Source organism: Schistocerca piceifrons, chromosome 3 (assembly GCF_021461385.2).
Source record: "Schistocerca piceifrons isolate TAMUIC-IGC-003096 chromosome 3, iqSchPice1.1, whole genome shotgun sequence".
Lineage (NCBI taxonomy): Eukaryota > Metazoa > Arthropoda > Insecta > Orthoptera > Acrididae > Schistocerca > Schistocerca piceifrons.
The window spans coordinates 467036767-467613482 of NC_060140.1; the positions used below are offsets into that span (position 1 = coordinate 467036767).

General features: G+C 42.5%; 1 protein-coding gene and 1 non-coding gene across 2 annotated transcripts; one reads left to right on the forward strand and one right to left on the reverse strand.

Annotated features, from left to right (window-relative positions):
* Positions 1-36649: 36649 nt before the first annotated feature.
* LOC124789576 (protein embryonic gonad-like) lies at positions 36650-452712 on the reverse strand. The gene is made up of 3 exons (XM_047256982.1): positions 452641-452712; positions 133539-133616; positions 36650-42802 (listed from the first exon to the last, which is right to left on the reverse strand). The coding sequence occupies exons 2-3, from the start codon at positions 133614-133616 to the stop codon at positions 41642-41644; spliced, it is 1239 nt and encodes a 412-aa protein (XP_047112938.1). The 5' UTR covers positions 452641-452712; the 3' UTR covers positions 36650-41641.
* Trnat-agu lies at positions 429836-429907 on the forward strand. The gene has a single exon. It is a non-coding gene; the product is annotated as a tRNA-Thr (tRNA).
* Positions 452713-576716: the final 124004 nt, after the last annotated feature.

Genomic DNA, 576716 nt, shown 5'->3' on the forward strand with positions numbered 1-576716 from the left:
ACCCAGATCATGGACTAATGAGAGAAAAATTAATGCGGTTATTGACGTGTTGGCTGGTGATGCCAAGCGTTGGGGCTTAAACCTCAACATCACGAGCCTGACTTTTGACGAGTTTAAAAATTTGTTTCTGGCTGAATACTGGTCAGAGCAAAAACAACAAAGTGTCTGGCGCGAATTTGTCGTATCGAGGCCTTTCGATGCGAATTCGCGCGGCTCGATGAAGGAGTTTTGTGGGGGCTGGATCCGCAATTTGGAATATTTGCGTGATCGCCGCACGGGATCCGAAATAATCTGGGAACTCTACAAGAAGCTTTCTGATGATACAAAACGCTACGTAGGAAGCAATTACAAGACAATCAATGATTTCCTGGAAAGAGTTGAGGACGAGGACAATTGGCGCAATAATCGCGACAGTGGTAGAGGCCGTGGTAACAACAACGTGTACCACAACGATCACAACAACGATAACCATGGGAATAATGCATACCGCAACCATGGCAGCAATAACAATAATGTTTCGAACCGTAAGAACAATCGGTACAATGCAAATAATAACAGGAATGACGGAAACCAGTATTATACTAACGTGATACGGGCTTCACAGAATGGTAATGACGCCAGAGGGTGTGATAAGCCGCCTCAGCAGCATCTGGAGAGCAGATCTGCTGGGACGAGTCTTGGAAACCATTAGCCGCGCCGGTGAGGGGCCGACCGGGCGTGGAGAAATTTTGGGGGCCCAATAACAGGAGCAAAACCCAGGTGTCGTCGTTATGAAAATTCCGTATGGAATATTCAACGGCGGGAGAGTGAGCCAGTGTTAAGAGAAAGGAGTGCGCCCACAAGTAGTAGATCAGCTGTAGACACGGCAGCAGAAAATACATTCACTGTCAGTGAGAACAATTTAAATAGTCTTCCGGAAATCGATTATAAAGTGGCAGCTGTAACACCCACAGCGAAAATGGAGATTGAGTTTAAGAATGATTCGCAATTGTTGAGAGAAGATCAGATGTCGGATAACACGTCCGTCATCGAGCGAGGGGATGCAGAGAGGGATGAGGTCTGGTTAAGGCAGTTCGGTCGCTTATACGACGAACTAAGAGATTATAGGGGCCTGTACGGGAGAAGTGTTTATGGGGAGCGCGGGCAGGATTTGCCGCGTCTCGTCCCGCAGGAAGGTAGTGTTTGTGAAGCGATAGAAAGTTCTGGCCCTAACCGGCAGACTTTACCAGAAGTAGTTGATGTTAATGGGGAGCACGAGCAAGATTCGTCGTGGTTCGTCCCGCAGGAGTTGGATGTTGAAGTAGTAACGGAATGTTCTCACCCTAACCGGCAGACCTTACCGAAAGTTATAGTGGTAGAAGTAGCTGACCAATCCGCTGCAAAATTCCAGTTTAAACATTGCGAGAGTATTAAGGAAAAAGATTACGAAAATTTTAGTGATAGCCGGACACGATTGGTAGAAAAGCACGTAGATTACAGCGTGTATGAGGTTACTGACGTTATCCGGTCAGACGGTAGCAGTGTGGGTTGCGCAGATCCAGAGGAAGTAATTGCAGATACTACTGGGCACATTCCTCCAGGTAGATTGGCTGATGAGATCAATCTGACCAAAGAGGAATCAACAAAGGTGACAATTAGTGAATTGATAGCAAAGCAACGCTCACTAGTTGACGAGTTACAGGAAAAGGTTTCGATATTGGAGGCGAAGCTACAGACTAAGCATCAGGACAAACGTGTTGAAATTAGCACTGTATGTGAACAGAGGCTGAAAAAGCCGCCAGATAAGCCGGATTTAGGATCAAAGCCAGATGGTTTTTCCTGGAATGACCTGGATATAGACGAGGATTTATTGTGGGAATATAAAGAATCAGTCGAGGACAAGTGTAGACAGATAGTAGTGTCCGTTAATATGCACGGCCTACAACTAAACGTGTTGATTGACACCGGTGCAGAATTGAGTGCTGTATCTGGGAAAATATTTCCGTTACTGAAAGACAGACCTGGTATCGCAGTTATGCCAGTAACAGGAGTGAAAATTATCGGTGCTACTGGGAAGGCCAGTAAACCGGTCACAAAACAGATTTTTGTCCACTTCGAGATATGTGGGGCACGATTTGAACAAGAGTTTGTCGTCGTGCCAGACTTACCTACGGAAGTAATTACCGGGTTAGATTGGCTATTAAAGTACCGTGCAGTGATTAATTGCTAAAGCAAAACTTTGACATATACGTCACAAGATAATGCAATAGTAGTTAGTTTTGACGAGGCAGAAGACGGGGTGCATAGGCAGTGAAACGGCACGATTTCGATAGTGGTTGTCGGGCGCGGAGGGGGGTTGCGAGAGTGGGGGAAGTGACCTTGGGCATCTAGATTGGTGGAAGTTTCAGTAGCCATGGAGCGTTGGTCGAGTGCGCAACGTGCATATGCCGTAAAGGCATATTACAAAAACGCGGATAGTGTGGTTGGTGCTCAACGCGCCTTTCGTCGTGAATTCAACCTGCCGCCACGGGCTCCCGTGCCATCAAGGAAAGCCATTCTCCTTTGGGTTAAAACCTTTGAAGCTACTGCTAGCACAACAAAGAAAAGAGGCGGCAGCACAAAAACAATCCGGACACCCGAGAACATTAATCGTGTGCGCGATGCGTTGGGACGAAGTCCGCGAAAATCCGCGAGACGGCACAGCGCAGAACTTGGTCTCAGCAATCGATCAGTAAGACGGATTTTGAAGAGTGACCTTCATTATCATCCATACAAAATTCAGGTAGTGCAAGCCCTTAAACCTAATGACTACAATAACCGTATACGCTTTTGCCAGTCAATGCTTAACGTTATTGAACGAAATGAAGAAAGAGTGCATAACTTATGGATGAGTGATGAAGCCCACTTTCATCTTAGTGGGTACGTAAATAAGCAAAACTTCAGATATTGGTCCTCAGATAACCCGCACGAACTTCATGAAAAACCTCTCCATTCTGAAAAAGTAACAGTCTGGTGCGCAATGTCATCTCGTGGAATCGTGGGGCCCTATTTTTTTGAAGATGAAGATGGCAACACAGTGACGGTAAACTCTGGACGTTATGCTGACATGTCGACCATTTTTGGTCTGCCTGGAATTGATCGACATGATCCAGATGCTGAAACACTCTTCCAGCAAGATGGTGCAACAAGCCATACTGCTAATGTCTCAATGGAATTGCTCAGACTTGCATTTCCACGACGTCTAATCAGCAGGAATGGCGATTTCCCCTGGCCTGCCCGTTCACCAGATCTGACGGCACCAGACTTTTTTCTTTGGGGCTACCTCAAGTGCAAAGTCTTCCAGGAAAATCCACCAAGAACAAAAGAAGACCTGAAGGAGCGAATTCGACAGGAAATTAACAACATTCCAGTACAGATGCTACGAAACGTCATGGGACAATTTCATCTCAGGCTTAGACAATGTGTGCAAAACCAAGGACAACACCTCACTGACACCATATTTAAAAAATGATTGTTTTTAAGTTAAATCTTTAATTTCCACTCGTCTACTTGAGATCCATGTTCAACTATTATGATTTTACTTGTAAATAAATCTTTGGTGGTTTTACAAAATCGTGCCATTTCACTGCCTCACCCTGTACATTGTTAACTGGCCGGATGCCATTGACGTAGGCATGGATTTGAACTATTGTAACGTGAGGAATCTCGGCATTGACAATAGTGTAGAAAGTGAATTGGATAGTATTGTAGACGGTGTGTCAAACGTAACACACGAACGAAGGCGAGGCCTGTATGAAGTAATAATGAGGAATAAGAGTGTGTTTCCAGACAAACCGAGTATTGGTGTGAAAAAAGATCGTTTGCCAGAAATAATGAAGCTAAAAGCCGATGCTCGCATACGTCGTCATGACGCTAAAGCGCGTTTTGCTAAGTTTGCAATCGGAGACTTAGTTCTTGTAAAAGCTCATGAGAAATCGAGCCAGATAGACAATGAAATCTCTAAATTTAAGTTTGTTTATAATGGAACATATAAAGTCATTGGTATACCTCACACAAATGCTTATTGCTTAGAGTATCCAAGCTCTGGAAAACTATTAGGTATACGGAACATTGTAGACCGGAAATTGTACCAACCAAGGATTGATTAATACCACAGAAAGGGTAATTTGTACAGTATGTAAATATAGAGTGTAAGATTTAAGGATGTGCCATGTTGCGGTGCTTTTGCCTGACCAAGAGGTCATTAAAGAAGTTGCAATTAAGGAATAATTAATTTTCATTAAATGTTTTAAGATTAACTGATTATTAATCAATTGAAAAATCCAAGCTGCTAGTTCAAGTTTTCAGCTGAGTCACAGTAGATTAAGGAATGTAAATATGATTTTGTAACTAGCTGTAAGATTTCATAAGTATGTGATTTACTAGTCATTGCCGATGTACTTAGACGCTGTTTTAAGTTTCAGGCTAGTACATGCGTATGATGTTGGACAGTGTTGAGTTATCCACTGTGATAGTGTTAATGGACTCCTTGAGATTACTCGGGAGTGAGTTTTTCCGAAAGAATTCAGTGAAACGGACGTTCTGGAAGTGCCGTTACCAGGGCGAGTGAGATCAAGCCTGCTGCACAGGCGGGCGCAACAATACTGGCGAGGCGGAGTCGCTGTCGGCTCTTGTGCCGCTGTCGGCTGTTGTGCCGCTGTCGGCATTCTTTGTACTTGCGGGTACGGAAGGCGGACTTGTTTTTCTTCCCGGACAGCTGATGTGAAAGAATTCTGCTGTCAATTTATATGTTTTTGTCGATCTGCTGTATATTATTTTCTTGTTTAGCGTTAAGTGGACTCTCATGGCAGGAGTATTAATTATGAAAAGGTTATATAAAATGTATATTCTATGTAATTAATTATTAATTTGCGTATTTTGATATACCCGTTTTTTATGACCATGTACTCTGATTAATTTTGTAAATAGTATTCCATTTCTTGATACTGTTAGGAATTTTAATTATTTGGATAGCTAAACCATTTTCCATGTTTTCTATGAATTTTAATATGTTGTCAACCTGTTTTCTTTTGTGTAAAATGACAGAGTGGAATAAGATTAGGAGTGTCTCCACTCAATTATTATGGTCTAAAATTTCGTTTGTGGTTCATTAGACTAATGCTAAATTTTCTTGATGTTTTGAGCAAATGCATTTCCGCTGTTTTTTTTCGTTTTTGGGACATTTTCTGAGTCTGTTTAGGTTACACGAACATCCTCAGACAATGTGGGGCACGTGTAACGCCGGAAATGCATATCCTCCTATTTCCATCTATTGCACTGCAGATTTTTTTCCTTATTTTGTTACCTTAAGATATAACACTTCTGTGTCCTTGTATATTGTAATTGTTTTACTATTTGTGTATATATGCATTTATGTCGATGTATAATTGGTTTGTTTTGTGAATATTATTTGTATTTTTACGCTGGGTCTTGCCTAGGGAAAACTATGCTATCGAACGAATACATCGATAGGTCGTGTGGAGAACCAAAGTGTTCAGGATCTTTGGTAGTGTTAACTCCGCCGCGTGGTGCGCGGGCAGAGCAGAGGGAGTATGGCTGGAGTAGTGCAGTGGAGCAGGTGTGTTGTGTGACGCTCCCGCGAGTTGCCGCGCTTTCGGGGATTTGGCAGCATGTAATTGCGCTCGAATTGCTATGATAGTTTATGACACGGTGTCGCGGACGGAAAGCATTAGCTGGCGCACATCAAGAGCCCGTTTCGCCTGGTGACCGTGTCGAGAAGAAGGCGCGCCAACATCCAGCTTCTGCAGCAGCGACGGCCGACAATGAGTGACTGTCGCCACCTCCTCGATCGACGGCTTCAAACCTTCAATCAACCAACAAGGAAGACTGGAAGCACGTAAAGTTGTAGAACTGTATGGCAAACCTCACCTTTTAAAACTGTTCAAATCACAAAATTACAGCATCGTAGCATGGACCTTTGTTGCTCCTTGTCCCAATTACATTACCAAGTAGGGTCCCTTCCTTTTCCGGAATGAACCCGAGTGTCGTTGAAATTCATACGCCAGCATTAAAGTAATATCATTCCATTTCACTGGTTTAAGTTCAAAGTTCAGTTAAAGTATTCATAGCTGGCTACAATATTTGGATTACACAAGCACAAATCAAGAGTGCGAGTTTTGTTACCATATTTTAGCTTACCTGTGACTGCAGCTCAGCTTGGTACGTACTAAATTTTACTATTGTTAATTGTTCAGAATCATTTAATTCAAGTTCAGAGTTAAATCTCTTATTTCTAAATTGCGTAGATTCAAGTAGCTTTTGAAATGATTGTTGAGGTAGCCCAAGACTAACCTTATATTATTCAATTTCGTAGTGCTTCAGAAACAAAATTCACTATTAATTTCAGTCACTAAATTAACTTTCAGTTTTCCGATATTATTAATGCGTTTGCTAAATTAAGTCAGAGTGTAGCGAAATTTATTACTTCTGACAAACTTTCAGTTTTCACACAACACGTGTCAACCTTCAGTTGCCACGCTTCTAGTGCTAATTATATGTGTAATAACCTTTCTTTTTCAGTTATTATAGTAATTGTCCATAGGACTGGCGACAGTAATTTCCCCCATATCTCAAATATCTAATTACTGCTAGTAAGTTGTTAACGTAACGGCCGCACATTTGCTTTCTTTATTAACTTTACCCCTTTTCAAAATTAATGTCAACCAGTTTCATTTGCATTTTTCCTTTCATTTAGATGTAACCCTTTCCTCCCTCTTTACCGACAGATTAACTTCGGTGACGATTGCTTTTCCCAAATTTCCATTAGGTACACGCAGTTTAATTTTTTCACTGTCATTAAGGTCGATAAGTGATGAGGAGGTTACGCGTGGCGACCTGGTGACAGGACGATCTTCAAAGTTGAGGTTGTTCTGGACATGAATTTTGCATTGTGCAAATCTCGTAACAAAGAACTGGTTACGAACAGGCCGTTACGTCAGCGAGAATAAGTACTGGGATTATTCCTAATTATATACCCCTCTGTGATACTGACAAGGGGGAGATTGGGTCAAAAATTAAATCACTGAAGACTAAGGACTCTACTCCAGCCAGACGCCCTCTGCTCTGCCCGCGCTCCACGTGGCAGAGTTAACACTACCAAAGATCCTAAACACTTTGGTTCTCCACACGACCTATCGATGTATTCGTTCGATAGCATAGTTTTCCCAGGCAAGACCCAGCGTAAAAATACAAATAATATTCACAAAACAAACCCATTATACGTCGACATAAATACATATATATACAAATAGTAAAGCAATTACAATATACAAGGACACAGAAATGTTATATCTTCAGGTAACAAAATAAGGAAAAAAAATTTGCAGTGCAATAGATGGAAATAGAAGGATATGCATTTCCGGCGTTACAATCTCCAGGAGAGAACCGCACTGGAATGCCCACTGGCCTTCTCACTGCATTCCCCCCAATGAAATACTTTGAACAAATCTCACCCCGTAACCCAGTACTCAAGAAACCAACGACAAAGCTCATATTTCTCACTCATGGTAAAATTAATCAGTTATTGAAAAAACTAAACGTCTACGCTACCTAAGTTCAATTACAACATTAGAACTGTTTAAAGGACTAACAGTAATGACCTTAAAATTCTCTTTCTACTAAGAAAGCAACTACTTTTATTTATACTAACAAACCGCTACTAATACCAATACCACCAAAACCTCAGACAATTTCTTATCTAAAAATAGAAGTTTAAACGGCAACTGGAACATTCAATGAAATAATACACAGTGAACGAAAATTTTACTGAAATATTTAACTACAAACAATAAGAAACGTCAGCTGAAAACTACTGCACGAAGTTTAATAAATTACTTCGAGGCACAAAAAACTCTAAAGAACGCAATGGGCGAAAGTTTCCCAAAGTTTATTAAAGCGTTATTTCAACAGAAACAGCACGAGACACTGTTGGAAACTACTGAATTTAATAGCTGAATAACATTGCACAAAAGACTTAAGAACCGCTAGAGCTGCAGTTGCATGGTGCGAAATGTGAACACACTGCTAATATTTCGAAGAACGATTGAAAACTACTAAATTTAATTTTAGAATACAGTGCAGAAACAACTCTATCAATATTTAGCTTCAAAACTCATCCATGTTCAAATTCAGAAAGGAAGGACCGATCAAGTCCGCTTAAAAGACCGTTCACCTCACTGTGACTTCACGGCTGTGTAAGGGAGTCGCTGGAGTTCATGAGGATTATCCTTACACCAGTAACGGCAGTTGTGTTTGTTGACATAACCACCGGGATGAAAATACGCCTCGTCAGTCATCCATAGTGAATTTGAGAAGCCTCTATTGTGCCTATTTTTATCAACTACTTAACAGACATAGTCATTCGCTTTTCACTTAACTGTAGCTCAACCTGTATCTTGTACGGTTGCAACTTTAAATCATTTCGTAAAATTCTGTGCACACGACTGGACAGTACCACTACTGCCACATTTTGTGTCGCAGAACGCTTTGGACTGTTGATTACAACATTTTGCACCTGTTCCTGTGAGCGACAGCTTCTGGTCCTCCGTGACGATTTCAACTTAAGTGCCTTTCCTGTTGCTTCAAAGTTTCTCATCTATAGCCTGACCGATGTTCCGTTGGTATAGGCTCATTCAATGACGATGGTATTCCCAGCTAGCAGCAGCAACACAGTCACCATTTTCGTAAAAAGTCGCCACAGCCAAGGCACACTGGGGCCCGATCGAGCACTCCAGCTCAGTAAATGGCGTATATTCCAGAAACGTATTACAGACATTCAGTGTTGCCAGTAGCACGGCCCCACTTTTAGAGACTAATTAAAACAGCCTGTTTTTCTGCCACACGCTGTACTAAGATTTCTTTCTGTTCCATTCACAAATGAAGTGCGGAAAGAAAATTGTTACATGCAGATAATTGAAGGAGTTGACTGATTCGGATTATAAATCGTGATATTGCGGGCATATGAGAACTCTTTTCTTAGTATTGCTTTGTTTTACGTTTCCGAACATTTGAAGGAAGTTGCGACCTCTGCATTGCTGTGAAATCATACCAGAATCTGACTGAATATTTAAGCAACTTTTTTTCATATAGTACTTCATTTTTAAAGCAGAAATAGTGTTGACGCTACATCTACTCAGTAAGTAACACACAACATGAAGAGCAAGGGTCCCGGCGTCCGTTCCTAAGTCACTCCTGAAGTTACTTCTACATCTGTTGTTCACTCTGCATCCAAGGTACCATGCTGCGTCCTCCTTTTCAAGAAATCCTGCCTCCAGTCACAGACTGCGTTTGATATCCGATATGGCTGCGCTTTCGTGTGTTACTAAAACAAATGCTTTTCGGAAGCCAATAAATTCTGCACGTAACCGATTACCGTGATCCATGGCTCTTAGGAAGATATGTTAGACAATAACGAGTCGGGTGTCGCACAACTGATGTTTGCAGAATCCATCCTGGTTGACATATGAGAGATACATCATCTCTGAGCTCAGAAGATGTCCTAAGACACTTACGGAATATTTTTTCGCTTCACATTCTGATTGATTAATAATATATGATAATTTTCATTAAAGAGGAGATGCATTGTGAAAGCGTATTCAAAACGAGCTCCTTGTTAAAGAAGCAAATACAAATGACTGAGACTGACAAAGAAAGTTAATTATAACCCTCGCTTTTGCACATTAAAGCCCTTTTCTCTAAGAGAGCGTTGTCTTCAAAATGCCGTGTTGGAAAGCTTAATGAGTGGCAATGGGTACTATAAATGTGTTGATTTGTTAATTTCCAAAATGATAATTTGCTAATTGACACTATTCGTAGCGCTCAAAAACATGTTTCTCCAAGCTCAAAATTTGCTCTGGTTTTGGAGTCGATGTGGTACCTCTATTAATGGTCTTATTTCACTTGATGCGCAGAATTTATAATCCTACATAATTTTCAGGAATATGGGAGGTTGAGTTAGTTAGTGAAATTTAATCATTGGTTTGCAGCTCACTATGAGATGTAATAATTTCATAGTCTTTACAAAGCAGAACATTAAATGCACACACTACAAAACGACCAAATAAAAATGAGAAATGTTCACTTAATTCATCTTCAAGATGATTCTAAATAGCTTGTCGCACCAAATGAAGGAAAGAAGTCCTTAAACTGAAATGTATACACGAAGAAGAACTGCTTTTTATACTCTCAACCATAAACGCCGCAGCTAGTGCATGTATGTATTGAATGTATGTTCCGGACGAAAAATGACCTTTGACATTTGGAGTCCAGGCATACCAGTGACATAATCATTCTTATGAATGACATCACCATTCCTATCAGTCACATCATCATCATCAGTGACAGCCATGACCCTTCCCCCTCCTCTTTACTCCCCTACCCCTACCAACGACCTACCACAGCAAAGTATTAAAAATAAAAAAGCCGATCAAAAAATTCAAGGTTGCGGAAATAGCTCAATTGTGTTAGTAGGAAATTAGAAACACTCTCTCCCTTCTCCTCCTGAACGATTAAAGTACTCAGTAGTAAAGCTACTTTATAAAAAGGAGAAAAGGGTTATTGTAGACAATTTTAGACCCTTTTCTATGCTATCAGTCTTTGCTAAAGTTATAAGAAAGGCTGTTTATGTAAGAATAACTGATCATTTTATTTCACATAATTTGCTGTCAAATGTAAAGGTCGGTTTTAGAAATAGTTTAACTGCTGAAAATGCTATATTTTCTTTTCTCTGTGAGGTATTGCATGTATTAAAGGTTTCTAACGCTAGGCTTCTTTTTTGGTTTAACTAAGGCGTTTGATCGTGTTGATCACATAATATTGCTCCAGAAGTTGGAGCATTATGGAATGCGGGAAAGAGCTCACAACTGGTTCACCTCTTACTTTAACAACTGACAGCAAAAGGTCATTATTCAGTGTTGAGAATGGCTATGATGTGAGGTCTGAGTGGGGCCCAGACAAATTAGGGATGCCCCAGGTATCAGTACTGGGGCCACTCCTGTCCCTTATTTATATAAATGATATGCCCTCTAGTATTATAGGTAGTTCTAAAAATTTTCTGTTTGCTGCTGACACTAGCTTGGTAGTAAAGGATGTTGTGTGTAACATTGGCTCTGTTTTAAACAGTGCAGTTCATGACATAAGTTCATGGTTTGTAGAAATTAAACTAACGCTAAATGACCGTATGACTCAGTTTTTGCTGTTTCTAACACACAATTCAATAATACCTGACGTTTATATTCACGGAACGGGCATATGATTAGTAAAACTGAACAGGTCAAATTTCTAGGTGTTCAGATAGATAGTAAACTGTCCTGGAAAGCCTATGTTCAGGGTCTTGCTTAAAGACTTAATGCTGCCATTTTTACGGTATCTGAAATAAGTGGCAGTTTGACATGAAAAGTAGTTTACTTCACTACCTTTTAATCGCTTATGACGTATAGTCTGTGTTTTGGGGTAACTCTTCCCATTCTCAAAGCATACTTTTGGCTCAGAAGTATTCGGTTCGGGCAGTAACTGGCGTTAAGTTTGCGAACATCTTGTTGACCCCTGTTCATTAGTCTCGGTATTCTGTCATTGGTCTCTCAAAATATATATCCTTTACTGTCGTTTCTTGTTAACAATATCAGCTTATTCAGAAGAATCAGCCGCTTTCAGTTAGTACTAGGCAGAAATACCGTCTGCATTTGGATCGTACTTCCTTGACTCTTGTGCAGAAAAAGGGGCACATACTGTTGCATCCATTTTGAATAAGCTACGACAAGAATTCAAAAATCTTAGCAGTAATCCATGCACCTTCAAATCGAAACTGAAGAGTTTACTCATGGATCGTTCCTTCTATTCTGTCGAGGATTTTCTTGAAAAATGAAGCTGATTCCTGTGTTATATTATTGACTCTGTTTATAAAAAAACTTACAGCTTGTCTTTTCGTGGTTTCATAAACATTTTATCTGCAATTACGTTTATGTTAAAATTTAATATACTGAAATGTTCCATGACCTTGGAAATTTGCTCCTCAGTTCCGTGTTACAGAATTAGACTTGTCAAAAAAAAAAAAAGGGTAACAGAGTCACATCTCAGCCGTATGCTGTCATGGTTGATGTATTCCGCAGATGTGAACTTGAACAACAGCTTCCCGCGAATCAGTATTGGTTTCAGTAAGTAAGTGGCTCCCAGATCTCCCGACTGTCTGTGATTACTTCCTTTGGGGGTTCCTGAAACGCTGTGTGTGTGCTAGACATCTACACGAAATCGCGGTACTAAAAGACACAATACGTGCGTAAATCAAAAAGACTCCTGTACAGGTTCTTCAAAGAGCCGTCAACCATTTACATAACATATTATCAGAGTGCCAACGCGACAATGAATAGTGCGTTAAATGGCTATACGCAAGGGTTTCGTTGTGATTGAAAATGTTTCACAATATAACGCTCGGCCCGTTCCGCTTTACATCCGAATCAGCCCGTTTTCTGCCAGACCCTGTATTGCCTACAGTGAGAACAACACTCTGCTATGAACTTCCCAAAATAATTTGCAGCTTATAGATGTAGAAATAAATATTGGCATAAAAAAATAAATACAGAGAGTCTTATCACTGAAGATCTTTCTGGCTCAAAAGTAGTTCCACCATGTGTATAATTTGCTAATAATGCAAGAAATAAGATAGTTAGCTAAGTCGGTCTTAAATTTAGTGATATGTGTAACGCAGAAGTAAACAACATTTATTGATAAATTTATGTAGCTTTCATCAATAGCACGTACCGCGTGGAAGACTACACATTTATGTCAGGGGTTACATTTATGCGTGTTCCATTGTGTGTCCAGAATCACAATACCAGCGTCGGTCGCGAAGTCAGGCAGTAATATTTTAGTTAACATGATGACGCCGCATGACGTCGGATGAACAAACGAATGTCTGCAACAATAATACCGTGAGGTATTTGTCTTAAGAGAGCTCCGTAGGACTTTCCTGTACAACGGTCGCCACAAGAAGTCGTGACTCACTGCCGCCGTCGCTGCGTTTGTATGCAGTCCACTGCAAATAAGGAATGTCACCTCAGATAAAATACGTTAACACCGCATTCTTAAAGCAAATATTCAAAACACACACACACGCACACACACACGGTGTCCAGGACAAACGCCGCTGTACCGCCTTGTGTGTGTCGGGCGGGCTGCGGCACGTCGTGTGTGTATACATTAAGGTTTCAGAGCCACGTGCGACAACTGAAACAGGGCGAATAACGGCTCGAGCACCATAATGTGTCGCCGCGTGATCCCGAGAGCCGGCGGCAAACGCTACAATTCCTGTTAACGACCCTACGACAGTCGACTGAGCAAGGACCTCGCAGTTATTGTCCAGTAGTTATGACGAATAAAGTCCCGAGGACGGTGTGACCATCATGGAGTGAGTCTCCGGATTTAACTGCAGTGCAGACGTCCCTCCTCGTAATTTTCGCGTTCCATTTTAGGAGAGCCGTTCTGCTAGTACTGGCCAAGGGCGGCTGCTAAATGGGTGGTCCTTAGAACAGATGGGACCACAACACGGCAGAAACGCAAGTAAGAGGAAAGTACACACTCCTAACGCCCCCAAAGAGCCTTTCTTTCTCCGTTGGAACTACCGGGTGAGTCACTAACTATTGCCACGAAGAATAACTCCAAAAGTATCATAGGAGTTGAAAAGTTTGTGGGGCAAAAGTTGCATGGGACAACGGGGGTCATTATATGACGTTGGGTTTTTGTTGATAGGTGGGGTCACGACAGCGATAAGGTCAAAGTTGTTTTTTTCATGCGGGATGCTATAGTTTGGTACTTATTTTCTGATAGTGGCTATCGAGACGAATACAATGATGTGTAACAGTAAGGTCTTTGAAGGTCAACGAAAGTCAACAAGGTGACATGAACGTCCATTTACAGAGGGTGTTCGAAGTGATGACCATTGGTATCAATGCAGTGCTGCAATCTTCTTATCATGGATTGAGTGGTATTCCTTATCACACTGGCGCTTATATAAGCAGTTGCTCTGATAATTCTTTCTCTCATATCTTCAGGTGTAGCTGGAACGTCTTTATAAACAATGTCTTTTCGAATCTCCACAAGAAAAAATCCAGAGGCGTCAAGTCTGAGGAACGAGCCGGCCACGACACATCTCCTCCGCGTCCAATCCAGTGATTTGGGAATTGCCTCTGCAGCTCATTTCTTTTCCATCAGCGAAAAATGTGGCGGACGCCCATCGTCTTCATACCACATTCTGTTCCTTGCTCCTAAAGGTATTTCTTCCAATAACAGACATAATGTTTATTGCAGGAATAGGGTGTACTTCCTACCATTAAGATTTCCTTCGATAAAATAGGGACCCTCCAGAATCCCACACTATACATTAACCGACCACAGCTTTTGGTGTGCAACTTGCCGCAGCCAACACAGATTTTCAGTTGCCCAATAATGCATGTTATGGAAATTAACATTTCCGTGGTTCGTGACTGTAGTCGCGTCAGTAAATAAAATCAAATTAATAAATGTGTCATCCTTGTGAACCTGAAGTTAAGCCCATTGGCAGAATTCAATGCGACACATACAATCCCACCAGTTAATTCTTGGTAGAGACTGATATGGTAAGGATGATATTTATGGTGATGCAGAACACGAAAAACACTACTCTGGCTCACGCCAGATTCTCTTGCTATTTGACGCGAACTAACACAGGGATCTCGAACCACCGTGGCAAGAGTACAAATTTCTGTTTCCTCGTAAGTAACTTTCCTTTCCCAAATATGTTTCCGATGCGTTAAAGATCCAGTTGTTCTCAATTTATGATACAAATATTTAAATGTACGACGTGTATGGTGAGTACTTTGAAGATATCTTTCCGCGTATAAGTCTCTAGCTCTCACTGAATTTCGTTGGAATTCTCCGTAAATATGAAGCATGTCGACTTCTTCTTTGAAGGAATACATCATTGACATTCGCGTGATTAGACGATACTAGTCATACCGTTCCTATTAGTGTTTTATTGCGAAACCGTCGAATGGAGTTTACATGCCAATGGCACGTTACATGGATACGCCGTATTCTGCGAATATGTACTATTTGCACGGTATACGAGAGAGAATTGTCAGAGCATGTGTTTCGATAAGTGCCGAAGTGATACAGAATACCACTCACTGCCAACCGCTGTGACCGAGCGGTTCTAGGCGCTTCAGTCTGGAACCGCGCTGCTGCTACGGTCGCAGGTTCGAATCCTGCCTCGGGCATGGATGTGTTTGCTGTCCTTAGGTTAGTTGTGTTTAATTAGTTCTAAGTCTAGGTGGACTGCTGACCTCAGATGTTGAGTCCCATAGTACTCAGAGCCATTTGAACCATTTGAATACCACTCACTCCATGATAAGAAGATTGTAGCACTGCATTGATACCAATGGTCATGGCTTCGAACACCTTCTGTAAATGGACGTTCATGCCACCTTTTTGACCTTCAAAGACCTTATTGCTACATCATCATCATCATCATCATCATCATCATCATTTAAAACTGGTTATACCTTTCAGCGTTCAGTCTGGAGCATAGTCCCTCTTATAAAATTCCTCCATGATCCCCTATTCAGTGCTAACATTGGTGCCTCTTCTGATGTTAAGCCTATTACTTCAAAATCATTCTTAACCGAATCCAGGTTCCTTTTCCTTGCTCTACGCCGACTCCTCCTACCCTCTACTGCTGAACCCACGAGTCTCTTGGGTAACCTTGCTTCTCCCATGCGTGTAACATGATCCCACCATCTAAGCCTGTTCGTCTTGACTGCTACATCTATAGAGTTCATTCCCAGTTTTTCTTTGATTTCCTCATTGTGCACACCCTCCTGCCATTGTTCCCGTCTACTAGTACCAGCAATCATCCTAGCTACTTTCATATCCGTAACCTCAACCTTATTGATAAGATAACCTGAATCCACCCAGCTTTCGCTCCCATACAACACAGTTGGTCGAAAGATTGAACGGTGCACAGATAACTTAGTCTTGGTACTGACTTCCTTCTTGCAGAAGTGAGTAGATCGTAGCTGAGCGCTCACTGCATTAGCTTTGCTACACGTCGCTTCCAGTTCTTTCACTATGTTGCCATCCTGTGAGAATATGCATCCTAAGTACTTGAAACCGTCCACCTGTTCTAACTTTGTTCCTCCTATTTGGCACTCAATACGTTTATATCTCTTTCCCACTGTCATTACTTTTGTTTTGGAGATGCTAATCTTCATACCATAGTCCTTACATTTCTGATCTAGCTCTGAAATATTACTTTGCAAACTTTCAATAGAATCTGCCATCGCAACTAAGTCATCCGCATATGCGAGACTGCTTATTTTCTGCTCACCTACCTTAATCTCACCCAGCCAGTCTATTGTTTTCAACATATGATCCATAAATAATATGAACAACAGTGGAAACAGGTTGCAGCCTTGTCTTACCCCTGAAACTACTCTGAACCATGGACTCAATTTACCGTCAACTCTAACTGCTGCCTGACTATCTATGTAAAGACCTTTAATTGCTTGCTAAAGTTTGCCTCCTATTCCATAATCACGTAGAACAGACAATAACTTCCTCTTAGGAACCCGGTCATATGCCTTTTCTAGGTCTATAAAACATAGATACAATTCCCTGTTCCACTCGTAACACTTCTCTACTATTTGGCGTAAGCTAAAGATCTGGTCCTGACAACCTCTACGAGGCCTAAACCCACACTGATTTTCATCCAATTTGTCCTCAACTAATACTCGCACGTTCCTTTCAACAATACCTGAGAAGATTTTACCCACAACGCTAATCAAAGAGATACCTCTGTAGTTGTTACAATCTTTTCTGTTTCCATGTTTAAAGATTGGTGTGATTACTGCTTTCTTCCAGTCTGATGGAACCTGTCCTGACTCCCACGCCATTTCAATTATCCTGTGTAGCCATTTAAGACCTGACATTCCACTGTATTTGATGAGTTCCGACTTAATTTCATCCACCCCAGCCGCTTTATTGCACTGCAATCTATTGACCATTTTCTCCACTTCCTCAAGTGATCCTATTTCCATCATCATTCCTGTCCCATTGTACATCGAAATCTGAAACATTACTGATCGTATTTTCACCTAAATTGAGGAACTCTTCAAAATATTCCCTCCATCTGCCCAGGGCATCCACAGGATTCACCAGCAGTTTTCCTGACCTGTCCAAAATACTTGTCATTTCCTTCTTGCCTCCCTTTCGAAGACTGCTAATTACACTCCAGAATGGTTTTCCAGCAGCTTGCCCCAAAGTCTCCAACCTGTTTCCAAAGTCTTCCCAAGATTTCTTCTTGGATGCTGTAATTATCTGTTTGGCTTTGTTTCTTTCTTCAACATAACTTTCTCTGTCTACCTGAGTTCTAGTATGTAGCCATTTTTGATATGCCTTCTTTTTCCTTTTATAGGCTGCCTTGACTTTTTTCCTTTTATAGGCTGCCTTGACTGTGTCATTCCACCAAGCTGTTTGCTTCATTCTACCTTTACACATTACTGTTCCAAGACATTCTTTGGCCACTTCTAGTACTGTGTCCCTGCACCTTGTCCATTCCTCCTCCAGTGACTGCAGTTGACTACACTCAACTAACTAGTACCTTTCTGAGATCACTGTTATGTACTTGTGTCTGATTTCCTTATCCTGAAGTTTCTCCACTCTTATCCTCCTACACATGGACCTGACCTCCTGCACTTTCGGCCTCACAATACCAATTTCACTGCAGACTAAATAGTGATCTGTGTCATCAAAGAATCCCCTGAATACACGCGTGTCCCTCACAGCCTTCCTGAATTCCTGATCTGTTATTACATAATCAATGACAGATCTGGTTCCCCTGCCTTCCCAAGTACACCAGTGAATGGTCTTATGATTAAAAAAGGAGTATGTGATTACTGAGCCCATACTGGCACAAAAATCCAAGAGTTGTTTCCCGTTCCTGTTGGCCTCCATATCCTCTCCAAATTTACCCATAACCTTTTCATACCAATCCTGGCATTAAAATCACCCATGAGCAGAACACTGCCCTTGTTCTTTACTCTAACAACTATATCACTGAGTGCGTCATAAAAACTATCCATCTTATCTTGATCTGTCCCTTCACAATGCGAATATACTGACACAATCCTAATTTTCTTGCTAGACACTGTCAAATCTATCCACATCAGTCGTCCGTTTACATACCTTATTGCAACTACGCTGGGTTCCATTTCTTTCCTGATGAAAAGTCCTACACCCCATTGTGCTATTCCTGCTTTGACTCCTTGCAGGTAGACCTTGTATTCTCCCACATCCTCTTCTTTCTCACCCCTTACCCGAATGTCACTAACAGCTAAAACTTCCAACCCGATCTTACTTGCAGCCTCTGCCAGCTCTACCATCTTCCCAGAGTAGCCCCCATTGATATTAATAGCTCCCCATCTCGTTACCATTCGTTTGCCGAGTCGTATCTTAGGAGTCCCTGGTTTGTCAATTAGAGGTGGGACTCCGTCACCTCAAAAGGTCCGAGGCATTTTGCTCTGATTGTTGCCAGCATCATATTTAAAGTACCAGGGAAGCAGGTTGCTAGCCTTGCTTGCCCCGGGTCCCATTGAGTTTTACCCCTAACGGTTGAGGTACTAACCGGTGGATTTGGTAGTCTTTGCCGTCTGAGCACAAAGGCGGCCACGACTCGGAATATGTCCAAGGTGCCCAGCCTTATTCCAAAGTAACTGGTATCTCGACTGTCAGGACCACTTACTTGGCCTTATTGCTACAATAATTCTATTCCTCTCGATAGCCGCTATCAGAAAATAAGTACCAAACAGTAGCATCCCATTTAAAAAAGCAAAGTTCACCTTCATATCTCTGACGTGACCCCATCTAGCAACAAAAAACCAACGTCATATTATGGTCCCCTTTGTTCCACGCAACATTTGTCCCATAAACTTTTCAGCTACTATCATACTTTCGGGGTTATTCTAGGTGGAAATAGATAGTGACTCTCCCTGTATAATCTTATTAGACACTGCTGAATGAAAGTAGTCTGCTCTGATCTTGTCTTTTGGAGAAACGCTACCTGACTGAGTATGTTCTGAACACGATTACAATGCAAGCTGCATACTCTGAAATAGACTCACCTCGCATCTTTCTGGAGAGTGGACGAAGCCTGAAAAGAACTTAAACTCACCAAGTTTGCACTGTGCCCACCAGATGGCGCTGCCAGTGCAGAGCCTAGACAAAATCGCGAGAATCCAATAAAATAATTTTTCTGTGTTGGAACAACAGTGCAGCGTGCAGTGAGACAGAATTATGGAAAAGAACCGCCATGTCAACATAGCATTGTGCTTTGGTATGACAAGTTAGGGACTCATCTACATCTACATCTACATTTATACTCCGCAAGCCACCCAACGGTGTGTGGCGGAGGGCACTTTACGTGCTACTGTCATTACCTCCCTTTTCTGTTCCAGTCGCGTATGGTTCGCGGGAAGAACGACTGCCGAAAAGCCTCCATGCGCGCTCGAATCTCTCCAATTTTCATTACCTCCTCGGGAGGTATAAGTAGGGGGAAGCAATATATTCGATACCTCATCCAGAAACGCACCTTCTCGAAGCCTGGACAGCAAGCTATACCGCGATGCAGAGCGCCTCTCTTGCAGAGTCTGCCGCTTGGGTTTGCTAAACATCTCCGTAACGCTATCACGCTGACCAAATAACCCTGTGACGAAACGCGCCGCTCTTCTTTGGGTCTTCTGTATCTCCTCCGTCAACCCGACCTGGTACGGATCCCACACTGACGAGCAATACTCAAGTATAGGTCGAACGAGTGTTTTGTAAGCCACCTCCTTTGTTGATGGACTACATTTTCTAAGGACTCTCCCAATGAATCTCAACCTGGTACCCGCCTTACCAACAATTAATTTTATATGATCATTTCACTTCAAATCGTTCCGCACGCATACTCCCAAATATTTTACAGAAGTAACTGCTACCATTGTTTGTTCCGCTATCATATAATCATACAATAAAGGATCCTTCTTTCTATGTATTCGCAATACATTACATTTGTCTATGTTAAGGGTCAGTTTCCACTCCCTGCACTATGTGCCTATCCGCTGCAGATCTTCCTGCATTCACTACAATTTTCTAATGCTGCAACTTCTCTGTATACTACAGCATCATCCGCAAAAAGCCGCATGGAACTTCCGACACTATCTACTAGGTCATTTTGAAACGTCCCCTTTGAACAATTTATATATGGCTGTGCTTAACCTGACACACAATATTTTGTTAGCGCAACGCAATCTGACTTTCAAAATTCCCTACAAAAGAATGGCCCTGACTAACATTAAACTATACCTTTCACAAATCACTTACCTCACAAAAATCTTCGCTGCTCAAGCTACTGCAATACAGCGAGCGCCACTACTGCCAGCTAAATAAAAGATTCAAACTACTGAAGGCACTAACTACTGATAGGGATAGTTAGCAAATGAAAGATATTAATAGAGAACAAACAATGTATTTACCTTGATATCATCATATATAAATATAGCAGTTCATGACAAATTTCAAAACTCCGCCATCTCTCTCCCCACATCCACCACTGCTGGCGGCTCACCTCCAACTGCGCAACGCTACGCGCTGTTCACAGCCAGCTGCCTAACACTACAATGGCGAGTATTACAACAATGCAAAGCAGACACAGACTGCCCACAGCACAGCCAGTGATTGTCATACAGAGGTGGCGTTACCAATAAAAACCTAAACAGCCTACTTACATAGAGAAAACATAAACAGCCTACTTACATAGCCCCCATGCTCCCCACAAAAATTTTTACAAATGGTGTTGGGCACTGGCCAATACAGATTTGACAAAAATTTTTCACAATTACAGTAACAAAGATATAAAATGCACACACTTATTAATATTATGTTGGTCAAAAGACCAAAATTTCTCACAGTCCATAAAGACAGTCCACATTGTTCATCACAGTAAAAATGCAGAGTTTTTCTCAAAGTCCAAGCAGTAAAAGAAAATGCACATAGAAGTAGTGGATTTCCATGCAGTCTTGAAGAAGTAGTGTTGACCTTCCAACGGAAAGACAGTGCTGACTCTCGACATGCTGACAGGTAATGGGCCACAATGGAGCAAACCCACAGCAGAGTCATTCGAAGTTCTGACGAATATTGGTAGGTAGGTCATCACAGAGCGGACCCACTGTAGTCCTGGTAGAGAGTATGGTATTGGTGGGCCACCAGAGGTGCAGACCCACTGCAGTCCTTGTAGAAATAATGGTATTGATGGATCATCAAAGATGTAGACCCACTGTAGTCCTTGAAGAGATGGCCAGCAGCCATCTGTTGTGACTGTGCAGGTGCACAATTACCATTGAAGATTCTTGCAGAGAATATAGCAAGTCCATAAACCACCACTTGTGCACTCAGAAAGTTTTTCTTTTAATTGTCCTTAGAACCAGCAATGCTGTTATCCAGTCCCTTGCTGAATCATTAACACACGTGCAAACACTATCAGTCCCTACTTCTCACATATTGTCCATATACTATGACCAACAGAAACGTGTGCAGTGAAATGTAACTTACAAGTTAATAATATCATGAACTGGTGACAATTACAATTTTATAACAGAAGAATACAATAACAAAGGTACAAAATACATCATTAAAGAACATAATAATACAGATAACATTTGTAGTACAGGCTTTACAAAAGAATAGAAATAAACATATACATCAGTGTTACAAAAATAGTGACATAAGTACATACATAAAATAATGAGAATAGTTTTCGAAACATTAATTTCACACATGAACATTGAAACAGAACAGAATTGTAAACAACTTTACAAAGAAAATAACATATTATTAATGCAACTTATATTTGAGGATAACAGTATTCCTCCTCATAGTGAATATAGCTTAGTATTAGAAGAGAAAAAAATTCTATGAAACAGTAAACAGAGACAGGAAGAAAACAAATACTCAAGGGTACACAAACACATAGTGGGATAACACCAATAGGAAAGGACAGGGTTCGTTTTCAGTGTAACATTTGGTACTGCAGTCCAACCCAAAACTTCATTCTATAGATCTTTCGTCTTATTTCAACCTTTGCTTCCACCAAAAAAATCTTATCCAAGCATGCTTTCTGTATTCTGTTCATATTTCTTTCAAAATAATTATTTCTGATTGTACAATACTCATTTGGGCCCAAATCCTTTTCATATAACTTTCAAAGCATTCTTTCCCTATTCTCCATAGTTAGGTTCTTATATAGTCTACCCCCTCTTAAGCTATCTTAAATCTACTGAGCTCAGATACTAAACTAAGGAACGAGGCAATGCAGCAGCAGAAAATAAAGCAATTAATATAAACAGCAATAAAAAAAATGGAAAATCGCAAAGCAAGCTACAGTAAATCTAAATTACCAAGCAATTCAACATTACAACTAATGTGAGGCAATGCAGCAAACAAAAAATAAATCTGGCTTAGCAGAGTAACATAAATTAAAGTTCAGTAGCACTATGCCTGGCAAACAGCAGCTTATATCTAAACATGACATAGCTCAAGCAGAAAAAAATATTACAGTAAAAACAACAATGCAGATAAGGGAAATGTATATTCACATCTTAATGTCTATGTAATTAAAGTGGTGCACCACAAGAAGTTATTCTACCAAAAAGTTACCAATTACTTGAAAAGAAAATTATGAATGCAGTTACTAGTTCCTTCTTATTGTTCTTTCCTTTCCAAGTGATCCTTTTTTAAAGAATGTGGATCATAAAATAATTATTTAATAGATCTGTTGACAGAAAGTGTTCACATTAGCAAATGCATTTCATTTTATAAAAGCAATGCTGCAACACAGCTGGAAACCAGATATCAAGTGAAATAAGCAATTACGCAAACCAAAGCATAAAAATATCATTCAATAGTCATGTGACATTTCATAAGTTAGTAGAAATTCTCTCAACTCTCGTAGAAAGACGCTTGTCGTAATCAGGTGTGCAGATGTACGAATATTTCCCATCAATTCATAAGCATTTCAGTAATTAGCACAAAGTGCGAGTAATCATATGTTTTCAAGTAACGAGGGTGTCGCATTAGCGATGAAAGGCACACCCTAATGGCTTGTTCTCCAGGTGTTTTCCTGTGCTCTGAAAGGCACGCGCTAATGGCCTTTTCTCCAGGCGTCTGACACAGCTGGGTGCCCATGACGCATTATGTGTAGGTGGTCCGTTAACTTTCTTACGGAAACATTTACGACAGCAGTTTCCGCTACAGAGACAGTCGCATATAAAAATATTTCACAGGTCAAGAATTTGCGTTACAAATCTGTAGAAACAAAATGCTATTGATATAACAGTGTCCAAAAAAAATTTTCGTCTGCATTGTAATACATTCACGCATTTACGCACATTTCATAACTCTTAAAGTACGATTCTTGGTTTCCAACAACCTTTTCCACAAATCAGAGTCCCTAAACACTACTCATTATTCCTTACCTCATTATACATAAACATATTCGTCGACACTTCTTCAATATTTCATCATGAGAAATACGTAGCATAATAAACATTCCTCAACAACATAATACACATCGTCGTCGTAATAATAACATCATAACACCTCAGTCAAATCTCAAAATCGTCGTAACTTCCTCCAATAATTTCCAAGCCTAAAAAAATTCTCTGCTCATGTCGAAAGTGTCAGCTGCCTCAAACGTACTTTAAAAATCATGAATCCATACCAAATACATCATTCAAAGCTCTCATAGTATCACAATGGTTCCAAAAAAATATGAACAGTTTACAAAGTACAGACAAAATACAGTTTCATAAGTGTGAAGTTATCCAACTGTGTAATTACGTAAACATCTGTCACTGATATAGTAAAATAAATGTTTGTCTCTCTCAGTTAAATGATCAGATAGCTGTGTAATTTGTGTGTTAGAGAAATATGGTACCGATGTGTAAAGTTGTATAAGCAAATACCATATTAGCTAGGGTTCCTTGTGGTTGCCACACACATGGTACACAAAGTAAGTGCGTACCCCCCTGAGGATAAATGTAATTATACCCTCAGGTGTTACAAATTACAGCAATGGAATGAAATGTATCACGGAAAACTTTCTTTGTAATTAAAAAATCTTTGAAAATAAGTGTTTTAAGTATAAGATTAATCACTCAAATGCGTGTCCTGTAGCGCTAAATGCGCGTCTTGCTGTAAGATAATTCTGTGGAAGTGTCGTAATTATCGTCCTCCGAAAGCTAAGTTCTGCAGAAGTCAATGTACTTACCCCATCAGAAACGAAAGTGAAATGCTTTGTGTATAGATATCATAATTATTATGTACATTACTGTGATCAAGAAAATACTATACTGTAAAGTATTGTTGTGCTAAGAAAAAGGCCCTCACATTGTAGCTTACTACTAAAACATGTTTTGCTTTCCAGAAGAGTTCAGAAAAACTGTGCGGATATAAAACAGATACACCGCAAAAGCAACATTGTAAATTGTCACTCATTAGTAGCGTCGTGATAAAAATCGTGTAGCTGTCACATAAACTAACCTCTGTGTCATCTGGTATCTCTCAGAAAGCACTTTAAATTCAGAATGTATTTTCAAATAAACCAAAATGTTGCATTAAAATCTCATTAGCAGTACTGGTAAATGTTCTAAGTATGTGAGCCTTATAGTCGTTACGTAATCGTGCAACAAACAAGCAAGAATGTACACACACAATAACACTGTGACGTCTGTTCACTATAACAATGCATTCGTCATTTCTGTTTAAATAAGTTCTCTTGGTTCTTGACTGGATATTTCACTTCAAACATAGTTGTATGTTAACAGTTTCTTAAGTGTGACACAGCATACTAGTAATGTGAAGCGAAAAATTTTATGACAAAGACAAAGTTAAAAAGCAGATTATCTTTCAATAAATGGTTTTACATGTGAAACCTGGTGTAAACCTTCACTCTTCATAGTACTCAGAGTTTGAACTTGAATGCAATTGTCATGCGGTATACGTCGGCAAAGAATACTGGAATTTTTCTCAAGGTTAGCGTCTATGTTATTTTTCTCTGAGCCAGCCGGCGCACGTGGGTGCCTGCGGCGCGAGTCATTGTCTGTCTCTTTGTTGGCGCGCGTTGTTATTGGGATTAGGAGACCTAACTTCTACAAATTCGCCTTGCCGAGAGGGCCCTGCTCTGTTAGAATCCCGCCAGTTCTGATGAAATTCGCGTCTGTCGTTTTGTCGGTAGTTTACATAGTTTCTTGTTTGTCGGTCATGTGGTGGAGAATTTCTCCCTGAATCGTAACTCTGCGCCGAACTGTTGCGTCTGAAGTTATTCTGCCTCCCTTGATAATGCTTGTTTTGGTTCCCATATTGTCTGTTTCTCTGATTGTCTCTGTGATAGTCATTACTACGGAAATGCGATCTTTCTCTGTAACTATTATTACTCTGCCAACGGTTGTCGTACGGGTGGTGTCTATTTTGGTCACGATTTGCGTTGTAAGAATAGACCAGTCGTGTCCGGTTATTGTTTCTGTCGTCACGGAATTGTGACGGATGTGACCTGTAATTGTTGTGTCCTTGTTTTCGCGTTCCGCGATTATCAGTGTTGATTTCTAATTCTTGTAAGAGTCCCTGAAATGCTTCAATGTCGTCTTTGCAACGTCCTGCCAAAATAATATGTCGTAAATGTTCAGGCAGTTTGATTAAGCAAATGCGGATGAGTTCTGAGGGGCTGTATGGGTTTGAAAGATACTGATTCTTATGCAACATGTCTTCAAAATATTTCATAAGACTGGAAAATTCAGATTGTTCGAAATGTTTCATCATTATGATGCCATGTTTTACGCGGTCTTGTGTGGCTTGAGACCAATATGCTGAGAGGAAGGCATGGTAAAATTCTCCTTCGCTGTGGCAATCGTGAATGACCGATCGCATTCTTACAGCTGGTTCATTCTCTAAGTAGCCACACATAAATTCTAATCTGTGTTCTAACGACCAGTTGGGAGGAAAACAATGAGAGAATTGATGGAGCCATGCTTGTGGATGAATGTCGTTGCCAGAATTCTTAAATGTTTTGAATTTACGTGTAGTAATGAACAGCTTATAGTCAAAATCATCATGTCGGCGAGTCGCATGTCGGTCATTGTTACGTCGCTTCGGCGGTTCCATCTCAAAATTCGGTGCACATTGCCGATTTCTTTCATAACTTCCGAAATGCGCTGTGTTATTATTTTGTGGCTGTTCCGTATTTCTATGTCCCTCTTCCCGTATTGGGGCGCGAGTGTCCTCTGAAATACGTAATTCTTGTACTACTTGTGCCAACTGATCTTGCACTTCCCGGATTTCTCTTTTGTACTGTGTATTGATTTGATTTTGATTTTGTTTGAATTTTCTAATTTGTTCATACTCTTCTGTGTCAGTGAAGGCTACAGGTGTTGTGTCATTCAGATCATCATCTACCTTTGTAGATAAGTTAGTGAACTGATCTGAAAGTTCGGCTACTTTATCCGATAGTGAAATCATTTCCTCTGTATGTTTTTCTGAACCAAGTTTCAGAGTGTCCATTTGTGTTGCAATCGTGTCTACTGTGACCTTTAAGTTTTCCTGAGTTTTTGCAAGTTGCATAACCGTATCGGTAGATGCAACTGAGTCAAATTTTGCTTGCAAGGTCTCATGATTTTCATGAACAATAGTTTGCAGTTCTTTTATAGCTGCTTCGTGATTCTGTAGTGCATTTTCATGACGCGAAAAAATAGGTTGGAAATGCTCACAAATTTGTGTTTTTACGTCATTACAGACTTTTTGACATTTCGATTCAATGTTATGTAACTCACTAGTTAAATCTTCACGTGTTTGTTCAAGTGTGGTGTCTAACTTTTGAAGATTTTGTTCCATTGTGTCTAACTTTTAGAGATTTTGTTCCACTGTGTCTAACTGTTGCTGTGTTTGTCTCTGATTTTGTTCCATTTGTTGCATTAATTGCAATAATAATGTATTAGTATGTGGAATCTGTTTCTCTACGCTTTTCGGCAGTGCATTTGCACCGACAACATTCACATTTTGACAAGCAGAAAATGTGTCTTGACTTATTTGAGAAAACGGTGATGACCCAAAACCTGAATCTACAGTATTTGCGATATTGTGTTCTGTCATTCCCGATTCCTGAGGCGAGCTGTTGCCGACCAATCGATCGATAACGCTTCCCTGTTCACTACCTGTTTCACTGTCTACACCATTGTTTGCCGCCCGCTCCATTTCCCTATGCGCAATTACCAAATTACTACTTTGAACATTAGTTAATTCATTACTCTGCGGCGCTAACACACTGCCTTCGTCTTCACTGTCATTTCTCAGTTTACTTTGGAGCCTAGTATTACGTTTTTCACACGCCATAATTGTCACAATATTTCACACGATAACACAGAAAAGCACAATTTGAAGAGCAAAATAAAATAACATAGCAATGGAAATAATGTGTACTTAATTGCCAGCGCAGCTGCGAAATACTTGGTGCAAATCTACATGCATGCCACAACTGTTTTACTGTACAGCAGTGAAAGGCTACAACTACAAAGGAGATTCTCTCTACAATTACGCACTAGCAATAAACAAAATCTACACTAATTACACAAACTACAAGAAAAATCAGAAGATTCCAGTGAGGTATCCTCGGCTAAGGGTCGACATATGAAACGTCCCCTTTGAACAATTTATATATGGCTGTGCTTAACCTGACACACAATATTTTGTTAGCGCAACGCAATCTGACTTTCAAAATTCCCTACAAAAGAATGGCCCTGACTAACATTAAACTATACCTTTCACAAATCACGCTCACAAAAATCTTCGCTGCTCAAGCTACTGCAATACAGCGAGCGCCACTACTGCCAGCTAAATAAAAGATTCAAACTACTGAAGGCACTAACTACTGATAGGGATAGTTAGCAAATGAAAGATATTAATAGAGAACAAACAATGTATTTACCTTGATATCATCATATATAAATATAGCAGTTCATGACAAATTTCAAAACTCCGCCATCTCTCTCCCCACATCCACCACTGCTGGCGGCTCACCTCCAACTGCGCAACGCTACGCGCTGTTCACAGCCAGCTGCCTAACACTACAATGGCGAGTATTACAACAATGCAAAGCAGACACAGACTGCCCACAGCACAGCCAGTGATTGTCATACAGAGGTGGCGTTACCAATAAAAACCTAAACAGCCTACTTACATAGAGAAAACATAAACAGCCTACTTACAATTTATATATATTGTGAAAAGCAATGGTCCCATAACACTCCCCTGTGGCACGCCAGAGGTTACTTTAACGTCTGTAGACGTCTCTCCATTGAGAACAACATGCTGTGTTCTGTTTGCTAAAAACTCTTCAATCCAGCCACACAGCTGGTCTGATATTCCGTAGGCTCTTGCTTTGTTTATCAGGCGACAGTGCGGAACTGTATCGAACGCCTTCCGGAAGTCAAGGAAAATAGCATCTACCTGGGAGCCTATATCTAATATTTTCTGGGTCTCATGAACAAATAAAGCGAAGTGGGTCTCACACGATCGCTGTTTCCGGAATCCATGTTGATTGCTACAGAGTAGATTCTGCGTTTCCAGAAACGACATGATACGCGAGCAAAAAACATGTTCAAAAATTCTACAACAGATCGACGTCAGAGATGTAGGTCTATAGTTCTGCGCATCTGCTCGACGACCCTTCTTGATGACTGGGACTACCTGTGCTCTTTTCCAATCATTTGGAACCTTACGTTCCTCTAGAGACTTGCGGTACACGGCTGTTAGAAGGGGGGCAAGTTCTTTCGCGTACTCTGTGTAGAATCGAATTGGTATCCCGTCAGGTCCAGTGGACTTTCCTCTGTTGAGTGATTCCAGTTGCTTTTCTATTCCTTGGACACTTATTTCGATGTCAGCCATTTTTTCGTTCGTGCGAGGATTTAGAGAAGGAACTGAGTGCTATCTTCCTCTGTGAAACAGCTTTGGAGAAAGGTGTTTAGTATTTCAGCTTTACGCGTGTCATCCTCTGTTTCAATGCCATCATCATCCCGGAGTGTCTGGATATGCTGTTTCGAGCCACTTACTGATTTAACGTAAGACCAGAACTTCCTAGGATTTTCTGTCAAGTCGGTACAGAGAATTTTACTTTCGAATTCACTGAACGCTTCACGCATAGGCCTCCTTACTCTAACTTTGACATCGTTTAGCTTCCGTTTGTCTGAGAGGTTTTGGCTGCGTTTAAACTTGCAGTGAAGCTCTCTTTGCTTTCGCAGTAGTTTCCTAACTTTGTTGTTGAACCACGGTGGGTTTTTCCCGTCCCTCACAGTTTTACTCATCACGTACCTGTCTAAAACGCATTTTACGATTGCCTTGGACGTTTTCCATAAACACTCAACACTCGGAACAGAAGTTTTCGTTTTGATCTGTTAGGTAGTCTGAAATCTGACTTCTATTACAACTGCTAAACAGATAAACCTTTCTCCCTTTTTTTATACTCCTATTTACTTCCATATTCAGGGATGCTGCAACGGCCTTATGATCACTGATTCCTGTTCTGCGCTTACAGAGTCTGTTTGTTATCAGTAGGCCCAAGATGTTGTCTCCACGAGTCGGTTCTCTGTTTAATTGCTCGATGTAATTTTCGGAAAGTCCACTCTAGGTGTCTCTGTAAGAAGAAAAGTACTGCTGGACCAAGTGCGCCAGATGCAACCGTGGAGAGGGTGAGGGAATGCTCCGTACGCAGTCCAAAAAAAAATCGACTGTCCTCGCAAGCCACGAACTTGGGAACTTGGAATACCGCAGCAAACTTTGTTTAAGATTTTGTGACGGTGGTTACATTTCGAACCGCATCGTCTGCAGCTCGTGGAACAATTAAAATATTTCGCCTAGTCTACAATTTACTCAACTGGTCGTAGATGAAGGAATTATAACGCAGAGAAAATTGGAATCCAGTTTTCCTTCCTTTATTAGGGTGCTTTACTCGAATTTTTTTAGATGAAAACCAAAGGATGAGATAGTTACAAGGCTGGCTTGCAACGCACGTGAGCAGACTACTCTGATGATGGCTAACGTCGAAACGCTGAAAATGGATTAACAAGTGAAGGGATACTGGATTCTAGTTTTCTCTGCGTTATAATTCCTTCATCTGCAGCCAGTTCAGCAAACTCCTGACAACGCAAATTATTCACCCTGATCGCCTCATTACGGGGTGTCTTCATGGCACAACTTTGTTAAAACAAGAAAAAGGTTATGGCCAGACCTTTCAGTTTTGCGTCACATTGCATGAAACACTTGAGAATGAACATTTAGCCTCCAATCTGACGTTCAGGAACGAAGTAACCTCCATTTATCTGAGTAGATTTATTAACAAATTGTGAGAGTATTGGGGACTGAAAATCCTCGTGAAATTTTGGTGCGTGATCGAGATTCGCCGAATGTTAATGTTTTCTGCGTAACGTCACAGACGAAGCTGTGTCGACCGCTTTTCTTCCTTGAGAAGATTGTCGTGGGTACCTCTTACCTCGGTATTTTCCAGTTGTAGCTGTATCAGTAACTGACTGCTGACTGCGTGACTTTCATCTCCTGACAAGATGGAGCAGCCGCTCTTTGGAGCATGGACGTTGGTTGCTACCTAAACGACGAACTTCAGCTTCGCTGGATTGGGCGTACTGACAGTGTGAAGATGAGGTGGCTATGTTCCCATGCCCCCCCCCCCCCCCCCCCCCGGTCACCTCACCTAGCGCCTTGAGACTTTTTTCTTTGCGAGTACATGAAGGAGCGAATGATGTATGTACCACTCTGAGAAGAACATTGGAGCAGCTCCGAGACTGCGACAGTGCTGGTGCGATGACCGTTGACAGGATGTTGCTACATAAAATATGGAACGCGCTACCCATTAAATGTGTCTAGTGTGACCAGAGGAGCACTCATTGGTCACTTGCGGCTCTGCTCATGTCTCACTCATATTTTTTGTACATGTAATACTTTGGTAGATATAGATCTTGGAAAACGAACGAATCATTCATAATAGCCCTATATTTACACGCACACACACACACACACACACACACACACACACACACACACATATATATATATATATATATATATATATATATATATATATATATATATGAAATCCAGAAAACCAAGAAAATTCTAGAACACATCAAGACACTTAAAGTCTCGACACCCTGGATGGAAGGAGTCCGAAAAGACCTACAAGCAATTGGCACCACAAACACCACAGACAGAAGCAACTTCCGAAAACACATAGACAATTGGGAAGTAAAGTCAGAAGCGCTAAAACAGCGGACCAAACAAGAATGGTCTGAGGAGAGAAAAGAGGCCCTCTCCAAGAGAATGAAGGAGTACTGGAAGGACAAGAAGAACAAGCCTTCAAAGTCATAAGCTTAACGATTTCCTTTTAGGGAAAATTCGCCAACAATTATATATATATATATATATATATATATATATATATATATATATGACTTGACTTTATTGGAAGACCTTTTGACAGTTATGTCTATCTTTCCATGCGCAAAATAGTTAAGCCTTGAAGAGATGAACTTTCTAACACTTCATCTACACAGTTAGCAGCAGCTTTTCTTGAAAGATTTCAATTTTCCTTCAACTCTCTGAGTTTTTCTTAATTATCATGAACACTTTCAAGTGATTAAATACTTGTTTTCAAAATTCATCCTCACGCATGTTAATCTGATACCTCATTTGCTACGGCATGAAGTCATGCAGCGGCATGCCAGTCGGAAACAAGTGATCAGAGAGGGCTGTTAAGAAGACGTTATCCAATTGCACACTGACGGACACCTCTCCAGGACGACAACGCGACAACAGCGGCCTCTATGGGACGAGGACATAAGCACCGCACCGACTGATCGGGACCCACTTCTACAGAAGCATCATAATTAGGCACTTCAAGACCAGTGACTTACGAATTGTATGTGCTGAAGAGATTTCATATTCGCATGTCGCCCTTTGCTTACAACACTTCCGTGTTATTGTCAAAGTTAAGTATTGTCATTGCTCATTTCGTAATAAAACTCATTAATACGATTTGTCTGAATTTTTTCTAGCGGTCCGAGAAGACAGGCTTCCTAGACCCTGCATATTTGACGTCAAGGCAGGATTCAACACCATTTGTCCTTGTCCCACTCTTAGTTTGGCTATGAAAGCTCTGGCAAAACTCCATTATGTCACTTATAGGGAGTCTTGTTTCCACCCCGCTCAAACATTTCACTAAAGCTTTTCGAGGGTTAATCGTACGACAGTACATCTTCTTTGCATGCTGTCATAGGGAAAAGAAAATATAAATTCGGTATCTTGAACCGTTTATGAAATGTGACGACTTGTATAACCACATGATTCCCGATATGCAGGGATGTAATCCTGCCCGCTGCATGTACTCCATCTACCAGATATAAAAACTAAAATCTTGATAGCTAAGAGATATATCGTCCTAATCTCAAGTTTAAATACAATTTTGGCATATTGGCTAAAGTTCATATGCAGTAATGTACGACTTCCATCTAACTCTATGCAAAGTCTATGCAGTCCCTTTAAAATTCAGCAATCTCTTAAACATTTCGTTCAGTTATTTACTTAGTTTCGCGCAGCACAATAACGGAAAGAAATTCAGTCCTTTATCGAGAAAAGATATGAAGCTATTCGATGTGAAACAATCAATTTTTTCACTGAATAGCTTCTAAAAAACATATGGTGATAATATTTTATGGCAACCGATACGATCACTCCAGTCCTTAACTAAAAAGATTAATAATTGTCACTGGCACGCCAGCTGTGGCGACAACACTCAAACATGTCCGAATTAAAAAGTTGCCAGTTATAGTGGACGACAAGCAATGGCACGAACGTCGCGAACCCAGTACAGTTCCGTAGCTATACTTACAGTTGTGTTTTGCCATATGGAGCTTTTGCTTGGTGTCGGTCACTTCTCCTCCTCATGAAGGGGGTAGCCTTAGGAGTCACTTTCCAGCTACGAAATGCTACTCGCTAGTGTTATAGAGAATAATACTAAAACTATCTAATGGACCTTACGTCAGAAATGAGAAATCAGACTGGGTATCTCGACATCATGACTTCATTGCAGCTTTGCACTATGCCATGAGAAATTTAGTTCTTTTAGTAACTTCATGTTTTATAAGCAATAATTGTAAGAAAACTGTAAGTTAGACGACTTGTAAACCGGAACTGTCATACTAATAAATAACGTCTCTAACGGAAGCTGAACTGTACAGTGAATACGTACTGATACAGTTTGGGTGGGACTTAAGTGGGGCCAGAGTATAAACGATTTTATTAAGACCACTCAGTTAAATTAATCATAACTAAATGTATTCCACAGTCGTAGATGGCATAATCTCAGCATGAGCTAACTAAACGCTTACCTTTCCCTAATTGTATTTGTGTTTAAATATGTAAGATATTTCTGTTCCAAATCCAATACTATGTGATTTGATTGAAATAGGTCACTATTTAAATGGACTTTATTTCCGATTTGGTTCGTCATACATAAAAACCAATAGCACCACGTAAAGAAGAAGGACGCTAGACTCTAGGTTAATTTGAAACAGTTGCATAGATATAAATATTTGACTGCATTTTCTTATTTTAAATGTTGTTGATGATGCCACCATATTATTTGTCTTATTACTATCTAGTGTAATATGTACGTTCAAATGTATGTTAGAATGTAAGGATAGAAATCGACTATCATCACCAGGCACGCATTTCAGTATCTCTGGTATTTAGAAAAACATTTTAATTTCAACTATGGTCATCTTGGCTTAAATTTATAAGAATTTGTGAACATCACCAGTATGGTATGGTTTACCGGTGCTGTAAACAGTTGACGCTGCTGTGCTTCGTGCAGTCTTCTTGTATTTTGCAATCAGTCGTATAAGAACGATGTGGTCCAGCAGATAGTTAATGCTTAGCGCGGGCAGCTTTTGGCTGGAGACCTACTCAGTCTTTGGGCAGCAATCCAGTTACTCCACTTCAGCGTTTTAAAATTATACGGGTGACAAAAATTGAAGCAGTGAGTGGGGGCTTTTCAGACTGATTTCAACTCTTGTATGTTATCTCAACTGAAACACTTCATGTGAGGACATTCAGGTTTCATGTGAAACATTTGAGACATCACATAGAAAATTTTGTGGGCCAGGCGAACCAACAACTACGTTTTGTTATCAGAACACTTAGAAGATGCAACAAATCAACCAAAGAGACGCTTTCCCGTTCCCTTATTGAGTATTGCTCCACCGTATGGGATCCTTACCAGCTAGAATTGACGGACGACACTGAAAAAGTTCGAAAAAGGGCAGCTCGTCTTGTGTCATCGCAAAATAGCAGAGAAGGTGTCACGGATATCATACGTGAATCAGGGTGGAAATGATAAAAACCTTTCACAGGTCATAGGAAGCATACTTACCAGTAAGTAGATTTCCTTGCAGCGTTCATGGGAACACATCGGACCACTTCTGTGTGTTCCTGGCATCCAGTGGTAGGTCGCTGAACTAGCTGCAATTTCTGTTTTGTTGTGAAGTACAGCTTTCAGTGCCGTGGGAGCAGGCCTGTACGTACCACCAAATGATGCTGTTTTAAAGGCCATTATGCTTACCAATCAAGTACTCTCACAACAAGTACACATACCACGAAATTAATATTTCTTTTGTGGACTCTGGGAAGCATATTTACCACCAAGTTAGTGATTGTACTCCGCTCATGGGAATATGTCTTACCACATTTGGACGTACCAGACATTTTTCTGTAATACACTGTACAAGGTGTATACAACAGTCAGTTTCTGTTGGTGTGTGACATAACTAAGGATGGTACTTGTGAAGTCGAAACACATTGCTTCGTTTCTACAATATATAATATTGTGATCTGTATCAGTTCTTTTCTTTAATGAGCAACAAACGCAGTTTCTAGAACTGCTTTCACATTGTAGTAAGTGAAATAAAAATACAAAACCCTATTTTTTTCACGTGTGATGGCAACACAACAGCTCAGGAAGGGAACTGGTATATAAATTTACCACCATAATTTAAAAGCTCACAAAAGGAGCATGGCAGATATAGATATCACCATATATTTTGTCCTAATCACAAAAATATACTATAAAAAATAAATTGATTACTTGGCTGTGGCGCTATAAAAATGTGCCCGCATACTGATAAAAACAAAAGCGTTTTTATTTGCGACGAGAACTTTTTACAAACACCAACTTTCTTCTCCGAATACGAAAATATTTTATTGACTCTCAACTACACAGGAAGTAATGGCCTTCGTAATAAAATAAAAGGAGTGAGAGCGCGCGGAAATATCTAGGTCTTCGTTTTTCCCATGTGGTATTCTAGAATGGAACGGTCGAGAAATAGCAGTCCTAAAGTGGTAGTGTGAACCCTCTGCCAAGCTCATCATTTTGAATTGCACAGTAGTGATGTAGATGCAGCTGCAAATGAAATTTTAACGAACAGTGAAACAGCATTACTAATGAACTTTAATATTAAAGCATAGTCGCCACTTGGATTTTGGTTCTGCTTTCAAGGTAGCTGATATAACTGGCTAATCTGCCAAATCTTACACGCTACTCACGTAATCTTAGCTGTACTTATCTATGGCCTTACTTCTATAACTTCGACATGGGAAACAAGAAGCAATTAAGGATCTCATGGAAGGCCATTATATTCGTGTTTGTGATCTGAACGAACAACATATAGCATTAAACTTTGTTGACAACATTATTTTTCTCCACTGAATTTTCATTCATTATATTTAACTTATTTAGTTATTCATTAATTGTTACAAAATTATACTTGTAATTGTCTGACAACACCTACTGTAGACAGAAGATGTTGCTACTAGGGCATATGTACAGCAGTTAAAGATGTTAGTAGAACATATGTACAGCAGTAAAAGAACCACCTCTGCGATTGTAGGACCACATTTCGTCCTAGCAATAAATGCCAATTCTATGACTTTGACTCAGCATTCCGAGAATATTTTCTGGTCTAAGAGGGCCCGCTTCCAACAGGGCATTAAAACAAGCTTTGCGAGAAGACATTTCGCAAATTAAATGTATAAACTGAAGAAAGGTGTAGAGCTTGAAGTATATTCAGCATGTAGGTCATTAGAGAACTAACATAAAATCGGATTGGAGAATGGTTCCAAAGTATAGTTTATGATTTTTTAGGGTACTATTTCGGGAATCTGTACCTTTTTAAATCAGAATACAATTCTTCAAAGTATGCGAAGCAGTCTGTTAACTCTGCAGTGCTTAAATTAAAAATATTACTTCACCTACTGTATGTCCACCTGAGAAAGAATCAGTTAATGTATTTGCTCCTATACAATAACTTAAAGTTGTAGTGGCCAATTTACTCCAGCTCAATACATTGAGAAACTGAATGAATACACATAATACCTTCAGTAGTAAGAAACCACAACTTTTATTTGTTTGTAAAATATAAATATGAATAACAAATATGCACAGGTTCACAAAAATACAAACGAATATACGTTCTTATTTTCATCCACAGCAGAGAGATATAAAAAACAACACTGCTGCTATTGTTCAAAATCGTATACAATCTGTGGAAGACAAATTAATTTATCACTTGCCTTTAGCTTGAGCTCGAATGGTTCAGTATAACGGTTTCATTTACACATTACTTGCACACATTTTTACCATTATTGTAATTTTATTTTGAAGCCTGTTTGTTTTTTAATGCTTGCCTTGACATCACTTATATAGGACTTAAACAATGTGACAACCACTCTGAGCGAAGTAGGGCAGTTGAGGCACCTATATAAAAGTTTTAATTCTCAGTTCCGTTATTTACAATGTCCATAAACCTGATTTAAAAATATAATACTGGCCTTTGTGGAATAACTGTACAGCTCTTTAAAGGACTCCCACTCCACTTGTATTTATCCAAAGGATGATTTGTTAGTAAGACAAAAATGTGTACTTTAATGCAAATACTTGATCTCTATGAGATCTGAACTGGTTTCCGGAAACACACACTCCGCAAGTAAACTTAAATTTATGTGGCGTGCAAAAGGAATTACTTCATCAAATTTTTCAGTTGAATCGAAGTAACAACAGGCAAATTTTTTCAACAGTTTGTTCTTCAGCTCATAATAGTAATTTGAGTATATGATGTTATAGAGAAATAATTTATCACTCTTGAAATTTCCAGAACGTCGGTCAGACAACAGTGGAATTACTCAATCTCGATTTACACTCTTGCTCACTAAATCATTACAAATATTTGTATAATACATTGTAGCAAAATAAATATCTTACGACAATAGTTCGTTTGGACGGAGTAGTGTATAGAGACAATTTTCTCGTTATGTCACCAAGTTCGAACGGCAACAACCAGAAGATCATGACGCGTTGATCTGGAAGAAGCTACGCGTTGCTCTCTGTACCTTGGAACATCACGTGAAATGAGTGTTCGAGTTCTGTAGAGAACGACATTGTGTGCTCCAGAGTAGCCGGACGCAGCCGACAGGGCCGTCATTTGCCATCTACTGCGCCGCAGCCGCGTAGTCAAAAGGACAGCAAAGGTGTCATCAAATCAATTGCGCAGGCGTCGCAAACTTCAAAAGTAACTAGGTTATCACAAGGCACAGGTTACAGTCATTAGAAACAAATAACCGCAAATATCCACATCTCTTGAACTGTGAAATGGAATTTTTACAAGACACCCACTGCCCTACACTTCGTTTTTCAAAGAAGATTGTAGAGTGCCGTTGACGACCACCTTGACTGAGGACCTATGTAATCTGCAAGATCATGATTTTTTTGTCACGAGATACGGAAATTTGATTTCCATGAATCAGCTGCTATAGAAATTCACGTGACAGAGTGCCTGACAAATAAAACGTCGTTGCTTAACGTAGTATGAAGTATCGTCGCAGCTATAAGACGTCTGACGCAGTAGTCTCACAACACTATTGGTGATTTTAAACGGGCTCCTACTGTATTTTAGTATACACAAAGAGGCATAATTAAAACTGATGAAATGAGATTGCAAATGAAAATAACGTGAGCTCAATCTTTGAGCTTCTGTTCGCAATTCCCAGTCACTGCGGTCACTTCACATTACATCGAGGCTAGTAAACGATTTAGTATGACTGGGTAGATCTGCGATTTCATTATTAATTTGTATTTGAGAGTACACCGTTCTAAGACTACGCTGTCTTAAACCCAGCAAGTTTCTGTGAAATACCGAAGTTCTATGATCGTTTCAAGTTTTACTATTTTCTGTTTAATATTTTTGAAAGCTACAAAGAGACACTTTGATACGCTTCTGATATTGTTACAAGGAGCAGAAAAAACTTTTTATGTGTGCTGAACAGAGATGGCGTGGTACCGTAGTTATAAACAGACAATTTTAGCTGTGGCTGGCAGTGTGTATGTGTGGGGGGGAGATTTTACTGTTTATTGTCGACTTACGCTAAACTGTTATTTCCCCGCAAGACAACGAGCTCACGTTCAAATTGAAACAACTGCCTTTAAAAAATATATATAATCCTAGAGAAATTGTAATGATCTAAACGGAAATCATTTCGAAGATCACATCTTCGTAACTTGATCGAAAGCACAGTTTTGAGCGGAATATTCATATAAACACATGCTCCGTCCTCAGTGGTCCTCGATATTCAGGTACTTCCCACTGCCAAGAGTAGAAAATGTGCAGATAAAATAAAATTAACAGTTAGTTGCTTATTGTTAATTGTTCACGATTCTTCTTTACTTCAATTTCAAATAATCCATCGCTAGCGTTAGCTGTTGTAGATACGTGTTAATCAATGCTGTTTCCTGCGTAGAAACATGTAATAATGAGTATCATGTAGAGTAGTAGCGCCAAGTGAAGAGAGGAGGCACTTCAAATGGGGTACATGTGACGGAATAAGCAATGCATCGTCCCCTTGTCTATCAAAGGCTAATATATAGGGAATTCAACAACATCTTGTTTTCTGTGATTCTACTGCAATCGTACAAGAGACGTTCTCAATTACGTGAAACAATAACAAGAGCATCTTTTAGTGTTACCTCATGGAAGCTCAGAACGTCAGCGTCTTTTAACAATGCACAACATTACCAAGCGAGCTGCGTAACGCAGTAGAATTGGTGACGGCTTTTTAAACAAAAACTAGATAGTAAAAGTAAACAAAGAATGATGAGCCAATTCAGTAACTACGGCTTTATCATTCTTGGTAGTTTCAAACAGCGACTTCTCGAAAGAGACCTCACACAGAGCATGTGTGTATATGTTATTTTCCTTACTATCATCTATTAATGTGTGTTATTTGTTTCCTGAAATAGATCATTTGTGGATACGAAAGTTTGCGAGTTCGTTCAATACACCTTACAGCAACATCGTTGTGCCACTACGAAGTACATACAGGGTGAATCAGGATGGAAGTTACATGCTTTGATGGGTGATAGTATTAGTGATTCTGAACAAAAAGCTTCATATGGACATATGCCCTATTCCGAATGGTTTCCGAGACAGAACAAATTTAATATTACTTTTGAAGGTTTATCTTGAATACTCGTAAACCGCAGCCTCCAGCGAAAACGTGTCGCAGTGCAAAATTCAACTAAAATTTCCTACAAAATGGGTCCTATTCGTTTCTTCTTTAACACTAATAGTATGTGCCAAGAAACCCGACAATATAGAAAATCTCGCACTACGCGCATGCGCCTTAGCTTAGGTACTCCTAGTAGGTTAATTTGAGGTAGTTTCCCGAATTTGTAGTTCGCAAGTGTCCTGCCTCAAATTGTTCGTCTCATCTTCCTCTACACGACTGTGGTACACTGTAAACAATGACAATGATTGAATAATATAAAAAATAACGATATGGGGAAGATATTTGTAGCTAGAGACGCGTGTACATTGAGGTAATCTTATATCTGTGGTCGTTATCTCTAACTTCAGCCTGTTTCACACCGATAGTTGCCTGCTATGATGCGAGTACAGCTAGTGAGAAGAACAAGGAGCAATTATTTTAGTTTCTTAGAAATATCTTTTTCCACCTAAAAGGAAGTTTTTGTGTTCATAATTTAATGTTATTTCAGCTATATATGCACAAATGAAATTAAAATTAAGTATTTAATAATTATAATAGACATTTATCTCAATAACCGTGCTGTGAATTTTCCCGCCGTTTTACTATTTCAGGTTACGTTAATGATTTATTGAAGTAGGACAAAAATTGTACCTTGAGCCAGTTGGTGATATTGGCCCATGATCATGGCGCAAGATACATTGTAATAGTCATTTACAATAGGGCAACAGAGATTAATAAAATAAAAATGCTACGTAGGCTTAAACATTGAAAGTAATTCGTTGGTTTTGAACGTTTATTAACATGAATGTTAGGCCTAATTTGTTAACCAGAAAAATTGCTTTTATGTGTGCTTATTATGATGTTCAGTCTATTTTCAGTGAAATGTGTTCATGTGACTTATCCACCTTTTTTAAGCTGTGGTTCACGGTTCAAGACCACATTGCACCTTGAGCCAAATACAGAATTTGGAAAAATTATCTCTATGATGCAGCCTTTTAATAAATTTATTACACATTGTGGTTCATTCGATGGGACATAACGTAAGTAATTAAATGGTTGAATATGCACATTTATAACCCAGTTATAGCGTCTGATGTGGCGCTGCAAGGAAAACATACGCAAGGTACGATCCCTACTCCAACATTAAGTGTGTTCTTTCTAGGAAACTATTCGGAATAGCGCATACGTCATTATGAAGTTTTTCGTTCTGCATCACTATACTATCACCTCTAGAAGTATGTACCTTTCCCCCTGATTCACCCTGCATACCTGATTGAAATATGACTGCAGATTATGAAATTTGCAAGATTGTTAACTCATTACAAGTTCAGGAGATGAATATCGATATATTAGCACTTAAAAGTTGTATGAGAAGAATTATTCTTTTATTCCTCAGGAAACTTTCAGTACCAATTTGGAAGTACAGAAAAAAAAATTTTTTTCGTGTGTGACAGACTTGTTAGGGCCTCAGACTACAGGTTTCGCTCAGCAATGACTATCTTCAGAAATGTTTTAAAAACATTTCCTAGTATAAAGGAGCCATAGTGGCATCGTCAAAAGATAAACAAAAATCAGCTCAGCATCATAGCGCGACGATGTTCAGCTCAATCACAGTTGGAATTAAAGAAATATGTTCTACACTTTCTGGATGACTGTTCGATTCGCGACCATACCGCAGCTGTGAAATTAGGAAGTATACGGTATCTGCGAGAAAGAAAGTAGTGTGCGAGTCTGTGTTAGATACTTGATAGTCAGTTGAAAAGGTATGGCGTAGTCTTAGGCTGGTGTCCGGCTACTCTTGGTTGCTCCCTGTATTCATATTCTCCCAGTGAATGCAAACGACCGTCAGCGTGTGTAGTGGAGCAATAATGCGTAAGAATGACACTCAGGTCTCGTGTCAAGACCTGGTCGTCAGGTCGAGGGGCGTCGTCCTCGCGGCCGGCCTCTGTGACGCTGAAGCGTCGACGGCGCTGTCTTCACTCTCCGTCGCCTTGCCGTTGCTGTCTTCTGCGCCAGAGAAGGCAGCGTCGCTGCCACAGTCCTGTGCTACCGCCGCACCACCACTGGCAGGGGACGAGGATCCGGAGCTGCACGACCTGGTCGAGCCTTCGCCCTTCTCGTCGCCCTTCACTGACAGGTCGATGGGCTGCTCCTGGACGGGACCCAGCGACAACAGCGCCACTGCGGACTTCTCGCCTTCCTGCTGCCGGTTGGGAGGCGCCTTGTGCCTCGCGTTAGGCGGTGGGGGAGACGACGTCGCCGAGGAGCAAGAAGACGGCGACGACAGCCTGGCCTCGAGTGCCAGGGGGGCCGGGTGCCGCTGGTGTTGCACGGGCCTGGGGGGCTGCAGGGACTGCACGAAGGGGAGGAAGAAGTTGCGGTGAGGCGACGGCGCGTGGTAGAAGGCTGCGGCGGCGGCTGCGGCGGCGGCTGCGGCGGCAACGCCCCCACCCCCCGAAGCCGCCGACGTCTGCTGGAAGGGCGACGCCAGGAAGGGCAGGGCGAAGGGCGGCACGCCGGGGTGAGAGTGCGGAGGCACGAGCAGCGAGCTTCTCGCCGCCCACAGAGCCGCCGCCGCCGCCGCGTCTTGAGACCCGAAACCGCCCTGCTGCTGCGCGTGCGCAAAACCCCTCAGTGGCATCGGAGCTGGCGACGGCGTCGTGTCCCTCTGGTGCTGCTTGTCCGGAAATACGTTGTTGTTGTCGGCGTCGGCGGCGTGCCTCATCCGCGAGGCGTCTCCCCACAGGAGTGGCTTGGTCTTGCCCAGAGAACTGGCGGGCCCCGGAGGCTCCAGAGGGTGCGGCAGCGGCGGCGGCGGCGGCAGCGACAGCGGCTGGTGGTCCTGCTGCTGGCGCTGCTCCTGCATCAGGCAGTGCAGCTTGAACCAGTTGGAGCGCCGGCCGTAGCGGGAGCCGCTCTTGGACATGCCCACCAGCAGGCACTTGCGCAGGCGACACGCCTTGCACGACGTCCGGTTCTTCTTGTTGATCACGCACTCCCCGTTGTTCTTGCACTCGGAGATGGAACCGAGGTTATTGTACGTCCGGCCGAAGAAAGACTGTGAACAGAAACGAAACGAAATTCGAGTTAGCGTCTGTTAGGCTAGGCGCAAATTGAGACGCGTATAGCGCCTGTGGCGGGACGCAGCGCAGCGTGCGTTTTTATAACTTCACAGGTTCAAATGGGACCGCGCAAATTGGGACGTGACGCGACTGGGACGCGACACGCGCCTGCGCCGGGTCGCGCGGTGCATTGTAGTTGCGGCACAGTTTCTCGCGCCGCGCATCACGCGATCACTGCGGGAGGGGTGAGGCGGGGAGCGGGAAGGCGGTCCTGCCGTATACTCCCTTTAGCATGGCGCATATGGGCAGTGAAAGTATTGCCCGTCCGAAAAATACAGCCTTATCGTATACTGGATTTTATTATCACTGAGTAGTGTTTCGTTTTTCGCCGTTTAAGCGCTCCATCTCTTTTCGTTAGCACGTTATAGTTTTCAGTTACAAATCCCAGCACTGTGCTTTTGTTTTGTTTCTTCTTTTGTCAACGACAATGTACAGTTCAGTAACTGGTGAGCTATTAGCCACTGGGATTATATCGTCTCCCTCCGCAAAGTTTTCAGATCGTAAGAAAGGACAGACGATTCATCCTGAAGGTAGCGAACAAGGAAGTAAGGAATCATATGAAATCATGTGACTTAGAAGCAAGGCAGGAAAGCAAAACAAGGTTACCTACTTGCTACCTGTTATGCTGACGTATCTCTACGATCTGTTACAAAAGCTACGGTCGCAGGTTCGAATCCTGCCTCGGGCATGGATGTGTGTGATGTCCTTAGGTTAGTTAGGTTTAAGTAGTTCTAAGTTCTAGGGGACTGATGACCTCAGAAGTTAAGTCCTATAGTGCTCAGAGCCATTTGAACCATTTTTTGTTGCAAAAAGTCGAAAAGGTGTAGTTTCGACAGATATGACCCCTTTTTGCTTCTGGTAAAAAGCGTCCAAGATATGAAGTACATGAGTTTCACTATCGTTACTAGGGTATTGATGTAATAAGAGACATCATACTATGTACATGTGGACATCACAGTCGGTCGCTGTGGCCGAGCGGTTCTAGGTGCTTCAGTCTGGAGCAGCGCGACCGCTACGGTCGCAGGTTCGAATCCTGCCTCGGGCATGGATCAGTGTGATGTCCTTAGGTTCTAGGGGACTGATGACCTTAGATGTTAAGTCTCATAGTGCTCAGAGTCATTTGAACCATTTTTGGACATTTGTGATGTCACCGCCAGACACCACACTTGCTAGGTAGTAGCCTTTAAATCGGCCGCGGTCCGTTAGTATACGTCGGACCCGCGTGTCGCCACTATCAGTGATTGCAGACCGAGCGCCGCCACACGGCAGGTCTAGAGAGACTTCCTGGCACTCGCCCCAGTTGTACAACCGACTTTGCTAGCGATGGTTCACTGACAAAATACGATCTCATTTGCCGAGACGATAATTAGCATAGCCTTCAGCTACGTCATTTGCTACGACCTAGCAAGGCGCCATTACCAGTTACTATTGATACTGTGCATAATGTACCGTAAAGAGCGACGTTCACCATTAATGGATTAAAGTTAAGTATTCCACCAGCTACGTCCGTTTTTTCTAAATTCTAATTTCCTTGTCCTGTTCCAGAACTCACGCCAGCCTGCTTGAGCTAAAACGCGTGCCTTTCGGCTTCCTCTAGTACCCGGTGTTGGCTCTCCTGCCAACCCACAACAACATTTCCACTGCAAGCTAGAAACAGTCGAAAAACAATCACAAATAACAATGTTTTAACTGCCTCGCCGTGATGAGGAAAAGCATTTCAGTTGTTGCATGCACGTTATCAGCATTAATAAACTAATTATATAACAGGCTACACAATGCAAAAAATGCTCGGTATATTTCGAAAGTAGGAATATCCTAAAAGAGTGTGGGGATTAGATATATCTAATTTGTTGAAATGTACTGCTGAGAAAGGCAGATCTACTTTCATGACAATGTTTTTCGAACTCCAGCTCACAAAGCACACATGGCTAGCATTCCCGTCACGCCCATTATCCTCCGCTGCTGACAATACACTGACCATTGTGTTGTGCGACAGATCAATTGTTTATTTTTCTGAGTAACAACTATTTTATTCGCTATCACACATTGTCAGTTTGGCAAGCCGTAAGTGAGTAACCAGCATCTGGCATGTGCCTATCATTCCGCCTGAAGGAACGCTCATGGTTATTTTAATACTGCTCTGATCAAGGGAAGGAATAAAATCCATTGAAGTTTCCATTCCAGTCGCTTAGTGTTAAGATACTATGGGTTACGGGGATTCAACCAAAACTCCTACAGAATTGGCAATTTATTTTTGTGTCAGTTGTTAACCTTTTGTCATCCGAAAAAGCATCACCATTTATGAGTAACGGCCACATTCCTCTTGTACCCATGTTTAATTGTTCTTCCTTTGCCAAAACACAGTATAATTTGCAAGTACTCAACTTAGCTATTGCGACACAATTCTGAAACAGAATGCTTCATTAAACAAGTAACTGGCAATTACAGACCTCAAGAGCTTACGAGAAACGTCATAGTGTCGGTTTGCAGTAACATAAGAGAAGAAATTTCATCTTTATTTTCATACTAGGAAACTATTGCTTCGCTAGCTGTCGATAAATCTTAAAAAATTACAATCACTGGAGTGAAAAATAAAACGGGAAGTATTGATATATCGCCATAGATAAGAAAGTTCCATGTGTTTACGAATTGGCAACATGCTCTCCTCCTTCTGTCATATCATTCGCCAAACTTTCGTTTCGATGTCTCGAGCGGTTTAGAAGACATGAGAGATGTTGCGAGTGTTCCATTTTCTCGAGATCGGAGGCAGACAGAGATCTCCTCCCAAATCTAAACAAAAATTCAACATGTTAGCTACGCAGCAACATATAGTATACTACGCACCAAACTCAAAATCATAGCGACCCCTGTTTTTACTTGCTAACTTTTGGAATTTTGCGCAGCGTCTTACTAAAATGTGTATACCACAAGAAGCATTAGCGAGATGATGGGTACTTCGCCACGAATCTGACATATAACGCTACAAGCAAGGTAAAAATGAAATATTTTTACTGAATAGTTTCTGTAGAATCGTTTCAGAAAGATTACAGTGTGCGCGCGCTTCATTTCTGTCACCGCAGAGCGTCGTCAACCGGCGCGTGCAAATACGTGTATGCGTTGGACCCGCGTGACATGTGCGGAACGTGCACGTCGCGCTGTAGTGTCGTGTCGTGTCGTGTCGTGTCGCGTCTCACGTACTTTACACGTCTCAATTTGCACTTAGCCTTATTGCGCACAGGCTAGCGCGCATTTATCATTGACAACTCCACCAATGAGTACTATGGGTATGGCAAGAGGAACATGCCCTGTCAACGATCTTACCGGCATCTCTTGTTATGAGGACTATGGCTATGGCAGTAGCAACGTGTCCCGCTGGCGGCCGCATCGGAAACCCTATCCATGATGACGAAATTGAAATTGTGGCACATTCAGTGGCGACAATTGAAAATTTGTGCCAGCCGGGACTCGAACCCCTATTTTCCACTTTTACACAAGAGACCTTGACCACTTCGACTACCTGAGCATGCTTCACGTCCGACCCATATACCAAACTTACCGAACACTACATACATGTCCGAAAGAGGCGACACTACACAAGTAAAATATAAGTATGTACACTTTGAGGGTAATTAATCATCGTTCAGTGCAGATAAACTCTGCATCTGACATCTTGCGAAATTCAGACTGCGAGCAATGAGGGTAATTGGCAGGGGATGCTACGTATGTAGTGTGCGACAAATCAGGAATTCTGACTGGGCGAGAAGCGTGTTCAGATAACCGAAGCTAGCGTAAAGCGGGAAATCCGGTCCGGCATTAATTTTTCATTTGGCGCCATCGAATTTATTTCAGTGCCCGATTGCGGCTAACGTGCGAATTTCAACTTCAGCTACGGGATTAAAAACGAATGGTGTTAGATACTACACATATAAATGACGACTACGACTATGACTGCCCGCCCGGTTGGCCGTGCGGTATCACGTACTGCATTCCGGGCGGGAAGGAGGGCCTGGTCCCCGGCACGAATCTGCCCGGCGGATTTGTGTCGAGGTCCGGTGAACCGGCCAGTCTGTGGATGGTTTTTAGGCGGTTTTCCATATGCCTCGGCGAGTCCGGGCTGGTTCTCCTTACTCCTCGTCAGTTACACTATGTCGGCGATTGCTCCGCAAACAAGTTCTCCACGTACGCGTACACCACCATTACTCTACCACGCAAACATAGGGGTTACACTCGTCTGCTGTGAGACGTTCCCTGGGGGGTCCAACAGGGGCCGAACCGCACAGTAACCCTGGGTTCGCTGTGGGGCGGCGGAGGGGTGAAGTGGACTGCGGTAGTCGTCGTGGGGTTGCGGACCACTGCGGCTGCGGCGGGGACGGAGCCTCTCCGTCATTTCTAGGTCACGGTTTACATAGAATACAATACAATACAATGACTATGACTGTGGAATATAATGAGACAGATGAAATATCATCAGCCATCAAGAACATTGTAATAATCCCATTTCCAGAGAAAACAAGTCACGCTTACAAAAAAATAACACGAATTGATTACCGAAAAAGCGACAGTCTGCCTGAAGCGAACCTCCTGGATGATCAGTTTGCATTCCGTAGAAGAGTGGAATTACACGTGGCAACACTAAGTTTCTTGCAGTTCTCATTTCTGCTACATCTCATTACTTTCGACATTCTTCGACTTACTCTCAATCCATGTTCTGTACTCATTAGACTGTTCAGTCCATTCAGCATATCGTAATTCTTCTTCAATTTCTCTCAGGACAGCAGTGTCATCAGCGAATCGTATCATAGTTATCCCTTCACATTGCATTTCAGTTCCTCTTCTGAACCGTTCTTTATTTCCATCATTGCTTCTTCGACGTACAGACTGAAAAGTAGGGGGGAGACTACATTCCTGTCTTATGCCCTTTTTAATCTGAGCTCTTCGTTCTTGGTCGTCCACTCTTATCATTCCCTCTTGGCTCCTGTACATACAGTATACTGCGTCTTTCCCTATAGCATACCCTTATTTTTCTCAGAATTTCCAACTTCTTGCAGCATTTTACATTGTCGAACGCTTTATCCAGATTGACAAATCCTATGAACGTGTCTTGATTTGTCTTTAGTCTTGCTTCCATTATCAAACTCAACGTCAGAATTGCCTCATTGGTGCCTTTACCTTTCCTAAAACCAAACTCATCGTCATCTAGCACATCCTCAGTTTTCTTTTCCATTCTTCTGCATATTATTCCTGTCAGCAACTAGTATGCATGAGCTTTTAAGCTGATAGTGCGGTAATTCTCGCACTTGCCAGCTCCTGCAGTCATCGGTACTGTATGGATGATATTTTTCCGAAAGTCGGATGGTATGTCCCCAGACTCATACATTCTACACACTAGCGTGAATAGTCGTTTCGTTGCCACTTCTCCCAACGATTTTACAAATTCTGATGGAATGTTATCTATCCCTCCTGCTTTATGAGATCTTAAGTCCTCCAAAGCTCTCTTGAATTCTGCTTCTAATACTTGCTGTCCTATGTCTTTTAAATCGACTCATGTTGCTTCTTCTATCGCATCAGACATATCTTCCTCCTCATAGAGGCCTTCGATGTACTCCTTCCGCCTAACCGCTCTGTCCTTTGCCTTTAATAGTAGAATTCCCATTGCACTCTTAAATGTTACCACTCTCGCTCTTTGTTTCAGCGAAAGTTGTTTTGACTTCCATACACGCTAAGTCAGTCTTTTCTACACTCTTTTTCGATTTCTTCACATCTGTCATGCAGTCATTTCGTCTTAGCTTTCCTGCGCTTCCTATTTATTTCATTCCATGGCGACTTGTATCTCTGTATTCCTTAATTTCCCTGAACATTTTTGTGCTTTCTCCTTTCATCGATCAACTGAAGTATTTCTTCTGTTATCCATGGTTTCTTCGCAGTTACCTTCTTTGTATCTCTGTTCTTCTTTCCAACTACTGTGATCGTCCTTTTTAGGGATGTTCATTCCTCTTCAACTGTACTGCCTACTGCGTTATTTCTTATTTCTGTATCTATAGCCTTAAAGACCTTCTAGCATATCTCGTCATTCCTTAGTACATCTGTATCTCACTTCTTTGTGTATTAATTCTTCCTGATTAATCTCTTAAACTTCAGTCCCCCATGTCTGAGGTCAATAGGGATAAAATACAGGAAGTGAAAGCCTATACAGAAACTTGTACAGAAACGAGATGGCAGTCACAAAGGGGGCCCAGCGAAGGAGTTCCTGATTCAAAATTAAATATCTCGGGAACGAGGTGGCGCCATAATCGTAATATGTAGTGCTACAGCTCAGAGCGATCAGTTCCACAGCTGAAACAGGGAAGGCGGCTAGCATACCGAAGAAAGAAGATGAAATCAAACAAGTCGGTGTTTTCAAACACTATTTAATGTTCTTAAAGGAGCCGGTGCGAAAACGATTCACGAGCTCTTCACCAATGCTCTTGGCAAGCTCTTCCAATGGTCAGGCTCTATGGCTGATGATGTAGCAGGTAATCTTGGCCTCTGGTAAGTAGTGGGTTAAAGGGAGTTATACATCACTTTCTTTGTGCAAGTTTCACATATTCAGGGTCAAGCATACATTCAAGGGCCAATTATCCCTCCACCCCTCCCTTCAAAAATGGCTCTGAGCACTATGGGACTCAACTGCTGAGGTCATTAGTCCCCTAGAACTTAGAACTAGTTAAACCTAACTAACCTAAGGACATCACAAACATCCATGCCCGAGGCAGGATTCGAACCTGCGACCGTAGCGGTCTTGCGGTTCCAGACTGCAGCGCCTTTAACCGCACGGCCACTTCGGCCGGCCACCCCTCCCTTCAACTACTGTTGTGATAATTGATTTATGTCCCTATGGGGGTTGATTTATGACCTCCTGGAGTAAACCATCCTTCTGAGAAGCTCCCACCTTTCCGCCTCCCCTCCTACTAGTCCACCTTCCCCCCCACCCCCTCTCTCTCTCTGAGAAAAGGGGTGTTAACCCTGGGACTCTTTTTCATCAGCCCCTACCCAGTTCAGTTCTGAGCCACTTTTCTCCCCTCTAGGAAATCCCCAGGCTTCATCCCTCTCCACCCTCCCTTCCCCTCCAGTAAACCCTATGCAACTATTGATATCAAAAATTCGTAGGAAATCGTTCAGTTACAGAACTTCCACTCTTACCAATTGTTGGATACTGGTTCAGTTAGGTCAAATTACTTTACTGCCCCTATCACTTAATCCCTGAATTTACCACTACCTTCTGGAAATATTGACACACCTTTGACTAAATGACTCAGCTGAATTGAATATTACAGCTGAGATGCGTATTTGTTGGGAAATATCTCACCAAATTGTTAGACTATTTTGCAGGTATAAACAGCTCCCTAAAGTCAGTCACCATCCTAAACATACCTGGTGAAAAATAAAACCATATTTGTGTGGCTGTGCGCGCCGTCTGTCGACTGCAGGAAGCATCCATATCACCTAGGCTCCATGCACCACCGCCACCAGTGGAGATTCGAAATTGAGGGGAACAGAGAATTCCTCTCTCACCTACTTGTCAGGAAAATCTTAGATATCATCAATTAAAAAGTCACATACCACTCGAAACTGAACTGACAAATTTCCGATTTTTTAGCACTGGTGCTTCAAATACACACATTGAAAAATGTCCTATAATTTGAGAGCATGGTGGCCAGAATCGGCATTAGCGTTGCAAACACCGCCACGCAGAGCTCTCTTGCAATGCTATATGAGAATGTCAACACATTTGCCTGTTTACTGGTCTGTACTGCAGACCGCTCATTTCTGCTTCAACATCATAGCATGAAAACATTTGCATGAAGACATGTGCACCAATGAAGAGAAGCTGAGTATTACTATTTTTATATGGTAAATGTATAACAAACGCCTTAAAAGCAGTACAGCGGTATAGGGCTATCTATCCCGATCGCCAGTGTCAGATGCGGCACGCAATTACACGAATTATTAAGACGCTAGTGCGGACAGGACAAGAAAGAACTAACAAGATGAAGAAGCTGTTCTGGCTACGACGTGTTAAATCCTCATAGTGGTACGAGACATATTCCTAAGGGACGGGTGCGATTCGCATCTTACATCCACAGAATTTCCACCACTGTCATCTGTTACTACATCAGGTACTCGACGACCGTCATTTCGAACGTGATACAGAATTTCATTGGTTTGCCCTTCAGCAACTGAGAGACGACCCTACGTTTTTGAGTGTGTGCTCTTTGCCGATGAAGCAATGTTTACTAATCACGCCATTGTAAATTTGTGTAACACGCACCACTGGGCAGCTGAAAATCCACGTTGGTATCGTCAGGTGAAACATCAACGATAGTGGAAGCGTAAACGTATGGTGTGGTTTGGCGATGTAATTACATTGTGGGACCATAATTCATCTCAGGCGTTGTAATGGACATTCGTACACACACTTTCTGATGAGTATTCAGCTGGTTCTTTCTAAAAGAGAAACCACTGGATACTCGACAGTGAATGTTGGTGCAAAACGACGGTTGTCCAGCTCACTCGTCCCGTGTTGTAATGCAAATACTGAATGAGAACTTTCCCCGGCGTTGGAGAGGACGTAATTCTGTTGTCGAATGGCCTACGAGGTCCCCTGATTTGACTCCTCTTGATTTCTTCCTTTGCGGAGCACTCATTGATGCAGTCTATGTCGGAGTCCCAAGTACACTAGACGATGTGTGTGGTCAAATCGGCGTGTGTGATCTACCACACCAACCACTGTGATTTCATCTGTTCACGTTCTTTCGAAAGGCGATTGCAAATGTGCCTTTCAGTCCATGGTCGAGAGTTTGAACACATGCTTGGATAAAGAATAAAATTATTTTTTTGGAAGAATGTTTATTTTGCAGTATTTTAATAAAATGTTTACTTCAACAAATGTATCCCATATGGTAGAATTTAAAGCAGTGTAGACAGAGACAGTTGTCAGAAAGCATGTATTTTAACTCTAAGAAGCACACAGCCAGGTGCAGGAAAAGATAGTGCAGATCTTCCTTCTAACATTTAGATGTTTAATACAGTAGTTGCTTTTTGGAGGGTATAAGACCTTTTTATTTCTGAAGAATGAACAGCTGATTTCTCTGTTACAGCTCACGTAAATTTGGCAAGATAGTAACACATGAAATAGTTTTCCTACGCCTTTTGGCAAACGCTAGAATCTAGCCTATGACGTACTTCCACACACAACATTCATAGGTGAACGAGCATCTAGGTCGTAAGTTGGTTCAAGGGGAAATTACACTTTATTCTCGCAGCCCAGGCCTGCCTTACAGTACACAACAAAGCAACCTGGATTGAGACGCCTGTTCAGCAGTGTTTACACCGAAAATGCCGATTCCAGCCTTCGTAACGTTACATTCCACGATGTATCTCGAATATGTTTTACATCACGTTTCAGTTTCAACATTAACAAACGCTATATCACTGTCTTCTCAAGGGCTATGGAATGCAGTTATAAAAAGTATACGGTTTCACTTTTAAAAAAAGACATACTTACACTACTGGCCATTAAAATTACTATACCAAGAAGAAATGCAGATGATAAACGGGTATTCACTGGAAAAATATCTTATACTAGATCTCACATATGATTACATTTTCACGCAATTTGGGTGCATAGATACTGAGAAATCAGTACCCAGAACAACCACCTCTGGCCGTAATAACGGCCTTGATACGCCTGGGCATTGAATCAAACAGAGCTTGGATGGCGTATACAGGTACAGCTGCCCATGCAGCTTCAACACGATATCACAGTTCATCAAGAGTGGTGATTGGCGTATTGTGCCGAGCCAGTTGCTCGGCCACCATTGACCAGACGTTTTCAATTGGTGAGAGATCTGGAGAATGTGCTGGCCAGGGCAGCAGTCGAACATTTTCTGTATCCAGAAAGGCCGTACAGGACCTGCAACATGCGATCATGCATTATCCTCCTGAAATGTACGCTTTCGCAGGGATCGAATGAGGGTAGAGCCACGGGTCGTAACACACCTGAAATGTAACGTCCACTGTTCAATGTGCCGTCAATGCGAACAAGAGGTGACCGAGACGTGTAACCAATGGCACCCCATACCATCACGCCGGGTGATACGCCAGTACGGCGATGACGAATACACGCTTCCAATGTGCGTTCACCGTGATGACGCCAAACACGGATGCCACCATCATGATGCTGTAAACAGAACCTATACTCATCCGAAAAAATGACGTTTTGCCATTCGTGCAGCCATTTTCGTCGTTGAGTACACCACCGCAAGCGCTCTTGTTTGTGATGCAGCGTCAAGGGTAACCGCAGCCATGGCCTCCGAGCTGATAATCCATGCTGCTGCAAACGTCGTCTATCTGTTCGTGCAGATGGTTGTTGTTTTGCAAACATCCCCATCTGTTGACTCAGGGATCTAGACGTGGCTGCACGATCCGTTACAGCCATGCGGATAAGATGTCTGTCATCTCGACTGCTACGATAAACCGCAATCGCGATAGGCTACAATCCGACCTTTATCAAAGTCGGAAACGTGATGTTACGCATTTCTCCTCCTCACACGAGGCATCACAACAACGTTTCACCAGGCAAGACCGGTCAACTGCTGTTTGTGTATGAGAAATCGGTTGGAAATTTTCCTCATGTCAGCACGTTGTAGGTGTCGCCACCGGCGCCAACCTTGTGTGAATACTCTGAAAAGCTAATCATTTGCATATCACAGCATGTTCTTCCTACCGGTTAAATTTCGCGTCTGTAGCACGTCATCTTCGTGGTGTAGCAATTTTAATGGTCCGTAGTGTACTTTAATATCTCAGTTGAGACCAGCGCTAAAAAAATTAGCCGAAGAAAAACATATATGCCCCTTGCCGACGTAACGTTTGCTGAAAATGCCGTTTAAATAAGTGTAGCCGTTCACGAAATAAAATGTGACTCACTCTGTATGTTAGGTCGCGCATGCACCGATGTTTCGGAATACAAGACCCTCCTCACGTGCTGCTCTAATCCCCACTACCCCAACGCTTCGACGTTGCACTAAACACATCTGGCGAAAAATCCTTCCGAGCACACACACTCGCGATCGCAAAACGCATGCTGCCCAACAACTGCAGGAGTGCCAAGAGCGACGACCGCGCCAGCTATCAGAGGACTAGAGGTCTGCCTGCACTTTGGCCACACCAGCTGTAGCTGCTGCACGCCCATCTCTCGCTATCCACACACCTCCTCTAACAGAAGCTCAGATGCCAGGGAGACTGGGAGACTGTCACTGTGACCACCCGGCAGTCAATCCATCAGTTTATATTGAGGGGGGGGGGGGGGGGGGAGGAATAACGTCCAGTGCAAACGCTAACCATATTGAATTTTCTCAAATTTCCACATAAAAGTCGGAGAACATACGCAAGACACATGTCTGCTACTGTCACAGCTCAACCAGCATGCTAGTTAGTCCACTATTCACTGCGAGCGTCGCCCCTGGGACTTGTCCCCACAGTTGGGGGCAACACGTCGTCGCCTTTCTTCACTCCCACCGGTCGCGAGAGGCTAAGCTGCAGCTTCTGGTTAGCTGAAGCAACATGATCACTACTGCCGCTGGCAGCGGACAAGCATCACAAGCCCTTAGCACACTGAGACAAGCAGGCGCGGCTTGGATGTACAATTTTAACTGCAATCCCACCGCCCACTCCCCCTATCCCACGACATTGACTCAGCAGTTCAAAAAATCCGCTCTAACCTATCCGAAATGGGGATGTTGTTGTCCATACACCTCGAATTTCGCATAGGAAATGTATATTTCTCCCTTGTATACGAGTTATTTTCAAAGAAGTAATCGGAGCATATACGTCTTTTCACGACGCTGAACTGTCGGTATGTGTTATGCAGTGCTGTATTACAGTTTGGCGTACGCTATATTTCCTCTAAGTATTCTGTCATCAGGTAAAAAGGGCTGTTCTTATCAGCTTTATATCTGATACGTCGCGTATCACAGGATGTACTGTTTCTCCTGGGTGGACTGGGGTTTAAAAAAAATTGTAAACTAAATATTACGATAAATTTTATAAATAATCGACAAGTACGCGAAAGAAGAAAAGATCGAACTAAAATGGGCGTGTTATTCCACGGACTCTTGGACTTCTATGCATGAACTATCTTTCCTTTGTCTTTCCCTTATCTTATCTGCTTGGATTCCGACCTGACAGGACGTTCTCGTGTAAGGCTCGTCTTGCTGTACCATCTTACAATGTAAGTTGTACTTAAAACCCAAAAAATATAATGGTAATTTTGTGAAAAGAATTTGTGTATGTGGTCAATTTGTTGTGAGTCTGATACCTAGACTGTCTTTAGTAGATATGGGCCTTAACAAAGAATTTTCATTGTTAGGCGCCATCTTCGAAAAACCTTTGACATTTTTATTTTAGCTCATCTACGAGACGTGCCGTCTGTTAGAACAATTAACTTTATTTCAGATCCCACGAGACCGGAGGCAGCTGCTAATAATTTTGCAATTTTCTTTATATAAAGAAATAGCATCCTATACAGAAAAGGTCTGGTCACAGGATTACACTTCCATTATAGGATTTCATTTGTAGATGCTACTCTTGCTATCTTATATTGGGGAATCGAGACGAAACCACGATAAGTTACGTATTACAGTAGTGTTCATCGAACAGACTTGCCCAATATTCTCTGGTGCAATAAGCACACGACTTCTCACGAATCTGGAATAATATCCATAGTGTTGGGAAATGAGAAAAGGACAATTAATTATCGACGATTACGTAACTACCCTGAGGACTGAGCTAGTTACTGAGTGCTTATACACGTCGGGCTAAATTAAACAACATATTACACTGTTAATAATATTCCTACATTAGTTATTTCTCTTATATGCTGAGAAGATGTTGACCAATATGCAACCTCTTCTGTTATCAGCAAACTGAAACGTTCTGAGAAATGTTTTCTAAATATGCCGCAAAAAACCCAGTGAGCAATAGCAAAATGTCTGTCTGTTGACCACTCCATCCCAAATGTGTATGAGCCTACAAATATGGCTTCCTCTTAATATACCGACCAGCAGATTTGTTCCTATATAGTGGGTGGGCGCCTCGAGAACACAAATGGAAAGCTCTGGAAGGAAGGCAATAATCATCTCAAGGAACATTATTGACAAAATTTAGAAAACCAACATTTGAAGCTGACTGCAGAAGGATTCTACACCAACCATCATACATTTTGTGTAAGGATCACGAAGATAAGATACGAGAAATTAGAGCTCATATGGTGGCTTACAGACAGTCTTCCTTCGCCCACTCTTTTTGCGAGTTGAACAGGAAAGGAAATGACTATTAGTGGTAGAGGGTACACACCGCCACGGACTGTACGATGACTTGTGAAGAACGCATACAGATTTAGTTGTAAATTTAGTCTACTCACTAAGATGTTAGTCCATCCATCTATGGGAATAGAAAACTCACTGAAGAATGTTTTCTCTTGTTTATTGAGAAACAAATGGTTAACATGGCTCTGAGCACTATGGGATTTAACTGCTGAGGTCATCAGTCCCCTAGAACTTAGAACTACTTAAACCTAACTAACCTGAGGACATCACAAACATCCATGTCCGAGGCAGGATTCGACCCTGTGACCATAGCGGTCGCGCGGTTCCAGACTGTAGCGACTAGAACCACTCGGCAACCCCGGCTGGCTATTGAGAAAACAAAACATAGAACTTCTGCTCCAGATTGTTTCTTGGTAAAAATCTCTGTATTAGCCAATAACACAGGCCAACAATGGAAAAACTTTTTGTTGCAAATACCTTATTATTATGGTGAGAAATCCAAATATGATGCTTAAAAAACTGCATCAACCACCATTTCTTCATATTTTACGGCTAAATTTATTAAATAAAGCGCCTTTTTAAAGAATTTAACAGCTATTATATAGTTAAAATAATTTAAAATGTAGGTGTAATGAATGTAGATGACGTTGGTAGCGCTGCTGAAAAACGTTTGCTCGCAAAAAAGGTCGAGTCTGTTTTTGTGTTAACAGATGGTGTTTTGTTTACTGTCAACCAAACCTCACTTTCCCGTTTCCTGTACATGTGCTCAGAACAACATCTAATCGTGTTTGTAAAAACTCTGCTGACAGATTTTGTTATATTTGTGGTGAATTTGTGATTAAAAACACCAAAGAAACAATATAGACATTGTGAAAAAAGTTTATCTATCGTACTTTGGATCTAAACTTGTTGATCAAGATAAATCTTGGTCCAAAAAGGAGAGAAATGCCTTTATATTTGGTGTTCTTATGATATGGAGGAAGCCAAGAAATCATTCCGATGATTGCTATTTTTGCATTGTTGTTATTACTGGTCATAATTAGAGAAACAAGAAGGTAATAAGCTACCCTAACCTTCCGTCCGCTACCCGACCAGTAGGGAATGGTGCAGATTTGCCAGTTCCTGAACCACCAGGTGATTTAAATTCTATTTCAACAGAAGTATTTTCTGATGTACAATGTGATTTAGATAAACCAGATGATGATTTCCACTGTAATACAAAAGATGTTTGATGTTAACTTTGAATCCACAATGACCTTATATGAGAAAGAAGCTTGGATATCATTCAAGCAAGTGGTTACAAAGTTCTTGGGACATGAAACAGACCCAGAATATGTTTCTATTATAGCTACAATGTTAAAGAAGTTTAAAACTTTAGGATGTTTAGAGGCTGAAAGTTCACTTTTTGAACAGTTACCTTGAGTACTTCCCGGACAATATGGGAGATGTGAGTGAGGAGCAAGGAGAGAGTTTTCACCAGGACATTAAAGTGATGGACAAAACGCTACCAAGGCCACTGAAACACCAACATGATGGGGGACTACTGTTGGTCACTTCACTGAGAAGTTCATCAAGTAACTCATCATAGAAAAAGTTACACAAGAAACTTCAAAGAAAAAAGCGAAAGAAAATACAAACCAATTTCAGCTGACAAGTGAAACCTCTGTTAACACGTATCATTGTTTTGAGTAGCTTACTGTAAATACAAACCATACTTGCATTGTAACAAAGCATTCATTAATTTCCTCGTTTGCCGTATAGCAGAGGATTTTTATACTATATAGTAAAAAGCACATTGCTCGAAAACTGTGGGTGATACCAAAAACTAAGGCTAGACTTGGATTCAGCTCATGAAAATCTATAAAGATCAGCTATCAAAGTAAAAAAAGTTTTTCAAAAAAGATTTTTCGTTGGCCTGTGTAATTTTCTCATCGCAGTCACATCGCAAAACATGTGTCAGAGCTGGTAATATATAGAGCACGAAACACATAGAAGAAGCGGTATAAAGCTCACCCCTCATCTCCCCTTTCGTCAGAGTAGCGATTCTGCCACATTCTCACCAATCTTCTAGTCTTCGATATATAGCATTTGAATCCACCTGATTTCGACAAGCAAGAGATAACGTAACACCTGTAACAATTATATCGATTAGAAGTGGGTTTATGCTATGTAAATGTGTACCTGCAATTGTAGAGTGTGTATTCTTTGATAGTTAAGGTCATTGATTTGGAACAGGAAATTTAGAGTTTTGTAGTGTATAAATGAAAAGAGCAAAATGATATGTTAAAATAATGAATTTTGATAATATGTGTATGTTTATAAGAAAGACAATGTTTATTGGAAGTTGGTTCATGCAAAGGGGACTTGTATTGTAAAATGTAAAAGATAATGTGAAGCCCCTCCGCAAGTGGCATGGCCCGATGTAAAAGGTGTTTTTGGTGCTCGAAGTGGGTGACTCCTTGGTGGGAACAGTAAGCAGTAAGTGGCCAGCCGTAACACGGTACACTGCGATGGTGCCAAGAAAAGCAATTGGAAGCTGCTTTGCAAGAAATTTTGCCTCAGATGTGAGTCTGGCTACTGTTTGGTATTCTCGGCAAAAAGGAATGGCTTTAATATGTTGAAAATTCGACGCCAAGAAGAGATTTTACAGAGCATTCGAACATGAAGAGCCTTGAATACCGTTAGCCGCCATGTCGCTTGCCACCAAAACTTCGCCACTGGTTCGCTAACTTCGTATATCCAGATATGTATATCGGCATGAACCAGTTAATTTGTGTGCGTGGTTTTAATAATAATCCAAATGCTATAAATCTGTGTTCATAACCATATCTTCTATCCTGATCATGAATCTACGCAGGGTCCTCTCCTACGTGCTACTAAAACCGAGTGTCCTATTTTAAATGATCTATTACTGCTTTCAAGTGCTCTAAAGTGGTTTCTTTTTGTTGGTCAAATGTGAAAGGAGTATCAAAAGTTGGAGTTAAAACCACAAAAGTGAAGTCAGATAAGATTTTGTCAAAGTACTTTTAGTTTATTGCAAAGTATAGTTTTGCTGGAATACAGTGCCAGACTGTGTAAGTGTTATTGTCTAAAATACCTGTTTCACAGGTGATTAAAAAGCCAGATAACTTTAGCTCATTTTAAACAGAATGTAGTCTTGATTAATATCACGAATGATTCCATTTTTTTAAGTTAATTGAGCTTAGTGTTGAATATGTTGCCTTGCAAAGTAAAATATAAACTATTCCAAGTCAAGTTAAGGATTATCTTTGTATGAATTAGTCTTTTCTAATGAAATAATCATAGAATTTGACTAGAGACACTGTACTAGCGCATGGGTAACCATCATAACAGTGTAATGATGATATTACGAGGGTTGTCCAGAAAGTAAGTTCCGATCGGTCGCTATATGGAAACCACAGTGAAAATCAGAAACATTTCATTTGCAAGAGTTAGCTACACTTTCCAAATACTTCTCTACATTGTCGTCGCTCTGACTTAGACATTTGCTGGAGCGTTATACCAAATTTCCAACACCATCGTCTTAGAAGGCAGCCGCCTGTGCTTTCCGATAATTCTCTACGCTGGTCTATAGGGCGTAACCTGCGCCCAAGTGTTGTCTTCGTATCCAGCGTATCATGTGAAGGCTGCAGGAGAGTCTTCGCTGCTCCTGCAGAGTGCAACTGAGAATTGTCATGAAGAAGGAAATGCGTGGCAGTTGTGTTAGGTGGGCTGCATTAATTAAGGCAAAGCCTCTCAGCGGGCTCTCGTACTCGGTAGGAGACATTGTTGTTCTAGGCACCTCATAGTGCTCTCACAACTGGAAAGAGCGTCTTGATGTGATCGAAAGTCACACTAGAGACACTGCCCAACGCATCTGTGCAAAGCTTCATTGGGTTTTCACTATGGTGTCCATTTCGCGACCGATTGGAACTTACTTTCTGGACACCCCTCGTATTTATCTTTATTTGTGTTTTACATGTCAGCTAAGATAGAAGCCCCACATGCCCAAATTTAGATATGCACTTCATGCAGTAACATTTCAGTGTTGGTTTAAGTAATGATCTCGAGTGTAGCTGTTTTTTTAGTATGTGACTGGTGCAAATTTGCTTTCTATGATTACTGGTGGGTGCATTATTGGTAACTGCTGTTACACACAGCTCAAAGTACCCAGTGTCAGTTTGTATTCTGTGTGCTATTCCAAGAGAAGTATTAATGAAAGTAACTTCAACAACAAAAATTCAGTTTTCTTAAAATACGTTTCCAAATTAATGTGCCTAATTAGGCTGACGACTGTTCTTTTTTTCATTCACATATGAATTTTACCACTTTCATCAACTCTCAAGGTTAAAGTCTGTTTAGTTTTTCTGTTAGTTTCACCACATTCAAAATTATAGTCCGATACCTTTACCCATTAGACACACGCACAGTCAAAATTTAAAATCCTCTCAGAGGACAACATTAGCTTGTTTCACAGCAGGCTGGTGTTATACCTCTCCCTCCCCCCCTCCAAAGTTACAGACACCTGCCAACTCTCTCGAAATCCTATTGAGTCACAATACCGCAATTCCATTAGTTGGAAAACTGTCTACTCCTTTACCTGTCACTGACTAGGTAAAGAGCTATCACAAATTAGTACATAAACGTAAAGGAGGAAAGTCAAGGCCAAGCTGAATATATCTAAAAGAAATTCAGAAACACAAACCTAAAATTCATCGATATTGAATGATTGTCTATAGAAATTCCCCTGTGCGTGTCCCAGTCTCCTTTATTGTATTCCTATGATCACTATGATAGAAACACGACAGTGTAATTGTGTCAGAGACTTTACTGATTGAGATATACATCACCCTTTTTCAACTGGAGCATACCTCCATAATGTAAATCTAACATTATGACAGAGTACCCATTGAATCATTTACATCGGTGCAGCAGCCTCACACTTCCACACATAATACAGACCTGCTGCAAGTGTATGGGGAGTTTCTAAACTTAATCACAGCATTGTTCAATTTGTAGCCCCATGTGCTGTTCGACAGTGCAGCGACCATGATACTGTATTTCGTCAAGAGCCAAGTATATGCACATGGTTAGGATTCACATGTATAGTGCTAGTTATTTATTTAGAAGCGAACTCAGTACTGACAGACTTAACCAATGATCAAACATCGAGAGCCAACTAACAAACAGGTACAAGCTAGACCAAATAAATGTCAATGTTTCCTTGAGGAACAGTAGTACTCTTAGTATGTCTTACTCCTCAATCCGAATTGTTGTGCAACAGTCTCGAGGTGACATAGCGTTGGAATTTGCTGTCACTGGCCTCCTATACTGTCACATCTTGGTGGACGGATCTAAGCCCCACCCCCTACCTAAAAATCCATGCACATGTCTTTGAGCTTTTCATTCTTTGCTTTAGCTCTCCAGACTTAGTGTCTGGATTGCTTCCCTTAAGATTATAGCAAATGAATCTGATCCCAGCATATGCATTCTACTTCATCTCGCTCCAGATGCATACGCTAAGGATTTTATCGCAGCTAACTCTTCCCAATGACAGTGTACAGGATTTCTAGTCTTGTTAATGTGCAATAGATTTTGCTACAGGGACCGATGACTTTTCGAGTCTGGTCCCTTCAACCCCACAATCCAACCAACCAATTAGTTACGTTCAGGTCGACTGCCAGTTCCACCACAGGTGTTCCTCTGTACTTGCAGATAACTTGACTAAATATAAACATGTCACAAATAAAATAAATATACAGCAAGTAGCTGTAAAGTGCACGGTGGAGGCTAATTAGCACCAGTATTATCGATTACCCATCTATCCCAATCTCAAACTGTGACCGAGTAAAAAATCACTTATACACTTACGTATATACCTTAAATCACACTTATGTTTCTGGGAGAACTACATTGACTTCCCCAGAGACATTTTTTCTGTCACATATTCTAGAGGGGTAGGCTAACCTGTATGATCCTAATGGCCTCCACATAATGCTTTAGCTTCGGAGATCCTCATGTAACACAAACAGATGTGGGCTCTGCAGACTGGTAGAGACAAACCATGTGATGTTGAATTGTCGAGTCGATGTTACTGTTGAACAGTACGTATAGTTTAGCCATAAACGGGTCCATGAGTCTTGAACTAAGACCAGGCTCAGCCAAGAATTACGCCCGGCGGGCGCGACCGCGCCCCGCGGGCGCAAGGCAGTGTAGTTCGGCGCCCCGTCCTCGACCGTGTGTCGCTAGTGTCGGCATAGGAACGAGCGAGCGAGAGAGAGAGAGAGAGAGAGAGAGAGAGAGAGAGAGCTGCAGAGCGAGTGAGACCACACAGCGCTGCTCTGCGCTGGACTGTCCCGCGATCAGATCTAACGTAAACAAAATATTCTATTTTAGAATTAATTTTATGTAAGGGATATAGAGTTTCATTGTTACTGTTAGTAGTTACAAGTAAGTATTTTTTGTTATAGTTCGTGCTACAATTTTTGTATCCCTTTTCAGTGTTTAGAAATCGGATCCTTATTTTGCTGTTTTGTAAGTAATTATTTTAACTGACCACGTTTGAAAACTTATTAAAATAGAATTAAGGTTATAAAGCTCTTTAATTCTGACAGTCAACATTGTTAAACAAGACAATTAACATTTTACACATTTTTCTTTTTAGAGGAAACGATTTTGTCTAGGCTTGGTACAATATTCCGTGAGACTGCTAACCTCAAAGAATTGGTCAAATTTTTATCGCCAAGGAATGAACGGTTCTTAGTTTTAGAAAGCTTTAAAAAGAGAGAAAAAGCGTTCACAAATATACGTGGAACGAAACATTGATAGAACTTTGGCCTCGTGCTTGTGCAAAAGAGGATATTTCTCTCGTGAAAGACAGCTGTAAAAGTCATCCAAAGTTTTACACATAAGAAAGCGGTCCTTCAGGCGGATGTGGCACTGTAGGTCAATCAGCTCTAGTTGAAACACTTGTGAGACGTCCTCTGCCCGAAGGAGAAACGGGCGAACAAATATATCTATCGGCTGGCGTTCGGGCGGTCCGCACGGCCAGCTAAGCGGCACGGCTCGGCCACTGCAGCAACATAGGAATTCGCCCGGGGCGCTGGCCGCGGGCGATCGCGGGCGCTAGCGCCCCAGGGGCACAGTTTGGACGAGCCTGTCTAAGACAGTAGCTGACAATGACGTCGAAGTCATAGTGGAATTTGAGAATGTATAGTGAGGTACGAAGGTGGGGTTCGTTCAAATACAGTGGAGTAAACTGTGCATCAAACTAAGATGTATATCAAGGAGCAGTTGACTGCTAAGTACGACACATTCTGTCTCGGCATTTCATTGCGAAAGTAGGTCTGTGATATTGATTGGCTTAAGATAGTGAGAGCACTGAGATGCAGATGTTCTCTTCGAGATTTTCGTCAGTCTATCATCCTAAGGTCAACTAAAGTTCATTGTAAGATGGAATTCCTACTTCAACAGATTTTTCAGCAAGAAATGTGGAATTCAAAGCATACAAAAAACAATAATTTGTGAAACATTGTCGTATAGTTTTCAAACACCCGTCAGTGGTATTTATGTACAGTGACCCTGTTATGGTACTCCCTCCCTCCACTAACAAATGTTCCATTAAAACTACCATCTTCCATGCCATATACATGCACATACATCCCCTTCAGATTTAGAAATGAAATTTGCTTAGGAAGAATAAAAATACACAGTAACACAGCAGAGCAGAGGAATGAGATGCACGTAACTTAATCTCAAAATGTCTGTCAGGACTGTTTAAGTACAGTGATACCATGTGTGGTGGCCCCTCCCATCATCAACAAATCTGTCGTTAAAACTAGAGTTTTAAATGCCAAATACATCCGTATAGACTCCATTCCAATTTCGAAATATAATTTGCCTATGGGGAAAAAATACCCAGATATCCTATGGTGTGTTGGATTCAGACGTATGTCTGAAACGATTGTCAGACCTCTTTAAGTACAATGATGCTGTGTACGGTACCCCCCTGCATAATTAACAAATGTTACATTAAATCTACAGCCTTCTGCATCATACACAACTTATACTGGTTTTTGAAATGTACTTCGATATTGCTAGCATTTAAACAGAATCAGACCCGAAAGATCCATTTCCGTAGTTATAAATCAGAACTTAAAAACTAGATTCCTTTTAGCGGAGAAAGATGTAAACGTTCCTCCCAGACTTCCCAGATGTCCATTCTGACTATTCAAATCTATAAGACAGGAGCCATCCGTAGAAGGCCATTGCCATGGTACAGGCTGATGATCCATTTCACGTCAGCCAGTTATGCTTTCGATTGAATTTTTATATTCCCACTGCCTTAATGCCAATTTCTCCTAATGTACACCGTGCTCATAACTCTAGAGCGCATAGACTTCCCACTATTAAAATATTGATATATGACATCATCCTACATACATGAAGAAAACAAGCACCTTCAACCGCCATTTATGATTATATCTGCAATGTAATTCTTTAAACTAAATTACTATGCTGCATGGCCGCTGGCAGCCCTCAGATTTTCTTTCTCTCCCTGCAATATACCTCAATACAGAATCTAGTTGTTACTAGCTTAATGGGGTATACATGCAACAAAGCACTTGTTACCGTATCATATGGAACTCTATAGCATAAAACTTAACAATAGTACTCAGCTGAGGGCGAAGCAATGTTTACTACTAGCACTTCATCCCGGAAGGAGATTTTAAACAAGTGAGCGTTGTCAGAAGCTCTCGAAGTCACATGGTGTTCTGTCGATGTTTCAGATTGTCTGGCGGAAGTTGCAGTTATGATAAAAAGTGCCCATGAAAAATGACTGCAGTCATATACCTTGTTAAATGAAGGACTGATACATTTAAGGTTAAAGATATTGGGGAAGCCGATGAATATAATCAGTGTATATGCGTCAGAGGAAGGAAAGAGGGAAGAAACGCGAGCAACGTGTGAAGACATAAGGACGAAGATTAGTGGAATACCTAAAGCAGAATATTTTTGGAATTGCAGGAGATTTCAGTGTGAGGCTAGGTAAATCTACCATTAATGGGACAGTGCGGTCACACGGAGAATATACTAAAAACTCTAATGGACATCAGTTAAGAGATTCCTCTGTCTTCAATCACTTAACAAACACAATCCTGTCGGAGGAACATCCGCACCTGAACATTGTACCAGAGGTTGAAAATACTGCTACAGTTGTAAGGTTCTTTTATTTAGAACACCGTCAGTTTTGGGATTTTATACTCCCATCTTTAGATGTTGTTCTGTAAGCCCGAGAGCCGCGGTGGACTGGCACAAGTCCTTACAACTGTTGCGGTATTTTCAACCTCTCACTTAACAAATAGTTTTTCCCCCATACAGATATTCAAAAATTTACATAGAGTGCTAGGGATACTAGGTCTATAATAGACTATGTTACTGTAAGCGGGAAAACCATCCCATTAATAGAAGACAGAGGATATTACATAGCACTAACCATTTTCTGGTAATATGAAATCTAAGAATCCCCCAGCATAACAACAAAAGTACAATCAAAGAACAAACACGAGAAGAAGTATATACAGAAAATAGATGAAGAACTAAAGCATGTACTAGAAAAATAGAATATTAATTAAATGTTAAGAGAGATAGTGACAATAATACACATATTTCCTGGTAATGCTTAAGGGAAAAAAACCGAAGGAGACTGCTGATCTGGAGCCAAGAAATAGCACATATAAAATGTAAGAAACAGGACTACCTGAAATATCTACATTCAAAGAAACAAGGAGGCTGTTAAGAGTATTGGCGACACACAGCAATGGTCAAAATGGAGACAAAAAAAATAAAATAACAAAAATGAGTGAAATGGAGCATTATGTACGTGGAAAACAAATAAAGCTGATAGGATGTTCAAACAACTCTGTAAAGTTAAAAGAGATGAGGTTCAAATTAACCACGTTTCAGAAAACGAGTGCATGTATTATTTTCAAAATCTGTGATCACGTGATATGGAGAACTGGAAAACTGCAGTTACGAGCACGTTGAACCTATATCAATGGAAGGGCTAAAGGGTGTGTCGAAAACATCCAAAACCAGAAAATCCTCAGGGGAAGACAACCTGAATGTGGAATAATTTCAACATGCTTCGGAATCATTATTCACAAAACTATTGCGTTTTGTAAATACTTGTCAGAAATACAGTAACATACCAGAGGATTGGCAAACAGCAGTTGTTATCCCACTGTTTAAAAAAGATTAGTGAGAAACCAAATAAAGAAATTTCTCTGAATTATCTGAAACGAGGATCGCAGAATATGTGAGAGTTATCAAGGAATTAGTTTTCTGAGCCATGAATTCAAGATTCATGCAAAACTAATAACAAACAGACTAAAGGTACTTACAGAAACGTTTCTCAATGGAGCAAAGAATGGGTTCTGACGGGAGGTTCGTGCTAAGATAGTGTCTTTTCAGTCTGCCAAATTATAGGAAAACGTAGAGAATACAATCATCCCACGTACGTAGCCTTTATTGACTATGGGAAAACTTTTGATAAAGTTAACAGTGTTAAATTACTGGAAATTTTAGAAAAGATGGTGCATACCAGCATCTACTAACTGTAATTCAAAGTGCTAATCGAAGTACAAAATAGTAGTCCGCTTGAGAGAAACATTTGTCAAGCAGTGAGTCAAGGGTGTCCTTCATCACCTGCGTTATTTAACATCAACATAGACGACATCATGAAAACATGGCAGACTAAAGCAGTGCACCATTATAAGCTTAATAATGAAGTTATAAATACACCCCAGTTTCCAGATGATAAAATAATATTAGAGGACTCAGAGGATAAATTACAGAGAGCAATTTGGTTTCTACACAAGATGGAAAATGATTACAAAGCCATTCATACATCAACCATAGTTCCTGAAGTTTTGATCAGCCCTCAGTAATTACTGTGGCCCTTTGTAAGGTTAGCCATTAGTTTCCTGGAAGTAAATTCCTTTTGCTTTCTGGCAGATAAAACGAATCTCACATTTTTGTACATTGCCGCCGGCTTACACACTTGATCTTTCGTCTCTGGCGTGAAGCCATGGACGCATCCCACATTCTGAGTAGCAAATCGGAGCCCAAAATCAGATAGATTCTTTTTTAAAAGGGTCCAAAGATCATTCAAAATCTTGTCTCCACAACCTTTCTTGTACAGAATTTATGAAATGCAGCACTAATCTTGCACAAAATAGTCTCATATTCAATTCTTTACCCAATACGAAACAATTTTTTGCCCATTATCTGTACGGAGTCTACTATGTCACATACGTTTAGTAGAAAAATTAGGCTTATGTTGTGTTCCTTCCGATGGTTTAATTTGTTACTTAGGTCCTTTCCAAAGATTATCTTCGAAAGAAGTACAACTACGTTTAGATGCTACCAAAGAGAAGACCCCTGAAACCTGCACAATATTTCGATGAAGTTACGCTGGCGATGAGTGGTCGAGAATAATGAACTGTGCCTTGGCATAGTGTTGCAGTTTATTCGTTAGAACGACACGTGGAACGACACATACAAGTACTTAAGCAAGTATTACTAACGGAAATATTCCTCAACTCGTGTTACCCGTTGACACACGTCGGTACGCAACGTTTATGCTGGGTAAGCAATTTCCTCCCAAGCTTCGTATTTTATTTTTACAAGTCGTTTCCTCGTCTCAATGAATAAATAACCGCAACAGTTGCCATGAATAGATTTCTTGATCTGTTATTGGTTCACTACTAGTTTCTTGGCAATAAAGCGAAAATCCCCATTAATTCACGAGTACAAAATAAATGCCCAGTCTTTGGAAGCGGTAACATCCGTCAAGTATCTGGGTGTGACTATTCGAAATGATCTGAAGTGGAACGATCAGATTACACAAGTAACGGGAAAGGCGAACTCTAGATTGCGGTTTATTGGTAGAATCCTGAAGTGATGCAGTCCTTCAACAAAGGAAATTGCTTACAGTACTTTAGTTCGTCCAGTCTTAGAGTATTGTTCGTCTGTATGGGACCCTTATCAGTTGGGTCTGATTCAAGAGAATGAGAAGGTCCAAAGAAGAGCAGCAAGATTCGTGACTGGTACGTTTAGTCATCGCGAGAGCGTTACAAATCTCATAGAAAGTTTGAAGTGGGACACACTTGTAGATAGACGACGCGCTAAACGGAAGGAGCTGCTCACTAAATTCCAAAATCCAATCTTCGCCGCGGATGTAGAGCATATATTATTACCACCAACTTTCAAATCGCGCAATGATCACCATTCAAAGATAAGGGAAATTAGAGCTCGTACTGAGGCGTTCAGACAGTCGTTTTTCCCTCGCGCGATCCGCGAGTAGAACAGACTGGGGGAAATATGACTTAACTGTGCCCTCCGCCACACACCGCTTGGTGGCTAGCGGAGTATATATGTAGATGTAGATGTAGAATGTCCCATCCCTAGGTGCCAAAAAATTGAAGCATTGACATGGGAAAGGTCGTAACTGCCAAAAATTACAACTTTTGAGGTTTCTTATTGAAAAGGTAGTATGTGGTCATGCCAATGACACAGAGAACGTAGTGTGCCTTGATACAATCAAAATTTGCTAAAAGCATGGTTGCTAGATAGTGGAAGATATATGTGCAGAGCTGTTGGCGGAGACAAGCATCTCAGCAACTCGGCAACAGAGCATGCCTAGAGGTGTTGGTAACAAACAGTAGTTTTTGTTGTGATACAGATCTGTGCGTATAAATCAGTATGCCACCAAAACCTCTTCCATTTCCTGCGGTAAGTTCAAATTTGTAGTTTTAGCACATTACTACATGCCCTGTGAAGGGGAATACGATATCACTGAGAAAAGAAGAAAACGATGCAAGGCATTTTCCGGAAAAGGAAGTAGAGAAATGATTCGAAGTGCTAAAGATGGAACGCCTAATAATGAAATAATGATGAAAAATGAGGAATTCTTTGACTTTTCTGCAGAATGTAACAAATTTTTGAACGCAGCTCCTTTAAAAACCAGCTCTCTAAAATGGATTAGACTGTCAAGAAATGATTTTCCTGTCACAAAAACCAGGCAGTTATTGAATGAAACTGAAATTTTGATGGAGCATGGAATTTTTAAGAAAGGACAATCATTCGGATCAGTCAAAATTTGCAATGATTGCAATGCCTTGAAAGATTACCAGTCATTCCCACTTTTAAAAAAAAGAAAAAAAAGGTCTTATTATGTATGTTGAACTTCCTTGGTGAGAAATATCATGCATTTTACCGCAAAATCTGTGCATAATGTACGAGGGTTGACTGAAACGTAATGCCTCCACCTTCGTAACTCTTCAACAGTGGGCGGTATTGGTATGTGGCAGTACTGGCTTGTTCCGTAGCCGCCAGTTGGCGGGAAGCCTTAGCATTGAACGGTTGTGTTGTTACAGTGTAAAGTATGGAAAGGTGCGCAGACGGTTGGTCAATGCGATTTAAGCAACGTGCAGTCATTGAATTCTTGACAGCAAAAGTTATCACCCCAAAGGAGATTCATCACTGTGTTGATGTGAGTACTGTGCGTCTTGATTCTCGTAACGCGAGAGGAATTCCCGGTAAATTTCAAGTCTGTGAGCTTTCATTTCAGGAGTCAGCATCCTGGGCACCCATCATGCACAGATCTTCCGATAGCCAATCAAAGCAATAATATGACCCACACGTTCTTGTGAATTGACGATTGTGCTTGTAATTTCTCTCTGAGTGATACGACCATCGTCCTGAATCAAACTGTCAACATTTTGCTTATGAAACTTGGTGGTTGCTGTCACAGGACGTCCAACTCTTTGTTTGCCACGCAGGTCAGGTGTTCCCGCCTCAACATCTTTAAACTTACTCGCCCAACGACGCACAGTACTCACATCAACACAATCACAATAAACTGCTTTCATTCTCTGATGAATCTCCTTTGGGGTGACACCTTTTGCTGTCAAGAATTCAATGATTGGACATTGCTTAAATCGCATTGACCGACCGTCTGCGTAGGGTTCTATACTTTACACTGTAACAGCACAACCGTTCAATGCTAAGGCTTCCCGCCAACTGGATCTGTAGGGAAGAGGCTACAGAACAAGCCAGTACCTGCCATATATCAATGCTGCCAACTGTTGAAGAGTTACGAAGGTGAAGGCATTAATTTTCAGTCTACCCTCATACAAATAACAGTAATTCTGATTTTGGATAAGGAGTGGTTTTGTATGTTTTACTTACAAAAACTGTAACCTCGTAGATAATTGTTCAAATTTCGTATGTAACACAAATATGACTATGTGCCTTCCGTTCCAAGCAGTTTCTGTAATAATGCTAGTGCAAAAGAATTCATACATTTGCTTTTTCGTTAGCGTAAAAAGTTTTCCTTTTGGCAGTTACTATCTTCCCCAAGACAGCGCCTCAACTAACCTAAAGGGGATGAAAAAACGACTTTTCGTTAACCTACGTAGGGTAAACTATATGACAAAATTTTGTAATTACATTATAAATAAGAAAAGTACCTTCCTAGCCATGGAAGCCGTCCCTCAATATAACGTAAAAGTCCCCTTTCCGATGCTGATCATAGGGTAAAACACACAACAGTCAGAAAACTTGAAAAATAACACACGAGATGTAACCAAGAACAGTCAGGGATACTAAGAACCCAATCAAATTATAAAATAATCACGATGATAAATAACGGTACCCACGGAAACTGAAAACCCATTCGAAGAACTCCCAAAAATAATTAGTGCTTACACAAGCAGAATGAGAGGATGTGCGAGGAGCGGCCCTGCCCATAGCATACCATATACTGACAGCTTGAGCGTAATACACGGAAATGTGCGATAAGGTTGGCCTGGCTAAGACAACTCGTAGTCTCGACAATCATAACACGCAGCACAATGCCAATTAAAATTAAAATACCTGCCAGCAAGAAAGACAGGGGGAGATCTATACAATGAAACATTGATACAGAGAACATGTTAATAAGAAAAAAACATGTACATTCCCCTAACAATAAATGTATACGCTGTAGTCAAAGTAATATTTACAGTGATGTACCTCTACACGGAATTGTAAATAGCAGGGGAATATATAGAAATTATCAGTGAAGACGTATAACTGGAACAGATTGTCTCCTCATAAAATCGAAGTACAAATAAAATAAGAGGACTGTGTGCAGGCCAAGTGCCCATAAAAGACAAACATCCAGTAGAGTTAACCATCAAGTATTATAGTATGATGTATGAAAATCAAACATACTCGTACACTGTTTTAAAGGGGTGTGTCACATATAAAACACCAGTGGGAGTAAAAAGAATAAATGTTATAAAACTTACAAACATCCGTAATTAACAACTCGTATACGATCATAATATATTTTATTACTTTGAAAGGAAAATGTAGTATTCTCTCTCTTTTAATTACCGAACGTGCAGACCGGACATCTTTTTTGGGAAGTGGGAGGCGAACGTGAGGACGTCTAGGACCAACGCCCGTGGCTTGGGACTGTGGGAAAGTAGTGGCACGGAACAATTAGTTCCGCGGTCAGGCGCGATGGCGCGGCAGTCGGCGGGCGGGCGGGCACCGAGACAAATGAAAGGTGTCGTTACTCAGCGGCTGTGGGTATAAGTCAGGCGCGAGGCGACGTCTTCATTAGGGGCGTGGTGTGGGGACGCACGCAAAACGAGGAACAAGGTCCGGCGACGTCGCTTTTCATTAGCACCGCAGCGCAAAAAAGCCCCGCGGCCGACCATCTCACTTCCTGCCCGCTGAGATGGCGAGGCGGGCGCAGGCCGGGACAGCCGCCGCAATGCTGTCTTCAGGAGCGATTACGAGCCACTGCCACCTGTCACTCTTTCAGTCCGTCTGTATCTACAACTTTATTTAGTTCACACAGAACCGCCTGTAGCTGTGGACATACTGTCTACAGAATTATCTTCCTCCATTGTCTCAGTAGTTGTTAACCTAAAATTTATATTTTATACTTACCTTTATTATCCGAAATATATGTCGCAGAAAGTAACACGTTCCTTGACTGGCATTGAAACGTCGGCTTCCTGAAGTTTTAGAGTAAGGTTCTCCGCAATGCAAAAGGATTATTCTATAGTAAATCTCAGTAGTGGAGCATTAACGTGTCGGTCTATCGCTGTCCAAACAAACCCGCGACGAAACGCTCTGTTTAGATATCTCTTTCTCTTCCACGTTAACTGTCCATACCAACAAATGATGGCTGAACGAATACTTTCTAAGCTGTTTCATTTCTCTTGGTTTCTTCTGTCCAGCTAAAGTCTGGCGTCTTCTTTCTCCACTTGCAAGCGAACATTTAACGACTTGAGAGTTTGTTCGATGTATTTTTGCTTGGCGACCAGAGACGTTCATTTCACACCTACGTGATTACTATGCTATTCACAATAAAGTGCCCGGTAACGGATTCAATGAACCACCTTCAAGCTGACTATACCGTTCCACTCTCGAACGGCTCGCGGGAAAAACGACCACATAATTTTTTCTGTGCGAGCCCTGATTTCTCCTTTCTTATCGTGACGATCATTTCCCGCTATGTAGGTGGGTGCCAGCTGAATGTTTTCGCAGACGGAGGAGAAAACTGGTGATTAACATTTCATGAGAAGATTCCGTCGCAACGAAAAACGCGTTTGTTTGAATAATTGCCACTCCAATTCACGTATCATGTCTGATGCGGATCCCACACCGGACAGCAATGCTGCAGAATAGCGCGGACAACGCGGTGTAAGCAGTCTCTTTAGTAGATCTGTTGCACCTTCTAAGTGTTCTGCCATCGAATCGCAATCGTTGGTTTGCTCTATCCATAACATTATCTATGTGATAATTCAAATTTAGGTTATTTGTAATTGTAATCCCTATGTATTTAGTTGAATTTTCGTCACCATTACTGACATGTACTGGGAGTACTGAAAATTAATGCCTCCGAATTTTTTAGGAGAAAACTGTTAAAGCTTTTTTAATAAAACGAAGTTTATTAACATTATACATTCTTACTTTTTATGTCTGCACGTTTACATCCCTCGGCCGCTTGAGGGCTCCGAATTGTAACGTATAAAATTGCGGTGTGTAACGTAACTATGTCGGTGGGTGAGAAACAGCGTGTGGTAATCCAGTTTCGAGTTCGAAGTGTTCGTCCACATATGGAGTACCGTCTCCTTCAGCAAGACTATGACAGATCACAGACGAACTCTACGACATCTGCAACAATCCGACGCGTTGGGTTCACTCTCATCGATCATCCTCCATGCAGTCCCAAGTTGTCCACAATCGATTTTCATCTGTTTTAAAGACTTAAAGAACAGTTAGAGAATTTCAGTTTGATAACGATGAAGTGGTGCAAGATGAGGTTGTGGGTCCGTCAACAAAATCAAACATGCTGCAGTGACGGTATCAACAAACTGGTCTGTCTTGGGAGAAATATGTTCGTCACCAGGCTGACAATGGTGACAAATAAATATGTAGATACGAAGAAAAAATATGTATAATGTTAATAACGTTTGTTTTATTTAAAAAGCTTTAAGGGTTTTCACATTAAAAATTTGGAGGCATTACTTTTCAGCACGCTCTCATATTCTTGTCACATCCTACATGCAACGCTCCTTATTCATGCGTGAAAGTCCAGCCCGTACCGCAAGCACTTACCTGTAGGTTTTTCCACCAGGTCGATCACAAATTAAAGAGATACTGTAACTCATGACTCGCATTTCTGCCGCTTAGCGTTGTCAGTAACTAGCAGTTGTGAGGAGGAAGCTCACACAGAAAAAAAGAGCTGAGAGTTTATAATGATTTTAATGCAGCTTCATTGTTAATGGATTCAAGTGGCCGCACTGTTCACATAAATAAAACAGACGAAAGGCAACCCGTACACATTCCTTGTCAAAACTTTCACTTCCTGCTCAGCTGTCTGTGTGTGTGCTCTTCCACCTCCACAGCCACAAATGTTCAAATGTGCGTGAAATCTTGTGGGACTTGACTGCTAAGGTCATCAGTCCCTAAGCTTACACACCACTTAACCTAAATTATCCTAAGGACAAACACACACACATCCATGCCCCAGGGAGGACTCGAACCTCTGCCGGGACCAGTGCACAGCCACATACCCAAAGATATTGGTTTTGCGAGCTCTACACTCTCTGGGTGTGGGGAAGTATGAGGGATGCTTACACACTGCTAGAGTTGTCGTTCCACTTTAAATTGCAGTAATCAAATACCTCTAGATACTTCACGATTACGGCTGAATGCAGAGACCCCGGTTGTGTAATTGCATTGGTCAAATAGTAAGGAATCTTTTTATTTGTTTCACGTATTGCTTTCGATTTACTTATACACAAGTTCAGATGCCAATATTCGCACCACATGGTTGTCTCTTAGCGTTTCGTAACATTTTTCAAGCGATGTACGCTGTTTGTACGATGGGAGTGCAATTATTAATACAACGCCATTTATATCTCGGCCAAATTAAGTTGAAAAAATGCGTAACTTGTTGTGGATCGTTGTCTAATGTTTCCATTTCAACCCTTTCATGAAGTACCGATAGAAGGCGGCGCTGTACGTAGCCTTCAAAACGGCGTCTGTGACGGAGCTCCGTTCCGAGCAGAGGCCTGTGGTTGAGTTCCTTTTCGCGGAAAATCATACCATCGCAGCCGGCCGGTGTGGCCGAGCGGTTCTAAGCGCTTCAGTCTGGAACCGCGCGACCGCTACGGTCGCAGTCTCGAATCCTGCCTCGGGCACAGATGTGTGTGATGTCCTTAGCTTAGTTCGGTTAAATTGTTTCTAAGTTCTAGGGGACTGATAAGCTCAGATGTTAAGTCCCATAGTGCTCAGAGCTATTTGAACCATACCGTCTCAGATATTCGTAGAGACTTGCAGAATGTCTACGGAGACCTGGTAGTGAACAAAAGCACGATGAGTGGTTGAGCGAGGCGTCTGTCATCAACAAACTAGGCCGCGCAAACTCGTACGATCTGGCGCGTGCTGTATAACTGCACCCACCTGGAACTCCTGCAGTGTTGGAACCGCTACTCGACGTGATATATCCGTTGGTGACGTTGACAAACTGCTCCACCAGTTGGGGTACTGAAAGGTGTGTGCCCGCTGCGTTCCTCGTCACCTAACAGACGACTTCTGTCTGTTTTGCCCATTGAAGGATGCACTCCGTGAGAAGCAGCACGTGAATGATAGGGAGGTTGTCGATGCAGCAAGACGTTGGTTCCGACGTCACCTAGTAGAGTGGCACCGTGCGAGCGTACAAACCCTCCCAGTAAGGTGAACGGTTGTCGCATTGAACGGATGTTGAAAAACAGGGTTTTGTACCCAAGAGAGTGGGAAATAATATGGTATGGGAATTCTAAATAAAACGAACGTGTATTCAGAAAAAAAGTGTTCCGTTACTTATTGAACGCTCCTCGTACATAAGTGCGTCTCTCAGGAGCTACAAATTTGACCTGCGTTATGCTGTAATTGTGTCCTGAATGGTAACGGCGCGCCTGCAGGAACGCCAGAAAATGGAAGGAAGGAAGATTAATGTCTCGTCGACAGCGCGATCATAAGCTCGACGGTGCATAAGCTCGGTTTACGGAAGGATGGAGAAGGAAATCAGCCGTGGCATTTTTAAAGGAACCACCCCAGCATTTGTCTGGAACGATTTAGGGAAATCGCGGAAGACCTAAATCTGGATGGCTGGACATGAATGTGAACCATCGTCGTCCTGAATACACGCCTAGTGTGCTGAGCGCTGCGCCACGTCGCTCGATTCCACTGGACGGCAGATTAGCTCCTGACGCTGTGTTTAAGGCGGAAATTCTGACATCTGCATGTTACGAGCCCCTTTAATCCAGATTTATCTGTTACTACAGTCCGAAAACTCTAATGCAGACAGATTTAAAGGTCAGACAGTGACGAATAGTAGGGACTGTAGCTTCTCTCGCGTACTCTGTTTAGTTAATTTTCGTTACTCATAATGAGAAGATTACGTAGCAAGTTGCTGATTCTCAAACTAGTTTTAAAGTTCCGTCCTTAAGTTCCCTTCGTTTTCTGTTATGTTCTGGGTAAACGTTTCGCGCATGGTTTACTATTGCACTTACTCTTTACAACCAGCTGCCGGCGTATCAGTATGTGTACCTGGCCAACTGTAGTTGCATAATTTACCTAGGCAATGACAAAAACGAACAACTATTCTTTGTTTCAACTCAACTGTGGAGCTAGGCTGTCGCCTGTGTTGTGGACTGGTAAACTGTAATTTTGGCTATGTCGGCGAGAGACAACCTTCCTGAGTTATCCAGAATGTTGCTTTTTGTTTTAGTATATTATGAAGTAGAATTTTCGATTTTTGTTGCAATTTTAGTAGTTCGTGTGTCATAGGTGGTATTTGTTACTGCTACTGGCGGTTTTTATCCAGATTCATTTATTCGTGTACCAACTCTCGAACTACAGTAGATAAGAAATTTATTTAAGTACGTTATATTATAGAACACCTTTCGCCTATCGTCATAAAAACATCAAACTGGACGCAAATAGACAGGATAGTGTATACAGAGACGCACTCTTTGTGAAGTGAGCCGATATATTTGTTTTATTCATTTTCACTAGCCGAGTACCCCACATCTCCCGAGTATTTATTTATCCAATTCCATTCGTTCATCGCCTTCTTACTCCCTCTGTTCATTTCCACCACTCTCCTCTCCGTCCATCTGCTTCTCTCTCCTCTCTCGCTCCACTTCCTCCATCCCCCTCCTTCTCTCCTCTTTCCCTAACGATCTCCCCTTTCTCTTTCCATTTTCTCCTCCCCATCTTTCTGTCCATTTCGTCCTCCCCTGTCTCAACCACCCTCTGGCACTCCTCTCGCTGTCCCTCTTCCCTTTCTCAATCTATTTTCCCATAGTCTTCTCTCTGCCCTTCTCTTCCTCACCCATTTCTGTATCCATGTCCTCCTTCCTCCTCTCTGTCTGTCCATTTCTTTCTACCCCTTCCCTTTCCACGTTATCACCCCAACCCAATAAGAGGTTGCTAGTTCTTATTCCCATAGTATTTCTTTCCAGATAGTTAGCAACATGTCTACCAACTTTGTTTGAAATCGATCGAGAGGTTTAGGACGAATTTTTCTTTTACCCACAGCTTTGGACACATATACATGAGTCACATATTTCACATAATTATATTTAATATACAACGTGTCTCATTTATCTTGACTACCCTAAATAACTGTTTGTCCACATGCAAATTACAAAATGTTACATATGTTCTTTAGCTTCAGGAGGACATCAATTAGCATGGTTGTCTTCGTTGTAGCTTTGGTTTTTACAAAGATATGAACAGAGGTATGCCTTTTTTAATTGGCATCCTGTATTTTTATTCGGTAATTCATTTCCTCTCCTAAGGACCTATTCAAAAATGTATCACAGTGTACCATTCACATTATTAATTAAATAACACAACAGTGACGTTGACGCTCCCCGCGCTTGGTGCAGGTACTCGGGGTAATGGAACACATCCACGTGCTGACGGTGATAGAGGACAAATGTAAACATAAGTAGGATGCACATCCGTCAGCCATCGTCAGTTGGAGAGTTGTGTGAGCAGAATACACACCAACGAAGAGAAGGTAGACATGCTACTCATCTAAGGGGCATGTAAGTTAGCAGAACAGTAATTGTAGTAATGTTTTCATATGTACAGGTACATTTAGTACAGCAGTTTAGTCCTTTTAAATACTGTTGTGTAGAGAAGGCATACAGGAGAGGATGTCCTTCCTACAAACTGCATCGACATAACGTTTCTTTTATTGTTGTTGTTGAAGGACGGCGAAATGCTACGCATGCAGCGGAATCGTACAGAGAGCGATATGCTGACAAGAACCCACCTTCCCGACGGCTGTTTTCTCGTCTTGTTGCTACACTTCAGGAAATGGGAAGTTTCAACCTCCGACGAAACAACCGTTGTAGCACTCTCACAGACGAAGTTGCCGAAGTTCTGTTCTCGCTTCCGTTGCTATGAATCCACATGTGGGCACACGACAGCTTGAACGCAAGATTGGCATTACTAAAACCAGTGTACGTCGTATTCTTTCATATCACCGATTCCATCCTTACCATGTACACCTACATCAAGAATTGCGTGGAAATGATTTTCAGAATCGTGTACAGTTCTGTCAGTGGCCACAGCAGCAAATCCTCACCAACCCGAACGTCTTCTCTAATGTTCTATTTATCGATGAATGTTCCTTCTCAAACAGAGGACAGTTAAATACAAGGAACATGCATTATTGGTCCAGCGACAACCCACGATGGCTTGGACAAGTGGCACAACAGCGTCAGTGGTGTGGGATGCTTGGTACTACAATTATTGGCCCTTATTTCATCAATGGTAGTCTAAATGGCACAGCGTAAGCCAGCTCCCTCAGACGAATTCTTCCTCCTCTTCTGGATGAAGTGCCTCTAAAAACCAGTAGGCTTGTGTGGTATCAACACGATGGATGTCCAGCACGTAATGCCTTGTGTGCACGCCGTGTTCTGAACCGAAGGTATCCTGCCAGATTGATTGGTCGAGGAGGAACAGTTACTTGACCTGCTAGGTCTCCTGATTTAAATCCTCTGGACTGTTTTCTGTGGGGATGCATTAAGGAAGTTGTCTATCGCAACATTCCAACAACTCCAGAGGACATGCAGGAACGTATCCTGCTTGCTTGTACTTCTCTTCAGCAGGCAACACTGAAAGCAGTAAGTAATTCAACGAATGCACCGGTGTATCGGTGTCCAGGGTCACCACTTTGAGCACCTTTGAATATTCTACCCCTGGGCAGTGCTACAGGGGAGTCAAAGTCAGTTTTGTTTTATGCTTTTACTTGGGTTTCATTTTTTTTCTGACAACTCGAGCAAGTGGACGAGTTTGTGATTCCGGGCTCATAGTCAATGTTTTTTATGTAATTATTAACGTTGTATTTTAGTGAATAGGTCTTTAGGAGAGGAAATGAATTACCAAATACAAAATACAGGGTGCCATTTAAAAAAGTCATACCGCTGTTCATATCTTTGTAAAAAACAAAGCTACAACGAAGGCAATCGTGCTGTTGATGTCCACCTGACGGCTAAATAACATTTGCTTGAAACATTATGTAATGTGCATCTGGACAAACAGTTATTTAGGTTGGTCAAGATAAATGAGACACGTTGTATATCACACATATCTGTACAGATTTCGTCGTTAAGTTTTGTTTTCACGCAGCTCAGTGTATATGACGTCATACCTTTTGAACCGTGTGCCGCACAATAATAGAATTGTGCAGGTACATTCATTTACATATGTGCACAGCATCTGCGAAATGCGTTATGGGTAGAGCTACTAGCAAAGAAGTATCCGTTTAAATGTCCTGCATGATGCGGCAGTTTTCACACATCTCAGCTGGGGTACACTAATCACCTTGCAAAATGTGTGAAGAGTGCCACAAGCGCACGGGACAAAATCCCTGTGATTACTCAAATCAAAGGGCCACATGTTTCAGGTTAGAGCCAGGTTACAGACATGGAGTTTTGAAAGGAATTAGAGCAGTACAAAAGCATAAGTGCAACAGTTTTCAAAAAAATAAAATTACTTTGTTTCATCAGAACACTCGAGACTTGAAAAACAAGATAAATGAGCTAATTCTATGCCTTGAAGATATGGAAAATTGTGAAGGGATAGATATTCTCTCTGAACACAACGTAACCAAAGGGACGGAGAAGTTAAATATCAGGAATTATAGATTGGCATAATTTTCGTGTGGAGTTAACATCGAAAAAGAAGATCAGATTCCAGAAGCATGTGCTCGTTAGTTGTTACTGCAGAATACTTCCCTGATAATTGCTGTAGTCTACAGATTCCCTCTAGAAAACTTCCAGGTATTTGTGAGGAATCTAGACGCATTATTGAGCTATGTGACAGACTAAAAGTAATAGTTAATAGTTTGTGGAGATATCAACGTAAATTTCTTAAAATTTTTGGACAGGTAAAATGAACTAAACTTATTATTTGGATATTTCAGGCTAATCTCAGTAGTCAAATGCCCAACTCATGAGTAGAACACTGATTGATAACATGTTTATAGAGAGTGCTCAGGCTGAAACAATTAATGTGCACCCAATTTCTAACAGACTATCTGATCACGGTGCACAATTAATAGAAATAAACAGAATGTCACCTTATGACCTGGAAGGATGTTCCTACAAAGAAGTGATGCTTATTAATAAGTACAGGAAACAGTGTTTTAAGAGTAAGCTGATAGGTGTGGCATGGGATGAAGTATGTGTAAAAAGAGATGCTAACGTCAAATTCAAGTTATTCCATAGCAAATTGGTGTCAGTATTTGAAACTTACTTTCCTAAAGAATTAGCGAAAAGATCCACTAAAAAAAAGTTAACTGTAGAAAACTAAGGGAATTATATTTTATGTAAGAGGAAGAGAGAAATATATGTAAAGGCCAGAGTAACCCAAGATCCGATATTACTTTCATAGTACGAAAAGTACTGTAGTATTTTAAGGAAATTCATTAAAATGTTCAGAAGCATTCATTCCTGATAGAAATAAAAAATTCAGATAATAAGATTAAAACTATGTGGGACATTGTCAAATGGAAGACAGGACGGCTAGCCAGTGTATAAGGTTCCATAACAATTAAACTAAATGAATATGTTGTGACTAATAATTCACAAGTTGCAAGTTCTTCTAACAATCACTTTTTAAACGTATCAGCAAATACAGGATTAAATGGTTCAGTTTACAAAGCAAGATAATACATTAAAAATGTCGTTCCACAAAACTGTAAGTAACTAGAAGTAACATCAACAGACTTCACTGAAATTAATACAGTTACATAAATTCTGTAAAACAGAAGTTCTTGCAGGGTTGAGAGTATTTTGAAAAGTTGTTCCATCTTAATAAGTAATGTCCTTAGTGACACATCCAGTGCATCACTGACATAGGGAATTTTTCCAGACGGGCTAAAATACGTAATTGAGCCATTGACATGGGAATGGTAGTAACTCAAAACAATTCATTTTTTTAGATTTTTTTATCATCCAGGAGTGCTATTTCTGTAAGGTTCGCAGGAGAACTTCTGTGAAATTCAGAAGGTAGGTGAGGAGGCACTGGCGGAAATAAAGCTGTGAGGGCGGGCCGTGAGTCGTGCTTGGGTAGCTGGTAGACCTCTTGCCAGTGGAAGGCAAAGGTCCCGAGTTCGAATCCGGGTCCCACAGACAATTTTAATCTGCCAGGAAGTGACACAAGATGGTACTTTTAGTAACATCACAAGAGCTGGCATGGACATGGGAGTAAGTAAACAAGCCACCTAGTTATAAACCTTTACTCTGTGACCAACAGTTGATTACTGTCCTATTGATCAGTAGAAACGTTACTAGAAGTTTTTAACACGACAAATGCCTCTGAAACTCTTCCCATACAAACCGGAAAGTCAAATCTGCAATGAAATTTACTTGATTAAATTCAGGTTTAGTGCCTATTTCTCTGTTTTATTATGACCTAACCTATTTTTTTACTTCCTTTGTGGAGGCTACTTGTAAGTGCATATGTAATTGCCACAATTTTGAAAATTATGACGTACGGAAGCTAGACTCAGAGTTTTTGAGCCAAAATTGGATAAGCCAAAGTAATTTTATTTTAGGTTTCATCAATACAGTGCAGATAAGAAAGAAGACTGCATAATATCGATGATCCTGCTTTGAGTAGAAGAAAGACAATATCTGTCAGCGACTCTGACTGTGATTCTGTGATGTGACAGCTGCGCCAACCAAAATAAAAGCCGCGCGGGATTAGCCGAGCGGTCTTGCGCTGCAGTCATGGACTGCGCGGCTGGTCCTGGCGGAGGTTCGAGTCCTCCCTCAGGCATGGGTGTGCGTGTTTGTCCTTAGGATAATTTAGGTTAAGTAGTGTGCAAGCTTCGGGACTGATGACTTTCGCAGTTAAATCCCATAAGATGTCACACACATTTGAACATTTGAACCAAAATAAAAATCGGGTGCTTTTAATGGCTTTAACCTACGCAGTGATAAACAGTATGGCTTAAAACGTCAATTTCAAATTTCTGGAGTCGGTGCATTTGTACATGCCTTGTGATTGATATTTCGGCATGTAGAAAAGAGAAAGCAAGTTTTATAATGAATAACTCCTAACGGAATGTGGTATGATTAGAGAAGCAAAGAGTATACACCCATCCAATGTTACAAAGATGTAAAGATGGCGGACGAAGATTTCTAGTTTTTCACCTCGGTATGCGATACATTATTGTATAAGCGTCTGTGAAGAACAGTTCCGCTTCTTGAACTGTGAGGGATACGTTGCCCATCATAAAAATAAAAGATTCTTTCAAGGAGATGTAGTTATGGAGGGATCAGTGCAGTTCATTCTCTGTCGCCAATTGGACGAAGGTTCCCTCTGCTTTTTTTCTTTTTTTTTTTCATCTATGTCCTGACTGGTTTAATGCGACCTGCCACGAATTCCTCTCCTGTGTCAATCTCTTCATATGAGTGATAAACAGTATGGCTGACAACGTCAGTTTGATATTTCTAGAGTCGGTGCATTTGTACATGCCTTGCAGTAACAAGAGCTGGCACGGACGTGAGAGTAAGCCGAGAAGCCAGCTAGTTATCAGCCTTTACTCTGTAACCAGCCGTTGATTACTACGTTATTGATCATTAGAAACGTTAAAGAAGTTGTTAGCACGACAAATACCTCTGTCTTTCTCTGCAGTTTTTACCCCTACAGCTCTTTCTAGTACCGTGTAAGTTATTAGTGACTAAAAAAATTCCTTGAGGCGATGTTGGATTACATCGTCATCAAATATCATGGATTTTGTCGCACTCTTTGTACACCATAATTATATTTCTATAACAAGGTGACAGCTTGCTGTAAATATGTTTGTAAAGTTAATTGGGAATTTTTGTAGTGTCAAAACCGTTTTTTGCTCCTCCTGTCATAGTTGCTTTTCATGACTTCCCTTCCCGAAGACAATGCATCAATTACACTGGTCAACACTCATTTTCTTGCCAAGGATATTTGAGTGGCTTTAGGATGGGTTAGTGGTGCTGAGGACGAATATAGCAACCATTTATGCAGTTTGGCTCTAGTTTTTGAGATAATGCATGATTTATTCAAAAAATTAGAAAAAATTGCTAATTCTGAACTCGAGCGCTACAAACTACAATGAAAAAAGAAAATAATCTTTATAAATAGCTTCTATGAAAACCTGATAGGCATTTGTCCACGTATAAAACATAATTGAAAAGTTTCTCTATAAGTATATCATTTTCCGTCCATGACGAACCGCTTCCTGCACGCTTTCCTTTTATAGGTCTCTTCAGAACAGTCACGTTGCAGATTCCAACAATAATCTGCCATAATATGCCTGTCCCATCTTCCTTTATATCTTTCCTCTATTCCTTTCATATCTTGATGGAACCGCTCTCCTTACCAGTTCCTCGTAATTGGGAGCTTTATGATTGCCCAAAAAACATTTTACAACAGCGACAAAACTGTTCCAGGCCGATGCTTCAGTGACAGTCATGACACTTGTAAAATTGGTATCGTTGATGAGCCTGCGAATTTGAGGACCATCAAATATTCCTGCCTTAAGTTTCTCACTACTGAGTCCAGGGAACGTATTGCAGATGTATGTGAAGCAATTACCATTTCTGTCTAAAGCTTTGGTGAATTGCTTCATTGGTCCTAACTTAATATGTAATGGTGGAAGAACAATCTTGTCCCTACTAACCAGAGTTTCATTAATGATGTTTGCTTCACCAACAGCCATATGTTCCCTTGGAGGCCATGTTTTCTGCTTCCAATGTTCGTGCTTTGCCCTACTATCCCATATGCAGATAAAACATGGGTGCTTTGTGTATCCATTTTGTTGTCCAAGCAAGAAGTTCACCATTTTCAAATCAACACAAATCAACCACTGGTGCTGCATATACTGAATTTTCTGCAGAACCATCTTGATGTTAGCATATGCTTCACAAAGTTTTGTTGAGTGGGCAATTGGAATAGATGCGTAACGATTGCCATTGTGTAGGAGAACACATTTTAAACTTCTAGTGGAACTGTCTATGAAGAGACGCCAGTCCTCTGGTCTATATTCCGGCAGCCCCAATTCAAGTAAAAGTCCAGGTATATTGCTGCAATACACTATAACCTCTTCTTGGTTGAAGTATGGAAGAAGGTTTTCTTCTCTCGTCCGGTAAGCTGTTATTTTAACACTTGGATGAAGACAGTTCTTTTCCTTAAGCCTGGATGCTAAGAGTTCTGATGCTTGCTTTGAAAGATTGAGTTCTCGTATCAAGTCACTGAGCTCCTTCTGGTCGAACTGCTGGGGATGTGTCTCACGTCCTTCGTATTCCGAACCACTACTTGTACATTCCTCGCCGTGCACATCGTCATCTGATGATGTTAGCGTGGGTAATGTTGTGAAGGTTGGTACAGGAACATCGTTGCTGTGCACCACCGGTCTTCTTGCTGACTCCAAATCGGGATATTCCCACTTTCGTTTTTTGAACCTATTAAAACCTTTCACATTAACAATGCAAAAATTGCAATCATCTGTATGGTTCTTCTGCTCTCGCCATACCATAGGCACTCCGAAGTTTAAGCTTTTCCTTTTTCGTTTTGTCCACTGCCGTAAGCACTCCACACAGCATTTACAAACTTTATGGGGTGCCCACGCCTTGTCTTGATCTCCAAGTTTAATTCCGAAATATGCCAGATACGCTTCCTTCACAAAAGGAGTGATATTCTTCCTGTTCTTTTGAAGAACGTATTCACCACAAATGTAGCAGAACTCATCTGGATGGTTCACGCAAAGACGGCGTGAAGAACTCATGTTTTCCTAAAACAAAATTGCACAAATACTACATATTATGCAGAACTTTCTTGTATTTGCATGTCAATCACATCCAACAAACATCATTAATTGTTTTGTGTGAAATGAATACTCACCTCTTATTTGCTACGTCACGATGAAAAGGTTCTATCTCCTTGCAGCTGCACTGCACATGTGTGTGACTTTCGACCATCGCCATTTTTCTTGTTTACACTGAACGCTACCTATCGGCTGTTGCGGGGATTACCTCGGCCAACAAATGAATGTCGAGTACCGCCGAATTCAAATCTGCACAACCCTCAATATCTTCAACACACGCACCGCACAACAGGACTGAACACATGCTGACAGTGTGATGTTTGCATGATGTAATCCTCAACCACACAGATGCACTCCCTGAGCACAATTGTTTAATAAAGATAGTACAATATCACTAATTAAAAAACAGGTAGCAAATACATTACACCATATATGGACCCTGCAGTCGATATTATCCACATGAAACTCTCATTTCCACAAATAACCTATATCTCAAAAACCAGAGCCAATTTGGAAAAAGTACAAATATACTCGGAATGAGTATCATAACAATATCCCATTTTCGTTCAAACTTCCCTGGCAACGAAAAAAAAAAAATTATTTTGTAGAGCTGTGTTATTAAATCACTTCATTAGAAAGATGACAAGACAGGTTTAAATAAGTATCATCCAATAACATTACTGACATCTTTTATCCAAAATATTCGAAAAAGTAAGGTACTCACGGAAAGTCGCACATTTAATTGCAAACAATTTCTTTAGAAGATCACACTTTGGATTCCAGAAAGAGTTGTTCGACCATGAATGCTATTTACCCATTTACTCATCAAATAGTACAAGCCTTAAGTAATAATATGTTGCCTCTTGGTATTTTTTGCGATACCCTCAAGGCCTTTGATTGTGTAGATCATGCCACTTCAATGGAAAAACTGAATTTGTATGGAACCGATGGCTTTACACACAGCTTGCTTGAATCACACTTCACAATCAGAATGCAAAAGGTTGTGTTGAATGATTTAGACAATGTCTGAAATGTACTAAATTTTAGTGATTGGGATAAAAATCGCACAGGTAGTCCCACATGGTTCAATTTTAGGTCCACTCCTATTTCTTATATGACCTTTCACTTAACGTTCAGCAAGCAAAATTAATACTTTTTGCTTGAAGTGTTATAATATGAGGGGATACTCAAAAAACGCGAAATATTCTTTAAAAGCTATATATTTTCAAACTGTTTACAGAACAACGGTATCCCCTTCCAAATACTTCCCATCACGACTCATACATTTGTCCCACCAGTGCTTCTACTGTTCAAAACATTTTTGTACTCATCTTTAGAAATGTCTAACAGCTTTTCCCTCATTTCCTTCTTGACTTCTTCACTGACGTCAGATCGGCAGTTGTAACCATAGCACCTTGAGTTATCGCCAGTAATATCCTCTGACAGATAATCTGGATCAGTTTCAAGCTGTTATTTCAAAGCAAGAAGCGTTTCAATTCGACTCCTTTTGATTGTCAGTCAGAATCTGCAGTGCAAACTTGTCACCAACCCTTTTCATTTTCAAATCTTCCCTTAAAATTCGCTGAACAAAGCTCCAGGATAACGCACTAATCTCTTAGAGCTGATCAATTGTCTGCCGACGGTCTGTGATAACAAGCTCTCGAATTTTTTTTTTCAATAATCTCGCCGATTTGGTCAGTTGACGGACATCCAGAACGAGGTTCGTCATCAACTGACATGTCATCGTTTTAAATCGAGCAAACCACTCGTGCACTTGGTAATCTGTTTTCAACATTATAACAGTTTCAGCAGCATTTTACCGACTATAAAACAAAATGTGACTGCTGCACGTAGTTCACTTAAACTTGCAATCATAGAAAACGAAACAAGAACCAGATTACGCTAGCAGGTGAACAGAACAAGCCAGGTAGATAATACAGGCGGCACTGAACTGGTAATGTGTTCCGCTATAAACGCCTAGAGGCAGAAATGCGTACTAGACAAGCTCCCCCCCCCCCCCCAGGGCAGTGTTACTCCGGTATTCTTTTTTGGGTACTCCCTCGTGAATACCATTAGGGAGAAAGCATCAGAAGAGTCAGTAAATGATATTTCCCAAAGAATTATTAAATGGCCTCTTAAAATGGACTCTCCTTACGTTCAGTTCTGTACAACAAATATAGTTGTACCAGCAATTGACACACAACTTGAACTGGAGTCAGTAAGTCGGGTATAATGCTCTAGAATCTTGAGATTACATACTGAAGAAAATTTGAACTGGGAGAAGCATATTACTGAGTTTCTGAAACAATTAAGTTCAACTACTTTTCCTCTTCGTGTAGGTACTAATCTTGGAAACAAATGTATCAGTCTCGTGACAGATTTTGCATATTTCCATTCAACAATGTCGCCCAGAATAATTTTCTGTGGTAACTCGATACTTAGAACGAAAGCACTGATTTCACAAAGGCGAGCAGTAAGAATAGTATTTGATGTTCACCTAAGAATTTCACGTAGGCATTTTAACTGGGCCGCCACAATACGTATTTTTGCTAATAATTCGTCGTAAATAATCCATCACAATTTGAATAGAACAGTGATGCACATAAATACAACGCTATAGGAAAAACGACCTTTATTACCCACTGTTAAAGCTGTCAGTGGCTGATGAATGGGTTCAATATGCATCAGTCATTTTCCAAATAACATGAGGTGTCTGTCAGGTAATGAAGTAAGTTTTAAATTTAACTTAAAATCATTTCTCCTGGGAAACGTCTTCTAATTCATTGACGAATTTCTAAGGCAGAAAAAAAACAAAGAAAACTTGTTTTAAGTGTAGTTCCATGAATAACAATGAAATCATAATGTGTTCGTTAACGTTATCACTAATAATGTATGCATAACACGTAAACTAACATTTAGTTACAACAGTGGTTCAGATGCTCTATGGAACATGTAACTAACTAAGTATGACGTCATGTCGCTTGAACTATGGTGTCCTACAGTCAGCAGCGTATGTGGATATATCATGTGAAATGTTTTTTGCATAGTGATAGTAGCAAAGAATTAATAAAATTAAACATCGTGCACGATACGGCAATTTTTTAAGGAACTCAGTGTCTTAGATCATATCTCCTGAAATATGAGTCGTACAATGGCAATTTTGTATGTGTATTCAGTGGTACATGTGAATACTGCACGAGAAATGTGTTACGAATAGAGATAGTTGCAAAGAAGTAATAAATTTAAATGTCATGTGTGGTGCTGCAAAATGTGATGGAAATAGACTTAGTAGTAAAGAAGTAATGAATTAAAACATCGTGCCTGATACGGCAGTTTCACAACCTCAACAGCGAAAATGTAGGAAAGCAACAAACTTTTTTTCGTTCCTTTCATTATTTTTTTTGGGTGGGGGGGGGGGGGGGGGTTGTCAATAAGAAAACGTTACTTAAAGTTCTGAAATTATGAGTTTGTAGCAAGTCACTAACTGCTCTCTTTCTCAGATACTGGTTGAATAAAGTCTCCGTATTCGCGCGTCATGCCACCTCATGGGTTACATTTTTCACCCCCATCCCTTTGACAGGTTGGTGGTTCTTACCCTCACAGCGATTCATTGTAGGGAGCGAGTTATATGTGTACCAAGTTTGGTTGAAATCGGTCCATTGGTTTAGGAGTAGACAGGGACGATTTCTATAATATGTACAGATTCTAACAGTGGTGATATTGAAAATACGTAAAATTGTTAAAATCCTGAAGTACAGCTGTAATTCAGCCCAAACATTGGTATAAGCACAATGATATCGGTGACCATTACTAGAATGTTTTACTGTACACTATCAAATTCGTAGGGTAACATACAAGATCCCCGTATTTGTAACGGGGAAAATCAAGAGAAAATTCTGACCTCGATAGAAAGGTTGAGGTACTTAGCTTATCGTCATCGTTGTTATTATTGTATTCAGTCTGAAGGCTGTTTTCATTCATCTTTCCACGTTAGTCTGCCAGGGGCTAGCCTCTTCTTCTCTGTATGTCTGCCGCAGCACAGCTGTTGTATCCCTATTTCTTTACACCTCAGGATGCGTCTTATCAACCGATCCATCTTTTCTATTCAAATTGTGTCATATATCCACTCTCTCTCCATTTCGGTTCCGCAACCTTCTCATTAGTTATTGGATATATTACAGCCTACCCATGTAACATTTAGCATGCTTCTACAGCCCCACATTTCAAGATCATCGACTTTATCTTGTCTGAACTGCTCATCATCCACATTTCACTTCGGTGCAACGCTACTCTTCACAGATACCTTCAGAAATGCTTCCTAACATCTAAATTTACATTACATTCCTCTTCAAAAATATTATTCTGCGCTGATATTCTTGAGTGAATATCGAACATTTTTCGACGATCAGCGCCGCTTCCCTTCAAGAAAGATGTTCGGTAGATGATCTTGCACTACGAATACTATAATATATGAAGCAGTATGTAGTTAACGAGTTTCGTGGTTAATATTCATAAATGTAATACGTTATAATTATGCAAAGACGTACTATGTGTAGTGTTTTTTATTTTCTTGTGTTCCATGTGTTCGAGGACGCTGAAATAACGACGGGGGACAGGCACCAGTGCGGTAACGGCAACTTCGGAAGTTTCTAACTGTAGGTCCTGAGCCGACGGCCATGACACGCCAGAGGACGACGTCGTTGGGCCAGCAGATTCGACACAGAATAAATTATAGCCTTGTTAACACGAAAAAGAACGTGTTACTAACTTTAATTTTGTTCGGTTTATGCCTGTATTCCATTGAAGTCAGTCGTTAGATGGAAGTGTATATCACACTATGTGTATTGTGAAGAATTATCAGTAAACAAACGGAAAAGATAATTATTGTGAAAAGAAAAAAAACTGGTGTTGAAGATTTTCGTTTTGGAAGTGTGCATTTTTGAAGCTGATCATCAAAACTGTATCAAGATCCTAATCAGCTAAAAAGGAGAGTTGAGGGTTAAATAAAACGCAACCCAGAAACATTGGAAATCCATGGTTTTTTTTTTGGTTAAAGGCTTGATTACTTTCTTCTCATGATTGTGAGTGAGCTTTTTTGAAATCAGTGATAATAGTTAAAGTTTATCTGAAAATTATTGACAGCTCTTAAATTTTATTGAAAGTTTAATAGTGAAAGTGAAATATCTTGAAAGTTACGCTACGCGGATCAGAGATATGCTTTACGCTGGTGCGCGCTCTTCTCAGGATTGTGAAAGAGTCTTTTTTGGAAACTGATATTTACAACATGAATCTTTACGAGAGAGTAAAAGCTATTAGTGTTCGTTTGTCCTTTTCCGCTGAATATATGAACCTGCAAATTAAAGAGAGTAATTCTTCGGAAGAGACGATGTTAAATACCGGCACATTCAATATAATTGATAGCACGGTCTGATCCGTGCATATATTTCTGTGGCCAGTACGTGCCCAGATATCCGCGCGTAGTAGGTGGCCACTGAGATTGCACGAACTGGTCTGAAGAATACTGGATTATTGACAATGATATGTGGTAACAGTATGGGCAGAGAGGACAAAAAACGGAGAAAATAAGGGCACGAAAATAAAGCCAAACCGAAATTAACTGACGAACCAACCCTATAACTTGAAACTAAGAAGAAAGAAGACGACGGAGAAGAGAGAAGGAACAAGAAAGGAAACGAAGAACAAGTAAGAAGACGAAAACACAAGAAAAGAAGAAGAGGCCCTGTGGAAAATATAAAAATGCGAGGAAGTTTCTAACAGGTTCTGGTGTTGGTGAGAATAAGCGTATACGAGCCACCTGACTAACAGCCTAACGGCGTCACGGTTTCGTCTACAGAGAAGGTGGTACGATTTGTAACTGATCCGTCTTGGGGTTGTAGCACGCCGCCAGAGCGCCGGTACGACTGCAGCCATCGCCCGCCTCCTGCCTTCGACGGGTAGTCTCACCGCAACTACAACGAACATTATTAATTGATAGAAATCCGGTGAGTTTAGTGAAATATAACTAGTAATGTTTTTCATTAGTGATCTCAGTTTGAGTGTCAGGCGGTTTATAACTTCTAGATGACAAGTTAAAGAGTTAACTGGTTAAGTAATTATAGTAAACACACAGATTAAACGAAAAGTCAGGGTATAACTAAACAGTTAACTCCTAATATTTATTGTAATTACTCAAAGGAAAGGTAATTCATAATCAATACTCAATTAATACAATAAGAAAATGGTTGAAACACAGGGAAAGAAAGCCTCGTCTACCATGGATGATGAGATTAAAATTGCTGTTGAGAACACTTTTCTTGCCCAGAGTAATACCATAGATGATAAGACTAAGAATTCTTTGACCGGTAGTAGTGCTACCCTTAGGGATGGCAAGGCCGTTCAAAGTGACTCTACGGATGATAAGATTAAAAATGCTTTGACGGATCATAGTGCTGCCTTGGAGAATGCTGTCAGCTATAAAATGGAAGAGGTGTTTAAGAACGACCTTAAGGGGCTCCGGAACGCCCTATACTTGCAATGTTAAAATAACTTTCCTCACAAAGTATTTGAGGTACGAAGTTGAACTTTTTACAGATTATTTATTGGAATATGGGCTACAACTTAACACAGGAATTTTACAAAATTTTAGTTCAGTTATTAACGATGATTTTTTTTTTCAATTGTAATGAAAATTCACAACATTTTTTTGCAATTTTTTAATTATATATTCAAAAATATACAGTTTTTTGGAAAAAGGCTGTGTTAAATTATGCAGAAGGTACTGTGTAACATTTACTGAAAGTCTGAAAGACATATGGTTGGAAGATCCTTAGAAAACATGTAATTAGTATGAGAAAATAAAAGTTTTGGGAATCGAGCGACAAAGATTGGATTAACTTTTTAGTGCATTCCAGGTCCATAGGATGGACTATCTTCATCCTCTGCAAACTCCTCCTCCAGCTTCCTCTTGTTCCTCCTCCTGTTTACTCTTGCTTGTATTTCTAGACTCTTTACAGCCCTGTCTGCAGCCCGAAGGCGTTCCTTGTCTAAAGCAAGCATCGCTCGTTGTTGTGTTCGTAGATTTTGCTACCATTTTCTTCAGTTGCAGTTACTGCAACACTGTTCCAAAAGATGGTCATGTATGAACAGTTATCACATTTCAGTTGTATTTCACTAGCAAGTCCTACGTGCTTTATTATGGAGAGTTCCAGACCAACTTCACTACAATGAATACATCTTACACAGTTTGAAAAAATTCCTTTGAGAACCGACATATCAAATATTTCATTCACATCCGATTCGCCCATAAAACATTCATAGTTTTCACTCATTGAACCAAGCTTCTTCTGTGAAGTATTTTCTTTCCCACTTTGACTGCTATGGGCAGGTGTACTTGAGAGGTTAGGTTCACTCACTTGGTTATCGTCTTTATTGTTTACAGTAATAACACATACCTTTGGCTTTCCAACATTTCTCCTTTTCTTAAAAGCCTTCAGAGGATTTCTAATAACTTTACTTTTACTCATTATTATACTTCAACAAAACAGAGACTCAAGAAACAGAATTAATTACGAATATTTTCGAGATAACGACAGAGTAAATAAACATGAAACAATCGACAATCACACCAGCGATATATATTAAACCATCACAGGTTAGCCACAACACATACTTTATCTCACATCACTAAAATGTACCTGATGAACACGGACGTTAATAATAACACCATTTGACAGCAGTTTAACAGCGCCACAGTGGGTCACGCCCATGTAGAACACATTTCAAAAAAAATTTAAAAATAGTTGTAGTCTTCTGAATTGAATAAATTATATATCTATTAAAAGGTAATAGTCTGCAGATTCAGAAAACGCAAAAAAGTAAAAATTGAACTTTTCATGATTTTGAGCCTTTCCGGAGCCCCTTAAGGAAGTAAAGACAGGAATCGTAAGTTTGGGAAGCGAGACAGAGGCTGTGAATAGACTACTAGTGAAACATATTAATGATTCTAGGGAGGAAAAGAATTATATGCAGACCCAGATAAATGAAACAATTGAAGAGCTTCGTAATTTTAAGATCACTGTCAAACAAGAATGCAATGTTGGTACTGAAGAGACTAATAATGATGTAGATAATAAACTCGAACAAGCAGTAGATCATATAGGCGAATCGGTTAATAAATTGAGAAAGGAAAGTGAAGATATTTTGGTAAAGTTAAGAAACAATTAAATAATTTAAAGCTGCAGTGTGATAATGATAGATTAGATTTAGAAAAAGTAAGAGATGAAATCGCCAAACTCTTTCTGTTCGTTTCTGGGATACAATCTACGACCAGCTTAGAGACAGAAGTGATGACACTTTCTGCAGAACCTGACAATCATTTTGCAGGACATTGCTCAAGCACGTACAGTGAAAGCTGTTACTGATTTGTTTGACTGATATGACTGCTAAGTGCTATACCACCTAATGCACTCCCATGACTTAAGCCTTCGTGAGTTCAACTGGATTTCTAAACTGAAGGAAACACTTCACTTCATTCGCTTCAGACCTGCTACAAATTCTTCGGGCAATAGAGATTGCCGCTCGAACCTTCAACACTACTTGCACTGCTAAGAGTATTCCACGACTTCCACATCGCTGGCAACGGGCTACACACAATGTTGGTGTCTACTTTGAAGGTCAGTAAAGCTTTGAAACACGTACCTATTTTGTAAGAGCTGTAAATAAATAGTTTCCACTATTGAAGTTCCAATCCTCGTATACTTGTTAATATAATAAGGGAGCCTCTGAACCAATAATGTAAAGATGGAACTGTTGGACACAGAATAGCAATTAAATGCGCAATAATATCTACAATACTATACCGAAAATGTACGATAATGATGCTTCTAAAGTACTCAAAGTGTATTAGTTAAAATTGAATTATGCCACAATCATATACCGAACCGCTGGAGGAGGCGGGGCTATGTGCTGATATTCTTGAGTGAATATCGCACATTTTAATGGTCAGTATTGCTTTCCTTCAAGAACGCTGTTCCAACGTATGATTTTGCAGTGAGAATACTGTAATATGTTGAGTAGCATGTAGTTAATATTCATAAATGTAAGACGTAAAAAATGTAAAATATTTACTGTGAGTCGTGTTTTTTATGTTCTTATGTTCTATGTGTTCACGGACACTGAAATAACGACGGAGGACTGGCATCAGGACGGTAACGGCAGCTTCGGAAGTTGATCGCTGTACGCCCTGAGTCGACAGCCATGGCACGCCAAAGGACGACGTCGCTGGGCTAGCAGATTCGACACAGAATAAATTATAGCCTTGTTAATACGAAAAAGAAGGTGTTACTCTTATAATTTTGTCCATTGAAGTCTGTAATTGGACGGTAATGTATACCATACTATCTCTATTGTGAAGAGTTATTAATAAACAAACGGAGAAGATAATTTTTATGAAAAGAAGAAACATACTATTGATGATTTTTATTTTGGAAGTGTGCATGCTTGAAGCTGATCATCAAAACTGAATCAAGATTGTAATCCGCTTAAAAGGAGAGATAAAGGGTTAAATAATACGCAACCAAGAAAGGTTGGAAAATCGTATGACGGTTCAGGTTTTCTTTTTTTTTTAAAAAAAAAAAAAACTGGTATTTCCAACATGAATGCTTACGAGAAAGTAAAATCTATTAGTGCTCGTTTGTCCTTTTTTTGAAAATACGAACTTGCAAAATACAGAGAAAAATTCTTCGGAAGAGACGACATTAAATATCGGCCCATTACTGATAGTACGGTTGGGGTGATCTGTGGATACATTTCTGTGGCCAGTACGTGTCCATATGCCCGCGCGTAGTTCCTACTGCTGGCAGTCTGTATCTTGTATCCTCTCCACTTCATCAATTTTTTGCCAAAGAGCTAATTGCACCAACTTATTTGCTAATCTGACTCCTTCAGCACCATATGATTTAACTCGATTACATTCCATTACCCTTCTCTTATTTTTATTGATGTTCGTCTTATTACTCAGAATTACAATATCATCGGCAGAACACGAAATTTTTAATCGCTCTCCTTAAACTTAAACTTACTTTTCAAATTTCTTCCTCGTTTTCTTTCCTGCTTGGTCAGTGTGCAGATTGAGCAACACTGAGCCCCTCGTTTCTCAACCACTGATTTCCTTTCATATCCTTCGGCTCTTATAACTGCAGTTTGGTTTCTGTACAAGCTATTATCTTTCTTCGGTCCAAGTATTTAATTTATCCTACATTCAAAATTTCAGAACACGTAGTCCATCAAGTTTTCCTATAAATGTGAAAATCCTATAAAAATAGGTTTGCCTTTCTTCAACATGTCTTCATGGATAAGACGTAGAATAAATATTAACTGGGGTACTCCTACATCTCTCCAGAAAACTAACTTTTCCTGGGCTCAGCTTCTACAAGTTTATCCAGTCTTCTGTAAGCACTTCGTATAAGATGTTTCAACAGTTGATAAAACTGCCTTCTTTGTCACTGGATTTAATACCTTCTTCTACAAGTCTGAGGGTACATCTCCCGTCTTTAAGTTTTTTACTACACTTGTACAGCCCCGCCGTATACTCCTTCCACTTTTGAGCTTCCCCTTCTTTGTTTTGCTCTGACTTGCTATATGAGCTCCTCATATTCATAAAGTCACTTGTCTTTCCTTGAAAGTTGTATTAGTTTTCCTGCACATGGTATCTATCTATCGTCTAGCCAAACCTGTCTCTACAACCTTCCAATTAGCCTCTAGTCATGCCTCCATTTTCGTTCAATCTCATTTTTTAGATATTTGTACCCACTTTCTCCTCCTTCATTTGTTCTATTTCGAATTTTCTTCTTGCGTCAGTTAAACTCAGTTTCTCATGTGGTATCCTCGGTTTTACATTAGGCCTTGTCTTTGTACCTAAGTGATCCTCCCTTCCCAATTCATCTCTCAAAGATACACTTTCGTCTTCGATAGTATTCCTTTCACCTGTTTCTGTCCAACTTTACCAAATGCTCCTTCTGAAGCTCTCAGTACTTTCTGCTTCTTTCAGGTTATCTAGTTCCCTTCGTCTTAAAATTCTATGTTTTTACAATTTCTTCAGCTGTAATCTGCAGTCCATCATAAATTATGGTCACAGCCCACATCTATTCCTGAAAATGTTTTGCAGTCTAAAATCTCGCTTCGAAATCTCTGTCTTTTTGTTATACATAGTGTTTCAAATTCTTTGCAGTAAAGGTCTAGGAGTGATAGGTCACGTCACAAGGAACAACCTCTTCTAGAGACAAAATATTTGCTGACATTGCAGATCCTAAGAGTGAGTGTCTGTAAGCACTTGAAACGGAACTGAAATTATGGTGGGCTGACAGTAATTTGGAGCCCGCGCGTCGGAAACGGGCGCGCTGGTGTGAGATTGCCAGGGAGTGCACCCTGATGCCATCTATTGGCGAAACTGGGAATTAGCGCTGCCTGTCAGACAATGCACTAAGCTCTCGGAGTCAAATGTATTCTTTTTCTTGGTAATTATAAGTTATTACTGTATGATTTAATGTTATAAAGCGCTAGTAGTAAATTATTATGACTGGTATGAACTCCAGGGTAATAAATATAAATATTCTTAAATACTAAATGATTTCGGTGAAAAGGTGGTAGGGGAACGCCCCCACTCTTGGTGATACGAGCGTAGCTAGAGGTAGCTGGAGACACAGGGACTGAACAATGGAATGGCCTGGGGAGTGTTGACGTGAGCGGACGTGTGTAACTGTGCTCACGCAAAAGTGATTGTGCAACAGCGAAGAGGCGAATATCGTCGCCGTTTGTGGAGTAGAATGCGACGAATGGTAGTCGAAGCCGTCTCTATGCCACTGGGGCTGATTGTAAGAGTTCCTGCGCCCAGATTTTATGGCGGACGTGCAGTAGCTTATACGAGTGCTACAGCTCGTAGTTCCAGCTGCCATTGAGGGCATGAGGTGTGAAGAGCTGCGTTAGCCACATGCATCTCACCACCAGCACCGACACGTCTACCCAAGTCGAACTTTGTATACATGTAAAAGGAGAATACCAGTTTTCTTTTATGCAAGTGCAGAGGACAGAATATAGTAATGAGTAAAATTACGATGCATGCTGTTCATTGTAAAGTGTAGTAACCGGAAACATAGTGTAGTGAAATCAGACTGAGGCCACCATCGCCTCTTTCATTTACAATTCTTTTGGTTGTAGAATACTTTAGCGTATAAGAATGTTGAAAAGAGCAATGGTCACACCAGAATGAGTCGCCTATTTATAGTTACTTAAATTTTTCTGAGGAACCTTTCAAGTAAAGTCACTTAACTAATTCTATAGCAATTGTCCAAAGAGTAAGATCCAAAATCATTAAATAAGTTGAAGGATAGAATTTTGTTAACCTAAGTTGCATAAATTGTCTTGGTGGTAATTACCAAGCCAACTCACAGAAATTGAGAGAGTATTTGCTTTGTAGAATCACCTAGAATGATCAGAAATAGTAATATTCAGAATTAAGTTTAAATTCAACTCAAGCCGTTTCACTTTGAAACGAGCCAAAAAATTGATTTATTCTTTTGCTCCTTCAGAGCTGGCGACCGTAGTTATAAGTATTTTCAGGAGGATTCGACGGTAAGTCTGCTGCTCTCGTCGTGCTGATAGGATTATCCACTGCTGCTAGCAGTGGTGATTGGATACATAAGCTCACTACCAAGTTAAGTGGGTCAGGTAGGCAGTGTTACCGTGTGAACTGTAGGGCACTGTAGGCCGTGGATCGAACCCGTTCAATCATCACAGCTCTTTGGGAAATAGTCCAGTTAGGAGTGTACTAATCATTAGGTAAATACTGGCGAGTAACGGTCAAAAATGTATACGCAAGTGAATTTAGCAAGGTCCATGTAGCACCTAGTTAATGTGGTGCAATGGCGAGGGTAGGAGTGGAGTAAAAGTGAGCTGAGCTTGTGGCAGCTGTGCTACCTTCAAAGATTAATAACGTGAATTCACTACTACCTCTTACCATTAGGGCTGAGCTATTTATGGTTAAAATACGTAGCAGTAAGCGCAAAGGCGTGACAGCTACAAGTCCGTATCGGCTTTATACATACGGAAGTAGGAAGCGGGTCATTCTGTCAGTGGAGGGGGTTAAAACAACCGAGTCAGTTGAGAACATACCCCATTTACTGATGGAAAGATTCGGCGGTTCGGTCGCACACTGAAAGACATTTTTGAGGCGTAACAGGAACTTAAATTTTACTGGCCTACCGTCTTTCAGATGAGTGGATTATGAGCGACACACAAGGAATTCGTATGTCACAGTGTGCCCACCGCCTGCCATCTCTCGGGACATAAACGATGTAAAAGCGTCGTCAGGAAGCGTCAACGAATGTTTTATCTCTAACAAAATTCGTTTTACCATCATCACACATTTCATATAATGAGTACCCCAGTGTCTCTTCTCTCTCATGAATCTTAAACAAAGTGTTAGATGATTACATTACGCTCAGCACAAAATTCAGCTGGGCGACTTCCTACTTCAGTCCCTTCCCTAGTCCTTGTTCTCCTACTGTTTCAAATCCACTCACCACAGCTAAATGTTCGTCTCCCTTCACTGTATAAGTAACTTTATTTACCTCACTATCCATTCTTTCAGACTTTTCTTCATCTGTCGAGCATATTAAGGTGATGCGTGTTGGCTTCTTGTCTATTTTGGCTATGATATTCAGTATGCTTTTAGTAGTATATTATCAACATTCCTATTTTGTTATTCATTATTCGACTTAATCCTATAGTGGCAAGTGGATTGGACTGCTAGTAGGTCAGGACCAAGTACAGATCCCCTTCCGAGGGTCTGCAGTGATGGTGGTGGCAGGAGTCGAACGGTGACCAATCGGTAAAACGTCCCTGATTACGAAAGTCGCTTATTAATAACGGTTAAGCAGACGGAATGTAAGCTAGATGGGGCAGTCAATGACCTCTGTTTACGTATTCGGCCATAGTCGCTGAGGCAGCTCACATCAGCAGCTGTCCACCAAGAGAGCGGCATGTGTGCCATAGCCTCTTGTAATGGTACGAGGCCTCAGCTCACCAACATAACGCTTACACAAAACGGCACCGACTCCTGGCCACGGACAACGGGAGGTATCCCGGACGGCAGGCTTGCTTCCATAGTGGCAGCTTAAGGCCAAACTGAACGAGCGACGTTAAGCTGTGTCCCTTGCATGGCTGATGATGATTCTGTGTGCCAACTCTACGCAATGAACGGCAAAAATGTAGATTCACGTGGTGTCATGGGTTGTGACAGAGATTCTGGGCATCTAAAATGAAGCGCCAGAGAAACTGATACAGGCATCCGTATTCAAGTACAGAGATATGTAAACCGGTAGAATACGGCGCTATGGTAAGGAACGCCTATATAAGACAACAAGTGTCTGGCGTGGTTGTTAGATCCGTTACTGCTGCTACAATGGCAGATTATCAAGATTTAAGTGAGTTTGAACGTGATGTTATAGTCGGTGCACGAGCGATGGGACACAGCATCTCCGAGGTTGCGGCGAAGTGGGGATTTTCCAGTACGACCATTTCAGGAGCTTACCGTGAGTATCAGGAATCCGCTAAAACATCTAATCGCCGACATCGCTGCGGCCGGAAATAGAACCTGCAAGAACGGAACCAACAACGACTGAAGAGAATAGTTCAACGTAACGAAAGTGCAACAGTTCCGCAAATTGCTGCAGATTTCAATGCTGGGCCATCAACAAGTGTCAGCGTGCGAACCATTCAGTGAAACATCATCGAAATGGGCTTTCGCAGCCACAGGCCCACCCGTGTACTCTTGATGACTGCACAACATAAAGCTTTACGCCTCGCCTGCGCCCGTCAAAACTGACATTAGACTGTTTATGACTGGAAACATGTTGCCTGGTCAGACGAGTCTCGTTTCAGATTGTATCGAGCAGATGGACGTGTACGGGTATGGAGACAACCTCATGAATCCATGGACCAGGCATGTCAGAAGGGGACTGTTCAAGTTGGTGGAAGCTCTGTAATGGTGTGGGGTGCGTGCAGTTGGAGTGATATGGGACCCCTGATACCTCTGGATACGACTCTGACAGGTGACACATACGTAATAATCCTGCCTCATCACCTGCATCCATTCATGTCCATCCTGCATTCCGATGGACTTGGGCAATTCAAACAGGACAAGGTGACACCCCACACGTCCAGAATTGCTACAGAGTGGCTCCAGAAACACTCTTCTGAGCTTAAACACGTTCACACAAGTCCGAAAGAACAGATGCTATTTTGAACGAGCAGCCACTATGAATTAAGACACAGAGGAATCACGGACTTTGATTGCAAGTGGGCATTCATTGAAATCAATGGGGAAAGTTGAAAATTTGTGCGGACTGGGATCGAACGTGCATCTCCGGCTTACAAGGAAGATGGTCTGACCCCTTAACCATCTGGACATAGTGGTCATCGCAACTGCACGGATCACCCTATCATGCCTCCCTTCAGAAACATATTATTAATGTATTGCCCCTTGCCCACTATCATCATTACTCGCAGAAATTTCACCGATTCCCGTAAGAGTTTGAGCTTGTTGTGCACTCACACTGAAGTGATCACTGGCAGCCTTCGCCGTATATATATATATATATATATATATATATATATATATATATATATATGTGTGTGTGTGTGTGTGTGTGTGTGTGTGTGTGTGTGTGTGTGTGTGTGTGTTAGCTTACTTTCACCGAGAGGGGTAGATACTACTGCAACTTCTTCAGTCTTCTGACTGATTTGATGCGGCACACCACGAATTCCTCTCCTGTGGTAGAGATTTCATCTCAGAGTAGCACTTACAACCTACGTCCTCATTTATTTGCTGGATGTATTTCAATCTCTGTCTCCCTCTACAGTTGTTGCCCTCTACAGCTCCCTCTAGTATCATGGAAGTCATTCCCTCATGTCTTAATAGATGTCCTATCATCCTATCCCTTATCCTGTCCGCCCCCGGTGGCTGAGTGGTCAGCGCAACAGAATGTCAATCCTAAGGGCCCGGGTTCGATTTCCGGCTGGGTCAGAGATTTTCTCCGCTCAGGGACTGGGTGTTGTGTTGTCCTATTCATCATCATTTCATCCCCGTCGACGCGCAAGTCGCCGAAGTGGCGCCAAATCGAAAGACTTGCACCATGCGAACGGTCTACCTGACGGGAGGCCCTAGTCACACGACATCCCTTCTCCTTATCAATGTTTTCACATGTTCCTTTCCTCTCCGATTCTGCACAGAATCTCCTCATTCCTTACCTTATTAGTCCAACTAATTTTCAACGTCCGTCTGTACCTTCGATTCTCTTCTGTTCCGGTTTCCCTACAGTAGTTTCACTACAGTACAATGCTGTACTCCAGACATAGATTCTCAGAAATTTCTATCTCAGATTAAGGCCGATATTTGATATTAGTAGACATCTCTTGGACAGGAATGCCCTTTTTACCATTGCTAGTCTGCTTTTTATGTCTTCCTTGTTCCGTTCGTCATTGGTTATATTACTGCTTGGTCGCTGAATTCTTTAACATCATCTACTTCGTGACCATCAATACTGATATTAAGTTTCTCGCTGTTCTCATTTCTATTGCTTCTCATTACCTTCGTCTTTCTTCGATTTACTCTCAGACCATGTTCTGTACTCATTAGACTGTTCATTCCGTTTAGCAGATCATGTAATTCTTCTTCACTTTCACTCAAGATAGCAACGTCATCAGCGGATCGTATCATTGATATCCTTTCACCTTGAATTTGAATTCCACTCCTGAACCTTTCTTTTATTTCCATGTACAGATTGAACAGTAGGGGCGAAAGACTACATCGTTGTCTTGCACCCTTTTTAATACGAGAACTTCGTTCTTGGTCGTCCACTCTTATTATTCCCTCTTGGCTGTTGTTGATATTATATATGATCCGTCTCTCCCTATATGTTACCCCTACTTTTTCAGAATTTCTAACATCTTGCACGCTTTTTGCAGGGTTGACAAGTCTTATGAACATGTCTTGATTTTTCTTTAGTCTTCCTTCCATTATTAACCGCAACGTCAGAATCGCCTATCTCATGCCTTTACCTTTCTTGAAGCCAAACTGATCGTCATCAAGCGCATCCTCAATTTTCTTTTCCATTCTTCTGTATATTACTCTCATAAGAAACTTGGATTCATGAACTGTTAAGCTGATTGTGCTATAATTCTCGCACTTCCAGAATGAGATTTTCACTCTGCAGTGGAATGTGCGCTGATATGAAACTTTCTGGCAGATTAAAACTGTGTGTCGGACCGAGACTCGAACTCGGGACCTTTGCGTTTCGCGGGCAAGTGCTCTACCATCTGAGATACCCAAGCACGACTCACACCCCGTCCTCGCAGCTTTACTTCTACCAGTACTTCGTCTCCTATCTTCCAGACTTTACAGACACTCCCTGCGGACCTTGCAGAACTAGCAGTCCTGAAAGAAAGGATATTGCGGAGACATGGCTTAGCCACAGCCTAGTGGATGTTTCCAGACTTTAATTCTCGCACTTGTCAGCTCATGCCGTCTTCGGAACTGTGTGGATGATGTTTTCCCGAAAGACGGATGGTATGTCGCCAGACTCATACATTCTACACGCCAACGTGAATTATCGTATTGTTGCCACTTCGCACTATGATTTTAGAAATTGTGATGGAATGTTATCAATGCCTTCTGCCTTATTTGATCTTAAGTCCTCCAAAGCTCTTTTAAATTCTGATTCTAATACTCGAACCCCTATCTCTTCTAAATCGACTTCCGTTTCTTCTTCTATCACATCAGACAAATCTTCCCCTCATAGAGGCTTCCAATATATTCTTTCCACCTATCCGCTCTTCATTTAACAGTTGAATTCCCGTTGCACGCTTAAGTTTATCACGCTTCTTTTAAGTGTCACCAAAGGTTGTTTTGACTTTACTGTATGCAGAGTCTGTCCTTCCGACAATCATTCCTCTTTCGATGTCTTCACATTTCTCCTGCAGCCCTTTCGTCTTAGCTTCCATGCACTTCCTATTTATTTTATTCCTCAGCGACTTGTATTTCCGTATTCCTGAGTTTCCCAGAACATTTTTGTACTTCCTCCTTTAATCGATCAATTGAAGTATTTCTTCTGTTACCCATGGTTTCTTCGCAGTTACCTTCTTTGTAACTATGTTTTCCTTCCCAACTTCTGACATGCCCTTTATAAAGATGTCTGTTCCTCTTCAACTGTACTGCCTACTGAGCTATTCCTCATTGCTGTTATCTGTAGCCTTAGAGAACTTCACCCGTATCTCTTCATTCCTTAGTACTTACCGTATTCCACTTTTTTGCACACTGATTCTTCCTGACTAATGTCTAAATTTCAGCCCATTCTTCATCACTACTATATTGTGATCTGAGTCTATATCTGCTCTTGGGAACACCTTAAAGTCGAGTATCTGATTTCGGGATCTCTGTCTGACCATGATGTAACTCAGCTGAAATCTTCCCGTATCACCCGGCGTTTTCGAAGTATACCTCCTCCTCATGGGATTTTTGAACAGAGTATTCGCTATTACTAGCTGAAACTTGTTACAGAACTCAATGTCTTTCTCCTCTCTCACTCCTTGTCCCAAGCCCATATTCTCCTGTAACCTTTTCTTCTGCTCCTTTCCCTTCAACTGCATTCCAGTCTCTCACTACTATTAGGTTTTCATCCCCCTTTACATACTGTATTACCCTTTCAATATCCTCATACACTTTCTCTATCTCTTCAGCTTGCGACGTCGGCATGTATACCTGAACTATCGTTGTTGTTGTTGATTTACTTTCGATTCTGAGAATAAGAACCTGTCACTGAACTGTTCACAGTAACACACTCTCTGCCCTACCTTCCTATTCATAACAAATCCTACTCCCGTTATACTATTTTCTGCTGCTGTTTGTATTACTCTATACTCATCTGACCAGAAATCCTTGTCTTCTTTCCACTGCACTTACCCCTACTATAGCAACATTATTCTCCTTAAATGTTCAAACGTGTGTGAATTCCTAAGGGACCAAACTGCTGAAGGCATCGGTACCACGACTTACACACTACTTAAACTAACTTAATCTAAGTTATGCTAAGAACAACATACACACCCATACCGGAGGAAGGACTTGAACCTCCGGCGGGAGGGGACGCGCAATCAGTGTCATGGCGCCTCTAACCGCGCGACCACTCCGTGCGGCTCTCCTTAAATTCTACAACGTTACTACTTTCTGAATCAATTATAATCACACTATAACTTGTTTCCGTGACCTTCTGCATCTGCGCAATCACTTATATCCAGAGCCCCTTCGAAAGCCTAGCAATACGTATCGATGGAGGACCATAACAGTCTTCTTTTTTTTTTAATCCATCAGTCATCAGAATCCTTCTGCCTCTTCTCCATATACTCGGTAGTAACTGTACTGAGTACAACCCTGTTCTCTCTCATAATCTTCAATTCCGTAAGCATACCTTCATTATTTGCTCTCGTAGCTAACGCAACACTTCCTCAAGGTTAAACCCCTGTTATTTCAGCTGTGTCATCGGTTTTTTTTAAACGATGAGAGAACAGAGCGATGAGAGTATTTAAATATGCTACTAACACGAAACTTCTTACTGTAACTTAATCTTTGCCTGAATGGCTTCTTATAATCACTGCTCCACTCATTTGAAAACAATGAGCTATGCTCCCTGTTCATGACAAAATTCATTCCCCATTCTAAACAGATCCAACTAACAAATAGTTTTTACAAATCTTAGAAAACCTTCAGAGTTTACTTTACTCGTACTACACATACAGATACAATCAAATATCTGGCAAAAAACTCTTTAAATTGTCATGACCCTTGCAGTAAAGAAAACACAAATAGACATTTCGCTCGCCAGACTATATGTTGGACTTTTAAGTTGTGGCTGTCGGCATAGACTCCTGTCATCATTTTGTAGTGATCAGGTCGTGACCCCCACAGTGGTGGATAGATTGGGCTACTGATTGGCTACCATACGGGGCTGTGACCTGCAGTGGTGATGGTAGGTGGAGTCAAATAATGGCCCATCTATGATGCATCTCTGGTAAGGAAAGTCGAAGATGAAGGGGCGGTTGGTTGCCTCTTTCGACATACATGCCAACGTCAACAGATGTCCACCAGGAGAGCATCATTTGTGCGACGGCTGCTGGCATTGCCCCAGCTCAGCAGCAGTACCCTGACGCGAAACAGCGCCGTCTACTGGCGACCAACGACAGAAGACAGCCCAAACCGCTGGCTTGGTTCCATAGCGGCGGCTTAAGTGTCACTGGAAGGATTGGAATTATATCACGGCCCCTGGATGCACTCACTCTGTGCAGTGGGCAGCAACATTATAGTCCCTCGTAGGGTGTTGGTCAGCGACAGTGTATATGGGCAGCTAGATGGCACAAGGTCAAACCTATGGCCCAGCAGGGAAATGGACATTAGCAGAAGGTAGTTACCCAGGGGGTGGCATGATGACATGAAGGTACCAAATTGACTGCATATGCACTTTAGTCAGGCAGAGACCTGCAGCTGCTATCAATAAAGTTTGTCAGCAGTGGCTGGCTGCTTCATCTTGCACAACAAGTGGTCGTCTTCTCATGCTTATAGGTTGATGTCGACTGTGTCACTGGGCATATAACTGGCTGTAGTGTGCACAACTGAACACTTCTGACCACTGTTGAGACTGAGTCAGGTGGTATATACATGTGACTGGCTGGCTAGTGTTCCCCTATGGCATACTGTAGCAGCCAGCACATTTGTTTTGTACTGGTTTTTCTGTCCAGTCAGCTCTTCCAGAAGCCAAGCCATGGCAGTGCTGTAAGGCGTCACAGCTATGGCTTTCAGATATGCAGGCTGGCATATTCCATCGTCACTGTATTGAACAGGTGCTTCTGCGTACTGGATACGCATTCTTGTGACATGGGACCTAGTTATTGAGCTCACGTCTCTCTACATGGCATGATACTGCAGAATCGATCCTGGAACAGTTCATTATCACAAGTGAAACCATGGTGCTACACCTTCATTTCCTCTATTTGATTTTTTGTTGATAACCTTGTACTCTCCTGAGAGACATCTGTTCTTCTGCCACCAAATTTCACTAATTCCATGTATATCTAACTTCATCATATTCATTTCCTTTTTTTAATTCTCTAACCTACTTACCCAATTAAGAGATCAAACATTTCACGCCTCAACTCATAAAATGTCACTTTTATTTTTCCTGATGATACCATCCTCCTGAGTAGTCCTTCGTTCACTACTTCACATCCACTGTGAATTTCTTTAAGGAAGTCATTTCCTGTGTAGGCTGTTTTTATTATTGGATTAACTACTTTGTTTCATGCTTTTGGCTATTAGGTAATTTCGCCCCCTTCAGGCATTTTCAATTTATCTCAGTTACTTGCTTCACAGTAAAAATTATACAAGATTTTATACTCCACACCTCTATGTGGAGGAAGCAACATACTATGGCGCCCTGAATAACGGTTTCTTACTATTGTGAGAGTTATGGGCACAACTACGTTAAGTGTGAATTCTGTATACAAAAAAAGAAAAATGCGACTCTTTGCAGATTTGTCGCTGCGCTAGTGTACAACGGCTTTAAATACATTCCAAATAAAACTGCCCATGGCATGGTCTGCGTCTTGGAGTAAATCTTTAGTGGTTCCGCCTGGAGATGGAATGATCGACTTTCTTACCTCTTGATATTTTATCGAAGAGGATGCAATAATGGTTACATCACGCCCTCGTAAAAAATAACAGCAGTAGTTCCCTTTGATTTTCACCGTTCGCAGTGCAAGCACAGTAGGATCATGTTACCTTATATTACGATATTAGATCAGTCAATCATTGAGATGGCTTCCGCTGCAACTACTAGAAAAGTTGCTGCCTCACTTTAGGAACATCGAGTTTGTCTGGCTTCTCCACAGAAACCCCCCTGCTCTGGTTGAACCTACGGTGCATCTCTACGGTTCATCGTTGAAGCTAGAAAGCTACCCCAGATCGGTAAGATTCATGGTTTGTGATTCAGTTTAATTTTTTGTCATCTTCTGAGTGGTTACATGCGATCCGCCACGACTTATTCCCCTGTGTCACCCTTTTCATCTCTGAGAAGCACTTGCAACCTAACCCTCAATTATTTGTTGGATGTACCCCAATCTCTGCCTGCCTCTGCAGTTTTTACCCTCTAAAGCTCCCTTTAGTGCCTTGAAAGTTATTCCCTGATGTCTTAACAGATGTGCTATCATCCTGACCCTTCGTCCTGTCAGCGTTTTCCATATACTGCTTTCCTTATCGATTCTGCGAAAAACCTCCTGAGTCATTATCTTCTTAGCCTACCTAATTTTCAACATTTTTCTTAGCAGTAAATTTTTCTATTCTCTTCTTTTCGAGTTTTCCCACAGTCCATGCTTATTACTACACAACGCTGCGCTCCAAACCTACATTTTCAGAAACTTCTTCCTCAAATTGAGGCCTATGTTTAACTCTAACAAATTTCTCGTGGCCGGAATGCACTTTTTTCCAGTACCAATCTGCGTTTTATATCCTTCTTACTCCATTCGCCATGAGTTATTTTGCTGCTTAGATACCAGAATTCATTAACTTCATCTACTTCGTGATCATCAATTTTGATGTTACATTTCTCTCTGTTCTTATTTCTACTTTCCTACTACTTCTCTTCATATGGTTTACTCTCAAACCACATACTGTGCTCATTGGACTTTTCATTCAATTCAACATGTTCTGTAATTCTTCTTCACTTTCGCTGATAGCATTGCTCTGAATTCTAGCCCCACTCTTCAACCTATCTTTTAATTCCGTCATTGCTTCTTCCATGAATAGATTGACCAATACAGGCGAAAGACTACACCCCTGTTTTACACTATTTTTAATCCGATCATTTCGTCCTTGGTCTCCCAATCTTATTTTTCCCTCTTGTTTCTTGTACGTATTGTATATCACCCGTCTTTCCCAACAGGTTACCACTATTTTTGTCAGTTTTAATCTTCACCCCAATAGCTAAAGTTACCTAAATACTTTTGTTTATTTGCAGGAACAGGGTTGCAGTCCTGGTACTCTGCCAAACCTCTACACCACAGTGCAGCACCGCAGCGCATCGCTAGAAGAACAGTAATCATATGGAGCAGTTTTTAAAAGGAGTATCTTGCTGCTGTTCGGTTTCTGCATCTGTGGGATAACAACGTTACAACAATCCATATTCAACTGGTGAAAGTGTTTAGCAGCAGCTTACCATCGTTTTCATGAATGGTTAAATTGCGCAGACGCTTCTGTGGAGTCAAAGAATACTGAATGACGAAGAATGGTGCGGTAGACCATCTCTATACCATGAAATGGGAATCAAAAGAGAAACTGATGCTAGAATGCCAGTGTATCATAACTGAGGCGCTGGTGGAAAAAGTTAAAATCAATAGCTTTCATCTTACAGGACACTCTAGACACACAACACTGTCATATACAGGCATGGTTTGAGACCATGGCTGTTATATAAGATAAACAGCTGATGGTGTACAGTTGCTCACAGTAATGGCTATTATCCTAAAATAACAGACAAACTTGGCAACAAAATGAAAGCCAAAGCCACAGCTCCACAGAACTGTAGTTCACGCAGCATTCAAACCAAAACAAATCAGACTCCAACAGAAACCAAACCTAAACATGCTATTATCCAATACATAGTTCCAATATCACACTAAACTGCAGACTTATTTAAAAAGAAGAATATAAATATCAGCATCTTTACTAACAGTAAATTACAGCTAAAAAGTGATCCATTATGTGAATCTTCTCAAGGCTCCCTGGAGTAAATCATGAATATACAAGCTCCAACGTGATTCATGCCCAAAATTCTACATTGCTCAGGCAGACAGAAATTTTGAGATTGGATACAAACAATACCTCGATACCTTAAGGCTTGGAAGCTTGAATAAATCTACATTTGTAGCCCACATTGCAGAAGAAAACCATTCAGTGACAAACGTTGAAAGCAATATGAAATATTACATTTAGCAGATAAAGGAGCCACTACGAATATGTTAGAGGTAATAGAAGTACATACACACAAAAACACTTCCCCTGCTAATATCCTTAATGAGCAGACTGAATTGTCTAACATTCCTTTTCTGAAAAACTTCCAGAAAGTGCTTTCTACACTCCAATATAAGTAATATTTGTACACCTATCTGCTGATCAAGTAACAAATCTTTTAATATTGTATGTACCTACAAACATAGTGAAAATGTTAAATATCTGGGCAAACCTAGCGACTTCAAAGCTTATTTTGCTTACAATTAATCAAAGAAGCTTTCTGGCGGCAAGCTTTCCTTCTTTTGTCGTATAAATGTTTCTAACTTAAAGCAAAGTGCAAATTAATCTTCACGTCAGGGTTCTGATTTCAGTCTTCTCCTTATTTATCTAGTTCAAACATATTTTTTTCTTTATTTCTTCTCCTGTTATAGAAACTTCTATTAAATATTTCCATTATCTTTATCAAAACTCTAATCAATTATTTTACACGTTTTCTTCTTTCTATTAAATAATGTTTAAGAGATTATTCTCGTGTATATAGATGTAATACGTGTAAATAGTACCTCTGGACTGTTATTCTTCAATGTCTCTAACTGAAAATTACTACTACCTATGCCTTCTCCTTTTTTTACACGATTTGAAAATATCTTTGGTTTTATTTTTTCCTTCTTTGGGGGTCCATCGTAATTATGGGAAAGTTCTATTTGCTTCGTGTAAGAAGACAGAAGCGTTGTTTTAATTTTTCACAAACCAAGTTTTACTTTATCTATATTTTTATACAGCAGGTTATCGTCGGCTAAATCCTCAAATCAACAACGATAGAAAATAAAAAAATTACAAACAAATAACCGAAGAACCACAACCACTTTAGGTCCTGAACTTACATAATTATATCAAAAGTATAGCTCTTCCGGTGTTATTTATTTTAATTGCAGACATTCGGAACTTTGGGTGCCCATACAGCCATCTCATCGGTGAAAAGGCGATACGACAGTGGTTTGCGACAATTCAGAAGATTCGTTAGTGCCAAGCCGTACACTGCTACGAAGTTAAATAGGCTCAGACTTGCCATATGTCGCCATGCAGGAGTTTATCGTATCAGTTATGACGATACGAAGACAAGAACAACACATGAACCAATCTAAGAGAGGAGAAAATCAGCGATTCGGCCGGCAATCGATCCCAGACTGCCACAGTGATCAGTCTGCCACGCTGACGCCGCAGCTGCAAAGGCGGACATTTTTCAGGTGTTAGGTTGGCCAACGTAACACACTAACGTTTTTTTTTTTTTTTCAATGAATGCTCTTTCGCCACAGTAATATTGCTAGTAATGATAATTCTGTACAAAGCTCACATTAATGGTTCCCTTAGCTTAAAATTCTCTAATAATTGAGGGAACGACCTCTGCGAATTTATGGAAAACGTGGGCTGTGTGGCTAAAGTCAAGTTCGGTTCTAAAATCTCCACTTCCTACTAAACAAAATGCTCTGCAATTGAGTTAGTACTTCGCTGAACGCAGGACTCCAAAACCAGTCCCCAGAACACGTAAAGCAACTACTCCGTTCTCTTAGGGGGTGCCAATCCCCAACATAAATACTGCAGCCACTCAATTAACTCTGATGGTGCCAAATCCCAACACTAAGACAACAACCAGTCAATTACCTCAGAAGGTGCCGAAAAGGACAACTAGCCACGAGACATGGGACAAATTGGATCACTGTCCGATCACCACAGGTTTACACAGTAAAATACCAATGCTTGATGCAGATACATCCTATCAGTCCAGAGTTACAATCATCTAACAATTCGTATACACGCACTCTTTATGCCGTTATTTCACAAGATCTCCCCGTGCTAGCATTGCTGTCTTGGAATTAAAACCAATTCTGAGAATGATTATTGGAACCCACTCTACTGTGCTTTAACGATAGCAGCCTCCAGAAGTTAGAAAAATTCCTGGCAGTCACTTTATTTATAGTTGATTTGCCACACCTGCAAACCCACTCCCGACTTTGCATGGACTCCCAGACATATGTAGGCAGCACCTTCCTGATTCCATGAGCACGCAGAGTTCAATTGCAGCTGCTCAAACCCCAAACACATGTACCCATAAGGCCATTGTAAAAGCTTTCTGGAACCATTAAAGCACAGAAAAGTACTGCGCTAGCATTACTTCTAACGATTACGATATTTATTAAGGATGGCTGCTTCCATACGCAGTAATATCTTTGACGCTTCAAATGGATCAAATGGCCCTGAAAACTATGGGATTTAACATCTGAGGTCATCAGTCCCCTAGAACTTAGAACTACTTAAACCTAACTGACCTAAGGACATCAGGCACATCCATGCCCGAGGCAGAATTCGAACCTGCGATACTAGGCCGGCCTCTTTGACGCTCAAACCGCTGTTTTGCTGTAGGCAATCGATACGTTATTGTGCAGAGCTGCTCTGCAACATACATTTGAACAAAAACGCATACTGTCCAGTCATATTAATGAGACCACCTATCAGACGTGTGAATAACCATCTTTTGCAGTGCGGACTGCTTCAAGACGTGCAGAAATGGAGTCAATGAGGTTTTGGGAAAGTACCGACAGGTACCGACAGCCATGCTGAATCCAGTGCTGTGGCCAGCTGCGTTAGGTTTCTCGGTTGAGCCCAGTCGAGATCGTCCCACAGATCTTTGACTGAGTTTCAATCCTGCGAGTTTGTTGAGTAGGGGAGCACGGTAAACTCATACTGGTACTCCTCAAACCATGCACGTACACTGTGATCTTGGATGGCCGCGAATACGTTACACGCCGAAACCGCAGGTGCAGGCTCTAATTTTCGTCGCTTTGCCGTCAGCTTGCGTGGTGGTTTTACAAAACTAGTCTCTCTGAGTGCAAAATATCCTTGCGCATCAATTTCTGTTGTAGTGGCAGCCGGACGTGTGCGTTTGTACCCGCTTCGATGGTGACGTCCTCACGGGAGAAGTCCGAAGAATCGTCCACATCACGTTCCGTGCCGCGCCTGACCCTCGTAAACATGTTTTCCTTCTGTCCTTTCAGGGTCATCATAAGCTCGGCGTGCTACCTGCTTTCCCTGTTCGTCTACGGTAAAGCAGTCGATGGCGCCGTAGACTGGGCGACCGGGCGACTCCGGAGCGATCTCGGTGGCTACCTCGGCCGCGCGAGCGCTGAGTAGGCCCGTACGCTACGACATTCCTAACTCGAATGATATTAGTGTTTCCCGCGTTCCCAAACACGCTTTATATATACCTTCTATTGCTAGTGCTCCCACTTCCGTCTACAATTTATTGTTGCACGTTGACATCGAACATTGGAGGTGGTCATATTAATGACTGAACTGTGTATAACTTTATGACTACATTTGTGAAGTGGTTGTCTGACATCTTTTCCTTCCCATTAGAAGTTTTCGAGGTTCCCAGACATCAGTCAAAGAAAAGAAAGAAGGAAGGAAGGTTCAATTTAACGCTCCGTCGACATCGAGGTCACTAGAGACGAAGCATAAGCTCGGACCGTGTCAAGGATGGAGAAGGAAATCGGCCGTCCCCTTTCAAAGAAACCGTCCCAGCAATTGCCTGGAGCGATTTAGAGAAATCAAGGAACGCTAAAATCTGAATGGCAGGACGGGTATTTGGCCCGTCGTCCTCCAGTACCTGAGTCCAGTGTGCAAACCACTGCGCCACTTCGCTCGGTACCAGTCAAACAATAGTATGACCCTGTGATACCAAAATACCCAAATTACGTAAGGAGCTAAAGAGCACCAAACGTAATCATGGAAAGCAAACACATGGGAACTTAAGTGTTGAACATCAAAAAACAATCCAGCACTTGTTAATTTGCGTCACAACTAACTATCTTGTTCCATATTACACACGAAACTTCCATGTTGTCCAGACTCGTGTGATTGTCAGGCACAGAAACCGAATGCTACCCTTATCTTCTGGACAGAAAGACAGGCAATCAAAATTTTGCGCTCGATATTTGTGTGATGGGCACCTAAGCTGAAAGAGGCGACCAATTTAACAGGGGAGAGTTAGATCATGTGGGTGAAACGCTCTCAAACTTCAAGAAAAGTACAACAAACCGTATTCCAAAATAGGCAGGTACTGACAGGTATATTACCAAATCGTCAATTCGATATATTCCGGTTCCAAAATAATAACACGAATTACTTACACAAGAATGGAAAGACTGGTAGACGCTGCTCTCGTGGATGATCAGTTTCGGATTTCGTAGTAACGTAAGAACACGTGGGGTAACACTACGACTTGTCTTAGGGCATAGCGTGTTTGTTTGCGTAGCCATCTACCATAACAGCCATTTTAATCAATTATTATTTCTGTTTCATTTTAGTCTTAACGTAAGTAAAGAATGTTTTCACTAGGCACATCTCGCTTTTATTTGTAATGCATCTACTGTGGTCATTCTGGAAACATGGCTAAAAATATATGGGTCTACTTTAATTTTTACAGACTGAAAACGCTATTTTCTTACGAAATTGGATTATAGTACTGCTGTGGAGCTTTTGCTTCTTGTTAATATAGTCTGCAAGCCATAGCTTTTCCCTTCATTATCAGCAGAGGCTGAGGTCGAAAGAAACTTAGGTACACATACGCTCTCGACAATTTTTCGTGTAAGAGAAAGTGGGTGGAAAAAAGAAGAAGAATTACCTCAACCTCCGATAACATGAAAGGAAAAGCTAGTGGTTTGCACAATATGTAGACAAGAGGCAATAACACCGAAAGTAAATTGTACACGAATTTTATAAAGAAATACTGCTTTTACTCTTAAATACCGAAATGTGGACACACATTGTGAATACGTGTTTTCAAAACGATCAGATTTATAAGATAAAGATTTATAAATAAAAGCAAATGTGTCTAGTGTATACACTCTTTAATTGTAGTAAGCTTTAGAGGGAAAACCAGTCATAATGGACTACTTTTATATGATTTGTAGATTTGAACAAATATTTTGCAAATGTCGTCTTGAATATACTCAACGAAATTCTCATCAGGAAAATATACAGTGAGTGTAGTATCATCTACAACCTTAACAGCACTGCAGTTACAAGAGTAAAAGAACATAAAAGGAAGGTAGTAATGAGAAGGAAGAATGAGAAGGTGTAGCCTAAATAATAAAGAAATGTTAGAAGGACTGAAAAAGTAATTAGAGTACAGAGAGATTTTAATAAAGCTTAAAGGTTGTCCGATAACAATGTAATTGTGTCTGAGATAGTAAAGGACTTGGAAGAGACAGTGTCTTGAAAAGACTAAAGTATAGTAATGAAGTGTACTAATATAACGTTATTTTGAAGGAATTATACTTGGAAATGAATCACTAAGAGTTGTCAAACTTGGCTATTTGGGCATCAAAGTAGCTGACACTGGATGAGGCGGATATAAAATTAAGAGACGCATTAGTAAGAAAAGCATTTCTGAAAAAGAGAAATTTGCTTACAGAGTGTATGCATGTGTGTATGTACGTGTGGGATCTCCTCCTAAACACCTGGATCGATTTCAACCTAGAAGCAGCTTCACAAGTATCAGCACTACAGAGTTTATAACCTCGTATTTCCAGTAGGAAAGGAGGTATGGGTGAAAACGTTTGTTCGAGCCTCTGGGGTATGGACTGCCCTGGGCATGTTATGTGGAAACAATGTTGCGTTACCAAATCAACCTGATTTGCTGGGAAGCCGACATGTCAGGGGTAATAAATGGTTTTTAAGGATCGAGACATACAGGCTGCTGGAAACACAGGCAAGTTGTGTTGGAGTGGTATCAGCCTGCTTTATCAACTTTCTTTGAACAGCAGCCTGTTCGTCAGGGAGAGGGGAGGAGAAAGTAAGCGTATAAGGCAGATGGAAAATGAAGAGGAGATGGTGTACATGGAAAGATAGGGGCGAGAGAGTTATGGTCAGAAGGAAGGGAAGGAATATATGGTCAGAGAGAGGGGTAGAGGAAATAGATAAAGAGAGGGGAAGGAGGCAGTGAAGAGATAGAGTGGAAGGTAGACGGAGGTGGGTGGATGAGGTGGACAGACATAGGGAATAAGAGACGGACATAGGGAGAAGGAGGTGTGTCGAACGCACATGCAGGCGAAGCTGTGGAGAAAAGTCTAGTACCAAATTGGAAGCTCTTTATCAGAGAATTTTTTGGAATGTGGACTTGAATGGAAGTGAATTGTTGATATAATACACACTTTTTAGAAATGTCAGCCGTCGAAAATACTTTTAAAAATTTAATAAAACCAGTCTAGACGGCATAAAATGAAATAGTTTTATGCTGTCTACACTGTTTTTATTATGTTTCTAATGAGTCTTGGATGGTAAACAATATAGAAAGTGTAGAAGCTTTGAAATAGGGTGCTACAAAAGTATGCTGAAAATTAGATGGGCAGTCATATAATTGTTGAAGAGGAGAACTGGGGAGAAAAATAAATTACCCACCCTAGATGAAGGAATCAGTTGATAAGCCAACAAGGAATAGAGAATTTGGTTGGTTCAATGGTTCAAATGGCTCTGACCACTATGGGACTCAACTGCTGAGGTCATTAGTCCCCTAGAACTTAGAACTAGTTAAACCTAACTAACCTAAGGACATCACAAACATCCATGCCCGAGGCAGGATTCGAACCTGCGACCGTAGCGGTCTCGAGGTTCCAGACTGCAGCGCCTTTAGCCGCACGCCCACTTCGGCCGGCAGAGAATTTGGTATTGGGGGAAAGTGTAAGGGCTAAAAATTGTGGGCGGAGACTACAGCAAGCTGATTCGAGAGGACCTAGGGTGCAGTAAACATACAAAGTGGGCTAGTCAGTCTTCGAACTGAAGACCGTAAAACCAGTAGGGTCCTGATCTGTGCAAACAAAGTCAGTACCGTGTGCTAGACCAAGATAAACACGCTACGACAGAATTACTACGTGATCTGCACAAGTCCCTCCATAACGAGACCCTGGCGACTTGTAACAAGCGACGCCGCGAGCCCCGCCGGCGCCGTGTTGCAGGGCAGCGAGGCGCTGCGCTGCCCAGACCGCCGCTTTGGACCGGGGGTGCGGTTGCGGTCTGCCTGCCGCCCCGGAGGCTTAATTACACGATCAATCGGGGTAAGGCGACAGCAGGTCAACGAGGCGGGCTGGGTCGGATGAAGGCACTCGAAATCCATTTAATCGTTGCGGTTGGCAGGTGGCCGCCGCGCCGAAAGTAAGTGCTCGGTCAAAGGGCGGGCCAGCGCGACCCTGCGCGGTGAAAGCACGTACCCAAATTTCCAGGCGGACTCGTGCCGTATGAGGCGGCACGTGAGAGAAATCTGCTTCCCGCTCTCAAGATCCGTCTCTCAACTTACGGCCGACTTTTAAGGAACAGCCTGGCACCAGGAAGGGGTGGTTTATAATCAAACGTCAGCTGTTTGAGCCAATGTAGACGAGAAACTATTTACCGCATAGGTACCCGATTAATAAGGAGACTGAATGAATAGGCGATAGGTATTGCGATATCATAATTACTGGTAATATACATCCGGCTAAGCAAAGATTATCTCTGACACTGTTTCTGCTCCAAGACCATAACAGTTATTATCGCCTATTCGGAGCAAGACACTCTGCTTTCACCACATCGAGTGCATTTCACTTACGACTCGGAGTGAGCCATGACCTTTCCCTTACTTCGGGAAGGGAAGAATATGACTTGCTATCGGCCGTTCCGCAAGTGCAATGGGCGAACGTATCTCACGGGATGAATTCAGCCCTAACTAAGAAAATCAAGAGATCCACACGACCTTATCGGAAACTGCCTATTTAATTTTAAGTTTTTATTAGAAAAAATACACAGAAAATGTGTCATTTACAAACAGAAAGAAGATACCTCGTATAATGATTCTAATAGCATCAGCACCGTCTCCACAATGACGAAGAACAAGGGATAGTTGGAAAAGAACGTGGAAACTGATCGCTGTCGCAAAAGGTTACATTACTCCTTAGCAAGAGAGTGGGATTAGTAACAACATGCAATAGCTACTACAGTAAATTAGACGGAACGAGTTATGAGTGCTCAAAAAGAAAAAGCCGAAGAGGCCGCCCGTCCGAAAATCAAGTAACCATCATTAATTCCCGTGAACATTATTTTCGTCGAAACCAATGAGATCGATCTATTGCGATACCATGGCTATCAAATCATCGTACTGTGAGACCAACGGCTCGCCACGTGGTCGCGTGGCCCACCACAACTGCTCCTAACTCCCTTCCCCGAAAGTGACAAGTTCATAAATTTTAACTTCGCACACATATCACGACAAAACAAGAGCAAAGGCACCGAAAGCGGAAGTGATACTCTACAAGTGGTAGTAGTTCTTACCATAATACGAGCTATGACCGGCATCGTGATCCAAGTCCAGCATGGAAAAGAAATCTTTACATTTACGGGATAAAAAAATTGCACAAAAACAAAACTGTTAACGCGCTGTAGATGGCGCAGTTCCTGAAATTCTTGCTGCCTTGCAGGCACCGAAGTTGGTACTCACAGAGAACACACATGCTTACCAACAACAGGAACTCAGCACCATGCTACCATCCACGGACAACAGCAGACTAGAGACGACCAAGGTCCCTCATCTTCCGAGGGGAGCCGGAAACGTTGGGCAGCGAAAAGGGCGCGATCTTAAGCTAGCCAATCAGAGGGCAAGAAATTGCCGCGGAACTGACAGGGAGGCTACTTCACGCAGTTAAAAGAGAGTGAAAAATGAAGTTCCACAGTTGGTAGTACTAATTGTAAGGCTAAGAAGAGTGATACCTTTAGCCTCTAGGAACTATTCAAACTGGTAGCCCACGCCCAACAAAAGCAACGGTCTTGGCGGGAAAGGGAAACCAACTTGGCTATGCAGGGGAGACTTCTGAGCAGAGTATCAAATAAAATTTATATATATATATATATAGTGACCGGGACAAATATCTCACGAAATAAGCATCAAACGAAAAAACTACAAAGAACGAAACTCGTCTAGCTTGAAGGGGGAAGCCAGATGGCGCTATGGTTGGCTCGCTGGATGGTGCTGCCATAGGTCAAACGGATATCAACTGTGTGTGTGTGTTTTTTTTAAATAGGAACCCCCATTTTATTACACATTCGTGTAGTACGTAAAGATATATGAATGTTTTAGTTTGACCACTTTTTCCGCATTCTGATAGATGGCACTGTAATAGTCACAAACGTATAAGTACGTGGTATCACGTAACATTCCGCCAGTGCGGACGGTATCTGCTTCGTAATACATTACCCGTGTTAAAATGGACCGTTTACCAATTGCTTAAAAGGTCGATACAGTGTTGATGTATGGCTATTGTGATCAAAATGCCCAACGGGCGTGTGCTGTGTATGCTGCTCGGCATCCTGGACGACATCATCCAAGTGTCCGCACCGTTCGCCTGATAGTTACGTTACTTAAGGAAACAGGAAGTGTTCAGTCACATGTGAAACGTCAACCACGACCTGCAATAAATGATTATGCCCAAGTAGGTGTTGTAGCTGCTGTCGCGGTTAATCCGCACGTCAGTAGCAGACAAATAGCACGAGAATCGGGAATATCAAAAACACCTGTGTTTAGAATGCTACATCAGCATCTATTGCACCCGTACCATATTTCTATGCACCAGGAATTGCATGGCGACGACTTTGAACGTCGTGTACAGTTCTGCCACTGGATAGAAGAGAAATTACGGGACGATGACAGATTTTTTTGCACTCGTTCTATTTAGCGACGAAGCGTCATTCACCAACAGCGGCAACGTAAACCGGCATAATATGCACTATTGGGCAACGGAAAATCCGTGATGGCTGCGACAAGTGGAACATCAGCAGCCTTGGCGGGTTAATGTATGGTGCGGCATTATGGGAGGTAGGACAATTGGCCTCCATTTTATCGATGGCAATCTAAATGGTGCAAAGTATGCTCATTTCCTACGTAATGTTCTACCGATGTTACTACAAGATGTTTTACTGCATGACAGAATGTTGATGTACTTCTAACATGATGGATGTCCGGCACATAGCTCTCATGTGGTTGAAATGGTATTGAATAGGATATTTCAAGACAGGTGGATTGGTCGTCGAAGCACTGGTAAGTGGTCCAACGAAAACATTCATATTTCTTTACGTACTACATGAATATGTAATGAAAATGGGGGATCCTATTTAAAAAAATGCAGTTGATATCAGTTTGATCTATGGGTGCTCCATCTAGCGGGCCAACCATAGCGCCATCTGGTTTCCCCCTTCAAGCTAGACATGTTTCGTTCTTTGTAGTTTTTTCGTTTGCCGCTTATTTTGTGAGATATTTGGCCTAGTAACGATCAATGTGCCCCTCTCATTAATCAGCTTGAACTTAAACTGAAAAATTATCGAAGCAATTTGGGCATACTAATATAATTATAATAGCATAAAAAGAATATGGTTAAAAGAATTAAATATGAAATGCGTGCTAGTGAATGAGAAACAAACGCACGTCTTTCACAGCTACAGTCATTCAACATGGGTCTGACAAGGTGAGTAGGGCTTCACTCGTAAAGCTGTTTTATGAAAACAACAGCAACAGCGCTGATGCTCTTAGCACTTATCGCCGCATGGCTCGTGAGTTCACTCGGTTATTCCGTAACGAGAAAATCACTGGTCGATTGTTTCTAACTGCTTGGCCACTAAAATTAACAGATTTGAACCGCTGTGATTTATGGCTGTGGGGTTACATGAAAGGCGGGGATTATCAACGAGCCACTAACATACGTTGGAAGTTCAAGGTGAGCATAGCGACGACGATAGCCGACCTGCCGTCTGAGATAGTTTGGGCAGCAGTAGAGCACTCTATGGAGTGGTTCCAAGCTGACGGGGACACATATGGTTGTCATATTGAGCAACGTTTGCAACCTGGAACGTAAACTTGGTGCACCATTAACAATAGCTACCCTCTCATGTGAAAATTAAAATGCGTTTCTTTCAATGGTTTCTTCGTTATTTCTCTCCAACATGTCTTTACAAATTTTTCCCTGAAGTTTCATTGTTCTATGGTTACTCGTTTTCCATAGCTGTCCTCTCAAGTGTGCGGGGCAAAGTCAGGACATGCGGGGACCAGGCAGCAATCGGTATTGTAATTGTAAACTGTCAAAGCTGCGTTGTTTAAGTACCGGAACTTCAAGCGCTGGTAGAAATCACCAAAGCTGAAATCGTTATAAGTACGGAAAGCTGGCTGAAGCCAGAGATAAATTCTGTCAAAATTTTTACAAAGGCACAGATGGTGTTTAGCAAGGATAGATTGCATGCAATCGGTGGTGGCATGTTTGTCGCTGTTAGTAGTAGTTTATCCTGTAGTGAAGTACAAGTGGATAGTTCCTGTGAATTATTATAGGTGGAGGTTACACTCAACAACCGAGCTAGGTTAATAATTGGCTTCTTTTACCGACCTCCCGACTCAGCAGCATTAGTGGCAGAACAACTGAGAGAAAATTTGGAATACATTTCACATAAATTTTCTCAGCATGTTATAGTCTTAGGTGGAGATTTCAATTTACCAGATATAGACTGGGACACTCAGATTAGGACGGGTGGTAGGGACAGAGAATCGAGTGACATTATACTGAGTGCACTATTCGAAAATAACCTCGAACAATTAAAGAGAGAACAGACTCGTGGAGATAACATCTTGGACCTACTGATAACAAACAGACCCGAACTTTTCGACTCTGTAAGCGCAAAACAGGGAATCAGTGATCATAAGGCCGTTGCATCATCCCTCAATATGGAAGTAAATAGGTATAAAAAAAGGGAGGAAGGTTTATCTGTTTAGGAAGAGTAATAGAAGGCAGATTTCAGACTACCTAACAGATCAAAACGAAAATTTCTGTTCCGACACTGACAATGTTGAGTGTTTATGGAAAAAGTTCAAGGCAATCGTAAAATGCGTTTTAGACAGGTACGTGCCGAGTAAAACTGTGAGGGACGGGAAAAACCCATCGTGGTTCAACAACAAAGTTAGGAAACTACTGCGAAAGCAATGAGAGCTTCACTGCAAGTTTAAACGCAGCCAAAACCTCTCAGACAAACAGAAGCTAAACGATGTCAAAGTAGCGTAAGGAGATCTATGCGTGAGTCGTTCAGTGAATTCGAAAGTAAAATTCTATGTACCGACTTGACAGAAAATCCTAGGAACTTCTGGTCTTACGTTAAATCAGTAAATGGCTCGAAACAGCATATCCAGACACTCTGTAATGATGATGGCATTGAAACAGACGATGACACGCGTAAAGCTGAAATACTAAACACCTTTTTCCAAAGCTGTTTCACAGAGGAAGACCGCACTGCAGTTCCTTCTCTAAATCCTCGCACAAACGAAAAAATGGCTGACATCGAAATAAGTGTCCAAGGAATAGAAAAGCAACTGGAATCACTCAACAGAGGAAAGTTCACTGGACCTGACGGGATACTAATTCGATTCTACACAGAGTACGCGAAAGAACTTGCCCCCCTTCTAACAGCCGTGTACCGCAAGTCTCTAGAGGAACGGAAGGTTCCAAATGATTGGAAAAGAGCACAGGTAGTCCCAGTCTTCAAGAAGGGTCGTCGAGCAGATGCGCAAAATTATAGACCTATATCTCTGACATCGATCTGTTGTAGAATTTTAGAACATGTTTTTTGCTCGCGTGTCATGTCATTTCTGGAAACCCAGAATCTACTCTGTAGGAATCAACATGAATTCCGGAAACAGCGATCATATGAGACCCAACTCGCTTTATGTGTTCTTCAGACCCAGAAAATATTAGATACAGGTTCCCAGGTAGATGCCATTTTTCTTGACTTCCGGAAGGCGTTCGATACAGTTCTGCACCGTCGCCTGATAAACAAAGTAAGAGCGTACGGAATATCAGACCAGCTGTGTGGCTGGATTGAAGAATTTTTAGCAAACAGAACACAGCATGCTGTTCTCAATGGAGAGACGTCTACAGACGTTAAAGTAACCTCTGGCGTGCCACAGGGGAGTGTTATGGGACCATTGCTTTTCACAATATATATAAATGACCTAGTAGATAGTGTCGGAAGTTCCATGCGGCTTTTGGTGGATGATGCTGTAGTATACAGAGAAGTTGCAGCATTAGAAAATTGTAGCGAAATGCAGGAAGATCTGCAGCGCATAGGCGCTTGGTGCAGGGAGTGGCAACTGACCCTTAACATAGACAAATGTAATCTATTGCGAATACATAGAAAGAAGGATCCTTTATTGTATGATTAGATGATAGCGGAACAAACTCAGGTAGCAGTTACTTCTGTAAAATATCTGGGAGTATGCGTTCAGAACGATTTGAAGTGGAATGATCATATAAAATTAATTGTTGGTAAGGCGGGTGCCAGCTTGAGATTCATTGGGAGAGTCCTTAGAAAATGCAGTCCATCAACAAAGGAGGTGGCTTACAAAATACTCGTTCGTCCTGTACTTGAGTATTGCTCATCAGTGTGGGATCCGTACCAGGTCGGGTTGACAGAGGAGACAGGGAAGATCGAAAAAAGAGCGGCGCGTTTCGTCACAGGGTTATTTGGTAAGCGTGATAGCGTTACGGAGATGTTTAGCAAACTCAAGTGGCAGACTCTGCAAGAGAGGCGCTCTGCATCGCCGTGTAGCTTGCTGTCCAGGTTTTGAGAGGGTGCGTTTCTGGATGAAGTATCGAATATATTGCTTTCCCCTTACTTACACCTCCTCAGGAGATCACGAATGTAAAATTAGAGAGATTCGAGCGCGCACAGAGGCTTTCCAGCAGTCGTTATTCCCGCGAACCATACGCGACTGGAACAGGAAAGGGAGGTAATGACAGTGGCACGTAAAGTGCCCTCCGCCACACACCTTTGGGTGGCTTGCGGAGTATAAATGTAGATGTAGAAAGTTAAATTACAATCACCCTGCAATTTCGTCTCAGAAACTGTCTCAGCCTATAGATTCGGTCCTAAGCACCTCTTCAGATAAAAGCCCAATTTTAGTTGGCGAATTAGATGTGGATTACTTTGTTTCTCGTGTATACCACAATCGTTCACAATTTCTAATAGACAGTGGGCCACCGTAGCTGAGTGGTTAGGGCGTCTGTTTGGCATACAGCTGGCCGAGTCGGAGATTTTCTTGTCTCGGGAACTGAGTCTTCTGTTGTCCTCATAGTCATCATCGAAATGCAGGTCTCCCAAAGACCTGTCGATTGAAAAGACTTGCAAGTCGGTGGACGAACTTCCTCAGGTGGGGACTCCCGGCCATCAACTCCATAGGGGTATTTCATTTTCTGGTTGACAACATTCTCCGTCATCGACTACACTGATTATTAATTTCTGCCGCAAAGATGAAAACCAGAACCAACGTGTTGCAGAAACTATGTGGTTCGATATGGGATTCATCATCTCCAACACTGACTTCTGCTCTTGAGGTGGTGTACGCTGTGCAGTCTCGATCAACGGCCTCGTCGACACTCAGCTCAACCAGACTACGCACATCGTCACAGGAACAATGAAAAGCTCTCCTCCTTTCTGGTTGTCTGTTCTCAGACAAACAGCTTTCCCATTTTTGTGGCGATAATTGCTCTCAAGTGGGAATTTACAAACATAGCTGGTGATGCTTATATTCCTATACAAGAGTACATTCCTGCACTCAATAGAAACAAACTTCACTTCCGTCATCCACGTATAAAATGTGCAAAACTGTTGGTGGACAACAGAGTAACAACCGATGAAGAGAAATACGGCAGAAGAAAGCTACGTCCTGCAGCTCGTCCAAGCCACCAGGTTTTGAACAGCACCGCAAGATCTGACCTTCCCTGAAAATAATATGGACAAAGAGTAGAATTTATAAATTTGGATTAACAACATCGCCCAGGTGTGATAGTGCTGCGAAACGACAAAATATTCAGTGTGTCATATATACGACGGGCATTCAATAGGTACTGCAACAGATCTCCCATATTCGGTTTAGAAAAGGTAGAACTTGTTGTGGGACGTCGTGGAATATTCTCGATTCAGCCCCTTTTATTTCATGAAGTTCCAATAGGTGACGGCGCTATACTTAGGTTTCAAAATGACATTGGAGACAAACACGGTGTCGCGTATAGACTCCTAGCCCATGTGTGCAAGTAACAAGAACCCTACAGTAAATGCGCGGAGGAAATGAAATACTCTTTTGGCACTGGTGGCTTCCCAGGATGGCGATAATGTGCCACCAAAACTAGTCGTGTCACAGAATAAAGACATTCTCAAGCTACAGCTTTGGTGTTACTTTTTCTCAAGTCCCTCGTCCATGCAATAAGATGGACGTCCATAAATGGGTTCATCACTTCGAACCGGAAACAAAACGGTAATCCATGGAGTGACACCACACCACCTATCCCCCGAAGGAAAAGTTCAAAGCCGCACCCTCAGCCAGTGAAGTCATGGCGACAGCTTTCTGGGGCTCTGAAGGTGTTGTTCTGCTTGACGTCTTCCCTCACGATGCGACGATCAACTTTGAGGTGTATTGTGCTACCCTCAGGAAACTGAAGAAAAGGCTTCAGATTGATCGCCACAACAAAAATTCCAGGAAACTTCATCCTTCTCATAATAACTCAAGGCCTCGCACAAGTCTGCACACCCAAGAGGAGCTCACGAAACTCCATTGGGCTGTTCTTCCTCATCCACCCTACAGCCCGAATCTCACATGTTTCGGCTTACATCTGTCTGGCCCAATGAAGGATGCACTCAGCGTGAAGCAGTACGTGGATGGTGGGGAGGTTACTGATGCAGTAATGGCGCCATGGAGGCATACAGGCCCTCCGTGTAAGGTAGCCTAAGACCATCGCATTGTAATCAAGAGAGTGCGGAATAATACAGGGTTATTACAAATGACTGAAGCGATTTCACAGCTCTACAATAACTTTATTATTTGAGATATTTTCACAATGCTTTGCACACACATACAAAACTCAAAAAGTTTTTTTAGGCATTCACAAATGTTCGATATGTGCCCCTTTAGTGATTCGGCAGACACCAAGCCGATAATCAAGTTCCTCCCACACTCGGCGCAGCATGTCCCCATCGATGAGTTCAGAAGCATCGTTGATGCGAGCTCGCAGTTCTGGCACGTTTCTTGGTGGAGGAGGTTTAAACACTGAATCTTTCACATAACCCCACAGAAAGAAATCGCATGCGGTTAAGTCGGGAGAGCGTGGAGGCCATGACATGAATTGCTGATCATGATCTCCATCACGACCGATCCATCGGTTTTCCAATCTCTTGTTTAAGAAATGCCGAACATCATGATGGAAGTGCGGTGGAGCACCATCCTGTTGAAAGATGAAGTCGGCGTTGCCGGTCTCCAGTTGTGGCATGAGCCAATTTTCCAGCATGTCCAGATACACGTGTCCTGTAACGTTTTTTTCGCAGAAGAAAAAGGGGCCGTAAACTTTAAACGGTGAGATTGCACAAAACACGTTAACTTTTGGTGAATTGCGAATTTGCTGCACGAATGCGTGAGGATTCTCTACCGCCCAGATTCGCACATTGTGTCTGTTCACTTCACCATTAAGAAAAACAAGTTTAGCACTGAACGCATCCTCTTCCATGAGCTGTTGCAACCGCGCCGAAAATTCAAAGCGTTTGACTTTGTCATCGGGTGTCAGGGATTGTAGCAATTGTAAACGGTAAGGCTTCAGCTTTAGCCTTTTTGGTAAGATTTTCCAGACCGTCGGCTGTGGTACGTTTAGCTCCCTGCTTGCTTTATTCGTCGACTTCCGCGGGCTACGCGTGAAACTTGCCCGCACTCGTTCAACCGTTTCTTCGCTCACTGCAGGCCGACCCGTTGATTTCCCCTTACAGAGGCATCCAGAAGCTTTAAACTGCGCATACCATCGCCGAATGGAGTTAGCAGTTGGTGGATCTTTGTTGAACTTCGTCCTGAAGTGTCGTTGCACTGTTATGACTGACTGATGTGACTGCATTTCAAGCACGGCATACGCTTTCTCGGCTCCTGTTGCCATTTTGTCTCACTGCGCTCTCGAGCGCTCTGGCGGCAGAAACCTGAAGTGCGGCTTCAGCCGAACAAAACTTTATGAGTTTTTCTACGTATCTGTAGTGTGTCGTGACCATATGTCAATGAATGGAGCTACAGTGAATTTATGAGATCGCTTCAATCATTTGTAATAGCCCTGTATAATGTATTGGAGTCCTGACTAAAACCAACCTGCTTTCAGAAAAAAAAGTGTTGCACTACTTATTGAAAGCCACTCGGATATAGGTGGGTGCCCAAAACGAACCTTTCCTGGCTATCCGAGTTACAGAGTTAAAGAAGTCAGCAGAGGGATCACTTGAATTTATTCAGCGGTCGGATATATGGCTGTGACCTACTGTGCTTTTAAATAGTATTCATTTAATTAATTTATAATTACCAATATTTTTTCTGTGTAAAATACGTGTACAGGTATTGTCAAAGGAAAAAGTCTTCCCCATCGATGAGTTCAGAAGCATCGTTGATGCGAGCTCGCAGTTCTGGCACGTTTCTTGGTGGAGGAGGTTTAAACACTGAATCTTTCACATAACCCCACAGAAAGAAATCGCATGGGGTTAAGTCGGGAGAGCGTGGAGGCCATGACATGAATTGCTGATCATGATCTCCATCACGACCGATCCATCGGTTTTCCAATCTCTTGTTTAAGAAATGCCGAACATCATGATGGAAGTGCGGTGGAGCACCATCCTGTTGAAAGATGAAGTCGGCGTTGCCGGTCTTCAGTTGTGGCATGAGCCAATTTTCCAGCATGTCCAGATACACGTGTCCTGTAACGTTTTTTTCGCAGAAGAAAAAGGGGCCGTAAACTTTAAACGGTGAGATTGCACAAAACACGTTAACTTTTGGTGAATTGCGAATTTGCTGCACGAATGCGTGAGGATTCTCTACCGCCCATATTCGCACATTGTGTCTGTTCACTTCACCATTAAGAAAAACAAGTTTAGCACTGAACGCATCCTCTTCCATGAGCTGTTGCAACCGCGCCGAAAATTCAAAGCGTTTGACTTTGTCATCGGGTGTCAGGGATTGTAGCAATTGTAAACGGTAAGGCTTCAGCTTTAGCCTTTTTGGTAAGATTTTCCAGACCGTCGGCTGTGGTACGTTTAGCTCCCTGCTTGCTTTATTCGTCGACTTCCGCGGGCTACGCGTGAAACTTGCCCGCACTCGTTCAACCGTTTCTTCGCTCACTGCAGGCCGACCCGTTGATTTCCCCTTACAGAGGCATCCAGAAGCTTTAAACTGCGCATACCATCGCCGAATGGAGTTAGCAGTTGGTGGATCTTTGTTGAACTTCGTCCTGAAGTGTCGTTGCACTGTTATGACTGACTGATGTGACTGCATTTCAAGCACGGCATACGCTTTCTCGGCTCCTGTCGCCATTTTGTCTCACTGCGCTCTCGAGCGCTCTGGCGGCAGAAACCTGAAGTGCGGCTTCAGCCGAACAAAACTTTATGAGTTTTTCTACGTATCTGTAGTGTGTCGTGACCATATGTCAATGAATGGAGCTACAGTGAATTTATGAGATCGCTTCAATCATTTGTAATAGCCCTGTATAATGTATTGGAGTCCTGACTAAAACCAACCTGCTTTCAGAAAAAAAAGTGTTGCACTACTTATTGAAAGCCACTCGGATATAGGTGGGTGCCCAAAACGAACCTTTCCTGGCTATCCGAGTTACAGAGTTAAAGAAGTCAGCAGAGGGATCACTTGAATTTATTCAGCGGTCGGATATATGGCTGTGACCTACTGTGCTTTTAAATAGTATTCATTTAATTAATTTATAATTACCAATATTTTTTCTGTGTAAAATACGTGTACAGGTATTGTCAAAGGGAAAAGTCTTCTTGTGTGATGTGGTACTTGCCACACGCTAAATAAATAATAAACTTCCACTGTTGGCGAATAACGCCTGTTATGTCATTTGCAAGAGATAGCTAATGTCTGGCTAGGCCATAATCCAATTACCACGCTCAGTCAAAATTTCTGAAACGCCACAATCTGATTTCCACACAAATAAATAATTATTTCAATTACAGGCGAAAATGTCATAATTTCAAAAATTTTGCACCTTGTGGGACCTTCTCGATGAAACATAAACGAATTATAGCTCATCCAACGCGAGCTTACCTCTTGAAAATGGCATAATAGACTAAACTGGCCAACAGTGTAAATAAATTATTATTATTACAGACGAGGGCAGGAAACATTGTTGTTTCAGGTATTAGAAATGGGTTCTCTTGTATTGTGACGAAATTAAGGCGTCTAACACGACAGTAATCAATAAAGAGTCCGAAATCAGCACAGGACCGTATGCTCCTAGTTACGAAAGTCTTCCCTGCATTTATGAGAAAGGAAAACTTAAGAGTAGTTCAAGGGCGTACCCAGGATCTGAACTATGAGGTGTGGGGGGGGGGGGGGCTAGTCCCTAGTCCCAGGAAACAAGGACTCGTGACAACATACAGCACTTCTTATTAAATAAAGCAGTAAACCAGTGAAAAACTGCTTTTAATAAACATTTTAAATACAGGAATGCACTTGTACAATCCGAGAAAACATGGAGCATTTCTTATTATATAAAACAGTAAACTAGTGAAAAACTGCGAATATTTTCTAGGGGGGGGGGGGGGGAGCTGCCCCCCTCCCCTGCCACTCGCTGTGTACGCCCATGGAGTAGTGTATGACAAACAGGTGCTTCTTTCCGTCACTGCTAAAACGTTAATTGGATCACTGAAAACGATCCACGCTTTCAGGACTAGAAATCCCTATATCACAGTCCACAACCATCCATATAATAAAATCACTACAATTCCTTGGAGTAACACTTGATAAAAATGTGAGACGGACCCCTCACATGCTAACCATCCAAAGGCAAGCAAGCTCACAATAGATGAGAAATGCCAAAAGTTCTGTCCAGCCAAGCGTTAGGACACTCCGTCGACTATCATATATATCTACAACTCCCTCGTCTGTACCATCTTACCAACAAAAGTGTTGCTTTAATCTCTGTCCATCCAAGTTGCACTACTATGTCTCTAAATCCGTCCACGTTGTGCACTCTGCCTCGCCTTCTGTATCCGTTTGCCCTCACCAAACTGTACCCTCTACCACATATTTTCAAGTAAGTAGAATAAATCCATTGTTCTTTGCCTTCCGAATAAACGAATCCAACTAGCTGTACCCCAAATACTTTGCACTTCGGGTTACAATTGTGCCTTTAATATCACTTGCAACATACCATATATCTACACACATTCCATGCCTGTTCCCAAAGTAATTTCAATCATCGTATTTTACAGATTAATACCTGAGATCTTCACACACTATCAACTATAATTAACCTTACGTCTTCCATACCAAGTGAAGGCCTGAAAATCGACCTATTTTCCGCTTAACTGCAAACCTTCGCAATTTCCCATTTCTTGAAAATTCACAGTTTCAGTCCCACATTCCTTCTCAGAACACCTTTTTTCCAGAGGAATTCATAAATACCTTCAAGCCAGATTTCGAATTTCTTCGTTGAAATGGGAGTGAATGAAGGGCTTTCAAAGAAGTGAACGTATAACTTTGTTCCGAAGTGTATTTCACGATCTGACACATAAATGTACATACACCAACCCACTTCCACTCACTGCAAATCTTATCACCTAAAACAGCAGCTCATAGCACTGTGATACACGTAGGCTGTCCCTGACGATTGGCTCCCACTATAACCAAGGCGGCGTAAGATAATCCCTGACAGCTCGCAGCGCTGTTGTCAGCTTTCAACTGAAAGCCCTGACGGCTGCAGGTGAAAACAGTAGTCGTCTACAGAGCTGTGACAACAACGAGGCGTTGACATAGGCACGTTAATACAAGGGCATTACGGTATTAGCTGAGACAGGGCTGCCCAGCCCACTGCAACTGTCAGGGATCAACTTATGTCAAATGGTTCAAATGGCTCTGAGCACTTTGGGACTTAACAGCTATGGTCATCAGTCCCCTAGAACTTAGAACTACTTAAACCTAACTAACCTAAGGACATCACACAACACCCAGTCATCACGATGCAGAGAAAATCCCTGACCCCGCTGGGAATCGAACCGCACGACCATGAACTGCGGGCAATCATCAACTTATGTCGACTCAACTACAGTGTTAGTGAAAACCAACTCCGATGTGACCTTAAATGATTGTAGACATATCTCATCGACTGACCATACATGTAGTGTGGTACGGTTGTAAGCTGGCCTCATTTATGTTTACGTCTCGCTTGTTATTCGGACAGGGATGGTAAGCAGCGAACTATACAAACAGGTGGTGGAAAGTCGACAATACACAAAATTTCTGTTAATCAACACTAGTACATGTTGTTGTTGTTGTGGTCTTCAGTCCTGAGACTGGTTTGATGCAGCTCTCCACGCTACTCTATCCTGTGCTAGCTTCTTCATCTCCCAGTACCTACTGCAACCTACATCCTTCTGAATCTGCTTAGTGTATTCATCTCTTGGTCTCCCTCTACGATTTTTACCCTCCACGCTGCCCTCCAATACTAAATTGGTGATCCCTTGATGCCTCAAAACATGTCCTACCAACCGATCCCTTCTTCTAGTCAAGTTGTGCCACAAACTTCTCTTCTCCCCAATCCTATTTAACACCTCCTCATTAGTTATGTGATCTACCCATCTAATCTTCAGCATTCTTCTGTAGCACCACATTTCGAAAGCTTCTGTTCTCTTCTTGTCCAAACTAGTTATCGTCCATGTTTCACTTCCATACATGGCTACACTCCATACAAATACTTTCAGAAACGACTTCCTGACACTTAAGTCTATACTCGACGTTAACAAATTTCTCTTCTTCAGAAACGATTTCCTTGCCATTGCCAGTCTACATTTTATATCCTCTCTACACTAGTACATACAAAAACGAAATCAAGTACGCCATTAGAAACCAGCCTGTTGCAAAGGCTTATTCGATCTACCGAATACGTTAGTAGTTATTCAAGTTTCTTTAACATGGATAATCAGGTAATTGTTAAACAGAAGTTGACACCACTGGCAGCAAGGCGACGATGGATCATGCGTCTCAGGCACTTATGAATAATTGCAGTGATAATTTCCATAGAATATAGTAATTAGTTGTCAAACGTGGAATGCCACTACGGAACATTATTCATTAACTCTCAAGTAATTATAACAGACACCCGGATAAAAAGGAGTGTGACGTAGAATTAATTTACAATAATAGTAGTACAGCTTTATAGTAATAAATTTGTATGATTTTCGTATAATTATTGAATTTGTGAACTTTGTAGCCCTAATTACCTTAATTATAGAGAAATGGTACAACACAGGTAAATTCACAGTCCACCAAATGCATCTTAATGCAGAATGCCTTCAGAATATCATATTCCTAACGAGGGCAAATTTGAAAAGAGAGGTTTTATTCTATAATAAGGTCACCTTAAGCGACAAGTAATAATTATGCTCCTACTAGAATAGCTGATACTAATTACGTTGTTGGTACTATTTTGACTGGCACAGCAGCATTCTCATTTGGTGTATTGTGATTTGATAGGGGATTGTGGATCGGCCTTAATGCAAACACTTTTTGTTTATTTACTTCCCAAATTAGTTTCGGCGAAATACAGCCATCATTAGTGGGTTTCTTTTCTCTTTTTTACTTAAACTTACATATTTTATATGTGTGTTGCCATTATTTACGAAAATTATGCAAAAAGCTTAGAGTAAAAAGAATAAAGAAACCCACTGATGACGGTGATATTTCGCTGAAACTAGTTTGAGGAAGTAAATAAAAAGTGTTTGCATTAAGGCAGACCCACAAACCCACTTTTGTTTACACAGACACGGACCAGCAGAAGAGTTCAAGTTATAATGTTTGCGAGTTAATGTTTCTTGTATAGTCTAAACGGTATAAAAGAATTTGGATACTGCTGCAGGGAGACGTTTGTGCCCAAATTTAAAATGGCATTAGCACCTATATAGATAACATGAAGGCAGACATGAACAGTAAAGTATGGCGAACTTTAAAAGGTTAACTGTGCCATTTTGCTCGGCAATAAAACCAGGTAGGTAAATCCTTTTGCGGATTGTAACATATTCACAAAGTGAGATTTCTGTAATTGGTAAATTTCCGAATTAAAGTTCTGCCGACTTATAAATTTACGGTAGAGTCAATAGTCCCTTACAGCCTTTGAATTATGTTTGGACGCTCACTTTTAATGTGACATTTTTCTGCTACGTTCTCAATTAAGAGCTGTACTTGTGCGGAACTATTTCAGCAACTCATTTCTCGCGTTATCAGCGATGGACTTAACCGAAAACTTGATCAGAAAGGACAATAACTTGGAACCAGTGCAGTATTGAGCCGATTTAGCGAACATTCTATAGATGGAATAAATCCTTTGCCTAAAAATGCACGAGAGTTATTTATGATTTTGTGCTGCTAAATAAACTGTATATTGAAAATTAATTTGTCGTGTAGCCTAAATTCAATTCAGCTTCAGTCTTCATTTCTGTAATTTTAAATTACACCTTAGGTAAAATATACCCGCGGCATAAAGCCACGAAGGAGGCATATGACCATGTTACACAATATACGTAGCCTGCAAAATGCTGAATAGGGAAAAGTCATTGACTCACTGCTAAATGATTCTATTAATCCAATATTACGCGTTTCGGTGTTTGCAATTGATCAGATATTCTGGAACTGCAAGTAACCGGTGGACACAATAGTTACGCGTTTTAGAGGTAACAGACATGATCAGATTCCAAATGTAGACTACATAAAGGATGAAAGACGTATACCACTCGGATATCGTCATAGCCCCCCCCTCCCTTTTTTTGTTACCATGAGTCAATGAAGATATTGTAGCGCTAACACAGTACTGCGCTGGAGGGAGAGAATAAGATTAAAAAGGGACGTTTCTTTCGCTTCTCGATTCATGGATCACCATAAATAGTGCAAAATGTTTTCATTCTATGTCGAACTACTGATACGGCTCATTTCATCCGGACGTGGTAGTGCAGTCTGATGATTAGGAACGTTACGCCACTGCTTCACCTTGTGTCACGTCTGAGATCACTGCTAAGTCGGAGGTGGAAACCCAGCGGTAAGGAAGTCAGTGAATTTAAAAAAATCTTACTGAAATATGGCAAAAGCTGATCGCCAGTCAAGATTCTGTCTGAAACGTCACCTTGCAACTTACCTTACAGCCTTCGCAGGTGAAGGCACCGAAATGGAATCCCGCTGCTGGCTCCCCACACACGCGGCACAGCTGGTTCATCTGCAACAGGAAATAAGTAACTGCTGTAAGTTAAACAGCGCTCTCCCAGCGTTAAAGTTCAGTGAACAATCTATACAATCTAAGAGATTCAGAGGGCGGTGAACATAAACAAAACCACGAAATTCTAGGAAATGGTCTTCTATTATTAGTGTGTGTAACGGCCTGTGAAATGTATCGTCCTTAAAATGCTCAAGTAAGTCTATAATGAAAATATGAGAGAATTCAGAGTGCGTGTAACTCAGTGGCCCCCATCCCTTCTTAGACCATTAACGTTAAATATGCTGCGCTCCCCCACTGTCACCAGCTTCAGTGCCTAAGTAAACTTTAGAATCAAAAAGAGTTCTCTTTCAACATTTTACCTTTTAAAATGATGTATTAGTATTGCCTATGTATAACACGGAGAGAGGTGGCGAAGTGCCTAGCAAACTAGATTTGTATTCGGGAGGATTACAGTTGAAATCCACGTCCGGACGTTGAGATTTAGGTTTTACGTGATTTTCCTAAATCGCTTCAGGCAAATGCTGGACTCGTTCCTTTGAAAAGACCACGTCCAGTCTCCTTCCCAATCCTTCCGCACTCTCAACTTCGCTGCATTCCTAATGACCTCGCCGAAGGGACGTTAACCTGGAATATATCTATTTACCTACCTTCTGTCTGACATCCTTTTCTTTATATATGCTGTTCTCAGTGAATGCTCATCGTAATTCATAATCCAAATTCATTCAGCTCCTTGTTTTATTTTCACTGCTATCACAGTCAAAATCTACCTTCGCATCTATTAGGTTGGTTCATAAATTCGTAGCGTTTTTCTGTAAGTTTAATAAAGACAACAGGTATACATAATCTACACTTTAGTCATCAATAATACATTCTCATTCACTATTAACAACAGTCTCCCAACGCTAGGGTAACTTTTCGATTCAACGACTGTAGATATCAAGTGCTATTAAAGCGAAGAACTTGTCGAGCCATGTTCGGAGCGCATTTTCATCCGGAGGGGAACTTCCTCCAACGCTCTTCGATAGAGGGCGGAAAAAGTGAAAATCTCACGGCGAAATATCAGGTGAATAAGGTGGGTGCGGAATGATTTCCCCTCCAAACTCCTGTATAGTTTTTTGGCAGTCTAGCAGAATGCAGGCGAGCGTTGTATTGGACTCAAACATTTCTTTCTCTTCCTTATGTTAGCATAAATACACAACTTCTCGTCAACAATAACAACAAGGACAGGAATGATACGTGTTGTTCACATGCCAATTGATGATGAGCGGGCCCAATGCACATATAACCACCCACTGATATTTATTGGTTTGGCTTAGGGCATGCGGTAATCAAACATCCGATTTTTGAACCTTCATTCACATTATGCTGGAATTATTACGGTTTACCACATTTGCCAGTTCTCGAATACAGTGGCAGTGCGCTGATCATTGTGGATTAATGCATTTAAACGATCTTCATCAAACACCGAAGGTGTCCTAATCGTGGAGAGTCACTAACGTCAAAACGTTCACCCTCAAAACAAGAGAACCATTTTCTTGCCGTGGTATGTACAATGGTATTATCGCCGTATACGGCGAAAATTGTTCTCGCTGCCCCCGCTCCTGTCCTGCCTCTGATGAACTCAAACAAAAGAATACATTGGAAATGTTCCGATTGCTCCACTTCGCACTCCCATTTTATAGCCTCCATAGCTCCATTCACTATCTCTGAACGACAAGCCGGCCGGTGTGGCCGTACGGTTCTAGGCGCTTCAGTCTGGAACCGCGTGACAGCTACGGTCGCAGGTTCGAATCCTGCCTCGGGCATGGATACGTGTGATGTCCTTAGGTTAGTTCGGTTTAAGTAGTTCTAAGTTCTAGGGGACTGATGACCACAGATGTTAAGTCCCATAGTGCTCAGAGCCATCTGAACGACAAAATGACAATATGTAAACTCAAGTAGCTACAGTGAACTACAAACAGAAAATGACAATCGACAAATAAACCCAAAGGAAGCAGATAACCAAGAAGCAAAATAGAAATGCTACCTACTTACGCACCAACCTAATATTAATCGTGTATGCCGTATGTCTTCTCCATGTGTTCTCTTCGGATAGAGTGTATGCGTATGTGTGTACATGAACGTATGTTTCAAAATGCGTGATGAAGCAATTGAAGGTGCATCGATTATGCTACGTACAGCTTCTTCTCTGGTAATGGAGCTAACCATCTACAGTGAGGGTATACACTTGTTTCAAAACGCGTGCCGACCGCCGTGGTCTAGCGGTTCTAGGCGCTCAGTCCGGAACCGCGCGACTGCTACGGTCGCAGGTTCGAATCCTGCCTCGGGCATGGATGTGTGTGATGTCCCTGGGTTCGTTAGGTTTAAGTAGTTCTAAGTTCTAGGGGACTGATGACCACAGATGTTAAGTCCCGTAGTGCTCAGAGCCATTTGAACCAAAACACGTCTCGCACCCACTGCGCCTCTTCCTAGCGGCACGCGCTTCACATGCACCCAGCACCACCACTTGAAACAAACCGAGTTAAAATGTCAGGACTGTATTATCCGTTTGAAAATTACTTGACCATTGGGCTCCATACTTCGGAAATGGCAGAAATTGGAAAACTTTATGCTGCCATTGCTTTGTGTCTGGCCACTTGAATAATAATAATAACAATACTGTGTATGGAACTGTAGTTATTGTAGTGTTGCACTGTCAGTTAATTGAAGAGAGTAATGAACCAACTTCTTGTCTGTAACACGAACTACCCACATGAGACATTTAGCATTTCTTACGTACACTGAAGAGCCAAAGAAACTGGTACATGTGCCTAATATCGTGTAGGGCGCCTACGAGCACACAGAAGAGCCGCAACAAGACGTGGCATGGACTCGACTAACATCTGAATGAGTGCTAGAGGGAACTGACACCATGAATCCAGCAGGGTTGACAATAAATTCGTAAGAGTAAGAGGGGGTAGAAATCTCTTCTGAACAGCACGTTGCAAGGCATTCAAGATTTGCTCAATAATGTTAATGCCTGCGGAGTTTGGTGGCCAGCGGAAATTTTTAAACTCAGAAGAGAGTTCCTGGAACCATTCTTTATCAATTCTGGACGTGTGTGGTGTCGCACTGTCCTGCTGGAGTTGTCCAAGTCCGTCGGAATGCAGAATGGATATGAATGGATGCAGGTGATGAGAAAGGATGCTTACGTAAGTGTCATCTGTCCGAGTCATATGCAGACGTATCAGGAGTCCCATGTCACTCCAACTGCACACGCGCCACAACATTACAGAGCCTCCACCAGCTTGAATAGTCCCCAGCTGACATACAGGGTCCATGGATTCATGAAGTTGTCCCCATAGTCGTGCACGTCCATCCGCTCGATACAATTTGAGACGAGGACCGTCCGACCAGGGAAAATGTTTCCAGTTACCAACAGTCCAGTTTCGGTGTTGACGGGCTCAAGCGAGGCACAAAGCTTTGTGTCATGCAGTCACCAAGGGTGTACATCGATGATGTTTCATTGAACGATTCGTACGCGGACACTTATTGACGTCCCAGCATTGAAATCTGCAGCAATTTGCAGAAGAATTGCACTTCTTTCACGTTCCACGATTCTCTTCTTCCGTCGTTGGTTCCATATTTGTAGGATTTTTTTTCGGCCGCAGCAATGGCCGAGATTTTATGTTTTACTTGATTCTTGATATTCACGGTACACTCGTGAAATGGTCGTACGCGAAAATCCCCATTTCATCGCTACCTCAGGGATGGTGTGTCCCGTCACTCGTGCGCCGACTATAGCACCATGTTCAAACTCACTTAATTCTTGATAATCTGCCATTGTAGCATCAGTAACCGATCTAGCAACTGCGCCAAATACTTGTTGTCTAATATAGGCGATGCCGACAACACCGCCGCATTCTGCCTGTTTACATGTCTCTTCATTTGAATGCGCATACCTATACCAGTTTCTTTGGCGCGATGGTGTGGTGGGTGGACTATTTGAGAAAGCTGTAGTCTCCATCGCACTGTGACACACATTAAGTCTAGTAACTGAGGAAAAAGTATTTATTGACAACTAATATCATAAATATTAAATTCATAAAAAATTGTGATGATAGTAATGAGCCTTTGAAACCAGTTTACGAGTAGTCTCATGACCGAAATACAATCAAACCCTTTTGGTTTTTAACCCTCAGAAACATCTATTTTGCACCTCAAGGGGTAGCTCCCCCAGTCTGAGACGCACTGGTTTAGGTGGGACATCAGTTTCAAAAATTAGTACGCTACACTTTGTTGATACGGGAAAAGTGTCTGCTGGGCTAGTCCATACAAAAGGGGAAGAGCTTGGGAAAGCATTGCTAGGAATTTGTTATAGCCGTAATATACTCCAGTATTTAATGAGTGCCTTGAAATTTTATTCTCAGAAATGTAAATCTTGAATTCAAAATTTAGATAAGGCCCATGTCGCCTTCATCAACATAACTTGACTGCTCGATATCTACAGTAGAACAGGTAGTGTGTACAAAAGTGCTGTTCTGCTGTTCCTACACCAATACAAATATGGCACCAGGTGAATTTTGTAGTACAATTTCAGCCCTCCATCAAACTGACACAGTGTTTCAGTTTGAGTACTTACCAAAACGCGTGTAAAGCTGCTGGAACATTCTTTTAAGAAATTCTAGTGACATCCATATTCCACTGTAGTCTTGGTCGCCTAGGCAGAAGCAGATATTATTTCCTTATTTCCACTCAAATGACAAAAGTCATGGGATACCACCTAACATCTTGTCGGACCCCTTTCGACCCGTGTAGTGCAACAAATAGACGTGGCGTGGACTCAATAAATCGCTGGAAGTTCCTTGCAGAAGTACTGAGCCTTGCTGTCTCAATACCCGTCCATAATTGCAAAAGTGTTGCCAGTGCAGGATTTTGTGCACGAACTGACCTCTTGATTAGGTACCATAAACGTTTGGTGGGATGCATGTCTGACGATATGAGTGGCCGAATCTTTCGCCCGAATTCTCTCGAATGTTCTTCAAACTAATTTCGAAAAATTGTGGCCCGGTGACATGGGGCATTGACATCCATAGAAATTTCATCGTTTGGCTCCAAATAGCTAAACATAACCATTTCCAGTTAATGAAAAATGAAATGATCGTGTGGCATTGATGGCCAGGAGGCCCATTTTGGGTGAGTTCGGCCACCAGGTTGCAAGTCTTGTTTCATGTGACACCACAATGCGCGACTTGCATGTTGGTGATGATGAGATAATGATGAGGACAACACAATGCCCAGTCCATGAGCGGAGAATATCTCCAACCCGGCTGAGAATCTAACGTGGAGCCGCCGGAAGGTAGGTAAACACGTTACCACTCAACTAAGCAGCCGGACATTTCCAGTCAATTTTCGGTTCAGTTGGACGAGAGGGCCCAATCCACTTTATGTAAAAACAGTCCACGCCTTTACAGCTTGCACAATGTCTTGTTAACAACTTTCGTCCATAGCTTCGTGTCGCCTGCGCCACACTTGAACCCTACCATCAGCTCTCACCAACTGAAATCTGGAGACACCTGACCAGACTACTGTTTCCCACTCGCTTAAAGCACAACGAATAAATTCACAAGCCCAGTAGAGGCACTGCAGGCGATGTCGTGCTTTTAGCAAAGGGACTCTCAGTCACCTGCTATCATAGCTTATTAACGCCTAATTCCGGGGCACAGTCCTAACGGATAAATTCGTCGCAAGTCTCACACTGATTTCCGGGGTTATTTCACGCATTGTTGCTTGTCTGTTAGCACTGACAACTCTACGCAAACGTCTCTACTCTTGGTCATCAAGTGAAGGCCGTGGCGAGAGGTAATGCCTGAAATTTGTTATTCTCGGACCACTTTGGACGCTGTGCATCTCGAAATAACGGATTCCCTAACAATTTCCAAAATGGAATGTCCCATTCCGCATTCAAAATCTGTTAATTCCCGTCGTGTCGCCATAATTCGGGATGCTTTTCACATGTATAACCTGAGTAGAAATTACAGCTCCGTCAACGCACTACCCTTTTATACCTTGTGTAAGCGATACTATCGCCATATGTGCATATCGGTATCCCATGACTCCTATCTCGTCAGTGAATAAGCACCGACATGCAGGCAAAGAATAAGTGTAGCATTGGCATCTTTTCGTCCTGCGCGCGGTAAATGCGGAAACGTGAATAAAGGCGACATTACTACCAAATGCGTCCAAACAATACCAACGTGCTGTTATTCGTTTCTTGGCTGCCGAAGGTCAAACACTGGAGAATGAAGAATTTGGATGGAGAACTGTGTCTGTCGGAAACCACCGTTGTGGAATGTCGCGCCAAGTTCCGTGCTGCTCGCAGTTCGACACAAGATGCTGGTCGATCTGTGAGTCCAGACTCATACATTAAGTGCAAGTGGCGATACATGAGCTCCGGCCCTGTAGTCCAGATCCTCCCATGCGATTATCAGCCCTTCGGTCCACACTGTCCAACCTGGTGTGTCGGTGGGATGATTACCTCAACGCTCAGGGCGATTTTGCCTGACTGGCATACCGATTCTGGTCTGTATGGCCTTCGAACGGAAACTTTTTGATCGCCCTTGTACTTATGGAGATACGCAGTATATTCAGAAGAATACATGAATTTGTGAATGATTTGGAGGTATACAGGGTGCGACATATAGTACACGGAGCTGCCATCTCTGGTAGCAACAACGGATCTAAGCTAGGTAATGACAGGTCGAATTAAGCTTGGACGACAGATACTGATAACAGATACTGATACGTCATGGCGATTCAACTCTTCTCTAGAGCTCAAAAGGCATAGTGGCTGGCGGATGGCTGCGTGCCAGGCTCTCAGCAACAAATAGCCAGGTGTTTTCACTGGGTGACTTATCTGGAGAATGTGTTGGCCACGGCAACATTTGAACGCCCTCTGTAGGTCAGTCAACGTGAGGGACATGCGGTCTTGCGTTATTCTGCTGAAAGATAACGTGACAGAGAACTGAATGATAGGGCACAACCACTGTCCTTAACACGCCAGAACGGCTACTGTCCAAATTACCGAGCATGATAACCAGAGGGGTTCGTGTTCTGCAGCCAATGGCAGTCCTTACATCTACGGCCAACGCTGGGCTAATATGACTATGAAGAATACAATACGGAAACATTCATTCTCCTCGGAGTTTCAAAACATGGATGTGTCCATTGTGAAGGTCTTGTGTAAAACCAGCATTCGTCTGAAAAGACGACGTGACACTACTGTGCCCAGTGTTGGTAGGCATCTCCTGCATTGTCAATGGAAACCACAAACTATGGTTGTCGTTCTCACAAGGCGTCGCTGAAGTGTTCCTGTGCGTACTTGTGTTGATTAAAATGAGTTCATTTCATAACTCAATGTGTACGACCCACCAAGATCGAGAGGACAAAATAAGGTACGTCACATGGAGTACGACTCTGCAAGATCAAGTGAACAAAATATCTGTCCTCTCAGCCACCAGTAGCTTGGAGTTGTTACGCTCCACATGATACTGAACAGGGAACTCCAGATCGCATAGACGCTATGTTCTCATGACAACTGTGCAATCCGTCCAAGGCAAGCAGAAAGTGTGATGAGAATGATGAACCGCAGTCACGATAGGCTACCACTGTCATACGAGTTATAACGTGACCTTCTCATGATTTCTGAATGAGAAATGCACTACATAACTGCGTAATATTTCCTCATTACAGGATGCAGGTGGCGTTACTCCAACGAAAATTTTGCTTAAACACTAATCATATCGATATTCAAGCTGCAAGTTACCAATCTGAAGTTTGTTGCATAGTCAGATACAAAATTAATAGATACCTTTGTTTCATCAACAGAATCCTATAACATTACACTCAGAAAATACATGGCATAGTCATGTTAAAGTGACCATCACCTATATTCGACATCAGCGTGAAGTAAGCACTCACAAACAGCAGGTGGCAATAATACCAATGGAGGATGTAAAAAGTGTGTCGGGGGGACGCAGAAAACAGCCCAGAAACACAGCGAATTATCTTATGTCTAAAAGGACGTGATCAAATACTTTCGGGCCTAGGTTGGAAGCATTTCCGAAACGCCCATGTTTGTAAACAACACACATGCCGCCGTAGTTAAAGTAGATCGTGCATCCAAAACCGGCACCCAGACAACATGTGGCGCACCAGATTGCCGAAGACGACAGGTGTGAACGATGTCTACAGAGACCTCTGCGGGGCAATAGATGTGCAACTGTTGAGAAATTGGCCACCCAGGTGAACCAAGAGGATACCAACAGTGTCTCCTCAAAGAACGTTCAGTGAACGTTGCTGCATATGGGCCTCCACAGCAGATGTTTCATGCACCCATGCTGACTGCTGCCCATTGGCGCCGATGGGAGCAATTTTCACGCCATCACCGCAGCTGGACATCCACTGAGTGCTGGCAGCTGGCCTTTCCAAATGAATCACGTTTTATGCTCTATCGGACAAATGAACAAACACCCTGCAACAATCTTCGGAACGATCCAGGCCCGAAGATACAGCGTTATAATCTGCGGAATGTTTTGATGGCATTCTCTGGGTGATTTTGTCATACTGGAAGGCACAATGAATCAACACAAGTATGAATATATCCTTGGGGACCATGTCCACCACCACAGGCAGTTTGTTTTTCCTAGGCACGAATGCATGTACCAGCAGGATAATACAAAGAGTCACACAGCTCGCAGTGTACGTGCGTGGTTTGAGGGGGACCAGAATGAGTTCACCGTACTTTCCTGGCCATATAACTCTTCAGATTTAGATCCAAAGGAGAATCTGTGGGAACCTCTCTATCAGGCTGGATCCTCAACGAGAAACCTGGCGCAGCTTTCCACGGCACTGCAGTCGATGTAACTCTACATCCGTGTCGGTACCTTCTAGTACCTCACTGACTCTCTACCTGCACGTCTCGCGGCGGTCTGCGCTGGAAGGCAGTCACACTAATGTTGCCATTATACACATCGTGATGAGTAACTTCGTATAAATTCTAATGTAAACGGTTTTATTCCGACTCAAACCGCGTAAACATCATAGAGGCTGACTTTGGTTTTTATCGACAGTCGTTTTTCCCACGCATGATCACAACTGGAATAGAGCAGGACGGATATTATGGTAGTGTTTGAAGTACTCACCGCCAAACACCGTTAGGTGCTTTGCGAGGTGTAAATGTAGTCTTCAATTGGTTCGCTGGTCACAAATTTACTAATTATCAGACTCACATAGTTTCCGCAGCTTAAAACCAGGAGACGAATGAAATAGGAAAACCTCGTTTTGCTTTTAATTCCTGAAGCACGGACGTGTATTCGTATTCAGCTCATAATTTACACTTCGCTCGCTATGTATCGTTTTTTTTGTTTATTGTTTTTTTTTTTTTTTTTTTTTTTTTTTTTTTTTTGTCATCAGTCTATTGACTGGTTTGATGCGGCCCGCCACGAATTCTTTTTCTGTGCTAACCTCTTCATCTCAGAGTAGCACTTGCAGCCTACGTCCTCAATTATTTGCTTCACGTATTCCAATCTCTGTCTTCCTTTACAGTTTTTGCCCTCTACAGCTCCCTCTAGTACCATGGAAGTCATTCCCTCATGTCTTAGCAGATGTCCTATCATCCTGTCCCTTCTCCTTATCAGTGTTTTCCACATATTCCTTTCCTCTCCGATTCTGCGTAGAACCTCCTCCTTCCTTACCTTATCAGTCCACCTAATTTTCAACATTCGTCTATGGCACCACATCTCAAATGCTTCGATTCTCTTCTGTTCCGGTTTTCCCACAGTCCATGTTTCACTACCATACAATGCTGTACTCCAGACGTACATCCTCAGAAATTTCTTCCTCAAATTAAGGCCTGTATTTGATATTAGTAGACTTCTCTTGCCCAGAAATGCCTTTTTTGCCATAGTGAGTCTGCTTTTGATGTCCTCCTTGCTCCGTCCGTCATTGGTTATTTTACTGCCTAGGTAGCAGAATTCCTTAACTTCATTGACTTCGTGACCATCAATCCTGATGTTAAGTTTCTCGCTGTTCTCATTTCTACTACTTCTCATTACCTTCGTCTTTCTCCGATTTACTCTCAAACCATACTGTGTACTCATTAGACTGTTCATTCCGTTCAGCAGATCATTTAATTCTTCTTCACTTTCACTCAGGATAGCAATGTCATCAGCGAATCGTATCATTGATATCCTTTCACCTTGTATTTTAATTCCACTCCTGAATCTTTCTTTTATTTCCATCATTGCTTCCTCGATGTACAGATTGAAGAGTAGGGGCGAAAGGCTACAGCCTTGTCTTACACCCTTCTTAATACGAGCACTTCGTTCTTGATCGTCCACTCTTATTATTCCCTCTTGGTTGTTGTACATATTGTATATGACCCGTCTCTCCCTATAGCTTACCCCTACTTTTTTCAGAATCTCGAACAGCTTGCACCATTTTATATTGTCGAACGCTTTTTCCAGGTCGACAAATCCTATGAAAGTGTCTTGATTTTTCTTTTGCCTTGCTTCCATTATTAGCCGTAACGTCAGAATTGCCTCTCTCGTCCCTTTACTTTCCCTAAAGCCAAACTGATCGTCACCTAGCGCATTCTCAATTTTCTTTTCCATTCTTCTGTATATTATTCTTGTAAGCAGCTTCGATGCATGAGCTGTTAAGCTGATTGTGCGATAATTCTCGCACTTGTCAGCTCTTGCCGTGTTCGGAATTGTGTGGATGATGCTTTTCCGAAAGTCAAATGGTATATCGCCAGACTCATATATTCTACACACCAACGTGAATAGTCGTTTTGTTGCCACTTCCCCCAATGATTTTAGAAATTCTGATGGAATGTTATCTATCCCTTCTGCCTTATTTGACCGTAAGTCCTCCAAAGCTCTTTTAAATTCCGATTCTAATATTGGATCCCCTATCTCTTCTAAATCGACTCCCATTTCTTCTTCTATCACATCAGACAAATCTTCACCCTCATAGAGGCTTTCAATGTACTCTTTCCACCTATCTGCTCTCTCCTCTGCATTTAACAGTGGAATTCCCGTTGCACCCTTAATGTTACCACCGTTGCTTTCAATGTCACCAAAGGTTGTTTTGACTTTCCTGTATACTGAGTCTGTCCTTCCGACAATCATATCTTTTTCGATGTCTTCACATTTTTCCTGCAGCCATTTCGTCTTAGCTTCCCCGCACTTCCTATTTATTTCATTCCTCAACGTCTTGTATTTCTGTATTCCTGATTTTCCCGGAACATGTTTGTACTTCCTCCTTTCATCAATCAACTGAAGTATTTCTTCTCTTACCCATGGTTTCTTCGCAGCTACCTTCTTTGCACCTATGTTTTCCTTCCCAACTTCTATGATGGCCCTTTTTAGAGATGTTCATTCCTCCTCAACTGTACTGCCTACTGCGCTATTCCTTATTGCTGTATCTATAGTGTTAGAGAATTTCAAACGTATCTCGTCATTCCTTAGTCCTTCCGTATCCCACTTCTTTGCGTATTGATTCTTCCTGACTAATGTCTTGAACTTCAGCCTACTCTTCATCACTACTATATTGTGATCAGAGTCTATATCTGCTCCTGGGTATGCCTTACAATCCAGTATCTGATTGCGGAATCTCTGTCTGACCATGATGTAATATAATTGAAATCTTCCCGTATCTCCCGGCCTTTTCCAAGTATACCTCCTCCTCTTGTGATTCTTGAACAGGGTATTCGCTATTACTAGCTGAAACTTGTTACAGAACTCAATTAGTCTTTCTCCTCTTTCATTCCTTGTCCCAAGCCCATATTCTCCTGTAACCTTTTCTTCCACTCCTTCCCCTACAACTGCATTCCAGTCGCCCATGACTATTAGATTTTCGTCTCCCTTTACATACTGCATTACCCTTTCAATATCCTCATACACTTTCTCTATCTGTTCATCTTCAGCTTGCGACGTCGGCATGTATACCTGAACTATCGTTGTCGGTGTTGGTCTGCTGTCGATTCTGATTAGAACAACCCGGTCACTGAACTGTTCACAGTAACACACCCTCTGCCCTACCTTCCTATTCATAACGAATCCTACACCTGTTATACCATTTTCTGCTGCTGTTGATATTACCCGATACTCATCTGACCAGAAATCCTTGTCTTCCTTCCACTTCACTTCACTGACCCCTACTATATCTAGATTGAGCCTTTGCATTTCCCTTTTCAGATTTTCTAGTTTCGCTGCCACGTTCAAGCTTCTGACATTCCACGCCCCGACTCGTAGAACGTTATCCTTTCGTTGATTATTCAATCTTTTTCTCATGGTAACCTCCCCCTTGGCAGTCCCCTCCCGGAGATCCGAATGGGGAACTATTCCGGAATCTTTGGCAATGGAGAGATCATCATGACACTTCTTCAATTACAGGCCACATGTCCTGTCGATACACGTTATGTGTATCCTATCAGTTGCCAAAGATTATTTAACAACATCCTGTATAGTTTCTACGACGGAAAAGGAGCATTATAGTTGCTTAGGGGCTAATTCTCGATAGTCCAGATAATATAAACGACGGTGACAAAAAATATAACGCACAGTCATAAGCAAGGGAAGAAGTTATTTAAAATATACTGTTTAAATTTTACTATTTGGTTGCTTCTAAGGTTCAGGAAGTACATTTACGAGGGCTATCCACAAAGTACATTACGTTTTGGAATTAAAAATAAATAAAGTATTGGAAATTTTTTTTTATTATATACAGATGAAAGCCACACTTAAACACTATTTTTCTACATAGTTGCCATTTAAATTAAGGCACTTATCGTAGCGATGGACGAGCTTGGAAATTCCTTCGTCGTAAAATTGGGCCGCCTGCGCCTTCACCCACGTGGTTACCTCTTCTTGAAGCTGTGCGTCGTCATCAAAACGGTGCATAGCCTACCACTTCTTCATTGCTGGGAATAAGTGAATGTCGATCGGTGCCAGGTCGGGACTGTACGGCGGATGAGGAAACAACTCCCACTTAAAAGATTCGGGACCTTCACGAGTGGCATTTGCCGTGTAGGCCCGGGCGTTGTCGTGAATCAGCAAGATCTTTGATCCCAACTTTCCCCTGCCCTTGTTTTGTATTGCTCTTCTGAGGTTGTGCAGAGTTTGGCAATAATTTTGAGAGTTTATTGTAGTGTCTCTTTCCAGGAAATACACAAAAATCACACCTTTTCTGTCCCAAAAGACAGTCATTACGTGGTTGAAGGCGCAGGCGGCCGAATTTTACGACGAAGGAATTTCCAAGCTCGTCCATCGCTACGATAAGTGCCTTAATTTAAATGACAACTACGTAGAAAAGTAGTATTTAAGTTTGGCTTTCATCTGTATATAATAAAAAAAATTCCAATACTTTATTTATTTTTAATTCCAAAACGTAATGTACTTTGTGGATAGCCCTCGTAAATGTACTTCCTGAACCTTAGAAGCAACCAAATAGTAAAATTTAAACAGTATATTTCAAATAACTTCTTCCCTTGCTTATGACTGTGCGTTATATTTTTTGTCACCGTCGTTTATATTATCTGGACTATCGAGAATTAGCCCCTAAGCAACTATAATGCTCCTTTTCCGTCGTAGAAACTATACAGGATGTTGTTAAATAATCTTTGGCAACTGATAGGATACACATAACGTGTATCGACAGGACATGTGGCCTGTAATTGAAGAAGTGTCATGATGATCTCTCCATTGCCAAAGATTCCGGAATAGTTCCCCATTCGGATTTCCGGGAGGGGACTGCCAAGGGGGAGGTTACCATGAGAAAAAGATTGAATAATCAACGAAAGGATAACGTTCTACGAGTCGGGGCGTGGAATGTCAGAAGCTTGAACGTGGCAGCGAAACTAGAAAATCTGAAAAGGGAAATGCAAAGGCTCAATCTAGATATAGAAGGGGTCAGTGAAGTGAAGTGGAAGGAAGACAAGGATTTCTGGTCAGATGAGTATCGGGTAATATCAACAGCAGCAGAAAATGGTATAACAGGTGTAGGATTCGTTATGAATAGGAAGGTAGGGCAGAGGGTGTGTTACTGTGAACAGTTCAGTGACCGGGTTGTTCTAATCAGAATCGACAGCAGACCAACACCGACAACGATAGTTCAGGTATACATGCCGACGTCGCAAACTGAAGATGAACAAATAGAGAAAGTGTATGAGGATATTGAAAGGGTAATGCAGTATGTAAAGGGAGACGAAAATCTAATAGTCATGGGCGACTGGAATGCAGTTGTAGGGGGAGTGGAAGAAAAGGTTACAGGAGAATATGGGCTTGGGACAAGGAATGAAAGAGGAGAAAGACTAATTGAGTTCTGTAACAAGTTTCAGCTAGTAATAGCGAATACCCTGTTCAAGAATCACAAGAGGAGGAGGTATACTTGGAAAAGGCCGGGAGATACGGGAAGATTTCAATTATATTACATCATGGTCAGACAGAGATTCCGCAATCAGATACTGGATTGTAAGGCATACCCAGGAGCAGATATAGACTCAGATCACAATATAGTAGTGATGAAGAGTAGGCTGAAGTTCAAGACATTAGTCAGGAAGAATCAATACGCAAAGAAGTGGGATACGGAAGGACTAAGGAATGACGAGATACGTTTGAAGTTCTCTAACACTATAGATACAGCAATAAGGAATAGCGCAGTAGGCAGTACAGTTGAGGAGGAATGAACATCTCTAAAAAGGGCCATCATAGAAGTTGGGAAGGAAAACATAGGTGCAAAGAAGGTAGCTGCGAAGAAACCATGGGTAAGAGAAGAAATACTTCAGTTGATTGATGAAAGGAGGAAGTACAAACATGTTCCGGGAAAATCAGGAATACAGAAATACAAGACGTTGAGGAATGAAATAAATAGGAAGTGCGGGGAAGCTAAGACGAAATGGCTGCAGGAAAAATGTGAAGACATCGAAAAAGATATGATTGTCGGAAGGACAGACTCAGTATACAGGAAAGTCAAAACAACCTTTGGTGACATTGAAAGCAACGGTGGTAACATTAAGGGTGCAACGGGAATTCCACTGTTAAATGCAGAGGAGAGAGCAGATAGGTGGAAAGAGTACATTGAAAGCCTCTATGAGGGTGAAGATTTGTCTGATGTGATAGAAGAAGAAATGGGAGTCGATTTAGAAGAGATAGGGGATCCAGTATTAGAATCGGAATTTAAAAGAGCTTTGGAGGACTTACGGTCAAATAAGGCAGAAGGGATAGATAACATTCCATCAGAATTTCTAAAATCATTGGGGGAAGTGGCAACAAAACGACTATTCACGTTGGTGTGTAGAATATATGAGTCTGGCGATATACCATTTGACTTTCGGAAAAGCATCATCCACACAATTCCGAACACGGCAAGAGCTGACAAGTGCGAGAATTATCGCACAATCAGCTTAACAGCTCATGCATCGAAGCTGCTTACAAGAATAATATGCAGAAGAATGGAAAAGAAAATTGAGAATGCGCTAGGTGACGATCAGTTTGGCTTTAGGGAAAGTAAAGGGACGAGAGAGGCAATTCTGACGTTGCGGCTAATAATGGAAGCAAGGCAAAAGAAAAATCAAGACACTTTCATAGGATTTGTCGACCTGGAAAAAGCGTTCGACAATATAAAATGGTGCAAGCTGTTCGAGATTCTGAAAAAAGTAGGGGTAAGCTATAGGGAGAGACGGGTCATATACAATATGTACAACAACCAAGAGGGAATAATAAGAGTGGACGATCAAGAACGAAGTGCTCGTATTAAGAAGGGTGTAAGACAAGGCTGTAGCCTTTCGCCCCTACTCTTCAATCTGTACATCGAGGAAGCAATGATGGAAATAAAAGAAAGATTCAGGAGTGGAATTAAAATACAAGGTGAAAGGATATCAATGATACGATTCGCTGATGACATTGCTATCCTGAGTGAAAGTGAAGAAGAATTAAATGATCTGCTGAACGGAATGAACAGTCTAATGAGTACACAGTATGGTTTGAGAGTAAATCGGAGAAAGACGAAGGTAATGAGAAGTAGTAGAAATGAGAACAGCGAGAAACTTAACATCAGGATTGATGGTCACGAAGTCAATGAAGTTAAGGAATTCTGCTACCTAGGCAGTAAAATAACCAATGACGGACGGAGCAAGGAGGACATCAAAAGCAGACTCACTATGGCAAAAAAGGCATTTCTGGGCAAGAGAAGTCTACTAATATCAAATACAGGCCTTAATTTGAGGAAGAAATTTCTGAGGATGTACGTCTGGAGTACAGCATTGTATGGTAGTGAAACATGGACTGTGGGAAAACCGGAACAGAAGAGAATCGAAGCATTTGAGATGTGGTGCTATAGACGAATGTTGAAAATATAAATAATTTTTTTAAGAAGAAAATAAAAAGATGATAGGATAGAGGAGAGATTTGTTAGTACCATCACTGAATGTGACTGATGGCGAATACCTCGGAATGGTTTCTTCGAGCCGGCCAGTCGCACACAGAAACACACACACACACACACACACACACACACACACACACACACACACACACCAACACAAATGGTTATTAGTAATATTTAAAATATATATGCAGTTTATACTGGAACGGTGGAATCAGTCATGCGGATATACGGGATTTCCTTTCCAACATGGTACTACGTTTACATTATTATTTGGGGATGATCAGGTACTGATAGCACAAAGCAGAGAGGATGTCAGATATACAAATGAGAAGTTAATGAAAGTATTTGAACGAGGAGGATTTAGAACAAATACGAGTTAAACATAATATCTAGTAGTAGGAGGAGATGGAAGATACATAGCATTGCCGGAAGGAACTTTTAAAGCTGTAAAGCAGTTTAAATACTTAGGATCAATTATTCATCTGGCGGGAAGCTGTGAAGCAGATGTGGAACTCAGGATCCAGCAGGTAAGAGGAGCAATTAAAGTGCCAAATGGAGTTCTGTGGAGCCGGACAGTATCAAAAGAAACAAAAAAGAGGATTCTGCAAACAGTGGTGGAAAATGTATGGTGCAGAAGGACGGACCCTGGGTGAGCGGCAGAGAAAGAGAGTACAGTCAGTAGAGATGGATGGAATAAGGTGGGCAGCCAGGATATCCAGAGCAGAGTGGAGAAGAAATAAGGAAATTAGAGAGATAATTGATACAGAACAACCAGTCGTGCAGAGAACTGAGCATAGAGCTCTTCAATGATATGAGCACGTACGGCGGATGGAGCAAGAATGATGGCTGAAAGCATTCCTGGAATGGTCGTCACCAGGAAGAAGGAAGCATGGACGGCCGAGATTAACGTGGAAAGCAGGAGTAACTCGAATGATGAGGAAGAGAGATCTGAAAGAGGAAGACTGCAATGGTCATGAAAGCTCGTAAATGGAAATACAGGAAATTGCTAAATAGTGGAGAAGTCCTCTGTTGCATAATGTGAAAATGTCCCCAAAAAAGAAGCGAACTAAATTAGTACAAAATTTTAAAAATAATAGACAGTGTTCTTAAAGTTGAACTGCTCTGTAAGCAGTTTATTTTGTTACAGCTGTCACTTGAAAATGGCGTAGTGATGAATAAAACACATTTTATGACAATTCAGACTGTAAATATTGTCCTTTCTAAAATTTTGTATGACTATGTACTCAAGTTAGCACAAAAATAGGTTTAAAATATTGAGTTATAGTTTGCAAACACTAAGTACTACATCTCCTGTAATACTGGCACAAATTTGAAGATCAATAGACAATATTGAGAGACGGAGGATAGTATTAGACCAACTTCTACAATAAAAAATTATACCTGTCAGGAAACGAAATGTGTTTCATGCCTTTCCGTATCATATAAAGTATAGGGCTTATCCGTTTTCTATCATTGTAACCGTAGCATCTACTGCAAAAATCACATCAGTATTAATTTATTTGACACGAAAAATAGAAATACCTTGGTTTCGTTCAAAAGCTTTGAGTATTTTCTGAATGTGACATTTGGTTAACAGAATCACGCCCTAAGCACGTCTTTATGGGTCAGGAAGATGAAGCAACTACCGATTTGTCTGTACGCATCGGTTGAAAACGTCTATATACCTCTTTAATTCTCTGGTGTCCTCTTGGGTGACGTCCTAATTTCTTCACGATATTTATTCAGACCATCTGTAGGTGGTTACTGATTAGGTACCGCCTGAAAATGCCAACGAGAATCTTTCCCTAAATATCGTAGAGAACTTGCTACTTGACCTGGGTGGCCACCCGTAAATTCTACAAGTTTCAAATATGGCGGGAACACTTACCGAATATTGATATACCGAAATACTGATCGTTGATCTACCATTTAAGAGGTGATTCGCTTCAAATACGAAAGCAGTTTATAATGGGAAGCTATCGATCAACCAGCATTTATCTTCAGTGACGATATTTGGTAAGAATATGACGTAATAGCAACAAATTTTAGTCTCATATTGTAGGAAGAACGAGAACTTCAGCAAAAAATGCTACCCCAAACAACATGTTAAAAGTTTTCTTTATTTTCGTATGAAAATACGATTCGCAGAAAACAGGCCGGTTTCATACATCACTCATAAAACTAAGTAGACAAAAATTAGTAACAGTGGTACAAGAATTGAAGAGTAAATCTGAAAAGAAAGGATTAAAAAAACAATCGCGGTTGAAAGTAACGCAATAGGCTATTAATAAAACACTGGATTAACTCCAGAAAAATAAAACAGAATAAAAGGAAAAGGCCAATACCACTGCGTTAGACAAAACAGGCAAATAGTTTTGGGCCAGTAACGGGCTACTTTTAGAGTGTCTTCTCCTGCTCTCTTTGCCGTTCTGTACGAGATGCGAGCACCGTCCTCAGTGGAGCATAGGGGTGTTCGTCAGTTCTTGTCAGTAATTGCCAAGTGTTCAGTCGCAGATAGAAAATAGCTTCATAGATTGTCCATAGATTTCCCAATACATGCACGCAGTCTGTTCAGAGAATCCCAATTGGGCCCTCGTTGTTCGTGGCCGTGTGGTGGGCAATCTCCATATTACAATCTCGAAGTGCTGAATAACGCCGAAAGTTAAGTTTGGAAACGAAAACCTGGGAGAATAGATCGTTGCGCCACAGAGCCGAAGGACGACCATTACAGTGTGAAGCCACTTAGATATTCATCTTACTGAGAATGACTACAGCCTCATCTAGACAGTAGACTACGACAATCAAGGACGGTTGCCTCCGCTCGAGGAAACGTCCTTGGCACAGCCTGACTGTGCAGTGCCATATTACATCATGATAGTCCTTTCTTATTTTGAGGTCTCATTGTAGTCGGTTTTATTAACTATAACTCTGGAGTATGCGCCTTTCTAGGCCGATAATTCCATCTACTATGAACCGTTTCCTCAAAACTAATTTCTTACAACAAAAAATATACAACTCAGATCATTTTAAAAGAGCACTACTTATTCATTTTATTTTGCGTCATACAACAAAAATAAAACACCCGTTTGTGGGTAAATTACTTTTAAATACCGTGTGGGTGTATGGAGGTATGCTGATTCTAGATATTGTCATCGTTAATGTTTTATGCGTGCGGGCAGAGCATGCACATCAAGAGTGGGTACTATCTGTCGCTGACAGGCCCGCTGCTTGTCATACGCTTGTCGTATTTACCAGAGCATATCAAAGGACTTGCAAGTGATAAAGGTCGGTTTCAGAGAGAATTAAAGAACTTCCAGTTGGCCAGAACCTTCTATTCCATCGATGAATATGAATATCTTCACAACGACTATAGCTCATAATTTTGCTTTAGAATTGTACAATATCCATGTTGTTGTTGTTGTTGTGGTCTTCAGTCCTGAGACTGGTTTGATGCAGCTCTCCAGATACTCTATCCTGTGCAAGCTTCTTCATGTCCCAGTACCTACTGCAACTTACAACCTTCTGAATCTGCTTAGTGTATTCATCTCTTGGTCTCCCTCTACGATTTTTACCCTCCACGGTGCCCTCCAATACTAAACTGGTGATCCCTTGATGCCTTAGAACATGTCCTACCAACCGGTCCCTTCTTCTAGTCAAGTTGTGCCATAAACTCCTCTTCTCCCCAATTCTATTCAATACCTCCTCATTATTTATGTGATCTACCCATCTAATCCTCAGCATTCTTCTGTAGCACCACATTTCGAAAGCTTCTATTCTCTTCTTGTCCAAACTATTTATCGTCCATGTTTCACTTCCATACATGGCTACACTCCATACAAATACTTTCAGAAACGACCTCCTGACACTCAAATCTATACTCGATGTTAACAAATCTCTCTTCTTCAGAAACGCTTTCCTTGCCATTGCCAGTCTACATATTATATCCTCTCTACTCCGACCATCATCAGTTATTTTGCTCCCCAAATAAAAAAACTCCTTTACTTCTTTAAGTGTCTCATTTCCTAATCTAACTCCTTCAGCATCACCAGACTTAATTCAACTACATTCCATTGTCCTCGTTTTGCTTTTGTTGGTGTTCATCTTATATCCACCTTTCGAGACACTGTCCATTCGGTTAAACTACTCTTCCAAGCCCTTTGCTGTCTCTGACAGAATTGCAGTGTCATCGGCAAACCTCAAAGTTTTTATTTCTTCTCCATGGGTTTTAATACCTACTCCGAATTTTTCTTTTGTTTCCTGTACTGCTTGCTCAATATACAGATTGAATAACATCGGGAGAGGCTACAACCTTGTCTCACTCCCTTCCCAACCACTGCTTCCCTTTCATGCTCCGCCACTCTTATAACTGCCATCTGGTTTCTGTAGAAATTGTAAATAGCCTTCCGCTCCCTGTACTTTACCCCTGCCACCTTTAGAATTTGGAAGAGAGTATTCCAGTCAACATTGTCAAAAGCTTTCTCTAAGTCTACAAATGCTAGAGACGTAGGTTTGCCTTTCCTTAATCTAGCTTCTAAGGTAATTTGTAAGGTCAGTATCGCCTCACGTGTTCCAACATTTCTACGGAATCCAAACTGATCTTCCCCGAGGTCGGCTTCTATCAGTTTTTCCATTCGTCTGTAAGGAATTCGTGTTACTATTTTGCAGCCGTGGCTTATTAAACTGATAGTTCGGTAATTGTCACATCTATCAACACCTGCTTTCTTTGGGATTGGAATTATTATATTCTTCTTGAAATCTGAGGGTATTTCGCCTGTCTCAGACATCTTGCTCACCAGATGGTAGATTTTTGTCAGGACTGGCTCTCCCAAGGCTGTCAGTAGTTCTAATGGAATGTTGTCTACTCCCGGGGCCTTGTTTCGACTCAGGTCTTTCAGTGCTGTGTCGAACTCTTCACTCAGTATCATATCTCCCATTTCATCTACATCCTCTTCCATTTCCATAATATTATCCTGAAGTACATCGCCTTGTTTAGACCCTCTGTATAGACCTTCCAGCTTTTTTCTTTCCCTTTTTTCTTAGAACTGGGTAGAACTGGGTTTCCATCTGATATTCATGTAGCTCAGTTAAAAAAAAGAAAAAAAAGCGTTTACTCTTTCCGCATCCCAGAGACTCCTCTCCAAGGGATCCATCGAAAACGATAAATGTAATGTAATGTAATCGCAGCTGGTAATAGATACTAGCCTTGCGAGGGGCATTGGGGCACATGTAGCAAAGCAACCTCGGAGAACCCGACCGAACCTGTACCAATGATGGGAGCTTCGATAGACCGAGCTCCAAAAACCTGTGCATTGTAGACGTCACCTCCAACTTGTAAAGTCCTGATGCTCATTCATAGCACCTTCTGTTAAAAATATAGGCAACTAACAACTGGATGTGTGTCACGTATGTTATTATGCATAGTCCACGTTTGTGTTGCAACGGTTATGCATTCATTTCAGTAAGTATTCAATGGACTGTCCTATCATTATCACCAATCAGTTTGTCGTTGCCAGAAGTAGCTACAGTCAAAATTTAAAGTATTTGATACGATTTCCCTCCTGTGAAACTTGTAGTTCTTTGTCGTTGTTCTTCAGTTATTACACTGATGACTTATACTTCACTGCCAAGTTTCATTCATTGTGGAGGCGGCTTATGTTGCTTGCTACGCGTTGTATTATTTTATAGTTTCAGTAAATGAGGAGACACAAATGTTTTGTTACGATTATGATTATTCAGATGGAAAAATGGAAATGAGAGTTTGGCGTAATTGGCCGGGAGTCCCCTTACGGGGCAGGCCCGGCCGCCTTGGTACCGGCTTTATTACATTCGACGCCACATTGGGCGACCTGCGCGCTGGATGGGGATGAAATGATGATGATGACAACACAACACCCAGTACCTGAGAGGAGAAAATCCCCGACCCAGTCGGGAATCGAACCCGGGCCCGTAGGACGGCAATCCATCACGCTGACCACTTTTTATTTATTTTATTTATTTATTTATTTATTCCATTTTTGTTCGTTGTTGATCGTTAGGTTTGGTCGTTGGGGACGTCACATGATATCCGTTAAAGTTGGTTTGTTGATCGTTCCACTCAGTTTTTTATTACAGAGGCCAACCAGCTCTCTGACCGAACACGCTGAGCAACCGTACCGCCATGCACTCAGTCATCGGAACGGACATTATTCAGATTATTATGTGAGTAGTTACTTAGGTAAGATTCATCTCGTTACAGCTTTACAGAAACCACGCTATACATGCACAGGCCCCAAGGCTTATCCCCGTATTAGACTCTGAGTTGCTCTAGCGTTACGTCTAACGCCTGATTAACAATATGTTTTCTGTAATTAAATAATTTGCCTACCTTGTAAAAGAGTCTCCTTCACTCAACATGCATTCCGTTTGTTCCGGTGATATCCGAAGAATAGATAGCTCGAAGCTGAGTCCTCCTGGAAAGCAGGCAGGTTCAATGGGTGTCATACAAAAAAATGGTTCAAATGGCTCTGAGCACTATGGGACTCAACTTCTGAGGTCATTAGTCCCCTAGAACTTAGAACTAGTTAAACCTAACTAACCTAAGGACATCACAAACATCCATGCCCGAGGCAGGATTCGAACCTGCGACCGTAGCGGTCTTGCGGTTCCAGACTGCAGCGCCTTTAACCGCACGGCCACTTCGGCCGGCCGGTGTCATACAAATCAGACCACTATTAACATGTAATTTCATCTCTGTCTGCAAGTTATCATTTTGGATAGCTTACCAGCAGCCTACGTCAAATAAATTATCTTCGAGGACAAGTATATTGTGCGCATTCACGTTCGCAAATGAACTGGCGCTGAGTGGAGTGCTTTATAATCAGTTAAAGCGCTCTTCTTCACTATCATTAATCCGCTTTCGGCTTCCATTGCCTGATGTCTGTCAGAGCGTAATGAGAAGAGGAGATCAGTGCGGTGCCCTGCTCTCACACGCTGCACAATAAATTAATGACGCAAGGTTTCAGTTTTTCCACTCGACTTAGCAGATGCTAGGAAGTGAGGTTGCAGGACGCAAGCCTGGTGCTAGGGCGCCAGGCCAGCAGTTGAAATGAAGGAGGCAGAGGATACAGGACTGTGTCAGGTTTGTCACGTGTACCGCCTGACAACAGCTCTCTTAGCTACCGAAAAACAAGCTTAGAGAAATGGAGGGGTGGACATTTTGTTAGCAGCTTATCAGGTCTAAACGTAATAACGACAACGGCGATGAACTTGTTTCGTCTGTTGTTAGCTGACACATTCTGACAATTGAACGTTCTCGCAAAAATAGTCCGAGCTGAACCGTATTTGAACAATATTTTTAGATTCATTTATTAAATATTAATCTAAGTTTCTCGAAAACAAAACTTTTCCCTGAGCTGCGGCCCAGAATACAGGGTGAGTCACCTAACGTTACCGCTGGATATATTTCGTAAACGGCATCAAATACTGACGAACCGATTCCACATACCGAACGTGAGGAGAGGGGCTATTGTAACTGTTTAATACAAACCATACAAAAATGCACGGAAGTATGTTTTTTTAACACAAACCTACGTTTTTACAACGGAACCACGTTAGTTTTGTTAGCACATCTGAACATATAAACAAATACGTAATCAGTGCCGTTTGTTGCATTGTAAAATGTTAATTACATCCGGAGATATTGTAACCTAAAGTTGACGCTTGAAACCTCCGAAATTCAGTTGCGTGTTGTAACAAACACGGGCCACGGTCGGCGAGCAGCATCTGCGGGGACATGTTTACGATGACGACCGCGTTTACGAGTGTGGCTGTAGTGCACTGTTGTGGTTTGATCTAGCTGTCGCTGTGTCCGCATGTAGCGCTTGCTGCTATTGTTATTCTGCATTCGTCTCCGCACGCAGACCAACTGTAGTACACCGTGTTACCAGACGTCTGTGATAGTGTAGTGTTGTTGGAACTGTGACCATGGCGTATTCGAACTCTGAAAAGGCGGAGATGATACTCATCTATGGCGAGTGTCGACGAAATGCAGCTGAAGCCTGCAGGGTGTGTGCAGAACGGTACCCGGACAGAGAGCACCCAACGTGCCGCACATTGCAAAACATCTACCGCCAACTGTATGCAACAGGTATGGTTGTAGCACGCAAACGGGTCCGTAGCAGGCCCGTCACAGGAGAAGCGGGTGCAGTTGCCATGAACCCCCACATGAGTACACGGGACATTGCGAGAGCCGGTGGACTGAGTCAAAGTAGTGTCATGCGCATACTGCATCGTCACCGCTTTCACCCGTTTCATGTGTCGCTACATCAGCAATTACATGGTAATGACTTTAATCATCGAGTGCAATTCTGTCAATGGGCATTAACAGAGAAAGCGTTGCAGTTCTACCTGTTTACCGATGAAGCGGGTTTCACAAATCACGGGGCAGTGAATCTACGGAACATGCATTACTGGTCCGTGGACAATCCTCGGTGGCTCAGACAGGTAGAGCGTCAGCGACCGTGGACTGTAAATGTATGTTGCGGAATCATTGGCGACCACCTCATTGGTCCTCACTTCATTGCAGGGGCCCAAACAGCTGCAACATACATCATGTTTCTATAGAATGATCTGCCAACGTTGCTCGAAAATGTCCCACTGGAAACGCGTCGACGTATGTGGTATCAGCACGATGGTGCACCTGCACATTCCGCAGTTAACACTAGGCTGACCCTTGACAGGATGTTCGACGGGCGTTTCATAGGACGTGCAGGACGCTTAAATTGGCCAGCCCGTTCTCCTGATCTTACACTTCTGGACTTCTTTCTGTGGGGTACGTTAAAGGAGAATGTGTACCGTGATGTGCCTACAACCCCAGAGGATATGAAGCAACGTATTGTGGCACCCTGCGGCGACATTACACCAGATGTACTGCAGCGTGTACGACATTCATTACGCCAGAGATTGCAATTGTGTGCAGCAAATGATGGCTACCACACTGAACATCTGTTGGCTTGACATGTCGGGACACACTCTATTCCACTCCGTAATTGAAAACGGAAACCACGTGTGTACGTGTACCTCACCCCTCATGGTAATGTACATAAAAAGGTGTTAGCATGTGGACGTAATGTGCTGTACCAGTCTCTTCTGTACCTAAGGTCCATCACCGTTCCCTTTGGCTCCCTACGTAATTAGGTGCTCTCCGATACACACGATCGAGCAGCGGAGGAGTGGTACTCAAGCGTCAACTTCGTTACAATATCTCCGGATGTAATTAACATTTTACAATGCAACAAACGGCACTGATTACGTATTTGTTTATATGTTCAGATGTGCTAACAAAACTAACGGGGTTTCATTTAAAAAAACGTAGGTTTGTGTTAAAAAACATACTTCCGTGCATTTTTTTTTTTATTTGTATTAACCAATTACATTAGCCCCCTCTCTTCACGTTCGGTCTGTGGAATCGATTCGTCAGTATTTGATGTGGTTTACGAAATATATCCAGCGGTAATGTTAGGTGACTCACCCTGTATATGGAGTACCTAATTTTCAGTAGGAAAGCTGTCGTTTGAGGCTGGTTGTCGACGGGATTAATTGGCCCACATATTATGGAACCTGGTTGGCCTTACGGAGTCATATATTAAGAATTTTGCGCATTTCATCCAGCTTATACGGGAACAGCAAGTAGTAGCTACCGTTCGTGTTGCTGTTCCCCTGCAATAATTTTATCTCTCTACCTAGAATACATCTTATCAGACATCCTTAGTGAGTCAACACTATAATTTTATTGTACAGTAGTAACATAATAATAATAATAGCAATAATAATATTGTCAATAACCATATCTACAGTAATGAATATATGGAAGAAACGTCGGTCTTGTTAACATCGTATGAAGCAATTGCTCATTACGGTCCTGGCGAATCTACGTAATGACATCTCACACGAACGTATACCAGCAATATGGAAGGGATCAAATTGATATAAGAAACTGATTGGTCAGAGAAATGACGAGAAATAGTAGCGTGAGATTAATCGATGAGCTGGAACGAAGAAAACAGAAATAGAGTAGGGTGAGAAAACCACAGATAGTATACCGTGTGAAATACATACTGGCTTTCTGTTGAATGGGAAGAAAACATTTGCAATATCACAATTTTAAACATACCGCAATTAAACTTTCACTAAACTACGTACAGAGCCAGTCATTTCCTTAAAGCTTATTATAATAAGCCTTGACCAGATTTCAGCACCACTAGAGGCTGTTATGATACATGATACTCTATAATGTGCGAGTCTCCTCATCTCCGAATAACTTCTGCAACCTACATCCTTCTGAATCTGCTTACTCCACTCATCTCTTGGTCTCTGTCTACAATTTTTACCCCCAACACATCCATTTTATACTAAATTGATGACCCCTTAATGTCTCAGAACTATCAACCGATCCCTTCTTCTGGTCAAGTTGTGCCACAAATTTTTTGTTCCCCCAATTCTATTTAGTACGTCCTTATCACAATGAAGTGACAAGAAACTGGTATACGCAGTCGTAATCAAATACAGAAATATGCAAACAGGCAGAACACAGCGCTGCGGTTGGCAAAGCCTGCATAAAACAACACGTGACTGGCGCAGTTGTTAGATCGGTTACTGCTGCTGTAATGGCAGGTTATCAAGATTTAAGTGTGTTTGAATGTGGCGTTATAGTCGGTGCACGAGCGATGGGACACAGCATCTCCGAAGAGCGACGAAGTGGGAATTTTCCCACACGACTGTTTCACGAGTGTGCCGTGAATGTCAGGAATCTGGTAAAATATCAGATCTGTGACGTTGCTGAAGCCGGAAAAAGATCCGTAAGAATGGCACCAACGACGACCGAAGAGAATCGTTCAACGTGACAGAAGTGCAATCCCTCCTCAAATTGCTGCATATTTCAATGCCTGGCCATCAATAAGTGTCAGCGTGCGAACCATTCAACGAAACTTCATCGATATGGGCTTTCGGAGCCGAAGGCTCACTCGTGTACCCTTGATGACTGCGTGACACAAAGCTTTACGCCTCGCCTGGGCCCTCAACACCGACATTGGACAATTGGCGACTGGAAGCATGTTGCCGTGTCGGACGAGTCTCGTTTCAAATTGTATCGGTCGGATGGACATGTACGACTATGGAGACAACTTCATGAATCCTGCATGTCAGTCGACGACTGTTCAAGCTGGTAGAGGCTCCATAATGGTGCGGCGCGTGTGCAGTTGGCGTGATATGGGACCCCCGGTACGTCTGGTTACGACTATGATAGCTGACAAGTACGTAAGCTTTCTGTCCGATCATCTTCAGCCATTCATGTCCATTGTGAATTCCGAAGGACTTGGGCAATTCCAGCAGGACAATGCGACACCCCACACTTCCAGAATTGCTACAGAGTGGCCCCAGGAACACTCTTTTGAATTTAAACACTTCCGTTGGCCACCAATCTTCACAGACATGAACATTATTGAGCACATCTGTGATGCCTTGTAACGTGGTGTTCAGACGAGATCTCCACCACCCCTCCTACTCTTGTGGATTTATAGACAATCCTGCAGGATTGGTGGCGTCAGTTCCCTCCAACACTACTTCAGACATTATTCGAGTGCATGTCACGTTGTGTTTCGGCACTTCTGCGTGCTCGCCGGGTCTCTACACGATATTAGTCAGGCGTACCAATTTCTTTTGCTCTTCAGTGAGTTACGTACTCTACTCATATAATCTTCAACATTTCGAAAGCTTCTGTTTTCTTTTTGTGTAAATAGTTTATCGTCTATGTTTCATTTCCACACATGGCTACAATAGAGGTATCTTCTTCAGAAGGAATAAACTCACCTATAATGTTTCAAGCATACGACAAAATAAACAAGTAAAATAACCAATACATTACAACAGCATTTGATGTACATGGAATAAAAAATGTACTTATTTAACTCACATTACGTTAAAATTATAAGCTTACATTATGAGCTAAAACGCTCAAGTCAAATAGCAGAAATCATAGATTAAGTCCTGCATAAAACTGCATGAATTACTCCTCAGGTACAGCTTATTTTAAGAACCGACATTGAGATACACGTGTGGCAAGTAGTTATGTTGTCAAGTGAAAGTAGCGTAGAGCCATCACCCGCTGGGCGCTAGTAGTGTGATAAACGCTCAACCGTATGAAATATTTAAGTGAAGCAATAACACATCAGTATAATTCGTACATTTAAGTGTTTTAAACAAGACAAATTGCGCGTAATGAAAAGCAGGGACAATATAAAATAATATTTAAGAAAAATAAGCACGATAGTACGTAGCTCTAAATGAATGAAATAGTTAAATACGAAGATATGTGGTGCCTAGATATAAAAATAGTATTACACAAGGACTTTAATGCGATATTACAGTATGAAAAAAAGAAAAATATTCTTTATGTAAAACTTACAGAACCAGAAACAGTACCGTCTGGAATTCTGTCGGTAAGTAAATATAGAGTTCACGAATTAAAATGGAAAAGAAAGCTTACGAAACTGAAGTGAAACGAAACATGAGCCAAACCATAATGCAGTTTCGAGCAACGGTTCAAAAGCGTTAAAGAAGCTTCTGTTTCTTAACTGTAGTTGTGTACTTACTGATCACATGTCTAAGGATCTCAAGTTCTTCCAAGACATCAAGCTTCCACCCTTTCTTCTCTCCATGTAGAATCCTCCTTTCCCCTAATCCTCTTGGATTGTTTCCCAATGTCAACAAATGGTGCACCAAAGTGGAATTATAACCAGGTACCCTTCCTTCCTAACAGATGTTCCTTGCATCTTATGTTAAACGCTCTACTGGCCAGTGCGATATAAACTCGCGGACACGTGCCGCAAGCAAATTCGTAAACTCCATTGGTTCGTAAAATTTCGTTTGAAGTTTTTAAGTGATGTATTAAATTTTCTCTTGTGTACTTTTATTCGTGAAGAAGGCAACTTTGCATGCATATTTCTTAACCAACAGACGCTGAATCCTATACCATACGTTTACTAAACAAGGTACTGAAATAAGTATTCCTATATTGTCCCCATTTTGTCAGTTACCTAGAGTATTGATTCTTTTATTAGCTTTCTCTTCGAAAACTTTTCTACTGATGAGCGCACTTAACTGTTATTACAGGCTGCTGTTAGCCGTTGATAAAGTTGTGACTGCAGCGCGATGATGAACAGATGAATGAAAGGAAGCTGTTTTATGGGACTGAGGATGTGTTGAATCCGAACGTGGGATGTGGTCGGTGCTTATTGCTTTACGAAAATTACCAAAAGTTAGTCGGTCATCTGTTGCAAACAGACTCGAAAATTTTATCCCACGATTTGAAATTTGCAACTTGCAAGTGAAAGTAATTTTCTCATGAAGAGTTGCAAATATTTCCAAGAGCTGATCTACTCCATCATTTATTCCATTGTACGTGATCAAAATATTTTCCACGTACCTCAAATAAGCCTGAATGCCTTATTCTTTAGAAGCATAACTTCTAAATTTTTCTGATGAAATTATAAAGATGTCTACTGGAATTTTCGCTAATGGATTATCCACTGCAAGACCATCTAACTGTTGAAACAGTTTTCCATTAAGTTCGAAGTAACCGTACTTAAATAGCACTTGCTGCTAACATATTAATTCCAAGTCTGTAGAGGGGAGTATTCGAAGATGCAGTTCTCTGAGTTGGTACTTAACTGGACAGTAACTTCATGTTTATTTGGATCTCATTCGACAGACATTGTCAGCGTAGGATTATCCAGCATTCATCTGAGTTGCAAGAGACTTCCCCAGGGACCCTGCGACAGGTGTTCACATCGTCGGCAACCAGAAGCTGACAGTTTGGTTTCACTTTAACAGTAAGAAAACATGCTACAGGAAAGCGACACAATGCAGGCTGAATGCTATGGTCGCAGCCTACAAGGCTCCAGTGTGTACACAATTTCGGAAGCTGTTGGAAGTTCATGAAATCTGGGAGTCAGCCTACAGCACTCCTGGGTGCAGGATGGAGCCTCTGGGGTGTACTTACTGCTCGAATGTGGTACTGCTTTCCGCTGTCGGAACTTACTGATCCAAAGTGTTAGAAACATCCTTGCAATAAGCAAAGATTACAAGAACTCTGGTACGCATGTTACGAATTCCGTAAGCGAGCGTTGTGGCTTAGCGTTTGAGTAGATGATTGTATTACATGGTAGAGTTGTGCGCTAAATGAACATACAAGTAGTGTTTGATAGACTAAGCAGGGATTAATTAATGTTAATAAACTAGTTATGTGAAACTTGAAGAATTCTGCTTCTGGAGTATTGTCCAGCTCTGTGGTCGGATCTCGGAAGCTTTCTAAATTCAGTTTCGATGGTACGGTGACTTTATCGTTGATGTTGATATAGTGCCTTGCACCTCAACGTAAGGTTGACCTTTGTTTCATATACTTCCAGTCACATTAATTTGGAAATCACCTATGTTCGATGTCAACGTTCTCGCTTCCCGCGCCCGGGTTCCCGGGATCGATTCCCGGCGGGGTCAGGGATTTTCTCTGCCTCGTGATGACTGGCTGTTGCGTGATGTCCTTAGGTTTGTTAGGTTTAAGTAGTTCTAAGTTCTAGGGGACTGATGACCATAGATGTTAAGTCCCATAGTGCTCAGAGCCATTTTTTTTTTGACGTCAACGTGCAAGACCATTCACAAATGGCAGGTGGCGGCATTAGCAGTCGAGGGTATATAAAGAATGTCGGGAGGCCGCGGAAAACACTGAAGTCGTTGTCATAATGCGCAAACGAAGCGATTTATCTGACTTTAAAAAGGCCATGATCATTGGCTTTAGGGCCAACGGTGGAAAATTTTCCGTAATACTAAACCTGTAAACTGTTCACCTGCCTCCATTGTTAAAGTATACCGTGCATGGCAAAGCGATGCTATTCAAAACTAGCACCAAGGCAACTGTTGTGCACCATGGGGCATAGACGAAAAGGGTGAACGACACTGCAGAGATGTGTACGAGCGAACACACCTGCAGTTGATGAGCAGCTGACCGCCCAGATGAACCAAGGGGCTACCAACAGGGTCTTCTCAACGTCTCTCGAGAGAACGTTGCTGTTTATGGGCGTCCACATCTGACGTCTGGTTCATGCACCAGTGCTGACTGCCATTCATCGCTGACGAAGGCTGAAATTTGAACGTCATTAGCTCAATTTGACGTCCACTGCGACAGCGGGCCCTTATGGCCATGCAACAATCGTCGGAAGTGCCCAGACCCGAGAAATGAGCCTTAAGATCTGGGGAATGGTTTCGTAGCACTTCCCCCCTCCCGCCACCCCCCCCCCCCCCACCGGCTGATATCCTGATCCCGAAATGCACAGTGCATCAACAGCGTGTGACGCAGCTCGCATTCACATGCCTACCCTTTTATTTCCATCTACTTCGGACTTGGCTACGATGAGTAGTTAGTGTACCTACCAAGGGACGCCAGAGATTTGAAATGACGCTTTGTGGCAAATTCGACGCTGAGACTGCAGTTTCTCTTCGATCTGAAACTCGCCGGTATATTGTATTCTGCATCCTTGCGCCGTTGCACTCGTCAACTACACTGATCACTGTGAAAATGTAACTACGATTTGCCTTTGAATCATATAGTTATCCCAAGCAGAGAAGAATCTTCGTCATACAGATGGCTCATGTTGTCTTTACTTGTTTTAATATTTACAATCATTTTAACAACTAATTATCTATCTTTTCCCAGTTTCGCGTGCTGAAATTCACTAGTGTACGTAACCACAGTCCAGTGCTATCTGCTGAATAGAATACGAGATGATTCAGAAGTTTCCCTTCAAGCACTGAGGAACGATAAACAACGTGCAGAGAATAATTTTTTGCTTAAGAATATATTCTTCTTAACCTTTCCGTACATGAGTTACGAGCATGAGAAGTCCATGAGTTCCGATAATGAAAAAAGTTCAACACAAAATACGTATCTTTCAATAAATTTATAAGTTCAAGTAGCGCTCCCCGTGCCTCTTTCCATGTTCGATGTTTTCGCTGCTACGAGTGCGCTAATCTCTTGATGCTAGCAGGATTCCGTTTCACGAAGTGGAATGCTTCATTGGGTCAGGGGACAGCTGATGACTTGCGACAATTCTAACATACACATCAAACTCTTTTAATGATGCAAAAGTAAAACGAAGAATCAAGGGGTGCTGAATCAGGCCAGCTCATTACACATGCAACATGTCCTGCAGAAACCTGCACAGTTTACCCTAAAGATAACACTGAATCCAAATTCTTAAGTCTAAACAACTGGTAAGGTAGGCTAAAGGAAGGAGAACAAGTTGTAAGTCGGGTCTGTGCAGAGAACGACCCATTCGATATGCCTATATTAATACGTATGAAAAGGAACATGTGCCCTAAGAGCCCAACACCCCTCCCACCCAATTCTGGGCTAAGATCCTGTAAAATCTGTGTTTTGATTCCAGTTCGTAGTCTACAGTCTCAATCCCTTCTTGATTAATCTCTCCGTGCATGTCTATATTGTGCATAATAACTGCAGCTTACAGCTGCTTGAACGTACTTATTGTAGTCCAGCATTGGTCTGTATCTGCACTATCTTTGACCGATGTCCTGCTTCCCATAACCAAATTAGCTATCCATCGATTCCTTCATAGTTTGTATTATCAACCTGTACTCTGTTTTAATCCAGTTGACCCTCAAAGATGTTTTCTCTCCAGTACTATTCAGTACCTCATTACTATCCGATTCGTCTCCATAATTATTCTGTAACATCATATTTCACAAGAAGTTCTTTTCACGGTATTGATTATTGTCCACGTCCTACAAATACTTCGAGAAAAGGCGTTCTGAACCTTTTATTTATATTTACACCTATAAATTGCTCACGTCTGAGAAAAGTTTTTCTTGTTATAGCCCGTCTGAATTTTATATCTTCTTGACTTCGGCCGTTGTCAGCTATTTTTCTACGCAAATATCAAAAGTATTGCATTGTTGCTGTCATATTTTTTAATATATTTTCCTCTGTATTACTTCATTTAATGTGATTACACACCATTGATCTTGTTTCATTTTTATTAAAAAATATTCGCTGCCACTGAATGCGAATTCCATGACATCGGCTGCAATGAGTATAGATTTACTACCCAACTGTGGTATATGAACATTTGTGCCGGACCGGGACTCAGACTGGGATTTCGCGCTTATCGTAAATGGTCGTCTTAACCAGTTTGGATATCTATGAGCGCTTCCTGGCCCGACCCCAACCTTCGTATATTGCAGTCAAATCGTTGTCTTATACGTCTCCCTTTAATCTTGAAACATCATTTGACTCTCACTACACGTTGTTGGTGATGTGAATAAATTCGCACTCATCGAATAATTTGGAATAATATTTCATTTTGTTGCTGATGGTCGGATCATATGTAGGTTGTTTCATGTTTGTTTATAACTTCTTTTCAAGGCATTATTAATTTCATACAACTGATTACCCCCTTCCTCAGAAAGCTAACTGCGAAGAACACTGCCCTACATACTAACAAAAAAGGGAAACAATGCCCTGGAAGTGTTTGTCAACAGAATATTTTTTGCAAATTTTATGCTAGTTTAACCAGAATTTTGCGCTACCAGCAGTCTAATACGGGGGTGAGTCAGATGAAAACCTTAAATTTGCAATAACAAATCGAAATTTCGCGCCGTTATCCTGTAACTTGGTAAGCGTGCTACAAACAGCGTGCACAACGGCCTGGAGGTGGCAGCATAGTGCAGATGCACACATGCCGTCGCAGTATCAGTATAAAGATGGCCGCCCCACTTGCAACTTACACCAGGGAAGGACAGCGTCCTGTTATTCGGTTTTTGCGTAGTGAAGGTGTGAAACCTATTGAAATTCATCGACGAATCAAGGTTCAGTGCGTTATGCATGTTTGTCACATCAGCAAGTCTACGAATGGAGTAGGAAGTTCGCAAATGGTGTGGCTTCAGTGGAAGATGCTCCTCGTCCAGGTCAGGCACAACGAGTTGTGACTCCACAGAACATTGAAGCAGTTGAAGCCATAGTGAAGGATAACCGCCGAGTGACACTGAATGACATTGCAGCATGTTTACAGATTAGTTATGGGTCAGCACACTACATTGTGCCTGATGTGCTCCAGTTTCACAAAGTATCTCCAAGATGGGTGCCACGGCAACTGACTCGTGAAATGAGAGAAAGTCGTGTTGATGCTTGTGAAGAACTTCTTCGGCGCTTTCAACGAGAAGGTGATGGCTTCCTTGCAAGAATCGTTACTGGGGACGAAACCTGGGTCAATTTCCACCAACCGGAAACGAAGAGAGGAGCAAGGAATGGCGCCATTCCTCGTCACCAAAACCAAAGAAGTTTAGAACAGAACCATCAGCAGGGAAGGTTATGCTGACTCTCTTTTGGGGCGAAAAAGGCGTAATTTTAGAGCATTACATGCCTAGAGGGACCACTGTCACCATTGCATCAGACACAGATCTCCTAAAAAATCATCTGTGGCCTGCAATCAAATCAAAGCGACGTGGGTTTGCTGTCAGCAGGTATCCTTTTGCAGCATGACAATGTAAGGCCCCACACTGCCCGTACAACAGTTGCAACAATCAGAGATCCTGCATTTTGAGTGTCTTCCTCATCCACCATACTCAATTGACTTTTCCCCAAGTGATTTCCATATGTTTGGACCACTCAAAGACGCAATGGGAGGAAATACGTTCCGTTATGATGAAAAGGTACTCCACGAGGTGCGTTAGTGGTTGCGCTGACTACAAAGGAATTTTTTCTAAAGGAATTTATGCACATTGTAAGCGCTGGAGGACTTGTATTGAGCATGGGGAGATTATGTTGAAAAGTGATACAGCTTTGTAGCACTTCTGCACAATAAATAATATTTAAAAAAATATTGAAGGTTTTCATTTGACTCACCCTCGTATGTAACTCTCTAGCCACTGATTGTGGGAATTTAATAATATAGATTTTTCTTTTCAAACGCAAAAACAGTGATGGCTGCATATTTGATAATGCGATAACGACGAGTGTTGATAGGTTCCCAAAGTAACCAGTCTGTAATGCCGTTTCGTCTTTGCTGCCAGAACGCCCACGAGTGCAGCTCGCTCCGTCTGACTCAATGCCCCGAGAACAGGCGGGAGTCTGCGTTGACAGAGTACGGGCGTCCGCCCACGACATCCGTTAGCAGCCATACACGACACGGTAAACACACGGGGCTGCTCGCTGTACCGCAGCGACAAGTACATACATATCTTGGCGCGCCGCTCAGATGCTATCTGCTCTCGTTTGTCATGGCGGAGCCCGCTGCGACCGAGACGGAACGAGGGCAGCGTAGCCGGCGCCCCGTACATCTCGAGCGTTCGCCGCTCAGCACATCCTATTTCAGCGCGAGTCTGCCTCGACAGCACTTAGCGTATGTTCTCCGTCCGCGCATTCTTACGTAAACGAGGAGGGCGGGGGACCCATTTAACGCGAACGCAGTATGTTACATTAGCATTAAATGATCCAGACAAGCTGACCAAATAGAGATACTAAGCATTGGTGTGAGTATTCTTCTGTGTTATTAATAGCGGATGGTTGTAATTAAATTGCAGCTACTCACAGCGGTACAGTGTGAGCGGTAATTATCGTATGGCGGCGAAACTTGGAAGATAAGCTAAAGCGTCCATGCAGAACCGATTTACCCTGGAAAAATTAGTTCTAAGTTTCGCCATTAGGTGCAAATTTCGCGCTGTACAGCATTTCATCGACGTCTCCGGTGCTCGTGTTCAACAAACTGTGTACGCAGCAGTTAATATAAAAACAATATTATGTCTTTCTCACTTGTCTGACCTTTTCTGCCACATCCCGTTCCTAATCCATTACATGTAGAAACATTTATATATGTCTTTCTTGCATTCACAACGCCAGATTTTCACCTTGCGGACAAAACTGGAACTAATTGCTTTCCAACGTAAACCGGTTAAACATTAACCCTGCTATACGATAGTTACTGGCCACGCTGGATCTCTGTAAGTAGCTGCAATTTTACTATACCCACTCTGTACTTGTAACGCTTTGAATTACCGCGATGTTGCTTAGACGTGAATGGGATATTATAAACTCGATAATTTTCAACGAGTAACGAATTCTAGACGATGTTAGTATTCTCATCGAGTACTCAAAGGGACAGGACAGGGTTTCCCAGAATTTTTGTCACTGCGTACCACTTTACATTTTCGGAAATTTGGGCGTACCACTATACCTTGTTCACTTTTTAACAAACCCTGCAGTGGGGTAGGGATCGGGGTGCGAAATGTGAAGCAACGTCTGCCCCATGGCTGAGGAACTGAATAGATTTTGTCATCTTGCTCAATGCTGACAAAGCATATGTGAAATTTGCGTCGTACCGATCATCTACTACGTATGGTAAATACACACAAGTAATAAGGTTTCATGAAAGCATCTTTTTACTGATTTGTTCACATTCTCATGTGTTACTCATTTGTGGCAAACAATAAGAAATTATAATAAGATGCTTTTGATACAAATATTCAATGAGTAAGAGAGGAATAACGTTTAAAATAGTTATTAAACTTTTATATCACAAATAAGATAAACCAATTGCGCTAAGAGTAATGAGCTGAACGTGTATAGTACATCAGAGTACATAAACGAAGAATTTCAGAATCAAATCAAACTTATACGGTAAATCAGACATCACAATCAGTAATTAGTCAGATTTCTTTCAGCAGCGATCATGTTGCTATTTAACTGTAAATAGAGATTCAAAGTCTGGCTCGATTGAGCTCAGTTTAACTTTCAAGTTTTCTTCAACTCCACGTCTTTTTCTATAATTATTTTTAAGGTACAACAACTCAGAAAATCTACTTACACACTTACAAGTAGTAACGCTAAAAATTGGATTACTTGTTTGAAAGGAGAATGGTATTCTGTTTTTGTTCCCGTCCAAAAAGAAGCAGAGTTTTGTTTTGAAAGCATCTTTCATTGAACTGCCACTGGTCATGTCTGAAAGTTTCTTTCGTGATAACTTCTTCCAGTCCCTTTCTAAAAAGGGATTTATTAGTTAGTTATACGTTCTAGGGGCCATTTATCATGATGGATCGTTATGACGTAAAAAGAGTAATTTTGTATTCAAATTGCAAATTAATTTGCACATATGGTTGCATTCTGAACTTTTCTAAGTTCTTTCTTTTTTTTTACAAAAATTACAAGATTTTTGCAAGAAAATTAGCATGTTGCTAATTCCTACCAACCACCTTTTAAACATTACAGTAATAGAAAGGAGCTGTCAAGGAGAAACTTTCTCATATTGTTTTAAAATTTTATTTTGTTGTTTGTCAGACATTTTGTATCACTGTATAAGTGATCAAAAATTTTTGATGCAACATTGTGCACCCCGTTTTGTGCTAAACACAACCTTATTGTGGAGTAATGAATGCCATTCTTCACTATAGTAATGTAAGTGTGTACATCGTTGTTCCTTTTGAACTGCAGTGAATTATTTATAGCAATTTTCATGAGCGAATAAATACACTGTGAAGCAGTAGTCCGAATGCCCAACTCCGTAAACATACGTCTATAAGATGATCGTGGGTGAGCACCATATACTTTTCTCACAGCACATTTCTGTGCACTGAAGACTTTCTTTATTGAAGATGATTTACAGCAAAACATTATTCCATGTGACGTTACTGAATGAAAATATGCAAAATATGTCAACTTGTCTCTCCCCAAGGTTTGCAATGATTCTCAGTGCAAATGTGGTTTAGTCTTCGAGAAAGTACTTTTCGATACCTTTTCTGAAGAATCTCAGAATGTATAATAATGTCTCGAATTAAATCTGTCGTGAGAGCTAATTCAATGTCTTCCAAAAACGATGTAAGAGTACGGAATGCAAAAACGTTGTTGTTCAGTACTTGTGAAATAAAAGCGGACGAGATTATCTTCAAAAACGATACTTTGTCACCAGCTCAGAAAGATATCGTGCCTCGTCCTTGTAGGATAATAATGTGAAACTTGTCGAAACTATCAGTCTATAACCGCTGATTACCAGCAAAAAATATTTTCCGTGTCATAGCCTTTGTCACAAAATCCTCGGACCTCTGTCCAAAAATTCGGTTTAAAATCTTGCTTCGAGAGACGTATCTTACTTCAGCATGAAAGAGCAAACTTTTAACTTCCATTTATTCGTACAATAGCGTGAATAGCCGTAAGTTTAGACCCCTTGCCTTAATTAAGCATATAATCTTAACAACGTCTGTCAAAACAATATGAAGAGTTTTGGGTGTATCATTAGCAGCCAATGCTTCTCTGTGTACCATACAGTGTGTGGTTCGACAATCAGGTGCAACTTTCTTCACTTTTGCTGACACCCGTGTTAAGTGACCAAACATTGCCTTGGCCCAGTCTGTTCAAATACCAACACATTTCTGTCAAGGAATACTTACTTTTGAGGAGAAAGGTCAACAATATTGCAAATGTTTTCTACTGTGACCTTTGACTCAAGCGGCTTGCAAAATAGAAACTCTTCTCTTATATCTTCACGATACTCAAAAAGTACAAAAACAAGTAACTGGGCCATATATCACAGTCGACCATCTGAATGCCATTGTTCATTTTATCCAAACGTCTTTTAATCAGTACTTGTGATCGTTCTGTCACTTTTAAACAGGAGCGTGTGACCTTATGTTCTGCTGTTAACTGGTACTGCCACTCAAAAACAATCACCGCTGCCAAATTTCCGTTGTAACTCACTGATGTATGTTAATTTTTTTTTATTACACTTTTAATAAGAAGTGTAAATAATTGGTAATATATGAGTTTAAAAAATTAGACGCTTTACTTGCAAGGGACGGTGATCGAATAGTAAGTAACTGAACAAAAATTATTATTTTCATGCATTTATAATAATTAGCGCACACCCAGTTTTGCGTAAGATTGCTGTATTTCTCTTCTATTTCTGTACTACATCAATTTAAACATAAGGAACAGTATAATGACGCGTAACTGCAAATACAAGAACAAGCCATTGTGCACGATTTCCCCCTTCATTGGGTTATTATCCGCAGTGGTTAGGAAATGGTGCATATGACAAGATAACTTTATATTAAGCGTGCAACTGTGAAAATAGTCACCACACAATATTCTGTCAATTTCTGTTAGAAAATGGTAATATGATTAGGCAAACAGTAGCATGGGACGTGTAATGCCTTTCGCTTTCACGTTTCTTCAATTTTTAGAATGTTCATTTTTCGGATAAGCAGTCATCACAAAGATAACCTCAGACTGTCTGTTCCTCCATACACACAGCATGAGTATAAGAAGAGCACCCATTACATCTTTAACCACAATTAATTGTTTTTTACTTAGTTCTCCACATACTCAACATAATTCATTCAGTTCCTTACTGCGTGTTGGAATCAGAAAAGGACAGCAGTTGCCGGAAATCATATACTGAACACTTAGGATTACCTGCTGCACACAAGTACCCAACCTTCTATTATAAACTACAGTCACGAGATGGATAGATTTATTTATAGTTCATAGAGTACACATAAAAAGAAGCGTACTGATACTAGTGCCATCCACAGTGAAACGTTTTCCAAGAAAGAGGTGGGAAATGTAAATGAGAAGGCCCAGATGGTCGAGAGAGCACATAGCATAACGAGGTAGACACTTCGTCAATCCAACAGCCTTTAAAAGGCGACAGTTTGATTACTCCATGCACTATCATGCTAAAAAGTATTCGAACAACCTGAATTAAGTTTCGCCTGCTTTGCACGCAACCTACGTAACGTAACTGTCTTGAACGTTCTCTACTCTCTTTTCGGTACAATCGTTTGACTATGCAAAGTGCTTAACACAACTTCCCACTTGAGAATGCTGTTTTGTATGGCAGTAATTGCAAGTCACTACTATTATTACATTTATAAAATGTTACCACTCTCATTACTATCTGAGACAACTAATGACCAGAACTCGGTCTAAATCATTCCGCAATCCTTTCCCAAACTAATTTCTTCTTTGTGAGTATGAAATTTTTCAAGAATATCTAGGCTCTCAAAGTTAGATAGTAATTAGATGTATTCATGTTGTTTGAAATGTTTTACAACCACATATTAACCGTCGTTTGCATAAACTCGTTAATGAACTAACCAGTTCGAAAACTGATTAAGAGCGTCAAGTGCTGTATCGGAACCTCAGCATTAAAAACGTATCACCAGTAATACCACTGTATTTTTCATTAGAATTAAGTGCTGGTTTGTCCTGTGCGCTTTTCGCCAGTGGAACGGTAGAAAAGTAGCTTGAACGTGGTTTGATGAACCTTCAACCCGGAACTTAATTGTGAAGCGCAGAGTAAAGCATGTGGACGTAGATGTAAATGTAGATGTGATGGCACGTGGATCTATGTGCAATTCGAAAGTTACGTATCGCCAGTATTATCTAAGACAAAGTGACATTAAAAGTCATGAGGAGTTGGTCGTGCATATGTTTGAACTTTAATATACTAGACCAACACTTTTGTTGTGGATATGAATTCGAACACAGTATCTATAGGCATGCGGACAAAGCACAGTTATCACACTTAACCGAGACTCCCCACGCTTCTGACCTTTATTCCTGACTACGCAAAAAGAGACGTGATATATTCTATTTTAATTAGTTTTTTAGTAAATTTGAACTTGAAATTACATGTCGGAAATCTTTGTACTGGACCGGGACTCCTATCCAGCAACTATTATCCCTATTAACTAAAGACTAAAGATATTAAGTCTTGTTTAATTTACGTGTAACAGACTTGAAATAATAAAACGTAAAGTTTTGTGTTGGACGGAGAGTCGTACCCAGCCCCTAATCGGAGTGTTACTTAAGTACAACCTAACGTCACATATCGAATTGTTGTTGCAGTAGAGAGATGTTTGAACCCGAAATGACGAGATGAATGAATAATTTAGCTTTCACGAGTTTCGAGCCCGGCGCCTGCCGCCATTGTTCTCTAGCGGAAATGGAAGTTAAAGATTCACCAGCAGCAATGTCTACGTACGTATGAAATAGAATTAACGTGACTAAGAGTTCAGTGCTCACTGGGAATCGTACCCACACGCGAAGAGACGTTAACTATCGAATTCCTTTTACCAGTGGCTAGGAGTCTCACGTATGAACTTGAAATGACGTGACGGAAAGTTTTGTGTCTTACTGGAAGTCTCATCGGTCCCTTATCATTGTTACTGACAACGAATGAAGACATGTTGAAAATCAAAATTATTTTTCACCAGCAGTTAGAAATCAAAATTATTTTTCACCAGCAGTTAGGTGTGTTCATGCTAGAGCTTGAAAGGATACAATGAAAATTTTTGTGCTGGAGCGCGATTCGAACACCGACACGCACCTTGCGAGGACACGTGGAGGCGTTTGGAATCTTGAACAGACAACGAATTGGTAGGACATAAACAGGAATTTTCTGCACTCACATTAGAAAGCATAAGATTATTTAATATTGTAGTTTGGGTTTCAGCGTGATATATTTTCGAAAAACTGAATGTACACATTGCAGTGACAACAATGTTGTAAACAGTGCTCACGCAGCATACAAAGTGATCGTTGGTGACAAGTTCGTGATGGTTTTATCAGGTACGCGATTCCTATAAGTTTTTTTATCAGTCTTCATTTGCTATTTGAGGTTCTAGTATGTTCTTACGTTGACATCTTGAACGCTGTATGTTTGAAGGTTACGAGTAGCGTCGTTTATGTGTTACAAAACGAAGCATTAAATGTAAGAAAGCTTAAAATTTGTGACGTTTTCTTCTCTTTGTATTTAAAGAGGAATAAAAGCAGTGGATGAAGCACGAACATTTGCGCCTTGTATGGCGTCCGTGTTATCGAAGAAATCACGTCCCAAAATAATTTTCTCGCTTCACATAGGATCGTTTTGCCGCGAATTATTCGCCACATTTAGGAAGCCCAACGCCTGTAGCTCTAACCCGTAAGAGACAAAATGCTGTTCTCCCATTAGACTTGAACCTAGATCCAGAGCAGCCTTGCCTTTAGAATCCGACGACTTTTCCACACAGCCAGCGACTAACTAAGGCTTTCAGTGCTCCCTCATTGTCCCAGACGGATGATTCGCCATGAAAACGAGATTAGTTTTAATTTCTACGTCTAATGACCTTTATGAACTAAAACGTGCGTTTCATGGTTGTGTGATACACCATAAGTGGAATTTGTTCAGAATATTTAATTGAAATACCAAGAAAATATCAACTGAATTTAGAAGGATGATTCTGTCACTCCAGAAAGCAGGTTGACTATCACAGGCTTGCCGGACGTATTGTACAACATTGCCAAGTCCCAGTCACCCTGTCAGCACTCAGGACTATGAATCGTGAGTGGCCTAGCGACCTGGGAGTGATAGTTGCAGTCTAGATACGTTATAAAACCAGTGAATTATAGACGCTTACTAGAAATATACGACAGGCGTAAGCAAATATATATAAGCCAACCCAAATACCATATATTAATACCAGGGGGGGAAATTGGACGGTTCTCCTCTTCGTAGTTGTCAATTCGTTATTTTTGTTCTAATCTCTAGTTTATCAGAATATTCATATGAGAAATATCGGAGACTAATTGTTGGAATAGACTTCTACGTTAAGCGTAAATAAGAAAATAGCCAGTCATTCTAATGAAAGCCATAATTATTGTAAGTCTTTAAATAGAAAGAAATTTAAAACACAATCCTGGAACTGCGTTTAGACACAGTGACTCGCAGCAGCATCTGGAGGTACGAATGCGACGGCACAGATGGCAGACAGTGCTGGAATGTGTGGCATGTGCTCCTGACTCTTAAAGTCAAACTACCAAGTTTCTTTAATAGTGCTCTTAGAGAACCAGACTCTAACACAAAATTTCTGCCACTGAAAGAATTGCTTAACAGTATCCAGAATGAGATTTTCACTCTGCAGCGGAGTGTGCGCTGATATGAAACTTCCTGGCAGATTAAAACTGTGTGCCCGACCGAGACTCGAACTCGGGACCTTTGCCTTTCACGGGAAAGTGCTCTACCAACTGAGCTACCGAAGCACGACTCACGCCCGGTCCTCACAGCTTTACTTCTGCCAGTATCTCGTCTCCTCAGTGTTTGCTTAACAGTATGTTCAGCAGCATCAACACCTTCGTATCCCACACATTATACGACCTTCTCACATTCCAATTAATCACTGCAATATGCCCTGTGTCTGCACTTTTCTGTAGGTTTAATTTCTGTGCAGCAGATAGTAATCTCTTTTTTGAAGCTATAAACAAGCGTAACAGTCTATTATAAAATCTCACACCCCATACTCCCACATTGCTTTACCCATCCCAACGACCATTGGGGATTTCATATAAATTATGATCACACACATACACATAGAGGTATAATTTGAAGTCTGCTTGTCTCTCCGCACTCGCACGAAGGGTGGCAGCTCTATTTGGCTCTCAAATACCTGTCTTACGAAACCGGTATGCTAAACGTGTCCTGCATCACTCTGGGCGCTAGGACCTCTATTCTACCCTCGACGAGATATAATCACCGACCCCTAGGTTCCTCAATTCAAAACGACCCCTGAATTTGTTTGTGATCTATGCATTTTCGCCAGTAAGCGCAGTAAGTATGCTTTTATTAACATAATCGTCCATGGGTCTTTGCCCTTAAAAGCACTACTCTACAGAGCTCAAGTAACACCGTCATTGTGGATATTTGTAGTTCACTTCGTATGAATGGAAACCCTTACACCAATTAGAGGACAGGCGACAAAAGTTGCTTCTTGTCATTAATGATTGTATACAAATGGAGGCACCAAGATTGCTCACCCTCAGCTCCTAGCTTTCGCTGTCGGTTCCGCTGTTAAGAGGAATCACTTTTCCACTAGGTGTAATAAATTAATCGGTAAGAATTCCTCCTCCACCGACTCGTTCCTATATGCTTGTAGATGCAGTTTTACAGAGTGCTAATGTACCATATGAATGTTGTCATCTGTAATAATGTGTCTACAAGCGTCACAGTTAATATGGGATCTGAAGGGATTTTTTGAGGCAGCTCGATATTCTAGAAGGTATTCATCTGACATGTGTTATTCAACGATAAACCGGAATCCGCACACACTACAGAAAACGAAAATAAGCATGCACATAGACGTTCACAAGGAAGGTTACCATCTAACATCGCATTACGAAGGCTACTTCTCCTCGCCGGCCGGGCTGGCCGAGCCGTTCTAGGCGCTACAGTCTGGAACAGCGCGACCGCTACGGTCGCAGGTTCGAATCCTGTATCGGGCATGTATGTGTGTGATGTCCTTAGATTAGTTAGGTTTAAGTAGTTCTCAGTTCTAGGGGACTGATGACCTTATCAGTTAAGTCCCATAGTGCTCAGAGCCATTTGAACCATGTTTTACTTCTCCTCATTAATTCGATGCTAATGACGTAGGTGCTAATCTAAGCGTTTGTGCAGATACCAACTCTTATTAAATGGAAAATAAGCAGATGGTTACCTTGGAGTTAGAGAGTCCGCATTATTGCCGTTTATGTCGACCAAAAAAAGCGTTCGACATTGTAAAATGGTGCAATGTGTCTGAAATTCTGGGAAAAACAGGAGTGAACTACAGGGAGTAATAGACAATATCAACGAGAACGAAGAGGGAACAATAAGAATGGAATACCACCAACAAAGGTCTCGATTTAAAAAGGATGTATTACAGGTCTATGACGAAAACTTGTTTCCACCATTGCCTCGTCTTACACCCTCTAAAATCCAAACACCCTTAGTTTCAAGAGCGGGTTACAACATCGGTGATAACATTAGGTGATGATATTACTATGCAGTTGAATGCAGTTGAATGAAATGACATTTCTTATGAATGCAGAATACGGTTTGAAGAAAGATGAAAGTAATGAGCAGTAGTGGAAATAAGATTAGCGATAATCTTAAAATAGACATTTGGGATCACGACATAAACGAAGTTAATTGTACTGCCTTGGAAGCAGAGTAACACACGACGGACAAATCAAGGAAGACATAAAAAGCAGACTAGTACAGGCAAAGAGGGCATTCCTGTTCAAGAGAAGTTTACTGGTATTAACCACAGGCCTTAATTTGAGGAAGAAACTTCAGGGAATGTATGTTTGGGGCACAGAATAATAAGTAAGTGAATCTTGGCCTGTTGGAAGAACCGGGAAAGAATACAATCGAAGCGTCTGATATGTGGTCCTATAGAAGTAGGGAGTACTGATAGCCAATGAAGAGGTGATGCACAAAAAGGGCGTGGAAACGAACATACTGAAAACACTATCAAGGAGAAGGGACAAGATGACAGAACGTGTGTTAAGACATCAGGAAATAACTTCCACAGTACTTCATGAAGCCGAAAAGTGTAAAAACTGGGCAGGACGGCAGTAGGAATACATCCAATAAATGCTAATCTGGGATGAAGAGTTTGCACAGGAGAGGAATTCTTGGTGGGCTGCATGAAACCAGTCATAAGATGGATGACGCAAAAAAGTGTGTAATACGAAGGCTACAGCGACCGGAGTCCACTTTCATACCATGCTTCTGTGTAGTATACCGCATCGTATTGTAAAACGCTGTGCAAACGGTTCGAGCAGTGACACATGGCATGGTCTACAACCGGACACTTGCAGTAGTTTCAGAAGCGATGGTACATCATTTTACAATATGACGCGGTCTACAACCCACAATAATTTCATGGAAACAGAAAATGTCTGTGTGCAGTCTGTTGCAACTGTCGTGCAGCAGGCACGAATGAACGGGTGACCTCCGTTAGAGACAGACGTGCTTGAAGAGGTGTGCCAGTATGATGGAGTTGCTATGGATGCAATGCCTTTTCCCACAAAGGGTGAATTGAAAATTACAACCACACAATCAAAATGAGTGAATGTTCTCGCTTCATGCAGAAGAGATAGAGACAATGGCACCGTCTGTGCAGCATTTTGACCGTGGCTCTTACTAGGAATGTTTTCCTAAATCACTCTCTTAAATGGTAGCTTTTGTGTGCAGGATAGGATCAGATGATTTTGATTTACATGCTTCATAATTTGTCTAGTCATTTTCCTATTAGATATGGTGCTGGATTACTTAATCAATTCATTTTAAATTCAGCATTCAAGTCGTTCCGGTGACAATTGTGTTTTCTTGTGAACCATTGTCGTATTGGACCAAGTTTCCGTGGATTTGTAAGCACCTTAATTGATAACATGTTCTTCATGTAAGTACATTTTATTGATCACAGCTAAAATGTGAGGGGCGTTAGACTTTCATTGATTGCGAGAGGTGCATCACTGGATATTTATTTAAAACTTACACAAAGCAGACACATCATTCAAAGCTCTCCTGTCCTTGAGAGTTGTCACCAGCATTGTGTATAATCCCTTGCCAGCAATGTGGAAGTCGTAGGACACATTTAGCAGCGCCAGATGTGTTGGTACATCGTTCATCTCGGGAATCAAGCCCCACTGATCGACCAAATCAGTCGCAAGTTGGTACCACACGAGCCCGGGCATTGTCCTACAAAATGATGGGCGAATCCTGTAGAAAGTGTCACCGTTTCTTTCTCTAAGCTGCTCATTTTTGGAACACAGCCTGCAATCCACCACAGTCTCAGGACTTAAGCCCTTGTGATTTCAACTTGATTCCTAAGATGAAGGAAGCACTTCCTGGCATTCGTTTCTGAACTGTTACAGAGATTAGGGAAATAGACCGCTCCTCTCGAACTACACTCCTGGAAATTGAAATAAGAACACCGTGAATTCATTGTCCCAGGAAGGGGAAACTTTATTGACACATTCCTGGAGTCAGATACATCACATGATCACACTGACAGAACCACAGGCACATAGACACAGGCAACAGAGCATGCACAATGTCGGCACTAGTACAGTGTATATCCACCTTTCGCAGCAATGAAGGCTGCTATTCTCCCATGGAGACGATCGTAGAGATGCTGGATGTAGTCCTGTGGAACGGCTTGCCATGCCATTTCCACCTGGCGCCTCAGTTGGACCAGCGTTCGTGCTGGACGTGCAGACCGCGTGAGACGACGCTTCATCCAGTCCCAAACATGCTCAATGGGGGACAGATCCGGAGATCTTGCTGGCCAGGGTAGTTGACTTACACCTTCTAGAGCACGTTGGGTGGCACGGGATACATGCGGACGTGCATTGTCCTGTTGGAACAGCAAGTTCCCTTGCCGGTCTAGGAATGGTAGAACGATGGGTTCGATGACGGTTTGGATGTACCGTGCACTATTCAGTGTCCCCTCGACGATCACCAGTGGTGTACGGCCAGTGTAGGAGATCGCTCCCCACACCATGATGCCGGGTGTTGGCCCTGTGTGCCTCGGTCGTATGCAGTCCTGATTGTGGCGCTCACCTGCACAGCGCCAAACACGCATACGACCATCATTGGCACCAAGGCAGAAGCGACTCTCATCGCTGAAGACGACACGTCTCCATTCGTCCCTCCATTCACGCCTGTCGCGACACCACTGGAGGCGGGCTGCACGATGTTGGGGCGTGAGCGGAAGACGGCCTAACGGTGTGCGGGACCGTAGCCCAGCTTCATGGAGACGGTTGCGAATGGTCCTCGCCGATACCCCAGGAGCAACAGTGTCCCTAATTTGCTGGGAAGTGGCGGTGCGGTCCCCTACGGCACTGCGTAGGATCCTACGGTCTTGGCGTGCATCCGTGCGTCGCTGCGGTCCGGTCCCAGGTCGACGGGCACGTGCACCTTCCGCCGACCACTGGCGACAACATTGATGTACTGTGGAGACCTCACGCCCCACGTGTTGAGCAATTCGGCGGTACGTCCACCCGGCCTCCCGCATGCCCACTATACGCCCTCGCTCAAAGTCCTTCAACTGCACGTACGGTCCACGTCCACGCTGTCGCGGCATGCTACCAGTGTTAAAGACTGCGATGGAGCTCCGTATGCCACGGCAAACTGGCTGACACTGACGGCGGCGGTGCACAAATGCTGCGCAGCTAGCGCAATTCGACGGCCAACACCGCGGTTCCTGGTGTGTCCGCTGTGCCGTGCGTGTGATCATTGCTTGTACAGCCCTCTCGCAGTGTCCGGAGCAAGTATGGTGGGTCTGACACACCGGTGTCAATGTGTTCTTTTTTCCATTTCCAGGAGTGTATAATCACAACTGGCGCTGCTAAAGCTATATTACAAGTTCCACATCACTGACAACTGGTTATACACAATTCTGGTGACTACTCTGAAGGACAGTAAAACTTTGAAACAATTACATATTTTGTATAAGTTGTAAATAAACATTTGCCACTATTAAAGTTCCAAACCTCGTATTTGTGTTCAGAAGTGGTTTCCGAGGGTTCCGGTCTCAGGAGGCACGGTCTCCGATAAATCGTTAGAGAATAATTTTGCAGACACGTCTGATATACGTTGATCAGCTTGGACACTATGAATGCCCGTATACCCTTGGACTGGATACGCCTGAAGCAACCATAGATCACGCGGTAGGACACGAAAAGTATGAAGACATCATTCACTCGACTACGTGATGGGGATGGGAAAGCTCCCGATTTAATCCCCTTTGGTGGAGACTGATTGCCACTGTGATATGTACAAAAAATAGTTTACCGCTCTCCAACAGGAGACGAAAACGTAGCGGGTCGAGTCAAACCACTGATTAACTGATGGCCCACCAAAAATGTATATTACCTATCACCGCAATGTAATTTTTTCTACTTCTCTTTTCTCTGAAAAATTAGCTATTGCGCGTTGCTTAATCATGTTGAACTATTAATTTTCAAAAATCTTTCTCTTTACCTAGTCCATCGCCTGCAGTAATTATTTTCCACCACCCACGTTTTACTCCAATCCAAATGTATTGCAGAGACTGTTTGAATTCTGTATCAATTATGCGACATATCTGCGCTACTCACTACCTGATATCTTCCTTCTTACGAACATATTACCCCCCTCCCCCAGTTTTGACATTTGAGCTGTCGTTTCCGTGCTAACTTTCGTGACATTTGTCACTGAAATATTTTTGTTAATTGGTGACCCACAGGTGGCAGATCTTTGTTGTAAAACCATATTTTACCACCAGCAGCTGCTATGAAGAGCTTTGTAAACAAATAATAATGAAGAATTTTCATGTCATTTGATGATGATATAAGACGGGGTTCAATAAACCTACGTCACTTTTTCTTCTCTTCACAACCAAACTTCTGCTTTACTGACAGTTCATAGTCCAGGTCGATTTATTCTGAATTTTGTATAATCGACCACGTGTGGCAGCAATTTTAATTCCTAGAGCAGATACTGCTCATGAATGTGAAATATCTCAAATTATTGTTAATGTACTTCTGTATTTATAGGTAAAATTGTTCGATTATCTACGTGAATTGTTCTTCCGTTTATTTTTGCCTGTTGAGATTACAAGTGGAACAGTAGGCATGATGCGCTGCGATCCTTTTTAACATAGACTTATCATTCTTTACTTTCCGGTCTCACTACTACCAACTGATTGTTTGTAGATACTGCAAATCGTTTGCTTGTCTCTAAGAAAGTGAAACATTAACGTGAAACGAACAAACTTCAGAAGTTGAGGTTTGGATAGCAATAAATAAAAAGATCTATGTTGGACATAACAAGAGGGCAGTAAAAAACAAATATATGGGTAACAGAAGAGACATAACTTTGTCTGTTTGAAATTCGAATGGACCAAGGCTATTCTGCGTTTAATCCATCTTCATAAGAAAAAACGTAGAAGACTACGGATTGACGAAATAAAGAAACAAGGAGGACACACTTGGGAGCGAAAGGCTGGAGATCGTATTGTCTGTATGAGGCCTTCATCCAACAGTGCATGATAAATGATGATGATTGTCTTGTCTCTGAAGAGTATCCCCATTCTTTGTACCCCCATTCTCTCCAGTACTTCTAATGCTCTATTTTTCCATTTAAAATGGTGGAACACTTCAGCCAAGTTCAGAGTTTGCTGAGTTTTCTTTATTCGTCCTCTTCATTCATCCTTCCAACACTATATTTCAAATTTCCTGCCTGCATTCACGTTTTCTACAGCCAAATTGATCTTCGTATAATATCTATTCTTGTTCTTCTATACATCGCTCTCTTTAGCAACTAGATGTCATCAACTGATCGTCTGTCGATCCTGACGTTCATTACTGTTTGTGAAAATTACAACACCAAGAAATAGACACTGAAATTTGTCAGATTAGGCATGAGGCAGTATATAAGAGGCAATCAATAAGCTTCCGTTTGAAGGTGTTGCGCAGCGTGTATGCAACGCAGCGCAAGTCGATGCGCGTATATAAGCACCGACGTATAGGCAAGGGAATAATGTTGCAGTCGTGTCTTTCTGACAAGTGCGTGCTAAATGCAGAAATGTGAACTATGGCGACATTATTAACAAATGCGTCCAAATAAGTACAATGTGCTGTTATTTTTTTGTTGGCTGCCCAAGGACAAACACTGGTAGATATACATTGGAGAATGAAGAATATATATGGGTGCAGCATTTCTGTCGAAAAAAACCGTTGTGGAATGGTGCGCCAAGTTCCTATCTGATTGCGAATCGTCACAAGACGCCAGTCGATCTGGTACGCCGGCCTCATCCATTAAGGATAGGTGGGAGACACTCGAGAACCCGCCCTTTAGTCCCGATCTCCCTCCATACGATTAATGGGCCTAAGGACACTTGAAAAGGCCTTGAAGAATCTACGATTCCTGTCGGACGAATACGTGCAGCAGGCAGTTACAGAATTTTTCACCCAGCAGGTCACCATGTTTTACCAAACGGGTATCTTCAACATGGTGTGTCGATGAAATGACTGCCTCAATCCTCACGGCGATTTTGCCTGAGTGACGTACTGATTCTGGACTTTATGGCCTTCGAAATAACACTTTTTGATCGCCCCTTAATGAAATGACAAGAATTACAGAAATTCACATGACTTTGTCAGCATGTATTTAGCATCACGAGAAGCCGTCATGTGCTGCAATCAGACCCTCCAGACGCCATGGCATGAAATTAAAGAATCCCTCGATACGCTGCTGTGGAATACACCCCCACACTGTTTCTAGGCTCCCCCACAAATCATTGGAAGTTTTTCCAGGAGGAACAGAAGAACAAGTAGCCGACCGACCATATCTTAGAACTGTTCCATGAGTGATATGTGAGGTGAATGTGCAGGTCAGGGAAGCAGCGGTACTTGTCGTTCCTCAAAGAATATTTTCATATTCCTCGCCACATGTGGCTGGGCATTTTCCTGCTGAAATTAGCATGTGGAGCTTCATGTATAAGGGGCATTGCCTCAGGCTCACTGTTGTACCAGTTGCTGTCCACGGTATGTGAGAGTCGAGGTCGAATTGTATAGCTAATGGCGAATCATGCTATGAATTAACAATGCAGTCTGTCCGACTGCGGTAGTCACGGGAACGTCTAACACAAACGCGACTGTCGCTGAAGGACAAGCTGATTCGTCCTGAAATACTACACTTTGCCACTCAGCGAGCCAGTACCAGCGTTCACGTGTGCATAGTAGTCCGAGGCTTTGATAGTTTATGGTCATTGGAAGCCGACGTAAAGGCATGCGTGCCACCAGTCCAGCCCTAAGCATACGTCGTCGAACAAAGCAGACATGTCCACACGAGTTGCAGACTCCATGATCAAGTTAACATTGTGTATCAAGCTGTTCTCTCGGTTACGCCCGTGCTGACAAGATGGCAGCCGTCATGTGCCGTGCTCACATTGAGTCGTCTAGTATCCTCTGCTGCACACTGGTTCTACACACGTATCAGTGTCATAGCAGAGAGGCCTGTGCAAGCCACAGTCTCAAGGTACAGCAACCCATTTCCTGCAGTATGCGCCCAAGAATTGCCACGTAGAAGGAAACGCATGGCAGCTACGTTATGTGGGCTTGCATGAAATCTGGCGACTGGTCCTATTGCTGATTGTTTACGGAGGTCAAACAACTAAAGTCATCAGTCTTCCAGGACAGAGGCACTGACTCAGTCCACCTGTGTGAAGTACAAATTCTGTGCGCAAGCGTGAGAAACTATTCTAAATGTCTGCGTAGCTTGTATCTGAGGCGGAACATGGGAATCAGCCCGGTATTCACCTAGAGAGAAGTGGGAAACCGCCTAAAAACCACAGTCACACTGGCCAATTCAGAGACCCACCGTCGTTAAGCCGCCGAGTGGATTCCCCGACCGGAAAGCTGTCACTTTTACACTCGCGGCCATCCGGACGTGTAAAACTGGCGAAACTCCTCAGCAGTATTTCACTATTTTATAGACATCTTCAAGAGCTCACTGCACACTCAGAATTGGCAAACGCGACTTCACGCGATAGATGGCCGTACTAGAGACACATCATCTGCGCAAAGCTTCACCGGATTTTTGCTGTTGTTTTAATTTCGCAATCCTTCGGAGGTTGACAAAAAAATAACGCTCATACTGGCCTTTTCCTTTTTTTCCATTGCTCTACATGTTATAGTTACTCCGGTTTCAGTTAAAGTGTATTTTACATTTTCTTGATCTTCTATTGTATATTTTTCAAAGCCTATCTTAACTCATGTGTTCGGAAATTCAAATATTATTTATTTATTTATTTTGCAGTAGCCAACATCACGTATACATTTTATGTATATATTTATACCGACTCTATTGCAACTCGAATCCGTAAATTGTAGTCAGATGCGCTCTAGATTCGACGGACACTTCAGTTTCATGTAGTTTTATTTAATAATCGCTAAAATGAGGCAAGAAGCAGTAATCATCTGCTCGAACACCTATGGTCTTGGATTAGTCCGCTTTATCCAGCAACACACACAAAAGTTTCGCCGTCTGGTGTGTTTCTCTCTATGTTAAGTATTAGCTTTCAGGTGGCAGCTGCATCCTAACAAGAGTTTATAGAACTTTGGTAAGGCCATCATATCCCCCCCCCCCCCCCACCCCACCCCAGCACCGACCCTCTTTCACTGGCGAGTGCTGCGTGCGAACAGGACTATTGCCAGTAAACCTGAAGTGGGCTATAATCCCTCTAGCTTTCTCTGGGTAGTCATTTCACGAGACGTATGTGGAAGAAATTAATATGTTGCCCAGTTCTTCATGGAAACACGCTGTCTCTGAATTTCTACAGTAAATCGCTCTCTGCTTCACAACGGCTATCTTGTAACGTCTGCCGCTGGACTTTGTTTGGCAACTACGTTACGCTTTCGTGCTGTAAATGAATCCATGAAAAAACGCGCTCCTCTTGTTCGGATTTTCTTTATATCTTCTATTAAGGTAAATTCGAATGTGTGTCGGACAGATTAACAACATTGAAGGATTGATCGAATGAGAGGTTTTGAAGCTCTTTCGTGTGCGCATGAATTGCATTTCCTAAAAATTCTTTCAATTAATTTCAGCCTGGCATCTGCTTTTCCGTTTTTACGAGGACATTCCACTGTAGGTCACTTCATATAGTTTCTCCTCAAAAGCAAGCAAAGTTCGGATTTCTGGCGCTGATGCTCAGTCAGGACCTACCGACCGTCGTGTCATCGTCATTTTGTCACTGGATGCTGTGCGTAGCGGCGTGGGATCAGCAAACCACTCTCGCGAAAGTTTGTCTGCTTTGTTCACCTTGGCTTCGCTACCTCTCAGTCAGGTGTCTCCTCGACCAGCATTCCGAGCCTGAGTGCACTCTGTTCCAGTCCTCCCTCCGAGGACAAATTTTTGTCAATACCACGAATCGAACACATGTTCTTCACACAGTAGCCAGTTACGGCAGTTCACCCTAGGTATACCAAGAGCCAAAACGTTATGAGATCACCTACTTAACAGTACATTAGTCCACATTTGGATGGCAGTACAGCAGCAGTTCTTTGTGTCATGGATTCGACAAGTCCTTGAAAGGTTTGCTGCTGTATGTGGCACCAGATGTCACACGAGTCACACACCTCTCATAATTACGGGCTAATGGTTTGTGGGCTCAAAGCGTCCTCAATGAGTTTCATATGGTCCACTTCGGCCAAATTTGGTGGCGAAAACTTCAGCATGAGTACGCTATCATACACCTGAAACCACTGCAGAATAAGTCTGGCCTTGTGACAGGACAGTTTTGCTGCTGAAACATCCGATCGCCAACAGGGAAGATACCAAGTATGAAGGGACGGCAGTGGTGCGGAGTAATGTTTATGCAGTCCACAGCTGTCATTGGTCTTCGATTACTACCACGTATCACAGGTTACATGGAAGCGCAGGTTGACCCCTCCCCCACCCCCCACCCCTGGTTTGCATCCGGATCGAGGTGCAAGTTTTGAGCAGCAGCCCGCCTGGATGACACTCTACCAGGTGTAACAAGAATCGTAATTCATCCGCTCAGTTGACACATTTGCATTGAATTACGCTCATGTCTCGATATACCTGCCCAGCGCAATCGTAACATGCAGGTGTCATCTGTTGCGAAGCCCTATGATCAACTTTGTGCGCTAAACGATGAGCTGCTAGACACTTGTACCTGCTCCAGCGTTGTAGTCTGATCTGTCACTGACCGGCTTCTGTTCTACTTTACGGAGTAGGCAATCATTCGATCCCCTCGTTCTTCAATGCAGCATGATGTCCTATACTTTGTGGCCTGGTCATGGTTTCACTGTCCGTATCTATATCCAATTGATATTCATGACAGTGGCACACCAATTACCGACCACCAGCACCGTTTCTCAGGCGCCGAATCATTAAAGATGTGATCGTTAGCAAAGTCACTAACGTCAGTGGATTTTTGAATGTGTGACATGTATCGTCGCTACAATGATTTTCTATTTCTCTCTAATTAGCTTACATAGTTTAGTTAACGCAACGCCCGGCAGCAACGCCTTTGGGAGACTTTTAAGCTTACTGTGGGCAGTGGCCGTAATCTTCTCGTTTACCAGTGTGTTTTTCGATTGTGACTATTTCCAGTGATTAATCACCAATAGTGTTACCGCAAAGTAATACATGTCCTCCCTTACTTTAAGCTCATCTTCAGCTACAGTTACCAGTCCCTGCATCAATCGACCGATCCACTGCAGGTCTTCCTATATTTGACAAAGTTGTAAATAACACAAATATTGATTTTAATGACGAAGAACAGACCTTATTGCAGAATGGAAACAAGTATGCCATTAGTAAGAAATTACTTTGTAAGGACATTAAGTCAATGATTGTTTATATAAAAAGAACTATTAATTACAATAAAATTTATAGATCACAACAGGTCATCCTTAATAGTGAGGCAGCAGATGCGATCATTAAAGAGTGTCAGGGGAGAGGTAAGAATAAAACCACGATTGAAGAATCCATAGTACATGATATTAATGATAAATTAAAAGTACAGAAAGCTCTAGTTCTCAAGGCAGATAAGGGAAATTCGTTGGTGATTGTGTATGTAGATGATTATACAAGTATAGTTCAAGAATTCTTTGAACAAAATGGTATGTCTAGATTAGGAAATGATCCAGTTAGGCACTTTGTTAAATATATAAAATGTTCCTTAAAAAGACTTGTTTGCTATTTGATGAGAAGACGTCCAAAGCCTTAGAGGCAATGAACCCCCATGCTCCATACCTTAGGGCACAACCTAAAGTCCACAAATTAAATATTCTTATTCGTCCAATAGTTAATTACATCGGAAGCCCTGCTTATGGACTATCTGGTAGACTTAATGCAGTTCGTAAGGAAAATTTTGCGTTTGTTCAACAGTTTTCAGTAAAGAACACCTACGAACTTGTTGATAACATTAAAGACATTGAAATACCAGAAGGGTATAAGAGGGTGTCTCTAGACGTAACGAAAATATACACCAATGTACTAGTTAAAGAAACTGTTAATATTGTGAAGAATAATCTTATCAAACAGAGAAGACTTTCTTTAGGTGAAGTACATGAATTGATACAGTTACTTGAACTAGACCTTTCTTATAACTATTTCAATTTTAATGACACTATATGTATACAACAGTACGATTTAGCCATGGGGAGTAGTTTATCAAGGACCCTGGTCAATATCTTTATTAATCACCTTAACAACACTACGCTTGAACAGAACCCAGAATTTAAAGAGGTTATTATCTATTACTACCGGTATGTGGATGACACAATATTACTGTATAATGAAGAAAATGGTAGCTTTGATAGGATATTGGCAATCTTTAACAGTTTACATTCACTAATGACCAACATGTGGATAATAAAATTAATTTTTTAGATATCTCTTTGATTAACAACAATGGTGCACACAAGTTTGTAGTTTACAGGAAACCTTCCACATCAGATGCTCTTATTCCGTTTCATTCAGCACATTTCAACCTTGTTAGTATGCTTATTAGAACTCCACTTGGCAATGAGGAGATCATAAAAGAAAAATATACTCAAGGACATCACGGTGAATAATGGTTTCTCACCGGACATTGTTCATAACATTCATACTATAATATTGAAGAGAGAGCATTGAATTGAGCACACTGACCCTCTGATGAAGTCTGGCATTTATAAGACTAGGTGTATTGATTGTAATGCGTTCTATATTGGCCAAACTGGTAGAACATTTAAGGAACGATTCCGAGGACACACATCCCTACATACAATTAAACATTCAACGTTTAAAGGACACTTCAAAACCAATAAGCAACACGTAGAAATCATTGTTGACAATTTAGAGATAGATATGTGTAATTTTATCAATTATACATATGTTTTTATCCTGGTTCCTAAATCTCTGTCTTACCATTATATAATCTATCTGAAATCTGTCAGTATCTCCAGACTTCTCCCATGTATACAACCCTCTTTTATGATTCTTGAACCAAGAGTTAGTTATAATTAAGTTTTGCTCTGTGCAAAATTCTACCAGGCGGCTTCCTCTTTCATTTCTTACCCCCAATCCATATTCACCCACTACATTTCCTTCTATCCCTTTTCCTACTAACGAATTCCAGTCACCCATGACTATTAAATTTTCGTCTCCCTTCACTGTCTGAATAATTTCTTTTATTTCATCGTACATTTCTTCAATTTCTTCATCATCTGAAGAGCTAGTTGGAACCAGGTTTTAAATTGTAAGACATTTCCCGGGGAAGATGTGGACTCTGACCACAATCTATTGGTTATGGACTGTAGATTAAAACTGAAGAAACTGCAAAAAGGTCGGAATTTAAGGAGATGGGACCTGGATAAACTGACTAAACCAGAGGTTGTACAGAGTTTCAGGGAGAGCATAAGGGAACAATTGACAGGAATGGGGAAAGAAATACAGTAGAAGAAGAATGGGTAGCTTTGAGGGATGAAGTACTGAAGGCAGCCGACGATCAAGTAGGTAAAAAGACGAGGGCTAGTAGAAATCCTAATCTTCCACATTTGGGTACATCCTGAGTCCTTCTTTTGACATTGGCTGATCTTCGATATATCGACTCGTCTTATGTAGTCTCTTCCAGGCGATATGGAACAGATTGTGACGTCACCTTTGGCCCTCTAGTTTGAATGGATGTTTTGATAGTTGCTGACAGTTGCCCAAGGAGCACGCATGCCCGTGTGAGTATGTTTTCAGGATACCAGACCTTATCTGTGATATATTTTTCGTTACTTCATTACTCATGTTGTCTTCTCTCTTCAGAATAATCGTTATGCGACCAGTTAAAAGTGCTGCTGTATTTTGTAACGCAACGGTTACTCGACAGAAGGAGGTGAGTAGACTATTGTGTTGATTTGTGTCTTTGTGGTCAATTATTGCTTAATTTAGGCCGACTTAACAAATAGTCCTACCCCCATGAACCATGGAACTTGCCGTTGGTGGGGAGGCTTGCGTGCCTCAGCGATTCAGATGGCCGTACCGTAGGTGCAACCACAACGGAGGGGTATCTGTTGAGAGGCCAGACAAACGTGTGGTTCCTGAAGAGGACAGTAGCCTTTTCAGTAGTTGCAGGGGCGAGAGTCTGAATGATTGACTGATCTGGCCTTGCAACACTAACCAAAACGGCCTTGCTGTGCTGGTACTGCGAACGGCTGAAAGCAAGGGGAAACTACAGCCATAATTTTTCCCGAGGACATGCAGCTTTACTGTATGGTTAAATGATGATGGCGTCCTCTTGGCTAAATTATTCCGGAGGTAAAATAGTCCCCCATTCCGCTCTCCGGGCGGGGACTACTCAGGAAGACGTCGTTATCAGGAGAAAGAAAACTGGCGTTCTACGGATCGGAGCGTGGAATGTCAGATCCCTTAATCGGGCAGGTAGGTTAGAAAATTTAAAAAGGGAAATGGATAGGTTAACGTTAGATATAGTGGGAATTAGTGAAGTTCGGTGGCAGGAGGAACAACACTTTTGGTAAGGTGAATACAGGGTTATAAATACAAAATCAAATAGGCGTAATGCAGGAGTAGGTTTAATAATGAATGAAAAAATAGGAGTCCGGGTAAGCTTCTACCAACAGCATAGAGAACGCATTATTGTGGCCAAGATAGACACTAAGCCCATGCCTACTACTGTAGTATAAGTTTATACGCCAACTAGCTCTGCAGATGATGAAGAAATTGATGAAATGTATGATGAGATAAAAGAAATTATTCAGGTAGTGAAGGGAGACGAAAATTTAATAGTCATGGGTGACTGGAATTCGACAGTAGGAAAAGGAAGGGAAGGAAACGTAGTAGGTGAATATGGATTTGGGCAAAGAAGTGAAAGAGGAAGCCGCCTGGTAGAATTTTGCACAGAACACAACTTAATCATAGCTAACACTTGGTTCAAGAATCATAAAAGAAGGTTGTTTACATGGAAGAATCCTGGAGATACTAGAAGGTATCAGATAGATTATATAATGGTAAGACAGAGATTTAGGACCCAGGTTTTAATATGTAAGACAGTTCCAGAAGCAGATGTGGACTCTGACCACAATCTATTGGTTATGAACTGTAGATTAAAACTGAAGAAACTGCAAAAAGGAGGGAATTTAAGGAGATGGGGCCTGGATAAACTGACTAAACCAGAGGTTGTACAGAGTTTCAGGGAGAGCATAAGGGAACAATTGACAGGAATGGGGAAAGAAATACAGTAGAAGAAGAATGGATAGCTCTGAGGGATGAGGTACTGAAGGCAGCAGACGATCAAGTAGGTAAAAAGACGAGGGCTAGTAGAAATCCTTGGGTAACAGAAGAAATATTGAATTTAATTGATGAAAGGAGAAAATATAAAAGTGCAGTAAATGAAGCAGGCAAAAAGGAATAAAAACGTCTCAAAAATGAGATCGACATGAAGTGCAAAATGGCTAAGGAGGGATGGGTAGGGGACAAATGTAAGGATGTAAAGGCTTACCTCACTAGGGGTAAGATAGATACTGCCTACAGGAAAATTAAAGAGACCTTTGGAGAAAAGAGAGCCACTTGTATGAATATCAAGAGCTCAGATGGAAATCCATTTCTAAGTAAAGAAGGGAAAGCAGAAAGGTGGAAGGAGTATACAGAGGGTCTAAACAAGGGCGATGTACTTCAGGACAATATTATGGAAATTAAAGAGGATGTAGATGAAGATGAAATGGGAGGTATGATACTGCGTGAAGAGTTCGATAGAGCACTGAAAGACCTGAGTCCAAACAAGGCCCCAGGAGTAGACAACATTCCATTGGAACTACTGACGGCCTTGGGAGAGCCAGTCCTGACAAAACTCTACCATCTGGGGAGCAAGATGTATGAGACAGGCGAAATACCCTCAGACTTCAAGAAGAATATAATAATTCCAATCCCAAAGAAAGCCGATGCTGACAGATGTGAAAATTACCGAACTATCAGTTTGATAAGTCACAGCTGCAAAATACTAACGCGAATTCTTTACAGACGAATGGAAAAACTGGTAGAAGCCGATCAGTTTGGATTCCGCAGAAATGTTGGAACACATCAGGCAATACTGACCCTACGACTTATCTTAGAAAATAGATTAAGGAAAGGCAAACCTACATTTCTAGCATTTGTGGACTTACAGAAATTTTTTGGCAATGTTGACTGGAATACTCTCTTTCAAATTCTAAAGGTGGCAGGGGTAAAATACAGGGAGCGAAAGGCTATTTACAATTTGTACAGAAACCAGATAGCAGTTATAAGAGTCGAGGGGCATGAAAGGGAAGCAGTGGTTGGGAAGGGAGTCAGACAGAGTTGTAGCCTCTCCCCGATGTTATTCAATCTGTATATTAAGCAAGCAGTGAATGAAACAAAAGAAAAATTCGGAGTAGGTATTAAAATCCATGCAGATGAAATAAAAACGTTGAGGTTTGCCGATGACATTGTAATTCTGTCAGAGATAGCAAAGGACTTGGAAGAGCAGTTGAACGGAATGGCTAGTGTCTTGAAAGGAGGATATAAGGTGAACATCAACAAAAGCAAAACGAGGATAATGGAATGTAGTCGAATTAAGTCGGGTGATGCTGAGGGAATTAGATTAGGAAATGAGACACTTAAAGTAGTAAAGGAGTTTTGCTATTTGAGGAGCAAAATAACTGATGATGGTCGAAGTACAGAGGATATAAAATGTAGACTGGCAATGGCAAGGAAAGCGCTTCTGAAGAAGAGAAATTTGTTAACATCGAGTATTGATTTAAGTGTTAGGAAGTCGTTTCTGAAAGTATTTGTATGGTAGTGAAACATGGACGATAAATAATTTAGACAAAAAGAGAGTAGAAGCTTTCGAAATGTGGTGCTAAAGAAGAATGCTGAAGATTAGATGGGTAGATCACATAACTAATGAGGAGGTATTGAATAGAATTGGGGAGAAGAGAAGTTTGTGGCACAACTTGACAAGAAGAAGGGACCGGTTGGTAGGACGTGTTCTGAGGCATCAAGGGATCACAAATTTGGCATTTGAGGGCAGGGTGGAGGGTAAAAATCGTAGAGGGAGACCAAGAGATGAATACACTAAGCAGATTCAGAAGGACGTAGGTTGCAGTAAGTACTGGGAGATGAAGAAGCTTGCACAGGATAGAGTAGCATGGAGAGCTGCACCAAACCAGTCTCAGGACTGAAGACAACAACAACATTAACAAATAGTAATGGATTTACCTAACATGTTTCGTATTGTTAGGCCATTAGGGTATGAATACTTTAGTTTTAGTTACGTAGATGTTTCTGTCCATTCGGTTTTGCGGTACCCTAATTGTGGATGTAACTATCACATCTATGCAGTTTTCATCTGCATTTAAGTGTTGTTAACGATGGTCTGGGGAGTGGCGATTATTTTCTAGTGACTTTTCGTCGATTACATGATTAAGAAGTGAGATATAAGGATATTATATGATGAAGTGTATATCTTCCTGTACTTTGCTAATTTTTGACCCAATGTGGATTCTTGTTTTATTTAACATTTCGTGGTATGTACTTGAGTTTACCTCTTGGTCTTTGCGTTCCCCTGCGATCTATACGGAACGGTCAACGTCCGGTTTGGTTGAGCACCATTCGATATTTAAAATTTGTAGTGATGTAGTCTAATAATATATTAGTTATTTGCACGACTTCCTATAACGGGACTACCGTTTATTATATTCATTCCATAGATATTCCCCAGAAGTATGATCTTAGTAATTTTCTGCCCAAGTAACTGATGGGGTTTCCATCTTCAGCTCGTTTTGTATTATCACGTAATAGGGGAGAGAGTGTGGCAGACATGATACGCGAATTTGGATGGAAATCATTACAGCAAAGACGTTTTTCGTCGCGGCGAGATCTATTTACGAAATTTCAGTCACCAATTTTCTCTTCCGAATGCGAAAGTATTTTGTTGAGCCCAACCTACATACGTAGGAACGATCATCAAAATAAAATAAGAGAAATCAGAGCTCGAACAGAAAGGTTTAGGTATTCGTTTTTCACGCGCGCTGTTGGGGAGTGGAATGGTAGAGAGATAGTCTGATTGTGGTTCGATGAACCCTCTGCCAATCACTTAAATGTGAATTGCAGAGTAGTCATGTAGATATAGATGTAGATGTAGATACTGTAGTGTTCGTACAAATAGAAACATAAAAACCTTGTGTTATTATTGAAAAGGTGTGCTCCTTCAGAAGATAACGTACGTAATATCCACATTTCGGTTGTGGTATCCATGGTCTTATCACATGGGTGAACACATGTTTACTTTTATTTTTTACTTTTCGTGTTTTTATTTTTATTTTTTGCTTTTTATAGTCATCATCCTAGAGTGTTCTTTTGGTTCCTCCTTGTAGAATATTGTCCAATAACCATTTAGTACAGCTATGGTGTTTCAAAAGGTGTAATGCCTTTTTAATGTAGCATTCCTTTATGTATACTTACTATAAATAGTACCATTGCATATAGTGTACCTCCTTTACTTTACCTGATATATATGATCCTGTTACCTACTTTACATATGATTAGTCGGTCCCTTTACCCGTCTTTTTGGCAAAACCAGTAGAGTCTGTCACGTATAACCATACATGAATGAGATTTTCACTCTACAGCGGAGTGTGGCAGAGTAAAACTGTGTGCCGGACCGAGACTCGAACTCGGGACCTTTGCCTTTTGCGGGCAAGTGCTCTACCAACTGAGTTATCCAAGCACGAGTCATGCCCCGTCCTCACAGCAGGTACTGGCAGAAGTAAAGCTGTGAGGAGGGGGCGTGAGTCGTGCTTGGGTAGCTCAGTTGGTAGAGCACTTGCCCGTGAAATGCAAAGGTCCCGAGTTCGAGTTTCGGTCCGGCACACAGTTTTAATCTGCCATGAAGTTTTATAACCATACATTTTTACAAACAATATATATGCTAGGCTGATGGTTGCATTACTGTGGCACTTCTGTTTTATGAATGCTTCCATTAGGTTACTGAAGATTTCACAATATACATAAATAACTAATTAATTTCTGATAGTACATATTACACTGCATCATGTAGATTTTAATTAAGACTGAGTTCTTTTAATTGTGTAAATTATTATGTAACACTTGCATCTATTAGACAATACGCTCTGTATTTCAATTTGTACTTATTGCTCTATTATAACCTTGACTGTATATATTTTAATTATGTAAACTAATATGCGACACTTGCATCTTTTAGACGATACGCTCTCTATTTCAATATGTACTTATTGCTCTGTTATAACCTTCACTGTATAGCCCTGAAGATGAGGTACTGTATGGTCGAAACTGATAGCCTAAAAATAAAACCGAAATAACGGCGATTGGTATTGTTTCATTGGACTCCTAAATGAAGTTCGTTTTTCCATGGCACGATGGCGCCTACCAACTGGACAATACGATGAATCATACAGCTCGCGGTTTACGTACGTGATTCAAAGAGCACCAGAATAAGTTTACCGTATTGTCCTGGCCACCAAACTCCCCGGATTTAAACCCAATGGTGAATGTGTGGGACCGATTTGATCGGGCTGTTTGCGTCATGCATCCCCTATCGCAGCTTGCCACAGCACTGGATTCGGGGTGACTCCAAGTCCTTGTCTCTCTTCCTGCAAGTCTGAGCTCCAAAAGGTTTTTATTCAAGATTTTGAGAGGTGGTCACATGAATGTGACTAGAACGAGCAACATGATGCACAATTCAGTAAACTATAACAATAAACCCGAACAGGCGTGCAGATACCAGCATCTGATCAGAATACTCTGCACAGAAATGTGTTCTATAGACATTTGGGTGGTTACTTGAAACAAAAAATTGTCACCAAACATGTTTCAGGAGGCCACAATGACACTGAAGTATTGCACTAGACGAGGCTGTAGAAATCGTTAATACTTTGAGAAACCTTATAGTGTTGTATTTTCTGTTCATAATTTGTTAATCAGCCCCAGCGTTAGAACAAATTCATTTCACCATCTATTTACATTATTTTGCGGTGGAATAATGCGTCTAAAAATTCTTCGCATTTATTAATCTTGGCTATAGAAGGCAAAATCTAACGGTAGTGTGGTGTTTGTCCTGAAACGGTACTTAGTAACAAATGAAACTGTATGCCGCACTGACAGCCGAAAGCCGGCCTCTGTCAGTCAGCTGTACAGAACTACGGAACACATTAGTTTTACGTGGTAGTTCCATTTTAAATAACTCCGTACGCATACTCCTAGACATTTTATGGAGATACCTACTTACAATTGTTGTTCTTCAATCGTGTGATCATACAACAACGGGGCTTGGTGTCTATGCGTATGCACTGGGCTATATTTAAGGGTCAAATGCCACGCCCTACACCGAACGTCGATCCACTACAATCTTCCTGCATCTCGCTACAATTTTCTAGCATGCGACTTCTCTCTATACAACAGCATCAGCTGCCCAAAGCCTCATGGAATTTCTGATGTTATCTACACTACTGGCCATTAAAATTGCTACACCAAGAAGAAATACAGATGATAAACGGGTATTCATTGGACAAATATATTATACTAGAACTGACATGTGATTACATTTTCACGCAGTTTGGGTGCATAGATCCTGAGAAATCAGTACCCAGAACAACCACCTCTGTCCGTAATAACGGCGTTAATACGCCTGGGCATTGAGTCAAACAGAGCTTGGATGGCGTGTACAGGTACAGCTGCCCATGCAGCTTCAACACGATACCACAGTTCATCAAGAGCAGTGACTAGCGTATTGTGACAAGCCAGTTGCTCGTCCACCATTGACAAGACGTTTTCAGTTGGGGAGAGATCTGGAGAATGTGCTGGCCAGGGCAGCAATCGAACATTTTCTGTATCCAGAAAGGCCCGTACAGGACCTGCAACATGCGGTCGTGCATTATCCTGCTGAAGTGTGCGCTTTCGCAGGGATCGAATGAAGGGTAGAGCCACGGGTCGTAACACATCTCCAATCTAACGTCGACTGTTCAAAGTGCCGTCAATGCGAACAACAGGTGACTTTGGCGTGTAACCAATGGCACCCCATACCATCACGCCGGGTGATACGCCAGTATGGCGGTGACGAATACATTCTTCCAATGTGCGTTCACCGGGATGCGCGAAACGCGGATGCGACCATCATGATGCTGTAAACAGAACCTGAATTCATACGAAAAAATGACGTTTTGCCATTCGTGCACCCAGGTTCGTCGTCGAGTACACCATCGCAGGCCCTCCTGTCTGTGACGCAGCGTCAAGGGTAACCGCAGCCACGGTCTCCGAGCTGATAGTCCATGCTGCTGAAAACGTCGTCGAACTGTTCGTGAAGATGGTTGTTGTCCTGCAAACGTTCCCATCTGTTGACAGGAATCGAGACGTGTCCGCACGATCCGTTACAGCCATGCAGATAAGATGCCTGTCATCTCGACCGCTAGTGATACGAGGCCGTTGGGATCCAGCACGACGTTCCGTACTCCCCTCCTGAACCCACCGATTCCATATTCTCCTAACAGTCATTGGATCTCGACCAACGTGAGCAGCAATGTCGGGATACGATAAACCGCAATCGCGATAAGCTACAATCCGACCTTTATCAAAGTCGGAAACGTGATGGTACGCATTTCTCCTCCTTACACTAGGCATCACAACAACGTTTCGCCAGGCAACGCCGGTCAACTGCTGTTTGTGTATGAGAAATAGGTTGGAAACTTTCCTCGTATCAGCACGTTGTAGGTGTCGCCACCGGCGCCAAGCTTGTGTGAATGCTCTGAAAAGCTAATCATTTGCATATCACAGCATCTTCTTCCTTTCCGTTAAATTTCGCATCTGTAGGAGTGTAGTAGGTCATTTCCAGAAATTGGAAAAAGTAATGGTCCTATAATAACATCCTGGAGTCCGTCCCAAGTCACTTGTACGTCTGAAGACTTGTCTCCATTCAGAATGGTATGTTTTGTTCTGTTTGCTAGAAGCACTTCAATCAAATTACACAGTTGATCTGATATACCATACGCTCCTAGCGCGGAACTGTTTAGAATGCGTTACGGGAGTCAAGAAACAGATACCTAACGGGGCTTCGGTATCTACCGCCATCTGGGTTTCGTGGACTTATTGAGCCAGCGAGTTTTCAAACGCCCATTGTTTTCGGAATACATGTAGATTCCTACAGAGAAGATTTTCGGTCTCCAGAAATGTCATAGTATGCGAGCATAAAATATAAGGGTCGTACAAAAAGAAACGAGCGGTTGGCATAATTGCAGGAACTTGTGACTTCTACAATTTTCCCAGGGTATTTCTTCTTCCAGTAATTTTCGGGTTCACAGCCGGATCCCATCAACATTCAGAGACGTCCGGCCATCCTCAGGTGAGTAGACGAAGTACTGTATAAACCTGATGCAGTCGTGGAATTTATAGCGAATTCCGCGCCTGCTAATCGTACTGGCGGTTTACCGTGCATGAGTTGGAGGGGGGGGGCGACTTGCACGAGGCAGCCAATGAACTGTTCTTCACCGCAATGCTGTGCTTCGTATGTTAATAGTACACTGAAGTGCCAAGGAAACTGGTAAACCGCCTATATCATTTAGGGCCCCCTCGAGCACTCAGAAGTGCTCCAACACGACGTGGCATGGACTCGACTAATGTCTGATCTAGTGCTGGAGGGAACTGACACCATTGACACCACGAATCCTGTACGGCTGTCCATAAATCCGTAAGACTAAGAGGGGGTGGAGATCTCTTCTGAAAAGCACGTTGCAAAGCATCCCAGTTAGAGGTATGCTCAATAATGTTCATGACTGGAGAGTTTGGTGGCCAGCGCAAGTGTTTAAACTCAGAACAATGTTCCTGGAGCCACTCTGTAGTAATTCTGGAACTGTGGGATCTCGCATTGTCCTGCCAGAATTGCCCAGGTCCGTCGGAATGCACAATGGACATGAACAGAAGCAGGTAATCACACAGGATGTTTAGGTACGTGTCACCTGCCACTGCCATATCTAAAGGTTTCAGGGGGTCCACATCATTCCAACTACACACGTCCCACACCATTACAAAGCCTATCTTGAACAGTACCTTGATTCAAATGGCTCTGAGCACTATGGGACTTAACTTCTGAGGTCATCAGTCCCCTAGAACTTAGAATTACTTAAACCTAACTAACCCAAGGACATCACACACATCCATGCCCGAGGCAGGATTCGAACCTGCGACCGTAGCGGTCGTGCAGTTGCAGACTGTAGCTCCCAGAACCGCTCGGACACTCTGGCCGGCTGAACAGTACCCTGCGGAAATACGGGGTCCATGGATTTATGAGGTTGTCTCCATATCCGTACGCGTCCATCTGCTCGAAACAATATGAAACGAGACTCGTCCGACCAGGCAGCATGTTTGCAGTCATCAACAGTCAATTGTCGATGTTGATGGGCACATGAAAGGCTTAAAGCTTTGTGTCGTGCAGTTATCTATGGTAAAATAGTGGACCTTCGGCTCCGAAAGCCCATATAGATGATATTTCGTTGAATGGTTCGCACGCTGACACTTTTTGAAGGCCCAGCACTGAAATTTTCAGGAATTTGCGGAAGGGTTGTAATTATGTCACGCTGAACGATCCTCTTCAGTCGTCGTATTCCCGTTCTTGCAGGATCTTTTCCGCCGCAGCGATGTCGGAGATTTGATGTTTTACCGGATTCGTGATATTCACGGTACACTCGTGAAATGATCGTACGGGAAAATCCCCACTTCAACGATACCTCGGAGATGTTGTGTCCCATCGCTCGTCTGCCGACTATAACACCATGTTCAAATTCACTTAAAACTTGATAACCTACCATTGTAGCAGCAGTAGCCGATCTAACAACTGCGCCAGACACTTGTCTTATAGAGGCGTTCCAACCGCAGTGCCGTACTCTGCCTGTTTACATATCTCTATATTTGAATACGCATGCCTGTATCAGTTTGTTTGGCGCTTCAGTGTATAACACTCATGTTATCGACTGTCTACTTACCTAAACGTGTTGATGCATAAGAATTCTCTGTTTCTATAATGTGGTTCCCATTAGTAAGTCCGAAATTTGATGTGAATACCGGAAAAATACTCAGTGTTTAACGACCGGTCAGTACCTACGTAATTGGAGACGTTGCATAAGCTCGGGTTCGCGAAGAAGTCTTGGTACTTCCATTAAGCGATATAGGCACACCACGAAAAACCTGGATGACCGAACAAATATGTGAGCGAATATGGGTCCAGTGTCTTACGAGTTTTACGTTATGAAAACCTTACTGGATTTGTTACTTCATTCTTTGAATATGGTTCAAATGGCTCCGAGCACTATGGGACTTAACTACTGAGATCATCAGTCCCCTAGAACTTAGAACTACTTAAACCTAACTAACCTAAGGACATCACACACATCCATGTCCGAGGCAGGATTCGAACCTGCGACCGTAGCGGTCACGCGGTTCAAAACTGACGCCCTTAGAACCGCACGGCCACACCGGCCGGCTTCATTCTTTGAATGAATTATCTTCTTCAGCATATTTTGTATCTATTAACTCAACTACCTCCAGCTCTTTAGTTTATCATCAATTCTTTCAATACTTTAACCTCATAAATCAATGTGTATTGGTTGAGTTTCCTCTAGGTTTCTGTGCACCATTTCCTGTTGTTGATTCCGTTCACTTCATTTGTCACAGCTATTGAACTACCCATAGTTTCACGTATGTATTCTTTCTTGTTGAAAATCTATGTTATGTGTCCTAAAGTATGAGTGTAAGCCATCTGCGATGTATTCTCTCCTGCTACGTATTTTAAGAAGTTTGTTTGTCACAGTTACCTAAAACCTCCCATAAAGCTTCAAAGGCTTCTATCTCTTTCACTCTTTTATTCGAATCTACATTAATTAGCAGTATTGTGTCATTTTCAGTAAGTGCGATGAATATCTACTGCAGCTGTTGTTGTTTTTCTTTCAGTTCCAAGGAGACATGACAATACAATATATGCTCTATTTTTCTAATCGCGACCGTTACATGTTCCATTACATCATTGGCTAACACTCGTACAGTAAATGTTATCCTCTTGACGCGTCACAAAACTTTTCTGTATGTATAAGTTTTCACCAAAATCTGTGAAAGTTAAAGGTTGTGTTGTATAATTTTACTTTCCACATTATAAATAAATTTCTAATGCTTCAGTTTTTGTATTATCTCTTCTGTTTGATTAGTATGTTTCCTGCCGCGCGGGATTAGCCGAGCGGTCTTAGGCGCTGCAGTCATGGACAGTGCGGCTGGTCTCGGCGGAGGTTCGAGTCCTCCCTCGGGCATGGGTGTGTGTGTTTGTCCTTAGGATAATTTAGGTTAAATAGTGTGTAAGCTTAGGGATTGATGACCTTAGCAGTTAAGTCCTATAAGATTTCACACACACACAGTAAATTTTCTCCTCTGAATAATCGCTTTCTGAAAACACGTTTGAAATATTTTCTAGAAACACACTTTAAAGATTAGTTTATGTCTTTCACTTCACAAATCAAAGCGAATAAGGATCACGTTTAGTGGAAGTCGATTAATTCTGCTATTACGAGATATCAGAACTGTCTATTCGCAGTGCGGCAGGGCATATCTGTAATACCACAGCACCACACGAAAGGAATTTCTTTTTCACATTAATAAAATAAAAAACACGATTCACTTGGAGAAATTAGCAAGGCGCCGCATTAAATCACTTATTCTGCAACCTGCACTAATACTGGTACGTTCTGCACGTAAATTACGACAATATTTCATGTTTATGCCATATTTATTACCTGTAATTGCTAGCATTCTGGCGCCACCCGTTTGGACGCAATAACTGTTGTAAGCATTGAGGTTTAGTGCTTCTTAAGATATGAACTGGTCTAAGTATCATGTGTCCGGGTAGTTATTGCCTGGAGTCCGAGGTACTCACGTCTTAGAGCTCCACGGGAAGGCTCATCAATGCGCACTTAAGTTTCGTTTGTTTCACCTTAACTCGGACATCATTCTGACCTTGCTTTCCACCACCGCTAGGTAATATTCCTTTACGCACATCCAAATCGAACCAATAGAATGCACGCAGTGCTAGTAAATATTCCACTAAAAGTGATGATTACTACGGCGAGTACGGAGATGTCACGTTAGTATATGACGGCTGGATCCAGAACTACTAGCCGATAAAAGTCATTGTAATGTATTCGAGGGAAGGTAAGACGAGCATAATGCCAACAGGATTAAATGTGACATAGACGACCGTCACAGGTTCAAATGGTTCAAATGGCTCTGAGCACTATGGGACTCAACATCTGTGGTCATAAGTCCCCTAGAACTTAGAACTACTTAAACCTAGCGAACCTAAGGACATCACACACATCCATGCCCGAGGCAGGATTCGAACCTGCGACCATAGCGGTCGCGCGGTTCCGGACTGAGCGCCTAGAACCGCTAGACCACCGCGGTCCGTCACAGGTCTTCACCTTACTAGCTTTAATAATTTATTCACGACTTCAAACAAATGTGAACTCAATGGAGAACCATTGTGATCGTTACTTATTTCGTTGCTACAGTAGATAATGTACATTCAGTTCTCTTTGTAGATAAAGATGTCCCATTTAGTTACCGTCTATTGCTCTTCCTCTGAAAATGGAATAGGCGGGTTTTTCTTGAGCCAAATACGAGTAACAGAGCTTTCTGACGAGGAACTGTAAGATTCAATGAGGCATAAATTATTTTCTGTTTTCTTGCCACATCAAGTTTCAGTAATGACACAAGCTTGCTATGGCTTCCTCCACCTTCGCATCAGGAGTTGACTGCCCGGTCTGATACTTTGTGGTATTTTATATCCAATAGCTGGCAGATTTACGTCTCAGTGTGGTCATTAAACGCCAAGGAATTTGCTATCAGATATTACAACTTTTACGTGCAGTTACCACAACATAATTCAGCTGCCCATTACATTCAAAGTACCACTTCAGCTTCTGACCGTGCCGACGGAGTAAGTCGAAAATTTAATATGGCTCTCAAAGTTTATGTTGCAAGACAACCAAAAATATTTGACCCAATCCGTCATCGTAACAAAATGTTTTTTCATGCTTTTTTATAGTGTGCATCATCCAGTATCACGGCTAAACATATAACAGTATAAAATGTTATAACTTGAGAAATAATTGAGATATTTAGTGACGGCATATTGCTACAACTACGGTAACTCAAAAGGCTTTTTACGCATCTAATACACAGTTAGTGGCGCGACAGACATCTAATCGGTATTCCACTGCTCTCTAACTGTTTTGCAGCACTGCAGGAGTAACAATTGCAACAGCTGCGCGAACTCGATGGCGCAGATGTGGTAGATCACGAACTGTTGTCCCGTACACTTGTTTCTTGATAGGCCCCCACAGAAAAAAATTCTGTGGCGTAATATCTGGTCCTTTAGGGGGCCAAGAAATCGATGGACTACCTCTCCAAATACAGAAATTTGCGAACTCATGACCCAAGAAACCCCTCAGAATGTTCACAAACGGGCATCGTGTGCCATCGTGTTGATATATAACATAATGAGGAATTTGTGGCACAGCACATACCTCCAACATTTCTGAGCACGTTGTTCCATTAACGTAGGAAGAATGAGCTAACACCCTGTCCTTCAACAATACACATCACACATTCACTTTCAGAGATGCATGTTCGCACTACATTACTATGTGGGGGGAGGGGTGGGGGAGTGTTTAGTACCCCATACGCGGCAATTGAGTGTGTTTAGCGTGCCGGAAGTGTGGAATGTAGCCTCGTCCGAGAAGCAGACAAATTGAGGAAGGCCTCGTCTTCATCCATTTTTTTCCAGAATTGTCTCCACGAGTGCTTTCCGTCGCGGCTTGTCCTCAGGCTTTATTTTGCGACGAAGCTGCAGTTTGTACGCCCGTAGGCGCAACCTTTTACCGACGACTTCGTGTACTGTGGAACGCGGTAACTGTACTTGCTTGTCGGATTGACTTACGAGGGCTCCGCGGGAAGGAGTAACCTCTGGAACTGCTCGCTTGGGGTGGTGGTCCTACATTGAAAGCAAACTCCCAGTTTCCCGAAGCCGCTTGTCCCATTTGTTGCTTGCTACGGAAACTGGAATATCGTCAGTTGGTCGCAGTCCACACACACTCCGAAAACGACGTTGTAGCAGTTAACAGATCTTAGCTCTGCGAGAGAAGCCACATACAACACCTGCTGTAGAGTCCACATGGAAACTGTCGCCCTTTCACGTGAACAAAGCAGTTACGCGCACCGCATGCGGTACCAACTGCCACAAGCAAATACAGAAAACATTTAGAGTTACCATACGTGCAGGAGCAAACCATAAATAAATATCTCAGTTACGTCTCAAGGTATTACATTTTGTATTATCAAATGTTTAACCAGGACACCCTGTATCCTTGACGTCAAACGACATGTTTTAGGTTAAGTATAGCTGTTTGATTGTGGTAACGGTGGTGGGGGTATTTGTAACAATCGTAGAAGTAACACAAATTGTTAATAAAGTCATTACTAATATTTGCAGAAAATGTTGTGGCGATAGGTATACAAATGGTATATTAATGTTGGAGGCATTATCGGTCCAGAACAAGTTGAGTGACTATTACCTTACAAGAACATTGCTTCCAAATAGACAACAATAATTTCTTATAGACTGAAATTCTAACAAAAAATTCCGTTGTGTCCAAATCACCGACGAAGTATCATGAAATGGAAAACGGAGGTAATTTCCGAAGTATGAAAGGCGTATTTTGACGTCAGTACGTATAGAGACAAAATTCATTCTACTATACTACGTAAAATATGACCCTCAAGACCAAATGTTGCCTATTTTGTCCTGACCCAGCTCAATAAAAGGGGTATTCTGCTGTTCGACTGTCAGGGCCCACACCCATAGAAAACATCTGACAGTGAGTTGCAAATAACTTGTCACGCCAGTAATATGCCAGCCAGTACGATTTATGAAGTTTAGAATAGAGCTGAAGCAACTTGGAAACTCGTTTCTACTCTATGCCTAGCCAGGCTGCCGTCGTTATTGCTGCAGAAGTGCCAATTCCAAGCACTAAATTTTGCAACCCACCCACAAATTAAAACATGTATTCCTACCGCTATATCGTACGCGCATAATAATTACAATTTCTTTATTTGGTAGCCTTTTGGTTATCTATATTGTTGTTTCATCCTCTTCGTCCCATAGAGGGAGAACAGGTTGTCAGCGTTCCATTCAACGCGTTTTAGGACTGGTATATGACCAAAGGACGAGAAGACAATAAATTGGAAGTATTTAACAAATGACGCAAGCAGCCACAAACACTTTTCAGAATGTTTTATTTCAGTTCTTTAACGGTTTCGGGTTACCATGACCATCGTCAGACCCAACGGCCTTGCCGTGGTGGTAACACCGTTTCCCGTCAGTTCACCGAAGTTAAGCGCTGACGAGCTTGGCTAGAACTTGGATGGGTGACCGTTCGTTCCGCAGAGCGGTGTTGGCAAGCGGGGTGCACTCAGACCTTGCGAGGTAAACTGAGGAGCTACTTGATTACGAAGTAGCGGCTCCGGGAGGGTAGTATGCTGACTACACGACCCTCCATAACTGCATCCAGTGACGCCTATTGGCTGAGGATAACATGATGATCGGTCAGTACCATTAGGGTCTTTCGAGGCCTGTTGGACGGCGTTTATAGTTCTATGGCCATCTTCAGAAGGCTAACATTTTCAGTCACATAGACGTCTTAATCAACAACATGTCTTCTGTTCCGGCACCGCACAAGAAAATTTGTGTATTTAGCACCAATATACACTAAAGCGTTTGCATTTATTTAAATATAATATGTAATAGTTGTATTGACTTATAGTATAACTTCCAGGAGATGTCAAACTGTTTTGTTCTGGTCCACATAGTTTTCCAGGTGGTTAAATTGCAAAAAGCACACATGTTGTAAATAAATTACTGTGGCACACTTCGTAATATTCATTATGTCAGTGATGAGCGTCAGACATGTGCTACACCCTTCATGTTTTTGTTTACAATGCATTGATTATCCATTCAGCGAAGATACAAATGTATCATTCGTTTCCTATAGAGTAAGATATAAACAGCAAAGATTATGTGTAGGATGTGCACATCATCTTTGCTCTGTTTACATCTCGTAGAGTTCGAAATGGGTAATATATTTGTATCTGTGTTAAGTGGATAATCACTGCATTGTATACAAAATTATCAAGAATATAGCACACGTTAGACGCTCAACACTGACTTGCAGAATATTATGAAGCGTACCAGAGTAATTTATTTTTGACATGTGTGCTGTTTGCAGTTAACATATATATCCACCTGGAAAAATATGTGGACCTAATTAAAACAATTCGCCAGCTATTGGAGCTTATGTAAGTGAGTACAACTATTTCGCATTATATCTAAATAGGGTAAGGTTTTTCAAATCGTAATCCTTAAGGGAGAATTACTGTCTTTGACAGCTTAATTTAAATAATACAAATTGTTTTGCATACACTCAATCTTTATTTTTTTAGCAATCAACCAGCTTCCACGCAGATACAAAGCCCTGTCTCAAAACGAATTTTTAACCTTTCTTCAAATTTGTACCTTTGATACGAATAATGCGCCTGGTTTCCTAAACTGTACCTTCTATAGCCTAAGTCATAGATTAAACGACGACATAATAAATCGATGGAATAGCTTAACAAAACGTCACAGTAACATATTACAAACTACGAATGTAATTTTACTTCCGTAGTTATACGTAATGAAATTACACATAGGTTACAAAATATAAACTCTTAACAAATTGAACTCCTTAAATATCGAAAATCGGTTGGTTTGAACTTAGATTCGTAGAAATATTTATTAATTTTACTTTCCACGCCAGTGAACACGTCATATACCCAGCCTTTTCATTTCATACATTGACTCATGTCTTCTTTTCTATCTTCCTTACATATCTGACATAACCAGATCACTCTGTGTTTTAATTTTTATTATTTTTAAAGTTTTCATCTCTCTGCCTCTTTTTTATAGGTCTGTGTTCAGATTTCTTCTTTTTATTTCCTTCTTCTTTGGCTTCTATGTTCTTTCTGTAAAGACGCGATGTTAACTTTCTTTTGTATTTAGCTCGTTTCGTATTTTTCTTGTAATTATTGTTACTAGGGGGATAGTCACCATCAGTGACTGTCCCGTTTCTTACCTTCTATACACTTCTCTATTGTTATGGTAAGAGACTGCAGAATTTAGAGCCTATGAGCTGGCTGGGAGAAGATAAGAGTTTCCTTAAAAGAAACGAGCAGAATTGTAAATTTGATAGCTTTGTGCGATCTCACGCATTCTGGACGGCTCACGGGGACAGCTATCAGCCGAAGAAAAACACAGCTTTGTTTGAGAGCCAGGTGGCGCTTTCCAGAGGCCAGAGTGAGTTCTGTCGTGGCCTAAGTGGCCACGCTCCGGAAAAACGTTCTGTTTAAATTTCTAAAACAAGCTTTGCTGTTGGTGCATAGCGTCATTTTCAGCACAGTGTGTGCTCTTTCTTCCGTATTTACGTGGAAGATCTCGTATGTGCAAGCTCCAGAGTCGTAACACGGAGTGGGAGAATTTTTCTGGTTTCCTCCTCACGTCTCTACACTATTGGCTAATAAGAACTAAATCAGCGTATTTACGTGGAAGATCTCGTATGTGCAAGCTTCAGAGTCGTAACACGGAGTGGGAGAATTTTTCTGGTTTCCTCCTCACGTCTCTACACTATTGGCTAATAAGAACTAAATCAGCGTATTTACGTGGAAGATCTCGTATGTGCAAGCTCCAGAGTCGTAACACGGAGTGGGAGAATTTTTCTGGTTTCCTCCTCACGTCTCTACACTATTGGCTAATAAAAACTAAATCAGCGTATTTACGTGGAAGATCTCGTATGTGCAAGCTTCAGAGTCGTAACACGGAGTGGGAGAATTTTTCTGGTTTCCTCCTCACGTCTCTACACTATTGGCTAATAAGAACTAAATCAGCAAGAGTAGGAGTTTGTTTAACTTTATTACTAAAATTTTACTGGACGGAACTCTCTATGTCTGCTTCCATTAGCCAGCGAGTTTCCTTCTCTGACAGAAACAGCGATGTTTCAGAGCGTAAAGATATACTGAGGCAACAAGTCATGGGGCAGACATATGCACATATACAGATGACGGTTGTATCGCGTTCACAAATTAGAAAAGTTCATTGCACTCGAGAAACTGTCAAGTAAGACTCTATTTGTTGACCGTTAATTTAGCCACCTTTTGCAATATTGTTTTCAGGACTATCTTCTTGAGATATTGTAGAAGGTTCTGACTGATCATGGAGTGATGTTGCAACCTTAGGCGACATTCCAGATTTTCGTGTTGTTGCTTCAGTTCCATGGGCAGATTCTTGATCTCATTAATCAACAATACGTACAGCAGTAGCTACAAGGTCCTCTTCTTTGACGACATTTCGATCACATGAACTTAAAACCGTTTATTGCTACGTCCATAGAAACGGATCTGGGGTACGCATAAAAAATGGCTCTGAGCACTATGGGACTTAACTTCTGAGGTCATCAGTCCCCTACAACTTAGAACTACTTAAACCTAACTAACCTAAGGACAGCACACACATCCATGCCCGAGGCAGGATTCGAACCTGCGACCGTAGCGGTAACGCGGTTCCAGACTGTAGCGCCTAGAACCGCTCGGACACTTCGGTCGGCCGGGCTACGCATTACCCAGCGGTTCTGTAATGTTAATTTTATGACACTGCCAGGATTTGAACGTAACCACGAAGATGCCGCTTCATTGTCGCTATTTTTTACTGTTTTAAAGAATGACCTGTCCTGAGTCATGTGATAGGGAAATAATAGCATGATTATACCATATTCACGAGCCAACCGAATAACCTCTGAATTTATGGTTGTGTGCTACGCCCATCCGGTGAAAACAAAATTTGTTTCTGGATCCAATTCTATATTTTTGTACAATTTATGTCCTATCCATTGGACAAACAGTTCTGATCTAATCCATCCATTTGTCTAGCAGTTAAATGCTGTGTTTGATAGAGCTCAAATTTTTAAGGCATCTTTCATTCCGATGAGCTAAAATTTTAACATCGGGGGTAGGAATTTGCCGCTGGATTCATTGCACATACACATGTCGTTGTAAGACCCCTTTCTCCGCTTGTGATTGACACTACTTTCTGTTTGTTTTTCGGGCAACTACTTTAGACGAATTATGAACTGTGTATAATGGCGTTTCATCCAACTTATGTACACTAAAGTGACAGAGTACTGGAATACCTCCTAACGTGGTGTCGAACCTTCTTCTGCCCGGTCTAGTGCAGCAGCTCGACGTAACATGGACGCAATAAGTCGTTGGAAGTCCTCTGCAGAAATACTGAGCCATGTTGCATCTACAGCCGTTCATAATTGCGAACGCGCTGCAGGTGCAAGATTTTGTGCACAAACTGACCTCTCGATTATGTCCCATAAATGTTCAATCTCATTCATTTCGGGCATCTGCGGCCCAAATTATTTGCTGGAATTGTCTAGAATGTCCTTCAAACCAGGCGCGAACACTTGTGGCCGGTGACACGGCATCGTTGTTTCGAAACATGAGGTCCATGAATGGCTGCAAATTGTTTCCAAGTAGCCGAACATAACCATTTCCTGTCAATGTGGTTCAGTTGGACCAGCGGACCCAGTCCATTCCATGTAAACACAGGCAAAACCATTATGGAGCCAATATTGGCTTGCAAAGTGCCTTGTTGACAACTTGGGTCCATGACGTCGTGGGATCTGCGCCACACTCGTTACCTATAATCAGATCTTAACAATTGAAATCGGGACTCACCGGATCAGGTCACAGTTTCCCAGTCGTCTGGCGTCAAACCCATATTGCCACGAGCCAAGGAGAGGCGCTGCAGGGGATGTCCTGCTCTTAGCAAAGCCACTCGCGTCCCTCGTCTTTCTGTCATAGTCCAATAACACCAAATTTCGCCTCACTGTCCCTACGGGTATGTTTGTCGTATTTCCCACATTGATATCTACGGTTATTTCACGCAGTGTTGTTTGCACTGACAGCTCTACTCAACTGCCGTGGCTATCGGTCGTTAAGTGAAGGTCGTCGGCCACTGCGTTGTCAGTGATGTCAGTGATGAAAGGTAATGCCTGAAATTTGGTATTCTCTGCACACTCTTAACACTTTCGATCTCGGAATATTAAATTCCGTAATGATTTCCGAAATGGAATGTCACATGCGTTTAGCTCCAGCTACCGTTTCACGTTCAAAGTCTGTCAGTCCTCGTCATGCGACAATAATCACGTCGGAAACTTTTCCACATGAAGCACCTGAGTACAAATGACAGCTCCGACAATGCATTGCCTCCTTATACCTTGTGTACTTGGTACTACGCTCGTGCCGCTGCGATTGACGAATTCTTCACAGGTACGATTGAGACAGTGAAGTCTGTACCGTTTCAAACCAGGACTACAGGCGTAACCTCGAACTTTATTAGCGTTTAATTATGCTAAAATTTATGGCAGAGTACCACACAAATAACATGATATAAACGCTTACTTTATCATCATATTCTTCTCTGAAATTGCTTTAAACTGAGGGAGAGCATGTAATAAAAACATACGAACTTACTTGCTAATTATTTTTCTGCCACGACAGCCACTGGTCCGCTCATTTTATTTTTATTATTCCCACAACTATTTAGTTCAATTTTAACCAGTCTATGTCGCGTTTTATAAACATCGAATGAGAATTACTGGAGTACATCTTAGGTACGATGAAGGCAACTGGTTGTAAAGTGGTATTAAATATTTAAATACTCTTATCCAGTTCAGGAGCAGACGACACGCTGTTGTTCAGAATTTCTATGTACCTGAAAATATTAGCCGTATGAAGATGCACATGTTAGCACGAAGCCAGTTATGGCACTGAAATAAATAATATTTTAAAAAGTATTTGTCACCGGATACATCCTCCCCCAGCTACCATTAACGGTCGCGGAGTTCACAAGATCCAAGGCGGATAAAGTAACAATGAAAGGCGAAATATTTGCAAATGATTTGAAAATTTGTGAAAGGATGAACACACTGAAGACTTTTATATAAAAGAAAGATGATTTTCTTCTTTTTCTTTAATTCTAAAATAAACTAAAAGGAATAGTAAAACAATGAGAACACATTTAAAACACATCCTATAAAATTTGAACGACCTGCCGTGGAAACACAGTATGGAGTTGTAGGTAAGAAAGTTAAGTGTTTAGAATGGTAGGAGGGTGTGGCTACAAATGTAGATGTCCGGGAGTAATTTTGATAAGGCTTGGTTGGTAGGCAGACGGGAAGGGGGTAATTTGTGTTATGGGAAGGCAAAAACATGAAGAGGTGTAGAGAAAGATGATGCCGGAAGAGAAAAAAGGCTGTGAGAGATGGAGGAGAGGGTACAAGGGAGGAAGCCCTGGTGAGGAGAGCTGGGTCAAGAGGAAACATTTTTGGTAGGATGCGTAAATGTCGGGACGGACTGCATTGTCTTGGAGAGTAAGACGGTTGCAGTTTCGTTGAAAGAGAATGTGGGGTGTGCACCTGGGCTTGTCGGAATGTTCATGTATAGGCGCGCCAGCGTTCTGAATTGGAAATTAGCGATAAGAGAGTCTCAGCCATTGAGTGTGTTCTGTCTCGGGTTTTTGGGAGTGTGGAGGTCTCTAGGTTTTGTAATGCTCCCGTGTTTCGCATGAGTGTCCCACGTTACCTCAGGCGTGTGCTCTTTTGTGCAAGACACCAGTAAACAGGGAATTACGACATCATAATATTGTATCTACGCGATTGTATCCTCGGTGAAGCTTAGCAGATTATCAAAGTCTTCCGGTTGAGATAGCATACTTTCAGATTATGCTGACACAGTAGCCCCATACTTGCAATCGTATATGGCCGTTCGCTGGACGAAAGATCTGTACCAAAACACTAGAAAGTTCCACAAGTCACACCAGTATTCAAGAAAGGAAGCAGCAGTAATTCGACGAATCACAAATCTGTATCACTGAAGTCACTTTGCAGTAGGATTATGGAACGTATACTGTGTTAGGACGTTATGAATTACCTCGACAAACAGTCAGCATCGATTCAATAAATATCGTTCTCGTAAAACACAACTAGCTCTATTCGCACGAAGTAATGAGTGCTATCAACGGGGGAACTCAAATTGATCCCACATTTCCGGATTTCCAAAAGATTTTTGACACAGCTCCTCAAAATACACTTCTAATCAAATTGCGTGTTTATAGAGTATTGTTTCAGTGGTATTACTGGATTCGTGATTTTCTGTCAGCAAGGTAGTAATCGACGATAAATAAGCGAGTAAAACAGAAGCGTTATCCGGCGTTCCCCATGGAAGTGTTATAGGCCCTCTGCTATTCCTAATCTATATAAACGATTTAGGAGACGGCCTGAGAAGACTTCTTGTACAGTTTGAAGATTATGCTGTCATTTACCTTCTACTGAAGTCATCAGAAGGTCAAAACCAACTGCGAAATGAGTTAGACAAAATCTGTATGGCGCGAAAAGTGGCAAGTGTCGCTGAATAAGGAAAGATGAGAGTTTATCCACATGCGTACGAAAAGAAATACGCTCTATTTCGGTTATACGATAAATGAAACAACTTTAAAGTCTGTCGGTTCAACTAAATACAGTCACGAACAACGTAAATTGGAACGACCACATAGACAATGTTGCTGGAAACCACATTCTTAGAAGATGCAAAAGTCTACTCAAGATATTGCCGGCACTCTGCTTGTCAGTTATCTGCGAGAGTACTGCTTTGTGCTATGGGGTACTTACTAGATAGGATTGACGGAGGACATTGAAACAATTCAGACACGGGTACCACATTTGTATTATCACGAAATAGGTGATAAACGCCATAGATATGATAAGCGGGTTCGTGTGGTAATCATTAAAACAAAGGCGTTTTCCGTTGCGGCGAGATCTTTTCACATTCAATCACCAACTTCCTTCTCTGCATGGGAAAATTACTGTATCCAATATACATAAGGAGAAATAATCATCATAATAAAATAAGAGAAATCAGAGCTCGCGCGGAAGGATTTAAGTGGTCATTTTTCCAACGCGTTGTTAGAGTGTGAAGAACGGTAGAGAACTAGTCTGGCGTTGGTTCGAAGTACCTCATAACGGGCACTTAACTATGAATGCAGAGTAATTACTCAGGTACAGATTTAGTTTTATCGAGATCATGTTTTGTTGTGCGTGTAAAGAAATGGTTATATTTACATTCTGAGAAAGGTATATCGTCTTTAATCTCTGTTAAAAGGTTGATCTTGTCTCACAAGGATTCGTTTCAGCCAAATACTGTAACTGACAGGACATATAGAAAAGAGTCTCTGTATACGATACAGTCAACTGTGGGCTGTTCTTCGAGAAATTACACTGAAGCGCCAAATGGTATAGGCATGCGTATTCAAATACGGAGATATGTAAATAGGCAGAACACGGCGCTGCGGTAGGCAACGCATATATAAGACAACAAGAGTCTGGCGCAGTTGTCAGATCGGCTATTGCTGCTATAAGGGCAGGTTATCAAGATTTAAGTAGGTTTGAAAGTTGTGTTATAGTCGACGCGCGAGCGATGGGACCAACATTTCCAAGTACTGCTGAAGTGGGAATTTTCCCGTACGGCCATTTCACAAGCATACCGTGAGTATCAGGAATCTGGTAAAACATCAAATGTCCGACATCACTGCGTCCAGAAGAAGACCCTGCAAGAACGGGACCAACCACGACTGAAGAGAATCGTTCAACGTGACAGAAGTACAACCCTTCCGGAAACTGCTGCAGATTTAAATGCTGGGCCGTCAACAAGTGTCAGCGTATGAACCATTCAACGAAACATCATCGATATGGGCTTTCGGAGCCCAAGGCCCACTCGTGTACCCTGCACTGCACCACACAAAGCTCTACGCCAAGCCTGTGCCTTTCAACAACGACATAGGACTGTTGATGACTGGAAACATGTTGCCTGATCGGACGAGTGAGTGGATGGACGCTTACGAGCATGGAGACAATCTTATGCATCCACAGGCCCTGCATATCGACGGGGGACTGATTAAGCTGGTGGAGGCTCTGTAATGGTGTGGGGTGTGTGCAGCTGGAGTGATATGGAACCCTTGATATGTCTTGACACAACTCTTGATACAACTCTGACAGGTGACACGTACGTGAGCATCATGTCTGATCACAAGATCACCAGCATCCATCCATGTCCACTGTGCATTCAGTCGGTCTTGGGCAATTCCAGCAGGACAATGCAACAACCCACACGCCCAGAATTGCTACAGAGTCGTTCCAGGGACACTATTCTGAGTTTAAACACTTCCGCTGGGCACCAAACTCCCCAGTCATGAACATTATCGAGCATACCGGTAACTGGGATGCCTTGCAACGTGCTGTTCAGAAGAGATATCCAACCCTTCGTACTCTTACGGATTTACGGACAGCCCTGCAGGATTCATGGTGTTAGTTTCCTCCAGTACTACTTCAGACATTAGTCGAGCCCATGCCACGTCGTGTGCAGCACTTCTGCGTGCTCGCGTGTTCCCTACACGATATTAGGCAGGTGTACCAGTTCCCTTCGCTCTTCCGTGTAGATAACGGAATGAGCGATTACCAAATGGCTCTGAGCACTATGGGACTTAATATCTATGGTTATTAGTCCCCTAGAACTTAGAACTACTTAAACCTAACTAACCTAAGGACATGACACAACACCCAGTCATCACGAGGCAGAGAAAATCCCTGACGCCGCCGGGAATCGAACCCTGGAAGCGATTACCACTTTGTCAAGACTGTTCAGTATGTCTTTTTGTTATTGTGGTCTTCAGTCCAAAGCTTTCAGAAAATTTAAATGATAGTTATATTTATTTATTTACGCTGATTTCAGATGTGCATATAGATTAGTGACGCATGCATACATGATTACGGACGTTCGTACAGTTTATGCACATATACAGATATATTCATACAAAATTAATGTCTCAGTTAAATTTGAGCACTGAAGATATTTATGTAGTGGTAGAAAATTAAATATACTTCATAATTTTGGAAGAAAATCAAAATGGCCATAATAAATAATACAATTCAGTGATAACCAACAACTCCAAGTATGGGTTTGAAAAAAATAATGATTATTTAAAAACTCAGAAAATCAAAAGTGATGACAAAAATTTTGCTTATCAAATTGAATTTGCCAAGACATGTTGTGAAACATATTTTCAGCCCCCTGCGATTTTTTTTTACGGCCGAGCTGAAAATTCACCGGTACCTACCGTCAACTGTGACTCAATACTGAAGTACGTTATGAAACATGCGTAACATGAAGTACAATGTTTGACTTGGAATATCCACAAAATAAAATACTCCTCAGCTCGGCAGAAGGTAACCGTTCAGTGTAAATTAATCTGCTTAGGAAGCACAAACCTGAAAATTCTTTTTCCTCATAAGAATGCAAAGTGAGACCTGCCCTGAAACAAAAGTAACTAATCTCATGCTCGGCTTGCTGTCTTGTGTCTGGTGTACTGACATTCTAGAAATCAAATTCAAATCAGAAAATGCAGCAGTTAATGAAGAATAATCTACCCACTACAAACTTTCTTCACGCCTGTCAGAAATAATCTGCGGCTGCGTGCGACGTAAGCTGCAATGCATACATGACAAAACATTTAAGACTTTACCAAGAATGATGGAGAACGATTTTACTTTAAAGGAAATCGTTCTTAAAGATTTAAACCTGATCATCGTCAAAAAGACTATACAACGTAAGAAGACTGCAACCGTTACAAAATTTTGTCATTACTTGAAAAATTACAGACATTTAAACTAATTTCTCTACTTGTGACGTAATGGAAAGAAAGAGATCAAATTAACACTAATCATGAATACTGTTAGTTATCTAAGGGACAAAGAATTCGTTGAATTAATAGTTCCGATTAGACATTTCATTCTTACGCATGCACTGGTTACCTTGAAATATTCCTTCAGAAATCTTCTCCATCCAATCGGAAACACATACAAACAAATTTCATTTCCTTAATAATGCATTCCAGGTAATTTCTCCTAGATTCAGAAATATCAAATTTTCTTCTGTAAAAACTCAGCTGCTCGAATAAGAACGATCCTGCACTGAGCAGCTGACAGGCGAGCAGGTGAACCACAGATACCGTAAACATAGAGTCAACAACTTATTCACTACTCGTGCAGCACGCTCATTCGTCTTTGTCTCAGTACACTAAAGGTGAATTGCTTACGTATATGTGGTATCTGTTCCTTCGGACATGTCCGAAAGAACAGACACTATTTTCATCCAGCAACCATTATGAATTAAGACACAAAGGAATTACAGACATTGGTTGCAAGCTAACATTGATTTAAATCAATAGGGAAAGTTGAAAAGCCGGCCGTTGTGGCCGTGCGGTTCTAGGCGCTTCAGTCTGAAACCGTGTGACTGCTACGGACGCAGGTTCGAATCCTGCCTCGGGCATGGATGTGTGTGATGTCCTTAGGTTAGTTAGGTTTAAGTAGTTCTAAGTTCTAGGCGACTGATGACCTCAGAAGTTAAGTCGCATAGTGCTCGGAGCCATTTGAACCATTTGAACCAAAGTTGAAAATTTGTGCCGGACCGCGATTCTAACCCGGGTCTCCTGCTTATTGACAGATTCTCTGACCTCTGAGCCATCCGGACACAGCGTCCATCGCAGTTCCACTGTCTACCGCAGCATGCCTCTCGTCAGTTCCACCCCGACCCTCTGCTTATCCACACATTATTAATGTAGTACCTCTTTCCCCCTCCCTTCCGACTGGTTTGATGCAGGCCACCACGAATTCCTCTCCTCTGCCAACCTTTCCATCTCAGAGTAGCTCTTGCAACCTACGCCCTCAGTTATTTGATGGAGGTATTCCTCTGCCGTTTTCAACCTCTACAGCTCCCCCTAGTAACATTGAAGCATTCCCTGATGCCTCAACAGATGTCCTATCATCCTGTCCCTCTCCTTGTCAGTGTTTTCCACATAACCCCTTCATCACCGATTCTGCGCAGAACCTCCTCTTTCCTCACTTTATCAGTCTACCTGATTTTCAAACTCCGTCTGTAGTAGTACGTCTCATTGCTTCGATTCTCTTCTGTTCCGGTTTTCCCAAAGTCCACGTTTCACTACCATACAATGCTGTGCTCCAAACGTACGTTCTCTGAAATTTATTTCTCAAATTAAGGCCCATGTTTCACACTAGTAGACTTCTGTTGGCAAGGAATGTCCTTTTGCCCAGTGTTAGTCTGCTTTTCATGTCCTCCTTGCTCCGTCCCTCACTGATTATTTTGTTGCCCAGGAAGTATAATTCTTTACTTCCATCTTCTTCGTGGCCATCAATCCTGATGTTAAGTTTCACCCTGTTCTCATTTCTGCTGCTTCTCATTACTTCCCTGTTTCTCCCATTTACTCTCAATCCATATTCTGTACACATTGGACTATTCATTCCATTATCAGGTCATGAAATTCTTCTTCACTTTCACTCGGGACATCAATGCCATCAGCGAATCGTGTCATTGATATCCTTTCACGTTGAATTTTAATTCCACTCCTGAACATTTTTTTAATGTCCATCATTGCTTCTTCGATGTACAGATTGAGTAGTAGTGGGGAAAGACTACATTCCTGTCTTACACTGAACACTTAGTTCTTTGTCGTTCACTCTTATTTCCTCTTAGCTCTTGTACACATTACATATTATCCGTCTCTCCCTATAGCTTACTCCTATTTTTCTCAGTATTCCGAACATCTTTCGCTATTTTATATCGTCTAACGCTTTCACCAGGTCGCCAAATCCTATGAAAGTGTCTTGATTTTTCTTTAGTCTTGCTTCCACTATCAACCGCAAAATAAAAATTGCCTCTCTGATGCCTTTACCTTTTCTAAAGTAAAACTGGTCGTCATCTAACAATCCTCAATTTTCTTTTCCATTCATGTGTATATATTATTCATGTCCGCAACTCGGATGCGCGACCTGTTAAGCTGATTGTGCGATAAATCTCGCACTTGACAGCTGTGGCAGTCTTCGGAATTGTGTGGATGATTTTTTTCAGAAATGATAAGACAGCATTTTGATACCCTCTACCCACCAACTTGAACACTCGTTTTGTTGCCACTTCCCCCAATGATTTTAGAAGTTCGAACGGAATGTTATCTATCCCTTGTGGTTTATTTGATCTTAAGTCCTTCAAAGCTCTCTGAAATTCCATCACCCATATCTCTTCTAAATCTAGTCCTGTTTCTTCTTCTATCACATGAGACAATTCTTCCCCTCATAGAGGCGTTCAGGTACTCTTTCCTCCTATTCACTCTCTGCTCTGCTTTTAACAATGGAATTCCCGTTGCACTATCAATGCTGCCACCATTGCTTTTAATTCTGACTTTCCTATATGCTGAGACAGTCCTTCCGACAATCATTTATTTTCTATTTCTTCACATTTTTCATGCAGCCATTTCGTCTTAGCTTCCCTGCACTTTCTATTTATTTCATTTCTGAGCGACTTGTATTTCTGTATTGCTGAATTCCTCTGAACATTTTTGTACTTCCTTCTTTGACCGACCAACTGAAGTACTTCTTCAGTTAAACATAGTTTATTTGCATTACCTTCTTTATACCTTTCTTTTTCTTTACTTCTGTGGTTGCCCTATTTAGAGATGTCCATTGCTATTCAATTGTACTGCCTACTGAGCTATTCCTTATTGCTGAATCTACGTGCTCGGAGAACACAAGCGTATCTCGTCGTTCCTTAGTACTTCCGTATCCCATTTCTTTGCGTATTGATTCCTCCTGACTAATCTCTTAAATTCGAGCCTACTCTTCGTCACTACTACATTGTGATCGGAGACTGCATCTGCTCCTGGGTACTCCTTAGAATCCAGTACGTCATTTCTGGATTTCTGTTTGACCATGATGTAAACTAAATGAAATCTTCCCGTATCACCCTGCATTTTCAAAGTATTCCTCCTCCTCTTGTGATTCATGAATAGAGTATTCGCTATTACTAACTAAAATTTATTACAGAACGCAATTAGTCTTTCTCTTCTCTCATTTCTTGTCCGAATGCCACATTTTCTTGTAAACTTTTCTTCTTCTCCTTCCCCTACAAGTGCATTCCAGTGCCCCAGCAGTATTAGATTTTCATCTTCATTTACGTACTGTACTACCCTTTCAATATCCTCTTGTACTTTCTCTGACTCTTCATCTTTACTTTGCGACGTCCGCATGTACACCTGAATAATCATTGTCGTCGTTGGTTTGCTGTCGACTCTAACAAGAACAACCCTATCAGTAAAGTGTTCAGTGTAACACACTCTTTGCCCTGCCTTCCTATTTATAATGAATCATACTTCCATTATACCATTTTATGCTGCTGTTGATACTGCGCCCCGAGTGGTAGAACGTTATCCTTTTGTTGGTTATTCAATCACTCCCTCTGGCAGTTCCCTGCCGGGGATCCGAATGGGGACTATTCCGGAATCTTTTGCCAGTGAAGAGATCATGATTTTTTTTTTCAATTACAGGCCACGTGGCCTCTGGATACACGTTATGTGTCTTTCATGTAAAGCCTTCTGCATCCTCATGCCGTTGATCATTGCCTTTAGAGGCAGTTTCCCAACCGAATGACAAGAGTGTGCCCTGTACCTCTATCTGCTTTCCGCCCTATTTGCAACGCCCTTTTCAGAATGCCCCTTGCCTATTATACTCATTACCCGCGGCATTTCGCCGATTCCCGTGACAGTTGGTGCCTAGTGTGCATCCGGACTGAAGAGATCATATATGTGTGCGAGGCTTGTTCTTTCGGACGTGTCGGATAGAATAGACACCATTTTGATCCAATAGCCATTATTATTTTCAGTTTTCCCCATTGATTTCAATCAATGCCCGCTTGCAGCCAATTTCTGTACTTACTTCGTGTCTAAATTATTTACAATGGCAGAACACGTATGGAAACCAATAGGAGTATTCCCAGCGAAAACAAACTCGATCAGGTGGAGTCATAGTAACGTGGACGAAGACGAGAGTGATTAGGCGTTGTGCAAGAAGTGGAACATCTCCTGGCCGGTCCACACTGTCCGTACAGATGCAAGCTAGACAAAAACGAAGCTCTGTACGTGGCCCAGTACTGGGCTGGAAGACTGATTGGTTTCCGGAAATGAAAAAGTAAGAAGTATAGGGATATATTATGCACTTAGCCAAATAATCAGCTAACACTTCCTATAAAACTTCGAAGGTTTCAACCTCTTTCGCACTTTTATAGCAACATACAATCACTGATTATAGAGGGTGGTCCATTGATAGTGACCGGACCAAATATCTGACGAAATAAGCATCAAACGAAAAAAGTACAAAGAACGAAACTCGTCTACCTTGAAGGGGGAAACCAGATGGCGCTATGGTTGGCCCGCTAGATGGCTCTGCCATAGGTCAAACTGATATCAACTGCGTTTTTTTTAAATAGGAACCCCCATTTTTTTACATATTCGTGCAGTACGTAAAGATATATGAATGTTTTAGTTGGACCACTTTTTTCGCTTTGTGATATCTGGCGCTGTAATAGTCACAAACATATAAGCACGTGGTATCACGTAACATTCCGCCAGTGCAGACGGTATTTGCTTCGTGATACATTACCCGTCTTAAAATGGACCGTTTACCAATTTCGGGAAAGGTCGATATCGTGTTGATGTATGGCTATTGTGATCAAAATGCCCAACGGGCGTGAGCTATATATGCTGCTCGGTACCCTGGACGACATCATCCAAGTGTCCGGACCGTTCGGCGGATAGTTACGTTAAAGGAAACAGGAAGTGTTCAGACACATGTGAAAAGTCAACCACGAGGAGCAGCAAATGATGATGCTCAAGTAGTTGTTTTAGTTGCTGTAGAGTCTAATCCGCATATCAGTAGCAGACAAAAGATCTCAAAAACGTCGGTGTTGAGAATGCTACACCAACATGAGTGCACCCGAACCATATTTCTATGCACCAGGAATTGCATCGCGACGACTTTGAACGTCGTGTACAGTTCTGCCACTGGGCACAAGAGAAATTACGGGACGATGACAGATTTTTTGCACGCGTTGTATTTAGTGACGAAGCGTCATTCACCAACAGCGGTAACGTAAACCGGCATAATATGCACTATAGGGCAACGGAAAATCCACGATGGCTGCGACAAGTGGAACATCAGCGACCTTGGCGAGTTAATGTATGGTGCGGCATTATGGCAGGAAGGATAATTGGCCCCCATTTTATCGATGGCAATCTAAATGGCGCAATGTATGCTAATTTCCTACGTAGTGTTCTACCGATCTTACTACAAGATGTTTCACTGCATGACAGAATGGCGATGTACTTTCAACATGATGGATGTCCGGCGTATAGCTCGCGTGCGGTTGAAGCGGTACTGAATAGCATATTTCATGACAGGTGGATTGGGCCGCACGTTCACCGGATCTGACGTCCCCGGATTTCTTTCTGTGAGGAAAGTTCACGGATATTTGCTATAGTGATCCATCGACAACGCCTGACAACATGCGTCAGAGCATTTTCAATGCATGTGCGGAGATTTCGGAAGGCTAACTACTCGCTGTTGAAAGGAATGTCGTTACACGTATTGCCGAATCCATTGAGGTTGACGGACATCAATTTGAGCATTTATTGCATTAATGTGGTAATCATGCTGTAAGAGTATGCGTCTCAGAAAAGATAAGTTCACAAAGATACATTTATCACGTTGGAACAACCGAAATAAAATGTTCAAACGTACCTACGTTCTGTATATTATTTTAAATAACCTACTTGTTACCAACTGTTGTTCTAAAATTGTGAGGCATATGTTTGTGACTACTACAGCGCCGTCTATCACAAAGCGAAAAAAGTGGTCCAGCTAAACATTCATATTTCTTTCCATACTACACGAATGTGTAATAAAAATGGGGGTCCGTATTAAAAAAACGCAGTTGATATCCGTTTGTCCTATGGCAGCGCCATATGGTGGGCCAACCATAGCGCCATCTGGTTTCCCCCTTCAAGGTAGACGAGTTTCGTTCTTTGTACTTTTTTCGTTTGATGCTTATTTCGTCAGATATTTGACCCAGTCACGATCAATGGACCACCCTGTATTGTTTCATTTTTGATATTGCTGCTTCGCTTACTGGTGTTACTGTTTCAATGGACAGTCGTGACAGCGTAGGCAAGTGACAACGGAGACAAGTAGAACCTTCGGCTCATCTTATACTATAGCGGCGTAAAGCGCGAGTGGGCACGCTCTGAGCTACCGGGCTGACTAATTGGCAGTACGGTGGGGTGAGGCGGGCGGCTGTCGCGGGCCGAGAGATACGAGCAGCGGGCCGGCCGCCGGCCCCGGCCTTGCCCCCGCGACCGTGACGCCACGCCGCCGCGCTACGTTTTTGTCGCCGCGCGGCGCCCGCTCCGTTTGTCAATCACCGGCCCCCACTTATCAATCAGACCTCTGACAGCCCGCTGGCAAATTGAGCTTAACTTGGCCAAAATTTAATTCATTTACTCGGCGTCCTCTTTTTGTGGCTGTCCGTCGAGGGGCACGTACAAGCCGGTACAATGAGAATATAGCCGCAGAGGCATTCGCATTGTTCCGGGGATTGACGTTCTTATCATTTCACTCGAAGTTAAAGTGCAGCGGGATACGACCTCGTGTGCATTCTGTGAGAGCAGTTATTTGCTTTTTGTACAAGCAAATTCCGCGAGTAATTTCAGCATCCAAGGAAACGGCCGTAAGGTAAAGCGCGGAAATCAGTGCACAGTCAAGTCTTCTATACACCCATTTTAAACCAATTTTACTCTTTGAAATTCTGAATATAGTAAGGATTTATTTAATTTACGCTACTGGTCATAAAAATTCCTACACCAGCAAGATGACGTGATACAGACGCGAAATTTAACCGACAGGAAGAAGATGCTGTGATATGCAAATGATTCGCTTTTCAGAGCATTCACACAAGGCTCGCGCCGGTGGCGACGCCTACAACGTGTTGACATGAGTAGACTTTCCAACCGATTTCTCATACACTAACAACAGTTCACAGGCTTTGCCTGGTGAAATGTTGTTGTGAAGCCTCGTCTAAGCAGGAGAAATGCGTACCATCACGTTTCCGGCTTTGATAAAGATCGGATTGTAGCCTATCACGATTGCGATTTATCGTATCGCGACATTGCTGTTCGCGTTGGTCGAGATACAATGACTGTTAGCAGAATATGGAATCGGTGGGTTCAGGAGGGTAATACGGAACGCCGTGCTGGATCCCAACGGTCTCGTATCACTAGCAGTCGAGATGACAGGCATCTTACCCGCATGGCTGTAACGGATCGTGGAGCCACGTCTCGATCCCTGAGTCAACAGATGGGGTTGTTTGCAAGACAACAACCATCTGCACGAACAGTTCGACGACGTTTTCAGCAGCATGGACTATCAGCTCGGAGACCGTGGCTGCGATTACACTTGACTCTGCATCACAGACAGGAGCGCCTGCGATGGTGTACTCAACGACGAACCTGGGTGCACGAATGGCAAAACGTCATTTTTTCGGATTAATCCAGGTTCTGTTTACAGCAGCATAATGGTCGCACCCGTGTTTGGTCACTTCGCGGTTAACGCACATTGGAAGCATGTATTCGTCTGGCGTATCACCCGGCGTGACGCTATGGGGTGCCATTGGTTACACGTCTCGGTCACCTCTTGTTAGCACTGCCGGCACTTTGAACAGTGGACGTTACATTTCAGATGTGTTACGACCCGAGCTCTACCCTCTATTCGATCCCTGCGAAACCCTACATTTCAGAAGGATAATGCACGACCGCATGTTGCAGGTCCTGTACCGGCCTTTCTGGATACAGAAAATGTTCGACTGCTGCCCTGGCCAGCAGATTCTCCAGATCTCTCACCAGTTGAAAACGTCTGGTCAATGGTTGTCGAGCAACTGGCTCGTCACAATATGCCAGTCACTACTCTTGATGAACTGTGGTATCGTGTTGAAGTTGCATGGGCAGCTGCACCTGTACACGCCATCCAAGCTATGTTTGACTCAATGCTCAGGCGCATCAAGGCCGTTATTACTGCCAGAGATCGTTGTTCTGGGTACTGATTTCTCAGGATCTATGCACCCAAATTGTGTGAAAATGTAATCACATGTCAGTTGTAGTATAATATATTTGTCCAATGAATACCCGTTTATCATCTGCATTGCTTCTTGGTGTAGCTATTTTAATGGCCAGTAGTGTATTTAGCGAGTGGCTCCCAGAATCAAATTTTATGAGTCCATACAATAAAGTTCATAGAAGATAAGATAAAACAATACGTCTTAGAACAAACATATACAACTATACAGAGAATGATCAGACACTCTGAAAAGCTTGCAAGGGTATTGCGGGGTAAGTTGTGTTGAGTAATAATTATTATGGAAAAAGTCTGTACGTTGCGCCGTTTGCGAGTTATTTAGCATCGACGTTAGCCAACCAGACCGTTGTGCCCACAAGTTCAAGCGTTGCCCTAGAGACGGTGTAGTCAAACGTGTCCTTCGATTGGTTTCCTAAATCTGAACAAGAAAGAGTACAAAAATTGAGGCTGAGCAGTCTCGTGCGCTATTATCTACGCTTTGTCAATAACTAACAGTAGTAGGACGCTTGATTTTGATGCGCTACGGCCTCAGTGGCTAACTTCAGTGGTAATTAATTCGGAAACGGCGCAACATACAGAATTATTTCTAAAATGTTATTGGTTAGCACATCCTACCCCGCAGTAGCCTTATAGCCTTTTCAAACTGTTTCTGACCGCCCTGTATATGTGTGTACACATAATAATGAAAGCTGGGGAACCGGCTGTGGCTAAAGGAGGATGAGATATCCATTTTCCCTCACAATAAATCCAAAGATTCCAGCTAGTTAACTGCTGCAGGTGTTGCGTGTGTGAAGTCTGTCCAGGTACTCACAAATTGTTTCTTTGGGCAGTCGTGCAAAATGTGCTCCAGTGTTTCTTCCAATGTTCGACAGTCGTATGAATCATAATCGGTTAGTTCCTCCACTTGTGTAGCATTGCTTTGGTCAAGGAGCGGCCATTTCTGGTACGGTTGCGGGAGATCGTATCTTTGTTGGTTAGTTGGCATCCAGGAGTTGCATGGTCCGAGACATATTACCTAACTTCTTGTGACATAGAAGGACGTACACTGATTTCTCTATCCGTCTCTCAGATTATAGCTTTCTAGGGATAGCGTCCTCGGTCTCGGGTTAGAAACACGCCAACTTTTAAATTTTGAATAATAATCAGCGATGGTAGCCGAAGACTTCTGACATAAGAAGTCATCCCCCTTCTGCCAACGGCCTTGTGAAAGAGAGCGGACAGTTATTCAGGGCACATTCTTCATCAGTGGTATGAGGATGCAGAAGGTAATGAAAGCACTGCTTTAAAGACACATAACATGTATCCACAGAACGGGCGCGGCAAAAAATCCGAATTAGTCCAGCATTCGGATCCCGGGAGGGGCTACCAGAGGGGAGATAACCATGACAAAAAGATTGAATACCCAACGAAACGATAAAGTTCCAAGAGTCAGAGTATAGAATGTCAGAAACTTGGACATGGTAGGGAAGATAGAAAATCTGCAAAGGGAAATACAAGGCTCAGTCCATATACAATTGCGATCAGTGAAGTGAGATGGCAAGAAAACAAGGATTTCTGGTCAGATGACTATACGGTAATTTCAACAGCAGCAGAAAATGTAATAACGGGAGTAGGATTCGTTGTGAATAAGAAGGTAGGGCAGAGTGTGTGTTACTGTGAACAGTTCAGTGACAGTGTTGTTCTTATCGGAATCGACAGCAAACCAACTCCGACAACGATTATTCTTGTATATATGCCGACGTCGCAAGCTGAAGATGAAGAGATAGAGTGAATATATGAGGATATTGAAAGGGTAGTACAGTACGTAAAGGAAGATGAAAATCTAATACTCCTGGGGGACTGGAATGCAATCGCAGGGGAAGGAGTAGAAGAAAAGGTTACAGGAGGATATGTGGTTGGGACAAGGAATGAGAGGGGTGAAAGACTAATTGAGTTCTGTAATAAATTTCAGATAATAATAACGAATACACTGTTCAAGAATCAGAAGACGAGGAGGAATACTTGGAAAACGCAGGGTGATAAAGAAAGATTTTAGTTAGATTACATTGTGGTCAGACAGAGATTCCGAAATTAGATACTAGGCTGTAACGCGTACCCAGGAGCAGATATAAACTCAGATGACAATATATCAGTGATGAATAGTAGGCTAAAGTTTAAGAGATTAGTCAGGAAGAATCAATACGCAACGAAGTGGGGTACGGAAGTACTATGGAATGATGAGATATGCTTGAAGTTCTCCGAGGCTACACGTACAGCAATAAGGAATAGCTCAGGGGGCACTGCAGTTGAAGAGGAATGGACATCTGAAAAGAGGGCAATCACCCAAGTTGTAAGGAAAAATAAAGGTACGAAGAAGGTAACTACAAAGAAACTATGTTTAACTAAGGAAGTACTTCAGTTGACGATGGAAGAAGAAAGTACAAAATGTTCAGGGAAATACAAGTCGCTGAGGAATGGAGTAAATAGGAAGTGCAGGGAAGCTAAGGCGAAATGGCTGCATGAAAAATGTGAAGTAATCGAAAAAGAAATGATAGTCCGTAGGACTGACTCATGACTCAGCATGTAGCATAGTCAAATTGAAAACAAGGCTGATAACATTAAGAGTGCAACGAGAATTCCAGGATAGCACACTAAAGACCTCTCCGAAGGGTAAGATTTGCCTGATGTGATATAATAAGAAATAGGAGTCAATTTAGAAGAGATAGGGAATCCAGTATTAGCATCAGAATGTAGGAGAACTTTGGAGGAATTAAGATGAAATAAGGTACTTGGGATAGATAAAATTCCATCAGAATTTCTAAAATCATAGGGGGTAGTGGCAACGAAACAAATATTCACTTTCGGAAAAGTATCATTCACTCAATTCCAAAGACTGCAAGGGCTGACAACTGCAAGAATTATTGCACAGTCAACTTAACGGCTCACGTATCCATGCTGATAACAAGAAAAATATACAGAAAAATCGAAAAGAAAATTGGGGATGTGTTAGACGACGATCAGTTTGGCTTTATTTAAGGTAATGGCTCCAAAGAGGAAATTCTGATGTTGCGGTTGATAATGCAAGCAAGACTAAAGAAAAACCAAGACACGCTCGTAGGATCTGTCGACCTGGAAAAAGTATTAGACAATGTAAAATATAGTAAGATGTTCCAAATTCTGAGAAAAATAGTGGTGAGCAATAGGGAAAGGCTGTAAGGAGAGATGGGTAATATGCCATATTTGCAAGAGCCATGAGTGAATAACAAGACAGGACGACCAAGAACGAAGCGTTCGGATTAATAAGGGTGTAAGACAGGGATGTAGGCTGTCGCCCCTACTGGTCAAGCTGTATATCGAAGGAGCAATGACGGAAATAAAAGAAAGGTTCAAGAGCGGAATTAAAATTCATGGTAAAAGGATATCAATGATAGGATTCGCTGATGAGATTGCTTTTCTGAGTGAAAGTGAAGCGGAATTAGATGATTTACTTAACTTAATGGACCAAACAGTATAATGAGTGCAGAATATGGGCTAAGCATAAATCAAGGAAGGACGATAGTAATGAGAAGTAGCAGAAATGAGAACAGCGAGAAACTTAACAACAGGAGTGATAGTCATGAAGTAGATGATCTTAAGGAATTCTGATACCTAGGCAATAAAATAACCAGTGATTGACGGAGCAAATTGGACATAAAAAGCGGACTAGCACTGGCAAAACGGGCATTCCTGGCCGAGACAAGTCTACTAGTGTCAAACTTAGACCTTAATTTGAGGAAGAAATTTCCGAAAATGTACATTTGGAGCACACCATTGTATGGTAGTGAAACATGGAAACCGGAACGGAAGAGAATGAAGCATTTGAGATGTGGTGCTACAGATGAATGTTGAAAATTAGTTAGACTGATAAGGAATGAAGAGGTTCTGCGGAGAATCACAGTGGAAAACACTGATGAAGAGAAGGGCCAGGATGATAGCACATATGTTAAGACCTCAGGGAATGACTTCCAGGGTACTAGAGGGAGATGTAGAGGGTAGAAAGTGTAGTGGAAGACAGAGATTGGAATATACCCAACAAGTAATTGAGGACGTAGGTTGCAAATGTTACTCTGAGATGAAGAGGTTGGCACAGAAGTGAAATTGGTGGCGGGCCGCTACAAACCAGTCAGAAGACTAAAGTATTAAAAAAGCCAAGCTCAGTATCTTTTGAGTTTTACCCATTCATGTGTAGAGAAGTTGTTTGAAAGTTGTTCGGTGAACCGTCTGACAGGCACTTAATTGTGAATTGCAAAATAATCGTAGAGTTGTAGACCGTTTGTTGTCGGAGATTTAGAGGGGTAACATTGACGAATACTGACGATTCTCATCATATCATTTACGTGGACTGATACCTATAGCTACTTGTACTCCAAACAGCAGAACAGTATTCAGCGATAGGATACACAAGTATAGTTCTTAAGGTGTTTGCATTAGATCACCGGCTCACACCAGCCACTTTCCTTAGTGTGCTATTTTCTCGATTTTAGCTTCTATCCTGTTTGTCCTAGATATTTCCTAAATATCAGTGATCTGATTCGTCACACCCAAATATTTTGGCTGTCGAGAATGTAGGGATACAATGCTTTTGAGCAGAAGTTTGTCCATTACTTGCTTAGAAACCAGACTGCAATTATAAGTGTCGAAGGACACGACAGGGTAGTTGACAACGGAATGAGGCAGATTTGAAGCCTATTCCGAATGATATTTGGTGTACAGATTGATCAAGCATTAAAGGGAACCAATGAGAAATTTCGGAAAGCAATTAAAATTCATGGAGAATAAATAAAAATCTTTAGTTTCGGTAATGAGGTAATTCTGTCAAGAGATGTCCAAGGTCTAGGAAGATCAGTTAAAAGGAGCGGATAGTGTTTTTGAAGGGGGCTGTAAGATGAATATCAACAAAAGTAAAACAAGAATAATGGAATACAGTCGAATGAAATCCGTTGATTCTAAGGGAATTAGATTACGAAATGAGAAAAGTAGTAAATGGGTTTCAATATTTAGACATCAAAATAATTGTGACGTTGGCCGGAGTAGGGAGGATATGAAATGTAGACCAGCAGTAGTTCAGAAAATCGATTCAGTAAAGGAGAAATAATTCACTGAATGTAAATTTAAGTTTTAGGTAGCCTTTTCTGAAGATATGTCCGCCTGATCAGCTGGTTGGTAACGTGTTCGCCTTCCATGCAGCAGACCCGTGATCGACTCCCAACCGGATTGGACATTTTATCCGCTCGGTGACTGTGTGTTGTGCTATCCTCATCATTATTTCATCCTCATCACCGGCAGGAAAGTCGCCCAATGTGGCGTCGACTGAAATAAGACTTGCACTTGGCGGCCGAACTTCCCCCGATGGGGCCTCCCGGCCAACGATGCCATACGCTCATTTCCATTTCTGAAGATATTTGTCTGAAGTGTAGTCTTTTACGGAAGTGAAACGTGGACAGTCAACAGTCCAGACAATAAGAGAATATAAACTTTTGAAATGTGCTGCTACGGTAGAATGCTGAAGATTAAATGGGTGGATAGCATAACAGTTGAGGAGGTTCTCAATCTAATTGTAAGGTAAGGAAATCTTGCTACAATTTAACTAAAGGAATGGCTCCATTGATAGGACACATACTGAGACATCAACGAATAGTCAGTTTGGTAGTGGAGGGCAGGGCAGGTGACAAAAACTGTAGACGGAGGCAAAAGTTAGACTACAGCACACAGGCTCAAGTGAGTATAGAAACAGCAGACCAGCTTTCGGACACAGGACCCAACATCAAAACAGTTAAACCAATCTCGACAGCTCGTGAGCTCACTTCAGCGCATTATTTATAAGTCCCGCATTCCAAAGCACATTTCAAGCATTTCTCCGCAGTTCTCGTCTGTGATAAATAAATATAACTACACTCCTGGCAATTGAAATAAGAACACCGTGAATTCATTGTCCCAGGAAGGGGAAACTTTATTGACACATTCCTGGGGTCAGATACATCACATAATCACACTGACAGAACCACAGGCACATAGACACAGGCAACAGAGCATGGACAATGTCGGCACTAGTACAGTGTATATCCACCTTTCGCAGCAATGCAGGCTGCTATTCTCCCATGGAGACGATCGTAGAGATGCTGGATGTAGTCCTGTGGAACGGCTTGCCATGCCATTTCCACCTGGCGCCTCAGTTGGACCAGCGTTCGTGCTGGACGTGCAGACCGCGTGAGACGACGCTTCATCCAGTCCCAAACATGCTCAATGGGGGACAGATCCGGAGATCTTGCTGGCCAGGGTAGTTGACTTACACCTTCTAGAGCACGTTGGGTGGCACGGGATACATGCGGACGTGCATTGTCCTGTTGGACCAGCAAGTTCCCTTGCCGGTCTAGGAATGGTAGAATGATGGGTTCGATGACGGTGTGGATGTATAGTGCACTATTCAGTGTCCCCTCGACGATCACCAGTAGTGTACGGCCAGTGTAGGAGATCGCTCCCCACACCATGATGCCGGGTGTTGGCCCTGTGTGCCTCGGTCGTATGCAGTCCTGATTGTGGCGCTCACCTGCACGGCGCCAAACACGCATACGACCATCATTGGCACCAAGGCAGAAGCGACTCTCATCGCTGAAGACGACACGTCTCCATTCGTCCCTCCATTCACGCCTGTCGCGACACCACTGGAGGCGGGCTGCACGATGTTGGGGCGTGAGCGGAAGACGGCCTAACGGTGTGCGGGACCGTAGCCCAGCTTCATGGAGACGGTTGCGAATGGTCCTCGCCGATACCCCAGGAGCAACAGTGTCCCTAATTTGCTGGGAAGTGGCGGTGCGGTCCCCTACGGCACTGCGTAGGATCCTACGGTCTTGGCGTGCATCCGTGCGTCGCTGCGGTCCGGTCCCAGGTCGACGGGCACGTGCACCTTCCGCCGACCACTGGCGACAACATCGATGTACTGTGGAGACCTCACGCCCCACGTGTTGAGCAATTCGGCGGTACGTCCACCCGGCCTCCCGCATGCCCACTATACGCCCTCACTCAAAGTCCGTCAACTGCACATACGGTACACGTCCACGCTGTCGCGGCATGCTACCAGTGTTAAAGACTGCGATGGAGCTCTGTATGCCACGGCAAACTGGCTGACACTGACGGCGGCGGTGCACAAATGCTGCGCAGCTAGCGCCATTCGACGGCCAACACCGCGGTTCCTGGTGTGTCCGCTGTGCCGTGAGTGTGATCATTGCTTGTACAGCCCTCTCGCAGTGTCCGGAGCAAGTATGGTGGGTCTGACACACCGGTGTCAATGTGTTCTTTTTTCCATTTCCAGGAGTGTATATAAGGCCAATCAAAAAGTTTACGTTCGAAGACTGTATTGTCAAGAATCAGTGAATCAGTGAATCCGTGAGGTAAAATCCACGTGAGCATTGAGGCAACCCTGTCAATGAGCCACCAGGTTGAAGACACCGTTTGATAAAACACCGTGTCCTGTCGCTTGAAAACGTCCGTTGCAACCTACTGCACATCCTCGTCGACAGGAAACGTGTACCCTTCAAGACCTTTTTTTACGGGACCGAAGGTGTGGTAATCGCTTAGGGTGACGTGCGAACTATAGGGCGGGTGCTCGAGTGTCTGCCACTTTAGCTGGCGTAACTTCTTCGTTACGACGTTTGCGATATGGGAAAGCAGCAGCATCCGCTGTCGTGGTTTGCCGGTCGTTTCACCATAATTGCACTCCGTAATTTCTCCAACGTTGCGCAGTACCGTTCCCCAGAGATGGAGACACCCGGTTCCTGGAAATCAATAAGCAATAGGCCCCGATAATCAAATAACAGGGTGAGCCTCACCTTCCCAGCAGATGGCTGGCTCTTCAACATCATGGTACGAGGGGACGATGGATGACACCGATGCATGGTTGATGCTGCCGACTCTGGTTCCCAGTGGTGTCACCACCTTTCGTGATGAGGCTGGCCTCAAAGATCGACTGCCGTCTTGTGTCGAATCGCGACCAGCTCGGAACTTGGCGAACCATTCCACGACGGTGATTCTCGACAAACATGCTGCCCCATACACATTCTTCATCATCTGATGGATGTCTGCCGGTGTTTGTCCTTCGGCATCCAATAAATGAAAACGGTGGTCGAGTTTGGGCGCATTTGGTAACAACGTCGCCATAGAAATCAAAGGAAATACAATTGCCCTGTAACGAGCCACTGGAGACCACGGGTCATAATATATCAGAATACTCTGGCAATATTCCTGAAAAACTTCCTGAATTTTGCCATTAGAGTTTTAGTTCACCCTGTGTAATAGCCGTGCAATGTGACAAATTGTTTTTGGGCGTTCTGAAGAATCACCGAGAATTCCGGGCGCTCGCATAGGTCAGCGTTCCAGCACTTGATGGAGTTTGAAACAGTCTTCATTATGTGCCAGAATGTTACCGACTGCACGAACTGCGGAATATCCAAGCATGTGGGGCGTTTATTTGTACAGAGAGTCAATGGTGAACAGAATGGGAACGTGAGAGAACCCACCCGTGTTCTCAAGGTTCTGTTCTGCCCAATTTGGACACACCAAGGGCTCATTACTCTGCTGTGCAGCGAACACACCGTAGCACCTTCTGATCTGAAGCTACAATCCGGGCACAAGTAATGGACACACTGCGACATCTAGTGCCATTTTTTGGAGACCAACCGGATTTCATCTCCTGAATCGGCACCCAGCGGCTGGGCTCCCGTTAGTACCACGCCACACGCGGCTACCTCAGAAAGCGGGGACTGACGAGTGGTGTCGCATCATTTTCAGTGATGAATTTCGGTTCTGCGCTACCTCTGCGAACTATCCTCTGCAAATATGGAGGTTCCGATAGGAGAGGCACGTTCTGCCAATGTGTGGTGTTACACCTAGCGTGGCGGCTCACCGAGTATGACTTCATGTCACCTTCTGGAGATTTAGCAAAATTTTATGGCACTGTAGTATATTACAAACGTCCTACGTTCACATTTGTTAACGCACCTTTAACGAGACAATATCGAGATACCATCTTTAAACAGAACAACGTTCGTCCTCACGTGGCACATTGTGAACAGCCAACGTATTGGTGACGTACTCCCTTGGCCAACAAGAACACCCACTTTGGCTCCGATAGAAATACCTGGAAGATCTAGGACATCCACTTCATTCCATCTCCTGTAACCTGAATATCAATGGTCAATTACAACGGTTATATTTACGAGGATGGGATTAAAATTCCTCCGCTTGCGCAGAAATTGTGTTAATATCAGTGACATTTTGATTTTTCCATGTTTATATATATTGGGCAACAATGTAATCGATTTGTATTTTGCTCAAATGGTTAAACTAGAACAAGTCTTCATTTATACGTTTTCTGAGCAACAAAAACCCAGGAATGTTTTCTTTCAGTTAAACATTTGAGAATTAGGCACCTAAATTCGAATGCTTAAGTACTTCACTACTCGGTAGTGGAAAACGTCTACGAAACGTATGACGCCACACACATTTTACTTAAAGAATTGAGGCATGATACTGCATTTGTGGAATACTCCGAAAAATCAACTTATCAATAACATTTGGATCGTTAGTAAAAGAAGCTGACTGACTTAGTGCAGCGATTTGTTACTGTAAATAAGACGTAATTGTGCGCCGCTTCACTCGAGAAACGAAACTGAAATAAAAATAGTGGTTGGTAGAAGATTGTCGAGAAGGAACTAAAGAAATAAATTCCAGACGAATTTATGCAAACACTTTGGATGTCCTGAAGGAAGAATGCGAGAAGTTTCCTAAGTTGAAAAGAAATCACCTCGACAGTGCAGCAGAGGTGCTTATAGTGAAAAAAGGAGAGACTGTAATAACGAACTGCTGAAACATATTTTCTGTACCTCTCCTTCCGTACCCTCTGACGGTCACATGTTTATACATAGAATAAAATTGTGATTGGAGAATGTCTGAGTACATATACAGTATTTCGAAGGTCTTTTAAAGCTGCATCACAAGAACGGTGATATCTAGGCACGGAAAGAACTTGGCGTATTTACCTGAAATGGGAGTATGTCGGGAAATAAATGAAGATTTGTTGTAGAAGACAGTTTTACCTTGTAAGCCGATGAACTTTCCATCCCTTTGCTTTCGTATGGATTTCTTTCTTCAGCTGTAATTGATGATAAAGCTAACTCTTGACCCCAAATGCATGTCTCCAGAACATACTATGAAAATAGCATCTTGCCTTGATAATGTCATCAATTTTGCGAGGAAGTGAGTCCACCAGTTCATTTAGGTGAGCTAGGTAGGGTAAAGCACAACATGTGTTAAAATCCCGCACCGAGCTGTTGAATTTACTGCCATCGATTCAGAAGCTGGCCGCCAGAGTGGCGGATACATATGAGGGGCGCGCCAACCCCGCCAGTCAGCCCGCACGTTATTCATTCGTTTCTTGCGTCAGTCGACTCCACTGAACCGAGTTATCGAGTAGTTGTACTTTCCTATGTAGTACACGCGTCCGCGTCATCGTATCTTATACGTTTCTGTCTGGCACATAGATAGCTAACACATACCTACGAGAAAAGTTGCGGCCATTCTAGTGATCTCGATACGTAATTATGTCAGGCATTTGTTCGAGAAAAGTCGCGATTATTCTACAGTTTTCTTGTATAGACAACCTTCGATACGTAGCGATATAAATACGGGCTATTCGAGGAACAGGAAGCCAGTTTACATTCAGAAGCAGAAATATTAAGACTGAAGAATGAATAAGTAAAAAGTCATAGTTTTAGCAAGTGCACGCGTGAAAATTGGTCGAGAGGGACAGTGATCAGTTCATTGTGAAGTATTAATCCTATTAACGATATAATTAACCAATTTACCAGGGAGAACATGCGCATTGAATTCATCATTTAAGGAGAAGAACCACAATTGTAAGATGGCATTGTCTTGTATTGGTGTATAATCATTTAATAAAACTTTCTTAAACTTTGCATGTGACTTGATTATTTTTTATTACGGTAAAAGTAAAGGTGGCTCAAGATATCTTTAGCACCCCCTCCTTGAGGTTTTTCTGCATCCGCCTCTGCCAGCAGGGGGCATTTGCATGAAAGTTCGTTCCGGTAGGTCACTTTTTATTATTTACATGCTGTTTTTATGATGAAGGGATGGAAAGAAGAATCAATGAATTACTCAATGATACCACTACATTTAAGCACCATATTAATGAGGAAATAATTGCTCCACTTGGTCCCGCAATTCTTTCGATGGTAGCCCCCGCAAAACATGACAAATCTCACGGGAAGATACAACACCGCTGGCTAAAATAAAGATTTAGGAGAAACTTTCTAAACAGCACTGAAGTGAGAGCTTCTAACGTCGATACCAATAAAGAACAAGTGGAAGAAGAATGCACCGGAAAAGAAAATATTGCTACTGAAAAGAAAAGACGTGCCGGATAAAGGAAAGACGTACCGAAGAAAGAAAAGAGCATACTACAGAAACAAAACGACATAAGCTAGACTTCATTCCATCATTGACAAGAAAGGAAGAAAACAGATCAAACAGCTACCTGATTATTCTTCAGAGACAGATTCAGACTTTTCATATCATGACAATAGCTCAGATACAGATATGGACTTACTGTTTAGCGAAGAAGTATCGGAAGAAGAGGAAGAAGAAGAGCTTGGGGCTTTTACTAGAAACCTAGATAGCTTAGTCTCAGTAACAACTCTTTTACTTTACCCTACTAATCCTCCTTCCGTGGAGAGAAAGTATTATTTTTGAATAAGTATTTTTAAAATTGTGTTCAAATGTACGAGTCATTTAATTTAAATATTGTATTGGGTAACGTGGCTGCAATATAACTGTGTTACAAAGAGTTATTTAACTGTTTTTATATTCCAGTCATCCATTTTTTCCATGTTCGTCTCGAATGGGGCAAAGACCCGAATTTTGGGGCTTTATCTCGTTTTGTGGGATTACAGCCCGCAATTTTTGTTTTAGGTAAATTATAAAGTTCTCTGTAATTAACAATCAGGCAGAGCTGGAATTTGGATGGGTTATGGGTAATAGCTCCACCTGCCATTTACATTTGAAATCACAGAAAAATCTACCACTCATTGACCACACTATTAGAAAATGTAAAAATTGCGGGTTTTACTCCACCTACCATGTGGCACATCTAGATGAAGTCACTAATTAAGTAACATATCATTCAGAACTTTGAAACTGCAGTGAATCGATTTGTATGTTACACTAGCTCTTCCACATAGCTCCAGACGTTGCTACAGGATTAGCACCCGGTAATGGAGCCGGGCCGGTCGAGGTGCCTCAATGTTGCTCACACCACGAACGTAAGGGTATAGTCCTGTAAACAAAGCTGTAATCATCGTGGAAGATTGGAACATCCACAGTATGCACATCATAATGATCTAGTGGAAACTTCACGACATGGTGACTGGCATGTTGAAATAAACATTAATATTCAGCGCAACCTGAACGAGTTGCCCCCAGTAAACGCACGAGAAACACCCCCAAAACATCACAGTGTCACCTGCGGCCTTAACTCCACCCTCAACACATTAAGGCTTTCACGCTTTACCTCACTTCGCACTTGACGCATTGCATCATTTGAACTGAGGCGAAACTGTTGCTCACTGGGAAGCACTACACGCCTCCAGTTGGCTTCTGCCCCGTTTCTCAGGTTTTTGGCCCACTAATGTTAAGAGTCGACGGACATGAAAGGGAAGGGAGTGAGACAGGGTTGTAGCCTCTCCCCGATGTTATTCAATCTGTATATTGAGCAAGCAGTCTAGGAAACGAAAGAAAAATTCGGAGTAGGTATTAAAATCCATGGAGAAGAAATAAAAACTTTAAGATTCGCCAATAACATTGTGATTCTGTCAGAGACAGCAAAGGACTTGGAAGAGCAGTTCGACGGAATGGACAGTGTCTTGAAAGGAGGGTATAAGATGAACATCAACAAAAGCAAAACGAGGATAACGAAATGTAGTGGAATTAAGTCGGGTGATGCTGAGGGAATTAGATTAGGGAATGTGACACTTAAAGTAGTAAAGCAGTTTTGCTATTTGGGGAGCAAAATAACTGATGGAGTGTAGCCATGTATGGAAGTGAAACATGGACGATAAATAGTTTGGACAAGAAGAGAATAGAAGCTATCGAAATGTGGTGCTACAGAAGAATGCTGAAGATTAGATGGGTAGATCACATAACTAATTAGGAGGTATTGAACAGGGTTGGAGAGAAGAGGAGTTTGTGGCACAACTTGACTAGGAGAAGGGATCGGTTGGTAGGACATGTTCTAAGGCATCAAGGAATCACAAATTTAGCATTGGAAGGCAGCGTGGAGGGTAAAAATCGTAGAGAGAGACCAAGAGATGAATACACTAAACAGATTCAGAAGGATGTAGGTTGCAGTAGGTACTGGGAGATGAAGAAGCTTGCACAGGATAGAGTAGCATGGAGAGCTGCATCAAACCAGTCTCAGGACTGAAGACCATAACAACAATAACAACAACAACATGTTTGCAGTTTCGGTGTGAGACAACTGTGGCTTTTGCGAGGTACAAAACTTCAGATGTCCACTGCACGCAGTCCCCTTCTAAGCGACCAGTGTGCTAATTTACTGGACTGACTAATACTTCGTCGAGTTCGTCTGCAACAGCAAATATGGAATTGTTTTCCCTGCCCCTTACACTGAACCCGTGTCAGTGTGTTCTGAATGTTCGAAGACGGAGTGTTGCCGCTCACAGTCTTCCTTGACATATACGACCCAGTCACATTATTACAGCCACCGTCTATGTTGGAAGTCAGAGACGGCAGGGGCAGCACTACAAGTGGAGGGTATATAACGCGTACTGGGTGGGCGCGGTAAACAGTGCAGCCGTCGTCGTAATGCAGAAACGGAGTGATTTATCTGACGTCCAAAAGGAAATTATCTTTAGGTTCAAATGGTTCAAATGGCTCTGAGCACTATGGGACTTAACTTCTAAGGTCATCAGTCCCCTAGAACTTAGAACTATTACCTAACTAACCTAAGGACCGCACACACATCCACGCCCGAGGCAGGATTCGAACCTGCGACCGTACCGGTCGCGCGGTTTCAGACTGTAGCGCCTAGAACCGCTCTGCCACGCCGGCCGGCTATCTTTAGGTTTTAGGCCAAGAGTGGACGCGTTTCCGAAACGACTAAGTCTGTAAACTGTTCACGTGCCACTGTGTTTAAAGTACACTGTGCATGGCAAAATGACGCTATCCAAAATTGGCGCCGCGTAAACTGTGGAGCACCACGGGCCATATATGATAGGGGTGAAAGACGGCTTGAATGACGGCTGTGGAGATGTGAGCAGACATGCACTGTTGAGCAACTGACCGCCCCGATGAAACAAGGGGCTACCAAAACTTCTAATAAACGACCGTTAATCGAATGTTGCTGCGTATGGGCCTCCGCAACAGACATTGGATCATGCGCCCATACTGACTGCTGTTCAAGAGCTGCAAATTGCACGCTAGACGTCACCGAGTGGCATTTTATGCACCATTGGATAGATGGCCGTTGGCGAGTACAGCGTGAGAAGTCACAAAATAAACACCAACAGCTGTCGAAAGAGTTAATGTCGGAGGGCATTCTCTGGAAGATATCGTAATTCTGGAAGCCACACTGAATCAAAACAACTATGCCTTTACCCCTGGAATGACGTACACCCCTATATGCAGTTTGTTTTTCCTCGGTGCAATGGCATCTACCAGCAGGACAATGCTACGTCGCACACAGCTCACAGTATACGTGCACGATTCGAAGGGCACAATGATGAGTTTATCGTACTCCCTTGGCCACCAAAACCACCGATTTAAATCCAACTGAGAATCTGTGGGACTACCTCGATGGACTGTCCGCGCTTTGGATCCTCAGCCGAGAAACCTAGCGTAGATGGCCACGGAACTGAAGTCGGCATGACTCCACATCCCTTTCGGTACCTTCCTCAGTCTCATTGAGTCTCTTCCTGCACGTCTCGCAGCGGCCCGAGCTGGAAAAGATGGTTATTCAGCAGTTTTTGGTAGGTGGTCAATTTAATGTGGCTGGACAGCGTATATAAGTTTGACAAATGAAAACCTATTTGCCCGAAGAGTTCTGTCGGAAGAATCCGGTGGAAGTTTTCTCTACAATGGAGCCCGTTGTAAAGTCTTCGTTTCACCATTGTTTTAAATTTGCCATACTGTGACCCTTATGAATATTTATGACAGAACTGTGTGATTAGAAACTTCCTGGCAGATTAAAAGCGTGTGCTGGACCGAGCCTCGAACTCGGGATCCTTGTATTTCATGGTTACGTACTCTGCCGACAGAGCTACCCAAGCACGACTCACAACCCATCCACCGAGCTTTACTTCCGCCCGTACCTCGTTTCCTACCCTCCAACCTTCACCGAAGCTCTCCTACGAAACCTGCAAGACTAGCAGTCTTGGAAGAATGGATAATATGAAGACATGGCTTAGCCACAGCTTGGAACAATGTGATTTATCAATAAAATAAAAAAAAGCATATTACTTTCTCCAACTTAGATCTCAAGGCATGGTTCTATGGTAAGATGCAGAGAGGCACATGCTCTCACCGACAAACAAGTGTAGCACCTCGAAAGAGAGGAGTGAGTGGAGTGTAACTTGAGCGTTACGGGGTTATGTGGTTTTGTTTCCGTGACTACTAAATCATATGTTGACTTTTCATTCATGGTTAGACGCTACACCTGTTAAAGATATCTTTCTCACATATATGTCTCAACCATTTAATGCGAAAAGAAGGTTGTGGACTGGAATCGGACAGCCATGGATCAGCAATCACACTAATTATTCAAACCCGGATCTCTAATTATTTCAAAACGTTGAAACCGTGTCTCTCGTAAAATCATACGAAGTGAACAGGTAAACTGTGGAATAATGCAGAAATTAATAATAATTTTTTTTTCCTGAAGTCCTTAGCTTTGGCTCCCAAGATTGCACTTTAGCGATAAGAAATGTATCAGCGGGGTGTACTCTGTTTCATTTGTTCTCACTTCTTTTGTAATATGTGATTAAATTTGAAATGAACCTCGACATTTAAAAATTCAGTAGGATGGACGACCACTAAACAGGGAAATTAATGAATTTATGATCAAGAATATAAACATGGCCGTGCGTTGCTCCACACATTTAATAAAATAGCTTTTATTTACGACTCTCCTTCCAAAGCTGAACTGGTCTGTCAGCGCTACAGACTCATGTAGTAAACCGTAGGAAATTACTGTGGGTAAGACGTCGACAGTTTTATCGCCAATTCTACAAATGAAAATTACTTCTTCTCTATTAAAACTGAATGCGTAGAAGTGCGAACGTTACCGCTCGCTTCTATTTTATAGCGGACTAAGAGTCAAATTCCACAATCAAAGATTATTTGAAAAACTGTCGGCTGAGTGAATATCACATACGACTCCTATCTCGCTGAACTGAAATATCTTAACTAGCTGAACTCAAACACAGTCGGTTTTTTATTATAACGTACCTCAAAATCTACGAAACAGGACAAATGAAAGTCAATCTTGTCTTAAGAAACGAGCGGCAATCATAAACACCACCAATTGTCTAATTCCCCACCGTTTAAGTTCGTTAAGTATGACCTGAGCATGATTAGAGGTACTTGATGACGTTCTGATCACTACACATGACACGTACACAGGTGTTTATAAAATATATGACAAAAGCATTTTACACATTTCCCCATAAATTACTCTTGGAATCAAATGACAATGCTCTGAATAAAAAAATGTTATTATTATCATTATATATTGCTTTTTAGCCTAATCAGACATTTTTGGATAGTCAGTCTTCTCACTAATTTGATGCGAGTTCGCCTCCTGCACTATCCCCTTCATCGCAGAGAAGCACTTGCGTCCTACGACATATTCTAATAGCCCTATAGTTTCTATCCTCTACAGCTCCGTCAGTTACAATGGAGAATATTCTATGATGTCTCTTTATAATCTTGTCCTTCTTCTTGTCAGTATTTTCGATATGCCCTCTTCTTTGCCGATTCTTCAGAGATCCTCCTCACCCCTTGTTTTATCCGTTGACCTAATTTTCACCATTCGTCTGTAGCATCACATCTCAAAAGCTTTAATTCTATTCTGTTCCGGTTTTCCCACTCTCCATGTTTCACTACCATCCAACTTTATGCTCCAAATGTACATTATCAGAAATTTATTCTTCAAACGAAGGCCAATGTTTGATACTAGTAGAATTCTCTAGGTCAGGAACGCAACCTTTACCTCTGCTAGTCTTTTTATGTACTTCTTGCTTCGTCTGTCATGGATTATTGTGCTTCCAAGGTACCAGAGATCCTTAACGTCGTCTACTGCTTGATCACCAATTTTGATATTAGGTTGTTCCAAGTTTTGCTACTTCTCATTACTTAGTCTTTCTTCCGTTTATTCCCAATTCATATTCTGTACTCGGTAGACAGTTTATTCCTCAACATGGCAATTCATCTTCATTTTCAATGAGGATAGCAATGTCATTAGAGATATCCTTTATCGTAAATTTTAGTCCCACTCTTGATTTTTTATTTCCTTCATTGTTTCTTTAAATTTTTAGTTTGAACAGTAAAGGTGAAAGACTGCATCCCTTTTCAGTCCGAGGATTTGTTCTTGGTCTTACAGTGTTCTTCCCTCTTGGTTCTTGTACACATTCTATATTATCCATCTTTCCCTAGAGTTTACTCCCATTTTTCGAGAATTTCGAAAATATTGCACCATTTTATATTGCTGAAAGCTTTTTATAGGTCGACATATCCAAAGAATGTCTGGATTTTTCTTCAGCCTTGTTTCCACAGTCAACCACAATTTTAGAATTGCCTGTCTAGAGCCTGTATCTTTCATAGACCCAAACTGATCATCATATAACAGATTCTATAATTTCAAATTCTCAAATTCTGACTCTAATACTGGATCCCCTATGTTTTCTACATCGACTCCAATATCTTCTTCTGTCACGTCATCGGACAAGTTCTCTCCCTCACAGATGCCTTCAGTGAACTCTTTTCATCCATCCTCACTCTGTTTTGCGTTTAACAGCGAAATTCCGTTAGCACTCTGAATGTTACCATCCTTGTTCTGATTTAACCAACGGTTGTTGACTGGGGGGGGGGGGGGGGTCACCAATCTTCTGACTGGTTTGATATCCTTCTTGCTCCGTCCGTCATTGCTAATTTTACTGCCTAGGTAGCAGAATTCCTTAATTTCATCTACTTCGTGACCGTCAATCCTGATGTTAAGTTTCTCGCTGTCCTCGTATTTGCTGTTCCTCATTACTTTAATGTTTCTTCGATTTACTCTCAATCCATATTCTATACTCATTAGATTGTTCATTCCATTCAGCATATCATGTAATACTTCTTCACTTTCACTCAGGATAGCAATGTCATCAGTGAATCGTATGATTATCCTTTCACTTTGAATTTTAATTCCACTGCTGAACCTACTTTTGTACGTGCTGAGTCAATCATCGAGAAGATCCTTCGTGTTTTTGCTTTTTTTTCGTTTGTTCACATCTTTCCTGCAGCCATTTCGCCTGGGCTGCGCTGCATTTTCTATTTATTTCATTCCTCAGGAATTAATATCGCTGTATTCCTGTCATTCTCCGAATATTTTTGTATTTCCTTATTTCGTCTATCAGTTGAATTCTTTCCTCTGTTACCCAAAGTTTTTCGCAGTTACCTTCCTTTTACCTATGTTTCGCCGTCCAATATCTGTGACTGCGATTTTTAGATGTCCATTCGTCTTCAACTGAACTGCCTACTGTAACCGTAGTAAGCTAATTTTAGACGCGTCTCATCATTCTCATTCCTTTAGTATCCCACTTCCTTCCACACTGATTCCTTCGGACGATTCTCTTAAACTTCAGACTACTCTTCATCATTACTAAATTGTGATCTGAGACTGTATCTGCTACCGGGTGCGCGTTATAGTCCAGTATCTGATTTCGGGATCTCTGCTGATTACGATGTAATCCAGCTGTAATCTTCCCGTGTCTCCAACCTTTCCAAATAAACCTCTCCCTCCTGTGATTCTAGGATAACGCTGTCACTGAATTGTTCACAGTAACTCTCTACCCTACTTTCCTATTCATAACGAATCTAAATTTACATCTTCATGTATACTCTTCAAGGTACCGTACTGTACATGGCAAAGGGTACTGATAGGGGGTGTAGATCATTTCATCGGAATTTCTCTAATATTTGGATGTCATGAACGCTTAAGCGCCTTTGTACTGTTTAAAATTATAAGCGCCCATTGTCATCAGAGATGCTGTGTCGCCTGGAGGCTTGCTTGGACAATCTCTGCTTTGCAAGACGTGCGGGAGATGATGCGCACTGTTGATCACGAGATGAGGTGAGACAGTAATCGGAACTGGCGTGTCATAAGTAGTAGTGCGGCAAAGGCCGAGTGATAACGGTTGCTGTTATATTCTGACAAAATGAAATATGTTGATTTACTGATTAATTATTTGAGTTGAGGAAAGAGATTGAAGCATTTTCAGAAAATTATTTTCATATGATTATTTTGATGAGTAGTAGAAGAGGCAATTGGTTTTAGATTTTATACCTTATCGCGGCAGCTTGTAGTTACACGTTTTTGGTTAAGGCAACTGGAGATTAGCGTGTAGGGAAAGATAAACAGCCATGCATAATTTTCAATTTGAATTTGGGGATAGGAGTAACTGTTGAATATTTAATATCATTTTTACGGGTAACATTTTTGACAAGATTTCATTTGAAAATGAAGACTACTTACGTTTCTCTACTCAAGAATTGTAATTTTCGGTGTGTTAATGTTTTGGAAGCAAAGAAAGCTATACTTTTTCAATATAGAGCTTCTCTAATCAGAAAAATAATTAAATTTTATGTTAAAATTTATCACAGGTCATTCTTCGCATAAATGTCCATTTTTACTTATTAAGATTTGTAATGAATCAAGTATGCTTTACCTTTTTTAAATAAAAGAGCGCATTGCACCAGACGCATCTCAGTAAGTTGTGGCTCAGCAAATGCGACGCACTTCTAGTGTCACGGTGTTTCCATTGTGCTCCAGGTAATCCAAAATTAAATAATAAAAAAGAGAGCATTGAGATTTACGAGGGCTAGTTTATCAGTTTTAAAGTTTATTGATCCACAGTGTTGAATTCAGACAGCATTGTTCCCATTACGAATGTTTAAATAGACAGGGCACTTTCAAGTTGGTTTTTCGCTGTCGAATTCTAAACTTCAAAGTTTACGAATTCATAATGTTGAAAGTTTGCGTAAGCTTACAGATAACTTACGCCGCCACTTTCAATGAATAACAACAACAATAAAATTTTTATTTACATAACGTTCAGTACCCTGTACCACTACTAGCTATTTCCTTTCCCGTTCCATTCGCAAGTGGAGCTACGGGAAAACGATCGTCTTTATGCCTCCGTTTGAGCCATAACTTCCGTACGTTATCTCCGAGGTCCTTACGCGAAATGTACTTTGGCGGCAGTAGAACCGCTTAGCAGCCATGTTCAGGTGCCGTTTCTCTAAATCATCTCAGTAGTGTTCGTCGAAAAGAACTTCGCCTTTCCTCCACGAATTCGCAAGCATCTCTGTAACACTTGCGTGTTGTTCGAACCTACCGGTAACAATTCTAGCACCCCGCCTCAAAATTGCTTCGATATCTTCCTTTAATCTGCCCTGGTATGGATACCAAATACTCGAGCAGTACTCAAGAATAGCGTCCTATATGCGGTCTCCTTAACAGATGAACCACAGTTTACCAAAATTCTCTCAGTAAACGGAAGTCGACAATTCGCCTTGCCTACCATAATCCTCACACGCTCGTTCCATTTCATATCGCTTCTCAACGTTACGTCCAGAAACTTGAACAACGGGACTGTATCAAGCAGGACACTATAAACTAATGCTGCATCGGAACACTACGGGTTTGTTTTTGCTAGTCATCACCTTTACTTACTCAGCATTTAGAGGTAGCTGCCATTCATCAAACCAACTAGAAATTTTGTCTAAGTAATTTTGTATCCTCCTACACTAACTCAACTGCGACACCTTCCCGTGCATCACAGCATCATCAGCAAACAACTACAGATTGATGCCGATCCTGTCAACCACATCAATTACTCATACAGAAAATAAGAGCGATCCTATAACGTATCCCTGGGGCACTCCTGAGAATATCCTAGTATGTCACATAATAATGAACACTCACCGTTGACGACAAGATACTGGGTCTTATTACTTACGAAGTCTTCGAGCCACTCACATAATATCTGGTAGCCTTTTCCACATGCTCGCAACTTCGTTAACAGTCTGCAGTGGGACACCGTGTCAAATGATTTCCGGAAATCGTACTCCCGTTATACTATTTACTGCTGGTGTTGATATTACACCATATTCGTCTGGCCAGAAATCCTCATCTCCTTTCAATTAGTTTCACTGACTCCCACTAAATATACATTGAGCTACACTAATTAAAGCATGAATAACTAAAAAAATAAAATTTCTAGCTTTCCTGATACTTTCAAACTCAATCAATATTCGACTCGAAGAATGTTATCCAGTCGTTCATTATTCAATGTTTTCTTTACAGTCACCTCCCCTCGGCAGTGTCCTCCTGGAGATCCGAATAGGGGCTAACCCGGAATGTTTTGCCAATGATGAGATTATTGTGACACTTCTTCAATTACAGTCACTTATAGTGTAGATACACATTATGTCTCTTTAATGCAGTGGTCTACATTGTCTCCTGTATCACTGCTGATCCTTCCGCCTTTTCGAAGCAGTTTCACAACCCAAGGGCAAGAGATTACCTGGAGGTCTATCTGCTCTGCCGCCCTATTCGACAAGACCGTTAATAGAACCAGGATGATTTCTGACCAGATTAGGGCCTGGAATAACACGTCTGAGCACACGAATACACATACACGATGTTAAGGATATAAGTTCAGATATTTTGTTGTTTACTGAGGACGCTGTACTGAGCAAAATTATATCAGCATTTAACTTATTTGCACTCTAATAACTATAGTCATAACAAGTCGCTTGTTTTTATGTTGGTTAGTACTTCCAAATACATGAAGCAAGAGCAATTTTACAGCCGTGTAGAAAACGCCAGGTAGTAAATTATGTGACATGTTTGCAGGAAGACTCTTCGACGCAGAGAAAGAACTACCAACACACTGATGTGTTTACGTACTAAGGTATTATATATTAAAATATCTGCCATTATACTTATTACCCATCACAGACTGTACACATAAATATCGTAATATCATGTAACTGTTTTCAGTGTTAATGAAAGTTTAGTCATATGGAACCGTTGTGTAATTGGTAATCACCTGAGACCTCTTTAAAAAATTGTGATTTATTTGCAGAAGACGGCTGCACATAGAGGCAAAACAAAAATGGAATGAAACTATTGTAATATAACCTTGAACAGAGCAGTAGGTCAAGCAGCTAAAATTGTTCCTTGGCTCTCGAAACACATAAAGTCTGGAAAAATGCCCTGTATGCAGAAACCTGCACGAATTTATGTATCACCGAGCGATGCAGGATTGTTCGACAACAGATTCTAGAAGGAACTTGCAAAAGTTCGCGGTGAAACACCGTTGTCACCCTTGCAGTGAAGTGGCAATGCCCCACTGATCCTCCTCTCTTCTCTTTTTTCTCGTATCTTCTCTATCTTTCCCAGTTCCAACCCTATCTTATCCTGTCCTATAATGCCTGTCGTAATTATCTTTTTACCGAATTTAAATTATATGAATTTATAACAAACTGTATAACACGTATTCAAATATTATTCTCGGTCGTGCTGGTCCTCGTCGTTATAAAAACTGTTCGTGCCATGCGTACAATTCTCTTTCTCAGGGTGTTGTCCTCGAACTGTGCCGTCAGTCTTTTCAAAATTCCTTACCGTTTTACGCCCTCTGTTGCAAGAAACTTGATTATAATGCGTTGCGCAAAAGGTAACTGTATCTCTTGCTCTGGCTTTGCGGTTCTGACGAAAGAAACAGTCCGAACTGCATTACAGAAAAGTCTTGATCGCACAGTTCTTATTAAATATTACAGCGTTTCGAAAAATCATCATCAGACATAAGACGTTGGTCTAACTTTAATCTAAACAAACTGAGCACGTGGACTGTATATAGAAATACAATTCTCATTTCATAAAGACTGCCTATGGTAGTACAGTTGTCAGTGTGACACTTGTATTCATTGAACTGACAACTGTACTAACATAGGCAGTCTTTATGAAATGAGAATTGTATTTCTATATACAGTCCACGTGCTCAGTTTGTTGAGCTTAAAACTAGATCTACGACTTATGTCAGACGATGACTTTGCGAAACGCGCTAACGTTTAATAAAGAAATGGGCAATTAAAAACTTCTCCATAATTACAATTTGTATCAAATCTGAATGTTCGCCTACCTCTACTAAGGAAAAAGGCCTGTATCTCTGTATCAATTAATGGAAAAGAAATGATACAACGACGTTCTAGAAGTGGTGATCAATCACTGGAAACGAAAGAAACAAAGCAGAGATGGCACCGCTCTCGGTTTACTGAAAGGTGAGTGAAACAAATATTCCGCTTTATATTACTTGTATATTCAAATGACAACTATTTTAGAGCAATCGTACTAAGTAGGCATTAGTAAAATGTACTTTCCTTACATTTCAAGATAACAGATTAATTTAAGCACGAGATAAGCCATTGCAAATGTGAAATGCTGGTATATTAATAACCGGTGTAACGGCGAGAGCGTTGAATGTAAGCATGCAGATGTGCATGCGTTGCGTTGTTACTTTTCCGGATGTCAGTTTGAGGAATGGAGTTATATGCCTGTTGCACTAGGTCGGTCAATACAGGAATGGTTAATTCTTCTAGAGTTGTGGTCCGATGATACCCCGAGTAGGCAAAGGCAACATGTCGACACTCCGTAGAGCATGTTGGGCTACAACAGCGCTATGTGTGCAAGCAGTATCCTGTTGGTAAACACCACGTAGAATGAAACTTCCTGGCAGATTAAAGCTGTGTGCGGACCGAGACTCGAACTCGGGACCTTTTCCTTTCGTGGACAAGTGCTCTACCATCTGAGATATCCAAGCACGACTCATGCCCCCCTCCTCACAGCTTTAATTCCGCCAGTACCTCGTCTCCTACCTTCCAAACTTCACAGAAGCTCCCCTGCGAACCTATCATATCAGCGCACATTCCGCTGCACAGTGAAAATTTCATTCTGGACCACACATAATGTCATACAAGAATAGCAGTACAACAGGTCGAATTACCACACTGACGTGCAAGTTTGCAGTCAGGGTGCGTGGACTAATCACAAAAGTGGTCCTGCTGTCATGCGAAATAGCATCACCCACCCCAACTCCAGGTGAAGTTCCAGTGTGTAGCAGGCAGGCAGGTTGGTTACAGGCCCTCAGACAGCCATCTTCTAACCAACCCACTGCCATCACTGGCCCTGAGGCGGAACTAGTTTTCATCAGAAAACACAGCACACGCCCACCCTGCCTTCCAATGCGGTTTCGCTTGACACGATGAAGACGTAAATGGCAGTGGGTGGGGTCAGTGGAATGCACGCTACAGGACGTCTGGCTCGGAGCTGTCGTTGAATTAATTGGTTTGTAAAAGTTCTTGTGTCATTGTGGTGATAAATACTGCTGAAATTGCTTCTGCAGATGCAGTACGATGCACCAGAGCCATATGTCGAATACGAAGGTCTTCCCCTCTGTGGTGCCACGTGGCCTTCCGTAGTCTGGTTTTCTTGCAACCGTACATTCTCGTGACCACCGCTGCCAGCAATCATGTACAGCGACTACATTCCTGTCAAGTCTTTCTGCAATATCGCAAAACAAACATCCAGCTTCTCGTAGTTTTATTAGACGACGGCGTTGAAACTCAGTAAGTTGTTCATAATGACGTTTTTGTCGCCTTAAATGTATTCTTATTAACATCAGCTCACCACGTCCAGTCTCTCTCAATGCTCAAAACCATTACAGCGTGTACCTATAGCAAATTCGATTTGCGTTCTCATAGTGACGCTACTAGTACCACTCATACGCGACTGGCGCGAAATTTGATTAGATGTCATCTGTCAGATGTAGAAGCAAGCCTACCAACTTTCGTCTGTGTCGTACAACTCCTTCCCGGTGTTGCATTTTTTTCGTCAGTGTAGCACAAAGGAATTCAGAAGGGAGATAAGCAAATGTAGGACATCAGTGTGGTCGCGTCCGAAAGGCCGCTGGGCTTGTTTTTTGCATCACAAGTATCCACTTGCAGAATGCGACGTCACGTGGAGAACCTCCGACTGGCTCTAATGCGACATCTGTTGCAAATCCCTTCGACGCTTCAGCAGACAAAGACAGGCCGACGTTGGAGCGCCCGACATCAACAGTGGGCTCAAATGTGACACCACGTTCTCTTTTGAGATGAGGCCGGTTCTGCGTACAGCATCACGATGGACATATCCATGTGTGCAGCTTCCGAGGAGAACGGACATTGCTAGATTACATTCGCCATACGGTCCCAGCATCCGGTGTGATGGTATGTGGTGGCATAGGGCACACAACACAACCAACTTTTGGTGCTGGACAGTAGACGCTACACTTCCAGCGTGGTTAAGTTGGTCTCTCACATGACGTGAAAACGCACGTGGACGGGAAGCTGGCGACGTCACAGCATGGAATTCCACGTTCCAGTACATTGTGGACAATGAAACGAGGAATCTAGCATGTCAGATTTTTGCCTCGTGGAGAGAAACATGGCCAATGAGATGCGACACCGTTTTAAGTAGCAAGCAAATCTTACAAGCTGCCTTCTTGCACTGGGTTAAACTATACATTTGGTTGGTTTTCTTTAGCACAGAAGACATAGTATGAATATAAGTTGATTCAAAGCATCAGCAAACTGAGGATGTCCTGAAAGCGCGTCATTTTAGCTATAATTTGTTGTAACGGAAAGCTACATATCGACAGATAAAGGCTTCCAGTGTTTGACGTCTTTTCTGTTATTACTTGCGTGCTGTGAAAGCGTAACCTTTCTGTGTTGTGGCACAATGACGGTCTATCAAAAGGGCATTGTTTAATACAATTTGTCGTAGTTAAATATGACATAATGACATTTGTAGATTCAGTGTTTAGACATTGTATACCAGGGGTAGTCAAGCTTTTTTACCTACAGCCAGTTTACGTATCCCAGTTAGTAGCAAAATTTTCTAACCTCCCGCCAGACCACAGCAATGGTGATTTATAAGGTAAGGAAATAACTTCACAAAATTTATACCACAGAGTTACAGCAAGTGAAAGCATATCACAGTAAATAATTACCAAATACTTTATGTCAAAATTTTTAGAAAACCTAATGAAAGCGTTACCTGCCCGCATCTCGTGGTCGTGCCGTAGCGTTCTCGCTTCCCACGCCCGGGTTCCCGGGTTCGATTCCCGGCGGGGTCAGGGATTTTCTCTGCCTCGTGATGGCTGGGTGTTGGCGTGCTGTCCTTAGGTTAATTAGGTTTAAGTAGTTCTAAGTTCTAGGGGACTGATGACCATAGATGTTAAGTCCCATAGTGCTCAGAGCCAAAACGTTACAACACGGTCCGTTTACCGGCCGCCATGAATGTTGGAACCACACTAGTGGGCTCTAGGACCCAGGTTGACTACCACTGTTATATACCATATAAGGAGGTGTGCATGCCATGATCAAGTCTAACTGAAGTTGATAGCGTCGTGAGCTGTGAAGCGAAAGGCAGCAGGTTCGTGTATACTTCCAAAAATTTTTTTGTTCATTTTTCATTTTCTAAAAGGTTCTAGGTCTTTCTTATTAATTTAATATAAGTACGTATTACCTGTAGTATTCAATGGTGCTTATAATAAACAACTGGAATGTTTCCCGAGTCTCCAGAAAAACTTAACGTAACTTTCAGTCTATGTTAGAAAGTAAATATATGTTATACACTGGATGTTTTTCTCTCATGAAACTTTTTGTCATATATATAATGTGTGTGTGTGTGTGTGTGTGTGTATTTCTTGATTTTATGAACTTCCTCGTGTTCGTATCTTTTCCAATGATGATTCGCAGCTTCGAAGTCTGCTCTTCCACTCAAATGAAATTACGAACCTCGATCTTCAAATCTATGTCGTAAAGTAAGTCGCTTCAGAGTGATGGTAGTCAGTGCAACATTGAGAACAGGGGTAGTACACATACGCAGAAGGATCACTAGACACTCTAACTGTAACGAGTAACTTTTAGTGTGTGTTCAAGCCATCGAGTCCAGAATCGTCTTCACAATTCCCTCTGCTTTCCATCGACAATCGGTAATCGAGTTAACGCAGCTGTTTTTCGCCCCCCCCCCCCCTTTTCGCAAAGTAGCTGTGTGGTTATGCGCCAAATGTCGCAGACTGCTGCTGGAGAGTGCTGAGGTCACAGATCATGATGAGGAGCACGTTAAGTCAGATGTAGCACGTCGTTTCAGAGCAACTAAGACGGACAGTACATCTGGCATGCTTCGTGATGAGAAACACATCGTGTGTGAAGATGGCTTCAGGCTGTGCTCCGTCTTCGAGCTTTCCATGACATATTTTGACAAAATAACTCAAGACTGCTCGCTTCCTGTGCTGTCTAGAGGTACTTAGATACAGTATGGCTGTTCCCCTGCCCAGTAGGTCATACCAATCGTCGGCTCCTTGATTTTTGCCTTACCATCAGCGCCCGTTCTGTCTGCCTCTCTCCCACGCTCACCAACCTTGGACTCACTATTGACTGTCACCTCACCTGGATCCCCCATGTCTGCTCTATCCAATCCATAGCCCACAACCTTCTCCGTCTCCTTAAACTCCTCTCTGGCTGGACATGGGGGCTGAACCCCTTGATCCGTCCCATCATCTGTTACGCCAGTCCCGCCTGGATATCCATCCCCCCCCAAAAAAAAAATTCTATAAGTCCATCCAGATCCTCGAGCACCATAAACTCCACCCCGCCTTCCGTATATGTCTCCTGTCCCCCATGCGGATCCTCTACGACCTGAGTTCTTTCCCCCATCTGCTCCTTTTCCTCGAACATATCTGGGTGCCCTACACCTCCTGCAGACTTAGTCCCCCCCCCCCATCCCCAGGTAGCTCCTCTCCTCTCCAACCGCCACCCACTATGGTGCCTTCGCCATTGTGTCCCCCCTACCCTCCATCTCTACACACTTCATCTCCTTTCCCACAGTGGCTTTCGTCAACTCCCCCATCCCCACCCCTGGATGATGCCCTCTCTCCCTCCATTTATCCCTCCCATCAGCTCTAATCCTCACCTCCCCCTCCCTTCCCCTGTCCTTTTCTTGGTCTCCCTCGATCCCCCTTCCATCCTGTTTTTCCTCGCTTACTCTCTCTTTGACTCCTTTTTCTCCCCCAAGTCCTTTTGCTTTCCCCTCCTCTGCCTTTCCCACTCCTTCTCACGTGCGTCCTGCCCCCCTCCCTCTTTTATGTGTCCCCCTAGGGGGGAGGGGGGAATCGAAATTCAATAAAGAAAAAAAACTTGCCCAGTATGCTGTCCAAATCCTTGACCCACTGGTTATAGGTTGCCATAGAACGGAAACAGCATGGAATCATGTACTTGCAATCGAGCATCAGTTCTATTGACGCCCAGACGTGTTGGAGCCGCCGTTGCTGCAAAAATTTCGCTGTAGTAAATTTCGCACTGTACACACCCAAGATATATCTTCCTGTTATAGTGTATACGCTCAATAGAGAAAACCTGATTATTTGCTATCCTTCTTGATATTGCAATGTTAAGAGTCAAAAAGTATTTTCAGGTGAAGGATTCCATAACTACTCTTCTGTTCTGATTCCTTATTACCTAGAAACTGATCTTTTTCAGTGGAGTGCGCAGTAAAAAGAGTACCATCATTACTTAAGATTTAAGGAAGCCAGTACTGCTCAATTTCTCGCAATGTTACTTAGTTCAGTGAACTCAGAAGGACTAAGTACGTTCCGAGTAAGTGTCCCCCATCGGTTGATGTTACTGATTGTCTGGGGTGAAAAGCCTACTCCCGGAGCAGATACGATCTGCGTTTGAGAATCGTAATTACTCAGAGTCCGGCGAGTGAGGCGGCGTCGCTTTCCCCGGTACACGCGGCCCGCGACTGGCAGGGCCATTGTGTTCGCCTCCTAAAAGTACGGCGGCTGCCGCGGAGGCCTGTTCCTGTTCTGGTCGACCATTCGGCCGCACTGGACGCGCGGGCGGACGTTACACGGAAACCGACTCTGGGAATCAGTTCGTGCGCTGTGTAGGATGCTCTCCGGCGCTGTAACAATGGCCAGCGAAACACTGTACGTCTGAGGGAACGCGGGCGGGGTGCGTGCGTGGGATGGAAATCGCGTCTCCACGCGCTGTGAGCTCAGCGTACTACCACACAGGCTTAAATATACAGATTGTCATGTTAATCCTCGGACGGCACACTTTGCGTTCTAAACAGGACTATACGGGATAATCGTATACTCGTAGTTCTAATTATAAAATCAAAATTGAAAACTACGTAAATTTTTTTGTTTATTTCTATTTGTCTGCACTCCTGATTGAGGTTTCCACGGGTTTCTCCTTTTTTGGAGGGTATCAGGGAGCATACCAGGGGGGAGGGGGGGGGGGCGTGGTTTAAACAACTGTGTCTGGAGAAATCAGAAGTCAGCTCGATTGCAAATAAACAGATTTTAATAAATATTAGTTAAGATGCAGTAAAAGAGGGGTGGCGCGTAGGTAATTTCTCCGCAGAAAAAATTAGTCATTCTCAGGAAAACCATTACAAGAGTTATTTAATAGCGTGTAATTTCGGCATTTCGGCATTGGAATTGATAAACGCCGGCCGCTGTGGCCGAGCGGTTCTAGGCTCTTCAGTCTGAAACCGCGCTGCTCCTATGGTCGCAGGTTCGAATCCTTCCTCGGGCATGAATCTGTGTGATGTCCTTAGATTGCTTAGGTTTAAGTAGTTCTAGGTCTAGAGGACTGATGACCTCAGATGTTAGACCAAACAGCAAGGTCATCGGTCTCATCGGATTAGGGAAGAACAGGGAAGGAAGTCGGCCGTGACCTTTCACAGGAGCCATTCCGGCATTTTCCTGGAGCGATTTAGGGAATCACGGGATTGAACCGTCGTCCTCCCGAATGCGAGTCCAGTGTGCTAACCACTTCGCCACCTCACTCGGGCCGGCCGCGGTGATCTCGCGGTTCTAAGCGCGCAGTCCGGAACCGCGCGACTGCTACGGTCGCAGGTTCGAATCCTGCCTCGGGCATGGATGTGTGTGATGTCCCTAGGTTAGTTAGGTTTAAGTAGTTCTAAGTTCTAGGGGACTGATGACCACAGCTGTTAAGTCCCATAGTGCTCAGAGCCAACCTCGCTCGGTGTCCAGTATTGCTTAGAGCCATTTGAACCAATTGATAATCGCCTGGTTTCGGTTAGGAAGTGAATACAGAAAGTTGCACAGCTACGTCGCATCCAGATGAAGCAACTCGTGGAAGGGCAAGTCCTCCAAATTGTAGGGATCTCATGTCGCCGTTTTACCTGCTGTTCCAAAATGTCTCACAGAGTTTCTATGGGGTTCAAGTCAGGTGATTTTGGAGTCCAGTCTAGATGTAACAGGGTGAAGGCGTGTTCATAAAACCAGTCACATATTCTTCCAGTCCACTGAACTTTGCTGTTGCGGTTTTTATTTACCTGTGTGAGCAATGTCTTCTTGCGAGGTAACCGATTCCATATGTTCATATATGCAGTTAACGTCGCAACATTTCTCTTGCTAAAAGGTGAGAACGGTTCTTCATCCACTGCTTGAAGCAGTTTCTGTCGGATTTGGAATAAATTTTGATCCATGAGCCGTGAGACGCGTCTCTGGTACCAGGCAGCCAGAATACTTCTCCGGCCACAAATCTGAAGTTCTGTTTCATGGCTAAGTGTGTTGCACGACTGCTTGTAGACACGTTGAACAGTCCGCCGCCAAACACCAATAAATGTGGCAACTTCATATGGCCAGGGCATGATCAAACACAATTGTCCCTTTTTTGCTACTCTGTCACGTACTCACATTTACCCATCTTTACCTAGAATGCCCGCATGAAACATACGTCTCACTGATCGATGCTACCTTATGTTCACGTGGAGTCAGAGTGCGTGTGGTCGAGCACGTGACACGATCGCTGCGCCTTCTGTATGGGCTTAACGATTCGTCAGTGCGTGGGCGTTGGGGTGACTAATCTTTTGTCCTCGTTTGAAAAATGTCATATTACCACCTTGACCTGCGGGTAAAATTATTTATAGAACCAGTTTTACTCTTGTATGCTGACCGGGGTGGCCGAGCGGTTCTAGGCTCTTTAATCTGGAACCGCGCGACCGCTACGGTCACAGGTTTGAATCCTACCTCGGACATATATGTGTCCTTAGGTTAGTTAGGTTTAAGTACTTCTAAGTTCTAGAGGACTGATGACCTCAGAAGTTAAGTCCCACAGTACTCAGAGCCATTTGAACCATTTTACTCATTGTATAAATAATTTTACCGACAGTTCATCGCGGTAATATGACGTTTTTCTGGTATCTAGGAGCTGTGGGGCACAACCTCTGCGAATGTTTTGTCCAGGGAGCTTAGGTTCCTTCGTTTCATGTAAAAAAAAAAAGACTGACCAAGCACACTTAGACGCTCTCCAACATATATGTTTTTCATACTTCTATACTGAGAACAATAAAAAGCTGCCGACAAGGGACGAAGGCATGCACCACGTAGCCTCCTTGCCCTTCAGACACTTGTTCACAGCCACCATTATACTACACAAACGTTTTTTCTGCGTGAGCAGGCAAGTCTAAATGACAGAGAACCAAGTGACATACCATTTCTCTATGGAGGACCGGGAGTCGCAAGAGGAGGTCCCGGTGCTCGAACGTTGAAATATAACAATCAAGGCGATAGTGTTAAACGTTAAAAACTCTGCTGGATCGGTTTTCAACACCTTGCACGACATTTTGACGATGAGTAACGTAGCCGCCCGCTGGTTCCGCAATTGCTCACACCCCACAGCTCATGCTGCACTGGTCACAGTCACACATATGCTTCTTTGGACTATCAAACTTTGCCTCACACTCCCCCATTCCAGCCCCCCACCTCTGTATTTTCCCGGCATGTACCTAGTAACTTCTTACTTTTTCCTCAGATAAGGGAACCATTGCGTGGCCGAATATTCTAGAATTTACGATTAAGTAGAATACTATGTGGAATGTTTCCAGTACAGCCAGACTGCAAACTTCTACGAGCAACATCTCCGCCGAGACATCCATTATCACCAAGATTCATATGGCTGGTAGATTTGTTTCTAGGTGATAATTAAAACGACTAATCCTCGTATGAATAAGTAAATAGCGAAGTGTTTTGGGATGTTTATATAACACGAGAAATGGCGGTCTCCAACATTACATGTTACACATTTAAGCAGACTGAGCAGAGCTGAGTCACCTGTTGTAAGAAGCGATTGTAGGGCCTATACGAACTTCGTTGAGACAAACCTAGGAAATACTATTCATTTACAAATTTTTTACATAATTCCATAGGTGCATTTTGTAACAGAACACAGTTTTTGTACGCGACTGTGTTGTGACTGTGCGATGAAGCCATTCCGCGCACTATTAAAAACATTCTTTGTCGTTAATTTCATTTGGAGATGATCAGATTCAGTTGAGACTAATTGGCATTACACATAATGAATATAATTCACACAGTTAACCTTCTTATTCAAAAGTAGGGTAGCAACCACTACACATGGGTGCCGCTGTTATCGAAATTTAAAAGTGATAGTTTTCAGATGATTAGTTTCACCTAGCAGTTTCGACCCTTGTTGTTCATGTTGTATATTAATGACAGGGCAGGCAATATTAATAATAACCTCACACTCTTTGTACACGATGCAGGTATCTATAACGATTCACTAGCTGAGGAAATGCTCCACGGATATTCAGTCATATTTTGATAACATTCTAAAATGGTGCCAAGATTGACAGCTTGATCTAATTATTCAGAAATGTAAAATTGTGCAAATCACAAAAAAGGAAAAACATAATATTCTATGTGATATTAGTGCGTTACAGTTGCAAACAGTCAGCTCATCCAAATACTTGAGTGTAAGAATTTGTATAGGTTTCGGATGCATTGGTCACGTAGGCTCAGACGAGGGTAAAACGATGCTGGGCCGCAGCAGGATGCTGGGAAGAAAGTGTTCAAAAGAGATTGCTTACAAAACTGTCGCTCGAACCCTCCTCACACATCGATTTGTGGAACCGACAGGAAGTAGGACAAACGCGTGTAGAAAGAAAGGCAGGGCGAATGGTGTCAGGTTTGCTTGAAACACGGAAGAGCGTCACTGAGATGCAGTGGAACCTGAACTGGCAGACGCTTGAAGACAAATGCCGGCTACCTCGAGAAAGCCGGCTTACAAAGTTTCAAGAAAAAGTATTGAGGAATCTAGGAATATACTACGGCCCCTTCATATCGCTCCCAGACGGACCGATAAGACTGGATGAGACTAATTAGAGAGAATACAGAGGCATTTAAGCAATGATTCTTCCAGGGCTCCATACGCAAATGCAATGGGAAGAAACTTTAACACATGGTACAGTGGGAAATACCCTCTGCTATACACTTCAGTGGTTTTCAGCGTACAGATATAGATGTTGATTTAGAAGTGATTTAGCGAAACCTAAACCCCTGTAACGAACGAAATTGATACGTGCTCTTTCTGAATGCGTGCATGAGAATTAACCACTGCCCTACCAACATCTCTCATCGTAAGACTGTAATCGTACTATTTTTAGAAACAGCACAAATCACAAAGATGAAAATCTGAGTTACTGTTTTTACATGTCAACACATTATAACGTTTATTTAAAAAGTATCACGTCGAAAGCGATCAAACGGCCGAAATGTTGAACACGTGGTACAGCACGGTACTGATACAGTAGAAGGGCTGCAAAGACTATCTTTAAGACGTAGAACATTTGTTGAGATACACTGCAGATGTCTCGATATAATGTAGTTTAACTCGTGTTATAGGATATGATTGCTCGAACAGCAAGACAGCTAGCTGGTACAGGGTAGTGTGGTGATGTTAACGCATAAGCTGATGCCTTCCATAGGACGGAAACGCCATTCTTTTCGCAAAGCTGTTCACTGCACGGTGCTTCAGAGCGGGAAATGTACATGGCCGCATCATGTGATCAGTTATTTGACTGAAAATTCGTCCACCAGACGGACTCTGCTTGGTTTAATGTTTTTGACACGTGGAGTGCAATCATCACCTGCAGCACCAATATAAAGACATACTAGATTACCACGGATAGAATCCGCAGTTACAGTGCCACGTGACTCACTTAATGGTCACACTGTGTCATAAACAAACCCTACAGCGATATTAAACTTCCTGGCAGATTAAAACTGTGTGCCGGACAGAAGCTAAACCGTGTCTCCGCAATATATTGCGTTACAGGAGTCATAGTCCTGCACGTTTCGCAGGAGAACTTCTTTGAAGTGTGGAATGTAGGAGGTGAGCTGCTGCTGGAAACCACCCCGGTAGTTGCGAAGTCAGCGTGCAGTCTGCCAACCGATGCGGCCCGGGTTCGATTCCCACTCTGGCACGGGGTGTTGTGTTATCCTTACGTTCGTATCGCCATAATTGACATTCCAGTGTTGAGATGGCTGTGTGGGCACGTACCGAAAGCCAATTAAAAGAAAAAAGAACTGCCGGTGGTAAAGCTGTAAGGACTGTCTTGAATCATGATCGGGTAGCTCAGCCGATAGAGCACTTGCCCTCGAGAGGCAAAGGTCCCATGTACAGTTTTAATCTTAGCACATCCTCTGTTACAGAACGAAAATTTCATTGTGGAGCCCTTATCAGGTTCACAGGCACGACGGACGAAATGAGAACACGTATGTTGTAATTTTGGATGTTAAATCAAGAACAATCAGCGAGGATTGAAGTTTATCCACGTTTCCGCAAGGCAGTTGCTTCCTCACCTGCGTCAGACAGTCGATCAGTACACAGTCGGCTGTTCCCCCATGTACATACCACCTCCCGGAGTCATCTATACATGCTGTTATTGCTGTGGGTTTCAGTCTTAAGACGGGATTAATGAAGCTCTCTCTGACTCACAGTAGAGCTGCATATCCTCAGGAAATACAGGTTGCTCTCCTTGATTTGAGGCGGTTTCAGTACCATCATAGCAGGACCATGTTCACTAATGTTACAAGGCCAGATCAGTCAATCCACGAAGACTTTCGCCCCTTCAGGTATTCACCCCCCCCCCCTCCCCAATTAGGAACTATATATCAGCCTGCAATTGGTTCAAATGGATCTGAGCACAATGGGACTTAACATCTGAGGTCATCAGTCCCCTAGAACTTAGAACTACTGAAGCCTAAGTAACCTAAAGACATCACACACATCCATGCCCGAGGCAGGTTTCGAACCTGCGACCGTAGCGGTTGCGCGGTTCCCGACTGAAGAGCCTAGAACCGTTCGGTCACACCGGCCGGCATACCAGCCTGCCCTCCCCATAGTTACCACTCCGATGTGAATGCACTTTCCCACGGTATGGATGTCTGCGCCGTAGAGGCACGCAAGCCACTACACTATGACGTGCTCCGTGGTGCAGTGGGATGCTGGGTGGGGCTACATACGCAACGTCCCGGTATATGAAGCAATATAAAGCCGCGACTGGAATGAAGTCGGAGCCGTATCTTTCGAATGTATAACAGGCAAATTTCGTACGTTTGAATGTTCTTAGCTGAAATTTGTGTAACGGACGTCCAGCTCCTTTGACGATTTCGTCAGCTGTGGAGTAATATACGAGTAGTAATATACGGGTACAGAGTCAGGCGCCGAAAGTATACCGTACTTCCGTGCCGCAACAGTTTGGCTAAAGTGCTCGGCGCGCCCGCTCGATGGTTAAATTCTACAAGTACTTTCATAGCTATTAAAAATTCACAAGCACATATTTTGCAGGGCTATCTCTACGGTGTTAGGAAGATATAAGCGGCAAGGGGAAATTATTCTTTAGTTTTTAATTTTTTTAAACCGTGTCATCTTAAAAGTTTTTTATTCAAGTCGGTTTTCAATATTTACTTGCTGAACTGTAAATGGAACAATACCTTACGTTCCAAGGGAGGCGCACGTGTTGTCCAAACTGAGTTGCCTCTACTGATCACTTGGAGCTGGATTCGTTTTCGGAAGTAGTTGGATTCAAATTTTCAATGGAGAATCACACGTAGATTTACCGCGGTTTTTATCGATCACTCCAAGCGAATTTCCGTTTAGTTCCATCATCAAGATCGAGATCAAATTCCTGGTCTACCGTGTCCAGCTAAGATCTCCGTCTATAATGACCTCGACGTCGACGGAACGCTAGACTGTAATCTCCCTCAAGGCTCACCAGCTGAGTGCGCGACCAGGCCGGCAGGTGGAGGAGGATGAGAGAGTGGGGTGCTTCGCGTGATGAAAGATCACAGCGCCGGCAGACCCGCGCTGCGCCGCGATTAAGACGCCGCGGCACGCCACAGCGAGGAAATCGCCGAGACGACCGTTATCTGGAAGTGGGTATTTCTTAAACACCGCCGCCCCCAAAAACTTCCCGCCACCTAACCTCAAGATGAACGACTCTAATGTGTATAAGAGGCCCCGTGAAAATATCGCCGTATTACGTTATTTATAGCGACACGCCTCATCACTGTGTATGCTAGTGGATCTAATGAAGACAAATGGCTTTCCTGTGATTAGGACACCGGCCGATTCCAGAACGTACTGCTGCTCTGCTAACGTAAAACGTAGACCAAATACTCACCCTCCCCCTCTCCCGCCCGGATGGAAGGAGATATAGTAGCACTGTTGAAAGAAATATACGCCTACTCGGCATAAAATATGACTAAGGAATAAACAAAACAGAGACAGACGAGGTGAGTAGTAGAAATGAGATTAATGACTTGCTTGAAATAAAAACCAGGAACGACGGAATGGTGGAAGAAGTGAAGCAATTCGCCTATCCAGTACACGAGATTATGGAGGATGGCCGAAGCGACGAAATTAGAAGCAGATTGGTCCAGGCGAAGAAATCTCCTTCATTACAAGACCTCTACTGCTATCAGATAGTTAATGAAAGTAAACATGTGGAGCTCAACAATATATCGAAATAAAACATGGACAATTGGAATTTCAGTGGTAGAGGGAATCCAGTACAGCACTCGTGGCTGCCGCATCACGGACGCGAAGTGGGGCCTAGGCAGTTCCAGATAAATTTTATAGTCCACTATGGACAAACGGTAGGTACTGTTATTCTGAAGAAGGTTGGATTATCCCGACTGAAACCTAGGTAAATTCTAGGTAAACGGTTGTAAGAGGTATGTGCTGCCTGCGATATGTAAGCTATAAGAGAATCTGTGACCAAAGAGCAGTGTTGACTGCAGTACGAACTGTGTAGCAGTAGCAGTAAGTTGTTGCTAGCGAGCAGTCGCCTGTCTGCGCTTCTCAGTCCTGTCTGGTGTATCATGTGGGCTGGGCCGGTCGCGGTGCAGCGATGCCGGACCCTGAGTATTATTGTACACTCCTGGAAATTGAAATAAGAACACCGTGAATTCATTGTCCCAGGAAGGGGAAACTTTATTGACACATTCCTGGGGTCAGATACATCAAATGATCACACTGACAGAACCACAGGCACATAGACACAGGCAACAGAGCATGCACAATGTCGGCACTAGTACAGTGTATATCCACCTTTCGCAGCAATGCAGGCTGCTATTCTCCCATGGAGACGATCGTAGAGATGCTGGATGTAGTCCTGTGGAACGGCTTGCCATGCCATTTCCACCTGGCGCCTCAGTTGGACCAGCGTTCGTGCTGGACGTGCAGACCGCGTGAGACGACGCTTCATCCAGTCCCAAACATGATCAATGGGGGACAGATCCGGAGATCTTGCTGGCCAGGGTAGTTGACTTACACCTTCTAGAGCACGTTGGGTGGCACGGGATACATGCGGACGTGCATTGTCCTGTTGGAACAGCAAGTTCCCTTGCCGGTCTAGGAATGGTAGAATGATGGGTTCGATGACGGTTTGGATGTACCGTGCACTATTCAGTGTCCCCTCGACGATCACTAGTAGTGTACGGCCAGTGTAGGAGATCGCTCCCCACACCATGATGCCGGGTGTTGGCCCTGTGTGCCTCGGTCGTATGCAGTCCCGATTATGGCGCTCACCTGCACGGCGCCAAACACGCATACGACCATCATTGGCACCAAGGCAGAAGCGACTCTCATCGCTGAAGACGACACGTCTCCATTCGTCCCTCCATTCACGCCTGTCGCGACACCACTGGAGGCGGGCTGCACGATGTTGGGGCGTGAGCAGAAGATGGCCTAACGGTGTGCGGGACCGTAGCCCAGCTTCATGGAGACGGTTGCGAATGGTCCTCGCCGATACCCCAGGAGCAACAGTGTCCCTAATTTGCTGGGAAGTGGCGGTGCGGTCCCCTACGGCACTGCGTAGGATCCTACGGTCTTGGCGTGCATCCGTGCGTCGCTGCGGTCCGGTCCCAGGTCGACGGGCACGTGCACCTTCCGCCGACCGCTGGCGACAACATCGATGTACTGTGGAGACCTCACGCCCCACGTGTTGAGCAATTCGGCGGTACGTCCACCCGGCCTCCCGCACGCCCACTATACGCCCTCGCTCAAAGTCCGTCAACTGCACATACGGTTCACGTCCACGCTGTCGCGGCATGCTACCAGTGTTAAAGACTGCGATGGAGCTCCGTATGCCACGGCAAACTGGCTGACACTGACGGCGGCGGTGCACAAATGCTGCGCAGCTAGCGCCATTCGACGGCCAACACCGCGGTTCCTGGTGTGTCCGCTGTGCCGTGCGTGTGATCATTGCTTGTACAGCCCTCTCGCAGTGTCCGGAGCAAGTATGGTGGGTCTGACACACCGGTGTCAATGTGTTCTTTTTTCCATTTCCAGGAGTGTATAAGGTAAAAAAAGCAGCCTCGCGCATATCTAGTAATATTATGTAAACTCAAATGTAAATCTTTTAAAAATGTCCTAATAATAATCTTTGTCTAATTTCTAACAAGCATTCATTCCAATTTAAAGAATTTAATTTTTTTTAATGCATGATCATTCCGATTGTTGCAAAAGAAAAATCATTTGCTTCCTTTCATAAATAACAAATGTATAGGCCAGCATTGCACAGAGTTGTCCCGGAAATTTTTTTTATATAAGAGCAGATATATTTGCCGTTTTTATTGAGGTAAGAATTTTTCCTTTTTTTTATTCAGATTGATCTTACAGAGCCATGACGCAGCGCTGCTGTCGTCCAAATTCTACCAGGTTACTGAATTTATTTTTTATTACGAGGTTTAGGAATTTTTCTGTTTCGAGCTTTCATTAAATGGGAAACAAATTTTGTGTGGAGGTTAAATGGGAATGAATTTCTGTAGGGAGGTTACAAATGTGAAAGGAATGAATTTTGTGGGGACGTACACTTAAATTGGAATCATTAACCAAATAATATTAAAAATTTTGTGGGGAGGTTACACTTGGCGACATCCGGCCAGGATCGTATTTCTTTGTGAATCTCTGAGAAGTAGTCATATATCTGCTCTTTACTTAAATGTAGTTTGCATCTGGCGCAACGCATTTACTAACTTGTCACTTTTTCTTTCACAGATCATCGGCAATTTATTGCTCTTTGTTGTACTTGTGTTTGTTCCATTTTTGCTTTGTCTTTGTTTCATTTTTGTGCTTATTTTTTTTTTTTAATTTGTGAAAAATGCCGCGAAAAACTGTTAACAGTACATTGCATTGTGTAATGAGTGAAAAAGCTGACTTGATTAATTTGACCGATAATACTTGCAACACTCAGTGTAATAGCGATAGTCCCCCATTTACAGACAATCAGTGCGTACCGATCAATAGTAATGATTTTAATGCTAATGATGTGCAAACAAATTCAATTGTGTCCTCTGTTAATTCAACGACAATTGATGACGCGGCACGTTCCGTTACAATGAACGCTGCCCAGTTTGACACGCCTGATTTGCAAAATTTACACAGTGAACAAACAAATGTTTTTAACGAAGATGAACAGTGTAATCAAAATACGTCAGAATTATTTGATTCCGAGGTAGTGACCCACAGTGCACATCCGATTAGCAAACATTTTCAAGAGTCACAGAATAACCAAATGGTTACTCAAAACGTGTCACATGCGGATACACCAACACACATCATAGAAAATAGAGTAGCTACTTTTGGCATGGATCAAGTTATGGCATTATTGCTACAAATTAATCAATCGAACAAACAACTTAATGAAAAACAAGACAACCTTAGTGAAAATTTCAAACAGTTGAATGAAAAACAAGACAACCTTAGTGAAAATTTCAAACAGTTGAATGAAAAACAAGACAACAATTACAAACAACTTAATGAGAAACTAGATAACAATTCCAAACAGCTTAGTGAACCGATTACAGCCGTTGCCGTGCAATGTCATGATACTAAGGAATAATTACGTGAGGAAATTAAGGCTTGTGCTAGGAACAGTAGCGAAGAAATTAGATCTGTGGCACAAGAATTAAGTAATACACATGCAGCCACAACTAAAATACTTAGAGATGAATTTAGTGCAGTCGCTAAACAATGCTCTGAAAACGCAACACAGTTACGCGACGAGTTTAAATCAATGTCAGCAGAACTTGTACGTACACTGGATGTTAAAGTAGACGCGAAATTTGACCAACAGAATAGCCAAATAGACGAACGTTTTAATCACCACCTACAAAACAGTGAAACGCTTTACCGTAAATTTATACAAGAACAGATTAAAGTAAAGCGAGAAGTCATGGAAACAATTACTGCACAGAGACAGGAAAATAAACGTAAATTGTGTACGAAAGCAAAAACATACGTAGACAACAATATTGCTACAGTATCAGACGAAATTAATGCTATCAAACAGTTGAACACCGAATTACATGATGAAATCTCTGATCTTGAAACTATAACAGACACACACACAGTAGACTTTCAGACAATGACCGACAGACTTGAACAACTAGAACTAATACAGGATCCCGATGCCATCAAAGCAGATGTTGAAAAATTGAACGAAACCACACGTAAAATACAGAAACAAATTTATGCTTGTGATAATAGAAACGATGATCAGGTAAAAACATTGACTGAAAAAATATGATGAATTGGCCAGTCGTATTGACGTTATCGAAAGTAATAATGACAGCGAATCAGACGATACGTTACCTGTTTCGTTTAATCAAACACCCGAATTCCAAAATTTACAGCAGACGATCAGTGAGATAGGTTCGTCCAATAACACATTACGTAGAAAATTGTCATATTTACAACACGAAGTGACGGAGATGAAAAATATTTCAGCCTTTAATACATCACAGCATACGCCACTCTCCGAACATTTGTCAGACTCACACAGCCAGTATAATTTAGGTAATTTACAGAGAGTACGTGAGTTAGATTCCGAACAGTCACAGACAAATAGATTCTCATACAATCCTGAACCTGTTCACACGTACAGAGACGATAATTTTTATTACAAACACTTTCTATCTGTTTGGAAATTTAAAGTGCTTAATAATGACAGAACACAGATTCACGCTTTGGACTGGATACGACAATTTGCTTTTGTATTTTCATCAGCTTGGCATGTAATGCAGAAACTAGCATTGGACTGGATACGACAATTTGTTCTTGAATTTTCACCGGCATTGCCTGTAACGCAGAAACTAAAATTTATTTGTAGCGCCTAATAGACCTCAGGGGATTCATTACACTTCGATGAATATGTGCCGTAGCGTGCACAAGGCCCCGAGCCGTAGTAGTGCTATTTCATCTTTAGATTTCTGCACTGCTGCCTTCTCTTCTACTATCCTTTATATCTATCAAAACAGCTCTTTAACTATCGATCTATCTTGGATTAGAAACGTGTAAAGAAAACCTGATATGATAAGTGAAAATTTTCATTAAACACTCCAGAACTACCAGCGTAATTTTAATAACTGATAAAATTGTAATCACAGTATGTACAACATTTTCAGCAATCGTCAAAATTATCAGCAACAGCATTTTGGTAACAATAGAGGTTTTTCCCCACAACACCAACAAAACCAGCCGGTTAGCATACCTAACCAACAATGCAAACTGCAAGGTCAACCAAGTTTTAATGTTTCGCTGCCTGCACGTATAGCATCGGCTCCACCAAATAGTAACGCACCGCAACAAGGAAACCAGTACGTACAGAAAACACATCATTTCAATTCCTATCGCAACGCGCCATATAGCAATGGCTATCATGACAGACGTAAAAATAATGAGCACAATTTTCAGCGTACGTTTAATAACAATCGGCCTTATCAGCAGCAAAATCATCCGCAACAACAAATTATCATGAATGAACCAGACATTAGATATAATACCGAACGTAATACGTCAGGACGAAATAACAGAACAGTACAAATAGTTGAAATGCCACAGCATCCTCCCACGAATAATAGCACGTCAGATAGAATTTGACTAGATACAGTACAGGTTGCATCTTCCAGCAACGTAAGCAATACTTTTGGCACAGAGAATCTTCTTCACGAAGATGTTATTACTTTTGACGACATCCGAGACACACTTTTACATGAAAAACCAATAGTCTGAATTTGCTAATCTGAAACAAGCTTTGTTGAATGCACCACTTTTATCACTTCCAGATCTTACTAGAAATTTTTCCATTGCTACCGAGTTCTAACACCGCTTTAGGCGTACACATTTTTCAGGAAATTGAAGAAGACGGTACTACAGTAATTAAAAACATCGCCTTTGCGAGTCGCATTCTGTCACCTTCTGAACGCAATTACTCTGTTACAGAACTTGAAACATTATGTGTTGTATGGGCATTTACGAGATTTAGGCATTTTCTTTATGGAAGACACACTACCGTTTACACAGATCATAGAGCTATACAGTTTTTACTTTCCGCAAAATTTACACACGACAGGTTAAGCAGATGGAAACTTTATTTACAGGAATTTAACTTTACAATTGTTTACATTCCCGGTACACAAAATATTGTAGCAGACACACTATCCCGTTCTCTCAGCAACAATCAGCAAGACATCGCAAACGACTTCTGCAAAGCAAATTTCAGCGTCATATATATTCAACAAGTTGCATTTGAAAATTTCATTTCATCGTCATTACGAGACATAGCGCAAGAGCAGAGTAAAGACAACGTATGGGAAGAAATAAAACACCTTTGGCAAGATAGGAATAATGTTACCATTAGAAACCATTACACTGTACGCAATAATATTCTGTTTCGCCGCTCTCACCCTGACAGCAACAACAGGTTACTATGCATTCCTGACGAGCTTGTTAACAAATTAATTTGGTATACTCATTTAAGTTACGCACATTATGGAGCCAGAAAATGTTTTCTAATACTGAGACAGAACTGTTATTTTACCAACATGGAGAAACATATTCGACGAGTTTTAGCGTCATGTAAAATCTGCCAGAAAGCTAAGTCAGACACGACTTCACATATTCCTCCGTTACATCCCATTGTACCTGTTAAATTGAGACACATGGCCGCTGTAGACATTTTTGGCCCGATTCCCAGAGCTAGTAGAGGTTTTTGCTACATCTTTGTCGCTGTTGAACTCACTTCAAAATTTGTTACCTTCACTCCGTTACGTAAAGCTACTGCTAAATCTGTTTCGAAAGCACTTGTAAAACATTTTTTATTTCATGTAGGGCACGTATTGAAAGTAATTTCGATCTGCTATATGGACACGTATGTTACGAACAAGAAACATTTCTCCAATCTATATATCCAAGTATCATGATTCTTCGAACCCTTGTGAACGATTAATGAAAGAAATTGGTAAACTGTGTAGAATATACTGCCATAAAAGACATATTGATTGGGACGCACAAATACTCTCATTCCAGGATGTAATTAATTCCATACCAAATGAATCTACTATGCTATCTTCGACTGTTATACTGAAGAATGTTGAACCACCTAACAAAATTAAAGAATTAGTATCCTTTCCTACATCTCGTCGACTACGACACCATGAAATAATTGACATTGAGCTGAACAACATCAAACGTGCCGCAGAGCGCCGGAGAAGACAGCAAAGACAGGTTTGTACACGCCGTGACTTTGACATTGGACAGAAGATATTAGTGCGTACACACTATTTATCTAACAGAGGAAAGAGTAGATGTAGTAAATTTGAGCTTCTATACGCAGGTCCATATAGAATTCGCAGCATTCCTCACCCCAATGTAGTACACGTCGAAACTCTGAGAACCAGAAAAAGTAAAGGCAATCACCATGTCTCCAATATTAAACCCTTTATTGAATGAACATACTTTATGATTTATCACACTGTAATGCCATTTCCTGATTTTTATATGACCACTTATACAATTATATTTATATGAACACTTACTGATGATTATTATATTTTTTCTTGACAAGTGCCCGGCAAGGTAAGGTTAGCAGGTCGCTTTTCTTGTCGTTACACATCAGACCGTGCACATTTTTCCAGATAAACTTACACATTTTATGACCACTTATGCAATTATATCTATGTGACTACTTACTGATGATTATCATATTTTTTTCTTGGCAAGTGCCCGGCAAGGTAAGGTTAGCAGGTCGCTTTTCTTGTCATTACACATAAGACCGTGCACATTTTTCCAGATAAACTTACATATTTTATGAACAATTATGCAATTCTATCTAGTGACATATTAATTTTATCAAATTCTCTCTCCATTAAAGTCTTCAACTCTCGCCTCTATCAACTACACAACATACAAGCTGAACACAAAGAAAGTCATTTCTTGTTGTTATATATCAGACCGTGCATATTTTCCATTTTTTATGTATGTATGATTGTTTTCCTGTTTCTTTGTATGCACTATGAAATCTTTAGGATATAACAAACACCAGTTGACCTTGACACTTTTGCCTTATGATATCTCAACATCGTGACTATTTTACATTTTTCTGCTACTACATTATGATACTCTGTGTACATTTTTGCACCTACACACTGCCTGTGTTTTTGACATATTGCGTTTTCTGTCATGCTATGCTGTATGCTTAATTATATCACTAGAAACCAGTTTTTATTTAATGGGTATATGATTTAAATGCAAGACATTAATCATTGTTCATCATTTTCAGAAAGCAATAACGTGTAAAAGAAATAAATGAAACAAACTACAGTGGATTACTATGAAATGGGAATTTCACCTTCGGAATGAACTAAAGAAGATGCAGTACCTCGTCACGAAGAGTAAATGGATCAGAATTAACAAATATTAACATGATTATACTATGCGCATCGTATGATAGCAGTCTTAACTAATATTTTCTTTCAGAATACGAGGCGATTGATGCAGGCTGTCAGACAGAACTACACATCTTAGTTTTAGTGATGAAATATGCTAGAAATAAGGAACTCTATACTATGAATAGTTGTATGAAGTAAATGGTAATATGAATAATGAATAATGAAGTGTCTTTTTGCAGATGATAATGAATGATGATGAATAGTGATGAAGGATATGGTAATATGAATAATGAAGTTTTTCTTTGCAGGTGATGATAATAATGAAGATATGGTGATATGAATAATGAAGTTTTTGTTTACAGGTGATGATAGTGATAAATTTTATATGGTCACTAAACGCACAATTTTTAATTTTATCTTTGCAGATGAGAATAATGATGAAGTTTATATATTTACTGTTAGTTAAGAAATGCTATGTAGTTATTTAAGTATTTGTTGCAGTTCGTTTTGACAGTATGTCTTATGTCGCATGGTATAATGACTGAAGGTTTTGGAAAGGACAGCTAGAGTACATATATATTGAATACACATTTCATTACCTGTTAATTCTAAGTTCACTGCTTTTCAGCATAATATGCGTTTCTTCTTTCAGCTTAATAATCCATTTTGTATTTTTTCTAGGAGAAGCTATTCACGAAATTAATATGCTATAAGCAGTTAATCATTAAACCTGTTCTAGTACTTGCATTTTTTTTACTCATCTGTGTGTGTCATTCATGAATGTGATCACATATACTCTACTTATTTCATAACCTTGCTACAGCTGACTCATAACAAATGATGTTATCTATCCTCATTTGCAGCAATAAGTCAAAAGCAAATATTTTCATGCCCCAGCAATTAATTATCGATCCCAACGCAATGCATTGCTAAAAAAATGTATTACCAGTTCCAAATAATTCTGCCAGTTTAAGAGAATTCTGAGTAATACTGAATGATGTTTTCTAATCACAGACCTAGAGTAATAGTTACAGTGTGTTACATTTTCAATATGTCCTATGTCACTTGAATGATGAGTTCTAAGTAATACTGAATGATGCTTTGTAATAATGCATAATTACTATGCCAATAATTTCTGTAAATAATATTTTTGTTATACTCTATAAATGCTATGCCAATAATTAACTCTCATTTTGAAAGATAACTTCTGAATAATACTGAATAAGGTTTTATAAAAATATAAGAATATTTTGTAACTGGCCAATGAGTGCCAATAATTATTTTAAATATGTCGTATGTCACTCGAATGATGAAAAATGATGTGTACTATTCAATACTTGCTATATGTTTAGTAACTGGCCAATGAATGCCCTGTTTCTTATTTTAATTTTGTATTATGTCACCTACATGCTATTATATATGATTACCAGTAGCTTGGTGCTACATTCATTAGCTCCTGTTTTGAATGATGACTTCTGATGGTTTGTAACTGGCCAACGAGTGCCAATGATTACTATAACTAGGTGAATTATGTTAATACTATGCCATTCATTAGCTCCTGTTTTGAATGATGACTTCTGATGGTTTGTAACTGGCCAATGAGTGCCAATGATTACTATAACTAGGTGAATTATGTTAATACTATGCCATAATTAGCTCCTGTTTTGAATGATGACTTCTGATGGTTTGTAACTGGCCAATGAGTGCCAATGATTACTATAACTAGGTGAATTATGTTAATACTATGCCATAATTAGTTCCTGTTTTGAATGATGACTTCTGATGGTTTGTAACTGGCCAGTGAGTGCCAATGATTACTATAACTAGGTGAATTATGTTAATACTATTCCATTCATTAGCTCCTGTTTTGAATGATGACTTCTGATACTTTGAAACTGGCCAATGAGTGCCAATGTTCACTGTAATCAGATGATTTATGAACATTATTCTGTAATACTTCATACATAGTACAGAAATGTTCAGTAACTAAGCGATGAGTGCCACCAATTAGTCAAATCAGTTGATAGACTAGTGTAATTCTCAATGATGACTAGCATGAGACTTAATGTCCTTCACCTTCTGACCTAATTACCAGAAATTACTGCAATATACGTTTGTCCTGTCTATCCTTATGATCATGGAGCACTATATTTGGTTTCTGCCCTAATTCCACGTTGGTGAATGAGTGTGGTGTTGACACATCATGGTGTCCACCACCTTGAACAATGGAGATGTTATTATGGTTCCACTGTTTGGTGTACCTAATGTACTACCAAAATGATAACATGGAATATTAATACGACATTTCAGTGTCTTAGCTACACTGATCAATACTTCAGGGAGGAGAACTTCAGATTGTCTCACTTGGTGTTGTGCTTCTGGAAAGATATGGACTTTCAGTGAAACTAAGTGCAACCTAATGTGCTACAACCATAATGCAATCCTTCCCTTTCCTATCCTAGTTCTAGTAAAATGGTAACAAAAAAATACTACAGTGTGTATGCACTTTATGACATTTGTTTATATGTTTTGTACTCATTGCGTATACATTTTGTCATTGCTTGATATGTTCTGTACTACAGAGTGTATGCCCTTTATGTCATTTGTTAATATGATTTGTACTTATTGCGTATACATTTTGTCATTGCATGATATGTTCTGTACTCAGTGCATGTGCACTATATTTCATTTCATGTTATGCACATATATATATATATATATATATATATATATATATATATATATATATATATATACTCTGTGACTGTAAACTTAGTTAATTAAGAAAAATTGCGTATATATTTTGTGATTTCTTGATACGTTCTGTACTCAGTGCATGTGCACTCTATTTCATTTTATGTTCTGTACTTATATATATGTATATACTCTGTGACTGTCAACTTAGTTAATTAAGTAGATTTTAGAAAGATTTGTTGCTTATGGCAAGTCCAATTGACTCACCATCGCTGCCAAATTCCCCCCCCCCCCCCCCAGTGGAGGGTTATGTAAGAGGTATGTGCTGCCTGCCATATGTAAGCTATAAGAGAATCTGAGACCAAAGAGCAGTGTTGACTGCAGTACGAACTGTGTAGCAGTAGCAGTAAGTTGTTGCTAGCGAGCGGTCGCCTGTCTGCGCTTGTCAGTCGTGTCTGGTGTATCATGTTGGCTGGGCCGGTCGCGGTGCAGCGATGCCAGACCCTAAGTATTATTGTATAAGGTAAAAAAAAGCAGCCTCGCGCATATCTAGTAATATTATGTAAACTCACATGTAAATCTTTTAAAAATGTCCTAATAATAATCTTTGTCTAATTTCTAACAAGCATTCATTCCAGTTTAAGAAATTTAATATACTTTTTTAATGCATGATCATTCCGATTGTTGCAAAAGAAAAATCATTTGCTTCCTTTCATAAATAACAAATGTATAGGCCAGTATTGCACAGAGCTGTTCCGGAAAATTTTTATATAAGAGCAGATATATTTGCCGTTTTTATTGAGGTAAGAATTTTTCCTTTTTTTATTCAGAATGATCTTACAGGGCCTTGACGCAGCGCTGCTGTCGTCCAAATTCTACCAGGTTACTGAATTTATTTTTTATTACGAGGTTTAGGAATTTTTCTGTTTCGAGCTTTCATTAAATGGGAAACAAATTTTGTATGGAGGTTAAATGGGAATGAATTTCTGTAGGGAGGTTACAAATGTGAAAGGAATGAATTTTGTGGCGGCGTTACACTTAAATTGGAATCATCAACCAAATAATATTAAAAATTTTGTGGGGAGGTTACATGGTGCAACTGAGGCTGTCAATTATTAACATTATAATTAAGATCTAGAAGCATTTGAAAAGTGGTACTAGAGAAGAATGCTATAAATTAAGTGGACAAATAAATTGCATGAAAAAGTGCTATGTATATACAGTACTCCCCAGGCTTCGTTCGTGTGTGTTTGAAAACAAGTATCATAAGGACTTTGTTCTTCTTTAATATTGTTGATTATTTCTGTATTTCATATTCTCAGGCCCCTTTTTCTGGTTTCATTACTTTTCACTAGTACTTCATCGGCTATTTTCATTAGTGCTACCTTTGATCTTTCCCAGTCTTCTTCAGTATTGTCTTGAGTTTCAACCATAAACAAAATAAAACAAAAAAACGTAATAAAAAGCTACCATACTGAATCCTAGGAAAGATTCATTCTTAATGTCGAACCTGACGTACGCGAAAGACAGAATACGGCATTTACACTTACGGAACACATGAATAAAACGGAGAAAGATATTGCAGAGTTTAATGCAATAGAAGAAAAACAATGGATACAACATTACAGAAACGTATGGTGCGATGAAGACAGTGAAAAAAGTTACTTTATAAAATCTGATAACTCTGTGAAGGTTACGAGTGGATATCCTGGCCAAGGATCGGTTATAATCAGTTTCTTACCTCAAGATCACTGATAAGATACGGGTGGTATCAGGTGTCAGGTTACACAATTGGGCAACTTAATACTGAAATTGATCAAGTTCATCCAAATCAACCCCCACAAATCTTAGACAAATGGTCTACTCGTATTCAAGGTCTTGCCATAACTTGATACTGCTCACGTTATATGAAATTTACAGGAAACCCATCCCATCTCCCTTCCTCTCTCAGCCAATATGAGCACAATAAAATAGCGGAAAACATCTCCTGTCTCCCTATCTCCACCGGCCAATTGTTGCACATTGAAATGGTGGGAAACCCTTGGACGAAAAGTATTCCAGCTCCCACTTCTCCCCATCATCACCTTTTATAACTAGCTTAAATTTGTGAGCCTCTTCATTCAAGGCCTATTCGTCGTGAGGAATAGGTTGAGGTTTGTTATAAACAGTAATCAATTAAATTCTGAATAACCAACAATAATTTTATCTCTCTAAAGTGCGATCGCATTTGCATAATACGTTATGCTCAGGAGCAAAATTGTCAGGTTCTTTTCTAGATAATAACATTAATATAAAAATATGTTACGGTTTATTGACAATATTTTTTCTGTTTGTTATTTTTTTTGCATATTTATTAATATTTTCTGAATTTGTGGTTGTTTCACAAACTATTAAAAAGGTTATTTTAAAATAAATTATTTTGCCTTGAAATTTAAAAGATCGGTTGTACATATATGCACAGATTTCTTTTTAAAACTAACAGTAGCATGTACATATACGCAGAGATATTATTTGCGCTACGTTTAATGAAAGAAGAAGATGAACCTATACACTAGATCTACATTTTAATAAGTACAGTATTGACATTTCTTTCACTCATTGGGTGTTTACATTTAAGCAGTTGTTTTGTTCATTTCTTTCTCTTTGCATTTAATCAGTTGTTTCTGATCATTTATTTCTCTGTATGTAGTATATACATGGAAAACAGCTACTAGCATCATCAGGCGAAAACAAAACAGGCACTACACGCACAGTAAGCAATAAGCGGTCTCGTATATTGTCCACAACATATAAAAAATGCACAGTATACTCACACATAGTGAGCAATCAGCATACATTCTCCATTTAATAATGTGAATATGGTAGAGTGCCGACCCTGTCCCTACAGATGAACCATTTGTAGTCATAACGCAACAGTCCTACTTTCAGCTGCAGTGCAGTATGTACCACAAGGCCTCTCGATCGAAAGACCACCTGGCACACCATTTGTGGAGTTGCACCAGCGACATCGAGGCGGCACCTCTTGCAACGCTCAGTTGTGAGAGCTTTTGAAACCACATGATATACATCGTTAGTCCCCCTCCCTCTGACTGGCATCTACATCTAAAACGCTGTGAATACATCTTCGATCTGCGGCCGACAAGCCCCACAATCTGCGACCCATTCGCCTCCTGTTTGATCAGACTGATAACTTTCTTGTGTTGAGTTGTTATTCCAAACTGATCACCAGCCGCGTATTCAGACGTTTTGAATGTTTCAGGATTGTACCTAATAACTTCAGATGAATCACAGCATTTCACCCGTCAGATAAAACTGTCTGTAGCCATATAAAGCAACTTGGCAAAGTTTGGCTTCACAAAGTCATTGCGAAAGCGGTACATGTGGAAATTGGAAACGTCCACAAAACACATATTGATAGAGACAGGCTTTGTGAACTGCTCTGGAACCTTGGCCCAGCGACTAATCCTTTATTGAAAATGGTGACCCATTTGAAATTTGGTACGGCGACGTAATCTCTTGAGCCGAACGCCCATCCTGTTGGTAAACTAAAGAAATACTGCTTTAAGAAAATTTCACACATGGTACTAATAAGTTCCATACCCAACCTGAGCTATTGCTGGATTTTTCTGTAACATAGTTTGTTTCTAAGCGTTGCCAACTGTTCAGGATAAAACCATTTCGAGGGACTAGGTGCTCCGACCACAGCCGTAAATCGTTGTGTTGATAATGAATTGGATGCTCTAGTTTTACGGCCAGGACGCATGCCTCACAACAGCCTCAACCACATCTATCCTTCAGACGGACTACTTTCTCATCAGGAAGTCATCGGAACCCACCAAATGGTAGACTTTGCTGCATGACATACCCACAAAGATTGTTTACATCGAGGTAAAGGATTTAATTTAAATCATCAGATGACCTGTACTCCTTCTGACTCATTCAAGGGTTTTCGTCTTGGCGTACCTGGAGAAGCACTGGCGAAGTACCTCACGAATTCTGCATTCAGAGAAGAACAGCATGACAATATTGGTCACTGTTCGATACTGACACATGCTCTCCTTAACACTGTGTCCCACTAAAGCCCTGGTACGGTGAAACAGAAGGTACGTTTCAGACAGTATGTGCCCAGGTATACACTTTGGAACTTCTCGAAGATGTCTGTAAGCAGGTGAACATCAGTGTTCGTTTATAATCATGCGTATTCTCCTAAATCAGAGATGCCGAATTCCTATTCAATTGCAGGCCACAATTACGACACTCAACTACCTGCTCGTACAAGGCAGCATTCTTTTATCAGTCAGTCATGGGGACGTTGGAATAAATCATTAACTTCCCACGGAAGTTTTTGAACTCAGTGAGCAACGATGTAGCATGATTATCCCCGATGTAAGATTAGAATTTGTTGTGACTAGAGTATTAAGAGCAGACAGTCTGATACACTGCTGCATACGGTACGTCCCGTTCTGTGAAAGAATCAGAGGCAGAGAGGTCGCTTTCACCACACATCTCAAGACCTAGGAGACACTCGAAGTCAGCATAAATGGCGGTGGGACATCGCTGCCGGTGATGAGTGTTCTTAAACTTTAAGAACTTTTTGGCTTTGGTGAACATTTCCACACGTACCAGTTCCTGGCTCGATCAGTCAATGAGGTTCCATTTAAGATACTCAGCCGTTAGAAATGAGCTGAGGCGTCTACGGCACAGATGTCGTGTACCACATCGTTTAGATATTTTGGCAAAAAACTAGTCGGAACATGCTTTTTATCCATATGTAGTGCTGCTTCCCGCCTTCAGAGGTTAGTAAAGGCCTGTGTGTTTGGGGCACTGATCGGCTAATTGGTAAAAGCAGAGGGATACAATTACATTTTGCTTCACTTCTTTGTCTGCACAGTGTGCTCGAGGTGGACTTCGTCTTCTGGCTTTTCAACATCCAGGATGTAAACGGGGACTGAATAGTCCAAATTCTGACTCTTGAATTTTGGCTCTGAGCACTATGGGACTCAACATCTGAGGTCATCAGTTCCCTAGAACTTAGAACTACTTAAACCTAACTAACCTAAGGACCCAGAATGAGATTTTCACTCTGCAGCGGAGTGTGCGCTGATATGAAACTTCCTGGCAGATTAAAACTGTGTGCCCGACCGAGACTCGAACTCGGGACCTTTGCCTTTCGCGGGCAAGTGCTCTACCGTCTGAGCTACCGAAGCACGACTCACGCTCGGTCCTCACAGCTTTACTTCTGCCAGCATCTCGTCTCCTACCTTTCGTTCCTAAGGACATCACACACATCCATGCCCGAGGCAGGATTCGAACCTGCGACCGTAGCGGTCGCGCGGTTGCAGACCGTAGCGCCTAGTACCGCTCGGCCACAACGGCCGGCTCTTCAATTTTGGTATGTTCTGGAGTTATATAGGGAATGTGATGCACTGGAAACTATAATGCTAGCAGACATCAGATACATGGTATCTATACATACCGTATGTATTTTTAGGGTAATATCCATCGCTAGCCACAGGTAACCATGCAAAGCAAAATACATTCCTCTGGGCAGTATTCTGGACATAAACACATGTTTTTTCTAACAGCAATGTGTTTTGGAAAAGGAATGTAAGTTGACTCCAAGAAGTGGATCACAGACCTGCATATATAAATTGAGATGGCATACATGGCTGAGAGCCTCAATAGACTCTCTTTCCTGTACTTTGGAAAAATGGCCCAGTAAGACACTCTTGGCAAAAGTTCCAAACCACTTTGCAACCGACTCGTCCAGTGATATCACGCTAATTCCCCAAATGAGGACAATGCTCTTCTCTTCAATACCAGTATAATCGCCCTCTTACGGGCGATGTATCAGTTCACAGTTTTTTTCCAGTCATAAATCTTCTGGCTGATTTGACGCAGACCGATACGAATTCTTCTCCTGTGCCAACCCCTTCATCTCAGAGCAGCAATGGCAACCTACGTCCTCAATTGTCATTTGCTGGCTGTATTTCAGTCTCTTGTCTTCCTCTACAGCTTTTACACCCAATAGCTCCCTGAAACTATGAAAGTTATTTCCTGGTGTCTTAATAGATGTCCTATTATCCTGTCACTTCTTCTTATCAGTGTTTGTCGTATATTCCTTTCCACTCCGATGCTGTGCAGAACCTCGATACTCCTGATTCTCAACATCCATATCTAGCACCACATCTCATACGCCTCGATTCTCTTCTGTTCCGGTTTTAATACAGTTCATGTTTCACTACCATACGAGTACAATACTGTGCTTTAACCGTACATTTTCAGAAATTTCTTCCTAAAATTAAAACCTATGTTTCACACTAGTACATTTCTCTTGGCCAGGACTGCCCTTTTTGTCACTGCTAATCTGATTCTGATGTCCTGATTTCTCCGTCCGTCGTTGGTTATTTTGTCTCCTAAGTAGCAGAATTCCTTAAATTCATCTACTTAGTGACCATCAAACCTGACGTTATGTTTGTTGCTGTTCTGATTTCTGCTACTTCTCATTACTTTCGTCTTTCTTCGATTTACTCCCAGTCTATGTCCTGTACTCATTACACTGTTCATTCCCTTCAGCAAATCCTGTAATTCTTCTTCACTTTCATTCAGGATAGCAATGTCATCAGCGAACCTTATCATTGATATCCTTTCACCTTGAACTTTAATTCCACTCCTGAATCTTTCTCATTTCCATCATTGCTCCTTCAATGTATAAACTGAACATTAGGGGTGAAAGACTACATCCCTCTTTTACAATCTTTTTAATCCGAGGACTTCGTTCTTGGTCTTTCATTCTTATTATTCCCTCTTGGCTCTTGAACTTGTTGTATATTACCCGCCTCTCTCTGTACCTTACCCAAGTTGCACCATTTGACATTGTCGAATGCTTTTTCCAGATCAGCAAATCCGATGAAGGTATCTTGATTTTTCTTCAGTATTATCTTCATCATTAACGTCAAACGTCGTAACTGCCTCTCGGTTGCCTTTACCTTTCCTAATTCCAAACTGACCATTATCGTTTCCATTCTTCTTTATATCAGTCTTGTCAACAACTTGGATGCCTGAATTGTTACGCCAATTGTACGATAATTCTCGTACTTTTCAGCACTTGGAGTCTTCAAAATTCTGTGGATAATATTTTTCCGAAAGTCATATGGTGTATTGCCAGTCTCATATATTCTCGATACCAACGTGAATGATCGTTTTGTTGCCACTTTCCTTAAGGATTTTAAGAATTCTCATTGAATTATCATTAAATACTTTAATACTGGGTTCCCTATCTCTTCTATGTGGATTCCTGTTTCTTCTTCTATCATCTCAGGCAAGTGTTCCCCTTCATAGAGGCCTTCAAAGTACTCCCTCCACCTGTCCGCTCTCTCCTCTGCATTTAACAGTGGAATTCCCGTGGCACTCTTAATGTTACCACTCTTGCTTTTAATTTCAGAGAAGGTCGACTTTTCTATATGCTGAGGTCGTTCTTCGGACAATCATTTCTTTCTCGATTTTTTCAAAATTTTCCACGCAGCCATTTCATCTCAGCGTCACCGCGCTTTCCATTTATTTCATTCCTCAGCGACTTGTATATCTGTATTCCTGAATTTCTCTTAACATTCTTGTACTACCTGCTTTCAATTATCATCTTAAGTATTTCTTCTGTTATCCATGGTTCCTCAGGGTCTATTGCTAACTGCAATAAACCCTGAGGAAGACGCCTTGCAACAGTCACCGAATTTTACAGATGACAATGCGGCCTCAAACTCAGAACAATTTTATTGACTGTGACAACAGCCGCGGAAGCCTACGTTTACAATTGACAGTGGTAGGGTCTCGGTAGCACACATTCGAGTTACCATGTGGGAAAAGAGGTCCTGTCCACAAATGGACCAGCAAGCATTGAGTAGTCCAACGCAGCCGAAGGACTTTTTTTTGTGATCCATAAGAAGGTACATGTGGGTGCTGCTGCTAGACCTAGTGTGGTGTCATGGTGATCTGCGATGGCTGTGAGGCATGTCAGGATGTGGAGAATGTGGTTAACGCTGTCCAGGCTACAGTACTTGCGCCAGAGTTGTGATGCCATGTCACGATGACCTGGAGCATGGACATCCTTGGCCACATCACAGATGACAGATCCAGTGGCTGTTGCGAGTCAGGCCAAAAGTACATCATCGCTGACAAAGGGTCAGGCTGCGGGTACATTATCGTGGCCAATGGACTGTTTGATGAACATAATTCAGTATGGTTGTCTATAGGACATCTCTTGATACTCTAGTTTTACTTTGAGTAATCCAATACGACAACCAGGAATAATTCTTTAAACTTCCATAGGCTGAGCATACATCCAAATTAGTCGCCCTCATAGTACGAAAAGCGAAACCTCAGATACAGTCAAATAGTAGATTTTTGTGTGACTTCAGGAACACTTTTGTATTGGTTAGTTTACTGTTGTTGAATACGCTGGAATCCTTGGACACATTACATCTACTGTACGACTGCAGCTCCAGAATAATGAATCAAAGATTTCTAGTTGATGTCTTAACCGACCAGCTTTGTCTTGAAGTCATCAGTAGAACTGGATGCTCTTAGAGTTCCCATGAGTGGAAACGTAATGGCAACTGAACTCCAGATTTTAGCACACGTGGAAGTTTCGGGTGGGTCTCATCCTATACAGAAATGTTAGGTACTCTGCACACTAATTTATCCAAAATAATTCTATTTTCTATTGCTTGCACTTATTGAATGACAAATTATTATCTGTAACACTCTGAATGAGAATCAGTTCCAGCTTAGCATTCGTAATAACTCTCTTATTAAAAGGAAGGTCAGCGTTGGCCATAATATTGATGTTTTATTGATGGCAAAATCGATTTTCAATCACGTAGTGATCATCTTCAGTGCTGTGGTGTACAAATTAAAATGGTTCAAATGGCTCTGAGCACTATCGGACTTAACATCTGAGGTCATCAGTCCCCTAGAACTTAGAACTACTTAAACGCAACTAACCTAAGGACATCACACACATCCATGCCCGAGACACGATTCGAACCTGCGACCGTAGCGGTCGCGTGGTTCCAGACTGAAGCGCCTAGAACCCCTCGGCCATTCCGGCCGGTATACGAATTAAACTCTTAGCCCCTAGTATCTAGTTATCAGTAACCAAAGCTGAGAAGCGATCACAATAACTGAATAAAATCAATAAAACATCAATATTACGGCCAATGCTGACCTTCCTTTTAATTTAACATATATGGTCGTTGTGCACACAGCACTCCATGGAGTCACGAATACTCTCTCTTATTGTCTTCGAAGAATCCCATAAGCAGATTGAGAGGGTTTCACATACTAAAGTGATTACTTGTTGATCCGTCGGTGTTTCGTAGAACATTCACGTCTGAATTTGTTGAGGGTACATAAGTTTTGAGTGTTGATGTGATTCCATTATTTCTTGTGCAGTCAAGTTCGATGCCGTTCAGTTCATATCATATTCTGGGAACAGGAAACTGAATGTTTTCAAGGTGAATGCTTTAAAAGTAAGTTTCTACTTGAGCACTTCCAAATATAGGAAACTGCTTCTCAGAAATGTTAAATAATCTTGATGTTGAATCATAATTCTCCTGAAACAGAATTCTGATCTCATTGCTATTACTGAATATTGTTCAAGTAATGGATTTGTGGAAGACATATTCCTAACTAGTGATTCGTTCATCACCTTAAATTGGAGTTGTTACTTCATGAGATTGCGAGGTAATCCAATTGACATGACGAACTCGTAATTCTGATGTGTTTTAGCCTTCTATTTCTGCTTCAGATAGGAGGACTGGTGTATGGGCTGGTTTTATACATTACGCCCATAGTACTTCTGCTGCTTCAAATGAAGATGCACCACAATTTCCTCTCCTCGAAAAACAACCAGTTTCCCATCCTGGTCAATGATGCTCTACTCGAGATGGTCTAATGCCTGATCAGTCACTGAGACATACGCTGGACTACTCGAAACCTCAAAGAGCTTGTAGCATGGTCTAACTGATGGAAAGACTCCATAGACGGTATGTATTAACCGGTCGTTGATTTATGAATTCGTTGCAATATTGCGCTCGACACGAACCGTGCTAACGGGCAGAATATACACTGGTTGATCCGACTCACAAAATTTCACTGTCTTATTAGCCAGAACTTGACTCCTCAACAAATATAGTATTGATCCTGTTGAGCCTACCCAGCTAAAATCTTTTTTGTGTTTTCTCGTGTTTATCTCTGTTTTAAACATATTAACGGTTGCACGTAAGTCAAATCCTTTCACACATCGTGTTTTAATTGTATTTAGATTGCCAATGTCATACTACCCAGGCAGAATCTCCACAACTTTGGCACTGCCTCGATGAAGTTTCTCGTTCACTTCAGTGATGTATAGAGTGCTGTTATAAGTTTCCAGACCGATCAATAGACTACACACCACTCAGCCGTGCTTAGATCCCTTGAAGGAAGCATTTTTTTCTTATTAGAGGGAAGCATGCTTAAAAAAGTCAGAGTGCACCTCACATCTCAGTCTTAAATGCTGTGGTGATGTGTACGCTGCTTGTTTTTATGCATTTGTCAGGAGAAACATTAGACAGAAATGACCGGAAAGGTATGAATCAAACTCAAAGCAGCTTCGAAAATTGTAGAACATATGCCTTTTGGCAAAGTACGAGTTCAGTTCTTCTGGTGGGCATAAATTTCCGTTTGAGCCAAAGCAGAGCACCCTATCTGTTTTCTTTTAATACGCGGGCTATCCACAAAGTACAATACGTTTTGGAATTAAAAATAAATAAAGTATTGGAATTTTTTTTATTGTATACAGATGAAAGCCACACTTCAATACTACTTCTCTACATAGTTGTCATTTAAATTAAAGCACTTATCGTAGCGATAGGCGAGCTTGGAAATTCCTTCGTCGTAAAATTCGGCCGCCTGCGCCTTCAACCACGTGGTTAATCAGTTCCTTCCTTGATGTTTTTGCTTGGCTTTTCAGCAGCTAACATTCGGTATATAGCGTGACATTCCGTCAAACTTTGAGTCACAGTGTGAGCTAAATCAAGCCTTGTCGAGTAAATTAATCCCCTTATTACTACGCGCCATACACTTTTTCAGTTTTGTTCCAGGTCCACATAAACTTTACACAGGAAAGTGAAGCTCAATTATCAGTTTATCGAGAACACCACCACTACCTCTACTGATGCACTTCCTAGCTCTCACGGTGTGCTACTGCACTGTCTGACGTTTGCACACCATGTTATATAGCGAATCGCGAGTGATCATCCAATTGTTTTATGTCGCTGGAAAGCCTAGACAATTCATTACAACCGTCTTCCTCTGACACCTTGTGACAGACTCAACGAGAAACACGTCTGGTCCAGAACTTTTCTGTAATTCCTCTGTATAAAAGTTCCCTGCAGTTTCTTAATTGACATTATCCCTTAAGATGTAAGTTCTTGGGTTTGTCCTCTGTACGTTGGGCACTGTGAATATCTCTCTCCATAAGTTAAAATAGTAAGACTTTCCAAACACAGTTTTCGATTCATATTTGGAAATATGCACCAAATCGCCTACGCAAGAAACTTCCGCTTGTGTGGATCCACCATCTCAATGCAAACGTATGTGTTACTTACAAGCCCATTGTCACATCCATCAGTAGGTCTCACTTTTTAATAGTATGATGTTCAGTTCGGTTACACTCCCTAGTAATTAGAAGGTGAATGCCTAGAAAAGTCTATGAGCCATTCACATATCGGTTTTAATGGTTATGTTAAAACAGTCCACAACACTCGCTTTCATGTGAGAGAGTGTTCAGAACTGGTTCATTCCATATTGTTCCATTACTGACTTGAAATACTTGTAAAATTTACCTCTATTGTCGGTCTGCAGGTAGTCCACCAATTCGTTTCAGTCTGCAGCAGTTGCTCAAAACCCTGCGTAACATCCCTCCAAGTCCTTCCCTTAACAGGAAGGGCCCAGGAAAATTTGGAAAACTTATCTATGACCATTAAAATACGTTTGAACCCTTTCTTTGATAGTGAATGTTATGTCCATGAGATCGGCTTGACATAAATCATCCAGACAGTGTACTACGACGCCTCTACTGCGGAATAAATTGCGAGCATACCTGTGGCGTGATATTATTTTATTCATTTAAGCTGTATTTGAGTACACTAGATTCCTAACGTATGTTCCTGTAGGTATATGAATTCTCTGTTGTTATATATTTTAATTGTTTCAGGGAAGTCTCTTGCTGTGACCATACGTTCTCTCAGCATTAATGACATCGAGTGATGTTGCCATGAAACAAAGCAGAAATCGATAGTTGATACCACTCATCTGTGGATAATATCACTTTACCATCACAAAATCGTGGATCTTCAATTATCGTCACCAGATGTAACTCCTAGTCCGATATCATACCGACACTCGTTCACAGCCTCTGTTGTTTCAACTGCTGCTAACGTTAAACAACCTAATTACCACGTCAAGCGGCTACTGCTTCTAATTCATCTCACCTGCTGCTATATAACTCAGTATCTTCGCCCTTTGGTGGCTCTCTCACAGCTGTGTGAGCTGTCCATCGACCACTCTGTGAACAGTTTTTGCAGCAGTGTATGGAAGTTAAAAAAAGCGAAAGATAGATATATTGCCATAATGAACTAGGTAATGATCATTTGTGGAGTGACTGTGCTCTTCGTTAACTTGACAGCATTGATGTATACTGCAAGTCAAGTCCTCTGATTTATTGACCATTATCTTGCTATTTATGGAGAACAGTGCTTGCACAACTTTGGTGTATTCGAGGAAATGACTTAACCTAGATGTTCTGGGTATTCCATAATATGTTACAAATCTGCTGGAATACTATGGCTTCGAACATGATAATAACTGCTGCTTATTTCCTGTCTGAATATTGCATTCACGAAATATTTGTAAACGCCTTTGGATACTTACAGGAAACTTAGTGAAATGTGTAGCAGTTTGAATGCTATAGACTATTGCCCTTTCCCTATCCGCTTATACATCTATTGTGTGATATTTCACATGAATTTAAGTTATTGCATCAAATATTTAAAAATTATATCTTGCTTATTACACCTGAGCTCTGCTATGAAAGTTATGATGTGAATGCAAGATGCCAGATTGATGGGCCTCCTCCCATTAAATTGCGCTGTGCTGGTAGTAAAAATGGAAAAAATGATTTTTCCCTAGTTAGTGTACGAGGTGCATTCAAGTTCTAAGGCCTCCGATATTTTTTCTAATTAACTACTCACCCGAAATCGATGAAACTGGCGTTACTTCTCGACGTAATCGCCCTGCAGACGGGTACACATTTTTCACAACGCTGACGCCATGATTCCATGGCAGCGGCGAAGGCTTCTTTAGGAGTCTGTTTTGACCACTGGAAAATCGCTGAGGCAACAGCAGCACGGCTGGTGAATGTGCGGCCACAGAGAGTGTCTTTCATGTTGGAAAAAGCCAAAAGTCACTAGGAGCCAGGTCAGGTGAGTAGGGAGCATGAGGAATCACTTCAAAGTTGTTATCACGAAGAAACTGCTGCGTAACGTTAGCTCGATGTGCGGGTGCGTTGTCTTGGTGAAACAGCACACGCGCAGCCCTACCTGGACGTTTTTGTTGCAGTGCAGGAAGAAATTTGTTCTTCAAAACATTTTCGTAGGATGCACCTGTTACCGTAGTGCCCTTTGGAACGCAATGGGTAAGGATTACGCCCTCGCTGTCCCAGAACATAGACACCATGATTTTTTCAGCACTGGCGGTTACCCGAAATTTTTTTGGTGGCGGTGAATCTGTGTGCTTCCATTGAGCTGACTGGCGCTTTGTTTCTGGATTGAAAAATGGCATCCACGTCTCATCCATTGTCACAACCGACGAAAAGAAAGTCCCATTCGTGCTGTCGTTGCGCGTCAACATTGCTTGGCAACTTGCCACACGGGCAGCTATGTGGTCATCCGTCAGCATTCGTGGCACCCACATGGATGACACTTTTCGCATTTTCAGGTCGTCATGCAGGATTGTGTGCACAGAACCCACAGAAATGCCAACTCTGGAGGCAATCTGTTCAACAGTCATTCGGCGATCCCCCAAAACAATTGTCTCCACTTTTCAATTATGTCGTCAGACCGGCTTGTGCGAGCCCGAGGTTGTTTCGGTTTGTTGTCACACAGTGATCTGCCTTCATTAAACTGTCGCACCCACGAATGCACTTTCGACACATCCATAACTCCATCACCACATGTCTCCTTCAACTGTCGATGAATTTCAATTGGTCTCACACCACACAATTTCAGAAAACGAATGATTGCAGCTGTTCAAGTGAGGAAAACGTTGCCATTTTAAGTATTTAAAGCAGTTCTCATTCTCGCCGCTGGCAGTAAAATTCCATCTGCCGTATGGTGCTGCCATCTCTGGGACGTATTGACAATGAACGCAGCCTCATTTTAAAACAATGCGCATCTTTCTATCTCCTTCCAGTTAAGAGAAAAAAAATCGAAGGCCTTAGAACTTGAATGCACCTCGTATTATTTTAAAAATATTTGTGTAGATACAGCGGCTTAGCAGGTGCTAAGTCACGGTTTCTACGACTTTTCGAAAACTATTAATTCATACTTCAGTGAGACACTGTTGAGCCTCACTCCACCTGTCCATTACAGACAGATGTAAGCCCCACTGCTGGGAGCCATTGCCCCATTATTGGGCCCTGATAAGCTGCAGTCCGTTGGTTATCAACACGCGCTCCATATCACACAGTCATTCACATCTGTGAAACGCAGCTACACTTGAAGGGCAGTGGCAGCAGCACCAGGACCACCAGGCGTGGTGCGACATCAAGGGAGTAATGCTTGAGGTGGTGGTGACCACTTCAGTGGAACATGAGTGCCCTGACTCCCAGTAAGATGTTATATATCTTTTTAATGGGTAGTTGGATAGGACATGGGTGAGGTTGTGTGTGAAAGAAACATCTCTATAGCAAAAAAGCCCTCCTTCATTCATTACTTATATAAAAGTTCCATTGCATTGCAGGAACACAAAATTTTGAAAACAGTTGTCATCTATAGGCCTTAAACTCAACCTGTTTTGCTTTCAAGTCAATAGGTTGCATAAACCACACAGGAATTCACTCTGTGAGCCCACTGTCTGAGTTTTGACTGGTTCTACACTTACATGCTTTCGCGTAGGGGGCATACAGGAATTGACAAACTGTTCCACTTGGTACACAGTAACACAACTGTTGCTCTAATACTCTCTGTACCGCTGCCACCAGCACAGTCTTTCCATGTCACACAGGAATTCACTCTGTGAGCCCACTGTCTGAGTTTTGACTGGTTCTACACTTACATGCTTTCGCGTAGGGGGCATACAGGAATTGACAAACTGTTCCACTTGGTACATAGTAACACAACTGTTGCTCTAATACTCTCTGTACCGCTGCCACCAGCACAGTCTTTCCATGTGATCGATAATGCGTAGTACAGATCTTCTAAACTCTCAAAACTTTAAATTTTAAGTAATGCCTGTAGCAAACGAAGTTAATTCTAACGCAGACTCACCATACGTGTCAACTATTAAGACTTTACGGCAGATCATATGAACATCTATTAGAGTGTGGAATGGATCATTCTCGTCTGTCACCTTATTTATATAATCTATTGAATACACAAATATTCCTACTTGTACCAAGAGTACTGTACTCTGATACTGACGAATTGCTTTTTTGCATCTTCATTCACCATGGCAAAGTAACACCCTTGTAATATATCCACATTTACGTTTTTAGATTTACATGTAGTCACGTTATATGTGCTGGCAAATAGTAAACCTTCAGCCTTCCTGTTAGCTCAGGCGAGGGGAGGGGTAGAGTTGGAGGATAGGAGGGGAGGAGGGGTTCCCATGGGTGACCTTGATCAGTTCCTGGTGGCTCTGTGCAGGAGAGGAGTTGGAGCCCAAGTGTGTAACCTGATGTCAAATGTGTAACCTGGATAACCTCCTTATCTTAACATTGACCCTAAGGTAAGAAACTGGCTATAGCTGATGCTGACCAGAATGTACAATGATAACCTACTACTGTGTAGATCAAATAAAGAACTGAAAGCAGCGCTACCAGTAAATGTAACAGAAAATGGAAAAGCTAGTGGCATAGATGGAACTCCTGGAGAATTAATCAAATATGGAGGAATAATTTCAGAATTTTGCTTTCTCGATTGGACGAAGTGTTCTGCACCCATGGAACGGAATGAAGCTGAAGTTATATCTATACTTAACAAGGCAACAGGAAAATATAGAGGAATATGTTTACTAAATGCAGGATACAAAATTTATGGGAAAATTCTTAATCAAAAATTGCAGACTATCACTAACACAATAATTTCGGAAGAACAATAAGGCCCTAGGAAGGGACATTTGTGTAATGTTAATATATTTATAATAAGACAAATTACTGAAAAATGTCGGAAATTAGGCTAAGAAAAAGATTTATCATATTCTGATTGCGACGCCTTTTGTGATAAACGTTGAACATAAATGGGCTTTATAAACACCTTACTAATACCCATAAATGGTTTATACATCAACAGGAAAGTAGTTACGTTTAAGTTCGAAAATTTCCGCTCATATTTTAATAAAACAAGGTTTCGGCAATTGAGTAGTCTGTCACTCAATTTATTTAATATACATATTGGCGACATAGTTGTAAAGTGGAAGGATGAAATACAGTTACGAATTAAAATAGGACCCACCAGACCATTAAATACTCCATTGTATGTTAATGACCAGATAATTATACGGCAAACAGAAGATTATTTACAGAGAGCAGTATATAGATCGTGTCAAAGCACAATGTACTACAATCTGTAACTACATCATACTCCGAAATGCCTCGTGACGGAGGGTACTTCTGGTACAACTAAATGATACCTCATACTCTCTTTCGCTAGTGAATGGCGTGTGGGAAGAATGATTGTAGGTAAGCCTCGAATTTTCTCGTCGTGATCATTGCGCAAGATGTATGTGGGAGGAATAAACTGTTTTCCGACTCTTTCCGGAAGGAGCTCTCTCGAAATTTCAACAATTTTTCTGTCAAGATCGACATATCGAGTTCTGTCTGAACATATCCTTAGATCCAGTAACAAATCTCATCCGATACTACATAATATTCTATTTTTTTCACTAAACGTCAATGTGGAACGCTGTCAAATGCCTTCATGAAGTCAAGCAACACGGCATCAATCTGAGGGCCGTTGTCTACAGCGCTATGGATCTCATGGAGGACCAGTGGGAGCTCAGTTCCGCAACATCTCTGTTTACGTAATCCGTGTTGCTTTTTATACAGGAGATTTTAGTTCTCCGAAAACAGCATAATTCTTGAGCATTAAACATATTCTGTAATTCTACAACAGATTGACGTCAACGATATAGGCCTATAGCTATGCGCATCTGTGCTATGACCCTTCTTGAAGACGGGAATAATCTGCTCTTTTTTTTCTGACGCTAGGTACCTTCTGTTGATCCTGCGACCTATGATAAACTGTTGTTAGAAATGCAGCAAGTTCTTCCTCATAATGTTTGTAAAATCTTGCAGCTATCTAAAATAGTCCTAATAGCTTTCCGCTTGTGGTGTGCATACTGTAAGACCTTCGGTACACACACCATCAGCTTATTTGACTTGTTGCTCTAACGAAGTAGGCGAGTGTCAGCAATATGTCTCGTGGTCTTATCGTGGCGTGTTTATCTTCTGCCGTTAGGTCAGACGATAGAAATGCCACTTGCACGCTTAGAGTAGCAGATTGACGGTGACCAACTTTAAACAGAACTTGATTAATTTTCACACACATTTATTAAAATAATAGCTAGCATAAAATTACGTAACTTGATTCTGGATGCTATTTACAATTGAAAATCTGAAGTTCCTTTGGTCTCGGTACATTTATCTTATTCTCACATATCTCTGATACTTGACAAAGTGTATTTTCATTTATCTTCATGGCTATGTACAGGAATATGATAATCTTATTAGACGCAGACTGAAACTTGACTGCAGACTAATGCAGACTGACTAATCGGAGGTCTGTACACTCGTTATAATACCTAGCGCGTTCAGGTATCACTGCGCGAGTGTGATCCGCGAGGAGAAAAGGTTCTACGTTAGCAGCAATCTCATTGGCTGCGTGACATATTAATACGCGGATCGGCGGAAGCAGAATTTGGTCCGTGTCTAAGACAGCGCCATCTGGTAGTGCGGAGACGGACGAGCGCTGCCCCTGCGCTGTTGTGCTTAGCGGGGCACGCACTAGTGGGAAATTTGTGTACGTTCTGACTACGCGGAACTATGTACACAACACCGATAATAAGCAGTTGTAACTGCTTTTCTTTTCTGCGATCTGTTATGTCAGTATCTGCCATTTCGACGTTCGTACGATGACTGAAAGGATGGACTGTGTTACTATCTTCCGCAATGAAACAATTGCGGAACATCGAATTCCGTATTTCGGCCTTCCGTTATCTTCCGTTTCGGGACCAGTACGGTCTTTGAGTGAATGAATAGATAGTTTAGAACCGTTTACTGAACTCTTGTTTTCAAAGTTATCGAACGCTTCCCTTTTTGATCTCCTTATGCTCAATTTCACTTCGTTCAGCTTTTCTCAGCTAGATTTTGACTTATGTTCAATCTGAGATGAAGCTCTCTTTATTGACAGAGCAGTTTTCTCACGCGGCTATTATACCTTGGTCGGTCTTTTCCATCACTTAAGATTTGACTTGGAACACTTTTGTCTAAGGCACATTGGACGAAACTTTTGAATTTTTTCCTGGCAAGTTTAAGTCACACCCATTATGACAGTATGACACGGAAAATTACTGCCGATATTTTATAAGTTCACCCTGAAGCGCTCCACCACTTCAGCTCCTGTCGCAGGTGGCCTATAAAATCATCCCATTACCATTTTTTACCGACCTTAGATACTTAACTACAGCCAGATTAGTTTATATTCACAATTTAACCATATCTGAAAATAAGGCAAAGAAATTTAACTTCAAAGGGAATAAATCAGTCAGATCGAAATTTAATATGAATGAGACAATTTAAGAAGAAGTATCGTACTTCAGTTATCTAGAATGTGATATTAGTTTTAACTATGAGAGAAACACAGAATAATTGTAGTAAATGCGAAGACATCTGTGGAACAAGCGGAAGAACTTTGAAAAGAAAAGCAAAAAAGGAAACACGAATAAAATTCTAGTAAGTTATGGCTGTATCTACTGTTGTATGTGACTCCGAATCATGTATACCACCAAAAAATAAACAATTACATACACAGGCAGGAGAAAAGACGATTATGTGATTTGTAAGTGGCTATAACAAAATGAGTAAAGTAAGGTGTGAAGATCAGATCTAAAAATATTTTCACTTAATGACAAGATAGAAGAGACCAGAATGACAAGGGAAGATCGGAGAGGTAAAATGATAGGAAATAGAGTGCCAAAAAATGAAGTATTGTCCAACTGGAAAGAAAAAAATAGCAGAACCTAGTAAAAAGTGAATGGATGATACAACCTGGAACAGCTGACTGTAACACCTAATTCTTGCAAGGAGTTGATGATGAAGTACTAAAAAATACTAAGAAGAAGAAAACAGCAAGACGAAAGGACAGAATGATGGGATATCTTCTACGGCATCCAAGGAATAAATTTGTTACTGAAATAATACAGGGAAAAATGGCAGAGGCAAACAAAGATTAAGAAATGCTAAATACACTCCTGGAAATTGAAATAAGAACACCGTGAATTCATTGTCCCAGGAAGGGGAAACTTTATTGACACATTCCTGGGGTCAGATACATCACATGATCACACTGACAGAACCACAGGCACATAGACACAGGCAACAGAGCATCCACAATGTCGGCACTAGTACAGTGTATATCCACCTTTTGCAGCAATGCAGGCTGCTATTCTCCCATGGAGACGATCGTAGAGATGCTGGATGTAGTCCTGTGGAACGGCTTGCCATGCCATTTCCACCTGGCGCCTCAGTTGGACCAGCGTTCGTGCTGGACGTGCAGACCGCGTGAGACGACGCTTCATCCAGTCCCAAACATGCTCAATGGGGGACAGATCCGGAGATCTTGCTGGCCAGAGTAGTTGACTTACACCTTCTAGAGCACGTTGGGTGGCACGGGATACATGCGGACGTGCATTGTCCTGTTGGAACAGCAAGTTCCCTTGCCGGTCTAGGAATGGTAGAACGATGGGTTCGATGACGGTTTGGACGTACCGTGCACTATTCAGTGTCCCCTCGACGATCACCAGTGGTGTACGGCCAGTGTAGGAGATCGCTCCCCACACCATGATGCCGGGTGTTGGCCCTGTGTGCCTCGGTCGTATGCAGTCCTGATTGTGGCGCTCACCTGCACGGCGCCAAACACGCATACGACCATCATTGGCACCAAGGCAGAAGCGACTCTCATCGCTGAAGACGACACGTCTCCATTCGTCCCTCCATTCACGCCTGTCGCGACACCACTGGAGGCGCGATGCACGATGTTGGGGCGTGAGCGGAAGACGGCCTAACGGTGTGCGGGACCGTAGCCCAGCTTCATGGAGACGGTTGCGAATGGTCCTTGCCGATACCCCAGGAGCAACAGTGTCCCTAATTTGCTGGGAAGTGGCGGTGCGGTCCCCTACGGCACTGCGTAGGATCCTACGGTCTTGGCGTGCATCCGTGCGTCGCTGCGGTCCGGTCCCAGGTCGACGGGCACGTGCACCTTCCGCCGACCACTGGCGACAACATCGATGTACTGTGGAGACCTCACGCCCCACGTGTTGAGCAATTCGGCGGTACGTCCACCCGGCCTCCCGCATGCCCACTATACGCCCTCGCTCAAAGCCCGTCAACTGCACATACGGTTCACGTCCACGCTGTCGCGGCATGCTACCAGTGTTAAAGACTGCGATGGAGCTCCGTATGCCACGGCAAACTGGCTGACACTGACGGCGGCGGTGCACAAATGCTGCGCAGCTAGCGCCATTCGACGGCCAACACCGCGGTTCCTGGTGTGTCCGCTGTGCCGTGCGTGTGATCATTGCTTGTACAGCCCTCTCGCAGTGTCCGGAGCAAGTATGGTGGGTCTGACACACAGGTGTCAATGTGTTCTTTTTCCATTTCCAGGAGTATAGGTTACAGAGGACACTGGATGTATTAGGTAGAGACGAAGAGATTAGAACGGACTATGAAAGAGTGAAAGGCAACATCAAATCATTCGATAGATGACAAAATAAAAAAAGTAATTAGCAGAGGGACACAAAATTGGACAATAGTGGGTTTTATTTGGCACACCTTTGCGAAAGTGGTTTCTGTCTCCCAACGCTTAAGCAGAGAGTCAAATCCCCACATAAAAGAGTTGTTTCATCAGCATTTTCGCCTGCTTTGTAAATACTGAATACGTAACATTACCGGTAAACGTTAGATCGCTTTGAATCATGATTACATGCTTAAACTAACATTATGGAAAGGTGAAGATGCCTCAGTCTGGTTATGAAAGGCTGTTGTAAATGTCAACATTCCCATTCAGCTATTAAAATGCATTAAGTAAGTTAAGGCACTTGATATCTGGGCGCTGAGGTCCCTGTGCTGGGTACGGTGGGTGCCTTAGTTAGTGGTTCCACTTGCAGAACAACAAAACCTCAAATCCTCGGAAAGGTGTGACACATCAGTTCCTGGCCACTATTGTGAACAACAGAGCCAATTTTCTGGCTTCAGGAGGACGAGGAGTGTTCCCCAGCCTAGAGATAAGAACCTGGTCTTCCTTTAATCTGTGATGTTCTCGCCCGACAGTGATTTCCATAGTATGACCATTGTTTCCTCACATCACCTGAATAAGAAATTTCTGTGGGTTAAAGGCGCTCATTCATAAGCCGACCGGTCTGATGACTCGTACGCCAGTGCGATCGCTGACCTGTCCGACTGCGTGTGGTCACCGGCGACTGGTTGGTGGATCCTATATGCCTGCATAGACAGAGTGTGGGCATGCAGGTAGCGATCGGGGCAAGCTGGTAGTGTCAGTCGAACCGATGCATTAAGACCACAGACCACATCACGAGCCATTCGCCCACATTTAGTCGAACAGATCGGGGCTGACCCGTTAGGTGAGTGGGTCGGGGGATCAGTTTGCCTCTATATGGGGGGGGGGGGGGGTTAGGTTTGGCGCAGAGCAGCACCTTACAGCAAGTATTATAAGCATTAGTAGGAAATGCCCAATTTAAGTGCCTACATTCTTCTCTGGAAGCCAATTGACCGAGGGTCTTCTACATTGAAATCGTGGAACGGGTTTGGAACTCGCAAAATAGGCAGCCGGCAGCCTGGTGAGGGCAGGACGGCGATAGTATTTCCTGTGAGGTGGAGCTGAGGTTTTTAATTTGTCTGAGTCATTCTCAGTAATCAGTATAGCTTTTGGGTTTTTGTGAAAAACGAAGGGAATTTTGTGCTAGATGGACGAACGTCTCATCTTGAGAGACGTAGTTGCAGACAGTGATAACATTGAGGTGGAATTGACGGGGTGTTATAGAAGGCAACGATAATTTCATTTCTTCCAGTGGAAACTTGTGTTTTTGTGTGCGTCCTTCCGCCTTTTATTTTCGTTTGCTATCTAGTTTCATTTGATGGAGCTACTGTAAAGCAGACGGAGACAGGGTAGCGACTGCGTTCATCAGATTTGTGAGTCTATTCAAAGTAGCTTGATTGCTACAGGGCACCGGTTAGTTGTGGATAAGTGACCATTTTAACGCTGTCTCGCGGTTCAAAGTGAGGCTGATGATCCTTATGCAGCATGGCAGTATGTGTGTAGTAGTGCTGACAAATTACCCGGGTCCATCATTAAAGGTTTCGGAGGAAGTCTGCCGAGCAATGCGTCGCGTGATTCGCCTCGTGCACCGCAAAGCTGCTGTCAGACGGGCCGGTCGTTGTGGCCGAGGGGTTCTAGGGGCTTCAGTTTGGAATCGCGCTGCTGCTACGGTCGAGGTTCGAATCCTGCCTCGGGCATGGATGTGTGTGCTGTCCTTAGGTTAGTTAGGTTTAAGTAGTTCTAAGTCTAGGGGACTGATGATCTCAGATGTTAAGTCCCATAGTGCTCAGAGCCATTTTTGAACAGCTAACATTGACGTGGACACGTATGAGAAAACCAGCCTCACAAGGCACTGCGCCCGTGACGCATGGGGTAATAGTTAACGTGATTCACCTTCCAGTGACCACTGTCTGCCTTAAGGGTTTCCCAAAACACACAGTCGGCTTACGAAAATGTACAAACGTAAAATTCCTACATTAGCTCTATAAAGACACACTTTCCTTCTCTTGACCTCATGCTGGTCATTTTTTTCTGTATATAGTATACATGTGTAAGCCTTTCGTGGTTGATGGGATACATATTACCCACTAAAGCAATACACAGTTTTGAGCGCTGGGATGTCTGTACCTCATATTGTCTGATGCTGGCACATAGTGACGTGTTTTCGGAATATGGAGAAAAATACCACGGTTCACGAAATGGATATTTTTGGGGCTGTGAACAATCAAATAGGGGGGGGGGGGGGGCAGCGGGGTATAGGTGGCACAGTGCGTCTATTTCACGCAAATCAGGTCAAATCACCACATTCTCCGTTCCAAGTATGTCTGAAGTAACTAATTAGGTTTTGTTATACAACCTAAACATTGTTTTGAAACATTACCACATACCTCAGTAATTCTGCTGGTTTTTACATACTCTGTATGTAATTAGACGTAAATGTTCCAGGAAACTTCATAGACTGCAAAAAATATTAGTGTGTGATATGTCAAAGCCATCTTCAAATGCCATGCTGAAAATTTGTGTGTGAAATTTCGTTTTTCATTGTCGAGAGAATAAATGTGTTTTGGTACTGATTTGTTATACTTTTTTCCCATAACTGTCATTCTGATAAAATTTTTCTGCGTTAAAAATTTGGTTCTAAAAGTTCTAGGTTCACATGAAAATACAGTTGGGTTCGTGGGACACATGTGTCTCGTTTCTACGATTTTCAAAACCGGTCACCTTAAATTATTTGGTAGTGAAGGTGATTATTTATCACAAAGGAAGAGAGGTTTGACATTTTATTTTCCAAATACAGGCACAAATTTTAACTCTGAAAGGGTTAAAAACTTCAGCATCCATGAATGTGTTATGAGCCGAAAACGGAAGGACATCAGCAAAACTTCACAAGATCGGACAAAATCACTCTTAAGAGAGAGCATATTGATATTTAAATAACATCGAATACTGCAGAAAATATTTCTATTAATTTAATAAGAAAGTCCTACCAACCTCTTAGAAAACGAACGGAAGAGGAGGAAAAGAAATGGATTCAGCAAGCGCCGAACCACCTACATACCGTTTCACATTCCGATACCTCTACCAATTACGCTACGCTGAACTGTGACATCGACTACCTTGTATTTCGTGTTACGATATTCTGAAGGCTTTAATCACCGACGTGTCATTAACTGACATTTAATTATAACAAATCCTACCAACAACAGCGCGTTTTTGATGAATCTTCAATGTTCCGTTGCCTTAAAAGGGTTTACTTTCATCACACGCGAGTTGTAAGGAGCAAATAACTAAATACTAAAATACTTTAACCACCAATATGACGTCTCCCGTCGTTTTATTACAACAAACCATACAATAACGACGCTTTTTCGAGAGTTTATCCATCTGCTGGTGCTTAGAAACAGCAGGTATGACTAGGGGATAAGTTCTAGTATAAAACCCGCCGAATATGAGCAACAACTGGAGGCGACAAAAACAATATCAAGTCTCGCAAGTTGTGCTAGCGACGTACAGTGCGTTCTTCTCACTTATTGGTTCAAACTTACCTAGTACGCCGAAATATCGCAGAGCTTAATTTTGTTCCACGCGAGGCAATGGCTTCTCAACACGGAATAACCGGACCTAATTTCACAAAACTCGTGCGGCTACATGTCAACGTTAGCTACCTCGTCTGGTGTGAGGACGGTATGAGAGTGCGTGCCTTGACAGTAACGCAAAAGCAAACTTTGTCGGCAGATGGACGCCCTGTGCTTGCCTACCTCTTCTTAAGTAAGTACTGACCTAGTGGAATGTGCCATCTGCTCAGAATTCTCTCTCGTTCCCATGGAGATAAAATAGAGCACATTTCTAGCCGGCATGTTCTGGCTTTGGCTTGTCGTGCTATGATTGTGGACTGTAGAGGACAGAGTGGTATGTCGCCTTGTTAACTGGTAGAGACGGTGTCTGTATTAAAACCAGTAGCGTGTTAGACGTGCTGACATTCGCGTTGCAGTGCTGACGATTTTATTAAGGCGTTAGTAGTAGATGAATGTTATGAAATGTATGTAATTACGTATTTTGTCGGAGTATTATCGTAACATTAATTTTAATGCTGCTGACTTGTTCTTATCCAGCTTCCTCTAATTGTGTATAGGCCAAACTAAATATAAGCGGATGTACTAAGACTTTCATCACGCATCCACCTTAGTTAATACTATGTGTTTTAAAACTGAAGATTTTGGATTTAATCTTCTTTTAAGGTCGATCATCTGTGTTCAACTCTTTTCCAACGAGTAGATTCAAGCTTGAACTATCTCCTCGGAGTTGTCCAAAGTATTAATTTAGAGCCACGATAACTACTACATTCAACTGTAATTATTTTACACTACATGTATATTTACAAGAGATATAGGAATCAGAGACACTAGCTGGCAGGGGACATCGATTTATATCACTGGAGCAAGTTGAAAATTTGTGCTGGACTGGGATTCGAACCCAGTTCCCCTGCTGAGTTGACAGATGTGCTGATTACTATGCGCACACACACACACACACACACACACACACACACACACACACACACATACACACACACTCACACACAGTGGTCACCATAACCGCACACCGACTATCCTAGCACGCCTCCAGCCAGACCAAATTCTTAACTTCTACCACATCTCACTGATGTGGTGTCCTGCTCATTAGCATCAATACTCACGGCATCTCGCCAGTTCCTGTAAGAGTTCGAGCAAGGTGTGCATCTGTACTGAAAGAATCAATGACCGTCGTCGCCGTAATTATATATGTGGTGTCTGTTCTGTAGTTACATCGACATGCGGCCGCCCGGTTAGCCGTGCGGTCCAATGCACTGCTTTCCGGGCGGCATGGCGTGCCGGTCGCCGGCACGAATCCGCCCGGCGGATTAGTGTCGAGGTCCGGTGTGCCGACCAGTCTGTAGACGGTTTTTAAGGCGGTTTTCCATCTGCCTCGGCGAATGCGGACTGTTTCCTCTCATTTCGCCTCAGTTACACTATTTCGGGCGATTGCTGCGCAGACACTTTCTCCACTTAGGCGTACACCATAATTACTCAACCACAAAAACATTGGGGTTGCACTCGTCCGGTGTGAGACGTTCCTGGTGGTCCACTGGTGGCCGAACAACGCAATAAGCCTGGGTTCGGTGTGGGACTGCGGTGGTGTGAATGGATTGCTGTAGACTGTTGTGGAGTTGTGAACCACGGAGGGCTACGGCGAGGACGAAGCCTCACCGTCGTTTCTAGGTCGCTAGTTCCATACAATACAATACTTTGACACGCGACGTTTTGCCAGACAGCTTATATATATATATATATATATATATATATATATATATATAGCTGTCTGGCAAAAGCCGGCCGGAGTGGCCGAGCGGTTCTAGGCGCTACAGTCTGGAGCTGCACGACCGCTACGGTCGCAGGTTAAAATGCTGCCTCGGGCATGGATGTGTGTGATGTCCTTAGGTTGGTTAGGTTTAAGTAGTTCTAAGTCCTAGGGGACTGATGACCTCAGAAGTTAAGTCCCATAGTGTTCAGAGCCATTTGAACCATTTTTCTGGCAAAACGTCGCGTGTCAATGTAACTACTTCAAACACATACATACCATCGGCGGGTATGTTTGAGTTGCCATTCTTGGTGATAGGTAGAACGGCCATCAGATTGTTGATCGTGTTTAGTGTTGTTACCAGGCCTCGTAAGGTATGTAAAGTGCGAGAACGTGGTAATATGTTGATTGATCACTGTGAAGATGACGGAGATGCGACGCACTAGTGTATGGCGGCGATACTAACATCTGACAGAATTTGAAACGGGCCTTATTCTGGATCTCCATTTGGTTGGCTGGCCGAATCGTCCAGTAACCAGGTTTATGCAGTCTTCGGATGTAAGAGTGTGCCGATGTTCGACTGCATCGGAATCTGAGGGCAGGGATACTCTTCATGAAGGTACCAGTCAATCACGTTTGACGACAACAAGGGGGAATCACTTTGCTGCACAATAAGCACGCTGTAACCCGTTCACATTTGCCCTTACCACCGGAGGAACAAGTAATGGACATCCTGCAACGTTCTCTGTCACTCTGCAACAATGGTTGAAGACTCGCAGCAGAACTAGGGAATTACCTTTCACGTTGTAGGCTGTCGTTAACATCAAAACGCAAACGGCTGCGTTTGGAGTGGTTCCGTAACCACGAAGCTTGGACTGCTGTTGAATGGCATCGCATTCACTTCAGCAATCACTCACGGTTCTGCACTACCCCGGCTGACCATCGTTGGCGAGTATGGCGGCGTCATTGTGTGGGGAGTCCGCCCCGATAGCTGAGTGGTCAGCTTGACGGATTGCCGTCCTACGGGCCTGGTTTCGATTACCGGCTGTGTCGGGGATTTTCTCCGCTCAGGGATTGGGTGTTGTGTTGTCTTCATCATTATTTCATCCCCATCCGTCTCGCAGATCGCCCAATGTGGCGTCGAATGTATTAAGACCTTCACCAAGGCGGCCGGACCTGCCCCGTAAGGGGCCTCCCGGCCAATGACACCAAACGCTCATTTCCATTGTGTGGGGAGCCATCGGGTATGACTCCGGATTATTGCTGGTAGTGATGGAACTAACTCTGAAGGCACAACGGTCAGTCACATACTTCAACATGATGCTAAAGTACTTCAGTGGACAGCAAGATCTCCATGTGACTCCAATAGAACACGTGTGGGAACATTTCGGATCTCCTAGTGCCTGTACCCAGAAGACCAGTGATTGCAGGCTTGCTTCAGGGTTAGATACAACGGATTTCTCAAACACTTCTCTTGCAACATAATCTTTAAGTCGATTCTCTTTTCCATCCAATACAGACATACATAGCCTTACCAGAAGATTTTTAACGATTTCGACTTCATTTGTTGCGGGTATACCGGCGTGCACCTAGCGAATTTGTCCTCGTTTCGATCTGGGTGGTGGACTGAAGTCTCATTCACAAAATCCAATTGAGACACAACGTCTGTTAGATTACTTTGAAATTAGCCCATTATTACCGAAAAAATCATATTGTCCTTTTATTTTTGGCCATAATTCAAAGAATGAACCCTTCACACACAAAATATCTCATAGTTACTTCTTCAAATATAAAGCGCCACACGTTTTCTTCTTCTACATCTTTGGAAGCTGGACTTCCAGGACCCTCTTGGTCTTTTATTTGTTTTTAATTGTTGAAAATGGAGCCTAACGCACATTGAAGCTGCCGACAAACTGTACAAAATGAATTTTAAGTCTGTACGGTATTCCAGACTACACATTTCAACAAAAGGCATGCAACAAAGCTACCATGCCAATCACGTTGGTATTTCACATTTCAGTACTGAACGAGATATACGAAGGTATTGTTGCTATCTGCAGTCTGATTTGATGCAGCTCTGCACAATAGGCTACTGGGGTCAAGCCTTGGTCCTTCTCAACAGTTTTTACTCCCTCCCCCCCTCCCCCAAACTGCACACAGATACACACAAACACACACACACACACACACACACACACACACACACACACACACACACGCGCCATTACAAAGTCTCAGCATTTTTTTTGCAGCACCAGTTGCCGAAAGCTTCTATCCCCTTTTGTCTCTCCTGTCTGTTGCCCATACTACTTAAGAGAAGAAGAATTTCCTAGCCGAGATCGCTATAAAAAGTTCATTGTAGGTAACCGGTTTCGGTAAAACGGAGTTACTATCTCCAGATTTTCATTAAGGTTAGCACAAACATCCTGATGGTTGTAATAAGTTATTCTTCTCCTAATTAATCACTACAGATCGACACTACGAACTCAGCATGAGTAAAATATCACACCTATTCCTCTTCCGCAGAACGTTACACTTCAGACAAATACTTTCACTGAAGTCTTCATAATCAACATATACAAATAAAACTTCATTGATATGAAAGTCATTCTGTATTACGATGAGGCGATTTCTCCTTGCTCTCGTATGAACGTTTACTAGCTAAGCAGTGAAGTAACTACGGCAATACGTTATTAACAATATCTCCGCTTTAGACACACGCAGGGTCGTCAGAAACAGTGTAAAAAAATGCAATGGTGTTGCAGGGTAGGAAAAAAATAAACAAATGCTTTGCACCATTACCGAGTTAATCAGGTTTGAAGTTAGCCAGTCAGGAAGTTGCGCGTGAAAATTCAAACGGCCGGCAGATACAATTAGTAGCAGTTGGTCTCATAACGTAAGTGATGGAGCACGAGACTGCACAGACTTGGCTAGATTTCAATCCTTACTACTGCCCCATGCTCTCTTGTTCGCTTTTAGGAAACCAAGCGAAGAACACGTTTGGCAATATCGTCTGTGGCGGGCCGCTCAAATCTGCCCGCGCATCCTGATTGGCTAACTTCAATGTCACTTAATTAGGAAATGGCACAACGTAATTAATTTTTTTCTTAAGAATTATTTCTCAGTACAACTTACCCTGCGACACCCTTGCAAGCTTTACAACTGTTCCTGCGCCCTCCATGATGAGATTACTACGGTGGCTCTGGCGTTGTGCCATTTGCTTTGACAATTAAGACACCTTACAGGGAAACTAGCTCCATTTTAAATGTTAAAATTCCCACCAAGTGCAGCCATCGTTACTGTAATCGGCCAAAAGTCGTAAATCACTAGCCATAAGCGATGTGGAGTACTTCTGTGGCGTAGTGGGCGTAAATAGAGTTGGGAATCACCTGCTCGCTCTTCAGTTTGCAGACCTGCGAGGGATGGAAGTACATGATCACAATCCTGCGACCTACACTCCCTCGTGCTTCTAACATCCGACCCGCCTCCACTCAGCTGCAGTCTCAGGACACAATTTATCCCTTAATACGGGTATAGTGCACTTAGACGTGGTACATAGATTTACTATTAATTCTTAACCCATTTCATTTAAATTTACACTATTAAAACACTACCTTTTTCATAATTTGTGATTTTTCCATCGCCTGCAACGCGGACGCTATTAGTTCTACATAAAAAATTATTACGATCTTTATCTCTAAGGAATTTAGTGATCTTTCATTTTGTACCGGGAAACATTTACACTATAAGTCTCGATTTTCGAGTTATTCAAGAAAAACCTAAAAAGTGACCTTTAAAGGTCGCCCTCTCTTTCCCCAAGCTGACGCCTGCTGATTGAGATTTTGAGTGTGCTGTTTTTGACACTCTAACCTACCATCGTACAAAAATTTGCAACTACCCGAATTTTTCCTCCTCATTTTCCTTCGTTCACTGGACCAGGACGACACGGTGGCCAGTCCACATCGTGCGATCCTCTGTGTCCGATCGAGGAACTAGGTTATTTTATATTTTATTTTATTTTTTTGTTGTAACACATTAGGAAATGTCAATATTGCCGGAAGTTCGAACTTCGCAATTTGGTGAGCACAAGCGTAGTTTTATTTTTAATCTAGTTTTAGTTCAGTGTTAGTCTGAAATGAAAATTGGTGAATTTTCAGTACAGGTGACAAGACATCATATGGCCAAATGAAGTGAGAGACGCATATAGTATCAATTTGTCGGTTGTAGTCATAATGTGTAACTATCAGCTTGAAAAAATGAAGTTACCCAATTAATTATTTTATTTATTTGTAGTTATATGTCTGCTCTTCTGGTGTACATTTAAACCCTGTGCCATATTACGTCATCGACGTCGGGGTTATTGGAAACAGAACACTAGCTTACTATGGAACTTTATGGGATTTATCACAGGAAATATAAATCAGGACTGACAAACTTCGATTTTGGAGGAGGGTGTCGCCCCATTCGAGTGAAATTTCTGGGAACTTGCCGCATGGTAACTGACTTTTTAATTTATTTCTTCTTTTATACTAACTCTATTTCTAATACTTTAAGCAGACAGTATACACATATGCCATCGAATTTATCTATATAACCATATCGTTGTATTAGGTAGATAAAGGAGGGGACGGGGAAAGGAAGAAGAGGAGATGGATAGGAGGGGCAGACTGACATCGAATGGAAAGAGGAGGAGATGGACAGGGAGAGAGACAGACAGAGATGACAGAGAGAAGGGGCAGTGGGGAGTAGCAGATGGACAGATCATAGGGGGGGGAGGTGGACAGGAAGAAGGGAAAGAAGGAGATGGAGAAAGAGGAGGGGCACAGGACAATGACAGAGATTGGGGGGGGGGGGAGGAAATTGACCAATAGAATTCAAATAAATATGTAACAGGAATCTTACCCAATTAACGTAAATGAAAAATGAAAATTACATAAATTCGGATACTTGAATTCTTGTTTTGATTTTCATATTTCAAGAGAACCAATTTATTTCACAAGGTAACAATTACCATAAAAACATTCAAATATAAAAATTCACGAGTAACATGCGAAGGCACATACGCTATAGCCACATTAAAAAAAAATCACGCTAGGGTGACTGATTACAAACAAGCTCACCAAGATCAGATACAACCGAGAGATCTGAACAGCGTGTAGGTTCGGCTTGTTGAAACACTCGTCTTTCCCGTCTTCTTTTATGGTTGCGAAACATGGATCCTTAAGGCCAGAGACAGCAACTTATTGATGCATTTGAGTTTTGATGCTGGCGTACGATGTGGTGCATAAAATAGGTACAAAGAAGAACAGATATGTCCGCTATTGAGCATCTCAGTATCTCCAGGTGCCTTTCTTCGCATTTCATTAAAAAAATTCGCCAGTTCTTTGGCGATGTTGTGAGAAGAGAGGGAGAAAATCAACGGAAAATAGTTAAGGAATGGCAGAACCAGGGGAAGAGCTATGAACAGCTAGTTCAGTCCAAAGAATGTCTCAGAAAAATTTGATTAAATGTTAATACGTATTATCCAACCAGAAATAGTTGATACCCCTATGGTAAAGGGGTGGCAGATCTTTTTCGCTACTGCGCAGCATAATGTCAGCTATGCGGAAAGATGTTGCCTAGCCCATCAACCGGAGCGCTCAACCTTGGCTGGTAGACAACCCTAGTAAGGGCAACACTCTGTAGGCCGCTGTAGAAACTTCGCAGGATGAAAATAAAGGGATGCCTCTGTTTTGTTGTAGGTTCCAACACACAGAAGTTTCCTAGAAAATGACGAGCAACGTTTCGATACTAGTTCATCAGTACGCTCGCGCGGCGCGAACTCGGATGTGTCGGTAGGGTGTGTTTAAGAATACGGTATTAACCCTTGTCGTGAAAGTAAGTGTCGTCAGCGTTATTTACCAACAGTTTTCGTTTGTCAGCAAGAATCAGTATTTCTTCTCGAGTCCAACAAGACATAAAATGCTTTTTTATTCCAGTCTCTGATCACAATATCAATTCTTTAGTTGACGACCGGTTTCAGTCCGTAATGACCATCCTCAGATCCTTTTTACACCATGTCCTAAAGTGATACGGCCATAATGGCATCGTCACTTCAGGACATGGTGTAAAAAATATCTGAGGATGGTCATTACGGACTGAAACCGGTCATCGTGTAAAGAATTGATATTGTGATCAGAGACTGGAATAAAAATGAATTTTACAGTATTGGATCACTGTCTGTATACGCGATTATGTCACAGTTGGTGCAACAAGGCATAAGCCAATTAATGAAATGGCATCAGAATGTGTACGCAACAGACACAAAATCTGGGAAGTTCACAAAACAAAACCGTTACCAGTTTTTGTACAAAGTTTTGCGACCTTACGTTAAAATGGAGCCGTTCCTGTTTACGACTGACTCGTATCAAGGCCAAAGCAATCCCTTTTTATACGATGGGTTGCTTTCTATGAAATCAGAATACCGACGCGCTCATTAAAAGTAACTCTGCCGAAGTGTATGCTGTCCCTTCAACCCTGCGACGTATTCTTTTACCGAAGGGTGAAGAATTATATTCGGCAGTTACAGGTGTGCCCAGATCTTATCAGACGGAAAAGAAAAATCACCTGCAGAAGCGATGCGGCTAAAATACATACCTTGATCTATAACAATCACAGGCTCCATGTTTCGAGAAAATGCTTAGATATCTGTGATTTGCAGCCAAATTACTGCTATAATGCGAGGTATTTAGCAACGTTGACGAGGCTACTTTCCCTAATGACCATCATGACAAGTCGTTATGCTCACTGCCGAGCGTTGTGACCGCATGAACCAAGCGTCTCCGTTCCCGTCGATGACCAGCTTCTCTTAGAACACGAAGAGGTGAATTTTTTACTTGATCTGTCCAGCTGTTCATAGCTCCGTGTGGTTGTTGCTTTTTCTGTTTGTCTGACAATTTTCTCAGAAACATATCTCGTAGTTTAACATCATCTGATTTCTGCACGGTCATTACTACCCTGCGAAATGGTCTACACCTGTCAGTAGCTTCCATGCACCTGACTTGCTGTGCAATGGAAAGTAAACGCTAATATATACTTCGAGGTACCAACCAACCTAAAAAATACTATTGGTATTAGCTATAATTAATCCGAAAATGAAGTAAATATTGATGTAACGTCGTTCAGTACACTGTCCTCAGTCATCAATAGAAGTACTGCACTTATATCCCTAACATCCTGTATACTGAAACTGCTCGCGTAGCTTCAGAAATACTATCTTTTTAAAGACAGGAAGCTTCGTTGCGTACAGTGCTCAAAGACGTAGATTTCAATTATTTGGTTTTTACTGGTAAATCTCGTCGAATACGTTTCTCCATGTTGGCAAAATAACAGTTCTGTCTCAGTATAAGAAAACATTTTCTGGCTCCGTAATGTGCGTAACTTAAATGAGTATACCAGATTAATTTGTTAACAAGCTCGTCAGGAATGCATAATAACCAATTGCTGCTGTCAGGATGAGAGCGGCGAAACAGAATGTCATTGCGTACAGTGTAATGGTTTCTAATGGTAACATTATTCCTATCTTGCCAAAGTTGTTTAATTTCTTTCCACACGTTATCTTTACTCTGCTCTTGTGCTATGTCTTGTAATGACGACGAAATTAAATTTTCAAATGCAACTTGTTGAATGTAGATGACGCTGAAATTTGCTTTGCAGAAGTTGGTTGCGATGTCTTGCTGATTATTGCTGAGAGGACGGGATAGTGCGTCTGCTACAATATTTTGTGTGCCGAGAATGTGAACAATTGTGAAATTAAATTCCTGCAAATAAAGTTTCCATCTACTTAATCTGTCGTGTGCAAATTTAGCCGAAAGTAAAAATTGTATCGCTCTATGACCTGTGTAAACGGTGGTGTGTCTTCCATAAAGAAAATGCCTAAATCTGGTAAATGCCCAATCAACACATAATGTTTCCAGTTCTATAACAGAATAATTTCGTTCAGCAGGTGACAGAATGCGACTTGCAAAAGCGATGTTTTCAATTCATGTACAACCATCTTCATCAATTTCCTGAAAAATACGTACGCCTAAAGCGGTGTTAGAACTGTCGGTGGCAATGGAAAAATTTCTGGTAAGATCTGGGTGCGATAAAAGTGGTGCATTCAACAAAGCATGTTTCAAATAACATTCTCGTGAACAAGATTCTGTGTGTCAAAAGTATTACTTGCGTTACTGGAAAATGCAACCCGTACTGTATCTAGTCAAATTCTATCAGACGTGTTATTATTTTCAGGAGAATGCTGTGGCATTTCAACTATTTCTACTGTTCTGTTATTTGTTCCCGACGTATTACGTTCTGGATGATACCTACTGTCTGGTTCATTCATGATAATATGTTGTTGCTGATGTTCTTGCTGCTGATAAGAGCGACTGTTATTAAATGTACGCTGTAAATTGTGCTCATTGTTTTTACGTCTGTCGTGATAATCATTTCCATACGGGTCATTGCGATAGGAATTGAAATAGTGTGTTTTCTGTACGTACTCGTTTCCTTGTTGCGGTGCCTTACTATTTGTTGGAGCTGATGCTATATACGTGCACGCGGCGAAACATTAAAGCTCGGTTGACCTTGTACATTACATTGTTGGTTAGGTATGCTAACCGGCTCGCTTTCATGCTGTTGCGGTGAAAAACGTCTATTGTAACCAAAATGCGTTCGCTGTTGCTGATAATTTTACACATACTGATAATTAAATATTTTTTTTTGTCTGGTACTAAAGTTCACGTGCTTGTCATTTCTGGAGCGTCTAATAACTATCACTTTCGGTAAAACTTGTCACATCGGGTTTACTTTACTCACTCTTAATTCTAGCTAGATCGATAGTTAAAGAGCTATTCTGATAGATATAAAGGATAGTAGAAGAGAAGGCAGCAGTGCAGAAAACTAAAGATGAAATAGCACTACTACGGCTCAGGACCCTGTGCACGCTACGGCACATATTCATTAAAGCGTAATGAATCCCCTGAGGTCTATTACTCGCTGCAAATAAATTTTAGCTTTTGCGGTACAGGCAATGCCGGTGAAAATTCAAAAACAAGTTGCTGTATCCATGCTAATTCTAGTTTCTGCATTGCAGCCCAAGCTGGTGAAAGTACAAAAATACATTGTCGTATCCAGTTCAATGCGTGCACCTGTGCTTTGTCATTGTTAAATACCTTAGATTTTCTTCCGGATAAAAATTGCTTGTAATCAAAATCATCGTCTCTGTACGTCTGAACAGGTTCACGATTGTATGAAAATCTATTTGTCTGTGACTGTTCGGAATCTAAGTCACGTACTCTCTGTAAATTACCTAAATTATACGCGCTGTGTGAGTCTGACAAATGTTCGCAAAGTGGCGTCTGCTGTGATGTGTTAAACGCTGAAACATTTTTCATCTCTGTTACCTCTTGCTGTAAAGTTGACAATTTTCTACGTAATGTATTATTAGACGAATCTATCTCACTAATCGTCTGCTGTAGATTTTGGAATTCAGGTGTTTGATTAAACGAAATCGGAGAAGTATCGTCTGATTTGCTGTCATTATTACTTTCGATAACATCAATACGACTTGCCAATTCATCATATTTTTCAGTCAGTATTTTTACCTGATCATCGTTTTTAGTGTCACAAGCATTAATTTGTTTTTGTATTTAACGTGTGGTTTCGTTCAATTTTTTAACGTCAGCTTTGATGACATCGGAATCCTGTGTTAGTTCTAATTGTTCTGTCACTGTCTGAAAGTCTACTGTGTCTGTGTCTGTTTTTGTTTTAAGATCGGCAATTTCATCACACAATTCGGTGTTCAATTGTTTGATAGTATTAATTTCGTCTGATACAGTAGCAATATTGTTGTCAACGTATGTTTTTGCTTTCATAAACAATTTACGTTTATCTTCCTGTCTCTGTGCAGTAATTGTTTCCATGACTTGTCGTTTTACTTTATTTTGTTCCTGTATAAATTTACTGTTTTGCAGGTGATGATTAAAACGTTCGTCAATTTGACTGTTCTGTTGGTCGAATTTCACGTCTACTTTTGCATCCAGTGTGCGCGAAAGTTCTGCTGTCATTAATTTAAACTCGTCGCGTAACTGTGTTGCTTTTTCAGAGCATTGTTTACCAACTGCACTAATTTCGTTCAAATGGTTCAAATGGCTCTGAGCACTATGGGACTTAACTACTGTGGTCATCAGTCCCCTAGAACTTAGAACTACTTAAACCTAACTAACCTACGGACATCACACACATCCATGCCCGAGGCAAGATTCGAACCTGCGACCGTAGCAGTCGCGCGGTTCCGGACTGCGCGCCGAGAACCGCTAGACCACCGCGGCCGGCAAATTTCGTCTCTAAGTAATTTAGTAGTATCTGTTTGCATATCCCTTAATTCTAGAGCAACAGATCTAATTTCTTCACTACTTTTCCTAGCGCAAGCCTCAATTTCCACACGTAACTGTTCTTTAGTATCATGACACTGCGCGGCAACGGCTGTAATCTGTTAACTAAGCTGTTTGAAATTGTTATCTAGTTTTTCATTAAGTTCTTTATTCTGTTCACTAAGTTGTTTGAAATCTACATTAAGGTTGTCTTGTTTTTCATGAAGTTGTTTGAGATTGTCATTGAGTTGTTTGTGATTGTTGTCTTGTCTTTCATTCTGTTGTTTGGAATTTTCATTAAGTAGTTGTTTAACATTTTCACCAAATTGTACCAATAATGCCATAACTTGATCCATGCCAATATTAGCCGCTGTATTCTCTGTACCGTGTGATGGTGTATGTGCACTTGTCACTCTTTGTGTAACCATTTGGTTATTCTGTAATTCTTGAAAGGGTTTGCCAAACGGATGTGCACTGTTAGTCATTACCTCGGAATCAAATAAATCTGTCCTACTTTGAGTATACCGTTCATTTTCGTTACAATAATTTGTTTGTTCATTACGTAAATTTTGCAAATCGGGTGTGTCAAGATGCGCAGCGTTCATTGTAACAGAACGTGCCGCGTCATCCATTATCGTTAAATTAACAGACGACGCAATTGAATTTATTTGCTCATCACTAGGATCAAAATCAATATTAGTGGACGGTACGCACTGATTGTCTACAATTAGGGGATTATCATCATTACACTGAGTGTTGCAAGTATTATCGGTCAAATTATTAGAGTCGACTATTTCATTCATTGCACATCGCGATGTACTGTTAACAGTTTTTCGCTGCATTTTTACACAAATCGAAATTAAGCACAAACATGAAACAAAGACAATGCAAAAATGCAACAAACACAATCACAAGAAAGAGCAACAAATTGCCGATGATCTGTGAAAGAAAGAGTGACAAATTAGTAAATGCGCTGCGCCAGATGCAAACTACATTTAAGTAAATAAGAGCAGATATATGACTACTTCTCAGAAGATTCACAAAGAAATACGATCCTGGCCGGATGTCGCCAAGTGTAACCTCTCAATACAATTATTAAATTAAATGAATTTTTAAATATTGTTACCTCTGAACAAAACTGATTTTAATGTAACCTCTGAACAAAATTGGCTCCGATTTATAGTCTCTGTGCAAAGAATGCATTCACACTTAATATTCCCACAAAATTCTTTTCTCACTCAATGTCAAGTTCGGAATAGAAAAATTCCTAAACACCAAAAATAATAAAAAAGTTTAGTAACCTGATAAATTTTATGAGGACAGCAGTGCTGCCCTTCGGCCCTGTATTCTGAATAAAAAACAAAAATTCTTACCTCAATAAAAACCGCAATTATATCTGCTCTTAAGTTGAAATTTTTCGACACAGCTTCGTGCAATGCTGGCGTATATTTTTTTTTTTATTATTGGAAGGAATGATCATGCATTTGAAATATTCTTTAAATTGAAATGAATGCTTTTCTTTAAAAGAGTTGCTTTATATTATAAAATTATTATTGGGGCATTTCTTTGAACAAATTAAATTACAATTAACATACATTATTAAATATGCGCAAGGCTGCCTCTTCACCTTCCACAACAATACTCATCCTCCAGAGTCCTGACCAGAGTCGCGAGCAGAGCACACAGCCGACGCATGCCGACTCCCGCTGACTAGCACGGACTAGCACGGACTGACGACTACTGTCGACTGACTACTACTACTGTCGACTCGCGCGGTCATTCGCAGACTAGCAACAGCTAACGATAAACTATTCTCTGGTCAGAGATTCTGTCATGTCTCGCCCATCGCCGGCAATGTATACGTCTTTCAATGGACCTAAAATATTAATGTAAAGGCCCTGTGTTGTTGCTCGTCAGTGTACATTTGTGCACACGATCATACTGTGAAGTATAAGGAATATTTTTACGAGATTTCGGCATACTAGTTACTAAATAGGCCTTTTCATTTTTTCGAGTTAATAGTAATAGTAAACACTAACAGTAAATTAATCCACCGATATAAATACGACTTACATTTTCTTGTGCTACACAACGCCACTGGCGGCGGTGGGACAGGGGAAGCCGTAAGCCATGTCCGGCAACTTTGTTACCTGGCCATGTGAACTGCCAGTACCAGCCATTCGTCTCACGGACTATAATAAGATAGTGATCGGTCGTATCACAACCGCATCCGCTCATGTAGAGGCAAGGCAGAGAAGATGTGACCGCAATTTTGTTTTTGGTTTCATCTCATACCAGCATTTTGCATTTAGGCAAATTACGAAATAAGAAAGGGAATTTCGTAAAATTAACAGCGCTTGTTTTTAGGAAGGCCACAGAGGCGGTCTAGGAACGAGGTACTAATTTTTAACAATGTCTAAGGATACAGACATTGGTGACGGACTTACAGCTGTACTAAATATATGAAATTTATTTACAACTGCGGAATCTTTCTGATATTAGCGGCATTAGGTACAAAGATATTATCTGTTGGTGATACATGAAAATTTGTGCTAGGCCGGGACTCGAATCTGGATTTCCGACTTGTCGCAATCTGTCTCCTTAAGGGGCTCTAGACAGGTTGAAACCTTGCAAATTTCAAATTTTGCTTTTTTTCATTGTCCATAATCTACTGAATTTCCCATTTCAAATAATATATAATACATACATTTTCTTTATTTCTGGTTTATTCTTTTATTTAAATAAAACACTATGCAGGCATGCCCATGTACATTTGACAATTTTCAGAATGAAATCTGAGATCTGAATCCTCCACCTCCGAGTGCAATGACTTAGAAGATGGGGGCTCAAAAACTTTCAGAGCAACTGCGGAAGAGAAGCCATGTGGAGAAAATGTAGTTATTAGTAAGCTGGAGTGCTTAAGTAATGTGCAAATGCGAATTCACAGAATCTATCATACTGAAAACTGCATGCCAGGGAAAGAAATTGGAAGACGGCAAGTGATTAGATGGTAAAAACATACTCATGGAATATATCATAGACAGAATTCAAAATTATTATGGCATGGCCATCAGGCAGATTGTTAGCAGCACAGAAGATATGAGAAAAGCTGTACCGGCAGTTTTGTTTAACCTCTCTTCAAAATACGATAAACCCATTTGTGGCCTCTTCCCTCCCGAAAGTGATTCATGGTCCAAAGACATCAGAGCAAAGAAAAATGGTGATAAATTTATTAAAAAATCAGCTATTTCTTTCACCAGTGGAGGTCTTGAAAGACACTTCCAAATATCTGTCAAATGCAAATCTGTTGAAGAAATGTCTTCATGGCTGCGCCCAGAATCCTAATGTGTCCATCTACAACATAACCTTGGACAGAATTCACAAGACAGTGTTTGTAGCAATTAGTACACTGTATTTTAATGTCTTTGGTGCAGTAACAAATCCAACGAGGGAAGTGTTGGAAGGTTTGAAGTCCCGAATAGATTGCTACAAACCGTTGGTCGTTCCACAGTGAAACAAATGTCAAATTTTGATAAAGAAAGACTTATAGCACCAGAGATAGCTATTGGAGACTTCGAAACAAGGGCAACTCAGCGCAGACAAGGACGAAAAAGAAAGCGGCAAGATTGGATGGAAGACTATGCATGAGGAGCTGGGATGCACTGACAACTTTAATAGCTGTTTTCCATAAGCTGAAATTTTTAAGAATGGAGATTACTTTTTCTCAGCTTCTTCTAGCCAGAATTCGTTCAAAATTACACAGTGTACTCATTGGAGTATTTTGCATATTTTAATACAGGTTTCCCTTATATTGTAAATCTCAGGGACATTAGAACCTTACATAGATGTAAATGTGCAGATAGTTTTTTTATTTTTATATATACTTTGTATAAAAGTAACTATTATCTTAAAACTTCTTTTTCTTATTTCGCTAGCGCCTTTGTCCGGCGTCTTTAAACAGGTTCGGCACAGTTAAATCGGATTTGGCATGGTTCATTTTTAAGGGGTGGCCAGATGCCCTTCCTGCCGCCACCCCATACCCCCCATCTATACCTACATCTACATGATTACTCTGAAATTCACATTTAAGTGCTTGGCAGAGGGTTCATCGAACCACAATCATACTATCTCTCTACCATTCCACTCCCGAACAGCGCGCAGGAAAAACGAACACCTAAACCTTTCTGTTCGAGCTCTAATTTCTCTTATTTTATTTTGATGATCATTCCTACCTATGTAGGTTGGGCTCAACAAAATATTTTCGCATTCGGAAGAGAAAGTTGGTGACTGAAATTTCGTAAATAGATCTCGCCGCGACGAAAAACGTCTTTGCCTTAATGACTTCCATCCCAACTCGCGTATCATATCTGCCACACTTTCTCCCCTATTACGTGAAAACACAAACGAGCTGCCCTTTTTTGCACCCTTTCGATGTCCTCCGTCAATCCCACCTGGCAAGGATCCCACACCGCGCAGCAATATTCTAACAGAGGACGAACGAGTGTAGTGTAAGCTGCCTCTTTAGTGGACTTGTAGCATCGTCCAAGTGTCCTGCCAATGAAACGCAACCTTTGGCTCACCTTCCCCACAATATTATCTATGTGGTCTTTCCAACTGAAGTTGTTCGTAAGTTTAACACCCAGGTACTTAGTTGAATTGACAGCCTTGAGAATTGTACTATTTATCGAGTAATCGAATTCCAACGGATTTCTTTTGGAACTCATGAGGATCACCTCACACTTTTCGTTATTTAGCGTCAACTGCCACCTGCCACACCATACAGCAATCATTTCTAAATCGCTTTGCAACTGATACTGGTCTTCGGATGACCTTACTAGACATCATCTGCGAACAACCTAAGAGAACTGCTCAGATTGTCACCCAGGTCATTTATATAGATCAGGAACAGCAGAGGTCCCGGGACGCTTCCCTGGGGAACACCTGATATCACTTCAGTTTTACTCGAATTAGGACGGAACTAGTGTACCTCAACTGTCTGTATCTAGTGCAAACCATTAAATAGTGCGAACGTGTTTCAAATAGCTGCGAGACGTGTAACTGAGGCAGGACGTGGGGACCACCCCGGTATTAACCTAGTGGGATGTGGAAAACTGCCTAAAAACAACAACAAGGCGGGCCGGCACACCGTCCCCCGTCGTTAATCAGCTGGCAGATTCGATCTGGGGCCCGGCGCGCTTGCCCGTGTCCAGGAAGCAGCGCATTAGCGCTCTCGGCTAAACTGGCGGATTATTATCTTAAAACTAATCAATACTTTTAGAAGTCACTCCGTTAAAGTGGTTAGGTAAGCGTAACCTACCAGTCACATTCCTTCGAACTTTTATTTCCAATGGCTTCTAAAAAAGATGCCTTTCATATGAACAAATTTTATGTTGCTTAAGACAGGGATTTTCCATCCTGTCCGGAGGCCCTGAACAACTTCTGCTACTCGAGCACGCATCCAGGACAGACCCAAAGTCGCAGCCTTCTTCCACTGCACAGAGGTTTGAGCTGTTCACCCACAGACGGCACTCTCTCTGGGTATTCTAGAGCCTAACGTGCTACTGCTACCGCAGTTCGGTTAATATACGTAGTACGCCTTACAATTAAAGGAGGATATGGTGAGCACCACGACTGCGACGTGTAATTTGCAAGCGTTCCCAGGGGGCGCACACCGTGTACGGCGCTGCACACCTTACATCTCCGCCGCCGTGGGTGCCTCGGTTCCCACGGCATTTGGCGCTGCTGCTGCACCAGTTCGCCCCGCGTTCTGCGCGCTGCGGCCCGTGGCCAATGCCGGAGATTGCGCCGATACGGCGAGCTCGCTGGCCGCTAAAAACGTTTTAATTCCCACCGACGAGAAATATAACATTTTGGGCCTTTTTATCTCTCTCCGACCGCAATTGGTAATGGAGGGTTTGTGCTCGGGGGTGAGCCCGATACGACGGCAGCACGCGATGCTCCGGCTAATGCGGCGCGCTTATGAATTCATAGCGCGTTAAGTACGGGAAGCGGCGTCGAGAGGTCCGGCGAGGGCCGAGCCGTGAAGGCCGCGCCGCAGCCGTTACGCGGCGCGACGCAGGCGAACTTCCCGCCATAGGTGCCGGTCGCGCTTCATTTGTGAGCACAGCAAAAATCTCGCAGCAGCAGCTGTCGACACCCTATTCCAATAGTGTGAAACACCACTTTACGGACTGTTGATGTCGGTATTCGACATTCTTCCAAATGAGTTTGTGCCCTCTCTCACTTACAACTCAGCTTCCCCGGGAAAGAAACCGTAAGCGCCGAAATGAGAGTTCGGGGATGCAGAGGATCGAAGTTTACGGTTGATCCACAAATCTGAATAAGTTTTTCCTAACATCAGTTTCGTTCTTTATGGCTATTAACCTGTATATTCCAGCGTACAGATACATAAAAGGAAGAAACAGTCCTATATCACGTGAAATATACCACAGCAAACAGATTACCATTACGTTACCCAGATTACATACGCTGGCAAAAAAAGTAGTAGAGTAGATAACACAGGCCAGCGAAAATTTTCTTAAACTATTTTTTTACTTTGATAGCTGATCTCTACAGATTTTTATGAGATGAATCCAAACATAGGCTTTGTATTCGAGCCAAATGCTTTTTATTTGTAGTATAAAAATCCTATGCTATACGGTAAACGGGGAAATTAAAGAAATGCTTTGTTACAACATAAGCGTGATTTGTATTTACAGTGAGTTACTTAAAACAATGATATGTGTTAACACAGGTTTCACTTGTCAGCTGGAATTGGTCTGTATTTTCTTTCTCTTTTTTGTTTAAAGCTTCTAGTGTAGCTTTTTCTACGATGAGTCGCTTGCTGAACTTCTCGGTGAAGTGACCAACAGTTGTCCCCATCGTGTGTTCCAGCGGCCTTGGTAGAGTTTCTCGATCACTTTAAAGTCCTGGTGAAAACGCTCTCCTTGCTCCTCACTAACATCTCCCATATTGTCCGGGAAGTAATCAAGGTGACTGTTCAAAAAGTAAACTTTCAGGCTCATTAAACACCTAAAGTCTTAAACTTTTTTAACATTGTAGATATAATAGAAACATATTCTGGCTCTTTTTCATGTACTAAGAACTTTGTAACGACTTGCTAGAATGATACCCATGCTTCTTTCTTATTTAAGGTCATTGTGAATTCTAAATTAACATCAAACTTCAATTTTCTAATGTCAGGTCCGACAAACACGCCTTCTTTTCGTTTAGCTTCTGAAAGGCGTGGAAACTTCTGGCAGAGATACTTAAAAATTGGTACATCTTTAGGCAAACCGTTTACAAACTGTTTCATTAGGTCTAACTTTATATGTAGAGGTGGTAGGAGTACATTTTTTGGATCTACCAGGTTTTTGCGTAGAATGTTCTTCTCACCAGGATTTAAAGAATCCCTCACAGGCCAGCATGCATGTTACTTTTAGATCGACACATATCATCCAACCACGAGCAGAATAGCCTATTTTATTTAGCAACATTTCTAGGTTTTCAAAGCTTTCTTTCATATGTACAGAATGTCCAACAGGTATAGATCCACACATGTTACCATTGTGTAATAAAACAGCCTTTAAACTAGTTTTGGATGAATCAATAAACAGCCTCCAGTCTTCCTTTTTATATTCAATACCAAACTCATTCATCAGCCCAAGAATGTCTGAGAAGTACACTAAATCACCTTCTTGTTGAATAAAAAATGGTAAATTGCTGCTCTCTCTTTCTATACATGTGTATGATGGTTCCAACTGCCAGTAAGTTCTTTTCTTTTAATCTAGAGCCAAGCAATTCAGCCTTTTCTTTCGTTAAGCCTAGATCCCTAACCAAATCATTAAGCTCGGTCTGAGTAAACAATTTGGGCTCTAGACTTTCGGTATTACAATAGAATTCATCATCATCTGGTTCATGTAAATCAGATTGTACATCGGAAAACACTTCTGTTGGAATACAATTTAAATCATCTGGTGGTTCAGGAACCGGCAAATCTACACCGTGCCCTACTGGTCGGATGGACGACGGAAGGTTAGGGTAGCTTATTACCTTCTTGTTTTTCCAATTATGACCAGTAACATCAACACTGCAAAAGTAGCAATCATCGGAATGGTTTCTTGGCTCCCTCCATCCCTCCCTCCATGTCATAGGAACAGCAAATCTAAAGGATTATTCTCCTTTTTGGACCATTTTCCCAGATCTTCAACACACACATAACATACATTATGCGGTGCCCAAGATTTATCTTGATCACCAAGTTTAGATCCAAAGTATGATAGATAAACCTTTTTCACAAAGTCTGTAATGTTTCTTTGGTGGTTTTTAATCACGAATTCACCACAAGTATAACAAAAACCGTCAGCAGAATTTTTCCAACCACGATTAGACATTTTACTGAGCACATGTACAAGAAATTCGAAAGTGAGGGTAGGTTGACAGTAAACAAAACACCATCTGTAAACACAAAAATAGAATCGACCTTTTTTGCCAGCAAATGGTTTTCAGCACTGCTACCAACGTCGTCTACATTCATTACACCTCCTTTTTAAATTATTTTAACTATATAAAAGCTGTTAAATTCTTTAAAAATCGCTTAATTTAATAAATTTAACTGTAAAATGTGAAGAAATGGTGGGTGATACAGTGTTTTAAGTAACATATTTAGATTTCCCACTTAATATACATAAAAATAAGGTATCTTCAGCAAAAAAGTTTTTCCGTCGTTGGCCTGTGTAATCAAACGACAACATTTACACAGATTTTGCCAGAAGACTTACCTGCATAACTCGTTGCTTGAAAGTACTTAACCACTCATCACTCTCATCGCAGATGTGTCTGTTGCCCAAACTTCTTGCTTTCACTGACAAGAAAATCCATAAAGAGCGAGAGGGATGTAATCTAAGAGGGACATAACTTTAGCAGGTGTGTCTCGGTCCGTCGTCTTTTAATCGACGAGTAGGAAATGGGTTTTTCCTCCCACGTTTCCTGAAACTCTCTTTGCGCCAGATGTTATGACATAAAGGTGATGGGTATACATAAGTAACCTTCACCTTCCACACATTCCTTAGGTTCACAGCCAAATGCATTCTGAACATTAAACTCATTAATTTCCCAGACTGTTTCGAGTATCTGTCTCACACTGCTTTCACCTACTTTCTCAAAACTTTTAAGAGGACAGTGCAGGTAGATCGTACATCCTTTTTATCTACTGTTTTTCCAGAATGACATGCACATTTTTCACCAGTATTACACCTCTTCTGCCTAAACATCCATTGTTAGGGGAATCTCAAACTTTTCCGAGAATTCGACCGATCTTCTGCCCCTTCATGAGGGAGATCTGATATAGAGACAAATTGCTCGATATTAAGGCCAACTGCTGGTCGCTGTGGCCGAGCGGTTCTAGGCGCTTCAGTCCGGAACCGCGCGCCTGCTACGATTGTAGGTTCGAATCCTACCTCGGGCATGGATGTGTGTGTTGTCCTTAGGTTAGTTATGTTTAATTAGTTCTAAGTCTAGGGGACTGATGACCTCAGATGCTAAGTCCCACAGTGCTTAGAGCCATTTGAACAAGTTGAACTAGAATACGGTGCTGCGGTCGGTAACGCCTACAAAGGACGAAAAGTGTCTGGCACAGTTGATAGATCGTTTACTGCTGCTAAAATGGCAGGTTATCAAGATTTGAGTGAGTTTGAACGCGGTTTATAGTCGGCGCACGGGCGATGGGACATAGCATTTCGGAGGTAGCGATGGAATGGGGATTTTCCCGTACGACCATTTCATGAGTGTACCGTGAAAATCAAGAATCCTCTAAAACATCAGATGTCCGACATCGCTGCGCTCGGAAAAAGATACTCCATGAACGGGACCTACGATGACTGAAGAGAATTGTTCAACGTGACAAAGTGCAACCCTTCCGCAAATTGCTGCAGATTTCAGTGCTGGGCTATCAACAAGTGTCAGCGTGCGAATAACTCAACGAAACATCGTCTAAGAGGTGAATTGCAGGTCGAGCTAGAATTCCAAAACCACACAGCAGTAATTCAGATGCCCGTCACAGAAAAACATTATGCCGAAGCCATAGAACCTGGACTATTGAGCAATAGAAGAAAGCCATTTGGACTGAGTCTTGTTTCACACTATTTAAAACTTACTGCCGAGTTTACGTTTCATGAGTGAGAAATGGCGGAGATTCCTGGACGATTTGCTCAGCGATATCGTAATGTTCTGTAGGCCACGTGGACATTCTGCAAGGTTGCATTACTGCCAAGGATTATGTGAACAACTGAACAATAATTATTAAAAATCAAATCAAAGTACAGAAATAAGGTCAGTCAATTACTTGTACAGCTGAGACACTATTCACGAAAATGAAGACAACCTGTCGTTTTATCAAATGATTTTATACTGTAAGAGAAAACTGAGACGAACTGAAACACACATAAGACAGTTAAATTGACTACAGAGAAGCTGCAAAGATGGAAACAAAGAAGTTTCCACAGCCGCCTGGTTTTGCAATGTCGCAAACAACATGAAATTTTACTTGATTTGACACTGGTCGAAAACGGAAAGGAAATTGATTCATAAACCTATAAGTTTGATCAATAAACACTATTGTTCTGTTCCCGTTGCTGTTAGGTGGAGAACATCGATATAATTACTGTTTCTTGCTACAGAGGAAATAATGTTTCTGCGTCTTGCGCAGAATTCTGAAAACTGGAATCGTCGGGATATGTTGACACAGCATTGTTCGGTTAGTAAATTTAACGAAGGAGAAGAAAAAGTCGCAGGTCTAGCTAGTTTTAATTACCTGAATCATAATGTGTGCCTGTGATCTTTTATACAATGTGATCTGAATAATCAATTATATTTACACCAACAGATGACACAAAAGATTTTCTGGCAACCTGAGTCCATTTAATTTTTTACATTTACTGACTTCCATCAGTCATGTCAGGAGGAATTCCAATTGTTGTTGCTGTGGCCTTCAGTCCGAAGACTGGTCTGATGCAGCTCTCCATTCTACTTCACCCTGTGTAAGCCTTTTCATCTCCGAGTAACTACTGCAACCTACGTTCTTCTGAATCTGCTGTTTCTACGATTTCTACCCCTCCCCCCACTCTTCCCTCCAGTACTAAATTGGTGATCTCTTGATGTCTCAGGATGTGCCCTACCAACCGATCCCGTTAGATTGTGTCACGAATTTCTTTTCTCCCCGTTCTATTCAGTAACTCCTCATTAGTTATGTGATCTACCCATCTAATCTTCGGCATTATTCTGTAGCACCACGTTTCAAAAGTTTCTGATCTCTTGTTGTCCATGTATCACTTCCATACATGGCCACACTCCATACAAATGCCTTCAGAAAAGACTTCCTGGCACTTAAAACTTTTCTCGGCGTTAACACATTTCTCTTCTACAGAAACGCTTTTCTTGCCATTGGCAGTCTACATTTTATTTCCTCTCTACATGTACCACCATCAGTTATTTTGCTGCCCAAATAGTAATACTGATCTGCTACTGTAAGTGTCTCATTTCTTACTCTACTCCCCTCAGCATTACCTGATTTAATTCGACTGAATTCCATTATCCTCGGTTTTTTGTTGGTGTTCATCTTATATCCTTCTTTCAAGTCACAGTTGACTCCGTTCATCTGCTCTTCCAATCTTTTGCTTTCTCTGACGGAATATCAATGTCATCACCAAACTCAGAGTTTGTATTTCTTCTCCCTGGGCTTTAATTCCTACTCCAAATTTTTCTTCTGTTTTCTTTAATGCCTGCTCAATATACAGATTGAATAGCATCGGGGATGCTTACCTTTCATGCCCCTCGACTCTTATAACTGCCATCTGGTTTCTGTACAAATTGTAAATATCCTTTCACTCCCTGTATTTTACTCCTGCCACCTTTAAAATCTGAAAGAGAATGTTCCAGTCAACATTGTCAAAAGCTTTCTCTAAGTCTACAAATACTATAAATGTAGGTTTGCGTTTCCTTAACCTACCTTATAAGGTAAGTCGTAGCGTCAGTATTACCTCCCGTGTTCCCACATTTCTCCTTAATCTAAACGGAACTTGTACGAGGACGGCTTCTACCACTTTTTCCGTTCTTCTGTAAAGAATTCGTGTTAGTATTTTGCTAACGCGACATTTTAAGAGTGATATTTCGGTAATATTCATACCTGTCAGCACCTGCTTTCTGTGGAACTGGAATTATTTTATTCTTCTTGAACTCTGAGAGTATTTCACCTGTCTCACACATCTTGCTGACTAGATGGAAGAGTTTTATCATGTCTGACTCTCCCAAGGCTATCAGTAGTTCTAGTGGAATCACGTTTGCTCTCGGGGCCTTGTTGCAACTTATGTCTTTCAGTGCTTTGTCAAATTCTTGTCGCAGTATCATATTTCCCATCTCATCTTGATGTACGTCCTCCTCCATTTCTATAATATTGCCGTCAAGTACATCTCCCTTGTATAGTCCGTCTATATACTCTTTTTCACGTCTCAGCTTTCCCTTCTTTGCTTAGGACTGGTGTACCACCTTAGTTCTTGATATCCCTACATGTGGTTCTCTTTTTTCCAAAGGTCTCTTCAATTTTCCCTTAGGCAGTATTTATCTTTTCCTAGTGATATATGCTTCTAGCCAGTCCTCGTATTTCAGACATTTGTATTCCTGCTTCATTGCTTCATTTATTGCATTTTTATATTTGCTCCTTTCATCAATTAAATTCAACATCTCTTGCGTTACTCAAGGATTTCTAGTAGCTCTCGTCTTTTTACCTACTTAATCCTCCGCTGACTTCACTATTTCATCTCTCAAAGTTACCCATTCTTCTTCTACTGTATTTCTCTCCTCTGTTCTCGTCAATCATTCCCTGATGCTCTCTCTGAAACTCTCTACAATCTCTGGTTCTTTCAGTTTATAGAGGTCCCACCTCCTTAAATTCCTAGCGTTTTGCAGTTTCTTCAGTTTTAATATACAGTTCAAAATCAAAAATTGTGGTCAGAATCCACCTTTGCCTCTAGATATGTCATATAATTTAAAATCTTGGTCCAAAATTTCGGTCTTACCATTATATAATCAATCTGAAACCTTTCGGTGTCTCCAGGTCTTTTCCACGTATAGAACCTACTTTCATGATTCTTAAACCAAGTATTAGCGATGATTAAATTATGCTCTGTTCAAAATTCTACCAGTGGTCTTCATCTTTCATTCCTTTCTTCCAGTCCACATTTACCTACCATTTTTCCTTCTCTTCCTTTTCCTACTACCGATTTCCAGGCCCTCATGACTATTAAATTTTCGTCTCCCTTAAATGCGTGAATAATTTCTTCAATCTCTTCGTCTGCTGACTTAGTTGACATTTAAACTTATACTGCTGTGGTGGGTGTGGGCTTCGTATCTAATCCAGCATCATAAGGGATTACGAAACAACAAACAGACATTCATAATTTTGGAAAGAAAGAACGTTTGTAGTGATGTGTGAGAGAGATGAGAGGGCAGGTTTCAAAATTCAGTGAAGAGTACCGTTTACCATCAATCATGCGAGCACGCATCATTGTGAAATTACATCAAAGACAAACGACCCATATTGACGAAGAAAGGCGTAACAAGGAGACAGTTTCAGATCACTAAAGAACGAGTTTAGCATTAATAGTCTGTGCAGTTACTTTATTGGAACGTTATTAATATGGAATATTTAAAATAAACTAATCATTAACTTCAACTTAATTTCATCCCCTTAAGTCGCTTCCACATGATTTCTGTTTCTGTACAACTTTGCTCATGCGCTTGCATTTCCATCAGCGCAACTACGTAAGGGCGTTTGTGCACGCGTAATTTTCTCGAAATAAGAGTCCGTACGTAAAAGCGCATTGCTTCCCAGGTTCGGTGGAAACCTTTTGAGCTGTTTACCAGTCTGCGTCCATGTGCGTTTCGTTAGGTAATGTATTGAGGTTTTCTGCAAGGCAATAATATCTGTTGACTCCAAACAAAGCACCCTGAAATTTATAGGTGCTTAAAGACAAATGGAATCATATAGAGTGACGCTTCTAAAATTATTTGAATATAGGTCTGGAATGAGATGCTCTGAGGGCCAAGCATTAGATAAAAGTTCTCCGATCATATTATTGTAAAGAATATATCTTATACATATATAAAATATGCGTATGCGAGCAAACTACAGATAAAAAGCTCATCCTAACACCTATTGGGGTGAGTGTGATAACGTGAAGAGAGATGGGAGGAGATGGACAGACAGCGAGGGGGAAGGAGCAGATGGACACAGATGGGGGATGGAAGGAGGAGATGGACAGAGAGAGGGGAGGGGACATGTGCAGGGAGAGGGAGAAGGAAGAGATGGACTAGTAAATACTGGAATAAATACATACCGGGACAACGCCGGGTACTCAACTAGTGGTCTAATAACAGGAACATTTTCATTCTAGTAAGTGGAGAGAGAGGGTGGGGAGAGGGGAGAGGAGGGGGGAATCCAACCACCAACGTATGTGAATGCGATGACTTCCTCATTAAACCGCTTGTGTCGATGACTGCAGTAAATACCCATTAACTGCAGTTTTTGTAATCGTGTTCTGACAGGAAGGAAGGAAGTGAATTAACAGATCCTGTTCTATAGTTAGGCCACTGTCGATTACTTATACACATGTCGACAAATGGGGAATCGAAGCGAAGGTAATCTTTTTTTTTCTAAGAAAACACATAATAACTTTTTTGATCAAGTTGTCATCTATATCCCGATGAAAAAAATTATTATTGATCGTGAGAGATAAGTGGTGATCAAAAAGTTTCAGTTCGAACGTCATACAGTCCAGGATCGTTATGACAATCAGGCAAAATCGCCATGAGCACTGAGGCAATCATCCCACCAATGCGCTAGGTTGGAGGTACGGGTTTTCTAGAACACCGTACCCTGCGGCGTGAGAGGTCCGTAACTGTCTGCTGCACGTCTCCGTTCGATAAAAATGGTTCAAATAGCTCTGAGCACTATGAGACTTAACATCGGAGGTCATCAATCCCCTAGAACTTAGAACTACTTAAACCTAACTAACCTAAGGACATCACACACATCCATGCCGGAGGCAGGATTCAAACCTGCGACCGTATCCGTTCGACAGGAATCTTCAACCATTCAAGGCCTTTTTTAAGGGACCCAAGGCGTGATAATAACATGGGGTGAGATCGACACTATAGGGCTGGTGCTCGAGTGTATCCCAATTAAGTTAGTGTAGCATCAGCATTACGATATTTGCAATATGGAGATGTCCTGTATCATGAAGCAGTAGCGCCCCTAGGTCCATCATTCCACAAAGGTGATTTTCGAGAGTCATGCTGCCCCGTAGACATTCTTCACTCTCCGATAGATGTCTACCGATGTTTGTCCTTCGGCAGCCCACAAAAGAATAACTGCACGTTGGTCCTTCTTTGACGCACTTGGTAATAACGAAGCCATAGTTCATGTTTCCGCATATACCGCATGCGCGTCGGAAAGACACGAACGCCACACTAATCCCTTCGTGTCGGTGTTTACACATCAGCATCGTGTGTGTGTGTGTGTGTGTGTGTGTGTGTGTGTTTACCGACCGAGATGGTGCAATGGTTAGCACACTAGACTCGACTCGCATTGGGAAAGACCACGGTTCAAACCCGGGTCCGGCCGTCCTGAATTAGGTTTTCCATGGTTTCTCTAAATCGCTCCAGGAAAATGGCTGAATGGTTCCTTTGAAAGGGCACGGTCGATTTCCTTTCCCATCCTTGGCACAATCTAACTTGTGCTCCGTCTCTAATGCCCTCGATATCGACGGGACGTTAAACCTAATCTTCCTCCTTTCCGTGGGGTATATATACGTTGCATATACACTGGACCGATGCCCTCATACGGAAACTTTTTGATCGCCCCTTACAGAAAGCATCGCCGCCACCAATTGTTGGCGAACAGGTGGACATGGAGGAGGTTACTTGTAAAGGTTTAGTTGCCCTATAATAAATCAATTCTTACTTAGAATACTGGCTTTGTTTTTCTTTACCGATACCCGTTTAAAAGTCATCCGACAATTATTTAGCGTGGAAATCAGAAACCAGGAATACGAGTAATTACAGGAAATCAACGTGATTTTATTGGAGAACCGGACACTAGAAAGAGAAACACGCACTAGGAAACGATGTCTTTATACAAATCAGAAATTACGATCGTTCATTAGTGATGAGATACATTAACCCACGCAATACAAAGGGGTGCAGGGACAGTGGTACTTTATGCCCACTTTTGAAAGTATTGTAGTCTAGACGTCTGCCCGATATTTTAAAATTGTGAAAAAAATATGTACAGTTTTTAATGATTTCTTATACAAGATTCCGTAATTGTTTCGAATTTTTATGTCAAACGTAACCAAAAAATTTAAGTCTCTGTAGTAAATGTGACTTTTCGCAACAAATGTCATATCCATATTTTCAAGTTCAGGAGCCTTCTCACACCAGTTTATGTTTAGAGAGTATGTTGTGAATAAAACCCAACGATAATTAACGAAACTTGTATTTTTTGTTTGTTTTGAAAATATGTTGTTTTCGTAAAGGAGTCGAATCTGTCTGTGACCACATTAGGAAAAATGTGTTCGTACTCCTAAGGTTGTGCTAAAACGTATCTTCTGGTTCAGGACACTATTTATACATCAGTACCTACTTAAAAACGGCGTTGTTAACAAGAGTTAACAACAATGAACGAAATTTGTCTTTTTTAATATTTTTATGTCGAGAGTAAAGTACCCCCCGCCCCCCCTCTTGCTAGAACGCGGTATGGAAAATTGGTTTCGATAGGTTAATGAAACTCAAGAAATATATTAGTTGAAAACTGTACAGTTATTCCTGTGGGTGTAAGCCTTTTCAGCACTTTATGAACCGCCTTGTGAACTGACCTTTGGGGAAATGGCAGTGTCCAGTGGTTATTGCAATCTTTTTTGGCTGCAGAGAGTAAATATGAATTTGGAGTCAAATTTTTGTTTACAGCAAATTTCATATTACGTCATATATGAAATAAGCACATTAGTGTAAGGAGATGAAACTCCCAAGGCATTATGTGCGTAAACTCGATGTTATGCTGCGTAAGTGCTCCGAAAGGAATTAGTTTACGTGATATAGACAGCAAATAAAGTTATAACTGTCACTGGCTGTACTTCATGGCTTTTGGTCTAATAACTTTGAAGCTGTATAATAAGGAGGGTGCGGAAACCCAACACAGTTTATTGCCCCACATATCTTATCGACGGGGAAGTATAAATATATATCATTTGTAGTGAGGCGTATCACGGGACGGACACATCAATAAAAAGAGACTCGGCCGGAGGTACATTTGTCCGTTCCAAATGAGAAATCGCCATTGAAATATGGCGGCACTCTGACCCTCTCCGCTCTTTTCCTCTGGGAGCGTTAAATAAGCCTTTTAAAATCTCGGTTTCTGGTTACCCGACCCGCCTTCCGCGCATGTTTTATTTATCCACACATCATTAAGGCTATGAATTACTGTCGTAGACAGAAATTAAATTATATCTAACGAACACTAATTTTCGCTTTACACTGCGACCGTCGAGTAATTAACATCTGGCAAGCGTACTGAGAAGCAGCAGGAAATCGGGATAAGTTGGTGAAAATCGTGACGCCGGAGTCTCCTTGCAACTGCCGTAAAAAAGCAACAGCGCCGTTGTTTTCTTATGAGGCCTCTGTCGTTACGCTCCGTTCACTCGCGTAGCAGAATACAAGCAGTCTCCTTCGCCAGGGGAAGCGAAACAGTGCAGACTATCTTTTTCACGTGACCTCCACGACTATATTATCCATTAGTGGAAAAAAAATCGTGTTTTCCAAGTTCGATCTACGATTTCTGCGAAGTCTGAAATGTATGTCCTGCTGTACCTCAAGTGTATCAATTTTTATTCATTACTAACGAACTCGGACTGCTTCCCAGTTGCTAAACATGTATGTGAATTTGATATATGTCCTAACCAACTGTTATCCGTCTGTCTGTCTGTCTATCTCCTCCTACTCAGCGCTTTCTCTATTTCTTCATACTCCCCCCGGCCTTGTCCATCACCCCCTCTCCTTTCTCTATCTCCTTCTCCTCTCTCACTCTCCATCTCCTCTTCCCTCTCTCTCTGTCCATCTCCTCCTTTCCCCCCCTCTCTATTTCCATTTCCTTTCACTGTCCATCAACTCCTTCCCGTCCCTGTGATCTTAAGTCTTTTTTATTGTTATTGCAAGTTCAGATTCCGCAGTAGTATTCTAATCATAAGCTGACAAGTCATGAATACAAGGCCGATAAACAAAGAGGAAAACATGCACAACTTTTCTGGTTTTGTGAAAACCGACTGCGAGGAAGAAAAGAAAACAGTGTATACAATTTTTGTTTAAAATATGTAGCTATAATTGGAGAGACTATGTATGAAAGAAACCATTTTTAAATGATTTAAATTCCCTATTATCGTAGTTAAAATTAATTGCGAGAAAAAAGACGCACCTATTCACAACAGAGCAAAGCATAGCATTTTCTTTCTCGCAGTAGGTTTTAACAGGAAACCTGTACGTTGGTGGTTTAAGACCATATATATATAGTCCGTGTCCATATGAATGTTTATGAGTGTGACTCCTGTGAAAATCTGAGATAAACTGGTTGAGAGCTTCTCAAGATTTATGACAACAACACTTCCCGTTAATGCATTATGTACAAGGTGATTGTTTTAACATGAGACATTTAAAGTATGTGATAAAAAGTAGCCGGACACCCGCAAAAACGTACGTTATTCATATTACGTGCATTGTCCTGCCACCTACTGCCAGGTACTCCATATCAGCAACCTCAGTAGTCACTACATATCGTGAGAGAGCAGAATGGGGCGCTCCACGGAACTCACGGACGTCGAACGTGCTCAGGTGATTGGGTGTCACTTGCGTCAAACATCTGTACGCGAGATTCCCACACTCCTAAACAACCTTAGCTATACTGTTTCCGATGTGATAGTGAAGTGGAAACATGAAGGGACACGTACAGCACAAAGGTGTACAGGCCGACCACGTGTGTTGACAACAGAGACCGCAGCCAGTTGAAGAGGGTCGGAATGTGTAATAGGCGCACATCTATCTAGACCATTACACAGGAATTCCAAACTGCATCAGGATCCACTGTAAGTAGTATGACAGTTAGGTGGGAGGTGAGAAAACTTGGATTCCATGGTCGAGCGGCTGCTCATAAGCCACACATCACGCCGGTAAATGGCAAACGACGTCTTGCTTGGTGTAAGGGGCGTAAACATTGGACGATTTAACAGTGAAAAAACGTTGTGTGGAGGGACGAATCACGGTACACAATGTCGCAATCCGATGGCAGGGTGTGGGTATGGCGAATGCCTGGTGAACGTTATCTGCCAGCGTGTGTAGTGCCAACAGTAAAATTCGCAGGCTGTGGTGTTATGGTGTGGTCGTGTTTTCCATAGATGGGGCTTGTACTCCTTGCTGTTTCGCGTGGCACTATCACAGCACAGGCCTACACTGATGTTTTAAGCACCTTCTTGCTTCCCACTGTTGAAGAGCAATTCGAGGATGGCGATTGCACCTTTCAACACGATCGAGCACCTCTTCTCTAATGCACGGCCTGTGGCGGAGTGGTTACAAGACAGTAACGTCACTGTAATGGACTGGCCTGGACAGAGTCCTGACCTGAACCCTATAGAACACCTTTGGGGTGTTTTGGACCGCCGACTTATTGCTAGCCCTCACCGGCCGACATCGATACCTGTCCTGAGTGCAGCACTCCGTGAAGAATGGGCTGCCATTCCCCAAGAAACCTTCCAGCACCTGATTGAACGTATCCCTGCGAGAGTGGAAGCTGTCATCAAGGATAGGGTTGGCCAACACCATGTTGAATTCCAGCATTAACGATGGAGGGCGCCACGAACTTGTAAGTCATTTTCAACCAGGTGTCTTGATACTTTTGATCAAATAGTGTAGATATCTCGAAAACGACCGTGATAAAACGTTCTAGGTGAAACGTTAATGTTAGTAAAGGGGATATCTGACTATGTTACCACTGGCCACCTTCTAACCACCCCTCCTCCGTGGGCGAGGTCAGCTTTGTGTTTTCAAATGGGAACCCCTACAGTTTTATTGTTCATTCTGATTCTACGCCAATAAAATACGTACCGTTTACTCAAACCTTAGTTTCTCATCTGTAGTAGATGGCACTGTAACTGACAAATACCTCCGATTTCTGCGTTTCCACGCTATATCGTTGTCGGAGGACTGTTAATCAGGTATTTTAAAACATTCTTGCGACATATTGCATCTCTTTCATAAAGGATCGATACTGCATTTAATCTCCTTTCATGCAACATCTGTTTTTCTACATTATTATTTTTTTATTTTATGATTCTACTCTTTGTTATTCTGCTGTTTCCTATTTGTATCTGCTTTTTCTTCCTTTTATATGATATTTTTAATAATTAAATCATTAGATATGCTATATGTTCCCCTATTGTAACTGTTTGACCATAATGTTTTATCTTTTTTAATTATAAGTTACTTCTATAGTAGTATCCACAATAGACAGTCCACTTATTAATTGTTTTTTCCAGAATTCAATGTTCTTTTGGTATAAATCCTTTCACGCAATATCAGAATTATAATACTGAATTAAGGATTGTATTTTAGACTTGAAGAAGAATAATATAAAATATGAGAAGCAACACGTACAACATAGTCATATATCTGCTCTAAATTCATTTTTCGAGAAGCTACGCCATTCTCAATGGTATCGTCATAATTTCTGTTTTTTGCGTGATTTCGTCATGCTACTCACAATTGTTCTTTAATGAAGCACTACAGGGAGCACCTGTCTCTGTATTAGAATGTTTTGTTTTCGTAATTTTCTCACGCTTATGCACAACGGCAACCACATACTCAGTAAAAAAGCGTATTTCAAGCAGATATTTGTAAAGTAAAACATGAAACTGCGTAAAAGAAAGCCGCGAAGTTTAGCTGTAGCAGTTTAGAAAATGCCGACAAAGGAGCTTTCTGAATGAATGTATAAGCTTCTGTGACTTAATTTGTCAGTCCCTGGTATATATGCATTTGCATATACAGGAACTTCAGCTGGTAGTGACGTACCAATGAAGGATGCACTTTTCACTGTCGGTAATTTATTTTTAATGATTGACATATTAAACATTTTCCCGTTTTCTACTGTAAAATGATTTTATTAGCCCGTTATTTACATTGTTGACAAGGAATTTCAAACTGATACCGTATTTTCTGATTTCCAGAAGGCTTTTGACACTGTACCACACAAGTGGGTTGTAGTGAAATTGTGTGCTTGCGGAATATCGTCTCACTTATGTGACTGGATGCGTGATTTGCTGTCAGAGAAGTCGCCTTGTTTAGTAACTGACGAAAAGTCATCGAGTAAAACAGAAGTGATTTCTAACGTTTCCCAAGATAATGTTGTAGGCTCTCTGCTGTTCTTTGTCTATATAAATGATTTAGGAGACAATCAGAGCAACCGTCTTAGCAGATGATGCTGTCTTTTAATGAAGTCATCACAAGATCAAAACAAACTGCAAATCGATTTAGAAAAGATATTTAATTCTGGAAATTTTCAATTGGCCCCCAACAATGAAAAGTGTGAGGTCATCCAGAAGAGTACTAAATCGAAGGCGTTAAATGTCGGTTACACTATAAATCAGCAAATCTAAAGGGCCTAAATTCAACTAAATACCTAGGAATTATAGTTACGAGCAACTTAAATTGGAAAGAACACGTAGAAAATGTTGTGGAGAAGGCTAACCAAAGACTGCGATTTATTGGCTGAACACTTAGAAAATGTAACAGATATACTACAGAGACTGCCTACACTATGCTTGTCCGTCATCTTTTGGAGTATTGCTGCGCGGTCTGGGATCCTTACCTGGTAGGATTAACCAAGTACGTAGAGAAAGTTCAGAGAAGAGCAGCACGTTTTGTATTATCGCGAAATAGGGGAGAGATTGTCACTGATATAATACAGGATTTGAGGTGGATATCATTAAATCAAATTCGTTTTTGGTTGCTGCGGAATCTTCTTACGAAATTAGAATCACAAACTTCCTCCTCCGAATGTGAAAATATTTTGTTGACGATAATCTGCATAGGAAGAAACGATCATCATAATAAAATAAGGGAAACCAGAGCTCGCGTGGAAAGATATAGGAGTTAGCTTTTTCCCACCCTGTTCCCATAGTGCTCAGAGCCATTTTCCGCACTCTGTTCAAGATTGAAATAATAGAGAATTATCGTGAAGGTTGTTCGACGAACCCCCTGGCAGACACTTCCGTGTGATTTGCATAGTTTCCGTGTACATGTAGATGTACATAAAAGATAAGTCTCGTTTGGTTAATTGCCGTTTTCAAGTTAACGTTTTTATGTGTCACAGTACAGTGTTTTGGAGTATTTATTGAGATTTTGTCTCAGTCTGCGTGCTGTTGAGGCCTGTTTGAACTTTATGGATTGTTCTGCACATTTTTATTGGCACTTACATTAATCTGACAGCAAAATCCATACAACTTTTCCTAAAGACCATTCAAACAAGATTTCTGAATGAGGAACATGCTGCGTAATTATGCAGCGTCCGCACCTCGTGGTCGTGCGGTAGCGTTCTCGCTTCCCGCGCCCGGGTTCCCGGGCTCGATTCCCGGCGGGGTCAGGGATTTTCTCTGCCTCGTGATGACTGGGTGTTGTGTGATGTCCTTAGGTTAGTTAGGTTTAAGTAGTTCTAAGTTCTAGGGGACTGACGACCATAGATGTTAAGTCCCATAGTGCTCAGAGCAAATTATGCAGTGGTAGTGTACCTACTTAGAGTGACTATGCAGAAATGCTTATCATTCGCGTACCCCCGTTAGTGGTACACTTCACACCAGTTTGATGCAAGCCGCCTTGGTTGTTTTTCAGTTTTGATGGGCAGGTGTGTAGCTCGCCAGCCATCATACAGATACCGTATTTCGTATCATATATTTGCGTTAGTTAGTACTGAGTTCACAGCAGCTTCACTATTATCTCTCAGATTTTTAAGTGCATTGAATGTACACTAACAAGATAGCTAAAGGTTCTCTCTATAGTGATGATGATCTCGAAGGTGGCAGAATGTGAAAATCTTGCTTCACATCAACCTAAGTTGAGGAAACTGCGTATCGCGTAAGAGACTCGACCCCTTTCCGGGCACCGAGGGAGATGGCGCAGTGGTTAGACACTGGAGGCGCATTCGGGAGGACGACGGTTCAATCCCGCCTCCAGCCATGCTGATTTAGGTTTTCTGTGGTTTCCCTAAATCACTCCAGGCAAATGCCGGGATGGTTCCTTTGAAAAGGGCACGGCCGATTTCCATCCCCGTCCTTCCCTAATCGAATGAGACCGATGACCTTGCTGTCGGGTCTCCTTCCCCAAGACAACCCAACTCCTTTGCGGTTGAGTAGGGTTTAAATACTAGTCTGGTCTTCCTGACTTCGATTTTCTGTTGGTTTCCTAAACCATTTGAGGCAACTGTCAGGATGGTCGCTTTCTCCCATATCTTTGTGCGTCATCTTTAATGATCCAGATACTGCTCCATAGTGGGCAACTCGCTTCAAAGTTTCGACGTAATAGAAAAACGGATATTATATCCTGTAGAACTCTGGTTTTTTTTTACATTTTTTGTGTTGCTGATTGCGAATACGATGCCGCAATTACAAAATTAAAAATATCGAACCAATTTAGTAGATCTAAAATTTCAAATAGCTGTTCGGGTATAAAGTATTTCGAGGTCGCTGATAATGAATTAGAAGTTTAAATTGCCGCATTGAAATGTTTTATCTGATATTTTACGTTTTCAGTCGAATCGTTGTCACTTTTGTCCCTTACGTCATTACCGCTATCAAAAGGGTCGCTGACGCGTGTCCACGAGGAGATAGTTAAAAAAAAGCATATCTTCTATGCCATGTAGCATTTGTTTATCTTCTTCAATGGTCATTTTCTGGAATATGGAGATGAGTGGATCCGACGATGACAAAAGCCGATAGAGAATGTCGTTTTCTGAAATGTGTGTGAAATCTTATGGGACTTAACTGCTAAGGTCATCAGTCCCTAAGCTTACACACTACTTAACCTAAATTATCCTAAGGACAAACACACACACCCATACCCGAGGGAGGACTCGAACCTCCGCCGGGACCAGCCGCAGCGCCTTAGACCGCTCGGCTAATCCCTTGCGGCCGTCGTTTTCTCACGGAATTATTTGCGTGTAAAATTTTCTCAGTAACGCCGGGAATCCTTATTCCGAGCTTCCTGCGCACCTTCAAACTGGAGACCCAATCGGCAACGGAGCAGCTTCGATTATGGCATATCCGTGTATCGGTAACAGGACTGACGTCGGCACGGGGCGTTATTGCAGAAAATTGTGCACTACTGTACAATAATTGTCTACCATGTTGCACTGCCGCACGACTGAAAAATGGCAGTCCACTAAAAAGGCACAAATATGTGTACGCATACACGTTTGAACTCCCATTGCTACTCCCACTGTTAGAATAGTAGAAGCACCATTTACAAAAGTGGAGCCACACAAAGAAAATTTTGTAGCCAACAATTTCTGTTAGTACCAGTGGTAGTTTATCTTTAACTCGATATACATCATAACACTGGTTAAAATTGTCACAAACATATCTTCTGGAGTGCTACCAACCCCATTTATCCTGACAGCTGGGCATAATCGCTGTCAGATACTAAATAGGCCACACAAACAGTATCCGAAAAATGAGGCGTTGTCCGGTTCACTGTTTACTGGCAAACTATCACGGTACGTATCATATCGACTTGTGACTGGAATACCACCGCTACACTGAACAAGTATGACCAGTGCAATATACAAGATTTTGCGGAACTAAAGACGGAATGGGCCCCGTTTTCTGTTTCTGTTCGGTCCAGATTTTGAAGCGATTGAGCCGGGACGTTAAAGCCTATATACTCTATTCGTTTATCTTCTGCAGCAGATTTTACGTGTCCATTTTCATACGATCCTTGATGTTTCGCTCGTGTGAATGCGCCCAGAGGCTCATGCGGTGCCTAGCCCAAAGCCTTCGGCAAACGGACCGTGCTTGTTGAGAATGCCGAATTCATCGTGCTGCTGAACGCACATAAACGATGCGGCTTGTGCATACGGTACGTGTGGCCCAACGTGGCATACGCAATCACAAAACGCTCCAGCGGCAGTTGTCGGCTGTACCTGGCTCGTAAATCGCGCTGTACGCAAAATGGGCGGTCGTAAAATTCCTCCGTTAGCTCTATCACAACGCATATTTCCTCTGTTGTCGACATGCTACTCACTTATTCTGAATGTAGTATACATCAGTAAAAACTTCAATATCCATGGATATGTTTTAGGGCAAAAAGGAAAGTACAATGTCCAGTCAGTAAGAATATAGCCTTATAAAACTTCCATTACAAATAGTGCGATACAAATTTACAACAGTTCTCCACATAAGATAAAATTTATTTCATCATTCTCACTTTTTTCGAAAAAACCCTAAGGTCACTCTTACTTGACCACTGTTACTATTCAGCTGCAGAAGCTTTACAACATGTGGATTGCAAAAGCTTTACAACATGTGGATTACAAAACTTAAAAGAAAAAACAGCGAAATATCTTACCACAAGTAGTGCAAGCTGTGATGTAGATTAAGCAAATCGAACAAACTCACTCCTCAAAAAGAACGCGCTTACATTTACATAACATCGAATATTATAGTATATACTTATATTAAACTAATTAAAAGCGTCAGAATCCATAAAAACGCGGAGGTTTGAAAAAATTAGGACGTAGTGGGTCGCGAATTATCAACATATCGACTTTTCGTTATGAATAGGTGATTCTACTCATTGCAATTTATTTATTAATATATACAAATTTATTCATCAAAGGGTATAACAAAGCTTTTACAATTACTTTAAATGTTGTTGTTGTGGTCTTCAGTCCTGAGACTGGTTTGATGCAGCTCTCCATGCTACTCTATCCTGTGCAAGCTTTTTCATCTCCCAGTACCTACTGCAACCTACATCCTCCTGAATCTGCTTAGTGTATTCATCTCTTGGTCTCCCTCTACGATTTCTACCCTCCACGCTGCCCTCCAATACTAAATTGGTGATCCCTTGATGCCTCAGAACATGTCCTACCAACCGATCCCTTCTTCTAGTCAAGTTGCGCCACAAACTTCTCTTCTCCCCAATCCTATTCAATACTTCCTCATTAGTTATGTGATCCACCCATCTAATCTTCAGCATTCTTCTGTAGCACCACATTTCGAAAGCTTCTATTCTCTTCTTGTCCAAACTATTTATCGTCCATGTTTCACTTCCATACATGGCTACACTCCATACGAATACTTTCAGAAATGACTTCCTGACACTTAAATCAATACTGGATGTTAACAAATTTCTCTTCTTCAGAAACGCTTTCCTTGCCATTGCCAGTCTACATTTTATATCCTCTCTACTTCGACCATCATCAGTTATTTTGCTCCCCAAATAGCAAAACTCCTTTACTACTTTAAGTGTCTCATTTCCTAATCTAATTCCTTCAGCGTCACCCGACTTAATTAGACTACATTCCATTATCCTTATTTTGCTTTTGTTGATGTTCATCTTATATCCTCCTTTCAAGACACTGTCCATTCCATTCAACTGCTCTTCCAAGTCCTTTGCTGTGTCTGACAGAATTACAATGTCATCGGCGAACCTCAAAGTTTTTATTTCTTCTCCATGAATTTTAATACCTACTCCGAATTTTTCTTTTGTTTCCTTTACTGCTTGAATACAAAGTTTAAATTAGATATATAAATTTTCAGGACTTCTTGATTTTCGTTATTCAAGTGTTGTTTCACATCACATATAGACTCTCCTCCCTCGCTGATGATGTAGTGTATAAAACAATATCTGAACCATGTGAGTGTTCTTGTCCTGGACACTGAAAACGCTTTTACGACCATATATATTATTTTCTTGGTGTTTATTCCGTTAACAGTGGTTGACGGGAAACTTCCTAATATAAACTTTATCCATTTACATAAACCTGCAATTCTGGAGCAACCTTCTGTTCGGCGTATGGCAGTGTCAGCCATTCCACAGTGCTGGCAGTACGGATGCCTAGTTAGTTTTGCTCTGTGGCGTAGCACAGCTGTCGGGATCAGATCATTTACAAACATGTAAGCTGCTAAGTGCGACCTTCAACTTAAGGATTTATCCGAAAAATTTGACCAGACCGTCTTCCAGTTTAAGTCTTTGTGTTTCAACTGCTTTGGTGGGGGACATTGCGTTTTATCCCCCAACACTTCGATTATTTTCTTTGTCGTATTGAATCACACATCTAGAGTCTCCTCTAGCACATATGTTTCAGTCTGCAGAGCACAAATTATATTTTCTGGCATCCTTATATAATCCATGTTTTTTGTCCCGATACGCAGCCCACCTTTGGTAATTCCGACTCACTAGCTGGTAATTCGAGGGTACGAACATTTTGCCTCACAATCTGTTACAGCTAGGCTGCCTTCGTTAAGTGGTTTCGTCAGTTGATCCCTGTCTGCCCGAAACAACACACCTTTCTAAATAAACCAGTCAATCTACTTTTTAATTTGTGCGATATATTTTCTGCCGATAGGTATGATTTGTGCAACATACTACATTTTGGAAAGGGTCAGTATGTTTATACATTCAGTCCTTTGAATAGTGTTCAATTTTCTTGTATTGTTCGCTCTTTCTACCTCTCCTTTGGAATTGGCGTCATTTAACTCGTTTAGGTTTTTTGTTACTTTCAGTCCCAGCACTTCCGTTTCTATACGTTCGGAGAAGGGATGTGCCATGGGGGGAGCACTTTCATTTAGCCAAAGTAGCTGTGTTTTATCATTGCTTGTCGTTGCCCCTGATGCTTCTTTATAATCATCATTTATTTCTTAAACTTATCCAGTGTCTCGGGGCGCTGTAATTATAATAACATCATCAGCGTAGGCGTTTACGGAGCATCTCCGTGCACCAGTAAGTAATCCTTTAACTGAGGTGCTGTCTGTACGGATTAATGGCTCTAAAGAGATGACAAACAGTATCTTTGATAAGGGAATGCCTCCGTGAAATATCCGTTGATTTGCATCTTGGAAAATATTTGGTACTGGTTTGGCAGGAGTAAATCTATTGTTGTTTACGGAAATCTGAAATGATCTAGCACAAGCCTTTGATATTGATGACTGAGTTTATCGAAGGCTTTCTCTAAATAAATATTCAATAGCTCTAGTGTTTGTTCCTGCTGCTTCCATGAGTAGAAGGTCGTATCTCTTAAGGTGCAGATTCCATCTATAACACTTTTGTTAGGTATGCTGCACTTCTGTTCCGATCCAGTTATGTCTGGAAGACTTTGCTTTAATCTTGCCGCAGTGGCACGAGAAACTATTTTCGAGCCTGCGCACGACAACGTTATCGGCCTCTAATCCGTTATTCTTCGAGTACGACGATTATGGTTTCTTTTTAGGGGTTTAGGTGTCTGAATTCCTGTTTCTCTCTCACTGCTTCCACGAATTTTTATTTTTAATAGATGACCAGAAGATTTTGTAAAATTCATACGGACAGATATTGGTTGTGACAACGTAGTGATATTTTCGTTTGTCAGAAGTGACGTTCAGTTTTGTAGTAGCTATGCTGTTCTTTGAGGATCAGGTGGTTGTGCTCTATACGTTCCTTGGAAATGTTCTATGATCCCTTCCCGATTAATATATTCGTCCTCATCCGTAGACAGTATGTCATTAACATATCTCTGATTGCACCTATTTCGTTCTCTTATGTGCTGATAAATACTCCACTTTCATCTGTTATATGCCCATAATCCTCGAAGGTGATAATTTTGCCTTCTGGTTCACTTCCCTACAGTTCTAAAATTTTCTTTTTGAATGTTTTTAGATCACTTGCTTGCCCGTCCCCTTTGTCAACTGCTGCTTCAAGTTCACGAGAGATACGGTAATAATACACGATGTTATTTCTCCTGGTTTCATTAATCTTGTAGACGACATTTGTAAATAATTTCCGAACACTGGGTTATACAGAGATCTCCCACCACCCAATCGCGTTAGGGAAGAAACGTTTCCTTGTAGGCCACGATTTGTAGCCAACAGTGAACTCAATATTTACCCCTCTTATGTGCAGCAGGCTACAATTTAATTTCCAATATCCTCTGCCAGTTATGTTGGGACGAGGTAGACCTTTAGCTTTAACAATTACAGCCACATGATAGGAAAATCTGACAGAGACTACGTCATAAATTTGAGCAGTTACTCCAGTTGTGATGTAGATTCTGTCAGCCCTTGATGCTGCTCTTGCAGAAATATACGCGTAGTGAGTAGTGTAATGGCAAGCTGCTCAATTACAAATTTCATGTTGTCATATTTTGCAGAGTACCACAGAAAGGTGTTGAGCCTTTTGATTATCGTTCTTAAAACGCAGTTGAAATCTCCTGCGATGACAATGTCAGCTTTTGCCTGTCTCAGAAAATGTGGGACTTCGTTACTGAAAAACTTTTCCTTTGCATCTCTGTTATTTGATCCGGAGGGAGCGTAGATGTTTAAAGAGATTACCCATTTAGAACGCCCTTTACAACGCGTCCTCCCGGCTTTTTTTCTACATCCTTTAATTCTATTCCGTTTCTAGTTAAAGTACAGCAACCTCTCCCATCATAGCCGACATTGTAAGCGTAGGCTTCTGCGTCACTGCTAATAGAATTCTTCTGGGCTGTTGACCTCATTATCTGTATATATCGACAATGCGGTCAACAGCTCAGAAAAATTTTACTGTCATAGCCAACATTGTTCTATACATTATATGTCTGAAAGAAATCTACCTCTACCTCTTCACAGACGACTTCTTACAAGAGGGCAATGTGAACATCATTTGTTCTAAGAAATTTCCCTAAAATGTTCATCTTTATTTGGCTTCTAATCCCCAAATATTCAACGTTACAAACATGAGCAGTCTTCTATTTTCCATGCAGTAATAGTTATTATTTTGTAACTTTTTACGTGTTTTTTTTTTGTTCCGTTCCAAATTCTGTTTGTTCACTTACCATATCAATTTTTCTGTGCTTTTGTGTTGTGCTTTCTCCTCGTCAGTCTTCGTTTTATTGCGTATCATGGTTAAGTTTGATTTGACCTTCACTTTTGACAGTTATGCTCTACTTATGACTACCAGTGATTTTCTTTGTTTCCCTTACAGTATCCTCAGCTGATTCGTCAGTGACAATGAGAGCATTTTTCAAAGCGTGTTTCGCTTTGCTTCCTCGGTTGATGTTTTCATTTTCATTTACAACCTTGAAGTACAGTCAACCGTTGCTGCATTGTAGCCTGTTGTGTTCCTTCTTCTATCAATTCTTGTTTACTTTCTTGTGAGGTTAGAGTCAGGTGATCTGTTACATCTGGTTGTGTGACTGATGGACCACAGCTTGCACTTCATTTTCTGCTTCTATCTCAAATTCGGTCATTAAATCCAGCGCTTTATCAGACCTATGCTTTATTGGTATCTGTGATGGTTTCCACGATCTTCTTCTGCTGAGTTCGAACTTTCCTTTCCCAGTGGGCGCTTTTTGTTCTTCTGATGATGGTTTGGAGTGAGATTATCTTCCACTCTCGTTTCGAAGGCACTACCTTTTCAATAAATCTCCACGCCAACCGCTTTATGCTATTACCTTGCGTAGTAATTGCAGATTTGAAATGAGTACTCCCTCCGTTGGCCTCGTTCCCTGTCTGTTCATCCAGTAATGCCTTTCTCGTTTCTTTAATCAAAGGAGGATAGTCTGCAAATGAGATCAGCTCTTGTTCTGTACACTCCATTGAGGTGGCTTCACCATTATCCTGTACTTTACAGAGCGAGTTGGCGCAGTGGTTAGCACACTGGACTCGCATTCGGGAGGACGACGGGTCAATCCCGCGTCCGGGCATCCTGATTTAGGTTTTCCGCGATTTCCCTAAATCGCTCCAGGCAAATGCCGGGAAGGTTCCTTTGAAAGGGGACGGCCGATTTCCTTCCCCGTCCTAACCTAATCTGATGAGGCCGACGACCTCTCTGTTTGATCTCTTTCCCCAAACAACTCCCCCCCCCCCCCGCCCCCCCCGCCCCCCCCCCGCCCCCCCCCCCCGCCCCCCCTCGCCCCCCGCCCTCCCGAACGCTCCCTGTGCATTAACGGCAAGTATCACATCTTGTTGTCTATTACGCTGTTGTAAATTATTCCTCAAAGCAAGCACCCACGCGGACAATTTTAACGAAGTTGGTAACAAGTGCCTTACATCCAGATACAATAATATGGAAGGGGATGTCAAGTTTTTTGAACATCTGCACTGACCTTATGCCATTACAACACTGAATCTTGTAACTGGACCATCTTTCGGATTCAACGTTTTTAACATGGCCATATTTTGAAAGATTCTGTACTAAATCATTATTTTCTAGTTCTGAGGCAAGATTCAAAATTCAACAGTTTTGAGCTCATTGTTTGCATCACATATGTGGAGCACGCTAACAGAAACATCACAACGGCGAAACTCAAAGTTTCCCCGAGTTTTCATTAAAATCTTGTGCAATAAAACAGCGTTATATAACTTAGTAACTTTTCACTATTAATCTTAGTGAATTCAGCATTATCTCCTGAATTACCGAAGTTATCATATAGTTCATCAGTAGGTTACACATGACGAGAGATTCAGAAGACATGGAGAATGTGTGGGAAAATCTGCTTCTTTGACGAACACAAAGGATGTTTGATTAGTAAGATTCGATACTGACAAGTCTCCGAAATCTTTTGCCAATGTACGTTATATCCGATCCACTACGAATGTTCGATGACAAGTCCCACACGAAGCACCAGGTGGGAGCAAAGCCGGACTCCGCAGTACGGAACTTTTTTGTCGTCAGCTGCTTTTCCGAGACGTGTTTCACGTCAAACAAGACAGATTAGAGTCTAACTGTTAATAAATAATCTATCTATCACGGATGGTAAATGATCACATCTACCATCTTACCGTCTTCTGGAAGACTGAATCGCAGCTATGTTACTGACTTAAATCCACATATAATAAATTGTACTAAGACCAATGCGTTTATAATGGATCCCCAGCATGTTGTTGCCTTCATAAATCGCAAGTTACAATAATTCTTTGACCACGAATATTACGTTTCTATTCATATTGTTCCAACGAGTCACACAGTTAACAACGGGTTTTCGAGAGCTCCTCGGTTTGCTGGTGCTCAGAAACGGCGTATACAGAGTGCAGAAATATTGTGTCACGAAATTTTGACTCTGGATAGCTAATGTCAGGGGATCAAAATTACTAATGTGCAGGTCGTCAACCCACAATTCTTAAACTGCGGAAACTTGGCGCCACGGGCTCCGATTGGCCGCGGGATTGCCCTGTTGCCGGATGCTCTGGACAACGCATGACCGCGAATACTTCGCCTGCCGGCGACCGTGATGTATCTAAGACGGCCAGCACGCTCGGTGGTAGTGCCAGCCTTCCACTCTGGGGGCCTGGGAGCGAATCCGCAGGGGTTCCGGCACTTCCATTGTAGTTTCATGATAAGACGTACCGGCAAAAAACCCGTCAACAGCTGTTAGTTAGTGTACAAAAAGTCTTTTACAAATTGTGTCGGCCCTGAAAAGAGCATTGCCCTGGTGTGATTGCTAACATGTTGAATGCGATCCATTAATTCCTCTTCGTTTGTAGCTGGTTCGCGTACGGATGGATGAACTAGAATCTTGAAGAAACCCCACAGGAAAAAGTCTGGTGCTGTGAGGTCTGGTGATGCGAGGGGGCCATGTCCTAGAAGCACCTCTGCCAATCACCCTGCCGTCGAAGTGTTCATTTAAGTATCCTCGCACAGCACGACCGTTATGCGCTGGCGCCCCATCATGCTGCAACCACATTCGTAGCTGTATGTCCAGGGGAACATCTTCCACCAGGGCGCGTAGATTTTCTTGCAAAAAGTGAAGGTAATTTGCCCCGGGAAGTCGTGGAGGTAGACGGACTGTCCCAATCAGGTAGTCACCCACAATGCCTGCCCAGGTGTTGAGCAAAAATCGTTTCTGGTGTCCGTGGACGTACGTGACGAGAGGATTTCCCCTTTCCCAGTAATGAACGTTTCGAGTACTGTAAAGGCCATCCCGATGGAAGGTCCACTCGTCGGTAAACAACACAATGGCGGGGAAGTCGGGATCTCGTGCAACACGGTCGCAGAAACCACCGGCAAAACCCTTTGCCTGTGTTCATAGTCCGTCACAGGATTTACGCCTTGGAGGAAACTAAATGGATGCTGGCCGTCATCCCTCAAAACCTCCCAGACTAACCGATGAGCGATCCCCATGTCGTGTCCAACCGCAGGAGTACTTGTCGTGGGTGCTTCCTCGAGGCGCTAGAGGTCTCTTCAAATATAGCATCCCATCGTGTTCGAGTTCTTCCAGCATCACCATGATATCGCGCTAACGAGCCTGTTTCGACAAGCAGCCGGTGAACTGCTGTAAATATTTGCGAGTGTGGGTAACGCATTGCTGGGTACCGTCGGCTAGTCCATAAATAAAAACCATGTCTCGTTGTTCTTCAAACGAATACTGTGCCGCCATGGTTATTGTATGGCTAAATTGCAGGTGACGTGTGTGTGCTCCGAAGCGAAGCATACATGTGAATGCCTCTGACGTGGAGACAAACAGCAAGACCTATTGGACACGTGCGTATCACGTTGGGGCAGTGACAGGGCGGGGGTCTTTTGTATATGTGAACCTACAACCATAGCGCTGCCCATCAACCGATGAAAGGCAAGTCGGAGCGAGTGGCCCCAAGTTGCCGGAATTTTTAAATGGTGCGTCGTCGACCTACACAGCATTAGTAATTTTGGTTCCTACTGGCATCAGCTATCCAGGGTTAAAACTTCGTGACACAGTTTTTCTCCACCCTGTATACATACGAACTCTAAGTGAAAGCCTATATGGCGCCTAAGAATTCTGTATTGAAGAGAGATGGCCTGCATGTGACGCAGGTGGCGCTCTGCCATCTCATTGGTCAATATTTCTAGCCCACGTTCAGAATATCTCTTACATCCTAGATATTTCTGTGCACGATCGGAAACACTCCTCAACGCGCGATTCCACTGTATAACGTCAGAAACTCGGCACGCTCAGCGTTCGGATGCAGGGTCGGTCTACCGACGGAAGCGTCCCGGACCTATCCCAGAGAGAGCAGCCTTGTTTCGTCACGTAAGCGCGGCGGCGCACGTAGGGGCGGCTTCCGTTTGTGTGGCCAGCGGCGGCGGCCGCTATCTGATGAACTCCGGACCGCCCGGGTAAACTGAACCATTCCCATGCAAACCGCCGGGCAGAATGCGTCTCAGGTAGCATCCCTGGTCGCACCCGGAATATTCCACCGGACCTCCACTTTCCAGGTTTGTGCATACCGCTGCAGTGAAAACGAGGAAGCGGGATTGCGGAGACAGCACAGGAGGATAACAGTACCTGGCTTTTACAATGGGTGCGGAGTTGGTAAGCACACTGGACCAAACATTAGTGACCCTCATGCGTTGTCACGGCTGCAAATTATCGTAAGGGCTTCAATTACACAAGGAGAATACTCCATTCCGTTTCTAGGTGAAGTCACTCATCGGTTACTGAAGTCCATAAAGCTACCCGCGGTCTGGGGCTAGCATATTTGACTAGTAATGTAACATTCCTCGTTCCTGGGTTCGAACCCAGCCACTGCTTGAATTTCAAATAAAATTCATCGGCAATGGCGGCCGAAGACTTCCGCCATAAAAAGTCACGCTCGTTCTGCCAACAGCGATGTCAAAGAAAGCAGAAAAGTGGAGAGTGGTTCAAAGCACTCTGTTGCCCTTGCAGTGAGAAACTGCCCCAAAAGCCCGAAGAATCAGCAATGATGAGGACGCAGGAGGCAATGGAAACCACTGCATTAAATGCACATAAAGTATATCAAATGGTTCAAATGGCTCTGAGAACTATGGGACTTAACATCTGAGGTCATCAGTCCCCTAGAACTTAGAACTACTTAAACCTAACTAACTTAATGACATCACACACATCCATGCCCGAGGCAGGATTCGAACCTGCGACCGTAGCGGTCGCGCGGTTCCAGACTGTAGCGCCAATAACCGCTCGGCATAAAGTATATCCACAGGACATGTAGTGTGTGATTAAGAACGCCTCATGATGACGTGTACATTGGCAAAAGATTTCGGATTAGTCTCCCACCCGGATCTCCGGAAATGGACTGATCATGAGAGAAATAAAGAATAATCAACTGAAGGATAACGTTCGGCGAGTCAGAGCATGGAATATTAGAGGCCTGAACGTGATACAAAAGCTAGAAAATCTAAAAAGGAAAATACAGAGGCTGGGTCTAGATATAGTGAGTGTCACTGAAATGAAATGGAAAGAAGGTAAGGATTTCTGGTCAGGTGAGTTATTGTATATCAATAGCAGCAGAAATATCATAAAGTAGGATTTGTTATGATTAGGGAAGTAGGGCAGAGAGTGAGTTACTGCGAACAGTTCAGTAAAAGGGTTATTCTGATCAGACTCGACAGCAAACCAACGCTGATAATGATAGTTCAAAAAAATGGCTCTGAGCCCTATGGGACGTAACATCTGAGGTCATCAGCCCCCTAGAACTTAGAACTAGTTAAACCTAACTAACTTAAGGACATCGCACACATCCATGCCCGAGGCAGGATTCGAACCTGCGACCGTAGAGGTTGCGCGCTTCCAGACTGAAGGGCCTAGAACCGCTCGGCCATGATAGTTCAGGTATACTTGCCGACGTCGCAAGGAGAAGATGAAAAAATAGGGAAGGTATATGAGTATATTGAACGGGAAATTTAGTACTTAAAGGAAGGTGAAAATCTAATAATCTTAGTTGACTGATAAGCGATTGTAGAGGAAGGAATAGAAGAAAGGGTTCCGGGAGAATTTTCATGGTAACCAGAATGAGCAGGCTCAGCCACCTCCAAAACATGGCATATCGCCTCTGGCACGAACTTCACCCTCCATGCACTTGGGGTTAAACGACCCATTAGGCTAACGGTGCATCATTTGAAAAAAGGACAAAATTACGAATCGTCGTACCTCACTACACGACTCTAGTCAGCTACTGTCCAGTCTCTATTGTTTAGCCCATTATTTACGATTAGCTTCACGTGACACTCTGACAAACATCCTTCTGCAAGGTAATACACTCCAAATGTCCATTACAAGCTAGCCTCTTCTCTATGTCCGCTGAGAAACTGGTTGAGATGTACCTGCATTCAGTGACATCAGCAATTTCTGTCGAGCTAGAAATCGATTCTCATTTAGAAGATGTTGCACTCGTCTTCAGACCCTGTCGGTTCGGTTCGTTTTACTACTGTTCTTACTCGGTGTTACATGTAGACACGTAAGACACTCCGTGCAGGTTCAACAACAAATCGGGCAACTTCAGTGACAGTGTGGTCGCGGGCACATCCAAAAAAAGATAGCTCCTTTTTGTCAGTTTGTCACGTCTCCACATCGATTCGCAGTCCTGTACTGATCCCATACAACTGACTGACGCACACACACACACACACACACACACACACACACATACGCACACGTCGCCTTGCACCAGTTCTACACTGCCTACAGCAATCGAACAGTGTGTTCTTTTAAAAGGGTGACAAATTGTCCGGCAGGCTTACTGACACCCGAGGAAGCCTAGAGTACCTTTCAAGAAATGCTTCACATTAGCAGCTTGGCCTCTACGGCTGACGGGATGCAGATATGATACGAAATGTCACAAAAATATAACTGTGAAGCTGTTTATATACGACGTGAAATGTTGGAGTTCAAGGCTGTGAGTTACCGTGACCATAACAGTCACTTTCCCTCTCTGATGCAACCACACAGCGCTACAAAATGTTCTCTTAACTTGGCAATCTCTTTTTCTATTAGTTAACCGCAAGAGCATCTTCTACATTTACGCACATCCTTGGCGCTGCTCTGAAAGATCATCAGCTTGCGTGAATGTTAAGCACTGGGCGTTTATGGGGGCAAAACCTTGACTCGGCCAATATTGCAAAACGTGTTTAATTTCCATTTAGGAGGGAATTAAGAGTGCTAAATGCATTATGCTGTTACACGCAGAGGAGAGAGCGGGTAGATGAAAATGCATAGAGGGTGTCTGCTGATGGAAAAAGAAGTATGCCGAATTGCAAAAAAACATAGCAGGGCAGGAGTTTAAAGAACTTTGGAAGTCTTGTGGTTGAAGACGCCAGAAACCGTAGAAAACAATCCTCAAAAATTTCCTAAAATATTTGGGGAAATGGTAACCAATGGATTAGTCAAGTTTATGTGTAAACTCTATGAGACTGGAGACACACTATAGAATTTTCGAAAGAATATCAGCCACACAATCCTGGTGATTACCAATGCGAGGACTCTCGCACAATCGGCTTAACAGCTCAAGCCTTCGAGTTGCTGACACGAATAATATAAAGAAGAAGGGAAAGGAAATCTGAAGAGCTGTTAGATGGCGATCAGTTTGGTTTTAGTAGGTTATTGCACCAGAGGAGCATTTATGACGTTCCGTTTGATTGTGGAGGCAAGTCTTAAGAAAAATCAAGACACCTTAATAGGATTTATGAAACTCCACCACGACGCCGGAAAAACTAGTCAGTTATTAAAACAATTATTAGTAATTCTGTCGAAGCTGCGCTGGTAAAAATCCTTTATTTGTAGTAACTAGTTTCGGACGTGACATCCATTATCAAACAGTCGCCTTCATCGTAATTAGGGACACGGAATGCTACCAGTATAGTTGCAAATAGTCACAAATGGCAATCATGAGTAACCTTTACAAACTGATCTAGAATGTATTATCAGTTCTTCTTGCCAAACAGCATCAGGACAACTTCAACTTGCTATCTGGCATGAAACACGGACAACACACTATAGATGAGTTTTTACATATTGTTCATGGTTGCCAGTTGTGGCTTTCGCCAAATGTACTGCTTGTATCACGTGTCAATACTTCGATGAAGGCAATGGTTTGATAATGGAGTCATGTCTGAAACTAGTCACCGGAAATAAAGTATTTTCTTCGCCGCAACTTCACAGAATTATAAACATTTGTTTTCGTAGGAGTTGTTGATTTAGAACAAGCCTTCGGTAATGCACAATGGTGCAAGATGCTTGAAATTCTCTGAAAAATAGTTTCAACCTGTATGGAGAAAACGGTAATACATCTAGGGATTTCGAAGGTAAATTGCGCATGATGTCTCAAGCTATTATCAATGTGCAACGAGAGCAGCGCATTGTCAGAAGGGAGAGTACATGTTTACGAATTCGTGCAGAGACAGTTCTACAGCTATATGGATGGCAAATGCATCACTATACATAATGATTCTTGTGAGCAAAACGTCTCAATTGGATACAGCCTCACTGTGTAATTCCGGTGGTATATGGAAGAAATACGAAGGCACGTCCAGCCGCAAAAAATTTGACCAAGACCGCACAGACGAAGTGATGCTGATCAGAAAGAAAGGTCAACGTCTTCGCCTACAGATGATGATGATGATGATGATGATGATGATGATGATGATGATGATGTTTGGTTTGTGGGGCGCTCAACTGCGTGGTTTCAGTGCCCGTACAAATTTCCAACCTTTGCTCAGTCCAATCTCGCCACGCGCATGCATGATGATGATGTGATGAGGACAACACAAACACCCAGTCATCTCGAGGCAGGTGAATACAGATGACCAATCCCAGGAAATCTTTTCGGCAAGTTGAAAGATCTGATGGTAAAGATATTTTAATGAGACTTTCCAAAGACAAGGACATTCACTCAACTGATTTCGAGTGGTTTCGTGACCAAGGAGACGATTTCTGTCATAGATTGGAAAAAGAGTTGCCACTGTTATGTTGAAAAATAATGCCATGTACCTGTGTCTGATGTGTAGCGCAGCATTCAGTAAAAGTCATTTGGCCTGGCGTAATAGTATTTAACTCTCATTCCTATAGGAAACAACAAGAATGGAAGACTACGAGAGAGGTTATCGGATTAAAAACGGTTTAGAGCTAGGCTGCAACCTTTCCCATCTACAGTCCAGCTTTTACATCGAAGAAGTACTGACCGAAATAAAAGAACGTTTTATGAGTAGGATTTAAATTCAGGGTGAATGGATAAGATCTAGAGGATGGCATTGCACAGGAGGGCGATTTACGAGACAGGCAAAGGCTCTTACTGAAGCCTAACGTTTGTTGAGGTAAGATGGCGGCATCAGAAATATTGTATGTGGTACTAGCAATTGTATGTGGTACTAACGCGATTTTCTGAAATGAAATGGCGTTGTAAGCTTAACGAGGTGGGTTATAGAATTTCTGCAGTTGAGCATATATTTTCACACTAATGAGTTTAACATATTCCGTGTAGAACTGTATTATGAGAAGAGCATCAAGTTACATATATACACGTTTAAAGCAAACTGTAGTTTTCGTAAAAACGCTCAAATGAATAAAGACAATTCTTATCAACAAAAAATATAACGTTCTACTTGTGGAAGCACTTTCATAACGGGCTTACTATTCGAAGAAGAAAATCCGAAGCTGATCGAAATTGGTTAAAAGCGCATAATTAAGCACCGTCTGTTAACACTATATTATTAAACAATCTAAAATGTACATAAACTATATAAATATAGCCGGTACTTCGGATTACGCAAAATGTAATGTAATTATTTAGGCTTACGTACAGTACAAAAGCAAACATGTGTAAGATGTTTCTAGTTGTGCTTGCATTGAGACATGTTCCTTTCCTTTCATCCTCCATCTGATGTACGAAGAATTACAGCTAAACACGACGCATGTATTGGCCATTATATCAAAACTCTAAAAGTAACGTAGTCGTATCAGTTTATTTCCAGTTCTTAAGAGTGTTTTATCAGCAAACAAACAGTTGTTTAGATGCCCTTTACGCTAGTCAGCATATTGCTGTTCTCAACTCCTGGCTTCAATGTCATCAATGATACTGTATACAGTATTACCAATCTAGAGGTATATGTCTATATAGTAACTACAATGAGGTCAGCGACAAACTTAACATCAAAATCGGAGACCAGAGTAGTACATGACGGCTTATTCAAAGAGTTTCCACGTCAATTACATTTTTGTAACGAGAGCGGCATTTCATAGTGAAATCGGTGGCGCCTCAGAATCAAACACTTTTATACTGCAAACGGCTCGTTTGCAGACGCAGGTTTACTGGAAAGTTATTTCTCCTATTATCTTATAATTTCTGCGTGTCAGTTTTCATTGTTTATTTCAATACACCCTACTATTAACAAAGTAAGGCAGTTGTTAAAAACTGGATTAAATACGAGCTATCGTCCAACTGCTGTTAATGTTTTATGTTTACTCAGGCTGCATGTAACACAATAAATTTAACATGAAGCTCCTGGTGAAAGAAAGCTTAGTTGTATTAGATACATTAAACAGCTGCGGTTTATCTCTCATAGTTGACAATGTATCTACATACTGAGGTGTCATCAAGGGACTGAATCACAAGAATGAGCACTGGTATTATATAGTTAACGGTAATCGTCACATCTAGGAAATAAATAATAAGATAATTTATAGAAGAAATATCTATTAAATTACGTTTTTATTTTGTTTTAAATTTGTAGAGATTCCTAAAGTTAGTGAGTACAAACAACTTCATCTTCCGTTCAACACTTGTGTAAGCTAGCAAGTGACTGCAGCCTCCGATTTCTGCTTAATGTCGTCGTAATATCCATTGGTTGTTGTACACCGGAGTAGCTTGCTCCTCCTGAGGTGTACTTTATGTAGACGTTAAACAACAGGAATGCCGCAGTTCGCTTTTACAAATGCCTCTCTACCTCCTCCTTTCCCGGACCGCGCAGAACTTGATCCGCCGTCCGTTGGCTGCTCTCTGAGTAACTTATCTCTGAACATCTGGTTGATACTGTATGCCACAAACAATGCACCGCCCCCTGCCAACTCGTAAACGTCAATTAATCGCTGCTCACGATACCGTTGTAACCTTTCTGTGTCAGAGACTTACAGCTTAACTCGGATGTAAAGGGCTGTAAAAGACGGGACATTCCTCTCGCGTTAATAGACGTCCTAGTGTAATAAACAGAAGAATCGGATTTATCCATTAAACGGCGAACAGAGTTAGGTGGCATAACTCAGAAGGGACGTTAAGTAAGTGTATTAACGGCATAGGTTCTCTCGTCTCCCGCGGAAACAAGCCGTCCGCCGCGGGGCTGCCATTTTATGGGCGAGTGCGTACCCACATTCCCGCGCGGGTTTCCCTGTGTAAACCATTCCCATCCCCGCTCTAAAAATATTTATTGCCGGCAGTGTGTGAAGGAGCGCCGCTGTAGAATGTACCCGTGCACGGCTCCCGACGGCGACGGCGGCGAACGTGACTCCGCCAAGATAGTTGACAGTCACCTCGAAGTAGCGTCTGGCGCTGCCATCATGCTCAGGTATCACTAGTGTCAGCCTTTGACGTTAAAAGGAGAAACAAAAGTCGTAAAATTAGTATCATCGCATATAGACTACGTCACCGGGTCAGAGATTAACGTGCTAGATAGCAAAATGCTTCCGAGTTAGCTCGCAGGTGACGCTCCAAAGCTGTGACACGCAGAGAGCAAACTCTTCTCTACCTAAACTGGGTGTCGAACTGCAGCTATCAGAGGCTGCCGGCGAAAGATTATCGTACTTTGTTTCTTGGCTAACTATCAAGGTAGCCATGAAGTGTCGCTAAGATGCGAAAGAATGTACTGTCCTATTCTGTGCTAACATGACTCCGTTACATCAGATAATTCACGTTTTTATACAGTGAAGAGCCAAAGAAACTCGTTCCCCTGCCTACTGTCGTGTAGGGTCCCCGCGAGCACAGAGAAGTGCTGCAACACGACGTGGCATGGACTCGACTAACGCCTCAAGTAGTGCTAGAATGAAATGATACTATGAATCCTGCAGGGGTGTCCATAAAGCCGTAGCAGTACTAGGGGGTGGAGATCTCTTCTGAACAGAACGTTGCAAGACATCCCAGATATGCTCAATAATGTTCATCTCTGAAGAGTCTGGTGGCCAGCGGAAGTGTTTAAATTCAAGAGAGTGTTCCTGGAACCACTCTGTAGCAATTCCGGACGTGTGGGGTGTCGCTTTGTCCTGCTGGAATTACCCAAGTCAGTCGTAATGCACAATCGACATGAATGGATGCAGGTGATCAGACAGGATGCTTATGTACGTGTCAGCTCTCAGAGTAGTATCTAAATATATCAGGAGTCTCATATCACTCCAACTGCACACGCAACACACCATTACAGAGCCTCCACCAGTTTTAAATGTCCCCTGCTGACATGCCGAGTCTGTGTATACAAGAGGTTGTCTCTATACCCGCACACGTCCATCCGATCGATACAATTTGAAACGAGACTCGTCCGACCAGGAAACATGTTTCTAGTCGTCAATAATCCAATGTGAGCCGGCCAGAGTGGCCGAGCGGTTCTAGACGCTACAGTCTGGAATCGCGCGACCGCTTCGGTCGCAGGTTCGAATCCTGCCTCGGGCATGAAAGTGTGTGATGTCCTTAGGATAGTTAGGTTTAAGTAGTTCTAAGTTCTAGGGGACTGATGACCTCAGCATTTAAGTCCCATAGTGCTCAGAGCCATTTGAATAATCCAATGTCTGTGTTGACGGGCCCAAGCGAGGCGTAAAGCTTTGTCCGTGCAGTCTTCAAAGGTACATGAGTGGGCGTTGGGTCCGAAAGCCCATATAGATGATGTTTCATTGAACGGTTCGCATGCTGACACTTTTTGATAGCCCAGCACTGAAATCTGCCAAAATTTGCGGGAGGGTTGCAGTTCTGTCACGTTAAACGATTCTCTTCAGCCGTCGTTGGTCCCATTCTTGCAGGATCTTTTTTCCGGCTGCAGCGATGTTGGAGATTTGATATTTCACCGGATTTCTTATATTCACGGTACACTAGTGAAATGGTCGTACGGGGAAGTCCCTACTTCATCGCTACCTCGGAGATACCGTGTCCCATCGCTCGTGCACCGACTATGACACCACGTTCAAACTCACTTAAATCTTGATAACCAGCCATTGTAGCAGCAGTAACCGATCTGACAACTGCGCCAGTCTCTTGTCTTATACAGGCGTTGCCGAATGCAGCGTCGTTTTCTACCTGTTTACATAGCTCTGTATTTCAATACGCATGCCTATACCAGTTTCTTTTTCGCTTTATTGCAGAAGACCAAAACGAACTGCTTCAGAACTAATGCAATAGAACCGGCATTTCTGCGAGGGTAAATAGAAAATTGATTCTGCCTTGCATTCATTTTCGCATTATACATTAATTTCGTTGTCGAGCAAAACGGCATAATGATATACAGTAAAAATAGATAAATCAGATACTATATAAGGTTGGCCATAAATCGGTTAACAATGGAGGTGGCCCACTGTTTAGCACATTGGACTCGCATTCGGGAGAACGAAGTTTCAAACACTTGTCCGGCCATCTTGATTTAGGTTATCGATGATTTCTCTAAATCGCTTCAGGCAAATTCCGCGATGGTTCCTTTGAAAGTGCACAGCTGACTTCCTTCCCCTTCCTTCGCAAATCCGATGGGACCAACGACCTTGCTGTTTGGTCCTCTCCCCCAAATCAACCAATCAACCATAAATCAGTTGCCATGAGTGCGTCGCACCGATAAGTCAGTTGGCACTAGCAATTCCAGGTTTATTGTTTGCTGTTATCTGAGAAACAATGAGTAGAATGTTACGTACATAACAGCCTATACTTGTTTGGGAAGCACGGTGGTGAAGTGACCAGAATTACAGCTTTGCTTGTGATTTACTTTGGAACTTTTGCCATATAACCAGTCTCCTATCTCAACAAGATACTCTCATGTTAAATTTGATATATGAAGAGACTGGGTCGGTAACAGACCTTCCTCGTTCAGCGGTGCCAAAATCTGTTACTCCACAAGAGAACCTTAATATTGTTGTGCATTATTTTGTGCAGTCACCGACTAAACCTTACAGCCAAGTGTACAAGGAGTAGGAGATAGCAAGAACAAGCGTACGAAGGATCCAGAAAAAAACTGAAATTATTTCTACGCCTAAATGAAGATGAAGGCATATAGAATGCTGCAAGTTGTCCACAGACCGACAAGAAACCGATCCCAATTTTTACAACAGCTGAAGAATTATATTAATTGGTCAGGAACTGGTTTCGAGCTTCTTAGGCCTTCTTCAGGTGGCCTAAGGAGTCGAAACATGGTTCGTGATCAAACAAATATAATTTTGAAGAACGTCAGGAAGTATTTTCCTATTTGAGGAATTCAAGGAGAGGAATTCGTGGCGAGCCGCATAAAACACGTCAGAATACTGATGAATCAAGAAAAAAAAATTTCTTTTATTTTTTTTTAGTATTATTGCACCAAATGCATTATTCACAACTGCCTTATGGCCCACCTTGTATTTACCAAATCTACAATTAAGTGTAATTTGTAAAATGAGGTGTTCCGAAAAATGTAGGCGCCTGTTGAAAAAAATTGGCATCGTTGCCTCAGTTATGTCATTAAAGGCAATAAGAAGTACGAATGACCTTCCCAAGTAGTTCTTACGCAGATTGTGGCATTGAGATGTGTAAGAACATCTACGTCACAGTGTAAGGGGAAATACGTATTTACATACTTGGTATATAAATCTCTAAATAATACATCGTCTTCTCGTTTACGTTTTCCTTATTTTGTGCGTTAACATCTCTGCGGTGGCACGTTCGATTTTATAAAACAACCTGAAGGTTTCTGCGTTTCCTGGTCAGGTAAATACACATGTAAGTGATGCAACTTTGTCAAGAACAAATATGGGATATTCTCCTGAGAGAATCAATATTTGACAATCATATAATCCAATAATGTAATGATTACAATTTCAAAGGAAGCAGGTGCTTACAGTTGTGGATTATCAGTGTAATAAGTCATGGTTCCAAAATACTTATATGAACTATTTACAGAAGAATGAAAAACTGGTAAATGCCAATCTCTGCGAAGATCAGTTTGGTACTGGAGAAATGCAGTAGGACGCGAGCCAACACAGACCCAACAACTTATCATAGAAGATTGGTTAAGGCAGTTTACAGCATTTTCATACAGAAAGTTTTGATAGTCTTCACTGGAATACACTCTTTGAAATTCTGAAGGTAGTGTGGATAAAATATAGAGAGACGAAGTGTATATACAGTTTATAGAGGAACCAGGCGGCAGTCGTGAGAGTCGAAGGACATGAAAGGGAAGCAGTGATTGATATGGAAGTGAGACACGATTGTAGCCTAACCACGATGTTATTCAATCTGTACATTGTGCAAAGGGAGGGGAAATTTGGAAAAGGAGGTGATGTTCGGGGAGAGGAAATAAAAACTTTGAATCCTGCCGATGACAGTGTAGTTCTGTGAGAGACAGCAAATGACTCGGAAGAGCAGTTCTGCGGAATGGACAGCAAAGTAGCTTATCGTTGCCGATATAGAGTGGAGATAAACTAAAGACTGACTACAGCAAGAAAAGATTTTCCGAAAAAGAGGAATTCATTAACACTGAATATAAATTTCAGTGTATGGAAGTCTTTTTTGAAGGTATTTGCCTGGAGTGTAGCCTTGTACGGAAGTGAAACGTGGATAATAAGCAGCTCAATATACTGAAGGTTCGATGGGTGCGTAACTAATGTAGAGGTACTGAATAGAATTGTGGAGAAAAGAGGTTAATGGCATATCATGAGTAAAAGACAGGATCGGTTTATAGGAAACATTTCGAATCATCAGAGAATATTCTATATTGGCCAAAATTGTATACGGAGGCCAAAGGATGAAAGCAGTAAGCAGGTTGAAATGAATGTACGTTGCAGTAGCTATATAGAGATGAAGACGCTCGCACAGTGTAGAGCAGACTGGAGAGCTGCCTCAAGCCAGTCTTCAGGGTGAAGACCACATCATAATCCAGTTAAAGTGCGGTGTAACTAGAAAACGCTTCCAGTAATCACTGTTACAGTCTAATGATGGGGTGCTCCTGTGTCGTCGCTTACACGCTAGCCGTGGAATACAAATTGCTACTTCCTATTCCATTGCGTCTCATGAAGAAGTTTCTCAGCGGTCCGATCTCCGTGTTCACCGTCTTCTCTCATTACGTCAAGCAGTTTGTTAAAAATCTTTCCTTTCTTGCTCAAGTCGTGCTCTTTTCTCGCGAAGCCGTAACTATTGGCTCCAATGGTGCCGAACACATTACTATAGTGAGCGCTACGATGAACGAAGATTTACTCACCGCTGAATGCATTCGGTATGCTACTTTTCTCGTGACATTGCTTTTCTAATGCGTCGGTAAGCTTGGGTTCAAAAAAATGGTTCAAATGGCTCTGAGCACTATGGGACTTAACATCTGAGGTCATCAGTCCCCTCGTGGTGACAGGGTGTTGTGTGATGTCCTTAGGTTAGTTAGGTTTAAGTAGTTCTAAGTTCTAGGGGACTGATGAACATAGATGTTAAGTCCCATAGTGCTCAGAGCCATTTGAACCATCATCAGTCCCCTAGAACTTAGGACTACTTAAACCTAACTAACCTAAGGACATCACACATATCCATGCCCGAGGCAAGATTCGAACCTGTGACCGTAGCGGTCGCGCGGTTCCAGACTGAAGCGCCTAGAACCGCTCGGCCCCACCGGCCGGCGGTAAGCTTGGGAAAATTTTGTGTGAGTAGCAGAATGCATTCATATATTTCAGACCATACAGTTCCTCTCGTGTGAGGGGTAGTGAGAAACAAATCGCAACGAGCAAATGATATTCTGAATATCTTCGCAGTAGTAATACTGTTTTTGATCTCCAGTGTATTATTTGTGGAGCAGACCACAAAATTTAATTTTGCTTCAACAAGGGATGTATAATGTCCGAGTGCAGTTTCCCATTAAAATCGCTCGTGCTTTTCCTTCTTTGGCTGTCATATTAGAGCAGTAGTACGACTCAAGTGTCCAATGCAGTCTTACTGTGAAATATTATTCGTAATCAAAAGATAGTTGGTTCGACGACTGATTCAGCATACTGTGTTTTCTACTCCACAAACTTTGTGTTCGGGTTTTACTTTGGCTTTAGTCATCGAAGCACAAACCGAAGTAGATAACTGTTTATTCGGTGACATGTCAGCTGTTTCATCAGATAATACTGTGAAACCCGTAACTCTGTAGTACTATTTGTTATAGCCCCTAATAGTTTCACTACTTAAGGTAGGTAATTAAAACTGTAATACCATGAAGGAGGTATGCAACAAACGTCCGCCGCAAGGGGTAGCCGCGTGGTCTAGGGCGCCTATGCATGGTTCGCGCGGCTCCCCTGGCGGAGTTTTGATTCCTCCCTCGCGCATGAGTGTGTGTGTGATGTTGTTAGCATAAGTTAGTTTAAGTAGTAGTTTCGTTCCTTAGGAATTCGCACACACACACAACTAACGTCAAAATAGCATTAAATGGAGGTTCTGGTCGAGAGACACGAAAAATGAATGAAGCTTAGAATTTTTTCATATATGAATTGTCTTTATCAAAATGGAAGTTTTATCAGTTTATTATACATTCATCCTTGTGGTAAACAAAAATTATCTCATAATAAATTAAATATGGCGGCTGCAGCCCTCGTCAAAGTATGCGCCTCGCGACGCGTCCTGGTTAGCACGAAGCTTTGTACAGACTCGTGGCTGTTTCTGGAACCCATAAAAATAGAGTATATTCAAATTAGAATGAATTTGGGGGCCATCACGATGAAAAATACTTCGACAAAAAGTAAGCTATTTGAATAATTTGTCAATTTCTTGCAATGATGTTTTTGAGTTCATTTGTTTAAAAAAATGTTTAAAATTGGAATAAAAATAGCTCGCACTAAGGCTCGCTAAATTTAATTACCCTTCTTTTCAAAAATGAAACTAATCTCTTGATCTGTCAAAGCTCTAGAGCGCACCGCACTCTGAAAAACTTTGGTTCGAGAAAAACGCGGTTTAAGTCTTGAGTAACAAAAAAATGTTGTTGCAAAACTTACTGTTAACCTACGATTCCCTGTCCATAGAGGCATACTTTCTCTTCCTTAAACATGCTCTATTCTGAATTTGGTGCTGTGTTTTTTCAGTATGGACTCTTTTAACAAACTGAGACATTACCTGCTCCGCTTCGACCAATTGTTTCCTGTCGGACAAATTTTTCTATTTTTCCCTCTGACGATTTCTAACTAGTTCGTGGTCTTATAAATAGATTAATAACGTTCGCTAAATATACCTGAACTAAAACAAGAACGAAATTGCTGGTCAACAAGGGCTCTAAAGCGCATATATTAAGTAGAGGAGATGTGTTCCACACTACCGAAAATAAACAAGTGCTCGTAGTTCTTAAAGTACGAATTTTAGACCCCATGTCTACTAAACTTCTTGTTTTCGTCAATGCTTTCTCCTCCAAAAATATGGAGAGCAAAGACCTTGCATTAGAAGAGGTCTGTTACATAGTAGCTGCTGCGAAAACGGTTACCACAAAAACATCATTTATTTGTTGTTTGTTTAGTATGATCAGAACAGCATTTGTTTATTTCTTGTTTATTATATTATTATTGTATTGCTTGTAGAATAGCAACGCACAAGCGAAATCCATAACCACTGATAACAATAGCTACGACTTTGATAGTCTGGCCCAAACAGACGGAGAGTTGAGTGTGGTTGTTGCCTGGCTAGCAGACAGTTAGGATCGTCCTCATGTTTATGAACATACACTACTGGCCATTAAAATTGCTACACCAAAACGAAATGCAGATGATAAACCGGTATTCATTGGACAAATATATTATACTACAACTGACATGTGATTACATTTTCAGGCAGTTTTGGTGCATACATCATGAGAAATCAGTACCCAGAACAACCACCTCTGACCGTAATAACGGCCTTGATACGCCTGGGTATTGAGTCAAACACAGCTTGGATGGCGTGTACAGGTACAGCTGCCCATGCAGCTTCAACACGATACCACAGTTCATAAAGAGTAGTGAATGGCGTATTGTGACGAGCCAGTTGCTCGGCCACCATTGACCAGACGTTTTCAATTGGTGAGAGATCTGGAGAATGTGCTGGACAGGGCAGCAGTCGAACATTTTCTGCATCCAGAAAGGCCCGCACAGGACCAGCAACATGCGGTCACGCATTATCCTGCTGATATGTAGGGTTTCGCAGGGATCGAATGAAGGGTAGAGCCACGGGTCGTAACACATCTGAAATGTAACGTCCACTGGTCAAAGTGCCGTCAGTGCGAACAAGAGGTGACCGAGACGTGTAACCAATGGCACCCCATATCAGCACGCCAGGTTATACGTCAGTATGGTGACGACGAATGCACGCTTCCAATGTGCGTCCACCGCGATTTCGCCAAACACGGATGCGACCATCAACCTGAATTCATCCGAAAAAATGACGGTTTGCCATTCGTGCACACACGTTCGTCGTTCATTACACCATCGCAGGCGCTCCTGTCTGTGATGCAGCGTCAAGGGTAACCGTAGCCACGGTCTCCGAGCTGATAGTCCATGCTCCTGCAAATGTCGTCGAACTGTTCGTGCAGATGGTTGTTGTCTTGCAAACGTCCCCATCTGTTGACTCAGGGATCGAGACGTGGCTGCACGATCCGTTGCAGGCGTGCGGATAAGTTGCCTGTCATCTCGACTGTTAGTGATGCGAGGCCGTTGAGATCCAGCACGGCGTTCCGTATTACCCTCCTGAACCCACCGACTCCATATTCTGCTAACAGTCAATGGATCTCGACCAACGCGAGCAGCAATGTCGCGATACGATAAACCACAATCGCGATAGGCTACAATCCGACCTTAATCAAAGTCGGAAACGTGATGGTATGCATTTCTCCTCCTTACACGAGGCACCACAACATTTCACCAGGCAACGCCGCTCAACTGCTGTTTGTGTATGAGAAATCGGTTGGAAACTTTCCTCATGTCAGGACGTTGTAGGCGTCGCCACCGGCGCCAACCTTGTGTGAATGCTCTGAAAAGCTAATCATTTGCATATCACAGCATCTTCTTCCTGTCGGTTAAATTTCGCGTCTGTAGCACGTGATCTTCGTGGTGTAGCAATTTTAATGGTCAGTAGTGTAATTAAAACTCATATAGGATATTTATTAATCGTAGTATAGCACACAGACGTAATTGTCACGAGGCCGTTCTGAAGAGTAATGCCTCCGAAATTTTTGTGTGAACATTCTAAATGTTTGTTAAATAAATCAGACGTAATTAACATTCTACATCTTTATTCTTTATGTCTCCATCTGCCAGAAGGGAGACCCCGAATTATAGCTTGTAACATGGAGGTGTGGAACCTAACTATGTCGGTGCGCAGTGACGGTGTGCAGTAATCGAGTTTCGAATTCGAAGAGTCCGCCCACACGTGGAGCACCCTTTCCATTAGCTTGAGGATGCCAGACCACACACGTGTGCCGCAACGTCTGCAACACTGTCATCGATCATCCTCCATACTGTCCCGACTTGGCCTCATCTGATTTTCATTTGTTTAAAAAACTTAAAGAACACCTTCTGGGACATTACTTTGACAGTGATGAAGCGGTGGAAGGAGAGGTGAGGTTGTGACTCCGTCATCATAGCCAAACATATTGCAGTGACGGCGTCGACAAATTGGACTCTCGTTGCGAGAAATGTGTTGCCAGGGTGACCAGTTTCAATACTAAAGATTTAGAACGTTAATAAAAATTCTTAAGACTTTTTACATACAAAATACGGAGGTATTACTTCTCAGCATGCCCTCGTATTTTGTAAAATGGCAATTTCATTCAAATTCATAGAACATTACATCGACAAGGCTAAAATATTAGGTTAGTGCATCAGTTCGCAGCATTTTTGTATTTCATCTTGGTATTCCGATTGCTATGGGTTTATTTCTCGATTTTCATTTTTTGTTTGCAGTTTACTGTTGCTATTTGAGTTTACAAATTCTCATTCGGAGGTAGCGAGTGGAGTTGTAGCCCCAAGAAAATGGAGTGACAAGTGGAGAATTCGAAATATTTCCGACACATTCTTCTGTGTGAATTCAGTAGAGGACTGACAGCAGTGGGGAAACCAAGAAATTTTTGCGCCGTTTGCGGGGAAAATGCTACTGGATAGAGCACGGCAAGAAAATTGTTTTCTCGTCTTAACGATGATCGTTTTGACATTAGTGACTCTCCACGTTCAGGAAGACTTCGGGGTATGATGAAGTCAATGATCCACGTCATTGTACTCGAGAACTGCGAGAAAGTGATAAACATTCCACCACCGTGCGACATCTGCATGCGGTGAGGAAGGTTCAAAAATCGAGTGTAGGGGTACCGCATGCTCTAATCCAAAATCACGAAAATCAGCCGTATCTGCATCACTGCTTGGTTGTCATCAATTAGCTCGCGAACAACACCGACCATTCCTATCCTGTATCGTTACTGGTGATGAGATATGGTGTCTATGCTAACATATTGGAGGCCCATCCGGTTGGCCGTGCGGTATAACGCACGGCTTTCCGGGCGGGAAGGAGCGCCTCGTCCCCGGCCGAGGTCCGGTGAGCCGGCCAAATTGTGGATGGTTTTTAGAGGGTTTTCCGTCTCCCATGGCGAATGCGGGCGGCTTCCCCTCATTCCACCTCAGCTACACTATGTCGGCGATTGCTGCGCACACCGTGCGGTTCTGGCGCTGCAGTCCGGAACCGCGAGGCTGCTACGGTCGCAGGTTCGAATCCTGCCTCGGGCATGGGTGTGTGTGATGTCCTTAGGTTAGTTAGGTTTAAGTAGTTCTAAGTTCTAGGGGACTTATGACCCAAGATGTTGAGTCCCATAGTGCTCAGAGCCATTTGAATCATTTTTATTGCTGCGCAAACAAGTTCCCCACGTACGCGTACCCCACCATTACTCTACCACGCAAATATAGGGGTTACACTCGTCTAGTGTGAGACGTTCCATGGGGGTCCACCGGAGGCCGAGCCGAACAATAACCCTGGGTTCGGTGTGGGGCGACGGAGGGGTGAAGTGGACTGCGGTAGTCGTCGTGGGGTTGTGGACCACTGCGGCTACGGCGGGGACGGAGCCTCTCCGTCGTATCTAGGTCCCCGGTTAACATACAATACACTCCTGGAAATTGAAATAAGAACACCGTGAATTCATTGTCCCAGGAAGGGGAAACTTTATTGACACATTCCTGGGGTCAGATACATCACATGATCACACTGACAGAACCACAGGCACATAGACACAGGCAACAGAGCATGCACAATGTCGGCACTACTACAGTGTATATCCACCTTTCGCAGCATTCCAGGCTGCTATTCTCCCATGGAGACAATCGTAGAGATGCTGGATGTAGTCCTGTGGAACGGCTTGCCACGCCATTTCCACCTGGCGCCTCAGTTGGACCAGCGTTCGTGCTGGACGTGCAGACCGCGTGAGACGACGCTTCATCCAGTCCCAAACATGCTCAATGGGGGACAGATCCGGAGATCTTGCTGGCCAGGGTAGTTGACTTACACCTTCTAGAGCACGTTGGGTGGCACGGGATACATGCGGACGTGCATTGTCCTGTTGGAACAGCAAGTTCCCTTGCCGGTCTAGGAATGGTAGAACGATGGGTTCGATGACGGTTTGGATGTACCGTGCACTATTCAGTATCCCCTCGACGATCACCAGTGGTGTACGGCCAGTGCAGGAGATCGCTCCCCACACCATGATGCCGGGTGTTGGCCCTGTGTGCCTCGGTCGTATGCAGTCCTGATTGTGGCGCTCACCTGCACGGCGCCAAACACGCATACGACCATCATTGGCACCAAGGCAGAAGCGACTCTCATCGCTGAAGACGACACGTCTCCATTCGTCCCTCCATTCACGCCTGTCGCGACACCACTGGAGGCGGGCTGCACGATGTTGGGGCGTGAGCGGAAGACGGCCTAACGGTGTGCGGGACCGTAGCCCAGCTTCATGGAGACGGTTGCAAATGGTCCTCGCCGATACCCCAGGAGCAACAGTGTCCCTAATTTGCTGGGAAGTGGCGGTGCGGTCCCCTACGGCACTGCGTAGGATCCTACGGTCTTGGCGTGCATCCGTGCGTCGCTGCGGTCCGGTCCCAGGTCGACGGGCACGTGCACCTTCCGCCGACCACTGGCGACAACATCGATGTACTGTGGAGACCTCACGCCCCACGTGTTGAGCAATTCAGCGGTACGTCCACCCGGCCTCCCGCATGCCCACTATACGCCCTCGCTCAAAGTCCATCAACTGCACATACGGTTCACATCCACGCTGTCGCGGCATGCTACCAGTGTTAAAGACTGCGATGGAGCTCCGTATGCCACGGCAAACTGGCTGACACTGACGGCGGCGGTGCACAAATGCTGCGCAGCTAGCGCCATTCGACGGCCAACACCGCGGTTCCTGGTGTGTCCGCTGTGCCGTGCGTGTGATCATTGCTTGTACAGCCCTCTCGCAGTGTCCGGAGCAAGTATGGTGGGTCTGACACACCGGTGTCAATGTGTTCTTTTTTCCATTTCCAGGAGTGTACAATACAACATAAGGGAAATAATGCAGCCAAATGCTGCCAAAAAACACTGTACAGGAGTAGGGTTAGGAAGTCATTCTTCACCCCCCCCCCCTTATTCATCCGATCTTTTTCACCTATTCCCCGGTCTATTGAAGAACCTTCACGGAATTTCCCTACCGGATGAAAATGCGCTCCGAACATGGCTGGACGACTTCTTCGCCTCTAAGCCACGTGATTTCTGCAGTCTTGGAATCGAAATGTTCCCCAGCACTGGCAGACCCTGTAAATAGCGAAAGAGAATACCTTATTGATGACTGAAGTCTTTGTATCTACTGTTTTTATTAAAATTATGAAAAAAAACGCTACAAACGGATGCACCAACCCAATATATTAGTGTTCGCCACTCAGTTTGCAACGTTTAATAATAAATCCAGAGATTTTTTTTTTTTTTGCATAGTCGCAGAAATTTTGTGACGACAGTGACTCTAGCCGCGGTTTTGGATAGGGTTGAATTACAGCTAGGCGAGCGGGAGTTTTACAACTTCGAATCTAGTGGAACGCAATGCCTGCGCCTCCCTCGTGAGTCAGTGCGACAGCTGTAACGATCTCGACGTAGACGAAACGCCGAGCTCTATCCATCCCTCTTCCTTGCTGCTGAGTTAATGGCACAGTAGGAGAGATCGCTCCGGCCGCCACTTTAACAAGTGCTGACCTCTAGGGGAGAGGAGCGTGTCGCGCAGAGCAGCGCGGTGGCAAGTGCAGCGCGCACCGCCTAATGCAGGCGCACTTTGGCCATTTAGGGCGGGGCCGCTCATTAGAGCAGCGGTGACAAGCGGAGGCAGCCGGCCCCCGCCCGCCGCTGCCCTTAACGACGCTTTGTTTGTTAATTGCCATCAGCAGAGGTCCGCCACGGCAAATATCTTGCCGCCAGCGCCGGCAAAAACGAAACAAAAAAATCTGGCCGGCTAACGTCGCTTTTTGCGCCGAGATTGATCTGTGTCGGGCGGGCGAGCGGCCAGATCGGCCGCGGCCAGCTCCATAAGGAGCGCAGAGCGCAGGCGCGTTTTTGCGGCGCGGCCGGCTTAATTGCTGGCCGGACAGTCGGTCGCCCGCGTCGACAAAGGCTCGTGCGCGGCCGCGACAGCTTCAATGGGCGCGGGTCACGGCCGCGGACACCCTCATTGTGTCCGCCCTGCACGCAGGCGAATGTGGGGCGGCGTCCAGAGCGGCGAAGAAAAACCAGCACCGCCGTAGCTGGAGGGCGGCAGATTCAGCAGCCGCTCCAGTGCGGACACCTGTAGCAATTTCCGGTGGACGGTGTCTACCCAGATCGATCGACCACACGACTGCCTACTACACAGGTCGGATATTTTTGCGTCCCGCGATATGCAAGCAAGCGCTGTCCGTTACACGAGCCGTACGAGAGTCTCGCAAACCGGGACCTGAGTCCACAACCACTGAACTCCGACGGATTCGTTAACATAACTGAACAATTGAGAGCCGCATAAATCCATTTTTCTGAGTCATGTCATGTAGGTTGCAGTAGGTACTGGAAGATGGAGAAGCTTGCACAGGATAGAGTAGCATGGAGAGCTGCATCAAACCAGTCTCTGGACTGAAGACCACAACAACAACAACAACAGTCTCCGTCACGAATTCCTTTCCTGTGCCCAACTCATCACACTATCACAGCGTGGGACTTGCAAAATCGAATGGCTCTGAGCACTATGGGACTGAACATGTACTTAAACCCAACTAACCTAAGGACATCACACACATCCATGCCGGAGGCAGGATTCGAACCTGCGACCGTAGCTGTAGCGCGGTTCCAGACTGAAGCGCCTAGAACCGCTCGGTCACACAGGCCGGCTGGGATTTACAGTCTATGGATGTATCCCAACCTCTGTTTTCCTCTCCAGTTATGACCGTCTACAGCTTCCTCTAGTACCACAGAGGTAATTCCGTGATGTCTTAACAGCTGTCCTATCATCCTGTCCCTTCCTCTTGCAGTACTGCTTTCCTCGCCGATTCTGAAGAGAACCACCTCATTTCTTACCTTACCCACTTCTTTTCCTCACGGCATTACAACCCTGTGTGGGTTTTAGCTTCATCAACAACTATCCTCCATTCTACCCACTCCATCGTGGCTCTCCGCCATCCTCGTACTCTGAGAGATCTTATATCTTCTTCCACATTATCTATCCACCGTTTTCGTGGTGGTCCTCTCTGTCTTCTTCCGGCTGGCCTCTATTCAAAAATCTTTTTAGTTCTTCCAGTATCCATCATCAGAACATGTCCAACCCAGGCTGTTCTACTTTTATAATTCTTGCGATGTCGGCTCCTTGTAGCCGGCCGGAGTGGCCGAGCAGTTCTAGGCGCTACAGTCTGGAACCGCGCTACCGCTACGGTCGCAGGTTCGAATCCTGCCTCGGGCATGGATGTGTGTGATGTCCTTCGGTTAGTTAGGTTTAAGTAGTTCTAAGTTCTAGGGGACTGATGACCTCAGCACTAAGTCCCATAGTGCTCAGAGCTATTTGAACCATTTAGCTCCTTGTACGAGGCGGTCCAACTCAGTAGTCGTCCTAGATCTCCAGAAACCATTATTATCCTGAACTGCCCCGTAGATCTTGCGCAGCTCTCTACGTTCAAATATCCTGAGCTGCTGCTCATCAACACTTATTAGCGTCCATGTTTCGCATCTGTATGTTACAGCTGGTCTGGTCATGACATTTTATAGTTGCAGCTTCAGCTGCCTATTTGAAAACCCAGCGACCAACAATTTCTTAAACACGTGGAAGCATCTAGGCCCCTGTTACCACTTAGGATGCGTAATTTTATTTCAGTTGACATGGAATTTGTGCTGTTAATATTAGAGCCCAAATAATCAAACTTCTGCACATGATCAAAACTGAAACCGTCTGCTGATAGTCTATCCAAGTTATTATTTTCCTTCCTGGTGAAATTCGTATACTTAGTCTTTGTTTCATTTATACAAGGGCCATTCAATAATTAAGTAGACAAGTTTTTACAAAGAAATACTTTTTCTATTTTTCAACATAATCCCCTTGAACTTTAATGCACTTGTTCCAAGGGGCTACCAGCTTTTTTATTCCGGCTGCAAAGGACTCTTTATCTTGATGTTTGAACCAATTTCCCAGTTCCTTGTTCTCCTGGAACCTCTTTCCATGTAATACCTCCTTCAGTGCACCAAACAAGTGAAAATCGCTAGGTGGTAAATCAGAACTGTAAGGGGGATAAGGCAGTACTTCCAAACCCATTTTGTCCATGGTTTCACCCGTTAGTTGAGCAATATGAATACGTACGTTGTCTTGCTGGAGAATCACACCTCTCCTTAAATCCTAGACGTCTCTCTCTCATGGCTAGCTTCATCTTGTTTAAAAGTCAATACGAATAGTATTTGCTGTTCATTGTATGCTGCTCTTCGAGATAATCACAAATAACTTGACCTGCAGCATCCCAAAACAACGTCAACATGACTTTTCGTGCTGATGCTTGGGTTTTGAATTTTTTTTTTTTTTTTTTTTTTGACAGGTGAGTTGGTGTGCTTCCCCTCCATGCTTTGTCTTTTTGATTCTGGCTCATAATAGTGAACCCAAGTTTCATCACAAGTTAAAATTTTGTTGAGGAAGTGCTCACCTTCTTTTTCAAAACGTTCCTTTACCTCTGGGCACACTCTCAACTTTGTTTCCTTATATAGCCGCGTCAACTCCTTTGGGACCCAACTCTCACATGTTTTGCGGTACTTCAGCCTGTTACAAATAATGCTATGAATTGTACTACTACTAACTTGAAACATATTAACTATCATTTCCACAGTCACAAGGCAGTCGGCGTGAATAATGTCATCAGTTCGACTTTCAAGTGAGGGAGTTGAAACTACAGCTGGTTGGCCAGAATGGTGTTTGTCTGTCACTGAGTCTCGACCATTTTTGAACTGCTCTACCCACTTGCAAAAATTTTGACGATTCATACAACCTTCACCGTAACTGTTAGACATGCTACAGTATGTATTCATTGGTTTGTCGCCTTCAGCAAGAAAAAAACGAATAACAGAACGTTGTTCAACTAATGTGGACGTTTCAAGCGGACTGGCCTTATTGAAATGTATTTTTGGGTTACGAACAAAACAATGTTGATACATGCTCTGATCAGCCAACTTAAGTCCATAAAAGTACCAAACTTGCCCTGTTAACAGTTTTTGCCTCAGACCAATTTGTCTCTTTAATTACTGTATGACCCAAAGGTGACTTCTTTCAGCTCACATATTGTCCCCTCTAGTGACACTCTTCTTCTACTAATAATTTGTTACATGTTCAGTATACACTCCTGGAAATTGAAATAAGAACACCGTGAATTCATTGTCCCAGGAAGGGGAAACTTTATTGACACATTCCTGGGGTCAGATACATCACATGATCACACTGACAGAACCACAGGCACATAGACACAGGCAACAGAGCATGCACAATGTCGGCACTAGTACAGTGTATATCCACCTTTCGCAGCAATGCAGGCTGCTATTCTCCCATGGAGACGATCGTAGAGATGCTGGATGTAGTCCTGTGGAACGGCTTGCCATGCCATTTCCACCTGGCGCCTCAGTTGGACCAGCGTTCGTGCTGGACGTGCAGACCGCGTGAGACGACGCTTCATCCAGTCCCAAACATGCTCAATGGGGGACAGATCCGGAGATCTTGCTGGCCAGGGTAGTTGACTTACACCTTCTAGAGCACGTTGGGTGGCACGGGATACATGCGGACATGCATTGTCCTGTTGGAACAGCAAGTTCCCTTGCCGGTCTAGGAATGGTAGAACGATGGGTTCGATGACGGTTTGGATGTACCGTGCACTATTCAGTGTCCACTCGACGATCACCAGTGGTGTACGGCCAGTGTAGGAGATCGCTCCCCACACCATGATGCCGGGTGTTGGCCCTGTGTGCCTCGGTCGTATGCAGTCCTGATTGTGGCGCTCACCTGCACGGCCCCAAACACGCATACGACCATCATTGGCACCAAGGCAGAAGCGACTCTCATCGCTGAAGACGACACGTCTCCATTCGTCCCTCTATTCACGCCTGTCGCGACACCACTGGAGGCGGGCTGCACGATGTTGGGGCGTGAGCGGAAGACGGCCTAACGGTATGCGGGGCCGTAGCCCAGCTTCATGGAGACGGTTGCGAATGGTCCTCGCCGATACCCCAGGAGCAACAGTGTACCTAATTTGCTGGGAAGTGGCGGTGCGGTCCCCTACGGCACTGCGTAGGATCCTACGGTCTTGGCGTGCATCCGTGCGTCGCTGCGGTCCGGTCCCAGGTCGACGGGCACGTGCACCTTCCGCCGACCACTGGCGACAACATCGATGTACTGTGGAGACCTCACGCCCCACGTGTTGAGCAATTCGGCGGTACATCCACCCGGCCTCCCGTATGCCCACTATACGCCCTCGCTCAAAGTTCGTCAACTGCACATACGGTTCACGTCCACACTGTCGCGGCATGCTACCAGTGTTAAAGACTGCGATGGAGCTCCGTATGCCACGGCAAACTGGCTGACACTGACGGCGGCGGTGAACAAATGCTGCGCAGCTAGCGCCATTCGACGGCCAACACCGCGGTTCCTGGTGTGTCCGCTGTGCCGTGCGTGTGATCATTGCTTGTACAGCGCTCTCGCAGTGTCCGGAGCAAGTATGGTGGGTCTGACACACCGGTGTCAATGTGTTCTTTTTTCCATTTCCAGGAGTGTATGCGCACATCTGAGTCGACTTTGTGCCTATGTATCTATATCTGAAGCTTCCGCAGGGCTGCTTCAAGATCCAAATTGAAAAGCATTGTAGAGGATGCGTCCCTCGTCTGACTCCTTTACTAATGCTAAACCAATTGCTCAGTTGTCCATCCACTCGTAGTGAAGCCTTGGAGCCAGCCCATGCTGCTTGAATAAGGGAGACATAATTCGATGGTATACCCAGCACCAGCAAATCATTTAGAATTTGTGCTCTATCTAAACTATCAAAGGCCTGCTTGAACTCTACGTAGAGGTTGTGAAGCTCAACGTCATACTCATATGGCTTTTCATGTATTTACCTCAACACAAATATTTGGCCTATTATTGACCTATTAGGCCGAAATCCACACTGATGCTCACCCAGAGTCTCTTCTGCATATGGTGCTAACCTGTTGTATATAATACTACAGAAGATGTTATAGGCTACATTCAGCAGAGTAATTCCTCGGGTAATTTGAACAGGATGTATTGTCTCCTTTCTTGTGTACTGATTGAATTACATCTAAGGTCTGTTCTTCTGGAATTCTTTTTTGATTCCATGTCAGCTTAATAAGGTTGTGGATCCGCTTATAAAGATCAGTTCCCTCATTTTTTAGCAGTTCTGCTGTTATTTAATCAGTTCCTGGTGCTTTGTAATTTTTTAGGAAATACACTACCTTCCGTACTTCCTCCAATGTTAGTTCCTATGCTTCTGGATCTGCTGTGTAATAGAGTGGCTGCTCATTCCTGGTAGGATTGCCCTCCAAAATTTCCTTGAAGTATTCTCTCCATATATGCAGAAAATCTTGCTTAACTATCAACAAACTTCCCTCTTTGTCCTTACAAGATGTTATTTTCGGTCTATGTTCTTGAGTTCCTTCTTTAATTTTCTTGTAGAATTTTCTGCTTTCATTCCTTTGGTAGAGCTCCTCCATCTTCTCTACTTTTCTCTTCATGGCTTCCCTTTTTTTCCTCCTACATACTCTTGCCGCCTCTATTCTCTTTTCATTATATAATGTCTCATTTGATCTAGTATTCCGCTGCAAGCATTTCAGCCTTGCTTTCTTTTTTGTTCCACCGCCGGTCTGCATTCATCATCATACCAGTCTTCATTCCTAAGTCTCCTTGTTTCCCCCAGTATTTCATGTGCTGTTGTTCTAATGTCAGGTTTAATAGAGTTCCATTCTTTATCTATTTCAACCTGTTCGGAACAGTAGACCTATCTTTCAGTTTTCTATATTCCATTTCTTTACTCTGGTACTACTTCCTTTGACAGCCATGGAAATTTTCTGTCTCATTTTGGCTCCTACTAGGCAACGGTCATAATCAGAATTAGCTCCTCGGAAAGTGCGCACAATTGCCACATCAAATTCCCACCTCTTTGATATAAAATATATATTGTCTATTAGGTCTGCTTAGTTTGTTCCTAGTTATTTTCCATGCCCTTTGTAACTATTTTTCCATAGACAACTGGTAGTTACTGCCTTCATCTTGTTTGCAGAAGCAAAGTGGGCAACCCTCATACCATTATTACTTTAATCATGCAGACTTTACTTTCGAAAAACACACTTCTGAATGTCTCTTCCTTTCCCAGTTTTTCGTTATAGTTGCCAAGAAATATTTTGGAATCATATCCGGGTATTCTGTCACAAACTTCTTGTAGCTGACCAGAGAAGATGCCCACAGTCTCTTCATATGATTCTTCCGTGGAAGCATATACAGTCACAAAGGTCACACTGTGAAATTTGCCCTTCATACACAGAATACATATTCTTTCATTATGTGGGGTGAAAGCAATAACAAGTCTTACCTTAATAGTCCACCTAATTTCCAGCATTCTTCTGTAGCACAATAACTGAAATGCTTCGATTCTCTTCTGTTTCGGTTTTCGCACAGTCCATGTTGTGGTACCGTACAATGCTGTGCTCGAAACGTACATTTTCGGAAATTTCTTCCTCAAATTAAGGCTTATGTTCGATACTAGCAGACTTCTCTTGATCAAGAATTCCCTTTTTGAAAGTAGTAATCTTCTTTTTATATCCTCCTTGCTCCGTCTGCCATGGATTATTTTGCTGCCTAGGTAGAAGAATTCCTTAATTTCGTCTACTTCGTGGTCACCAATCCTGATGTTAAGTTTCTTGCTTTTCTCATTTTTGCTGCTTCTCAATACTTTCGTCTTTTTTCGATTTACTCTTAGTCCACATTCTGTATTCATTGGACTATTCAATCCATTCAGCAGATCCTGTAATTCATCTTCACATTCACTAAGGACAGCAGTGTCACCAGCGAATCTTTTTATTGATATCACTGAAATCCATACTAATACTAGAAATGCGAAAGTAGCTCTGTCTGTTACGTTTTCGTGACTAAACTACAGAACCGATTTCGATGAAATTTAGTATGGAGATACCTTGACCGCTGAGGAAGAGCGTGGGCTACTTCGGTAGGTAACCGAGGGTGAAGTAGGATATAAAATACATTAACACCAGTAAACATAAACAATGTTAAGAATTATTAACTTTCTCACATAATCTACACATATCAAAACAACTTTTGCATCACCCCGGTTCCCAGAATTCCTGAAGAGACGTTGACTGTGGGTATTGTATCACAGACACAGTCCCTTTGACCGTTCAGAGATGTCACTAAACCCGCCCAAAGATGAAAACATCCACGCATGAGGAGCGCCTATTAGACGGAGGGGTCCGACAGCCGATCAGTTCCAGTCATTCCACCAGGAAGGAGGTACACGACTCGTGTTGTCTGTAGTTCAACCATGCCTAGACGCTCAATACCGCGGTTCGATCGCGTCCGCATTGTTACTTTGTGCCAGGAAGGGCTCTCAACACTGGAAGTATCCAGGCGTCTCGGAGTGAACGAAAGCGATGTTGTTCGGACATGGAGGAGATACAGAGAGACAGGAACTGTCGATGACATGCCTCGTTCACTGCAGGAATAACACACTACTGCAGTGGATGACCGCTACCTACGGATTATGGGTCGGAGGAACCTTGACAGTAATGCCACCATGTTGAATAATGCTTTTCGTGCAGCCACAGGACGTCGTGTTACGACTAAAACTATGCGAATAGACTACATGATGCGCAGCTTGAATCCCGATGTCCGTAGTGAGGTCCGTCTTTGCAACCACGACACCATGCAGCTCGGTGCCCAACAACATGCCGAATGGAATACTCAGGATTGACATAACAGTCTCTTCATCGATGAGTGTCGCATATGCCTTCACCCAGACAATGGTCGGAGATATGTTTGGAGGCAACCCGGTCAGGCTGAACGCCTTAGTCACACTGCCCAGCAAGTGCAGCAAGGTGGAGGGTTGTCTGCCGTTTTGGGGTAGCATTATGTGGGGCCAATGTACGCCGCTGGTTGTCATGAAGGCACCGTAACGGCTGTACGTTACGTGAATGCCATCTTCCGACCGATAGTACAATCATTTCGGCAGCATATCGGCAAGGCAATCGTCTTCATGGACGACAATTCGCACCCCCATCGTACACATCTTGTGAATCACGTCGTTCAGGATAACGACATCTCTCGAATAGAGTGGCCAGCATGTTCCCCAGACATGAACCCTATCGAACATGGCTGTTTATGGACGACGTGACCCACCAACCACTATGAGGGATCTACGCCGAATCGCCGTTAAGGAGTGGGACAATCTGAACCAACAGGGCCTTGATGAACTTGTGGATAGTATGCTGCGACGAATACAGGCATGCATCAATGCAAGAGGACGTGCTACTGGGTATTAGAGAGCAACTGGACCACCGCCTCTGAAGGTCTCGCTGTATGGTGGTACAAAATGCAACGTGTGGATTTCATGAGCAATGAAAAGGGCGGAAATGATGTTTATGTTGATCTCTATTCCAATTTTCTGTCACTTTTTTTGAGGTGCCTGTATGTTGTATTATTACAATTACAAGAGTTCTAGTAGCCCTGAAAGAAATCCGTTAAACTTCAGGTACACCATAAATCAATCAAATCTAAAGGCTGTAAATTCAACTAAATATCTAAACATTACAATAACGAACAACTTAAATTGGAAAAAATACATAGAAAACGTTGTGAGGAAAGCGAACCAAAAACTGCGAATTATTCGCAGAGTAATTAGAAGGTGCAACAGATATACTAAAGAGACTGCCTAGATTACGCTTTTGGAGTACTGCTGCCCCATGTGGGGTGATGGGATGACATTAACGGAGAACATCGAGAAAGTTGAGAGAAGAACAGCACGTTTTATATTATCAAGAACTAGGGGAGAGAATGTCACGGATATGATACAGGATTTGGGATGGACATCATTAAAACAAAGATGTTTCTCGTTGCTGCAGGATTTTCTCACGAAGTTTCAGTCACTAACTCTCCCTCTGAATGCGAAAATTTTTTTGACGTCGACCTACATAGCGAAAAGCGATCTGTTGGAGAGTGGAATAATAAAGAGTTATTGTGAAGGTGGCTCGATGAACCCTCTACTACAGGCTCGTCCAAACTGTGCCCCTGGGGCGCCAGCGCCCGCGATCGCCCGCGGCCAGCGCCCCGGGCGAATTCGTATGTTGTCGCAGTGGCCGGGCCGTGCCGCTTAGCTGGCCATGAGGACCGCCCGACCGCCCGCCGCGCCTCTCGACCTTATACCATATGAGACACAACCACGGGTTTGGATATTTTTATAGCCGTGGAAAACGTGTTAGAGCAAATGGATTTAAAATGGGAACGCCTGACCAGTGTAACAACAGATGGAGCCCGTACGCTACGAGGGATACGCACTGGATTCCTGGGTTACGTCAGGTCAAAAATGGCTGAAGTCGGCTGTTCCTTATTTGCGGCAGTCTATTGTCTGGTATACCAGGAGGCACTTTGTGCGAAGATTGCCAACATAAAAAATGTTATGGACACAGTTCTTCGAACGGTTAATTATCTTGGATCGCATGGACTCACACATCACTACAGAAGCTACGCTTACCTGAACAGGCAGGCACGTGAGAGCAGCTGACGATATTGCTCACACAATAGCTTCGCTCATTGTAACTAAACTACTGACATGCTAATGCAGCTGCAAGTAGCATAAGGGAAGGGTAAGTAGATATCCAGCTAGATACCTCAGAATTGTAATAGCCATGAAAGAACTTCACAAAGTTATTAGGAAGTCTGTAGATGCTGAAGGAACTGATATGGACGATACGAGAGTAGAACAGATTAAACATATTGGCACCAAAACAAGTTCAATGCATGTGTTAGTTTTTTTTATGTTCATTTGCCACTAACCTACAAACGGAGCCCTAACATGTGTCACAGAAGTTTTCTTACCTCTACAGGCAGTGATCGTGGTGACTGCCATCAAGGCAATTCCTGTGTGATAAGATGTGCAGCCTCATTGCAGTAGGCAGTTATGCCATTATGGAAAAAAGTGTCAGTAGACCCTAATCAACTCCCACTATGTAAGTATTAACGAAATACGCTGTCCAGTCACATTAATACGATCGCTTGTCAACAGCCCAAATAACCACGTTTTGCAGTGCAGTCAGCTGCGAGATGTGCAGGAAGAGAATCAGTGAGGTTCTGGGAGGTAGTTACAGAGACGTGAAGCAATGCCAACTCCAGTGTCATCGCCAACTGTGCTAGATGTATCAGCTGAGGGTCCATGGCGCGACCAGCGCGATCGAGGTGGTTCAAAATGGCTCTGAGCACTATGGGACTTAACATCTGAGGTCATCAGTCCCCTAGGACTTAGAACTACTTAAACCTAACTAAACTAATGACATCACACACATCCATGCCCGAGTTAAGATTCGAACCTGCGACCGTAGCGGTCGCGAGGTTCCAGACTGAAGCGCCTAGAACCGCTAGGCCACTCCGGCAGGCGATCGAGGTGGTCCCACAGGTTCTGGACTGGGTTTCAATCCAGGTAGTTTGTTAACTAGGGAGTATGGTAAACTCATCGTGGTGCTCTTTGAACCATGAACGTACACTGAGCTGTGAGATACGCTGCATTTTCCAGCTGGTGGAAGCCATCGTGCTGAGGAAAAACGAAGCGCATGGACCCCAAGAGTAGAAACTAGATGCGGCATATATATGCATCCTTGTGATGATTCATTATGCCTTCCAGAATGACGAGATCACCCAAAGAAGTCCCTCTGGCGTGGACCTCTCACGATTGTTGGAGGGTATTTGCTTTCAGACGTTTCATGCCACACACTCCAACAGCCAAGTGTCCGATGAAGCATAAAATGTGATTCATTTGAAAAGGCAAGCTGTTCCCATTCAGAGGACATACAGTTGCCGTATTGGTTATCAAATTCCAGACTTAGTTGCCGATGAAGAGCAGTTAACATGGGTGCGTGAACCAGGTGCTTGCTGCAGAGGCCCATACGCAGAAACATTTGCTGAATGGTCGTTGAGGATACACTGCTGGTTGCCCCTTGGTTCATCCAGACGGTCAGCTGCTCAACAGCTGCACGCCTATTCGCTCGTACACATCTCTACCGTCATCATCTAACATCTATGGCCTATGGTGCACCACAGTTGCGTCGGCGCCAGTTTCGTATAGCACCATTTTTCCATGTATGGTATATTTTAACTATGGCGGCACGCGGATTGCTTACAAACTTAGCCGTTTCGAAAATGCTTCTGCCCTTGCCCGGAAAACCAATTATTATGCCTTTCTGGACATCATATCAATCGCTCCGTTCCCGCATTACAACGATTGAACCTTCTTCCGCGTCCCCCGACGTGCTTTACTTTTCCTCCACTGCTAGTATTGCCACCTGCCGTCGGTGAGTTGTTATTGCGCGTAGTCATCGAACTTAGGCGGTGGTCAAATGTGAACCACCCGTGTGTTGGTCACGGTGGTGTTTTTCATAACTACTGCAACTATCGGATTAAACAATGACTATCCTTATCACATGGCCTTTTCTCCACCGCAGCTGTACCTGGATCACTCCAAATAAGTTGACTCGTACGTAAAACACAAATTTGACGTTGGCTTGAGTACCAGTGCACCAATATTCATTCTCATTTGTGATGACGTGTAGCGTCAGTGACGATTTCCGACTGGTACGTATGGTCTCGTTACACGTTTCTTCAAATTGTCGCAGACATGACGCTGCTTGTCAGAGGAGATGAGAGTTTCTCCTGCCTCTTTGCTACCCGCCGTCCGATGTTATGCATGCGGGCTTGGAGACTCCTGCAGTCAAGCTTGTGTCACCTGCGTCCCTAAACGGCGTGCAGCACTCGGCAGCCCGCATGCGCAGTGACCCGGAGACGTTAAACCCTGAACTGGCGTTCTCATCCGCATACAGGCCCGCAGAGATCACTGCCAACCATTTCTCCCGGCAACCGCTCCCCTGAGAGGCGCGCCGCCAGGCATAACTGTCGTGTAGACTCGAAAGAGCAAGTTAAAGGGATCCTTCTGAGAGCTCGGCCAGCATTCCAAGTGGAAGACCGCATGTTCTCAGACTCCGCCGGTTTCGTAGTCCTGCTGTAGGAGAACGAAGCGACTTCTTCTGACCTGCAGAATAGACACAGCGAGGAGTGGCATTTTGATCAAAAATGTCACTTGATGAGAACTAAATAACAATTATCCCGTCTCTGCTGCTCAGTATCGTTTTTCAGTGCCTTTGCTTACTGAATTGTTTTTTTCTGTTCTCCATTTTCTAGCGATACACATTAATAGTATTAATCATATGGCAGTTACACATCACTTTCGGAATACAAATAATGTATGTAGCTAAAATTTATAAAATTTAGCACATCTGTTGATGTGCCGAAGAAGTCTGAGGATTTTCAGTGGTAAGAATTTTGAGGACACTTTTCAACACAATGTCTGGCACTCTGTCTGGGCCAGCCAAAGGCGCATTCCGCAGTGGTAGTTTTTTCCCATCTGTATAGTAGGATCATCGCACATCGCACCTCCCACGGTTGCTCCGGATCCTGGTGAATGTACTCCATGTCCTTTGGGGCAGATCAAGTTATCATAGTTTTTTAATGGCTTGGAGAACGCTATGCAGCTGTCGTGGACTGTTGTACCATTATTGCGTCCAAATCTAGTGGAGGTGGAAGTTATCTTCCACCAGGTTACCAGCTGAGCTGTTCGGAGTGGGAGATGTCTGGTGCGGAGTCTGTTGATTCGGACAGCAGGTATGTCTTTGAGAATTGGCCGCTTTTGCTTGTTGCAGATTTTCCTATATCCCCTCTGAAGATTATTCTTTCTTTTCATGTTGGGCGGTGGAAGGCGACTCAGGACAGGAAGACAGGATACTGGAGTGGACTTGACTGCGCCAGTATCACTACGCATTGTTTGATTCGGTTGCGTATCTATCAGCTTCGAGTGGCCGCTGTTTATCCATAGAGAACTCCAATATTCTGTCGTTGAGTAGACAAGCCAAAGGAGAGATGACCGCAAGGTCGAGGCTGCGGAACTCCATGTTGTACTGCGTAACTTTTTAAGGATACTATTTCTTGACCTCAGTTTAGCTACAGTCTTCGTCAGATGCTGTATAAATGACAGTGTTCCAAGACACCGTGGATATTTCTTATTGTGTAGAAGACTGCGCTCGAAAAATATGGTCAATTCTCGGTTGGCTAGGATATTACTCAGATGAAAACAAGTGCATTCGATTATGTTAGCAGTCGATTGATGTCCACATTTACAAAAGTATTGTGCCATTGAACTTAGGTCTTTTGCTAATATGTCTTCGCTGATCTCAATTTGTTAGCGCTGTGCTGCTGTCACTCAGTAATCAGCATTCCTGGATAAGTGGCTGGCTTATCAGCAACAAACTAGCTAAGTAGCAGCGGAGCTAGGGCTGAACTTTGAGGTAGCCCATTGTTGAGAGTCTTCTGGTCACTAGTGATATTACCTATAACTGCCTGGAATGCTCTTTCATTCAATATATTGTTATGAGGTTGTGCTATTCTTCTACAGAGTATTACACAAGTAGCTGATAGACTATACCCTGCGTCAGTATGTCTGTCTGCTGCGGTCTATAGCTTGTGATACTGTACGAAGGCAGGGTATTATCTACCAGCTGCTCATGTAATAATTTGTTGAACAATAGCACAGCTTCTTAACAATATGTTGACTGATACAGCATTCCAGATGATTATAGACAACACCACTAGTGACCAGAAGACTTTCAACAATGGCCTACCTCAAGGTTTAGTCCTAATTCTCCTACTATCTAGCCTGTATATTTCATCTGCTTCCGTATGTGTGCTAGTATTGTAATCAATCCAACCACATATACATAAAAGAAGAAACAGTAAATAGGGTTCTTGAAAATATCATTGGCTGGTTTCTGCAAATGGTCTTTCTCTCAATTTTCGAAAGACATAATATATTCAGTTCTACACATCCAGGGTTATTACATCAGTTATACGTGTAACACATAGTGAAGAAATAATAAATAGACGGAAACTTCAAAATGTTTAGTTGCCCATCTTGATGAGAATTTAAACTGAATAAAGCACATTTTGGAGCTGCTAAAACAATTTAGTTCCGCCACATTTGCACTTACAATCATTGCAAATCTTGGGGAGAATCATGTCAGTGAGTTTATGTATTTTACATATTTTCATTCAATAATGCTGTATGGTATAATGTTGAGGGGTAACTCATATTTAAGAAAGAAAGTCTTTATAGTTGAAAACCGTGAAGCAAAAATATGTGGTGCTCACTTGCAATCGTCTTGTGGACTTTTGATTAAGGAATTGAGTATTCCTATTACTGCTTCACAGTATATTTATTCCCTCATGAAGTTTGTTGTAAATAATCGACTACAGTTGAAAAGGAACAATGATGTACATAATTACAATACCACATTACTCTACATTAAGGTTGTATTTATCACAAAAATGGTGTAAAATGCAGCATCTAAACTTTTTGATCCCTTAAACAATGACATAAACTGTCTAACACACAGAAAAGTAAAATTTGAACACAAACTGAAAAAATTTGTCCTTGACAACTCCATCAATGCCGTAGAATTTCTATTATTATAATGAGTAAAAGGTGGTGGACAGAAATTACTAACTCAAATATAAACAGTTAAAAAAATTATAAATAGTCAGTATGCAACCATAATTACAAATTAACTTGCAATGTGAATGCAAAATGATTCTTTCCACATCATGAAAAGTGACCCATGGAACAAGAAACTAACTAACAAATATAGCAGAGGTCTTTAGCTGTTTCTGGAAGTCAATGTCTGTTTAAGTTGTCAGTGAAAGTATTTGATCGACACAGCTACAATTTGGTCGGAATCCCTCCTGTTCGATAGGGATCCTTCCACGTATCACAATACCTGTCGTGTTATACACCAACCGCTCAAGATATTGTACATACATGACACCAGAAGGGCAATAGGGACTTTGTGGTTTGTTGTTGGGGTTACCTGGTTTTAAGACACCAATGATCTTAGTCTGCTTCATAAGTTGTGGAATGGAACCTGTTTCTAGAACGTTGGAGAAAACTTGGGTTAACCATGTTTTAACCTATTTTCCACAATGCAAAAGGATTTCTGGATGTACTGGATGTATACCATCAAAACCTAGAGCTTTATCTGGTTTAATGTACTGTAAAGCCGTTGAAATGTCTTCAGGGATGAATGGCAGAGGATGGGCTACGATGTGAACATTCTGCTATCATGGTTCTCATTCTTCACTTCATTTCTCTGCCTTCGTCTTTCATAGTAAAATACAAACAACCAATCATTGATTTTAATCTGAATAATCGGCGCCCTCCATTTAGTGCTTATCATGGAAATGTGGAATAGATTTACCAGAGTACTTGGGAGCTAGGTCAACCTGGCCTGCTACAAATGAACACATCTCGTGGAGAACAGCGGTCTGGTAACAAGTACTTAAAAATGGACTCAAACAGTCTCGACCGCAAAAGTATTTATTCTGTGGTAACCGTTTTATAAACCGAACACAGTGTAAAATAAAACGCCTGTCCCTCATGAATGTGGAAGATTGCGACTGTGATGAGAAAAAATTTTCAGAACTAATGCTTTAATTTTTATTATACAATAATTTTTACTTAGTATCTGGGGAGATCAAAAAGTTTCCGTTCTAAGGCCACTCTTATCCCTTGCCTACATGTCGGTGCTTATATATTCGCATGGGAGTTGCGCTGTGTTGCATATACGTTGCAGCAACGTCTTCACAAGAAAACTTTTTGATCGCCGCTTATATGTCACTGTAATTGCATTCCTAGCCTGAATAGTGCGTTTATTTAGATATTAAAACATCACTGTTAAGGTAGAAAAGCGTTTGGGAGCTTAGATATAAACCCATTTTAATTTTCCACGTCAGAAGCCCGCATGACATAGCTTTAGGCGAAAGATAAACATAGCATTGGTGTATATAAATGTCTTAATGGAATGAAGTACCATACATATTTGAAGCTTTTTTTTATTTTTTTGCAAACTGTAGCTTTGTAAAAAAGGAAAGGTGGATTTAGTGTTTCACTTCCCAGCACCGGCCGGAGTGGCCGAGCGGTTCTAGGCGCTACAGTCTGGAACCGCGCGACCACTACGGTCGCAGGTTCGAATCCTGCCTCGCGTATGGATGTGTGTGATGTCCTTAGGTTATTTAGATTTAAGTACTTCTAAGTTCTAGGGGACTGATGAGCTCAGAAGTTAAGTCCCATAGTGCTCAGAGCCATTTGAACCACTCACTTCCCAGCGACAGCTAGGTCGTTAGAGACGGAGTACACGCTCGGGATATGGAAGGCTAGGGAAGGAAATCGGCCATGGCCTTTTCAAAGGAACCATTGCTACATTTGCCTGAGGCGATTTAGGGAAATCAGGAAAAATTTAAATCTGGATGGCCGGACGGGCATTTGAATCGTCGTCCTCCCGAATGCGAACCCAGTTTGCTACCCACAGCGCCACCTCACTCGGTGTTTTTATTTTGTACTGGAGCTGTTGACATCTCTTCTTATTGCAATTTTCATATTCTTGATAAAGCTTTCAGGAAGGTAGAGCCTCCAGTTGTTTCAAGACAATGGAAGAATACATCGGGTTGATAGTAGTTTGAATGGCTAATAATTGTAGTCTTCTGAATAAGAAGTACTGGGAGTGTGAGAGGCCACTAACGAACTTCCAGCCGTGGTGATTAGTTAAAACAAACATACACTGAAGTGACGAAAATCATTGGATATCTCTTAGTATCGTGTCGGACCTCCTTTTGTCCCGCGTAATGCAGCAACTCGTGGTGGCGTGTACTCAGTAAGTCGTTGGAATTTCCCTGCAGAAATACTGAGCCATGCCGCCTCTATAGCAGTCCGCAATTGCTAAAGTGTTGCCGGTGTAAAATTTTGTGCACGAACTGACCTTTCGATTACGTCCCATACATGTTCGATGGAATTCACGTGTGGCGATCTACATGGCCAAATCATTCACTCGTATCGTCGAGACTGTTATTTAAACCTATCGTGAACAGTTGTGGCCCCGTGGCGTAGCGCACATTGGGAACATGAAGTGCATGAATCGCTGTATATGGTCTCCAAGTAGCCGAACATAATCATTTCCAATCAATGTTCAGTTCAGTTGGACCAAAGGACCTAGTCCTTAGTCCTCGCATGCAAACCCTGCCCACACCATTACGGAGCTACCACCAGGTTGCATAGTGCCTTGTTGACAGTTTGTGTCCATGGCTTCTTGGGGTCTGCGCCACACCCGAACCCTACTATCAGCTCTTACCAACTGCTCTTAGCAAAGGCACTCGCGTCGGTCGTCTGCTGCCATAGCCCTTTAACGCCAAGTTTCGCTAACAGATATGTTCGTCGTACGTCCCACTCTGATTTCTGTGGTTATTTCAGTGTTCCTTGTCTCCTTTCGGTGGTCAAGTGAAGCCCGTCGGCCACTCCGTTGTCTGTGGTGAGAGGTAATGCCTGAAATTTGGTATTCTCGGAACACCCTTGACACTATGGACCGCGTACAAAGTCTGTTAATTCCCCCCATGCGGCCACAGTCACGTCGGAAAACTTTTCACACGAATCATCTAAGTAGAAATGACACTGCCCTTTTGTATCTTGTGTACGCTATTCAACCGCCATCTATAGATGTGCACATCGCTATGCCATGACTTTTTTACACCTCAGTGTATGTCTATAGAGAGAGAGAGAAAGGTAAATTAAAGTCCGACGCTGTAAAATATGGAGCGCTGTTTTGACAAGTTTGGCTTGAAGGAACTATCGCTGCATTTGTTTTAAATGATACAGTGGAAATGCGTAAAATACAAATCCAGGGAGGACAAGGATTTGAACACCATTCCTTTCCATTGCGAGCCCAGTGGATTAATCACTGCGCCACCTTGCACGACAGGTAACGCCTTCACACAGTATTAGTTTCCCAAAGATAAATTTCTAAAATTCTCCATCCTTGTCATACATTAACAACTGTTATGTCGAGATTATCTAGCTGTGCCTCGTAAGATGGTGTGGGTGGCGCAACGCGCTGCCACCTCTTCTAGAAAGTCAAAGGGCCTAGAGTTGATGAAATGGCCACGCTTGAATGCAGAGGTGCGCGGCAAGTCATTTGCCAGTGACTTGCACGCTGCGAATTGTAGGTATAGAGTAATTGCGCTGCGGTTCGTCGCAATTACTTTGGCGCTGACCCATATATTTGCCGAGTGTGAAACGAAATCAACGAGGAGAAGGTAGCGAGGCTCTCGGTTCATTGACTCACGTCTGCAGCGAGATACTGAAACAACTTCAGTATTGGGCAGTATCATTCCTTTGTACAGTGTTTATGTTTCAATTCTTCAAGTAGTAATTGGCCCCTGAAAGCAATACGGCTAAAATTTGTGTCACGTGACGATTCTCTCTACTACCTTAGCGATATTTTAAAAGTGTTTATTACAAACAGCCTTGCTAAAGACATGAATGTCACATAAAAATTGGATAAATGAGAGTAGAACTCGTGCCCCAGGACTGCATATGAAGTTAATTATACATATATAGATAGTTCAACAATCCCGGGATCGAGAATTTCGATGATTTTTGCCTGTTATCAATATCGATTCTGGAAGGATATTAAAATATGTGACATAAATGGCCGTATCTTTTGTTTGCATTGCAGTAGAAACTTAAATTTTTTACGCTGTCAAGGGACTTAAAACGTCAAGCGGTTGCTGAGAAAAAGGGGCCTTAACAGACGGACAGACAGACAATCAGGCAAGAAATGAAAAAATCAATTTTTTTCGCGGTGATTTATTTACAGATTAACGATAGTTGGATTATTTTCTTTACTTATAGTGTGGAGCTTCGCTTCTCGCCAAATATCATAATTCTAGGTCAACGGGAAGCGCCCGGACAGACAGACAGACTGACAGAAAACAAACAACAGAAAAATATTTCTTGTGGAATTAATTTTTTCCTCTGGTTTTCTCTGAAACCTTGCTTTTTGCCAAATTTTACAATTCTAGGTCAACGGGAAGAACCCTATAGGTTTTTAACGGTGAGTTTCCGAGTATCAAAATATGTGACATAAATAGCCGCGTCTTTTGTACCCATTGACTTAGCAGCTTCAATTTTTTTACACTACCAAGGGACCCTGTGTTACATAAATTTCAACTTCATCAATATCATCGTCTGAGTTCAAAACCGACAATAACAAACTATTTCGTGGTAAAGAATTTAAGTAGTTAAACGACTGGATGATTGACAACTGGCATTGCTATTAATGCTTCAGAAAACAGAAACTGCGGTAGCAAACTATATTTATATCAAAAATTGGCTGCAGAAAAGTCACACAAACATGCGGTTTTGTGGAAGAAGAAAGAAATACCAAATACCAGGAGTGAAAGGAGTAACAGAAACACATGCAGTCGTTACCCCTGAAGGAATACTGGGCTAAAAGTAAGCCCAACAAGTGTAAGAAGAAATACCCTTTGGTTGAAACTGATTTTCCAAGGAGGATATTACCCCTCAATAACAATAACTGCGGAACCACATATGTGATGGATGAACACATTGACTGCGACGAGTCCGCCGGCAGCCACAGCAGAGCCTCACGCTGACGCCGTGTATCTGATTTGGTCTGGTAGTGAAACACCCATAAAAATGCGTGCGGCAATCAACGTGTTAATCAGCGACAGAGGCTGAAATGAATGACCAAACATTGCGCCAAATACAAGCGTGTTAAACTTCATATGATATGACTTATTAATGTGAAAACTACTAAATTACAGCGTGATTCGGATTCCACATTATAATCAGTGGATCGCTAAAAACTTGCTGAGCAATTTATTTCAAAGCTAGGAGGAAGGAAAAGCAATACAACTAGCAATAGAACGATGCCCAGTGAAGAACTGTGGTCTCAAAATCAATCTTCGAGGTGATGACAGCTTTACTTTCTTTAACGTTTCCACCGAAGTCGGAAATTTCCAGCCGGCTGGCAGCCACGAAATTTGCAGCGTTTCGACTAGTGACACAGCCTTCATATTTTCCTCCACAAATGATGGGTATAATAACTATCGAAACGTTACAATTTTTGCCCCGGCCAGTCGGAGAAATCTTCAGTCAGATGCTGAGCTCACCGGACAAAAAAATTAATCACGCGAGAGGGCATGTAATCTTTACAGAGGGCGTGGGGATCGAGTCATCGGCTCATCCGGTAGCGTACCATTTCTGCGTGAGCTTTAGGCAGTAGCGTTCATCGAGACGTTTGTGTTTCAAGTGGACATTGTTCATAAACATGGGTAAATGTATGGGCATGGTGGAGTGACAAGAAGTAGCAATTGTGGCGTGTGAAGTTACTGGATTTGTTGGTGTTTCGCGGTGAACTATTCAACGTGGTTCAAATGGTTCAAATGGCTCTGAGCACTATGGGACTAAACTGCTGAGGTCATCAGTCCCCTAGAACTTAGAACTACTTAAACCTAACTAACCTAAGGACATCACACACATCCATGTCCGAGGCAGGATTCGAACCTGCGACCGTAGCTGTCGCGCGGTTCCAGACTGTAGCGCCTAGAACCGCTCGGGCACTCCTATTCAACGTGTCTACACTCATTGGTGTAATACACGTGGCTACGAAACACGACGTCAGAATTGTTGCCGGAAAAAGATCCTGTCTGAGAGGAACCGTAGACACGTTTCACGGATTGTGAATCAAAATCGCTTCCACACCAGACAAGAATTGTTGCAGGCAGTCAATGAAGATACATCCCCAACTATTAAAGAGAGAACATTGCGACGAGAACTGCATGCAGTGGATATTTGGAGTCGTTCTCCTAGCAAGAGGCCAGTGCTCACACAGGCACATGAAGACGACAACACCAAATCTCATCTAGCTGGAAAAATATGTGACTGGTTTTTTGAGCACTCAGTTTTTTTGCATTGGCCTGCAAATGGTTCAAATGGCTCTGAGCACTATGGGACTTAACTTCTGAGGTCATCAGTCCCCTAGAACTTAGAACTACTTAAACCTAACTAGCCTAAGGACATCACACACATCCATGCCCGAGGCAGGAATCGAACCTGCGACCGTAGCGGTCGCAGGGTTCCAGACTGACGTGCCTAGAACCGCTCTACCACAACGCAATGGCCTGCAGAGACGCCTGTCGAGAACCCCATAGCAACTTGTTAGAATAGCGGGTAAAAGTCAGAATCCCCGCAATTTGGTGTAACTGCAAAATCAAATCCTCAGCGAGTAGCCTAACCTGGATGGGACGTCCGTGCACAACCTCGTTAAGTTGCTTCCTAAGCGAATCCAGGCGGTTATCAAGTCCAGGATAGGAATTACACGATATTAAATTATTTGTCTACGGGTGACTAATTTTTGTCCGGTGACTTTCTTTAACGACATTCGTCTGATTTCATATTACACAGTCATCGATCATAAATTTTCGTAACATTTCGGAACTGTTCGCTACGTACCCCAACAACTCCGAGGCAAATACACTCCTGGAAATGGAAAAAAGAACACATTGACACCGGTGTGTCAGACCCACCATACTTGCTCCGGACACTGCGAGAGGGCTGTACAAGCAATGATCACACGCACGGCACAGCGGACACACCAGGAACCGCGGTGTTGGCCGTCGAATGGCGCTAGCTGCGCAGCATTTGTGCACCGCCGCCGTCAGTGTCAGCCAGTTTGCCGTGGCGTACGGAGCTCCATCGCAGTCTTTAACACTGGTAGCATGCCGCGACAGCGTGGACGTGAACCGTATGTGCAGTTGACGGACTTTGAGCGAGGGCGTATAGTGGGCATGCGGGAGGCCAGGTGGACGTACCGCCGAATTGCTCAACACGTGGGGCGTGAGGTCTCCACAGTACATCGATGTTGTCGCCAGTGGTCGGCGGAAGGTGCACGTGCCCGTCGACCTGGGACCGGACCGCAGCGACGCACGGATGCACGCCAAGGCCGTAGGATCCTACGCAGTGCCGTAGGGGACCGCACCGCCACTTCCCAGCAAATTAGGGACACTGTTGCTCCTGGAGTATCGGCGAGGACCATTCGCAACCGTCTCCATGAAGCTGGGCTACGGTCCCGCACACCGTTAGGCCGTCTTCCGCTCACGCCCCAACATCGTGCAGCCCGCCTCCAGTGGTGTCGCGACAGGCGTGAATGGAGGGACGAATGGAGACGTGTCGTCTTCAGCGATGAGAGTCGCTTCTGCCTTGGTGCCAATGATGGTCGTATGCGTGTTTGGCGCCGTGCAGGCGAGCGCCACAATCAGGACTGCATACGACCGAGGCACACAGGGCCAACACCCGGCATCATGGTGTGGGGAGCGATCTCCTACACTGGCCGTACACCACTGGTGATCATCGAGGGGACACTGAATAGTGCACGGTACATCCAAACCGTCATCGAACCCATCGTTCTACCATTCCTAGACCGGCAAGGGAACTTGCTGTTCCAACAGGACAATGCACGTCCGCATGTATTCCGTGCCACCCAACGTGCTCCAGAAGGTGTAAGTCAACTACCCTGGCCAGCAAGATCTCCGGATCTGTCCCCCATTGAGCATGTTTGGGACTGGATGAAGCGTCGTCTCACGCGGTCTGCACGTCCAGCACGAACGCTGGTCCAACTGAGGCGCCAGGTGGAAATGGCATGGCAAGCCGTTCCACAGGACTACATCCAGCATCTCTACGATCGTCTCCATGGGAGAATAGCAGCATGCATTGCTGCGAGAGGTGGATATACACTGTACTAGTGCCGACATTGTGCATGCTCTGTTGCCTGTGTCTATGTGCCTGTGGTTCTGTCAGTGTGATCATGTGATGTATCTGACCCCAGGAATGTGTCAATAAAGTTTCCCCTTCCTGGGACAATGAATTCACGGTGTTCTTATTTCAATTTCCAGGAGTGTACATTCCGCAACGTTACTGTAAAACACATCTGCAGGAATATGAAACTTTCTCACGTAGTCGCCTGAGTAGACTTAATGGCTGTGGTATCGGCAAATTCACGGCAGCATATGTTGTCCGAGCCTTGTAAAACCATCCTTCAATTTGTTTTAGACAATCATTTGCACTTACAAAAGCCGTAATTCAACCCGAATCGAATATCGTTGCAGAAAGTAAGAATTCCCTGGCAGAAATGATTGAAGCCGGTGATTTCTTTTCAGTAAATGAAGTTAAAATGGCCGGCAAACGATTTTTGCTGTTGACGAAAATCACTTCTGTAAAGTTAAACCACAGTTTTCATTTTTCTTCAATGGCCATGGAGTGTAGAAGAGTGTAGACTTCGTCTGACACATGGTTCATATGGTGTTACCTACGGAGCGGGTTCGCCAACTCTAGGCTGACTGGTCGGCAACTACTGTTGCCAGGAGGAACTAAAAAATCTGGAGATCATTATAAAAAATTCGTGTCCACCATTGACTCATACGACTAGCTTTCAAATACGGTTTTTTTTCTACACATTAACCGTGTATAGTATACTGGTACATATTTACGTATGTCGTCACAGAAAGCACTACAGAATCTATTGTTTTCTTATACGTGAAGATTAAAAAGAAAGTTTACAATGTTACCAGGTACTTCAATACTATTTATAACATCAGTTCGCAATAATAACGCAGAAAGTCAACTTGAGAAGGAAAAAGATTTCTGTTAATTACTACACTGAAACTCGAAAAAATGTACTCTTAGACGGTTTCCTGGCGAAGACAGGAGTAATTTTCAGTCCAAAGTTCAGTAAATATGTTTCTAACTCACATCGTATTTTCGCCTGAGTCGGTGTAGATAACTCTTTGAATGCACAGCTTTGGAAGTATGGGAACAGCCAGACAGGTAGTATTAAGAATATTTCTCTCCATCTGCCAGTAGGAGAGAAGCGACAGTTGTTTACTGCGTGCTCCACCATGTTACTTGTTACCTTTTAATCTGGGGATACTACTTGCAAGATGATTGGAAACAGTACCGCCAACCAGCAGAACAGCTTTTTAAGTCAGCCTTTTTTCCATCTACTTCGCTGTTGACTGAATTATAGATATATTTAAAAGTGCACCGGAAGTGCGCATTTCGTTGAAACATTCTAGAAGTAAGATTTCAGCACCTTCATTCTTAACTCTGTTGCCGGTGCGCAACGCACCAGCTTTAAGAATTTTTCACGACTTTGAGTATGGTGCATAATGGAGATTTGCATGTCCATATTTTTCGACGACTGTACTTTTCTTTAATAATTCACTGTCTACTTCATTTACGATTTTTAATTTTCTTTACAGATCTCTGCTTATCTGCTTTCTCTTGGCTATGACTCCTCTTTCACCGCCTGCAAGTTAACGTTACTCGAATTAGCTCACTTCTAAAGAATAAAAAACGTGTATCTGAACACAGAACTGCATTTGTTAATTGAAGCTTACTCCACCCGTCCAAAAAGTTCCGAGACTGGTGTTATTCCATGGGTGTAAGTGACCACAGTGTAGTAACTACGGTAGCAGCTTGAACTAAGAACTGTAAACAACAGATGTACATTCGACCAGTCAGTCTTGAGCAGCCAGCGTTAAGCGCTGCATGTGCGGCCTTAGCGTGTCAACGTTGTTGTGTCACTAATCGCAATGGAGCAGCATCTCTGAATCATGTCGTAATGAGACAAAGGAGGTTCAAAGATTTTACCGCACACCTTTATTCTGGAACAACATGTGCACGCTTGACACGACTTGATTAAAATACTTCAGAGTCATCTTCTTAGAACTATCCCGTATTATCAACAATATTTGGCAAGACAGCCTCAAAATTTTCAATCAGGGATATCTGAGTCATTTCCTCCTTCTTCGAAAGATAGAAAAGTTCCTGTGTGCGTCCAGCGTGGGATCTCTTCGGGTCACGTCGACAATGCTGCGATGCCACAAGGTTTGATACTGGGGCCGATTCTCTTTTAGTTGTATGCTGACGATCCAACGATCTTCTGGAAGCATGGATGGCTGAATCTGTAGTATAGCTTTTGGGTGGATTTGTGTTAAGACTTGGGGTTGTGGAGGTGTGGACTAAATTTAACAACTGACTCACTACACATAAAACCTTGACAACGGAATAATAACAAATAAACAGAGTTTGATTAGCAGTTCAATATAGTTCTTGAAATTAGGGCTCGCCGGCCGCGGTGGTCTAGCGGTTCTCGGCGCTCAGTCTGGAACAGCGCGACTGCTACGGTCGCAGGTTCGAATCCTGCCTCGAGCATGGATGTGTGTGATGTCCTTAGGTTAGTTAGGTTTAAGTAGTTCTAAGTCCTAGGGGACTGATGACCACAAGTGTTAAGTCCCATAGTGCTCAGAGCCATTTGAACCATTTTTTTTTTAAATTAGGGCTCAAATGAATAACCATTAAAAGACTTTCATCACAAAGATACTGTTAAAATCAACTTTCACCCAGTACAAAGAATCAGGGGAAAATAATAATAATTACAATATTTGGCCGTCGGCTAGAGACAGAAAGAGACAATAAATATATTTTCTGCAATTAACCGTATGACAGTAAGACATCTCTCAGATTTAAGTTGGATCACCTACAAGGCATGCAGGTGAACATTGTTCTACGACTATTCCGATTACTAACTAGTCACTACCAGAACCTACTATCAGTTATAGACAGGACTGTCTACGCATATAACTCAGTAAGTTCTTCTGTACAATAAAACGTATAAATGGTTCACTCTCACAAAGAAAAAAATAGCAAGGCACATTTCTTTGTACGAATAGTGATAGAAATCAGTCCCGTTAAAGGCGTGTAATTAACAAAATCTAATTGGGTCCCCTCTCGAAGGAACACATTCGTATGATCGGCGAGCCTTCACATGACAGCCATAACACGTCATATTATGACCACAGACTTTTTATTTATAATATTACTCACTAACCAACACACTTAATGCACCACTTGTATTGTACACTGTTCACCATACTGGATTATGTAACAACCAAAATGTAGCCGTCGGTCTCTCAAGTACATACACTACTGGCCATTAAAATTGCTACACCAAGAAGAAATGCAGATAATGAACGGGTATTCATTGGACAAATATATTATACTAGAACTGACATGTGATTACATTTTCAATCAATTTAGGTGCACAGATCCTGAGAAATCAATACCCAGAACAACCACCTCTGGCAATAACAACGGCCTTGATAAGCCTGGGCATTGAGTCAAACAGAGCTTGGATGGCGTGTACGGGTACACCTGCCCATGCAGCTTCAACACGATACTACAGTTCATCACGAGTAGCGGCTGGCGTTTTGTGACGAGCCAGTTGCTCGGCCACCATTGACCAGACGTTTTCAGTTGGTGAAAGATCAGGAGAATGTGCTGGCCAGGGCAGCAGTCGAACATTTTCTGTATTCAGAAAGGCCCGTACAGGACGTGCAACATGCGGTCGTGCATTATCCTGCTGAAATGTAGGGTTTCGCAGGGACCGAATGAAGGGTAGAGCCACGGGTCGTAACACATCTGAAATGTAACGTCCACTGTTCAAAGTGCCGTCAATGCGAACAAGAGGTGACCGAGACGTGTAACCAATGGCACCCCATGCCATCACGCCGGGTGATACGCCAGCATGGCGATGATGAATACACGCTTCCAATGTGCGTTCACTGTGATGTCGCCAAACACGGATGCGACCATCATGATGCTGTAAACAGTACCTGGATTCATCCGAAAAAATGACGTTTTGCCATTCGTGCACCCAGGTTCGTCGTTGAGTACACCATCGAGGCGGTCCTGCCTGTGATGCAGCGTCAAGGGTAACGGCAGCCATGGTCTCCGAGCTGATAGTCCATGCTGCTGCTAACGTCGTCGAACTGTTCGTGCGGTTAAAGGCGCTGCAGTCTGGAACCGCAAGACCTCTACGGTCGCAGGTTCGAGTCCTGCCTCGGGTATGGATGTTTGTGATGTCCTTAGGTTAGTTAGGTTTAACTCGTTCTAAGTTCTAGGGGACTAATGACCTCAGCAGTTGAGTCCCATAGTGCTCAGAGCCATTTGAACCATCTGAACTGTTCGTGCAGATGGTTGTTGTCTTGCAAACGTCCCCACCTGTTGACTCAGGGATCGAGACGTGGCTGCACGATTCGTTACAGCCTTGCAAATAAGATGCCCGTCATCTCGAGTGCTAGTGATACGCAGCTGTTGGGATCCAGCACGGCGTTCCGTATTACCCTCCTGAACCCACCGATTCCATATTCTGCTAACAGTCATTGGATCTCGACCAATGCGAGCAGCAATGTCGCGATTCGATAAACCGCAATCGTGATAGGCTACAATCCGACTTTTATCAAAGTCGGAAACGTCATGGTACGCATGTCTCCTTCTTTCAGGAGGCATCACAACAACGTTTCACCAGGCAACGCCGGTCAACTGCTGTTTGTGTATGAGAAATCGGTTGGAAACTGTCCTCATGTCAGGACGTTGTAGGTGTCGCCACCGGCGCCAACGTTGTGTGAATACTCTGAAAAGCTAGTCATTTGCATATCACAGCATCTTCTTCCTGTCGGTTAAATTTCGCGCCTGTAGCACGTCATCTTCGTGGTGTAGCAATTTTAATGGCCAGTAGTGTAGCAAGGCAAATAACTCTGTACAAATAGTGATAGAAATCAATCCCGTTCAAGGCGCGTAATTTACAAAATCAAATTGGGTCCCCTCTCGAGGGAACACATTCGTATGATCGGCGTGCCTTCACATGACAGCCACAACACGTCATATTATGACCAAAGACTTTTTATTTATAATATTACACACTAACCAATACACTTAATGTACCACTTGTACTGTACACTGTTCACTATACTGGATTATGTAACGACCAAAAGGTAGCCGTGTGTCTCTCAAGCATATAGGTGATGCTGTTCTTGAAATGGCAAAGCTCGTTTCTCCCCTTCTTCCCTTTCTGGCCCGGAGCTCCCAAGCCACATACTCACCACTAGCAATATCCCTTAGAGAGCTCTTTGGTGTACAAGCCTGGGGAAGGCTTTCCCTTCGTGGCTGTCCACCATCTGACTTCTCCTCGTCCGTCAGTGCTCCACTGGGCTCCAGCGTCGTTCGGGGCAATCAGAAGCACGTGCAGCCTGCCTTCTCGCGGCTCCGGTTCGAACCGACACCAGGCATGACTCTCTGGCTGGGGTAAGGCAAACGTGCCACTCAAATGGCACAGATATTAGCTGACTCCTCCAAGAGTCGATCCGTTATCATCAGCCTATGGAGTACACCGACCAATCTAAATGTTGACCACGTTCATAGATACCCACTGCAAGCAGCATTGCAGTTACTTCCGTGTCACTGTGTAAACTCAGATAACCTGGAGCAACCATGTCAACCACATCGTAACCCAAAAACTTCAGCATCGTCTTTATAAGTCACTGCTCCGACTGATCCTGGGATAGAACGGTGTAGCGTGGGGAAGCGTGCCATACATTCTGCTAATATGAAGAGTCTAGAATTGTGTTACTAGCACACAATCTGCCAACGCATTTGCTACATCGCAAATATCTAACGATTAGTCGACTGCAGCTTCAAGGGCAGGTCACTGTTGTTGTGCCCCAGGAGACGCCTCCAGGAAACGCCGCTAGTCACGCCTCCAGAGCCCCAAGATAAGTAGCGCTGCCCTATCAGACGCTGACAGTTCAGATCACTCCAGGGATGTTAGCACAACACTTACAAACTCGTTGTGGACAACTTCCCCCTCTCTAGAACTCCGACGAGGTTCAGACTTGGATTCGTTTCGCACGTCGGTTGTGGGTTCTGGCTGTGCACTGGTGTGAATCATTGACTGGCGTTGCAAGTCCTGTCAGTATCTGTTAAGTGACTATCAGAGAAGGAATTGTGTACGTGTTAATTTCTCCAAAAAAATTATGTTTGTCGAAATACAAAAGAATTTCCCCTCAGCGCAGCTGTAAGTCACAGGCGTCCAGTGCCTCTTCCCCCTCGACATTCCACTGTAGCATTTTCGGGTTATTACACAGCTCTATTTCGAGAAGGCTCTGTATTCCCAGAATCGTCTTATCCGGGCACTTGAACGCAAAATCCATCGCAGTACCCATACGAGTTTATCACATCTGCTCACATGGTAATCAGCACGTGAGACACGAAGGAGTAAAAGACATTGCAACCAAAGGCAACCAAATTTACCAACTAAACAAAGTAAACGGATTGAAGTGCTATTCGCACGTTAGCAGTGAAAAAAGAATTGGATTTGGCATTGACTCTTCTGACACATCAGCATTAATGTTGTGTTCTCAGGGTTCCTATGCCGGACGTAAACGGTGAATGTTCTTTCTTCTGGGGGGATAGATGTGTGAAACGTTAAAAAGTTTGTATGGAAGGGCGTTGTGCCACATGCTCTTAATGTGGATCTCACAATAAGTGCTTACTGCAAACATTCAACTGTTGTTTCCAAGACAAGAAACTCTTTAAACTTAACAAGCTTAAAAGTGTATGAGTTACTGAGTAACTTTGTAAACGTGTGTCCTGTCAAGTGATCCTGCGGACAGACTGGTGTCCATGAATAGCACTGTTTCTTAAATGAATGAGTGTGCTCTGATATAAAACTTCCTGGCAAATTATAACTGTGCGCCGGACTGCGGCTCGGACACGAGACGTTTACTTTTCGTGAGAAAGTGCTTACCAAAGTAATTTGTGATCAACATAATCAAATGCCGTAGTTAAAGCAAAAAAGATGGCTAGCTTTCGAATCCTTCTATTTAATTCATCCAGTACCTCACAGAGAAGAGAGAATATAGCATTTCCAGTTGTTAAGCCACTTCTAAACCGAACAGTACATTTGATAGTAAATAATGTGAAATCAAATGATCAATTATCTTTATATGCAGTTTTTTCAGTAACTTTAGCAAATACTGTTGGAATAGGAAGAGATCTAAAATTTTCTACATTATCCCTTCCTCCTTCATCATACAGCCGCTTTACTACAGAGTATTTTAAGCGTTCAGGGAACTTACTATTCTTGAAGAAAAATTACAAATATGACTGAGCACAGTGCTAACATGTGTAGCATAGTACTTAAATATTCTGCTATGTACGCCATAATATGCATGAGAGTCCTTAGTTTTCAGTGATACTGTATTGTATAGTATGGAACTGGGGACATAGAAACGATGGAGAGGCTTCGTTCCCGCCGTAGCCCGCAGTCGTACACAACTCCACAACAGGCTACAGCAGTCCACTCACCCCATTGCCACCCCACACCGAACCCAAGTTACTGCGCGGTTTGGCTCCCCCGTGGACCCCCCGGAACGTTTCACACCAGACGAGTGTAACCTCAATGTTTGCGTGGTAGACTAATTATGGTGTACCCGTACGTGGAGAAAGTGGTTGCGCAGCAATCGCCGTCGTAGTGTAACTGAGGCGGAAGAAGGGGAACCATCCCGCATTCGCCGAGGCAGATTGAAAACCGCCTTAAAAACCATCCACAGACTGGCCGGCACACCGGACTTCGACACTAATCCGCCGCTCGGAAAGCAGTGCGTTAGACCGCATGGCTAACCGGGCGGGCTTCGTCTTCCTAATAACATTTTCAAGCACCTTACAATACTGTCTGTAATGGGCTAGTGTAGCTGGATTGTGACTACTTCTAACATTTTGATATAATTCCCATTTTTTTTCTGCATGATACCCACTCTTCAGCCACCTTGGCTGCATTATGCTTCTAATATCCTGTTCATAAAGTTCCAATGGAACGAAACTTTCGAAGTGCATGAGAAATGTATTGAGGAAAGCGTTATCATTTTTCATCTATGTTATCGGCCCGACAAACATCCTGCCACATTGTTTCTTAATGAGGTTAAAAAAATTCTCTACTGTCCCTCAATTAGCTTTTCCACATAGTTTGCAATTATACATAACATTTGATTGAGTGCAAAAGCCTTTTAGTGTTAAATTTGTTCATCATGCTCTGAAAGGCCCTTCAACCTTTTACTATCTGAATTTCCATCTAGTAATGAAGAATGAATAAAAATATTTTCTATGGCTGAGCTACTGTTCCCCTACAACCTGGTTGGAAAAAACACAGTCTGCATCGAATCATATGAGTTTTTTGAGATCTTCCAACATCCTTTTTCGAGCATAATCACATACATCGAGGCTAAAATTAACTCGGCATCCACGGAAAAATATAGGTCCATTCAATATAACACTTTGTGCGGTTCCATTTGTGCCAAGTTTATTTTCAAGGCTTATTATGTGTTTGTAGACATGCATGCGGTCACCACAGACAACTTATTTTCGGCAGTTGTATAAAATGAACCAAGTAACCTCTCTAGCTTGAGCAGAAATTCTCTGAAGTCAGACTCAGGGGACCTGTAAATAACAGCATCTAGAAGTTTGCTGTAGTTTCACTAAATTCAGCTGCCCTTGCACTGCATTCAAATACCTATTCAGAGCAGCGCCATGATACTTCTAAGGATTCAAATGGAATACTGTTTTTTTTACGTACATTGCTCCCCCACTCCGCAAGGAACTCCTTGAAAAACAGCTAGCTAATCTGCATCGTGGTAAAGAAAGCCTCAGAATTGTCAAGTTATTTAAGTGGTGCTCCGATATACCAATAACGTCAGAGTCAACATTTATAAGCAGTTCGCTGACTTTATGTCTAATACTACTTATCTTTTTTATGAAATAAGCTCCTTCACTACTTAGATAACTGAAATCTTTTGAAGGTGATTCCTTTGTTAGAGAGACTTCCTTTAACCAGCGATACCTATCAGCTGACTTCAACCTAGAAAGGGCGCAGCTCTAACAGCGTATACCACAGGAATTTTCCTGTGAGTGATCCCACCATGGCCCACTACACTGTCAGCTATAATCTTTGCCATCCTGTCTTTTCCATACCTAATGAGGTGCAGGCCATGCCTAGTGAAATCCTATCCATTGAAAGGTTCAACTGGCACCACTACAACGTGAGCCATGCCCTCCGCTATCACAGTCTTCTCCAGATCCCTGTTAACACGCCTAACCGCAGCACTTTTCTCTTTCGTAAAATTCCTAAATAGCCCCCCTATGTTAACAGTAACCTGAGCCAACCTTGCACTAGGGTTCACAATACTGTGACCTGGTACACGCTCTCCAACACTTCCTGGAACTGCTGGCCCACACTTCTGCCATGAAAACTACCTAGCAACAGAACCTTTTTCTTTCTGCTAGAATTTTCAAGTGACTTAGGCTCCCTAACTCCTGAGGATTTCTGCATGTTTCCTACACTTACAGCTACAAGAGGCTCCTCTCCACTAAACTTTGGCAGTACAACTGTACGCAAAGTACAACTGTCTGAATATCTTCTCCTCCTCCTAGCTACTTTCTTACCAACTGCTAGTTCCCATTCCCCAGCGTCCTGCACCCTTCCCATCCTCTCTAGTTCTTCCTTTGCGTTCTGTAACTGTACCTGAATGGCAGAGATCTTACGCTCCTGCTCGTCTATCAATATATTTCTGCTACAAATTCTGAATTTCCAGGAGAGGATCTCGCTAGAATGCCCACTGGCATTCCCACGGCGTTCCCCCCAATGAAAACACTTTGAACAAATCTCACATCGTAACCCACGACTCACAAACCTACGACAAAGTCCACACCTCTCACTCGTGGTAAAATGTTAAAAGTTTCTGAAAAACCAAATGTATACGTCACCTAAGTTCAATTATTAGAGTAGAACTGTTTAAAGAACTAACACTAATGATCTCGAATTTCTCTTTCTACTAAGAAAGTAAATACTTTTATTAATACTACCAAACTACAGCTAATATCAATACCACCAAAACGTCACACAGTTTCTTATCTAAAACCAAAAATTCAAGCGACTACTGGAACACTCAACGAAATTAAACACAGTGAACGAAAGTTTCTCTGAATGGTTTCACGACAGACAATAAGAAACATCAGCTGAAAACTGCCTTACTAAATTTAATAAATGACTACAACGCACAAACAACTCTGTAAAATACAGTTGGCGGAAGTTTCTGAAAGTTTATTAAATCGTTATTTCACAAGAAAACAGCACGAGACACCGTTGAAAACTACTAAATTTAATAACCGAATAACAGATCACTAACAACTTCGTCAGTACTTAAGAACCGCTAAAGCTGCAACTGCGCGCCTTGAAATGTAGACACACAGTTAATATTTGGATGAACGACTGAAAACTACGAAATTTAATACTAAAATACAGTGAACTAACAACTTTGTCTGTACTTGGCTTTGGAACAGCTACAGCTGCAACTGCCTTCGCGAAATGTAAACACACTGGTGAGACATCGATGTACGACGTAAGCACACTCTTGTTACTGTCTGATAAAAGCTCGGACTACTCATGTGACTATTTTGATTGTTGCGGGCCAATGAAAGAACGATCAAATCCTGATTTGGAACTCCAACATAGTTTGCTTTTTTAAGTAACACACTAGTAACGAATAAAATTTCATGACGGTGTCGTCGAAATATATCTGGTTTCATGATAAAGGACGGTGACATAAGGGACCTATGACCGTTAGAGTGATCTTATGACGTTCTGACACAACCACTGATATTGCAACATGGCAATTGCTGAGCACTAAACCGTTGAGGACAGCACAGCGACCGTCAGTACCCCTGGATCCAAAGACCAATGCTCAGCAAACAACGTAGAGGGCAAATCACTTCTTGCAACCACATCCGGATCATGCCGAACTGCCGTGAACAAGAGAGATAACAGAACGGTTTGGAAGTCAATTCGCAACTAAAACCAAAGACAAAGTCGACGTAAACCAGCTAGTGACAGCCATATAGTAACCGAAGAAATAGCAGGTGCGGAGTACGGTCACATTTCTTAGACTGTTGATGGCCTAATTTTTTACGACTCACGCTGAGAGACTACCTGTGGTTACTTCTTTTTATATTTTTATTAAAAATGAAATTCCTTCAGCTGCACTTAAGATTTTATTTTTACTTCGCTACTAGTTTCGACGTTACGTCAACGCCATCTTCAGGCCCGTACACTTTGATGAAATCAGTTGTGTGTGGCTCAGTCTAGAAGTCCGCGTTGAGACCAACACGTGCTCCACATGGATGGCGGGCAGTTAAACACAACTGATTTCATCAAAGTTTACGGGCCTGAAGATGGCGTTGACGCAACGTCGAAACTAGTAGCGAAGTAAATATAAAATCTTACGTACAGCTGGAGGAATTTCATTTTTAATAAAAATTATACCAGCTATGTCCCACTATCATCTAGTTTAAATATGGATGTACGAAGACTTCTTTTTAGTTTCTTAATACATTACATTATCTAACCCGATAGGTAATATTGGGAAGTGAGAACCAACCCATTGCGGAGCCCAGTTCTTTTCATCAAAATATAAACCGAGCTGGTTGAGGCAGAGGACGTTCCAATTGAGAATATCTCGGAGAAGATATCCAGCTCCGGCATTTTTCTCACAACCCACAGAAAACTTTCGGAAACGTTGGTAGAAGCCGAAGGACTGAAGCATTTTTCAATTTACTTCTGATACTAGAATCTATGACCTGTTCAGCATGTGCTGAGCACAAGCCGTGTCGTCGCCTGTGGTTTGCTCTGCTGCCAACATTACGGGGGACTGCGCGCCGTAGGCTCTGTAATACGCAGTGGCCAAAAACTTCGTCTTGCTTACGTTCTTTTTTCCGCGTCGTGTTTATCCCGTCTAGTACAGGATCTACTTTTCCAGGAGTTGGCAATTTATTATTCTGTTATTTAACTTTGTGGCCGGATGCCATTCCTGACATCACAGTCGTCAAGGAAACCTAAGGGAAGACAGTCGGCATTATCTGTCTTTAAGTAGTGCAAACTTTGGTCTGTATGAGATTACATTTTAACTGTCTGAGTATCATATTCTCTGAGGCGGGCTTAGGGGACAAGGCGTGAGAGATGGCATAAAAACCGCACGGAGATTGGCGTAGGTACCAGTCCACTGTAATTAAAACTCCACGTGATTGCTATCCGTATTTGGCTCACCTCTCCATCCCATTACCTAGTGTGCTGCGCATTATGTTACACGACCAAGTCATCATTTCCTCTCCCTATGTTGTCTAAGGATAATCAGTCTCACTGTCCGGCGGGAGTTCAAACGTCTCCATCTATACGACGCTGCTTGATGGGCATATAGAAAGAGCAAATCAAGGAAGTTATAGAGTACGACAGCACAGTTTCTGATTACTTGCATCCATCTCATGGCCTACTGTTCTTCGGCCACGAAACTTCATACCAGTACGACAGGGCACGTTGCATGAGCTTAATTTCAGATCACGGTACGGCCTCGGACATGTCAGTCAGTTTCTGATTACTTGCATCCATCTCATGGCCTACTGTTCTTCGGCCACGAAACTTCATACCAGTACGACAGGGCACGTTGCATGAGCTTAATTTCAGATCACGGTACGGCCTCGGACATGTCAGTTGACCATTTCTGGGGTGGACACCAGAAACTCTGCGACACCATCTCCCTTCCCCATGCGCAAGTACCATACCTGAGAGCTTCTTCCACCATTAGGACAGGAACTGGCGAGATCTATGTCGAGTGCTTCACACCACTAGCGTCCGTATGAAACTTGATTGCCGAGGCAAGTATCTTTACGCCAGTACAGTATCTGATATCATGCCACAAGGCGACATCTCACAACTGGAAACAGATTATTAGGTTGACGAACGTCAACCGCTAACAATCCAGCCCTTGGAGTGGCCGACTCGGCGTGAATCCCTGTATATGAGAGCTATTGCGCATAGGTTCGAGAGGAGTGGTTTTGCCCTTCCCAAACGCTTCATACGCTGTGAGCAGTTACGAAAGAAAAATGGTGGACTCTACCTGTGAAAGACGTTGGCTCTGACAGTCATAGCATTATACATTGCAGCGCTTGCTACATTATGTCTCGGAATGATCGCCCTCTGTACTCTTTCATCTGTTATAAGTAACTGATGCACCAATTTTGTACATTTCTAACGGTCAACCTCTGCAGCTTTCAAAGACTAGGCGTACTGCCGTAGAGGATAACAGTGACGACTTTCAATTCTTTAAAATTATATATACACTGTGTGATCAAAAGTATCTGAACACCTGGCTGTAAATGACTTAAAAGTTCGTGGCGCCCTCCATCGGTAATGCTGGGATTCAATATGGTGTTGGCCCACCCTTAGCCTTGATGACAGCTTCCCCTCTCACAGGCATACGTTCAATCACGTGCTGGAAGGTGTCCTGGGGAATGGCAGCCCATTCCTCACGGAGTGCTGCAATGATGACAGGTATCGATGTCGGTCGGTGAGGCCTGGCACGAGGTCGGCGTTCCAAAATATCCCAAAGTATTCTATAGGATTCACGTCAGGACTCCGTGCAGGCCAGTCCATTACAGGGATGTTATTGTCGTATAACCACTCCGCCACAGGCCGTGCATTATGAACAGGTGCTCGATCGTGTTGAAAGACTCAGTCGCCATCCCCAAATTGCTCTTTAACAGTGGGAAGCAAGAATGTGCTTAAAACATCAAAGTAGGCCTGTGCTGCGATAGTGCCACGCAAAACAACAAGGGGTGCAAGCTCCCTCCATGAAAAACGCGACCATTCCATAACACCACGGCCTCCGTATTGTACAGTTGGGACTGCACACGCTGGCAGATGACGTTCACTGCGCATTCGCTATACCCACACCCTGTCATCAGATCGCCACATTGTGTACCGTTATCCGTCATTCCACTGTTCAATAGTACAATGTTTACGCTCCTTACACCAAGCGAGGGGTCGTTTGGCATTTACCGGCGTGATGTGTGGCATATGAGCAGCCGCTCGGCCACGAAATCCAAGTTTTCTCATCTCCCGCCTAACTGTCATAGTACTTACAGTGGATCCTGATGCAGTTTGGAATTCCTGTGTGATGGTCTGGATAGGTGTCTGCCTATTACACATTGCGACTCTCTTCAACTGTCGGCTGTCTCTGTCAGTCAACAGACGAAGTCGGCCTGTACGCTTTTGTGTTGTACGTGTCTCTTCACGTTTCCACTTCACTATCACATCGGAAACAGTGGACCTAAGGATGTTTAGGAGTGTGGAAATCTCGCGTAAGACCTGTAACACAAGTGACACCCAATCACCTGTCCACGTTCGAAGTCTGAGTTCGCTGAGCGCCCCATTCTGCTCTCTCACGATGTCTAATAACTACTGAGATCGCTGATATGGAGTACCTGGCAATAGGTGGCAGCACAATGCACCTAATATGAGAAACGTATGTTTTTGGGGGTGTCCGGACACTTTTGATCACATAGTGTATATATTACAAGACAAAAAAAGACATAGGAATGCCCAAGGAGGAGCTATTCGAATGTGAAGCAAATGGATAGATGCGATGTGCATGTACAGATAAGCAAATGAGATGATTTATTCAACAGAAAGAGTTTCACAATTGAGGAAGTTAATAATACGTTGGTCCTTTTGCAAGCAGTTATTCGGCTTGGCATTAATTGATAGAGTTGTTGGCTATCCCCCTGAGAACAGTATGAAAGAAACTATAATTCAAGCTTCTACACTTCAACACCGATGAAAAAAAAAGAAGAAGAGGAACACCAAGGAGGTAATTTGCGGCACAAACGAAAGTTGGTAGGCGTGTTTCTACATCTGAAAGTAGGTGTCTATTTAAATTTCGCTCCGTTCGTATAGCAGTGGCGCTAGTGTGCTACTGTGAGAATGCAAATCAGGTTTGCTTCAAGTCCACGCTGTAACGGTAGTAAATGTCAGTTATCTTTGAAATTGGATTCAGTGAGTTGATTTTAGTCAAGAATGCCTTTAAGACGACAAATACGCCATTATCAACACCTCACTGAGTTTTAACAACTTTGTGTGTTGTAGCTACGAGTTGCTGGATGTTTCTTCTGCGATACTGCATAAATGATTGGTAGGAATGTAGTCACTGTAAATGGTTGCTGGCAACGGTGGTCATGAGAATGTACTGCAGCAAGAAGTACGGCCAACCACGTGCCACGACCGAGAGGAAGATCATCGTGTTCTGAGTTGGGCACTGGCGGATCGCACTGCATCTGTAGCAGCAATTTGAGCAGTAGCTGGTACCACAGTAACACAAAGAACTGTTACAATTCGGTTACTCCAACAACAGCTCCGAGCCAGACATCCTGCAGCGTGCATTGCATTCACCTGCAACCAACCTGTCTGCGTGTTAGGCACACTGAGCCTACATCTGAAGTTGTGGTCTGGGGAGTGAGTTAGCATGACAGCAGGAGCACCCTAGTGGCTACCCCACACACCATGACTGCAAATATGTACGTCAATCTGTTGATTTGAGCTGCATGCCAGAGGATGTTTTCCAACAGTATAATGCTAGTCCACATACTGCTGTTTTAACCCAACGTGATGTATAACGTGTCGACGTGTTGTCTTGGCCTGCTCGATCACCAGACATGTCTCTAGTCGAGCACATGTGGGACAATAATTCCAGAGTCATCCACTATCAGAGATAATCGTCCCTGTGTTGACCGATCAAGGCAACGGCCGTGGAACTCCATCCCACAAATTGACATCCGCCACCTCTACAACATAATGCATGCACGTCTGCATGCTTGCATTCAACATTCTGGCAATTACACCGGTTATTAATGTACTAGCATTTCATATTTTGATGTTTGTCATTAGGTTTGTAAAGGACACCATTAGAAAACTTCGAAGAGCTTGATATTTTCTCTAATTTAATAAATTGGTCACTTCAGTTGTTAAATGAAAAAAGCGATTTCCTGATCCCCGTTGTCATTTTTTATACTGAGCATGCCACGATCACTACGTTTTGGTCACTAATGGCATGAATTTACTCGTTGTTGAAACTTTATTATTTTAGCGTTTCTCCCATGGCCTCTCATTGTAACACTTTAGCGTTGTTACAGTAGATGCCAGTTGACGCAATTGTCTGAATTGTTTTTTCCCCTTGACTTTCTGATGACGGGCCAAACCCGAAAAGCACGAATAAACATGTTTTAGCAACAAATGTATCAGAAGTGTTCAAAAGCAGTGTGAAGCCTCGGCTTCCATTCAGTATCAGATGATAATCCCTTCCGTCCAATGTTTGGTTCCATAAACATTCGACTGTGTTTGCGCTACCTGACCTGCATCTGAAAATATGACCTGAACACTGCCTCTGCAGTCCAATTACTGCTAACAAAAGACGCCATATGACCACTAGCAGGCGACGAACGGCCGCTGCGACTGCGACAATATGGCGGCGCCGACGGCCGGATAGCGTGGGTTATGCTGCTCTGGTTAACGCCCATTAAGCTGCGGCTGCATGCAGATGCAGAGATAAAAGCTGGCTGTCAGCTAATAGCTACGTGACACCACGCCTGCCTGCCTGGAGAACATGTTATGCCAACATCATACCAGCTGCCTACGCCTTCATACACTGCCCATTCATCACGTGCTGAGATGAAATAGTTAATCGCCCCTACGCGCCCAGTTGCTGAATCATGTTTTCGCCCAGTCACACCAAACCTGAGAAATTCGCATTTATTATTTAAAAATGGATAAATGTATTTATTGCTACACCCTACCCATATCATTTAATTTCAGTTACTACAGGATGGTTGTATGTAGATTTTAAGATTTGTAAATCTTATTTTACTATCCAATTTCTTTCTTTTTAAATTAGATGATGTCTTGGAAATATTACTAAAAATAAGTGAAAAAGGATAATCATATCACCGATGTGATCTGAGGCTGAAATACAAAATCAGACACGAAATACAGCTGGCATAATCTTATCTTTTAGCTCATGCCTACAATGTAAGTCCCATCTAGATAAAAAAAATAGAGATACAATCAGTTTGTTACTTTTTTTTATTTTTCGGTCACAAGCGTATGTCCTTGAGAAGTAAACGTATCATCTCGGAGATAAAGCATACAGATGGGATAAAGGCATAAAATCTTTTTCAAGCAGGCTGATAAGTCAAGCAAACAATTTTCAGTAAAATTCTTTTAAGTGTGGCCACGTCATGATCTACATACAGACTAACTATTTGTGGGACGCCATTGTTGTTGTTGTTGTTGTTGTGTGTGTGTGTGTGTGTGTGTGTGTGTGTGTGTGTGTGTGTGCGAGCGCGCGCGCGCAATTAAGTTGCGTGTGCAATTAAGTCCCTAGCCCTCCAGTTGCCATACATCTCCAGCATCTTGGCATACCATGTATTGATTGGTCAGCTGGATTACTTATAAGAGGGGGAAGAGAAATCAAGTTCTTACTGTTCAGAGTATTTAATAATAATTTTTATTTGTTACCATGTATGACTCCGATGGAAGTTTCCTCCAGAAATTAGAGCTGCTTATGCTTTTCCTGAGGAACCAGTCGGTGGTTACTGTTCCCTCTATAGTGTGGTCCTTACTATGGAGCTCGATCAGGCGACTCCACAAGCATGATCGGTCCGTTGGCTGGCAATCATTGGAAATCAGCTCATCTTGTGGTTCGTGCTAGTTGTGTCTTAAGGATTTTACGCCAAAATTATACACATAATAGAGGGCCCTGAATGAAGTACTTTGAGATTAGAAAGTAATTAGTTTAATTGTTAGTGGCATAAAGAACTTAAGCTGTATACCAACAACTTGAACTCACAGCAACCGTTCTATGCACACACTTGAAACGGCACACACTGACAGTTTCTGCTAGGTATCAATACACAAACGATCTTTTGTAAATATCGCACATCATTTTGGGGGAAGGTTCTCCATTTCCAGTCCAGTGAATCTGCTGTTCAGGTGCTCACGGAGGGTAATATCTTTCGTTGTCGTGTTGAAACAACACGCTATCGCGAACAAGTGTGTGAGCACATGTGTAATAAACACCCGTACCCTGAGATGTTCAAAAAAGCCGACATTAAATAAAGTTCTGTTGGCTAATCGTGTACAGCTCCAGCCTACAAACTGATGGAGAATATTTATCGGTGGACTGTAACCAACCGGGCGTAGGAATTACCATCACCCCAGATATGGGTATTGCAGTAAGTGAAACTAAAGCCACCGTTGAAAAAGACCTCATCCACGAAAAATGCAAACTACAAAATTCAGTACTTTCTTACTGCAATGGGCTCAAAAACGTTTGGTTCCATTGCTTGCATACAATGTTTAACATATGTATGTGACTCCATTACTCCAGTACGCCATTACCCTCTTGACTGTATTCTTCGGAGTGTAAATGTCACGGGCACGTTGGATTGTTATTTATCAACACGAGCTCTCATTATCTTCTGAAAGTCTACAGTCATTTGCCCATATCCTTGGCAATCGGTCTGTACCAAGGCGACAAAATTCCATTTAGGATTACCACCGATGGGAAACTTTCTTCTGCTCATACTTCTCGACTTTCCGGGCACTGTTTTCTACTGTGCTATAAATTAAATTCATTTCTGAAAGTTCGTATAACTAATGATGCTACTTCTCCATCATCCAATGACGAAAAGTAACCAATGGTGTACTGTTCATCAAGATAACAGCACCATCAACATTGAACAGACAGGCAGTTGTTTGTTATAAAAAACAGAAATAGGTACTCCGCACGCACCGCCCTTCCAAAACCTCATACTGCCTGAACTTATCATTGCTGACAATTGATTGCAAAATAATTTATGATTCTGTATAACCAGGTTTTAAATTGTAAGACATTTCCAGGGGCAGATGTGGACTCTGACCACAATCTATTGGTTATGAACTGTAGATTAAAACTGAAGCAACTGCAAAAAGGTGGGAATATAAGGAGATGGGACCTGAATAAACTGAAAGAACCAGAGGTTGTACAGAGTTTCAGGGAGAGCATAAGGGAACAATTGACAGGAATGGGGGAAAGAAATACAGTAGAAGAGGAATGGGTAGCATTGAGGGATGAAATAGTGAAGGCAGCGGAGGATCAAATAGGTAAAAAGACGAGGGCTGGTAGAAACCCTTGGGTAACAGAAGAAATATTGAATTTAATTGATGAAAGGAGAAAGTATAAAAATGCAGTAAATGAAGCAGGCAAAAAGTAATACAAACGTCTCAAAAGCGATATCGACAGCAAGTGCAAAATGGCTAAACAGGCATGGCTAGAGGACAAATGTAAGGATGTAGAGGCTTATCTCAGTAGGGGTAAGGTAGATACTGCCTACAGGAAAATTAAAGAGACCTTTGGAGAAAGGAGAACCACTTGCATGAATATCAAGAGCTTTGATGGAAACCCAGTTCTAAGCAAAGAAGGGAAAGCAGAAATGTGGAAGGAGTATATAGAGGATCTATACAAGGGCGATGTACTTGAGGACAATATTATGGAAATGGAAGAGGATGTAGATGAAGATGAAATGGGAGATATGATACTGCGTGAAGAGTTTGACAGAGCACTGAAAGACCTGAGGCGAAACAAGGCCCCGGGAGTAGACAACATTCCATTAGAACTACTGATAGCCATGGGAGAGCCAGTCCTGACAAAACTCTACAATCTGGTGAGCAAGATGTACGAGACAGGCGAAATACCCTCAGGCTTGAAGAAGAATATAATAATTCCAATCCCAAAGAAAGCAGGTGTTGACAGATGTGAAAATTACCGAACTATCAGTTTAATAAGTCACAGCTGCAAAATACTAACGCGAATTCTTTACAGACGAATGTAAAAACTGATAGAAGTCAACCTCGGGGAAGATCAATTTGGATTCCGTAGAAATGTTGGAACACGTGAGGGAATACTGACCTTACGACTTATCTTAGAAGGAAGATTAAGGAAAGACAAACCTACGTTTCTAGCATTTGTAGAGTTAGAGAAAGCTTTTGACAACGTTGATTGGAATACTCTCTTTCAAATTCTGAAGGTGGCAGGGGTAAAATACAGGGAGCGAAAGGCTGTTTACAATTTGTACAGAAACCAGATGACAGTTATAAGAGTCGAGGGACATGAAAGGGAAGCAGTGGTTGGGAAGGGAGTAAGACTTGTAGCATCTCCCCGATGTTATTCAATCTGTATATTGAGCAAGCAATGAAGGAAACAAAAGAAACGTTCGGAGTAGGTATTAAAATCCATGGAGAAGAAATAAAAACTTTGAGGTTATCCGATGACATTGTAATTCTGTCAGAAACAGCAAAGGACTTGGAAGAGCAGTTGAACGGAATGGACAGTGTCTTGAAAAGAGGGTATAAGATGATTATCAACAAAAGCAAACCGAGGATAATGGAATGTAATCGAATTAAGTCGGGTGATGCTGAGGGAATTAGATTAGGAAATGAGACACTTAAAGTAGTAAAGGAGTTTTGCTATTTGGGGAGCAAAATAACTGATGATGGTCGAAGTAGAGAGGATATAAAATGTAGACTGGTAATGGGAAGGAAAGTGTTTCTGAAGAAGAAAAATTTGTTAACATCGAGTATAGATTTAATCGTCAGGAAGTCGTTTCTGAAAGTATTTGTATGGAGTGTAGCCATGTATGGAAGTGAAACGTGGACGATAAATAGTTTAGACAAGAAGAGAATAGAAGCTTTCGAAATGTGGTGCTACAGAAGAATGCTGAAGATTAGATGGGTAGATCACATAACTAATGAGGAGGTATTGAATAGAATTGGGGAGAAGAGGAGTTTGTGGCACAACTTGACTAGAAGAAGGGATCGGTTGGTAGGACATGTTCTGAGACATCGAGGGAGCACCAATTTAGTATTGAAGGGCAGCGTGGAGGGTAAAAATCGTAGAGGGAGACCAAGAGATGAATACACTAAGCAGATTCAGAAGGATGTAGGCTGCAGTAGGTACTGGGAGATGAAGAAGGTTGCACAGGATAAAGTAGCATGGAGAGCTGCTTCAAACCAGTCTCAGGACTGAAGACCACAACAACAACAAAATGGTCTATATAATCTTGGTACTGAACGTCTGAGACACGCTTCTTCGTTTTGGTGGTAAAGTGTCAATCTGTAGTCGAAGTGAAGTTGTTTCATAAGTATGGACCTCTTTTCGTGTTTCGGCATGGCAGATTCGTTAAGATTACCAAGTCTCCTTTAGCGCTCGTACTCTACTAAACGTTCCTCGATAGCGCGTCCTGAGTCGCCAAGACAAACTTCTCCACACTCCAGCTACATCTGTAGATTTTGGCATGAGAAGTTTGTCAGCGTCTTATTAAAACCTAATAAATCTCTCATTTTGCTACTACTGCAGTGCGGTGGCTCGCTATCACCCCGCTGCAAAATACGTCATCGTTCATCCTCTTTGCTGGTTTCGACTTTTGCCAGTTGGCGACGTAGTATTCTTGATGCTTTTTTTGCTATGTCCAGGTGAAGCAGTTCCCACTTTAAAGTTTAGTACTTAAGTTGTCAACAATGGTTTCGTCGAACTCTCATGATCAACAAATAGGTAATCGAATTTTTTGTTTGGGTGCTGAAGAGACAAAGCACTAACATATCTCACCGTGTTGGCCTTCGATTAATTTATACCCATGTTTACTATGACGTCTCATATAGCAGACCTCTGCATCCAGAAAAAAGTGCACACCGTCCCTTTCGCTTTCCGCTATGAATTCGATGTTGGATTAGATATTGGTGGTTTCAATTAGTCAGTCCAATGAAAACTATCACTAATACTGGACGAAACGTAACTACGTTGATTTACATAGTGAAGACGTCAAGCAACCGAACGGCAACACTCGCTGATTCGTAGATTAATCCATATTGCTCAGTGTGATTATTGCCTATGTTCGTCAAAGTGCAGTAACTACTCATAGACGGCAGATGGTAGCACTAGAACTGGAGGGTATATAAAACATGTCTGGAGGGACACGGGAAACAGTGAAGTCATTGTTCAAAAAGATTTCGGGCTTGCAGCCGGTCGTCGTAAACGTCATTGCACGATATTTCGGCTGGACAACTGCCAGCCATCTTCAGGTGAGCCGAACGAGGACTGACGAAGACGTTCTCTGCTCGGTCTTATGTAGTGAACTAATAGTACTGCCGCGCATGCGTTAAGTCGCGGAGACAGAAGGGCCACACCGCCCAGCGACGGCGCCCTCGCTGATGGAACTGCAATACTCAGCTGCTGTCGGTATTGTCAATGGCAGCAGCTATCGAAGTCTTCTGGCGTCTTCGTCTCGAGCAAATTTCGGAGATGACGAGATTCCATGCGTTATTCAGTTGGTAACCACAGTCACGGTTTATTAGATTTCTCGCAATTCGTATTTCAACGGATTCTTTGATAATGGAGTCCCAAAAAGTCGTTGGTGTGGCCAAAATCGAAGTTTTGTCGTAGTCCATTGAATGCCCGTTAGAAATACAATGTTCCGCAACTGCAGACTTATTGGGTTTCAGTAGGCGAGTGCAACGTTGATGTTTTATACACCGCTCTTCCACTGTACGCGTTGTCTGTCCTATGTAGGCCATACCACATTGACACGGTATTTTGTAAATTTCCGCCTTCCGCAGTAGCAAGTCATCCTTCACCGACCCCAGCAAATCCTAAATCTTAGAAGGCGGACGAGAAACCACTTTCACACGAAAATTATTAAGAATCCTCACTATCTTGAAGGGGATATTTCCAACGAAGGAAAGAAAAGCTAGGGACTTGGTTGGTGCGTTCTCCTCTTTATCCACTTTCCGGTTCCTGGCTCTAGTTGAGAAGGCCTTGTTAATTTGCCGGGTCGAGTATCCATTGTCTCTGAACACCGTCCGTGAATTCACTGTCGTAATGCGGAACCGGACAGATTTAGCCGGCGTCTGAAGGGGCATGATCATTGGTCTTCGATATGAGCGTGTAAGCGTACCCAAAACAGCCAAGTTTGTAAACTGATCGAGTGCAGCTTCCGTGGGCGATCTCGTCATTCTGGAAGGCACAGTGAAGCAACACAAGTATGCATCTATCTTTGGGGACCATGTCCACCCCCACATGCAGTTTTCTTTTTCCTGGGCACGATGGCGTCTACCAGCAGGACAATGCAACGTAACACTCAGATCACCGTCTACCTACGTCGATCGAAGAGCACCAGGCTGAGCTCACCGTACTCCGCTGGCCACCGAACTCCCTGGATTTCAACCCAATAGAGTATCTGTGTTACCACCTCGATCTGACTGTTCGTGCCAAGGATCCCAACCCAGGAACCTAGCGCAGCTGGCCATGGTACTAATGTCGGTGTGGCTCAACATCCCTCGGTACCTTCCACAACCTTATTGACTCTCTTCCTGCACGTCCGCGCTGCGAAGGGTTATTGTTCAGAGTTTTGGTCACATTAACGTGACTAGACCTTGTAGATCCAATAACTGGCCTAGAAAACATATTCAGAGTTGCCATAATTTTACTACGGTGTGTCTTATAGTGGGTGGTAGAGATTCTATACTGGAACAAATTGCTGTGACTGTAACTCAACGTTATTATACGGTTTTTTTTAAATTATGGCTATAAAACTGAATCACAGTCTACGAGGGCAATCCAATAAGTATCTGCATTTTTGCTCTGTCTTCCGCCAGAGCATGGTGATACATCAGATCCTGCTTAATAAGTTAGGCATGCACTGCGTACAGGAGGTGGCTACATGGGCAACAGGGGAGTGGGCTGGGAGGTTAATTTAGTTTAGAATGTCTCAGGAAAGAACAAAAATGGTTCAGTCTCAAAGGTGTCAGGTCAAAAATAGGACCAAGGTTGAAGCACGAACCATAGGTATTATAGTAGTATACTGTCGTAGCTGTGTTTTGGATAAACCAGAGCTTCAGGCATTAACAGAAAACAATGAAACACAAAGCGTTATGTGTACTGAAAGTTGGCTAAAACCGGAGGAAAGTTCAGCTGAAAGTTTTACAATGGACCTGACGTTTTTCAGAAAGGATAAATTAAAAACAGTTGGTGATGGCGTGTTTGTTGCTGCTAGAAGTAGTCTATCTTGTAGCGAAATATAAGCAGGTAAATATTGTGAGGTTTTATGGGTAGTTACACATGACAGCCGAAATACACTCCTGGAAATGGAAAAAAGAACACATTGACACCGGTGTGTCAGACCCACCATACTTGCTCCGGACACTGCGAGAGGCCTGTACAAGCAATGATCACACGCACGGCACAGCGGACACACCAGGAACCGCGGTGTTGGCCGTCGAATGGCGCTAGCTGCGCAGCATTTGTGCACCGCCGCCGTCAGTGTCAGCCAGTTTGCCGTGGCATACGGAGCTCCATCGCAGTGTTTAACACTGGTAGCATGCCGCGACAGCGTGGACGTGAACCGTATGTGCAGTTGACGGACTTTGAGCGAGGGCGTATAGTGGGCATGCGGGAGGCCGAGTGAACGTACCGCCGAATTGCTCAACACGTGGGGCGTGAGATCTCCACAGTACATATATGTTGTCGCCAGTGGTCGGCGGAAGGTGCACGTGCCCGTCGACCTGGGACCGGACCGCAGCGACACACGGATGCACGCCAAGACCGTAGGATCCTACGCAGTGCCGTAGGGGACCGCACCGCCACTTCCCAGCAAATTAGGGACACCGTTGCTCCTGGGGTATCGGCGACGACCATTCGCAACCGTCTCCATGAAGCTGGGCTACGGTCCCGCACACCGTTAGGCCGTCTTCCGCTCACGCCCCAACATCGTGCAGCCCGCCTCCAGTGGTGTCGCGACAGGCGTGAATGGAGGGACGAATGGAGACGTGTCGTCTTCAGCGATGAGAGTCGCTTCTGCCTTGGTGCCAATGATGGTCGTATGCGTGTTTGGCGCCGTGCAGGTGAGCGCCACAATCAGGACTGCATACGACCGAGGCACACAGGGCCAACACCCGGCATCATGGTGTGGGGAGCGATCTCCTACACTGGCCGTACACCACTGGTGATCGTCGAGGGGACACTGAATAGTGCACGGTACATCCAAACCGTCATCGAACCCATCGTTCTACCATTCCTAGACCGGCAAGGGAACTTGCTGTTCCAACAGGACAATGCACGTCCGCATGTATCCCGTGCCACCCAACGTGCTCTAGAAGGTGTAAGTCAACTACCCTGGCCAGCAAGATCTCCGGATCTGTCCCCCATTGAGCATGTTTGGGACTGGATGAAGCGTCGTCTCACGCGGTCTGCACGTCCAGCACGAACGCTGGTCCAACTGAGGCGCCAGGTGGAAATGGCATGGCAAGCCGTTCCACAGGACTACATCCAGCATCTCTACGGTCGTCTCCATGGGAGAATAGCAGCCTGGAATGCTGCGAAAGGTGGATGTACACTGTACTAGTGCCGACATTGTGCATGCTCTGTTGCCTGTGTCTATGTGCCTGTGGTTCTGTCAGTGTGATCATGTGATGTATCTGACCCCAGGAATGTGTCAATAAAGTTTCCCCTTCCTGGGACAATGAATTCACGGTGTTCTTATTTCAATTTCCAGGAGTGTATATTAAGAATTTGTTTCCTTTACAAATCTCCCAATTTCCTGAATAATTCAACGAAGACTTGAGTATGATCATAGCCCACCCATAAAATCATATTTGGTTGTTACTTCGATCTACCCTCGATATGATGGCGAAATCACTTGTTCAGAGTCGGTGGCAGGCATAAAACGTCGTGTGATATAGTACTAGATGCCTTCTCCAAAAAATGTATTGGACAACTAGCTCAGGAGCCCACTCAGTGTGTACATATTTGCGAAAAGAGACTCGATCCAGAGCAAATAGGGGGAATTACGACGATTACAGTGATTAGTGACCACAAGATCGTCGTAGCTGGCCTTTATACACCCAAAAGCACCGAAAAAGAAAGCAAAATATATCTTTTTAAAAAAAGCAGATAAAATTCACTATACACTTTCCTAGTGAGACATCTCCATCCCAAACTGTGGAAGTATAGACGAGAAGTGGCTTAAATTCAAAGATATAGTATCGACAGCCATGGAGATATTTATACCAAGTATATTATTAATAGACGGAACCGACACCCCACCCCACCCCCTTCCCCATGGTACACAAAACTGGTCAAAACATTTTTGCAGAAGCAATGAAAAAATTTAAAAGTACACAAAATCCCCAAGATTGGGGAAGTTTTATAGGGGCTCGAAATTTTGTGTGAACTTCAATGCGACATACTTTTAACAGTTTCCACAGTGAAACTCTATCTCGAAACTTAGAAGGAAATTCAAAGAGATTCTGGTCGTATGTGGAGCACACCAAGAGGAACAGACAATCAATGCCTTCACTGTGCGATAGCAAAGATTGTGTTATCGATGACAGTGCCACAATAGCGAAGTTACTAGATATAGTTTCCCGAAATTCCTTACCAAAGAAGTCGAAGTAGGTATTAAGTTCATGATCGCAAATGCCTAAGTGAGGGAGTACGTCATGGTACGCACAACACCCTCAAAACATCACAGAATTACATTTGACCTCAACTGCACACTCTTCCTGTTGCGGGTTAAACGCATCATTTAGCCATCGGTTCACTCGACGCCTTGCACCGTTTGAAAAGAGACAAGGTAGGGTTCGTTGATTCAGTGTGTTGTTTGGCTTGCTGAAGACTTGCAGCTTCATGTAATGCTTTGAGCGATGACTTTTTGTAAGATATTTGATTCCCAATGTCGATTGCATACAGTTCCCTCCGCAATATTCGCTCGAAGCTGGTTGGTATGTATCTGACAACTGCGCCACTGACAATAATTGACAGTCTTCTCCGCTCTCTGTCGATTACGTTATTTATTGGACCACTCACCTTACATGACTGCGAGCGCTACAGGTGCCATCCAACGTTGAACAGCCTGCCTTGGCACACCAACAGATCGAACAGCTGCATTCATCTACATCTACATACATACTCCGCAATCCACCATACGGTGCGTGGCGGAGGGTACCTCGTACCACAACTAACATCTTCTCTCCCTGTTCCACTCCCAAACAGAACGAGGGAAAAATGACTGCCTATATGCCTCTGTACGAGCCCTAATCTCTCTTATCTTATCTTTGTGGTCTTTCCGCGAAATGTAATTTGGCGGCAGTAAAATTGTACTGCAGTCAGCCTCAAATGCTGGTTCTCTAAATTTCCTCAGTAGCGATTCACGAAAAGAACGCCGCCTTTCCTCTAGAGACTCCCACCCGAGTTCCTGAAGCATTTCAGTAACACTTGCGTGATGATCAAACCTACCAGTAACAATTCTAGCAGCCCACCTCTGAATTGCTTCTATGTCCTCCCTCAATCCGACCTGATAGGGATCCCAAACGCTCGAGCAGTACTCAAGAATAGGTCGTATTAGTGATTTATAAGTGGTCTCCTTTACAGATGAACCACATCTTCCCAAAATTCTACCAATGAACCGAAGACGACTATCCGCCTTCCCCACAACTGCCATTACATGCTTGTCCCACTTCATATCGCTCTGCAATGTTACGCCCAAATATTTAATCGACGTGACTGTGTCAAGCGCTACACTACTAATTGAGTATTCAAACATTACAGGATTCTTTTTCCTATTCATCTGCATTAATTTACATTTATCTATATTTAGAGTTAGCTGCCAATCTTTACACCAATCACAAATCCTGTCCAAGTCATCTTGTATCCTCTTACAGTCACTCAACGACGACACCTTCCCGTACACCACAGCATTATTAGCAAACAGCCGCACATTGCTACCCACCCTATCCAAAAGATCATTTATGTAGATAGAAAACAACAGCGGACCTACCACACTTCCCTGGGGCACTCCAGATGATGCCCTCACCTCCGATGAACACTCACCATCGAGGACAACGTACTGGGGTCTATTACCTAAGAAGTCCATTCATTCACAGTGGAGTCACGGACTTATCCAAACGTGGTAGCTCCTTCCTTCCGTTCTGTCAGGTTCCACGTCGGCTTGTCTTACTGCTCTGATTCCATGTACCGAATGACACATATACTGTCTTGACTTACGTCACATGACCGTCCGGTACCACTCCCACACCATCTACCGCGGTCCAAAGTGACCAGTCTGTTCTTGTAAAGGGTGAGTGATATATTATTCAGTGAGTTTAATTTCCAATACAGCTTTGGAATACCTGGAAAAATATCATTTAACCTAGGTATTCCCATGTCTTACTAGAAAAATGTGCTTTGGATATAAAACATATGGATGAGAATTAGGGTACGAGTAGGAACAGGTGGCGTAAAAACAATCGAAAACCACCTATGTTACTGTTGAGACCATAGTTTTCCAAGTTACTTCACTAATTCGAGGCAGTCCTTCTGGCACCGGCCGCGGCGGAGGTTGAATGCCTGCCGGAGAAGATGAACTTAAATGACCGTCAGGGGACACCGCAGCCGCTTAGGGCTGTGCTCACACGGCGAGAGCAACGCCGCCACGCACAACGTGAAGACGGAGGTCAGTAACGTTTGACACGGCCGATATATTGGCGACTGCCCAGCGCACATCTGGTCACTTCAGTGCTTCCTTGATATTGTTTGAATCTCTCTTCACTGTATTGTGACTGCTTGATAACTACCTTGCTTTTCATCCAGTTGCTCTATTTGACCGCATCTTTGATTTCTCTCTCTGCTGCGCTGAGCCTCGCCATCATCGTTGTGGCCAAGAGTTCGCGTAGCACCTCATTGTCATCTAGGTTGTTTGTTCCTGTCCTCGTCTGTTGTTTTGTCTGTAGTCTGTCTGTCGCGCTTCACTCACCTTACCATTAATCTGAGTTACTTTTCTGCATGTAGTTCACCGCCTGGCGACTTCCTCTGTTTCTCCATTTTCTTCCGGATCTCCTGCCTGCAGGTATAGCAATCCTCATAAAATTTTTCTCTTAACAGTTCGCAACTCGTGGTCTACTGTTAGCCTCTAGATTGCTGGGTGCCGCGTTCCATTCCGGAGGTTTTCTTCGCTGTGGGATTCGCTGTTTCCATTGTCCTCGTCATTTCATCTCATCATCATCGACGCATCAGTCACTGAAGTGGCATCAAATAGAAGACTTGCACCAGGTGGTGCACCACCGCAGAGGGTCGCTCCCGGCATATAATGCCATACGGTCATTTCATTTGCCTCTTAGCGGTGGAGTGAGATTAAGAAGACAGTTGCAAATGAAATTTATAATAACCAAACAACCCTGGTGTCGAAGCGATAGTTTTCTGGCTCTTTAGCTGTATTGATTGGATTCTCGGTGACATTCTGGTCAAATATTGGTCGAAAAGAACAGAGAGAACATAAATCAGTTCCTCGTGAGAAACCGGCCAAAAGAGCATAATCAGTATAAATACACTTCTGCCCATTAAAACGCCGCGAAGTGGACATGTAACTAACGTCAGTTAGTATGATCTGTTACTGCGTACATAGATATATAAATAATTAGTATTCCACAGTAAATTAACAAAATATAAGGGACGATCAAAAGGTTACCATTCGAAGACCGTACACTAAACAGTCGGTGTGTCAGGTAGGTAAAATCGCCATAATCATTGAGGCAATCATCCCACCGACGCACCAGGTTGTAGGTATCCGTTTGGTAGAACACGGCTTCCTGCTGCGTGAAGAAGTACGCGACTGCATGCTGCACACCATAGTCGGACAGGAATCGTCGACCGTTTAAGGTCATTTTTTAAGGGACCGAAGGCGCGATAATCACATGAGGGGGGGATCAAAGTACAGGCCGTGTGCTCGAGTGTCTTCCACTTAGGCTGGCGTAACTTCTACGTCACGACATTGCAATATCTTCAAGCAGCAGCACCCCTCGTCGCGAAACGTTGTTTTCGAGACACATGCTGCCCCATACGCATTCTTCATTCTCCAATGGATGTCTACCGCTGTTTGTTCTTCGGCACACAAGTCACAAAATCTCGAATGCCTCATTAATCCTTCGCCTACATGGTGGCGATTATTTAGGCCCATCGGAATTACGCTACGTTGCACTCACGCAGCGGCAATGCACTCAAAGAGAAACGTTTTGATCGCCCATAATAGATGTAATACTATCTTCATTCTGTAAATACAGAAAGATTAATCAGCGGGTTTCTCATTCAGAAATCACGTTTGAGTGTTGTTTCATTGTCAGAAGATATCGTATTGTCCATGTGTAAGCATAAACGTCGACCAGAATGTATCTGAGCTATGTAGCATCTGGATTGTTTGATACCGAGGCTGCGGTTTATCATTACGCGATATTACGACTGGTGTTGATCGGTATATAACGACTTTGATGCACATGTAGAATCGATGAGTTCAGCAGTGCCAGAATCAACTCCGTACAGGATCTCACGTGCCGTACCGTAAGTATCGTACAACCATGATTTAATCGGGAAATGGTCTGTTTTCCACCAAGGCAAGTATCTGCGACAAGTATCCATAACGAGAGTGCGATGAAATTTGTCGTAAGGCCTACGACGAACTGTCAGCGAAGCGACCGAGGTTGCAGCTTCCTGTGACGCAGCAGCGGAAAGGGGCGCACCGGCTGTGATGCATCCAACGACATCACTGGGCACGGGAGTGGCACCATATCGTCTTCTCAGATAGGTTCTGTTTCTGAGTACAGCATCACAATAGAGCAATCCATGCCCGGAGGCATCGAGTACAATCAACGTTGTCAGGCTGCATTCATGATCACACAGGGACAGCAACTGGCATAATGATGTAGGGTATCACTGCGAACCCGATACCGTCCCCTCTTGGTCACGCAGTCGGTAACTTGGGTAGTAACCGTTATGCTTCTGTTGTGGTAAGGCCCGTTCCTGTGTCCTCCCTTCTCTCTATGACGATGTTTTTCAACAAGATAACCCAAACCGACATGTTCCTCGTCCTGCCCTGACATTGTGCCTAACTACTTCCCTGGCTAGCACATTCTGCATATGTCTCACACACTGAAAACGTCTGGTTATGGGTTGCGGAGGACTGGCACGCCACCACTGATGATGGGTAATTGTAGTTATCCTTGAATGTCAATTGCACAATTGCACAATATACAGTATTACATCAGTAACCACGAAATCATCCATAAACGAAAACTACAAAATTGGAGATGTCGAATAGATTTTAGTTAACCAGTTGTTGGCTGACAAAGTCGTCTTTACAGTCCTATAAGTCGAAAACTGGTTAACTAAAGAAACTGGTACTGTACAACATGCACAATTTCGTAACAATAATTTCTAAATTTTCTCATGGTCCAACATCTACGAAAAATGTATAAATACATTGATCCAAAGTATCCGGATACCACTACGTAATGTGGAGTTGACACTAAAAGTTACGAGAGGTGGACCAAGAAGGCGAATAATACTGTGTTGTCAGTAGAGAACCAGTAACAGCAGATGTGTCGGTCAGAGAAACTCAGTGATCTGCAATGCGGTCTAGTCCCTGGACGTAGCCTGGCCAGCAAATCTCTCAGGGGCATTTCAGCGTTTCTTGAGATGCTACAGTGGACTGCTGGGGATGTGACTGCGAAGTGGAAACGCGAAGGAAAAAGAAAAAACACTGCTAAACCAAGAGCTGACAGACCTTATACTGACCTCTACAGGGATTGTCGGACATTGCGGAGGGTGGATGTAAGAAATCGCTTCAAGTCAGTGAAAGGAATCAATCGTAACTTCCGAAGTACTTCAATTAGTCCAGCTGGAACCGTGACTGTGCATATGGAATTAAAAAGAATAGGGTACAATTGTCGAGTAACGCTTCGTAAGCCACATATTTCCATAGGGAGTACTGACGACGATGGACGTGGTGTAAAGACAGACGCCGCTGGGCAGTACATGACTGGAAACGAGTGACGAACTGCGCTGGATAAATTTCGGTTTGGCGAATGCCTGCAGAACCTCACCTAGCGTCAGTGAAGTACAGAGGGGGTGGCGTTACGGTATGTGGGCGGTTTTGGTGGTTAGGGTGTGGTCCCTTGTTACGCATAAGAAAACGCTAATTGTGGAAGAATATGAACACATTTTACTGTTTTCAAATTGAATTAAAAACTGTCTTGACAGTAATAAAATATATATAGGCAATGGTAAATGGTTTCGGTCAAAATGTGTGCATCTTCAGAACACATTACAGCACGATAGCAGGCAGTGGCGGAGAACGGAGCAGTTATCGTGGAGCAGTTGACGTTCGCCGATCCACGTTACTTGCTCCATTGACCTCCCATCGCCTGCCATCATGATGCAGTGTAATACGGTCCGAAGATAGTCGCAGTCTGACCGAAGCCGGTTGCCATTGGAAATAAATATTTTGTTGCGGCCAAAACTGTTTTAGTTCAATTTTATAATATTATACACTCCTGGAAATTGAAATAAGAACACCGTGAATTCATTGTCCCAGGAAGGGGAAACTTTATTGACACATTCCTGGGGTCAGATACATCACATGATCACACTGACAGAACCACAGGCACATAGACACAGGCAACAGAGCATGCACAATGTCGGCACTAGTACAGTGTATATCCACCTTTCGCAGCAATGCAGGCTGCTATTATCCCATGGAGACGATCGTAGAGATGCTGGATGTAGTCCTGTGGAACGGCTTGCCATGCCATTTCCACCTGGCGCCTCAGTTGGACCAGCGTTCGTGCTGGACGTGCAGACCGCGTGAGACGACGCTTCATCCAGTCCCAAACATGCTCAATGGGGGACAGATCCGGAGATCTTGTTGGCCAGGGTAGTTGACTTACACCTTCTAGAGCACGTTGGGTGGCACGGGATACATGCGGACGTGCATTGTCCTGTTGGAACAGCAAGTTCCCTTGCCAGTCTAGGAATGATAGAACGATGGGTTCGATGACGGTTTGGATGTACCGTGCACTATTCAGTGTCCCCTCGACGATCACCAGTGGTGTACGGCCAGTGTAGGAGATCGCTCCCCACACCATGACGCCGGGTGTTGGCCCTGTGTGCCTCGGTCGTATGCAGTCCTGATCGTGGCGCTCACCTGCACGGCGCCAAACATGCATACGACCATCATTGGCACCAAGGCAGAAGCGACTCTCATCGCTGAAGACGACACGTCTCCATTCGTCCCTCCATTCACGCCTGTCGCGACACCACTGGAGGCGGGCTGCACGATGTTGGGGCGTGAGCGGAAGACGGCCTAACGGTGTGCGGGACCGTAGCCCAGCTTCATGGAGACGGTTGCGAATGGTCCTCGCCGATACCCCAGGAGCAACAGTGTCCCTAATTTGCTGGGAAGTGGCGGTGCGGTCCCCTACGGCACTGCGTAGGATCCTACGGTCTTGGCGTGCATCCGTGCGTCGCTGCGGTCCGGTCCCAGGTCGACGGGCACGTGCACCTTCCGCCGACCACTGACGACAACATCGATGTACTGTGGAGACCTCACGCCCCCCGTGTTGAGCAATTCGGCGGAACGTCTACCCGGCCTCCCGCATGCCCACTATACGCCCTCGCTCAAAGTCCGTCAACTGCACATACGGTTCACGTCCACGCTGTCGCGGCATGCTACCAGTGTTAAAGACTGCGATGGAGCTCCGTATGTCACGGCAAACTGGCTGACACTGACGGCGGCGGTGCACAAATGCTGCGCAGCTAGCGCCATTCGACGGCCAACACCGCGGTTCCTGGTGTGTCCGCTGTGCCGTGCGTGTGATCATTGCTTGTACAGCCCTCTCGCAGTGTCCGGAGCAAGTATGATGGGTCTGACACACCGGTGTCAATGTGTTCTTTTTTCCATTTCCAGGAGTGTATTAAGACTGCTGATATTCTCCACGACAAATGTTCTCAAAAATTACATTTTACTGCACAACAGAGGAACAGTTCGGAGCCAATGCACCATGTCGTAAACGAGCATCTGTAAATCAATGATTTTGTGGACAACAACATTCCCGAAGGGGACCAGCCTGGCAGGAGTCTCGACCTGAAACCAATCGAGCTGCTTTGGGGTGAGGTAGAATGTCGACTTCACTCCTCCTCTGGTTTTGGCCCTTGAGGGCCCTTCCTCCATAGGCGTTCAGACACCTCGCTGAAAGCGTCCCCAGCAGAGTCCAAAGGTTCCAATGGCTCTATGGTCTAAGCACTATGCGACTTAACATCTGAGGTCATCAGTCCCCTAGACTTAGAACTACTTAAACCTAATTAACCTAAGGACATCACACACGTCCATGCCCGAGGCAGGATTCGATCCGACGACCGTAGCAGCAGCGCGGTTCCGGACTGAAGCGCTTAGAACCGCTCGGCCACAGTGGCCGGCCAGCAGAGTCCAAACCGTCATAAAGGCGAAGAGTGGACACACCCCAAATTAACAATTTCACTGCTACAGACAAGCTCTCTGCATTCCGTGCTGAGTGCAGCGTGGTTGTGACTGTACTACTCGCCAAATGCCGAAAAATTTGCAAGAAAGAGCGTTCCGGATGCTATGAAGTACTTATCACATGATTTTAAGAAAATTATTCGCTGAAGAAAAATATTTTTTCCACATTTTACAGTCTGACATCTTCGCTCAATGAAGGACTGAATTTCTGTTCGTTATCCATCATTGTTCGTGCTATAAATCAAATTCAGTAAAAGAGGTTGCAGAGGTAAAAACGCATTGCATAAACTTTGCGTATGGTTCGTCTTAGCTCATATACTGCAGTGTATGAAATCTACAGCTACTTGATTACTCTGTTGTTAACAATAAAGTGCCTGGCAGCGGGTTCAATGAACCACCTTCAAACTGTCTCTACCGTTCCACTCTCGAACTGCGCCCGAGAAAAACGAGCACTCAAATTTTTCTCTGGGAGCCCTGATTTTTCTTATTTTATCGTGATGATCACATCTCCCTATGTAGGTGGGTTGCCAACAGAATGTTTTCGCAGTTGGAGGAGAAAACTGGTGATTGAAATTTCATGAGAAGATCCCGTCACAACGAAAAACGCATTTCTGTTAATGATTGTCACTCCAATTCACGTATCGTGTCTGTGGCACTATCTCCCCTATTTCGTGATAATACAAAACGAGCTGCCCTTCCTTAAACTTTTTCGATATCACCAGTCAGTCCCGCCTGATGCGGATCCCGCACCGCACAGCAGTGCTTCAAAATAGGGCGGACAAGCGTGGTGTAAGCAGTCTCTTTAGTAGACCTGTTGCATCTTCTAAGTTTTCTGCCAATGAATCGCAGTTTTTTGTTTGCTATACCCATAATATTATCTATGTGATCGTTCCAATTTAGGTTACTTGTAAATGTAATCCCTAAGTATTTAGTTGAATTTACAGTTTTCAGCTTTGTGTGACTTATCGCGTAATCGAAATTTAGCGGATTTCTTTAAGTACTCATGTGAATAACTTCACACTTTTCCTTATTCAGGGTCAATTGCCACTTTGCGCTCCACACAGATATGTTATCTAAATCATTTTGCAATCCGTTTTAGTCATCCGACGACTTTACAAGACGGTAACAAACAGCATCATCTTCAAACTATCTAAGACTTCTACTCAGGTTGTCTCCTATGTCGTTGATACAGATCAGGAACAATAGACGGCCTCTAACACTACCTCGGGGAACGCTGGATATTACTTCTGTTTTACTCGATGACTTTCCTTCTATTACTACAACTGTGACCTTTCTGACAGTAAATCACTAATCCAGCAGCACAACTGAGGCGATATTCTATAGGTACGCAGGTTGGTTAGAAGACGCTTGTGAGGAACGGTGTCGAAAGACTTCTGGACATGTGGATAAAATATCACAGTTTTATTTACAATTTAGAGCAAAACGATACCTCATTTAGTTCTCGAGTTACTGATTTTGATATCCGGCAGACAGTCACGCACAACGCGGCCATTTCCGTCCCAATGAATCGGGAATTATGTGGTCATACAATCGACATATCTCATGAATGGTTCAGGGTATAGAAACGGGATGTTTTGGAGACGATACCACGCAAAGACACACATACGTTATGTGATAAGTACCAGAAACTTTTTTATTCACAGCGATATGGAAGTAACTCTTCCGCAGCAGTGGGAGGTCGACATATCAGGACGCACAATGACGTCAACAGGACTATAAGAAATGTAAAATGTAGCTGGAAGATTAAATACGTGCTTGAAAATGATCCAAGGTTGAAACTACACTACTGGCCATTAGAACTGCTACACCAAGGAGAAATGCAGATGATAAACGGATATTCATTGGACAAATATATTATACTAGAAGTGACAGGTGATTACATTTTCACGCAATTTGGGTGCATAGAGCCTGTGAAATAAGTACACAGAACAACCACTTCTGGTCGTAATAACGGCCTTGACACGCCTGGGCATTGAGTCAAACACAGTTTGGATGGCGTGTACGGGTACAGCTGCCCATACAGCTTCAACACGATACCACAGTTCATCAAGAGTAGTGACTGGCGTATTGTGACGAGCCAGTTGCTCGGCCACCATTGACCAGATGTTCCCAATTTGTGAGAGATCTGCAGAATGTGCTGGCCAGGGCACAGTCGAACATTTTCTGTATCCAGAAAGGCTGGTACAGGACCTGCAACATGCGGTCGTGCATTATCCTGCTGAAATGTAGGGTTTCGGAGGGGTCGAATGAAGGGTAGAGCCACGGGCCGTAACACATCTGAAATGTAACGTCCAGTGTTCAAAGTGCCGTCAATGAGAACAAGAGGTGACCGAGACGTGTAACAAATGGCACCCCATATCATCATGCCAGGTGATACATCCGTATGGAGATGACGAATACACGCTTCGAATGTGCGTTCACCGCGATGTCGCGAAACACGGATGCGACCATCATGATGCTGTAAACAGAACCTGGATTCATCCGAATAAATGACGTTTTGCCATTCGTGCACCCAGGTTTGTCGTTGAGTACACAGGCGCTCCTGTCTGTGATGCAGCGTGAAGGGTAACCGCAGCCATGGTCTCCGAGCTGATAGTCCATGCTGCTGCTAACGTCGTCGAATTGTTCGTGCAGATGGCTGTTGTCTTGCAAATGTCCCCATCTGTTGACTCAGGGATCGAGACATGGCTCCACGATCCGTTACAGCCATGCGGATAAGATGCCTCTCATCTCGACTGCTAGTGATACGAGGCCGTTCGGATCCAGCACGGCGTTCCGTATTACCCTCCTGAACCAACCGATTCCATATTCTGCTAACAGTCATTGGATCTCGACCAACGCGAGGAGCAATGTCGCGATACGATAAACCGCAATCGCGATAGGTTACAATTCGACCTTTATCAAAGTCGGAAAAGTGATGGTACGCATTTCTCCTCCTTACACGAGGCATCAAAACAACGTTTGAACAGGCAACGCCGGTCAACTAATGCTTGTGAATGAGAAATCGGTTGGAAACTTTCCTCATGTCAGCACGTTGCGGGTGTCACCACCGGCGCCAACCTTGTGTGACTGCTCTGAAAATCTAATTATTTACATATCGCAGCATCTTCTTCCTGTCGGTTAAATTTCGCGTCTGTAGCACGTCATCTTTGTGGTGTAGCAATTTTAATGGCCAGTAGTGTTGTTCATTGTAGAGATGCTACAGAGAAGATGGCCAACTTGGACCATGTTTCTATTCTGAAACCAAGGCTGTGGACCTCCATAAAAACATAAGAAAATGAATTCAGCTTTAAACTCTAGTAAATCCCAAACAGCACGAGTATACACGTCCAGAGCACCTGGGAAATGGCGGAGCAAGACGTGTATACACGTCCACACCAGTGAAAGGGTTGAAGTTCACACGTAGGTGTCTAAATAATTTTGAGTAGATAGTGCAGGAACCCAAGGAAGGCAGGCCAATCAGTTATTTTAACGGGAATAATTGGCACTGACAGCGGCAGTGAACCGGCGCGCTCTCCCGCCGGCCAGGCGGCGGCCGTCTCTCGCGGTGAGGGCAGCGCAGGTGTCCGCCGCGTGACGTCTCCATGTCGCCGGCAGGACTGGCGCGGCCGCCGCTTCGCCATATCGCCGGAGCCGCCACTCGCATGCTAAGCCGCGTACACGCAGCGTACGCCGGCTGCCGCCTTATACGGCCCCGCGGATGTTAATGGCGGCTCGCACTCACCCATCAGAATTCCGCGGCCACCGCGGCCGGTCCTGCGACACGAGCCGTCCGCTCTGCTCGTCTTCCTCATCTCTCTCTCTCTCTCTCTCTCTCTCTCTCTCTCTCTCTCTTTCTCCGAGCAGCTTGCCGGCTACCGACTGCCTGACTCCTGCTCGGCCGCTGTTCCACCCGCCGTAGCCTGTGTTATTACTATCGATGGAAATGCCGTCGTCCTGAAATGTCGTTACGGGGAGGATGCACTAGCGAACGAGATGAGCTTTTGTGCAATTACATCTCTGGCGAGCGTCGTCAAAGAATTTATGCCATTCTTCCTCGGTTTTATAGCTCACTGCACAGTATTGCGCTGTCACATTGATTAATCGCATTGTTCTCAATACTTCCGCCTACGTAATGTCATAGTAGCATATTAGAATATAAAGTGCTCATACCGCACCTACACTATCTGATCGGCAGTCTTCAGACACCTATTAGTGAACAGCAATATAGGGTGTGCCCACCTTTCGCCTGTATGTCGACTTCAGCTGTGCAGAGGACACTTTCAATGAGATGTTTGTGGAGGAATGGCTGCTTAAACCAGAGATGCTGAGGAATGAAGCGATGTTAAAACTGATCCCAAAGGTGTCCATACTTCACCGTTGGCATTATACGAGACGGAAAACAACGTTTCTAGACATTCACCAGATCCAAACCCTTCCAACAGATTTCCATAGAGTATAGCACGATTCGTCACTAGAAAACAGTCAGTTAGGTTGGTAGAATGGAAGGCGAATGCTCCACTTCGTTTTATTGGGAGAGTTTTTGAAACTGTAGGTCATCCGTAAAGGAGACGGCGTATAGAACGATAGTGGGACCCAGAGTGCTATTCGATTGTTTGGGATCCCCAGATGGTTCAAATGGCTCTAAGCACTATGGGACTTAACATCTGAGGTCATCAGTCCCCTAGACTTAGAACTACTTAAACCTAACTAACCTAAGGACATCACACATCCATGCCCGAGGCAGGATTCGAACCTGCGACCGCAGCAGCAGCGTGGTTGCGTACTGAAGCGCTTACAACCGCTCGTCCACAGCGGCCGGCTTGGGACCTCCACGAGATCGGATTAAACGAAAACATTGAGGCAATTCAGAGGCATGCTGCTAGATTTGTAACCGTTAGATCCCATCAGCTCGCAGATATTATGGAGACGTTTCGTGAACTCACATAGGAATCCCTGATGGGAAGGCGACGTTCTTTTTGCGAGGCATCATTGCAGACATTTAGGGAACCGACATTTCAGGCCGACTGCAGGTCGATCGTACTGCCGCCAACGCATATTTCGTGTAAGGACCATTAAGTTGAGAGAGGTTTGGGCTCTTAGGAACACTTTTACACAGTCGTTTCTTCCCCGCTCTGTTTGTGAAAATACATTGGATAAGGTAAAAATCTGCCCAGAAATTATTGCATGCCACCAAAATAATTGGCCCATATCTGCTATAGGAGCCTACGAGCCGCCCGTAGTAAACTTACTTTACAGTTTGCCACAGAAAGGTGAGCACAGAGAGTAATGTCGTCTGTCGTTTTTATTGCATTGCAGATCTAGATTTCAACTGACAGTGCAGCTACCATCAGTGCTATAAATACAAATAATAGAAGAATCAGACACAGAGAACCAGCACACTGGTCAAACGCCATGACACAGTTGTACACAGTTACAATTACACAGTTACATACAGTTATAAGTAACCAGTCATCCAGATTGAACGTAATTACAACGACACATATTCCAGTCAACTAGGGCGGCTTTTCACATATCCACGCAGCTGATCTCGGTTTACGTCGCACTGGATAGCCAGCGCCTTCTATTTATAGCCTGTATGTAAAAGAATGGAATAAGGTAAAAAATTATACATATAAATAAAAATATGGGAAATTCAAATAGTATTCATAGTAAAATACAATTTTGTCTGCAGGCACTCAGTTCAAAAAATCGTTATGACAAGTGAAATGATACAACTTCATTGGTCTCATACGGATATGCTTTTATGGATACAGACTGATGGGGCGAGTGGAAATTTGTACCAGCGACGGGAACAGAACCTGTATCTCCTGCTGATTATGGAGGTGCGTTAGCTACTAAGCCACATTGGCATAGCATTTCGCGCAACTGCGCTGGTTACCCCGGCACGCGTCCCTCCTCATTCGCTGCTTCAGTTCAGACACAAACAATCGTATCTGCATGAGACCAGTATAGTCTCTGAAACTGTGTTATTTTGTTCGTATAAATACTTTTACCTGGGTTCCCCCATTTAAGTCCGATGTCGGGGTGCTATTCCAGAACGTGGAAAGCCTCGGCAATTCTCTTCGTATGTGAGGGGGAATTTAAAGTAGACTGGGGCGGCAGTGAGAATTTAGATCGAGGAGGGAGGCCCACCAGGGTAATCCGTGTAGTTGTGCAAACTGCTGCGCCAAGGTGGCATAGTGGCTAACGCACCTGCCTAGTAAGCAGGAGACCCGGGTTCGATTCCCGAACTTGGTACGAATTTACAAATTCCCCGTCAATCTGTATATATAAAAGCATTATGAAAAGTGTTACTTTACGTCATACTGGGCAGTGAACGCCCTATATTTTTATTGTCCCTATATGAAAGAATGGGTTAACATAAGTTTTGAGTTGAAATCTATATCTGCAATGCAACAAAAGAAACAGATGACACTACGACCGATGATGACCTTCTTTCTGTCCTGGATTACATCACGGTCGTGGGGCACAATCATTCCAATGGAATCACACGTGATTACTTCATACTTGCTAGGAGTCGACTGCAAGCATCTCTGCACTAGATTGAATGCTACATACCACCAGCATTAATGCACTAGACAACCAGCCGCTCGTAAGTATTTGACGAGTATATTTCTGTTCCCACTAGGATGTGGATCATGGTAAGTAGAATACTTGTAAAGATTGTTCTTGACGATTTTGAGTATTTGTTTTTCGCGATACTTGAAATGACGCTTGGGACAGGCGATCTAATTTATAAAAATGTAGTTTTATTAAAATTGTCTTTCTAGAACAGAATATGCTGACAGCTCGTGGACACGGGAAGAAAAGAGCAGCAGTTTCTCAAATCCGAAGTAGATCAGAGGCGTCTAGACAGCAGTTGCGAGAGAGCTAGGTTCCCTCTCCTTCCCCTCTCGCTAATCGGGTCTCACATTGATGTACCTCCTGTTGGAACTGGTTCACTCCACACACAGTTCATTCACATTCTGTTTGATCCCGATGAGCTCGGTTCGTCGTGAATATTTTTACGCTAAAATCAGTACGTATACTTTACTATTCTCTTATATGTATGGTTCAAATGGCTCTAAGCACTATGGGACTTAACATCTGAGGTCTATACTTAGAACTACTTAAACCTAACTAACCTAAGGACATCACACACATCCATACCCGAGGCAGGATTCGAACCTGCGACCGTAGCACCAGCGCGGTTCCGGACTGAAGCGCCTAGAACCGTACGGCCACTTATATGTATGTATTAGTACTTTATCTGTATTGATTATAGAATACATTCTTTCACCTTTATTGTGTCTCCATTTACTAGACGTTTAAGTTTTGCTTTCACAGAAAGCAAGTTTACTCCGCTACAAATACATAAATAGTGTGTATATTTAAAAATCACGTATTCTAACAGTCGGTCATAATATCTAGCGGCAGTCGATCTCCGCATGTACGCAAACGCACGCACGCACACACACACACACACACACACACACACACACAATAAGGAGACTTGTTTTGGTTGTCAGGAGAACGCCGCACTGTAAATCACGTTCCAAATATTACAAACTGGGAACCCATTGCTCAATTCCACCTTTTTAGGATTTGGCTGAAAAGAACTAAGTTCTACAACAACCCACCGTCCCCTTTTACACAAGAAGTGAAAGCTCCAAAAAAGAAAATAACATCAAAATAAACTGTCATTGTTATACTGAAATGACACTAAATAAAATGACGCAGTATGAAACCATGGTGTTAACTAGCAATAATTTTACAAAGATTTTTGCCGTTTATCATAGCTACTCGCAGACTAACTTCTAAAGCAAGTTTATGCCCGAGTAATTTACTATTTATGTATGTCAAACCCATAATTTTCCTGTGTATGTCACTGATTGTCTTGCGATGCCTTGCGTACTAAAGAGCAATGCCAAGTTCGACATATTTCCTGAGGTAACCTTCACAAATCGTACTGCGGGGCAGTACACAGCGGATTTAAAGAAAATCGATTTCTGAGACCTGTTTGTGGGAGACCCTATGAGGACTCCTGCTCACAACAGCGGCTGCCATGTCGCTCTTGCTGCAGGTGAACACATCTCGAGTTTACTGTATCACTCTTTTCCCGTCTGGTGCTAACTTTTTCATCTCTACGTAACTATTACAACCAATATCTTTTGTTATCTGTTCCATATATTCACGTTTTGTCTGCCGCTACCGATTTTTCTTTTGTCCCACAATTGTTTCTCCCTATTACTGAACTGCGTATCAGATATTCCACTAACCTGTCCCTTCTTCGTGTAAGGGTCTTTCAGGAAACAAGCCTCACTGCTGTCAATTATTGCTAAAGAATTAAGGAGACTTTACTAGTTAGCTAGTTACATGTTCCATAGGTCGTCTGAACGATTTTTTCATCGAAATGAAGTGAAACGAGTCAGTCTACTGGATATGAAAGCATTAACAATTACATTACTGAAGAATTTATTTTCCGGTCCTACACATAAAACTACATTTCAAAACTAGGATTTTTTACAGATTACTAGTTTTTAAATAAAAAATTTGTGTATGGAATATGACTTGTCCAGAAGAAAAGATTTTAGTTTAGATTTAAAACCTGCTTTGCTCTGTGTTAAACATTTATGATGAATTTCATTAGCATGTACAGAAAGGGTGTTCATAAATTAGTTATGCAAAAGTAACCTTTAATTGCGAAAAACGTAAATAACTTACAGAAATGCTTTATACGTCACTGAATGTAGTAGATCTTCAAGTTTTATTCCCGCCTAACACAGTTTCCGACATTCCCATGTGGCATGCGCGAACGAGTTACTCAGTCAAAATGGAGTCGTATAAAAGTGCAGAGCTTGCGCAGTGTTGTTTATAGTCTCATGCAACCATATCCGCTACTACAGTTCTGAGACAATTCAGGACTAAATATCGCAAGCCACCATCTCAAAGAAAAAACTGTTATTAATTGGTACGATCGCTTCACTGAAACTGGCTGTGCATCGCATAGGACGCCGTGTCATGTTTGGCCAGTAGTATCTGACGCACCAGCTGATCAAATTCGGTAGTCTTGCATTCGTAGGCGGGGTAAATCAACGAGACGTGGCAACTTACAGATGAATATTCCTAGTGTTACTGTGTGGAAGGTATTACGCAAATGGTTATCCTTTCAAACCCTAAAAATTGGAATTGTTCTAAGCTTTAAGAGAAAGTCACAAAGGAAAAAGGAACTAAGTTTTATGTAGAACTGTTTAACGATATGCAGACCGAAGACGATTTTCTTAATAATATTTTGTTCAGTGACGGAGCTACCTTCCGTACTGACGGTAAACTCAGTCGGCATGATGTTCGGATATGTGGTGAGCAGAAACCTCGTCACGTAACCGAACAAGTACAGGACTCGCCTAAGGTTTTTTTTTCGCAGTATAAGGTGTAACAAAATTTACGGACCTTTCTTTTCTGCCTAGTCAGCTGTAGCTGGCATGTCATACCTGGACATGCTCCAGTTACAACAGGATATGGGCACAGAATTTATTTTCTAGGAAGAGGGGGCAGGGGGGGGGGGTGTCATCATATTATCATCGTGATGTTTTCGCTTATCTCCGTAGGTACGTGACGCTTGGTTTGGAAGTGGTGGCACAATATCCCAGCCACCACGATCACCTGATTTAACCCAAATGGACTTCCGTATATGGGGTTACAACAAAGACAGAGTGTTTCTTCCTCCGATTCCGGGTAACGTCGACGAGCTACGACAACGGATAACAAAAACAGTAGCCACCACACATCATGACTTGCGTCATAGATTTCGCAGGAAACTGATTACAGATGGGACAATTGTCGTACAACGCAAGGTAACCACATTATGCATTTGTAATAATTCAGTGGCTTATCAAATATTTCTGTGAGTTATTTAGAAGGTGCAATTAAGATGACTAACTCCTTGAAGAGGTACCGACCGCGGGTGAAGCACATATTATTTTTGCTGTCCAAGCAGTACTTTCATTCTAGGTGATTAGTTACCGCAGGAAAGTTGAGTGTAAATATGCAAAATATATTAGGGCGCTGATTCGTTTGTTTCCAAGACTAGCAATTATGCAAAGATAGCGTGCATTCTCAAAAATCAGATTTAGGGAGAGTCCATTTCCTAAAAACCACTTAACAATTCTTTGAAAAAATCATTAACAATTTTTTCTGTAGCTTTCTCTTTAATGCGATTTGTTATAACACGAGTGTCGACAGCAGACAGTACCAACTCTGTTTGATGAGTGTTAAATGGAGGACAATTCATACAATCATATAAGGAATATGAGTGGACCCAAAATTGAACCCAGCGTCGTCGCTTTGTGGTTGTGCCTGACTTAATGCCTTACACGAATCTGAGAACTCCAGATATAAAGAAATTTGACACATTATTCTGATGAGATGCTAAAAAAATTGTAGCAATAGAAGCGGATGGAGCGGGCAAAGTCATATACCGTCTACTATGTCGACACCGCATGAAGGAACTAATTTAGAGAATCCTCAGAAAAAAATGAATGAGAATGTCAACCCTGTTCTTCATTAATACTTGTCCAAAGTCTTAACCATGTGCTAAGGTCCTCCAAAGTAGTGAAAACGCACTGTAAAGCGTGAAAGCGAAACGGAACCAACAATTAGAATATAGAATATTGAACACGTCGGATATAGTACGTACGTAGGTAAAATAGAAATGGCACAAGATACAGCCTTTTTAGGGTATTAGGCATCTAAGATTTGAATCCTGTATAATATAACTGATTTGAGTCCTGTATAATATAACTTACAAAGATTCCAGTCGGGATTCCAAGTCTCAAAATGCATTACGATACAACTCAAAGCAGAGTACTCAAATGGAGTGTTCCACAGAGCCCACATAGCAATTTACGTACGTTGCACTAATTATGTATGCATCGCATGCAAAACAATACATAATCTATATCAGGCATTCTCATGGAAGCGTTTCTAATGTTGAAGTCTATACAATCAATGTCTCTCACTTTTATAATTCTAAAATACTTTACTTTTCTCCAAGATCTATTATTAGATTTTATATTTTTGTATAAGTTTCAGGAGTAGTTTGATGGGTACTAGTTTGATTCTGAGTGAAGGAGCTATGCTTTTGCAATGTAGAAAATACACTACTGGCCATTAAATTGCTACACCAAGAAGAAATGCTGATGATAAACGGGTATTCATTGGCCAAATATATTATACTAGAACTGGCATGTGATTACATTTTCACGCAATTTGGGTGCATACATCCTGAGAAATCAGTACCCAGAACAACCACTTCTGACCGTAATAACGGCCTTGATATGCCTGGGCATTGAGTCAAACACAGCGTGGATGGCGTGTACAGGTACAGCTGCCCATGCAGCTTCAACACGATACCACAGTTCATCAAGAGTAATGACTGGCGTATTGTGACGAGCCAATTGCTCGGCCACCATTGACCAGACGTTTTCAATTGGTGAGAGATCTGGAGAATGTGCTGGCCAGGGCAACAGTCGAACATTTTCTTTATCCAGAAAGGCCTGTACAGGACGTGCAACATGTGGTCGTGTATTATCCTGCTGAAATGTAGGGTTTCGCAGGGGTCGAATGAAGGGTAGAGCCACAGGTCGTAACACATCTGAAATGTAACGTTCACTGTTCAAAGTGCCGTCAATGCGAACAAGAGGTGACCGAGACGTGTAACAAATGGCATCCCTTACCATCAAGCCGGGTGATACGCCAGTATGCCGACGACGAATACACGCTTCCAATGTGCGATCACTGTGATGTCGCCAAACACGGATGCAACCATCATGATGCTGTAAATAGAATCTGGATTCATCCGAAAAAATGACGTTTTGCCATTCGTGCACCCAGGTTCGTCGTTGAGTACACTATCGCAGGCGCTCCTGTCTCTGATGCAGCGTCAAGGGTAACTGCAGTCATGGTCTCCGGCTGATAGTCCATGCTGCTGCAAACGTCGTCGAACTGTTCGTGCAGATGGCTGTTGTCTTCCAAAGGTCCCCGTCTGTTGACTCAGGGATCGAGACGTGGCTGCACGATCCGTTACAGCCATGCGGATAAGATGCCTGTCATGTCGACTGCTAATGATACGTGGCCGTTGGGATCCAGCACGGCGTTCCGTATTACTCTCCTGAACCAACCGATTCCATATTCTTCTAACAGTCACTGGATCTCGACCAACGTGAGCAGCAATGTCGCGATACGATAAACCACAATCGCGATAGGCTATAATCCGACCTTTATCGGAAACGTGATGGTATGCATTCCTCCTCCTTACATGAGGCATCACAACAACGTTTCGCGAGGCAGCGCCGGTCAACTGATGTTTGTGTATGAGAAATCGGTCTCCAACTTTCCTCATGTCAGGATGTTGTAGGTGTCGCCACCGGCGCCACCTTGTGTGACTGCTCTGAAAAGCTAATCATTTGCATATCACAGCATCTTCTTCCTATCGATTAAATTTTGCGTCTGTAGCACGTCATCTTCGTGGTTTAGCAATTTTAATGGCCAGTGGTGTAACGCTTTTTTATTGTCTTGCTTTTACGAAAATGTGAAATTCGGCCTCCACTAATTTTAAGAGTGCTCATCTTATGTAAAGCAATAACTAATGAGTAAATAAATATTTACTATGAACAGTAAGCTACCTTGTAGGTTCGTGAATCCGAAAATTCCTGATTCTCTATACGTAATAAATATTTAAAATTTTATCCTTTATCCGATATTCGAAGAATATTATTTAATAATTTTAATCTGCTAAATATCCAACATGCGTTATCTTAAAGTAATCATGTATTTCCCTGGTAAGTGAAACACTTCCATTACATGTTTGATTTATCCATTTCTGTCTTAGCTCATGTAGAATATAAGAATACGTGACACAGTAGTTGCCCCTGTCAGTGGTCAGAGAGTTTACTATTACCTCAGCTCACGCTTACCCCCCATTGGTAACCTACTCGTGCTTTGCACAAGTATAAGAAAAGAAATTTCCTGGTGGCTAGCACAGTTGCACCATGTGATGATTTCAACATCTTTAGGAGAGTGGAAAGGCACCTTCGAAAGATTTTAATTGTTAGACCGCAAACAAAATTAAATCATATTTCACTATGAACTTTAACTGTCATTTACACGTTTAAAGGTTATGTGCAAATTTATTTCTTAGTTTTCTTACGTTTGTTTCTTAACTGTGAAGAACATTTTAAAAGTTGTTTGAGTGTTCATTCCGTGAATAAGTTACATAACCAAGGAAATAGTACCTGAAACCTGAAAAATTAATTTCTGATAGCCTGAACAATAGAGCTTGAATCTTTCTGATAATCTTTCTACTGTATGAAAAATTTCTATTACTTCTCTTAGGAAGCTCTTTTACGGGACGATACAGGTATTCGCGTCTCGTATTCGGAGTAGAAACGCTTCCTAAATACTGATTTATATGTGCGATCGTTATATGAAACTAAATTAATTTGATAAGAGACTATGTGGCAATTTTTTCATGAATTTGATGCTAATATGCTGCTGACACAATTATAAAGGAACTCAGAGACTATGTTAATTTGAGCTGCCATCTACAGGCAACAGAAGCTGTGCACTCGTTCACCAATTATATAGCACCATGTGCTTTTCTATTCTGCACATTTCTAGGGCGGTTTCAAGCCTGCGCTGGCGTACAGTGAAGAACAAAACACAGCAGGGCGTACTGGATGAGGAAAATCTGCTCTCTGCAGAAATTCAGTTTAAATGTCGAGATGTTATATGACGTTTCAGACGACTATCGACTAGTTTTGTATGCAAGGAAATGGTGAAGTTTTGTGATAAAATAAATTCTGGATAGTATTTCATGACGAAATTTTAATTAAGTAAAAAACAAGTAAGATTCGGTTTTGTGCCCAACAGGTAGCCTTTTAAAGTCGCTTGTGTATTTGAAGGATGACTGTACTTCTGTTGAAATGGAAGACAACTCTGAAATTTACATCATTAAATTTGAACGCATAAAGACAATGTTCTTATCTCCCTTTCCGGTCCTTACATTTATGCGTAGAATAAAGATGTGGAAATAAGGTGAATGCGTGCCTCTTGACTCCGGTAAGTACATGTGGAACCAGTTAAACTTCTCGTCGATGTAGAAGACCTTAGGAACAGACTTACCAGCTTAAATGGGAGAGGATGGGAAAGTATATAGGCCCTGATCTTTCTAAGGAAACATCCTAACATTAACCTAATTTGATTTAAGAAAACTGCATAAAACGTAAATAAAGTTGGCTTTACATTAGTTTACTCATCTCACAAAGCAGCTGGTGGTAGCAGAGGAAGAGAGATGTAGTACTAACGTTCTCTCGTTATCTGAACCATTACAGAAGTAGGTGGGACAAGGACAGAGCTGAAAATTAACTGCGTAATCATCCCAACAATCGTCACCAGTGACTAAGAAAAGGTACTAAACCTTAATAATAAGTGTTACCGGACGACAGTTTAGAATCTGCTCTTCATGATACAAGTCCAGTTTTTTAATTACTGCTCCATCTCTATTGCTACTTGAGCAGGTGTTCCATGCAGATCTGAATAATGTACACACTATGCGAGATAAACCCGTGCGTCATGCAGATTCATGTTTGAAATATAAAGCTCAAACAATTCTGAATGGAGCAAACAGTCACGTGTAGTTAAGAATAGTTCCATAAACATCCGTTTACAACAGAGAACTTCAGTTGTATTATAACAAGAGAACACTAAAAGCTTCACTTACGACTACCAATTTAGGACCCGAAGAATGTACCTTCTCCTACTGGCAGTTCTGCTTTAAGTAGTGTCATTGCGACTGCATAGACAACAAGCACTAAGAGCAGGTGGTCTATTTAACATCACACTGCAACTTAAATTTCTGAAGTAAGAATTTATTTCAGTCTTAGGGAATTAAAATAACTCACTAATCAGCTACCGAAGAATTTGTGGGATAATGCGACTTGCGGAGAGTATTTTAGAACAAATATGCGTCTTTAAACAGATTTTTTTTTCATATTGTAAGATGCAGTTGATAATCTTTGTCATTGCCAATATTGCTCTTTAGTAATAAAATAAACACATCATGGTTATAAAACAACTAAAAGTAACCTTTAAAATGATTTTATTGATTTAAACCTGGTTCATAAAGGATCTAATAAACAGATGCACACGTTTTAAACATCCTAGAACACATGACCGATTTAGTGATAAATACTTTAATATTTAAGAGTGAATTCAGAACTTTTTGATGATCAACTTCTACGCCACCAAAGAGCCCTTGACGAGGTATCTAGTCACGAATGTATAATGAATGAAGTATTCGTTATACTGTTTCACTTGTTGCATAATACGTATTAGTACTTCTCTATTACGATATTTCACAATTTAGTCATTCTGGAATACTGTACTCGAATAAAATATACACATTTGACTCATCTCGGTCGAATCTATGAAACACGATCCGTCCAATGTCAGACAGTGTAGATTTGTCAGTGGAAAATAGAATTACACTTTCTCATCATATTAGGTCTTATTGACTGGAGAAAATGTTGACATAGTTGTTTCAGTTGAATAAAATTGCTGAAACAAGTCTGTATTTCATACCTGGAAGTTCATGAATTCCACAGACGTCTCTGCTACAAGAAAACCTACAACAGAATCGTGCCAGTAAGGCCACGGTACGTATGGGAGATGAAATAGTTCATATGAACAAACTACAAACTGAAACTGGGTGGTGAAATTGTAAACCAAAAGAGTAAAAATTTCTCTGTATGGTTCAAATTTGTTTCCTACATATAAATTAATTCGCTTTGTCATTATTGCGGCACGGTATATTTTCGGGCGCGTCTGAACGTTTCACAAAGTTGTTAGTTGTACGAAAACAGTCATTTTTTCCTCAGTCGTAGTTGCTGGAGGGCCTATGTCCATGACATATGCAGGTGGTGTGTTTCTTCTGCGGTTATCATAAGTTTTGACAGGCTGCAAGCATTAGTCAGGAAGAGGTTCCCTTTTGCTGGGAAACCAACAGCCCACTCAGATCGACGTTTATAGAGACTCGATTATTATATCGCAAAGCAGTTCAAATGGTTCAAATGGCTCTGAGCACTATGGGACTTAACTTCTGAGCTCATTAAGTCCCCTAGAACTTAGAACTACTTAAACCTAACTAACCTAAGGACATCACACACATCCATGCCCGAGGCGGGATTCGAACCTACGACCGTTGCGGTCGCGTGGTTCCAGACTGTAGCGCCTAGAACCGCTCGGCCACTCCGGCCGGCCACAAAGCAGTGTCGTGTGTCTGTCTTACATTGTGTAGTAACATCGTGACAAACAAGAGGCTCTTTTCCTGAAATCCTGAAGTGTTAGGATTATCTTTTCTACCGTTGCGATGATTGTTGACTACACGTTCCTGGAAACTTCACTTTACATGTGGTTTGTCTACGTAATCGTCACTAAAAATTGCGCAATTACATTTTCTTGCTTCTCAGGTACCCTCTTGGCGTAAATACTACTGTGCTACTGAATTCGCTAAAAGTGAGATCCAGAAAGCAGCGTGAGATATTCAGATGAACTCATCATACGACGATGTGAAGCATCCAGAACGGGTGGAGGAAACAAAATCAGATTTAACGGGTTAAGAGCGTATGTGATGTTACTGCAGGGAGTCAAATATACAAAGAACTTGGAGCACGCGCCCACTTATCAGTATGAAGTTGCACTTCCTCTGGCCTGGATGCAACAAGCTCTGGTCACACAGTCAGTTCATACATACACGTGCCGTGTGTGGGCGAGCGTTGTCATATTGAGACCTGGCACCAAGATACTGTCGCATGAGAGGTAACACATGAGAACGCATGATGTCCATGACGTACCGTTGCGTCATCATATTTCAGTCAGTCACTGCCAGCCGTGATCGGAATTCGTACCCAATGGCTCCCTATACCATGAGGTCAGGAGTGACACAATTGTACGTTCCCAAAACACTAAAAAAATAGGATATCTCCCCAGATCGCCGCCATACTAGCCGACGATTATCATCTGGGGTAGTGCAGAACAGTTATTCATGACTGAATATATTGTGCTATAATGCTTTCCAAGTATGGCATAATTCAGAACGAAGGAGTGCGGTTGTGAAGGGGTTATGATGCTTTCGGTGTTCAGTAGAGCGACCCTCTCTTGTGGTGGTCAGGTGTGATCGACCAGATCCTTGACGACGAATGTGGCTGCCCTCTCGTTCCCATGCAGTCTAACATCGGCTCACTGTCACATCCGAATACGTCACTAATCTAGATACTGCACGATTCAACCAACCGGTCAAATGGGGACCCACAATGAGGCCCGTTTCAAACAGTGTCAGGTGCTGATAACGCTGTCTTACACGAGTAGACGGCATCTGCGTGTCCTTCACAGTGATCACTCAACAACACCTGACATGGTTCACACCCCTTAGATACCTTACCGGACCTGGCAAAAACACGAAACACGAACAACACTCTCCCAGTCACCGGGAATTACAGCTCTAATCGTTTACGTACTCTCCGATGCTATGTACGTGTGCGAAGTTCCATTAACACCCGACCTTGTCTCCAAGGTGCTTCACTTTTATTTTACAGGCTGTGTATGTCATGACCTGTCCACTGTTCGTTGACAGGACCTTTCTCAGCTGACACTACAGTTACCTACAACGTGACGTCACCCACTGTTTGATTTCCTGCAGCTCAAACTGTCTAAAAAAAATGAAACCATTGAGATGGAAGTTAACACAACGATATTTTCGATTTGCGTTGTCGTTTAGGTGAAATAGGTTCCCCGGTACGTTTTCTGGGGAGACATGCCACAACTTCACAAACACTCGCAATAGCAATGCTAACAAAAGATGTAATCCACATGGAACGCCTAAAACAAAGAGCATACATCAAGGTTGTTACCAGTAAAACTGTCCGGCCCCGGTAGCTGAGTGGTCAGCGTGACGGAATGTCAATCCTAAGGTCCCGGGTTCGATTCCCGGCTGGATCGGAGATTTGCTCCGCTCAGGGACTGGGTGTTGTGTTGTCCTAATCATCATCATTTCATCTCCATCGACGCGCAGGTCGCCGAAGTGGCGTCAAATCGAAAGACCTGCACCAGGCGAACGGTCGACCCGACGGGGGGCCTTAGCCACACGACATTTCATTTCACCAGTAAAACTGTATTTCCGTACAATCGATGTCTGGAGATTACAGAATTTAGCCCTTTCATATCCTCTGGCTATAACTGTATACATTAACTTTTGCTGTGTCTTAGATGAAACAGAGGCGTTTATTTTCAATGGAAACCTGAGGTACACATTTGTGAATGTTCAACCTTTTCACCATGCGCAAGTGCTGCCAACTGTTGGGCTTCACAATGAAAAATATCAGCAAGTCAACGTAGGAGTGAGCAGCAGCTCTTGGCCATCAGAATACACTGTATAATTGAATATTGTTATTGTTTTTTGCGTGACGATTACTGAATGATCGTTTGACTATTTATTACAACACAAAAGATGTCGTAATTAGTTATTTTAGTCCATAAAATGAAGCCAAGGGCACAAAGTATGTTTTGAAAACGGCTACAAATTTTTGTATAAATCTTGCATATAAAATCATTAAAAAATCATCTAACAGCTTTACAACATAAAGAAAAATTTTCCTTCCTCCAGAAAAAATTCAGGCCTGAAAGGGTTAAAGACTGTGGAAGCATACGTCAGGAAAGAAACGATGGGTGTAACAGACAATTACGGTCATCAGATTCAAAACAGTAATTTAATTAACAGCTAAACATTTGTTTGATTTAACACATGCTGTCTTATCAAAACAGATATTGCTGTATTGTCACAAATTCTTGCCTTATTTGTCAATGCAGATGTGAAATTCCAATGAAATGATTAAAACACGGTGGTCTGGAACATCTCGTGGCAAACATATGGATAGTATGATGAATAGCCATCTGCAGAGCAAATACACTTAAAACGACTCATCACTTCCACATGCCGCTCTTACCAAGAACGCATTCCTTTATTCTACAAATAAAACTTCTTTTATGAATATTGTCAATCTCCGGTCATAACTTTTACACCAATTTTTTTCTCCAGGGACTTCGGATTCTTTAATACTCGTTATGGGTAGAGACAGGTGAGTAGAGAAGAATGAAACAAGCAAATAATCTCAACAGACATAAATCTGGAAACCATTGGCTTCTCCAGTTCTACTTCTTACGACTGAGTAAATGAAAACTTCGGAGATCCAAACTGCAGATACGCGCTTGCGGACAAACGCATTGCAACAAGCGTTCCACGTGGCCACCGTTCGCGTGAACGCAGGCATCAGAACGTCTCCTCATCGATGTCCGTGCAAAACCCCAGGCACGTCCCGAATGCTTTGACAACCATTCACAATGTGTTCCCATAGTTCATCGATGCTGCCAACAGAGCTGGAATACACCCATGCCTTTAAATACCGCCGCATAAAAATTCCAAACATAGTTGTAGACATTAAAAGTGTCGTAAGTTGGCTCGACTGCGCATGTACATACGTCGTATCGGCGAAATCATTCGTTTCTGGACTAATGTTTAATCGGATTATTTGCTGTTTTTCATTGTCATCTACTAGCCTGTTTCGTTTTCTATCCTGCGTCTATTAACATCAAACATCTATTGTACACTGACGTAGAGCTTCACAGAAAAATGATCTTATTGGATGGTAGAAAGCACACGTCGTTTTTGAAAATGTTCTATTACGTTTGAGCCGTTAGAGCTGCAGTACTACCCTTTTGAGTGTTCAAAATGCCGAGTTATGGGGTCTCCTTGTCAAGTCCTCACTAAAATAACACGTCAAACATCAGTAGAAGTATATAAAATGACGGAGGTCCCAAAACCGTGATTTAAAATATTGTAGCTACTAAAGCCGTTCGCTTGTCTCTGTCGAGACTGATCGACAGGGCCACGGTTTCAAGGTTCCACCACTTTCGAGGCAGATGTTGATAAATTTCCATGCTCTCTAAACAACTACAAGTAAATACTTCATTGGTGACATTTTTTGTATACTTATAAGGGGCGATACGGATATATAAGCACCGACAGGTAGGGAAGGGATTAGCGTTGCATTTGTGTCTTTGCGAAGTGCATGCAATAAATGCGGAAACGTCAATTATTGAGACTTTATTACCGGATGCGTCCAAAGAGGACCAATGTGCTGTTGCTCTCTTCCTGGATGCCGAAGGACAAACACCGGTGGACGTCCATTGCAGACTGAAGAATATGTATGGGGCAGCACGTCGGTCGAAAACCACCACTTAGAATAGGGTGCTGCTGTTTCTTGATAACGCACGTCCGAATATCGCAAATGTCATAATGCAGAAATTACGCCAACTCAAGAGGGAATCACCAGAACACCCGTCCATTAGTCCAGATCTCTCCCCACGCGATTATCACGCTTCCGTTCCATTAAAAAAGGCATCGAAGGGTCGATGACTCCCGTCGGACGAGCATGTGCAGCAGGCAGTTACAGACTTCTCCACGCAGCAGGAAACGGTGTTTACCAAACGGGTATCTTCATCCTAGTGCATCGATGGGATAATTGCCTCAATGCCCAAGCCGATTTTGCCTGATTGGCATGCCGATTCTGGACTGTACGGCCTTGGTACTGAAACTTTTTGATCGTCCCTTATGTCTCTGCGTCTATTTCATGACGCGCAATGAGGTCCAAGCAGCAAGATTATTTTGTTTAGCCTTTTTGCCCCTTTCTGTTCGTCCGACGAGGTCAGCGCTGTACCCTCCCGTCATTAAACCGGCCGGCCGGCCAAAACACTTCCAGTCAGTTACACATTCACGTTTTTACACTTTATGAGGGTAAGAGCCACACCGTTGTTTAACCAGACGCGCAGTAGTATTAATTCTCTTCTTTCTCTTCACATCAATTACGTAAATTTATCACACAGATTTGGAAGAGGAACATTTTTCAATAAAACAGCGCCAGTTTCGTGCTATATTCCGTTTTCCACATGTATATTTTTCTCTCACTGAGCTTCATTCGACAAACAACTTTCCCTCAAAATTTTAAGATTTTAGCTTTGTGGGCTTGTACCAGATACAACGCAAGAGGGCTTTGGAACACTGATTAGCGGCAAGTACTGTTTAAGTTAGTCTCTTCCATGAAATTCACGTGCACGTGTGAATGTGAGTATGATCATACGAATATTATGGGTACTTGGAATGAACAGTCTACTTCAAGGTAAGTTCCGAAAGAAACGCTGAATGGAAATTTAAAACGTGTAATCCAGTGTTATACATCCCAGTCATCCTTATAACGTGTGTAGCTACATTATATGATCTCGTTAATAAGCGGCACATTTACGTCATACGATTTTCAGCAGCAGTGGGAAAGGATCGAAGCTGATGACAAGAACACTTTGCTTTCGGGAAGAAAATGTTTTCCATCCTTAGAAATTGATACTGAAAAATTGCTTTTGTTTTCTTTTAATTAAAAATATTTAAGTATATGAGGGGACAAGATAGACAAATACAGCGAGCGGTACGTGTGCTACCAGCAATATCGTTTTCTAAAATACATGCGTATCAAAACCTACTGATATATAGTGAAAAATCTTCTCGTTGGTGCTAGCAGCGGAATTTTCACAGCAATTCTTCTTTGCAAATATGTAAAAAAAGAAAAAAAAACAATAGATGAAATCTGATTATTTCGTTTCAGTTTTCTCTGAATATTGTCAGCAGGCCACGCTAGCGTCCATTTTGTTGTATGTGTTTACTACTGACAAGGAAAATTAACTTAATATCTGTTAACATGATTTTAAGAGGTTATTTTATATGAAGAGAGCATTTTACTAGTAAATCTGTTTTCATCTGTCATTGTATATGTGAGTATAGTTCCCTCATGAATTTGTGGGATGTAATTACAATCTATTCTTGGTTTTCCTCTATGTTAATTTTGTAATTTTTATAGGTAATTCCTTTTGGTTTTTCTGATGGAGACACACTTAGCCGTTGTCGAAACCAGGCCAAGTTAAATCTTGTTGCAACTGGTTGGTTGTATTATATAGACCATGTTCTTGTATGGTTGCTGACTTACAACCATCGTTGAAATTTTTCTTATGTAAGTAAATTTATTTTCATCCACACGCTCGCAAATAGAGCTTTAGTTTTCATAAAAAGTGCAACTACAGCCCCAGTGATCTTGTGTGTACCAGAAGGTATAATGCTAAATACCGCTCAAAAATTTTACTAAACCTCATATTCAGTTAGCATTAACACCGATGAGCTTTTCTTGCAGACCTCTCAGTTACCAAAATGGTGAAATTTCGTAATTATTATTAAATTTCTGTAAAGTGTAGACTTGTATTTGATGGAGAAGGTTGCAGATATATAGTCATGTCTAAACTGAAGGGAAAAGTTTATTTTAAATTGATAAACGAAAAGTGGAAACCGTAATTTCTTAGAAAATAACGCCATATGGGTCAAAACGTTCCTGTTTCAAAAAATATACTTAGAAATGTACGTGTTGTTTCATTGATTTAATATTTGAAACAGCAATGTTCTGCTTACTAAAACGAGTGTAATGTTGGGTTTCAGGAAATCTCCAACAAATTTAATATAGAAGTGTCACATCTCCCTCAAAATAAGGTTTGTAATTTTTCTGTTGCAAATTTGCAACCTTTTCCTTAAGTTTCAATTTTTTTAAAAGCATGGCAGTTAAGTCGTGCATGTGTATTTTTTGATTTTAAGTAAAAGATAGGATTTAGATCATTTATCAGGAAGGAGGTCAATGAAAACTAAAATATACTCTACAGGAAAATTTGAAAAATGTTGCAGTTCACGGTCAAGTAGAGGAATCGTAGCTGAAGCGCGTACTATTTACGTAAAAGCAAGAAGTGTATCATTCTGTGTAACAACAGACGTCAGACTCATCACTTTTACTATTTACCTATGAAATAAACTTCAGTCTAGTCTGGAGGATCACTATATTTGGCCCGGTTTTCAAAAGCTATTATTTCAAAGTGAAGTATCGAAGTAATTTAATTCCACTGACATTTTCATCCGCGCGACGGCGACCTTCACTGTTCACACTTGAAATTTATTTTAGAACAAAATGAAATGGTTTTGTGACACTCACACAAAAATCTGGGAAGCCTCGTTGCCATCTTCAAATATTGTTCAAATTTTGTTACATTGTAATCCTCTGAGTAAGCCATTCTACACTGCTTATATGTTTATCAGAAACTAAATTTAGTAAAAACTAGTAATTTATCTGTCCGAGTTGGCTATGTACAATTAGAGCATTTATTTAGTGTTTGCTTGTTACTGTAGCTTTAACATCTGTCAGCTTTATTAACACTGTTTGTATTATTAGCAAGAACAACTACTTGTCGCAAAAGGATGCAAGAAAAAAACGCTTCTTGGATGTAATCTAAATCTAGCTACGTTCCAGAAATTTAATTTGAATGGCTGTTAACAATTTACACCAGATTGTTTTTAGCGTACATTCTCATGATATTTCCGATTCTCTCGAAAGACGTTAAAGATTCAAAATCTTAGTAATATAGATTCTTTCCTAATGTCAATAATCAAGGATGCTAATTATAGCAGTCGCATTGATCACCATTTTTAAGAGTAGTCCAATGCTTTTCTTCGCTGTTCCACATGTCGCTCATTATTTTGATAGGAAATTCCTTATTGACGACCAAGAAAAACGGAAGCAGTTCGCTGTTGCTGACATTCGATTAGCTGACTTCCGCAACAAGAAGTCACCAAATTTTACGAAGTGTTATTTCTGTGTACGAAATGAAGTCAACACGAGAAGCTTACTCCCTATTCTGAACCACTAAAAGGAGTCTTAAGTAATATTAAACCATTCCAGTACGTTATTAGTAAGGGCTACTTCACTCATTTCAATTTCTGGGATAAAACGACCTATTTTGCGTGCTTCGAGGGAAGAAAATTTGTCCCCCCCTTTCATCAACACCAAGTGACATTATCCTACAGCTACGAATCCATCGCAACTAAACACAAATTATTCCACAGTGCATCGTCATCGAATGAAAATATTGCTAAGAAAATAAAGAACAGTCGACAACCATTCAGAAGCTGTTACAAAGACGGCTTCACATGGAATGATTATAATCACCAAAACACAACATTCTCACATGCAACGAATAAATGCAGATTACGCTCAGGACGGTCTGGCATAGGCAGCAGGGGTTTCCCACCACAACAAAACACTGATAACGGATAACGAAATTTTCCGTGTTGGACCACTCAAGACAGCCTCGTTTGAGTAGGTGCTACCCCTCTCTTGGTGGACCGAATACTCGTCTACAGAAGAGAAAGTGTACGACGTAGAACAGTTTGAACATGCATGTCATAGATTACTGAGTGATAATCATCACGGACTTGGAACTCGGGGGTGCACTTTACCTGCTTCCACTCCTGTGTCTGGCTGGTACAGCAACCGTTACGAATTATTTCAAAAATAAATCAATCTTGTTTGCAAACTAATGATTATTAAATAATGCGTATCACCCTTTTGGAGCATCATCACCGAAAAATGTCCCCAGTAACAGTACTTCCATATTTTGCATTCAACTAAGAACATTCATTTGGATCATTATTTTTTGAAGAATTATTATTGGAACAATATGAAGTTTAAATCAAAAATCATTACGGCAACTTCTAGCATACTCATCAAGCAGCCGCCTGAGATGAATAATTAGGTCACTAATTATTTAATATTCTGTAAATAAGCATTCGTCAAAACGTGCGAGATAGGACGTAGACCTTACACCCAGCAGCACCTCAGACGTGGAGGAGTAGAAATAGGACCACGACTTCAAATCTGTTCAAAAGTGGCATCATCTGTATACACAGCAGTAATTTCCTCAAAACAGATGTGTAATCATATACGTCGAACTGGAGGAAAACAGTTTCCTCCACTTGCACGTATATCGTTACATGACTGTCATATACGTCGAACAGGAGGAAAACTGTTTTCCTCCAGTTCGACGTATATGGTTACCCGTCTGTTTTGCGGAAATTTGTGCTATGTATACAAGTGATGCCACTTTTGCACAGATATGTATGCGTGGTCCTATTTCTGCGCTTCTACGTCTGAGGATGCTGATGTGTTTAAGGTCTACGCCCTATCCTGAACGTTATGACGAATGCTTACAGGCAGAAAACTACGTAATGTGATGACGCCCCAAAAGGGTGAAACGCATTATTAAGTAATATTTTGCAACCAACACTGGTTTTTTTTTTAATCCTTAGTATAAAGTGCTCAACGCGATCAAGACAGAAATCCATACTGGGTGAAAGCACCGGCCTTTTAATTTTAACTGAGCTAAGGATGTTTTTACATTAGAGTGCGTACATGCTGGCACAACTGTTTTCTGACAGTTCCGACAAGGACATTTTCTTTTCATTACACTCACTTGTTTACTCTGTTTGGAGAATAGTAATAAACAAAGGCTTAAGCGGAATAGACTAATATGATGTTTCGAACTTATCGTTTGTATGTATAATTTATAATCTACTAAAACTATTTACAATTTCTTGACAATATTACCGAAACTGAAGTAATCATCCGATAACTGGGAACGACTCCTGTTAATTTTCTTCGTACCAAAGTTTTGCTACACACCACGCAGAGTAAAACGTAATCTTGCCAGATTATCTACCATATCGAGAGTAGTACGATTTTCGTAAAAGAAGTGTATTAATCCAAATTCTCGATTGTTGACAGAATCCTTAATTACGACGAAAATAAAGATCTATAGTATTTACAATCAAATTGAGATTCTCAACGATCAAAGGATCGACTGACCTGTGTTTATAAACACACAGGTATTTCTCCAGGAGTTTTATATACTGTGTTCCCATACATCAGTAAAAGGTTGCGCAAGAACTCAACTGGAGAACAACGTATATGTGATTATGAGAATCATGAGATTTCTGCCCATATGACTGGCGTATTCTTTGCCAGAGATAGAAACTTTGGGTACATATTCCTAGAACTGGAAAACAGAACAGAGAGAAATTACCCTGTTTATTGCGTGAACGACTCATGATGCCGACAAATAGGACGCTGCAAATACGTATCAATTAAAGTTTCAACAAATTCACGTGTTTTACAGGATGACAAAGGACTGACATCACATTTATCTTGTCTATATGCTAACTTTCAGTGCCAAGAAATCGTTCGTCTATTTGTCTGTTTTGGAAAGCAAACAACAACGCTGTAATTCAGTGCTGATTCTAGTACACGTCAGAGTAACCTAACAGGAGACTGACTTCCCACATTCATTGTTTACGGTACCTAACAGTTTTTTTTTCCGCCTTGAGAAGATAGTGCCAATTTTAAGCTTACGCGGCACACATCGTATGGCCACACGAATCGGCAGCAAATAGATTAAGGCTCCCAATTCATTTCATGACGGTATCCAGTGTACTTTACGCCAAGTTTCTGAAGCAACTCTTACGTAAACAGAACAGCTTCACCAGTGATTGTGAGACTGACCTTGAAAAGAGTATTGTGGCGCATCAGTCAGCGCTGGCATTCGCGAGTCACAAGAAGTTCTGAAAGGTGTACGAGCATTAGAACTTCTACTCTTGGCTCTATTTTTCGCCTTTTCTCTAAATATGTGTCGTAAAAAAAAGGCAAAAGCCGGTATTTTTGGTAGCGAGTTAATGTAGCTACCAACTGCCATTTTGATGCAATGTATTAGCTAGCGAGACTGGCGGATGATTACCTGTCGATTCTGTGCAGCAGAATTAATATTTTTCCGTTTTCCAGACGTAGAACGATATGTAAGTGATTTCCCACACTCATTTGTGTGAGTGCCGGAGCATTTCCAAGATTATATTGCTTTGTAGACTGGCCCACGAATCAGACACCTGATGTACAGTTTGATGCAGAATATATTGTGTTACAAGAACATACGCCAACAGAAGAATATCACATGATAACGCCAGAAACAATCAGTGACAACAATTATAATAAAACGATCCAACACTCCTAATGAAACCAGCATATCGCCAGCCGGTCACACATTCATTGTCGCACCGTATCAATCCTTATTCCAAGTTTCTAAGATTCCGGTTATATATCCTGTTCTATCCGATCAAAATCGTATACATATCCAATGAAACTTCGACGAAATGTCAGTCCGGTGCAAAAACTAATAACAACATCTTATTATAGAGAAATATTAAATATTTCTGGAGAGAAGTACTTTAACATGTTAGCCACACGTCGAAACACTCGCCCACTTCCTTATTATCGCTCTCCAAACCCTTGTTTCACTACTTTGAACTGTTTAGTCAGTACTGAAGTGTTATGATTTATATGATGCAGGCTGTATTCAGATGTGGTGAAGGCGTCCGTAAATATTGGCCAATCGTTTTGCAAACGTTCTTAGTTCTAGTAGGACGCCGGCCTAATTCTGTACCTTCACACTACACATACAATATTTAAAGTGCCCACAAAAGGCATAGTCAATCGTATTTGACTGTGGCTGACGTAGAACGCTTTCTCCAATCAATGTGCCCAATACGTTGAATCAGAATTGTCCCTGAGACCCAGAGCAGAAGAGACCCTGAGATAAAGTCGTCACACTGGTTGATAACGAAACGTCATAGAAAGTGATAAACCACTGACAAAGTTTCCCCGGCAAAAGGTAGATTACGATGTAGCGTACACAATACAGATTACCTGAAAAGTCTCACACACAAGATACAACACAAGTTACAATCACAAAATATGTTCAACGCTCTGTCCTCGAGGTACACACAGGCATGTGGGCGAAAATATTTACGACGATGGCCGAACTTTAGTGTAGATTAGTTGCATCACGATCGTCGTTGATTATTTGTAAAAATGAGCCACGTAATAGGAGAGACCTTCGCATTACACACCGGAGACTACTGCGCGCTCGAAAGCACTGTCCATGGGATTCAAAGTCCAATGAACGTCCCGCCTTCCGGCGGCTCCGGTGCAACGAATATAGTCATTCGGAATCGTGCTATCCAACCAGTTTCTGAAGTCCAACGCTTCGGGCACTAAGTAAAATAAATACGCTGGGATAAATACTTTCCTAAAAGCGAGAAATCGCTGACGGCTACACTGGGCACCGATGCAACGCGTCCCCTGAAGGAAAGTCCATCGGAGTCAAGTGCAACCAGCGTCGCACCCTTCCAGTGGCACAGGTGCATAGTTTCGGAATCGTGTACTCGGATCAGTTTGTGAAGTGGAATTTTTTGGACATCCTGTAGAAACCCTGAGAGGAATGCTTCACAAAAAGCGAGACATCACTGATAAGGTTACTCTGTGCACCGGAGATTTAACCCATCCTCAGCAGCGTCGCTCCCTTTCGGGGGCCCATGTGAAGAATATAGTGTTTCACAATCGCGTATTCAATGTTTCTATAGCGGAACTTTTCGGGCAACTTGTGCAATAAAGACACTGAGAAGAATTCGTCGCTAACAACGGTATATCACTGACGAGTCTACACCCACAGCACTATTGGAAGCAAATTATTTACCTCCCTGCATTGCTACGTCCTTGATTCTTCGCGAATACGAACCACAAATAGAGTTTTACACTGTGGACCGAAGATCTGACGCACCCTCATAAGGATAGAACTTCGGATTCAAGTCTGACCAGCGTCGCACCCTTCCAGCGGTTCTAGTGCGGCGAATTAGTGCTTCGGAATCGTGGTATCCGCCTAGTTTTAGACCTGTAACATTTCGAACACCCTTTATATCAAAGGCACTGCGGAGCTGAAAGTGATAAATCACTGACGACGGTACACCGGAGGTACTATTGGAAGCAAATTATTGAGTCGCCCTGCGCAGCTGCGGAGGCGAAGGCGGCGGCGGCGGCGGCGGCGCGGCCAGCCGGCGACACACCCCCGCGCGCCTGACTCACCACGTCTGCGGAGGCCTGGGGCGCCGCCCCCCACCAGCGGCCGGCGGTGGCGGCTGCGGCGGCGGCGGCGGCCGTCGCGTCGCCCCCAGCGTCCATGTGCGGCGCCGACCCGCGCGCCGCTGCGCTCTGAGCGCCGTGTGTCACGAGCCGGCCCCGTGTGCCGAGCTCCGCCTCCGCCTCCGCCACGGCCGCGGCCGGCGGCGGGAATTTTTTCGCGCGCCTCGCCTCTGCCGCGGCCCCCTTCCCGCCGCCCACACGCCGGCCGCCGCGGCGCGTGCGGTGCCGGCAGATGCGCAGCGGCGCGCTCGGACGCCCCCACTCTAGCCACCGGCGCAGCTTGCAGCGCCCGCCGCTCGGCGGCGCCACCTGTCGGGACGAGCGCTGGCACCGCCTCCCGTGTAGTGGGGAGGGCGACTGGGCGCTCCCTCCAGAGCCCCCACCACCACAGCCACAGCCAGAGAAAGCGTACGGAGCGTATCTCCGTGCTTCTTAGCTTCTGCGTGCTCATTATGGCTAGTTAACTACCGCAATACCATAGAGGGGGAAGGGGTTCTTTGTACCACCTTCTGTAACTAACGTTATTTATTCTGGCACTTTATACTTCATAATTCTGAAAAAGAAATATTATTTTGATGATTTCTTAGATTCCGTAACTGTTTCAAGTTTTCCAGTAAAACTTAGCTTAAAAATTTAGGTCTTGGTAGTGAATTTGACTTCGCAACAAATGCCAATTCGTATTTTCACGTTCAGTATGCTTCTTACATACCTTCATAACCGTGAAACGAATCAATGACAGTTAACGAAATTTGTATTTTTCTTTTTTTTTTAATTTTTGTGCTAGTCAAGAGTACCCCTCCACTCAGTTTAAACATTACGGGAAATCAGTTGGTATTGCCGAGAGTGTACTAAAGTATATTTTCGGGTTTTCTACTCTACTTATGCATCAGAAACTATAAAGTATGTTGTTAATAAAAGATTAACACATTTAGGATTCGTTTTCTTTTTTTGGCAGTGGGTACAGAGTACCCCCCACCCCTCTGATATTATTGGTTATGGAAAATGCATGGGTATTGCTACGGTTAACGTTGGAGCTGCTATAAACGACAAGTGTATTGCCGAAAAGTGTAAACAGCATTCCCATAGCAGCCTGTATAAGTATCGCTCTGGAACCTCAACACATATTCCCGCGCCCGGGTTCCCGGGTTCGATTCCCGGCGGGGTCAGGGATTTTTCTCTGCCTCCTGATGACTGGGTGTTATTAGTTGTCCTTAGGTTAGTTAGGTTTAAGTAGTTCTAAGTTCTAGGGGACTGATGACCATAGCTGTTAAGTCCCATAGTGCCCCGAGCCATTTGAACCATTTTTTTTTTCAACACATATAAACAGGAAGACGCTACTGTCAACCGTTTTCGAAAAAAAAACAGTCTGAAAATTTTATGTGTGCTTATACACTTTAAATGGATCCGCAGTCGAGCGAGTAATGGCTTAGTTTCAAAAGTGCGAGGCTTTTGGGTCGAATATCCCTGCCGGAATGTCTCTTTCTTTCTTTCCTAAGTAATTCTAACAACAGATTTATCACGACAGTGCAGGTTTTCAATATTTAATCATTCATTTATTATTTGCGCAACATTTATCCTGAAAAATGGGAAATAAATTTTCGTAAGTAGATAGAAAACAAAACCAGGTACGAGCAGGACTCGCGCACTGAATCCTCTGTACAAACTTAATTATACATGTATTGACAATGCATCCTTCCCAGGAATCAAGAATCTCTACCATTTTTGCCTGTTATCGACAGTGATTCTGGAAGATATCGGTCGCAGAGATTCCAAGACCATCGAAAATGTTTTCATTTCAGTAATATAAATGAGACATGAAGTCGTACAGGAGGTAGGCGACCATTATTACAATAATCAGTAGTCTCCATTCAAATTCACTGGTCGCAGAGTTAAAAATGAAGCCTAAGGCAAGGAATGACTTTAATGCTCGTATGGCGCATTTCGGAATGAATCCACCATCATATATACATTAGCGACTACTGCACGAAGCCATGACATTTCAAGTTGTATGCGAAACAAACATTAGCAAACAACAATATAATAAAAAATACAGTTTTCTGTTTTTCTCTTGATGGTATTGTGAAACTTTCCTTTTCGCCAAATTTCGTGATTCTAGGCCAATGGGACACTATAGGTTTTGATGAGTGAGTTTGCGAGTATCGAAACATGTGACACAAAATTGCCGTACCTGTCGGTTACATTGACCTAGAAGTTAACATTTAGCATACCACTAAGGGCGTATAGACCGTAGTATGTGACATAAATTTCAGTGTGATGCGTCTACCGCTTGCTGAAAAAAGGAGTCCTAACAGACGGACGGACAGACAGAGTCAGATAAGAAATGACAAAAAATTATGTGATATAATTACAAATTTATAGTTTTCGGAGTTTTCCTTTGGTTAACCGGTGATACCTTCCTTCTTATTGATTCTAGGCCAACGGGTATTAACCTATAGGTTTTGTTGAATGATTTTGCGAGTATTTCTTCTGTTTGCACTGACGTAGAAGTTTCAATGTTTTACATCGCCAAGGAACCATTGACCTCAATATGTAACGTAAATTTCAACTTGATATGTCAACCTCTTCCTGAGAAAAAGGGTTTTTAACACACGTACAGACAGACAGACGGACGGACAATCAAGTGATCATAGTATAAGCGTTCCGTATTTACCGATGGAAGCACGGAGCTCTAAAAAGAACGCACAAGAACATTGAATCAAATCAGTATAGGCATTATTTTTACATTATTGTATCCACATTTGTGACAAGTATAATCTGTAACCTATGGAGCACTGCACGGGTTAGTATGATACTGATCGTAGAAAACGTAGAAAACAATTATTTCGACATACAACACTTGTAATGGACATCGAATTTTTGCATGTTTATTTTCCTACAATGTGTCAATCGGAAAACAACACTGGTCTACGTTCACAAAGGGTTCTCAATTATCACACGATTTCATGGCATATCTGTTGTTATAATTACGTTGGAATGAGAAATGTTTATAGGCAGCGAGATTCGATCAACAGACCTCGTAGTTATGACACTCTTACTCGCTCGGTAGCTGAATCCTCGAATACCACGAACAGCAAACCTAAACTTTTCAAACTCGGTTCTCTCGAAAACAATTGAGAGTTGCCTCTTCCTGTTCGCATATGTGGAAGTCCTGGTCGAGCCCCACATACCTTATCATTATGAAACAAATCGGCGAGGGGAAGCTCGTATGGTCCCCTTGTTAATAACTGAGCAGCGATAAGATTATGTTAATCCCTGCTTGAGGTTTCTCAGCTAGTATCGGGTATGGATGTCGGAAGTTTGGGAGTGAAATACTAGCGAGGTCTGCATTGTCGAAACGTGAACCATTAAAGTTGCCTTCAATTGGTTTATTTCTTAGCTTCCCTCCTAGTAATCAAGATAATCTTTTATTTATATTTTGCGGGACACATTTCGGGAAATGATTCCCATTTTCAAGTGCATTTTTCTCTGTGTACGATGCCTGTACACTGTTATACCTGTATACTACCGCACTTGAAGATGGGAATCATTTCCAGAAACGCGTGCTGCAATATATAAATGAAAGGAAATCATGACTGGCAGAAGAAAAGTTATTTCGATAGAAATCCAATGTTTCACAAACCATTTCTAATGGATCAAATCAAAAAATTATCTTCGTTTTTATACACATTTATTTTTGCTGTATAAACTGTTATTACTACAACTGTAACCGGATACCGACGGGTTTTGAAGAGGTAGCGAATGTTTATGGCCGTATATATACCATAATATGGCGCTGCTGAAGAACTCTTGGTTATGGATCTATGGAAGGATACCTATGTACAGTGGTTGGAAATTCATGAAACTTGAGTTACCTCTCCCGCTATTTTCGCCACAGTTGCATGCCCAACACGAGAAGAAAACGCTAGGCTTCTGAATGACTGACTAGTAGACAGGTATCTGTGAATTAGATAATGCACATGCGTTTTTTCACTGTATGTTGTACTTATAGTTACGTAGTTAGTTTTTCGAGACTTTAATGTTGACATTTGTACGTCGTTTTCATTTTGTACAATGTAGTAAGCAATAAGTAGAAAATCTTATGTGTTAAATTAAGGACTAGGTTACTTTAGCTTTCATTCCAATGCGAAAATAACAACACTGCTCAACATTCAGCTCCACACAGTTGCCAAAGCTCCTTCGTGAACGTTATAAACGTACCATTGGACGTGTAAAGTCGCAGGTTAACAGTTTCGACTTCACACTAGTGGTTACGAGTTTAATTTAATAAACTGTTTTCCTAGTGTCCAATAAAATGGTACACATCTAAGTTTGATAGCTGATGTTGCGACTTTTTATCAAGTCCTGTCGCGGTAAACATCGGCTAAGGTGAAATCGATTTAATCGTTCACCGAATCAATGAGCGTAAATTCTTCATTTGTTAACCCAATTGTGAATTATTGGTAATGTTGTGGGCTTCAGACCGAGGAGAGGTCTGACTCAAGTATGCACGCTAACCTATCCTATGGATAGCATCTACATGACTACACTGTAATTCATAATTAAGTGCCTGTCAGGGGGTTAATCGAACCACCTTCAGGTTATTTCTCCACCTTTCCATTCTCTAACAGTGCGTGGGAAAGGTGAACACTTAAATGTTTCCTTACGAGCTCTGATTTCTCTTATTTTATTATGATAATTATTTCTCCCTATCTCGATGGGCGCAGAAAAAATATTTTCGCATTCGAGGGCGGATGTAGATGCTTTAAGTTTGATCAGAATCTCCTACCGAAAGGAAAAACGCGTTTGATTTAATGATTGCCACCCCAATGCGCTTATCATACCCATGGCACTCTGCCCATATTTCGCTATAACGCAAAATGAGCTGTCCTCCTTTGAACTTCGTAGATGACCTTCTCCAGTCGTATCCAGTAAAGATCCCACACCTCGTAGCACTACTTCAGAAGAGGACGGACAAGCGCAGTGTAAGCAGTCCCTTTAGCAGATCTGTTGCAAGTGTTCTGCCAATAAATAACAGTCTTTGGTTCACTTCGAGCACAACGTTATCTTACGATGTGTGTTGGAACTTACTTCTGATACCGCTATCAATTCCCCCCTTCTCTGTTCTATTCCTGAAGGTTGCTGAGAACTGCGTTTGGGCTCAAATTTTCCTGATTTTGTTGTCGTGATCATTTCGCAAGCCATATCTGGGATGATGTGTACTGTTGGCATTTCAACAGAAAATCACTCAGAGAAATACAACACCTCTATTGTAGCATCTACCGTTCTCCCGCTCTTGCTAAACAATCCCCTGAAGAAACGTGCCGCTCTTCGTTGGATGCACTCTATCTCTTCAATTAATCATACCTTTTAAATGCCTCACACGGTTATACAGTGCTGAGTTATTGATATTACAAGTGTTTTGTAAGCCACACCTTTCGTAGATGAACTAAATTTCCTTACAACCTTCAAATGAATCCAAGCCAGGCATCTGACTTCCTTACAATTACTTTTATGTACTCATTCCATCTGAACTCGCGTGCTGTGTGAACTTTTGGTTTCCTCCTACAGTTTTACTTACCTCTGTTACGAGAGTGATTCGAAAAGTAACCCCCATTTGGCTGTAAATAAATACCTTCCACGAAAAAAATTTTATATTCATCTTGATGCTACACCGTTTGATATTTTTCAACATAGTCACCATTTAGCGTACCTAAATTGTATTCACAATTATTATTAATTTTACTGCAGACCTAAGATACCAAGCTTCAATGCCCTTAGTTTCCTTTTAGTCTTTACTTTCGCAAGCAAATAATATTTTCTGTTAGCAGTGACTCTGACTAGTTATCAGCATGTAAGCTTAAGTCGCTCTGGAATAGCTATTCTCTGTTGAATCTGAAATACATCGCGTACAATGCGTTATTATAAGCACTTCCAAGAAACCTGTAGTCTTTCGTGATCATAAGTGGAGGGGTGTCTGTCATCTGCAAGTATGGTTCATTGCAGGGAGGTTAAGAGGGTATCTGTCGGAGTGTTGTATTTAGTATGGGAGTTCAAGTTAAAGAAATATTTCCCCGAGATGGCGTTGACCGTAGTGCAGCTTCGCACTGTCCAAGCATCCTGCACACATCCCGTCGTCTTACAAAAACGTCGAATGCAGTACATGAAAGATAAAAGATCGAGTAAGTTAAAGACAATGCGTGAAATCTACCTTACATAATATGCAGATATATTCTCTTAAACTCATACAAGTGTTCCCCCAACAACTCCTAATTAGTACACAGGAGGACGTCTTTTTCAGTTATTCGAGAAAATTTTATGTAACTGTCTGAGCAACAGTCGATGATTATGGCGGATCAAATGACACCAGGCCTACTCACGTTCGTTACTCTCACTAAAGGTTTCTAGTATATCGCTTCTCTCTCTTCTCCAAACCGAGAACAAGGAATAGTAACACATTTCCATTTTCCATATAGCACATAGCGCAGCTACTTGTGATTCGTTGTTATATGATCTCTGACGCATTGTTTACGCGCTGCGTAAATTGTATATTATTGAAAACTGGTTCCAGTCTCTTGCCAGAACACAGTTTCACTTTCTCGTTTATATTTTACTTTCCATTGTCCGCCTGTATAGTTGGGTAGTAAAGTGCTTGCTTCCCATGCACTGGGCCCGGGTTCGATTCTCGGCCGGGTCGGAGATTTTCTCCGCTCGGTGACTGGGTGTTGTGTTGTCCTCATCCTCAGCCACAAGCCGCCCAATGTGGGGCCGACTGAAATAAGGCTTGCACTTGGCGGCCGAACCCGACTGGGACCTCCCGGCCAACAATGCCGTACGATCATTTCATTTTTTTTATACTTTTCAGTAACGAAAGAAAAAGGGGGTGGAAAGGATAACGGGTACCACAAGCGTTTCACCAATTTATATATCCCTTCTTTATAAAATTCTGCCACCTGGGCGGGTGTCAAACCTTTCACAGCATTTTGAAGTGCATCGTCATTCTCCCAGTGGTGCGACGCAAGCAACTTCGTCATGTGAGTGAAAAGATGAAAATCACTTGGCACCATGTCCCATTTCAATGGCTTCAAAATGTTAACCTTTTTTGGGCACTTTGAGGACGAGCATTGTCATGCAATAACACAACACTGGATGTCAGCATTCCGCGACGTTTGTTTTGAAATGCCTCGATTAAGTTTCTTCAAAGCTTCACTATAGATATTTGAATTTTTCGAAACTCCATCGGCATCCCAAATCCCCGTAACCGTAACCATCTTCGACAGAAAATTTGGCGGACTTTTTTCGGCTTGCATGGAGAATTGGTATGGCGCCAAGTTATCGACTGTTGTTTCGTTTCGGAGTCCACGAATGTCACCTAAGTTTTGTCACCAGTCCAATTTCTCTTCAAAAACCTTCTCCTTTCGAGTGGTAGCGTGAAAGGAAGTCCCAGGACCCCATTCATTTAGTTTTGTGAACGTCTGTGAGCAATTTTGGTACCGACTGAACACAGAATTTTCGGCAGCCTAACTTACTTGTGGCAACCTCGTATAAAACCGTACTTGAAATTTGCAGGAATTGCTCAGAAAGTTTAGAGTTGCTGAGTTTTCGATTTTCATGAAATTTTTCGTCAGTTTTCTTGACGAGATCATTACTAACAAGAGAAGGTACACCACTTCTTTCTTGATTGTAAATATTTGTTCTACCTCTTTTATAATATTAGACCCATTGCTGTGCAACACCTTTACTCATAACGTTTGGACCGTGTACAGTAGACAAATGACGATGAATATCTCCTGGTGAAACGTTTTGCGCTGAAAGAAATCATATTACTGGTTGCACGTCATATTTTATTACAGCGTTCGTGTAACGGACCGAATAGAGCAATCACAGCATAATAATTCCAGTCCGTTTCTAGAATTGCATCTACCTTCATAGTGACATGTAGATTATTCTAGATATTGTTCCCCCCTTACGTGCTAGAGTGTAAAAAATGACTTTTGCTTGAATTACAAATACTTGTTCTTGCCATTGAAGTAGCGTTACTTGTGTTTCAAAGTTTGTGAGTGAAATCACCACATATTTAATTTTACGCTTGTGTTCCAAAAGTTGGAAGAGATCTTTTACTTACTGAATTAATTAGGACGTACCAAAGTATCTGACATCATTTTTAGCAATTTATATTGCAGACTTATAGGAAATGGCAGCGCCTGCTTGGCACAGTAGCACCACACGTCGATGCGGTACAAGCTATCACCTCTATCGAATGATTACTCCCACATTCATTAAAACAGAACCGCCGTCGAATAACCTGTGCCGTCGTTCCACCAGCAATGGCAGATTGTTGACTGTTGACTTAACTTTCATTTTTGTCAAATGTTTCACACTAATGAACATTTAGCCCAAGCAGAAAAGTATTTTTACAATTATCTCTTTGTTGTGGAACGGTTGGTAGAAATTTGATCAATGATATGCATTTTACTGATCAGATAATAACAATATCAAAATTAAAAGGCCAGTTTCGTTGTTTGCGACACAATAATTAACTCATCTTTTTTTTACTATTGAACAACACTGATGCCAATTACTAATTTGGTAAATAAATCATACTAGTCCAGTTCGCTATTGTTGGCGGAATTTCTAATAATTATTAAATTATAAGGTAACTTACAGTCAAATTTAGGCTTGGTCACGTTCACAGGAGCAACCAAAATCCATTTGATTAAAATGTTGTCGAACTTTGTACACTGCATTCTGTTCTCCACGGGAGTTTTGAGTACTGCTTTCGGGTCCACCAACAAGAAGGTAAACGAGAAACTAAACCATATGATTTATGCCAAAAGTATGTACGAAACATGGAGCCACCGCGCAATGATTGGTCGATGTAATGTAGACATGAAGATAGTGTTCGGCGAAATGGAAGACCAGTGGATGTAAAAAAACCTTTTTTATACGAAGAATTGTGTATAATGCAAAACAGGATTTAAGATTATGTGTTGTGTTGGTAACAAGACAGAGGTTTATCTTTAGGCCTGTCCACTATGACGATGATTTTAGTGAGCATAGGTACATTGCTTCAGACATATTGACCTTCTCTTTCACCCAGTTGTACAGGACACTCGGCACAACAGACAACTGTGAAAGCCTAATATACTAAGGTTCAGTGTATTCGTAGTGTCACGACTCCTTATGATGTTTAAACTCGGAACACTCCGCAGAAATAAAATTCAAGAACGTGGTCGGCAAACTGTGTCATAGCACTTACTGTAAAACTATTTCTTTAGTTTTAAACATTCGAAGAACGAACAGTACGTTGCATGGCTAGTTCCTGAGTTGTACTAATAAAACTACGTAGCATCCGTAAACTTTGAGAAAGCCACCTAATGGGGTTCTCAGTAACGATTATTGTATTTTGAACAAAGCCATATTGAAAGGATGTTACGTATTTTAATGCAAAATATTTTTTAAATGTGAAATTGTTCATCGCAGCTTACAAATAACATGTCGCCTTGGGAACTGCGCTGATCCCTTGATTAAGCTGAACTCCTTGCTCTGTCCTTCCTCCCCAAGGCTGTTACACCGGCAGCATCGTGAGAGTCCATGTGTGGACTTCGGACGATATTCAGAGAAACCCGTGGTAAGTGGACTTCCCGTTCAATTGGCCTTTCGCTGTTGACGAAGAATAAGGATCCGGCTTCAAGATACGGTCCAGAAATTAGTTTTTAATGTAGATATCTCCGTTCAGTCTGCTAAATATAGTTCACTGCATTCTGAAGACATATGAAACCTACCAGAAGAGCTACTAGTGTGCCAGTCCCATGATCTCCGTCCACAGGTAAACTCTCCAAACCACTGTGAAATTCGTGGATAGGGTACTTTACATGGAACAGGTTATTGGGGCTTCTTCCCGATCCATGTTGTGTAAGGAGTTTAAGAATAATGACTGCTTAAATGCCAGTCCTGTAATTTGTCTGATCTTGCCGTTGCAGTCCCTAAGAGAGCGATACGTAGGTTGTGGTACGATGTTTACAGAGTTCTCATCTAATGCTGATTCTTGAACGTTGGTAAATAGGATTCCGCGGGGTAGTTGGTATCTCTCTTCAGTCGCCCGCCAGGTCAAGTTTTTCAGCATCTCAATGACGCTCTCTCACAGTAGTGGCATTAATTCTGGACAATTTGTAGAGATTCTCTGAATATTGCACTCAGAAGTTTATTTTAGTTGAAATATACAATATAATTCACCACAAATTTTCAGAAAATATGCCTTTATGTCTAATGTTTGAAAATTAAATTTCAAATATAAGACTTTAATTAAAAATTTCAAATATCAAACAAAATACTTGCAACTCAACAGTTTGAGAAAGTTACAAATTACTTGCAATGTTTCTTAGCATTTTATGGGATAACCATTTGATTCAATCACTGCCTCGACTCTGCGTGGCATCGAGTCCATCAAATGTCGAAGACCCTCTGGTTTGAAAACTCTGAACCACGAACTGACGACGGTCACTAGGAGCTCCCTCTTGTTACTGGGACCCCGTCGTGAAACCATTACTTTAAGCTTGGACCACAAGTTCTTAATTGGGCTGAGGTCGGGAATGTTGCCAGGTCAAGACAACACTCTAATTTGATGGTCATTGAACTATTTTTTATTGAGTTTCGCGGCATGACATAGCGCACTGTCTTGATGAAAGATGCGTTGATGGTTTTTACTTTCAAACAACTAGTGGATAGAGGGCAGCAGTTTCAACACTCAGGCTTCATATTGGTACTTTTTTTGCGGTAATCTTGTCTTGTAACACTGCTAGACGTCCAGGGCCATGAGTTGCCATGCATCCAAACCATGACACTGATGGGATGCTTCATAACGGCAGTGATGTACTGAGACAGTAGTTCTTCGCCTGGTCGACGGCGAATGAACTTAACTCCATCACTTTCAAAGGTGCCTATCTCAGTCTCGTCACTCCAAATGACTCTAGCTCAATTTGCTTGCGTCATTTCCCTGTGTGCGAATGCCCATTGCACACGTTTCTGCCTCTGTATTTTGTTCATATAAGACTTCCTCCTTGGAAAACCGTTTTCCTTTCTGACGGTTCGATCATAAACTTCAACCCCTGAAGTTTTCAAGGTCTCATTTATGTCTTTTGCGGTACGCCGACGATCTTGCAGATAGATGGTAGATTCTACGAGACTCTTGATTAGTCAATATTAGTTTTCTTCCGGTTCTTGGAACAGTTTTGATTGACCCAGTTTCTTCAGATCGGTTGCAAACTTGCCTCACACTTTGTAGTGGCTCCACCCAACTTTCATACGGAGGCTTACTGCCTTACTCCGTTTACCTGGTGACCACTCAGCACATTCCGGTGCAGGAGACATCGGTTTCATTCCGTTACTCGTCTCAACTCAGCTCACACTATACAAACCTTATACTTCAACAACAACTACTACAATGTATTGCCACTACTGAAGTCAAAAGAATGATCATGAGGTTCTCACTGGCTGAAGCTATAACAACACACTTCCATTGATTGATTGGTCTGAACAGATCAAATATCAAGCATCTGTACAATCAGGTAAAACAATGAAGGTTTTTAAACGTTGGAAATTAAGTCCATTTACTCATTTTAATAAAAAATATATCAATACATTCTCTAAAAAATGATAACTGTTTAGTGGGACAAATGATAAACAAAAAGATAAAAACATAATTTATTAATTTAGTATATCAAAACTTCTTTGCATCTCGTGTTGTTAAAATGAATGAACATCTCAACAAAGTGTCCAGAACTGATGCCACTACTGTATAGGTCAAACAAATCTGTGACCATACATGCTGCCCTTCATTCTATGGTTCAATATACCCTAATAATATTAGTTTGTACGGGTCCCACACTCATGAGCAGTATTCTCGGAAGGGTCTCACAACTGTTGTGTAAGCTATCTCCTTTTTAGACTGATTACATTTCCCAGTAACCTAGCAATGAAGTGAAGTCTGCCGCTTCCCATCTATGACTGAGGCTTTACAACCATCCACTACACATACCAGTAAATGGTTGCATGTAAGTGGTTTGTAGGATTTGATTGATTTCAGTAGTGACTCAATGATATCACAGTCACAAGATACTAGGTCTTTTTGATTTGCGAAGTATACAGTTGTGCATTACTAAGCATTTAACTCAAATACCGACCTGCCTCCGTATCTGAGCGGTCAACGCGACAGATCATTGTGCGAGGGACCCAGGTTCGATTCTCGGTACTACCAGGGTTTTTGCTTGGTGTGAGGACTGCATCTTGATGTCAACTTCATTAAGAGGTAGCGGCTCCAAGGCCGAAACGCCGACAACAGCTGGGAGCACAGAGTGGTGATCCCATGTTGCTCCATACAAACGTAAATGACTAGACATAACACGGCCGTGGGCCGACTACCGCGTGGACTTCAGAACCTGATCGAAAGTTTCCTCTTCCTTTTTAGTAACTCAGCATGTCTCTGCACCAGTCTGAAGCCTTATCAAGATTTGAATGAATATTTGTGCAGTATTTTCTAGACAATACTTCTGAGTAATTGCATTATCGACAGAAGACTGAGGTTACTATTAATATTGTCTTTCAGGTGATGGACAACATGAAGAGCAAGGCACACTCGAATTACTTCTACTTCTTTCGATGACTCTCCTTCCAAGATATCACGCTGACTACTCCGCACCAAAAAGTATCAGCCTAGTCACAAATTTCATTTGGCATCCCTTATCATCGTACTTGCCATATTGATAATCGGTGTAGTATTGAGTTAAATGCTTAAGGAGGTCAAGCCATACTTCATCTTCCTAAGTGGAGCTGCACCTTTCGCGACGTCCTGTGTCAAAGACGCGGGTTATATTTCATAGCAGCGATATTTCCGGAACGGATATTATTAGTATGGAAGAGGTCATTGTCGTCGATACCCGCCAGGTTAGCCGAGAGCGCTAATGTGCTACTTTCTGCACTCGGGTAGGCGCACCGGCCCCGGATCGAATCCGCCCGGCGGATTACCGTCGTCGGTCGGTGTGCCGGCCAGCCTGGATGTGGTTTTTAGGCTGTTTTCCACATCCCGCTAGGTGTATACCGGGCTGGTCCCCACGTTCCGCCTCAGTTACACGACTCGTAGACATCTGAACACGTTCGCACTATTCCATTAATTATTCGACGCAGACAGCAGGGGTACACTAATTACGCCCCGGTGGGGTACGGGGTGGCGGCAGGAAGGGCATCCGGCCACCCCTTTCCACTAACCTTCCCAAATCCGTTCCTAACAATGCCGACCCTGTGTCAGCGCGGGACTTGGCACCAGTGAAAGAAAAGAAGAAAGAAAGAAAGAAAGGTCATTGTCGTCGATGTTGTGTATGACTTCGTACATAGCAGTAAGGAAAGGTCGGCTACAGAATGATGCGGCAACTGTCGTCGTAAGAAAGCTGCACAGGAGCAGAAATGATTAGCTGCTGCGCCTCGAATAAATACAGGTGTAGATTTGCGCGACACTGCTGGAAGGTAGTAGCTAACGGACAGATTGTCACATCGCATGGCAGGTACGGGCGATGTTGACAGGTTTACGACACCTCTTGAAGGCGAGAAGGCTCTTCCCGGCGGACACCGTATACAAGTGTGAAGTAATCACGGCAGCACAGAGCACTGACGTGCTGTGAAGAACCCATATGTTTCAGTTACAACAGCGCATAGTGACCTGTGTGTATGGGCGGAAACAGGTCGAGGAAAGCTGATATTGTCACCTCCAGAGGAACTACATCAGAGGCATAAGGGAAAAACGTATAATTAAACAAGCCCAGAGGCTCAGATTAGGTTGTCGTGTCACCATTAGTCTACATCTAGAACTGGAGAGAAAGATGACTGTTTAAGCCAGACCCGATGACCTCTGGTGATGGCCAACCGGACAGCTGAAACTACCACCAACCGTTGTGGCTGGGCGGGCCGCACCTTGTAGTTGCATCTGCGTAAGGACCGAGGGCTACTGGCCTCTACTCTCCGCGTGCTTCGTCCGGCGGATTGCAAGGTGCCGTCTGCATGGGCGGGGCCGGGCGCGAACTCGCGGCCTCCCTGGTGCAGAGCTGTCTGCAGTCACTGACCGAGCTGCCCCGGGCGGACGGCCGGAGCTACTAAGGCTCACAACAACGACAGCGGGCAGCTGTTTCCCTTCGGTGCTCTACATGGTATGCACGAGTTACGCTTGAGGGAACAGTCAGCCGTGTTTGGGCTACTGGAGCAGCCAACACACACTGCGGCCACTTTGCCGTGACGTGAATAGCAACGCTACGTCTGCAGGGCTCAGTGATAGGACGCCAACGAAGCAGATTCTGGCATGGCGTTGGCACTGACCCAAGAACGCAAGTTGCGCAGCGCCGTCACCGGTATCAGCGAAAGGCCGGCTATATACATTCGATGCAATAAAGTCAATGACACACTTGCCAGTGTTTCTCTACACGCTTCAGCGTGTCATCCCTCTCTGCCAAACCACTCCTCTCGGTTATTCGGACCTATTATATCCCCTGTGCTCAGGGGATTCTAACAGTTTTGTGTCAGGAAATGGTCGTTTCGCTTTCCAATACAATACGTTCAGATAGGAAGTGTTCGTCCATGTCCAGTACTGCGTTTTGGTGAAAGGTTTGGTTTCGTACCACTTGATGTAGGTTGGATGATACCAGCTAAACACAATGTGGTGTGGTGAGTCTAAGTGCTACTTACGTTGTTTTTTTATGTTTGCTCTCATTGTCTGAGTTAGTTGTGTGAGCTACAGTACTGAGCCATGTAAGGCTCGCGTCTTGTTTCTTTCTTACTTACTAGCGTAACCAAGTTGCTGGCTTGTCTCCTTGAGTGGCAGCAGCAGCGCTTATCGATACTAATACTGTCGTACTATCTTTGGTGTGACCGTTAGTATTTCTGGATGGTGGTGTGTGTGCTGGTGAGTCGGTCGGGACAGAGAAGCAAGCAGATCTCCGTCGCGCGAGGCCAGACCGGGGCCTCTGGCGGTGTGCACGGACTGTCGGATCGTGAGGCACTAACTGCGAGAGCGACAAGTTCGTTGACCACTGAATCTGGACGCTAAAGATGAGTGATCAGTTAATCTGTTATGAAACCTCAACTATTGTGACATCTCTTCATTCATTTGTGGGTTGTTGCCCCCTTGGCCACTCGGTCTAGCAGCATCGTATGTGTTGGAGTCTACGAAATCTTGCATCCGCCTTCCTACGTTGTGATTAATTACTAAATTGACTGTTACTTATCAGTGAAGTGCACCAGCGGTATTTTCTGCCCTATGGCCGTTAACGATCCAGTTACCTGCCCTGGTCGTTAGCGTAGTTTGTAGGCAGTGTGCCTTTTCCTCGTAATGTTGTTGCTGTCCAGCACAGCGTGTAGTTCGACAGCCTTTAAGTTGTTTGGTTCATATTTGCTTAGACTGGTTATTGTTCCCCTGGCTGTTTTTACACGCCAATTTCTGGAGGCGTAGTGCTGTTCGTATTCTCGTCCTCGGCTAATATTCTCCATCGTTGTGATATTGCTCGGACAGAAGGGAATTGGTTAAATTGTTGGTCGGTCATTGGGCGGTCCCTAGTTTGGGTTGCCATCCGATAACCTAACTTCAACTCTTGGCTGCCTGTCTCACCTCACCTTAAGTTTGAGCTACCTTCCCAGGCCGACCCTTGGAACACTTCTGAGTACCACTTCTTCTGTTTGTTTAAATTGTGATTTTCATTTTAGTTGAAGTATTGTGCGAGGCTTTTGGCCGTGTATTAATTCAGTTTCCTTTTAAATTTTGCATGAAGGCCTTCAGCTGTGTTAAATTAAAATTTTGAGCGTTGATTGTTTTAGAAAATTTTTTTTAATTCTTAGAAATTGTTCTATCTGAAATTGTTTGTAATCCAGGCCCTAAGCCGTTAGTTGTTCCATGTGTTAGATGTCGCCTTCAGCCGAGGACTTTCGTGAACCCCTTAATAAGGCCTTCAGCCGTGTGTATTTTCTAAAGGAAGTTTTTTATTGTGAGCAAGGGGATTATTCTAAATTATTTATCTGACTCGTTGTTCAGGTCTTCAACCCTGGTTTCAAATTTGTTTGTGGCCTTCAGCGGTGCAATAAATTAATCAGGCTTCGGCCGCTCTGTTGTAAGTTTAAAATGAAATTTTCTTGCTTAGAAAAAAGTGTTTATTAATGTGCCTTAATTATAGCTGTCATTCAGACGTCTAGAGTAGGCCTTCAGCAGTTAATTGTTTTCATTGTGTGTTTTTCAACAACAAAAAATTCTTACCTTCTATTTTTAATTGCTTTTGATTTCTAAGCCAGGCCTTCAACCATTCTTGTGTTTGCTGTGTGGTCTTGGGCCTTCAGCCCAGAAAGCATCTCAAGTTTCCTTTAACTAGGCCTTCAGCCGTATTGTTTAATCGTTATCTTTTAAGCCAATGTGTAAATAAGTGGTTTTTAGAAAAATAAAGATGTGTGTTTGATTGTGCAACCCACAGTAACTGTTTGCGGCCCCATCCACATCCTTAACCTTATCCTGTGCGCTCTTTGACTACCTACCAATCAGGTCTCAAGTACACGGTGGTCAGAGTTAGTTTTGTGGCACCACAGGACCCTGTGGGATTACCTAAGTTTAGAGGTAATGGTGGCCTTCGTTGGTGAAATGGCGTGTTAGAGTAAACGTCGACAAGTGCGCAGCCGTTCTGTTCACTAGAAGACCGAAACTACTGCGCAGACATCAACACTGCAACCCAATAACAGTACATGCACGCCCACTATGTTTCCGCGAGAAGGTCAAATATCTCGGTGTCTGGCTGGACCGGAAACTACTATTGGGGGGGGGGGGGGGGGGCACATTCAACACGTGACCAACAAAGCAAACGCGAGGCTCAAACAACTCTACTCTATGCTTAACAGGTGTAGCACACTGAACAGGAGAGTGTCCAGGTCCATGTACATGACACTTATTCGACCCCTGATGACGTATGCTGCTCCTGTCTGGGGATACACTGCGCCCACACGCCTGCGCCGTCTGCGGCTCATACAGAATAAAGTACTCAGAATCATAAGCAACGCTCCGCGCTACACACGCACCGCGGATCTTCGCCGGGAATATCGGCTAGATACCATCTTGCAGGTATTCCAAAAACTGTCCACACGATTGTTCAGAAACACGAGACACTCGCGTAACCCGTTTATTCTTTCTCTAGGTAACTACTACCACAACCATAGATGGAAACGTAATAGACCAAAGACACTATTAGCAAGAAACTAAACATCTATGGTCCATAGCACGCTAACACGACAGTACTGACGAGCCCCTGCAACACAGCTACCACTGGCAACCACAGATGCTCGACCCACCGAAAAACAGGCAATCGCAGGAAACCGTATTGTACATAGCACGCAAACCAGACACACACACACCCTACACTGTGAGCTGATCTATGACCGATCGCCCACTAATGTATGACGACCTTGAATTGTTACAGGGATGCAGCAGCTGCAGCAGGCCCTACAAGGAGCACCCGCAACGACAAAGGTAACAATGCACGATACCTCGCACTAACATAACCACACCTTGCATGCACTGTCGCAGCTAGCAAGCCGTTACTGCCCTTACTACCCGTCCTACCGTCGCAGAGGTTTTTCTCCCTTGGCGCTTGCCTTGGCACTTTTTTCCCTCTGCCCTTACAAACCGCTACCCTACGATCGCTTTCGTCCACTTTCTGCCTCCTGATGGACCATGTCAATGATTAATCCTACCCAGACGCATGGACGACATCACAGCCCGCATCCTGTGACTCACGATTTGAAAACTAACGTGTTATACGGAGGTGACAGTAGAACTTTTGTCTTGGTCACCACGTTGGTGTGGGCGTGGAGGGGCCCCCATCCTTTATAAAGGACATGATAATTTAGAGCGAGTGATGTGTTCATTTTGCAGTTTGCCTGGGCATGATTTGCCATGTACCAGACCTGTATGTAGGCTTATTTGTCATCTGTCTAGTAATTACACTGAGCGTAATTGGGCGATGATTCGCTGGAGAAATTAATTTCTGATTACAAATGGTTCAAATGGCTCTGAGCACTATGGGACTTAACTTCTGAGGTCATCAGACCGCTAGAACTTAGAACTACTTAAACCTAACTAACCTAAGGACATCACACACATCCATGCCCGCGGCAGGATTCAAACCTGCGACCGTAGCGGCCGCGCGGTTCCAGATTATAGCGCCTAGAACCGCTCGGCCACCCCGGCCAGCTTCTGATTACATTTTTTGTAGATTTAAATGGGAGATGAATTTTGTCTTTCATTTTAAAAAAGTCAGTTGAATTGAGTTACGCAAAATGGTAGAAATACATGCTGCTACTTCAGATGCAGTTGCTGCTTTAACCCAGCAAGTGCAAGCGTTAACAGAGCAGTTTCAGAGCATGAAGTAGACTTAGAGGCTCGTAAAGAGATCAGTCGCAATCAGTCATGGGAGAGAAAGTCTGGATTGAGAGTGCCGTCTGTTCCGTATGAGCCGGCAGTGGTAGAACTGATTAATCCCTTCTCTGGAGGAGGACGGGACAATTTCCGTTAAGGACGTGAGGGACACTGCGGAAACACATGGATGGTCAGATGAAGCAACCCTCTACGTTGCTAATATGCGTTTGTCGGGGGACGCCAGAACATATGTTGTCTACCACGAGACACTGAGAATAGCACATACACTCCAGGAATGGGCCGCTAGATTGTACCAGCGGTACCAGAAACAGAACACTGTGCAGCTTTTAGGGAGAAATTAAGTATGCTGTCGATGCAGCGCAACAAGTCTGTGGAGGCATTCTCGGACTGAATAGGTTAGGTAAATGCACAAAGGCGTATGTACAGACGCAGGACGCTGAAGCAAACAGAGTAATATTGCGGGAGGAAGAAAATAGAGCTGTGGATGTTTTTCTGCGTGGTATTCCCACTGAAATGTCCGGGTGGGGGAGGGGTGGGGGGTAACGGATGAAGAACTCAGAGGACTTTAGAGGCAGCTCTTAGGGTCGCCATACTTACAATGAAGATAGATATAACCATAAAGCAGAGAGTGGACTACTGCTTCGCTCGTCGCTTCATGAGTGAAGTGATATAGATGTCGGGAGCGGCATGTAAGGAAGCAGTGCGAGCAACCACAGTGCAAGCGTATGGCATTGCGGGCCGCCGGGCATTTGAGTGTAGAGGTACACTCAGTTCCACAACAGAGTGTACGCCATAATTTTAAATGTAACTTCCGCAGCGACATCTCTGGTAGTGATGTCGAAACTGTGATCAATGGGCTTCTGTACCGTGTGTAGACAAACAGTGCGAGAGTTGAATGTTTTGTTTTGTCGGTTGCAGTTCAAAATGACTGCAAAATACCTGAAGCATCACAAGGTTGTGTTCCTTGTAAATCATCCAAAGGGACCAAAGCTTTGAAATTGATTACTGCTAAAATTCTTAGAAAGTCAAAGACATTCGTTGCGAAGTGGTTTAAACGACATTTAGAGGTTGGAAACGTGGATGATTTAGCGTAGAGAGGGCTAGGGTGCCAAGTTATAATCCATAATGGCGGCGATTGTATCAACTATTAGATAATTGCGCAATTAATAATAACATGAAGTGTCAAAGAAACTTGTATATGGATATGTATTCAAATACAGAGACATGTAAACAATATAAGAAAAAAGTGTCTGGCGCAGCTGTTAGATCGGTTACTGGAGCGACAACGGCAGGTTATCAAGATTTAAGTGAGTCTGAACGTGGTGTTCCAGTCGACGCACGAGCGATGAGACACAGCATCTCCGAGGTAGCGATGAAGTGAGGATTTTCCCATACGACCATTTCACGGATATCAGGAATCCGGTAAAACATGAAATCTCCGACACCGCAACGGCCCGAAAATAATACTGCAAGAACGGGACCAACGACGACTGAAGAGAATCGTTCAACGTGACACAACTGCAACCCTTCCGAAAATTGCTGGATACTTCAATGCTGGGCCATCAACTAGTATCAGCGTGCGAACCATTCATCGAAACGTAATCGATATGGGCTTTCGGATCCGAAGGCTCAATCGTGAACCCATGATGACTGCACGACGGAAAGCTTTACGCCTCGCCTGGGCCCGTCAACACCGACAATGGACTGTTGATGACTGGAAACATGTTGCTTGGTCGGACGAGTCTCGTTTCAAATTGTATTCAGTGGATGGAAGTGTACGGGTATAGAGACAACCTCATGAATCATTGGACTCTGCATCTCAACAGTGGACTGCTCAAGTTGGTGGAGGCTCTGTAATGGAGTGGAGCGGGTGCATTTGGTGTGATATGGGACCCCTGATACGTCTAGATACAACTCTGACAGGTGACACGTACGTAAGCATCCTGTCTGATCATCTGCATCTATTCATGTCCATTGTCCATTCCAACAGACTTCGGCAATTCCAGAAGGACAATGCGACACCCCACACGTCAGAATTGCTACAGAGTGGCTTCTGAGTTTAAACACTTCCGATGGCCGCCAAATACCTCAGACATGAACATTATTGAGCAAATCAGGAATGCCTTGCTGTTCAGAAGAGATCTTCACCCCCTCGTATTCTTACGGATTTATGGACAGCCCTGCAGGATTCATGGTGTCAACTCCCTCCAGCACTACTTCAGACAAGGTCCATGCCACATGGTGTTGCGGCACTTCTGCGTGCTCGAGGGGACCATGCACAATATTGGGAGTGTGTACCAGTTTCTTTGGCTCTTCAGTGTATTTATAACAGTGTCTTTCATTTCATACAGATAACGGCGTACACTTTCTTGTGGATCTGACTATAGAAAGAATGGAAAGCACCGACAAGGGAAGCAGCGTTCAACACAAACTGGTATTTGCTTCAAACGTCGTAAGGCAATCCCGACAGACCGTAACGCGGGACAAGTTAGTGCATAGATGGAATGCAGCTTATTGGGCTCAGAGGGTAGCAAGAAACGGAGATTTTTGGCGTACACAGTGCGAATGTGTCCGTTATCAGTCTGGACCCTGTGGGCGAGAGGAGGCTGGGCTACCACGGTATAGGTTGCTTTGTGTTAGCGATAACAGGGTGGAATCATTGGGTACAGCAGTACTGGAGTTTTCAGTCAGGAAAACTAAGTTCAGCAAATGCATGGTGGTGTTGCCATGCGTAGGCGAAGGTTGTTCAGTGATTCTCGGGCTAGACATTCTTGACAAACATCACGCCAAGATTGATCTTTTGCAATGTACAGTGGAACTCAGTGGGATTTTGTTTCAACCGGGGGGAAACAGTTGCAACTGAGACAATGGCGCAAGGTTCACCTATCATAGCTGTGTGTCCACCTAAACTGTGTACGTTTTCAGTGAAGATCGATCAGCAGGATAAAATACCAGCAGGTATGGGAAAGATAGTGTGGGTTTCAGTTGGTACAGACTTACCGAGGGAAACGTTGTATGTTGTTAAACAACTCTTAAGCAATGAAGAATTGGATAGTTCGCATTATTTTATCAACAGCTGTTTAATACATGTGAGTGACATTAATGAGGAGCATATGATTCCGGTTAGTGTGGATAACTGTCAAAGGGAGCACTAAAAACCTCTCTGAAAGTCTTGGAAGATAAAGACTTCGATAGGTCGAAGCAAACCATAGATGTGGAAGTGTAAGGAGGGAAAGTAGGTCACCTGCAGGGCAGTAATAGAATGGCTATGTAGTGCTTGTTGTTGAGGTTAATTGATTTATTTTGTGTGACACAGGGTTACCGGCAACCCCGCTGACGCAACATCAGATACCGAGAGGGAATAGGGCACGTATGTATAGGAAGACATACTACATAGCAAAGCAGCTGCAACGATTGGTAGTAGAATTTATTGAACAACAACTGCGGGATGGGATCATACTCGTAGAACTGAGTGATAGTCCCTGGAGCAAAAAGGTATGGGAAGGGGAGGCTGGTTAAGCTTATAGGTGACAGTGTAGTGGGTGGTGGTGGTGGTAGTGGTGTCACTCATGGAAAAATTCCTGTAGTAGTTGGTGTTAGAGCTGCACCATTTTTAGACTGGAGCCAGCTGATAGGTATACCTGCTTAAAGAAAGTGCCTCTAACAAGGGGGCTCGCCTCCAGAGGACGTAATGTTTTCAAGTAGAGAAGGAATTAGCATATTTCATCAAAATATAAGAGGTATTAGAGATAAAGTTAGTGAACTGCTAATAGATGTTAACTCTAAAATTATTGGTAAATCAGAGCACCACTTAAATAATTTGAAAATTCAGAGGCTTCCTCTACCAGACAACAGATTAGCTGGCTGTTTCTCAAGGAGTTCCTTGCGGGGTGGGGGAGTGGCTCTGTACGTAAAAAACAGTATTTCATTTGAGTCCATAGACGTATCACGACACTGCACTGAACAGATATTTTAAAGTTGTGCAGCATTAGTTGAATTTAGTGAAACTAAACTTCTAATTGCTGTTGTTTATAGGTCCCCTAACTCCGACTTCAGAGCATTTTTTCTTAAGCTAGAGAGGAAGATTGAGTCAATAATTAAATCACTGAAGACTAAGGACTCTCGTGGTTATGATGGAGTGTCTAGCAGAATATTAAAGTACTGTGCTGCACATGTTAGCCCTGTATTTAGCCATATTTGTAATTTTTCCTTTAGGAATGGTCAGTTTCCTGAGCGATTAAAGTACTCAGTACTAAAGCCGCTTTATAAAAAGGGAGAGAGGGGTAATGCAGATAATTTTAGACCTGTTTCTATGCCATCAGTGTTTGCAAAAGTTATCGAAAAGGCTGTGTATGTAAGGTTAATTGATCATTTTATATCACAAGATTTGCTATCAAATGTACAGTTCGGCTTTAGAAGTCGTTTGACAACTGAAAATGCTATATTCTCTTTTCTCTGTGAGGTACTGGATGGGCTAAACAAAAAGTTTCGAACGCTTGGCGTATTTTTTGATTTAACATAGGCATTTGACTGTGTTGATCTCACAATATTGCTCCAGAAGTTGGTCCATTATGGAATAAGGGGAGTAGCTCACAATTGGTTCACCTCTTACTTTAGCAACAGGCAGCAAAAGGTCATTATTCACAATGTTGATAACGGCTGTGATGTTGGATCTGAGTGGGGTACTGTCAAGTGGGGGGTGCCCCAGGTATCAGTGTTGGGGCCACTCCTTTTCCTTATTTATATACATGATATGCCCTCTGATATTATGGGTAACTCTAAAATATTTCTGTTTGCTGATGACACTAGCTTGGTAGTAAAGGATGTTGTGTGCAACATTGACTCGGTTTCAAGTAGTGCAGTACATGACTTCAGTTCATGGCCTGTAGAGAATAAACTCACTTTAAATCACAGTAAGACTCAGTTTTTGCAGTTTCTGACACACAATTCAACAAAACTTGTCGTTTTAATCTCACAGAACGGGCATATGATTAGTGAAACTGAACAGTTCAAATTTTTAGATGTTCAGATAGATAGTAAGCTGTCGTGGAAAGCCCACATTCAGGATCTTGTTCAAAGACTTAATGCTGCCATTCTCACTATTCGAACGGTATCAAAAGTGAGTGGTACTTCGACACGTAAATTAGTCTACTTTGCTTATTTTCATTCACTTATGTCGTATGGCATTATGTTTTGGGGTAACTCTTCCCATTCTAGAAGGATATTTTTGGCTCAGAAACGAGCGGTTCGGGCAATAAATGGTGTGAATTCACGAACCTCTTGTCGGCCTCTGTTCACGAGTCTGGGTATTTTGACATTGGCCTCTCAATATGTATATTCCTTATTGCCGTTTCTTGTTACCAATATTAGTTTATTTCCAAGAATGAGCAGCTTTCACTCGGTTAATACTAGGCAGAAATCAAACCTCAATTGGGTCGGACTTCCTTAACTCTTGTGCAAAATGGTGTGCAGTATACTGCTGCATCCATTTTCAATAACTGCCACTCGAATTCAAAAATCGTAGCATTAATCCACGCGCTTTCAAATCCAAACTGAAGAATTTCCTCATGGGTCACTCCTTCTATTCTGTCGAGCAATTCCTTGAAAAATTAAGCTGATTCTTATTGTATTGATGATAGCGCTTACTTAGACTTATGGACTGACCTTTTTTCAGTTTCATAAACATTTATTTTTATCTGTTATTACTTTTATGCTGTAAGTTCATGTACTGACACGTTCCATGACCTTGGAGATCTGCTCCTCAATTTGGTCCTACGGAACTTGACGTGTAAATAAATAAATAAATAAAACATTGTCGTCATTTCAAAGAAGTCGGCAGACGGGACACGGAAATACAGATTTTGCTGTGACTGTAGATATCTAAACACACGAACCACTGTGGACACTTATCGAATTTTAAAGATCACGGAAACGCTGGATAATCTGGGTTAGTGTCGGTTCTTTACAACTGTGGACCTCAGGAGCGGATACCATCAATAGAAGGTGGAACCTGAAGATAGGCTGAAAACAGCGTTTACCATCCCAGCAGGACATTTTCATTAAAATTCATGTCATTTGGACTAATGAACACACGGGCAACTTTTCAGCGGGTGTTATATGGGGTACTGAGAGGATTAAGACCAAAAACTTGTTTGGTCTATCTCGATGACGTAACTGTCTATTCAAAGGATTTACCACAGCGTGTGAGACATTTGAATGACGTCTTCAGTAGACTACGATTGGGACTTTTGATGTTAAGTTAGGACAAGTGCCATTTCGCGCAAACGCAGCTAAACTGATTGGGGATGTGATCAGTGAACTTTGTTTGCAGACCGATCGTGGTCTTACAGACGCAGTTCAAAATTATCCGATACCACAAACAACTAAGCAGGTACAGTCATTCAGTCATTCATTGGCCACTGTAATTATTACAGACAGTTCGTGAAGGGCTTGGCGAAAATAGCCATACCCTTGAACAAGCTACTGAAGAGCGGGACGAAATTCCATTGGTCTCAGGAATTTCAGGAGGCATTTGAAAAACTGAAATAAATATTAGTTTCAGATCCAGTATTGGTTTTTCCAGATTTCGAGAAAGAATTCATCGTTTCGTGTGATGCTTCAAATGAGGTAATCAATTGTGTTTTCGGAAAGATGGTAGGTGGTCAGGGACTTCCGGTAGCCTATGCTTCAAGGCAGCTAAGGAATGCGGAGAGTAACTACTCAACGACGGAGAAAGAGATGTTCATGGTCAGATATGGCAGTACATATTTTTCGATTGTATCTGTACGGTAGGAAGCTTAATTTCGCGACAGAACATGCCTCACTGAAATGGTCGCTTTGTTTGAAAGATCCATCCAGTATATTAACTCGGTGGGCACTTAATCTTAGAGAATTTGAGTATGAGGTAATCATAAGCCAGATGCAGTTGCGTGAAGCAGCGGGGTAGCGAGAGGGGAGACCGTTGAGGAATGGCAGCATGCACAGGCAAAACATAAAGAATGCCAGACATTTAAGTCACAGCCACATTTCGTTATATAAGTGTGGACCATGTGTGGAAGTTCCGGATGGTTTTCAGAAGGAAGTCTTGCATCAAGCTCACGACCATATGTTGTCAGGTCATAATGGGCGATGTGCAATGGGCAGACGTGTAGCAGAGCTGTTTTGGTGGAGGAACAGGAAGCTTGACATGGAGTGGTATGTCAAGGTTCAAATGGCTCTGAGCACTATGGGACTCAACATCTGAGGTCATCTGTCCCCTAGAACCTAAACTACTTAAACCTAACTAACCTAAGGACATCACACACATCCATGCCCGAGGCAGGATTCGAATCTACGACCGTAGTGGTCGCGCGGTTCCAGACTGAAGCTCCTAGAACCGCTCGGCCACACCGGCCAAGCGTGCAGAGGGCCGACATTGCGCATCAGCAAGTGACGTTGCAAAGGTTATCAGAGGCGTCCAATCAATTTTTTTATGTTACGACTGGATGTCCTTGGGCCACTTAATAAAACACCTGGAGGTATGTTCTCATGATCATAGATCATTTCTCTCGGTGTTTGGCAATGGTACCGATGCAGCACCAATGAGCTATGATTATAGGATAGCCATTATTAAACAATTGGATGTTAAAGTTTGAAGTGCCTGAGACCATAATTATGGACCAGGGTACGCATTTTGTCTCGGATTTAATAAAACAGACAACTATGCCACTAGTTGCGTATATGGAAGTTACGGACGAGACCATTTCATCCACCAACCACTGGGAGAACATTTCGCATGCTCAAGACAATTTCTGAGACGTTGAGCTATTATGTAGGTTCCAGGCATGAGGATTGGGACGACTATTTACGTAATTCGAAGGTTCATACTGCAATGCGCTTGTCACCATTTGAGCTGGTGTACGTCCGGAAAATGCTATCTCCCTTTGATGTTCTGATTCCTAAATTAGCACTGTATGGTGAGTCGGTGACGAAGTTTGCCAGACGAATTAGGGAAGTTTGGAAGGATATGCAAAACTCAAACACGAAGGCGCTAGTATGCCAGGAACGACTGATCAGACGCATGGCCAAATTGCTGCAATATCGTGTGGGTCAGTGGATAATGGTCGCCACTCCATATACGTCAATGGTGAAAATGAGGAAATTTTTGACAAGAAACCAGGGACCATATCAGGTTGTGGAAATGACCTCACTAGTTAATGTGAACATCCAGTTCCCTTCAAAAAAAGTCTGTGATACACGTTAGCTGCTTCTTCTTCTTCTTCATGTGCCGTCTCCTCTAAGAAGGTTGGCTGTCATCATGGCAATTTCTGATCTTGATTTGGCTGATCTAAGGAGTTCTGACGTTGAACAGTTGTACCAATTTTTTAAATTGTCAATCCAGGATGTCCGTCTTCTACCCCTCGGTCTCTTCCCACAAATTTTCCCTTCTAGTATTATTTGCAATATTTTGTAATTTACTCCCCTAATAACATGGCCTAAATATTGTAGCTTCCTTACTTTAATAGTTTTAATTAATTCTTTTTCCTTTCCCATTCTTCTTAGGACATCTTGATTAGTAATCCTCGACACCCAACTAATTCTAAGTATTCTTCTATATGCCCACATTTCAAAAGCTTCTAAACTGTTCATGTCCTTCTTTTTCAATGTCCACGCTTCCATTCCGTATAATAATTTTGAGAATACATAGCATCTTAGCAACCTCATTTTTGTGTTTAAACAAATGTCTCTCGAACAGAATGCATTTTTCATCTTATTAAAGATACTTCTGGCCTGTCCTATCCTGATTTAATTTCTTCTGAGCTTTCAATCTCCTCATTTACAATTGTTCCGAGATATTTAAATTTACGTACTTGATCGACTCTTTCCCTATTGATTGTAAGATTTTCTTGTTGGTGTGTTTTAGATATCACCATGAACTTAGTCTTGCTTACGTTAAGAGTCAAGCCAAATTCTTCACTTTTTTCTGCGACTTTGTCAAGAAGTAATTGTAGATCTTTGAGGTTTCCAGCTAGTAGTGCAGTGTCATCAGCAAACCTAACATTGTTAATGTTTAGCCCATTCACTTTAATGCCAGCTATTTCATCTGATAGAGCTGCCTGGATTATGTCTTCTGAATACATATTAAACAATAAGGGTGAGAGAACGCAACCTTGTCTCACACCCCTCTTTATTTCTATATCATTCGATAACTCATTTTCTACCTTCACGGTTGCGGTTTGATTGTAGTAGAGGTTATATATAATGCGGATGTCTTTCTTATCAAGTGTTTTCTTTTCTAACAATTCTATGAGATAATCATGACGAACTTTGTCAAATGCTTTATTATAATCCAGGAAGCACACATATAGTGCCTGGTTAACCTCCATACATCGTTGCGCTAATATGTTAAAAGCAAACAATGCTTCTCTTGTACCGAGGGAACTTCTAAAACCGAATTGTGTTTCACTTATACCTTCTTCTACTTTTTTGTATATTCGTTGGTGTATAACTTTTAGAAATATCTTTAAGGTGTGACTCATTAAGCTTATTGTACGGTGATCATTACAAGTTTTGGCATTAGCCTTTTTGGGTAATGTAACAAAGGTAGATGTCAACCAATCCCTAGGAATAATTCCCGAATTATAAATATCATTAAACAATTGTACAAATATATCTATATGGTCTATTCCTATGAGTTTCAGGATGTCATTTGGTATCTTATCCGGTCCAGGGGCTTTTCCTGTCTTTGATTTGTTGATAACATGTAATATTTCTTCTTTCGATATGCTTGGTCCTCGTTCTCCGATCATGTTAACATAAAATTTTTGATCTATTCTTGTATCTTCAAATAGTTCTTTGACATATTCTGTCCACCTGTCCAGTTTACCTTTAACATCAGGAATTATTTTGCCATTTTTATCTAACAATAAACTTGTACTTTTCTTTTTATTAAGTCCAGCTAAATCTTTAACTTTTTTGTGTAAGTTGAAACTATCATGTCTTGTTTCATAACTCTCAATTTCAGAGCATTGTTCCTTGTACCATTCTTCTTTTGCTCGCCGTGTTTCTTTTCGTATTTCTGCATGTAATCTTTTATACTCACTTTCATCTCTATTTTTAAGTATTCTTCTTTGTTCCATCAATTGTAATATCTTCTCTGTCATCCACTTCTTTTTCATGTTGTCGTGTTTGGTCGCCATTGTGTTTTTACATGCATTATTTAATGTGTCTTTTATAAGTTCCCATTTGCCATCAATGTCTTCTGTTTGATTATTCTTTATCCTAACTAATTCCTTATTAATCTCTTCAGAAGTCTTTTGCTTAGTCAAGGGGTCTCTTAGAATAGTTGTATTTATATAGTCCTTCTTTTGTTTCTTTTGTATGGCTTTCAGTTTCACATGGAACTTTGCTACTAAAAGGTTATGATCAGAAAATATATCAGCTCCTGGATATGTTTTCACACCATGAATAGAATTTTTGTACCTCTTGTTTATAAGTATGAAAGCAATTTGATTTCTGCAAACTTCTTCATTGCAGTCTCTTGGTGATTTCCAAGTATAAAGTCTTCGTTTAGGGAGTTTAAAAAATGTGTTTGTAATAGACAGATTGTTTTCCTGGCAAAATTGTGACAGCAAATCTCCTCTTTCATTTCTTGTTCCTAAACCAAAAGGTCCAATAAGATCACCTTCACTTCCTTCACCTATTTTGGCATTAAAATCTCCCATGATGATAATAATGTCTCTGCTTTTTGAGGTTCCTATTGCTTGTGTTAATTCTTCATAAAATTTTCCTATTTCTTCTTGGTCTTTGTCGGCTGTTGGAGCATAGATTTGGTTTAAATTAATATTTGTTTGTTTCGTTTGTAAATGTAGACTGATTATCTGAGATTGGTAAAATGCTTTTGACAGATTTACTAGCATACTCATCTAAAATTATTCCTACCCCATTCCTGTGCTGGCTATCAGAATTTCCCGAGTAATATACTTTCATGTTGTCAATGGTCATTTCTCCTGAGTCAGGCCATCTTGTTTCACTTACACCCAAAATGTTAATTTTTAGGCGTTTCATTTCTTGTATAACATTATTTACTTTGCCTGGTTGGTATAATGATCTTACATTCCAAGTTGCTATTGTTGCATTATTTTTGTATTTACTTGTGGCATTGTTCAAGGCTCTCCCCCCCGGAGATCCGAGTGGGGGAGTTGAAACTCCGGATAATTTGACATTGAACCCTGCCATGATGAGTTTTCCTGGGGATATCCATTGGATCTTTAATGCTGTGGTTTCCCGTTGCCTTCAGCATCCTATGCCGTTGACCACCCTTGGTGATTCTTCCGTCTTTAGGAGTGATTTCTCACTCCAAGGACAAGAGGGTGCCCTTGCTCTACCAGCTCATCCACCCTCTAGAAGGTCGTTGACTTAGTAGAGGGTTCTCCTTATCCCGGGAGAAACTCGGTCGCCAGAGCCTCGTTAGCGTAGCAGGGGATACCACGTGCCGGAGAGGTTGACATTTGTGTGGGAGAGGCTATTGGTGACGCATCCCACACCTTACCCCCCGTTAGCTGCTTAAAACTGTTAAAGGAATGGTGGAGGGGATACCACCGTTATCGGCCACCAATCAGGAGGTGAAAGTTATGAAGGGTAAAAAGAAGGAACCTCTAATTGGAGAGCAACGTAAGGTACATGATGTGTCGTATAGTTGCTGTTGCATAAGTAAGTCGTATTATTGTAATTTGTTGGTTTTTTTGTTTACTATAACAGGGAGTATGTATTTTTATTGCCATAGGGATATTTGTTGTTTTTCTGTGGTTTAGTTAGTTTTCAATGTCGTTATTACAGTTTTTTTTTTTTTTTGTAGTTCGTGCCTTCTTTGAAGGAGGGAAGAAGTGATAGAAAAATTTTGTTATGCAGATGAGAACGCGGGAAGTATTGTTAGTTCCAAAGGATAGGCAGGCTCACGTAGTAACGTCACAGACACTGTTGGAAAAGTGTGTACAAATGAAGGCTATGATCTGCCCTGGTGGAGAAGTACGGACTGATAAGCGGACATGGTGAAGTGAGTTTTTTTTCTGGGGGAAGTAAATGGGACGAGTTGTGGGAAGAAGCTTCTGCCAGCCCGAACGAAGTTCCAGAGGACGGCTACACATTAGTGATACTGCATAATCACTCCAGACATTATATGGCTGAATTGTTTCGAAGGAGGCAGACCGGTAGGGTTGAAAAAACTCGAGCGTCAGGAAAGCGCAATGATCATTAATGGCACATCTTGTGAGGTAAACGGGACGGATTTTCGTCTTTCGGCTATGCTTTACAGGCTCTGCTGGTATGACACTGTCACGGATTACCTTGTATTGGACAGTAGGATTCAAAATTTTACATGTTTCAATGACACATTCAACCTATAGTTTTTGCAGCCCTTGGACAAATTAATAGAATCCCAGCAAGGGTGAATTTCGATAGAACAAATGTGACTCGTACACCATTTCCGAGAACAACAGGAGCACAAAGTATTAGTGGTAAACGTATTGGCCACCAGTTGTGGCGTGTTTCTAGAAGGCTTTTGCATTCTGTATTTCTGGGTAAGGCGCAAGACGGCACAGGCTGTGAACATGCTAACACACAAATGATTGACCGGCACTGATAGGGGAATCAGTTAGTTTTAAGGTCCTAATTAGTGTACAAGATTATGATGAGTGGTACACGGTAGTAGTAAAGTGTGAGCGGAAGTCCTGTATGGTGAATTCGAGAGGTTGTTCTCAATATGTAAATATTAGAGTCAAGTTAGTTGAGTGGGAGCACGATGTTAAAGATTCAGGACGAATCTTCTCGGAAGGGAGAAGGTATGCTGCGCCACAAACAAGTACCGCCGTGGATTTGAGGAAGTCTTGTAAATTTCGCGCATCTATGGCTGGAAACTAGTAGTTAAGGGACCAATTGCCACATCGGATGGCAGGCGCGGGCGATATTGATATTTAGCAAATATTTCTGTGAAACTGGTTTATGACACTGCTCGCAGGAAAGGGTGCATGGCTCGACGGGCACTGTATACGAGTGTGAAGTAATCACAGCAGCAAAGGGCGCTGAAGTGCTGTGAAGAACCTATACATTGCAATTACAACAGCGCCTGGTGACCTATGTCTAGGGGTCGAAGTGGGCTGAGGAAAGCTGACTTTGTAATTATTAAAGAGCCCTGCACTTGTCCCCTCCAGACGAACTACGTCAGAGACATAAGGGAAAGACATATAAATAAACGAGCCCGGAGGCTCAAATCAGGTAGTCATGTCGCCATTTTTCCGCATCTAGAACCGGAGATAATGACGATTGTTTAAGTTGCAACCGAAAATGACCATTTTAAGTTAGTGATTGGTTCAGCTGGACCAGAGGACCCAACTCATTCCAGGTAAACACAGCCCACACCACTATTAGGCCACCACCAGCTTGCATAGTGCCTTGTTGATAACTTGAGTCCATGGCTTTGTGGGACCTGCTGCCTACCATCAGCTCTTACCAACTAATGTCGGGACAGGCGCTGCAGGCGACACTAGCGTCGGTCGCCTGCTGACGTAGCCCATCAACGCCAAATTTCTCCGCACTGTCCTAATGCAAATGCTCATTGTATGTCCCACACTAATTTCTGCGGTTATTTCACGCAGTGTTGCTTGTCTGTTAGCACTGACAACTCTATGCAAATACTGCTGTTCTCGGTCGGTATGTGAAGTCTGTCAGTCACTGCTTTGTCTGTGGTGAGAGGTAATCCCTTAAATTTGGTATTCTCGGCACAATTTTGACATTTTGGGTCGCTGAATATTGAATTTCCCAATGATTTCCGAAATCGAGTGTCCTATGCGTCTAGCACCAATTACCATTCCACATTCAGAGTCTGTTAATTCCCATCATGCGGCCATAATCACGTCAGACACCTTTTCACATGAACCACCTGAGCACAAATGACATCTCTACCAATTCATTGCCCTTTTATACAGATGCGTATGCGATACTACCACCTTCTGTATATGAGCATATAGCTGTTCCATGACTTTTGTCACTTCATTGTATCGCTTTCACTATCTTCTTTTTCTCCCGTTTTACAGTATATCCCATTGCCACTGTCTCCTCTCTTACTTACATTGTCTCCTATCTTTCTTTCCCACTGCCACTGCCTCCACCACACTTCGGCAACTCAGAAATTTTGGATGGTCCAACCTATTTTTCCCGTATAGCCAGGCGTTTAAAATTTCGCTCCAAATGCGCCCTTTCCTGTACCTACGTGTTGAAGTTCGTCTGTCTGGAAGGGTCCAGACCCTCAATTTATTACACTCATCTGTAATATATTTCCAATCCGCCAGGGTAGCCGAGAGCGCTAATGCGCTACTTCCTGGACTCGGGTAGGGGCGCCGGCCCCGGATCGAATCCACCCAGCGGATTAACGACGATGGCCGGTATGCCGGCCACCCTGGATGGGGTTTTTAGGCGGCTTTCCACATCCCACTAAGTGAATACTGGTCTGGCCCCCACGTTCCGCCTCAGTTACACGACTCACAGACATTTGAAAACGTTCGCACTACTTCATGGCTTAAACTAGATGCTGACAGCTGGGGTACACTACTTATGTCCTGAGGAGTTTGGGGTGGCGGCAGGAAGGGCATCCGGCCACCCTCTGCAACTATCACTGCCAAATCCTTACAACACGGCCGACCCTGTCTCCGTTCATCCCTGTTTCTCTTTTACTGCCACTGTCTCTCATTGACCATCAATACCTCCTCCCTCTTTCTCTTTCGCTCTTTCTCTCCCACCATCACTGTCTCCTCTTTCTCTCCCACTGGCATTGTGACCTTTCTCGTCCGCTGTTAGTCTCACTCTGCTTCCCTCTTCAGCACAAAAGTGCGAAATATTCGCATACCAAAATATTTTATGAGGAAGACGGACTAAGGATTGAGGCAGGTGGTTCCCCACATTTAAAAGGGAACATATTCGTCCTTTTTGTGCTCTTTTGCCTGCTACAGCAGGGTGTGCGTTGTATATAAAACTTATTCTATTTAAGACTCCTTTTAACCCATTTTTGTCACTGCAGTACCACCCTGGGCAAATTTGTACAGTCGTAAAGTGCCAATTACACAGACACGGGGTATCATGACGTTTTACTGCAGAAAAAGTGCTCGGAATAAATTTTGGTGACTTCAAAATCCTTGCGATGACCCTAGAACCCTTACCATGTGTTCACTGTCAGTTAAAATATTTGAGCCTCAGACCAGATGTTATGTTCGTAAGTTGGTAAGTTTGAACCTCTGGATCTCGGTAACTGAAGATGTTACAGAAAAAAGTTTCAAGGTTCCCCGAGAAAGTCATCCTAAGAACAAAGGGTAAAAATTTCGACTGTTTGCCATGAATGGAAGTTATGCAAGTGGCGATCCTCACAATTGGTACATTTAGTTTTCGGGTGTATCTTGATAACGGATAAAGATTTTCAAAACGGGAAAATGTCGTTTCTACGTTGTTGCAGTGCTTGTGTTGGTCAGAGGAACGATGTATGCATATCAGAGGGAAATGTGGATCGTATTCTCTACAACGCAGGCACTTCAATATCGTAATTATCCGCCGAAACCGGGAAAATGACTTTCAGTTAAAAATGTTTCACCTGTACATGAATATGCATAACGGGTGCACGAGTGCAGGTTGTAAACACGTGGTTGACGACATATGGAATTTTTGATCTGACCGCGTGTCGTGCTCGGATAGCCTAATTGTCGGTATGCTTTTGGCAGCTGTGAGGCAAGCACACCCTGATTACGTCTCGCCCGTTGTGCTGCTTGAGAGTGAGCGTGCTTCGGTTTACTTCCACGCAGCGGCTTATCTTCTCGCCCGTATTCATCGATCATCATGGCGTTCTCTTATCACCAAGTCACGATTAAATTAAGTTTTCCTGTGGACCATGAACGAACAAAAGCATATGAAGTCGAACGGTCTATACAGGACGAAATGCGTCTCCCACAGCAAGATGTTCTCGGTATTCATTTTCCAATAATTAACATCACTGCTTATATGAAGATGGCGAATGAAGAGACTTGCGGCGATACTGTGCGGCGCCATGCTGACTGATACGGTCCTACTCAAGTCTGAATTTATCGTTAAGTGGGAGTGGGAGGGCTAGGCCACGTTCCGGGGGATCGAGCAATACAGGCTCCGACAGAGGTAGCGAGTGGCGCGCCTCAGAATAGGCAACGCTCTCAACCCAAATACGCGCCCAAGGTAGATCACGGTTGGGTGCGGAACATCGGAAACCCTTGTCGGCCCTACAGTGATCATAAATACAGACGTTTCTTGTCTTCTCAAACCTTAAGTCGGAAGAATGTATATAAAAGGATATACCAAAATTATGGTCACTACGCAATCAAACCAACAACTGGGGCACAATTCTCAATAATGATAGGTTAATTCTCAGACCTGTTGCGACCAAACATATATGAATATAAAAGATGTAAACAGTACGTACGTACATAAAACTAGAAAAATGTAATCCACCAAGCAACAAGCCCAGAATACTACAGCTCATGGCCGTAAGCTCCGGAGCCATCGCCTCACCGCCATTCTGGACGAGTCGCAACACAAACTGCGATGGGGCGTGGCTTCCCACCTCACAACGGTGGTACGATACAATCCCGCTCGCGAAACGCAGCCGTCCAAGAGGGCCACCTACCACCAGCTGCCCGTACGCTAGTCCGTCCTCTCTCTATAAAAGCAGCCAGCGATCACACGCTACTAAGCACCGCAACCCCCTCTGGCGATGCGCCAGAGGACGGAGAGCACAGCTCAATGGCGACGCCAGGTGCATGGGGGCTTAATTAAATATTATTGGAAATATTTTTAGTTTTAGTAACTGTCTGTCCGATTACGCAAGTCTCGTTATCGGTTGGCCCTGACTAGTATTATTACGCAATCTGACTGCAAAGAACAATGTAAGAAAATTTCCGTAAACACAGTTAATTAATTAAGACCCCAGCAACTATAAAAATCTACGAAACCAATGAGCACAAGAGTAACTGTTCTGTATGTGGGAGTGTGACTCAACGCCCACATCTGGCACGGTTCTTCTCAAACAAGACAAGAATTCTTAAATACCAATTATACCGACGTGACAAAAGAAATTTAGAAAAACTATAATTACGCAAGAAAACCAAAATTCACTCTAATACAAGAACACGAGCCAGATGCTTTGTTGACTGAACCTGTAGTGACACATTATTTCAGATACACAACTAATAAAGGAACATTATAAATTTTACCTTCATATATATTGACGAAATGCACTCATTACAATAACATCTGCTATCTCTCCCATCAAATAACTGCATAAAACAAGGAACAACACTTTTTACTACAACATATCCTTCCGATTTCACGACAAGCAGTGCCTGCTACGAACTCCCAACACACACTGTCCTCTCCGATCTCCTAACAAGCACTGACTGCTATGAACTCTCGACAACCACTGACTGCCACGAACTCTAAACACGCACTGTGGAGGCGGCTTAATAGTACTCTTTGGCGCACTCTCTGGCGCAGTGGCACAGTGTAGCCACCTTTCATATGCCCCTCCTCCACAGGCCAGAATTTGATGGTATTTTTGCCAGCATTGGTGGTGAAAATACCACCAAATTCGTCCACAAAAATACAGACAAAAATAAAGATAATATTAATACCTAAATATCACATAATTAGTTAAAAATTTTGGCTTTGCACTGACCTTTTACTAACCTAATATATGAAATACAGTAAGCAATACAACTTCTTTTCATGCATTTGGCTTTACATAATAGTTTACACAATATACAAAAAAAATCAGTTTATACAAATGTTCACATAAAATGTTTTCAATGATTAGTTTATACAAAAAAAGACACCAACAGGTTACATGTTTTCCGTAGAAGCAGTCCATCAGTTGCACCCAATAAAATTTAGCAGGTACACCCGGCAACAAGTCACATTAATTCAGTAGAAGCAGACCATCAGTGGCACCCAGTAAAGTTCAAGAGGTACACACAGCAACAAGTCACATTAATTCAGTAGAAGCAGTTCATCAGAGGCACCCAGCAATGTTGAGTAGGTGCAGACAGCAACAAGTGACATTATTCAGTAGAAGCAGTTCCATCTGTGGCATCAGCAATGTTGATCAGGTGCACACAGCAACAGGGGACATCTTTTCAGTAGAAGCAGTTCATCAGTTGCACCCAGCAATGTTGAGTTGGTGCAGACAGCAACCAGTGACTTTATTTCAGTAAAAACAGTTCATCAGTTGCACCCAGTAATGTTGAGTGCAGGTGCAGACACCAACAAGTGACACCATTTCGGTAGGAGTAGTCCATCAGTTGCACCCAGCAATGTTGAGCAGGTGCAGACAGCAACAAGTCACATCATTTCAGTAGAAGCAGTCCATCAGTTGCACCCAGCAAAGTTTAGCAGGTGCAGACACCAACAAGTGACACCATTTCAGTGGAAGCAGTCCATTAGTGGCATCAGCAATGTTGAGTAGGTGCAGACAGCAACAGGGGACATCTTTTCAGTAGAAGCAGTCCATCAGTTGCACCCCGCAATGTTGAGCAGGTGCAGACAGCAAGAAGTGACATCTCTCAGCCGAAGCAGTTCCACAAAATTCACAAGCACTGATCACACAGTTCATCAGCAGAAATTAAACACGACCAAATGTCACACATCATATTGAAAAGTGCAGGTAACAGTTCAGAATATTTATCTTCACTAATCAGACAGTTCAGGCATGAACAATAGTTTGAATGCACATACAGTGCTTTTACACTAAACATACAAATCATAACAAACACATAAATGATATCAGATAATTGTCCTATTAACTATTACAATACACAAATACCAGTAAACCTATAATATTCATGGGTGTCAGTGCAAGCCACTACCAACAAATAAAATAATATTTAGGAGATAGGTGGGTAGGATTAGGAAAGGAAAACACACAAAACACACAAAACACACTCACTCATCTTTCATCCACATTAAGTACTACTGTGTAACTGAATAGTGTTAACTGTGTAAATGTAATTCTGTCAAAATCTGATGTTCATCATGTGTATCAACTAGTACTGGCAGCAATGTATAACAGTCAATAATAGTTAGTCAACGTCATAGTCATCATGTCAAGACCAATGTTTGCCAAGCCAGATCAAAATGTACTGTTGTTGAACAACTGTCAGTGAGCCAAGATATGCAATTACTTCCTCTCTCCAAAAAAAAGTATATACTGCTTAGTTATTTAACAAAGTGTGTGTATAGACTATCTTCCTTCTATTTTAGTGTTCTAGTCTGCTCTCTTCATCCTCCTTGTTCCATAAGACCAACAAAAAAAATATGCTCCTCACTTACTTTACCTCTTATACACCAAAACTCCAATAATCATACCTCAATAATACCTCTTCAATACGTCTTATCATTAATATCATTTACCTTACCTCTTGTCCACAAAAACTCCAATAATCATACCTCAATAATACGTCGATAAATATAAACCTCAGCACCAATATCATTTCACTTCCATAACAACTCAACTTCATATAATCTCTATACCTCAATAATACGTCGATAAATATAAACCTCAGCACCAATATCATCTCACTTCCATCACAACTCTTTCCTCTAGTCAGTCTCCTCGAACAAGTACAGATAAAATCCTAATGCAACTTCAAGTCAGCATCCCATACAATCCGAAGACACAGTGTCCACACACAACCTCTGTGTAATCCATCTGACCCACATTTTCTACTCATTATAAATTATAAGATACATTTTGGTTCCTTGTCCATCATTAAATAAAAGAAATGCATACCTGACCTCTAACAGACTTAGTTCGAATAACTCTCAGTAATTAAGTACGATTACGGAGTGTGAATAATCATAATGTTTCACAGTGTGTACACCACTTCAAGAATTATGGCAAACAGAAGCAAACATGTGGAGTGTTTCTTGTGTCAAGTGTCACTTCCTATTTCAATTGCTCACAAAAAAATGCAGTCTAATAACTGTTAATGGTCTAAACCTAGTAATGGTATGTCATGTCGTTAGCTTCCTTCCTATTAGCATAAATTTATACAGCTTCCATAAAACCTCAGCTCATGTGACTTCTATGACTTTCTTGTACTAATGTCGTTCGTCGAATTATAGCAGTTACTTTTCCTATCTTAAAAATATAAGGCACTGAGCGTAAGCAAAACAAGCAATAGCGAGTAAATATACCAGTGGAGAACAGAATGTCAACAAGAGGATGCAGCACAATTCCTACAACGAGGCTCTGCCAAGCGAACAATCTATAATTAATACAGTAGTGTGACCTAAACTCTATGTTTATACACAGTACAACAGCGTTTCTATACACCAAATTAAAGAGCAGTTATGGCAACAAAACAGAAATGTGTAAATATGTAATCCATACAAAAAGCAGCAAACATATATCTTACGTAATAAACAAGTCATTAGCATCATATCAGCATAAGCAAATAAATGTTCATATGTCATTTTAATAAGTAAACATGAAGGCGCAAGCAGATAAATGACAAAGTATAACTTACATACATAATCACAGTCAGCACAATTAATCAGGTTACAATTATAATTTAAATAAATAAGCACAGCAGGCACATAATTAAAAAATATGACATCAGTGAAATAGCAGTGCAGCCAAGCGATGCATAATATATACAAGTCACAACCCAGTTCATTAATAATCATTGTCAAAATCAGTTAACGTACGCAAGCACGTCGCTTCACACGTAAATTCATAGAACATAAAATTTAGCACAAAGCATGAATCACGTAATCGCGAGCAGCAAATTACGTCTAAAGTACGTACCTAAGTGAATTTATGTTACCTGAAAAATAAACTCAATTAATAGTTACCTTTTTTTTTTTTAGTTAATTAGTTTCTTCTTCGAAATTACATTCTTCCTGAAAATTTCTCGATAGCAAGTCGTCTTAACGTCGGAGACACACAGAATTTACCTGAAGTTCTCAAATATTTTACACAACCGTATCCTGGAAAATACTGAATGTTAATAACAGAATTCATCAAGTCACTATAGCTTTATACAGAATTTAGTCGGAGAAATTAGACTGTGTGTTTGTTTACGGCTGTCAGTGCATTCGCACTGAGCGCTCGATCAGCTGTGGGCGCGTGACGTAGGAAGCAATTGTTCGCGGTCAACGACTGCCTTGTGCGGCGCGCAGACTTGACTGTTGCTTGGAGTATGTGCCGCCGCCAAAACACAGCGCGGTATCCTTGTACTCTCCGCATGTTTACATCTAGCTGTTAGTTTCTCTAAAGTATGTTATTCCACAAAAATTTTTACGTTAGATATGTGATGTATTCCCTTAGAGCGTCGTGATTTAAGAGTTTCTACTTCGACAGTGTTATCATGAATAATTTTACGAATTCTATATGGACCGTTATAAAGCAGAAAAAATTTGCGACACAAGCCTTTTCCTTTGTGAGACAAACGGTGGGACTTAATTAATACCTTCTGACCAACTGACAAGAATTTTGAACGACCAGGACGCTTAACTGATTTCTCTCTTCTAGCAGCCGCAGATGCAATATTTCGTAGAGCCAGGTTAACAACTTCAGAATGCCGCAGTTTCCGTGAAGGCGGAAAAGGAACGATTTCAGATATGCGATTTGTCGGTGCTTTGTTTTTTAGTATTAATAGAGGCGGTAAAGAAGTTGAGTCATTAGGAAGTTCATTCAGAACATTTTGAAAAATATGAAGATACTGATCCCAAGTTCTGTGATTCTGATGACAATAAAGACGGCACAATTTATTGATTTCCTTCATCCATCTCTCTGAAGCGTTAGATTGAGGGTGAAAAAGTGAAATGAAAATTGGTTTAATTTTACGACGCTGTAGAGTACGAAGCCAAACTTTAGAACGAAACTGTGATCCATTATCTGATATAACCTTGTCAACATGACCAACTTCTTTAAGAAAATGTTTGATAAAAGCGTTAGATACTGAACGAGCTGTTGCTTTGCGTAACGGTGTAAAACACACATATTTTGATGTCAGTTCCACTGCTACGAAAATGTACGCAAAACCATTAGTAGAACGAACCACTGGACCAAACAAATCGACTGCAGCCATCTCCTTTAATTTCGCTGGAATGATGGGAAACAACGGTACTCTGTGAGAAATCGTTGGAGGCTTAGCCATTTGACATAATTTGCATTTGGCAAGAACAGATCGAATACGTTTTTCCATATTACTGAAATAACAATTTTCTCGTAATTTATGAAAGCATTTTCTGGGACCAAAGTGTGCATAACTGAGATGCGTATACCAAATCAATTTATTGACCCACTCATCAGGAATACAGACTAACCAAACGGAGTTGTCGACCGATTTTCGTTTAAAAAGAATGTCATTGCGAACTGAATAGCATCTAGTTTCTCTGGATCAGGAAGAATACCTTCTGTAGCAATAATGTGACCGACAAATTTCACCTGAGAACGACCAAATTCAGATTTTTCCAAGTTCACTGTCATGCCAACTCGTGCAAAAATACGTAATAATGAATCCAAAATTTTGTTGTGCTCACTCCAAGAACGTTTAGCAATAAGAATGTCAAGTCAACATATGAAATAATATTGTCACGAATATAAACAGGTAAAATTTCGTTTAAACTACGAATGAATGCTGCAGTAGGTACAGTAAGTCCAAACAGTAAATTCCAAAGTCACTTTTAGGTACAATTAGTCAAATCCGGTTATTGTTTACTTACTCACTAGATAGATTGATAGTCGAAGAGCTGGTTTGACAGATGCAAAGAATAGTAAAAGAGTAGGCAGCGGTACAGAAAACTAAAAGAGAAATAGCACCACTACAGCTCGGGGCCCTATGCTCGCTACCGCACATATTCACTTAGAGTAGTGAATCCCCTGAGGACATTAATAACTGCACATAATTTCTAGTTTGTGACTTAGTGGCAAATTTGGCGGAAGTGCGTACGTAAATTGATCTAGCCATGAACATGGATGTATGTCATTCTTAGAGTTGCGGAAGATCTTAAATTTCCGAACAGTCAAAAAGTGTTTATAGTCAAAGTTTTCGCCTCGTGGCGACAAAGACCTACCGCGTCTGTCCCAGTCCGAATGTCGATTATTGTCAAGTTCGCGCGCCTGGCGCTCTCTTGTTGCATCCCGTAAATGAAACAAATTATTTTCTTCAAACCCCTCTGCTACCTGTGATTCTAAATTTCTTCTGCTATCTTTTCCTACAATTTCGCCTTCGATCTGCTTGACTTGCTTCCGTAATGCCTCAAATTCTCTTTTCACGCGTTCATTAAATTTTCCCTGATTTTCAACATGCTTATTTATGTTCTGGTATTCTTCGGTTTCTGAAAATGGTAATGGAGCTGTATCATCCGAATCTCTGTCCCCATGTAAACTAAGATTTGTCAGTTTATCTGAAATTTCCTCCACTCTTTCCGATAAGTCACCAAATTGTTCTTTCTGTTTATTTACGTCTTCCGTAAGTGTCGCGACTCGGGTTTCAGTATTGTCACATTTGGTAGCTAGCTGTTCATATTGTTGTGTTAGATTATTTATTCTGTCATTTGGTACGGATTCCTCGATTCTTTCAAATATTTCTTCCTTATCCTTTGCACGTTGTAAATTTAACTCTGAAAAATTCTGTACTATCACGCGATCTCTTTCTTCCTGTTCTCTATCCTGTTCCCTTTGTCTGATTTCTACTGCAATTAATCTATTATTGTGAGAATTCAGAATCGGTTGTACTTCTTCCCTGATTTCTTTCTTTAATTCATCTTTCATATTTTTGAAACATGTCCCTATTCGTGAATCTATCCGTGTTTCCAAAGTTCCCATCTCTGTTTTAAATTCAGATCCTAACCGATTTTCCATTGTTCCCATATCAGTTTTTAATTCAGCCCGTAAAGTTCCCATCTCTGTTTTTAATTCAGATCGTAACTGTGATCCCAAATTTAATATTGCACTCATCAACTGCTCCGTACTAACTTTTTCGAAATTCCTTTCGCCCCTAACATTTCTCACAAAACTAACTTCCTTCTGCATAGCCATAAAGCTATCTGTGTTCGATACTATTTCAGGATCTTCTATCGCTAATCTCGTATTCTGTGAATTTTCTGATTGAGAAAAATTTTGAAATGGTTCTGGACTATTTTCCCGACTTATTACATTGTTTTCAACTCCATCATCCACCATACTGTTTTCCTGTGTTGGCGAGTTCGCCATGTCAACAATTTCGTTATTCTCACTATTCATCATTTTCGCCTTTTTCATAGATCGCGTAATCATTTACAAAATATACGAAAGATTCGTCACTGTACGAAAATTACACACAATGACTCTTTATCTCCAACAATACTATTCACACTAGATGTCTCCCTCAAACACGATTAACGAACAATTGAAATAATTGCACAAAATTGTCAAACGCGTATACAAGGCAATAAAAATTAAATTTTGAAAAATACCATTAGAAGAATGCCAATTACCAAATCTACACACTCAATACAGACTACAATCACTAAACTCAAAATTACTACAACAATACTACAGTCTACAATTTTCACAATCAGAAAAATTCCAAGGGACGACCCGAAGCAGCGGTCGCCACGTGCATGGGGGCTTAATTAAATATTATTGGAAATATTTTTAGTTTTAGTAACTGTCTGTCCGATTACGCAAGTCTCGTTATCGGTTGGCCCTGACTAGTATTATTACGCAATCTGACTGCAAAGAACAATGTAAGAAAATTTCCGTAAACACAGTTAATTAATTAAGACCCCAGCAACTATAAAAATCTACGAAACCAATGAGCACAAGAGTAACTGTTCTGTATGTGGGAGTGTGACTCAACGCCCACATCTGGCACGGTTCTTCTCAAACAAGACAAGAATTCTTAAATACCAATTATACCGACGTGACAAAAGAAATTTAGAAAAACTATAATTACGCAAGAAAACCAAAATTCACTCTAATACAAGAACACGAGCCAGATGCTTTGTTGACTGAACCTGTAGTGACACATTATTTCAGATACACAACTAATAAAGGAACATTATAAATTTTACCTTCATATATATTGACGAAATGCACTCATTACAATAACATCTGCTATCTCTCCCATCAAATAACTGCATAAAACAAGGAACAACACTTTTTACTACAACATATCCTTCCGATTTCACGACAAGCAGTGCCTGCTACGAACTCCCAACACACACTGTCCTCTCCGATCTCCTAACAAGCACTGACTGCTATGAACTCTCGACAACCACTGACTGCCACGAACTCTAAACACGCACTGTGGAGGCGGCTTAATAGTACTCTTTGGCGCACTCTCTGGCGCAGTGGCACAGTGTAGCCACCTTTCACAGGTTCCGATATTATGACGGTGGTCGTTGTTTATTACCTTGAACTATGAACGTTGAGGGTTTGTGAACTCCCGTTTGAGGTGCCATCGGACGTTGTGGTTTACCCCTTTCAACATCACTGCAAAGTAACTGGAAACCCAGAATCTACTCTGTAGGAATCAACATGGATTCCGGAAACAGCGATCGTGTGAGACCCAACTCGCTTTATTTGTTCATGAGACCCAGGAAATATTAGATACAGGCTCCTAGATATATGCCATTTTCCTTGACTTCCGGAAAGCGTTCAATACAGTTCCGCACTCTCGCCTGATATACAAAGTAAGAGCCTACGGAATATCAGACCAGCTGTGTGGCTGGATTGAAGAGGTTTTAGCAAACAGAACACAGCATGTTGTTCTCAATGGAGAGACGTCTACAGACGTTAAAGTAACCTCTGGCGTGCCACAGGGGAGTGTTATGGAGCCATTGCTTTTCACAATATATATAAATGACCTAGTAGGTAGTGTCGGAAGTTCCATGCGGCTTTTCGCGGATGATGCAGTAGTATACAGAAAATTTGCAGCATTATAAAACTGTAGCGAAATGCAGGAAGATCTTCAGCGGATAGTCACTTGGTGCAGGGAGTGGCAACTGATCCTTAACATAGACAAATGTAATGTATTGCGAATACATAGAAAGAAGGATCCTTTAGTATGATAGCGGAACAAACACTGGTAGCTGTTACTTCTGTAAAATATCTGGGAGTACGCGTGCGGAACGATTTGAAGTGGAATGATCATATAAAATTAATTGTTGGTAACGCAGGTACCAGGTTGAGATTCATTGGGAGAGTCCTTAGAAAATGTAGTCCATCAACAAAGGAGGTGGCTTACAAAACACTCGTTCGACCTATACTTGAGTATTGCTCATCAGTGTGGGATCCGTACCAGATCGGGTTGATGGAGGAGATAGAGAAGATCCAAAGAAGAGCGGCGCGTTTCGTCACAGGGTTATGTGGTAAGGGTGATAGCGTTACGGAGATGTTTAGCAAACTCAAGTGGCAGACTTTGCAAGAGAGGCGCTCTGCATCGCGGTGTAGCTTGCTGTCCAGGTTTCGAGAGGGTGCGTTTCTGGATGAGGTATCGAATATATTGCTTCCCCCAACTTATACCTCCCGAGGAGATCATGAACGTAAAATCAGAGAGATTCCAGCGCGCACGGAGGCTTCCCGGCAGTCGTTCTTCCAGCGAACCATACACAACTGGAACAGGAAACGGAGGCAATGACAGTGGCACGTAAAGTGCCCTCCGCCACACACCGTTGGGTGGCTTGCGGAGTATAAATGTAGATGTAGATGTAGAAAGTCGTCAGTCACGCTGCTGACACGTGGAAGACGTTCGAAACCTACTGTGTCCTCGGTGGTATCCGTCATATAGAAAGTGAACTGAGGAAACACAAGCCTTCTTACTTGGTTATTGCCGTCTACAGGGCTGTCGTCATGTACAATGGCCTGCCGCGCACTTGTTCAGGTGGTGACCAGGAAGATCATGAACATTCGGAATGTCTCCGGCGTGGACTGCCTCGGACGCCGATCGGAGACGTTGCTCTCCCTGCGGCGCCCACTGTTTTACGTCCTATGTGTCCGCGGCGGGGCTGCCTGCGGCGCCCGCTCTGTATCAGTCGGCATCGGCGTCGACTTCTCTCGACGACGCAATGGACATTTTGCCTGTCTCTCCTACACTGTCGCCGGCGGCAGTACCAATATACACTCCTGGAAATTGAAATAAGAACACCGTGAATTCATTGTCCCAGGAAGGGGAAACTTTATTGACACATTCCTGGGGTCAGATACATCACATGATCACACTGACAGAACCACAGGCACATAGACACAGGCAACAGAGCATGCACAATGTCGGCACTAGTACAGTGTATATCCACCTTTCGCAGCAATGCAGGCTGCTATTCTCCCATGGAGACGATCGTAGAGATGCTGGATGTAGTCCTGTGGAACGGCTTGCCATGCCATTTCCACCTGGCGCCTCAGTTGGACCAGCGTTCGTGCTGGACGTGCAGACCGCGTGAGACGACGCTTCATCCAGTCCCAAACATGCTCAATGGGGGACAGATCCGGAGATCTTGCTGGCCAGGGTAGTTGACTTACACCTTCTAGAGCACGTTGGGTGGCACGGGATACATGCGGACGTGCATTGTCCTGTTGGAACAGCAAGTTCCCTTGCCGGTCTAGGAATGGTAGAACGATGGGTTCGATGACGGTTTGGATGTACCGTGCACTATTCAGTGTCCCCTCGACGATCACCAGTGGTGTACGGCCAGTGTAGGAGATCGCTCCCCACACCATGATGGCTGGTGTTGACCCTGTGTGCCTCGGTCGTATGCAGTCCTGATTGTGGCGCTCACCTGCACGGCGCCAAACACGCATACGACCATCATTGGCACCAAGGCAGAAGCGACTCTCATCGCTGAAGACGACACGTCTCCATTCGTCCCTCCATTCACGCCTGTCGCGACACCACTGGAGGCGGGCTGCACGATGTTGGGGCGTGAGCGGAAGACGGCCTAACGGTGTGCGGGACCGTAGCCCAGCTTCATGGAGACGGTTGCGAATGGTCCTCGCCGATACCCCAGGAGCAACAGTGTCCCTAATTTGCTGGGAAGTGGCGATGCGGTCCAATACGGCACTGCGTAGGATCCTACGGTCTTGGCGTGCATCCGTGCGTCGCTGCGGTCCGGTCCCAGGTCGACGGGCACGTGCACCTTCCACCGACCACTGGCGACAACATCGATGTACTGTGGAGACCTCACGCCCCACGTGTTGAGTAATTCGGCGGTACGTCCACCCGGCCTCCCGCATGCCCACTATACGCCCTCGCTCAAAGTCCGTCAACTGCACATACGGTTCACGTCCACGCTGTCGCGACATGCTACCAGTGTTAAAGACTGCGATGGAGCTCCGTATGCCACGGCAAACTGGCTGACACTGACGGCGGCGGTGCACAAATGCTGCGCAGCTAGCGCCATTCGACGGCCAACACCGCGGTTCCTGGTGTGTCCGCTGTGCCGTGCGTGTGATCATTGCTTGTACAGCCCTCTCGCAGTGTCCGGAGCAAGTATGGTGGGTCTGACACACCGGTGTCAATGTGTTCTTTTTTCCATTTCCAGGAGTGTACAATAGCCATCAGCAGCCGCAAGACGTCTGTCCCGACCCCATGATTGTTGATCGTGGAACTGTACCGTCTTCCACTTTTCTGCCGACTAGTCTCAAGTCGGACAACAGCCGTCAGCCATCCGACACAGAACAGCATGTCAGGAAGCAATGGTCGCCTCGGAAACGGAAGAGAGAGTGGCTTACCCCTCCTGATGAATGCTCCCATAGTATTTGTGCATCGGATGACGACGCTCCTCCCGATGAAGCGCTGTCCCCCGACCACCTGGCACCAGACGACGTGACGTCTCTCCCCACCACCGTCTCCGGTCAGCCTCCACCTACCGACGTCTTCCCCCTTTCGGTGTCTGACGCTTCCTGTGGACGCACCTCTGAAAGTATAATACTGAACCGGCCTGATGACACGTCTGTCTCTTCGGCGGACTACGTCGGTGCTGAGAATGGACATTCTTGACGTGCACAGAGCCATGGAACTCCCTCAATGCGGTCCATTTTGTCCCAATCACAGTGATGTATCTTCCACGGGTGCCTAACGTGGAGCTCCCAGTACTTCCTCCATTTTTGCATCTCAAGCTCTTATGGCGACGGCAGCTTTTCAAACTTATTGCATAGCCACAGTCAATGTCAATAACAATTGCACACGTGAACTGGCGTTACTCCAAGAAATGTGCATGCTGGGCACGTTGACGTATCTCTCCTTCAGGAGGGGCGTGTTGCAGCTTTTTGTGTGCCTCGTTGCTTTGAGGCACACGTCTCCCATGCTTCCCTTACTGGTAATTGGATGGTGATCTTTTTACGGGATGTATCCTCGCTGATGAAGTTGCCTCTCTCCCAGATATCAGGGGCTCAGATTTCAGGTTTTGTGGCATGAGGATCATCAACTCTATGCGCCATCTCCTTTTGGTCACCATCGCCAAAGTTTCACTTTCTGCTCCGAGGCAGTCACGTCTGCCTTCCTGGGTCGCAAGATGTTTGATCATGGGAAGTTACTTAATCTCCAGCCAGTCGTTGAAAGATCAACTGCCACGTCACTCACCATGCGTGGCGCTAGCGGCAGTTGTCCAGCAAATGGTTCAAATGGCTCTGAGCACTATGGGACTTAACTTCTGAGGTCATAAGTCCCCTAGAACTTAGAACTACCTAAACCTAACTAACCTAAGGACATCACACACATCCATGGCCGAGGCAGGATTCGAGCCTGCAACCGTAGCGGTCGCGCGGCTCCAGACTGTAGCGCCTAGAACCGCTCGGCCACTCCGGCCGGCAATTGTCCAGCACCTCAAGTTTGTGGATTCTAGGGAGCATGTTCATAGCGATCTCGAAGGTTTATGTATTTTACTATTCGCCTCGTTCGTGTTTATATCTCCCACGATATTTTCGGTGGGATGCAGGTTGCTGAAATCTGGCTCATTATTTCTCTAATCATGATGCGTATTCTGTGCAGTCATTCTTCGCCGTCAAAGGGTGTTGCGAAACTGGGGAACATGGAAGCTGAACATGGTCCGTGTTAGTTCACCAGACTGCTGGCAGCAAAGTGGACAGTCTATCGTCGACGCCGCGATGATTATTATCAGTCTGTATTGTCATGGCGGGTCCTCTGCACACAGTCAGAACTCTGCAATGCCTTAATTTGTTATTGAAGGGATGTCGCAACGTAGAGGCAACAAATCCAGGATTTCTATTACACCATTCTCCGGGAATGTACTATGGTGCTGCATTCGCCAGAGCGTTAGGAAATGGCGAATCGCGCCAAGGCACAGCTCACTGCCCTCTCTCGACGCCACCTTGAAGGAGCTATGGTCAGGTCGAGCACACACGATGTGTTAGCGCCCGTCTATTTACCACGTGACAATGGAACAGCACCACCGACGGAGGACTTCGATTAATGTTTTTATGACTGATGATAGACAGCGCTTAGATAACCAATAGGATATGGGATCTACGCTCCAGGCGCATTACGTTATGCTGTACTCTGCACAGCACCACCCCGCCAACATTGTCGCGTCGTCCCGATTTTCCTTTGGCTCAACTTCTGTGGCTGCAACGATGTCCCTGCTTGCAGACATCACTGAGGGCAAAACCCATAATTCTATCAAGGTGGGTTCTAAGAACAAGTCGCATGGCCCTGACAACCTCCCATTAGAGTTTTATCGGACATTTACTCCCATAATGGCACTGGCGTGGACGGAAATTTGTCGAGACCTTATGTTACCTGTTGTGCAGATTCATGATGGTTTCCTCGACTGCCTCCTCATTCCCAACCACAAGCATCAGGATGCATCACTGAAATGCAGTTATCGTCCCTTGAAACTGCTCAACAGTGGCATGAGGATCTTTATTCGGCTTCCGGCTGCACGGGTAAATGGATGGCCTGGAACGTAGTTTCAGCTGAACATATTTCTTTGGGTGGTGCAGTAACATACACACTGCCCTCTTTCACTATCGAGACACAATCGCCTTTGCTCAGGCTCGTCATCTGCTTGAGCTTTCAGCCATTCTTGACTTCATCTAGCTGTTCGACAGGTTGATCATGACTACCTGGACACTATTCTCCGTAGATGGGATACCTCGAGCCTGCCACCGACGTCGTAATGCATCTCCTTCATGGAGAGATGTCCTGTGCACTGTAAAATGGCCGTCTCACTTCTCTCCTTTTGATCCATTAGAGCTGCTACTCTCTGTACTCTTGTATGGTTTCACTATGGCCTCTGTCAACGCCTGTCTGAGATGTCTACTGGTAGCCATATCTTTGCGGACGATCCCGTCCTCGTTCTTCGTAGTGATGCCGACTTCAGACAGTCTTTGGCATGAGTCACCATCTACGGGCAAGCTTCTGGTAGCTGCCTTAACGTCCGAATATCGAGCGCTGTAGCTATAAGTGTGGGTATTCCTCGGAACAGCACCATTCCATTGCTCGTAGCAGCTACCATCTGAAGCTTAGGACTCGATTTTATGGGTGATCCGCAGCGCACGGTTGCCCTCAACTGCCCCCACCTACTGTATCGATTACGAGCTGGGCTCCTAGATCATTGTTTACAAGCTCTCAGTCTTCTGCAACGGACACAATATGTTATATTTGGCGTCGCATATCTCCCAGACACCCCATTCTGCTACCCACGACCCGCCGCATGCTAGTGGTATTGGGTTCACACATTTGCCATGGCTTACTGTTCAAGATTCGGTATGAAACTCTCACCCTCCCGAGGTGCAGGGGCGGTTTAGGCCTGTATCATGTCCTGACAGAATGATAGTATTTTTCGTCGGCTCTCAGACGGTGCTGTGGCGCCGTTGTCCCACATGTCTCGCCAGCCTGCTGTTGGAGACCGTTGTACCACGCTCCCTCTTAACCCGTATCCCAATTTCAGACGTCCCATCGCCTTCTTTTACTTTCGCCATTTTTCCCTCGAACTGAGCTGTGTCCGTACTGTGCTGTTGCCAATGCACTTGGCGTCCAAAAGGCGATCTATGGCTCTATCCACCAGAAAGGACCCCAAATTTGGCTGAGGGGAAGCATCCACACGTCGACTGGCATGCCCTAAGGCTATCGATGTGCACTACTTATCTTGTTACTGATATGCAAACATCATGGTACCTTGCAGTGCATAGCACCTTACAGTCAATGGGAAGCAAGTATGCCAGTAATCCATTCACAGAATTCACCATGCAGACACCCCACTGTGGGTTGCATGTGATTCTGTGGGCACGGACGAGCACCACCTGACGTGCGAATAGGTGATAGATATCTGGTTCCTGGCGTGACAGATGCTGGTCTTTGTTACCCACCCAACTCCTCAGTAGACACCATCTCACCTTGTCTCCTTTCCCGACTCAGGATACTTCCCACAAACGATGACGAAGTCCAAGAAGTGGCTTTGTGGACACGCATGTCACTACTTGTCTTCTGACAGCGAGAAAAAGTCCTTGATTTTTCGTACTTCCTTAATAAACAACTTTGTGGTTGTCTGTTATCCCAAATACAGACAATTTTTCTCTAATTTTCTTAGTAGAGTTTTTCTTAACTCACCCCAGAGTTGCGATGTTACTGCAGAGAAGTTAATCGAGACATTCTCCAGTCTTAGTACCGATTATTCTCTGATCATTGGAATGTCCTTCTCTAGGAAACTAGGTATCGATGAACCTCCTCCTCACGATTTCGGATTCCTGTTAGGTTTGGTGCAGTAAAAAGATCCTTATCTAATAAATGTGCTTTGCTTTGTATCCTTACTCTTCGTTCCGTATGCTTTTGCTTGGTACCTGGAGGAGGGAAATGGACTTGGTGGTCAGACCTCGGGGTCGTGACCTTGTCCATTTCATTCCACCCCCTCCCCCTCCACTCCTTAGGAGCCAAGAAAATGCCACACGAAAGAAAGTATACTGCTGGGACTTCAAACCCACATTCACCATGAAACTATTGTTCAAATCCTCATCATGTACCTTTTCTTATTTTTAGACGGACGTCCCGTGGTCCACTTTCTTTATAAACAGGACATCGTATTGACACATGAAAATAGCCTATGACACGGCAGTGGGGTCCTTTAAACTGCAAGCATGTGTCTATTAACCATGCAGTGCACAACCATAACTGGTCCTGTCAAGCTATGTTGGGTGGCTTCCCGATGGAGTACACGAATGATGAATACGTCGATATGCTGGATACATCAGATAACCAAGCTGCTGCTGCACATGCTGCACGCTACCCTCAAAGACGCCATCCCGACAAGAATGTTTTTCGTCTCCTGGAGGGACGCCTTCGGATGGCTCACTGGCAATCTCCTTCCACAAGCACTGGGCATAGGTTGTCCAAAGTCCACAAACAGTGGACGCGATTCTTGAAATCGTTCACCAATCAGGTATCCCAAAGACTGGTTGTTGAAGTACTGTACCTACATCATTACACGTTAATTCAACACCAGCAGCCAGAACACCGCATTCGACGAGTAAGTTTTGTGAATGACTTTTCCACCAAGTAGAAGATAACGAACATTTTGTAAATAAAATGATATGGACTGACCAATCTAGCTTCACTCTTGAATCAAATGGCACCAAGCACTATGGGACTTAACATCTGAGGTCACCAGTCACCTAGACTTAGAACTAACTAAACCTAACTAACTTAAGGACATTACACACATCCATGCCCGAAGCAGGATTCGAACCTGTGACCGTAGCAGGAGCGCGGTTCCAGACTGAAGCGCCTAGAACCGCTCGGCCACAGCGGCCGGCAGCTTCACTCTTGGAGGTATTTTCAGACTTTATTGGTCGGAACACAACCAACATGTCACCCCTGAACATGACTTTCAGGTACGCTTTGGCTTTCCCATGGATGTGGAATCGTGGGAGGATTGCTTTGTAGCCCTTGCTTATTGTTGGAAAATTTGAATGCCCCTCTGTACCGTACGTTTCTTTGCAATAATTTGTCTAATGCATTAAGAAACGTTCCACTTGGTGTTCGGAGACTACTATGGTTTCAGCAGGATGGCTCACCGCTACACTTTGGAATGGACGTGCGTAACTATTTAAATGAAGTGTTTCCAGGGAAACGGATTGATAACGGAGTATGTGGAAGTATGTTCTGGCCTCCACGTTCCTCGGACGTTGATCCACTAATTTATTGTTTGTGGAGTCACTTAAAGGAACAAGTTTATAGTACTCCACCCATGGATGTACACAACCTAACAGCTCACGTGCATGCTGCTTCGGCAATGATGGATGCAGGTCTGTTGCATAAGGCAGAGCAAAGTATGATCCTGCGAATGGCCAAGTGTTTGCAGATGCAAAGTGTTCGCTTTGAACGTCTTCTTTAAACTGAACGTTGTTTGTACATGTACGTACCGGCTCCGAGAAGATAAACATGGACATAAAAAGTACAGAGTAATACGCAGTCTAGCCTAGCCTACCTATTGTGTTTATTATACCTCATTCAATACAGGCTTATGTTACTGTACCCAGTATTATTTTCAGTTGGCTTTATTTGTGTGATGAACAAAACACAGTCGTGGTTTACATCTATAAGAAATTTATGTTATGTCTTAATGTTTAAATAAAGGTAACAGTAACTGAAAGAAATACAGAAGATACCGCATTGTGAAGGCGTAAATTGCACACAATTTAATGTTTTAGCTAAAAAAAAAAAAAAATGTTGGCAAATGCGACACGAACATCGGCAAGTCTGCGCATCTGTTGTTGACCGCATTGCCTCGTCTCACTGAGCTAATGAGTTAGCTGTGGCACAGCGCAGAGTTCATGTTACCTGTTGCTGGCCACGCTACATGAAGATACAAGGTTGCCAGATCCTCACTTATTTAAGTCGAATTTCTATTAAACCTATTGCTGGGGCTACGTTTTGATAGATACGCTTTTTTCTTTAACTGGGATGAAGAATCGCATGCCGATCGCAAAGTGCGGCGTTTCTCTAGCACACCGATCTAAGGTAACTGTCAAAATGTTGCAGGTGTGTAGGGTCAATACAGATGACTGCTTTTGGCGGGTTGATCTGCCTACACGAGTGATATGTACATCACTCTAACCCGACAGATGGAGCAAAGCAAGCAGAGGATTCACCACAGCCAACACAGACGAAGATCGAATCATCATCAGTTAAGATATTGCTTATTTTTTAGGTATTTCATAATGTTGTACTAAGGGGCAAACCATCACAGGAGTGTTCTACCAACGTCGTCTTACGAATTTACGGTAAGCTGTTAAAACAAAGTGTCGCTTGAGCCTCTCTATGTGGGTGCTTTTGCTCCACTTCAACGCCCCAATTCATTCTGCTCAGGGGAGACACACATGCTGCTTCTTTGGGTCATTAAATTTTGCCTTCTCCCCCCCCCCTTCCCCAAACACACACGCGCACATACCTATCCTCCCCATCTCCATATTCTCCTCACGTTTGCCGACCACCCAAAATGCGGAAGTCCACGACCAAAGACTTAGCCAAGTCATCAACATTTCGAATTAATGCATAACACTGACGTGTAAGGATATAAAGCAAGACTAACATAGGTGAAGCATAAATAGCTTATTAAAGGGCAAGTCATCCAGTCCAGATTGTATACTACTTAGTTTCCTGTCATAGTACGCTGATATAAGAGTCCTATGCATAGAAATCATACGGAACCACTCGCTCGACGGAAGATCGGTACTTAATGATTGGAAAGGCGCACAGGTCAGACCAATACTCAAGGAAGGAAAGAGGAGTGATCCGCTGAACTGTAGACCCATGTCACTGACGTCAGTCTGCAATAAGATTTTGCAACATATACTGCAATCGAACACATTCTCTCTCGGCGATATTCATTAATAAAATACTCTTAGGTTTCGAGACGTGTCAGGTGGTTAACTGCCCACGAGATTTCGGCAAAGATCTACTCTGCCATTGTCAAACACTAGTCAATGGCAGAGGAGATATTTGCCGAAATCTCGTGAGCAGTTAACCACTTCACGCAGCTTCAAACCCGAGAACATTGTATTAAAATAAACTGTGCTCAAACGTTTTGAATTACCTCGAGCAGCGCGGGGTATCCGCTCGGCACGAGGCGTTTTGTCACGGCCCGGGCGGCTCTCCCCGTTGGAGGTTCGAGTCCTCCCTCGGGCATGGGTGTGTGTGTTGTCCTTAGGTTAAGTTAGTTTAAGTTGGATTAAGTAGTGCGTAAGCTTAGGGACCGATGACTTCAGAAGTTTGGTCTTCATGGAAACTTAATGAGTACTATCGACATGGGATCTCAAATTGATTCCATTCTAAATATCTAGAAAGCTTTTAAAACCATTCCCCACAAGCGACTTCTAATTAGGGTCCGGCTGCATTCGTGATTTCCTATCAGAAAGCTTGCAGTTCGTAGTAACTGACGAAGGTCACTGAATAAAACAGAAGTGATATCTAGCGTTTCCCAAGAAAGTGTTATAGGCTCTTTGCTGTTAATCTATGTAAACGATTTGGGAGATATATGAGCAGCCCTTGTAGACTGTTTGCAGATGGCGCTATTATTTATCGTGTTTTAAAGTCATCAGGAGATCAAAACAATTGCAAAATGATTTACACAAAACATCTGCATGATGCGAAAAGTGGCTATTGAGTTTAAATAACAGAAAGTGTGAGGTCTTCACACAAATAATAAAAGAAATCCATTAAATTTCCGATGCGCGATAAATCACACAAATGTATAGGTTGTGAGTTGAATTAAATACCAAGGGATCACAGTTACGAACAATTTAAGCTGGTTCGATGACACAGATAATGTTTTCGGGAAGGCGGACCGAAAACTGTGTTTCATTGACGGGACACCTATAAAATGCAACTACTACTAAGTGCTTATCTACACTACGCTTGTCCATCCTCTTCTGCAGTATTGTTGTGCAGTGTGGGATCCGAACCAGATACAACTGACGGAGGACGTCGAAAAAATTCAAAGAAGGTCAGCTCGCTTAGTCTTATCGCGAAATAGGGCAGAGAGTGCCACGGATATTATACGGGAGCTAGGGTGGCAATCATTAAAACGAAGGCATTTTTCGTTGCGGAAAGATCTTTCCACGCAATTTCAGTCACCAACTTTCTTCCATGAATGTGAAAATATTCTGCTGACGCATATTTATATACAGAGAAATAATTATCGTAAGAAAATAAGAGAAATTAGTTCTCGCCCGCCATACAGCCAGACAACGAGGGGAGATGGTCTGGAATACCATTAGGTTTCATACCAGGGGCTCTTTGATTGTCATCCGCGGCACCTTGGAGTGCAGTGGTACGTCGACGACATTTTACGTCCAATTTTGTTTCTCTGTGGCACAGCATCCTAGACTTGAACATCAGCAAGAAAACGCCCACCCGCACACGGCGAGAGTTTCTGCTTCTTGTCTTCGTGCTTGCAAAACCCCCACTTTAGCCAGCCAGATCACCGGATCTCTCCCCAGTTGAGAGGGTCTGAAGCGTTGTGGGCAGGGCCCTCCAAGCAGCTGGAGATTTTGACTATCTATGCACCAGTTGGATAGGATTTGGCGCAACATCCCACAGGAGGACATCCAACAATTCAATCAACGAATACCAAGCCGTTGCGTAAGGGCCAGAGGTGGACCAACGCGTTATGGATTTGCTCAGTTTGTGAAGCTCTTTCTCTTGAATAAATAATGCAACAATTCTGAAATTGCGATCATTTGTTTTTCTGTACATGTACATCAGAACCACTGATTTCCGTCTCATTTGGATTCTTCGCTCGTTGGTGTAATATATATATATATATATATATATATATATATATATATATATATATAGAGAGAGAGAGAGAGAGAGAGAGAGAGAGAGAGAGAGAGAGAGAGAGAGTATTCTGAGACTGTTGTCAGTTGTCAATAAGTCAAGATCACTGATAGGCACCAGATTTTACCTTTACAGTACGTTCTGTGGAATGAATACTGTGTGTCCACATTTGTAATTTTCTCAGAAAATTGTTCCATGTGACATCAGTGATGAAACTATGAGAAGCAGGATGATTTTCCAGTGCTTGCATCAGGTGAATCAGAAATTACGCGTACAACAAATGTTTAAAAGATCTGTAACACATGATTTTCAATTCAAATTCTGAACCGTACGCACACTCAGCGCTAAACTGTTTTTGATGATAATACATAGTGTGACACATCACTTACCAAGAACTAACTAATAATACTTTTGAATATCTCATTTGCTGTTCCTTCTGCTGTTGCTTCTGAGTTCGGCTTGGTTACATGATGTTAGCGTCATCAGCAAAGAGCACAATTTCTGCTTTATCGATGTAAGTTGGAACGTAATTTACAGTATGTATAACAAATACAGAGGAGGTCCCAGAATTGAAACCCGTGGTATAACGGTAGTAATTTATGCCCACTCAGAAGAACATTCATCATGAGAGCTGTGTGAGGAGTCTGTAGCTCTTCTAAAGCTTCACATTCTGTGGAAATATTGTATGTAGAGGTATGGGCTCTGCCTGGTGTCTCACGAGTGATTATTTCAAGTGGTCAAACTGTCAAAAGCAAATACATTTCGTTCATAAAGATGCATCAAAAGCCGAAATACTTGATGATATAATGAGGTCATTGTCATCCTCTTCATACAGGGTGGCGCACGAAATGTGTTACAATCAGGGGGGCGCAGAAAGCAACGTGTTTTCTCAGTTGTGCGCATGACGTCACGGTGGAAGCAGCTGTGCCAAATAGTACACAGTTCGAATTGTGTGTGATTGTTTTTCTTGTGTTGTTTTGTGTTTGAAGGAGTGTTTTGATTGAGTTCTTTCTTCCGAGGTACTCAGTCAACAGCGGAAACATTCGGAATTCGGGAGTGTTAACGGTTTTTGCTGTAATTGATATTTGATTCGGAACTGAAATAGTTAGCGATAGTGGACAGTGGAATCAACATTGTGTTCACCATCTCTATAGTTTATGGTTCGTCCTGTGAACTTCTTATTGGAGAATCTACAAGTGAGTGAGAAAATTAATTTTTACAATGCCAGGCTGTGCTGTAACGGGCTGTTTTTCCTACAACTGGAGCACAAAAGGAACTGACGTAGTGTATCACAGATTCCCGCGTAATGAAACATTACAAAAACTATGGTTGTCGAAATGTTGAGGGAAAGACAGTGTAAATGTTGCGCATGCAAGAATATGTTCTCGCCATTTCGCAGAAACAGATTACTTAAGGGATCTACAGTCTGAATTGCTTAATTTGCCCCGAAAAAGAATGCTCAAGCCAGATGCAGTTCCTTCGCGCAATTTGCCGTGCAGTAGTGCGACTGTCAATGTGTCACCCGCAACAGAAGACAGAACCAAACGGTATAAGAAACGAGAACTACATAAGAAATCTCTGGAAACTCTGGAAAAGCTGTCACCAAATAAGAAACATCATAATAAGAGCACATGTACAGATGACAGTTTTTTTTTTTTTTTTTTTTGAGACACAGATAAAGTTACTATGATGAATACTATAGCGGCTTTAGAAAGAAGGAATGCTGTTCTTACAAACAAGTGTGTGCAACTTCGAGCTCTTTAGTAAATTCATTTCAATGCGGTTAAATGAATAGTTTCTGATTTATTTGAGCCGGGGTTTCGAATTTCAAGTGTGTGTCAGTGTGGTTGTGATCTGACATTTTACCGATGTGTGAGGCATAAGCTGCGAAAGAATATAACTCATCAGTTTTAACTATAATATTTTAGCAGCAGAAAAGCAGTTTAGACATCTCATTTCTGGTATAAACAAAATCTTCCGCCAAAAACTTGACGTAAACGCGCATGTCGTATCGTCTGCTTGTGAGCGCTTGCTTCCACGCTGACGTCACTAGGCCAGCCAATGGCAGAGCAGAGCACTTACTGCCCAACCTTATTATTTAGTAACCTTGGTTACAATTTTGTTTTTGAATATAAACCTTATTGTCAATACAATCTGAAAGGAACATATACTACAATGAAGAGCCGTCCATGGAGATTTGTTGTAGCCCAGCACATGCTCAATATGTCCACCATTTCGTTTCCTAACTACCTTCAAACGAACACTGAAGTTAGTGATTACCCTACGGCACATGTCTTCCGTAATTTCACTGCAAGCTTGAAGAATAAGTCTTCTGAGCTCCATTAAATTCCACAGCTTCTTGCTACTGCCTTGCCCTTCAACACGCAATGGTTCATGCAAGATGGAGCAAGGCCACATACTGCAAACACTGTGTTGGAGTTTTTAGACGAGCATCTCGACATGCGGATCATTTCTCTCAGGTTTCCAGGTCGTTTCAATGACGGATAAAATTGCCCCCCCCCCCCCCCCCCCCAATAGTCCAGACCTCAATCCATGTGACTTTTTTCTTTGGGGGTACCTACAGGAAAAAAATTTCCCGAAACGTCCACGTGATTTTATGGAGCTCAGAAGACTTATTCTTCAAGCTAGCAGTGAAATTACTGAAAACATGTGCCGTAGGGTAATCACTAACTTCAGTGTTCGTTTGAAGGAAGTTAGGAAACGAAATGGTGGACATATTGAGCATGTGTTGGGTTACAACAAATCTCCATGGCCGGCTCTTCATTGTAATATATGTTCCTTTCAGATTGTATTGACAATAAAGTTTATATTCAAACACAAAAGGGTAACACATTTCGTGCGCCACCCTGTAGATTCGCCCTGTAAGCCATTTCCGAATTATCATTTCGCTTAATTGGAGGTATAGTCTTACTCTAGCACATCTTGGCTGCAACACATTGCTTGATTCTGTAGACGCTCTTTGCTCATTTACAAGACGTTCCTGTCATTGTAGTACTTATTTTCATTCACAGTTGAAGAAAAGGGTATTTAGCTCCTCTATTCAGCAAGCGTTCTGTTTTTTTTTTCAGAAGTTTCAGTTTAGTTGGGTGAATTTAATTGACACACGTCTCTGATTGATTAGTTGTCAGCTGTCTCACGTGGCAGCTTTCTCCAATTCTTCTCACAGTGTGAAACGTCTCCTTAGAAAAATTATTGAATTACTGTGCTGGTAAACCCCTTACGTTATTTGATTTTCAAACAGCTGAGCAGAACTGAACGTACTCAGACATTTCGCTCTTTACTCATTCTGATCAACACTAAACTGACACACAATATTTTTAGCGCAACGCAATCTGACTTTCAAAATTCTCTACAAAAGAATGTCCCTGACTAACAATAACCTATACCTTTCATGAATCACTTACCTCACAAAAATCTTCGTTACTCGAACTACTGCAATACAGCGAGCGCCACTACTGCTAGCTAAATAAAAGATTCTAACTACTGAAGGGACTAACTACTGATAGGCATAGTTAGCAAATGAAAGGTTTTGATAGAGAACAAACAATGTATTTACCTTGTGTGTTCAAAAGTCATAATATATATATATATATATCAGTTCATGACATCCAGTCTTACAAATTTACTGTCTCTGATGGACACACGTCCAGTTCATCGGCTCTCAAAACTCCGCCATCTCTCTCCCCACATCCACCACTGCTGGCGGCTCACCTCCAACTGCGCAACGCTACGCGCTGTTAACAGCCAACTGCCCAACACTACAATAGCAAATTCCAACAATGCAAACCAGCCAGAGACTGCACACAGCACAAGTCAGTGATTTTCATATAGAGCGCTACATGGCGTTACCAACATAAAAACCTAAGCATCCTACTTACAAGTGCAACATAAGGAAAATAACGCCCAGCATATGGTTTGTTGGTGGAAATGAAAAACGAGAAAACTTCAGAAAGAACGCGACAATAATAAATTGCGTCCTCAGAGTCTGAAACATTTGAGCAGCCGCCACGTAACTGCGGTCTCTTCAGATGACGGACTGCCTCCCAGTCACGAGATCTAGTTTACGCGGCCGCCCCGGAATGAGGCACCTTATCACAGGCTTGCCGCTGGAACGGCAAGTGTCCTGTAAATCCGCCAGTCACGGCGTGCGATATTGCGCGGAGTTTATCTCTGGGGATCTTAACGTCGGGGGATCCGGAAAAGAAAAATCGTGTGCGGCACCCGGAATAATCATTTGGCGAGCGTAAGGACGAGCCGGTGGCCGGGGCAATTTATTTTCATCACTTGATGATGCCGCACTCCGCAGCAAAGTGTCAGGAGCGCCGTCTTGAAAAATAAGCGTCATTATAGTGGCGGCTAAGTCCGCGTCTGTGTCTGTGTACGGCGCAAACCGGGATGAGTCGGGGGGGGGGGGGGGTGGCGGGGAGGGAGGGACGCGTCAGCTTAGCGGGGCTCCCTTCCTCATTGCTACTTTGCTGTGTGACAAACGACCTGTTTCGCAACCGCGAGGAACAGTGTTACCAACTGCTGGCGGCCGCACCGCGAGAACCAGATCATAACCTGCATGTTTACAGCTTTAGGAGAAGGCGGATGGCCCGGAAGAGTGGCTCGGGGCCCGTAAAGCCCAGGGTGCGACAATCACGGACGACAATTCTCCGGATGGCGGCGAGCAAGGACGAGGTCCACCGTACCGTATGCATTTTTACTACCATTTTTTTTCTACTCCCCTCATAACAGTAATCGAGCTGCCGGTCGCCAGCATGTGGCAGAACGGAGCGCAGTAAAGCGGCAGAATTATTTTCTATTAGCGAAGGAATATTCCTTTTAAGGGTCCGGAATCGCGGTGACCGCAGTCGTTACCGGGTCGAACGGAGGCGGGAAGCGCGCGACCGACAAAAGCTGCTCGGCCGTTCCGTCGCCCGGCGGGAGGGCCTTTTGCTCTTTTTTCCTTCCTTTCTTCGGCGTCCCGCTGCGTGCTCGGCCGCGCGCGCTACGGTTCCGCGAGACGGAGTCGAAGTGCGCGTAGCTGCCGCCGCCGGTAATTGAAATCTTTTTGCCGGCTGTTGCGAAACTGAGGCGCCCTCCGTCACCGTGAACTGTGAAACGCGTCGGACGCGCCGCTCGGCGCTCGCCTCCCAGCCGTGACGGCGACTCGCAGACGTCGCTCCCGCGACTGCCGCTGCTGCAGCGCCCTCCGAACGCTTCGTTTTATTGCCCGGCGCCTCTTATGCACCGCTTCTGTTGTTCTCCGTTTGGCTGCTCCTGCTGCAGCAGGCGAAATGAAGTCCGCCCCACCCTTCGCATCTTTCTAGTCCTACTTGTCTGGTCGGTTTAACTGCGGTAACAGCCAACCAAATAGCGCACCAACTCGTTCTTAATAGGAAAACGAAAACTCCAGCAAAAACCATCCCAATAAGAAGTGGCGAAAGTGACACGAACTACTACAGCCGTCCATTTACCATCGAAGAGCTAGAGTCCGCACTTAAATCTCTGAAACCTGGCAAAGCAGCAGGGCTAGACGACCTTAGGAATGAACAGATCCTTAAATTTGGTGAGTACACGAAAATCTGGTTGCTCCTACTTTTCAATACCTGTATCCGGCTGAAAAACATCCCGAAAATCTGGAGAAAGGGCAAGGTCATAGCCATTCCAAAACCCGGCATACCATTGGACGAGCCAAAAAACTTCAGACCGGTAACATCACTTTGCTGCTTGTACAAGGTGCTCGAGCGCATGCTGCTGAATCGACTTGTGCCTAATATTGATCATCAGATAATTCCGGAACAGGCGGGGTTTCGCCCTGGGAAAACTTGCACTGGACAGGTCTTGAATCTTACCCAGTTCATAGAGCATGGGTACGAGAACCGTCTAATTACTGGAGCCGTACTTGTCGACCTCTCATCCGCATTCGACACTGTAAATCACAAACTGCTGCTCACTAAAATATACGCTATGACTAATGATTTCGGGCTGATACAAATTATATCAACTCTTCTCAGCAACAGACGGTTCATCGTAAACCTAGGAGGGAAGCGAAGCCGATGGCGTATCCAGAAAAATGGACTACCCCAAGGCAGTGTCCTCGCACCCACTCTTTTCAACATATATGTGAATGATCAACCAGTTGCACCAGGGACAGGGAGCTTTGCTTACGCGGACGATCTTGCAATAGCCGTGCAGGGTCGGAACTTTAACGACATAGAAATTAGCCTTACGAATGCCCTCAACGGTCCAACGCCATACCACGAAGCCAACTGCCTACGCCCGAATGCAACAAAAACATTACCCTACCGATTCCATCTTTGAAACCGAGACGCCAAACATACCCTAAATATCACGTGGAACAACCAACGGATCGCGTTCAGCAGCACTCCTTGTTATTTAGGCGTCACCCTTGATCGCACACTTACTTACAGACATCATGTAGACAAGGTCAGGGGCAAACTATCAACAAGAAACAACCTCCTGAGTAAGCTCACCTCCACAAAATGGGGTGCCGACCCACATACTTTACGTACGTCGGCACTTGCACTATGCTACTCGGTTGCTGAATACGCTGCCCCAGTTTGGGAAACATCAGCACATGCGAAACGAGTGGATCCTCTGCTGAACGATGCCTGTCGCGTAATCACGGGATGCCTAAGACCCACCCCGGTTAGCCAACTTTATTTGCTTAGTGGTATAGCTCCACCCGACATCTGACGAGCTATAGCAAGCGAAGCAGAGCGCCTCAAGCAGCTGCGCGACCAGCGCCATCCTCTCTTCAGACAAAACCCTCCACACACACGTCTAAAATCAAGACGGAGTTTCCTCACCTCAGTTCAACCGCTCGAAACCTCAAAACCAAAGGCCGGATTGTCAAAATGGCAAGCAACACTGCCTACAGGAGATCAGGCACCTCTAATCTCACTCAACAAACAATTGGCCTCTGGAAATGAACTAAAATGGCCATAATGGAGAGCCCTCAACCGCCTACGAACTGGGGTGGGCAGATGCAACGTAAACATGTGTAAATGGGGATACCGAGACGGGACGGACACGTGCCAGTGCGGACAGACCCAAACAATGGACCACCTCCTGGAATGCAGCAACATGAGGGAAGTGTGCAGGAAAGAAGATCTGGCAAACGCTACGGCAGTGGCAGTTAAATGCGCTGAATTTTGGCGGGACGTGATATGAGATATATAATATGTTTGTCTTTACATTGTAATGTGACTCCCCATTTTGGGTTTGTTTTATTTATACATATGTGTATTGTATTGGTATTTGTGTGTATATGTAATATGTTGGTTGTCTATGGCTTGGACACGATTAAATAAATAAACTGCGATCTTGCCACACGTGACTATTCGTGATTGGTGATACTTTCTAAGCCTAGAGTTAGACAACTACGGCCAGCCCGCTGATAATTTTGTGCGGGCCGTAGCGCCTCATTCAGTCTTGTAAGCAGGTACCTACAGCCTACTCTGCCCCGCGAAATTTGACTGCTCAGCTGAGGCCACAGCCGCCCCTGCACATTCAACACCACGTGGAGGTGGGGCTGCATGCTGTAATAGTTCTGGCTTATTCAGCCATCATATTAGGCTCCAGGAAGCTATTCCCAGGGCAATGGAGATGCAAGATGCATAGAGATGACGCAATGTGGGATGAGGTACCTGTGACAGATGTTAGATTCGGTACCATTCCCGTGAGAAAGACCACCTGAATGATGCTGCTGCTCTGTGATTGGCTGCTGTTTTCGGTCGTAGGGCGCCAAAACGTTAAACTTTAATTGCTATTATTAATTAAACCTGTCACCCAAATTACTTCATTTTTTTAAAGAAACATCTCTCAACAGCCAGATATCAATCAGTCATATCAAAATTATTAAAATCAAAGTATTACTGCCGATGCACTCCGGTGGCGTTCGGGTCACGCCTTGCTGGCTTGGCACACGAAGTGTCTCGGGCAGTCCGGCTCTCCAGTTCTGACCGTTCGAGTAGACAGACATGTTGTCCGTTATACCAGTATTTGTTTCATGCAATTTTATTTACTACAGTTCCGACCGTCGCTATGTACAGACATGTTGTCTGTAATAGTAGTATTTGATTCATGTAATTCTATTCTCCAGTTCTGACGGTTCCAGTAGACAGACATGTTGTCTGTGGAAGGATGCATTTCATGTTATTTTAGCCAGATATAATGACTGTGGAAAGATATGTTCAATACGTTGTGATCAAGAATAGTTTCTTGTGTCTATATCAATAAAAACGCGAGTGGCATCCCAAATGAGTTATAGTTTATTCGTAACAGCAGTTCCATGCGAAGTTAATTTCAGCCTCAAGAAAAAGAATCCACGACCTGCGTGCTGTTTTCTGCGCTCGGGACATCATCATCATGAAGACAGCAGGTTAGTGAAGTGTACAAGAACTTACGTATTCCACACAGGGCAGTGGAAACAACTAGGCACCGCACGAGTACTGCATGCACAGTACAAATGTGCTCAGTGACACGTCATCTGCAGTAATGCAGAGGAGGTTAAGAAGGATGAAAGTATTAACACTATCTCACTTTTATTCCTTTTTTCTTGCCGTAATGGACATCTTTGGTATTACGAAATAGATTCACATTCTGCGAATCCGAATTGACGTCAGCGATTTATGACAAATGAAACCAATATTTATATATATATTTTTACAATTTCAACATTTTGTTGACACAGGATCAGCAACTTTTTCAATATTTCGCGAAGCTTTTACTAACAAATTTGTCACAGTTTGATTCGTACTTGCAAAGTAGGTACAAGTTGATTGTGACATGCATCTGCCAATATTTTGTATAGCACGTACTGCCACGTTGAGATTTGTTATTAAGATCAGTAAAGATAGGCACTTTCAGTGCAGCCTCAGTAGACTAGGTCTGAGAATGAACCAGTTGGTTCGAAATTACTCGCCAAATACATGTACCAGGCGAACGGTCTACCCGACGGGAGGCCCTAGCCACACGACATTTCCAATAGTTTTTCGTTCAGATGAGGTGAAAGAAAATTGAGGGTGTCGTTGATGACGATCAGTTTCGCTTTAGAAGATGTAAAGGCACAAGAGAAGCAATTCTGACGTTGTTGTTGATAATGGAAAGAAGACTAAAGAAAAATCAAGACACGTTTATAGGATTTGTCAACCTGGGAAAAGCGTTCGACAGTGTAAAATAGGGGTAAACATGTCGCTTGGCGACGTAAACAATCGTCAATTTCTGAGCTGTGGCTCAAATGGCTCTGAGAACTATGGGACTTAGAACTACTTAAACCTAACTAACCTAAGGACATCACACACATCCATGCCCGAGGCAGGGTTCGAACGTGCGACCGTAGCGTTCTGAACTGTCTCTTTGGAACTGGTGCATGGCGACTGCAAGAGGCATGTCTCCAGTGTCGTCCCTGGTGCATATCGCCGAAAAAGGAACCACTATGAATTCCTGCAGCGCTTGCAAAGCGAGCATTCGTGCAGAGGCTCTGCTGTATACGCTACTTGAGCTCTCAATTGTCCACAGAGCACCCAGGCTGCCTTGCCGAAGGACGCGTATGGCTTGCGTCTTGCGTATGAAACTCGGCCATCAGAACACAACCGCATTTTTTATTTTTTTTGTCATCAGTCTTCTGACTGGTTTGATGCAGCCCGCCACGAAGTCACGAAGTCCTCTCTCCTAACAATCTCTTCATCTCGGAGTAGCACGTGCAACCTACGTCCTCAATTATTTGCTGGATGTATTCCACACTCTGTCTTTCTCTACAGATTTTTGCTCCCTGCAGCTCTCTCTGGTACCTTTGAAGTCATCCCCTCAAGTCTTAACAGATGTCCCGTCATCTGTTACTTATCCTTGTCAGTGTTTTCCACATATTCCTTTCCTCTCCGATTCTGCGCAGCACCTCCTCACTCATTACCTTATCAGTCTACCTAATTTTCAACTCTCTTCTGTAGCACCTTATCTCAAAGGCTTCCATTCTCTTCTGTTTCGGTTTTCCCACAGTCCATGTTTCACTACCATAGAAAGCTGTGCTCCAAACGTAGAGTCTCAGAAATCTGTTCCTCAAATTAAGGCCTGTGTTAGATACTAGTACACTTCTGTTGGCAAGGAATGCCGTTCTTGCCAGTACTAGTCCGCTTTTGATGTCCTACTTGCGCCATCCGTCATTGATTATTTTGCTGTCTTAGGTAGCAGAATTCCTTAACTTAATCTACTTCGTGACCATCAATCCTGATACTCAGTTTCTCGCTGTTCGCATTTCTCCTATTCTCATTACTTTCTTCTTCCTACTATTGACTCTCAATTCATATTCTATATTCACTGCTCATTCCGTTTAGCAGACCCTGTAATTCTTCTTCACTTTCACTCAGGATAGCAATGGTACCAACGATATCCTTCACCTTCAATTTTAATCCCACTCTTGAACCTTTCTTTTATTTCTATTATTGCTTCTTCGATGTACATATTGAAAAGTAGGGGCGAAAGACTACATCCCTGCCTTACCCCTTTTTAATCCGAGCACTTCGTTCTTAGTCGTCCACTCTTATTATTCCCTCCTGGTTCTTGTACACACTGTGTATGGTCCCCCTCTCCCTACAGCTTACCCCTACTTTTCTCAGAATTTCAAGCATCTTGCACCAGTTTACATTGTCGAACGCTTTTTCCAGATCCACAAATCTTGCGAATGTGTCTTGATTTTTATTTAGTCTTGCATCCATTATTAACCGCAACGTCAGAATTGCCGCTCTCGTGCCTTTACCTGTCCTACAGTCTATAATCGTCATTTATCCTCAATTTTCTTTTCCATTGTTCTGTACATTACTTTAGTCAGCAACTTGGATGCATGAGCTTTTAAGCTCACTTGTCAACCCTTACGGTCTTTGGAATTGTGTGGATGATGTTTTTCCGAAAGTTGAATGGTATGTCGTCGGACTCATCCATTCTACACACCACCGTGAATAGTCGTTTTGTTGCCACTTCCCTCGATGATTTTATAGATGCTGTTGGAATGTTATCTATCCCTTCTCCCTTATCTATCCCTTCTCCCTTATTTGAACCTCCAAAGATATTTTAAATGTTGATTCTAGTATTGGATCCCTCATCTCTTCTGAATCGACTCCTGTTTCCTCTTCTGCTAGATCAGACAAACCTTCCCCATCACAGAGGCCTCCAGTGTAGTCTTTCCACCTATCCTCTCTCTCCTCTGGATTTAACAGTGGAATTCCCATTGCACTCTTAATGTGCCTCCCTTGCTTTTAATGTCACCGAAGATTGTTTGGACTTTCCTGCATGTTGAGTCTGTCCTTCCGACAATCTTTTTTTTCGATTTCTTAATATTTTTCACACAGCAATTTCGTTTTAGATTCCCTGCATTTCCCGTTTATTTCATTCCTCAGTGACTTGTATTTCTGTTTTCCTGAATTTCCTGAACATTTTTGTACGTCCTTCTTTCGTCGATCAACTGAAGTATTGCTACCGTTACCCACAGTTTCCTCGCATTTACTTTCTTTGTATCTATATTTTTTTCCAACTTCTGTGATTGACCTTTTTAGAGATTTACATTCCTATTCACCTGTAATGCCGAGTGAGCTATTCTTCATCGCGGTATTTATAGCCTTAGAGGGCTTCAAGCGTATCTCTCGCTCTTTAGCACTTCCGTATCCCACTTCTTTGTGTTCTGGTGCTTCCTGACTAATGTCCTAAACTTCAGCCTAGTTTTCATCACTATACATTGTGATCTGAGTCTATATCTGCTCCTGGGAACGCCTTACAATCCAGTATCTGATTTCGGAATCTCTGTCTGGCCATGATGTAATCTAACCGAAATCTTCTCGTATTACCTGGCCTTTTCCAAGTATACCTCCGCCTCTTCCAAGTAAATCTCGTCCTTCTGTGTTTCTTGAACAGAGTATTCGCTATTACTAGCTGGAATTTATTACAAAACTCAATTAGTCTTCCTCCTCTTTCATTCCATGTCCCAAGCGCATATTCTGCTGTACCAATTTCTTCTGCTCCTTCACTTACAATTGCATTCCAGTCTCCCATGACGTTTACATTTTAATCCCCTTTTATGTACTGAATTACCCTTTCAATATCTTCATATACTTTCTCTATCTCTTCATCTTCAGCTTGCGATGTCGGCATGCATACCTGAACTATCTTTGTCGGTGTTGGTTTGCTGTCGTTTCTGATAAAAGCAACCCTATCACTCAACTGTTCACAGTAACACACTCTCTGCCCTACCCTCCTATTCATAACAAATCCAATTCCGGTTATATAATTTTCTGTTGTTGTTGATATTACCCTATACTCATTTGATCAGAAATCGTTGTCTTTTTTTCATTTCACTTCACTGAGCTCTACTGTATCTAGACTGAGCCTTTGCATTTCCCTTTTCAGATTTTCTACCTTCCCTACCACGTCCAAGCTTCTGACATTCCACGCTCCGATTCGTAGAACGTTATGCTTTCGTTGATTGTTCAGTTGGTTATCCTATGTTTCTCATGGTCACCCCCGCCTTGCGAGTCCCCTGCCGGAGATCCGAATGGGGAACTATTCTGGAATCTTTTACCAATGGAGAGATCATCATGACACTTTCTTGAGTTACAGGCCACATGTCCTGTGGATACATGTTTTGTGTCTTTAACGCAGTGGTTTCCATTGCCTTATGCATTCTCATGCCGCAGATCATTGCTGATTCTTCCGCCTTCAGGAGCAGTTTCCCACCCCAAGGACAAGAGAGTGCCTGAAACTTTGTCCGCTGCTCCGCCTTCTCTAACAAGGCCGTTGTCAGAATGAGGGTGACTTCTTATGCCGGAAGCCATCAACCACCAATGTGCTAACCAGTGATCAAAATTTAAGCATTGGGCATTGGGGGGGGGGGGGGGGGGGGGGGGTCTGGAACCCGACACCGACGACATTTTGATCAGTAATCAAAGACGCTCCCCCCCTTGTTTTTAGTTGATCTCATTTTGTCCTTTACTGTTCGTTGCATTTGTTCGGGGCGAATGTCCCCTGACACCTCTTCACGTTTATCGTTGATCCGTTCACTCAGTTTTTTATTACAGAGGGCAGCTAACCCTCTGACCGAGCATGCTGAGCTATCGTGCCGGCTGTCGCTAGACACTGGGGTCCAGACCTAAAACAGTCAATGTGTCGAGTAGACCTAACACATTATCAATTCAGGGCTCATAAGCTGGTCACATCACCATGACATCGTTTTTCGATATGTTAGCTTGGTGTTTTTACACTACAATAGCCAATAATATATGTATAAATATACAAGAGTTCCACCAAGCTGTACTTACGTCGACATGCATTTATAAAAAAAATACCCCTGATAATCTGTCATTTCCATCCAATCTATAATTATTTATCACCTGCTTAGCTCATTCCAGGCTTTTTGTGGTGTATTACGTGCAAAATACGGGCATTTTTTGTCAGCCTGGGACAGTTACCAGTTTGTATTAATAGATCTGGCATATAATTACCATGAGAAAATATGATGGAAACATATTGTACAGAGGGGATCGTAAACCAGTCCTGTTTACACATACGTACATATCTCTGAACAGCTATCGAACTAGAACGCTATCTAACTCTGCACACATTTCGTAGATTCTTTATGTTTTATGTTTATTGTGATGCAGCACCATCACAACAAGATCAAAGACTTTCTGATTTGAGCAATAGATTTATTTCTGTTATAAATGTCTTGATACTTATAGTTTATGTGATTATCACTTCACGAAATTGGAACAAATGCACACTGTGTCAAGACACATGCTAGCGATGCATGGCATCTGACACACATCAAGACTAGTGATACTTCTGTGTGCAAGTGGTATGGCTGGCGAGTTGAGACAGCTGCATGACATCCTGGTACTAGCGATGCATGGCATCTGACACACATCAAGACTAGTGATACTTCTGTGTGCAAGTAGTATGGCTGGCGAGTTGAGACAGCTGCATGACATCCTGGTACTAGCGATGCATGGCATCTGACACACATCAAGACTAGTGATACTTCTGTGTGCAAGTGGTATGGCTGGCGAGTTGAGACAGCTGCATGACATCCTGGTACTGTACAGTATCTCTATGTTAATTTGTTGGTTGGCTGGTTGGTTGATATTGGGGAGAAGACCAAACAACAAGGTCATCGTTCCCATCGGATTAGGGAAGAATTGGGAAGGAAACCGGCCGTGCTCTTTCAAAGGAACAATCCCGGCATTTGAGTGAAGCGATATAGGGATATCACGGAAAACATAAATCAGGCTGGATGAATGGGAGTTTGAACCATCGTCCTCCCCAATTCTAATCAAGTGTGCCAACCACTGCGCCCCTTCGCTCGGCGTGTTAAGTTGTAGTTATGGTTTAATATGGTTCAAATGGCTCAGAGCACTATGGGACTTAACATCTGAGGTCATCAGTCCCCTACAACTTAGAACTACTTAAACCTAACTAACCTAAGGACATCTCACACATCCATGCCCGAGGCAGGATTAGAACCTGCGACCGTAGCGTTCGCGCGGTTCCAGACTGAAGCGCCTAGAACCGCTCGGCCACACCGGTCGGCTTATGGTTTAACATGTTGCACTTTCATGCACATGGATGCACGACATGCTTTAATCCACTAATCTGGAGAAGAAAAGAAAAATTATAAAATGACGTTTTTCGTACCCTGTTGGAGGACTACCTACAGTGGAGAGCTGTGCCAGTAGTTTTGGCAAGCAAGGTTATCATGACGTCGACAACGCTTAACTTCTGCGTTTAATGGGGGTGCCATGTGACAAGCCGAATCACGTTCAGATACAAGAAACATTCGGGATAATTTGGGGTTTCCTACATCTTAGGCATTCTCGTCTGTACCCTTATTTGCGCAGACTACTGTTCCCTTCTCATGTGTGTTTGCAGGGTAGCTTTGGCAGCGGACGATTCGTTCCTGTTCCCTGGCCCCAGAGTAGAGACGTGTTTACATTCTGCTGTGGCGGTACTTCCGTCATCGTACGACGTCTGGGCTGGCCAGCAATCTGGTGCCTCTACCTACCGGGTCGTGGTGGCTCAAGTTAAATAAAGTTTATCGTTTGATGCGTGCCACGGCGGAGAGTCACGGATTGATCTGGAACCATTAGTCTGCCCTATTTGGTGAATTCAGTAAGCTCACGAGGTTTAAAGCATGTTCAACAAGCCCGAAGTTCAGCCGTGCGGAGTGGCCGCGCAGTTGGAGGCGCCATGTCACTGAGTGCGCGGCTCAAAATGGTTCAAATGGCTCTGAGCACTATGGGACTTAACTTCTGAGGTCATCAGTCCCCTAGAACTTAGAACTAGTTAAACCTAACTAACCTAAGGACATCACACACATCGATGCCCGAGGCAGGATTCGAACCTGCGACCGTAGCAGTTGCGCAGTTCCGGACTTCGCGCCTAGAACCACTCGGCCACAGCGGCCGGCGAACGTGCGGCCCCTCGGGCATGTGTGTGTGTGTTGTTCTTAGCATAAGTTAGTTAAAGTAGTGTGTAAGTCTAGGGACCGATGACCTCAGCAGCTTGGTCCCTTAGAAATTCACACACACAAGCCCGAAGTTCTTCCACGCTATACCTGCTCCTTAACTACTCGTTTAAACCTTCCACCCTTATTGCTACTTACGGAAAGTTTTAAGGCCTTTTACTTATCAATATAAACTATTGAACCTTTCCTTTGATCAATCGTCATTAGCTAACTCCACTCATTGTGAAACTTGCATGCTTGTTCCTCGCTGGCTGTGGTAGCCATCTTCTGTAGTTCTTTGCTTGTCTTGTATTTTGGGCAGCTGTATGTTTATTAAAAGTCGTTGTCCACGTTTCTGCTGGTATGTACCAGTTGGGAGTCACATGTAAATTATCGAGCGAGGTGGCGCAGTGGTTAGCACACTGGATTCGCGTTCGGGAGGACGACGGTTCAATTCCACGTCCGGCCATTCTGATTTAGGTTTTCTGTGATTTCCCTAAATCGCTACAGGCAAATGCCGGGATGGCACGGCCGATTTCCTTCCCCGTCCTACCCTAATCCGATGAGACCCATGACCTCGCTGTTTGGTCTCTTCCCCCGAACAACCCAACCCTCACATTTAAATTGCATGTCCTCCAAGCTTATATTCTATTTTGGGCAACTATATTTTTATTAAGGGTCATTGTCAACGTTTCTTCTGGTGTGTACCAGTTGGGAGTCATGTTTAAATTGCATGTCCTCCCAACTTATGTTGTATTTTCGACAATTGTGTTCTTATAAAGGGTCATTGTCAATGTTCCTGCTAGTGTGTACCAGTTGGGAGTCACATTTAAACCGTTCAGCTTTGCCTGTATTTTGAGGTATTTTGAATTTTATTGCTTAAAGGATTTTTTTATTAAGGCTTATACGTTGTTGAGGACTTTCCAGGAGCTACAGTCAGTGGCGTGACTTGTTACCCTATCTGTATTTTGGATGGGCGTTGTCCACTTGTGTGATGTTACCCGTGCTTGGAAATTGTTAGTATATTTTGTGCCTGTCATTGTAAATCATTTTACCGATAAAACTGTTTGTTGAAACGGCTTGCAGCCACGCCTAATTGGTGTGACTTCTTTCTTGTGCTCGGGGAACTCTATACCCCTGATTTCAAGCCCTGCTCCTAATGGTATAAATTGTTAAAGTTTGTTATTAATGAATTGAGCCTGTTCAAGTTTTTAAAATGATTGTCAGTGTTTTTTCTTTTAATAAGGTTTAGTTTTAAATTCTTATTACAATAGTTTTGTAAAGCAATAAAGTGTGTTCCACGAAACAGCAAATGACGAAATATATGGGTCCACCTACCATGTGTTTTTTCTTAAAGTTATCCCAACCCTAGTTGTGAGGTATCAACCGTTAATGAACTTAATGAACTTGTCCCTCTCAATATTTCTAAGACACGGAACCACTGCTACAGTAACGCTATGGTGAAATTATAGGCAATAGGTTTCAAACACGAATGACAAGAAATGTGGCGCTGTGTAGTGGTACTGAAGACAACATTTTGTATTTTTATTCCAAGACTACTCTCATTATTTCCCAAATACATAGCTAAAATTAATAAAGCTGGGAGCCTATGTCAGTAGGCTGTTTAGGTTTTTGTGTTGGTAACGCCACGTAGTGCTCTGTATGAAAATCGCTGACTGCGCTGTGGGAAGTCTGTAGCTGGTTGGACTCATTGTTGGAATATTCGCTTGTGTAGCGTTGGGCTGTTGGATGTGAACAGCACGTAGCGTTGTGCAGTTGGAGGTGAGCGGCCAGCAGTGGTAGATTTGGAGAGAAAGATGTCTTAGTTTTGAGAACGGACGATCTGGATTTGGGTCCGCCAGAAAGAGGAAATTTGGAAAGATGGATGTCATGAATTGATAGATATATATATGATAACTTTTGAACACTATTAAGGTAAATACATTGTTTGTTCTCTATCAAAATCTTTCATTTGCTAACTATGCCTATCATTAGTTAGTGCCTTTAGTAGTTAGAGTCTTTTATTTAGCTGGCAGTGTTGGGGCTCGTTGTGTTGTAGTAGTTCGAGTAACGAAGATTTTTGTGAGGTAAGTGATTCATGAAAGGTATAGGTTATTGTTAGTGAGGGCCATTCTTTTGCAGGGATTATTTAAAGCCAGATTGCGTTGCGCTAAAAAAAAATTATTATGTCTCAGTTTAGCGATGATCATAATAAGTAAAGAGAGAACTGTCTGAGTACATTCAGTTTCACTCAGCTGTCTTTGTATCAAATAACGTAGAAGTTTACCAGCAAAGTAATTAATAATTTTCCAAAGGGGACGTTTCAGCTACTCTTATTATTTCCCACATAGATAACTAAAATTAATAAAGGTGCTCAAGGGGTCTTGTTTTCTTGAATAACAGAGTTAAATATCGCGACAGATCTATTTCTAAAAGACATGAATTAAATGGGACAAAGGTCAACACAATATACCAATTACATTCTTCCTCATGAATTGTTATGATAGACAGTTGACAAAGGTCATCAAAGAATGGCGACTTGCATAATTCTGACTTGACTGTAATTCTGGCTTTTAAAAAAATGGATAATGCTCTGACTGTGAACAGTAGCCTGAAACAAACCACCACAATGAAATTAGATCCCACAGCGACTGCTCTTGCTGATAGCGTGTAAGTAAGAGAAATTCATTCTAAAGATTCCTAGTGCTGGGGCTGCGAAATGCTCACCATGTACATATAGAAATCTTGAGATGAGGTGCCCAGTGCCCCTTGGCGCTGGAGCAAATGGTGGACCTCCGTCTCCACCTCTCGTTCTGATCTACCTTCTCGCCCAGGTTCAGAACCTAAACCAAATCAGTTCTTCAAGACTGAATCGAGTACTCTCTTCCGTCAGCCAAGCCCACCAAAAGCTCTAAGTGGAGTTTGGGCCAAAAAGTTAAAACACTCTTGCATCAATCTCACATCACTTTATGTACCATACCGTCTGGCTCCTTATGACGAGTAACAACAGTTCATCCACTCCTAACATACTTATTTCGTGCACTCAAGAAACAGCACGAATCTTACATCTACATGACCTCATGAAACGCCACAGCTCTATTGGCCACCCAATGTCCAGCCTCCGTCAGTGTCGCCACACTTCGCCCAATCTAGTGAAATGTTTTCTCTGGCCTAGATGATCCCAATCTTACAGGAAGCTTTTCAGAAAACAACTTGAGGACTCCTGCCAAAGCAGCAGAATACACTTCGCCTCGGCCGGGAACAACTGGAACTCCATCAGTCCGTCATAACTTAGTGAAAGCAGTAGTAAAAAAAATTTTCTCCGGTCACAGGGACAATACACTGTCAAGTCTCTCCCCTCCTATGGCCAGTGACTCCCACGTAGCTTAGGCCGAGTCGTTTGCAGCACCTTCCGCTGTCCAAAGGCGCTGGTTTGTGTCTCCCTCAGTTCCCTCTATACATGACATTTGCCTGTTCCCAGAAACGACACCATAAAGCCTCATCTGCCACAGCTGTGGCCATCTGCCAAACTACAGCTCAGCTTTTCCATCTGTAATGACTTCATGCATCTAGATAGCACTAAATGCAGTATCACAACCACTGTCAACGCTTTCTAATAGTCCACTTTCTAATAATCTCATAGACCATAGGGCATGTAATTGTCTGTTCGACTGAACAAATTAAGTGGAAGAAAGATGGGTCAAAAGGATCTGTCATCTTTCAAAACCTCCCACTCACAATAAATTTTTGCGTGGGACTTACTCCACTTAAATTAGGATGTTGGGACATGTACAGAGAAAAATTTAAACTGTGAATGTTTTATCATGTATCAGTTACTCTGAGGAAAAGTAACGTGGGAAAGTGGGCCAACTTTGCCAAACATAAAAAGGATGAAACGAGATGAACCAACACAAAACATTCTCAGGGATCCCAACAGATATCGATTTATGTACTTAACTGCTGAATACGTGGCTAAAGGCTGTGCAAAAAGTTGCTGATATATGATAGGACGGCATGATCTCTGCAAGCATCACAGTCAACAGTTAGACAGTCAAAGTAAATAAAACTCAAATGAAACGCATTCAACTGAAAAAATCTAAGTAATTTACTGAAGCCGTAGAAGAAATATCAAAACAATATTTTTAAATATTAAAGAATTTCTATACCTCCATAAAAATATGGTCTCTCTCTGATTGCCACAGGTCTTTTCTTTGATTTACTGCTCAGTATTGAATAATTTCGTCTCAACAACACTCAACCATTCATGATAAATGGAATAACTGGTGAGACGAGTGTTGTGCGACATACACATATAATATGAATGTATAGAAATGTGTAAGTGTCTACAGTAAATCATGATGTACTTGGACAAAGAATTGTACTAATAAATATGAATGTAATTGGGGATGTGGCATGTGTCATAAGTGACGTGTGACAATAACATGTTCAAGTGGATAACTGAGTAAGCACCTACTGTGAATTATAGCGTGGAAACAGAAAGCTAAGCATGTAAGTTACAAATGCGTACAATCTATATATCTGCGTTAGATATGTGTCACTGAACATCATATCACAAAAAAACAGAAACATGTTAACTTCGTAACGACAAACTTAATAAATACTATGTATGTTAAATGCACGTGAGAACAACACAACGAATGCGTGATGTCAGTGGAGACTTGCTCAACAAGTGAATACACACACTGTATGTGGCAGATGTCGTCACGCAGTTCAAGGCTAAGAACATTAAAAATAAGGATAAGATATTACAGAGAAATACAACTGTTACACATGATCATTCATAAATTTAGTAAAAGATTTAATGATGACATTTGAGTGAGGCAAAATATAGGAATCTCAGAGACTCGTAATCACAGCACTGAAAATGTTACATGACTTCACAATAACCCTTCATTAACCTTCACACGACATTTTCACTTAAAGTTGAGTGGTGAACTGTGGCTGGGGTTGTTGTGTAGGTGTATTGTTCTATGACCGGTGGGCAAAAGCAAGGACCTCCTTGCAATATTATCTCTAAGTGTGGATCAGCAGTGGGCTGTGCTAGACATCCTTCAGTTACTGTCAAAGGCAGCATTGGGCAGAACAGTAGACTGTCGAGGACGTGTTTGTAGCACAGAGATATTGATTGGCAATTACGACAGATATACTGGCTGTACTGAATTATTTTCTGATACGATCCGTCTATTACCTACCTCTTGCAGTTGGACTTTTAGATTGCGAGTGGTTCACAAGGTCGACAGTGCATTAAACGTGGTTCCACGACAGACAGAAGAAAGGAGTAGCACAATAGGCATGCTGTCCGTATTCAAATTCCAGTTGATATAAGTTGGTCATGACCTGTTCCTTTTACATGGCCATTAGTAGCTGGCTATTCTCTCTTGGAGAAATAAAATAAATGCATATTGCAGATGATGTCATAGCACAGAACTGTATTTAGTTGCATCCTCCTTGAAGGTAGTGAGTCACTGGTACTCAGTCGTCAAGGGGGAATCTGTGCGTGTTGTGGGATCTGATTACAGAGAGGTATCGCTGTAGTTGGTCGTGACAGACGGTCTGCCATTTAAGAAGGAAAATGATTTTATGAAAGGCAGGTTACTTGTTATTAACTTCTGTTTGAAGTAAAACTAAAAATTAAAATTCTGTTAAGCACAACTAACTTTGGAGTTGCCTTGTTCAACTTTAGAGTAAATAAAGATTTTGTTAAGTGCAGACTTGACTTCCATTACAGAATCGTTAACTTTTTCTATAGCTTTCCTGGTTAGGTTGCATCAAATTAAACCGGTATATAACGAAGCTATGTTCAGTTGTGTCGATGTTATCCTTTGCATACAGCTGTCATGTTAGACGAGAGGACGTTGTTGTTTCAGTAGCTGCAGTAGAACCCAGCAGGCACGCTCTACTACGTTTTCAGCGACTTCGATTTAAGACGATCTCACCCCTCTTCAGTATGCAACCCATAAAGTAAAGGATAAAAACTGCAGAGGAAGAAAAAGACTGGAATACACCCAGAAAATAATTGAGGACGTAGGTGGCAAGTGGTACTCCGAGGTGAAAAGGTTGGCACAGGAGAGGAATTCGTGGCAGGCTGCATCAAACCACTCAGGAGACTGATGACCCAAAAAAAAAAAAAAGTAGGTACTGGTTGTAAGCTGGGGTTTTTGACCAAGGGCGACAACTACGAGATAGATCTTGAATGTTTTGTGGGTCTCGATCGAATGTTTGAGCGACATTTGCTCCAAACCAAATCGGTGGGTGGCCTATCACGCCGATAACTTTTCGTTGAGGAAACCAAACTACTCTGAGCTGCCAAAACAAAATGACTATTTACTTAATACCGTACTGGCCCCTCTTTCAAACGTAATACAGTAGCGAGTTTGCGTGGGATGGTTTCGAAAAGTCCTTAGTAGGATTCCCGACGAATGTACCATCAGATGTCTACGCACAGGTTGCGCAATTTTGATGAATTACTGCCCTCTGGTCTATGGGAGCAAAATAGGTGCCCGATGGGGTCCCGAGAGTGTTCCATCGGGTTCAGATCAGCGAATATAGCGGCCAAGATATAAACGTAAGTTCACTGTCGAGCTCCTAAAACAACTTTAATGCGACTCTGGTCTTGCGAGACGGACTGTCATCCTGTAAGATGCCACTGTCGTTGTGAAAGACAAGCATGAAGGGATAAATTTGATTCTTAGTAATGTTCACATAGTCTGCAGCTGTCACGGTGGCATGCATTGCTACCATTGATCTCATGGGAGACCAGCAAATATGTCCACTTATCATCACATTGGACCCAGTGGCCTGTTTCTATGCGCGGTGAAAGTATCGGGCAGCCATTCGCCTAGATAATACCATATTTAGACATAACCATCGATATGGTATGACAATAAACGTCATTCAACCGTCCAGGCGACACATTCCCACTGATCCACCTTCCATTCTCGATGATCCTGTTCTCACCGGAATCATAATTGACGATTTCCTTTGATCAACTTGGGAGCATGTAAGAATAGTTTCCAGTGGAGTCCCACGTCCAAGAATGGTCGTTGAACGGTATGGTCCGAAACATATTTGCCTGCACCAACATTGCACTCTGTCTTCATATCTACCACAGATCACCACCTATCCAGCATGAGAGAGTGAACAAACCTCCTGAATCCACGTTTAGTGATGAACGTTGGTCGTGCAACACCTTGTCGCCGACTTCTGGTTTCCCGTGCTTCGACCACTTTCCATGGATGCTCACGATAGTACCACTCGAACAACCGATCACTCTAGCTGTTTCAAGATGCTCGGTCCTAAGCACTGGGCCATATTTATCTGCTTTTTGTCAAAGTCGCTTCTATCAGTGGGTTTCCCCATTCGCGGCCCGTATTGTCGCTCTGCTGCGCTTATACACTTTCCATTCCACGCCTCATTCTCGCAACGCAAATAGGTGGCGCTGAATGTCGCGGTGTAATGTTTTGGGTCATCAGTATATATCCTGTTCTTTCGCTATTTGCACAATTTTTTCATTTTTTCTACATTTTGTAAAGATAAGTTGTAGATCTGCCTTACAGGGGACATAACAGTATATGTTCTTAATGATTCAATAGCCCGTTATTAGAAATCTGCTAGTTTTTATCGTTTTTCTCTATAATTTGTTATTTATTAATCAAACTTTTGTTTATTTTCTAGGGAGTTAATTAAAATATAAGACTTATTACAATTTTAAGTTGATGTTGCCATGAAGAGATGATTTATTTTAGTGGAAAAGTGGAGAATTTCATGTGTTGCTTTACCAGTTTCCATTAGCCAACATGACAAGACAGTGCGAGGGAACAAAGGGACAACATGGCGAGTGTAGCGTCCTGAAACTCTTTTTTTGTAGCTTCCTAGCGCATAGATATCGTTTGGGAAGAAAAGTACTGCGTAGTCTCTCTGTAAGAGCAGCTTTTGGGAAGGACGATGGCACTCTGAATTCAGAACTGGAGCTATCATATTACGGTACGGTCGTCTTGGAAAACGAGACTTGTACTGAAAAAGGTTAACTTCACGAGTACAGTATTTTGACCATATCATGAACTGTTGAAAAATACGGAACAGAAACAGAGAAAAAGGAGACAAAGGGCCTAGAATGCTCTACGAGCCCCCACCCAGGCACAGAAAGAGGACGAACCTGGAGCCGAGCAAAGGGACGTGTCGTGATCCACTAATCGCCGCCACATGCTTTCCCCCTAAAGGGAGAACGAGCGCAGATAACGGGTAGACCTGTCGCTATAATGAAATATCAGTGACGCAGGCGAGTCCAGCAGCATCTCTTAATGAGTGCTGCCAGTCGGCTGATACATTTTCGGCGACCGGCGGTAATAGTTTCGTTACGGCGCAAGTACACTACTCGCCATTAAAATTCCTACACCACGAAGATGACGTGCTACAGACGCGAAATTTAACCGACAGGAAGAAGACGCTGTGATATGCAAATGATTAGCTTTACAGAGCATTCACACAAGGTTGGCGCCGCTGGCGACACCTACAAAGTGCTGACATGAGGAAAGTTTCCAACCTATTCCTCATACACCAACAGCAGTTGACCGACGTTGCCTGGTGAAACGTCGTTGTGATGCCTCGTATAAGGAGGCGAAATGCGTACCATCACGTTTCCGACATTGATAAAGGTCGGATTATAGCCTATCGCGATTGCGGTTTATCGTATCGCAACATTGCTGCTCGCATTGGTCGAGGTCCAATGACTATTAGCGGAATATGGAATCGGTGTGTTCAGGAGAGTAATACGGAACGCCGTGCTGGATCCCAACGGCCTCGTATCACTAGCAGTCGAGATGACAGGCATCTTATCCGCATGGCTGTAACGGATCGTGCAGCCACGTCTCGATCCCTCAGTCAACAGATGGGGACGTTTGCAAGACAACAACCATCTGCACGAACAGTTCGACGACATTTGCAGCAGCATGGACTATAAGCTCGGAGACCATGCCTGCGGTTACCCTTGACGCTGCTTCACAGACAGGAGCGCCTGCGATGGTGGACTCAACAACGAACTTGGGTGCACGAATGGAAAAACGTCATTTTTTCGGATGAATCCAGGTTCTGTTTACAGCATCAAGAAGGTCGCATCCATGTTTGGCGACATTGCGGTGAACGCACATTGGAAGCGTGTATTCGTCATCGCAGTACTGGCGTATCACCCGGCGTGATGGTATGGGGTGCCATTGGTTACACGTCTCGGTCACCTCTTGTTCGCATTGACGGCACTTTGAACAGTGGACATTATATTTGAGATGTGTTTCGACCCGTGTCTTTACCCTTCATTCGATCCCTGCGATACCCTACATTTTAGCAGAATAATGCACGACCGCATGTTGCACGTCCTGTACGGGCCTTTCTGGATACAGAAAATGTTCGACTGCTGCCCTGGCCAGCACATTCTCCTGATCTCTCACCAATTGAAAACGTCTGGTCAATGGTGGCCGAGCAACTGGCTCGTCACAATACGCCAGTCACTACTCTTGATGAACTCTGGTATCGTGTTGAAGCTGCATGGGCAGCTATACCTGTACACGCCATCCAAGCTCTTTTTAACTCAATGCCCAGGCGTATCAAGGCCGTTTTTACGGCCAGAGGTGGCTGTTCTGGGTACTGATTTCTCAGGATCTATGAACCCAAATTGAGTGAAAATGTAATCACATGTCGGTTCTAGTACAATATATTTGTCCAATGAATACCCGTCTATCATCTGCATTTCTTCTTGGTGTAGCAATTTTAATGGCCAGTAGTGTACATTATCTCATCACAAGGATCCGGATACCTATTAGTGCACATTAATATGTGGTGTGTCCACCATTCGTCTTTACGATGGCCTGAACTCTGGTACACTTCTAATGAAGTGTCTGAATGTCTGCGGAGGAATGGTAGCCCGTTCTCCCTTAAGAGCCGAAAGCAGATGGAAGTGATGTTCGACGCTGGGGTCTGGAACAAAGTCCACTCTAACCTAAATTCACAGTGTTCAGGTCGGGTCTCTGGGCAGGCCAGTCCATTCCAGAAATGTTATGGTCTACAAAAACTCTGGTACACTTCTAATGAAGTGTCTGAATGTCTGCGGAGGAATGGTAGCCCGTTCTCCCTTAAGAGCCGAAAGCAGATGGAAGTGATGTTCGACGCTGGGGTCTGGAACAAAGTCCACTCTAACCTAAATTCACAGTGTTCAGGTCGGGTCTCTGGGCAGGCCAGTCCATTCCAGAAATGTTATGGTCTACAAATCATTACCTGACAGACGCTAATTAATGCCAGAGTGCACTGTCATACTCATACAATCACCGTCTCCGAGCGGTTACTCTGCTGGATGTAGTACAAAAGTAAAACGTGCTCTTACCTTTCCACATTTAGCGATTTCTTAAGCGCAATAAAGGGGCCGCATCGCAATCGCGGAAAACAGCCCCATACCGTAGAACCACCTCCTCCGAAACTTCACTGTTAGTACTACACTAATAGCAAGTAATGTTTTCGAGCCATTCGCCAAACTAAAACCCATGGCACAGGGTATAGTGTGATTAGCCACTCCAAATCACTCGTTTCCAGTCATCCATTGTCCAGTGGTGTAGCTCTTTGCACCATCTCCAGCGTCGTTTAGCCCTGATTGCAGAAGTATATGGCTTATGAGGAGCTGCTCAAGAACTGTACTCCACTATTTTTAAAGCCCTACACACAATCGTTTTGCTAGCTGTACTACTGGTAACACTTTGAAACACACGAGCGGTTTTCATTCAACAAAACTTTTATGGGTTTGTGACCGAATTCTCAACATATCTACGTATATGTTTTGACAATGCGGTCACATACCCAGAAAAATGTTATTGAATGTGACCATGGCCGCGGAAGCCTACGTTTATATTCTGTAAGGAGTGTGTCAGCACTCTCCATTACATAAACAATACACCCAGCTTAACGCTATTCTTTGCATTGAGTAAGCACTCAGATATCTATAGTAACAATCTTAGGGCGGAACATGGCAGCGCCATTCTAAGCATTGTTGTGAGACGAGGTCTGTCGGCCAGAATGGAAGTAGCTCGGAGACGGAAGACGTGTCACGCTGCCCACACGTCGGTGATGGTAGATCTTACCACACTCAAGGCCTCATTTCATTTATATAGCCAGGAGAGGTTTAGATGGCTTAACTACGCACGAAGGTGGAATTCAGGGTAATATTCGCAACCATAGCGCAGAAGCAACTTTAGGTTTAGGCTCGTGATTGTTAATCCGAGTCTGCAATTATCCCATGTTTTGCTTGTCAGTGAAAGAAGCCTCCTTATCCTCCAAATAATAATAATTACTCCCCACATCTAAATAATATGCTTTGGTTACTAAATGTTAATGCAATTTTGAAATTGAAATAATTTGTTAATCTGGCACTCAGCCGTTATTGACACATAAGTCATTTGTCATTGTCATTATTAATATTTGTTCATGATGATTCCGAAGTTTTAAATAGACTTAATTAATTAAGTCCCTTTTCAAAAGTTATTTAGTAGTTAACAGGACCCAAGAAAACTCCTTTTTATTAAATTCATTATAAGTAACAATAAGCTTTAGCTGCTGCTACATGCTGCTGCGCATTGCTGTAAACCTCATGGAAAAAGGCAATCATCTAAAGAGGTGAGTGCAAAACTTAATGGCAAAACAGATACACTAACACACCACGATATGCTATGTAATCTAGTCCAGTATATTCCGTTGCGCAAGTCAGATTCTGTATCACGTGTAAATTCTTGTTCAAAAGCGCAGTCAAATGGCTTAGGTATTCATTCTAACAGGTTCATTTCTTCCTGTAGTTTTTCATATTCAAATACGCAGTCAGATAGCTTATCCAAATGTTAGTTTTAAGTTTCCCATGTAACGATCTGTTGAGGGCTTAAATAACAGTGAAACTGACACTTGTAACCTCCCCACAAAAAATAAAAAAATATTATAAATAATATTCGCATATAGTGTAACCTCCCCACAAAATAAATTCCGTAACCTCCCAACAGTAAAAACAGTAATTATTTATATCATTCACATTTAGCGTAACCTTCCAATAATACACTCCTGGAAATGGAAAAAAGAACACATTGACACCGGTGTGTCAGACCCACCATACTTGCTCCGGACACTGCGAGAGGGCTGTACAAGCAATGATCACACGCACGGCACAGCGGACACACCAGGAACCGCGGTGTTGGCCGTCGAATGGCGCTAGCTGCGCAGCATTTGTGCACCGCCGCCGTCAGTGTCAGCCAGTTTGCCGTGGCATACGGAGCTCCATCGCAGTCTTTAACACTGGTAGCATGCCGCGACAGCGTGGACGTGAACCGTATGTGCAGTTGACGGACTTTGAGCGAGGGCGTATAGTGGGCATGCGGGAGGCCGGGTGGACGTACCGCCGAATTGCTCAACACGTGGGGCGTGAGGTCTCCACAGTACATCGATGTTGTCGCCAGTGGTCGGCGGAAGGTGCACGTGCCCGTCGACCTGGGACCGGACCGCAGCGACGCACGGATCCACGCCAAGACCGTAGGATCCTACGCAGTGCCGTAGGGGACCGCACCGCCACTTCCCAGCAAATTAGGGACACTGTTGCTCCTGGGGTATCGGCGAGGACCATTCGCAACCGTCTCCATGAAGCTGGGCTACGGTCCCGCACACCGTTAGGCCGTCTTCCGCTCACGCCCCAACATCGTGCAGCCCGCCTCCAGTGGTGTCGCGACAGGCGTGAATGGAGGGACGAATGGAGACGTGTCGTCTTCAGCGATGAGAGTCGCTTCTGCCTTGGTGCCAATGATGGTCGTATGCGTGTTTGGCGCCGTGCAGGTGAGCGCCACAATCAGGACTGCATACGACCGAGGCACACAGGGTCAACACCCGCCATCATGGTGTGGGGAGCGATCTCCTACACTGGCCATACACCACTGGTGATCGTCGAGGGGACACTGAATAGTGCACGGTACATCCAAACCGTCATCGAACCCATCGTTCTACCATTCGTAGACCGGCAAGGGAACTTGCTGTTCCAACAGGACAATGCACGTCCGCATGTATCCCGTGCCACCCAACGTGCTCTAGAAGGTGTAAGTCAACTACCCTGGCCAGCAAGATCTCCGGATCTGTCCCCCATTGAGCATGTTTGGGACTGGATGAAGCGTCGTCTCACGCGGTCTGCACGTCCAGCACGAACGCTGGTCCAACTGAGGCGCCAGGTGGAAGTGGCATGGCAAGCCGTTCCACAGGACTACATCCAGCATCTCTACGATCGTCTCCATGGGAGAATAGCAGCCTGCATTGCTGCGAAAGGTGGATATACACTGTACTAGTGCCGACATTGTGCATGCTCTGTTGCCTGTGTCTATGTGCCTGTGGTTCTGTCAGTGTGATCATGTGATGTATCTGACCCCAGGAATGCGTCAATACAGTTTCCCCTTCCTGGGACAATGAATTCACGGTGTTCTTATTTCAATTTCCAGGAGTGTATAATGTGACTAATCTATCAATAAAAAAATTGTCGCTCACTTATAACCTTTAAATAATGACTGTGAATTTAAACTGGTAAATTTGGACGTCAGCAGTGCTGCGTCATGGCCCTGAAAATTCGTTATGAATAAATTGAAAATCTTACCTCAATTAGGTCGCCGGATAACGCGTATATATCTGCTCCTATAAGAAATTTTTACTGGCGCAGCTCAGTGCAATGCTGGCAGATAGATTTGCCATGTATAAAAAGAACAACTGATTTTTCTTTTTCAATAATCGGGATGACCATGGATTGGAGAAATTAGTAAATTCTTTAAATTGAAATGAATGATCGTCAAAAGTTACTTTTTATGAGAAAGATTATTATTAAGAGATATTTTTAAAACATTTACATGGGACTTGAGATAACAATAGTACATATGCGCGAGGCTGCTTTTACCTTATACTACAACGCTGAGACTCCGCCATCACTGCACACGACCGGCCCAGCCAACACGATACACCAGACTGCTCGCTAGCAACTACTTACTGCTACTGCTGACAACACTGCTCTTTGGTCTGAGATTCTCTTATAGCTAACATATCGCAGGCAGCGCGTGAGCAATACATCGAAATTACATCTGCTCGAGTGCGCTAGCAACAAATTTCTTAATCATGGACCTCTTACATAACCCTCCACTGGGGGGGGGAATTTGGCAGCAATGGTGAGTCAATTGGACTTGCCATGAGCAACAAATTTTTCTATAATCTATTTAGTTTACTAAGTCTACAGTCACAGAGTATATACATTACTGATTGACAAAGTGTATACGCAATGAGTACAAAAGATATTAACAAATTACATAAAGTGCACACGCACTCTAAAACGCTTTAGCATTTTTACAACAATTAAACATATCAAGGAGTGAAATAAAGTGCACACGCACTGTAGAAGTCTTTAGCATTTTTTTACAAGAACTAAATAAATAAAGTGCACACGCACTGTAAAAGTCTGTAGCATTTTTACATGAATTAGACATATGAAGGAGTGAAATAAAGTGCACACGCACTGAGTACAAAATATATTAACAAATGACATAAGTGCACACGCACTGTAAAAGTCTTTAGCATATTTAGGACAACTGATCTTATTAACAAATGAAATGAAGTGCACATACACTGTATAAGTCTTTAGTATTTTTTTTTTACAAGAACTAAATAAAAGAAGTGCACAAGCACTGTATATGTCTTTATCATTTTACAAGAATTTAAACGCACTATATAAGTCTTTACCATTTTACAAGAACTGGGAAAGGAATGGGAAGGATTGCATCATGGTTGTAGCACAGTAGGTTGCACGTAGCTGCACTGAAAGTCCATATCTTTCTACAGAAGCACAACACCAAGTGAGACAATCTGAACTTCTCTTCCCTGAAGTATTCATCAGTGTAGCCAAGACACAGAAATGTTGCATTAATATTGTATGTTATCATTTTGGTAGTACATTAGGTACACCAAACAGTAGGACCATAATAACATCTCCATCGTGCAAGGTGGTGGACAGCTTGATATGTCAACACCACATTCTTGAAGAATGCATACTCTTACATCAACGTAGAGTTAGTGCAAAAACCAAATATAGTGCTCCATGATCCTGAGGAGGGACAGGACAAACGGATATTGCATTAATTTCTGGTAAATAGGTCAGAAGGTGAAGGACATTAACTCTTATGCTAGTCATCATTCAGAATTACATTAGTGTATCAACCGATTTGAATAATTATTGGCACTCATTGGTTAGTTACTAAACATTTCCGTACTATGTAGGGAGTATTACAGAACAGTATTAATAAGTCATCTTATTACAAAAATTATTACAGAACATTCTTCATAAGTCATCTAATTACAGTAAATATTGGCACTCATTGGCCAGTTACAAACCATTTATATGCATTATTCAGAAGTCATCATTCAAAGCAAGAGTTAATTAATGGCATAGCATTTATGCATAAGTCTTCATATTACAGTAAACAGTGGCATTCATTGGCCAGTTACTAAACATGTAGCAAGTATTGAGCATTACAAAACACTATTCATAACTCATCTGATTGTAGTAATTATTGGCACTCATTGGCCAGTTACAAAGTATTCATATAGTTTTACAAAACATTAATCAGTATTATTCAGAAGTCATCATTCAAAACAGGAGTTTTTTGGAAGGCCATATAACCTAGGGGGAACCGCACTATAGGTGTTAAGCCTCTTGATTGTGTCCTGCGACAAACCACTTTTCTTCAGGAGGCTGTTGGTCTTTCTCTCAACACTTTTCGTGGGGTCAGCATCGATTCTGCGATACGCTGAATCAAAAGGGGTACTTCGTACCTTGTTACACAGGGCACATGTCGTTTCTGACGCTGAGACTTTGCCAGCTGAGCTGTCCCATCTTGAAGTTACATTTCGTCAAAATGGTTGTAGTGATAGACAGATTGAACGTGCGTTGCGCTATCGACCAACTGTACATCGGGTGATTGATGATAATTCTGAGTCAACACCTAAGTCTACTGCCTTCTTGCCTTACGTAGGAAACACGTCCAATAAGATCGGTCGTATTTTACGGAAATACGATGTGAAATGTGTTTTTCGACCTCCATCTAAAATTAGAGCACTTTTGAGTTCCGTTAAGGATGATCTTGGATTGCGTAAGGCGGGTGTATATCGTATTCCTTGTAGCTGCGGCATGGCATATATTGGTCAAACTATCAGGACCGTGGAGGACAGATGTAATGAGCGTAAACGGCACACACGATTACAGCAGCCAACTAGATCTGCTATTGCCGAACATTGCTTGAATACTGGTCACCCCATGTTATATAATAACACCGAGATACTGGCATGCGCGTCCAGCTATTGGGACAGTGTTATTAGGGAGGCAGTAGAGATTAAATTAGCGAGCAACCTCGTTAACAGGGATGGAGGTTTCTGTTTAAACTCTGTTTAGAATCCGGCTCTCTCCCTTGTCAAAAAACAGAGGAACAGAGTCAATGCTGCCTCACCTGCGAATTCATAGTCTCACTATCGATAGCTCTGACTTTGGTCATCTTTGGTGGCACTAGTGTTGTGTGTGTGTGTTTTATCTTTCCTGCTTCTGTCCGAGAACCGAGGTATTAAATTTGCATGTACGCCGCCTGTCCGTTGCAGTTTGCCTTGAACATGTCGGGGTGTTCTCCCGCCGAAATATCGGCGGTCGCTGAAAGTGTTACCTGGCTGAATTCCCGGAAGTTATTTGAAAGTCGTATACGCCAGGAGAAACTCAGGTCTCACATGTGTAGTTCTGTCTGACAGCCTGCATCAATCGCCTCGTATTCTGAAAGAAAAATAATTAGTCAAGACTGCTATCATACGATGTGTATAGTATATTCTGGTTAATGCTTGTTAATTCTGATCCATTTACTCTTCATGACAAGATATTGCATTTTCTTTCCTTCATTCTGATGGTAAAATTTCCATTTCATAGTAAACCACTGTGGTTGTTTAATTTATTTGTTTTTCACGGTATTGCTTTCTGAAAATGATGAATAAAGATTAATATCTTGCACTTAAATCATATTCTCTTTGAATAAAAACTTGTTTCCAGTGATATAATTAAGCATACAGCATAGCATGACAGATAACGTATTGTGTCAAAAACATAGACAGTTTTCAAGTAAAAAATGTACACACAGTATCATAATGTAGCAGCAAAAAATGTAGAATAGTCAAGATATTGAGGTATAAGGAAAAATGTCAAAGTCATCTGGTGTTTGTTATATCTTAATGATTTCGTAGTACATACAGACAAAACAGGAAAACAATCATACATACACGAAAAATGAAAAAATGTGCACAGTCTGATGTGTAACGACAAGAAAAGCGACCTGCTAACTTTACCTTGCCGGGCACTTGCCAAGAAAAAATATGATCATCATCAGTAAGTAGTCACATATACATAATTGCTTAAGTGGCCATATAAATATCAGTAATGGCATTACAGTGTGATAAATCATAAAGTATGTTCATTCAATAAAGGGTTTAATATTGGAGACATGGTGATTGCCCTTGCTTTTTCTGGTTCTCAAAGTTTCAACATCTACTACATTGGAGTGAGGAATGCTGCGAATTCTGTATGGACCTGCGTATAGAAGCTCAAATTTACTGCATCTACGCTTTCCTCTGTTGGATAAATAGTGTGTACGTACTAATATCTTCTGTCCAATGTGAAAGTCACGGCGTGTACAACTGTTTTTGCTGTTTTCTCCGGCGCTCTGCGGCACGTTTGATGTTGTTGAGCGCAATGTCAATTATTTCATGGTGACGCAGTCGACGAGATGTAGGAAAATATACTAATTCTTTAATTTTGTTAGGTGGTTCAACATTTTTCAATATAACAGTCGGAGATAGCATAGTAGATTCATTTGGTATGGAGTTAATTACATCCCGGAATGAGAGTATGTGTATGTCCCAGTCAATATGTTTTTTATGGCAGTATATTCTACATAGTTTACCAATTTCTTTCACCAGTCGTTCACAAGGGTTCGAAGAAGCGTGATACTTGGATATATAGATCGGAGAAATGTTTCTAGCTCGTAACATACGGGTCCATAATGCAGATCGAAATTGCGGTCCATTGTCGGAAATTACTTTCAATACATGCCCTACATGAAGTAAAAAATCTTTTACAAATGCATTCGAAATAGTTTTAACAGTAGCTTTACGTAACGAACTGAAGGTAACAAATTTCGAAGTGAGTTCAGCAGCGACAAAGATTAAGAAAAACCTCTATTAGATCTGGGAATCGGACCAAAAATGTCTACAGCGGCCATGTGTCTCAATTTAACGGGTACAATAGGATGTAACGGAGGAATATGTGAAGACGTGTCTGATTTAGCTTTCTGGCAGATTTTACATGACGCTAAAACTCGTCGAATACGTTTCTCCATGTTCGCAAAATAACAGTTCTGTCTCAGTATAAGAAAACATTTTCTGGCTCCATAATGTGCGTAACTTAAATGAGTATGCCAAATTAATTTGTTAACAAGCTCGTTAGTAATGCATAGTAACCAGTTGTTGCTGTCAGGGTGAGAGCGGCGAAACAGAATATTATTGCGTACAGTGTAATGGTTTCTAATGGTAACATTATTCTTACCTTGCCAAAGGTGTTTCCATACGTTGTCTTTGCTCTGCTCCTGTGCTATGTCTCGTAATGACGACGAAATGAAATTTTCAAATGCGACTTGTTGAATATACATGACGCTAAAATTTGTTTGGCAGAAGTTGGTTGCGATGTCTTGCTGATTGTTGCTGAGAGAACGGGATAGTGCGTCTGCTACAATATTTTGTGTACCGGGAATGTGAACAATTGTAAAATTAAATTCCTGTAAATAAAGTTTCCATCTGCTTAACCTGTCATGTGTAAATTTAGCGGAAAGTAAAAACTGTGTAGCTCTATGATCCGTGTAAACGGTTGCATGTCTTCCATAAAGAAGATGCCTAAATCTCGTAAATGCCCATACAACACATAATGTTTCAAGTTCTGTGACAGAATAATTGCGTTCAGCAGGTGACAGAATGCGACTTGCAAAGGCGATGTTTTTAATTACTGTAGTACCGTCTTCTTCAATTTCCTGAAAAATATGTACGCCTAAAGCGGTGTTAGAACTGTCGGTGGCAATGGAAAAATTTCTAGTAAGTTCTGGGTGTGATAAAAGAGGTGCGTTCAACAAAGCTTGTTTTACACTGACAAATGCAGACTGCGCTTGGCTATCCCAGGACCAAATAGCGTTTTTACCTGTCAATTGGCATAACCTAGGGGTGTCTAAAGCAGAGTAATGAATAAATTTACTGAAAAAGTTAATTAAACCCAGAAAGCTGCGTAATTGTTTCTTTGTCGTGGGAACAGTAACGTCACGTAAAGCTTGATGTTTTTCCGCGTCAGGCGCAATGCCTTCTGCTGAAATTACATGTCCAAGAAATTTTATAGAAGTTTTGCCAAAGTGCGATTTGTTAAGATTAACTGTGAGTCCTTGTGCACGAAAAGTTTGCAACAGTTGTTCAAGAATCAGATTGTGTTCAGACCAGTTAGCTTCTGCAATAAGAATGTCGTCTACAATGTTGTGATTCTGTCTTTAAGTTCTGTCGGAAGTATACTATTCAAACCGCGAATAAATGCTGCTGAAGAAATTGTTAAACCGAACGGTAATTTGCAAAATTGATAACAATCACCAAAACAGAGAAATGCTGTGTACTTTCTGCAGTTCGGATGGAGCTGGATTTGCCAAAATCCCGATTTCAAATATAGTGTCGAGTAAATAGCAGTACCATGAAATTTCTGTAAAAGTTCTTCTAGTGTCTGTGGGCGATCTGTTTCATTAATAATAATGTCGTTGACATGACACCAATCAAGTACGAGGCGAAGTGAGCTATCCTTTTTCTTAACAATATGGAGCGGGTTTATGTACGGACTAACTGCCGGTTCAAGAATTCCTTGGTCTAGCATAGCTTGTAATTCTTTCTTAACTTGTTCTCTGTGGATATACGGAATGGGATAATGTTCAACTTTAAATGTGTCGTGCTGTTTAACTTGAAATTCATACATAAAATTGGACATAGTACCAGGGACGTTGTCAAAAACTGGAGCTTGCTGTAAAAGAATATTGCGTAGTTGAGTACGTTCGACGTCTGTATTTGCACTGCTTTGTTTTACTTTCTCAGAAATCATTTGCATAACGTCATAGTTCGCTTCGTCTGGTGTATTATAGTTGTGTACGTACGTATCTGTGAACAATCTGGAATGACAGTTTATGTTACGTGATGCAGAAATGACCTCTGTCCGATTAATTGTTTGTTCTTCTGCAGATAAAGCGTGCTGAAATTCTAATGCTAGTTGTACATTCTCATCCTTTAACATTAAATATGAATTTTGAAAGTCAATAATTGCGTCGTGTTGTACCAGAAAATTCGTACCTAAAATAACGTCTGTTGTCAATAAGGGCACAATCCAAAAATTTGAATGGAACGTATGACCTGCAATACAAAACGATAAGTGTGTCTGTAATTTTACATCTACTCCTTTACCAGATACTGCTCCTTTTACTTTAGTTTTGCCTAATGGTAACGTAGGATAGGTATTCTCTTTGTTACATTCGTTGAAGGTTTCTTCATTTATAACTGACATAGGTGATCCAGAATCGATTACTGCTGAAAATGTGGATGATCCGATCTTTACTTCAATGACAGGGTGGGAAATGGTTTTTTGAATAACTGGTTTTTCATGCAAAAGTGTGTCTCGGATGTCGTCAAAAGTAATAACACTTTCGTGAACAAGATTCTGTGTGTCAAAAGTAGTGCTTACGTTGCTGGAAGATTCATTCTGCACTGTATCTAGTCAAATTCTTTCTGACGTGCTGTTATTTGCGGCAGGATGCTGTGGCATCTCGACTATTTGTACTGTTCTGTTATTTCTTCCTGACGTTTTAGGTTCGGGATGTTACCGACTGTCTGGTTCATTCATAATAATCTGTTGTTGTGGATGATTCTGCTGCTGGTAAGACCGACTGTTACGCTGAAAACTGTGCTCATTACTTTTACGTCTGTCATGATAATCATTGCTATACGGTGCATTGCGATAGGAATTGAAATGATGTGTTTTCTGTACATACTGATTTCCTTGTTGCTGTGCGTTACTATTTGGTGGAGCCGACGCTATACGTGTAGGCGGCGAAACATTAAAACTTGTTTTACCTTGAAGACTACATTGTTGGTTAGGTATGCTAACCGACTGGTTTTGTTGATGTTGTGGGGAAAAGCCTCTATTGTCGCCAAACTGTGTCTGCGATTGCTGAAAATTTTGAGGGAACTACTGATTAAAATTTTGTCTGTTATTCAAATGCTGATGATTGTCATTCCTGGAGCGTCTAATGAAAACTGTCACTTTCAGGTAATACTTGTATAATGGTTTTCTTTACTCATTCTTAATCCTAGATAGATCGATAGTTGAAGAGTTGTTTTGATAGATATAAAGGACAGTAAAAGAGAAGGCAGCAGTGCAGAAAACTAAAGATGAATCAGCACTACTACGGCTCTGGGCCCTGTGCACGCTACGGCACATATTCATCGAAGTGTAATGAATCCCCTGAGGTCACTTAACGCGCTGCAAATAAATTTTAGTTTCTGCGTTACAGGCGATGCCAGTGAAAATTCAAAAGCAAATTGTTGTATCCAGTCAAAGTAGTGAATCTGTGTTCTGCCATTTTTATATACCTTAAATTTCCTAATGGACAGAATGTGCTTGTAATCAAAATCATCGTCTCTGTATGTCTGAACAGGTTCAGGATTGAGTGATAATCTGTTTGTCTGTGACTGTTCGGAATCTAAGTCACGTACTCTCTGTAAATTACCTAAATTATACTGGCTGTATGAGTGTGAGATATGTTCGGAATGTGGCGCATGCTGTGCCGTGTTAGAGGCTGAAAAATTTTTCATCTCTGTCACTTCTTGCTGTAAAGACGACAATTTTCTACGTAATGTATTATTGGACGAACCTATCTCACTAATTGTCTGCTGTAAGTTTTGGAATTCGGGTGTTTGATTGAACGAAATTGGTGACGTATCGTCTGATTTGATGTCATTGTTATTTTCGATAACGTCAATACGACTGGCCAATTCATCAAATTTTTCAGTCAATGCTTTAACCTGATTATCATTTTTAGTGTCACAAGCATTAATTTGTTTTTTGATTTTACGTATGGTTTTGTTTAATTTCTTAACGTCTGCTTTGATGGCATTGGGGTCCTGTATTAATTCTAATTGTTCAAGTCTGTTGGTCACTGTCTCAAAGTCTACTGCGTGTGTGTGTGTTTTTGTTTTAAGATCGGAGATTTCATCATGCAATTCGGTGTTCGGCTGTTTGATTTCATCTGATACTGTAGCAATATTGTTGTCTACGTATGTTTTTGCCTTCGTAAACATTTGACGCTTATCTTCCTGTCTCTGTGCAGTAATTGTTTCCATAACTTGTTTCTTTACTTTGTTCTGTTCCTGTATAAATCTACGGTAACGCGTTTCACTGCTTTGTAGGTGGTGATTAAAACGTTCGTCAATTTGGCTGTTTTGTTGTTCAAATTTCGTGTCTACTTTCGCATCCAGTGTGCGTGAAAGTTCTGATGACATTAATTTAAACTCGTCGCGTAACTGTGTTGCGTTTTCAGAACATTGTTTAGCGACTGCACTAATTTCATCTCTAAGTAATTTGGTTGTGGCTGCATGTGTATTACTTGATTCTTGTGCCACAGATCTAATTTCTTCACTACTGTTCCTAGCACAAGCCTTAATTTTTTCATTAAGTTGTTTGTTCGATTCATTAAGGTTGTCGTGTTTTTCGTTCAACTGTTTGAGATTTTCATTAAGTTGTTTGTAATTGTTGTCTTGTTTTTCATTCGACTGTTTGGAATTGTCGTCTAGTTTTTCATTAAGTTGTATCAATACTGCCATAACTTGATCCATGCCAAAAGTAGCGACTCCATTTTCTATGATGTGTGATGGTGTATCTGCATGTGACACGTTTTGAATAACCATTTGGTCATTGTCTGATTCACGAAAAGGTTCGCTAATTGGGTTTGCACTGTTGACCACTACATCGGAACCAAATGAATCTGACGTGTTTTGTGTATATTGGTCACCTTCATTAGAAACAATTATCTGTTCGCTACATAAATTTTGCAAATCAGGCATGTCAAACTGGACAGTGTTCATTGTAACGGAATGTGCCATGTCATCAATTGTTACATTTACTGTGGACATAATTGAATTTGTTTCTTCATCATTAGGATCAAAATCATTACTAGTGATTGGCATGCACTGATTATCTGTAATTAGAGGATTATCATTATTACACTGATTGTCGCTAGTATGATCGGTCAAATTATTCGAGTCAGCTTTTTCACTCATTGCACATCGCGATGTACTGTTAGCAGTTTTTTGCGGCATTTTCACAACTACAAGTTAAGCACAAATCAAACAAAGACAAAGCAAAAATGGAACAAATACAATTCCAACAAAGAACAATATATTGCCGATGATCTGTGAAGCAAAGAGTGACAAATTAGTAAATTCGTTGCGCCAGATGCAAACTACATTTAATATTAAGTAAATAAGAGCAGATATATGACTTCTTCTCAGAAATGCACAAAAATACGATCCTGGCAGGGTCGCCAAGTGTAACCTACCCACAAAAAATAAAAAATATTATAAATAATATTCACGTTTTGTGTAACCTCCCCACAAAATAAATTCCGTAACCTCCCAACAGTAGAAACAGTAATTATTTATATCATTCACATTTAGCGTAACCTTCCAATAATATAATGTGACTAATCTATCAATAAAAAAATTGTCGCTCACTTATAACCTTTCAATATTGACTGTGAATTTAAACTGGTAAATTTGGACGTCAGCAGTGCTGCGTCATGGCCCTGAAAATTCCTTATGAATAAATTGGAAAACTTATCTCAATTAGGTCGCCGGATAACGCGTATATATCTGCTCCTATAAGAAATTTTTACTGGCGCAGCTCAGTGCAATGCTGGCAGATAGATTTGCCATGTATAAAAAGAACAACTGATTTTTCTTTTTCAATAATCGGGATGACCATGGATTGGAGAAATTAGTAAATTCTTTAAATTGAAATGAATGATCGTCAAAAGTTACTTTTTATGAGAATGATTATTATTAAGAGATTTTTTAAAATATTTACTTGGGATTTGAGATAACAGTACTACATATGCGCGAGGCTGCTTTTACCTTATACTACAACGCTGAGACTCCGCCATCGCTGCACACGACCGGCCCAGCCAACACGATACACCAGACTGCTCGCTAGCAACTACTTACTGCTACTGCTGACAACACTGCTCTTTGGTCTGAGATTCTCTTATAGCTTACATATCGCAGGCAGCGCGTGAGCAATACATCGAAATTACATCTGCTCGAGTGCGCTAGCAACAAATTTCTTAATCATGGACCTCTTACACACTCGTACAACACACACACACAGTGTTATACAGGTTAGGGTTAGCCGCTGCTGCTGTAAATTTGTTGCATATACGTTACATCTCACGAGCAGTTTCTTCCTCTGATTTCATGTGTGTTTCTCAACCACCCTCCGCAATTCACGACTGTACCTGAGGTCCACATGATCTTGGTTTAGCTGTGGTTAATCCTTAGTCTTCCCATTTCACAATCACAATACCAACAGTCGACTTGGGCAACTGTATAAAAGTTGATTTGTCCTTCATGGATTTGTAACTTACAAGGGAAATTCCCGTCAGATTTAGTGGTAAGATGGACCAGTGGGTAGCCCACCAAAAACTGAACACAGATCAAGCACGAAAAGAGAAAGAAGGTGTACTCAGCTGTGGAAAAAGAAGCAAAACAGAAACAGAAGCTTATGATGTGCAACATTGAGCGATCTGGAAGAGCCTCGGTGTCGTCGTTATGTGGTCAAGCTATAGTTCCGCTTCGAGCGCCGAGCGGGAAGGTTCCTGTTTACCTCGCTTGCCGCAGCGTCGCTTGTGTGAAGTTTTCCTCGTCAGTGTTGTTCTGTCTGCCAAGTGAGTCGTAGCGGCTGCGCCCCGCCTTACTGTTTGTTTGCGTTCGTCTACTTGCAGCGGCGCCGCCGCTCCTCTCTGGCTACCATGGATTCCACGAAAAGGTACTGTGAGCTTTACTTTCCATAAAACGACGCGATACATGCAGCCTGTGTCTCTAGAAATCCACGGTTGGCTTGTCGATACAATTCATGTGAACTCTGATCAGCGTCACACCGCTTATTTTGGCGCAGACGAGTACATGTTTTGTGTGAAATTTATGTATTCACTTTGAAAGATTAATGTAGCGACATGGTTCTCAAATAGCCTTCAAGCACCACGATATTTCCGTTAGTATGGTGTTAACCGCAGATGCTGAAATTGACTATACCAATGTCCGAGTGTTCAACCTCTCGTCGAACATAGGTGACAACTTTCTAAAGGACATATTGACTCTTTATCGTAACGTGAAAAATGTCCGTCGTGAAAGCTGGTCTACTCAACAAAGATTACAGTGTTATAGAGGAATTCATTCTGTCGATATGCATGTCAAATGCAATATTCTATCATATTTACAACTGTATGGATACCGCATTCGTGTCATGTTTATCAGTCAAGAGAGAACCTGCTTCCTATGTCATGAAAGTGGACACGATCGGTCTAACTGGCTGCGGAGGGTGTTTGTATTAAAGCCGTCATTAGTACAGGCTACGCATATTGATGTTTGCTGATCTTTTTACTTCCACTCCCCAAGTCGGACCTACCTCTTCTGCGGATTTTTTTTAAGTTATCAGTCTTCTTACTGGCTTGATGCGGCCCGCCACGAATTCCTCTCTCGTGCCAACCTCTTCAACTCAGAGTAGCACTTGCAACCTACGTCCTCAATTATCTGCTGGATGTATTCCAATCTCTATCTTCCTCTGCAGTTTTTGCCCTGTATAGCTCCCTCTAGTACCATGAAAGTCATTCCCTCATGTCTTAACAGATGTCCTATCATTCTGTACCTTCTACTTGTCAGTGTTCTCTGAATATTCCTTTCCTCTCCGATTCTGCACAGAACCTCCTCATTCCTTACTTTATCAGGCCACCTGATTTTCAACATTTGTCTGCAGCACCACATCTAAAACGCTTAGATTTTCTTCTGTTCCGGTTTTCCCGCCGGCCGGAGTGGCCGAGCGGTTGTAGGCGCTACAGTCTGGAGGCGCGCGACCGCTACGGTCGCAGGTTCGAATCCTGCCTTGGGCATGGATGTGTGTGTTGTCCTTAGGTTAGTTAGGTTTAAGTAGTTCTAAGTTCTAGGGGACTGATGACCTCAGCAGTTAAGTCCCATAGTGCTCAGACCCATTTGAACCATTTGAACCGGTTTTCCCACAGTCCGTGTTTCACTACCATACAATGCTGTACTCCAAATTTACATTCATAGAAATTTCTTCCTCAAATTAAGGCCTATGTTTGGTACTAGTAGACTTCTCTTGAACAGGAATGCCCTTCTTGCTAGTGCTTGTCTGTTTTTGGTGTCTTCCTTGCTCCGGCTGTCATTGGTTATTTTGCTGCCTAGGCAGCAGAATTCCTTAATTCCATCTACTTCGTGACCATCAATCCTAATGTTAAGTTTCTCGCTGTTCTCATATCTACTACTTCTCATTACTTTAGTCTTTCTTCGACTTACTTTTAATCCGTATTCTGTACTCATTAAACTGTCCATTCCATTCAGTAGCTCCTGTAATTCTTCTTCACTTTCACTCTGAATAGCAACGTCGCCAGCGAATCGTATGATACCCTTTCACCTTGTATTTTAATTCCACTCCTAAACTTTTCTTTTATTTCCATGATTGCTTCTTCGACGTACAGATTGAACAGTAGGGGCGAAAAACTACATCCTTGACTTACACCCTTTTTAATCTGAGCATTTCGTTCTCGGTCGTCCTCTTATTTTCCTTCTTGGATTTTGTACGTATTGTATATTACGTCTCCCCCTCTAGCTTAAGCCTATTTTTCTCAGAATTCTAAACATCTTGCACCATTTTACGTTTTCGAACGCTTTTTCCAGGTCGACAAATCCTATGAATATGTCTTGATCTTTCTTTAGTCTTGCTTCCATTATCAACCACAACGTCAGAATTGCTTCTCTGGTGCTTTTATCTTTCCAAAAGCTAAACTGATCGTTATCTAACACATCCTCAATTTTCTTTTCTATTCTTCTGTATATTATTGTTATCAGCAACTTGGATGCATGAGCTGTTAAGCTGATTGTGCGATAATTCTCGCACTTGTCAGCTCTTGTGGTTTTGGGAACTGTGTGGATGATATTTGTTCCGAAAGTCAGATGGTATGTAGCCAGTCTCACATTCTACACGGCAACTTGAATAGTTGTGTTGTTGTCACGTATGCCAATGATTTTAGAAATTCTGATGGAATTTTATCTATCCCCTGCCTTATTTGATCTTAAGTCCTCTAAAGCTCTTTTAAATTCTCATACTAATACTGGATTCCCCATCCTAAATCGACTCCTGTTTCTTGTTCTATAAGATCAGACAAATCTTCCCCCCTCATACAGGCCTTCAATGTACTCTTCGCACTCTACGTTCTCTCTTCTACATTTCACAGTGAAATTTCTGTTGCACTCTTAATGTTACCACCTTTGCTTTTAATTTCACTGAAGGTTATTTTGACTATCCTATACGCTGGATCAGTCCCTCCAACAATCATTTCTTTTTCGATGTCTTTACATTTTTCACGCAGCCGTTTCGTCTTAACTTCCCTGCACTTCCTATTTATTTCATTCCTCAGCGACTTGTGGTTCTGTATGCCTGAATTTACCTGAGCATTTTTGTACGTCATTCTTTCATCGACCTTCTTTGCACCTGTGTTTTTCTTTCCAACTTCTGTGACTGCCCGCTTTAAAGATACCCATTCCTCTTCAACTGTACTGCCTACTGAGCTATTCCTCATTGTTGTGTCTATAGCTTCAGAGAACTTCAAGAGTGTTTCGTCATTTCTTAGTACTTCCGTATTCCACTTCTTTGCATACTGATTCTTCCTAACTAATCTCTTAAACTTCAACCTACTCTTCATCACTACTAATTTGTGATCTGAGTCTATATCTGCTTCCTGGGTACAACTTACAATCCGGTATCTGATTTCGGATTCTCTGTCTGACCATGATGTAATCTAACTGAAATCGTCCCGTATCATCTGTCCTTTTCCAAGTATACCTCCTCCTCTTGTGATTCTTGAACAGAGTGTTCGGATCATAATGAACGAAAAGGCAGTTCTGATAATCTTGTAAGAGTGTTTCCGCCCTTATCTCCGTAACACGATCTGAATCCTATTGTCTTCAGGACAGAACCTGCAACAGTGAGGAACAAGCGACATCGCTCTCACAATGGTGAGGATGAGGATTTGGCTGAGCATTTTGCCCCAACCTCCTCCGCAGGGACTTTGTCCACTGCTCCTCTCTCTGTCTACGATAACTCCCGTGTGTGGTACGGTGGCGATGGAATTATCTCCAGTATATCTCCTGCTCGCGAAGTGGCTCCTTGTATGCTGCCTGTGTGTAGAGAGGAAGCGGAGTCCCTTCCGCCCTTCGTCTTTGTGTCATCCCTTTACAGTCTTTGTCTTTCGCCACCGACGGTTTCCTGAGATTTCCTGAACTTGCCACCCACAGCAACTCTAGAGGAGAATAAAACTGGTGAAAAGATGTCACCTGTTGCATTGGTGGTTCCACAGAATGCTTCCGCCTTAATGGTTGGACCTGCATTACATGACCCTTGTTCTGAGGGGCAGGAAGCTGTGCCTATGACCATCCACACCTCCGTTTGCAGAGATCGCCATCGCGTAGCTGACAGAAGCAGCTGTACAACCTGACCGTGGCACGTAAGAAATCCAATAAAAAAAGGTACCGATGATGGGGGTGCTCGTCCCACAACGCGTGATTCATCTGTGGAACCCACAATGGACCTTGGCGCTCAGCTGTCTACATAATTCTGCTCATTACGTCCCTCAAATTACTGTGTAATTGTGGTCAATGACCCAAGCCTACACGTTCCTTTCCTTAAATGTTGATCGTGTGGAATCAGAATTGCGATTGGCTTTGTTGCGTCAATTCGTTTATGATTCATGTGCGGACATAGTATTCTTACAGGTGGTGTTATTTAGGCATTTCTCTTACCTGGTTTTCATATGATCTTTAATGTAGCACCCGAATATTCTAAGGGGGCCGCCTTATTCTCACGCGAAGGCATTTCTATTTCTGAGGTGGAAATATTGGATTCTGGCAGGGGCATAGGTTGTCAACTTTTTAATCTTGCCTTGGTTATTTTATATGCTCCGTCTGGCACTGGTCGCACAGTGCATCGTCCGCGTTTCTATAAAGAGGAATTTTTTTATCTATTGCGTAAGAGTACTCTGGGTATTTTGTTGATTGGTGATTTTAGCTGTGTGCTGCGTCCTGCAGATCAATCTCCAAATTTTAATTTTTTTTCGCGAATTACATGAATTGGCCCGCTCCGTAAGCCTGGAAGACGTCTGGATATGTAACTATCTGACTTTACGATTACCCACTTTACTGCACTTACCAGCAGCAGATTAGGTAGGATGTACTTACCATACTGCCTGCGCGATAGTATTCTTTATGTTAAAGTCGTCTCTGCTTCCTTTACGGATCACTGCACTGTGACTAAAACGACCGAGCTTGAACGGCAGCCAGTCAAATTGTTTCACACTCCGTGGATGTTAAACGTCGCTCACCTGCCTGACTCCTCGATGACGTGATGCGAGCCGTGTGAGATCATACTCTACGGTCCACTGGGAATTACTCTTCCATCCCTGACTGGTGGACACAACTGGCAAAACCGAGGCTCAGGCAAGCTTTGATACTTTTTTGTACTGCCAAAGCGCGAGACTTTCGGAGAACTTACGAATATCACTATTCCAGCCTGTATCACTATTCCAGCCTGCGTGAACTTTATGATGATGCGGATCACGCCCCTCTGTTAATTGCGGATGTTTGACGTGTAAAGGCAAATTGTTACCCTTGAAGACGATAGAAACGGTAGGATTCAAAATCCAATCCAAGCCACGTTCATTGGTAACGGAAGAACTGACTTACTCATATCATTTGCTTCGGCATAAGTCCCGTCGCCAGAGCTCTTGTATTCATTCTCTCACACATGATGGACGTGTCGTAATGGTGCACGCTGATATAGGCCTAGTGGGTATCTTACAGCAATACTATATAGACATCTAAGACATCACTGAGTCCAGTGATACCTCTTACGACCAACTAGTCAGTACCTTGGATACGACACTTACACCTGGACTTAATGAAACGCTCGTAGCTGCCTTTCAGCCTGAGGAAGTTTTCAAACCTATTATGGGATCGCCTTCTCAAAAGTCCCCGTGTCTTGATGGACTTCCCAAGGAATTTTGGGTGCGCTTTGGGCCGCTGCTGAGTGTTACCTTTACGTACTTTTTGAATGAAGTGTTATAAGGGAGAGTAGTGCCGACCTCGTTCAAAGTTGGAAAAATTGTTTTAATCCCGAAACGCCCTGGACCGGCTGCCCTTGCGACCTTCGCCCAGTTACTTTACTAAACTTTAATTATAATACTTTGTCGATGGCAGTTAATAGTAGGATGTCAGCTCTGATGGAGACGATTGTTGCAAAACACCAAAGATGCATATCTGGTCGTACCATTCTTAGCCCTACAGTCGAGAGTTTTAATGTAGTTTCGGTCGCTGCTATACCGTCCTTTCCTTGGGTTGGTTCAAATGGCTCTCAGCACTATGGGACTCAACATCTTAGGTCATAAGTCCCCTAGAACTTAGAACTACTTAAACCTAACTAACCTAAGGACATCACACACACCCATGCCCGAGGCAGGATTCGAACCTGCGACCGCAGCAGTCCCGCGGTTCCGGACTGCAGCGCCAGAACCGCTAGACCACCGCGGCCTTTCCTTGGGTCCTTGCTTTTCTAGACTTTGATAAGGCATTTGCTTTGTTAGTCGTGATTTTTTGCTTCGGATTCTGAAGATAATTTGCTGTACTGTTGACACACCGCGAGTGCTCTCAAATCAGTTATCTGGTATTTCAGCTTCGGTAGTTGTTAATGGCCAACTGACGCCCCCCGATAAATATCAGTCGGAGAGCGCCTTAAGGAAGCACGCTGTCAATGAGTTTGTTTGTGTTGTCTCTGGAGCCCCTCATTCTGATGATGGCATTCCAGCTGAAAGGTTGGATGCTTTCCCGAGAGACCATAGCTGTTCGTGCATAGGCGGATGACGAAATGGTACTCCGCAATCCCGCAGAGATACCTGTACTAAAGGCTGTAATCGATTATAATTGTCATTCAGGTGCATTACTTAGTGAAGGAAAATGCAGCCTTCTTACTTTGCGAGGTTTTGATGACGCGTGTTGTTCCATGAGCTACTGCAGCGGATCGACATACGTCTATCGGTATCATCATTGATCGTTGACCACTCAAAATGATGATGCTCAGCTGGAAATCTTTTAGGGACAAAATTCAGGGAGCAATACAAGAACATGAAAGACGTTCTCTTAATCTGCTCCAGAAAGTCAAAATACTGGATAGATATGTCTTAAGCAAAGCATATTACGTAGCCCAAGTTTATCCGCTTCCCTCAATGATGGCTAAGAAACTACTGTTTTGACGATAACTCAGCTAACTCTCACATTCACGTCTCGTTTATTTCTCTGTGTCCGTCCTGCTAGTCTTGAATCCCCTACTGATGTTGGTCGTAAAACTTATAAGTTAAAACACATTCGTGACTTCTATTTTTCGGTGAGCCATTTAGGGGCCGACGTTTTATGAAGCTCGTCCTCATGACGAAATTTTTAAAGACTCGTTGAGAAGGATTTCCTTGGCCAGATCGTTGAAAGAGAATCGCCGCAAACAACCTGACGACAGTTTGGTTTAATATCAGGCTTTCGGTTTTTACGGTGGGTGTAGCGTCCTCGTGGTTAAAGGTAGTAAATAACTTGATTCCAATGAACGAGAGACTTTTCTTTATTGGGCTTAGCGAGAAAGCTTTACGTAGTCATTGTACGTCTGCAGATACGACATTGTTTTACTTGTGGAGGTCATAATGCAAACTGATCTTGGCTTAGGACACAACTGACCTTCCTTACTTGATCTTCTGAGACTGAATAAACTACGGACATCACATTGCGCCAGATTCTTCCTTCTTTCCACGGTAGAAAACACGTACCGTATTGTGATCGCTGGAACACTTCGCTCATTATCTAGTGTAAGGAGAGGGGGAATATCACAAGGCCTTCAGACAGTAAATGATCGTGGCTTGTTGGACGTGCTTGCGACTTCCTCTACATCGAAACCTCTTCACCAACATACTGAATCTTGTTTTTCGTCGGCAAGGTGTTGGTTAATTTAATCTTAGTGATGATAGGTGTTTCCATTGTTATATACGCTTCCATCTGCTTTGCTTCGGCTTGTTCGCTCCTAGTTTTCCCAGCTCGTTTTGTTTTGTGTTTTTCCTCAACATCGCTCCAGTTCTATTGTACAATCTGTGTAGATGAAGTATATATACACATGAGCGTATATAATCCTTGCAATCAAATTGTAATTTTTCTCTAGAAGGAAGGCTTAGTTAGCGATTGGAATATAATCTGATTTCGTTCTCCTTCTGCTTTTAGGTTCTATATAACAACTAAAAACATAAATATAAAAATACAAAATAAATAAATTAAAAATTTATTAAAATATAAAGAACTAAATAAAAAATTGGTTGAGAACTTGGTAGTGGTAGTCGTGTATATTCTCGAGTTTTTTCGTTTCTCTTTTTATTTAATTTTCTGTTATCTCCGACGGGGGGAGCCGCCCAGTTCGAGGGGGGAGGGGGGGGGGGATGGGAGGGAGGAGCAGTGCAAACCGTGGCAAGGTGCCATAGACCACGCAGCTACCCCGCGCGGCCCAATATTACATGACGATTTGACTATGTTCTACTGTAGTTTTCATGATAGTACCAAGTCACTCTGATAATAAAAATAGAAGAAAAGGGAAAAAACAAAGGAATATAAAAAAATGCTGTTGGACTGCAAAGCGAAAGATCCGTGTTCAGATCTCCTTCGTGGCTCCATCTTTTTTTCCACAAATTGATGAATTGTGCGTCCAGTCACAGACGTGTCTGTTCACTGTATTCAAATTTGAGTCTGTCTCGTGATTAGCGTCCATTTGCAGGAGTGAGGTGTAAAGAACATACCTACAATGAAACTTGATTCCGAGACACTGTGTTTTCACCAGCGGGTTGACACTGGGACCCCGGGGTTACTAGGCGATGAGGCTCCAGGCCTACGTACATCCTACTTGTTCTACAAGAGTACCACATATTATGACTCTGGCGTACCTGTCTGGAAGTTTGACTCTTGGATTCCATTATTGTTACATAGTTCACACCCATTTATTTGTTTTTTTCGTTACTGTAAAGGCTATACAGCATTTCGCCTGCTCTCACTATTCACCAGATTTACTTACGATGGCAATATATTGTTACAGTACGGTTAATATTCTGTAACCATAGTATGACAGTTACCGAGACTACGGAAAGAGAGCAAACACTTCAATGACCGAACGAACAGTTCATAATTTTGTGAACTTTGTGGTCCAGCATCGTTGCCACAGATCAAGTGTACCTTTGCTTTACAACTCGCTCGATGTTACACATTTTGAGCTTGGACCGTCCGCTGTTCCTGTGTTGCTTCTTTTTTCGAAGTTCAGAAGACCTCCTTCCTGTTTTCATGCTTGATCTGTGTTCAGTCTTCACCGTTGATAGGCTGTCTACTCGGCTATCCTACCATTAAATCTGAAGGCGGTGCAACACATGGTGATAAAATAATACATAGGGTGGAAACTTCAAAATTCTTAGGTGTCCGTATTGGCGAGAATTTTAACTGAAAAACACACATTTTGGAACTACTAGAACAACTTAGTTCAGCCACAGTTCCACTTAAAATCATAGCAAATTTAGGAGATACAGAAATCAGTAAGTTGGCATATTTTGCTAATTTTCATTCAGTAATGTCATATGCCCCCACCCCTCCCCTCAGCAATACAGATAGCCGTACTGTATGTGCAACCGCAACGGAGGGTATCTGTCGAGAGGCCAGACAAACACGTGGTTCCTGAAGAGCAGCGGTAGCCTTTTCAGTAGTTGCAGGGGCAACAGTCTGGATGATTGACTGAGCTGGCCTTGTAACACTAACCAAAACAGCCTTGCTCTGCTGGTACTACGAACAGCTGAAAGCAAGGGGAAACTACAGCCGTAAGTTTTCCCTAGGGCATGCAGCTTTACTGTATGGTTAAAAGATGATGGCATCCTCTTGGGTAAAATATGCGTAGGTAAAATAGTCCCACATTCGGATCTCCGGGCGAGGACTACTCAGGAGGATGTCATTATCAAGGGAAACAAAACTTGCGCTCTGCGGATCGGGGATGGAATGTCAAATCCCTTAATCGGGCAGGAAGGTTAGAAAATTTGAAAAGGGAAATGGATAGATTAAAGATAGATATATCGGGAATTAGTGAAGTTCGGTGGCACGAGGAAGAGGACTTCTGGACAGGTGAATACAGGGTTATAAATACATAATCAAATAGGGGTTATGCAGGAATAGGTCTAATAATGAATAAAAAGTAGGAGCGTGGCTAAGCTACTACGAACAGCATAGAGAATGCGTTACTGTAGCCAAGATAGACACGAAGCCCATGCCTACCACAGTAGTACAAGTATATACGCCAACCAGCTCCGCAGATGACGAAGAGATACATGATGAGATAACAGAAATTATTCAGATAGTGAAGGGACACGAAAATTTAATAGTCATCGGGGACTGGAATTCGATAGTAGGAAAAGCAGTAGGTGAATATGGAAAGGGGGTAAGGTATGAAAGAGGAAGCCGCCTGGTAGAATTTTGCACAGAGCGTATTTAATCATAGCTAACACATGGTTAAGAATCATGAAAGAAGGTTGTACACGTGGAAGAGGCCTGGAGACACTGGAAGGTTTCAGATAGATTACATAATGGTAAAACAGAGATTTAGGAACCAGGTTTTAAACTGTAAGTCATTTCCAGGGGCAGATGTGGATTCTGACCACAATGTATTGGTTATGAACTGTAGTTTAAAACTGAAGAAACTGCAAAAAAGCGGCAATTTAATATGATAAGACCTGTATAAACTGAAAAAACCAGAGGTTGTAGAGAGTTTCAGAGAGGGCCTTAGGGAACGATTGACAAGAACAGGGGAAAGAAATACAGCAGAAGAAGAATGGGTAGCTTTGAGAGATGAAACAGTGAAGGCAGCAGAGGATTAAGTAGGTAAAAAGATGAGGGCTAGTAGAAATACTTGGAAAAATTATAACATTGCTGTAAATGAAACAGGCAAAAAGGAATACAAACGTCTCAAAAATGAGATCGACAAGAAGTACAAAATGGCTAAGCAGGGACGGTTAGAGGATAAATGTAAGGATGTAGAGGCATATATCACAAGGGGTAAGATAGATACTACCTACAGGAAAATTAGAGAGGCCTTTGGAGAGAAGAGAACCACTTGTGTGAATATGAAGAGCTCAGATGGAAAACCAGTACTAAGCAAAGAAGAGAAAGCAGGAAGGTGGAAGGAGTATGTCTGAGTGTCTATACAAGGCCGATGTACTTCAGATTAATATTTTGGAACTGGAAGAGGACGTAGATGAAGATGAAATGGGAGATATGATACTGCGTGAAGAGTTTGGCAAAGCACTGAAAGACCTAAGTCGAAACAAGGCCTCGGGAGTAGACAACATTCTATTAGAATTCCTGATAGCCTTGTGAGAGCCAGCCATGACAAAACTCTACCATCTGGTGAGCAAGATGTGCGAGACTGGCGAAATACCCTCAGACTTCAAGAAGAATATAATAATTCCAATCCTAAAGAAAGCAGATGTTGACAGATGTGAAAATTATCGAACTATCAGTTTAATAAGCCACGGATGCAAAGTACTAACACGAATTCTTTACAGATGAATGGAAAGCCTGGTAGAAGCCGACCTCGGGGAAGATCACTTTGGATTCCGTAGAAATGTTGTAACACGTGAGGCAATACTGACCCTACGACGTATCTTAGAAAATAGATTAAGGAGAGGCAAACCTACGTTTCTAGTATTTGTAGACTTAGAGAAAGCTTTTGACGATGTTGACTGGAATACTCTCTTTCAAATTCTAAAGGTGGCAGGGGTAAAACACAGGGAGCGAAAGGCTATTTACAATTTGTACAGAAACCACATGGAAGTTATAAGAGTCGAGGAGCATGAAAGGGAAGCAGTGGTTCGAAAGGGAGTGAGACAGAGTTGTAGCCTATCCCCGATGTTTTTCAATTAAGCAGTAAGGGAAACAAAAGGAAAATTTGGAGTAGGAATTAAAATCCATGGAGATGAAACAAAAACTTTGAGGTTTGCCGATGACATTGTGATTCTGTCAGAGACAGCAAAGGACCTGGAAGAGCAGTTGAACGGAATGGACAGTGTCTTGAAAGGGGATATAAGACGAACATCAACAAAAGCAAAACGACGATAATGGAATGCAGTCGAATTACATCAGGTGATGCTGAGGTAATTAGATAGGGAAGTGAGACACTGAAAGTAATAGATGAGTTTTGCTATTTGGAGAGTAAAATAATTGATGACGGTCGAAGTAGAGAGGATATAAAATGTAGACTGGCAGTGGCAAGAAAAGCGTTTCTGAAGAAGAGAAATTTGTTAACATCGAGTATAGATTTAAGTCTCAGGAAGTCTTTTCGAAAGTGTTTGTATGGACTGTAGCCATGCATGGTAGTGAAACATGGACGATAAACAGTTTAGACAAGAAGAGAATAGAAGCTTTCGAAATGTGGTGCTACAGAAGAATACTGAAGATTAGACGGGTAGATCACGTAACTAATGGGGAGGTACTAAAGAGAATAGGGGAAAAGAGGGATTTGTGGCACAACCTGACTAGAAGAAGGGATCGGTTGGTAGGACATGTTCTGAGGCATCAAGGGATCACCAATTTAGTATTGGAGGGCAGCTTGGAGGGTAAAAATCGTAGAGAGAGACCAAGAAATGAATACACTAAGCAGATTCAGAAGGATGTAGGTTGCAGTAGGTACTTGGAGATGAAGAAACTTGCACACCATGAAGTAGCATGGAGAGGTGCATCAAACCAACCTCTGTACTGAAGACAAGAACAACAACGTCATATGGAATAACGTTCTGGGGTAACTCATCTTTAAGAAAGTAGGTCTTCATTTCCCAAAAACGTGCTGTAAGAATAATATATGGTGCTCACCCACTATCACTCGTAGACATCTGTTTAAGGAGTTGGACATTCTGACCGATACTTCACAGTATATTTATTTCCTCATGAAGTTTGTTGTAAATAATCCACTACAGTTCAGAAGGAACAATGAATTACATAATCACAATACTAGAAGAAAAAATTACATTAATTACTGAACATTAATGTTGTCTTTATCACAGAAAGGGGTGCACAACGCTGTAACAAAACACATTTAACCGCTTACGCAGTGATATATGACTAACAGACAGCAAGGTAAAATTTGGAAATAATTTGAAAAAGTTTCTCCTTGACAACTTCTTCTATTCCGTAGAAGAATTTCTATGTTTGTAATGGGTAAAACGTGGTGGGTACGAATTGATAACTCAATCTGTTTATCTTGTTTTCATTTCGGGGAAAAAATAAAAGTAATTATATGGTGATGTTTAGAGTACAAATAGCTGTACAAATTAATTTTCAATTTGAATGCAAAATGACTCGTTCCACATCTTGACGATTTATCGTGCAAAAAAAAATGATCCATGGAACATGAAAGTAACTTACTAATATTCTGAAGTATTATTTTGTCTACATTCATTTAAATTACGCTTTTTCTTTTTTACTGTTAATCGTTATTCTTTTAACTATTTGTTCTACCAAGGAACAATGCTCATTGCTGTTAAATGACAGTTTTCGATAGTTCTCAGTTTTGTAAATTGCACTTCTTTATCTTAGTTTCTAAAATTAAACAAGCTCATCGCTTCCAATATTTTACTATTCTTACACTGGTGGTATTCTCGGAGTCAATAACGGTGGTATGATAGGATCTTGTTAGGTAAATTATTGAGGTAAAGTTCATTTACATAACAACAGTTGCTACACTAAGCACTCTGTCAATTAAGCAAGACTACTACACTTGCTAGCCTCGTACGATGTAAAGATGAAACGGATCGGATCATACTTTGATGAGTTGCTGCTGGTGCGATGTAAGGCGTTATTCGTCGACAATAGTCGCTCCATTTAACAAGTTTGGACCCACAATACTCTTCTTGAATATTAATTCCTCTTGATGACAATGTACTGTGCCCATTTACAACAACATAAAATGCCTTGACATATATAAAAATTCTTGCAGTTTATTCCTTACGTACTCGCGTCTGTCGCTAGCAACTCTCTCCGCCGAATACTTCTGCCCGGCTCGGCGCATAGGCGCCCAGAGACAATACTCCTTATTTTAAACATATGCTTTGATTCTATACAACAGCAAATTTCCCTGACTAGGCCAGCGTTTTTACTACGTCATAACTACAATATTCTTTTTTTAATTATTTCGTTTGAATTAATTCTTTGACATTTCACTACATGACTAGATTAATGAAATAATGAGAGATACATGTGACACGAAGTACATCACAGTTACATTATGGTTACAAAATTAAGTAAGCGAAAAACTTTTTAGGCACTGTGTTGTAGTGGTACTTTACCACCGCTTATATCTTCAGTCAGTGCAGCGCGGGGTAGCCTCGCGGTCTTGCCACGGTTCGCGCGGCTGCCCCCGTCTGAAGTTAGAGTCCTCCCTCGGGAGTGTGTGTGTGGGGCGGGGGGGGGGGGGGGTTCCTTAGCGTAAGTCAGTTTAAGTTGGATCAAGTAGTGATGACCTCAGCTGTTTGGTCGCATAGGAACATAACACAAATTTCCAAATTTTCTTCAGTCAGTGCCTGCTGACTCCATGAGAATACCTCGATAAACAGCAGCTCTCGATCTACGATAAAACTCCATAGTGGCACCACCCCCCCTCACTCCCCCCCCCCCCTCCTCCCCGCTAGAGCGTTTGAAATAGGAAGTAAAAAATTTAAAAAACAAATATCTTTCTAAAATTTTTCATTTTGTAGCGTACATCTTTCTGAAGGGTTTGATATACAAAAGATGTATATTCGAGGAAATGTAAGGCATGTTACACTCCTGGAAATGGAAAAAAGAACACATTGACACCGGTGTGTCAGACCCACCATACTTGCTCCGGACACTGTGAGAGGGCTGTACAAGCAATGATCACACGCACGGCACAGCGGACACACCAGGAACCGCGGTGTTGGCCGTCGAATGGCGCTAGCTGCGCAGCATTTGTGCACCGCCGCCGTCAGTGTCAGCCAGTTTGCCGTGGCATACGGAGCTCCATCGCAGTCTTTAACACTGGTAGTATGCCGCGACAGCGTGGACGTGAACCGTATGTGCAGTTGACCGACTTTGAGCGAGGGCGTATAGTGGGCATGCGGGAGGCCGGGTGGACGTACCGCCGAATTGCTCAACACGTGGGGCGTGAGGTCTCCACAGTACATCGATGTTGTCGCCAGTGGTCGGTGGAAGGTGCACGTGCCCGTCGACCTGGGACCGGACCGCAGCGACGCACGGATGCACGCCAAGACCGTAGGATCCTACGCAGTGCCGTAGGGGACCGCACCGCCACTTCCCAGCAAATTAGGGACACTGTTGCTCCTGGGGTATCGGCGAGGACCATTCGCAACCATCTCCATGAAGCTGGGCTACGGTCCCGCACACCGTTAGGCCGTCTTCCGCTCACGCCCCAACATCGTGCAGCCCGCCTCCAGTGGTGTCGCGACAGGCGTGAATGGAGGGACGAATGGAGACGTGTCGTCTTCAGCGATGAGAGTCTCTTCTGCCTTGGTGCCAATGATGGTCGTATGCGTGTTTGGTGCCGTGCAGGTGAGCGCCACGATCAGGACTGCATACGACCGAGGCACACAGGGCCAACACCCGCCATCATGGTGTGGGGAGCGATCTCCTACACTGGCCGTACACCACTGGTGATCGTCGAGGGGACACTGAATAGTGCACGGTACATCCAAACCGTCATCGAACCCATCGTTCTACCATTCCTAGACCGGCAAGGGAACTTGCTGTTCCAACAGGACAATGCACGTCCGCATGTATCCCGTGCCACCCAACGTGCTCTAGAAGGTGTAAGTCAACTACCCTGGCCAGCAAGATCTCCGGATCTGTCCCCCATTGAGCATGTTTGGGACTGGATGAAGCGTCGTCTCACGCGGTCTGCACGTCCAGCACGAACGCTGGTCCAACTGAGGCGCCAGGTGGAAATGGCATGGCAAGCCGTTCCACAGGACTACATCCAGCATCTCTACGATCGTCTCCATGGGAGAATAGCAGCCTGCATTGCTGCGGAAGGTGGATATACACTGTACTAGTGCCGACATTGTGCATGCTCTGTTGCCTGTGTCTATGTGCCTGTGGTTCTGTCAGTGTGATCATGTGATGTATCTGACCCCAGGAATGTGTCAATAAAGTTTTCCCTTCCTGGGACAATGAATTCACGGTGTTCTTATTTCAATTTCCAGGAGTGTATTTGGTGTGTCAAAGTGCAGTGTCACGCCTCTTCACACAGCATCCTTCTATTGCACGTGACTGTATATCGCTCTGTCGATTTCAGGCGTGTATATTTGGCAATGGAAGCCATCAAACTTAAACTGAGGACAGTGTAAATTAAAACGTCCTGTGGTGCCTCTCCTTCCAGTCAGCCAGTATGATATCCTGCTCCCTGTGGGATCCTGCCCACTCGTGTAAAACACGACGCCAAGAAGCTGCTTTCTCGGACAGCTAAACAAGAATTCAAGCAAATATTGTTAATGGAGTTTATTACATTATGTTAAATTGACAGTAATATGTTAAATTGACAATGCTTAACTTTGCCTTCTGACAATGGTGAGTCGCAATCAAATGGTGACATGTAAATAATCAATGTCCTTCGATGTATATAATGTCCATGCAAGCAAAACATAAGTCACGACTACAGAATTAGGATGACGGCTCGTCTTCTAGTGCGACTCTTCTAGTGCTGGTCTTCTAATGCGCCGAGGCTTGGCTGAGCGGCCTTTATTTTCTCTTCGTATAGGGACAGCTCCTGTAGTGGTGCCGTCCTAGTCAGCGTTCTATTGGCTGACGTCATCTCACAGCCTTCTCTGCTGCAACGTTTCGGGCCGACGCACCGGCGCTTGATGTTACGATGGATCACTTTCCTTGCAAAAATAACTCACAATTAATACTGAATGGGATTATTTGTGACCGGGGGAATAAAAACTGTTCAGAAAATTTGCACGCTTTATTGTCTATTAGCTAATAATTTTCTCTGATTGGTTCAGAAATCAACTTATAATGTGATCAAAAATGTTGAAAAACCAACAGGAATGAGCTTCAAAATAAGTCGATAGGCCAACGTGCGCTGGATGCTAGGCGCTTTGTGAAACAGTTTTTTTCTTCAAGGATATGTATTTGGCGCCCCCTGAAACTGCCGCCTTGGGCAGATACCCCGGTTTGCCTCCCCCTCCCCCGCCTTAGATCCGGGCCTGGTAACAGTACTGCTGCTGCGGTCAAGTCTGTGAGTAGTTATCAGAGAATGACCTCGAACAGAGTCATAAGAATGTGAAATTCGCAGCGGTAAGCAGCAGAAGAAAGCTCTTAACAGAGAACCACGTCCGGCGAAAGTCAGCAATAAGCGTGGGAGCAGCGGCGCGGCACGTGTGTGGAGAGGCCCGATGGCATCGCAGTGCCACGCGTAACGCGATCCAGCCGCCTCGCCGGGTAGCGGGTACACGTCGACTGACCCGGCACATCGGCTGCCCGCACCAACGCAGTTTCCGCGTCAGATAACTGCTAAGGTGCGTAACAGACAAAATAAGGCAACAGAAAAACCGGTACACCTGAACATCATTGGTTTACTTGGGAAAAGCCATCGGCAGATTAGGATGAAATATGATGTTCGTAATCGTAACACGAATGGGTATAGAGGACTGACAAATATGAGCCAACTGCAACGACCTCAAAGACTAAGCGGTATTAATAAAAGTGCAAAATACAAAAAAAGACTCGGTTCACAATGGTGTAAGGTATATTAGTGCTCACCTGCGTTGCTGAGTGGTCAGTGCGTCCGACTGCCATGCACAGGAGCCTTTGCAATTGCTGATACGGTCAGGCATTTTTCCTTGGTGGAAGGACTTGTGCAGATTCCATTCCGAGACGTGGTACCAATTGAGGTGCTACATGTGTGGGAGGCCCTCAGCTGTCGCCTGTTCACATCTCCAGAGCGGCAAGTTACGTATTTAGCTTTTCCTGTGTTTTACGACACTGAAGAGCCAAAGGAACTGGCACATCTACCTAATATCGTGTAGGGCCCCGGGAAGCATGCAGAAGTGCCGCAACACGACGTGGCATGGGCTCGACCAATGTCTCAAGTACTGCTGGAGGAAACTGACACCATGAATTGCAGGGCTGTCCATAAATCCGTAAGAGTACCCGGCGGTGGAAATACCTTCTGAACAGCACGTTGCAAGGCATCCCAGATATGCTCAATAACGTTCGTGTCTGGGGACTTTGGTGGCCAGCGGCAGAAGTGATTAAACTCAGAAAAATGTTCCTGGAGCCACTCTGTAGCAATTGTGGACGCGTGGTGTGTCGCATTGTCCTGCTGGAATTGCCGAAGTCCGTCGGAATGCACAGTAGACATGAATTAAAGCGGATGATTAGACAGGATGCTTGTGTACGCGTCACTTGTCAGAGTCGTATCTAGACGTATCAGGGGTCCCATATCGATCCAACTACGTACGCCCCACACAATTACAGAGCGTCCACCAGCTTAAAAAGTTCCCTGGGGATATGCAGGGTCCATGGATTCATGAGTTCGTCTCCATACCCCTACACGTCCATCCTCTCGATATAATTTGAAACGAGACTCGTCCGATTAGGCAACATGTTTCCAGTCATCAACAGTCCAAAGTTAGTGTTGACGGGCCCAGAAGAGACGGAAAGCTTTGTTTTGTGCAGGCAACAATGGTACACGAGTGGGCCTTCGGTTCTGGAAGCCCATATCGATGATGTTTCGTTGAATGGTGCACGCTGACACTATTTATGGCCCAGCATGGAAATCTGCAGCAGTTTGCGGAAGGGTTGCACTTCTTTCACGTTGAACGATTCTCTTCATTCGTCGTTGGTCCCGTTCTTGCAGGATCTTTTTCCGACCGCAGCGATGTCAGAGGTTTGATGTTTCAACGGATTCCTGCAATTCACTGCACACTCGTGAAATTGTCCTATGGAAAAGTCCCCACTTCATCGGTGCCTCGGTGATGTCCCATGGCTCGTGAGCCGACGATAACACTTCGTTCAAACTCGCTTAAATCCTGATGACCTGCCATTGTAGCAACAGTAACCGATCTAACTATTGCGCCAGACACTTGTTGCCTTATATAGGCGTTCCGACCGCAGCGCTTTATACTGCTTGTTTACTTATCTCTGTATTTGAATACGCACGCCTATACTAGTTTATTTGGCGCTTCGGTGTAGTAGCGTATGTTTTAAATTTCGTACGTGTATTTCTATTTAAAAGATTGTAAATTCAAGCAGTCTGTATCACAATTTTCATTTATTCTGACAAGTTAGCTACACCGTTCATTAAGGCATCAGCGTACATTAGTAACGTTTCCGTCTACTTTTATAGTTTACATCTTCAGTTCGTCTTGCTAGCATGGGTACAATGTTTGCTTGCTGTGTGTGGACGCAGGAGGAGATGTCCACAGTTCGCGAACAAACGAATGCACTTTTGGCTACGTTCAGTCTTCTTCTGGCTACTTCCTTGTGGTGTAGCGGTGGCAGAGAATCGAACGCATCGTACAGGACACCTCATGTGTCGCTTGTTTCGCCCATGGGCTCTGCCGCCGAGGCACCTCCTAGAGTGCCCGACGCATTGTATCTGCCCTGACAGCAAGGTCAGTGAAGGGTGGTAACGCGTTCGCGTCGTTCGAGCCGTAAGGCCAATGTGGAGGTTGACCATCTGGCCTCGCCTGCTCGCCCTGTGAGTGAACTTGAGGTCATCCTTCAGTAGGATCCGAACAAGCACACAGGGTCGCGAGTGTGCTAGTTAACGGGAGCTCCAATGTTGGACGTTTTACGGAGAACCTTAGGAAGAAAGCGTTCAGGGCTGGAAAGAAAGCCAAAGTCACTCGGTATGTCTGCCGAGGGAGCCTGATCCGAGATGTGGAGTTGGCCTTGACTGCACCTATCGTGCTTGCAAGTTGGGGCTCACGCTGGCGCCAACAGTGCCTGTCGCATGGTTTCTGAGGCCATCCTTAGTTCATACAGATGGCTGCAGGAGGTGGTGAAACTGATGGCCTCTAACGCAGGGTCAAACAGAGCTCACATTTTGCAGTATTGTTCAGAGTTAATCAGCGTACTTTGGTTTGGAGCGGAGTGGACGTTCTCACCCATATGCTTTGCAGCATTTTTCCCGGAGTTGATCAGGGTCCATTGGTTTGAAGCCGAGTGGAGGGTCTTACCCATAAGCTTTCTTGGGTCTGTGACTTGCCTGCAGATATTTCTGTTGGCGTTATCGCCTGGTGATTTCTAGGGCTCTCCTTGACAGGTCAGGGATGCACTACACAAAGGAAGCGGCTACTCAGGTAGAAGAGTACTTGTGGAGTGCTCATGGGGTGTTTTATAGGCTAGGCGGTACTCTAATGAACACTCGTCAGTCGATACGCAAAATGGAAAATATTGAAATAAACGATATCGGAATTGAAAAACAACTGCTATCACTTAGTAGCGGAAAAGCATCCGGACCAGACGAGATACCCTTAAGATTCTACAGTGATTATGCTAAAGAACTTGCCCCCTTTCTATCAGCAATTTATCGTAGATCGCTGGAAGAACGTAAAGTACCTAGCGACTGGAAGAAAGCGCAGGTCGTTCCCATTTTCAAGAAGGGTCATAAATCAGATGCGAATAATTATAGGCCTATTTCGCTTACGTCAATCTGTTGTAGAATAATGGAACATGTTTTGTGTTCTCGTATTATGACGTTCTTAGATAATACAAATCTCCATCATAACCAACATGGATTCCGCAAACAGAGATCATGTGAAACTCAGCTCGCGCTATTTGCCCAAGAAATTCACAGTGCCGTAGACACTGGCGAGCAGATTGATGCCGTATTCCTGGACTTCAGGAAGGCATTTGATACGGTTCCGCACTTACGTTTAGTGAAAAAAATACGAGCTTACGGAATATCGGACCAGGTTTGTGATTGGATTCAGGATTTCCTAGAAGAAAGAATGTCATTCTTAACGGTTCAAAATCTGCAGATGTAGAGGTAATTTCGGGAGTACCGCAGGGAAGCGTGATAGGACCTTTATTGTTTACAATATACATAAATGACTTAGTTGACAACATCGGTAGCTCCGTGAGGCTATTTGCAGATGACACGGTTGTCTACAAGAAAGTAGCAACATCAGAAGACTCGTACGTACTCCAGGAGGACCTGCAGAGGATTAATGCATGGTGCGACAGCTGGCAGCTTTCCCTAAACGTAGATAAATGTAATATAATGCGCATACATAGGGGCAGAAATCCATTCCAGTACGATTATGCCATAGGTGGTAAATCATTGGAAGCGGTAACGACCGTAAAATACTTAGGAGTTACTATCCGGAGCGATCTGAAGTGGAATGATCACATAAAACAAATAGTGGGAAAAGCAGGCGCCAGGTTGAGATTCATAGGAAGAATTCTAAGAAAATGTGACTCCTCGACGAAAGAAGTAGCTTACAAAACGCTTGTTCGTCCGATTCTTGAGTATTGCTCATCAGTATGGGACCCTTACCAGGTTGGATTAATAGAAGAGATAGACATGATCCAGCGAAAAGCTGCGCGATTCGTCATGGGGACATTTAATCAGCGCGAGAGCGTTACGGAGATGCTGAACAAGCTCCAGTGGCGGACACTTCAAGAAAGGCGTTACGCAATACGGAGAGGTTTATTATCGAAATTACGAGAGAGCACATTCCGGGAAGAGATGGGCAACATATTACTACCGCCCACATATATCTCGCGTAATGATCACAACGAAAAGATCCGAGAAATTAGAGCAAATACGGAGACTTACAAGCAGTCGTTCTTCCCACGCACAATTCGTGAATGGAACAGGGAAGGGGGGATCAGATAGTGGTACAATAAGTACCCTCCGCCACACACCGTAAGGTGGCTCGCGGAGTATAGATGTAGATGTAGAATGAGAAGTAAGTTCGCGCTGAGAATAAAATCATTTCGACTGTCAAAATTTTATCAGTAAACTGTAGAACTATTCGTAAGGAAGTTCCCGAATTACTGCCCTCCAGGAAAGTTCTCACGCTAAAATTATTCTTGGGACCGAGAGCCGCCTGAAACCTGACATTCATCGAATCATGGAACGTACATCGGAAACACAGATCAGGCGCCATAGGAGATAATGCGTTCATTGCAGTTGACAAAAGTACTGTTTCTATTGAGGTCGAAGTTGAGTGTGTGTGACAGTGGAGGTAACTGGGAGCATGTAACACATCTTGGTGAAACCAAGCTAATTATTGGCTGTTTTTACCGGCCATCCGATTCCACTGTGACAGTTCTAGAGTCACTCAAAGAAACAGATCTGTTTGCGTGGCCATTCTCCGCAACAAGCACAGAAATACTTACTTTGTAAAGAAAACCGCCTTTTCTTGCTGTCACTTAATTTATTTTTCCCAGACGCGTTTCGTACAGTTCTGTTATTTTTAGATTCACGTCGCGATTGTTTACGTAATAACTTATTTACATAAAAATAATTACTTATTTACATAAAAAAATCGCGACTTGAACTGTTTTTAACCTAAAAATAACAAAACTGTCGTTATAAATCCCAGTGATGATCCCTTAGAGCAAGAAAAAGGCTGAACGCGTCTGGAAAAATACATTACTGGCCATTAAAATTGCTACACCAAGAAGAAATGCAGATGATAAGCGGGTATTCATTGGACAAATATATTATACTAGAATTTTCACGCAATTTGGGTTCATAGATCCTGAGAAATCAGTACCCAGAACAACCACCTCTGGCCGTAATAACGGCATTGATACGCCTGGGCATTGAGTCGAACAGAGCTTGGATGGCGTGTACAGGTACAGCTGCCCATGCAGCTTCAACACGATACCACAGTTCATCAAGAGTAGTGACCGATGTATTGTGACGAGCCAGTTGCTCGGCCACCATTGACCAGACGTTTTCAGTTGGTGAGAGATCTGAAGAATGTGCTGGCCATGACAGCAGTCGAACGTTTGCTGTATTCAGAAAGGCCCGTAAAGGACCTGCAACATGCGCTCGTGCATTATCCTGCTGAAATGTAGGATTTCGCAGGGATCGAGTGAAGGGTAGAGCCACGGGTCGTAACACATTTGAAATATAACGTCCACTGTTCAAAGTGCCGTCAATGCGAACAAGAGGTGACAGAGACGTGTAACCAATGGCACACCATACCATCAGCCGGGTGATACGCCAGTACGGCGGTGACGAATACACGCTTCCAATGTGCGTTCGCCGGGATGTCGCCAAACACGGATGCGACCATCATGATGCTGTAAACAGAATCTGGATTCATCCGAAAAAATGACGTTTTGCCATTCGTGCACCCAGGTTCGTCGTTGAGTACGCCATCGCAGGCGCTCCTGTCTGTGATGCAGCGTCAAGGGTAACCGCAGCCATGGTCTCCGAGCTGATAATTCATGCTGCTGCAAACGTCGTCAAACTGTTCGTGCAGATGGTTGTTGTCTTGCAAACGTCCACATCTGTTGACTCAGGGATCGAGACGTGACTGCACGATCCGTTACAGCCATGCGAAGAAGATGCCTGTCATCTCGACTGCTAGTAATACGAGGCCGTTGGATCTAGCACGGCGTTCCATATTACCCCTCTTGAACCCACCGATTCCATATTCTGCTAACAGTCATTGGATCTCGACCAACGCGAGCAGCAATGTCGCGATACGATAAACCGCAATCGCGTTAGGCTACTATTCGACCTTTATCAAAGTCCGAAACGTAATGGTACGCATTTCTCCTCCTTACACGAGGCATCACAACAACGTTTCACCAGGAAACGCCGGTCAACTGCTGTTTGTGTATGAGAAATCGGTTGGAAATTTTCCTCATGTCAGCACGTTGTAGGTGTCGTCACCGGCGCCAACCTTGTGTGAATGCTCTGAAAAGCTAATCATTTGCATATCACAGCATCTTCTTCATGTCGGTTAAATTTCGCGTCTGTAGCATATTATCTTCGTGATGTAGCAATTTTAATGCCCAGTAGTGTAAATTAAGTTGCAGCAAGAAAAGGCGGTTTTATTTACAAAACATTGAAAGTCTATGGTCAGTAGCACTTAAATACCCGAATCATGCAATGCTAGTTAGAGACGTCTTTATTCCGAGTAGACTGGAACGTCTATAGATTCATTGCAGGGGGGTACAAACAGACAGTGTTGGAAAGTACTTTTGAACACTTTTCTGAGAACTGTGTTGAGCATACACTTCGCCAGTCCGCACGCAATGGAAATACCTTAGACCTTTCAGCTGCAAACAGGCTGAACCTTATCGACAGCGTCAGTAGAGAGACAAGGATTAGTGATCGCGATGTCATTATAGCAACTATAACTACGAAAGCTAATAAATCAGCCAAGATGGCTTGGAGAGTCTCTCTTCTAGAAAGAGCAGAGAAGCAGCTTTTAGCAATTACTTCTAGTAACGTGGACGTAGAGGAATTATGGGCAAAGTTTAAACATACTGTAAATCGTAGTCTGGAGAATTACGTGGCTAATAAGCGGGTTAAGGACCGAAAAGACCCACCATGGCTTAACAATAAAACTCGGATAATGCTCAGGAAGCAAAGGCTGTTGCACTCTCGGTTCATAACAGACGCAGTGAACGACGACAGGGAAAAGTTAGCAGAGATTCGAGCGTCTGTGAAAAGATGTATGCACGAAGCATACAATTACTACTACCGTCATACCTTAGAAAAAGATCTGACAGAGAACCCGAGAAAGTTTGTAGTCCCACGTAAACTCGCTAAGCATGTCTAAGGCTTCCATCCAGTCACTCGTTGACCAGGCTTGTGTGGCACATGAATATAGCAGAAGTTTTATATTTTGCGTTTAAGAAATCGTTCAACCAGGAGAAACGTACAAATATGCCGTCGTTTGACCATCGAACAGATTCCTGTATTGACGATTTAGTAATAAGCATCCCTGGCGTAGGGAAAAAACGGAGAGACTTGAAAACAGATAAGTCACCAGGTCCGAATGGAATCCCAGTTCGGTTTTAAAAAGAGTACTCTATGCAATGCCCCTTTATTGAGCTTGCATTTATCGCGAATCTCTCGCCCAGCACAAAGTCCCCAACAAATGGAAAAAAGCGCAGTTGACTTCTGCATATAAGAAAGATAGAATGGACCGGCGAAATTACAGACCAATATCCCTAACATCGGATTACTGCAGAACTCCACTGCTCGTGTGAAATTCAGTTTACCCTTTTCTCACGTTATATCGTGCGAAGCATGGATGAAGGGCAAATGTGCATTCCATGAGCCTAGGTTTCCGTAAGGCATATACACGGTGCCACAATGCCGACACTGTTAAATAAGGTACAAACGTGTGGAATAAGTTCCCAGATATGTAAGTGGCTCGAAGACTCCTTAAGTAACAGAAACCAGTATCAGAGACAAGTGTATCGTCAGGATTGCCCCAGGAAAGTATGACAGAACGGATATTATTTTCTGCATACGTACGCGATCTGGCGGACAGGCTGAATAGTAACATGCGATTGTTTGCTGAGACTCTGGCGTACGGGAAGGAGTCGAAGTTGGGTGACTGTAGGAGGGTGCAAGATGACTTGGACAAGAGTTTTGGTTGGTGTAGTGAATGGCAGCTAGCTTCAAATGTAGGAAAATGTAAGTTAAGGCAGAGAAGTAGGAAAACCGAACCCGTAACGTGCCGAAAATGCATTAGCAGTCTTTCTTGGCACAGTCACCTCGTTTAAATCTCTGTGCGGAACGTTGCAAAGCGATAAGAAATGGAACAAGCGTGTGAGGATTGTGGTAGGGAAGGCGAATGGTCGACTTTGGTTTATTGGGAGAAATTTAGGAAATTGTCGTTCATCTGTAAAAGGGATCAAATATAGGGCGCTAATGCGATCTGTTGTTGAGTACTGCCTGAGGGTTTGGGATCCGTACGAGGTCGCATTAAAGGAAAACATCGAAGCAATTCTGAGGTGGGCTCTTAGATCTATTACCGGGAGGTTCGAACAACACACAACTCTTACGTGAATTCTTAGGGAACTCAAATGGCAGTCCCTGGAGGGTAGGCGACATTCTTTTCGAGGAACACTTTTGAGAAAAAATTTGAAGCTGACTGCCGCGAACATACATCTCGCGTAAGGACCACGAAAATAAGAAACAAGAAATTATGGCTCTTATGGAGGCACATAGGTAGTAGCTTTCCCCACGCTCTGTTTGCGAATAGAACAGGAAAGGAAATGACTGCTAGTGGTACACGGTCCCCTCCGCCACGCGCCATATGCTGGCTTACGCAGTCTGTACGTAGATGAAGAAGTAGATGGAGCGGCTCCAAGACCTGGCCAACAGCCAGTGGAGTGGCGTGGTGACCTCATGCCTCTCTGACGCCATAGGTAGAGGATGAAACGGCAGTGGGTCGGCATCGAGAAGCCCACTGAGCTTAGTCGCGAAATTCAGTTTTACAATTCAATAAGATATGTTTGCTGATTACCATCGACGCTTTTATATTTGTTCGTCAAGAAAGTACAGTGAAAAGTGGGACAACATTCCACAGAAGGAGTAAAAGTTCAACAGCGACAGGTACACTCTTTGACATAAAACTTGAACGGCGGCCGGCCGCTTCAGAGGCTAAGTCCGCGCCGATCGCGACATGGGACAAAAAAACTGGCCAACTCGCTAATTCTCTAAGTCCGGTTATCTGCACAATCTGGCAACACTGTAGACTGCGGCACTTCCTGGAGGAAAACTTGTCCCATGATAGAGAAACTCTAGGCTGATTACGCCTGTGGTCTAGCGGTAGCGTGCGTTGTTTCTGTTCATAATGTCAGTGGATCGAGAGCAGCTGGCATAAAATATTTTTATAGCCTCTTTTGTCTGAATGCTGAAGACGTCAATGTAATGGTAGCGCAGATTCAATCTATTTCGCTTTGTGACACAACGGTATCAAAATTTTATCCAGTAACGATTTTGCGGCAGATTTCCTGCAGACTGTCCTCCTCTGGACGCCGTATGCGGCAAAGCTCCGGGATCCATTTACTGGCTACTGGCAGCGACCGTGGCGACAGCAGCGGCGCTGCACTCTCCCGTTCGTTATCGAAAGCACCTGCTACCGCTCATCGCTTTTGATGATTTAAAACGCTTCATTATTAAATATTGCTCCACAGAAAATGTCTACAATTTCCATTCACGCTCAAAAGCAACGGAGACAGACGCCCTGATTAGTAGGCGGGTATTATATTACATTAATCGGCAAGAGCTGAGTATGGCCCGAAATTAATTTTATAGACTGGGACGAAATGAAACCACCTCACTACATTCGATGAATTTATAAATGCTTCATACCTCGTTTCTTTTCCTTTCAAACTCAATTATTTGTGCAACTTTTGGTCAATGTTTGGATGTTTTCGTCAAGCCAGAGTGAGCGTCTGTGGTGTAAAGTGTATTACAGTTCTTGTTTCATTCCTTATGGTAAGTCTATGTGATAAACTGTGTGAATACCTTGCAATGCATGCTCTGTAGCAGTGCAGGAACACTGCACATTTGGAGTTCATGAAGTATTTATTGTTGATCGGAAGTGATAGTTAAGGTCATCAGATTTAAAACAGAAAAATTTGTCGTTTTGAAGGTTTCAGAGAACGGAAAGGAATTGCT

Excerpts from the sequence above, each read along its gene's own strand:
- LOC124789576 (XM_047256982.1), bottom strand. The coding sequence starts at position 133,616 with ATGAACCAGCTGTGCCGCGTGTGTGGGGAGCCAGCAGCGGGATTCCAT. Across the intron at positions 42,803-133,538 it reads TCACCTGCGAAGGCTGTAAG|TCTTTCTTCGGCCGGACGTA; the intron begins GTAAGTTGCAAG and ends TTCTGTTCACAG.